The 528,345-nt window shown below is 38.0% G+C and overlaps 2 protein-coding genes across 2 annotated transcripts; both read left to right on the top strand.

Moving 5' to 3' along the window:
• The first annotated feature begins 72,238 nt into the window (after positions 1 to 72,238).
• On the top strand, positions 72,239 to 117,022 carry LOC150075974 (collagen alpha-1(XV) chain-like). Its single transcript, XM_090387223.1, has 4 exons — positions 72,239 to 72,343; positions 80,862 to 80,980; positions 116,499 to 116,723; positions 116,856 to 117,022. Exons 1-4 carry the CDS (start codon positions 72,333 to 72,335, stop codon positions 117,020 to 117,022), a joined length of 522 nt encoding a protein of 173 aa, XP_090243349.1. The 5' UTR covers positions 72,239 to 72,332.
• A 173-nt stretch (positions 117,023 to 117,195) lies between these two features.
• On the top strand, positions 117,196 to 486,889 carry LOC150075973 (uncharacterized). The gene is made up of 30 exons (XM_090387222.1): positions 117,196 to 117,486; positions 153,606 to 153,677; positions 218,967 to 219,017; positions 240,023 to 240,113; positions 248,816 to 248,872; positions 268,806 to 268,858; positions 273,700 to 273,819; positions 276,172 to 276,291; positions 282,475 to 282,609; positions 289,832 to 289,894; positions 299,274 to 299,426; positions 299,661 to 299,861; positions 309,279 to 309,386; positions 316,357 to 316,512; positions 324,261 to 324,332; positions 325,554 to 325,682; positions 341,555 to 341,680; positions 385,120 to 385,221; positions 391,728 to 391,752; positions 395,668 to 395,783; positions 406,611 to 406,718; positions 416,164 to 416,290; positions 422,785 to 422,829; positions 428,198 to 428,310; positions 431,904 to 432,032; positions 442,754 to 442,792; positions 451,378 to 451,446; positions 469,909 to 470,103; positions 470,230 to 470,345; positions 485,742 to 486,889. The coding sequence occupies exons 1-30, from the start codon at positions 117,196 to 117,198 to the stop codon at positions 486,061 to 486,063; spliced, it is 3,504 nt and encodes a 1,167-aa protein (XP_090243348.1). The 3' UTR covers positions 486,064 to 486,889.
• The last annotated feature ends 41,456 nt before the right edge of the window (positions 486,890 to 528,345 follow it).

The following is a 528,345-nucleotide window of genomic DNA, read 5'->3' as shown; positions in this document are numbered from 1 at the left end:
AAACTATTGAATCTACATTATACTAAAAACTATCAAATGTATTAATTATATAAGATGCATAGTAGGTTGGTGCAACAAAAGAATATAGATAACTAGTTACAGGTATGTACTGCTACCAATCACTTAGTAAAAATGTATCCTTAAGGTCTGTATTAAAATATATAATCAGGAATTTTATATTAAAATTATATAATCAGGGAAAACAAAGGAAATATTCTAAGGGAGAAAGTAACAAACTTTTGCAATCATCAAATTTAACATTAATTTTTATATTTTAAACAGAACAGTTAGGGGATTTAAAAAATCTTTATCGAGGAATTATATTTCACTATAGAATAACTCATTTTGAACTTATGAACTTTTCCTTATTTTAATTTTTTTTAAAGTTAGTAAGTTAGTTATTCCTCACATAAAATTTTCATCATATTATATTATATTTGAAAATAATAGATTATAAGCTTGTTCTGTATTGTAATGCTAAGCAAGCATGTTGAAATGTCGTTACATCAAATTGTTGATCATATCATTATTCAAGAATTTATTTCAACATTAATTTTGTATGTGATTGGTTAATTTATGAATTTACAGCTGAAATTTCTTGTGATGGACTAGGTGGCATTTTTCCATTCATAATTTATGTTTTGTGAATTGTGCTTATAAATTACTTTTTGTTACACTGGCAAGAGTAATACTTGAAACATTTAGTGGAAATGTGATATATATATATATAATTGTTATTTATTTTTATTAATTAGCTATACTTGGTGGTTGGCACCTGCTGTGCCAGAGGTTTGAGAAATATATGGAGGATCCTATGTTCGTAGAAAGTTGATTTGTTTATTTGCAATATTATTTAAATTTTGATATAATCCTAATTTCAGTAGTTTAATGGAACACAACTATAGTAAAATTTAATTGCTAATTTATGAGTCTTAAACAATTAACTAATTAAACTTTTGTGAACTAGTTAATCCATAGAAATTTTATTTTATTTTTTTTTCAGCCACGTCTGTTAAATATCACCACTAATATCTTACATCTTAAAAATTATGGGATATATCTTACAATTTTTAAAACAGAAGAACTACAAAAAAAAAAAAGAAAAAAGGAAAAAAAAATTCTCATATATCTCACAGGAATTAGCAAGCATATCCATAAATGAAAAGCTATAATAAATATAAATGCAACAAGTCATAATACTATAAGAGCTTATCTATTAAATATTGGTGTCAATCAGGGGTGGGCAATTGTTTTCCCTTGTGGGCCAGTCACCTATCTGCACACCTGTCCGTAGGCCTGTGTTTGTGTGAAAACTTCCCCAATGTCTTATTTTTTCATTAAGTGTGTTTGCATATTGTTAAATACAGTCTGTAAAAAAATGCAGCATTATATAATTAAATATAGCATAATTATTTAGCTGTATCAATCCCAATTTATTTTTCATTGAACAGAAAAATTAAACCCTTTTGCTTTGCAGTAACAACTGTGGTTGTAGCTATGTAATTATGCAGAAATTCGGATTTTGATATTTTTAAGAAAGATTCGATTGAAAAAGGGTGAATTCAATTAAAAAAATACATTAGTAAACAATTTATTTTTTATGGAATTTATTTTTCATACAGAAAAATACATAATTCAATGTTGAATGAATTGAACTTTGATAAATAAATTAAAGAAAAACAAACATTTAAGATAATATTGAATTTTAAATATGTCAAGAAAATCTGCAGAAAAAATAAGCTTTAAGATCTGTGATATCGAAGATTATCCTTTTCTATTTTATCTACGTCCAAGTCCATTTGAAGAAATTCTTAGAAGTGCTTGAAGATTGGAGTCTGTCATATGTGATCGATATCTATTTTTGTTAAAATTCATCAGTGTGTGGGCAGTTATGGCAGCATTCATGTTAAAAAATATTTTTTTCACAAATATTAATCGAGCCAAAAATAATCATCATTTTCTGGGCCAATGTTCTTACATTTTTGAATTTCTTCTGACAAAGTGAAGAATAAAATTTAATTAAAGGCAAGCTCCGGAAATTTTCTTTTATTCTGTCATCGGACTGTAAATCAATCAATTCCAACTGAGCATCTGGCAGGCACTCCTGAATTGGAAAAGAAAGACTTGAAGATATTAGCACAGTGTTTTTTCAATTTTTTTGAAATTTTCAAATCTCCTTAAATTCTCCATGCAAATTCATTACAGTTTCACTATATTTATCCAGACTGTCTTGAAATATCTTCCCCTCACGAGTTCTCAAAGTTGGGAAGTGAAACAGTTTGTTTTTCAAATTTGATGAAGATTTGAAACAACTCACAGATGGTTTCAGAAACCTTTGCTAAGGGACAGCATTATGACTCACAAATTTCTATGAAGTATATCTTGATATGAAAGAAAAAGGCAAGCAAGAAGTTCTCAGTATAGTACTTTCTAAAGGGTGAGTAGAATTCTAGGAATAAAGACACTGTTTTTATTTTATAATTCCTAGTGCTTTTCAAACCTCTTACATTTCCAATTTTCAAATCTCTTTAACTAGACTGGACTATGGGATTTTTTTTTCGTATGCTCCTTTAGAGTCCTGCAGGCTGGATAGAATGCCTCAGCTGGCCGTATCCAGCCACCTTTTGCCCACCCCTGGTGTAGATACACCATAGATAGCTTTTAAACGAAAACTACATTCGTAGTGTAAAGACATCGTTTTAGTTTTATCTCATATTGAGATCATCCTTCACAACGAGTTACCATGTACTGCACCACCTTGAATAAGTAACGTTTCTCTAATAGAGAAGACTATTGTTACTTATTCTCAGTGGGCACCACCACCCAGAGTACTACGAATAACTAAACTACTACTACTACACTTAAATGAAAACTACATTCTTAGTTTTTGTTTAAGAGCTATCTATGATGTATCTACACCAATATTTAATAGATAATTTTAAGCTCTTATAGTATTATGCCTTGTTGCATTTATATTTATTATAGTATTATCACATACACCTTTTGGCATCTCTCATATTGTGGAATTAACTTTGCAACTGGAATGTCATGATAGCAATACCAGGGTACCTGCTCACCCACCGATGAAAGGCCAATTAACCTTGAAATGTTGCCATCTTGGTGGTGGTGCCCACCAAGAATAAGTAACAATAGTCTTCTCTATTAGAGAAGCGTTACTTATTCAAGAGAGTGCAGTACATGGTAATGTGTTGTGAAGGATGATCACAATATGAGATACAACTAAAACGATGCCTTTACACTACAAATGTAGTTTTCGTTTGAGCTGTCTATGGTCTATCTACGCCAATATTTAATAGATAAATGAAAAGCATATTATTGGTTATATTCAGCACATGTCAGATATTACCTTGTATATCTGCTTCTTATTTAAATCCATTTTTTATTTCTAAGAATACTTTGAATTTGAGTGTAGTTTGAATTTCTTGTTTAGGGTCCCCAAAGTTCTGAATCTACTACTTGTCATATAGGTCTATAGTAATACACCTGGAAGTTTCTTGCTTTAGTGCACTGCACTAAAAAGTAAATCCTGGTGTGTCAACCACTCAGTGTATGAAGATTATAGCAGAATATCCTAATGTTTGACAACCATACAGATTGAAGGCACCCTTTAGAAAGAAAGGAAAACATCTCCTACACTGCGGTGTTTTTTTTTTTTTTTTTTTAGCAACAAAGCTTTTTAGATCTTTAAATTGCATTTTCATAATGAGCTTACATCAAATTCTCTTTTGTTCGATATTGTAGCTGTGTCCATCATATTATATTCATGTGCCTTTGCTACTTATTTACATTCTTGCTATTTGGGAAAACAGAAAGATATACCAAATATATTTCTTAACTAGTTTATACCCGATTATGGTGTAAGCTTCAAGTAGAAGAAAGATAGCATTCCACCTTGTCACTAAGGTTGTAATACAGTTGGCTATATTAAATATACAACAGGTTGTGTTATTTGTTTGTTAGATGTTATGAAGAGCTTAATTGTAGGCCATTTAAATTTAGAAGATTATTATAATGCACAGTAAACAAGTTGGTTTAGATATAGTTGTTTTTTTTTTTTAAACCATGAGTTATGTTTATTAAATCAATTTGTCCAAATTTTAATGGTATCCAACAATGATTTTGCAGAATAGTTGTTGTTTTGTTTTTTTTTTAAGTTAGGCGATTCTTTTATAGAATTTTTTTTTTCTCTCTCTTTTTGCTTAAACTATGTCCTCTCAGTGTTATGGTTGAGTGGATTTTAGTACATTTTGAAAACTGAATATTTATCATCTGAATAAATTTCATGTTTATATTTATGTAAGTGATATTATTTGATGTTTCTATTATACTTTTTTTTTTCTTTTTTTTCCCAAGTTTAGGTTTATGCTGTGGTAGTAGGACCAATTTTATTTATTATAGTTTGTAGTTTATGTTAAAAATAATCTGAAATAGTTTAATTTTATATATTAATTTACAATAATAATATTTAGCTTTTTTTTTTCTGTAGTACAATAAAATTAATATTACCACTACTGTTTTCTAATACATTATTTACCATAAAATTGCCTTAAGATGTACAGCTTTGTAATTGACATACATTTAGCAGATAGATAACATGAATTAATATAATGTGATTTTTATCAAGGAAATCATGACCTTAATTAAGAACATTTTAGGGCTACTACCATTGTGTTGAATCAAATTATAAAACATGTTTAGTTTTTGCCATTGTAACTAAAAAAATTAAGTATTTGAAAATTTTTTAAAATATGAACACATTTTAAAACAGTTAACATGCATTTCAGATGTTTAATTTTTACATAAGATAATTGAAAAATGTATAGTCATATATACTAGGCTGGACAATCCTGAGCATTGTCTTCCATTATGAAATTATCATCCAAACAGATTCTAGTAGTATAGCTTATGATAATCAGGGTTGTAATACAGTGCCGATAAACAGGGGTATAGAAATGAAAAAAATTAAAGTTGTAGGGGGTACATTATTGAACTGTTTACCCTGGCCATTAAATTAGCTAGACACAGCCATGTGATAATTGTTGAGGCATTTTGAGACATTTCTGTCTCAAATCTGGCATTTATTAAAATGTTTGATGTTGGAGAATGAATTTTCTTTTTTGAGTTGATTCCTTTTTGCGACAGTTTGATTCTTTATTCTACACCCATGTTGAATCCAATTTATGTAACTTGCCTTCAGCTGTGGTAACATTTAAGAATCACATAAGGGGGGTTTTTGTATAACAAATGCAAGTGGTCTCATTCTGTTAACATTAGCTGTTCTCTGTTCTTTTAGTTGGAAGAAAAGGAATTTTTGTGTTACTTAAAAAGCTGTAAAATGTTAAAATGGTTATATTGGTTAGTCATGTTCTTTCATCATATGCAGATTTATTATTACTTTTTTTTTTTCTTTTTTTTTTTTTTTTTTTTTTTTGTTGTTGTTGTAATGTATGGCACTACCAGTAATGTAATCCATTAGTTTGTCATCAAACAATTTGTTTATTTCTCTATTTAAAATGTTGGACGCTTTTAGATTATTTCCGTATCTTGCAAATTCACCCATGACTGAATTTATTTCAGCTTTCTTAATTTAAATTATTATTATTATTATTTTTTTTTTGTTAGATTTAATATCTAGTCAGCATGTTATGTAAATAGACAGTGAACCAACTATATACAGTATCAAACTTTCAAGGATTTTTTCTTTTTTTTTTTTTTTTGTGTAGTTTTGCATGAACAAGATTAATATAATGCTCCATGAATGGCATGTGATGCATTCTAAAATTATTTCATTGATAATTAAACTGCATTCACTGTTCCATTTTTTTTTTTTTTTTTTTTCAAGAATACCAGATTAATGGTTTCCAGAGAATTGCTCAATATTGAATGGCACTGTCTTCATAGCAGAAAACAATAATTGTCAGCCATAACATTATTTTCAATCAGCTGAAATCACTTCCATAATATTAGCAATAACGAATCTCCATGTAAATAACCACATTTGTTATTATTTATTTATTTTTTTTTTTTTGCCAATATTAGATATTATTCATTGTAAAAAGATTTGAATGGGTATCTGCCCATTTTTAATACACATTTCTCATTTGAAGTAAAAGGAACTTAGCGTTTTCTGTTTGCTTTTTGTGAGTAATTTCTTTTTTGTTCTTGTTGCTTTGTATGATGATTTTCCTCTGAAAACCTTTCACATTTCTCCTTTATAGACAGAATAGTTTTGATTTTAAATATTTTAAAAATAGTTTTTAATTAATAAAGTGAAGTAATTTACATATTTAATAAAACTGGTAGGAAAAAATAAAAAACAGACAAATGGAAATACTTCAGGTGGCCCTTACTGTACAGTATGTTATTTAAATATCATTTCCTATTTTGGTTTTAATATTATTGCTTCTGTAAAAATAGTATGGATTTTTTGCCATGTGCTACACCTCCCCTTGTTTCTCAATTCGCATGTGACTTTTGAGCTGTGATAACTTTGCAGACTTTCAGACCTTTCTTTTGGCATGACGAATTAGGTGTATTCTATCTGCATGAAGAAATGTTAAAAAAGAAAGCACAGTGTGTTTTGTGTTAATGTATAATTTTATGAAGTAAAGCAGGACTTTTTTAATATATCTTGCATTCATAATTTTAGTAAAACAAAATTAATCTGAATTGTTTTGTTCTTTACTACACATTACTACCAACTGATTAACAACTCTGGTAAAAATATTTTATAGCCCGAGAGCATTTTGTAAAGTAGAAGATTTCTGAGTGAAAAAATAATTCAGTTATATATGTATAGGAAATATGTATATAGGATTAATTTATTTGAGTTATTCTGGAACATGTTGAATGTTTGTAGATGATTGTAGGCATATACTTTTTTCTTTTCTTTTTTTTTACTCAGAAATAAAGTACTGGATAAAGAAAATCAGTAAAATTTAGAGTTCATGTTTGTTTTTTTTTAAGTACCAAAAAATTTAAATGAAAATTTTATACAGTGCATACTGCTTATTGTGAATGCAGATAATGTTATCATTTACATAATGTTGTCAGTCCTAAAGTTTCATGTAGTCAAAATCAGATTTACACTAATACATAGAAAAAAAATGACTTATTGTAATTGGTGCTCGGTTTTTGTTATCACTTTTTTTGCCTTATCACAGTTTATGCATGTGCAATAGAAGTGATTATGTAACATCCAGATTTGCTCTAGAACTCGACACATTGGTGGCATTACTCTGTGAAAGAACGTACTGTATCTGTACTCCTACCAGTCTGATTATTTTGCAGTAGAGCATTAACCCTTTTTTTAATTCTTGATATTTAATATTTTCTTTGTTTTTAATGGTTTATATGGATTTCCAGAAATATTGACAGTTTAATATTTATTGATGACTTTCTCAAAGAAATGCTGGCAGTCAAATTAAAATATTTTATATTGCTTGATTATAATGTTTTCTTTCTGTCCACTTCCATCTTTTTATATGGATTTTTGCTCTGCATCAATAAACAGCACTGAACGGCTACATTCTTGTTTCACTGGTTATTGTTATTGATTAACTCTGTCCTAAAGTGATCGCAATAAGCAGTGTCTACTGTAATTTTAACCAAATAAAAAAACATAAAATGATTGCATACATAATTTCTAAAAGCATATGTTCTATATACAAGGGTGGGCTGCAAGTAATGCTTATTGCATGACTTTTGAAGGAATAGAAATAAATCAAATAGAAAAAACATACCAATGAAGTTGTCTTTAATTTGATGTTTTTTTTTTTTGTTTTTTTTTTTTTTGTTTTTTTTACTCCTCACCTAATTCATCTATTGTCCAGCACTTTTGCATTTTCATATGCTGTTCAAGTAAAATTCTTTTGTCTCAGAAGCCAACCATCTTTTCACAGTTTCTTTAACTTTGTCATCAGTCATATGTTACCTTCAAGTTTTGGGAACTTCTGGATTCCCTTCTGATATGACAGAAGCAGTGCATATGCATTGCTTCTATCATATCAGAAGCAATGTATGTTGGGAATGGCACCACTTCAAATGTTTTTCAGTGGTTACCATGAAATTGGACTTATGCATAGCTATGCATAAGTCCAATTTCGTGACAGTTGTTCCTATGCCCTCATGGATAGTACTACACAATATTAGCAAAGGGACATCCAAATACCTTTGATCATATTGCATACCTAAATATATCAGTATTGTCAAGTGATACAGTTATAAGTTACCTGGGAAGAGAGAAGAAAGGAGAATATATTGGTGCCAAGAAATGGGATACTTTGAATTTGGTAGTAGCAGCATGGATGCATTATCCATTGTGTTTCAGCCATGAAACACAATGGATAATGTTTTGAAGCATGTGTTCCAGTAAGAATTTGATCACTATGAAGAAAAAAACTTCAAAACTTGAGTCTTGTGATACTGGGGGATGAGCCTGCTTTGAAGAAGCATGGTGAAAAATGTTAGTTTTTTTCTTGGTGCAGAGATTGAGAGCTGTGAATGTTTTAAGTGGTTGCAGTCAAGTGCTTTTGGTGTTTAATGGTTTCTAGGAGAGGAATAAAATTCAAAATTTATAGAGTAGCTTAAGAATGATAGGGGCAATATTTCAGATCACCATTCTGTAGATGATAGTATGGTGAAGGAATCGAAGGTGTTCTTGATGTCCTGTTCATGTGAGTAAATCAGGACTAGTTGCATGTGCAAGGTATGTATATTCTACAGACATTGTGAAACATCTTAGGTTCAACTTGAGTCAGAAGCTCCATCTGTCTCATGTGTTATGCACATACCATCTACTTGGCACATTCATTTTCCCCCTCACTAGTCAGAAACCCCAGTGATAGGGGACATATTACCTTGATGTATTACTTTTTATGATCTTTTACTACCTACAATGCAACTAAAAATCTAATATCAGGTAAATTAAGTACTTGATGTGGCATCCTGTAAAATTAGTTTCTAGAGAATACAACAGTTATGCTGTTTTTTTTTTTTTTTTTATTTTCATAAATCATAATCATGGAATGACTACCTAAAATTGAAGTGCCGGTCTACAAAACTTGGTTGTCTAAGAAGTATGATAGCTTCTGACATATAAAGGATGAATATAGCCAGATAAACCAAAAGTTGAAGTTAAAACACCACATATTCAAATCCACCACAAAATATGTTAATCTTGTAATGGTCATCCTGGAATTAAAATAGTACTCTTAATATGAGTTTGTGTTTACATGGCTGGTCATGTAAAGCTTTGTAATAAATTAATCCTCTACGAGAGCTGATTTCCATGCATGGAAGGTCCTGGGTGGAGGACATGTCTTAATTTATCTTCTGACATTGGATTCACTTTTGAATATCTGATCAGTCCATCTGAATTTCTTAACTCTGGATTCATCAACCAGATTATCTTTGTGGAGAAGCATTCACTGCTGTACACTGGAGAAATAAAGGTGTCCAAAATAAAATGATCCTCTCCCCCAGACCAGCACGATGATAGTTATGTCTTTCCCAGATGTCAAAGAAATCAATTAGTCCGTATTCATATAAAGAAATGAAGTAGTCCAGAATCAATTAGTAAAGGCACATAATGCAAGAAAGCAAGCTTGTATAGCATCAGCCAGAAAAAAACCCTTCTCAGTTTACCCATTCACTCGTTCCAAATGTTTGTCTAGTTCTGCCTTGAATCTGTTTAAGCTATCAACTTCTACAACAGATGGAAGTTTGTTTCAACAATCAACCACTCGCTGGCTAAAGGCAAACTTCTGCACATCTATCCTACAACTGTCTTTCCTCAGTTTTAATTTATGCCCTCTCAGGTGATTATTCTGAGCAAGAGGAAGAATCCCATCAGCATTGAGCATGCTTAAACCATTCAAAGCTTTATGCACCTCAATCAGATCACCTCGCAGGTGCCTAGTATCCAGGCACTGTAATTTGCAAAACTTAAGCCTTTCTTAGAGCATCCCTTTGTTCCATTCACTAATCTTGTTGCCCTTCTCTGTACTTGTTCCAGCAGCTCTACATCCTTAAAATGAGGCCTCCAGACCTAGAGATACAGAACTCTAGTGTGGCCTGACCATTCCCTTATACAAGGAAATAATTACCTCCTTATCCCTTCTAGAAAAATTCTTGTATATCATTGACAAGACACCATGAACTACTCTTGCAGACCATCTGCACTGCTCAGAAAACTTCACATCTGACTGCACAATTACCCCAGGTCCTTTTCATTCTCTACCACTGTCAGTGTAGTACAGTTGATACGTTACACTGGGGTTACTGCTTCCCATATGCAGTACTTTACATTTGTCAATGTTAAACTTCAGTTGCCATCTCTCAGCCCGCCTGCTCAACTTTTCTAGTTCCTGTTGCAGCAGCGTACTGTCAGTATCATTAACAACCCTGCCGAACTTTGTATCATCTGCAAACTTGGACATTAAGCCTGATATACCATTGTCAATATCATTAATAAATACAGAAAACAACAATGGGCCCAACACTGAACCCTGGGGGACTCCACTAATAACATTAGTCCATGAAGAGCAGTGTCCATTGACACCAGCCCCAGGTGCAGCATTTTAAGGGCGCATCCGACCAGTTATATATTTTAAAATTGCTTCATTTTTGATTTAATTACAGTAAGACCTGTATTTAACGAACTTATTTGTGGCGTTTTTTTTTTTTATTATTCCTTTTGGTAAATACATTTAAACGTTTCTGTAGAATGAAGAAAATTTCCATATAAAGGACGGATTACGAGAGACTTAACTGTGTATGCCTTGTTTCCACCTCTGACCTTTAGGCAATTTAAGCAATTAGAAAGATAATTAAGGGTTAAAGGGATTACCGTTCCACAATGTAAGTGGAACGTAAGACGTATGCAGCCACATACCGAGAAGTCATGCTAGTCAACTGCTTGCTATAGCCAGTCAAAAGACAGGCATATTCCCGATACGGATAATAGCATCTGGTCAACTTGTGTTCTTTGTTTAAAATAAAAATAAAAATTTTATTAAAAGCACTGCATTATCTTTGTACATGCTATGCTACTTATGATTTCAGATATTTTTTGTGAGTGAAAAAAAAATAATTCTGGATTTATAATCGCTCACTGAAAAAAATATCAGGGAGGAAATGTGTTTTACAAATTTCGAAAAAACATTCAGGGACATATGTATTGAAAGATGTCAGAGTTTATAGAGAAGCTGAATGTGGATCTGACCATTTTCTTGTTAAAACAACACTGAGGTGGAACTGGATTAAGAAAATATGTGTGGACAACCAACAATGCAGGGAAGGAGAAATGCTACAAGGGGATCAATTTAAAATTGACCTACTCCAGGACGACAGCATTAGAAACAACTTCACCCAAAGACTGGATGTTGCAATTAACATAGAGATAAAAGGTAATACTGAAGAAATCTACGAATATTTAAAAAATACTGTTAAAAAATAGCACATGAAATCCTAGGCAAAAAGAAGAGCCAAGGACCAAAAAAGACCTGGATTACAGAGAAAGTAAGAGTTGCTGTAGAGGAAAAGAAACGTGCATATCAGAAATGGCTGGGTGATAGAATGATGCATATAGGAACATTTATGTTGAAAAAAAAGAAAATAGCCAATCGGTTGGTAGTAGAAGCGAAAAGTGAAGAATGAGAAAGGAAATGTGCAACTATTAATAGCAAATTGGGTTTCAAGCAATCAGCGGAATCGTGGAAGGTCCTTAAAGACTTGAGAAAACAGAATAAATACAATGCTGGTTTGCGATTAATACCTTTGAAAGACTGGACAGAGTACTATGAAGGACTTAAAAGAAGACCGGGAAGAGTTCAAGACGATGGAGGATTTTGGTGTAGAAGACTCGGGCTTAAAAGTTTCTGTTAGGGAAATGGAACTCCTGCTAAAGGAGGGAAGGAATAGCAAATCACTTGGACCTGGAGGAAGAGGAGTGGCTGTTCTGATACAAAAACTGTTAAATAGTATATGAGAGGAGAAGAAATACCGAAAGAAATGATAACAGCATATATTACATCAATTTATAAGAAGGGCGATCGGAAAAGCTGTTCAAATTACAGAGGAATATGCATCCTGAACCCACTGTTAAAGATCCTTGGAAAATGGATCAGGAACCATTTAGAAGCCCGAATCAAGGTATCAGAAGAACAAAGTGGTTTTTCAGCTGGGAGGTCATGTATAGATCATATCTCAACAGTACGACAGATCCTTGAAAAATGCCAATCAAAAGGGAAAAAAATCTTTATGATTTTCATTAACCTTGAAAAGGCATATGACAGTGTTCCAAGAAAACTTATGGGAAGCACTGAAAGAGGCAAATATTGATGGACAACTGATTAACATTATTAAGGCAATTTACAGGAATAATAGATGCAGAATTAAAGTGGGATCAGCTTTGTCACCTGAATTCCACACTTCAAAAGGCTTATTACAAGATTGTTGCATGTCGCCAACACTTTTTAAAATTTATATTGACATCTGCCTAAGATCCTGGTCAAAAAAATGTAATAAAATGGGACTGCCGATTAATAAGAACACCTATATTCACAATTTACTTTTTGCAGGTGATCAGGTGGTGATAGCACAAGACTTAGAAGATGCAAAGTATGCATGTCGCCAATTGTTTAAGGAATATAAACAATGGGGTCTAAAAATAAATTTTAGCCAGACTGAAATGTTGTGTTCAGAGCCAGGACACGTTCTAAATATTGCAGGTTTTAAAATCAAACAAGTCGATAAATTCAAATATCTGGGATCAATCTTACAAAGTGATGGATCATCCCAAGCAGAGATCAATAAGAGAATTACAGACGGCAGAAAGGCTATTGGCATGTTAAACTCTGTTCTGTGGAGCAAAAATATCCTAAATAAAACAAAGAAACTTATATTTCAAACGATTGTACAAAGTCTTCTATTGCATGGAGCGGAAACCTGGACATTGAATAGGTGAGCAGAAAACAAATTGCTCTCCACAGAAATGGATTTTTGGAGACGCTCAGCAGGAACTTCTAGAAGAGACAGAAAACGGAATGAAGACATAAGGGAAAAAATGGAAGTGAGAAAGACTATTATTGGCACCATCAAAGAAAAGCGTCTAACATGGTATGGACATGTAAAACGGATGCAAGAAAACAGATATCCAAAGGCTATCCTGGAATGGATACCTCCTGGAAGAAGAAGAGGAAGACCTAGGAGGACATGGATGGATGGAGTACGGGAGTGCATGACAGCCCGAGGCTTAACCAACCAAGACACCTTGAACCGCACTTTATGGCGGAAAAAAATTCCTGACAAGAAATAACTTGTAGGCTGAGGAAACCCATTGTAAATGGAAACACTCCTCTTGAAGAAGAAGAAAATAACAGAGAAATCCAGTTACAAACTTCCATAAAGTATAGCCCATTTTGTGACGTCACACCTCTTAGATTTTTGGTTTGTCTCCAGTGCTAACCACTGAAGGACAAACAAAATTTTTCAAATATCTGTTGATATTTGAAAAATCAGGATATAAAATCCGTAATCCCTTTACAACTTCTCCAATTCGTTCATGAGTATTGTCTAATAGAATCTTATCTAAATATAGAAATAGCGCTATGAATTTTTCTTACCTTGCTTGTAAAAGTAGGACTTTTCACAAGAAGGACCTTCTTGTGAAAGGCCCTTCAAAGCGAGAAAAATTCCATTGAAATAATACACCTTCATTGCATATTTTTAGTTTGTTATTCTTTGTAGTTTCTATAGAATTAAATTCTCTGTAGATATAAACGAATATTTGTAAGTTTCTTTATTTTGTTATATTCATTGTATTATTTAAATCATTTTATTAAAAAATATATGCAAATCGTAGATCGTTACAATAGTAATTTTTATAAATTCATAGATTGCAGAGGCGTAGCAAGGAGGTGCAAAGAGGGGATTTCCCCCCCCCCCCCTGCGCCCACCGACCGTCAGGGGCGAAAGCTGAAGGAATCACAATCAGGGGCGACATGAAGTATTGCCCCCGGGTGTCGATGACTCTAGCTACGCTACTGAAAAATTGCCTACCTCCATATAATGGGGGCGTACTTATAACACTTCTGCCCCAGGCGTAGGATTGCCTAGTTCCGGCTCTGCAAATGAAGATCTAAAGAGGAGACTGTAAAATGTATGGTTAAATACTAAAGAGTATGCACAAGTTGTTTTTTTTTAGTTAGTTGTTGGCGCATCGGCTTCTGTGGCCATAATGCACCTCCCAAGGTTTTTGCAGTACTCTGATCCAAGCCCGAGGCGGGATTCGAACCCGCGACCTTTCAGTTGCCAGGCAGGCACTTAGCCCGGTCGGCACACGAGTTGTGGAATACAGTGTCTATTTATGCTCCTGATATTAATTTAGTTTTAGATAGTTATTTAGTTTTGTTAAGATAGTTATACTTAACAGAATGATTCGCCCATCAGTGAATTCCTCCGCCTGATGTGGTGTCATCTTTGTAATATAATAAACAGCTATTTCTGATTTTTAAATATTCCTGCTCACGTTTGAATTCCTTCATTACGATATATGCACAGCACTTTAACCTTCCTGAATCAAGCAAATTCCCCATTACCCTAAAGGGTTAAGGTGAAAATGCATCAATCTTAACTGAGTCACAAAGTTACTACCAAGTTCCCTAGGAAAATCCTCCCTTCTATTTGGCCGCCGTAGCCTAGTGGTCAGGCGCGCGGGTACATAAGTATACGTGCCTTGAGTGACCGGGGTTCAAGCCCGTGACTGCTGAATACGGTGCTGTTTCTTGTATTCTGTCTATCTTGTGAACTCCTCTGACTGTTTGGTCGTCCCGGAGTATAAACAGAAAATTTATTTAAGTACACCTGTCTCAACCATTTCTGCTTTCTTGTGTGTTCCTCAGTCAACGCTATGGAAACATGAATACAAAAGCTACAAGCTTAACAGAGCCAGAACTCGGAATTAAAGACCAACTCTTAAAAGTGAGCATTGTTTATTACCATTCCCATCCAAGTGATTTAAAGATCCAAAATCAGGTATGTCACAGAAACAGAATAACTTGCCGAAATCCATCTGACTACCTTGCCGCGACTGGAAGGAACAAACCATTCAATATTATGTATGCACAATAACCTTTTGTGCCCACTTGGTTAAGACAGATATCGCACATCTTTCCAAACAACATTTGAGAAGGTTCACATGTGACAAAGGAATTGGAGATGACTCGGAAATATCTGAATCCCTCTCTTCCAGACTGAAACTAACCATATCGACCACACGTTCACTGATCCAAGTCAATGTTCTCAGTCAAATATTGGTTTGCCTGAACCTTCATTCATGATCATCGCATATGATGAAACAGTGGTCAATGGAACATCACCTGATGGCACTTATTTGGGGCGTTCAACCCAGTGCATTGAGTGCGGTAAAATTTGACGCTGAAGGACGTCAACCACAAGTCCACGGTGTAATTTGGTGCCTGTCAGCAGGCTGGCTTACCCCCTTTATCACGTGGGGGGGAGCCCAAGTGAAAAAATACTTGTAGGAAGTTGGGGCTACCTTCCTCTTAGGTTTTCAGCGACGCTGGATTCGATGGTGTGGTTGAAATTGCAGGACGATGCATTGGAGAAAAGTTTGTATCATACTATGCGCCCTCACGCTAGCTCAGTTGCTAAACTACCAATTTTTTTTCCCTTACTGTGTGGAAAAGGCCTGCCTTCGATGTACCTCGCCAACCAAAGTTAAAAAAGCTTCCTACAAGGATGAGAACTTTTATTGGTCATAAAACAGCCAGTCTTCGGGAGTGTCGCATTAATTTTCGCTACAAGACCCGGGTTTTTCGTCCAGCTAAATGAAAAATCGCGAATCTCAAAAGAAGCTCAATTTACAGACAAAATGAGCGTCGCATTAATTTTCGCTACAAAATCTGGGATGTTCATCCAGCTAAATGAAAAATCGCGAATCTTAGAAGAATCTCAATTTACAGACAAAGAGCATGAAGGGGAAGAGCCCAATTATATAATGGTCTACTTACGAGTTTCTAGTCCACTCTTCTCTCAATAAAGGTACATCGAACGTGAATTGAGCAATAATATTTTATATTTAAAACATACTAGCTATTTCTTTTTACACTGTCGTTTACATACAGATTAATTAATTCCGTTTATTAGCTATTGATCAGGAGTCCATACAATACAGCGAGGCAACAAAAAACACGCCAGTGGTTACAGGTTTGTCTAGAGCAGTTGTGTCCAACCTAAAGCCCGCGGGCTGGTTCCGGCCCGCGAATAATTTTTATACGGCCCGAGCGGAACGTGAACTAAATCAGCATTTTAGAGAGTCGCGTCACTGCTGTGCAAGCGTCGAGCTCAACTATATCAAACGTGTACATGTAGTCCAGTGCAGTCATATGTACGTATCAATCTTTTCATATTTTACTATTTTGAAATAACCTATTCATTGTATTGAATTAAAAAATCATCCTTAAAAATGTTCCGAAAGGAAAGTCGATTTGGAGTGTTTTTGATCCAAGGTGGACTGAACACTATTTCTTCATTGAATACAACAAAAAAGCAGTGTGTTTATTGTGTAAAGATGCTGTCACTTTTTAAAGAATATAATTTAAAATGACACTATGATTCAAAGCATAATTCTTATGATCAATATAAAAGAATGTTGCGAAAAGAAGCGTGTTCAATGTTACAAAACAGTGAAAACGTATCAGTCAAGAAATTTATCTGTAAGTGTCAATTATCAAGTTGCAAATTTGATCGCTTTTGAAAGTACACCGTTCAGTGATGGTGAATTTGTTTAACGTTGTTTGTTAAAAGCAGTGGAAGAAATTTGTCCAAAGAAATGAATAATGATACAAAGACATTATTTTGTCTCGACAAACAATTATGCGAAGGATGGAAGATATTGGAAAATATAAGACAAATGAAATATTTTAGCACGACACTGGATGATAGTATTGATGTAAATGACACAGCCCAACTCTTCATCTTCATACGGGGAATTAATAATTTTGTACCAATTGAAGATTTACCTGATCTACAGAGTGTGCACGAAACAACTACTACAGGTGAAAATCGTTTTGAAAATTTTTGCCAATCTATTGAAAAGTTAGGATTAAATATTAAAAACGTGGTAGGAGTCACAACTAACAGTGCAAAAAAAAATACGATTGGTAAAAACATTGGACGTATGGGCAGAATAACAAATAAAATGATGGTTATCGGAGCTGAACCTCAGTTTCGAATTCACTGCATTGTGTATCAAGCTCTGTGTGGGAATGTATTGAATCTCTAACACGTTATGAATGTGGTTATAGTGATTAAGGCCATGTGATAAGCTAAGTTAAGCTATACATACGATCTGGCCATGTGATATTAAATTTTATAATATCACATGGCCTTAATCACTATGTTTCAACGGTTAGAAATTGAAGCTGAATACGAAGATGTAGTTTTACATAGTGCAATGAGATGGCTTAGTCGTGGCAAAGTGTTATATCAGTTTCTTTAAACTGAGTCATGAAATTGGATTTTTATGACAGAAAAAGAGAAAACAACTATCAACTATGGCTGTTTTTGATCTTGCAATTCTCAGACATTTCTAGTCATTTAAATGCTCTTAATTTATAACTACAAGGACGAGGAAAATTGTCACTGATTTGTATGGTGAAATCAAATCATTTTAGATTAAATTGTTATTATTTAAATCCAAAATTGTGTGAGATAATTTAGTTCACTTTGAAGGCTGTATCAAGCCAAAAGAGAAAGACATGATTCCAAAGAATCGTTGCCTCTCGTTATTACAATTAGTTTTTGACGAGTTTGAAAGTCAATTTACTGATATAAGAACCCATGAAAGAGACATAAGCTTGTTTAATAATTCATTTACTTCTATGGCTGAAAACTATAATCCCAGCTTGCAGCTTGAACTTATTGATCTTAAAGCCAAAACATGGTTCAAAAATAAGTATATGGACTTCGAAAATAAACTACTGTACAGTACTTGAATTCTAAAGGGCTCTTCAATCTGAAGATTTTTTGCTAATAAAAGAAAATTCCATTAAAACAGCTACTTTGTACGGATTAACAAAATTTTTCAAGCATGAAATCAAATAACTATTTAAAAAGAAACAGAATAACAGATGAGCATCTTCATTCCGTATTGAGAATTGGCGTCACAAATTTGCAGCCAAATTTTGAACAACTATCAAAAAACATTTAGCCCCAATCATTTCATTAAATGTTATTGTGTATTGTGCTTAATAAAATTTTCGAATATTTTCAATTTTAGGTGTATCATTATATTTATTTATTCACCTTAATATCGAAAATAAGAGATCCTTTTAGGTTGTAAATTTTAGAAAGGGAGCATTTAAAAGTTAAGTATATTTTTAAAAAGCAAAAGATTTTTATAATTTTAATAAAATCTAAAAAAAATAAATCACTGACATAGATTTGTTGCACATAAAAGTGTTGAGAATTTGCATTTTTTATATATAGTCTGAATTTAAAAAACGGTAACGTGAAAACAGAAACTTCATTTCACATGTAACATGTGAAATGATATGGAAAATGTAGCGCACTAATTTTTCTCGAATCACTCAGTTGGAATGGCCCTTGTACTGGAAAAAGTTGAACTCCACTGCTCTAGAAGCATCCTAGACAAGATGACGGGCCAGAGTGGTCGGGCCAAGATACTAGCTTGCTTCAGGACAACTGTAGGAACAGTTATAGGGACTTACAGTAAAAATGATAGATATAAATTAATAACACAACAGTCACAATTAAGTACATATAATTGATGTGAAAGGCTAACACATAATTTCGAGTTGTTAATCATTACTGATGCACACGATGTAGTTGATGAGAACAATGGCAGAATTACATGGTAGGTGATCCCACAAAACTTTAGAACTGTAAAGTCCGGGTTAGAGGAGAGGCAGGATGCAACATGCTGCTACTTTTAGTTTGGTTAAGATTCGTTGTTTACCTGGAGGAGTGCCTTCGGAGATCATCTGTCTGTTTTGCGAGTATATTTGAATTTTAAGATAAATTTCGTAGCCATGGACAGACATAAAAAAGGTAGCCATGACAAACTAGCGCCACGTAGCGTAGATAAAGTAACGGAAAGAAATAACATAATAACAGAAAATAATGGTGTTGCTCTCTCAAGTTATCCAAAGTTTATATTAAAGTAATACAACTGGAAAAAAAAGTTTTGCTTCACTGTTGGGTGTTTGTTAGTTCGCTAGCGATAACGTTTGCGAACTACCAAAGCTAGAAATCACGCTTCTCTGGTAGAGGAGACTACTGTTATTCTCAGCTGGGCACCACCACCCAAACAGCCCCGTTTGAAATATGGTATGGGATAAAGATCTCTGTTATCCTCATATTATCCCTATTAGACTTAATAAAGCAAAAAAGATGTAGGAAGGTGATAGTAGGAGAGGAAAAAATGCCGTCGAATGAAGAAAGGGACTCCTTCAACTCACACCTCTCATAAATTTCTCGCATAGGCAACGCTTCCCCAGTAGAGAAGATTGTTGTTGCCTATTCTCGGAAACTCTATCAGACCCCCTTCCCAAGCGGCACCGGTTCGGAGCTTGTTGGCTCACCCATCGGTGGGTGGGCAGGTACACTGGTAATGCAAACATGCCATCGCGATTGTGAAGTTAATTCCACAATATGAGAGATGCCAAATGGTGAAGATAATGATAATATTTGGAAAGACTAAATATACGAGGCATAATGTGTTATGGGTTGAAATTAATTATATAATATCGGTGTAAATTCACCATAATTTACCCATAAATTTCATGAGTAACAATTAAGGCATCGCTTGATTTTATCTCATATTTTGGCTACCCTCACAACGAGACACCAGGTATTGCACTACTTTGAATAAATAACGCTTCTTCTTTCGTGGAGAAACTACTGTTATTTATTCTCAACTGATCAAACTGCAAAGCAGCAAAATCAAACAATGCCTTTATTTATGTAGTTCAATTTATGGGTAAATCATGGTGTATTTACACCGATATTATATAAAAACAGTTTTTATCTATGCATATGGAAAAAGAGAGGGAGTGACTGGTTTCAGTGCTTATTATAGGACATTTGGATAAAATATTCGTTGGAATGCGCACTGAAATAATTGAAAGTGGAAGGAAGAAATATTCATTGCAGATGAAAAACTTTAAATTTATCAAAGAAAAGTTAAAGTGGCAAAAGTCTTCATATATATATATATATATATATATATTAAGTTGATGTTATGTTATATTAAGTTATGAGGTATATAAAATTATATAATGGTCTTAATTACTGTATTAATACGGTCTTTACTGACTAGTGCATTGCTGTGGCAATATATACAATACGACCATGATGTAATAGATATTATTTGCTAGCATGTATGTATATGGCAACGGCCTCCGTAGCCGAATGGTCAGGAGCGGGAGTGCAGTAGCACACGCTCCTTGAGTAGACCGGAGTTTAAGCCCCTGACTGCTAAATACGGTGGATCAGCCAACCCGCACTGGACAAGCGTGGCAGATTATGGTCCATTTCCCTCAGCATGAATTGTTCAGGAAACTTCCATCCTGCAGTGGGCTGATAATGAATTTAAAATCGTTCACCTGTGCCCATTCCAACGAACATTTTATCAAAATTTCCTGTGATTGGCATTAATAAACCACCCACTCCCTCTCTTTCCCCCATAATTATTTATCTCTTGATAAGTTTTCACATGCAAATTATTGGACACCCGCTGAATTGCACGAGAAGTTGATCGGCAATTTAGTGGTCAATTTTATGGTACCAGTTTAAGAAAATTTTTAATTCCTTTTTTAATTTGTTAAGTCATTTTATTTTTTTACATTTTTATGATTTTATTTGCTCATATTTTGAATGTTTTTTTTGCTGCGGTTCGCGCTCAGTTGTGGTCAGCCTCCTCGTGGCGTAGACGGGTATCAGGATGCACCTTCTTGGTCCTTGTTTCTTCCTGATCGAAAAGTAGCCAGAAACAACAAATGCCGCAACGTACAGCCTCACGGATGAGCAGAAGGAACGAAGAGTGTCACCATGCAAAGATTTCATCCAAACTTGTCAAGACAATATCCTAATTTCCTCGACTGTATTGTCACTAGATATGAGTATTGGTTGTTCCAGTACGGCCGAGAGAAGAAGCAGAGTATTAAATAGACTTGACAATCACCAAGGCCCATGTTTTTCGATAAACAGAATATGATTCGCGACGAGTTTGTACCTAAAAGGGAAAGTGATAATGCTGCGTTCACAACTGCTTCAAAGACTATTGAAACGCATTTCACGGTGATGTTGCGATTTGGAAAGAAAGGAAGCTGGATCTTGTTGCACGACAATGCGCCCGCTCATTCAGCACTTTATTTCCCACGACTTTGGTATTGTACAGATCAAACATTCACCCTACTCTTCTGATCTTGCACCAGCGGACTGCTTTTTTCCATCCGATATAGCAGCAGCGGACTTCGGAATGAGGATATAAAGAAAAACATAACTGCCGAACCAGTAATCCGTTGTCATCATTTGTCAAACCCGTTGTCATACCCGAGTTCGTGTTTATGGATAACGCCACACCCCATCGCACGGCAGCTGTTGATATGCTTTTGGAAAGTGAGGATATTGTTCGTATGGATTGGCCTGCCCGTTCCACCGATCAAAATTCCGTTGAACACATATGGGACGCTGTGGGGAGACACGTAGCGGCACGTCCAAACCCAACAGAAAATGTTCACCAGCTGAAGATGGCGCTGACAGAGGAATGGACGATGTTACCGCAAGAACTTATAAACAACATTGTTCTAAGTATGGACAGACGGTGCAAAGCCTGCATCGACATTAGGGTTGGCCATATCTCCTACTGAGGACTGCCTCTTCCCTTTGTTCCATCTTTGGCAGTGATGCCTCTGTATCATGGCAGCCAGTGCTATGTTGCCATTTTTGAATAAAGTCCCTCTGTACCGTTTAGTTTCTGTAGTTGTCGATGTTGTTTCCTTCATCATTTCTGTACCTCACGAGGTTCCTTTGGTATGCTTTTCCCACGTACAGGCCACTCCTATGAGAAGCTACAGGTGAAAACCTTTCTGGTCCTTACGTTTTGCACACCAGTGTAATAGTAGTAGAGGCATGTGGTGCAAGAAAGTAAGCTTATGTAGCTTCAGCCAAAAAAAAAAAGAAATAAATAAATAAAACCATTTTACATATTCATTCCCTCTAAACATTTGTCCAGTACCTCCTTGAATTTATTAAACTACGAACTTCCACAACGATTGATGGAAGTTTTTACCATCAATCAACCACCCGCTGGCTAAAGGCAAATTTCTGCACATCTATTCTACAACTGTCTTTCCTCAATTTGAAATTATGCCCCTTCAAATTCGCAATCTGAGAAAGAGGAAGAAACCCATCAGAATTGTGCCTGCTCAACCCACTAAAGGCCTTATACACTTCAATCAGATCAGTCGCAGATGTCCAGTCTCCAGATGCTGCAATTTCCAGAATTTAATCATTTCTTGGTAAGACCATCCTCTTCGTTCCCCTCACCACTCACGTAGCCCTTCTCTGTACTCGCTGAAGCAACTCTACATCCTTCCTTAAATGAGGCCTCCAGATCTCTATGCAGTACTCAAGCCATGACCATTGCCTGATACAAAGGGATAATCACCTCCTTTTCCTGCTAGCAAATTTTCTGCTAGTCTTAATCAACCTATGAAAGACTCCTCTGGATAATGCAGTTATGTTGATCTAATAATCATGTACAGAGCTTTCTGATATGAATTAAAAAAAAAGAACTCAAAGAGCATTTTAAATGAGATTTCTTATCCAGTAAACAACATAAAACAAGAAAAACTGCCTATTTTATCTAAGCTAACTGAGTGTTCGCAAAAGAGTGGGAGCCAGTATTGAAGGGGGAGGTTACTAGGAGATATTTCCCACAGGTTCACTTTACAGCTAGCAGTACTGTTACTGGCTGGTTTAATCCTTGTATGTCGACAACTTATCTCTTAACTGCGAACGGTTGTCTTAGGGCTAAACTCTTTGATAGGGGGTTGGAACCAGACTCCTACTGTAGTTGTAGACAGAACTAGACTTGGGAACACCTGTTATTGAACTGTGATGTTTACAATCAAGAGAGGCAATGTACTCGACAAAGAATTCCCACACTAAAGGAGGAAAACGTATCGATATTGGTAGAGAATCCCTAGGATTTTGCTTTCCAGAACTTCTCTGTGGCTGTATTTCAAAAGCGACTACAGGCGAGGGCCTTGCTCTTGGGGCAAGGGTGTGATAAGATTAGAATTGAACAGTTCCTTGTTCTCAAATTCAGATTAACGAGATTCTTTGTAAATAGATTTTAGTAAAATAGTTGCATTGATTTTTTTATCTACTCAAGCTGCTTGCTTATATTGGGCATGCAATAATTCATTCAAGGACCTCTTCAACATGGAAACTCAAATTATGACCACACACACCTACGAAAAAGAACGTGAAAAATTGTTAATATCTTTAATTTCATGGATTTTTGTTTACTAGAAAAAGATAAAAAAGATGGAAATCTTTCCTGCAGAAACATCTGCTAGTTTGAATGTGTTTTCTAAGGCTAAATCTAACAGTGGAGAGACATGCACAAAATAGCTACCCACATAGTGGGATGCAAAATGGAGGTCATTGAATGGATTGGAATGGATTTTGAAAAAGAAAAAACAAGTAAATTTGCTATATAATAGATTTGAGTTTGGATGTATCGTAGAGAGTATCTTTCAAAATGGTTTCCCCCTAGCGCGAAAATCAAAATGGATGCATTACTTGTAGTGCCATCTACCTTTTCTTTTGAGTGGTAATAATATATGATAAATTACTGCTGTGAAATGAAGGAAAGGAAATCTGTGTGAATGATATTTCAAAATGGATCCTACCTTGCAGAATACAAAATTGAAGCCTTAACTTCAGTGCCACCTACACGATAAATTGAGAGGTTTTTGCTTAAACATAATAAAGGGTTACTAACAGTGCTGTAATCGTGAAATTAGCAGAGAGTAGTATACTCTCTGCAGATTTTCAATTCTGAAAATTCCCAAATCTGTTTCAACCTTTCATCCCAGGAGATACATAGAACCAGATGTATAAAAATGAGGAAAATGGATGGCTTTGTGGTATTTTTTCCATGTTTTTTTGCAGGAATTGAATATTTAAACCAGAAACTGATTCATTCAGCAAAAGACATCGCACAATATTGGAATTTTGATTTCACTTTTGAGTTTGCTGTTAAACTTATGTGACTTTGGTGATATTTTATCTAGTTAATTATCAATAAAATAATCTGCTACAAGGGAAATATTGCGCGTGTTATGGGTTCACACATAGCCTAAATCTTCGAGAGTTTCAATTATTTGTAGTTATTGATGATATTGCAGCTGAAATGTTTAAGTGGTTCACTTACTCTACTGAAATTTAAATCTTCTTAAGTCTAGACATAAATTAGTTGCTGTTCCCCTGTGAAGAATAAGAATAAACCTTTTTGCGACTGCGGATGACTCTTAAAATTCTTTTATCGGATAACGGCAAATGCAGTTTCAGAAGTGGCAATGTTCTCGTTGTGAGCTGGACTGAAATAATTTTTGGTGGCCGTGAAGAAGGAATAATTGAATGACAGTGGCAGAAATTTGGTAGTCTTGGCTGAAAGATGTAAACACGGTCTACTGATTCCTTTTTTTGGGGGACAGTCTCATGGTAGCTATTGCTCCCTCGCATCCTTTGAAATGGCGTATTCCCGATACACTCTTGATACTGTCGAATGGGGATAGTTCAATTTCTGTACAATCTCCGCGATGGAGTGACCCAAGCGTCGGGCATCCTCTATCATCCCTTTTTTCAAGGTCGGTTAACTGACGACGTTTATCCATACTGACATCGAATTACAGACTATGTGAATACAGTGACGCAGCGTACCTATTTACCTGCCAAGCGGTGGTTTTGCCACTAGGGAGAAGGGTGAAGGGTGGGTTTGCCACTAGGGAGAAGGGCACTAAGGAAAGCATTATAAGTATTGTGCTGTAGCAGACATTAACACTGGCATTATAAATTTATGGAACAAAATTATGTACACAATAATTTTTACTTCCACCTTATGCTGTGACCTACACCATTCGGAAATTCCTACAAGCTCTTCCTCTCATTCACATAGTCCAGAATTAGGCTCTTCAAACACTGTTGATACTCCTTTGTGGCACGTTTGACTCGGCTTTTTTTTTTGGAGGCTCACCACAATAATCCTTAATCACGGCTGGTGATACAAGAGCCTGATCTGATCCTTTCTGATGGTTGGGTGGTCGTGCCCCACAAGCTCATGGAAAGCAAAATTCAAACTCTCACATAGATCGTCGGTGCGATCCCCCTCATCAATGGTTGCCTGATGGATATGCCATAACTATAGTGGAAACAGGGGAGGAATCGGTCTCATGCATACTGGAAGTATTCCATCAGGAAGAGATGGTGGCTGGATACGACGACTATTGCCGAACACATAAGTTCTACTGAAACAGTCCATTAGGTCTTCCAGTCCTTCAATATCAGGTATATTCTCCATCAGATAAACCATCCCATTGGCCACTTCCTCTATAGGTAGAAAAGCCAGTCGATCCAACATTCTACAAAAAATGTTTCACTCGATCATCACTCCTGTATGTAACAGTCAGTCCTAAACTTTTCACCTTTCTCCATGTACCTTAGGTTAGATGGTAGAAACAACGAAGAGATGACACATGTTGTCCCAGTACTGTAGAAATAGTCATGGGTTTCTTCCTCTTTCTCAGATTACGAATTTGAAGGGGCATAATATCAAATTGAGAACAGATAGTTATAAAATAGATGTGCAGAAATTTGCCTTTAGCCAGCGAGTGGTTGATTGATGGTACAAATTTCCATCAATCGTTGTGGAAGTTCGTAGTTTAATAAATTCAAAGAGGCACTGGACAAACGTTTAGAGGGAATGAATATGTGAAATGGTTTTATTTATTTATTTCTTTTTTTTGGCTGAAGCTACATAAGCTTACTTTCTTGCACCACATGCCTCTACTACTATTACACTGGTGTGCAAAACTTAAGGACCAAAAAGGTTTTCACCTGTAGCTTCTCATAGGAGTGGCCTATACATGGGAAAAGCATACCAAATGAACCTCGTGAGGTACAAAAATGATGAAGGAAACAACACCGACAAGTACGGAAACTAAACGGTTCAGAGGGACTTTGTTCCAAAATGTCAACATAGCACTGGCTGCCATGATACAGAGGCATCACTAGCAAAGATGGAACAAAGTGAAGAGGTGGTCCTCAGTAGGAGATATGGCCACCCCTAATGTCGATGCAAGCTTTGCACCGTCTGTCCATACTTAGAACAATATTATTGATAAGTTCTTGCGGTAACATCGTCCATTAGCGCTATCGCCTCTATCAGCGCCATCTACAGCTGTTGAAAATTTTCTGGTGAGTGTGGACGTGCCGGTAGGCGTCTCCTCAGAGCGTCCCATATGTGTTCGATGGGATTTAGATCGATGGAACGGGCAGGCCAATCCATACGAACAATGTCCTCACTTTCCAAAAGCATATCAACAGCTGCAGTGCAATGGGGTGAGGCGTTATCATCCATAAACACGAACTCGGGGCCAATGACACCTCGGTACAGACGCACATGTGGAAAGATTACCTCAGTACAGTTGCGTGCACCGGTTACAGTACCGCCTTCCAGTATCTGGAGTTGTGTACGTCCGTCCAAGGTAACGCCTACCCAAAACGAAAACACCTCGACCGCCGTATCGATCCCTTTCAGTGATGTTTTCGGGGTGATACCATGTGATACCAACATCTCGCCAGGTTAGCTGACATTCAGAATCGTTGCTAAGACTGAATCTACTCTCATCAGTAAAGAGTACCTTACCCCATTTCGCTGCTGTCCAGTCCTTGTGTTCGATTCACCACTGTAAACGGTGTCTCCGATGGGCAGGTGTTAAAGGGACACAGCATACTGGCCGTCTGGCAAACAGTCCACCTTTGTGGAGTCGCCTAGCCACGGTAAACAGCGACATCATTCGTCCTGTGCAGCTGGTTTGCAATGGATCCCGCTGTCTGGTGTCGGTCCCTCTAGGTCTGTAGGAGTACATAGCGGTCATCTTTGGGCGTTATTTTTCGAGGACGACCACCACTGGCCCTTCGAACAGCTCTACCTTTCGTTCTGAAGGCCGACCATGCACGTGAGACGTTGCTATGGGTACCGAACTCTGCAGCCACACTCCTCGCACTTTGACCTTCCTTGAACTTCCCATTATTCGACCCCGGGTAAAGTCATCCACATGTTGTCTACTGGCCATTTCGTTGTCTGTAACATCATGCTCACCATTCGGTAATTTGCACATAACTGCTGCTTTTATCTATTTATGTGAGCCCTCTCATCACGATTCAAATTTTTGCATGTGCACCAGATTTCTACTGAACGGTCACAGTTATGCCAATCGCCACAGGCTGTTTCGCTTGATGTTGGTACTTGAGTTTTGCACACCAGTGTACTGATACTATTATTTTGGAGAAAGGTAAACAATAGAGTGGCTTAGAATGAGAATGCATTGCGTTGAATAATAATAATAAGTTATTTGAATTATTGGTTTAACGATGGAATGTATATTTGACATAATACGTACGTTACAGCTCTAAGCGATATAAGGTGAGTGTATGGTGCATCTTTGCTACTTGGCTGCAAGCGATATCCAACGTAGTATAAAAGATGATGGTCAATTGGTCGATTAATGTCAATCTGCTGGTTTTCCATACTACTTGTACCCGTCAATCAAAAAGAGAAGTTTTATGAGATGCACCTCCTTCCTTATCTTATATTAAAATTTAAATGCACGAGGCATAATACGATATGAGCTGAAAATATATTTAAAATATAGGTGTAAATGTACCGTAGATATTTATTATAGAAAAAACTTTCAGGTGTTTTATCATAGCAATGTGATGAGGAGAGGAGTGGAGCAGATCTCCGCAGGATAATCACCACGGAACACTCAAGTTGCTTGTAATTTGTTTAGTTTCGTGCTGGAGGTGAGGAGAGGGTATTTATCGGAGTTGGAGCGGTGAGGTGAGGTGAGGAATTTTCTGCAGTGGAATATCGTGGTGTGGTTGTGAATGGGTGTTTTTGCGGACATTTTGAATTTGCAGATACAGATTAGAAATGTGTGGTTTAACAAAAGGAGGATGTTTATCTCTAGGATATTTGTTTAAGGGAATTTGCATTTGGATGTGTATTTGTTAATAAGAATTTATTCGCAAATGCTCATCAAAATATATGTTTACAACAACCATCTTCGATTTTTGAAAGAAAAATCGAAAAGTGGTGGGATTTCTCAGCATGCTCGAGTAGTCTACATTATAATTTGATTTGAAAAACATTTAGGATGATTAGCGCATTAAGGCTTTTTTACTAATTTTTAAAATACCTATAGTTTCTTTTTAGATGCGCGATATGGTTATGTAAAACTTTGAATTAATTCATTAATCATTAATTGTGATTATTGAAAGAAACTAATTATTTTAATATTAATAGTTTTAATAATAATCGTGTTTTTCAGTCAATTGTAATAGGTGGAGGAAGGGAATATAATTCGTCTATTAAGCTCTTTCATTAAAATTAAACCTGAATATTAATTCAGGTTTAATTTTAATGAAACCTAGTTCTATATTACGTGATTTATTCATATTATGATTGATAAAGAAATTGCGGATGGGTCCAGAGGCTGGCTTTGAAGAATGTGGATACCTATTTCTGTGGAACATTTCATATTATAAACATAACTGAATTAGAACTTTTATGGGATTTTTTCACATTATGGCAAGGTTAGTTGATCATCTGAGAGGATTGCACGGTTTCCCATTCCAGAGATTCCGGTTTTTCTCTGTCTTGGTGATTCATTTCAACTTCTGGATCTCTCTCTCTCTCTCTCTCTCTCTCTCTCTCTCTCTCTCTCTCTCAGAATATGTTGAAGGTTTGTTAGGCTGGTGCAGAAAAAGCCTGAAGCGTCCTTGAACCACATGGCATGAAAAGAATGCCCATGTATTGTTGTAAAAAGCATTGATTCTTGAGATGGCCTTACTTGCATAACTTCTGATGTTTGTACTAAGCTTTCCGAGGACTTCCGCTTTTAATAATATTTGTGTTTATTCTGGAAATCGCGAGAGGAGCACTGAATAGGCGCGGCTGAAAAGCACTTTGGAGGTGATAAACATTGAAATTGTACCTAAAATAATAAAATGATTTTAAAAATACATCTTGTTTCTTTTTAGCTGCACGTAATGGTTGATGTTTGTGCTGGACTCTTGATTGTGTTAGACGTTGATTACTTAGCTCCTGGATTTTCATTGTAATATTGTGTTTTCAGGCCACTCTCCTAGTTCTAAATATGTCCGGAAGACAGTAAACTTTGGGTGAGCTGACATACTTTTGGTCTTGCTGACAATTGAGAAGTTGACATATAATTGATTCAATTTGGCGTTCGTTTCGAATTCTGAATCTGTTGTATGGCATAATGGGTGCCATAGAGAACTTTTATTTCTTAACTGTCAGCTTGTGAATATTTTATTCTTATGTTTGTTCTTCCCAAAACTTGGGTTGGTCAACAGATTTGGCATTTATTTTGTACTGCAGGTGGCTGATTGTGGTGGTGGTGGGTTACTTTCTATGACATTTTTTCCACCAATAGTCAACCAATTTTCTTCTGCTTCTTCTTTGGTCCTTAGCTGGCAGCTGGGGGAGGCGGTTGGCCACGCAACCAGTATGCTGCTGTAGGTGCCGCAGGGTTTCGGACTTGCTCTGTGATGTTCTTCCATACCTTACGATCCATGGCTTCAGTCCTGGCCTGGTTAAGGTCGAGACGTCGGCTCTTCAAGTCATCTTCCACTTGCTTGGCCCACGTTTTCCTAGGCGCGGTCCGTTGGATGCTCCATTGGGTGGGTCGTTGTCTCCAAAGGAGTGTGGATGGTATTCTGTTCGTGCCCATTCTACATACGTGGCCAAACCATCTGAGCCTTCGCTTCTGGATTTGGTCGGCAATGGTTGGTTGCTGTTGGCATCTGGCGCGGATGGTATCATTAGTGATGCGGTCGCGAAGAGAGATGCCCAAGATCTGCCGCAGGCATCGCATTTGGAATACCTCAAGTTTGTTCAAATCTAACTTGAGACAAATCCATGTTTCCGATCCGTAAAGAAGAATGGGCAGGATCAAAGTCCGGAAGAGTCGGATTTTAGTCTTTGTGGAAATGTTGGTCCTCTTCCACAGACACCATTTGAGCGAGGCGAACGCAGTGGCCGCCTGTCCAATTCTGCTGTGGATTTCCATGGTGGATGCAACTTTCTTCTCCTGGACCAGCGACCCAAGATATTTAAAGTCCTGCACTTGCTCGATCTGGACGCCTTCGAGATAGATGGTGGCTTGCGACCCATCTGTTGTCAGGGCCTTTGTCTTACCAGCATTGATCTTCAAACCGTATGGCCGGGCAATGCGGGCAATGTCGTAGAGGATGTCCGTGGCTTCAGCGTCGTTACCGGCAAGGATAGCACTATCATCAGCAAACATCAGGTCAGTCACATAGTGATCCTTGTCATATTGTATGCCCTGTCTGTTTCTGAATGCTTGCCTCATAATGGCGTCAACCACGATGTTGAAAAGCAACGGGGAGACTACATCCCCTTGGCGGACTCCAGTTTGGATGGTAAATTCCTCTGATAAATCGTTCTAGATGCGCACCTGGCTGGTTAAACCGTTGTATGCAGTTTGGAGGAGTGTGATGACTTTTCGAGGTACATGTTCAACCTCTAGTAGTTTCCATAAGGCAGGCCGGTGGACACAGTCGAAAGCAGACTTAAAGTCAATGAAAACAATGACAGTTCGCTGTCCACACCGGATCCTCTCCTCCATCAGCTGACGAATGGCAAAGATTTGATCACAGCATCCTCGCCCGGGTCTAAATCCTGCCTGTTCTTCTCGACTGGTTTGCTCGCGATGTTTTTGCAGTCTTGACTGGATGATCTTCATAAAGACCTTTCCGATGATGGAAAGGAGGCTGATGCCACGGTAGTTCTTGCAGTCCCGGTTATCACCTTTCTTGTGGATCGGTACGATAATGGCTTTCCTCCATGTTAACGGAATTTGTTCAGTGCACTAGATGGTTTTGAGGAGTGAGTGTAGTCGGCGAAGCAGTACATCTCCCCCGGCTTTGATCGCTTCTGTGGTGACTTGGTCCACTCCTGGTGCCCTGCCATGCTTCAGGGATTGTATGGCTGCTTTCACTTCTTCTACTGTAGGCTCAACATCGACCATGGAGACCTCAGGGGGGTCGATCGAGAGTGCTGTTGCTGGCGGTCCCTGAGGTGGGTCGTGATTATACAAAGCTTTGAAGAATTCACTCCACCGTTGCAGGCGTTCGGATGGTGATCGCACGAAGGTCCCATCAGCATTCTTGATGTTGTCACTAGTCAATTTGGTCTTTCCACTCAGACATCTGAGGGTGCGGTAGAGAGTGCGGTACTCGTTTTTGGATGCCGCCACTTCAAGATCGTCTGCCACTTGGTTCCAGTATGCTTCTCTTTCTGCTGTCATTCTTTGTCGGACTTCTCGGTTTAGCTGCCGGTACCGTTCAAAGTCGACCAACTTTGCCTGTTTCCGTTTGTCCACGAGGTCGAGGCACTCGTCTGATATCCATGGTTGCGTTCGACGTCGGGCAGGTGGACATAGGGGCTTGGCACATTCCAGGATGGCATCAGAGATCTGCTTTTCTTCTTCATTTATATCCTCGGGCACGGCCAGCATCTCGAAGCGGTTGGATAGGGCGATCTGATATGCCTGTTTGTTGGCAGCATTCATTAGCTGCCTCCAGTCCAGCTTGGCTGACCGAGAAACTGGAACCACGTGGTGGTCCACCACAAATGGACATGCCACTCTGGGCAATACTCACGCTTAAGTGTCATCAATATGTGTCTTCAATATGTGCCCTAAACTACCATAAACTCACCAGACCAGCATGGGCTCGAAAATGCCAGGGCCTTTGCCAAAATGGATATTAAACCATGTAAATACAGACTTTCACTCACCATGAGGCACCGCACTAGGTCAGGATTGAGCCCTGCGAGAGTGGATCCATCACAATTGAACAGTCCAAATCATGTGTCAACACTAGTATCTTCCTCACTAGGTCAGGATTGGGCCCTGCAAGTGTGGGATCTACTACATTTGGACGGTCCATAAACACGTAATGACTAAGTGACATACTTAGATATCCCTCACACTAGGTCAGGATTGGGCCCTGCAAGTGTGGGATGGCTTACCACGTAATACTAAGCTTATAACCATGTTAAAGGAAGGGAGAAAGGAGGAAAAAAAAAAAAAAAAAAAAAAAAAAAAGAGAATCTGGCTGCCTCCTCGTGGCGCGGTACGGGAGCGGGGGGTCGGGACTAGTTCTCCGCGGCCCCCTGCTGCTAAATGCCAGATGCCAGCCACAAACAACATACACAACACATTACACACACTAATGACAATTATAAATAGTAACCGCGATAGATAACTTAAATTCCGTAAAGGCTCGCGTACTTATCACTCACTAAATACTTACTATAATTATAAATCACACTCAAATCTTAAATCTTACATTCAACCTAAACTTAAACTAAAATTAAATTAAACCTAACTCTACCTCAAACCCGACTTAACTTCAGCTTAACTTAAAACTAAATTAAATTAGGAAACATCAACCATAAATTAAACTTATAACTTTAATTAAACAGTAACTCAAATCTAAGCTTAAACTTAAACCTAAACTACAACCTAAACTTAAACTCATCTATAACTTAAATTTAAACCTAAACCGAACCTACACTAATGTCAAAACCAGCTTCATAATTACTTAACTCAAACCCAAACTTGCCCACTAAATTAACTAACACTCAACTTAAACACACAACAGAACTTAAACTTTACTCAAACTTAACTTAACCCTAACCTAAAACTAAACACTAAACATTAACTTAAATTAACTAAAACACATTCAAACGATTTGATCTAAACTTCAACTTTAAACTTAACTTTAAACTTAAATTTTAATTAGATGAACTAAAAAAACGATTCTGCTGGCACACAATTAAGCTTAACGAACGGCGGACATAGGGGACACCCTGGAAACCGCCAGTAAACTACAAAAAAATACTTTGATACTTTGACCGAGATGATCTTTTTGCATGCCGTAATTTGAGCTGCACCTTAGCCCGGATGAGGTAGTGATCAGATCCGCAATCAGGTCCCCTCATGGCACGAACGTCCATGAGTGATGAGCGAAATCTGGCATTGATCAAAATGTAGTCCAGGATTGCTGAGTCCTTGCCAGATGGATTTCGCCATGTAAGTTGATGTTTTTGAGGGTGCTGGAAATGGCTGTTTCCAATGATCAGGTTGTTAGATGCGGCAAAGGACAACAAAGGTAAGCCGTTGTCATTGATCTTCCCATGGCCAAACTTGCCCATTGTTGTTTCCCAACCAGATCTGTCCACGCCAATATGGGCATTAAAGTCCCCTGTGAGGATGATCACTTCTGTCTGCGGAATTGAATCCAGCGTATTGAATCCAACCAATTTTATTTTATGTTAATCGTCGGCTCTAACTACACAGAATGTATTCTTGTCATTCTTATGCTGCCATCTTGTCTTCTCTCTTCTTGCTGACAACTTGGTGTCGTCACGTGTGTTTTCTGTTCTGGAGGTCGCCATTTGCTAACATCATAGCTTGTATAGTCATTGGCAAAACATCGTGACACTAATGTTGTTCCTATGGACCTTGGAGGTTGCCCAATTGTTTGATACTGCTGTGCTCTGATTGGATGTCTCTCAGTGAGAGACATCCAATCATTGGTTCAGCATGCTGAATTCTGATGGGATCCTTCCACTTGTTCAGATTACGAACCTAAGGGGGCATAAATTCAAATTAAGAAAAGACAGATGTAGAATAGATGTGCGGAAATTTGCCTTTAGCCAGGGGGTGGTTAATTGCTGGAACAAACTTCCATCTGTCGTTGTGGAAGTTGATAGGTTAAATAAATTTAAGGAGGAACTGGACAGGCATTTGGAGGGAATGGTGTGATTTTTTTTTTTTTGGCTGATGCTGCATAAGCTCATACATTTGCTTTCTTGCATCACATGCCACTACTACTACTACTACTACTAGTGATTATGTATTTTAACCTTGTTCACAAGATGGATGCCAGTATGTATACCATAGTGTGTGTATAGTGGTGTTAAAAATATCAGGGTACAGTAATATAAATTGAAGTTTCTCTCTAGGTGATCCTAACTTTTGAAACTTGGTGCAGATGTTTGCGGTAGACCCTAAGAGTCCCCATTACCAAGTTTTATGGAAATTGAATATTATTAGATCAAAAGCTATTAAGATTTTTTGCATTCTGTACAAAAATGCCATTCAAGTTATTTTTGGGCTGACATTGGATACATGCTTAACCTTTAATATTAATTACAATATTCGAAGTATTCCGTCATATCTCATGTTTGAGTTTAACAGTTTCGTCAAACTGGAATTTTCTTCAAATTAGACAAGTTACAGATGAATATAATTATATGTGAATATCAAATTCGTTTACTAAATGTTCTTATCCATTGTTTTATTATACAATTTGTGTATACCTGTTACAAAATGGAGGGGGGGGGGGTGGAGATAATGGATTAAAAAAAAAAAGCTGAAATTCGCACAAAACATAATGCAATGTATGAACTTTTTAAAAATCCATTCCCCATTAATACAAATACCTTTTTGTATAACGCCTCCACTCTCACTAGTAACGCAGTAAGGTGCAGAAGATTCTGGATGATTAGTTCTTTTGGGGTTTTTGGTGCATTAGCAACTTAGATGTTTCTCCTTCTTATTCTGATTACGTTGGAAAATGGCATAATCGCAATCGCTATGCATGTATCTGTAGTTTATTCTGTAATCGTGTGAAAAATATATTAAGAAATACACAGGATGATCACTTAATTCATGGAATGGCAGCGTCACCGTACAATCATTTAATTTTCGGCGAACTGCCGATAGATGGCAGGAGAGTGTATGCTCAAGCACAGGTTAACACGGTTTCAATTTCTAATATGTCTGGTAATTGCAAAGTAACTTAAGTGCTGTAAGTGTCTACTGTTTTGCGAGCTGCATAATGGAAGCATTGGAGACTGTGCAGTTATACGCTGTTATGTTCGGTATGGTACGAGTGCTATAGAGACTGAGAGAACTGTCAGAAGTTTACAGAGACAGGTATTTGAAGAAATCTGTAATTTTCGTGGCCAGAATCTGTGACTGACGACTCTCTTCCGGACAACCGATGACTTTCTCCACTTCACAGCAAATTGCAAAGACGCAGAAGATTCTGGATGATTAGTTCTTGTGGGGTTTTAGGTGCATTAGCAACTTAGACTATGTTGCGCCGTTTAATATACCTGTAAATTGCGTGTGTTCTGTGGTCGATTTGCTGTTTGCTGGATAAAAAACTCGAGTTTCCGGGAGATAAAAAAAAAACATGCTGCCCTTCCCGAGTCGACTTAATCAACCCTGTTGTGAAAAGGTCCCTAAAAATTTCGTACGTTATTGGCAGGATTCGAACTGAAGTCTTTTCCATCTGGGTTTTAGGAGGAAAGTTAGTATACCAACTGTGCCACCCACGAAGGCATTCTGGACGAAGACAGAAAAATAAAATACATCAGCTGAACATCAGAATATCAATTTCATACTGCAATAAGCATGCGATTGCTACAGAGCGCCTTAAAATGTGACGAATCTGTCCTGAAAGTGTCTAAGGAAATCGGTTTGAGACATATACTGAAGAATTTCTTGGTCGCATAATGACTGGTGATAAGACGGATTAGTCATAATCCAGAGAGCACTCACATGAAACGTTCACTTACAGCACGTAACTTAAGGCCACTTTGCGACATATCAGAACTTGCAAGTGTGCCAGTGTATTCTTGGACATACACTCTTCTGCCATCTGCCGGCAGTTCGCCGAAACTTCAGCAGTTAAAAGAACGCCGCGGGCCTATGAGGCGTCTTGGTGTGAAATCATATCGGCGCTTCTGTGCACAAAAAGAATAATAAATAACTGTAGACTATCATTTTAATACATTTAATGATCAATGAACAAATAATAAAATAGATTTTGGGATTTAAAAAATGACCACTTTCTATCGCCTTACAACAATAAAAAAATCTTTAAGAAATCTTTAATCTGAATGTTTATCTTTCTGTTCCTAACATTCTGTACATTATATCGTATAAACTTTGTTTTGAACTGAAAATAAATATTATATAATATAATGAGTTGGGAACATGACGCATTTCTTCATCAGTAAACTTGACATTCCTTCATTGATATTGTAAATAAATATCTAAAACAACAATGGGCCAAGCAATGAACTCCGAGAGACTTCACTAAAAACATTAGTTCAAGAAGAGCCTTTGATAACCACCTATCTTCTTCCACTCAACCATCCCTCTATCCATAACTTGCTCCTAATTCCACAACGCTTCAAATTTTTAAAACTTTCTTTCGGATGGAACAATGTTGAAGGCTTTACTGAAATTATTATTATTATTATTAGCCATATGGTACAAGGAAGCCTGAGGTTTATAATAAATAAATTTTCTGTTTATACTCCGGGACGACCAACCGGTCAGAGGAGTTCACAAGATAGAATACAAGAAACAGCACCGTATTTAGTATTACTTTTAGAATCTCACATAAATTAAATATCCTTTTGGATATTTAATTTATGTGGGAGTGTGCGTACTTTTCTCCCAAGGCCGAAATAACCCGGCCACAGCGAGAAAAAATTAGACATTATAATGTATAGCTCTGATTTGGAAGATCATTCCCTCCTTGTGATGGTCTACTCCAGCATAAAAGTTTGGAATCACAGCGTATGACAATAGTTTTCGTTAGTTTTTCTTCTTTTTTTTTTTTTGAAATTAACTAAACTATGACAATGTAAAGTTTAATATTCAAAACAACACACTATAAAGTATTTTAAAATTTTTCATTAAGAATTTAAAAATTTACAGCAAAAAATATTGAAATGACTAATATTAACAACTATACTGATTTTACATCAAAAGTATATACTCCGTGAGATTTTGCCAGTTATCGATTAATTTTATAATAGTGTATCAATTAATTTTATAATAGTGTATCAATTAATTTTATAATAGTGTATCAATTAATTTTATAATAGTGTATCAATTAATTTTATAATAGTTATAATAATTTTTTTAAATTTTATAAATTTTGTGAACATCGACAGACTTGACACAAGAGTGCCATAGTGAGACCTTGTTGAATGTGTTGCTTTTTCAGTTAGATTTTGGATTATTATATTTATATCTTGTGTAGTGCCCATATGTTGACCATGCTTGTTGGATAAAAATTTATAAAGTATGGGTGAGTTCATAGATATAGTTTGCTTTTTATTTTTTTAGGTGTTTGTCTTGTACTTGGCGATTTTTAAAACGTTAAAATCGTGGTTAGGCTTAACATCTCTGTTTGACTTGTATATACTTTTACGTGGTCAACATGGCTGCCACTTAGAAACGATATGTTTTATTTTTGCACATGAAATAACTTGCTTGAATTATCTTGCTTCCTAGGAATAATTTTTGGGGAAAATAATATCGCACACAGATAGAACACTCTGTGGGCTACAAAATTTATATATTGTTTTGTTTTGGGTGAATTTTATGGAAATACGAGTGTGAAATTGCTTGTGTTCTGAAATTAATAGAATTATTTTTCTGGCCGCTGTTGTTTCATCTAAATTTGTTCGAAGGACGCCATTGAACCTTTAGGGACACCTGGTGGATTTTTCTTTAAAAGATTAGTTACATGTATTAATAAGAAAATAATTTCTTTCTTTATTTTTTTTAAATAATTATATGAAGACGAGTTTTATTTATTTATGGGAGTTCCTGGCTGCATTGCAGTTATGTCTGTGAAGGGATTTTTTTCATCTTTTAAGGATATATTGTGCTGAAGTAAATAAACTGTTTTATTTCAGGTTAGAATTGTGTGCGGTGGTAAGTAACTGTTGAGTGATTATTCTTTGGGAACATACTTGGAGATGGTTTCCTGTAGACATTCACATAAACTTTAGATATTATGGATACATATTTCTTGTTCATATAACGCATACTTTATATTGAGTTTAGAATGGAAAGCAAGCAGCAGGCAGAGGATTTTCCTCCTCTTCATTCTTCTGAGGCCGATCCTTCATCAGTGCCACATCAAGGTACAGGCTAGCAGGGTCCTTGCCCTTGGCGCCATTCTTTAAGGGGCGCCAAAAACAGAAGAGCAGTGAGGTAATTAATATTATATTTGTAAGATGCTCATACATTTAGTATGTGTATGTATGTCTTCACGTCTAGGGTGGCACCCAGACTCGTCTATCACCATCTCTGTATCCTGTATTTACGGAGAACCTCTGCGAAGTGGGCCTGAAAAAGTGTATATGTTAGTATAGTGTGTGGTAAGTTGTGCTGTTAGTGTCAGGCCGCTTCGTCACCAGGCAGCAACTACCACCAGGGCAGCTGCTACCCGTCCCTGGGCACGTGGAGCCGGACCTGGGTATACTGTACTGTTAGTGGATAATGCACTAAAATTCGCACCCACCGGAGGTAGTGCTATGCCAATGGATGCCAGCAATTTCCCTCCTAGGTTGCCCAACCAGGGTGAGAGCAAAAAAAAAAAAAAAAATTAAACTGCACGAACCATTCAGTAGCATGGTAAAAATATTTAAATATAATATAAACATTTTCTTTAATAATAACTTCTTTTTATATGGGTTCGTCCGATATTTGCACCGGTTTCGGAAGCTTGACTACCGAACGTTTTGACGTGGGTTGCACTTACATATTCTAAAAAATGAAAATCCTCGCATCGGCGGGATGGGGCACCATCAGGAAATGTGGCCTAGGGGCTCCATATACCTTTGAGCCGGCCCTGTTACAGATGATGGCATTTGGAGCAAAATATCTCTCGTCCTCAAGATAAAATCAATAATGTTCGTCTTCCTTTTGTCACGGAAACTAAAATTCTTGGAGTAACAATAGATCGAAAGCTAAATTTTATAACACATGTTACTAACTTAACAGTTAAAATCAATAACTTTGCTAGAGCGTTAACAATAATTTCAAGAGCTGGTTGGGTGCTCTCGAGAAGGACTTTAAAAATTGTATTATAATGCAGTATTTGTCCAATGGCCAAGTCGTCGATTGCGTTTAGAAATCAGTGTTATGGTCTTATTTTGTACTATCCGTTGTTACGCGCATTCGTCCTGATCGTGGTTTACCCTTTAAACTGCCACCAATCTCCTTGAGTAATCGAATGGTAGTTTGTACTCTTTTAAATGAAACGCCTAGTTTTTTACTAATACTCCTCATGGAATAATTTTCTTTATAGAGTTATAATAGCACTTCTTTTTTCAACATTCAATTCCTTATTTCTTGCCATGTTTATTACGAAACACAAAACTTATTCCAAGCATTTCTGAATGACGGGTGTTCGACTTTATAAGCTACAGCTCTTCAATTATTGCAAAACTTTCTAGAATCATCTACAACGTGCTACTACATCCAGGAATCTTCTACAATGTCCTGACACATTCAGAAATCTTTTATACCTTTTTGGAATATTCTCCAATATTCTAGAAATTTCTTAAATATTATTTCTATTTTTTTTTGATTTTTATACATAATAGAAAATATTTTTAAAAAATTGGTAAATAAGTTGGTCCTATTTTAATAAAAAATTTGAAAATTAAGAAAAACGAAACGTGATTACAAACTTTTGGGCGGGAGTGTAATTTATAATTATCTTACTAATTAAAAATTAGATGACAAACCACACTGGACTGATGCAAGTTGTCTCAGTAACCTATTAAGCCAGGTGCGACATTGCACTCCATCTGCTATTGTAAAAATCATCGCATCGATTAGATATTTGTATATAACCTGTGGTTTACAATACCTGGTTAAAATGAAACTCATATATTGGAGCTTAGCTAGAATTAATTTTAAGTCACTGCCTTTATTCTGATACACGATCTTTTCCAAGAGCGTGCTGCAACTTATTCACGTGCAGTATTAAGGAGAGGAGAGGACCCCCAAGGAAATTCTGACAAGTAATTTTTTTCCCTTATTCTTCTTAGAAGAATATAAACATCTATCATTCTTGTGTCCAGCACCATGCAGAGTCGACAACTCACTTGTCAAACAGGCGGTATTTCTTTTCTCAGATTAAGTTGCCTCTCATTTTCTTCGCCGACAAGGACATAACCATCGTAAAAGGTAAATCGATTGATTCGAATGTAGGGAAGTCGTTCAAAAAGGTGGGAATGAAACGAAATTATCTTCCACCCTCCCTTCTACCGAACGGCCAGCGATCTTAAGAATTTTTTATGGTTCCTTTCGTGATTCAGCCGAACGAACCGCCATCCATCGTTCTGGGAAAGTAGCAGATTATCTTTCTACTGAATTCAATGACTTGTGGTCAGAGGGCGGAGGTGGTATGAGGATCACATGGTTGGAATCAGACACAGTGATTAGACCCCTTAAAGTCTTACAATAGACACCGGTAGTTCAGCCGCTTGGCTGAACGTGTAAAAAAAAAAAGAAAGAACTACGGAGAGGAAAGTCGAATGATGCTCGGTCATTGACAGCGTAGACCTCTGACCCTTTTGCAGTTTCATGAATGGTAGGGTGACACGCTCTACCCCAAGTAATCGACATGAAAGAGGGTGAATTTTGGGAGAAGATGAATAACTATCTGTATGATTGCGTTTAAACATTTAATACAGCGGTTGGTGAAGGAAGTAGGGGGAGTGTTCCATTGGTAAGGTGCGTCTGAAATTTTTTATTTTATTTTTTTCAACAAACTTTTCCTCTGTGCTACTTTAAAACTTCTAGATTTTTCTTAATGTTATTTATTACATTCTGGAAGTGACTCCGACAGAAAATGTTTTCTCTGTTTTATAAACGTAATGCTTTATAAGATTTAATCAAATTGACAGAAAAATTAAAGCAGACTTGAATTTCGCACACCCTTTGCAGAGAGAACTAAAATTGTACATACAAATCAAGTAACTGATGAAAATGAGCGCATGCGTACATCATTTTAACGTGTATATATGGGTAGTTTTAAACGGGTCGATCTGTCTGTAAGTGGGTTATTAATTTCGATTGAGCACGGATTACAAGCACGTCCAAGTTACATTCCTTGGTCAGTGGTACAGAGAGACAGCATGAGTGATTCCTTGAGGCGGAGAGCAGTTGAACGAATGGAAGTGAGCTGATTACAGAATGAGGTAGCAATAGTGTGATACCCGATAGTGGAACTACCTTCTCTGTGGGATATCACTAAGTCGACCAGGTGTTACATCAGCAATCGACTTCTGAATCCTAACTGCTAGACGACATAAGGAAATTCACTAGGACCCTTTGACACAATGACAGCCAGTTGTGAATGTTGCCTGCCTTTCAGAGAGTAACCCATTATTAAATCTGGTCTTTACTGTTTCTGATTCTCGTGATTCGTGAGCTATTTGCAAATTTTAGAAGTTATTTTTTATTTATTTTATTAAAACAGAGCATGCACATCAGATCAGGCAATTACAGTGCATGTGTAATTGAGCGATATGTAGCTGGAACATTATGGTATTAAGGATATTCTGTGAGAGAAAAAAAAATCCTTCGAGTTCATCGGCAATTTGAACGTATGACTTCTCGTACCACAACCGAAAATCATTATCAAAGAGCCATGCCTTCATATTATGTTCATGTACGGTACTGTTGCATTAGAATGTGATATAGTTCCACACTACATTTCATTCAGTTCTATAGATGTACGAGGGGTGATAATTTAATTCGCGGACTGATGCAAGATCTTATCTTAATTGTCATCATCTGGATCTTCTGTGGATTTCTCCTTCTCGAAATACTCTCCCTTGAATTTTACACGCTTTCGCCACCGTCGTACTCACTCATTAAATGCTTCTTGCAAATCATTTTTCGAAAGACTGCGAAGTGCTTCCGTTGTGGCTCTGCGAGCATCGTGGTGTCGGACGCGAAACGCTTGCCTTTCAGAGCTTCAGAGCAATTACACGGGGTTAAGTCCGGTGAATAGGGGTATGTGGCAAAACCTCTGCACTTATGGCAGTGATCACTGCCTGCACAATTTTAGCCGTACGGGGCCTGGAATTGTCTTGATGAAGAAACCGCTTCATACAGGAATGTTCGGTCACACCGGATTATGGCGTAGGCCTTTGCTCCGGTTTGGACCGCTTTCTGCTGTGTCCTGGCTGGACATGATTTGAGGTCGAGCCTATTTCAGTTGGGACTTGCGACCTCGGACCTTTGCTCTTGCGGAGAGCCGGAAACCGGTCTCCACATTGCGTTAGACTGCTCTCAGAGGTTTGAGGGAGGGATGCTCGCTCTCTCAAGATCCACTTTCGTGGAGTTGTGTCAAGAAATAACTTTGACAGATTTGTAAAATTTGTCAAAGATGTTTTCGGACGTCGAATGAATCGCTATATAGGGCGCCCTACCTCTTCGTGGTGGGGACGGTAACTCGTGGTGCTGGTGGAGACGCTGTCCCCAACGGGAGGCTAAATGGCCGTTCTGTCTCAGCTTTTGTCAAATTGAGACCAAAGAGCAGGTGCTGTGACAGTCTTTCCCAATTCACTGTTTCTGCTTTCCTACCAACAGAGTTCAGCAATTTCTCTGCAGAACTTTTTGCCATCTACTTAGCTCTTAATTACCTAGATTCTCAAACCAGCGCACAGCACATTGGCTATACCGATTCTTTAAGCTCTCAGATCAGTGCAGAATGAAACACATAATTACCATCCCCTGATGAAACAGATCAGAACCAAACTGATCCAGCTGCAAGACAAATAACATACAGTGGTATTCTGTATTCCAGCTCATTGTGGAATAGTGGGACATGAAAACGCAAAACAATCAATGAATTCAAATGTAATTGATATGAAGATTCCTGTGCAAGACTATTAAACCATTATACGAAAAACCTTCCACTCCCAATGGAAAAATATATGGCAAAAAAAAATAAACAATAAACTTATAGAAATTAAGACTCAGCCATCTTTGTAGATCTCCAGCACCAGAAAACTAAGAAAAGGAGTGGCTCTTCCAAGAGCACGCATTGGACACTTATATAACTTTTCTCTATCTTCTCAGAAGCGAAGGCCCTACGCGGTGTACTCACTGCCATAATGTTCTCACAGTGAAACATTTTTCTTCACTGTTCCTATTATCAGCAGGAAGAGCTAAAAACATTCCTATCCCACAGAAGTTTACAGGAGCCTATAACAATGAAGCACATCTTGGGAAATGAAGGAAATCTAGATGAATTCTTTTCCTAAACAAGATAAAAAGATAAGGACGTTGGCTCACCTCTGAAAACTTACAAACCTGAAGCTATTATATTAATAACCTGAGAGACACAATATGGCCGCTGTAGCCCTTGTACGAAAACCTTCAACATTAACAACAACATCTTTGAAGATGTTAGGCCTGAAAGATTAGCAATCTTTTGTTAACTTTGAACTAATTATAATCATCCAACAATAGCTACATAGTAGTCTTACAAATCAATCTCATACGTCACCTTTGGAAGATTTGTAAATTATCCATTGATATTTATTGTAACTACGGAAATAAACAATACAGAGAGAGAGAGAGACGCACGCGCCCACAAAAAAAAAAAAATAATAATAATAAAAATAAAAACAGGAATTAAAGAATGCTCGAGTTGATTGATGATCGAATAGCTAAACCTGACTTTTCTTATGAATTAGCCTGTCTCATTTGTCACACCCAATTCGCTCGCACTCCGTCTATCTAAATGCTAGCCCAAGTAACCCCAAGGGCAACAACGTTAGGCAGCGGTCACATAAATTCTGCGAGTCACTAAACCTCTGATTTATTCTGGCTCACACAGTACCAACCCTGGTTGGATGTAGCCATGCTAATGATAGATGAAGCCCGGGGTCCACCCACCATACCAATATTCAAAAACAGCCATTTTCAAGGTTACTTTCCTGCTTTAATATACCCTGTCTAATCGTCACCGGGACCTTTGTCTTTTTTAGATAGAGATCACTTCTTTCTTTCTTTCTTTCTTTGCACGAGAGTAACAAATGTGGAGACGCGATCAAAGTCTTATTGCTTGCAAATGTTGTGTAACGTAGTGAAAATTTTCACAGGAAACGTAACAAAATTCTGGCTGTAATCTGTCATCGTGTTTCAATATTTTGTGTTGGTTGTAAAGAAGACACTCAATTGAGGTCAGATTAAAAAATAAAATAACATGGCGCCGTCGATAGCCGGTGATACTTGCGTAGATAATAAATCAGCGTTGCAGATGCGGGAAAATAAATCAAGGCTGGATGCTAGCCAGCTAAATTTAATGCCGCAGAGAAAGGGTAGGCATAGTCTACAGTACGAACTATAGACCAGCCAGGGGGTGCAGTCCTACTTTAAAGGAAGTGTCAGAGCGATAGCAGTGCTGGTAGCTGTCGGGGTTGAATCGGGATCGAGGAAATGACGTATGCTGAATACTAAGACAAGGCACCACTTTCACATCACCTAACAAGTTAACTCTAATAACTGCACTAATTAAACCAATTTACATAATTCTGAAGTCGATGTTTTAATCGGGAAACATGTTCTTATATAATGCACTTTGATATGCATTTGTGTGTACTCTTCAGTCAGTTTGCTGGATGAAAAAAAAAACAGTGTTTTTGGGAGAAAAAAGCGAGACTGATTAACTCAGCCACGTTATGAAACGAGCCCATAAAAATTCTTGTGTAATTGACAGGGTTCGAACTCCGTTCTTTTCCATCCAGTGTGGAAGGATGGTGATTACAACCACTGTTCTACCTATGAGGGCATTTAATGCCATCTAAAAATAAATACAGTTATATCGAATCAAAAAATAAGTTGTGATTCAGACCGGAACTTTAAAAACCTTTTGCTGTTGCCACCTGTTTCTCCTTTAGTAAACTGAAAATTTTGTCAAGGTGTAATGTTTCATGCATAATATTTATTTACAGAACGAAGTAGGTCTCGAGATACCCCTTAATTGTTTTAACGTTACCCAACTTTACATACATTTTTTAATTAATTAATCTTCCACTAAGGGGTTGTTCAATTAAATCACATTCGATAACCGAGAGTTTTTAGCAGGGTCGAGGAAGTATTTATTGCCTAAATAATGAGGCTAAATAAGAAATAGAGAGATTAAGAATTACATAATTTGTTTAGGGCAATAGCCTCAGGTTACGAAGAAGTTAACTAACGTATAGGTTTGTGCTATAGCATCATTTTATACGTAGCCAACTACTAAGTAATTACAAAATTGGCATCATTTAAGTATATCTCATTGTGAATGCCTTCGCAACCAGTTGCCATAATATTGCACTACCTCGAATAAGTAACGCTTCACCAATGGACAAGACTACTGTATTACTTATTCTCAGTGGATACCACCCAGACGGCACCGTTTCAGAGCTTATTGGCTCTTCATCGGTGAGTGGGTGTGCAGGTACCCTGGTATCATCTTTAACCTCACAAGGTCCATTGACGCAACTTCACCAACCCGACGACTTGAGAATCGATACGTCCTTGATAAGGCTGACTGGAACCGCTTTGTTGACGCTCTTCAAACACAGCTTCAAGTCCCCTCACCTCCCAGCATCTCTGGCCAACGCAGACAGATCAACATCAAAGAACCATCACAGATATTATCACCAGAGCTTCTAACCAAGCCATTAAGAGGAAAAGCCCTTGCTCAGGAGCGGTCCGATGGTGGTTTCCAGAGCTTGCCCAGTTGCGTAGAGAAGTGCACTCTGCAAGGAAAATATTTCAGAGGGCCAGGGCTTCCTGGCCAGCTGCAGAAGTTGAAGCCCTCAGAAACGTCTACAGACGTAAAGGAACCGATATACAGCCCTTATCCGGTCTAGGAAAAGAATCTGGTCACTACAGCAGGAAACACTTACTCTTGGGGTGTTGTATATCAGATCACTACAAATAAATTCCGCAGAGAAGAAGTCATTAACTCTACCATAACCCTACAAGGAACTATGACAACCACCTGGAACTAATCTATAACCAATATATTGGACGCTCTCTTTCCTGATGTGAACCAACCACTGACCTCATCCCAAATTGCAATAATCCAACAGAACAAGGAGTATAGTACTGCACAAGTAGAGCAGCCCTTGACCGCTGAAGAACTGTAACAGGTCCTTGCCACAGTGAAGGAGAGAAAATGTATAGGTCCGGATCTCCTGGAAACTGAAATTGTCAAAAAAAAAAAAAAAACTGTACAAACACAGAAGCCACAACTACTAATGAAAAATACTACCTGGCAATCTCGGTCGACTTTGCGGGGGCCTTTGATATGCTCTTGTGGCCGAGCATCCTCCGACACCTTTACCAAGCTCAAATACCGGGAAATTTGTACAACTGCATTAAGGAGTACCTTACCAACAGGGAAATCTGCATAACCACTACCTACAGTAGCGTCACTCGTCCTGTTCACAGAGGATGTCCACAGGGCTCTGTCTTGGCCACTTCCTGTGGAATGGCGTCCTGGATGAACTCCTTACGATGAACTTAGGCGACGTCACTGCTTATGCTTTCGCAGACGATCTTATCCTCACGCTAATTGCAAATTCCAGAGCATCCTTCGAGGCCAAGGAAAACTTAAGGATAGTCTGCCCTAAGGATAGTCTGCCCTAAGGAGTCTGCCCTAAGGATAGTCTGCGCGGGTAGCACAGTGGTATCGGCACCGTCTTCCCCACACCGGGTGGAAAAGGCCCGGGTTCGAATCCCGTCGATGACGCGAGGAACTCTAATGGTTTTTTTTCACTCCGTGGCTGAATTAGTCGGTCTCAGGCGTATATAGCAAGGTTTCCCCCCAGAAACTGGAGCTTTTCGTCCAGAAAAACAGACAAATCTACCATAAAACACACGCAATTAACAGACATAAGACACAGCGCGGCAGATTTAATTATTCGGATGGCCTAAAATAATAGTTGTTTAAAATAATATACCCTAAGGATATTCCAGGATTGGGCCACTCTCCACAAGTTGCAGCTCTCCCCTGCAAAAACCAAATCGATTCTACTCAAGGGACTCCTACAAACCACCAGACCACCACAGATCAAGCTAACAGGACGAACAATCCCTCTGGTCACGGAACTCAAATACTTAGGAATTATTAGTATTAGTATTTAGTATTAGTAACGGCCGTATGGTGCAAGAAAGCCTATGGCTTATGCTGCACCAGCCAAAAAAAAAAAAAAAAAAAAAATCCGAACAAAACAATGATAAAAACAAAAATTAAATAAATAAATAATAATAATTAATAAATAAATAAAAATAATAAAATGAAATTAAAAATTAAATAAAAAGGAAATTAATCCTATCATCCTATGCGCTTCCCTTACCCGAAAGTACTATCCAGATGACCTTTGAATTTCCCCAAACTGTCGGCCTCTACCACCCATGAAGGCAACTTATTCCAGTAATTTATAACTCGCTGGCTAAAATAAAACTTCCTGCAGTCCAATCTAAACATTTCCCCGCGTAACTTGAATTTATGTCCCCTAGTTCTAGCATCATTTATAATCTTGAAAATTTTGTCCTCATTCATTTTACTGATGCCTCTCAGAGCCTTAAACACCTCAATCAAATCTCCTCTAAGGTGTCTAGTTTCCAAACTCTGCAACCCACATATTCGAAGTCTTTCTTCATAAGGACGCCCTTTTGCCGATCTCACCAGGCGAGTTACCCTTCTTTGCACCCTTTCAAGAAGCTCGATGTCTTTCTTTAGGTGCGGTCTCCATACTTGAACACAGTATTCCAAGTGTGGTCTAACATAGGCCTTATATAATGGGATTATCACGTCCCTATCTCTACTTGCAAAAGTTCGATAGATCATCGATAGGACACCATGGGCCTTCCTTGCAACCTGTTTACAATGCTCAGAGAATTTCATGTCTGACCGTATCGTAACACCCAAGTCCCTTTCCTCCAGTACTGGGTTTAGTTGAACTCCACCAAGTGAATAAGTTATTTTGGGATTACTGTTTCCCAGGTGTAATACCTTACACTTTGTTGGATTAAAGCACAGCTGCCATTTTTCTGACCATTCTTGAAGTCTATCTAGGTCTCTCTGAAGAAGCTCAGCTTGACAGTGATCATTAACTACTATACCAATTTTAACATCATCTGCAAATTTAGACATCACGCCCTCTATCCCTTCATCAATGTCGTTTATGAAAATTAAAAACAACATTGGTCCTAATACTGATCCTTGGGGAACCCCACTTCTTACATCAACCCAATCTGAGGAATAGCCATTTATCACAACCCTCTGCCTCCTGCCCTGAAGCCATCCTTCTATCCATCTAAGGATTTTCCCAGTGATTCCAACCTGTTCCAGCTTATAAAGCAACCGCTCATGTGGGACTGAGTCAAAAGCTTTGCTGAAATCTAAATAAACAATGTCGAAATTATTCCCTAAATCCAGCTCGTGAGTGACCCTTTCGAAATAGCGAACCAGATTTGTTAAACATGATTTTCCCTTTACAAAACCATGCTGAGTATCCTTGAGAATTTCAATTCGATCCAAATGATCCTGAATTCCACCCTTGATCAATGCCTCCATGATTTTCCCTACTACTGAAGTCAGACTGACAGGTCGATAATTTCCCACTTCACTTTTAGAGCCACCCTTATGTATGGGAGATACATTTGCACTTTTCCAATCCAAGGGAATCTCCCCAGAGTCTAGTGATGCTCGCATAACCAGCCTCAGTGGTTCAATGCACTCGCTTGCCGCCTCTCTCAAGATTATAGGGTATATTCCATCAACTCCAGGAGCCTTACTAGTCTGTAGGCTTGAAAGTTTTTTCATTAAATAATCTTGCGAAATTTCAATATCATTAATTACATATTTTTCAACTTCGCTCCCACAATTTATGTTAGACAGTAAACTGTCCTTTTATCTACACCTAGCATATCTACATACAAAAATCCGCAACTACACGGTCATGATCGTATGTGTGAGTAGGAGCGACTGGGGTCTAAAAAGACACCCTCTCTCTTCTCAAGCCTGTGTTCCTGCCCATAATCACTTACGGTGCCGGAGCATGGCTTACAAGAATCACCACTGTTAGGAACATACGGAAATTTGAAACCATCCAGCGCGGCATGTTACTCAAAAAAACCCCCAAACTATTGTTTTTAGGCCACTCGAATTCATCTGCCACTCGAATTAAATTCATCTGCTGTGCTGTGTGTCTTATGTCTGTTAATTGCGTGTGTTCTATGGTCGATTTGTCTGTTTTGCTGGACGAAAAAACTCCAGTTTATGGGGGGGGGGAGGGAACCTTGCTATCTACGCCTGAGACCGACTAACGCATCGACGTAGTGAAAAAGCCTATTAAAGTTCCTCGCTCATCGATGGGATTCGAACCCGGGCCTTTTCCACCCGGTGTTGGGAGGACGGTGACGATATCACTGTGCTACCGCGCAGACTGCACGTTACTCATGATGACAAGGGCATGCCGCACAGTCAGCACTGCTCTTCAGGTTTTGGCTGGGATTCTGCCTTTGGACCTGGACGTGATTCGACGTGAAATAGACTATCCCCTGTCAAGAGGAATTCCGGCCACCATCCTTAACCACATGATCAATCTCACAAACTAGATTCGTAAGGAAAAGTGAACCCTCTTCTCTATACTGACTCAAACTTGCAGCAGAGATGGACAGACACAAGCAAATGACCAATCACGAAGAAATTTATTCCCCAGGTTCGCTACAGTTTTCCCCAAAGCTCTTAAGTCTTGGTTCTCTCCTGGTCTCCATGCTACATATCTTATTACTTGGCATAGATCTATCAAACAGAAGCTGACCTTTATGGGTATTGAGGAGGACCCCTACTGCTCCTGTGGCTAGGAAGACGACTGGGATCATATGGTTTATGTGTCCTCACTACGAAGACTTAAGATGCAGTTTAATTTTCAAAATACATGATCTCCCACGAGACAGAGAATATCTATACATCATTGAGCAGGAATATTACCTAGCTTTTACCAAGTTTGCCCAGGACCTGTCTGCCGTAAGAAGATCACGCCTTGCACAGGCAACTACCTCAATTGATAACTAGCCTTCTGACTATTCATCTTAACCTTCATCTCTAAAGGAAAATCTCTTCCCTCTCTAAGTTGACAAAAACAGGACTGGATCGGTACTCCCTAACTGAAAACAACTTTCGTGGACATGGCACTCACGGTCTTGACACAACCCAACAAGACATGGCTCCCTGCTAAACCCTCCTGTAGGGTAGGATTTGCTTAGCCTTCTGTAGGGTAGGATTTACAAACCCAGCATTTTTTTATTTTATTTATTATTATTTCACTTGGTCTCCGTCCGGGAAGCTCAGGCGACCAGCCAGAGAATTATGGGCAGCCTGGCTACTTCCTAGTGGTGTGTGCGGGCACGTAGGGTTCCACCAGGGGCTCTGCGGCCAAATGCCAGGACACAACCGAACTCAACACAATACTGCACACAACACCTTCCTGGAATTTACAGTTCTGTATTTCTTCACAGTGTACATACGACTGCGGAGATGGGAGAAATCCCAGATGCCGTCTGACACGAACATACCTTATGTACATACGACTCAGATGTGGGAAACCACAGGTGGCGCCTGACCCTAACACTATGCTGACAACCCAGTTGCGAAGTATACATTCACAATATGAGAGATGCCTGATGGTGAACAGTAATTGAAAATTACATAATTTGTTTATGGCAATTGCCTCGGGTTACGAAGAAGCTAAATAACGTATAGATTTGTGCTGTAGCATCATGTTTATACGTAGCCAACTACTAAGTAATTACAAAATTAGCATAATTTAAGTATACCTTATATTGTGAATGCCTTCACAACGAGTTGCCATGATATTGCACTACCTCAAATAAGTAACGCTTCACCAATGGAGAAGGCTACTGTTATTCGAGGTAGTGCAATATCATGGCAACTCGTTGGGAAGGCATTCAGAATATGAGATATTCTTTAATGATGCCAATTTTCTAAATTAGTAGTTGGCTACGTATAAACATGATGCTACAGCACAAACCTATATGTTAGAGATTAAGAATGCAATTTGATTAACTGCACATAAAGAAAACATAAATGTGTTGACCATCCAATGTTATATTAGAAGAACTCTTTATTGCATACAAGAGGCACACGCCGTACACAATATCCTTCACGGCTACAAGCCAGGGGTTTACAGTAAAGGTTAATAGAATGTAATAAACAAGGATGAGATAGGGGGAAAAAACAATATATTACTAATTATACAAGTGTACGATTAAAGATTTGAGAAAAACATGACAAATTTACATATGAAAATATATACACAACAGGATGTTATCAAGTTAAATTCTTCTCCAGGGAGCTGTCCTTTTACAGTGTTGGAGTCATCTGAGCAGGAGCAGAAAGTTGGAACAATGTAGTGAGGGATCCATGGCAGTGATGTACAGGTCTTCGGGAGCAGGTTCTAATGTCCTGTGACGTGATCTTGAGAAGAAAGTCGATGGAGTAAGTTTTGCCTATATTTTTTATCCATTGCGAACTTGTAGAGGCCGCCATCCAAGGAGTGTATGAACTGTAGCATTTGCACGGGTAAGAACCGATCGGATAACTTTAACCGGTTTAGGGTGGCTTGAAGGACTGGATTGGCCCGAAAGCTAGGTACTGGGATTCTCCATCCGCAATTAGCTCAGAAATCTGGTTCCGAAATAATGCTCTGCCATTAATACACTCCTGATTACGCCCTGATTATCGTGAAGACTAAAGGACCTGGGGGTGGTTGTGCAGGCAGATATGAAGTTTTCTGAGCAGTGCAGACGGGCTGCAAGAGTAGCTCATGGTGTATTGTCGATGATATATAGGAATTTTTCTAGCAGGCATAAAGAGGTGATTATTCCCTTGTATAAGGCAATGGTCGGGCCACACCTAGAGTACTGTATACAGGTCTGGAGGCCTCATTTCAAGAAGGATGTAGGGATGCTGGAACGAGTACAGAGAAGGGCAACAAGATTGGTGAATGGAATAAAGGGGTGCTCTTACGAAGAAAGGCTTAAGTTTTGCAAATTACAGTGTCTGGAAACTAGGCACCAGCGAGGTGATCTGATTGAGGTGTATAAAGCCTTGAATGGTTTGAGCATGCTCAATGCTGATGGGATTCTTCCTCTTGCTCAGAAAAATCACCTGAGAGGGCATAAATTCAAATTGAGGAGAGACAGATGTAGGATAGACGTGAGGAAATTTGCCTTTAGCCAGCGGGTGGTTGGTTGGTGGAACAGACTTCCATCCCTTGTCGTGGAAGTTGATAGCCTAAATAAGTTTAAGGCTCAGCTGGACAGGTATTTCGAACGAACAGAGGGGTGAAGTGGAAGTGGTTATTTTTTATTTATTTATTTATTTTATTATTTTTTTTTTTTTTTTGGCTGATGCTGCATAAGCTTGCTTTCTTGCATCAAATGCCTCTACTAATGCTAATGTTAAAGTTGATATAATAAAGAAAATAGAAATCAACTTCAGTCTTCGCGATAGCGTAGTGGTATCGTTACCGTCCTCCCCACACCGAGTGGAAAAGACCCGGTTTCGAATCCCATCGATGACGCGAGGAACTTTTATGGCCTTTTCCCACTCCTTGGCTGAGTTAGTCGGTCTCAGGCATAGGTAGCAAGGTTTTTTCCCCCCAGAAACTAGGATGGGTTTTTCGTCCAGCAAAACAGACAATTCAACCAGAGAACACACGCAATTTACAGAGACAATACACATGGGTATATGAATTAACCTTCCTGGCGACCCTAATGTTTGGATTATATCAAGTTTGTCATTAAGCTTTAATGTTGTTCTTCTTTTCTTCTCTGTATGAGGTTTTTCAATTTAAGGAGCCATAGTGAGGGTTTTTAATTTAAAATAAATGTAAAACAGCGGTATAATCCGTATACCAGTACAGAATTCACTTTGAGAATGGCGAACATAAACAAATACAGTAATCACGTGACTTGCCGTTTTCCTTTTTTTTTTTTTTTTTTTGGCACTGCAAGACATCTGTGCTGTATGTATTCATCCGATCTCAATGTGCCATTATTTCGAATGTTCCGTTATTTGGGGTGCCGTTATTAGAAAAACTGCTGCGGACTCGAATGGTCTGTCTGTGTCCATCTGAAATGCCTTCGCGGTAGCGCAGTGGTTATGACCACCCTCCTCTCACACCACTCAAATTTATGTATACATATATTTACATTTTTTTTTTCCGTCTAACAAATAGACAAATTGAACAGAGAACACTTTCAATTGACTGACATAATATTCTGTGGATGTATAAATTTTTTGTTCAGGCTATCCGAAATTTCACTTCAGTACCCTTATAAAAAAATTTTCCACGTTTTCACTGGCTGATAATTTTTGTGTAATCAAAATAACGTGCAACTACATAATTTGACTCACCTGTTCTGTCTTTCAGAGCTTGCCGATTAACGTAAACAATAGTGAGCTGTCATCCACTGAATCAATCAGAAAAGCTAACGCAGAAACAGTCTAACTTAGTCACTAGCGTTACAAACCTTCTTCTGTCATCAACTTTAGAAGTATTGTCAGATTTTAAACTTTCCCCTGCTCCCCAAGAAGTCTATCGCCCTGTACGAACGCCCTCCCGTCGCTTCGACCTTGACTAGATGTATCATGTTTGCAGAAGGCTTCTCTGTTTCTGTACTCTGCTTTTAAGCGGACGGTGGGTTTTATAACCAACTTTTACTTTCTGCCGAAACGTGTTACTTAAATTAGCATTCTCTTTGGAAATCTGTTCTCCATCTGTTGTAAATGTCTGTTAGACGGACTTGGTGAAGCCACAATGGACTTTATCGTGTATAAGAAAGATACAGTACAGTGGAAAATTAAGGTGCCAGAGCATATTTTATCTTGACCCAGTTTGGATCAATGCAGCTCTGAAGTATATCTAATTTATCTAGTACGATTTGATTTTCATCAAAAAGAAAGAGAATATTCTTTAAATCCTTTAACTCTTCTTCGGCATTGTCCGTATTCATAGAATCAATTTTCAATAGAAATCAGTCCCTTAATTAATTCTATATGATGTATGAAGTGGAATTCATTGAGGAACTGTAACCCCCGAAATACACCCACACTCAAAGCCGGGGACGTGGGATCGCGACCGAGCACCTGTGCTTATGTGATTGTAATAAAACTTTATGATTATGTCTAGGTGGTATTTAAGAAAAAATGTTATCTAAAGGCGGTACATGAACCTGAAGAGGTCGGAAACTGCTTCTCTCCAGGGTTTAGGCAGGTCACGATATTCATGTTGTTATAGTCTAGTGAACTATCGCAAGTCCTTGTTCCGATTTCTTTGTGATAAATATAAAAGCGTGTTCCAAACCGGTTTCGCCCGAGGATATGCATATTCATTCTTTCATCAATCGCCTGTTTCTACCATTTCAATCCTAAGCATCACATCTTTTAAAGAAAATGTTTGGTACGGCCAGTTTAGTTACCATAGCAATTTAAAATGATTTCGGTGTTGTCAATCACGTACTGATCTTTCGATGAGTATCTCTAAAAGAATTAGGTATTCACTCTCGCCATTTTTATACCGTAACAATACTAAATATTTGTTTTCAATTTTCTTCTTTTCTTTCTTTATCATGCACACGAGGTAAAAGAATAAGAAAAAAAAGAACAGCGTCGTGTAAAACTGTTACTCCCCAACCCCAAGTCACAAAACAAAGTTGTTCGATGAAATGCTCTTCGGAGAAATCGGAAGTCTTTTGCTGTAGTGACAGAAAGTGCCCCCGTAAGTTGTTTGCGAGTATTCGACCAATTTTCAGTTGTCCAGCCTGATTTCCCAGGCGTCTAAAGCATGTCGGTGTCTCTGTTAGTCTCCCTTAGAGTGCTGTCCGTCACGTTATGGCTATTTACACTGGTGATGCCCTCTGTCGGCATTCTTTTAACCCTACGGAGAAGCGTCTCTCTGCCCCTCCTCCCAAATAGCTTAACAGAAAGTAAACTTATTTCATGCACGTCCACGAGATCTGGAGAATTTAAAATTTCCAGTTTTATTCCACTGTATTCTATTATATTACTGTTTCTTATTTCCGTTGTACAAATCCTTAGCGAAGGGGATAAATCAGAGGTCTAGTTTCCCCAGGTCTTGCTGCAATCGTTACATCAATATAATTCTCACGAGGTCACCATCAGTGTATTTTATACCGATGGTGGACTTACGCAGGGAAATTTTAGCAGAATATAATTGTGGATTCTTAATAATTGTTAACCTGTAGTAACATAACCTTCCAGATTGGGGTGGAAAAATAATAATCTTTGATAAATCCACTGGGTCTATTTATAATGATGGGGGAAGGCTACTAATAACCACTTTCTAGAGAACCGTGTGACCTGTCTGCCTATATTTCTTTTTTTTTTTCGTTACTATTTTTTAATAGTAGCCTTAAGTTTTTTATATATTGACGCTCCCTCTGGCCGTGCCCTTGTGTGAGGTACTCACGAAAGGCGAGGGGAAATCTTACCATACACGTGACTTCAATGTAGAGGGCCACGGAATATCGACCTACCCATCCGATTGCTGTATGTTGGTTTTGTTCATCTCGAGCCACGTGACTCATATTCGTGATTTAGTGACATAGCATAACTGAATATGATAGATGACTGAAGGCTTTCTATTGTTTTCTCTCTTGCGGATTCTCCGTCTATTGGCTGTTGAATATTCGCTGTTTTACTTATACCAGTACTCAATATCTCCATTTTTAAATTTTTATTTAAAAATGAAGATATTGCAATTGGCGTAAACAGATAATTAAACGTACAGTATGCAAGTGTAAGTTGTCATATGGCATGACCACAAGTTTGTTCCTAGGTATCAGATAAATACTATACCCTTTCCTTCGACTTCTTAGTTGATTGAGAGGACAGGAAGTTGTTATTATTCGAGTACGTTAGCAGGCGCCACAACTGAGAAAACAAAAGAAATTACTGGTTGTCGAAAGTAACCATCTCAGAGACATTTCCAACGTCTATCCTGCCCACCTAATGAATCCAGTTGAGAATGCCTGTGCAATTCGGCTTTGTAGTTCTCTACTGACCACAATGCAGCAACTAACAAATATTGTGATAAAAAAAAAAAAGTCAAATCTGGAGACCTATTGGAATCCCTCACACTTCCCTCAGAGACAGTAGAATTTATGCCACGACGTGACTAAAGGTGGCCCTACTAGATATTAAATAAAGATTTCAATTTTTTTGGCCATTGAATGTAGAAATATCAGCATAACGCTCGATGCAGACAAGAATTCATATTTGACCTTCTCAAGAAAGGGTCAGACTCCACCATACGGTGCCACTCCTTTCAGATAGGGTGGCTATTTCCGTGAAGTGAGTGTTGATATCAGCAGGCACTGATGCATTCGGGTAGGAGGATTATCAGGGGTATTCCACCCCGAGCAACATTTCTCCTTGTCCCGACGCAATTAACATGTTCATAGAAAAATCTGTTTATAAAAATTTTTCCCCGGAGGTTTATAAATCTACGACCTTATCTTTTCTTTGAGTCAAGAAGACCAAGATCTGTCAGGATAAGAAAACCATTTACGGTTGTATTTTCTCGAGAAGGGAGAGATGATTGATTCTATTCCACGAGCGATAAAAGCATCTCTGGAGTATTTAGAACGAATGGGTTTACATCATCTGTCTTCTGAAGGAAACTCCAAACAATGCTGAAATATGTAGGGTTGATGGATAATAGAGCGAAGGAAAAGTTAGTAATATTATACGAGAAATTAGCTGTTTATAGGCACGGTCTGAACTCAATGGTAGACATGTCTCTACCGTCCTCCTCTTTTATTACTTATCAATTTCACTTGTGTGTATAGGGTTATTCAGATAGAACATGGACTTTTGAAATAAAAATTTCAAGGACTCAGGACTGTCGTGTCACTAAGCTAGACACATGCTCTGTGTAGAACTCCGGCCTTAGAATATCCTCATCAGGGGATCTGAATATTGTAACGACAGGTCAGAGCTCTGGGCTGTAGGTTGCAGCACTTCACACATATACTGCTATAGCTGAGTCAGGATAACAAGGTCTGTGTGAAATTTCTCTTTGTCTTTACGGCCCACCGTAGCTGTTCTATTGTTTTGAAGCAGCGATGGGCATCGATTGTGGAACCGTGGCACAACAAAGCTGTAAACTGATGATGATCGGCCTGCATCAGCTTAGCGACCTGGCTAAGAGCTATTCAGTAATGGGGGTCGTGTGCTGGACCCGGATATGGCAGGACCTGCTCCTGTACGAACGTTTTACATCATTGAAAGATTATGACGCATCTCAAACAATCCATCGCATCAATTTCAACAATGTGAAGACAATATTCAGTGGTCGGCCGGTTGTTTAAAATATGTATCAAGATAACTCAGGTTATGATGCGTCTTTATATAATATCTGGAAATTGCTTGTAGTCCACGATCGGTTTTGAATATTTTTCTGCATGAAAAACCCGAGTTTCTGACAAAAACGAATCTTTCATTTCGGACATTTCTCGTTATTCAAATTGTCAAGAACAATATTCTGCGATCCAGCAGTATAGCAGGATAATTCACTTGGAAATATTTTCTTAACTAAGTTGTCTGTACAAGAACTCAGAAACTACAGCCTTTAAGCTGCACTGAGTAGTTAATAAGAATCCCTGCCTGTCTCTTAACAAACCGATTTCATCCAAATACTAGGTTATGCACCACACAAAACACAAATTTGGTTGTCAATTCCACACCTATTGTTCGAAGGTCATAAACCCCAACCTTCTGGTTTCGCCATCCATAATTTCGAACCATTGAGCAACGCCCATCAAATGAAGTACCCTTTGTAGTTCGAATAGCCAGGTATTCTTCTAATGTGTTATTTGTAACACGTATTTGTACTGCCATCTAGCTGATCATTAAGAGTAACCCACCCACCCAACCCCCAACACATCGAGGTGTGTGTGTTGAATATTTAAGATTTGGGTTGGGTTGGTTTGTTTTAAGGCAAGCGAATACGACCATAAGATGTCAGGCATTTAAAACAGCCGCTCTTAAAATTGGTTTTCAGAAACATCTAACTAAAAGTTGTTCTAGGGCTTTACTTATCTTGAAATATGTGTTGCAATTGGAAGGATAGTGAAAAGAATTTTATCCAACTTAGAAGAATTATGTTTTAAGTTTCTTAAATGTTATACGGGTGTTAATAAAAAAAAAAGGAAATATCCAGTTTGAAACCGTGAAAATTAATAAATTTTCTGTTTATACTCCGAGACGACCAAACGAGTTCACAAGATAGACAGAATACAAGAAACAGCACCCTATTTAGCAGTCACGGGCTTGAATCGCGGTCACTCAAGGCACGTGTACTTATGCACCCGCGCGCCTGACCACTAGTCTACGGCGGCCTTCTGATTAAGATATTGTACTTACATGGATGGGAGATTATTATTTCACTGTTCTTGCCAAATGCTGGATGCTCCTTTCAAATTTATGAAATCACCTAAATGGAATATAAGCTATAAGGACGTCTGGATGCATATACTGCTTGACAAAATAAACAGAACATAATGTTTTTCATGAATATTTTATTGCGAACAGTGTCTTCGGCGACGCTGTTCACAGGAAAATAGGAGTCTCAATTTAGCTTTCAGCGAGGATTGCAGTACCATCCCTCGAACATCAGAGAAAGGGACACTTACGGAGGACCCAACAAGGCCACCGGAGATACCTAGTTCCTACAGACCCATAGCCCTGCTACCAACCCTTACGAAAATATACGAAAGGCTGCTACACACCAGACTCACAAGGCATTATAATTAAGTAAATTCTAACATGACAAAGCAATACGGATTTACTCCTGGCAAATCCACTATCGAAGCAATACAGAACCTCCTCTCTAGAGCCACCCATTGTCAAAGGAAATATTTCCTGGTCATCGCAGTGGATTTCGGCGGGGCGTTCGACACCCTCTGTGATCGAGCGTCTTGGCGAGACTCAGCGCTCCAACCTTCCATTGAATCTTTACAATTGCATGAAGGATTACCTGGCTGATGAGCAGTGCAAGTTACCACACGGCTAAATGGCCAGATGGACAACGGTACACGACACTACACTTAACAATATCCATACACTTTTAAATCTCTGGCCTTTACAGTGTACTGTAACACACGACAATGTATACTAGGCGGAGATGGGGGAAATCCCTGGTGCCGTCAGACCCTAAACACACTTTACACTTACCATATAAATGCCTCAGTCACCCAGTCCGCAGGGGCTGCCCCCAGGGTTCTGTCCTGGGGCCACTCCTGTGGAACTTTGTCTTAGATGACTTCCTCGCGATGGATCTGGGTGGTGTGGAGGCCTAGGCCTATGCAGATGACTTGGTCTTGACCATCGAGGCTGACAGCAGATCCTCCCTAGAAATGCAAGCAAATGATGATGCTCTACAAAAGCTGCTACATTGGACGAAACTACATTTCCTAAACTAGCACCAGACAAGACAAAATCGGTGCTGCTCAAAGGTACGCTAGACTTAAGGAGACCACCACAAATTAAGATTGAGAACAAAACAGTTAAGCTGTGCGAACAGATCGAATACTGTACCTATGAATAATCCTGGACAGAAAATTAAATTTCAAGCCACACTTAGAATATATTAAACAAAAGATAAGAAGATACGCGGCCCTCGTCGCTAGAATCACCCGCAGGGACTGGGGACTCAGCCGTACTACCCTGTCTCTTTACTACAAAGCTCTCTTCATCCCTGCCAACACGTATGACTCCCCTGTCTGGTACGTGAGGGCGGGTCTGGAAGTGAATAAAAGGATCCTTGAACCATTCAGAGGACCATCCTCCTTACCATGACGAGAGCAACTAGAACGACTAGCACGGCTGCTCTCCAGGTCCTGGCAGGGGTTCTTCCCCTGGACCTCGAGGCTATCCGCTGCGGTCTGCTCTACCATCTTGCTAGAAACACATCGGCTACAATGTATGCCCTCACCACTGACATCACTAATGACTGCAACTGTGAGAAGAGAAGAATCACCGACCACCTCGTCCAGATTTGTCAGAGGAGATGGAGTGACACAGAAAAAGGCACATTGACTAGAAGATTCCTCCACACTGTCACCAAGCATTACCCTAAAGCGCCAGCGTGGTTTCATCCCGGTCGGAATATCAGCTTCCTCCTTACAGGACACGGCCCGTTTAAAGCTAAGCTTCACCAACCTGTCATCATAGATAACGCGGACTGTCCTTGTGGCAACCTGGAGTCCTGGTGACACTTAATGTTTGACTGCGATCTGTATGACGACCTACGATTATGCCTAATGACGGCAATCCAATATATACCAGACAACCAAGAACCCAGACTGTTAGACACTCAAGAGGACTACAAGGCTTTTAGTCAATATGCCCAGGATCTATTTTCCAGAAGAAAAACAATGATAGTAATACACCAAAGGCAACCCGACTAGAAGGACTGCAGGAAATCTAACAAGAACGTGTCACACAAATAAAACTTACCATAATATATGAAGCTATTCCGCAGCACCCACTCTGTGATACCCATTTTGAACACCAATCCAAAATTCCCATTCCTGAAAGTAAACAGAAGAAAACTCCAATTCACTGCACGACAAAGTCCCGATAATAAAAATTACAGAACCCCAGACCCCGGCTTGCCAGGACAAGACCTAGTCTGTACTTGAGACAGTGGTGACACTATCAATGGGTTACAGTGGAGAAACAATAGGTGATGACACCGCTGTTACGGATAATAATACTAGTCGCAAACCTGCGATACCACAGAAAGATGACTTTAGGGTGATTTGGATGGCCTATTGGCGACCCAAAACCGTACTCGCTTGTGCGGACCTGTTTTTTTCCTATTTCCTGGGGAAGGGGAGGAAAGTTTTTTTTTTTTTTTTTTGCTCTTCTCCCCTCCTCGCCTCCCTATATTTTCACTCTAGTGGGGCATGCCTCACTGAAAACGGGGGGGGTCACCTTCCTATCAGACCCCTATTCTTCCTATTTCACCTCAGTCTTCACCCACCCCGCCCAAAACTTTCTCTTGTACAACGACTGCCCCACATGTCCAAATTTAAATCACATCAAATTCGCTCGACCTTTTAGGCTCTCTAGAAATAGTTCTTTCAGCCTAAAACCCCACGCAGCGCTTTCTAAATGCAATTTTACCCAAATCAACCGCGATCGCTCCAACCTTTATTTTAGGTCCTAGCCACCGAAATCCCAGGAAAGTAAGAGGCAGGACCTGCCAGATTATAATTAGTCTCGTGGTACACCCGGCCGGCGTACCCGTCGCTAGCTATGGTAACGCCGGGTCCCACTAGGGGCCCGGCGGCCAACGGGCGGAAGAACAATGGGCACAACAAACTACATACCACATGACCCATACATTATTTTTTAAACCTCTGGCATAGACAGAGTACTGTCACTCAATACATAGAACATACGCGGAGATGGGAGAAATCCCCAAAGCCGTCTGACCCTCAACATACCTATACTCTATACTTACGGTGGAGGCGGTATTCTTGTGTGGGGCAGAATAATGATCAAAAATAGGAGTCCCAATTTAGCTTTCAGCGAGGATTGTGGCACCATCCCTCGAACATCAGAGAAAGGGACACTTACGGTGGAGGCGATATTCTTGTGTGGGGCAGAATAATGATCAACGGTCGCACCCCTCCATGTTTTTTATAGGGGTACCGTAACTGCGCAGAGATACGGAGAATAGCTTCTCGAATCCTATGTGCGACTTTTTAGGGGGTACGACTGATCCAGATTTTCTTTTCATGCACGACAACGCCACTGCATATAAAATTTCTGTTTATACTCCGGGACACTAAACGGTCAGAGGAGTTCACAAGATAGACAGAATACAAGAAACAGCACCGTATTCAGCAGTCACGGGCTTGAACCCCTGTCATTCAAGTCACGTGTACTTATGCACCAGCGCGCCTGACGACTAGGCTACGGCGGCCTCTATATAGAGGTCAAGTTGTGGGGGAATACCTTGAAACTGAAAACATCCAATGACTGCCCTGGACAGCACTTCATCAGACTTAAATCCGATCGAACGTGTGTGATCGAATGGCGTCTAATGCGACGCCCTTGGGCGTCGCATTAGACGCCGACAGTTACTTGGTGAGCTTAGGTCTGCGCTGGTGGAAGAATGGGATTTATTGGCACAGAATCTAATAGATAGCCTTATATCGAGCATGGTTAACCGTTGTCAGCCCTGTTTAGCCGTTGGAAGGGATCATACTCCATATTGATGTGATGTGACCATATTTTCGAGCATCTCGTATCGACTTCTGTATTCTGTAATGTGACCTTTTTTGGTAATCCTTATACCGATCCGAAGTTTCTCGCTGTCTCCTCATTTCTGTTATTCTATGGTACACCGCAATACCAAATTTTCTCCCCGCTTCATCGCAAGCTGCACGAGTTACACCACGTTTTCTACGTGTTCTCTTAATTTTGTCGAGCAGTGTAGTAGAGTTTCAGGCAATGTTCATCAAAGTAGCGCCCCGTCTGTGCGATTTATTGAAGATAAGTATTCAGTTTCGATACTTCTTGATCGTATGTTCTGTTTGTAAATCCTGTGTACCTTAGGTCTGCTTTTAATGCAAGAACAAGAGCTTATGGGAAAGATGGGAAAAATCCCTGCACCTCCGCTTGATTCTGGCTGACTACTGCCGTGAATGAAAAACATCTTTATAGAGCATTCTTCCGATCTGTTTCATTTCTTATTTCTGTTCTTTGTGTTGCGATATTTCTTTCTTCTCTCTCTCTCTTAACTGACGATAATGTTCCATGCAAGAAATATATTTAAATTTCCCAATTTAAGTTTGAAGTTTATTTTCTTTTAAACCCGCATCTTGTTACTTAAGCATCCATCTTGACATTTTTGCATCTTTCTGTCTATCTGTGCGTATAATACTGATATTACTCTTGACCTTCGCCCGAATTGCTTCTTCCGGGAAACTTGGCGAATGGTTTTTGAGCCAACCAACGCACACGAGCGTGTTCGATGTGGCGAAAAGAGAGGTCCTTGACTGTTACCTTTACAGTCGTTTAAGGGGAGTTTTATGTCTATATTTCTGAATCCCGAAAGCTGAGGTCAGTCATCAACGAAAGGCGGTTCTCAGGGTGTGGATGATAGTACTCATCGTTTTGTTTACCTCAGTATTCTCGTTCGACTAAAGTCGAAACAAAGAGAATCTTTCGTTGAACTTCCTGTGTCAAAGTTGGGATGTTCACTCGCTTGATTTGTTATTCTGAATTGCCAGCTGTCATTTGAAATAGAGCAATGAAGACAAAAAAAATAAATAAATAAATAAATAAAAATAAAAATAAAATAAAATAAAAGTTCTGTTTATGTTAGAAGTTTACAACTAATCATTTTGAAAAGAATATCATTAATCATATTTAGCGATCGCGTAGGTTCCAACCATGGCCAAATTAAGCGCGTGTACTACTGCACTCCCGTAATGAGCGGGAGAAGGGAAGAAAGAAATGAAAACGAGAGAGAGGTATGAAAAGAAAGCGAGAAATATGAAATCGAAAAAGTTAGATAGACAGAAAGGAAAGAAGAAGAAAAATAGAAGGGAGAGAAATAAGGGGAAAAGCGACAGAAAAAGACGAGAGAAAAGGCGCCTCCGTAGCCAGGTGGGAAGGAGCAGCAGCGTAGCACACGCTTCTTGATTAGACCGGGGTTCGAGCTCGTGACCACCAAATACGGAGGATGCGGAAAGTTCAAGGAATGACCACCGCATATCCCGGAGCAATATGGCCTTAGTTGCTAATGCTCCTAAAAATCAAATAACAAACAACAACAAAACGAGAGAAAAAAAAGGAAAAACGAGAGAGAGAGAGAGAGAGAGAGAGAGAGAGAGAGAGATGGGAGAAAGATGAAAGCAAAAATATCATTAAGGGAAAAGAAAAGTACCGGAAAAATGGAAAAAGGGACAGAAAAAGGGGAAAAAAAAAAGTAAATAAAAAATGATAGACACAAAAGGAAAGAGAGAGAGATGGATGGAGAAAAAATGGAAGAGAATTAAAATAGGAAACTTCATACGGAAAAGAAAGGGACCGAGAAAATGGGAACAGAGAAAGAGAGAAAAGAAAGGTAGACACAAAACGGAAACGAAAGCGAGGAATAGAAAAAAAAAGTTGAGAGAGGGGATGAAAAATAGATAAATAGAGCTAATTAAATAGATATAGAAAGAAAGAGAGTGAAAAAGTGACAAAGAGGAGAATAGATGAAGAGAACCAAAAAAGTCTTTTCAAAGAAGGAATCCCCCTACTGTAATAGGAAAAGAGAAAATAGGATTCCTCTTTGTTTAAGAGTGCAACGTGTAGGAGGCGAATAAATATTTTGAATTTTCAGATAAAATTACAAATTTAGACCCGTTGTCATGTCAATAATAGCCACGCTTGCGACGAATTGATAATTGATCTTCTACGCTTGCGCTACATCATCATCTTACCTTTTCGCCTTGATAAGATTTTTACTTGCCCGATAGCATTCCTCGAAATGTATGTCGCACGTGAGAGAGGACCACATTGTGACAGTTCAAACAAAATATTTCGCTCCATCTCGACCTCTTGACCGATATCGACAAAGGACCCCTCAAGGCAATTTACTCAACTATTTCTGTATCGTGCAAACTCCCCTAAGATAATCCACCGCTCGCCTCTTCGTGGGAGGTCGCAATCATAAAAAGCAGCCAGTAGCTTTCTCCTCCACATTCACGTTTATTCTTTTCCTCCCCCATCCTTCTACACCCCGACAAAATGTCGTAACCACAGATGTGTTGGCAGAGATAATTTTTAACCTCGAGTCGCGAGGGCAAAGGAGATCATCTTATGTGTTGTGACAGCTTTTGCAAACTGTGAAAGAGTGAATCTTCCTCCGTCCCCACCCTGCACTAATGAACACATTTCATCGGGATGTCACAAGCATTTATAGCTTAGATGAAGTGAATCATCTGAGCATCAGAAATGTTACAGAAAGTGCATTGTTGCTTGTTAAATAGATACATCTACACTACAGAAATGTTCAGTCCTTCAATTTTTGTAAAGTAATATAGAAAAATCTACAAAACTCAGATTGCTGTAGTTTCTGTAGAAATTATACACTCTGCAGCAATAATATTGGACGTAATCATTTAATAATAACGATTATTAATTGTGATAACGATTATGTTATTAGTAATAATAACAAATAAAGATTTAATTATAAGGTTCAATGGTGTGGAGTGCTCCTATTCGTAAACTACTTTGTCAGAAACTTATTAATTACTGTTCCCTTATGAATTTCTTGACTCTGTTCTATCCAGGTTTCAATTCTGTATCATCAATCGAAAATATTCTGTTCTAACTAGCACCATCGCTCTCCTGTCCTCTTACTCTCCAGAACAAATTTTTATTAAGTACCATTAAATTCCATCTTACATTCAGTAATCACTGAATTGTGACCACCTAATACCGTGTTGGACCACCCTTCGCAAGAATAACAGCCGCTATTCGCCTAGGCATTGACTCCACTAGATGTCCGAAGACATCCGTAGGGATCTGACGCCATCCTGCTTGCAAGGCTGTCCACAGTGTCCGAATAGATAACGGTTGTGTATCTATACGCCTCACTTCCTGTTACAAAACATCCCACAGGTGTTTAATTGGATTGAAGTCAGGTGAATTTGGAGACCAATCAAGATGGGTGATATCCTGTGTTCCTCGAACCACTCGTGCACAGTGCGGCCGATGATGCTGCGCATTATCTATCGTCTTGGAAGATCCTGTTTCTGCCCGGGAAAAAATGCAACATGGCAGGGTGCAAATGATTTCCTAAGAGCTGCCGGTAGACCTCACCAGTGAAACGTTGGTCTATACACACCAGGGGTTCTAGTTGTTGCCAGCAAAACATGCTCCATATTAAGCAGCCACCTCCACTTGCCTAGATAATGGGCACCATGCACAATGGATCTATGGATCCGTGTTGCTTGCTCCATACACGAAGGCGCCTCCGTAGCCAGGTGGGAAGGAGCAGCAGTGCGTAGCACACGCTTCTTAATTAGACCGGGGTTCGAGCCCGTGCCCACCAAATACGGAGGATGCAGAAAGGTCAGGGAATGACCACCGCATATCCCCGGAGGAATATGGCCTTAGTTGCTAATGCTCCTAAAAACCAAATAATAACAACAACAACCATACACGAAGGCGTCCGTCGGCGTGTTGTATGAGATATTATTGAGTCATCCGACCAGCACATTCATTTCCAGTCCTCCAGTGCCCAACCAGCGTGTTGTTGACACCAGAGCATTCGTCTTCGACGATTATCAGCAGTGAGGAGAGGTGTCTCTTGGTTCGTCTGTCGTGGAACTCCATACGTCTGAGTGTGTCTGCGCGGGTAGCACAGTGGTATCGTCACCGTCCTCCCCACACCGGGTGTAAAAGGCCTGGGTTCGAATCCCGTGGATGACGCGAGGAACTTTAATGGGCTTTTTTCACTCCGTGGCTGAGTTAGTCGGTCTCAGGTGTAGATAGCAAGGTTTTTCTCCCCAGTAACTGGGGTTTTTTCGTCCAACAAAACAGGCAAATGGACCATAGAACATACGCAATTTACAGACACAAATACGGGTTAATGTATTTAATTACGGGCAACCCTAAAATAATAATAATAATACGTCTGAGTGTGCGGCGCTTCATCATTTGGGATATTGTTCTTGCGTTCCCCACCCATAGTGTATTATGATGTCAACTCATCATCATCATTAGCAATTTTCAATCCACTGCAGGATGAAGGCCTCTCCAGCAACTTTCTAGTTCCTTCTGTTTTGTGCAATGGCCATCCATTTACTACCCATAAACTCATGAATTTCATCTGTCCATTTCCGTCGTTGTCGCTGTGATGTCAGCTATTGCACAATAACCTGCCATTGAGCCGAGAAAAGCGTTGCCACCCTTCGCTCACCATGAACATCTACCTTGCGTAATCCTTTCCAGTTCTGTCAGCGGGAGTTGGCTTGATCCGTTCGATACCATTCTTTGTACATCTTAACCACAGTGAGCCGTGAGCAACCGACAAGACGTGCTGTTTCCGATATGGAAACACCCGACGCACGAGCTCCCACAATCATGCCCTTTTGAAACTCTGTGATATCTATACTACGTCCTATAACTGCTCTATGCTGCTCAGCTTTTTTATACTGCGATCTGTGCGGCATAATACATTACGAATGGGGTTGGTCACAATTCATTGATCACTGAGTGTATACTATTCGGTCCAAATTATTATAGACGACAAACCCGATGAATAACTGTAGTGTTTTCTCTGGGTATATGTGATTTTATGATTTCTTTCATCATATTTAAATATGATCTAATTGTAAGAAAGCCTGCAAAAAGGAAGTAAATATTCACATAAATCACAAAATATATATTTAGTTATCCCACGATTGAAGCGCTATCTGGTGTAATTATTAGCCATCTCGCTTGATTAACTTGCAATAAAATCTCGCATAACTGACACGTGACCCGAATTTAATTCTCTTGGTGGGAACTGCACATAATCATGATGTTTATGATAACCTCCAGATGGCGCCATGTAATCTCCACCTTGTTTCACAGCATCTTTTAAAGATAGTAGTGTCTGATTTGCTCTCTAATGTGTAACGTAATTACTTTATTCGCTCGTCTTGAGGAGATAAATTCAACCAGTTCGGTAGACAGCTGTCTGGATGCCCTCGGCGTGAACCGGAACTGATTCCGATATTTATCATCAAAATTCCTGATGGGAGGAGATGTTCTTTGTTTTGGCAACTCTTTCTCCTTCCCCACAATTATCCCACGAACAGCTATTTGGGATATCTGCAAGATCTGATTTGCATGCATGATTTCCGTGACTGTGTTCATCCTTCAGTTACATTTACTTCAGCTTTTCTAATACCCATAGATAAAATATTCTTTCCAATGATTCTAAGAAGTTGTGCGTAATGAATCACGATGATTGTTCCGATATATGACCTGTATCAAACAGGCAGCGAGAAAAATGTTTAATGTTTATTTGTTTCAATCACGTCGCCTATATTTTTATATACTTAGATAAACTGCCTGTTATCCCTCATTTGCTGACACGAACAATAAAACGATATTATCTCATTTCACGTAAGCTGTTTTATGACCCTGTTTTTATACTACTGTTGAAAGCCCTTTTATCATAAGATTTGATATAGAATGCGAAGTACACTCTCCTATAAATAATGATACATTTTTATTGTTCGGTTTATTTTTTATTTTATTAATAACAAGATACACAGCAGGTAACCATTAACAGTGTATCTTAGATCAGAACAATAAACATAATAACAATAATATGAAATCCAACAGGAAGATAAAACATTGATATAGATTCAAACATTAAAATCATATGTACAAAAGAGGATTGCATTAAGTTAAGTTATCGGTAAAACAAGTAATAATTAATCGGTTAGAGAATAGAAAAATAATAAAACACATAATACTAATAAACTATAATAGTTAGATGAGAGCTAGTCATTTAGCATTTGAAGTGAAGAGGCAAACTTGTGGATGGAGTTCATCATTGATTGGGAATTGTCAAAGAAGTCAATGAGAGAGTCATTTGCTGATTTGCTGATTCTGTTCAGTGGACTGAACTTCATAAAGTCATTGGTGGCAGAGTCAAGGCGAAACGGTGTAAGATTCCCGACTTGTCTACAAGGAGCATTGAAGTTTATTTTACTCAGGATATCAGATGCTTCATAAGTTCTAGTGATTACTTTGGCTAGAAGGGTGATGTCAGCAGTAACTCTTCTCGTGCGCAGAGGCCTCAGATGAAAGTAATCACACAGCGATTCATAATACACTGAGTGATAGAATAGAGGATTGCGGTACGTAAGGTAACGGACAATTTTTTTTTTTGGACTGCTTAAATTTTGTTAGTTAAAGTCTTTGTGTAAGGATTCCAGATGGGTGAACTGAATTCAAGGATTGGCAGAACAATAGTTTTATAAAGGATAACCGCATATCTGTAGTTTTTGAACTTGTATGTGTTCCGTTTGATGAATCCCAGTGTTTTGAATGCTTTGCTGGTGATTTTAAGGACATGAGCATCAAATTTAGCACTGCTGGAGAAGAGAATCCCCAAGTCGTTAACTTGGTCACACCTTTCGATGATCACAGAGTTAATACTATTTATTAGTTGTGGAGATCTGCCGGATGAGAAAGTTTCTATAGAGTGAATCGCTAGTTTGCATTTAACACCTCTTAAGAGTTAAATATAAAGGAACAATGAAATTCATTTGGAAAAGAATTTTTTTTTTTTTTTTTTTTGTTGTTGTTGTCTTCAGTACTATGACAATGCGTCAGCTCGTCACGCTTTTTTGCAAGATAATGTTTAACAAAAACAGAGAAGATCGCATCATAGTTGGTTTAGAATCTCCAGCGTGGAAATTTAAACCATTTGGAGTCAACGTGTGTCTGTATACTATAAGATAAATAAATAAAAAAAATGCTGCTTGTCTATACTCCGGCACAACCACCAGGTCAGAGGAGTTTACAATAAATAATCAATACAAACATTAATCGTACTTGGCAGTCACGAGCTTCAACCCCGGTCCTCTCAAAGAGCGCGTGCTACTGCGCTCGCGCTCCTGAGCGCTCGGCTACTTCAGGCCTGTTATTGGTAAGTTAGCAAACAAACCATACGACACAACTTGTGTCCTATGGTCTATTTGGTAACTTGTCTATAACAAGTAACTCCTTAACGTGCGTTCGTGGGTAGCACAGTTGGTAGTATCGCCCTCCTCAACCCATCGGGTGAAAAATACCTCAGTCCCGTCGATAACGTGAGGAATTTTTATTGGCCTTTTTCACAACGTGGCTGAGTTAGTCGGTCTCAGATGATTGTAGCACAGTTTTTTATCCCGGAAACTCTGGTTTTCCGATCAGAAAACAGAAAATCGACCACAGAACACCCAATTTATAGACGGTATATACGGAGCAATATGGCTTTAGTGGCGGATGCTCCTAAAACACTGCAACTACTCCTTAAGGTGTGTTTTGCGGGATGAAAAATTAGTTCTTAATAAATTTTAGTACATTGTGTCCCGGAATTTATATAATCTTTACTATCAGGGCTGTATTTATCCATCGGGGTCTCCTCAGGCACTTGTAATAAGGGGACCTATTTTTTGTAATTAATATCTGCAACATCGTTTGTAAAGAGCTCTCTGTTGTGTTAACAAGTATGAATTTTTCTTAAACGTTGCCTGGAACTACGTACAGTTAACTGAAACACTTCACTGCTGCACTTTTGCTAGACTACTCACTGATCTTCAAAAACATTAAAATGAAATAATATATTTTCCAGCTAAGTGGTCCCCACAAAACTCTGTCAATTAAAATAGCTACTGTTGGGGCTCCCTACAATCGGGCCCCCGGAAACTGGCCAAGTAGCCCATGCAGAAAGACGGCTTTGCTTAGTATACCATCTTAAAACTATTTATCGCATGTTTTGCGATAAATAGTTTTCCGAACATAAAAACAAAATTTACGAGGTGCTTAGTTTTATTTTGACTCTTCGAAAGCGATATTTTACCCTATCCATAACAATGCCTTGAATTTTAAACTTTTTGCCTTGTTTGTTACTTTCAGAATTTCTTGGTTGCCGTGTACGAGGGCTGCTTAAAAACTCGTGGTAACCGAGCTAATAAAAAAAAAAAAAAAAAGTTTACAAATATCTGACGCTTACGTTCTTTCTCGAAATAATCTTTTGGACCTCCATATTTATCCTGTATGTTATTTATATACCTCCTGTATGCTGTTTATCTTTAATGCAGTGCCACCAGTCAGGATGCCGTTTCGATTGTTATGTCATCACCTAAAGAGTTGTCAGTCCATTCCGCAGTATCTGACAACTAACGACAATTTCGACTACAAAGTGAATGATAACTGAACATCAGTAATTTAAAAATGTCCTGTGCAAGGCTTGCAACCCACAGAAGAGAAGTGGATGGTGTTGCAATGAAATGCACCTGCGCGTAGGTCCATTTTGGTTAAACAGTACCTCACCCAATAAGGATGCTGACGAACTATTAATTTTTGATGAAAAAAAAAATCAATCCAGGAACTTTATTAATGGGGTTTACGAACTTTGTTCAGGTATTCAAACGCTGTGGGAGTTGTGAAGGCGCGAAACCAGTAGTCTCTCAATAGATAGATACAATCATTGATTGATAGGATGATTTTTATACAGATAAAGCAACTCTATACGTAACGCATAGCTGTCATTAGCAGACTGTCAAAGAGTGGCTTTGGTCCTTTTGGACGTGTCTCTATCCGGAGCTGTCAGTTTGCTTGACAGTGGCTGTATGACAAGATAAGGAGGTCTTTCTAAAGCTGTTCTACCACCACTTCCTTGCAACGTGAGAAAATATTGTGGGATGAGGGGGAACTTGACCTTAATGGTGGCGATGGGGTCAGGAAGGTCACACCTAGACAGAGAGAGAGAGAAAAAAAAAAGACCGAAAACAAGTGTCGGACAGATTCCTAGGAGGGTGTAGTTGGACCACGGAGTACCTTGTGGCGTCCTGTAGCAGCCATTGGAGGGTCGTCTGAGCGTCTCTGGAAAACAGCCAGCGCTTGCGCCGTCCGTGACGACCTGATGCCAGGGTGTCTGCTACAACTGTCACACTGGCGGGAAATGCAGTGCCGTACAAGTGCGCGCGCCGTATTCTGCGGATAAATGAATTCTGGACACAGCGTCCACTGCGTAGAGTAGAGACAGTGTCGAAGGTCTTCGTTTACTTCTTATCGCACGCTCTGGATGGACGGACCGAGCGTGACCCGTCCGCTCGCCGCGTGAACCTCCTCTTCTCTGACCTCCGTCGGAAACGTGCGCACAGGGCCGGATGATGTGCAGGTAAGTTTTGCCGATGAGTTTTAAAAGTTTGCCGTGCGGTGGAGTTGTTTTAAAACCACGTGCGTTTTAAGTGTTATGCCTTCACGAGCTGTCAGATTCTGTTGGGTGTAACGCTCCCGAATCGTCTACGTCAGGGGTGGCCAACGAGTCGATCGCGGATTTAATTTCGGTCGATCACGACGAATTTTAAATATACAGTCATCCCTCGATTTGTGCACCTTGTGCAATGAAATTTTTGAGATGGTAGATCGCGGCGCATTTTGAAGGAAAAAAGTAGATCGCATCACATATTAAGTTGGCCACTCCTGGTCTACGTATTCGAGTCAGTGGATGGATTTTTCCTCTGTCGTTTTTGTCCGCATCGGAACTGATGCTGTCTGAAAAGTATGCAACCGGCGTTTACACTGTTCGATTAGACTGTTCTGTTGTTTATTTAATGTTGGAACTCTTAAAAGCAGTTATGAATGCTAAGGAAAATTCACAAACAGTCCTAGGCAATCGAAAAGCCATTAGAACGTACTAAAACTAAATTTGTGAGCAAGCCATTATTTCATGGTTATAAACACAAAAATGGCAACTGTGATATTAGGATTGTTGTTAAGAAGAAAAAACAGTAAATCATATGAATTACTTTTAAGTAGAGTTGGCGTTAGAAATTAAGTTATAAAAACTCCAATGTGCATTCAATAGTCTTACTCCAACACAAAACTCTTCTTAAAAATTTGTCCACGTTTCTACATCCTTTGTGGAGTTTTGTCATCAGGTAAATTTGTGTGGAGAAAAAACTTATCAACTTTTTAACCATATAAGATGCTATAATTTTTGTATCACACTTATGGGAATTATAGAAACATATTAAAGACTATGTAAACTATCCCCAAGATTAAAGAATAGGTACGTCACATTGGAAGTAGTTGATCGTGTTGTCTGTGTGCATTGAAAAGTAGGATCTAAGAAAGTCAGCAGTGAGTGTGTGGATTACACGGACATGAAATAAAAGTTAGAGCAATCTCACGTCTGTTGTCAAATACAGCTGCATCATATCTCCTACTACAACATACGATCGCTGCCCAATTTTGATAACCGTTGTAGTTGTTGTAGTAGGGCTTTAGGAGCATCATCGACTAAGGCCATATTGCTCTGTATTTACTGTTTGTAAATTGCATTGGTTCTGTGGTCGATTTTCTGTTTACTGGACGAAAAACTCGAGTTCTGGGAGAAAAACCATGCTACCCTCGCCCGGAACCAACTAACTCAGTCACGTTGTGAAAAAGGCCCATAAAAATTCTTCACGTCATCGACGGGACTCGAACTCATGTCTTTTCAACCCGGAGGACGGCGATTCTACCAGCTGTGTGCTACCCACGAAGGCTTTCATAACCGTATTTCTAATTGTTCGATAGATATTTTTTGGGAAATGTGGCGTATTTTCTTAAAAAGTTAGTTTGCCTCGTCTTGTTGCTTATACAGTTCAATGACCTCTTGCTAATGATGACATGTACGTCTACTCTGAATAATTTTATTTCTCTCCAATGGATATACAACTCCAGTTTAAATGGGCGTGAATTTATCTCGCCCATTTGAAATAGAAACAATTAAATACATTCTCTAAGGATTTCATAATCATTGATCAAGTGGCTCGTAGGAGAATTCTGTTTGCTCCTGCCTTTGATGAATTAACTTCTGCGCATTTGTTCCCTTATGATCACATCTCTGTGTGATTTCCCGAAATGCATTTCAGTCTTCAATGGATAGCAGATTTGAATAGAAATCGTATCGAATCCAAACAAATATTTAGGCCTGACGTAGCCAAGTGGTCAGGAGCGAGAGTGCATAACACGCGTTCTTTGAGCCAACCGGGGTTCAAGCCCGTGATACTAAATACGATAAATGTTTATATTGACGATTTATTGTAAACTCTACTGACTTGGTTGTCGTGCCGGAGTATAAACAGAAAATTTATTTGCCATTTTCGCTTTAACTTTGACATGTTCAACAGGATTCGATATTCAAGGTCTCTTTTCGAAAATATCACTATTAATTCATAGAATATTTGAATTTACGGTCGTAGGTAGTGCGGAGATAAAAGAGCACCGGATTGTCCGTGTGTATTTTCACGGTTTAATATTTTGTTAAATGTATACAGGCATACTGTACTAATTAGTCCTTACTAACCACATGATTTAGATCTAAATGGTGTGCCAGATGTTTTATTATTCAGACCTAGGATCATGTTTGATTTTTTGAGGGGAGACTACCCTTTCCTCCTTTGTTTGAAGGTCCCAGCGCTTCGCATCCCATCCTCTGCTGTTACCCTTTTTTTTTTGTTTGTTTTTCTTTTTAAATCTAAACTACACGTTTTCAGAATTCTAACACGTGTTGCAGAATTCTAACACTAGGTGGCCCACAAAACGACATCGTTCATTTTATACATTCTGGACAGACAAAAAGTATATAAAATATCATTTTTTTAAAGTATTTTCTCAATCTTAAAATCATGTTCTAGATACTGGTACGCTTTGCCATGAACCAGTATTGGTCTGTATTAAATTTTAGGTCTAAATTACGATTATTTTTCGCCAATTACTTTTTTTTTTTTTTCATTCTTAATAAGGAGTACGTAAAATCTATTAATAACTCTCGCTCATACAAAAAGTACTCTCCACCTGAAATCGAACAGACCTAAGGTGAGGTGGGAGAGCTTACAAGCACGTGCAGCTATTAAGCATTCATCGTGACCGCTCAGAAATGGGTACGTCATGAGGTGTAATATAAGTTTGATTTATTACTTATGACCCAACAGCGCAGTGGAGAAAAAAAAATAATAAAATAGACTTCCGCAGGTATATATATAAAAAAGAAAAACTTGAAACCAGTTTTTACTTTGAAAGCAAATGTCGACAGAGGAAATCGTCAGAGATGACCCCCTCGTCCAATAAACACTTTGTGGCCGGATGTGTACTCGTCTTACCCCCTAGTCCCTCCCCAAGTAGCTCTGGAAATATAAAGGAAACGGTCAGCATCTACAAAGACACCGACTGACACCGAAGTTCATGTCCCTTAATCTTTCGCCCTTCCCCCCTAAGGTCACCGTAATGTGAACGTTTGTTATTAGCTGTCGGCTCGCCACTGTTCCGACTGTCCGACGCGCACGACAACGTAAAAGACGAACGACCCCCTTAAAAGACGCGCACAAAGCACTGACAAGAAACGATGGGGAATGTTATACTGGCGGAGGGGAGTTCAACAGTAGTTTTAGATGATTTCTACGGAATTCTGACGCTCCCTACAAGCTGATAAGGATTTGTTAAAACGTGTTCGTTAAGAGGCTGTCATGGGTTTCCTTAGAGGTCATCACACTGGCTTGCATAAGCAGTAATTCGAAATTTAAAGGAAATGCCAGCTGAGAATTTATGTAATGCTTTGTGTTATAATTTTTGCGGAAGAGTTTTATTTATCAATCAGAATATTTTTTTAAATATTCTGATTAAGATTTTAATGTTTTCTTTTAATTAGAACCTTGGAGTCCGTCTGCATAAGTTTGATACACTTTTAGTGTCTTATACGTTTAAAAGTGTAATATAGTGTGCGTGTAAATGAATAATAGATGAAAGTGGTTTCATTGGAACACGCATGCGGTGTTTGTAGCGAATACTAATGCTGACCTCGATTAGTGACAGGAAGGAGAATGGATGGTCAATCACTGAAATTTCACGGACATTAACCAACGAAAACCTACTTTCCCAACCTCTATGAGGAACTTGCTACTTTGTATGACTGACCTGAGGTTTTCTCTCCTCATTTCCTTTAATTTTCTTCCCTCTTTCAACTTTATTTCCTTCTTTGTGATTCTTCTGCGTACAGTGTTGGTGAAGTGCGTGTGGTGACATCCTAGATACGAGATTCCTTGGGGATGAACTTGACGTGACTAGACTTGCTATTGCTTACGATACAATGGTCCCCTTTTCAGAGAAGCTTGGGGGATAGAAGTCATTGCTAACTACTTCAAGGTTTACATTCAGTCTGTTTATGAACACTTTGTACGTCCCACTCGTCGTCTTACTTGGGATGCCAATTAGGAACTGGATTTCTTAACTAGGGAGAATGCCATGGATACTACCCCAATAATAAATATCACTAATGAGAAGTGTGTCTTATCATTGCATTTCAGTTGCCGGTTTTGGATTCGAATTCGGTCTTTTTCTGTTTTGGAATTGTATGGTGTTTTCTTCCGCAAAATAGGCAAACCAACCAGAGAAGTGTCATGACACTTCGTGGCCTTGGTTACATTTGGAATTATGTCAAATAATCAAACCTCGACGTATAACGATCAGGTCATCTGCAAACAGCAGTATTCGAAGTACTGTATTTACTATTCTGTGATATATAGTCCTAGCAAAATGAGGAGGACAAAGCCAGCTATGCAAGTGATATGGTGGTAAGTGGGTAGACAGACATAGACTCCAGATTGGATAGGAGACCACTAGAAATGGTATGCTTCTAGTGGATGAAGTGTTGGTTTTCAAGAGAATATAGAATGGTTTTTAAATGGAAAAGCTATTTTGACATTCTTTCATGGGTTAATGTTAAAATAGACCTACATGCTTTAAAGTCCACAACTATCAGATGTTAACAGGAGAACCTTCAACATGACAGTGAACTATGCAGATTTGTTTGTAGAACTTCTAATCTTAGCTGTTATAGACAACCTTCTAATCTTAGCTGTTGATCTCCTACTCCATGCTTTATCGATTTGATCGTTAATTTAAAAAAAAAATGGTTGTTAATTACTTTTTTTTTCTCTCTTTAGTATAGCGTCTATAAATTTCTGAAATTTTTCTTTTGTTTACGAAATTTATTCTGCGTTATCGGTGCCCGGCCCAGCACCGATAACGTAGAAATCCTGATAACACAAAAACATACACGAAACACTATGAAACAGGTTACATAATTAATAATAAATTATAATAGGCAAACCGACCATTAATACACGGTAGGCACAGACGTCTCGTACCGTTAGGTTCCTTCACACTCATTGTAAACGACTCAATTCTTTACTGCAAATTGTTTATCTCCATCATTCCATGATTCACTACTAGAGGCTCTGTCTGTCGATTTCTAGGTGAAGACACATAGAGACATAGATACGCCTTAGCATTTTATGCTTGTACAAGTAAATTCAGTTTATTTGGTTAAATGTCATTATTCGAATCGTGAGTTGTCATCATCATCATCAGCCATTTTCAATCCACTCCAGGATGAAGGCCTCTCCAGCAACTTTCCAGTTCCTTCTGTTTTGAGCACTAGCCATCCATTTCCTACCCACAAACTCATGAATTTCATTTATCCACCTCCACCCTATGTCTTTCAGGTTTTCTTCTAGCTCCTCTTGGGTACCGTTCTGTTATTTTCTTAGTCCATCTCTCATCATGTCTTCGAGCTATGTGTCCTGCCCAAGACCATTTTAGTTCTTTAGTTTTGATAAGAATGTCCTTTACTTGAGTTTGCTGCCTAACCCATGTGTTTCTCTTCTTATCTAACAGTCTGATTCCCAATATAATTCATTCCATTCTTCGCTGTATAGTTCTCAACTTCTGTTCCATTCTTTTGGTGAGTGCCCAAGTTTCACTTCCATAAGTCATGGTGGGGAGTATACATTGATTCATTATTTTACTTTTCAGACAAAGTGTGATATTGCTCTTCAGTATGTGACTATATTTCCTGAATGCTATCCATCCAAGATTTATTCTTCTCTTGACTTCCAGCCATTTATCATTATTACAGCTAATAACCTGTCCCAGATAAATATGACTCCACCTTTTCTAGAGTTGTATTTTATAATAATTTTCTATTTTGTTCACTTATAATCTTCAGAATGATATTAGAATTCTTTAAGACCATAATTGCCAAAAGAACGTAAAGAAATTATTCGCCTGCTCAAACACTGTTGTTTTTGTTGTAATTTTGATGCGAATTCTCGCCAAACACCCTAAATTTATCCTCATTAAAACTACACAAACCACCCATGATCGCCAAACGACCATAATTGTCAAAGAATGTAATGAAATTATTCGTCTGCACAAATACCAGTTGTTTTTATTGTAACTTTGATACGCATTCTGGCCAAATGCCTTGAAGTTATTCACTATAAAAGTGCACAAGCTGTCCAAAAAAAAAAAAAAAAAAAATAATAAATAAATAAAAATATAACCCAGTAACCAGGAAATCACAAAGCCAGAATTTCAAAGAAGTTGCTCATTGATTTTTTTTTTTATTTCTCTTTTTCTGAATGCAGCATGAGCGAGAAGCGACAGACTGACTGAGCTTGGCCAACAAAAGTGAGCTGCAATCACATTTTACAAGAACTTTTTCTTGCTCCAAATTGGTCACGTCTGGCAATTCCTTGCGATAACATTAGTGGTTTGGACTGCGTGCTCAAGGGCAGTTGCTGATTACCCAGAGAGGAGTGCCTTCTCTAATAGGGTACATGCTCACTGCCATCTGCATAACAGATGAAACAGTCTCGTAGGTGTATATATTTGCACGCGCGTGTTCTTGTTCACAGATTCGTGAAATGAAACAAAATTGCACGCAACTAAGAAATGTGTGTGTGTGGTGGAGGAGTTCGTCACGTATCGTAAGCGTCCAGCATGTTTTCATGGCGGAGGGCAGTCCGTCGGTCAACAGAGATCAAAGGTCAACAAGAATAAAGATTTAATTTCACGGCGGAAATTTAAATCTTTACGGTTTCCTATTCTTGTGTTCACCCAATATACGTGTTCTCTTACAGACGACACTCGCTGAAGGGCCTCTTTCTTTCTGAATTAGCACTCGAACAGAAGTTGTTGACTTTTTCTGTTGTACCTTAACTCGTCGTGTTTACATAGCCTCACGTGGGCGATAGGGTCCTCGGAAATGGGGTTTTGAAGGGGGGGGGGTGAATCGTGAACAGCCTACAACGACTCAAGAAACAAAAGGACGCCACAGTCTCAAGTGTGTTTAAATTGACAGACTTTTCTTGCGCGGTCAGAGGTGGGGAGAGAGATCCAAATAAAGTGTAGACCTCCCCCTCCGGTCTGCTGTTTATTAAAGAGGTCAACACGTATTGCAGCGACTTCACAAACAACTTCTCTTATCGGATGTGGACTACGAAAGCTAGAGTGTAAAGTTTGATTAGCGCTTGTGAAGTGGTAAAATGGTAGGCCGCAGACTCCTTTTACTTCCAAAATCCCCCACACCACTCCTTTTTCCCACACGTTGTGTGTGTGTGTATGCGCGTTGTAGAGGATGGTGTTTCGAGTGTTAGTACTGTGTGGTTTTGTTCATCAGTACATTTAGCTAGAAGCAAACAGCGAATAAGATTACATTATAAATTTCGCTTTTATTATGACTAGTCCGAACACAAAAATTCCTTCTTTCTTTTTTCTGAGATAGAAATAGGGAGAGAAATAGGAAAACAAAGACAGAAAAAGAGTGATAGAAAGAGCGAGTGCGATAGGAAAAATATATATGGAGAGCGAGTGACAGAAAAAGGTAAACAGCGATAGAAAGAAAGAGAAAAATAAAATGAGAGAGCGATAGGAAGCGGTAAAATGGGTGATGGAAGGTAATAGAATGATAGAAAGAAAGAAATACAATGAGATCATAGAAGAAGAAATTAGTAGCAGAGCATAGCAGAAGAAATTAGTAGCAGAGCATAGCAGAAGAAATGTAGAGAGAGAGAGAGAGAGAGAGAGAGAGAATAAGGGATAGAGAGAGGAAGAAGAGAAACAGGTTTCAGAGAATCTCACTCTGAAATAATAAGTTAATAATAATAAATTATAGTGAAAAGTCATAACGGCTAAAAGTGAATGAAAAATTAATATATTGAGCTGGTTATGTGTATATATATATAATATATATATATATATATATATAAAGAGACAGAAGGAAAAAAGGAAAGGTAGAAGGAGAAAATAAAATAGAGAGAGAGATAAAGGAAAATGAGAGATTAATAGGAAGCGGTAGAATGAGTGATGAAAGGAGACAGAAAGAAAGAAATAGATAGAACGAGAGAGTAATAGAAAGACAGTTTAAGAAAGAGGCAGGGAGAGAAAGATAGAGAGTGTGCGAAAAAGGTGAGAAGAGAAAAAAGAATGAGGAAGGGATGAGAAAGGGAGAAAAACGAAAAGAGAGAGAAAGGGAGAGAGATAGAAGGAGAGAGGAAATAGTAGAAAAAGATAGATGAGAGTGGTAGCGAGAGAATGCAAAGAGAAAGAGCGACAGAATAAGAGAGTGATAGAAAGAGATTGAGTGAAAGATGGAGAGAGGAGAGAAACAGAGGGGAAAGATAGAAAGAGAAAGAACAGAGAAGAGAGAGAGAGAGAGAGAGAGAGAGAGAGAGAGAGAGAGAGAGAGAGAGAGAGAGAGAGAGAGAGAAGCGTAAACAAGCAAAGTACATATTGCTTTCACATACAAATTTGTAAAATTCAACTGTTTGCATGGCGTATTTATTAGTGTGCTTTATTATATGTTTCAGGTGGGTTCTGTTGTGTGCCCCCTTAGTGGTGCTAATGGTTTGCAGTGTAGCGAAGGAAACATCTAAGAAAGGTCGTGGCAGGGGCGGACGTCAAAAGGTGACCGATTTTATCCATCCATGTAAGTAATGCCAGATATTCACTACACTATTAACGTTTACTGAGTTTTCTTCATCGATGACTGAATATTTATCTAAGACAGACCAATGAATAGTTAGTGGTTTATGTTCTTATAGAAGTCGTTGCCATTCTAGAAAAATTTGTTCGTCTGCTCACCAGTTAAATTAATTTGTCTTATGTAAGGCTCTTACATAAGAGAAACCTGCTCTTATCATAGCGTCTTAATAATATTTTAATTTTGCGAAATTTTTGCTTACCTTGATGCCGGATATTATACCAGTCACAATTACTTGGTAGCGATTCTGAAGACCCAATCGAGTAAACCACCGTCTCACAAAGATGAGAACTTATAAGAAATTTATTACGCATTAAAGATTTTTGGTCGTATTTCGACAAAAGTGAATATTACAGCAGAAACCGATGTTATTTTTTTTTCCTTCTTTCATTTTTGAGTCTGTTTTCAGACAAACTACAAATCTAGAAGAAGACATTAGAAATGATAAATTGGCAGAGAAAAAAGTAGTAAAAATTTGGCATTAAGTACGTTATACTTATGTTCCGAATTTCAGCCACGATAAAAGCTGTCTAGCTTTCCAGACATTTGTATCCGAATGAGGACATCGTTCAAACTATTTACTTGGCCTAAGATATTTTGGAGACAAGCCAAGTTGGTCCTTTAAAGTAAGCGGATCCTGTCCACAAAAGAATAAGTCGAAGAGTTAAGACAATGTCAGAAAAAAAAATCAAAAAAGGAGAGAAGACTTAGAAGGTTGAATATACTTGAACAAGAAAAAAATTCTTAATTATCTGATCACCACGATTTCCTAAGGTGTCCCTGTACTTCCATTGAGGGTAATTCTATCAGTATCAAATCAATTAAACCATTTAACTTCTGGCACGGGGCCAGCAGCTTTTTCTACCACCGGAAAGACGTTACTGGACAGGAATTGCTCGCATCATATTCAACTTCCGGTAACATAAACTAGCTCTATCTGATATCGCTGCCTACTGTGAGTCAGAGGACATTGAAGAGAGAAGAATTAATTCTTTTCTCCCGTTCTATCTTTGCATCTCACTTGCGTTGACAGATATATACTGTACATCAGTACCTCAACTTATTCTGAAATGTAAAGCTAAAATTGCTAGCATCGATGAACATCTTCAACACCACACTTCTGGAGTAAATATCCCATCTTTTAACGTATTCCACCGGAGAAAAAAATTCACCTGCTTTCTCCATTGCAGATATCTTCGTTGCTTCTCCGACGAAGCTGTCGCCTGCGTTCTAGACGCCTGATGACTCATCTCGTTTGCTGTCCGTTGACCGCAGTTTACGTTTTCTCTTCTCCGGATCAGCAGACTTCGCGTCGTGTTGAGTGACAGATTCCCAGAGGAACAACGACTCTTCGTACGTTTTCTTCGTTTCGCTTGATGAACAGCTAGAAGTTGACTTGCTGACAATGACCTTTCTCTACCGACGTTTTCGATTTCCGATAGTATTGATTTTACCAGAGGTTAAGGAAGGTAAAAAGGCTAATAAAAAGACATCAAGAGATGGAACTCTTTAGCTTATCGATCTGTTTCGAAGACTGTGTAATATTCCTCTGTTAAATTCTGGGATATTAAGGGCAATTTGGTGATGCGATTCTTCAACTGACCTATAAAATATCTCTAAATTTAAGTGACAGTGGAAACAAAATCATCAGGCTTTACCACAGATCTCGAATGTCCGTCCTACTGGGACAAGTGCCAAAATTCCGACATGAGACGCCCGGCTATTCCGGAAGTTGTGCAGACATCAGATGATAAACTAACCTTAATGAACACAGCTGAGTTAGCTACAAGATGATTGTCTTCCCAAGAGGAAAACAATTAGTACTCTTTTAAAAAATAAGACATTTGTTCCTAACAAGCTCATCGAGGTGTTTGATCAAAGTCAAATAGAATTCACTTAGGGGCAACTATCGAGCCCACAAGACCAACTTAATGCAAGTGGGTCAGTTGGAAACTTGTCTTCTGCTCTGTAGACATTTTTTATTTTTCCTTCAATGAGGACATATCTGAGATTTTTTCATTAGTACGAATTCTTGGTGCCTCATAGCCTTAGTTGCTTTGGCATAAACTTTATATAAAAAAGAGAATCTTAATTAAGGTGATTGATGAGTCTCTGTTGGGACAGAATGGGGTCGTAGTAACAGAGATTTGTACTCCAATAAGGAATAAAAAAGTACTATACCGATGAGATAATAATCAAAGTACAGGAAGGTACAAGAGGGTACGGGGACTAATCTACTTTGAAATGAATCAGGTTACAGATTTCAGTCTGTGTTTCCTTCTACATCGAGCATTGAGAAATTTGAGGTCAGAGGCAGAATATTCACCAAGACCCTTGTGGTCTTTAGGAAGGAAGCGTGACATTATCCATTGAATAGGACAAGAATCAATTTGCGATTGGGATGAAGAGAATAGAAACTACATGAAAGAATTTTACTAGGATTCATTGAATGGGGTTAAGGATAATCCAGTTCACAATGGAAGTCAAAGTTTGTTGTAGACAGGTGTCGTCTACAAGAAAGGAGATCGGCTTGTAGATATTGATATCAACTAATGACAATGAACGTCAAGGTCAAACAGAAAAAAAAAGTAGAGATCTTGTATGAACTAGGAAAGTCTGAGGACGAAGTGGCGATCTTTTGGGACTCTTGAGACGGGAAGCCCATCAACAATAACACTGGCGAACCTACCAATAAAGAAATTCGAGTGTTTAGCAGGAGAGGGAGGACGCTATAAAGTTGTGGATTATGAGAAACAACTGAGATTGAACCTGGCGTAATGAAATGGATTGACTTACATCAGTGGGATCAGCCCACGTTCGAGTAAAGTTCCGCAATAACAAGTTAGTTGTGGAAATTTTAGACCTGAAGAAAGGGCGCGTGCTCGAAAGAGTCTCGGATATCAAAATGTTTGGGATGTAGCTGGATGAAATGTTTAGCCTAGCTAAACTTTTCATCCAGCTACATCCTGTTCATATCGGCTGCTATTGCGAGTATATTGTTGGTTATACCACTTTTTATCTATAAACGCATGATCCTAATAAAGTGGTCAGCCATTATACACGAGTTCGCTCCATTCTCACCTCCAACTGGTTTCCGTCGGATGTAAAACAGTGGACTGATTCCTCCAGTAGTAAAGTGAAAAATCTCAAGGGATAAGAAACGTGTTTAATTGTGAGCAATGTTTGTGCTCACGATTCTTTGCAATGCAAATATTTGAAAACGTTCGCTTAGCGCTCAATCACGCCCTGCGGAGAGATTATAGCCTTTGACATTTGCGTGTTGCTTATGTATTTTCCTCGTCGGATTAATTCTCACAGTTTACCGAGTTCCGATAAACGTCAATTGGTTTATAGACGACCGTACCGGACCGAAGAAAAAAGAAGTTTATGCGAGTGGATTTACTGTTTCGCCGTTGTTAAACTTGTTCGGAGCTAAGTGGGCAAACCTCGCAGTGCGGGTCTCCTTTGTACCTCCTACTTACACTTGATGCCGTGACAGCTCCGTGTTTCCTTTTCCGACTGCTACGGAAAATATTCGGGAGTGATTTCGGGAATAGTCCCGCCGGGATGCCGTAAATTTGGCGTCTCAGAGCGAGGTTTTTGCGACGCTCGTCTCTGGAGTGGCGTAAGTTAGCCATATCTGCGCGGGAGATAATGGCGTGTCACGTTTACAGTTCATGTGGGAGCGAGAAAGTCGGGGGATGTGCGGCGATGCAGCCGACAACTCTCTCCACACTTTATGGGGGCTTCCACGATACGAACATCAGATTACCGGGAGAAGGGCATCAGAACGGCAGGTCACGTCGGAAACGGTGCACTCTCCGTAAGGACGTCGACGTCCCGTCTCTGTTCGTGTTGAGAGAGAAAGAGACAAAGCAACTTCCAGCGACGCAATCAGATGCCGGTGAATGGGGATCCCTTTCATCTGCCTCTTCCGACACAATTCCCACTTCTGTTTTCATTGTAGTTGAACGAGTTTCAGCAAAGCGGATATTTTCGGATTGGCTTCCGACGAACAAAACACACAATATTCTTTTTCACTGTCTTCGCTTTAATTCTTTTTGTCATACTTCCTTCATTCGTTTTTTTTTCTTTCTCTTATTTTCTTTTCTATTCTTTCTGTTTTCGTTTCTCTGCTCGTTCTTTCAAATTCTTGCCTTTTCTTTTACTTCTGTTTCTGTCATTCCTTTTCTTGCACATCCTCCGTGTATACTTCTCCACTCCACTCCACTCTTTTCCTTCATCTGTCTTCGTGACAATTTTCTCTTCTGCTCTCTCTTTCCCTCTCTCTGTGTCTGCTCCTCTCATTCCATCTTAATCGTCTTACTCTTTTTATCTTTTCTGACTTCCACTCCTCTCTCTATCATCTTTTTTTTTTTTTGCATATGTCGTTTGGTTTATTCTTCATTGTGTACGTTTTCTCATTCCGTTTCTGTCTGATTTCTCCTCTCTTTTATCTTCTTTTCTCTCTCTATCTCTTTTTCCAGTCTTTCTAGTCAATTCTCTCCTCTTTTTCTTTCTTTTGTGTTTCTACTTCATTCTCTTTCTCCTTATGTCTGTTAAATTTCATTCCCTCTTTGTTCAGTTTTAGCCCCTCTTTCTCCTCTCTCGATCTTTGTTTCCGTTTTTTCCCTCTCTCTATCTCGCACTTTGTTTCAGTCTTTCTCCCTCTCTTTTTTATTTTCGTGTTCTTTCTTCATTTTCATTTTCTCGCAGTCCTTATTTCTCTCTCTCTCTCTCACACACACACACACACACACACACACACACACACACACACACACACACACACACACACACACACACACACACACACATTCTTCTTCATTTTTCCTCTATCTCTGCTTGTTCTTTTTCTCTTTTCCTTTACTTTCTTTTTCTTTCTCGAGGTCCATTTCTTGCCCTTTCCATCCTTAAATTCCCCATTTTCTTTCTGCTCTTCCCATTTCTCTCGTTCTCCTTCTCTCTTTCCCTTTGTCTTCCGATATCTTTTTTTCCATATTTCTCGTTAACTCCCTTTTTCCTTCTTTTTTTCTGTTCCTATTTCATTCTCCTCTGCCTTATATCTCTTCTTTCTCATTTCCTTTTTGTTCTATTTTAATTCCTCTTTCTCTTTTCATCTCTCTGTTCCTTTCATGTATTTTGCCTCCTTTCTCTCTTGCCTGTTTCTCTTTATCGCTTTTTTCCTGCATCCATCAGAAAAGTGAAAAATGTGTTTTTTCTTTTCTTTTTCTTCTCTTTCTTTCTTTCTTCCTTCTCCTCTCGTTTCCTTTTTTCTCTTCTCCTTTTCTCTTCTCTCCTCTCTTCCTCTCCTCCTTCCTCTTCGTTCTCTCTTTCCTCTTTTTTCTCTTCTCTTTCTTTTCCTCTTTTGCCCATCTCCTTTATCTCCTTCCTGCTCTTTCTTGCTCTCTCCTCTTGCATCATTATTTTTTCCATTTATTCTCTCTCTCTCTCTCTCTGTCTCTCTTATTCTCTCATCTTCTACTCTTCTTTCGTTCCTTTCCCATCTCCGCTTCTGCTTCCACCTTATCCATCTATTAAAGATAATTAGTTACCGTTTTCTTTCCGCCTTGAGACTGTCCATTAATTCTCGTGTTGGCAGGTACGCACCACGAACGTGATATACTTTTAAAGAACAAAAGAGAGCCCGATACACGTCTCTTAATAATGTATGTTCTTATCTTAATTGTAATGCTCGTTTTGGGTATAATTATTTTGTCACTAGTGCCATATACGGTTTACGTCAGCATTCATTTCTCATCCTTTTCTACCTCTTTTCATATCTTATTTTATTATCTATAAGTAAGGATAAAATTTTAACGACAAGCAAGACTTATGTAGAAAGTATTCCAGAATAGATATAAGTAACTAGTGGGTGACGTAAAGGAGTGTCGACATTCATTAAATATTAAAGAAGAAATTGTCGTTTCGAAATGACTAAGTTTCTCAAGGGAGGAATGAACAAAGTACATCAGTGAACATGCAAAAATCGGAATACCTGTCAAAGTTAATTTAACATTATTATTTTGAATTAAACTCAAAGTCAGCTAATTGTATACAGCTTCTTAATTCTGTAACTAAACTAATCTGGAATCAAGAATTCACATTTAAAATTTGCCTACTAGCAAAGCAACATTTACAGTCGTTTTTATGATATTCATCGATATCTCTGTTCAAATAATGCGAACACACCTTACAATACACAGTTCAGTTCACTTTCAGTTGTATCGAATGACGCATTTTGAACCCGGATATACAGCGAAACATTCGCTTTACCTCATTCCACTCTGTGTTAACAGCGTGAGCTAGAGATGAGCTTGTATTTGATGGCTGCTTTCTGTTTGGACAAAAATCCATCACGGATGCATCTCCACCTAGCCTTGACACATGAACGCATTTGAAATCCTTGGCTACTATTTTATTAGAATGCTCTCAGAGATATTCTATATACGGCCGACCTATCCACATCCAGTTTTTGTCTTTTTCGGAGAGCTGTAGCAAAACAAAGTTGCTCAATATATCATTTACGGAACATTCTCTCTCTCTCTCTCTCTCTCTCTCTCTCTCTCTCTCTCTCTCTCTCTCTCTCTCTCTCTCTCTCTCTCTCTCTCTCTCCTCTACTCTAAATCTTCCTCAACGCTCTTCGATTAGAAAGTTTGTTCAAAAGTTTTAAAGGATGTAGTGTAATTTCTCTTAGATAGACATATGCCTTCCAGGGAAGATACATTTACAGGAGCACACGTGGGAAGGATTGCGTACTTCTATTTGGGAGCAATTGAAAAATTTAATTATAATATCAGTCACCAGCACATGGCCCGATGAGGGTTTCGGATCTGCCCGATGTGCTTCCGATACTGAATATTTTAACACTTTTCTATGGTTTAAGATTTTTTATTTTTACGCGTTACCTGACAAAAATTCCTATACTTATTCAAGGTGGTCAACAGTAGTCATCCGTGATGGATGACTATTGTTGGCGACAGGAAACCTTGTCCATCTATTCACACGTTAGGCGCACAAAAGGAAATGTCCAACATTTTATACCTCTTTCCAAATAACAGTAATTCTTGTATCGTCAGTTAGCAAATTCTGTTCTTATATTTTTGATTCCAAATCGAATTAAGAAATATCCAAGATACAGAAATGTTTCCAAATTGTGTTCCCGGGAACTATGGATTTTCTCAAAGGATCCAGTGAGATCTGAAAATGTTCCGTTAATTTTTTGTAAATCTATCTATTACTATTTTAAAATATTGTTAATTATAACGGTTTTTTGTAAAATCAGGGTTCCGCAAAAGATTTAGATTTGCGAAAAGGATTCTGTGGTCAGAAAAAAAAATTGAAAATCCTGTTCCAGAGGACTAAAAGGTTAATAGATCACTCGATTAAAATAGGGGCTTATAAAAAAAAAAGCCAGTTCTTAAAATATCTTTTAGCTTTGCAATAATAGTAGAATGTTTAGAAAATTCTCAGCCAATTTGATTTCTTTAAGACCAAGGCCAAATAACTTTCTTTGTTTGCCACTACGAAAGTGTTGACCCTTATAAAACCGGACGTCTCAGCTAATAAAGGCTGGATTTTCAGAATAAGTAGCATCACTTCTCCAAATATGTTAAGCACTTGGGTAAACACTTGGAAGTTTCTCAAAGAAGTGTTAAAATAAACATCTTTAGGATGGCACAGGTAGTTAGCAAAGGGAGATGAAAAATTTAGTTTTAGTCTACTACGATGATCTTCACCGCAACTCTTTGCTACCTCGCCTGGAACCGACTAACTCAGCCACGTTGTGGAAAAGGCCCATAAAAATTCCTCATGTCATCGACATTACTTGAACTCAGGTCTTTTCCACCCGGTGTGAGTGGGGGTGGTGGAGAGGATTGCGATTTTACCAACTGTGCTACCCGCGAAGGCTGACAATTCAAGGATTCGAACACGTGAATGATTCACGTTTGTAGAACTGCGTATTCACGGAAAGGTTTACATGTTTGAGCGATTAAAAACCCTAAAATTTCTTCTGGACCAGTGTTTAAGAAATTCCTATCATCGACAACATCTGAACGCATTGTTTTCCGAAGCAGTAACAAGCAGCTAGATCTCAAGAGCCGTTAAGATACGACGTGCGTGACTTCGAACACAAATAGCTAACGCCTGATGCAAAAGAATCAGCCCAAATTAAGAATTGGATTACATGCTTCAAAGTATTGTTTCAGAGGAAAAAGATTGCATAGAAAGAGAAAAAAAGCAACTGATACTATCGTATTTACATCAGTCATTGTAGTGTCATATTACTCTGAGGAAGGAAATAGCAATTTATTCTTATTGTTAAAACGTGAGCGAGAATTTTATAAAAATATTATAATCTCTTGGGTACAGTGCATCTCAATGTTCATTTTAACTGTTGTGCGTCTGCATTGAAATCATTAAGAAATTGTATCAGAGAACTTTATGCACACATAATTTGCATATTATCTCAAGCAAAATTGTTTTCTAAAAGTTCTGTTCTGCGGTGTTATTGAAAGTGCAGAATACTTCGGTAGTTGATTGGTTTCCAGTTAGTAGCTGTTATAATAGATAGCGATCCCTTTAATAACTTCAACCTTGCTGCTATTTACCTTCCCTAATAACAAAACCCGACACCGGAGCCGTTTGGAAGCCCGGAGCTATTGATGATGAGATGGCGCCACCATGACAATTACTTTGTCTCGCGAACACTCGCGTCTTATCTACTATCAACAACAGGCTGTAGACCCGCCACGTAACTCAGAGGATGTGGGAAGAGCAAAAGCAATGCAATCCTAATTGAGGAATCAGTGGTCACTTCACTCAGTCCATTTATCCGCATTCAGCAAAAGTTTTGTTTATTCTGTCTAGACGATTGACAAGCTTTTCTTAGAAAATTTCTGCAAATCTAAAGAGGTCGTTAACTTCGTGGTACATGCTACAGTTGTCTGTTCTTTTTCCTGTTTTCATTTTATTCGAGTCGAACTTTATCGGCATTGCATTTTCCTCCTACTTTTATGCAAGATAAAAAGCTGTCTATACAGGTTTTTGTTTTTAATAATAAAAATTACAAAACGCAATTTATGCAAGTTCAATGGTTTTTCATGTTTGGTTATGCAAGTTTCAATGGTTCTATGGTTTTTTTTTTCTTATGTAGACGTCTCCTATTTCAAAGACCGGCAGCAATCTGACACCATGTTTACGTTCCATTTTCTCTGATATCTTCCTTGAGTCTCCTTTATACCTTCATAGAATTTCTTTCCCTGATCATCACTAGTAGAACCAAAATTTCCAGAAAAAGTCCATGTGGGAGTGAAAATAAATAATAATAATAAATATGCGAGCTCATCTTACGAGCAAATTTATTGAGCAACTTTTCAAACATAGTTTTATAGCTGGCGGGTTTTGCTCCCTATGAAGTGGCGAACAGAGTTTTTGAAGCCAATCTACGTTTCTTTTTGAATTCTGTTTCTTCGAAATACTTGTCTAAAGTTAACTTTCTTATTGGTGGCAAAACGAAACCCCTTCTCTAAGTTGTAATAACTGATTTTAAAGATAAGATACTCAAAGACTTCGATGCAGTAACAAATCTCTGCATGCCACTGTCTTCCTTGTCTGCTGTTTCCCATCTTATTAAGGGTGGAAAGCAGACAGTATAGAAGCCACTCACTTGGTTCCTATACTGAGCTCCTAAATCAAGTCATAAATCCGAAAATATTGTGGAATATACAGTGACTAATATAGTTATGGAAGGACCGGCATACAGGTGACCCTTCTGAGAAAAGTATGGCCTGATGTCTTGAAGAGATTAGGTTTATATCTTGAAATCTTGATCCCAAGGTCTCTGCAGTAAATTTTGGCAGACCCAAATTCTCCCACCAAATCATATAGCTGGATTTATGTTGCGGTTCATGTACAATTTCATGATAGGAATAATCACTGTATATTACATTCAGAATATGATGAAATTATACAGGAAGGTAAAGGTAGATCAAGTTTCTGGGTGATGGATTTTATACACACACTGGCCAAAAAGATATGACCCTTTGTATTAAGACAGTCACAAACAGAAGAAATGCGAATAAATACAAATGGATTCAAAGAAAACTGTGACGAGGGACGATGACGTGTTGCCTCGTTGAGTATAAAAACTGCAGAGGCTGTTCGACTGCAGTAATCTGAAGCCGGAATGGGGAAAACGCGTGATCAATCAGACTTTTAAAAGGTCTTACCATCGGTGCACGTATAACAGGAGCCACGATTCAAGAAACGAAAGCTATAACTGGTTTCTCAAACAAATCCATCTTAGAGGTTTTTAATGAAAGAAAAGCAAGCGGTTCTTCCACATCTCAAAGGAGGACTGTACAGGAAAATAGGACATTCAGTGTACATAAAATAATATCTGAATAAACTAAGCTCAGAACTGCCCTACTTCAACCAGTATGACGTGCACGGAATTGAAGAAACTAGGTATTGGCAGTCTCTTGCCTATTCGGAAGCCATTTGTTTCAGAGAAAAACCGGAAAAATCCACTTCGAGTGATACCGAGAACATCGTGATTGAACAGTGGAACAACTGAAGAAAGTCATGTGTTAAGGCGAATCGCAATACAATTTGTTTTGCACTGACGTTAGGCAGAGAGTGTGGTGAGATTTTTACATTGGCCAAAAAGATATGACTCTTTGTATTAAGACAGTCACAAACAGAAGAAATGCGAATAAATACAAATATATTCAAAGAAAAATGTGACGAGGGGCGATGACGTAACCTCACGAAGCGATGAACCCTGCTTGCTTGTTAAGACAGCATCTGGAGGTGGTGTCATGGTATGGGATTATGTTTTGTTGGCACGGATTGGCTCAGTTGATACCGGTGGAAGGTCGAATGTCATCCAGGGAGGGAACGCCTGAACTTTGTATCAGATATACTGCACCTTGCATGTCACACTTTTATTTATCCTCAAGGCGATGGCTACTTCAGGCATCGTGCGAAATGGTTCGGAGAACATGACACGGATTTTTACCATCTTTCCTGGACACCACATTCACCTGGTTCCAGTCCTATCGCGAATGTGTGTGATACGCTGGAGAGAGATATTCGTCAACGAAGTGCTCCACCTTCAAACTTTGTTGCAGCTGCGTGATATTTTGCTGGAAGAACGGTTACAATTAGACCAAAACGTACGAAGACACCTTATAGAATCCATGCAGCGCCGCACACTTGCTATTATTCGAAACAAAGGCTGCCCGATTCGATACTGAATAAAAGTTCCTATTTTTTTTTTTTTTTTTTTTTTGGCCAGTGTGTGTAGCAGATGGTACATTCGGATACGAAATGCCCTTCATTGTTATCACCCTGTACTGCAGATAATCAAAAATATCGAGTATCAAAAAGACAAAGCCTTTTTCTTAATTGCTTATTTCGGGATGAAATGTAGCAAAATGCGTAAAGATTATTACGCAACTTCGTGTTGACATACTGCACTGTAAAACTTGCAAAAACAGACTTGAGTGCAGTTTTACTTGGATTTTTCTGTACGAAATAAAGCATTACGGAGAGTGACATTTATTTCATAATGTTACCATTTTAATCTCAATGACACAGAGTATTTATTATTTACAATTAATATATTTTAATATATAATTAATAAATTTTATTAAAATGCGTGAACATAATAAAAGTAATATTACAATATTATATTAACCAGCGAAGTTATCTTTGCAGAATACGAATTATTAATTGTCTGTACAATTGAAAATCTTCTTTCATTGCATTATGAAATTGTGGTGTGTTTGAAGACTATATTGGGGCGGTGCAAGTAATGGCCCCCTGTACACGTGGTGTGAAGCATGCTTGAACGAGTTAAGTTACAGACTAATTGGTGATAAAAAAATGTGATAGTCAAGAACTTGTTTGAAACCCCACCACATCTGTGAAATGAGAGTAATGGACACAGGATAGACATCTTGACTCTATTAAATTCGTAATTGTTCATTAATTAAGATATTTTATCCACGCTTTATTTATTTCGGGCTGTTGGGTTAAAAAAAAAATGAAAATCAAAACACGTCTTCGCCCTGCTGGGTGAGGCTAAAAGAGAAACACTCTCTATTTACACTTTTGACCTCACCGAACACTTTCCGAAAAAGGTTAATTGAGGTCACGTATTTTCCACGATATACATGCCATATTTTAGCCGTCCTCCCTCCACCTTTTTACTTATGAAAAAAAAAAAAAAATCCATTCTGCTAAAGCTTGTCAGCAGATGAATGTCTTAGGAGATAACAAAGCACAGCACTGCTCCAAACTGTCATGAATCACGAGTCGTGGTTGCCATAGTTACGAAAATTTATTGGAAGTCATAAATTGGCAAACTCGTGCTTCCGATAATTAAATACTTCGTGTTTTATGTGTGGGGGCGTGACAATTCTGGTGTACAATAGAAACTCGAATATATGAGAAATAAAATATTAATTAATTGCGGAAGGTGTATTTGTTTATTTTATTTATGACATCATTAAGAATGAGTGGGAGTTTGGAGGGTGCAGGGTGTTTCCAGATTAAAAGCACCCCCGCTATAGTTGTGACCTCTGTAGACCGTGTTATCGCATAAATATTTGGATCGTAAGCAGATGTCTCTACTTTCAAATTCCAAACTTGCAGGGGCTTCCTCTAAGTTCAAGGCACACGCACATGGTGGCTGCATTTTATGTGTACATAGATGTGTGCGTGTGCATGCTCAAAGAAGGGAGGGTGAGGGGTAATTTAAAATGATTGACCGACGTGACCCATTTCTGAGGATAACTTATATAAAGCACTGTATTATTCTAATCTATAACAAAGTATAAGAAATAGTTGTATACGTTCCGAGCAGAATGATAGTCCTAATTCATAGCAAAATTACCATAAACTACCAAACATTTATAGTAAACATCGCAGTAAGGATTTTGAAACATATGCACTACACAAACAAATGGTAGAACACAATTTATAGATAATTAGTAGTCGAGATTTAAATTTAGGCTTCATTCCGGCATACCCTCAGTACTCAGGCATACCCTACATGTATTGTTTTAAGGTATGACTGAGATCTGACCCCTGACTACAAGCTAATCAACAACCCTCAGTGTAATTGGCGTGAGCTTATATCCTAGTTTCCAAACATTTGTGTTCCACCAATCATCTTAGCCTAGGTTCTCAAACCGTAGGTCGCGACCTACCGGGTGGTCGCTACCAACTTAGGTGTTGCAGTTTGTTTATTTATTTTTTTTATTTCGTCTGATTTAACGTGATTTTGAAATGCGACCTTTTATTATACTTGTACTTATAAAATGTTTAAATTTATCTGTTAAAATACGTTGTTATGAAAGAAATGGCGATCAAGTGTTGAAATTTGCCTTTATTAAAGCGAATTTTATTAGTTTCATTCAATAGTTTTTCTTAACTACACTGCTGGACAAAATAAAATGTCGAGCAGTGTAGTTAAGAATAAAATGTTTTTCGTGAATATTTTATTATTGTGAATATTTAATATAATAGGCATCCTGGCATGCACATTCCGAGTATCCAATAGAAATCGATCTACCGCACCTTACAGAGCCGCACATTACACAAATTATTCATGCCTATAGAAACAGTTTGGACCACATCACTTCATTTTCGTTTTTTGGCTTACTCAGTGGAATTTCCACATCTCCAGTATTCAGGATCGTCGTTTAGATGTTTCTTTGTGATGGCAGACGCAGGCGGAGGTTACACGTTGGCTTAATGTATCACGCAGTGTCGTCTTAGCACAATGAAAGCAGTTTCAGGAGACAGGAACCATTATAAGAATAGCTAGCCAAGGTCGCTGAGGGTTACGTCAACCAGAACTGATCGCAATCTGGCTGAACAGCAAGACAGAATCCTACAATTTCCTGTCATCGGCTGTTTTTTCAGGTTGCTGCAGCTACAGGTGAAAACATTTCCAACGAGATTGTGTTAAAAAGGCTCGCTTCACTGCTCAAAGAAGCCTGTGGTTTGTATCCCATTAACTCCAAATCATCGCAGAGCTCGTACTGGTGCCATCAACATGTGGGCTGGAGCTCTGACAAATGGAGTACAGTTCTGTTCTCTGATGAGTCCCGTTTTAGCCTAAAAACAGATTCTAGACATTATTTCATCTGGAGGCAACGAGGAATGCGTTACCATCCCTCCAACATCAGAGAAAGTGACACTTACGGTGGAGGCGATGTTCTCGTGTGGGGCGGAATAATGATCAACGGACGCATCCATCATCCGTGTTTTTGATAGTGGTACCGTAACTGCGCAGAGGTTCCGAGAACAGATCCTCGAACCCTATGTGCGACTTTTTCGGGATACTGTTGACCGAGATATTCTTTTCATGCACGACAACGTCATTGCACATATAGCTCAAGTGGTGTATCTATGTATTTGCGTAGGGCGTCACCTGGAACGTTAGTTCAACTCTGCCTCGTTTCACTGTGAAGATACAGGACTCTGTAGAAATGGCCAGATATAAGTGTTGTTTGTGTGATTGTGTGTGTGGTATGTTGTTTGTGTTGAACTGGCCGTTTGATTACCCGGAATCAGCAAGCCGAAAACATGCCCACCACTTCAATGGGAAGATAGACCAGAGGCTACCAACCAGCAGCAGCAGGAGAGAGGGACGCTAAGAGCCGAACAAAGTTCGAGCCAGACTCTTGCTAAAAATTGTTACGAGAGAGAGAGAGAGAGAGAGAGAGAGAGAGAGAGAGAGAGAGAGAGAGAGAGAGAGAGAGAGAGAGAGAGAGATTATCTTAACACTACCGGTGTACAAAAATTAAACACTGTGCACAAATTAACCTCAAAACCACTAGGTAACAAACAATACTTTGAGGTTTTCAAAGTTAACAAAGCAAGTAATCTCATTAAGTTTTAAAAATTAATATAAATATCAAATGTTAAAGATTATATACAAAATCAAAGAAAATAAATCAAGAATAACAATCCTCAACTTAAAAAAAAAAAAAAAAACTTAAGCCAGTACCAGTTAACCGATAACCAACATAACTTTACAAAAGCATTTTAGCCTAGAAGCAGATACATGTACAAACCTTAAAAACAAATTAGGTTAAATGTTACATCCAGTAAGTTCAGCAATCATCAGTTGTTGTTGTTTGGTTTTTAGGAGCAATAGCAACTAAGGCTATATTGCTCCGGGGATATGCGGTGGTCATTCCCTGACCTTTCCGCATCTGGTAGTGACGGGCTCGAACCCCGGTCTAATCAAGAAGCGTGTGCTATGCACTGCTGTTCCTTCCCACCTGGCTATGGAGGCGCCACAATCATCAGTAACAAAGTTACAATCAGCCAATCACCAATAACAAACTAACAGTCAGTTAACAGCCAGCCGATGAGCACAGGAATTTTCATCGTAAAATTGAGTTGTAGGTTGAACACTTGTAGAGCTGCAAAAAAAAAAAAAAAAAAAAAGAGAGAGAACGAAGAACCTTACGAAACATAGAAAAATCCTAAAATTCTAGATCTTGTCGCGTTTTAATTTAATCAAAAGTTTACTGGAGGAAAGGACGTACAACGACTGCCGTTGCCAACACGAACACCAGACTTAAATCCAGTTGAACATGTGTGAGACGCTTTTGGACGTTGCATTGCTCGCCGACAGCCAACTCCTCGGTGGTGGAAGAATGGGATTTGTTGCCACAGAATCTAACTGATTCCCTTATATGGAGCATGGTTCACCGCTGTATGGCCTGTTTAGCCGTTGGATGGGATCATACGCCGTTGTGATGCCATGTGACTAATGTGTCCTTTTTGGTAAATCTTATGCAATCCATATTGATGTCCCTTATATCTGTCTGAAGTTTCTCGCTGTCTCCTCATTTCATCGTTATTCTGTGGTACAAATTTTGTCACAAGATGCACGAGTTACACCACGTTTCTTGCGTGTTCTGTTAATTTTGTCGAGCATTGTACTAAACTTGCTTCGATGAACTGATTGCATTTTCTGAAATTTAAAGAGAGGAATTTCAATTATCTTCAGTTGTTCCAGCTCGTTTAAGTTAGAAAACCGAAATCATCTCGTTCAAAGTGGTCGCCGTAAATTTTAGTCATTTTAAACAGATGTTTAGTATACGCGGTGCCGCTTTAACAAGTTCTAGGGTAATTATTTTTTAATAAATTGCATATGTATTTTTAGTGGAAAATAGGCTACTGAATAATAAAAAAAAATAAAAGATAAATTGTAGTCATTATCAACCCACTGCAGGATGGAAGCGTCCTCAACAATTCATGTTGAGGGAAATGGACCATAATCTGTCACGCTGGTCCAGTGCGGGTTGACAGATCGGCCGTATTCAGCAGTCTGGGGGTTGAAGCCGGGTCTACTCAAGGAGCATGTGCTACTGCACTCCCGCTCCTGACCACTCGGCTACGAATAATTAAGATATAATTATTTGAATGTAATATAATACTAAGATTCTGGAGGTTAAATTTCGGACGCTGCATTGCACATCCGAATTTTAACTTCCAGAATTAGTATTATATTAAATATATTTTTATATTATTTAATTTTGTGATGTCTAAGAACACCTTACTTTATTAAATAAGTTGTTTTAAGATTGATAGTTTTTATTGTGTTGTGTTTTAGATTAAATTCCGAGGTTCTAAGGGCATGAGGCGTTGCATATTGTCTCTAAATATTACCTTTATTATGTGGTTATTTGGCTGTTTCTCTGAGTGAAAAACCCTAGTTCCGGAAGAGAAAAAATTCCATACGACCCATAAACGAAGAAAAGAAACATTACATATTTACATTTTATTCATATCTACTAGTAGGTATGGTATTCTTTTCCTCCTTCCCCCACCCAAAAAACATCTACCACCTTGCTTTTTAAACAATCCTCTTAGTAAAAAAAATAAGTAAAAAATAAAGTATGATGGTTGTGTTATTTAGGGTGTTGCTATCGGAAAACATGGGATTTTCAATGCGAGTTCAATTAATACTGTACTCAAATGTTTGTTAACTTATAGTAATTTTACTCTGAAGAATGTCTGCAACGTTGAGTTCGAAACGTATACACAGAATTCCTACGTTACACACATCTTGTCTCTGTATTCTTTTTCTCAAAGTGAATAAGGATGTTCTTAGCTCTGTAGCTATTCTTTCTCTCTCTCTCTCTCTCTTTCGTCTCTTTCAACTCCAAGTAAGTTGTCCTACTTTTTGACATTTTGTCTTTTCTGAAAGTGAACTTAGTATTTGTCTGAAACGTACCGAATTATTTGTTTGTTTAAGAAACTCTTTACGCTCTCTTCCGTCCTGAACTGAACCAAACTTTAAGTAAAAGCGATTGGTGGAGCGAACTAAAAGATGTAAATGGACATTTGTATTCTGCCTGCAAAAAGATTAAGATTTGACCAAGACATATCCCATGACTCTGAATTTCTTAGAGTCATTTGGGTCGATTTTATTTTTCTTGGTAAACTTTTTTCTGCTTCTTAACACGACAACTTTTGTGAAGATTTGATAACACAAATTTCTGGAACGACTTCATTGGCTGAGCAAACTTAAAGCCTGATGAAAATACATGACTACTTGGCCATGCAAGCGCGAAAAGAAAAGAGAAAGAGAGAAAAAGAATGGCCGACTTTGAGATCTCCTTACGACAGAAGAGGGTGGTTTAGTTATCGAAGTGGAACTGCAATCTCGCACCAGGGATTGTCGTGGGTGTTGGAAAGTATCAAACCTCTTAAATTTTTTAAGTAAACCCAAAGAATTTCGTGTTCTGGAATACGATCAGGCGTGATCAAGTGAAAGAGAGAGTGAGAGAGAGAGAGAGAGAGATCGAAACATGAATAAATTTACACAAGAAAATAGTTGGGAGGTGCAAAAGAAAGTACGAGATACAGGGAGAAAATAAAGATAAGACACGTGGAAAAATAGATAGAAAGACGTAGAGGATGCCGGTTATGAAATGGGACAGATAAGTGGTCAGTCCGTTAATATATGATCAACTTGGTACATTACATAGAGCTAATTTTTACTCATAAGAACACTATCGTTTTTAAGATATAACAGACTTCAGCGTCAAAATCTCAAGGACATTTGTATCTTTTTTCAGTTTCTTAGATGGCCTTACTTAAGACGATGGAAACTTCTTTGTGTCTTCTTCTCCATTGTTCGTCTGAACGAGGTTTTTTTTTTTTTTTTCTTATTTTTTATCTTCGTTTGAAATTCTGCGTTACTATGGCTACAATATGTACACCACCATCTTCAAGACTAAGTCTGTATTGTCTGTATCATTTGGATTTTGATAGATACTTCACCGTACCAGCAGACAAAAAAACCAACTTTTCTTCCGTCCTTTAACCTATCACTAGCGTTGGTTATTGTTTAATTCCGTTTGGCTTTCTGTTCTTTCGTTCTTGGATTAAGAGATAAAGGTGGAACGAAGCTATGAAAATCGGCAGGATGCTGTAACCTTGATATTTAAATTAAATTAATCTTTATTGTACATAAATGTACCATACAATATACCCATCACGGCGTGCTGCCAGGGTTTCACATGGATATTTTCTGATAAGCTAGTAATATTGAGCAACACAATATATAATGCTAATAACAAAATAGCAACAATAAATCAATAATATAAAAATCCACGAACCAATACCATGTGAGCCAATTCTCCACATATCTAGATAAGAGGATACGTGGTTGACAGAGAATGGCACCGAAAGAGTCTTCCACAGTACACTGCTGGGCGGTGCGCAGATCACGGGCTTGTACTTGTCACAGGCGAACTGGTTCAGATCCATATCCAGTGACTGTGTCCTTGTTACTGTGCGGGTAGCACAGTGGTATCGTCACCGTCCTCCCCACGCCGGGTGGAAAAGCCCCTTGTTCGAATCCCGTCGATGACGCGAGGAACTTTAATGGGTTTATTTTCACTCCGTGGCTGAGTTAGTCGTTCTCAGGCGTAGACAGCAAGGTTTCCCCCAGAAACTGGGGTTTTTTCGTCCAGAAAAACAGAAAAATCGACCAGAGAACACACGCAATTTACAGACACACTACATATATGGGTATATAGAAGCAATTCTGGGTGACTCTAATAAAATAATTTGAATTTGTATCCTCTGTTAACATTTGTGTGGGCAGAAATCTCTCAGACATGTGCAGTCTCTCATGGGTCGAGCACAACTGAGGCATTGCTCTCGACGCAGGAGGGGGAATTCTCCATCTGATCACATCCCAGAAATTGGAGGCGGAAATCTTTCCCGTGAGCATTTTCACAGTGAAAGTTAGGTGTATATATTGATTTTAATGAGAGATGATATGCAAGCAAAGAATCAGTTTGGGTGGTAATCAGATACGCTACCCTCCAGAAAGTAGCTGGACATTCCTGTCTTAATAGTCCATACGATTTGGGACCATGTTTCTGGCTTGTCGCTTCGTGTCATTTTGTGCAATTTTTTCCAGCATGTACCATCGACCGTAAGTGATGGTATTGTGAAATGGAAGTGTGAGGTATGAGCAGCGCGCAGGAAGGCCGCAGAAGTACACCACGTGACATGAGAGAACTTGGAAAGGTAGTACGACAATCTCATGAGACATCGCGTCAAAATATCAACCAGGAGTTTAAAGCGTCAACAGGGCTTCACCTGTACATTACACGCAGAGCTCCACTGCCTAGGTTTTCATGGGAGAGCGGCGGAGCATTAGCCGAACATCACCAGACGCAATCAGCGATCACGCCTTACTGCATCTCCTTTAATTTAAAGTGAAATTTCACAGAAGTGGAGTTCATTGAGCTCGAATGTAGAGAAGTATTTGGGTGCCGTATTGCAGAACATAGTGTTAGACGGATTTCGGAGGCCCTGAAGACATGGAAAGTCATATGGAAGTGGATGACTGAAGAAAATGTGTATTATCATAAAAACTGTTCTTAGAACAGTCAGCCGTGTTGCCGAACAAAATTTCCATTAAACTGCAAAGCCACGATCACAGAATCCTTGGGCATTAAGTTGGTTAGCAACCACAGTAAGTTCAGTTCTGACCACAGCCCATTAACTATTGAGGTATTTTTAAAAATGGTTAAGCGTTTCCAGGAAGATGCCCCCCCCCCCCAAAAAAAAAAGAACTACGCAGAAGATTTGCTCTGTGAAATATATCAGGCCCGAAATCATACTTAAAAATCTTACGGGATATAATAGGAATGATCTGCGGTCAAAATCAATAGACGAAGCCACCACTCTGATGGTACACAAATTATTCCGAACTGTTATAGACAGTGCTTGAAAGGAAATGAGGTTTTCGGATAGGCCAAATGCTTGGTTCAGTCTTAAATAAAAAATTAGTTTCCTTAGAAAACTAAAATATTTCCAAAAATGGCAAAAAAAAAAAAAAAAAAACTGGCCTCCCAGTAGATCACACGTTGCAAGAAGGAACGAGCCAACTTCGTTAAATTAAATAAACAGGTACATAATAGAGCTATCCTTTCAAAGTTAAGGAATGCGATAAGAATTGTTGACCACAGAGCTAATAAATGAGAGAGCAGGTCTTTAATCACTGGGTTGCCATCACATTCAGCACATCTCTCATGCAAAATCAACTTTATTCGAAAGAAAATCGAAATTGAATCCTAGTGAGATGCCATTAAAAAAGGAAAGCATCCTGAGATGGCAATCCCGAATCCATCTGCTACGGTGAGTTTACACTTACCAGGGAGGACCTTAAAAATTCCATAAATAAGCTACCAAACAAGGCCACTCTAGGGCTGGATAAATTTTCAGTGTTTGTCACATTAAATAACAAAGAGCAGCTAGACAATAATCATTCTTGACGTCTCTGCTGCATATGATAATATCTCCATACCTGCGCTCGTCATTATCTTGGAGAATTATTATAATATTGGAGGAAACCTACACAAATATTGTGCCACATGCTGAATAGGAGAAAATTACCGCTAGATATCAGAACTTACAGGCCTCTTTCACAATCTCAAAGGGTGTTCCTTAAGGTGGTGAGCATTCCACCACCCTCTTCGCCGCTGTCCTGGAACCTTTCTTAGTTAATAACAACAACTTTACGATATATGCAGACAACTTAAAATTTTTTATCAATTCCGGCATGCATCGAACGGCAGAACAAATATGCCAACAAACCAATAGGATATTGCGGAGTATACCTTGATTGTATTGGACCGAAGCAAATCAGCCCAGCTCACGATTTCTAATAAGAAAATCAAAACTAGCGAGTGCTTGAGTTTCGAAGGTTATGTCATTTGGACCTTGAGCTAATGTGGGATGAGGGTCTAACGTTTGTACTCCACTTCATCCACATGAAAACCAAAACGTATTCTGCTCTGTGGACAGGAGCTAGTAAGAATCAGAAACCCAGCACTTAAAACTAAATAAATCATGAAATTCATCGTCCCCCCCCCCCTTATACCCTTCGCAGATTTGTTCCTCTGCTCTTAGTTTTCATCTTAAAGCCGTTTTCGGCTTAATATTGGTTTCTCAGATGGCACAATAGGGTAGTCGAGAATCCATCATTTCATGAGCCACGATGTACTTGAACCTCAATGTTAAGCCTCCGGGTTATCACAAGACGGCTGAAAGTTATCGCAAGGAATTTGCTCAACTTCTCACCATGAAACTAAATGCACCAAAGATCAATAGCATAATTCTACGGCCACGGCCCAATGCGAAGCTCGCTACTGGTCTGAGCCTACCCCTCCGCTTCTCACTCCACATACTTGACAGTCTTTGGCAGTGCTTCCCAACAAACACTCAAGTTATTTAATAAACTAAAGATTGACACCGAAAGGCTTTGCGAAGGTACTGATACCAAATGACAAGTTTTGTGAACTCATTTCACTTGTGAAGAATTAATAATCACTGTTCAGTATCTCTATGCCGGCAAGTATAGGAGGCTTTGTGTGTCTACAGGATACTTGGAGGTATCCCCAAGCCAAGACTAGAAATAAAAGAGAGCGAGTTTCCCTCAAGTCAAACCGTGTCCGTACCGACAGACTCTATTTGAACACTGCTCGACAAAATTAACAGAACACGTAGAAAACTTGGTGTAACTCATGCAGCTTATGATGAAGCGAGACAAAATTTGGTATGGTGGTGTATCATATATTAGCAATGAAATGAGGAGACATCGAAAAACTATTATTATTATTAACATCATTTTATTTCCACATCAGTGGGCACCCACGGAACAGCCTGGTTCGGCTAGAGGGGTGCACATTATAAATATTCAAGGCGATTACAGGTTACATCGAGTTAAAAAAAAAATAGGAAAACACATTGTATTTACAAGTAAGCTGACATAAAATAAACTGAAGTTTCAAAACTGTGAAGGTGGTACAGTCAATAGTTCTACTTTGTACAGGTTACATTGAGTTTAAAAAATAGGAAAACACATTGTATTTACAAGTAAGCTGACATAACATAACACGAAGTTTCAAAACTTCGAAACTGTGAAGGTGGTACAGTCAATAGTTCTACTTTGTACAGTTCTTTCAGGGTGTCCTGTCTGTAGCGCTTCGAGCTGCAGAAAGCTGAGGCATCAATTCCGAGGGAGCTATACGGTCCGACCGTATTTTCCGGAAACACTGATCCTAGGTATTGCAGGTTTTGTAGAGAAGATCGTGGACAAGATATTGCACTGCACCGGGTTCGTTTTCTGCCTGGCCATATTGAGGTAGTCTTTTAAGGTTAGTCTGTCATCCCACTTCAACCCCAATTCGGTGTGAGAGTTAACCTTTTCAATGACGGTCCCGTTGATTTTTAGTGTAATTTCATTCTTTGTCTTCCTTTTTGTGAAGGTCATTTGGGCTGCTTTCTGAGGATTCAACTTTAGCCCGAGACATCGTAGATAATCCTGAACTTCAACCAGGACGTCCTGTGTTTCAAAGGTGACTGCATCTACTTTTGCTGGATCATCTAATGTGACGAGCATCTTGAGATCGTCAGCATATGAGAGGAAGTTTGGGTGCTTCGCAAGGACGGGCTCTAAAGCAGTGGCAAAGATCCACGAGGAAAGAACTCCTCCTTGTGCGGTGCCGACAGAGGTCGTGATGGTGCTCTCCACTGTATGGTTATATTTGAAAATAATTTTCCTGTTGTTAAGAAGTTGGTTTAGAACAGCAAGTAGATTTCCTTCGATTCTGAAGTAATATTTCAAAGTTTTCACCAGCTTTCTTGTGCAAAGTGTGTCAAAAGCTGCTTGTATATCCAGGAAAACAATTTCGAGTTGTTTCTTATCATTTAGGGCTTTTTGGATTGCCCAGCTGGTCATTAGGAGATTAGACAGTGTGGACCTTCTAGGAATAATAGTATGGAGATGCTGTGGTCGTCCGTTGAAACTGTGTTCGACGAAGATGGGCTGGATCGTTTTTTTCAAAAACTTTTTGCAGCCCGAAGGATATGGACATTGCTCTGTAGCCTATTCGGACATTCGGTTTGTTAGTTTTCGGTACTGGTAGGGAGTGAAAGGTATTCCACATTGTCGGTGTGAAACCAGACTTGAGAATGCGGTTGAATATGTCATGCAAAAGGTCGATCACGTAGACACTGCAAATTTTGAAAATAAAGAGCGGAAATCCGTCAGGACCAACTGTTTGTTGGGTAGGCTGTTAATTGCTTTCATTATCATATCTCGGGAGATCGTAACATGGGAAAGTGAGATCCTGGCTGTATCTGTTATGGCCGCTACAGGGAGGGGAGGATGTTGTTCCAGATCAGGGTGGAAGGTTGATTGTACCCACTGTTTGGAGGATTCTTCTTCCATTACCGTCTGACGTCCACCTGTAGCAGCGATGCGTTTAGAATGCCTGAGTCTTTGAATATACTGAAGTTGGGCCCTCCTCCTTATGCGCAGGAAATTCGCTCTTTGTTTGCTGTAATTGATGTGGTCTTGCGGGGATCCAGAAATTTTCCAAGTTCTGTAGGTTTTTTGTTTTAGATTGAAAGCATGTTTTACCTCAGGGCAGAACCACCGCTTGGTTTTTGAGGAGATTTTAGATGCCTTCGACGCACCAATGAGAGCAATGTGTTTCAATTTATTAGAAAGAGCATTTATTGCTTCGTCCACAGGTTTGGAGTAGAAGTTGTTCCAATTGAATGCTTTAAGTTCAGTAAGGATAACATTCGGCTTGATTAAGTCAGGGACATTTATAGGGGTTATATAAGAATTACCAAAAAAAATCATATTACAGAAGTCGATACAAGATGCTGGAAAATATGGTAACATGACATCAGTACAGCTTATGATCCTCTCCAACAGCTAAACAGGTCTGACAGCTGTAACCATGCTCGATATAAGTTTGTCTCTAAGATTCTGTGGCAGCAAATCCCATTCTTCCACCAGCACAGACCTTAGCTCACCAAGTGACCGAAGAGTTGGCTGTCAGCGTGCAATGCGATTCCCAAGGGCATCTCACACATGTTCAATCTGATTTAACTGTGCCGATCGTGCTGGCCACGGCATTCGTTGGAAATCTTCGGTTTCAAGATATTCCTCTACCACTTGAGCTTTATGTGCAGTGAAAAGAAAATCTTGTTCAATCGCACCCCTAAAAAGTCGCACATGGGTTCGAGGATCTGTTATTGGTACATCTGCGCTGTTACAAACCCCCCCCCCCCCTATCAAAAACATGAAGATGGATGCGGCCGTTGATCATTATTCCGCCCCATACGAGAACACCGTCTTCACTGTAAGTGTCCCTTTTCTCTGATGTTGGAGAGATGGTATCGCATTTCTCGTTGTTTCCAGATGAAAGGACGTCTAGAATCTGTTTTTAGGCTAAAACGGAACTTATCAGGGAATAGAACTGTACCCCATTTACCAGGGCTCCAAGTCACACATGTTCATGGAAGTTTCAACGAGGTCGGTGGTGGTTTGGGTTTAATTGGATATAAGCCACTGGCTTCCTTGCGTAGAGTCCTCTTGAATTGAGCCTTCTAAACACAGTCCGGTTGGAAATGTTTTCACCTGTGGGTGCAGCACCCTCAAGAGACAGTTGATGACAGTACATTATTATTATTATTAGCCATATGGTGCAAGGAAGCTTGAGGCTTATGCTGCACCAGCCAAAAAAAAAAAAAAAAGAGAGAAGTAGAAGGGAATCACCAAGAAAGCAAGAAAAAGAAGAATGATGATATCCAGCTCAGGACCCTGGATTTTCCAAGCCCATACTCACCAGATGTGAGTCCCCTGGGAATGTATCATAGGGTGTTAGAGGGAGGTAGCGGTCTGTTCTTGTTGACGTAGCTCTCGGGCGACCTTTTGGCCAGCTCTTCTTGTAATGGTTCCTGTCTCCTGAAACTGCTTCCATAACGCCGAGACGACACTGCGTGACACATTAAGCCGACGTGCTACTTCCGCCTGCGACTTTCGGCTTTAAGTCGTCCAAGGGCCCGCCATCTCAAAGAATTATCTAAACTACGATGACTTGCCATCCTGAGTACTGGAGGTGTGGCTATCTCACTGAACAAGCCAAAAATAATAATAATAATATAATATGATTTTTATTTGGAAGGTGCAAAGATACACGCAGGTACCCAGACTTTACAATACCTTTCACGGCACTAAGCCAAGAGTTAACAAGCGGCAGAGATATCATTTCGCTGGAAATATAATAAATAAATAACATACAGCAGATTGAATTTAGTTAAAAATAAAATACAATAATAACAATAATACATCAAATTAAAATAAAATAAATTAAAATGACACAGGACAGTTTTCTTGAAGTCAAGTTTCCCCGAAATTCTTGCCGAGCCTGCGATCTCATATCAGTTGATGGTTGTGGAATACACGTGCAGATCTAGGATGAACCGTCTGTACTTTTTGTCATCAACGATTTTGCACAGGTCGGCGTCCAAGGACTGAGCTTCTGATAAGGGAGGAACCGATATTTAAAATGTAACCTCGACGGAAGACTGAGAAGCTTTGGAGTGGAGTGGAGGGGAGCGGAGCGCTGGTTGGGGGATCCGCCAGCACACGGTGTCCCATATATTAGGCGCTGAGATTCTTCCAGCGATCATTTTGATGGTGAAGATTAGTCTTCTTTCGTTCATTAAGGCTGCGAGCCTGGTTAAATTCGGTGCTTTGGCCATCAGTGCGGTGTTGTGTGAAGTTGTGGTGGGAGATGACGCTTCCAGATAGCTCCCTTCAGGAACCAGTATTCCGCGTCATTCAATGATTTGATTGTTGTGTCTGCGGCCAAGCCCCACAATTCTACCCCGTACAGTACACCTCCGAAGATAATCGTCCTGTTATACGCTCTTATCAGATTTGTGTTATGCATATGTAGCAGGTGCTGCTTGGCAACTCACCGTTTCCTGTTGAATTTAGCAGAGTTCTTCAATGCGATGATGGAATCTTAATTTTCGATCAAAGATCACACCCAGGTCTTTCTGCTTTCGACGCAGGGGGATCAAGACTCCATCTATCGCCGGCTGAATTATGGTTAGTGTGAATTTCAGTGAGAAGACTATGATGGCGGATTTTGCAGGATTAACTTGCAGGTCAAATCTCATGAGGTACTGCTGTATTTCCGATAAAATTTTGTTGATGGTTATTGTAGTGTCTCTTGCTTCATCGGTCGATTTTATTTATGTTAAGAGCTTCAAGTCATCTTTATATGATGACATATCTGGTGTATTGTGTACTAGTGGGTTAATTATAGCTGTGAAAAGAATTCCAGACAGAACTCCCCCTTGTGGCATGCCTGCTTGTATTTGCCTAGTATACGTCTACTGCTTTCCTATGTACATTTTGATGGTTCAATTCAGAAGAAGGGATTTTTTTTTGTGTGTGTGTGTTTTTGTATGGGCGGCGCCTAGAACAAAAGTTCATCTCCGCATCGTTGCTCTGTTCAGTTTTTACAGACTCTGTCGAGGTAAGGCTAGTGTGTGTCATGTAAATAAAAAAGAAAAAAAAATTCATCCCGCATAAGAATATCCCATGCTGGATGAAGATAGATGAAAGGGAAGGGGAGAGAGAGAAATTAGTTTTTCGTCCCGCATGGGAGAAAGTGACAGGAAAGAAAATCTGTGAGCAGAAACTACAGAACACACATAAGTGTGTGTTCTGTAGTGTGATGCTGTGTTTTGGCCTTTTGGCTACTTGGAAGCAGTGATTACCTGGACGACCGCCCCCAGGTACTCGTCCCGAGCAGCGAGAGAGCAAGGTCTCCCCAACTATTTGCACTCCCTCCTCCCTGGGGAACGAGTTTCCCAGAGAAGAAAGAAAACCTTGTATAAGATGAAGAGAGGGGAGGAGAAAGACTTCCCCGGCCCAGGGAAGTCCCAGGATAGATTGTTAGAACAACACAAAAAATAATAATAAATAAATTAAAAAATTAAATAATAAAATTAATAATAATAAAAAACCATATAGGGTGACAGAGGGAGGAGCTGGCCTGATCTGGGTAGCCCCACCCCAGGGCAGACCGCTAGAAAATAAATAAATAAAAATAAAAAAGGAGAAAGCTAGATCCCGCAACCTGGTCAAGGAAAGAAAGAGAGCGTCGGCCAGGATGCCAGCAGAGAGAATGATAGAGAGAGAGAGAGAGAAAAGTTTTTCATCCCACACGGATTCAGATTCCAACTGAATTTTTGAATATCACCATAGATCTTCAAACAGATGTTAAGCCTGAAAGAGCTAGGCGTTGGAACGAACTTTTAAATACATGGCAAAAACGTTGGGACACCACATCTCTGGGTATTGTCACTAAAGAATTTTTTCCGGAAATTACCTTCAAGTCAAGCAAGAAAATTAAAACGTTGTTCTCTATGGATCTGCGCACTTCTCATTTATTAACAAGACATGGATCTCTAAATGAGAAATTATACAAATTTAGGTTATCCCAAACTGATCTCTGTGTTTGCGGTAGGATTAAAAATTGGAAACACATCTTCATTGAGTGTCAACTGTACAACGACATAAGAGATGGTTTATCTAAGTCAGTTGAAAACTTCTCTCCCGGTCAAGAGTCTCTCTTAGTTCGAAACGTTAACGCTTTTCATGCTCTCCAGCTGTTTGCCCATGATGTCTTTTCTAGAAGACTATCTCTAACTTCTAATTTAAATAGTGCAACTTCTGCTCCCGTGGACACTTCAACAACTACAGCTTCAACTGTACCTACAACAACTACGGCTTCATCGACCACTTCTGCATCTACTTCATCATCAGAAATCAGTGCAACACCTTAAACAGTGTAAACTCGGGCTGCAACAACAACTACACTTGGATTGAGTTCTTCTGTGCCACTCTCCCTATCTTCTGTCTTCTGAGGAGGGACAATCTCCTTCCATAAAATACACTGTCAAGATAAGGCAGTCAGCTTGGCTCCATGGCTACAGAAAAAATTTGTGTAATTGTATAGACTCAGTGATCTATTTAGTGCATAGTGCACAAACTATCCTATGGCTCCTACTCACACGATGTTCCCCTTTCTTGTATATATTTACACGTACGACTGTCGAGACATTGCAGTTTTGGAGTCGGAAAAGATAAGTTAATGAAAATTGGCATATGATCAGATTGAAAGGCAGTTTCTGCTATTGAATCAAGTTCACAGTCGCTTGATGATAGCACAAGATCAAGATAATTGTCACCCCATGTCAGGATCTGATTAATTAGATGGATTCCTAACGGATGAAGGTTATTTAGCATTCTGGACTGAAGCACAAGTTGAGGGGATAAGTTGAAATCTACACAGATTACGTGCCTTGCCGACGGACGAAGCCTATGAATGAGCTAATTAGTTATCTCATCGATGGTTTCAGCATTGGGTCCCGGTGGTGTATAGATAAATGCAATATCAATGCGGGCTGATTTAAATTGGCATGACGCAATTAGGCCTTCGAACTTAGTGGAATGGCTTTTGTAATTCTTAGTTACAATCATGTGTGGTGTTTTATAAAAGAGTCCCACTTCACTACCTCTCCTGTCCTGTCGGGAGCAAAGAATCATACTATAACCAGCCGAAACTGCAAATGGAAAATCCTCTTCATTATGGTCAAGCCAAGTTTCTGTTATGCAAAGCACATCGTAATTGTGTGAGAGTAAAAGCTCTTCTATAGTTTCGAGCTTATTACGGATACTACTGGAATTCTGATAGAAGATGGCCAGGCTATTATATCTGGGGATCTTCTTTAGTACTTTCTGCCTCTGTGGTCTGTTTCTATCTATTAAAACGGGATTGAAGTGTTGTGGTCACAACGTGTTTTTATAAGCGTGAATAATTTGCATAATGTAAGGCGGTAAATCGATTTCTATCGAATACTCTGAATTCGCATGCCAAGATTCCTATTATATCAAATATTCACCTTCAACGACACTTTCCCAATAAAATAATCATGAAAAACATTTTGTTCTGTTAATTTTTTTCGAGCAATGTATAATGTTAACTGTCTTGTATTTAAGTCATCAGATTGATCCCTCTAGCACTCCACCCAAGACTTGTTTCCATTTAAATTAATCATCTCGCATTAATAAATATGATCTTTGTTGTAAGGTTCCTAGGTACACGCAGGTCATCATCATCATCAGCCATTTTCAATCCACTGCAGGATGAAGGCCTCTCCAGCAACTTTTCAGTTCCTTCTGTTTTGAGCACTGGCCATCCATTTACTACCCACAAACTCATGAATTTCATCTATCCATCTCCGTCTTTGTCTTCCAGGATTTCTTCTAGCTGCTCTTGGGTACCATTCTGTTATTTTCTTAGTCCATCTGTCATCATGTCTTCGAGCTATGTGTCCTGCCCAAGACCATTTAATTCTTTAGTTTTGATAAGAATGTCCTTTACTTGAGTTTGCTGTCTAATCCATGTGTTTCTCTTCTTATCTAACAGTCTGATTCCCAATATAATTCGTTCCATTCTTCGCTGTGTAGTTCTCAGCTTCTTTTCCATTCTTTTGGTGAGTGCCCAAGTTTCACTTTCATAAGTCATTGTGGGGAGTATACATTGGTTCATTATTTTACTTTTAAGACAAACTGGGATATTGCTCTTTAGTATATGACTATATTTCCTGAATGCTATCCATCCAAAATTTATTCTTCTCTTGACTTCCAGCCATTTATCATTATTACAGCTAATAACTTGTCCCAGATAAGTATATGACTCCACCTTTTCAAGTACTGCTCCTTCAATCATTATTTCCCTTTCTGTTGCATACTTGTTCATCATTACTTTTGTTTTAGCCACATTCATCTTTAGTCCAAAATCCTTACTAACTGTGCATAACTGATTAAGATTTTCCTCTAATTCTTTGAGATCGTGGCTTATGACCACAATGTCATCTGCAAATCGTAAATGGTTTAGGTACTCTCCGTTCACATTGACTCCTTTCTGCGACCAGTCTAATCTTCTGAAAGCTTCAAGGGCAGCAGTAAACAGCTTCGGAGATATTGTGTCTCCTTGTCGAACTCCTTTCTCGATTTTAAATTTCCTACTGTCTTTGTCTAGTCTAATAAAGGAGGTAGCACTCTCATATATTTTCTTCAAAATCATAATATGTGGGGTATCTATGCCTTGTCTTTCTAGTGCCCGAAACATTGCCTTATGCTGTATGGAGTCAAATGCCTTTTCGTAATCCACAAATGCCAGGCATAATGGTGTTTTATATTCATTTGCTTTCTCCATTAGCTGTGATATTACCTGAAGGTGAGCCATAGTTTAGAATCCTGTCCTAAAGCCAGCTTGCTGTTTCGGTTGATTCTCATCAAGTATTCTTTCTAATCTGTTAGTAATGACACTTGTGAACAACTTGTAGATGTGGGACAACAAACTAATTGGTCTATAATTTCCAATTTCTGATTTATCTCCTTTCTTATGCAGCAAAACTATGATTGCATTATTCCACTGCTTAGGCGTCACACCATTTCGAATGCACTTTGTGAAGAGCCTTGCACTTCACAAAGTGCTTCATCTAACTTCATCTTCCCCCGGGGCTTTCTGATTCTCATTTTCTTCAATGCATGTTCTACCTCATCAGGAAGAATATCGGGTATGTCGTATGTGTTGCTACTTTGCAATCCATCTTCCTCACTGCTGGCATCATTCCCTCGCTCCTTGTATAATTCTCTATAGTAGTCTTCTGCTATTTGAATTATGCCCTCTCTGCTGTTTATAAGTACACCATTGCTATTCTTCAGTTTCAGTATTTTTTGTCTTTCTGTATTACTGCTCATGGCTGCTGATTTAAATCCTTTGTTTTCCGTTAATGCTTGTTCTACTTTTCTTGTGTTAAATCTTCTTATGTCCTCTGGGTCTCTTTCTAATGGCTTTGCATAACTCAGTATACTCAATTTTCTCCCTGTCAGTGTTTTTCTTGCTCTTCATTTGTCGAAAGATACTAAGAATATAAGCTGTTGTGGTAGATAAGATTTTGTAAGGTTCATGTAAATATTTCAGCAGGTAGGGCCAACGTGTACTGCAATGTAACCTCTTTTTCATGTAGTAACTCCCCTCGCACCCAAGTATATGGTTATCACTCCTAGCTGTTACAGTGTCCCGACTCTGAATTAGAACCTCGAAAGTCTGATGGTACGGGAATGTTTTTCATGATATTGTTGAAACTGATTTTTGTATATGGTGCAATGAATATATCATCTTACTGTTATGTATACTGTACCCCAGCGCTGATGGAATTTTACTGACTGGTGTTGATCACCTGAGATTTATTGTATGTTCCCTTGCAGTGGTGGCTATCTCCCACCAAATGTAGTTTTCCAATTCATTCGGCATCTTCTCTTATAGACCTCTACAAAGTTTTTAATCAAAATTGCTTTCATATACTCACCGTAAAGTGTCGCAACTTTTCATTCTAACTAGGTTAAACGCCTTTTTACCCCCTTTAACAACTTCTTTGAGGAAACTGGGAAAACATCATGCACCCTTTTTAGCCTTTCGTGAGGTAGCAATGATGGCGTGCTTTACAATTTCGGTGAGGTCATAAGGTCCTTTATCTCATTAATCTTGGGCCCCTTTCCTCCAGCGACATCTGACACTTGCTCGTGATCTTAAACAGACTCCGCTTATCTTGTAGATAGATAAGAACCACCTGCCCTAGTCTTTGGTTTCAATCAGGCAAAGAAAAAAAAAAGCAACAGAAGTCTAGATCACCGCTATGATAGGTTTATCTCCTCTTGTACCGTGATCGGTCACACGGAGCACCTGTAACCCCGAGTTCAGTACTAATGATACCTACAGTGACTGGCACACAAGACGTCTACAATCGGATAAAACAGAAATTTCAATTATCTGAATTAACTGTTTTCTTAGATAGCGCTACTCTTGTCTGATAAAATTTCGTAATATTCGACAGTAAATCTTTTCCACTTTACTTTCATCTTGTTTTTTTTTCTATGAATTATGGAATATAATTCTATAATTCCATGAACAGCCCATAATTCTATGAATAGAATTATGGACTCATCTGATGATGAACCAATCATGCGATCATTGTCGTTTCGTTAGGTAAAAGAAATATGAATCCCTCAACTCCTCTCCGACAAGCAGCTCCCTCGAAAGAGCGAAGGAAATTTGCCTTGTCTTTTTAAATGTATGGGGTACACAAAGTACAAATGGCACGTTTCCAGTGATTTTGAAATTGCAGTTCTTTTTTTCATGCTATGCTGTCGAGCTACATAAAATACTGTTCTTTATGTTAGAGAAGTAAACCGGATTGACCTCCCTCTCTGATCCTTCCTGGTCTAAAGGGTATCGTGGAAACATCTGGTTAAAACTAAAAATATATACGGTACTTACCACCTTTAAGCCTGAAGATGGGAGCTTCTTTGGTGTTGTTGTATGGTTTTTATGAGCATCACAACTAAGGCCATATTGCTCCGTATATTGTGTCTGTAAATTGTGTGTTCTGTGTGTGATTTTCTGTTTGTTGGATGAGAAGCCCGAGTTTCCCGGAGGAAAAAACCATACCATCCTCGCCTGAGAATGACTAACTCAGCCACGTTGTGAAAAAGCCCTTAAAAATCTCTCACGTCATTGACGGGACTCGAACTGAGGTCTTTTCCACCCGGTGTATGGAGGACAGCGATTCTGTCAACTGTGCTATCCACGAGGGCAGATGGGAGCTGAAAAATTTCATAAAAATAATAAATAGAAATGGAATATTTCGAATAAAATTCAAACGTTTTTTGTTGCAGGTGTTACTTACTTTTCTGTGTGCCCTCGTGGTAGCACAGTTGATAGGATTGTCGTCCCCACAATGGCTGGAAAAGACCTGAGGTCGAATCCTGTTGATGACAGGAAGGATTTTTATGGGCCTCTTTCACAACGTGGTTGAGTTAGTGGTCTCAGGCGAGAGTAGCATGTTTTTTATTTCGGGAAACTCGGATTTTTCATCCAGCAAACAGAAAATCGACCTCAGAACGCGCAATTTTCAGACAGTACACACAGAGCAACATGACTTTAGTCGCCGATGCTCCCAAAATCCAACTTTTCTGTGATTTATTAAAAGATTCCGATTATAAAAAATTAGTTGTGGAGATGTTGAAAGCTTATATGGGTAATGGAATATAAACATCAGATCTCCTATCTACGAGGACCTATGAGGACAATTATGAACAGTTATATAGAACTGAAATATTTTTAGACTTTAATAGATGGTTTTAGAGAATTTTCTTCATAATAAACTTTGTATTAATACGTAACGTGGATATTTCTTTTCTCTGGAGACTTTTATAAACTTCTGAAAGTGCATAAAAATAAAAACAAAACAAAACGTGCTCGCACGATTTGTTCAAAGGACGTATCTAACGATGCGTATGGAGTTCTCGGGTTGTCAATGGGTCCGTTACCGCCTCTAGTTAGCGGTATAAATAACAGACATTACTGCGACCAAAAACACCTGGCTCGAACATTAAACAACTTCAGATATTGCCGCGAGTGTCGAGAAACTTGGCCACGAAATTCTAAACACTTGTTGCTAAGTTATTATTGAAGCGAACTATGTAAGAAATGAGTCACGTTCTAATGAGCAGGTATGGGAGAGGAGAGATTGAAGAAAAAATAATGGGAATTATTTTGGCTGCAGTGTCGTGCTGTGTTTTTTTAATCAAATGCCACTCCAAGTCACGTTTCGGCTTGGGGTTGGAGTAGGTGGGGGGGAAATAAAACTTAAACGGAAATTGAATTGGAAAGTTGGAAGGCTAGATAAATATTTTCTAAATCTTGCTTTACTTCAGATTTTGTATGTTTAAAGTTTACGTGTCAAGGTGAAAGGAGCAATTTATGGGGGGAAAGGAAAGGGGCATCCTCTTGTCAGAGATGTTATTTTTGAATTTTTAAATCAGTATCAGATCTCTGTTCGAATTTACAAGACATTTTTAGTCGTGCAATAGTGGTGCCATCTACCGGTTAATTTAACTACTATTAAATAACTTTTGAGTTTATCCATACTTTTTTCTCATACTTGACCGGTCGTCATCGTATAACAGGCTTGATTTACGGGCCTGGTAAGACTATCGAAATCATTAATGCTTCTCCACATATCAACGTCATTTTATATATTCAAGTTGTATAATCAAATACTTGTTTGCATGATAAAATGTGGGTAGGTAGGATAGTCGACGTTCCATTTATCACCTGGTTGCTATTTTCCCAGGAGTGGTTTCTTTTGGTGGTTTTTATTTTCTTGACACTAAGACGGTGCAGTGATGGTAAGATAAAATACTGATCTTCAAGACCGAGCCAAGTGAAAAGGTCACTTATAAAAGATCGTGATTTCCCTGGGGTGAACCTTTTTTTTCAATCAACCGAGTTGTATCCATTAATGGACAATAAAAGAATTGCTGGAACAAATGACCCGCACTACATGAAGTCATTAACAGTTAATTATCCTAAACCGGATTGTAACCACAAGTTTGAGAGGCCAGATCGACGACATCTGATTATAATCATTATGATGATTTTATTTTTTTTAGTATTGTCTTGATAAGAAAGGATTTATCGTTTGGAAAGCGATTTGTTTTGGAGAGAGAGGGAGAGAGAAATATATAAAGTTTATCAATAGGTTTGTTTTGTACATACGTGAAGGCTTTTAACACATTTCTTATCTGTTGCGTAAGGTTAGTTTTCTTGCGAGCGGTTAGCCAAGAAGTCTTCTGAGAAACAAAGGTATCCCCGCATGTGCAGCATTAAGTATGCGATCACGCATTGCACCATTCGGTGGTCACACAATCAGAGAAAAGCCAATAAAATGAAATAATAAAGGAAGAAATTGATTATATATTTCAGAGGCTTATTTGTGTCTTCGTGCAGATTCGCACATGCGACATGGGGAATTCTCTGCCTGCACGTCGAGAATTGAGTCACGGCTTTCTTGACTTAATAGTGAAATCTCTCTTTATTTATCAATATAACTGTTATATGTCTTATTATGTGTGGTAAAGCAACCTTGTGTTTATTTGCTCTTCCAGATCCATCTGACGAACTCAACCTTCTTCAGGCCATTAAAATTCCGTTCATTTCTCCTGGTTTGGATTTCGTTAGCGGTTATGACGGTTTCCCAGCGTTTGAGTTTGGTGAGGAGTCCGATATCAAAGCTCCTTATAGACTACACATACCACCCACTTTGTTCAGGGATTTTTCCATACTAATAACAGTAAAACCTGCCAGAAGGGAAGGAGGATATTTGTTTGCAAGTAGGTGCATCTTCACCACTGGTATTTGGATAATTTGAATTAAAACATTGCTTTGAATGATTTTAATTTCAACGGAATGTAATAATTCTTTTCTTGCTTATATAAAATGTTTCTCTTTTCTTGTTCTTAAAGTTGTGAATCCGTCAGAGACTATTGTACAGCTTGGAGTTACAATCTCAAGATATGGAGACAGCTTCCAGAACATAAGTATCTTCTATACAGATGTGAATATGCATCTATCGTCTCAAGTGCTGGTCAGCTTTGTTGTGCCAAATTTTGTAGGATACTGGACCAGGTGAGCAATGATGATTTCAGTATTAGAGAAAACACAAAAATAATTTTTGATTAGGCAATAGCAATTAAAAATTACTTAATTATTTTTAAATAACAATAAAAGGTAAGTTTTCACGTTCCTGTATCATACTGGATGTTGGTTTGCAAACCGTTTTGAGGTGTTTCTTTTATCTTATTAATGGAAGAAATAAGACCATTAAATCTAATTGAAGAAATCTTGTTAGCCATACGGAACAGCATCCATTATGGTGGAACGTATAAAATTGCTGCCATAGATTATAAAGTCATTCAATCATTTCTTCTTTTCAGACTTGCCTTCCAAGTGTTTGGTGATAATATTACTTTGTATTATAACTGTGAGGAGTTTGCTACCGTTCGAGCCAATAGGATACCAAAAGAACTTCTATTCGATAGTGCTTCTACTCTCTATATTGGACAAGGTGGTGCTCTTTTGAAACGCCATTTTGTAGTAAGTATCGCTTTCTCCCGAAGCAGTTAATTTCAACATTATGAAGTACACACACTGGAAAAAAAAAGTACGAACCTTTATTCAGTACGAATTGGGCCGCCTTTGTTTCGAATAATGGCAAGTGTGCGGTGCGGCGCGGATTCTTAAGGTGTTTTAGTGCGTTTTCATCTGATTGTAACCATTCATCCAGAATAATATCGCGTAGCTGCGACAAAGTTGAAGAAAGAGGACCGTTGCCAAATAGCTCTTTCCAGCTTATCTCACGTATTCTCAATAGGATTGAGATCGGATAAATGTGGGACCAGGGAATATCTTGGAAATCCGAGACACTCTCTGACCAACATCACTGCAAAACAGTGTATCGTGATTCGTCTGACCGCATGACTTTCTTCCATTGTTACACTGTCCAGTCACCACGTTCTCGGCACCACTGCAAGCGGATTTTTCTGTTTTTCTCTGAGACAAGTGACTCCCGAATAGACAGGCAATACCAAATTTCTTCAATTCCCTACGCATGATGCTGGTTGAAATAAAGGTGTTCCTGGCTTGGGTGGAATTCAGATGTCATTTGCTTCACGCGGGATGCCCTATTTTTCCGTACAGTCCTCAGAACACAACTGCTTCGCTCTTGAAGATTGTTTTTCTGCCTCATTTACGCCTTTCAGCTTGCCTTTCAGTCATTAAAAACCTTTGAGACGGATGCTTTTGAGAAAGCAGCTATGTTATGTCTTCCGTTTCTTGAATCGGGCTCCCACTCTACGTTCACCCACAATAAGACCTTTTCTCAAAGTCTGATAGATCACACGTTTTCTGCGTTCTGGCTTCAAATTACTGCGGTGTAACAGCCTGTGCAGGCTTCATACTCAATGAGTCTTCATACCCCCACGTTACAGTTTTCTTTGCATTTCTTCTGTCTGTGATTGTCTTAATACAAAGGTTCGTATATTTTTGGCCAGTGTGTGCATCATTACCCTAATTAGTACAAACTCTGATAATAATACGATAGTATATTAAGGCTTGTTGAAAATGAAATACGCCCATCAGTTAAAACATTATGACCACCCCTGCCTCCACGAGTGGACGCATCTCCTACAGCAACTAGGAGTGAAGTCATCGCGCCGTTAAGTATATTTAGTGTTGGCACGGTAGTACCTGTCAGTTCGTAGTATGAAACCCGTGCAATGGAGAAAGGGAAGGACCTGACAGAGTTTGAAGGGAATGATTTGCTGCTCTAGGAAGACGGGAGCCAGCATCTCAACAACTGCAGGCACTGTCTGCTTTTCGAGGGCCGCCGTAGTGGAAGTGTGGCGGAAATGGTCAGAACAGGGACACATAACCACCCAACGTGCCGGGAGACTACCACTGGTTGAGAGTTGAGGTAAACGGCGGTTGGCACATGCTCTCAGGGACAACAAAAGGCTTACGATTCCTCAATTAACGGTAGACTGCAACCAGGACGCACAAAGAAACTTTTCCGAGCACACACCATCCAGCGGACTCTCTTACAGATAGGCCTATGGAGTAGGTGACCTGTTCATGTGCCATTGTTGACTGACAGTCATCGAGACCTCCGTCTACAGTGGACACTTTTTTTCTATTTGACATATGATTAGAGTCACCCGGGAACCAACTCATCTCCCCATGTACGTTATGTTCATAAATTTTTTGTATTCTCTGGTTGATTTGTCTGTTTTGCTGGAGGAAAACCCGAGTTTCCGAGGAGAAACCCTTAGTAAGTCCACGCCTGAGACTCAGTACGGAATGGAAAAACAGCCCATAAAAGTTTTCACGTCATTAATGGGATTCGAACATAAGCCTCTTCCACCCGGTGTTGGGAGGACGATGATTATAATCATTGTGCTACTCGGGTGAACATTTCCTGGACATTGGAGGACTAGAAAAAGAGTTGCTGGTCTGGTGAATCAAGGTTCCAGCTCTATCATGCCGATGGACAGGTGAATATTCGACAGCGAGCAGGTGAACAGCTGCACAGTTGGACTACAGCAGTCTGGCGGCAGTGGTATCATGATTTGTGGGAGATTTCATGGACATCACTGGATCTTCTCATTCCCATTGAACATGCTGTCACTACCAGATCCTTTTGACGTTTGTAGAAGTTTTGTCCTACGTGGTGATCGTAATCCAGAAGGCACTGAACTCTTTCAACAAGACAACGCTCCATGTCACAAGCCCAGCATTATGCTGGTATGGTTCATGGACCTGCTTCTTGTGCTGCTCTGGCTGCCAAATTTCCCTGACATCAAACCCATCGAACGTTTGTGGGATGTAGTGTAACGCAGCATTAGCTAGTCCACTTGAGTGCCTCTCTCCGTTGCCGAATTCGAGGACAAGCTTCCGTCCAGCTGGACTAGGATACTTGACGACACCTTCCGCTTCTCTTGCAGTCGATGCCACCTCGGTACAAACAGTTATCACGGCGAAAGGTGGCACAGCAGTCTATTAGATAGGTGGTTATAATGTTTTGGCTCATGAGTGTATGCATCAAAAACATCACCAGATATGTTTTTACTAATTCAGACGTGTATTCAGTTCATTTCATTGCTTTAATTGTTCATGCTTGGCGTATGCAGTCAGAATGATTCTAATGTGTTACTTTTAACTATAAAATTAAACTTAATTAAATTTAATTACATAAATTTAAATAAGTAAAATTTAAAAATTTTAAATAGCATGATGAATCGCTAATTACTCAAACTAACTTTCCTAACTCTTTGCCATACACCATCTATAGTTAATTATGGCGAAATACGATACATTGGTAGACGATGTAATAAACCGGGAGGGCGTATAGATTACCTACTGTTCTCTCGTTTGCTGTACAGGGCAAAACTTACTTTTGTATTGCACTTCCTATATAAATTTGCGTTGTATACAAAATAATCGTAGTATTCATCGACCCAGTAATATTATACTGTTTTTATATCACAATATTATTGACCCTAAAATTAAATATATATTTTAAATCACTGTAAATTAATGTTTGGCTCCACCTTTTATCTCCCATGTTGTGCATTAAGGATTCATCATATATTTGTATCTTGTAGGTATTCGAAATGAGTACCTCAAGAATAATAAAACGTGTTTTCTTCTACCTAATACATTGCAAATACCACCGCTAGATGGCAGCAGTAAGGATAGAACAGTAATACATGTATTTAACTTTTCATGTTTATGGTTCAGTATTAGGTGAGATTTGTTTGCAGAAATAGAAAAAAAATTACAGATAGGTGTCTTTATGTCATTTATCAACTTTCACAGGAAAAAACAAAATCTACGAACACGATTTCTCTAATTACAACTGGCCAAAGAAGTTTGTTCAACTCGGAGTAAGTCAAATGTTGTATCTAAAGTAGTCACTTTGGTTGGAGAGAAACGTCTGTAAATAATTTTTGGCGAACTGCCATAGAATGACGTCTCTTCCCCATCATTCAAAGGTTAGTTTCCTTACATCCCCTGCCCACGAATATACACTATCCTACCAATAGTAACAGAACACTTGTGATTATGAAAAATGTATTTATTAAAAGAAATTAATGGCGTGTGTTGATCCACCTTGGCCTTAATAATTGCTACTTAAACGCATCGTAGAAGACCGTCTACCGATTTCTGGTGGTGCTGAGCCTCCTACTTTAAAGCATTTGTGAGCTTCACAAACAAATAGGAGCCGTCTTTGCCTTATGATTATTCGTTACAGTTCACCTTGAAATGGTTATTTGGGTTGAAATCGGCTGGTGTACTGGCCATTGAAATGTTCCGATGTTATTTTCTTTAAATTTAATTTTCTTTAAACTACCAAGTTCAGACGTGAAGCGTTGTGTAGAAAGGAGTAAGTGTCATTTCTATAAACTTTCCTAGATGTTCGACACGCGGAGTTGTTCCGAAGATCAGTAGAGGACGCAGCGTTTAGTTGCGTTCGCTGCGACCAATGGACAGTATTTCCATTCTCGTGGAGTGTGTCTTTTGAATCCAATCGAAACACATCTGCAATCCGAAGGCAATTATTTACATGGAAAAGCAACCCCGACACCTGTCGACTGTTTTTTTCCACGACACAAAGAACAAAACCACACAGTATTCTCCATCCGATGGCCCCTCGCTTGTGTTGTCCCTCTTATTTCTTCCCACTGTGCTGTCGAGGATGCTGATCGTAATGATCAATATCCGCCACCCATGACATTGGCACGCAGTTTATTGACACATATATAGCAGCAGCAGCAGCCTGGTGGGGTGTGCGGGCACCAACTGTGGCGTGGAGACATGCGTAATGACTACACTAGAACGCGAATGACTTCGTGCGGCCGTTGAGTCATTTTTTAGGAGGGCACGAATGCCACAAAGAGGAGGCGGGGGCTAATTAATTCACCGTGGAATGTGGCGGAACGTCGTTTAAAACTCTCCATCATTTGTCACGCTAGAAGACAACGGAGAACAAGCGAACGGGGCAGTCGGGACATAAGTGTGGAAAATTACGATGAAAGACGGTATATATATAGCTTCCCCCTAACAACACATAATGTTTCTCGGAAGAGAGATGTATCCGGGCAGTTGTTTTGCAGGGGCATTGTTCACTGATGCTGCACCTAAGTCACAGATCACAGGACAATACTGATTTCAATATGAAAATGTTCATAATGAAAGACCTTGATAGGTGTCATAAGATGGCTTGGTTATTTTCGTATCTGAACTCTTTCCTTCAACTCCAATGGAATTCATTGCCCAAATTTGGCTTTTAATTATACGAGTATTTTATTCTAAAATTATGTTTTTAAACAAACAGTACACTTATAAGTAAATAGTATACAGAGCCGGACCAAGGTATTTCCGCGCCCCGGGCAGAAATGTTTTTCGGCAACCTCTTACTAAGGATGTATATATTTCTTGCCTAATTGGTCTTCTGTTTTTGGCGCCCGTTAAAGAATGGGGCCCCGGGCAAGGGTCCTACTAGCTCGTGCCTTAATCCGGCACTGCTTCATGCATGCCATAGTGCGCAGGTTATTTGAGATACAAATACACGAGCCTCGTCTCCCCAATGGATGATCCATGGCCATCCCGTGTTTACCTCCATTTGTGTCAAGTTGAGAGCAGTTGCTAGTGGACTTCCGTCATCATCCATTGCAGTTTTTCCTCGACAGAGCCAATTGGCCATTGGAAGCACAGTAGCAAACGCGTTTGAGTTTGATTAATGATAACATTCTTGTCCATTGACTAGTTGTAAAATCGTCCGAAAAGTTTGTGTAAGTAGCCATAGACTTGCATTTCGACGATCGCTCTGCACATATTAACTATTACCAATGACTTGTCGATTTACTCATCAGTAAGATTCGTAGTAGTTACTCGCGGTTTTGTAGAGAGAGAGAGAGAGCAGAAGAAAAGAAAAGAGAATGAAAGTCGAAGAAATGAAAAGTAAGTTGGAGAGAGAAAAGAGAGATGGCAAGAAAGTTAAATAAAGAGAGAAAGAGAGAGAACAATAAAAATAATGAAAAAAAATTATCTAAAAGAAAGAAAGAATATGAGTGGAAAAGAGAGGATGCGAAAGAGAAAAAAAAGGGAAACTAAAGGAGAGAAAATGAAAGAGAGTAAGAATGAGAGTGAGAAAAAATTGGAGCGAGAAAGTGAGCGTATGTGAAAGGAAAAAAGGAAGGAGGAGGGGAAAAAAATAAAAGAGAGAAAGAAAGAAAGACGAACGAGAGAAATAAAGAAATATAGAAAAAGGTGGAAAAGAGAAAGAAAGGGAGATAGATAGACTGGTGTGCAAAATTTAAGGACCAGTCAGGTTTTCACCTGTATCTTCTCATAGGAGTAGCCTGGATATGGGAAAAGCATACCAACGGAACCTTGTGAGGTACAGAAATGATGAAGGAAACAACAACGGAAACAAAACGGTACAGAGGGACTTTACTCAAAAATGGCAACGTAGCACTGGCTGCCATGATACAGATGCATCACTGCCAAAGATGGAACAAAGGGAAGAGGTGGTCCTCAGTAGGAGATATGGCTATCCCTAATGTCGAGCAGGCTTTGCACCGCCTGTCCATACTTAGAACAATGTTGTTGATAAGTTCTTTCGGTAACATCGTCCATTCCTCTGTCAGCGCCATCTTCAGCTGGTGAACATTTTCTGGTGTGTGTTGACGTGCCGCTAGGCTTCTCCCCAGAGCGTCCAATATGTTCGATGGGATTTGGAACGGCCAGGCCAATCCATACGAACAATGACCTCACTTCCCAAAAGCATATCAACAGCTGCAGTGCGATGGGGTGTGGCGTTATCATCCATAAACACAAACTTGGGGCCAATGGCACCTCGGAACAGACACACATGTGGAAGGGTTACCTCAGTACAGTAGCGTGCGCCAGTTACAGTACCGCCTTCCAGTATCTGGAGTTGTCCATCCAAGATAAAACCTCCCCAGACGAGAACACCTCGACCGCCATATCGATCCCTTTCAGTGATGTTTGCCGGGTGATACCGTGTGCCAACCTTTCGCCAGATCAGCTGACGTCCAGAATGGCTGCTGAGACTGAATCTGCTCTCTTCAGTAAAGAGTACCTTAAGTAAAGATTTTGTGGTTGTTACCTTTAGAAATAGTGTTGGTCCTTAAGTTTTGCACACTAGTGTACGTATAGAGAAAGATGTAGAAAGCAGAGATATAGAAAGAAAAAGATAGAGGGAGAGAGAGGGGGAGATAAGGATAAGAAAAGAGGAGCGAAAAGATAAATAAAGGGAGAGAGGTAGAGAGATGGATATAACGAAAGAGAAAGATGGACAAAACTGGAGAAAAGAAAAGAGAGAGAGAGATATAGGAAGAGACAGATAAAGAGAGAGAGGGGGAGAAATAAATAAAGAAAGAAAAAGATAGAAGAAAGGGAGAGGGAACTAGACAGAGAGATAAAAAGAGAAGATAGAGATAAAAATGGAAGACAGATAAAAGGAGAAAATCGTTAAAGAGAGAGAGAGAGAGAGAAAAGACAGAGGGATAAATATAGCAGATATATATATATATATATATATATATATATATATATATATATATATATATATATATATATATTATACTGTAAATATTAAAAATAAAATTGATGTTTGAAACATCGGAGGCTGAATCAATACAAAATCCACCTCATGCTGCTTATAATAAATTAAGATAAAAATAAATGAAACAAATTCCAGTGGCATGGCAAATTGGCAAAACAGTAGAGCGGAAATATAAAAAAACCATACATAATAAAACAAAAATTTTTAATTAGTATTTGTTGAGTTTTAGTTTTGTTGGTCCAGTACTGTGGTTAGTTTTCGTTTCTGTTTTTAGTGACATTTCACATAATTTGTAGCTAGTGCTATCGTCAGGATCTCCGCTAAATTCGAATCATTTGGCATATTCTAAAATATTTCTGTTATTTGGTATCGTATGTTTTGGCTTTTTTAAAATTATATTAGGAGCGTTCCTTCTGTAGTACCCCTTCCCTCCCCCCTCCCTTTTGTTTTTGTTTTATTATGTATGGTTTATTTTTATTTTCGCTCTACTGGTCTGCTGTGCCACTGGCATATGGTTCATTTGTTTTTGTCTTTATATATATAAAGAGAGAGAGATCGTAAAACTTGCCTTCTGTATTTGCTAAATCAGCACCCCCTTCCTTACTGATATTCAGCGCGGTTATTTAGATATACTACAAGGAGAAGAAAGTTTGCTCTCCTTCCGGAAGAGTAGGAACGGAAAAAAGAACGATAACGCAATCAGAACAGCCCTTTCAACGTATTTTACAAAATAATCGATTTGAATATCAACATCTTGTTTACCAATACTGGCATCGGCATCACCACGCTGATCAACCCAGCACCAGCATCTAACGGAAACCCCAAATACAAATTCGGAGAATGCGTAATTTTCAATGTTTTCGGCACAGTGAACTTAACCCACTTCCCCACAGGAGACGGAGCTTATTAGACGTAGCACTCAGTGACCGACTGTATGGTGTCTTTGTGGGTGGCTAGTGGGCGTTACTAAACGCGTCTGAATAGCTTGTAATTATCTCCTCGTCGTTTTCCCGCTAATGGGCTTCGCTAATTAACAATTGTAGCCCCGGAGGGGGGCCTTCACGGCGGACTAACAATAACACTTTAAAAATGGGGACACTTAGCCCTGTCCCCTCATTAATATAATTCGTTAACGTCAACGAGGTCTGGCGAGACATTATAACCCCATTAAAATTCCTATTAGTGCAGCGTTGCACTTATTAACAGTGGGCCAGCAAACAAAATTTACAGTGGAATAAACTGTTAGAATCCCTCCACGATTTTCCAGCCAGTTAGATCCATCCATCGTATACCAGGTGGCTCCACACGCGGTATCCAGTGGCAGCTCAACTCTCTTCGAAATGAACACATTCAAATAATCGTTGTTCTTCCCCTTAGCTTTCAGTTTTTTCCACCAGGCGTCACTATTTTTATAATAGAAACGTGGCTCGTGTATCGGAAAAGAAACTAACTACTTCGTCATATTCTAACTGTTCTAACTGACAAAGGTCAACGGTGTCTAACCTATTTAAAATACTGAATTCATCTTCGTGACACCTCGGAATTTCGATGGAGATTTTGAGTGCGTGGTGTGATTAGAAACTGTTCCGAAGTCCTATGAAATATCGACGAGACGTGGCCAGGATGCAAAGGAAGCCTTTGATATGCAGTAACGGTGGGAAATGAATAATGATCTCACCGAGGGCATTTAGGGACCGAGGTAGATAATTAAAGTGGGCTTTAGCGGCAGTACGATGAGGCGGATGAACTCGAAGACAAACTAGGGGTTGTAATGATACACCACTACCCTCGTGCTTCCTCCATTTTTATCAAAGTTCGATAACAATTGATTGGACTTTGAAAGTCACAGTGATGACATAATTTTGTTTTGAAACCTCGCAAAAAGGAGAGAAATAGTTTTAAGTTTCTGTCTCGTAAGCGAATTTTAATTTTACGTGAGCAACATGATTATTTCTTTAAAGAGGTAACTGGAAATTAAATTCCTGGCTCACAGCTTCCGCTTTGTTTCACTACCTAAAGAGAATGAAACAAATTAATATAGTTACTGCCTAATAAGTAAATTTAGGCTGTATGGTATAATCTACTTGAATTAGGCTGCCGTAGCCGAGTGGTCATGCGAGGGTGCATAAGTACACCTGCTTTGAGTGATAGGGATTCAAGCTCGTGACTGCTAAATACGGTGCTGTTTCTTGTATTCTCTCTAGCTTGTGAACTCCTCTCACTGTGGTCGTCCCGGAGTATAAACAGAAAGGTATTTACTTAGATTGCCTAATTACTGCCTAATAAGTAAAATTAGACTACACGGAATAATCTACCTGAATTAGGCAATAATTCGATTGCAAGCATGTGAATCAACATTCTGTTAATAAGGCTGTTGAAAAAGATAAGCATTCTACTGAATTAGGCAGTATATTCTGTCTAGACACTCTCTCAAATTAGGCAGTATTTAGATTCTTCATCAAATTTGACAGTATCTGAATTATCTTTAAAATTAATCGGTACCTAGACTTTCTGTCTCTCTCTCTCTCAAATTAGGCAGTCCACAGACTTTCTCTCCGTGTCTCACAAATTAGGCAGTACCTAAATTCCCCTCCAAGATACTATGGAGGCAGTACCTCCATAGTATCTTGGAGGGGAAAAAAAAAAAACTGGTAGAGTTAACTACTGATGATTTCCTTAATTTAGCTGAATTTAGTTTCCTAAATTCAGGAAAAAGTTATATTATTAAAATGAACATACTATGAAATAAAGTAAGAATACTTGGTGAAAACTTTTAATCGGGTGACGTGTGATGAATGTTGTCAGCCGATGGTGAATATTACGGTTACGAATCAGTTGATAGAAAAATCGGATTCTTTGTGCCGCTAGACGCGCTTGACAGCTGGTGGAAAATTGCAGAGTAAATCCTGCTCGTTCCTGCCCTTAAAATTAAACAACACACTTAATCCTTAACGGTTTGTGAAGGGTTGTCTGAGAACCGCCAGCGGCAGACAGGTCAGTTGAAACGAAATAGTGGGATTGACATAGCAATCACATCCTTGAAAAAACTCTTGTCATCGGCCATTTCTACTTTAAAGAGTTTAAAAGGCCCCTTGTGTCCTTCCCCTTCCTTTTCTTGTACAATTAACAATGACGATATATCGTGGAAAATCCCCCACAGGCCGCTTTCACCGATACAGAAATTATTGGGTTAGCAGCGACATGTTTTACTAGTGATAAAAACTTGAATGATAGCTGTTCAGTAACAAGAGATGAACATCCCTGGATAAATGTCTCTTAATTACACCCCGTCACAAGGAAGATAGGATTAAATGCTCTCTTAAAGGACTCCATCTATAAATTCAAAATCGAAAATTCCCCTCTACGTCATATTCCCAAGTAGTAAATAAAATAAGAGAACGGTGACTAATGTTTATCGTAACCACAGCACGTCAAAAAAATTTAGCAGAAACATTTCTAAAGATACGGTTGTAAGCTTATCTCACCCTACTTGGCGTCACCTCAGTTTTTTTTACAGGCCGTATTTACTCGCTCAAATTATCAGTGATCTTTGCAATAAACTTGAAGAAATAAATATACATAATATGGAAGTCTAGCGTAGTACCGAGTGGCCACTTATTATGTGCTTGAGTTTCTATGCTCGACTGTGTCTCGGGTATGGGCCAATAGCCAAATAACATTCAACCAACGATCCTCTTATCGGAAACAGCTCATTAATGCTAGAAGCCAACGGAGACTGTCTACAAATTTCAAATTAAAATTATTTTATTAGAGTCACCCAGAATTTCTTCTATATACCCATTTATGTAATATGTCTGTAAATTGCGTGTGTTCTCTGGTCGATTTGCCTGTTTTACTGGACGAAAAAAACGGGGGAGGGGGACCTTGCTATCTACGCCTGAGACCGACTAACTCAGCCACGGAATGAAAAAAGCCCATTAAAGTTCCTCGCGTTATCGACGGGATTCGAACCCGGGCCTTTTCCACCGGTGTAAGGAGGACAGTGACGATACCACCGCGCAGACAGAGAGAAAGACTACAGTCAAATAACCCAGTACAACAGTGGTAACCAAAGAGGCATTTTAGAACTCACAACTCGTCGTACACCTTAACATTGCATAGTGACATAGTGTTTGGGTCGGGGGCGCCTCCGGTGGTTTCACAGCTGCGCCGTATACTCTGTGCGGTAAAACAGTACTTTGTGAAAGCCAGAAGTGTGAGTAGTATGTTGTTTTATGAAGTGTTGTGTTGTCATCTGGCTTTTCGCCGCGGGACCCTGATGTTGTCCATCACTAACCTCTGGCAGGTAGCCAGGCAGTCTCAAAATCTCTGGTTGGTCTTTGTCAAGGAGCTTCCTGACAGCGAAGGTATCCGCAGGTAAGATAGAGATGTCTCCATCAGGCGAAAGAGGGGCAAGGAGAAGGGAAATAAAAGTTACAGTGCAAGGGAGCACTGTGTAGGTCGTCATTTGGCAGGTAGAGTCAAGTCCAGGTTATTTTCTTTGAGTCAAGTCCAAATGATGTTTAGATTTTTAGATCCAGTGATCGTCCGATTGTTAAACGTTTGTCCTGTACAGGGTTTTTTTCCCGCTTCTCGAACAGGTCCTGGGCGAAGTGGGTGAAGGAAATAGTCTTCTTTGTTTTCCAGTACAGTACTTGGTATTTAAGGTTTTTTGGAAGATAGTGTATCTTTGTGAGAAGAGTGCATGTTATATCCTCGTAGATTTCACAATCGTACATAAGATGGTCCCTGTTTTCAAGGGAGCCGCAACGGCACAGGGGGGTCGTCAATGATATCCAGCGCTTCCAATTTTCCTTTGATTGATCCGTGGCCAGTAAGTAGGAATGAGACATACAGGCCAGGAAAGACCCACAAAGGCTACTCTGGGTAGATTCTGTAAATTTCAGGGATGAATTTTTTAGTGATATTTCCTTTAGTAGAATTAGTCCATCTTGACTTCCAAGTCTGCATTAAGTGTTGTGTCAGCCGCTTTTTCTCTGCCTTGGTATATTGTTGGCAGGATCATTTGTGAATCCAAGGCACGTGGTGGATCTCCCCTTGGAAAGACTGTGCAGCAGCCCACGTCTGACAACCTCCAAGTCTATCGGCAGTGCACCAGCCAGCACCTGCAGAGCATGGGTGATGATGGTGCAACAGGTCCTTGTAATGATAAGAAGGATGGCACATTGCATTGTTTCTAGTTTCCGCCTGTTTACAGCTGTAATAGCTTTGTGAAACCAGACCCCGGATCCATGGATGGGGTTTCGCAACCGACGAGCGAACCATGGAGGATTGGAACAATGATGTCTGGTCTGATGAATTCCGGTTGCTGCTATTTCTCGCTGACGGAAGGATGAGAATACGGCGAAAACAAAATGAGTCCATTGACCCATCTTGTACTGTAAAGCGCCAAAAATACAGATGGTGGTGGTGTGATGTGATGGTGCGGAGTACGTTTTCGTGTTGTACATCGTGTCCCTTGGTATCAGCAGAGCAATATTTGTATTTCACAGGTTATCTGGAAATTTTTTCCGACTAGACGCATCCCTCCATGGCTGCAGTGTATCTATCTGCAAATGGGTTCTTCCTAGAGGTTAATGTGCCATGCTCCAAGACCGTGATTATACAGAACTGGTTCCAGGAACGTGGTAGGGAATTTATCTTGCTGCGGTTACTTCTCCAATCATTAGATTTCAATCCGGCTGAGCACCTGTGGTATGAGATGGAACGGGCTCTTTGGAGTAGAATTAGCAACGTCCAGTTTGTGACAAATGAGGAAAACAATTGAGTCAACATTGACCAGCATCCTTGGGTACACTTTCGACACCTCATTGAGTCGATGCCATGACTAATCCAGGCTGCTATGAAAGGTAAAGTCGACCTATCTCATTTAGGTAGGCGTATCTAATAAATTGGCCACCCAGTATAGAATGAGACATATTAAGTGCAATTTGATTTAGAGAGTTATGACAAATGAATAGGTAAGTAAACGTTTTAGCTTTACTTGACAAATATAAACGCTTGACTGTCATATCTGATATTTACGTAAACGTTTAACTTGTCATGTCTAATCAACATACGAACACAACTTTGGCATCGTGTCTAAGTGGCAGATAAACATGTAACCATCATATCTAATAAGAAGCATACCTACAAACATGGCATTAGACAACTTAACCAAACATGTAAACGTTTAATGATCATAATAACATGTAAATATATAAACATTTAGCCACTTTTCCTGTACGTGCTAGTTACCTGATTTGTACTCTCCCAACTACTTTTAATTACTCTAGTGGCTGGTTTTTATTGGTTTCGTCTGGCATAGTAGATGATATATGACTCAATATAACTCAGTAACTTTCTCGAAAGTATCAAAAATTATTCTTTGGAGAAATTCGGAATCTGCACTTGCGAAGTCAGCCTTTACAATTTGAAATTCTTTTTCTATATAGTGGGTGAAACTATCTTGGTGCTCTTGTGGGTAGCACAATTGGCAGGTCTTTTCCACCCGGCATTGGGTGGAAAAGACTTGAGTTCGAGTCCTGTGAATGACGTGAGGGATTTTTAGGGCCTTTTTTACAACTTGACTGAGTTAGTCGTTCTCAGGCGAGGGTAGCATGGTTTTTTCTCCCGAAAATCGGGCTTTTTCGTCCAGAAAACAGAAAATCGACCATAGAACAAACGCAATTCAGAGACATTATATACGGAGCAATATGGCCTTAGTTTCGCTGATGCCCCTAAAATCCTACAACAATAACAATCATCCTGGTTATAAAGGTAGTCTTGGCAGGGTGCGTATGTTTTCTTGTCAGGGAGGCAATCTTATTCAACGGTCTATTTATAATATAATTTTTTTTTGGAGCTGTTTACCATATCAATGATAGGCAGTTCTCGTACCAGCCCAGGTTGGGATGCTTACAATATCAAGCCACGCCAGATAAATCCTGATGGAAAAGAAATGAAGAAAGATCCCTCTAAGTGTTCCTTTGATCTAATTTATGTATTAGAAGATTTGCAGACGATCACACGAATTTCTGGGTTGAACAAAAAAAGTTGGAGGTCCGTTTGACTCTACACAGACACGGCGTTTCTTTTTGAGTAGCAAGTAGTGGGGTCAAGAATTAGGCGGCCGTTGACGGCTTTGTCCTTTCACACCCTGTCCTTGTGCTTTATTACGAAGGAGGTCGCCAAGTGTAACAAGTAGTGGAGCGATAGAAGCGCCTGATTAGGATGAAGGACTTTTGATCCGAGAAACTTCTCTTAGACGGCTACTTAACAAGTCCCTAAAACACGCGAATAACGAATTAAAGTATTTCTTTCTTTTGTCTCCGGCATAGATCCTTATAAATCCTAGCCAAGGACAGGCTCGCTCGGCCCACTTGCTAAAAGGCTAGTTGCCCTTCGCATTCACATCGGAGGAATGTCGTTTTGTTAGTCATCCTGTGTGATGTTTTATCCCAGTTGACAATAACATACCGTCATGTCCCTCGGGGTGAAGTCGGGTGTGCCAATATGTAAGTTGCCTTGGTAACACGTTTTCTTTTTCCTTTTTTTGATTTTCATTTGCACATATAAATATTCATCAGATCAGGAAATCATGGAGCAGGAGATGAGGTAGTAAAAAACGTCTTCAGATGCTTTTCATTTCCCTCAACTTCAAGGTTTAGATTTTTAAGGGATCGAGAGATGTTTTAATTATCTCATCTGTGTCTGATAATCGATTTTCCCCACCTTCCCATTACTGTTGATGATCCTCTACGGTATTAGATGTCGAAAGGTTGTGCTCCTGACAGATTTGTTTATTAAGAACTTGACAAACAAAATAGAAATGTAATGGAACATTGATTGGTTGAATATATGTTGAGTACCTGAATTCGGATAAAGATGAGAGATCGTTATTTATCTCCGTATTAATGCCTCTTTTCGGTATTTTAATAACATTAAATTTATGATTGATGAAAAACACTATTTACATTTCGTAGACTCAAGGGTTGTTGTTGGTAGGTTTTAGGAGCATCAGCGACGTTGTATACTGTCTGTAAATTGCGTGTGTTCTGTGGTCGATTTTCTGTTTGCTGGACGAAAAACCCGAGTTTCGGGGTGATAAAACCATTCTACCCTCCACTGAGACCGACTAACTCAGCCACATTGTGAAAATGGTCCATAAAAATTTCTTCCTTCATCGGCAGGACTCGAACCCGGGTCTTTTCCACCCGGTTGAGGAGGACGGCGATTCTACCAACTGTGCTACAAACGAGAGCAGTATACAAGGAGCTATTATTTTTCGTGCATCATGCACGAAAAATAAATCGGAATTTTGTTTCGTATCGGAATAAGACAAAGAAAATCAGAATGAAACGAGAGAGAGAGAGAGAGAGAGAGAGAGAGAGAGAGAGAGAGAGAGAGAGAGAGAGAGAGAGAGAGAGAATAGTCTATAGATCGACTATAAAAGGAAAAGGCCATGTGTTATGATTCAAACTTCAAATATCATGATAGCAATTGCACGTTCAAATCCCATTGCTGATGTTATAGGGGCTTGGAGAACAGTCTCATCTGGGAAACAGGGGATTTTCCATGGCGTCGCAGACGACGTAAATAAGCATTTAACAGTACGAATAAGGCTATGACGAAGCTGAGTAAAGAGGGTGCAATTAAGGTCACTATATCAGGGACAATCGGACTGAGAGAGACAAGTGGTTCTTATCTGCCCTTCCGGACCGCCACCATACCAGTTAGAAATGAAGCCATGAGAGCTGCAGTAATTTGCCAGACGAAATTAATCGTTTCAGGAAAAAAAAAAAGTAAGAAAGAAACTTGTTTAAAATTTGAAAATAAATCGATATCTCTTCTTTATTTTATCCCTAAAATTTGAAAGCGACGCATAACCAATGTATAACAGCAGGTGGCGCTGCAAAATCTTTTGCTTCCACTCGAAATGAATGCATAACCAATTTCTTCCAACAGCAGGTGGCGCTCTACCAATTTTTATTATTTTACAACTTTTAAGCAGCTCATGCACAGCACGCCTGTTTGTGCTTGGAGTAACAATAAGCCATTTTAACTGCATGCGCATGATTGATGGTATTTTTACGGGAAGAAAATTAATCATCGGCCTTATAAGAGCTCGAAATAACCGATCTGAACCTACAGCAAAGGATCTCCACCGCGATAACTATCGACTAAATAGTTATTGAAAACAATTGTGAGGTAGATATTTGGGTAATTATCGGCGAGATAATTCTGAACGAGAATAATATTTAATAACTTACGGCAAAGTGGCGTTCAGTTCAATACGTCAAATGTGAAGTTGTGGGTTGAAAGGGAGGTCATTCGTCTACGGACATTCGAAATTAAATTGTCTGTCGACGCCGCCAATTTCAAACAGAAAACAAGTGTTCTCGAGCGAGAGATGTAATTAGCTTTAATAACTGTTATAAAGCGTAAAAAAGAACTTCACATTTCAACATATTTGGTAAATATTTATAAATGAGTCACTCCGAGTGACCATAGCTGGTCAGCACGCTAAATATTTAAAAAGAAAAGTGCATTATTTCTTCGATAAGATCTCTCTTCGGTGACCGAATAACTATAATTAATGAAATTATCCTTTTAATCTCATAAGAATTTCAAAAATGCAAATCCAATAAAAAACTAACTTGTATGGCCAACCACCAAACTTAAGAAAAATCTGTCTGGTTGCTCTCATTGGATTTGGTAGCTTTAAAACGTGTTATCGTTACAGTAGCGGGTTACGCAATGACAGCAGTGTTGAGGACACATGAAACTTTCGGGAGGTCAAAGTTCACTCTTAGAAAGTGCTGATTTAACCTGTCCGGATATTCATCGCGTTTCCTCAGCGACAATAGCGACTTGAAATGGAGACCATACTGAGTTAGAGTCATCTTCTCACGTAGGCGCCCTTGATTTACGACCGTGACCTCGTACACTTCCGCTTCATAACATCTCTCTCTCTAGAAAACAAATGCCCTCTCGCTTTTTACAATCTTCATAAGGTATTCCAACCGAGAGACACATGGGAAGAAATGCGTAACCTTGACAACAGGTTAGGCATAGCTAGTTATTTATTTGAATTTTTAGTAACAGAGATAGGTTGGGTTATTTAAAATTTGAGACATCGGTATATGGTGCGTGTAAGTTGCGTAATCGACGATTAGTTATGCGGGATGAAAATCCCGAATTTCGGGGAGAAAAAATTCGTTGTTCAAACTACGAAATACAGACATGGCCGTGATAAAGAAAAGGTTTATCCTCTAGAGACTCTTGGAGGTTGACCACATTACCTTCTCACGGAGAAGAACAAAGGTCGTTTGTCTTTGGAATAGATAACGAACGCCCTTTATTTGTATCTTTCATTTCGTTCGGAACGGCACAAGGGTTAGCTCTCCTCAGCTGGGTCTCTCGAAGCTCTGAGGGGAGTCAACTGTTATTATGTGGGATCAGCGAGATAATCAGTTGCCACCAGCCGCGTTGGAGGTCGCTACGAGGGTAATTAAGATGACCATAGAAGGGTATGGTCTCTTCCTTGTCTGCACCCGTTTTTCACCCGTGATACGAATGCTAATGAGGATGAAGAGAAAGAGATGGAGAAAGTTGGGCTCGTCTGACCTGCACAATGCAACCTGAGATTCATGGTTTTTAAGCTAAGCTGTTGGCATGGGAAGACTGAAAGGAAAAAAAAAAAAAAAAACACTTTATCCCACCCCAGTAAGACCTCCCTCCTATCTCGACCAGTCAGCAACAGTATTTTTTTTAATCATGAAAAGGGATGCCAAAAGCGGATGAACTTGTTTTTTCTTCCTTACAATTAAACTGTCTTGTTCTTACCTGAAGTGGGCTGTCAAATAGAGTTCCTGTTTCTACATTACCGTTCGTTTCCCCACGTTGGGTTTGCCCTGCTATGCTCACCCCAGCGTTGGAATAAGTAACAGGCGTTGTCTACATTCTCGCGAAACTTACCAACCTTTTCTTATAAATACACCGGAGTTTGCAGAACAGAGACTTTGCAATATGCGGTAACACAAACTAGAAAACTCCCCTTTCTACGTACTTATTCTGACGTCAGAGACGCTGAACTAGCCCATGTGCGCCTTCGTTTGGAGTGAAACGAAGAGACTAGCAATTTACCTGAGTTGATGTACCAAGAAATAACCCTATCTTCTTTTTGCAGCATAAACATCAAAGGAATAAGTAAGAAGAAAGGCCTGTTCAGAGGAATGTGTCAACCTATGGTTCCGTGGACACATATTAATAATGTCTATAACCAGAGAACTTTTCGATGGCTGTTCTTTTGCGACAAATTCTGCTAATAGGTTTTAATTTTTTTATATATCCAGAACTACGAACAGAACCTAAAATTAGATTTAAAATCCATTTTTATCGGATGTTTAGCTTTGATTGCTTCTTGTGTGTTTCTAAGCACACCGTGACAAACAAAAATTGTGATGTAATTAGATATAAAATATGTTACCAGAAATATTGGGACGCCAACGAATACACCAATTTAGTACAAAGTTTGTTGATTTTGGAAATATTGTAGAGGGAAGTGCAGTAGCTTACAGCTATAAATGAAGCTTCAGAAATTATAGATATTTTTGTTTACTATCGACATTTTATTTATCTTTGCAGTTTACATGACGCATTGGAAACGAAATCAAGAAATCTGAATGTTGATAGGTATTGGGATACCATACATAGCAAAACTTAGATGACAGATTTCGAAATTTCTCAATATTCATTGAGGTTCGCAATCGTTTCTGAGATCTGATATTTATTGTGAAATAAATATTAAAATACGATGTTTTTTATAGCCTCAACGCTTTTAAATCTGTTCCTGCTTTGAATGTGCAGTGTCTTGTTCTTACCATTCGGAAGAGTTTCCGAATAGGGGTATTGATCAAAGCGTTATACGGATGTTCACAGATGTGAACAATAAATTTCTTACTTAATTTCCTTCCACATAACTTCAGCACGTATTCTGAACCGCCACAACCCTGAAATTTCACTGAAAAGTTTGGTGAAACTCAAGTGATTGCTTCTAACATTTCCAAGGCTTTTGATCGCGTTTGGCATAAAGCTCTCTAAACAAGCTCCCACCTCATGGATTGTTCTACCTTTTTTTACAATTGGGTAGTCATTTCATTTTAAAAAGCAGTAACTTTTTTTTAACTACAGTAATTTACTTTTCTCATTTGTCGAATATATTATTATTATTATTAGCCTTAAGGTGCAAGGAAGCCTGAGGCTTATGCTGCACCAGCCAAAACAAAAAAAAAAAAAAAAAAAATCCCGTGTTACCCTGAGAGAGAGAGAGTCAGAAGTAGAAGGGAATCACCAAGAAAGCAAGAAAGAGAAGAATGATGATATCCAGCTCAGGACCCTGGGTTTGCCAAACCCATACTCACCAAATGTGAGCCCCTGGGGTCAATATATAGAGGGTTAATTCGAAATTCTCTGTCCTGTTTCAAAAATATATTATGACGGAACCAATAAAGATGCTGTAGCGAAGGTACGTACAAGTTGCGGCTAAAAAGAAACGAGAAATATTTTTTAAACCATTTATTATTTTAATTACCGCAATTTCAATGTTTATCCCCTCCAAAGTACACTGAAGGGACAGAATTCCTGGGATACCTGGTTCCTGTGCAACATGATGCTGTCACCCCTCTCGCTACTGGACGAACCCGCCGCTTGGCAGGTATATAGGTACACTGCATCACTTCAGTCACGTAGATGGTAATTCGATGTCATTATGGATAAACGTTGTGCGTTAACAGACTTTGAAAGAGGGGTGAGATAGTGGGTGCCCGACGCATGGGTGTCACTCTATCGCGGAGGTGGTACAGAAATTGTACTATCCCCGTTCGACAGTATCAAGAGTGTATCGGGGATACGCCATTTTCGGAATAACATCCCATCGTGGACAGCGCTGTGGGCGCAGAACGCGGCCGTCGATGTCTGTCTCGCATTGTTTCAGCCAAACGGAGAGCGACAGTGGCACAAATCACCGCCGAATTCAACGAGGGAGTTGCTAAAAACGTCTCCACGAAGACCATTAGGCGATCATTAGCCGCAATAGGTTACGGGAGCCGCCGAGCCACCAGAGTCTCATTGCTAACACCACGACACAGGAATCTACGCCTCAACTGAGCAAAAGAACATCGGCACTGGACTTTGGATAGTTGGAGACGGGTCTCCTGGTCCGATGAGTCCGTTTCCAATTATTTCGAGCGGACGGGATGGTGCGTATCTGGCGGAAACCACACGAAGCTATGTACCCGTCATGTCAACAAGGAACTGTTCAGGCAGGTGGACGGTTGGTAATGGTCTGGGACGTGTTCAACTGGCACACGTTGGGACCTCTGGTACATCTAGACGCATCTCTGAACGGTCAAGTTACGCGTCCATTCTTGTAGACCATCTGCATCCATTCATGGTCATCTTGCACCCACAGGGCAATGGACTCTTCCAGCAGGACAATGCGCCTCCCCACAGAGCTGTAGTGACTAGAACATGGTTCGAAGAGCATTCTGCAGATTTTTACCACCATAGAACGGCCTCCCCGTTCACCGGACATGAACCCTGTGGAGCATCTGCAGATTTTTACCACCATAGAACGGCCTCCCCGTTCACCGGACATGAACCCTGTGGAGCATCTTTGTGTTGCTGTGGAAGGGTCCGTTCGAGCTTTGGATCCTCCACCCAGGAATGCGACGGAATTATGGACAGCGGTGCAGCAAGCATGAATAGAAATACCTGTGGAACGTTTTCTTGAACTAGTGGACTCAATGCCTCGCTTGTGACTTCCCTTATCCGGGCGAGAGTTGGACCTACCCGTTACTAGGTAGGTATCCATGATTTCTGTCCCCTCAGTGTACTCTCTAGCAGCGCCTATGCAGCGCTCCATTCGCGATTTCCACAATTTAAAACAGCAGCGGAAGTCCTCGGAAGATACCGCCTTTAATTGCTGCATTGTGTTCTTCTGAATGTCTGCTGAGTCCACAGATTGTTTTTCTTTCAGGTGGATTTTAATTTTTGGGAACAGAAAAAAAGTCGCACGGCGCCAGATCTGTTGAATAAGGCGAGTGCTCTATCTTCCCGTCCCTCCTGAACGGTTTGTGCCATTCGTGCTTACGTGGCTGACTCATGGTTTCATCACCATATACTTTCCGTATCATCTCCAATGTTTCTGCACCAATTTTACCGAGTTTCACTAATAACAATTCTTTTCTCTAAATTACGATCACTCATTTTTCCCCCAAAGGGTTAAAACACTGATTCACTTAAAAGATTCACTGATTCACAATCAAAACTTAACCGATTGCAACGAACCAAACGCCCAGCTGTACAGGAGAAAATAAAGCTACAACACGATATGAATGTTGTTGACATGCGCAGTAGGAAGGCGTTGGTAAGCAACAAATCTCGCTTCATTTTAGCCGCACCTTGCGTGCGAGTAACCGTGGTTCAAGACTAAGTGACTATTAAATACAGTTCTGTTCTTGTATTCTCTCTCGTGACCTCCTGGAGTATAAATAGAAAATTTATTATTTAAATCATGTCATATTCATAAAGACAATCTCAAAAAGTTTTAATCTATGATAAATTTTATGTGCTCTATCAAGATCCACATGGACGGTTGGTATTCTCTCTCATTCTCTCTCTTGTATTCTCTCTCACCTCACACGTCAGTTTCTGGCAGTGATGAAATAGACCTAATTTTTCACATAACTCCTAAGAAAGTAATCAGAGGGTAAGACCAGATGGATAAGGCCCATGGGCGATGTCGGATTTATGTGGTCAGGGTTCAGTCACGCATAATTTTAGAGATCCTAAGAAACAAGATCGCTTGGGCTTGTGCCAATAGTAATTTAACTGTGGCCCAGGCGATCTTGGACCCCGGTAGCAACTGTACCATTGCAACTCAGTAAATTCAGCCTTGGCTATGGTGGCACGACGAGGCACGATGCCTTTGATTCTGGCCTCTAATTGAAATTATACTGTTTTGTTTTATTTTATCTCTGTGATGATTTTGTTCTTTCTTAATTTTAATTCTCCTTTTCTGTGGCAATTTTTTCTTCCCTTATTTAACTCGTTTAAGAATACATTGGTTATTGTCGTGGCTGCACATTTAGAAATCGACTTCGTTTTAAATGCAAAGTTCTGAAAAAGATATAAACTTCTATGCTCTGCACTAATTTGTGAAGGCCTATAGAAATCTCATATGGACACATCGGGGTTCAATGCCTCCGAAAGAAGACAAAAATAGTTACATTGGCTGGAAAGCTGATTGCAGCAATCTTTTGGGATTCCAAATGAATAATAATTATGGACCATGTTCCAGTAGGTCAAACTATAACAAGAGTATATATACTATGCTAACCTATTACATTAATTACAAGCTGCTTTCAAGTCTAAAAGAAAAGGAATGCTGACAAAAGTTGTCTTGTTTCACCAAGACATTGCTCTCACCTCACACGTCAATTGCAATAGCTAAAATGCTTCTATATGGGTACGAACTGCTGTTGCACACGGTTATGCACCAAATCTTGTCCCGTCAGATTTCTTTTTGTTTCCCAAACTTAAATTTCACTTGGCTGGACAATTCAAAATAAATGAAGAGGTTATAACATCCGTGAAAGCAATTTTTCAGCCACTGACGAATCAGCCACCATAACCGAGTGGGCAGGCTCGAGGATGCATAAGTATACGCGCCTTGAGTGCCCGAGCTTCAAGCCCATGACTGCTAAATTCGGTTCTGTTTCTTGTACAGTACTCTCTCTCTCTCTCTCTCTCTCTCTCTCTCTCTCTACTTATGAACTGCTGTGATCGTCCCGGATTATATAAACAGAAAATTTATTTATTTTATTTTTATTATACAAGAGTGGGGTAATTACATTGCAGCATCGTAGGGCCAAGTATGTGCAGTTCCGAGGAGTTGAAAAATAATACGCAACCTGATTTGAGTCCACTGCTTCATAGCAAAGGCTGCAAACTTTTCAACACTTCCTTGTAAGGGTGATGTTTCAAGTCCAAGTTTTTCACTGCTATCGTAGTTTGAAAGGACTCACGTATCCTGGAATTTCCATGCTTCAAATGAAACTTTACTCGGCATACCACGCCTTTGTTCCCATATTACACTTAAGTTCACTGTCGCGATCATCACTCTACTTGAAAAACATTCCGAAAGATTTTTTACAAGTATTTAATCTTAAAATTATTTTTTATTTCCAGAAATTTTTGAATCCTATAATTAATTCAGTTTATCCTCTATTTTCGTATACAGTGATTTTTTTTTTCGTATTTCCAAAACAAGCCCTTTTATTCTAGCAGTACTCTCGTTTATAATATAATTACTGTAATAGGGTTTTAGAAGCATCTGCGACTAAAGCCATATTGTTCTGTATATAGTGTCTGTAAATTGCGTGTGTTCTGTGGTGGATTTTCTGTTTACTGGACGAAAAATCCAAGTTTCCTGGAGAAAAACCATGCGATACGCACTTGAGACTGATTAACTCAGGCATGTTGTGAAAAGGCCCATAAAAATTCCTCACGTCAACGCATTTTCCACCCGGTGTGGGGAGGACGGTGTTCTATCAACTGTGTTACCCATGAGGGCCTCGTCTATAATGGATGGATGGGTTACAACATTTTAAGCCCTCGTGGTTAGCACAGTTGGTAGGATTGCCATCCTCACCAGACCGAGTGGAAAAGATCCAAATGAGAATCCCGGAGATGACGGGAGGAATTTTTATGGGCCTTTTTGAGAACATGGTTGAGTTAGTACCCAATCATAAAAGTTTCTTTTGACAAAAAAAATAATAAAAATAAAAGCTTAACTTTGCTGCTGCTTCATTCGTCTGTAGATTTCTAAAGATTTTGATCCTTCGAAACTGAATTAAAAAGACGATTGGCAAGATGCTTGCTATCCAATTTTGTTGCAATCTCATAAGGGTAACAGCGCCTTTATAAATAAGTTAATCACTGTACGTATGGATAATTTTAAAATTGAATACAAAATATTGTCAGCGGATGCTTAATCACTGTAAAGAAAATTTTGACCTATCCCGGGTATGAAAGGTAAAAGGTTCTTTTAGTGGTTGGCGAACTATATGTTAATTTCAAGGAGAAATTCCAAGCCATCTTGAGGTTAACAGGGCACCATTTTCAGTTTACAATATATTTATCGATCAGAATAATTCCTAGCAATATTTATAAACTAAAATGCTATATTGTGGTATTACACTGGTCACTTTTGAAGATCATTTTTAATGAATAAATCTTACAGTGATATGAAGATTTTGTTCTTCCTTAACACGTGCTGTAAGATGTTGCTTGGAGCCCACTGTAGGTTGACCCGGTAACAATAAGCCTAAGTGCTTACAAGGGCATCGAGTGGGTAGATTGGCAAGTAACAGCCTACAATTGTAATGTGTGGTCACGCCCATAAGAGCCACCCTCGCCACCTACCCTAGCAAGTTCAGTGGTGCGATTAGACGAGAGGGTACAACATTGTTGCGAGAGGCCAGAACAGGGATCTAATGCCATTACAGGTGTAGGTATGTCTGGATTCACTGAAATGACAGACAGAATTCTGTCGCTATTAATGTTTCTGCTAACCTCTAAAGGAACATACCCCTTTTAATCCTCTCAGAAATAGGGAGAGGGAATCCAGACAGAACCAATTTCCTGTGTATAGAGAAATGTCATTCCAAACATGACCTTTCTTAGTCATCATATTATATAAGCTATGTACAGTAAATAAAAGGGATTCACGCCCATTTTAGAGACAGGACAAGGAAAGGACAAATTTCTTACAATATGCCATCGATCGCTAAGATGAGGAAAAGATGTAAGATATAGTTTAAACTTTTCTTTCCTTATTTCATTTTCACTTAATGTTTTACTTGAGCACATAATTAAGTACTGATATACATTCATGTATACAGGGTGTTTCAAAAGTGATGGTCAATAATTTAAAGGTGAACTGTACAGACTACAATATGCAAAAAAAAGCCTAGTAAACATGGATCCTTAGGTGAATCGTTTTCGAGATATTGCACATTTCTAGTTGGGATCCACCACTGACTTGTTTGTTTAGGTTAGATTATGCTCGTTCTCTCCATTTCCCCTCTCTCAATGCTCTGAGACGTAGCAGGCATCCTAGTACTCGTCAACGGATAGTCAACATGGAAAGAGGTTACAGCAACGAAGAGTATGCGGACATGCACTTCATGTATGGTAAAGCCACGGCAGTGCACTCGAGGCTGCATGTTTGTACCAAGAAGCATTTCCCCGCCGAAGGCAGCCCAACAGGTGCACATTCATCAGGGCACATCATCTTCTTAGAGAACATGGGCGCTTCACACATGGAATACGAGCAGGTTGGCCCAGAAGCATAACACCTGATGCTGAGGAAAGGGTGTTAGAAAGAATAGAACAAAATCGGAATTTCGACAAGGAGGGTTGTTCTGCAAGAGCATGTAGTGAGTCATATTTTGTAATTTTTCTATGTACATATATTGTTTTGTAATTTTTCTGTGAATGCATGATTTCTGTATGTAAGTAATTCTTCCTCTATGTTTATATATCTTATGTATTTGCTGATATTTAATCCTATGTTACACTCTAATAAGTGTATTTGGATGTATGTATGCGCCACCCTCCTAGAAAATTTCTGTACAGGGGTGTTTGTTGAATAAACTGATGATAATAATAATAATAATAATAATAATAATAATAATAATAATAATAATAACAGTGTGTGGCGAATTTTAAATCGCCAGTTACTGTACTCCTACCATATCCAGCGTGTACAAGGTCTCAGCAATACAGACTACCCTCCCAGAGTGAACTCTTGCCAATGGATGCAACAGTGTGTCCTGAACCCCCAATTTTCAAACAGCATTTTGTTCATTGACGAAGCTGGGTGTGCTCGTGATGGTATTTTTAATTTTCATAACTCTCATGTTTGGTACGAAGAAAATTCTAATGCAATTCACGAGTCACAACATCAGCAACGTTTCTCGTTGAATGTCTGGGCAGGACTACTAGGAGACCGTCTAATTGGACCACACTTTCTGCTAAACAGGCTAACAGGAGAGCTGTACGTTCAGTTCCTGCGGAATGTTCTTCCATACCTCCTTGATGATGTTCTACTTCAGCAACGCCAGAACATGTGGTTTATGCATGATGGTGCACCGGCACATTTTGCTCGAGTTGTGACTTGGTATCTAACTAGAAGGTATGGTCAACGGTGGATAGGTAGAGGCGGGTGTCCGCCCAGATCACCAGACTTAAATCCTATGGATTTTTATATCTGGGGTCATGTAAAAAGCTTGGTGTACACTTCTGACATTAACACAGTTTAGGAATTGCAGCGTCGGGTTGAAGGAGCCTTTCAGGAAATGAGAAATGACCCAGGAATGCCTGAGAGGATTTGCAACTCAATGCAGAGAAGACAAAGCTGCGTACGGATGCAAGGACAGCATTTTGAACACCTTTTGTAACATCCTATAACATGTAATCTGTAAAATCCTGTGGTGTTGAAACCAATAAAATAAAAATGTATTATGTTATGTTTAATAAAACCGCCCTTACCAAAGGATTCACAGCTTTTTGCTAAACTAGTGCTCCCATAGTCAGTGACGGATCCTAACAGAAAATGTGCATTATCTCGAAAATGGTTCATTTGCTGCCCGATGTTCACTGGGACTTTTTTGCTTATTTTAGTTTGTACTTTTGACCTTTAAATTATTGACCATCATTTTTGAAACACCCTGTATATAATGTATAGTCACTGAGTCCAGCAAACATCAAGTCCATGTTCTTACAGGCAGTATACTGATCCTGATAATCTCGTTTTGCTTTAGCGTTTAGCACACACTACCACCAAATTGTGTTGTGGTTGTTTCCTTGGGTATTCTTGCTTCAACCCCCATTTTAAATTCTAATTTACTTTCTGTGAATTCACAAAAGCTACAAGCAAAGCAGCGCAGATGGAAAAAGAAGTCATCAACCTAGATGGCGTGATTGGTCGCACTTAACAACCATCTTTGCTTCTCCTTGAAGTCAGCTGTTCCGCTCGTGACGCGTTAAAAATCCTTTGTCCACATCAAACCCATGATTAAACGTTTCTTACAATATTCTATCATTTTATTTACAAGCAACATGAAGAAACCTACAATTATGAGAGGCCAGTATTCTCAGATCAGGCACTCCTACATATTTACATTTATAAAGACCTAGATTATAGGCTTGGGCTCTCTCCAAATGTCCAGCAGTTGCCATAAAAGAATCTTCCCGATGTTTGCTAACACATAGGTGTCACTTACATAAACATGAGTAGTGTAGGATATCATGAAATTGGAAGTTTGTCTCACTAAATCTTCGAAAATGCATAAAATACAAAATGTTGTATTTAAATAAAAGCAAGACTTTTATTTAAAACAGGGAGATAGTAATCTAATGGGAGCCCAATTGTACGAATAGCACTTCAGATTTACATTATGAAAGAGCCTAATACAAAAACCACTATTAAAATTAAGCATCAATCTTATTTTCCTCTCTTCACTTTCCCTTCATTAACACACTGCCAAAATCTCCACTAGCAATCCTTTGTTTCCCAAGTCACGCTTAAGAGATAGTAAAACTTGGGTTTCTGGTTACTCTTTATTCCGAAGCACTTTTTTTACGGTCGTCAGTCAAAAACCGAAGACACAAACCCTCTTGCCGGCTACAAGTGACTGGGTGTGTCCCAGAAAGGCGTTTTAATAGACACCGGATGGTTATTTGACACGCACGCCATGCATCAACTGACCACACGAAGTTCCATCAAGGCTTACTCTTTATGTCCACATTATTTCAGATGTTTAAAGCGGATTCATTAACGTGTTTTCCCAGGCCCTAAAATACGCCAAGGTCCTCGTATGATATCATGGCGGAACTGATCGCTTAGTTTTGCCAAGTAATTAGATCGGTTCTGTGTATGGATTTAAAATAAACGTGATTGGAGTATGCAAATCAACAATCACCTTCAGCGTTGCAATATTTTCTTAAGGAAAGATAGTCCCTGTGTTAGGGTTGGACCCCCTCCACTTTCTAAATTAAACTGTTGGTTTTCTTAACCTCTGTTTATGGGTGAACGTGAAGTACACATCTGCGTACCATGCGTGTCTCAGACAGATAGCGTTAACTGCAGATATGCCCATCACATGGTTGTGAGTTATGGGATAAGTAATCTTCATCTTGGGAAAAACTTATTTTTATCTTGCATCGAGGGAATCAGATTCCAAGAAACAGGTATGAAAGAACTCAGCCGAAAAATACTATCCTCTGCCCTTATATGATTTAGCCCCATCTTCATTTAACAAGTAGAAAGGCAATTTGGAGTTTACGCCCCCACTGTTTCGAAAGTATAAAAAGAATTTGGATAAAGTATACATTCTCAGTATTGACAACATACCATTAACATAAACTGCATCCATGTTTTCTTATCTTGTCCGGAACTCTGGAATATTTGAAACCATTCCGTGGAGCGATTCATCTTTGAAAGGGCAGAGTTGTGCTACTGGGGGTCGCCGAGGAAACGCTTTAAACTGTGTACCATTGCACAACTAAGAAAGACTACAGACTTAGTTAAGGTATAGTTTTTTCCTGGTCTGCGATTGGTTGAGTACATGAAGTTAAATGTACAGCTCTTTAATATCATGAAAAAAAAAAATCATTTACGACTTAGTTGCAAAATAATTTTCAATAGACAATTTTTGTTAAATAAAGCAAGAATCTGAGGTGCTAATCGATAGTTTAGCCTCCAGAATACCAACACATCCGCTCTCGTGGGTAGCACAGTTTGCAGAATCACCATCCTCCCTACACCAGGTGGAAAAAACCCGAGTTCGAGTCCCATCGATAACGTGAGGAATTTTTATGGGCCTTTTTCACAGCGTGGCTGAGGTAATCGGTCTCAGGCGTGGTAGCATGGTTTTTTCTCCCGGAAACTTCGGTTTTTCGTCCAGCAAATAGAAAATCGACCTCAGAACACACGCAATTTACAGACAGTGTACATGGAGCAATATGGCCTTATTGAGTTTTAGTGTTGGAAACAAAGAAAAAGAAATCGCAGGGAACTATATCTGATATATATGAATGGATGTGGGACCAGGATAAATCTTTCAGCTTTCAATAGACGCTCTGTGACCACTTTGTAAGTGTTGATTGATATTATAACCTTGTAGAACGCATTGTTCTGTCAAATTGGTCATCCTAGACAAACAGAAATCATGAAGGGCATTCAACGTGATCGTCTCTTGGAGTATACGATCGTGTTGAATAGTTCTAAAAATAGAGCTATTTCACCGTACCTCGCTGTTCCCTAAAGTGTTCGTTCCACTAAACAACAGCAGTGAAAGGACAGTTGGAGCCACGAAAATACAAAATAATGTTAGAAAAAAAAATAAAATTGAGGCCGTTCTGTGTATTACATACATTAGTCTAGTATTGTTAAATTTAATCATTTTCTTATCAAAAATGATATTAATAATCTAATAAATCACAGATAAATCGCTCATGCAGGTTAATCTGGTATTATTGGATATATAAAGCAAGTTATGCCTATTTGATGACAAATATAACACCACTCTGCATGGTTTTCGATGTTTGTAAAATAAAAGCTATTTTTAACTCAGTTTTTCACGCTGATTTCGGAAAAGTTATTCGTTTTTTTTCTTTTTTTTTCTATCACTTAGCGTTTTTTCACAAATCATTTAATTTGATGTCATGAGTTGTATTATTGAATATATTAAATTTGAAATAAATGCTAGGAATTTGTAAACTCTTAAATCTTCGCATGTTGGCGACACTGCATTCAGTCATTTGTTTCTTGACCTTTAGAGATCCATGCAGCAGTGTTTATCAGTGTGAGCTCAGTTTATTTTTGAGGTTATCATGTCAAACTTGTGCTGAGAAGTGGGTAAAATGTCTGAACTGAAGTGTTTGGACAATCCGAATTTATTTTGTTATATTTTTTGGAAGTTATGTAGTCCTCAAGCAAAGACAAAGTACGCTGCTCGACAAAATGAACAGAACACGTAGAAGAAACCGCGGTGTAACTCGTGCAGCTTGCGATGAAGCGGGACAAAATTTGGTATGGTGGTGTACCATAGAATAACGATGAAATGAGGAGACAGCCAGAAACTTCGGACACACATCGAGAGGTTTTACCATGACATTAAAGACATGTAGATGAGGTACCAGGGGAAGTGGAATGTCAACATGATGGCTGACTCTTGCTGGATGCTGAGGAGGGACTATAAAGTATAAGAATCTGCAAGAGAATCACAGAAATGAAAATTTGACTCATTGTAGATTAAAATGAGAGGTCGGTGTTTAGTGGCTTTTTACTTACCACTGTCCTTTTTAATAGTTTCCAACATGTATTTAAATATAAAAGTCTTGTAAAAGTAGCACTTCATTATAAAATCAGTGCACAGATTCTGTCCAAATTAATAAAAAATTGTGAAAAATCAAATTTTCTTTCGTGATTTAAAAAAAAAAAAAAAAACCTGCCGTGATGGAAACAAACGCAAGTCATTTTTGAAATGAGTATTAAAAAATTATTCAGAAAAATCCTTTTCTGAGAATACATCAGTGAATTTCTTTCAAAATGCAGAGTAGTGAAACAATCGATTCTTTTCAGCATTCTCCAATTGAAACGAGTTGTAAGACTCATTCTGAGCCATGATGTAAACTAGTGTGTTCAGCACCCTTACAACGAACGATGTTAAATCTGGACTTCCTCCGGGTTCGAGAAGGAAGACCTGATAAACCTCCAAGAGGAGGAGGAGGAGGAGTTCAAATTGGTCTCTTTTTCATACTGTAAAATGCAAATTGCAGCAGCAGAAAAATATTAGTTTCGGAATAGGAATAAAATCTCCACTAATGCCACTCGAAATTCAGCGAAAGTAATGGCATATGACTATTGCCGGTCAATAATTATTACTTTAACATTACATATATATTATTTCCGTTTCTAATTTATTTTATAATGCTAAGTATTTTATATTTTAGTTTTCTCATTCCCCACTAGATGGCGCCGAGAAACATCACTTTTAAAAAACTTTATGAAGAATATATTTTTACAAGAAATGGAAGGGCGAATTTTTCACCAGTGCTTTTAATAATTAAATTATATTCACTGTTATTTATTAATAACCTATCATTATCATTTTTGCGTCCAAAACAGTAACATTTATTTTTCAAATGAAATATTGTAATTAATTAAATGTTTTTTAGCGATAAATTAAAAAGTTTTTATTGTTGGATATAAACTGCATGTACATACACGCATGTAATAATTAAAATTTATCAGAGGATAAATTATGAGAGCCATTGCCTCGAACTTTACTACCTTTCTTAGTGTCACGAATCTTAACCCGCCCACACTGTTAAAAACGTGCAGTTGTAGGGCTGTCGCTCCAGACAGGCAACGATACCCCTACACCAGTCCATAGTTCTTATGACATTTGAACTTACTTTCTCCGCTGTTTTTTGCGAGAGAGGGTTATAAGTCGAGGAAAGTCGCCCGATGCCAGCAGACAGTTGGGTGGTGTAGGTGGAACATTCCTATATTTTGACGTTGACACACAGTTTACCGGTTGGTAATGTGTCGCTGACCTCAAGAGTGAATGAGATGGGGAGAGTTATTTGTTGGGGGGAAAGAATTCTGTTTCCTCAGGAGCCAGTGAATGCGCTAGAAATGAGAATAAAAAGACTCCCACTTTTCTAAGAAAAGTGAATTCCTAGACGCCCTGCATTTACGGGATGAAGATGGCTTATCTTCATTACTCATCGGAGAAATACCAAGGAGGTTTGCAACCCAGAAATGTCAGAAGGCCGTGAGAACATCAAAATTGATGCAGAAACTAATTTTAACACCATTTCGACTTTAGCGGAGCTTTTTGTACAGTTCCGGTTGTTGTATAGATTAAAGAAATTTAACATTATTCTCTTCTTGGAGTAATATTATGAGGGTTCATGAGTTTCCTTTGCTTGCTTAAGTTTGTTGATGACACAAAGGTGGGCAGGTTGATTAATGAGCGTAATTAGGGTATGTTGCTTCCACATGATCATGATAAACTATTCAGATGAGGTTTAACACTGGAAAATGCGAGGTCTTGAATCTCGGTAGCAGTAATCCTTTAATAACATACCACTTGGGTGGCATCAAACTGGAGATACACTAATTGATTTGTGTTCCATCAATGATATACAAGAACTTTGCCAACAGGAACAAGAGGTGGGTTATCTCATTGTACAAAACAATGATAAGGTCGCATCTTGAATACTACATGCAAATTGGAAACTCTCATTTTAGGAAAGATCTAAAGGGATTTCTTATAAGAGAGATTTCGGTTCTATAAGTTTGGAAATCAGTTATCTGCATTAAACGCTGGGGGAATTTTTACGTTTTCTCGGGTGACATACGCAAGTTGTTCTATTAGGATTTTAGGAGCATCAGCGACTAAGGCCATATTATTCCGTGTCTATTGTCTGTAAATTGTGTGTGTTCTGGGGTCGATTTTCTGTTTGCTGGACGATAAATCCGAGTTTCCGCGAGAAAAAAACCATGCTACCTCGCCTGAAACCGACTAACTCAGCCACGTTGTGAAAAAGGCCCATAAAAATTCTTCCCGTCATCGACGGCACTCGAACTTGGCTGTTTTCCACCGAGTGTGGGGGGAGGATGGCGAACCTACCAGCTACCCACGAGGCCACATAACGCAAGAGGACATAAATTTAAACCGAGGAAGGATAGTTGTAGATATACGAAAATTTAACTGTAGCCAAAGTATAAACTTCCTTCTAGCCTGCTGATAGTGGAAAGTTTATAGAAATTTAAATAGGCATTGAACAAATACTTAGAAGAAATAGATAATACTAGAAAGTCTTTGTAGTTTGAGTACATAACGATAATGCGGGAGACAGGCATACAGAAATTTGAAGATGTGCATCATGAAATGCAAAATTTGTTTTTCAGACATCAACGGTGTATCGAGATTCTCATCAAAATGAGTTCGTTATTCCGGCAGATAAGTGTGGGTGACCTTCTCGGGATCCCACCCTGACCTTACACTAAGATTGTTATAACTGACAGCTGTCTCGAGATATTCTTATCTATACGACGCCACACCCAGGAAAACCTACAACTTTGCCACGAAGATCTCATGCGCTTCGTAAAATTCTGTCCTTATCAGAGTGCGTCAGTTTTTCCCTCTGCACACTCGAGAAGCAATTAGATTTGGGGGATGAGGGGGAAGAGGTGTGTACAGGGAGTTTGTGGGTTTCTCCTTGCCGTTGCTGGATTGCCCAGTTGAAGAATGATACGAGCTACTTATGTCACTCTGATTAAGACAGCGCTTTTCGGGTATACTGGTTTTGGGTGTTGCACTATGCGTATTGCATTCGTTCTATTATGAAACGATAGTCGAGTGATGAACTGGAACATCGAGCAGAATAGCGACAAAAAAAAAAAAAAAAAAAAAGCAAAGTCCTATTTCCTTAAAATCGAAATTTTATGAAATTGGTTACAAAGATGATTAAAAAAATAATAATAAAATACTATTTTCATATATTTTCTCTCAAGAAAAAAACAAAAAACGATTCCTCTTAAGAAATTTGACATATAAGTACCGTATTTCAGAAACTTCCTTATCTACCCACCCTGCTTCTATTTTTATCATCAAATTCCCATTTCGAGGTTAATCGAGAAAACGCCCGTTATACCGACGTATTACAACCTACCCACTTCACCCACTACTACCATGGCGCCTCCGAGCCAGGTGGGCAGGAGCAGCAGTGCGTAGCACACGCTTCTTGATTAGACCGGGGTTCGAGCCCGTGACCACCAAATACGGAGGATGCGGAAAGGTCAGGAATGACCACCGCATATCCCCGGAGCAATATGGCCTTAGTTGCTAATGCTCCTAAATAACAAAACAAACAAACCATTACTACCAAATCTGGCGAATGTCGCTTTCTCCCGCCACTGAGAGGTGGTTAGACCGGTTTTGGTACTTTAATTGGCTGCAGTGACATTATGTTCGGTGGCATCGCTCTTATAAACTCGATAAATTTCTATAAGAGCACAAATAAACTTTTTAAGATGTCTATATAGTCTCGACAGACGAATATTAAAAATTCAGAATTGCATACGGGCTCTACAAGGTTGCACACCCTACATTAGTCACTCTTCTCCACAAAAAAAAAAATAATAAATAAATAAAATAAACAAATAAAAATTAAAATAAATAAAAAATAATAATATAAAAATATTTCATTTCATTTAACTGGTTTCCGGCAACATAACCCATCAATTCTGTTCATTATTTACGAATCCAAACATTCGTATCACTCATCGCTCGTTCCTTCTCTTTATTTACACTACCTTACACCGTATTTCTCACGTTTCTCACCCTCCTCCTATACCAAATTTCAAACACTACACGCGAATAACCCGACATAAGCCCCAACTATCGACAGAGACGCCTAAGCCTAAAGCACATTACACAAACAAACACATCTCACTTGCCGTGGGACGCTGCTTACTTTAGCTCATAGTAACTCCTTACATGTCGAGTGTGAGGGTCTGGTCCATTCTCAAGTGCCTCTTCCCGTCATCCTTTAAAACCAGACTAACGCAAGAGCCGAGTTAAGAGTCCATTTACTTAGTTCGCCGCCGTATGTTGACTACACAACTATCGCCTATTGGCCGACTTTGCTCGCACTTTTGAATGTGCTAAGCTGCTCTGGTGGACTCCCCAGTGTTTAAAACGAGCAGCTGTTCTGCACTGGCTTCGATTGTATGCATTAAGGTTCCGCTCTCCCCCCCACCACTCCCATCTCTATCGGCGGTTGAACCTGGCAAATTTCTACCGGACATCTTATCAATCGTGCGGAGTTTTGTGCCTCCCCATGTGTTTTCGGCGGAGTATATTCAGGCCCACGTCATTACAAGACCCCTAACAGCGACTTGTCAGGGGGGGGGAGAAAAGTGGGATGAAAGGAAAGGTTTTCTTTCGGTAAGTCGCGTTGCCTGGCAACCTTCTCCTTAGATGTTTGAAAAAGGTGCTGTATCATTGGAGCTGTTCCATCGTAAGACTGGTTATTCACAACTACCCTCTCGACCTCTACATCCGGAAGTTAAGCGCACGAGATTCTGTTGTTTACTGAACTCTTGAAAGTATGAAGGCCCCCGTGGTTTCGATTTCAGGACAGCTAGCATACCTCCTCCGATCTGACTCCCCTAGGGTAAGCTCTCTTATATCTTGAACCGGGATGATCTCCCGAAAAGTGACCTGTTTGTATTGTCTACCGGACCATCTGCCGTTGATTAAATATATCCCATCGCGTGATTGTACTCCTGTATGACAGCGCCTCCTCGCGGCCTTTCTACGCTACGCAGAAAAAAAGGGGGTAGTAGTTTGTCTTGCTACTGTCTAAACATCGGATCCTGGTATTGGTTAGCTAATGGGGGTGTAGCTCACGTGCCAGCGCAGATATACCAACTCTTTAGCTCTGTACGCTAGTGACGGGCCAACCGCTTGCCAGCACCGTTTCCGTCAGTTTTGGCGGTGATAGTAAGCCGTCGGCTGACTGTTTTTCACGCCTGGTTTGTGCCCTCGTGAAGTTTTTCCATCGCTCACCAATGTCCGGTCAGCTGAAGGTTTCTTTCGCGTGCTAAATGAAAGACGCTAGGTGACAACATCTCACGTGACTTGGGGAAGGGTGCTCGACTGGTCGTAAAACAGAAGTGGAGAGTTCTGAAAAAGTCGCACTCCGTTTCCTTGTGCAAAATACTGGACCACAGCTCGGATACTCATTCACCATCTTCGTGTATACTTTATAATATTCACAACATGTGGGAAAATCGTACGCTTTGCCAAGATCAGTGACACTTAAGATGCAGGGGTTACACACACCAGGCACCATGTGCAATGGATTTCCTATTCGTTTCTTGTACTCACTTTTATTTCTCTCCGTTTTTAAGGGTGCTCTTCAAGATCTGAAGATTTTAAGGAATCCAGGTTTCGCCGAAGTCTACTGTGAGGACAATTATCAGGTAAGATTTCTTTTGTGGTATTTTCTTGTTTATTAGGGTGTATATGATAATCGAGTGAATTTGTTTTAATTAGCCAATTTAGACAAGATAGTGATGCTTGATTCTTTTAATATTTTTTCTGTCTGTATTTCTGCACAGAAGATCTTGACCCACAGTTGTGATGCTAAACTTTGGATATGCCAAAGAAAGCTATAAATTAAAAAAGTAGTCTTCTAACACGCGATTTTTTTACAATATATATTTGAATTTGGTGTTTTTTTTTTTTTTTGTGAGCAGGACCCAACAACATGCAGAAACAGTATTTTCAAAATTTTTCTTTCATTTTCTAATCCGTTGGAGAGGATCTTAAAGGTCAAGATTAAAAATAATAAGACAATAAATTAGTATGATCAGCTAATGGTGTGTTTTTACTACTCCAGTGAATACGTGTTCCAAACATAGGTGGCATGGTTAGTATCTTTAACTCTTTTGTCTCCTGATGAGTAAGGAAGGCGCCAGTACATCCAGTAGCCAATAAATCAACATCCAAAGTGTTTTAAACTATGCCAGCAAGTGAGAATCTTTCTCTCTCTGGCTCTTCGCCATTAAGATTGCTCTAATCTGACCTTAGCTTTTATCTAACTTGCAGAGTTATTATGCAATTAGTTTGATTCCAAGGGTTCATTTACTACTGGATCAGATGACGAAGTTGGAGAAAATGAGTCTGGAGAAAATTTACACGATTGCTGTCATAATTCTTGTTGCATCACAACGAAGATTGCTGTGTTCCATTTATAAAACAATGATATCCAAGTATCACCCAGTGACGAGAAAATTCACTTGAAAATTTCGGTTCATTTCCTGTTCTTCATTATCTATCGATAGATGTTTGAAATATTCACGTGGGGTACCGTCCATGTCACATACTGAAGCCCAGATCTGGCCCCCTAGCATTGTCGCTGTGCGACACATTGTGTGGTGTCACCCGAAAATTGAACATATCTATCGACCGACTTCTCCATCCGTGGGAACAGTGAATCACAAGCGAAATCAGCCCCCTCGCACATCCTGTGGTGCCCTTATTATCATCCTAGCAACCGTACTAACCCCGTATGTTGAAGTAGGGACAGTTTTGCAGATAGCAATACTTCAGTGGGAGAATACGAAAGAAAGCAACAGTTTCCATTAACACACTTATCCAACTACGTCGATACAACAAGAACAAAAAATAAATAATAAATAAATAAAAAAAATAATAAAACCTGTAGTATCATACATTTTTTACTACTCACCACTTGGATCAGAGTCCTACAAGCTAAGTTTACAAACATATTTAATATTAACACAACCGAAAATTTATGTACAGTCGTAGACAAATAAATTGAAACACCCAATAAAACTTCTAAAATAACAGAAAAAAAAAAAACATTAAAATAATCATAAGTAAGTCACTACTGCCAAGCGATTGACTGAACTTTATAAGTATTTAATTTTTTTTAAGTAAAAAATAAAAACTTCTAAATAAAAAACATTCTAATTTTCGTTAGCGTTTGTGACTTTTTTATTTTTGTCCACTACTATACATATATTATAAAGGCAGTACTATGTAGTTTAATAATACTGACTGCTAAATATGCCCATAATCGCTCTACACAGAGGAGTATTTTCCAGAGAAATACCAAAAAAAAAAAAAAAAAAAATTTTCCCCAGTTCGAGTTTTTGTCCCAGTTCTGCACCGCTTCAGTCTCCACCAACCTGAAGTACCAAAGAGAAAGACCACCCTGAAGGTAGTCACAGGGTACGTTGTCGAGCATAGCAGAGAAATGAGGTTGCAGTATAATCATCTGCAGCAGCGACACGCCTCCTTACCTTCGGACTATCGACCGGCTAAGAGAAACCTTCGGAACAAAACAAAACCAAAAAAACTTTCTTTCTCTCTCTGTATCGGAATCATAACGATGATCCCGCATCTGGATCTTTGCTCTTCCTACTAAGTTTCAATTCCAAAAACATCATCTGCCAGTCCCTTAACAGCTTGCTCCGGTTTGTAGCTATATAAATAGCAATTTTTTCCAGGGAACATGAAACAATCCAATGTGATTAATTGTTATCCAAAAATTTGTGGAGCATTGGGTGTCAAGCAAATTTTAATGATAAAAGGCTTTGACACTTTTAAATTTGGGATCAGTAGGCAGGTCGAGCTGAATTTTGTGTATGATGGTACAGAAACATACTTGCGTCAAATTAAACCTACTAGAAATCCCTCAGTTGATGTCAGATTTATTGGCAGTTTATCAATTGCACGTCTTTTGCGGGATGAAAAACCAACCAGAGTTTCCAATTCTGGAAAAAAAATACCTCACCCGAAACCGATTAAGTTAATTGCTGTGAAAATAGCCATTAAATTTTTTCCCTTTGAGACGGGATTCGAACCGTGTTTTTTTTTTTTTTTTTTTCCAGCACGATTTGGGAGGAAGAAGATTATCACTCATTGGAATGGGTTATTTTTAGCTAGCAGTGGGCAAACTGGATGCAACGAAATATACTCTTTCCTTTATAATATTTATAAGTGGAGAGGTGTAATTGGGAACTCTCGGGCACAAAATATTTAATCCTGGTACCGGTTTTGGTAACCTCAATGTCAAACACACCAATGTTAGAGGTGAATTATGTGACAATAATGATAGCACACCCCTATCGCACAATTAACCGAAATGATATGTGAGAAACCACACAGCTATCGACATAGGGTGTGGGTGGGCCTCTTTTTTTACCTCCTGCAAATTGTCACGTTGATGTATGCTCCAACGTAGGCAGAAACTCAATGTGGCGGTGACCTTATCACAGGCTTACGGAAGTTAGAAGAAACCGTTCAAGAAGTGTCTACATGTTAGAGACCTCCTGGGTGTTCCACTTGTCTGTGGATCTCGCAAATGAAACTCTCCAGGAGTTCTTGGGCTGTACATCTATCTGTTTTGGAGTTGTTTATGTGTACGTCAAGGTCGGGTGGTTTCGTTGCCAGTGTGATTCTTGAGTTTGGTGATTATGTCATACACCACAATGGACACATGTGGGACATTGCAGGGACACGCGGAGGTTGCCAACCGGAAGGGTAGGTGAGGATAAGATGAATGGATAGAATGCTCACTTGTAAGAAAGAGTAGGCAGAACGTGACAACATCGAAATAGAAATTACGAAGACGAATGAACAAAAAAAAAGATTGTAGAAGGTATTCAGCAAACGGACATGGTAAATCACGCAACCGACCTTCGCTGTAAAGTTTTTAGGAACAGATTAAACAAACGAAAATTGGCTTCATCTCAGCAGGAATTTGCGTTCACATTTTTCCAGTGAAAGAAACATGATATCCCAGCGACTTGTGATAAAAACTCGAAAGTGAATACCATCCTGTTCTAATGGTTAGTAGTACAAAGAAACTTTGACTCCACAAGGAAGTGCTTCGGTCAATAAATACGCTTTATGATATTCATAACTGTGTGTTCACTGTTCTCATTATAGAACACTAAATTAGGCTTACTGAACGTTACTGTCCTCCTAGTGACCATGGTAATGAAAAAATCTTTGAAACAAATACCACCGCAGATTTTGAGTTATCCTAACTTATGTGATGTCTCTTATATACTGTTTTTAAAGTCTGTTCAATGTTGTTGTTGTTGTAGGGTTTTGGAGCATCAGCGACTAAGGCCATATTGCCCCGTGTATATTGTCTGTAAATTGTGTGTGTGTTCTCAGGTCGATTTTCCGTTTGCTGGACGAAAAGCTCGAGTATCCGGGATAAAAAAAAAAACTATACTACCCTCGCAGGAGACCGACTAACTCAGCCGCGTTGTGAAAAAGGCCCATAAAAATTCCTTCCGTCATCGACGGGACTCGAACTCAGATCTTTTCCACCGGGTGTGGGGAGGAGGGCGATTCTACCAACTGTGCTACCCACGAGGGCTGTTTGTCAAATGCTTTTAGGTTTGTCTTTTCTTAGGAAGACAGAACTAGTGTAATATGACAAACGACTTCGTAATTGGTTAAGTTTGGACAAGTTATCCGTGAGAATTAGTCCACTAACTGTAATGAAAAAGTAATATTATCAGGCGCTACTGACCCTTAACCCATCCGCCCTACTTAGTACTGTACATTATACAGATTCACCAAAAAGACAGTTTTCTACATTAGACAGATTCGCTTGTATTGGAGTAATGCCAACACGATTATCCTTTCATTAAGTATAAAATTTAACTTTTGATTCCATATTATCGCAAGGAATTATGGGTGAATGTGCTGAATAGGGTTAACAAACACCATTTTGATAGAACTGACAAAATACTTAGGCTGTAGCTGAGGGCAATATCCTCACATGTGTGCGTACCTTAAAGTAAACAAACCGTTGATGATCTCTGACCCTCAGAGGGGATTCAGTAAGGGACTTCGTTCCCTGAATACCATCATTAGTGCTCCTGACGGCTTTAATAACATGGAATATTCTCTCTGCGCCCACTGAGGAGGAATCTATTGGTAGGGCTTGGGACGACGGTGGGGTGGTGACTGCTGTAGGGGACTATCAGGAAGTCATTTTAATAATGTTAAGTAAAATAGTAAAAGTTAAAAACCAATAAAGGTAAAATTTTTTGTTCATCTACGAAGTCAAGGCTGCCGATGATAAGCTTAATACCTTTTAACGAAGATTTTATCTTTTCAGACAAAGATTTGTTAATTATTTAACGTTGAACATATATAGGAGTTCAGATTATCAGAAACACCATCTTTAGATTTGCTCGAGTATAAAGCACAGATTCTTTCCATAAAATACAAATCATGTAAATAATTCACAGTGAACTGCGGGTGTATTGCTCGCTAAATCAGATAAATCTATTCGAAACCCGACCTCCTCTTTGCTGGCTCTCCTTCAAAATTCCATGACGGGACAAAATCTCGTGCCAGAGCTAAGACAGACGCCAGTATTTGAGAGTGTAACCCAGTGACCCTGATAAGCAGTTATTTTCTAATCAGGAGAGCTGTACGAGTTTTTCTTCTTTTTTAGTGTCAAAAAAAATCAGACGGTATTAATTTTTAGAAGGCCGAAATGAAGGCATCTCAAACCGTTCGTGTTATGCCTTGACTTTGAACACACCGACATTTTTCCAATGAACGAGATTTTCGTCTAGACTGACTTCGCTCTTAATGTAGGACGGACGGGCCATTAAAGTCGTCTTGACAACATCACTTGGTGCATTTAAAAGGGAAGACACATCCACAGGAAGTTGAGTGTTCTTACGTTCCTGTATATGTTGGGAGAGTGGAGAAGGGGGGGGGCAAAACTTCGCCACAACTGGCATGTGAAACGTAATCTGTTTACCAAATCGCTTCTACTCTTTAGTTGTAGGTACCTTCTGGACACTTTAATATCCTTTAGCACGTGTGCAGAATTTCCTGCCATATTACAGTAGCTTTTTGTTCTTAGCGGTCTCCAGTTCGTTCTTCGTGATGACCCGGATGTTGAACTCACTCAACGTGCAAGCCAGACACATCTCATAGACAATAAAAACTTCTCTGTGAACAAACAAAACGAAAGACAGTTTCCTATAATTTATACAGTTATCACGCATTGGCTTACATTGCAAGGTCTAGGTTCGAGTCCCGTCTGAATAAGGAATTTGTGTGGCCTTTTTCACAAGTGGCTGAGTTAATCGGTCTCAAGCAAGAGTTTCAGGTGTTTTCTCCCTAAAACTCGGTTTTTCATCCAGTAATCCGGCCGAATTAGTTACTTTGGCTCTTAACAGCACACCTAACCTAGGAGTATTGAAAGCAGATTACGTGCTTCTCTCTCTCTCTCTCTCTCTCTCTCTCTCTCTCTTTCTCATACAGAAACTCATGGGATGAAAAACCTCGGATGAAAACTGGGTTTTCATTGCACGTACCAGAAATTGTAACCTTTATCACTCTAGCATCTGCGTGATCTGTCCTCCAACAAGTATCGGGATACCTCGCTTCTGAGAAATAATGGTTAATTATAGAGATCGCATGGCCAATAGATAATAGCACCAGTTAAAAGTAGGATGTAAAGGGCATGCACACTCAGTGGCAATAGGTAGGTATGCACATTCAAATCTAAGTGATCTGAATCCATTTTAACACCTTTGGGATCTCTGTAACAACTGAAAGCCAGAAAAAAAATGTTCTAGTTTAAGTAGGGAACTAGTTCCAGTCTTATAGGAGAATTGAAACAGACGGTCCTTTAGTGTCCTATACGTATTGGAGGATAGTGTGTATTCTTACACACAGTAAGACCACAATATGACACACACGACATCCCTTAACCCGAATTCCTTTATGATCATGCTTAAAGAGTAATTAGAAATAGTATACGAAGACAGAAAGATCGCACAGAAAAAAATTCTTTTCTGTCCTTCGCAGAAAGACGGGTCTTTGAATTCACAGAACAACCTTCTGTTCTAGAAAGCGTAGGAAACGAGGTCGAGAGGAGGTGAGCTTTTTTTAGTTTTTTTTTGTGTTCTTTTCCCCCGCGATGTCTTAATGCTGTGATGCATCTGCTAGAAGCGGTGACTTGGAGAATGGAATACCTAAACAGCTCCATCAGTGATTTGTCAGGGACAGCATCCCCTCACCACCCAAAGTATCTATCAATTCCAGAGGCTACTGGTGGTCATCTGTCACATCACCTGGCAGCAGAAAAGGGAGAGGTTGGCGGATTAGAAACTTTAGCCTCAAGCATGCCTGGAAAACAACGGTTGCCATTGTGTGGAGGGGGAAGAAAACTTAACGAATTGAGATCGTTCCTCTACTGACAGGACCCTCGTTTAGAACGAAAGCAACTGTTGCCCGGAAATAGCCTAAAAAGCAAACACGGGGGAAGTCTTTTAATGTTGATAATTTGACATATGCGTGCCAAGATATGTGATTTATTGGAAGGAAACGTAATGTATGACGTTTGGCATCGGATTTGAAACAGAAATTGTTTGGTTGTCATAGCAACTCATGGCTAGTTTCGTACTGGCTTACAGAAAATTCATTAGAAAAATGTGTTATCTAGGTTTCTGTCAAAGGACTGTGCGAAACTACTTGAAATTTATCGCAATCTTGTTCTGATCGAACCAGAGTATTGTCGAATGGTGTAAAATATTCGAGGGTAGCGAATGCGTGGAGAACGAAGCGCACAAATCAAGTGCTGTGGAAATTGTTTATAAAGGTTTCGAGGGTTGGGCTAGAGTCTCACCCTAGATTGGAGGAACTTTTGACAACCTTTTCACTCGGTTTTGAGTTAACCATTCTCCAACGGAGGTGTGAGGTTTTTTGTCGTGAGTTATTCTGGGGTTCCTCGCCTTTAAATAGGCAAACAGGCTTTGAATGCACACCAGTGTAAACCAGGACAGAAACACACAATCGCTAAAAGCAATGGACAGCTACCACATAAAGCCTGTGTAAAATGTCCAAGGTTACAGACCTTTCTTCGAGCAGAATACTTTTCATTATCAGTGTTTGAATTTTTGTTGAATGAATGATTTCAAAGGGAAGAGGATGACTTTTTCAATCGCATCGTAATCCCGATGAGACAGCTCTAAAAAGAAGCAATCAGGTCTTCTGTCTGAAGAGTTTCTCTTCATCAAGACAGCATCCACGTTGCAGTGTGTGTGTTAACTGGCTGATTTGCATGTGGTGCGGACTGAAAATGCGGAACAACTCACGGGGAAACTCTACTCCCTTCGCCTAAGATAGGCAAACTACTGCCTCAATTGAAGAAGACTTCAGAATCTCTCCAGTCGAATCTCGACCTCTTCAAACGAGTGACAAGTGTTAAAACCACTGTACTGTCACAGAGGACAATCTAACTATTAATACACTGATTGAACTTGAGAGGGTCATTCTTCTCTCTCGCTGTCGAAAGCGCCACCATCTAGAAGGTAAGAAATTCAAGTTGAATAACGAGGCAGAAAATACACTCTTAGTCAATATCAATCGAAAGATTTCTTGGGAACCAAGATATGATACATACCTGAACCCTAGAACATGAATTCTGAATTGACCAATTTTCATATTTTCTTGTTAACTGTTCGATAAATAATAAAATCGCGATTAAATTTGAATACCCTTCCATAAGCCCCCATTCAAAATTTTATAATGAATCCCTTCATTCCACACCCTGTCTCTGGATACTTTACGACATATTGAAATTGAAATGTAGATAGAATCTCAATACTCAGTTGACATGCTTTATACTCTGAAAGTAGGAAGAACTGAGCGTAAAATATTCAAACAACCCATAATTGTTACTGCAGATGACGCCAAGGTAGCGGCTCTGAGTAGATCAAGGTCATTAGGTATGGGGAAAGAAATGTGAATATCATATGAATCACTATGTAGTTGTCAGCTATTGTCTGATAGACGAGATAGTTCCTGTATAATTCGAGATGGTGGAGTTAAAGCACCATCATCATACTGTTTTCCTCAGAAAGTATCGCAAAATATTTTTGAAGAAAATATTTCCTTGGTATAAATAAAGATGTTTATCAGCATTCGCTCAATGCCACAGTTCTTAAGCATGCGTTTACTTTACGATAAAATCTGTAAGTTGGGAATATAAATTGAGGAAATTGATCTAGAAATAAATCTTAGGAAGGGCTGAATTGAGTTGGGTGGTTCTTGGGTAAGCGAACAGGCAGCTAAGGCCATAAGGAGTCAGAATGTGGTGCCTGCGAATAGCCTGTTTTCCGGGATGAAAAATCTACTTGGTTTCCCCAGGATTGGGCGAACCATGCGAATCTCCTGATTGGAATTCGAAACTGATACAGATTAGACAGCGACCTATCGAACTCATGCAATTTTGTGGAATAGAATTTTTAGTCATATCGTCTTTACGTTAAAGTTAACATTTTTCTGACAGCTGTCAGAAGCATTTTGGATTGAAAATACTTTGTTTTAAATTTATCGCTTTACAACGGAAATAATCATAGGTTGATCTTGCAATGATGGATGTTTCCTTTGTGAGCATACCAGGATGGAAAAAGGATTAAACAAGACAACAGCCTGACAGACTACAGGTGAAGATCAGATGAAGGAAAAAAATTCTATTATGTTAATTCGAACTTTGTTTTAAATCTCGTTATAGTGTGACAGCTGACTGCATCAAGTATGTTGTATCCATGGAAACAAGATGTCCTTCAACTGTTTTGGCCATCACGAAGGCCTTGTACGCACGCGTGAGTGGCGTGGGGTTAATGCAGCGGGAATATTAATTTACAGAAGGGGTTGGTAGAAGAGAATCTGTATAAGAATGGCACTCCAACATTCATGAGTCACAGAGGTCGGTCAGTAACCAGACTCTGACCCAGACGTATAGATCATCGGAGACTTACAATACAGGACATCTCACAGAGGGTGCACAAGCCCTTAGCAACGTGAGAAAATTCAGTTTGCAGGCGATACTGACTTAACTAGAAAAGTGTGTGAAAGTCCCGTGGGTGAAATGCATCGTGGTAATTTAGGATCTCGGATTCTAATATATGAACCTCTTCTGTGGCTGACTGCCTATTGATTTATACGCTACTATGAAGAAATGTGCATACCTACGGTATCACCTGTCACACAACACCTCTTTCGAAGTTATAAAAAAATGGTCGGCCGACTTACAGAATATTCCAAGGTGTGAAATGAGAGATTGCAAAGTTCCAAACGCAGCAGATCTGATGTCACGGCGTGAGTTGATACAGCAAACTTTCTTATGGTGACAAACTGAGGATATAGAACATTGGTGAGCGTGCGGGGACGGATGGGGAAAGGGTGGTAAAAAATTTAATGAATGACTAGAATGTTGATAACAATACCAAGGCGTGCATGCCTTATGATTATGCCCATAGAACCATATGCGCAGACAGGTCTGGTGTGGTGTTAACTAATGGGAATTTGCTGCAGTTCTCGAAACGGTGGCATGAAAAAGTTTTTGGTTTCTACAGCAAAGGAGTCCAGTGGTTCTTCAGTTATTATCGGAGTCTGCTGATATCTTGCTCCGGATAAGAAATAAGACCCTTCTCATACTTTCAGTCCACTCTTCTAACTCAAAATACGCCATAAATGGGTGTTATTGTGAAGATGACTGTAGTTCTTTTTTCTACGTTTCCTTTCGGGTATTCTATTTAAGTATTTTATATTATGCACTTTTTTTTTCCATATATAAAATAAATACATCCAGTCAAGTACACTGATGTGCAAAACTTAAGGACCAAAACTATTTCTAAAGGTTACAACCACAAAATCAAACGAAACAGCCTGTGGCGATTTGCATAACTGTGGCCGTTCAGTAGAAAGCTGGTGCACATGCAAAAATTTGAATCGTGATGAAAGGGCTCACATAAACAGATAAAAGCAGCAGTTCAGCAGTTATGTGCAAATTACCGAATGGTGGGCACGATTGTTACAGACGTTCGATTGGTTTCATACAGTGCTACAGACAACGAAATAGCCAGTAGACAACATCTGAATGATTTTGCTCGGGGTAGAATAAATGGGAAGCTCGAGGAAGGTCGAAATTGCGAGGAGTGTGGCTGCAGATTTCGGTATCGCCCATAGCATCGTCTCACGTGCGTGGTCGTCCTTCAGAACGACAGGTACAGCTGTTCGAAGGATCAGTGGTGGTCGTCACACAAAAAACAACGCCCAATGATGACCGTTATAGCATGGCAGCGTGATCCATTGCAAACCAGCGCACAGGACGCAGGATATCGTGGTTTACTGTGACCAGGCGACTCCACAAAGGTGGACTGTTTGCCCGACGGCCAGAACGCTGTGTCTCTTTAACACCTGCCCATCGGAGATACCGTTTACAGTGGTGCATGGAACACAAGGACTGGGCAGCAGCGTAATGGTGCAAGGTACTCTTTACTGATGAGAGTAGATTCAATCTCAGCAGCGATTCTGGACGGCAGCTGATCTGGCGAGTTGGCACACGGTATCACCCCGCAAACGTCACTGAAAGGGATCGATATGGCGGTCGAGGTGTTCTCGTCTGGTAAGCGTTATCTTGGATGGACGTACACAACTGCAGATACTGGAAGGCGGTACTGTAACCGGTGCACGTTACTGTACTGAGGTAATCCTTCCCCACGTGCGTCTGTTCCGAGGTGCCATTTGCCCCGAGTTCGTGTTTATGGATGATAACGCCACACACCATCGCACTGCAGCTATATTGTTCATATGCATTGGCCTGCGCGTTCCATCGATCTAAATGCCATCGAACACATATGGGACGCTCCGGGGAGATGCCTAGCGGCACGACCACACCCACCAGAAAATGTTCACCAGCAGAAGATGGCGCTGACAGAGGAATGGACGATGTTATCGCAAGAGTTTATCAACAACATTGTTCTAAGTATGGACAGGTGGTGCAAAGCCTTCATCGACATTAGGGGTAGCCATATCTCCTACTGAGGACCACCTCTTCCTTTTGTTCCACCTTTGGTAGTGATGCATCTGTATCATGGCGACCAGTGCTATGTTGCCATTTTTGAATAAAGTCCTTTTGTACTGTTTTGTTTCTGTTGTGTCGGTGTTGTTTCCTTCATCATTTCTGTACCTCACAAGGTTCCGTTGGTATGCTTTTCCCATATCCAGGCCACTCCCATGAGAAGCTAAGGTGAAAACCTGACTGGTCCTTAAGTTTTGTACACCAGTGTATATGAGCTGTGATCATATACACTGGTGTGCAAAACAAAATGTCACATACCAGTCATAGCATACTTTTGTTTTTAGAGTAGTCCATTCTTAAGACTTGACAACGGAAGTCTAGCGATTCTGTCAATGCTGGAAGCATTTCATGGAGCCCCGCTGTTTTAATTTCACCATTTAGAACGTTTTGAGTGATTTCTGATGTCCATAAAACTCCGCCCTTTCAGTGCAAATTTTTGTTTCGAGAACAAGAAGAAATCCGAGGAGCTATATCTGAGGAATGCGGAGAGAGTGATGGACCTCAGTCATGTTAATTTTGGCCAGATAATTGTGATATCCTCCAGGATTGTATGGGGATAAAATCAACTGTGAAGAGACTTAAATCACGTTTTTTTTAATTGATGGGATCGTGTACCAGGAAATTATTCTACCGAACGAAACTGTCAGTCAACATTTCTACAAAAAAATTTATTTATAGAGATACAAATATGTCATTACGGGAAAGTGCTATTATGGGTTTAAAGGAGGTTAAGGACTGGTAGTGGTTATAAATTTTCACTTATGCCACCATTGTCACTAGAAAAGTTCCATCAAGGCTCAGTGGTGAATCTCACACCGTGTCTCGTCTAGAATATTGCAAACAGGTTTGGAAACATTTTAAGAAGGATGTGAGTTCTTTGGAACGGATACAGCGACTAGCAACAAAATTAGTTATGGGCACAAAGGAATATTCATAAGAGAGACTTAAGTTCTATAAGTTACAATGTCTGTAAACCATGCTTGTACGTGGTGATCTGATTGAGATTGGTTGGTTGCTGTAGAAGTTTATCGGCACAAGGGCAACTTAAGGCCAAAATATGCCTATTCCAATGTTGGCTTAGATACTGGAAAATCGCTTTATTTGAGATTATAAATATATTCATATAGTCTGGGTTGTTTGAGATAGATGAAGAGCTCATCTATATTAGCATTGTTTCCCGGTGGGTTAGTGATAAGAATTCTTGCATTGGTTAGAGAGCGGAAGGTAGTATTTTTGATGTGAGAATAAAGTGAACAGTATAACTTTCAATATGTCGAACTTTCATTTTTTCATTCATTTATTTATACACACAAATCTATATACATTCTCAAGATTTATATACAATTTGATATACATTCTCACATATATATATATATATATATCCAGTCTCTTTATATCCATTCGCGACATGTATGTATAAATACATACATGCCGAATTGTAAGTTGTGATGAACAGTGCGCGCATATAGGAGGGTCCTCCCTCACGAGCAGGAACATGTGGGTCAGGTGTGTCTTCTTGCCAGTATTAACTCTTCGCTGGTACCACAGGAACTAGTTATTGTCGGTGAATCTATTGTCAGGGAGATGGGGAATATAATATGCAAAAAGGATAGGTGGAACAGGACCAGTGTATGGCTACCAGGGGCAAAAGTTGATGACGTTGTAGAGCAGATATCGTCTTTTAAGGGCGCAAAAGGTGATATTGTTGTACACTTTGGCACTAATGAGCTTAAGAGTAAGAGATCTGCAGATTTACTTAACAAGTACAGGTCAATGCTGAAAAAACAAAAGTCCCGAGTTTGGGTTAAATTTGAAAGTGTCTGCAATTCTGCACAGACACGATAGGATGGAGTATATGACGAGAACCTTGTCAATCAATTCGGCCCTGGAGAAATTGTACAAGGCTCACGGGGTAGAATTTTTTTCAGCATGGTCTGTGCTTGCTAACAGGGGAGACTGCTTCTACAGGGATGGGATACACTTAAATAGAAAGGGTGCAAGAATATTTGCTGATGCTATCGACAGTATTAGGTGGGTCGGAAAACTGCTAGCTTGGAGGGATACACAGACTAAAAGGTTAACGGTAGCCGCAGGCAGAAGTTAAAGTGATTCTTGGACTTCTTCTATTGTAATGAGCAGCAGCCTAGAGAGCAAGTTGCAGGGGATTTCAAGAGCTACTGGGAGTCATTGCGGTACAAGTAAACACATGGGTTGTGTTAGGGTAGCTAAGAATAGGAACAGGTGCATGTATACTTGCGTGTACACCAATACTAGGAGTTTGGTAAATAAATTTGATGAATTTAAGGTATTGCTAAAAACATCAAAGGCAGATATTGTTGGGACATCAGAGACATGGTGTCACACAGATATAAGCAGTGCAGAACTGGAATTTGGGGAATACAATGTGTACAGAAAGGACAGACATGTATGTCTGTCCTTTCTGTACACAGGGTAGGAAGGGAGAAGAGATTATGCTGTTAGTTAAGAAACATAAAATCTAAGGAAGTACATCCAGTTGACACGGATGGACAGTGCAATGTTGAGTCTGTTTGGTGTGACATAAACACTGGGAAAGAGAAAATAAGAGTAGGAGTATGTTATAGGCCTAATGACGCTGATGAGTAGAATGAACAGTCGTGCACAGAAATAGAATGGGCCAGTAAATCAGAATGTCTTGTAATGGGGGATTTTAACTTTCCAGATATTGACTGGAACTTGTGGGTTGGTCACTCGCACGCTAGCAATACTTTTGTGCATTTATTGGAGGATTGTTTTCTACAGCAACATGCTCGAGGGGGTAATATCCTTGATGTTCGAGGGAGTAATATCGTTGATCTGATTATCAGCAGTGATGACGCATGCATTAGGAATTTGCATATAAAGGAACCACTAGGTGACAGTGATCACAGTGTACTGATGTGGGATTTACTTAAAGATGTAACTACGATCAAGGGAAGGGTTTTTGTTTACGTAAAGGTGACTACAGTGGTCTCAGAGTGTTTTTAAATTCTATCCAGTGGGATCAACGGATGATGTTATCAATGGCGAATTCTAAATGGGAAGGCTTTAATCTTGGAGGCTACTAGGCTTTTCATACCAACTAAGAAATACTGTTCAAGGTTCGGGCCTAAATGGATGTCGGATGAATTAACGAGGCGCGTGGCAGAGAAGAAAAATGCATGGGATACATATAAATTATCAGGCTACACAGAAACCTACGACAGATATAAGCTAGTTTGTAATCAGGTCACAAGAGAGGTTAGGCACGCGAAGGCGGATTACGAGAAATCTTTGGCAAAGGACGCAAAGAAAAACAGCAAAGAGTTCTTTACTTATGTAAACTCTAGAAGGAAGGGCATGAATCAGATTGGTCCATTTAACATAGTTGATTTGACTATTGATGATCCTGCTCAAGTATCTGATAAACTGAATGAATATTTTGCATCTACATTCACACATGAGGAGTTATTCAAGCAGGAGAATGCCAGAAATTTATCAAACTCTAACAGAGAACTAAGTGATTTTGTGATAACTGAGAGCAAAGTGGAGGAGAAATTGTTGAACTTAAACATAAAAAAGGCACCTGGAGCAGATGGAATCTATCCAGTTATATTGAAGGAGGCAGCAAGGGAAGTAAGCAAACTCTCAGCCTTAATTATGAGAGCATCCTTAAAGACAGGGCAGGTCCCCATGGACTGGAGATGTGCAAATGTATCTCCAATTCACAAAGGGGATTCAAAATGTGACACAAATAATTAGTTAACCTGTTAGTTTAACTTCTGTTCGAGGCAAAATAATGGAGTCATTGGTTAAAGAGCCGGCCGGGCTAGCTGGGTGGGCAAAGTGCCTGCTTGGCAACCCAAAGGTCGCGGGTTCAATTCCCGCCTCGGGCTTGGATCAATATACTGCAAAAACCTTGGGAGGTGCATTATGGCCACAGAAGCCTATGCGCCAACAACTACCAAAAAAAAAAAAAAAAATGGTTAAAGAGGTGATAGAGGATCACCTAGACAAGACAGCAGCAGTCTTGTCTGACTGCTGCTGAAGGGGAAGTCTTGTCTGACCAATTTGATTGGATACTACGATGTGGTCACAAAGTAACCGGATGCTAAAAATAATTTTGATATCATATACTTGGATTTCAGGAAAGCTTTTGATACTGTTGCACATGGAAGACTATACAAATTTGAGCAGTATGGCGTTAAGGACAAGTTACTGCAATAGATAAAGGGATGGTTGAGTTGTTGTTCTTTGGTTTTTAGGAGCATTAGCAACTAAGGCCGTATTGCTCCGGGGATACGCGGTGGTCATTCCCTGACCTTTCCGCATCCTCCGTATTCGGTGGTCACTGGCTCGTACACCGGTCTAATCAAGTAGCGTGTGCTACGCACTGCCGGATGGTTGAGTGGGAGACGGCAGAGAGTGGTAATAAATGGACATTGCTCTACGTGGACTAATGTTATTAGCGGAGTCCCCCACGGTTCGGTGCTAGGCCCATTATTGTTGTGTGTATTTATCCGTGATATCGATGAAGGTATAGCAGGCTTAATTTCCAAGTTTGCAGATGATACAAATGATACTGATGTTTTTATATGTCTCTATCTTTTGCTTGTGTCATTGTATATATTTATATCTGCTTTATTTGCTCACTTTAGATGTACGATTTCTATGTTTGCTCTCTAACTTATAATGTATAAATGTATATAGGCACCCTCCTAGCTGAAGGCTGTTCAGGGGTGAAGCATATGTAATAAAATTAATAAATAATAATAATAATAATAATAATAATAATAATAATACAGTTGCCAGGATTGATAACAACAGTAAAGACAGTAGGATGCTACTGCAACAGGATCTGTGACACCTATTTAAGTATACGTCATATTTTAACCGAGTGTCCACGTTTTAGACACGAACGTGATTTTTATTTTACCGCTTTTAGTCATCTGGCTGAGCCTTATACACTCAGTCAGATTTTATCCGACAATGACAATGTGGCTGCTGTTTTTAGCTATTTAAAATCAGTAAACCTTTTTACTCGTATTTAAAATTGAATTGTCATTTGTTTGTTTATACATTTTTTACTTTTATGCCTTTTATATCTCGACATGGTGGCCTAACTAATTAGGTCACTGAATGTTTTAACTTTTAATATATGACCTGGTTTTGGCGCATTATAGCCTTAGTTGCTGATGCGCCAATAAAACCCAAACCAAACCAAAGCAACAGGATCTAGAAAAGTTAAGCAGATTTGCTGAGAAGTGGCATCTGAAGTTTAACATTGAGAAATGCAAAGTACTGCATATGGGTAGCAGTAACCCAAGAGAAACGTACCAACTCTGTGGTACTACACGCAGGGAGGTGGAGAATGAAAAAGACCTGGAGGTAATTGTGCAGTCAGATATGAAGTTCTCTGACAGTGCAGACGGGCTGCCAGAGCAGGCCATGGAGTTTTGTCAATGATATATAGGAATTTTGCTAGCAGAGACAAGGAGGTGATTATCCCTTTGTATAAGGCAATGGCCAGGCCACACATTGAGTACTGTATAAGGTGTGGAGGCCTGATTTTAGGAAGGATGTAGAGTTTCTAGAACGAGTATAGAGAAGGGCAACAAGATTGGTGAGAGGAACAAAGGGGTGCGCTTATGAAGAAAGGCTTAAGTTCTGCAGGTTGCAGCATCTGGAGACTAGGCACCTGCGGGGTGATCTGATTGAGGTATATAAGGCCTTGAATGGTTTGAGCAGGCTCAATGCTGACGGGATACTTCCGCTTCCTCAGACTAAGAACCTGAGGGGGCATAGATTCAAATTGGGGAAAGACAGTTGTAGAATAGATTTGGGGAAGTTTGCCTTTAGCCAACGGGTAGTTGATTGCTGGAACAGACTTCCATCTGTTGTTGTGGAATTTGATAGCTTAAATAAATTTAAGGCTGAACTAGACAAACATTTGGCGTGACCGGATGGGTAAAATCGGAAGGGGTTTTGTTTTTTTTCTCTTCTGGCTGATGCTGTATAAGCTTGCTTTCTTGCATCATATACCTCATCTAATGCTAATGATAAATGCTAGTGTCTGTTTTGGTTGAAGCTGGAGTTCCATAGTTGTGGTTCACGTTTAATTTAGAATAATTTATTGTTCGTCTGTGGCTTCCAAAAGTTTGACCACTGGTCTGTACAGATATTTCGGATATGTTTTAGGAAATCTATATAGGGTACTTGGTAAGATAGAGGTGCGTTGCTGTTTGGATATTTAGCTGCTCGCTATGCTCTTTCGTTACTTGTGATGCCAGCATGCCCTGGAATCCAACAGAATTTTAGAGAGTGATTCTTATTCCGCAAATGATTTATACGAGACCAGATTTCTTTTGCTATGGTACGTGAGGTTGAGAATTTATTACTTATTGCGGACAGCGCATTCATGGAATCTGTATATATTAAACTCTTGGTGTTGAGACAGATATTGATATTGTCTATAGCTAGCTGGATTGCATACAGTTCTGCAGTATAACTGCTGCATTCAGCCGGAAGAAAAAGAGATACTGTGAATTAGGGAAAGAGTGCTGCAGCACCTGCGGCGGCGTCTGCTTTTGAGCCATCAGTATATATTATGCAGCTCTATGCATTGCTAGAAGGATGCCCTTCGTGCAGTTGTTTGATGTTATAGTTTTCCAGGGAATTTTTCTCCCATCGTTGGAAATAGGTATCGCAATAAGGTGGTATTGTGGACCAGGGTGGTTCAGGTACAGTATTTTGGTTTCTTTAAGCATGTTTTCAAAATGTACATTCCAGTAGTGCATCAATTCTTGTAGTCCGATACCAGCTGGTCTATTTTCAGTGGATTTATTGTTATAGAATATTATCCATTCAGCCGCTACTCTTCAGGGTTGAAGAGTAGCGGTTAATTGGGATGATCTTGAAGGCTTTTAAGTCTGGCTGCATAGGCGAGGAGTAACATTTTGCTTCTGAGGTGGAGTGGAGGTTCGTTAGCCTCTATGTAGAGACTTTGAACCGCGGATGTTCGAAAGGCCCCCAAGAACAGTGCGAAGAGCACTGTGCTGTATGATATTCAGCCTTGTAAGAACAGTTTTCCTAGCTGAGTCCTAGACAATTGTACCATAGTCCAGACGTGACCTGATGAGAGAACGATACAAATGTAGGAGAGTATATCTATCTGCATCCCATGCCATAGCTGAGATGGCTCTGAGTATATTGAGATTTTTCAAGCAGAGGGTTCTGAGGTAGGTTATATGCATTGCAAAATTGAGTTTCGTATCCAGTGTTAAACCTAAAAACGTATATTGCTGACAAGCTGATTGAGAAAATATTCAGTTAACTGAATACTAAGGCAAATTTACTCTTTCCTATGCGACATACACAAAGAGAGTATAGTATGAATCAGAGCTGTACTACTCAATATGTTCTACGTTGATAATAATATTAGTAAAATAATAAGAGGAGTTTACCTCAATATAGTATTTTCCGTTTTAATTTCTGGAGGGTATCATACGGAAGTGTTCTACGTACTATATTGAGGTAAACTCCTCTTATTATTTTACTAATACAAAGAGAGTATATAAATTTATAAATTTAAATTGACAGAGGATGATTGAGGAATAGATGTGCGAATTTTGTCAGAGAGTGCTCCAGCCCCATCTTGTAAAGATGTGGAAAATTTGGCAATATTTTTTAAAGGGAATTGACAAATATTTAGATGAAAGAGACAAATGAAGTGAGTCAGATGGATGAATTACATCACGTAGTACCCCCTTTCGGGTAAATAAGTTATCATGATTATGATAAGCTTATTATAATATTATTTATTACAAATATATGTCACAAGATTCCAATTCATTTGAGTACCTATGGGAAGTAATCGAGTCAACATAGACTAACATTCCTCCAGCAGACTTTCGACACCAGGTTGAGTCTACGTCATGATGAATCCAGGCTGTTCTGAGTGATAAAACCGTGGAAAGGGGACTTACTCGCTTTTAGGTGGGTGCAGGGGCGTACTCAGGGGAGGGAAGAGGGACATATGCCCCCCCCCCCTTAACCAAAAATTCGAAATTACAGAAAAAGAACTCTGGAGGCGTTCTAAAAAAACACTCAAAAACCTGGTCGCTATGCCCCCTTACGATTATATCTGGATACGCCACTGGGTGAATGTACCTAATAAAGTGGATACTCAGTATATTTATACTGTGTACGTTGTTACCAAATGTCAGAAAGAACCTTGTACAGAAGCCAAATGGTAAACAGACTCCAAAAATTTTGGCTCCATTTCCTCAAAGCGAAAGGAAAGGTTGTTCAACTACACTTTCAAAAGGAGGTCATACATCAAGCGTGCTCCAAAAATTTTCGAATGAGGATATCCAGAGCAATGTTTTTAAGCTCACCTTATACTCTGACTCTGAATATCAATCTTCTTGTATTTAAACATCCCAGTCATAACGGAGTCAACGTAATTTGGCAAGCAACCAGATAATAGCTAATGAATAATCTTCCCATGAGTACATAAAGTAAAAATAGATGGCTTATTAAATGGCTAGAATAGCCATGGAAGGAAAAAAAAATGTAATGATCTCACATTTTAAATAAATCAGAAAGAGTCCAGATCGTTTATAAATAGATTCTTTAAGAGATTGCAGGCTTCGACTTCAGATGTCAGTGACACCTTCGACGTCAGTTAGAAATATCTATGTAAAAAATCAGTTAAAAAACATTGGGAAATTCATTTTACACTATTTGGGGAACTTCCTGGTAATGTGTACACTGATGATTATATATATAAAAAAAATAAATAAAAAAAAAAATTCTGGTTGTTCCCCAACTACGGAAATGACTTGATTTAACTTGAGCATTAATATAAGTAAAAAAAAAAAAAAAAAAAAAGGCAAGTTTTTCATTACAAGTACAAATTAACTCGAAGGACACCTAGTAATGTTTTTAAGGTGCAATTGGTTTTTATTGGACAAACAAAGTGCGTATTGTGTAACGGGAACAAGCTCTCTTGTACTCCTTTTCGCCGACACTCTAAAAGCCTTCTAGGCAAGAACCGAAGTCTTTTACCCCTCCGTGTTACAGTTCTTTTTTAATGCGCGGTAGATCATTTACCGACTTTTTTTTTTTTATGTAGATAAATGGTTTGCGTAGGTATACATTACACCTCTTGCTGCGGGCGTTTGGTCGTTTTGTATTTATATTTTTGATTCTGCGAAGTAACATTATCTCTCTTTTTTTTTCCTTTCTGTTCCTTTCTTTCCCTTTTTCTTTGAGTGCCACCCCCTATATGGATCAGTGTCAGGTTTACTAGTACATGCAAAGAAGCATCACTTTGAAAAAATAGCTCCTGTGTTCATTGTTTTAAATGAAGCTTCAACCAGTGCAATGCAACTGATGAATATTCTTTTTGTCTTTACAAAAATGATATTTTTAATGATATGCTGCTGCTGCTGTTGGGTTTATGAGCATTAGCAACTAAGGCCATATTGCTTCATATACGCTGTCTGTAGTCAATTTGTTTGCTGGATGAAAAACCTGAGTTTCCGGGGGGGGGACCATGCTACCCTCGCTTGAGACCGACTAACTCAGCCACGTTGTGAAAAAGGCCCATAAAAATTCCTCGTGCCATCGATGGGACTCGAACTCGAGTCCTTTCCACGCGGTGTGGGAAGGATGGCCATCCTACCAGCTGAGTTACGCACGAGGGCGAGATATTTAGTCTTTTTAAATATATTATTTTCCAACCCAAAGTAAAATATACACATTTTCTGCGTTCTGTTTGATCATGTACTATATTATTGATCACATTTCCAAAAACTCTATATACTTAAGTTTGATTGTAAATCTTAAAAGAATTTATCGTGCCAGTTTTTGCCTTATAAACAATGCTGGTCTGCATTTTCTCACATGTGATCAAAAAATATATATACTCAGGAAAATGTACTTCATTCATTTTCCTCAGTACTTTTGCTCCAGGTAATTAATATATACGACAACCACAAATTTGTCCTCCCCCCATTTACACAATTTTCCTCTGAAAGAGGTTGACCTCAGTTCGAATCCAACTATTAACTGCATTGTGCCAAGCGAAAAGCATCTTTCTAGGGACACCTTATAACAGTATAACCAATCAAGCAGAAGAGATTGGTTGCTCTGTTTTGTTTCATGTTGGCCAGTTCGAAGAGGGCACTAAACTGTCCCCATGATTGGATAAGTCCGTTGTGGGGATGCTCTAATCAAGAGAGTGGTCATGTTTTCGAACGGATGCCCTGGAGGGAAGTTTCAGAAATTGGTGGCACCTCGTTACTAACCCCCCAACTCCCACAGTCTTCCATGTGCCTGTGAACATCATTAATTATCTTACTAACTGGGTTATTTCGTCTACAATTCTGCAAAGTGGCGAATGCTTCCCACAGGGCAGTTCTACCCCTTCCCCCCATTTCCCCTCCGTCGTTACCACTTGGCATGAAAGCCAAAAGAAAATAAGCGTGGAAAACTACGTCAGGGTCTTGTTACAGGATGGAAAAAACAGCGAACAGAATCCACTCGGTTGGCTGACGAAATATGAGATTTAGTAGATAATTAAGAAAAGACATTAAAAATGGCGTCGATGAACACCAGTTACAGATTGTAGTGTGTTTTCTAGTAATGTATACTGAACAGATCTTTTTCTCAGGTGTTTGTCCCAGTTAACGGTCTAACACTATCAGAGGAGTTGATTACAAATGATGATGTGGATATATTTTTCGAATAACAATGAGGAAAATCATGGGAATATATACAGAGTGTTTCATAATATGCTGGTGTACTTTCAGGGTCGATTCAGGACCTGAAAACAATGGAAAATTTTCATAAAAAGATCTGTCCGATTCTGAAGTTACGGAGATGTGGTTGTTTAAAATTTAAAAACTGGTTATGGAAGTTTCAGTAGTTAAAAATAAATTGGAACAAGCAGACACATATCTAGTAAAATGCTTATTCGTGCTAGGTACATGCTTCCTTAAATTTATTTATTTTTTTAGTATTTTTATTTTTAGCAACTTTGCTTAGGAATTAAACTTAGGGATTCGGCCTATTAAAATTTTAATACACTGCATTTTAAAATTTGTATGAAAGTTAATAACTGAATTTAACGTTTCTCTCCAATTAATTATTCTTATTTTATGCATAAGAGAACATTTTTTTAATTTAAATATTTGTACAGAAATCATTTTTGGATTATGTTGATAAGTAAAATCCCATCAGTGCACACAAAACGTTTTCGTTACCCAAAATTCCACTATACCTTTGGTAGCTTTTAATCTTCTGGTATTTGGTCTATGCAAGATTGTCTGTGTTGTTTTTGCTCCAAAGCTATGAGGTGTTACTCTATTGCTTCTGAAAACTGTTGATCAAATTCGATGGAAAAGTTTGATTAAACTCAAGAGGCTGATGTTACCTATCTATGGAAAAGCTTGGTGAAAATAAAACAGTTGCTTTTGACATTTAAAAGGCTTTTGATCATGTTTGGCATAAAGATCTTAACAAGTTCCCATCTTATGAACTTCCACTGATTTTGTAATTTTGGTATCCAGTTTTCTCTCTGACCGCTCTGTACGGGTGATGGGATAGTTCTCTGTCTTCTAACTTCTCCACAAATGCTCGTGGAGAAGTTAGAAGACAGAGTCCACTAATTCTCCACCAATGCTTGTATATCAATGACCTTCTTCCACTGATTGTAAATCTTATCCATAGTTATGCTGATGACAGCACATTGCATTTCACCTTCCAGTTAATGAAGGTCATTGTATATCAATGACCTTCTTCCACTGATTGTAAATCTTATCCATAGTTATGCTGATGACAGCACATTGCATTTCACCTTCCAGTTTGAGAAACTTTGCTGTGCACAAACAGCTTCAACTTCTCGAATGTCCATCACCAATTCCGTAAATGCTGATCTCCAGGTTATTCTCCAATGGGGCAAAGATAACTTAGCTAATTTCAATCCTTGTAAAAGTCATTCCTGTTTTATATCTCGTAAAAAGGATTCTACTGCTCCTATGCTTGTCTTCGATGACACATATCGCTATTAGGGATTACCTTGACTTCTAATCTCTCTTGGCAAAACACTGAGCACATCACAAATATTGTTTCCTCTGCCTCTAAACAAAATGGGGGGGAGGGGTTTCTCTTTCGCTTCCAGCGATACTTTTCTTCTAAACATCTACTCACTCTGTACAAATATGAAATTAGCCGTACCATGGAATATTGTGAGCTGTTATGTTATTTTGTTATTTGGTTTTTAGGAGCATTAGCAACTAAGGCCATATTGCTCCGGGGATGTGCGGTGGTCATTCCCTGACCTTTCCGCATCCTCTGTATTTGGTGGTGACGGGCTGATATTGTGAGCGCAGTCAAGTTAATTAATTACATGTCTCTTACAAAGAGTATTCACTCTCTGTATTATAGACGTTCAGTTTCTTCTGCATTTTTTTTTTCTATAGATACTTCCTCTCGAACTGTTCTTTTGACTTACCATCTGTAATTCTGCCACCCTCTTCCAAACCAACCGAACACATGCCGCAACAAGTCAACATTCATTCACTATCCAACTCCAGACTCACAGAACCAACTTTTTTACTTCCTCATTCATTCTTTCCACTTCTGTTTTCTGGAACAACCTTCCATCACATGCATTATGCATTTCCGGCAAATTATAATCTACAGAATTTCAAGTCTAATGTCAACAAGTATCTTCTGGCTTCTCAACCTACAGCTCATATACGATAATAAGTACTGTTGGTACCTGTCTTGTTTGAGGGTTTAATTTAAAAAAAAAAAAAAAAAAGGGATTTATTTCATTATCGTTTTTTCTGTTTGCTGGATGAAAAACCCGAATTTCCGCAGAGTTAAACGGTGCACCATCACTTCACGTTTGATAACATGGCGTACAATTTGGAAGCATTCCAGCACAAAGGCCCAATTTTCCAAGATTAGCTTTTAATTGCGATGTTCTGTGCAGTGGTTAGCCTTGATGGCACAATGCTGCTCCAAACTGTAGTCTTTCCACTGCTGCTATGATTCAAGCGGTACCTTTTGCTTGACTTGTATAATCTATGAACATTAGAACGGCAAGGGCAGTTAATAGCTACTCTCCCTGCTATTACGAGCATAAATAAACGTCTCCGGGAGCGAAGTCATCTAATTACACACTACTTATTGTTACAAGAGTAAACAGGCGAGTTGATCAAATATACTGGACTCGGCCATAATGATCGCCTTTCCTTTTTTTTTTTTTTTTCTGATTCTTCTGTTGACCATGATACTACAGGAACTGGAACCGAAGCGACTTGCAAATGCAAAGCACGCGGGTTACTTGAAGATTAGCGCTGACGGTATTTCGTCGGAACCTTTTTTCGCTTCCCTTCCTGACCCTGATCGATGAACGAGATAACATCTGATCTCTCCTGCAGATACCCCTAAGTATCTCGATGCCCACATGAAATTCACGTGTATACTGCTTAGAGCACGCGCAAGTAGTCATTTGGGGGTGTATATAGTGTGTTGGAGAAAGGGAGAAAGAACTTTAATATCAAAGAGGTTGTTAAACTTAAATATCCTTTTAACTCGCCCAGGCAATTAATGTCTTAGATTCTCTTTTAATGGGTCACTATTCAACATCCCATCTCGTTTCCTCCAGTATTTCACTCTGCATAAGGAAGCGCTATTATTTTAACAAGGGGTCCGGCTGTAATTATTTAGCTTTAGGCAAGTGTTCCATCAGAATATCAGACAAAGGTGTTTGTAATCAAAGAAATTTGGTGAAGTTCTGGTTTAGTTCCATTCAAAGTACTCGCCTTTGGGACTAGACCGATCTCAGCAGGTCTGCGTTGTTTTGAAGTATGTCTGAAATGCTTTTTTCGTAGTACTGTCAAGTATTTCCTGCGGTTTTTGCTCACAGTGTGCAAGGGGTAGGTAGTTAAATCTCCTATGAGCTTAAAATTGGTAGTTCAACTTAAGAGTAAGTTTTAAGATGAGTTTAAAACATTTTGGTGTTTTTAAATAAACGTTTAACACGATAACCTAGTTATTTATGTATTATTTTTTTTTATGTTGGCATATCTCCATATCGGTTCGAAATCGGATCCATGCTAGTGTCAACTTTTTTCTAAAAATTACTAAAGGAATCAACCCCCTGACGTTTGGCAAATTTCTTCTTGGTCACCCTGCACAATTTCACTCCGAATATTATACGTTATTAATATTTTAAAAATACTTTTATTTATTCGTAATAAACATTTCAAGCTAAAATGTTTTCGAAAAGTGAACACATCTTAACGTTCTCTCTCTCTCTCTCTCTTCCTAAGAGAGGCAAATAAGAAAGCTGCATTCGTATCCTGAGGCTTCGGCAGTGAACATCAAACACACAAGAGGCCTTGCTGTGTCTTAATTGGTTTTGAAGAACTTTCAGCAGCTACGGGGTAAAGGAGGGGGTCGAGAAAGTAATAGGTATAAATAATTACAGGTGAGCTGGTCTTTATCACGTGCCTTCAGTCGACACTTTGTTTGGTATTTGCCCCATGCTCGGTACATATTTTTATTTTATTTTTTTCCTTTAAGAATCGTTCGTAGCTTGGGGATGGGGGAAACACACGAGTCAATAGAACTTTTTATGGGGCCATTAATGACTACATTCGGGATTAAAAACATTAAAAACGCTATATATTTACATAGAAAATACTCCAACACTTATTATACTTGTCAACTGTACACGACACCAATAAACGACAAAATTTATGGGTTGGTCTTTTTGGTGTTTAACAAGAAATAGCTCAGTTTTATCAGCTTATTGCGTGTAGAATTAACAGCATAAAGACAAACCGAGGAACAAACTGGTCAGACCAGTAGATTTTTTTCAGAAAAAAGTTGCCATTTTATGTACTGTAATACACAAAAAGACTAGTGGTCTGACAACATTTATAACTATACATTTACGAGGTAACATTTGTCTCTAAAAATGTCTTCCAGTGGGTTCTGTACCTAGCACGATTTTATGCCTTGTCACCATGGCATTACTCATTGCATTAATTGCGTGAGCCCTCGTGGGTAGCACAGTTGGTAGAATCGCCGTCCTCCCCACACCGGGTGGAAAAGACCTGGGTTCGAGTCCCCTCAGTGACGAGAGGAATGTTTATTGGCCCTTTTCACGACCTGACTGAGTTAGTCGGTCTCAGGCGAGGGCAGCATGGTTTTTTCTCCCGGAAACTGGTTTTTCGTCCCGCAAAAAGAGACTCAACCTCAGAACACACGCAATATACATGGAGCAACATGGCCTTAGTCGCTAGTGCTCATAAAACACAATAATAATAACAACAGTAATTGCTTTCACCACTTTTGGTTACCAAAGATTCTTTTATAGAGAGTCGTCATAACCACACGGAAAATTCTTGATTTTATTCAGAAAGAGCAATCAAGTCATCTCCTTATAAGTTCACTCCATTTCCTATCATACAGAGCTTCAGTTTCTGCTGAAGCATACATATTCCCCATTTCGTAATTTGAGTGATAAACCAACTAAAGACACATTGCACATGGGGAAAAACTTTAATTGGCCCTAATTAAGAAATATGTTTATCATTTGCCACTACTAATACTAAATAAGCAAATACAAACAAGTATCCATTTGAAATGTTTCAACTGTCTCCGCGATGGCATTGCTAACAAAGTTGGTTGTCATGTTTTAATCTACAAAATAAAGCCAATTTAAATGACTTAATGTTAAAAAAAAAAAGGAGTAAATTCAACGTATTTTAATGTATACGTAATGTAATGGTAACGTAATAGACCCTTATTTACTAAACAGCAATAAAAAGTCCAAGAAAACAAAAACATACCAATCTTTTTAAACAATATTTTGAAGATTGCTATCACACATTCCACACATTTGTATTTCCAGGTAATCATTGTTTATTGCAGTTTTATCACTTCTAAAGAACGTTGCATTGTTTTATCTCGGGATTAAAAACCAAACTTCCTTTAAAATCAGAGAATTCCATTTTAATTGTACAATTCGCCATTATTATAAGTTTTATGATTATATTTACATAAACAATCAATAATACAAGGGACAAGAAAGAAAGAAAGAGTGTTTTCGGGTTGTACATGGCAGCCTACCCTCCATTCGGCCCTCATGACTTTCACGTAGAGCCATAAATCTTTATTAAGATCTACATTTTCGATTTCCTTAGTTTTTAAGCATTTATAGCACACTCTCAATTATGAATGGCCGCAATTTATCTGTCACGCTTGTAAAGAGCGTTTTGAATTGATAATGCAGTTAAGTTAGAGCTCGCAGATATTGGTGGGTGAGATTAGATGGATTCTAGAGTCTGTTCACACCTCGTCAAATTAAAATATCTGAGAACAAGTCTTCCAGAGATAATATCCTCGATCGCCTGAGATCTTAATAATATAGTACGCGCACTCAACCAGAATATGTATGTAATCAGTTAGTGAATCTTGCTACTCTCCAGTCCCCTCCCATATCTTTCCCCTACTGATAGAAGCCTTCACGCCTCCCAAAGTGTGAGTCACAACCACGATAGCAGTTGTTCAAATAACTTCATACCAGAGAGAGAGAGAGAGAGAGATCCTTTATTTCTTATCCGAGAAAATCAGCTCCTGTTATTGAATGTGGGATTTCTACTGCCCTCTCCCCGCCCCTTCTTTAGGGACTTTATATTAGCTGTAGTCTTTCCATCTTCGAAATATTTCTGCTAACAACCGAAGACGGAGGTCACAGTGATTGCTTAGGTGACAAGATGATCATCGTACTTAAAAGATGCCCAGACGAACATAAAAAAAAAAAACCTTTACTCTATAACAAATAAGGGACCAATAGGGCCACGCGCGTGTGCTAAAAGAGAGAAGAAGAAGAAGAAGAAAAAAAAGCTAGTTTTAAAGTAAGCAGAAACACTTGAGTTCCTCTGCACATCCTTCTGCTCCCTATCTGTTCCTTCCGGATATATTTGTAGTCTGAAGTTTTCTTTTTTCCCCCCTTTTTTGTTGAAGTTGAGTTCAGGCCCTTCAACCTTCGCACAGTCTTTGCTGTCACCCGTGCGCAACGTACAGAAGTACATGACGGAAAAGGGAAGTGGCCCACAAATATTTTGGCTGCTTTCCTGTCTCCGCAGAAATGTCGACCTTCCCCCTCCCTTATAACGTCACTACTTTAAAAATAAAACTCGGCGAGTAAACTGGCATTTACTCCATTGTCGGGCCATTTCTAAAGCTGACCAGACCGTAACGGTATGACCACGAAGATTACAAGTCTCAAACAAACAGATGGTTATAAACCATTTAACCTCATGATCCTGGACGTAAGATCAAAGCGACTGTTGCCATATCTTTCAATCCATTTCGATTCTCAAAAACAACAAATACTTTTAGAAATTTCATTAATATGTTATGACATTGATGGATGCTCTGAACACTAAAAAAAAAAAATTCCTCTTCATTTGTCATCGTGTCTATTAAATCAAAGATGCTATCTTTCTTCTAAGATAATTCATGAATTCAGCCAACCCTGACCTCAGTCAAACTTATCTCAATGACACACGCCCTCTATTATTGTTACTTGAAATAACTGGATACTTCTATGTATTGGGGCGTATTATAGTTGAAATTTCATATTTTATACCTCACCTGAGCGTGGCTTCCGTAAAATCCACTTTGTATTGTGGGGTAGAACGCTTGGAACGAAAATACGGCCTCCGTCCGATCTTGGGTGGAGATGAAGGAGTTCTTGCAGCTGAGGCTTTCATCCCACAAAAACATGAAATCCGGGTCATATATTGTACATGCTATTTATAGAGACGATATATTGACTTCTCGTGGCCTTTATTGCCTTATCCTGAACAGCCCAACCTAAATCCAACCCCCTTTTCCTTTTCCTTCACCCGCCATCAAACAAAAAAGACTTGCCAAGAGTTTCGTATTGTATGTTAACGTATGTCTGAAAACTAACTTGGAAAATGAGCAGAAAGGGTGCGGGACACGGACTGAAAAAAATCTGCAACGCCCCTCTGAAGACTACTGTACCTGTTTTCGCATGAATGGATTATTAGCATAATGATTCTGCGTAGTGAAATGGGGAAAGCCTTAAGTAGCTGCAGACATCACTACCCTGTTAGCACAAGGGCGCAAAGTACGTTAAGGCATACTGAAGTGGTAACTGGCGGTGGGATGTAAAGAGGGGGTGTGAGAGAGAGAATCGGACGGGAAATTGCTCATTCATTGCCACACCGAAGTCTTTGTAGGCGTCAAGTCCAAACATTCGAACCGTGAAGTGCAATAAGTTGATGAATGAAACATTGACCTCGGTAAATTGTAATGAGGCGATAATGACGGGGGCCCCGCAATAATGAGTATCCAGTAGGTGTAATGGTTTTCGGTGCATTTGTTCGTATATGTGCTTTGATTTTCATTTTTATTTTTGAGTTTTCGGTTTGTTAGAGATAACGTGGCTTGAATTGCAGGTGGCGCTACAGCTGTTGCATTTGTATGATCCGTAAAAATTGCTTATTTCGCTTTTGTAAATGCAGTTTGTTAACTTGTCTACGCAAGAACAAAGATAACAAAGTTGGACGTTAAAAGAAGTAAAGAAATACCACCTATGACGGCAATTATCCTTGAATTCTAAAGCCAGACTACATTTCGCACGTTTTTTTTTTTGCTAAGTCTGTCGTCGTACATTTAGCTGGGGATTGTCACATTCATGAGCAGAGCACGTGCACAGTCTGGAAGTAAGTCCGATGTAATTTACGGTGACATTTTCTACAAATGATCGTCAAGTTGTAACTGTTTTATAACTTTAATTTTTTTTTTTTTTTTTTACCTCTGGCTCGCCGCTGACACTTAAAGTGTCAGACAGTGCCCACCCGCTAACTGATAAGTATCTTTTGTATCGCCTTTTCTTTCTTTTTTTTTTTTTACTAGACTCAACTAAGTCCATAGGGTTTCTGAAGTGGCTGGTTTTAAAATTCTCTATTTATCTTTACGGTTGGAGTCACGAGGTAGTTCATAAAATTAACATAATTTATCAAAAGTTTCTCTGCTCTTTGAAATTGAGCCTGTGAGTTCTTATTGGTTGAAGATAACTGAATAAATTAATATATTATAATAAATTATTCGTAAATAATCTAGTTTTTTTTTTTTATACACGAGGGACATTTAATTTCCGGACAGGTGTAAGATCTTATCTTAAATATCATAATCTGAATCTTCTGTAGATTCAGATTATGATATTTAACGCGAAGCGCTTGACTTTCAAAGCTTTCTTTAGACTTGGGGCTAAGTCCGATGAATAAGGGGGATGTGGCAGAACCTCGGCACCTGTGGCAGTGATCATTGCCCGCACAGTATTAGCCTCTTGGGCGTGGCATTGGCTTGATGGAGAAACCACTTCACACCGGAAAGTTCGATCATACCGGAATATGGCTGTCCTAAAAAGACACTCATTACTATACGCTTCGTTCATCTCTTTAACTGCTTCTGATGCATTTACGTCCCGTTTGACACAATAACGAATCACATATCGCTGTTCAATCTGTATGTCCGACGTGATATTTGCTTTAAAACGGCCGTCAGTGACACGCGGATAAAAAACTCTCTTCACTCAACACTTGCTCGACAAGTACTGGCATGCGCATACAGAGTCTGCTCAGTAGCGATCAGGGAGAGCGCCTCTAGCGGCAGTTATGGAAAGTTCGCGCGGTAAACAAAAACTTGCACCAATCCCCGAATTAAATGATCACCCCTCTTATATTCATAACAAAGAAGAGTAATTTTTAAATTAGCTCGTAATATCTTGTCGATGTATGGTTTTATGCGCATCAATGACGTAGACCATATATATACTCACTGGCCAAATAAGTAAAAAAATCGTTATTCAGTATCTAGTAGGGCCGCTTTTTGCCCGAATTACTGGCCGTACATGTCGTGACATGGATTGCAGTAGGTGTCTTTTTCCACTGTTCCACATTCCAGTCTAGGCATTGGCAACACCACTCAATTTGAATCTCTCTATTTTTAACAGAAAGAACTGGCTTTCTTATATGCACATGATTACCAAATACCATATTCTTCAACCTACGCCGCATATTTCCTTTGGAAATGGGCCTTTCTTTTCCTAAATTTAATTATTAGTCATTTCCTGCACTTTCCTTCTATTCTGGTGCACAATTCGCTTTAAATTTCTGCGGTCTCGCTCTTGGACTACTGACTTTCTGCTGCATTTGTTCCTTTTAGAGCTGCATTCTCCTTTCATCTTCCACTCATTGTATACTTTTGAGATGGTGGCTTTCGACATATTAGTAATGATTTCCTTTGTTTTTCCCATTTGAGTTTCCTGCTAAATGTACTCAAACAATAACAATATTATTGTTATTGTTTGACCCACCGTAGCCAGGTGGGAAGGAGCAGCAGTGCGTAGCACACACTTCTTGATTAGACCGGGTTTCGAGCCTGTGACCACCAAATACGGAGGATGCGGAAAGGTCAGGGAATGACCACCGCATATCCCCGGAGCAATATGGCCTTAGTTGCTAATGCTCCTAAAAACCAAATAACACATAACAAATAACAAACAGACTGGATTGACCATAGTCAATCAGACCTCAGGAAATCGTGCAGTATTCATCTGATAGTAATATTCAAGTTCCTTGAGTATTACTTACATTACAATATTAATAAGACAACATTCAACATCTCCCATGAGCGAGCTCACCGTATTGTGGTGAATGTTTTAAGGAATGAAAAATGTTTCTTCGAAGTGGGTCCTTAAAGTACCGAATAGATCAGAAGCGACAAAGTATGAGGTGTTGTCATGACGTTATGCAGAATTTTGAAGCTAATGAAGCAGTTTTTGGGGCGGTATACGACTATGGACGAAACTTGGGTGCACCGCTTCGATCCTGAAACAAAAGAACAATGGAAACAGTGGAACTTCTCTCTCTTCTTCCACCACCCTCCTAAAAAGTCTCGAGTGCAGAAGTCGGTTGGAAAGTCATGCCATCTGTCTTCTGGGATGCAGGGGAAGTGATCATGGTTGATTTCTTGGAGCGAAGTATTATTATAACCTACTGAGACGTTCCCGAGAGGAAGCGAGGAATTGAAGCTCAAGAGGCAGGAAATTGGTCAAAGGAATGATCTGGAATCAAGAAAATGCACCGGCGCACAGCGTTTGTGAACCAAGCAACACTACATTCGAGCTATTACAGCATCCGCTCTACTCACCGGATTTGACTCCATCGGACTATTTTCTATTACCAAATCTGAAAAAGGACTTGAAAGGACGGAAATTCTGCCTTGACAATCCTCTTATGGATGCAGTCAACAACTGGTTTGAGTGAAAATCTTCTGAATTTTATTTGAGCAGGTTACGAAAGTTAGTGGATTATCGCGCCAGAAAGTGTGTTGACTTAAGAGAAGACTATGTTGAACAATAAATGGTTTTTCGCAACTTTCCGGCATTCCTTCTATCATTGGCTAGAAACGTTTCAACCTCCCCTCGTATATTTACATTTCTAACTGCATTTATAGCACTCATCGGAAACAACAATCATGTTTTTTAACGCAGGAATGTTTAAATATGCAACGTAATAAGTGACGTAGTTGTCGTCGTTTCTTTATGTGACTATTAGGAATTCGTTTATCTAACAGAAAAAGTGGATTTTTTCTGGATGTAAGTGCTGATCTAGCGTCAGCTTGTCGCATGCCCTCATTTTCACTTAATGAGTGTGGTTTGCTGAGTGAGGGAACGGTTAATGCTGATGTGACACAGGGAGGCCCGCACTAATGTTGAAAGTAATATATAAACAAACAGCCAGTTTTCTTCGCGAAGTGTTGAGGGCACAAATAGTCCGTTTTCTACACTTCAAGAAATCATCTTCCCCGTTCAGAATTATCTGAACCAGCAGCACCTCAATAGTGTCACTGATTATTATTATTCGATCGCGAAACAGAGGGAGATTGATGAAGCGAGTGGAACGTGTACACTGACAAACAGTTAATCGTCTTGACTGATTCCTGCCCCCCATCCCCTTCACTGCCACCTTCAAAAAATCCCTCCAGACCTTGTTCGGAGGTCATCCCAGAGCATTTCATCAAATTGTGATGGGAGGCGCTTCGTGTACACGTGCACAAGCTACGGGAAAAAAAAAAAAAAAAAAAAAAAAGAGGTTGGGGGTGATAACGAGGGGAGGAAAGCGAGGACTGATTAGCGATTCCGTATTCTGCGACGCGAGCCAATCCTGTTTACACGTATTTATCTAAGGGGCGGAGAGCTGGACTGCAGAAAACGAACTTACCGTCTGAAAGACCAAACTCTAAGCCTAACCAACCGTGTAGCTTCAGTTTGATGCAGGACACGTTTCAGTAGTAGACACTGCAGGTTCATTCGGAAAATCTGCGCTCTGTACTGCAGCCGCAACTTGTACTAATGAGGGAAACGGGCGGGCGGTGGGGGTGGGGTTAGGATGGAGTGAAAGAAAAATGATGTTGACGAATAAACTCCTTTTGTATTCCTCTTTGTCAGAGGATAATTGTTGCGATCTGGAAAATCACACAAGCACTCTTTCCAGTTTAATTCTAACGATTGTCTTGTGCATGTGCGTCTCTCTCTCGTTATATTTCCCTTTCTTATGCGTAAGCGCTTATTAGCTTCAATATGTCCGTTCGTCTCACTCCCTTGACAAATTACAATTCTCACGGAACGGATTTTCATGAAATTTTGTATTCTGTTCTTTCAAAAACATTCGTCCAGCCATTTCAAATTTCATTACAGACAAATGGAAATATTACATTTAAAAAATTGATATCATAAATTATTTATTTGGAACGTTTATCAAGTTATGTTCAACAGATTTTCATTAAATTTCACAATTTAAAATTGTTAATTTAAGAAAGAAAATTTCGCACTCCTCTGAATTGTAATACTCTCTTTTATTCTAATCCAAGTCCCTTAGTTTCACTGACATTCAAGTGGAACTTGAATGTCAGTGACATTCAAGCTGTGAATCAAGCGGACCGAATTTCGGAAAATTCCGATTATTGTGCGACAACCAAATCCATAAGAACATCATAAGTATTGCATCTTCGCGATGGTGAGACTATTAGTAACCCTGAGCAAGGTCATCTAGTATACTGGATGTGGCCTCCAAGGTATGAACCAATCTAAGTAGGGGTCGAGATGTGGCGTCCACACCGCACGGAGGAATGCCTCCCCTCTGTCAGGCAATACTAGGGTGGTAGATGACTGTCATCATCCGGTGCAATGCTACCACTTTGCTTATTGAAGGCTTGAAGTGGTGATTTGTTAGTTGTAGGGTTTTAAGTGCATCAGCAACTTAGGCCACATTGCGCCGTATATAATGTCTGTAAATTGCAAATGTTCTGTAGCCGATTTGCTTGATGAAAAACCGAGTTTCCGGGAGAAAACCATGCTACCTTCGCCTGAGATCGGCTAACTCAGCCTCGTTGTGTTTTCACCACATTGAAGTGGTGGGGGAAAAAAAACCCACAAAAAGCTTCTTCGTCATCGATGGGATTCGAATGCACGGCTTTTCCGCTCGGTGTTGGGAGGACGGTGATTTTTATCAAGTATGCTACCGTTGACAGTCCAACTTGTATCAACAAACCTGGTAATCACCTCCTACCGTACCAAATAGACTCCTCTCAATGCTCACAGTGTTCTTTCAATACAAGGACAGTGAAAGAATTCTGAACACCCTTGATCCAAGAAAGTTCTCGGTCCTGAGAGAATTTCTCCACTTGTTCTCAAAATTTGTATTCTTAACTGGTTTCTCTTTTGTACCGCCTTTTTTACGCTTTCTTATTCCACGGGTGTTTTTCCGTCTGCGTGGAAATTTGTCTATATCTAGCCAGTTCCTAAAAAGAGTGACAAATCCCTCCCATCCAATTATCGCTACCTATACTCTTTCCAAAGTAATGGAGAAATCCATAAACTACCAAAGCTGAACCTGTCAAAACTTTCAATCTGATCAGCGACCGCCAATATGAATTCCGCCAGTGTCAATCCTCTGGTGATATGCTAGGTTATTTTTCTCCTCTTTGGACAAATCTTATGGAAAAGTTTGATGAAACTCAAAACAGTTACGTTTGTTATTTCTAAGAGTTTTTATCGTTGTCATCTTCTAAACAAGCTCCCATCTTATGGATTGCCGACTGTTTTTTCAATTAGGTATCCAGTTTTCTCTCTGACTCCTCACTACGGCTCAGATTTCCAGACAAGATCACAGATATCTCCTCTATTCGCTTCTATTGAGAGCTGTCCTGTCTTCCAATCTGTCTTGGCATAAGAACATAATAAGTATTGCTTCCTCTGCATCAAAAGAACTGGGTTTTATTTTTCACTCATGATATATGGCTCTCTGTCCTTTAACTTCTTAACTGTGTAGTGTCCCTCAAACTTCAGTTATTTCTCCCACTCTTTTTCTCTTGAGTATTAAATGACTTTTTTCCTCTGAATAGCAATCCTGTCCATACTTTTGCATTCCCCTTCCACTTTGAGAAGTCTTGTACTGAACAAAGTGCTTCATCTTCTAGAATGTTCACCTTAATTGCTGATCTCCAGGTAATTCCCCAACGGGGTGAAGAAATTTAGTTAATTTAAATCCTTTTAAAACTCGGCCCTGTCTTATTTCTTGCAAAAAAGAATCTACTTATTTTCGATGATACATTTCTAGACAAGATCACATATCTCCTCTGTTCACCTTTATTCAAGATTTCCCTGACTTCCAGTCTATCTTGGCAACAGCAAGTCACAAATATTACTTTCTCTGCATCTAAAAAACGGGTTTTCTTTTTAGCGCTTTGTTTCTTTTCTTCTTAAACAGCTATTCTCTATGTACAAATCTCAAATCCGTCCTACCATGGAATATTGTTCGCGCATCTAGAGTGGTATCCCCAAAACCTCTCTCAAGCTTATTAACTCTATTCAGAAGAGGGCACTCAGATTCATTAATCTTAGCAAGAGAAGATTAATGAATCTTCTCTTACGAAGTCTCTCCGCTTTCTGTCTTACAGACGTTTCATCTATAGAGAAGGCAGGCAGCAGAAGTTTCTGCTGCCTGCCTTCTCTATAGATGGACACTTCCATGGACACTGCTATTTTCAGTTTGCATCTGTAATCCCACCGCTGTCTTCCAAACCAGTCCAAACACGTTCTTGAATATATCATTATGCTCTTCTTCTTCCTCATTTATTCCTTTTATTTTTGTTTTCCAGAACAATCTTCCTTCACACGTATTTCTCGAAAATTACAGACTACAGAATTTAAAGTCTAATACCGACAAGTGTTTTCTGACTTCCCAACCTTAAAGCCATGCAGGGTACTAAGGTAATAAAGTAATACATTTTTTGTGAAAACCAGAAAACATCTTTTGTTTTGTGGTTTTGATACTATACACATAAAATGTATATGGTATCTTTGATTTAATCTTGAGGTCACTGAACAAAGCAACAAGATGCACTCCCTTGTGGGTAGCACAGTTGGTAGAATCGCCGTCCTCCTCACACTGGGCGGAAAAGACCTACGTTCGAGTCCCGTCGATGATATGAGGAAATTTTATGGGCCTTTTACAACGTGGCTGAGTTAGTCAATCTCGGGCTTGGTAGCTTCTTTTTTTTTCCCCAACCGAAAACTCGGGTTTTTCGTCCATCAAACAAAAATCGACCACAGAACACACACAATATACAGACAGCATATACGGAGCAAAATGGCCTTAGTCGTTGATGCTCCTAAAGCCCTAATACAACAGCCCTCTTGGGTAGGACGAGAGTTGTTCAGTTGGTATAACCACAGTTCCTTCCCACACTGGGTGGTAAAGACCTGAGCTGCAATCCCGTCAATGGTGCGAGGAATTCTTATGGGTTCTTTTTCACAACGTGGCTGAGTCAGTCAGGCGAAGGTACCCTTTTTTTTCTTTTTCCGGTAACTCCTAAGTTGCTGATGCGCCTAAAACCCTGCAACAACCAACCAACCAAGTTGCCTTCGCCACAGCAACATTATCTATGGCAGTTTGGTTTATTATGAATTCTTATAAAATCCTAGTCAAACTGACCACTCACGAATGAGATACACAAATGTACCGTTCACAAGCAAAATCCAGCATTTCCACTTTAAATGCAATTCCCATCGACCAACAATAGCTCTCTCGAACAAGCTTTATAAGAAAGTTAAAAATGAAACCTTCCTTTTTTTTTTTTTTTTTTGGGAGAAGACTATCAGCCTTCTGCACAAACGATGTGATCCTCCCGATTAACTAATCATATTTCCACCATAATATCATTATAACCGACTACACCGATGGCCATAGTGTTAACATAAGAACAATCATGGCATCCTTACATCTGTGTGATTTTTGGCAAAATTTATGTACAAGATATTAAGATCTTTAGATGTCTTAAACAGGTCTCTGCTAAAATTTCGTATTTGGTAATGTCTGATCCTAAAATCTGTCTGGTATTTAGTAAAGAAATCCGGCTGTCGTAAGCGTTTACTGTTTACCCAGGGTAAAAGAAACAAATGGTTACATAGAATTTCTCAAAAATCATTAAGTGAAAAATAAATGTGTTTAAAAGTATAGTTTGGTTATATCTGTGACCCGTGGGGTGATGTAGAGAGGGAACTACTTGTTTAAATAAATTCATGTCGTCGAATCGACCCAAAGGATGTTTTAATGTGTATCGGGTTACTGAACTTCTTTAACAGTTTTTTCCATTAAAAGATGATAAATATCACTTCTGAAATCTCCGGTCTTGCATACTAAAAGTATCTCTGAAAAGAGCTGAGGAGTGCCTGCCGTATTCATCATCTCTTTACAGATTAAAAGATCTCGTATCCTGCGAATCCTTCCATGAGTCATCCGCCATATATGCAGGTCACGTTGTAGTCTACCCTGGGGGAAGAGAAGAGGGGAAAATTAAGCAAGAATCCTATCCTCCTCTAAGCGTCTTCTAGCTTCTAGACTGTTCTTATATTGCTACTGACTTTTTTTTGTGTGTATAAACTTTGTTAATATTAAGTATTCGAATAAAGATAGAAGCTCACCTCGCTGCCAGCATTCCAGACATTGGAATGCCGTAATTTGAGGTCAATGAAAGGTCATTGTCCAGTATGTCTTCTGGAGTCAGATGTAGGGTTAAACTGCCAGAAGAAATCTGCAATTACTTTTTGGTAACATCAATAAAAATAGACTATATGGTCTGACCGTGTAAAATTATACGGATTGCTTTCAATAGTTTTTATTCCGATTGAAAAGCTTTTAATGTCTTTATGTCTACTTCGAAAGAAACATATACTTTTCTTCTTTTGCTTTCCCCTTTCGCCCTCCTACACAGGTGGTACGACGTATCAAAGACTCACTCACAACACCAGGGAGAACGGAACCAGACGGATAGCTTACAACAGCTTAATGGTAGGTTGAAGCTGTACATTTAAGTCTACGGTGAACAGCCTTCCATCAACACACTCTAATTTACGTGCATGTGCCAAGCTTAACCCTTTGGTTCCCTGTTAAGATAAAGATAGTGATCTCGCTTGTGTTTAGCTTTACATGATAATACAATCCGCCCCAAGGATGAATGAAAAATACCAGACAGGATACGGTGCTAAAAAACTGTCTCTATTGTATCTGGGCAGGTCATCGACACGTTTAACATAGATTTCTGTAATAAGCAACTCGTATTTCCTTAAAAATTTTCACTGCCACTGTATCTTCTCATTAATTTCTTCAGACTGTTTCTTTGTCTACGTGCCGCTTCTGTAAAGATGCTAATGATAAATATAAATCTTACTGCACTGCCTTGCAGATTATTACTTACCCCAGGTTGTTGTAGGGTTTTAGGCACATCAGCAAGTTAGGTCATATTGTTTCGTATATATTATGTGTAAATTCTTGTGTTCTGTGGTCGGTTTGCTGGACGAAAAACCCGTGGACAGATGTTATTAGTGGAGTCCCCCAGGGTTCGGTGTTGGACCCGTTGATTCTATATTTATCAGTGATACTTTTCGGAAATCTCCAAAATGCGGCTGTTTTATCTTACGAGGCTCAGTATTTCTTTTGGAAAGTCTATTGTATAAGGTACTGTTGCCAATAGAACTGTTTCTCGTTCCAGTCGCCTGCAATCTTGCTTCAGTGAAGGTCTGCGCAGTCTAGCGTACTGTGTCGCACCCACCCGCTCATGTAAGTAATCCTAGAAGCCATATTTTTCTAGATATTAAAAAAAAAAATTCTTTTGCGAATAATCCCTTGTTAGTAATGAGCGTTTGATATCATGGTGACATTGACCAATAATGAATCTGAGCTTCCTGAGTGCTTGCCATAAAGACGAAAGGAAATTCGCTAACAGCAGGCTATGGCTACTTGAATGACGTATATTAGACAATTTTTATAATATATTCTTATAAAATATAAAAATTATACTGATATTTTTATAATCGCATTCTGATGAACTAAATGATGGGTAAGATATGATATAGCCTTGAAATTAGTATTTTTCAATTACAGTTAAATTTTATTATTGCAGTTTTGAAGCTTAAAAATAAATTCAATTAAAATTCCTTGTGCATATCATTACATATGAGGAGGACGCATAAAAGTCTTTCCTCCCAGGGCGCCTAAAGGCTTCGGATCGGCACTGGTCTGGAGACTAGGCACCTGCGTGTTGATCTGATTGCGATGTATAAGGCTTTGAACGGTTTTAGCAAGCTCAGTGCTGATTCGATTCTTCCTCTTGCTCAGGTTACCCACTTGAGGGGACATGGATTCAAGTTGAGGAAAGACAGTTGTAGAATAGAGAGATGTGCGGAAATTTGTCTATAGCTAGCGGGTGGTTGATTGCTGTAACAAACTTTTATCTGTCGTTGTGGAAATTGATAGGTTAAATAAATTCAAGGAAGAACTGGACAAACTTTTGGAGCGAATGGCTGTGTGAAATGGGAAGTTTTTTTTTTTTTTTTTTGGCTGATGCTGTATAAGCTTGCTTTCTTGCATCATATGTCTTTACTAATGCTAACCCGAATTTCTGGGATAGAAAATCATGCTACCTGAGCCGACTCACTGAGTGAGTAAGACAAAAATTCCTCGTGTCATTGACGAGGTTCGAACTCGAGTGTTTTCCATCCAGTGTGGGGAGGACGGTGTTTATACTAATTTTATTGCCTTCGAGGGCTTACTTACCAGATGACTGTCGAGTTTTTTCAAGAGATGTGTCGGGTTTTTGGTAGTCTATTCCATATTTTTACCGGAAGTAAAGTATGCAGCCATTGCCCGAAACTAACTATTTTATGAAAGATAAACGAGTACCTGGAAGAAAATATCAGTGCATTATGATCCAACACTGAATTTTTGGACTCAGTTCGGAAACCACTCATTTTTATTTCAAAAAGATAAAGAAGGACTGAGTTAAAGAAAAACAGGTTCTTTACTTTACGACTTCTTAAAATAAAATCTACTTGTGGATCCAGGCCCACCAAGGTAGTTGACTGTGTAGAGCATGCCTTAGAAGATAACATTCTGTGATGACGTCACAAACCGAAATCCTTCTCAAATCTCTCACTAGCGCATGGTTAGAAGAATGATGAAGGCATCCATCTGTCTCTTGTGACAGGCATCTGGGTGGTTTATCAACATATGTCTTAGAGTAACTTTGCGAACAGTGCCTTTTTTGACGCACCGAGATTATATGAGATCTTTTCCATTGGAAGATGCAACCCAGCTACACCGTTTTGGACTGTCAAAGCTGAATATATCTTATTTACTAGCACAGAAACAGTCACATGATCCCTGGATGCACACAGCATCAAAGAAACCCGGCTAAAAGAAAATTAAAAGAAATTCTTTCCGATTCTTTCACTTTCCAAGGAATGTGACCTCAAAAATTACCAGAATATGCTCTCCATACCAGTAATGGGGGTTAGCTATTTGGTGACCTACCGTAGATGCTAATGTAGCAAGAAATGTTTAGATACGAATCTCATAGCGCGAAGCATTAATTTCTTTCCTTCTTTTTTTTTTTTTTTTTTTGACTGGTCTGACTGCGGTATGGGTTATCTTCTTAGAGGGTGGTCTTCCATAGTTGTAGCTTTGTCAGCTTTCGTCGGCACCCTCTCTCTGTGTATGGGGGGAGGGTAACATTAAAATCCAACTACACGTTCTAAAAAGCGCTGGGGAAAAAAAACATTCCATGAGAGATTTTACGTCCTGTGACCCCACAAGAATTTAAGGCTATCGTAAGTAACATACTGTACATCTTCACACTAAAAAAAGGAAGGAAAAAAGAGAGAAAGAGAAAGATAAAGTTTGTTACCACTTGCCAAGTAGTGCAACATTGCTGAAACCAATTATGTGCAGCCACACTAATCATAACTTAATCGGAAAGTGACGTAAATTCGCTGTTTTCTGAAATTTCTCGCTCCACTACCCTAATAATAGACCAATCTGTAGACGAGAGTGTGATATGTTTCTTTCCAGCGGGAAAAAATGAAAAAATAAAAAGAAAAGTGGACATTAAGAAAAGATTTAGCGAGCAGGTACGCTATTGCCACCTTACACCCGGTGATTAATGAAGTGGTGCATAATTATAGTGGCGAGTAAGTTACTCCCAGAAAGCCCCAACTCATGACTTCTTTTGCACATTAACGAATGCTAAATAAAATGTTATTAGCATTTTTATTACGTTCGGCTTTTTTTGTATCGTGTTAAGTCCCTCATTAAAATATTTCCCCAGAGGAACCGGTGGCACCTCCGCTGGTTAACAGTCGAAAAACGGGTACCAATAACAATAATAAACGGGTATGATTTCGGACTGTAGGCATAGTTTGCATTTTCGATAACCGCGGTAACCTTAAGCTCTGCCAATTTGTTTTGCCACACTGTCAATTTGAAGTGCTAACAACCAAACACGATCCGTTTCGTGCCCTTTTCAACTCCCCTTGCTTCCAGCCGAGAAATTGTTTAAGGACGGAGTCACCTGCTGTTTACACACATTTCAGTTGATCTTTCTTTCTTTCTCCCTCTTTTCCCCACTTTTTTCCTTTCTCACTTTCTTTTTATCTCAGTTTCGTTTCGTTCCTCTCTTTTCTTCACTTTCCTCTTAGTTCCTTTTTTCTTCTTTACTTTTTCCCTCTTTTTCCGTCTCATTTTCCATTTCTCTTCTCGAAGTTTCTCTGTTTCTTCCCTTTTATTTCTTTCCCACTATTTCTTTCATTCTCTCGTTTTCTTCCTTTCTTTCTTTCTCTCTTTTCGCCTTTTCTATCACTTTATTTTCTCTCTCTCTCTTCCTTTTTTTTTCTATATCCTTTGTCTCGTGTCTGTTTCCCTTTTCTCCTTTTTCCATCACTTTCATTTTCCTTTCTCCTTTCGCTTTCCTTTTTCCACCACTTTCATTCTCTCTGTTTCTCTTCCTTTTACTGACACTTTCACACTCCCTCTCTCTCTCCGTTTCATTTTTCTATCTCTTAATTCTTTCTCTTTCTTTCCAACTCTTTGTTTTTTTTCTCCTTTATGCGTTCCTTTAATTCCCTTTCTTATTTACAATAAATCAACTTTTTAATAACTTACAGAATTTCAACAGGCAGTTGCATCCTATCATTTGAAAGCTTTTAAAACTGCATTTGAAACCTTTTTCTAAACCAGGAAAGCCTTTTACAATGGCTAGTCCAATAAAACACATTTTGCCGAGCCAGAACAAGAATTAAGATCAGAAATGGGCACTAACAGGGGCGACCCCAGGCACAAGTTGAAGGCTCTTCCCTTATGATCAAAATAATGTGGATTACTTTACTGTTTCGTGATGAATAACGCTCAATGATTCTTCGAAACGCTGCTTTAGTTCCCCCTTAAATCCCAGGCCCATCCCTGGGTGTTTTTATTCGTTTCAATGACTCTGATCGTTGTTGATCTGGCTGTCAATCATTACCCAGCTCTTTCCAACTTTTCTCCAATTACCAATATGCATTTTTTTTTCTCAAAAAAATGCATTCTTTCAAATCTAGCCCTGGACAATTGAAGCCTGGATTTCTTAATTAATCCCTGAAATTTTATATGCATTTTCTTCCGTTCATATCAGTTTTCTTCTCTTCGGGCTTTCATCCAGTAGTCAACGTTCGCCTTTATACAGTACTTGATTTGCGCGAACCACTATTTGATATAATAGAAAGTGCTACATCTGGAAGGAAAATATGTTTTAATGGACAGGTGTCCTGGCACATTTGGGCGGGTTAATAAGAAGCGTATGAGGTGTGTACCTCAATTTCCAGAATTATTTCGAAATGAAAAATCAAACGAAACGAATATTTGAGTTAGCAGAGTTCTTCAAATTTTTAGTGGAAATGCATATAATTGGATATCTCGCGGTTTTTTTTTTTGCCAAACCAAAAACCTAAGAGAACAGACCAACGTGTATGTGTCCTTTTATGTTCGGTCATCCAACCGAAATCCTTAGTACTTTCGTTCACGAAAACCATGCGTAATCCTTCCAGGAAGTATTAAATTTTTTCGTCTTTTATTCTGCAATGTTTAGGGATGAACTTATTCCGTAGAAATGTTACATCTGGTTCAAGAAAGCTATTTCACTGAAAGCCGGAAATGATACCGATTGCATTGCATATACTTCACATAAAATATTAGGCGTAACATGAACACCCAGTGCATGCAGAAGACGTATAAACTACATTTGATATGTTTATGCTTCAGATATTTTGACATCACCATCAGAGCCCGCTTCCTTTACACTCCCCCCAGCCACCTACAGTGGCAGAACCCTTCCTCAGCCCTGGTCAGAGATAGTTAAGTGTCCTTCAAGGACTTGCTGACATTTACGAAGTAAACAGCTACCCCAACCTGTCATCAACACTCATAAAATACTTCTAGTTGAACAGCTTCTTAGAAAATTTGCCGTTCTTTAAGGTGCAAGTCACTTGACCCTGTTTATTTCATCATTAGCTTTACTAGTAGTCAAACACTTAAGAAAATACTACTGTTGCACAGTACATGGATTTCTTAGATATCAGAAAGTCGGACCTGTGATTTAATCTGTTGGATATTTCGCCATAACATTTTTTTTTTAAAAAATTTGTTATGATTTTGATATTTTCTGATTTTGATAATCTAAAATCTATCTATATCCAAAAGTGTCTAGATAGATTTAGACGCTTTTTCCCACTTGGAATGACCTTAACCTTTGCCCTTTCTTGGTATAAACATATCGAAACTTTGCCCTACTGAAACAACACTGTGGGTTTAGAAAGTATCCGGGTAAAAGGTTGCATGCTTTTCACTCCCTAAAGCTCTGGTTTTTCCTGCAGCGAAAAATAAAAAATGACCATTGAATTGCACGCAATTTGCAGACATGAACAACTCCCCAAATACGATCTGTCATGAAGTACACGTTCTGGTGGAAAGAAAGACGGTGACTTTCTTTGAGCAAACAGTGGTATCGTGACTGTCCTTCCTACACCGGGAGTAAAAAGGTCTGGGTTCGAATTTCGTTGATGACTCGAGGAACTTTAATGGGCTTTTTTCACTCCGTGGCTGAGTTAGTCGGTCTCAGGCGTAGATAGCAAGGTCCCCCCCCCCAGAAACGGGTTTTTTCGTCCAGCAAACAGGCAAATCGACCAGGAAACACGCAATTTACAGACAAAATAAATATATGGGTAGATGTAATCATTTACGAGTGACGCTAATATAATAATTTGGTGGAAGCACATTTGAAGTAACCACCTTCATATCTACACCAGGTGGAAAAGATCCGAGTTCGAATTCCGTTAATAACCCGAGGAACTGTCGTGGGCTTTTTTATTTATTTATTTAATTTTTTTAATTTTTTTTTTTTTTTTTTTCACTTTGTGGCTGTTATTTGGTCTCAAGCGAGTCTAGCAAGGTTTATCTCTGGGAATTCGTGTTTTTCATCCAGAAAAAAACTGGCAAACCGACCAGAGAACTTATGTAATTTATAGGCATAGTACACACAGGTAGATGAAGTAATTCTTGGATGATCCTAATATGAGAGTTTATGCCGCCGTATCTACCCAAATGCTTCGACTCAAAACAGAGCGAAACCTTTAATCTATAATTTCATTCTTAACTACTTTCTGCAGACATCTTCAAAGGTTTTCAAGGCCACTGTATAACTAAATTTGCATTTGCTGATATGGACTGTTTACAAAATGTGGCCAACTTAATAAGTGCTGGGAGAGGGTAGAATGAGTTCTTTTTCCAAAATCCGGGGTTTTTCATCATTTTTTTCATGGTAAATTATTGTTCCTAAAAAATTGTCATATTGGGGCCACACGAAGGCAGTCTCATCTACCTATGTATACAGTCCATAAACTGCGCACGTTGTCTGGTTACGTTGCTTATTTTTCAGGACAAAAAAAGCCCGAGTTTCTGGTGTAGAAACCTTGTTATCCTCGCCTGAGACAGACTGACTCAGCCACGGAGTGAAAAAATCCTATAAAAATTCTTCGCATCATTGACCGGATTCGAACCCGGCTCTTTTCCACTCAGTATGGAGAGGACCGCGATTATTACCATTGTAGTTCCCGCGAAGGCAGAAATAATCATAGTTTAATCATTAGTCACAGTTTACAAATATTCTAAGTAACTCATTCAGGATCCCCTACAGTTTTAGACAGCGGGGCCCCCTTCCGTCTACGTCTGCTATCTTGTAATACTGCTTCAAGAAATAATACAGAGGTATACGCATAATGGATAGACAAAATTTAGTGCTAGCCTATGAAACACGGATATGGTAAAACCAAATCATACAAATAAGGAATTCAAAGCATGGTTAGACCGCGTTGATTGCTCGGTTGTTAAAATTATATATTCTATAGTCCTAATTCCGACATTTCCAACTACTATTAGGGGTATTCAATAAATAATTTGACCAAAATCCATCATGCTTAATACTTCTTATTCTGAGAGGAATTCGTACATCGAACTTATCAAAACCATTAGAATATGTGCAGTAAATTTGTGACCATCGTAGAAGGCCACCTGCTGTTTTCCTTTTTAACAAGCACATGCCTTTCGTACGATGCCAAATCAAGTCCAGAACCTACACTTCTTAAGATGTGATTGGAGGTTTCTTATCTCTTCCCACACCTTTGCAGACCTCAAACGCCTTTATAACCTTTCCTATAAAAAAAAAGAAGAAAAAGTGTATTCTATTTTATCCGCATTTTCATCAGCGATAGGACGAAGTACTGGTGAGGTTTCGACCTCTCCACGTGAAAGGGCAGGTCACCCCTAGGAGCTAGCTGTTTTAACACGCACTGATGATATACGAAGCGTTTGAACCACTTGGCGCAGCCCGCTCTACTGACCTTATCTGATGAAAAGTGGCGACTGGTACATCCGCACAAATTATGGTCAAAGAGAAGAGCGAACGAGGTACCCAACCCCCCAAGAACATGCAGGTTATAATTTCTGCTGATGCGTTGAACCGAAAATCTTGTTCAGCGACTCTTATTAAGGATACACTAGACGTCCTCTTCATAGTATTAGCTCGTGGTTTTAGAAATCAGACCCAAGGGGTTTTAATTACTTTTTTTTTTAAATTACCTTTCGTGAGTTTGATATTCCAAAGTGTAAAGGAATGTCTTACGCGCGTTAATCTTGAAGTGTCCTAGCCTCCTAGCCTTGTACTTTCAGATGTCCTTTATATTTTGCAACCTCTATTTATGGAATGAACTTTGCCATCTGAAGTTCTTTAGTAACCACAATAAAAAGATCGAATGGATCTGAATACCCATGAATGCTGTTTTCTTTAATGATTTCACTGTTTATTTCAAGGATATTTCTGTAATTGGGTGAATATTCTCTCTCTCTCTCTCTCTCTCTCTCTCTCTCTCTCTCTCTCTCTCTCTCTCTCTCTCTCTCTCTCTTCCTTTGTTTCTATACTGAGTACCCTGCTGGCGAGTAGATTTTAGCTTTAGCCCTCAGAACAGCCTGGATTTGTCGTAGTATCGACTGAACAAGGTGTAGAAAGTACATTCGTATGCTGGGCCATGATTACCCAATTTCTTCCTACAGTTGTTACAAATTGGATGGTTGTGAACCTCTGTTCCGAAAAGCTCCTTCCTTCTCATCTCACAGGTGCTCAGATGGATTGAGATCTGTTCACTGTAGAGGCCACTACAGTGAAAGGCTGAATTCACTGTTATGTTCTTGGAAACATTTCTGTACAATTTTGCCCTTGTAACATGGCACGTTATCCTGTTGGAAGAATCCATTCGTAGAGGGATACAGTGCAGCCATGAAGGTATGCGCGAAGTCTGAAAAGATTTCCAGGTAACCTGTGGCATCTAAATATTTGTTTATTTAGTTATTCAGTCTGAGATCATAGACTCCTCACTTTAGACATCAAGATGCTAGTTAACGTTGCTTCACTGGTATCAAGGGTGGGAGAGCCAATGCTCACTACGAAAACACTCCCCACACCATTACATAACCGCCACCAGCCTGCAGGATCGATACTTGGTAACTTGGGTCCATGGACTCATGCTATTTTCTCCCTATTCTGGTCTTCCCATCAGCGTGAAACAGCAGGAACCTGGATTCCACAGACCAGGCAACGTTTTTTCCAATCTTCCACTGTCTGTTAGTATTTCTGAGCTGTAACTGTACCTCCTTGTTTTTTACTGACAGGAGTGAAGCCCGGCTCAGTCGTCGGCTACGATACACCATCCGTGATAAGATACAACGACTTGTGCATCCCGAACAGAGGATGGCGTTGGCCGGATGTTATTAGATTAATCTCGACACATCTGAGACAGTCGTACGTGAAAATTCCAGTGCCTTTTAGATTCTGAGATATTCATAGCGGCGTGTTTGTGCCGACTACTATGCCACATTCAAAATCACTTCTTAAGTCTTTCATCCTGCCCACTCTCGCCTTTGTGGGTAGCACAGTTGGTAGAATCGCCGTCCTCCTTACATCCGGTGGAAAAGACCCGAGTTCGAATCCCATCGATGACATGAGGCATTTTAAGGGTCTTTTGTACAACATGGCTGAGTTAGTCGGTCTCAGGCGAGTGCGGCATAGTTTTTCTCTGGGAAACTCATATTTTTCACCCAGAAAACAGAAAATCGACCACAGAGCACACGCAATTTATAAGCAGTACAGTATACATTGAACAATATGGCCTTAGTCGCTGATGCTCCTAAAACCTTACTACAACATTGTCCACTCTCGTGCTGATCCGTGCACGTGTAGCATCCTTAGGTGTCCTCCCACCTGTTTTATGTTCCATGGCACAAACACGTGAACTATTACTGAAGAAGCCACCATTTCATGGAAAAGGGTGTGTACCTAATAAAATGATTACTAAGGGTTTGTCTCTTTCTTTCCTATTCTTTCTTTGTTTCGCTTTCAGACACATTCTCTTCCTTCCCCCTGTTCCTTTTTCTTGTCTTTCTCCAGTAATATAATTTCATCGATGACTCCAGAAGTTCTTCCTAGCGAACTTTACCTCTGTTACCTACTGAAATTGAGTCACATATTTCACTAACAAGGAAGATTGACCTGCGAAATTGTACGAAAGGGTTTCACATCTTATTCAGTCGACTTCATTGCTAATATTAACACGTTGTCGAATCATCTGTGGAGTATCTCTTTTGATGGATTTCTCTTTATAAGGGTCTTAACCTGGAATTTTACCGGCAATAATGTTGAAATTCCAGTTCTTGCTAAAGCAGTAATTATCTTCACATAAATCATAATTAACAGCATTTAGCAGTCTGTGTCAAACGTCACCCCTCCCATCTAATGCCATTACCTATTTATTTCTGTCTTCCAGGGGGTATTCCGAAACATACAAGCTCCTCATGTTAATTGGTGATGAATGGCTTGAACTGTGGAAAGAAAATTTATGAAGCAACATTAATTTAAAACTGATTTAAAATTACTTCTCGGACATGAAATTAGAAGCTATAAATAACACAGGAGGTGTGTCAAAATTAATTTGGCTCCTAAATTTATAAACTTAATGAGTTTTACCTCAAAAATCCATTTGACCCGCTACATGCTTTTAAAATTATCTTAATTGTCGAGTTCGTTGCGAAAGAACAAGCAGAAACTACCTTTTTGGGACAAAATGCGTCTCCTTAAAGTTCAGACTGTATCTTTAATCACTTTCCTGGACCGCTTAGGTGTTAACGCAAAAACAGCGATCCTTTATGTGTACTGTGTGTCATCAAATGCCGACAGAATTGGAAATATGTACCTTCCTATTTATCCCCGGTTCATTTATGGCGAGTATTTAGCAATGATTAGAAGCGAGTTTATTTTACGGAGAGGGGGGTGAAGAGGTTATTTAATTATGGTCAAAGAATGAGATGTTATCCATCATTCGTGTCAGGATCGCGAGCACGACCTTTATCTTTTTAATATTCATCAAAGCTGTTACTTTCTTTTACGTAATTGTTACTGGTCATACAGATTTTTAAGGTCGTCGAACTCTGAAAGGTCATGTTTCGATAATTATTAACGCATAGATAGTTTTGTTTAAAGTAGAGGCAATTGCACAATGTGCAGAAAAATTTCGCTATAAAATGCGAAGCTAAGGTTTAGACTGTGAAGTCCGGTTTGTCTGTTTGTTTGTTTGTTGGATGAAAAACCCCAATTGTGGGAATAAAAATAACAGTAAAAGAATAACCAAGTCTCCTACTGTTACTTCTACACCAAAAACTGTTAAAAGTCCACAAAAGTTGCTTCCATTGAGAGAGAATTCGACTTCAATCTGTTTATGCATCGTTTAGACTGGAAGTAAAGATTACTATATGAGAAAAAAAGGAGTATAAAACAGAATGCGGTCCTAAGATAGCTTCATGCTTTTACGCTCATTTCTTTAGTGCGTAATCCTTCATGGAACCTAATCTACTCCAACCATTTTATCAAAGTTACTTCAGGCTTCTTAACTTCTGTCCCTTAATAGCATCAATCATTAAATGGAGTCATTTAGGGTCAGACAGTCCGGTCCTCCAAGGATCAGGTAACGATAGCTAACTATCGTGCTACGATGAGGAAAATGGTATTTTTAAATAACCGGAGGTCGCCAGCTATCTCCGAATATAATAGAGACGTGGAGATAGTTAATCAAGGAGTCCCCAACCCGTGTCATGGAAAAATCTCATCATCGCAACGCTACCTTCGGTTATCCAATTGATTAGCTTCCTTTATACCACGTGTCCTTTATTGCAGCTTCTGTGATAAGGGCATATAAGTAGCTAATAGACTATGTTTATCCTTTTACGTAAAGGCGACAACGATCTTCAAAAAGGACGGAAGGACGGGTGTGTGTCACGCATTTCTTTCAACTCTCTGCTGTTTATCGGCAGTCTAAGCTTATTTTTCATCTTAATGTCGAGACTTACAGCCTTCATTGGGGTGAAGAAACCGTGAAATGATGGACGAGTTTAAGAAATCTGATGACAAGAAAACTGAGTGGCAGATGAATTTAAACATATTTGTGTCTCCAATGACATTCTTAGGGTTTTAACAAACTCTTGGCGTACTTTTCAGCTTGTTAGTACTTTATCTCCAGATAAGGGAAGTCCAATGGGTTTTCAAGCAACACAAATGTATCTCTCTCTCTCTCTCTCTCTCTCTCTCACATTCTCTCGCCTTTTCTGTCCCCCTTTCCGTCCTCCCTTTGGCAAACTGTTTGAAAAGGTGTCAAGATGCCTTGAACTACCGGAGAATGATGTACAAAAAATAGTTGACTCGCGTGTTTCTGGGTTCAACACTAACAGAAAGTCGAGCAATGAACTAGGCAAGTGGGCGTTTAGCTACCCACGTCTGCCATTCCAGCGAGGTCTACATGCTTTTCCGCTGATTGCACGTGCTATGCGAACTCATTATTCAAAGTCGCCATTATCGCTCACCCATAAGTATATGTAACATCTGTATTTGCCTCTCTTTCCTTTCTTCTTTCACTTGCCAAGTTTGCTCTCGTTGACCAGGGTCGATCCATAGCTTATTTTATGATCTCTTCTGATTTTTAATGTGAAGTTTTGGTTCCCGTGACTGAAAAAATAATCAACGTGACTCAAACTCACGATGTTGGGTCTTTGTGGTTATGGCTTTGCATATTTTATTAGTAGGTATCGAAGGTAGTTTGCCCTCACGGCTAGCTCAGTTGCTACGCTAGCAATTCCCCCCCCCCTTATCGTGTGGAAAAAGCCTGCCTTCGATGTCCCTCGCTAACCAAAGTTAAAAAGGCTTCCTACAAGGATGAAAAGAACTTTTATTGGTCATAAAACAGCCAGTCTTCGAAATATTGCATCTTCTTATAAATCGCATTAATTTCGCTACAAAACCTGGGTTTTTCATCCAGCTAAATGAAAAATCGTGACTCTTAAAAGAAGTTCAATTTACAGACAAAATAGCATGAAGGGGATGAGCCCAATTATATAATGATCTTCTTACAGAGTTTCTCTAGTCCTCTCTTCTCTTAATAAAGGTACATCGAACGTGAATTGATCGAGAATATTGTTCAAAATATCGTTTTATATTTAAAAACATCATACCAGCGGGTTATCTTTTTACACTTTTGTTTACGTACAGATAATAACATAGAAAGTAATGGTGTCACTGTCTCAATTTATTCAACTTTTATATTAAAGTACTACAACGTGGGGGGGGATAAAAGTTTTTCCTCTGTGTTGGATGTTTGGTAATTCGCTAGTGATCAAAAGCACTAAAACTTTTATGGGAATTCACCAGTTTTGTTTTTTCAAGGATGCCATAAAACTTTTATATTATGTTCGCCAGTGAGCATATATTATATTTTATATTTTGATCACTAGTTAGCTGTTGAATTCTTAATAGTCAGGGAAACGTGTATTTATTCATTTTGTGTTAATATAAAAGTCGTATAACTTAAAATACTTTTATTTTTCTTTAAAAGACAAAACCAAATAGAGTTTGGTACTGAAAACTTAAATTCCCTTGATACAATTATTGCTTCTTCATATAAATCCCATTAGTGGTTGGCAAATACCTCACCTGTAATCTATTTCTATAGACAGTCGCTCCAACATTACGTGTGTGGAACTAGAAACAATCTCTTTAATTGTGTTTTTTTTTTTTAAGTCCATGTAGTTTATTAAAACTAGTAGTTTTAAACATGTTTTGAATTGTTTCCATTATAGTGTTTTCGACAAGAAATAAAGAATGGATCATACAGTTATTCTTTTACTCAGTCCCTCGTGTGTAGCACACTTGTTAGAATCGCTGTCCACCCCCACACCCTGTGGAAAGGACCTGAGTTGGAATCACGTCGAAGTTTTATGGGCCCTTTGTCACAAAGTAGCAGAGTTAGTCGGTTTTAGGCGAGGGTAGTATGGGTTTTCTCCCAGAAACTCATTTTTTCGACCAGCAAACAAAAAATCTACCACAATACACACAATTTACAGACCTAATACGAGGGATGATAATTTAATTCGTTGACTGGTACAAGATCTTATCTTTAATTGCCATCATCTGATTTTTCTGTGGATTTATCCTCGAAATACTCTCCCTTTAACTTTACGCACTTTCGCCACCGTCGTACCCACGCATTAAATGCTTCTTACAAGCCATTTTTCGAAAGACTGCGAAGTGCTTCCGTTTTGGCGCTCTGCGAGCAATAAGGGGGATGTGGCAGAACCTCGGCACCTGTGGCAGTGATCACTGCTTGCACGATATTAGCCGTGTGGGGGGCCTGCCATTATCTTGATGGAGAAACAATTTAACACCGGTATGACCTCGCACAGATTGTTCATTTACCTACCAGAATACCGGACAATCCTAACCATACAGACACACGCTTGATCTTTTTCTCACAAACAACCCTTCTAAGTACACAGTCGAAATGAGTGGTCCTTTAGGCAACTCAGACTTAGTGATTGTCTCTTCTCCAGTGGAACCTTTATTTTCACGGATATTCCCAACCTCGTGTCGTTTGGCATTACAAGAATGCAAAATGGGATGACCTGCGAGATTTCTTTTCTTCTTTCAAAACTTCTGTCAACGTTTACTCAGATCGTGTCAGTGAAATTATTCTTGTAGGAATGGAATCCTTTATTCCACACTCAACTTTAAAATTTCGTCCTTTATCTAAATCTTGGTTTTCCAATAAATGTGCTAAAGCTGTTCAAGAGAAGAATGTTGCATATCGTAATTGGCTTGTTTCCAATTCTTCAGTTTCATTTTCTGCCTACATCAAAGCTCGCAACAATTGTAAAGCAGTTATTAATCAGTCCAAACTAGAGTTTGAACAGACTAAGAGTAGAAAACTTGCTTCTTGCCCTAATGGTAGCCGAGCATTCTGGTCTCTTTCCAAAGCTATTGGCCGCAACCTTTGCCCTTCTCTGCTTCTACCTCTGTCAAAAGCAGATGGTTCTGTTGTCACTTCAGTCAAGGATAAAGCTGACCTGCTATCATCCCATTTTTCTTCCAGCTCATGTATTAATGATCTTGGTAAAACACTTCCCACCATTCCCAACACGCTCCATTCAATGCCTCCTGTGGTCTTCCGTCAAAAGGATATCAGAAGGATTTTGACGAATCTTGATGCTAAGAAAAGTTCAGGTCCTGATTGTATTTCTCCACTTGTTCTCAAAACCTGTGCTCCTGAGCTTATCTGTAAAGGTGGCAAAGAACTCCTGTTCTTTGCCACCTTTTTTCACTTTCTTGTTCCAAAGGTGTTTTTCCTTCTGCTTGGAAATTTGCTCATATCGAACCAGTTCCTAAAAAGGGTGACAAATCCCTCCCATCTAATTATCATCCCATTGCAATTACTTCTACTCTTTCTAAAGTAATGGAGAGTCAATTAATCGCCAACTCTTAAGCCACCTAAAAACCTTCCGTCTGATCAACCATCGCCAGTATGGATTTCGTCAGTGTCGCTCCACCGGTGTTATTCTTGCTTATGTTACCCATTTATGGACAAATTCAATGGAAAAGTTCGGCGAAAGACACGCAGTTGCTCTTGACATCTCAAATGCTTTCGTTCTTCTGTTTGGTATAAAGGTCTACTAAACAAGTTTCCATCTTATGGTTTGCCAACTGTTTTTGGTAATTGGTTATCCAGTTTTCTCTCTAATCGCTCACTGAGGGTGATGGTAGATGGCTCTCTGTCTTCTAACTTCTCGACTAATGCTGGTGTCTCCCAAGGTTCAATTCTTTCCCCCACTCTTTTCCTCTTGTATATTAATGACCTTCTTCCATTAACAGCAAATCCTATCCATAGTTTTACCGATGATAGCACATTGCATTCCACTTTCCATTTTCAGAAACCTTGCCCAGCTTGTTTGTTTGTTTGTTATTTGGAGCATTAGCAATTAAGGCCATATTGCTCCGGGAATATGCGGTGGTCATTCCCTGACCTTTCCGTATTTGGTGGTGACAGACTCGAACCCCGGTCTAATCAAGAAGCGTGTGCTAGGCACTGCTGCTCCTTCCCATCTGGCTACGGAGGCGCCCCTTGCCCAGCTCAATCAGCTTCAACTTCTCGAATATCCGCTACCAATTCTTTAAATGCCAATCTCCAGGTAATTCTTCAGTGGGGAAAAAGACAACTTACTTGATTTCAATCCTTTTAAAACTCAGTCTTGTCTTATATCTCGCAAAAAGGATGCTAAGAAAAAATAAGACGTTTTAAATGTCTTATCTTTAGTGACACTACGATTTCTAGGCAAGATGATATATCTCTTTTGGGAATTACCCTGACTTCTAATCTCTCTTGGCACAAACACACTACAAATATCGCTTCCTCTGCATCCAAAAAACTTGGTTTTCTTTTTCGCTCTCGGCGTTGTTTTTATCCAAACAGCTGTTCACTCTGTACAAATCGCAAATCCGCCCTACCATGGAATATTGTTCCCACATCTTGGGCGGTGCCTCCAAAACTTCTCTCTCTCTCAGGCTTCTAGATTCCATTCAGAAGAGGTCAGTTAGGTTAATTAAATGTTCATCTCTAACAGAGTCTCTCCACTTGCCGTCTCATAGACGTACTGTTTCTGCTGCATGCCTCTTCTACAGATACTTCCATGGGCACTGTTGTTCTGAATTGGCTTCTATTATTCTCGCTCTCTCTTTCAAAACAGTCCGAACACGTGCCGTTAACAGCCAATATCCATTTACTTCAAACTCACAGAACTAACTTTTCATCTTCCTCGTTTATTCATTCAACTGCCGTTTTCTGGAACAACCTTCCTTCATACGTATTTTGCTGAAAATTACAGTCTACAGAAGTTCAAGTCTAATGTCAACAAATATTTTCTTTCGTCTTCTCAACCTCCAACCCAAACACGATACTAAGTACTATAGGTTCTAATACCTCTCGTGTTTGGGATTCTCAAAAAAAAAAAAAAAATGACAGCCATACCACATATGCTTCATTCATCTCTTAAACTGTTTCATATGCATTTAAGCGCCGTCTGACAAAATAACGAATCACATATTGTTGTTCAATCTGTATGTCCGACATGATACTAGCTTCAAAACGATCGTCAGTGGCACGCGGTTAACAAAAAAATAAACTCTTCAAGCAACGCTAGCTCGTTAAGTACTGGCATGCGCACACAGAGTCTGCTCAGTAGCGATCAGGGAGAGCGCCTCTAGCGGCAGTTTTGGAAAGTTCGCGCGGTAAACATAAAATCTTGCGCTAGTGCGCGAATTAAATGATCGCTCCTGATATATGCGGAATAACAATTTTTCTTCTTTTTTTTTCATTCAGAAACACACAAACTGTTCGAAGAGCACACGTTTTAAATGTCATGCTAATACGTCCTGATCTCAGCTAGTACACTGGTGTGCAAAACTTAAGAGTTGCTGACTGCCCCTTGCAACTATATAAGTTGTTTAGAAGTTATTTCACAAACAAATATGTGGTGGTAAAATCACAATCGTATTATGTTAAACAGCAGGTATTGCGAAGGTGTCCGCAAGGATATGTTGGGACCCTTTATTTAGAATATGGTATTGCATAATTGGTTAGTTCAGTCTTTTCAAAATACAAAAATCATTGCTTTTGCAGATGACTTAACAATAATAATTGCTGGTAGATCAAGAATGGACTTGGAGAATAAGGCTAATATGGTATTGAATAATTTGTACTCCTGGGCAAAAAATTACAAGCTTACTATAAGTCCTAAGACTAATATGATGCTTTTTAAAAATAGTCTGGATTTCAACCGACCTCTGCAAATTAAGCTTAACGGACGACAAATATCACTTGTGAAGGAAACTAAATATTTGGACTTGTTAATTGATTATAAATTAACGTTTTCTCCACATTTACAATATCTTAGTAATAAAGTAAGGAAATTCTCTAGTGCATTATTAGGGTGTCTAAAGCAGATTGGGGTTTGTCACGGAAGACTCTTTTTTTTTTTTTTTGTATTACACAGCAGTTTTCCTCCCCTTGACAATGTATGCTGCTGGAGTCTGGTTTTACCGTGCTACGATTGTCAGGATACAGACTTAGTTAAATTCAGTTCAACGGTTGATGCTCCTTTAGTATTTTGAGAGTATGTCGAACAGTTTCAACAGCCGCTGTGCAAGTCTTGGCCGGAGCGATTCCGTTGGACTTGTTTCTTGTATACCGTGGATTGTGTTATTGTATAAAGAGACAGGTACCCACTACGATTTTAGTTATTGAGCTTAATAACTTTACTAGTATTAATAGTGACAGAAAGCGGTGTCTTAATGAAATCTTAAATAAATGGCAAACACGATGGGACACTGGAACTACAGAAAGAGTTACACGACATTTTATCCCTAACGTTACGTTTTTGATTAATAGGCATCTTCTTACGAGTTGGTTTACTCCTGTCTTGGAAGCTCTGTTCTTGTTGACGGGCCATGGATCTCTGAATGGGAAGTTGTTTGCACTTGGACTGATTGATACTGGTATCACATTTTGTATGATTGTTCTATCTATGAGACCTATAGTACCGCACTTTGTGGAGTTATTGGATCTTTTATACCTGGGCAGGAAGTTTTACGTCTCTCTGGACAGTGTAAATTTGATGCTTTTCAAGAGTTCTCGAAGGCAGTATTTCAACTTAGAAGATCTCTGTATAGATAGTTGATATGTTTTGTCTTAGATCAACCTGTATGAACCAATATGCCTGATTGGTTCTGGATGCTTTGAGCGAATGTGAAGGATTTTTTTTTTATTTTTTTATTACTCTGGACTGAGCCTCTATATATATATATATATATATATATATATAACTGTTTTGCTGAGTTTGTATATAATGTACAACGAAACAAGGCGGATTTGAACGAACGTTCTGGGAGCCGCCATACCTATATATATACATACATATGTCACGCTAATACGTCCTGATCTCAGTTAGTGCACTGGTGTGCAAAACTTAAGAACCAACACTATTTCTAAAGGTTACAACCACAAAATCATTACTTAAGGTACTCTTTACTGATGAGAGTAGATTCAGTCTCAGCAGCGATTCTGGAAGTCAGCTAATCTGGCGAGAGGTTGGCACACGGTATCACCCCTCAAACATCACTGAAAGAGATTGATATGGCGGTCGAGGTGTTCTCGTCTGGGGAGGCGTTATCTTGGATGGACGTACGCAACTCCAGATACTGGAAGGCGGTACTGTAACCTGTGTACGCTACTGTACTGAGGTAATCCCTCCCCATGTGCATCTGTTCCGAAGGTGCCATTGGCCTCGAGTTCGTGTTTATGGTTGATAACGCCACACCCCATCGCACTGCAACTGTTGATATGCTTTTGGAAAGTGAGAACATTGTTCGTATGGATTGGCCTGGCTGTTCCAAATCGCATCGAACACATATGAGACGCTCTGGGGAGAGGCCTAGCGGCACGTCCACACCCACCAGGAAATGTTCACCAGCTGAAGATGGCGCTGACAGAGGAATAGACGATGGTACCGAAGAACTAATCTACAATATTGTTCTAAGTATGGACAGGCGATGCAAAGCCTGCATCGAAATTAGGTGTGGCCATATCTCCTACTGAGGACCGCCTCTTCCCTTTGTTCCATATTTGGCAGTGATGTAGCATTGCAGATCTGTATCATTGCAGCCAGTGCTATGTTGCCATTTTTGAATAAAGTCCCTCTGTACCATTTTGTTTCCGTTGTTGTGTCGGTGTTGTTTCCTTCATCACTTTTGTACCTCACGAAGTTCCTTTGGTATGCTTTTCCCATATCCAGGCCACTCCTATGAGAAACTACAGGTGAAAACGTGACCGGTCCTTAAATTTTGCACACCAGTATATTAGGTCTATAGGAAGGTACGATGCAAGGAAAGAAACTTTTATTGCATTTGACAAGAAAAATTTACAATCACACCTTTCATATCGCAGAAAATTGACCATCCAATCTCGTCTTCAAATTTCTGCCCCAATTACATTAAGTAATGTATTCTACACCGAAACTACACGCAACCTGAAGGTAAGCCCTCGTGGGTAGCATAGTTGGTAGGATCACAGTCCTCAACACCACACCTAGTGGAAAACACCCGAGTCCCGTCGATGAGGGGAGGAATTTTATGCTATCCTCATGCGAGGATAGCATATTTTTTTCTTCCAGGAAACTCGGGTGTTTCTTCCAGATAACAGAAAGTCGACCACAGAACACACGCAATTTATAGACAGTATACAAGGAGCAACATGGCCTTTGACTCTGATGCTTCTAAAACCCTACTACAACAACAAAAACTGAAGGTAAACCTCACGAGATTCTGCCTTTTGTTGCTCAAGATTCTGTAGTGTGCTCTCTGTTTCATATCTTGCTATGCAGGGCTTTGCAATTCGCCTTTTTAATCCTTTCCTTATAAGGACAATGATCAGTGTCCCTTACCAATTAGTAAGCTGACTCCTCCTCACTATTTTCTTCTAAAGGTCGTTGAAAATTGAGTTTTCTTGGTAATTAATAGAAATCAACCACTACCTATTCCCTTAAAGCCATTAATATTTCTAATACCTCCCTAAGTAAACAGTGGATATGTTGACATTCTCCTCCAACTAAACAACTGAAAGAACACAATGGTTACTATGGACAAATACCCTTAATATCAGAATACAGTAGAGCAAAGTCATGCTCCCAATGCGAGCCTTGCGTTCTCTTTCCACTTCACGATCTCACGTGATCGGTACTCTTTTATAGCTTACGTAGCATACAACGTCTCGTCGGCAACCTTTCACCTCCAGATGTTTAGCTTTCTCTATGATTGTATGTAGCTCCATCAGAGCCGGGTTTCCAGAACTAACTACTCCAAACAGTCAAGTCCAATGTCACATTTAGCCTAATTCCGATATAATTATATCTTTCATTTGACTTCTCACCTCTAATCGTGACTGTTGTATTAGAAAACTGCACTATCTAAAAGCTACGCGAGGCCCAGTAGTCGACAATAATTGAAGGTTATTAACCGGATTCGACCGGGATAGAGATTACGTACGAGTATCATTTTTCAAGGACATTTTTCTTAAGAATATCTACCTGGCCTACGTGAAGATAATGTTAGTTTTGGCTTCCGTGAAATTACTTTTAGTCACAACACGGAAAATACTGCCTATTGGATGATTAAATGAGACAGCTGTTTTTGCATTCGAATCTAAGCTTGGATTTATTAAATGTCCTTGTTGTCTCCTAGTTGGTTTCCTGTATACCTTCGCGGCTTCCTGCTTTCAAATGCATTTAAGATAATGAAGATTTCTCTGAAAGTAACACTGAGAAAATCTAGCTGATAAATCTACTAATAAATTTAACAGCTGCTGGCCGAATAGATGAGACATTTTTTCCCCCTATTATATTAAGACAGTCATGAATTTTCCGAACTCCTCAAACATTCTAGAATAAAGTCGTTGAGGGCAAAGTTTTTATGTTTTTGATAAGGTATTCAAGCCAAATGCAACTCAAGATAAGGTGTACAATGAAGCAGCTAAAGCTATTGTCAAAGATGTTCTTATGGGTTACAATGGTATTATTTTTGCATATGGACAAACATCAACTGAAAAAAAAAAACACATACTAGAGTAAGAGTAAGAGTAGAGTAAGATCTGCAGTCTTTGTTAAAAAAAATAGTTCGTGCACGGCCATGACACTTCTTAACTGCGAGACACTCTCAGTGATCGTAGTCATTCTTTACGATGCGGAGATATGGGCGTCTTCCGCCCCCAAAACTCTTAACAATATTTACAACTAAATACCATATTTGTTTTGAAGTGTCAAGTTGCTAACCAAGGCGACTGCACTTTGTTGACTTCATTTGATGCTCACTTGACAAGACATACTTTGTTTTCTGCTCCTTGTGCTGTTTCTGTTGCTATGATGTCCAGTACAGTGTTGCACGAAGAAGTATTTAAAAAATATCGACATGACACACATCTAGTTCAATACACTTGTTCCCTCTCACCATGTTTATTCTATACAATCTAAATACAGTGGATCTGGGTGCAGCATATTCCAGTAGACTCTTTGCAAAAGTTACGTATACGCTACTTGGAATTATTATACTACTGTATCAGATTATTGCATTCTTATTGTTTTTGGGAAGATTTTGGATCTTTCTGCTTCCATTTTCAAAGATTTTTTGTCTGGAGTTTACGGCGATGACGGAAGGCTTATTGGAAGAGATGCTATATGATTTTCTCAGTCCATGCTTAAATTTTCCTGATATATTTCGATTGTGGTAGGCGTCAATATTCGAGACATCCAACGCGGACCGAGCCACTTTTTTTCCAATATTTCTTGGTTAATTTGTAACTAGTTAAATTTTTCGTTTTAATTTGGATGTTCTACATTTTCTTGTCAGCGTAAACAGTTGCATTCTCCTTCGTACCTTAAACATTCGGTGCCAATAAGGGTTTATTTGAACTATTTTCTTTTCTATTTTGCTCCCTTGTGAAACCGAAAAAACAAACGGCGAACTCGCATCGTAAAACAAACTACATCCCAGTTAATTAAATTGATACAGGAAAAGATCAATCAAGGGGCGTCAACCAGCAACAATAGGCATAAAGGTAGTTTTTGGAAGTGGGGGACGAGAAAGACGAAACAAACTGGAGACCTTTTCCTGGTTGTCATCATTGAAGTTGATTTTATCAAGACAAACCTGTTATCTACCAAGGTGGTTGCATCTTCAATATCCGAAGGGTCACATCCCACAAAATCGTCAACGCATGCTACCTGCTGTGGGATGTGCCAGCCTCTTCATAGGTACAGAATGCTTCGTATCTCTAAGGTAACACCCAAGGTCATAGGTCTCCGGTTACTTTGATAATTCGAGATGAACCAACTTCCTCATAGATTCTTGTGTTTGTGTGTGTGTTCCGCCCTCCTCTTGTTGTCATTTGGTGCCTCATACACTTCTGCCGGACCACCCTGACGGTACACAAAGTACGCCCCAGTGTTGGAAGGGATGGATTTATAGTTAGTTTGCGAGTGAACCGAGGGGTTTGAAATATAGCGCACGGAGACGGGAGTCAGAGATTGATGAACGTACGACAAGACAGAGATAAAGAGCCTAGGGATGGGTGCACGCAGATAGCCGATCAGTGTGAAGCTAGAAATGAAGGGGACTGCAGTTGTCCAATCGTTCGGAATTCCATCTGGTAATTCCAGTCGAATAACTTAGATTGCGTCTCAGATAGGCGATACTATTAATTACAATGGAAGTACGTACAGCTAATTGCCACAATCTGTTTTCATTATATTCGACTTATTGACGGGCTGTTTTGGAGGACGTGGCTTTAATAACTTTAGCCTTCGCTGATAAAATAACAAACAAAACTGTCAACACTCGTATCAAATTTGGTTTACTGCTTGCTGTTACTAGTGCTGAAGACTTAAGCTGAGATTTTATTACTTGAAAGAGATTCGATTGGTTATACAAATGCGAAATTTATGTTTGTTTTACATCAGTCGTGATTCCATTGGACTTTTACGCCTAATTCTAAATATAGATAATGTTGCAATCGATAAAGAACATTTTATAAGGGTTTAAAGTCCCCATGTCTGTTTATTATCTTTTTTTATGCACAAATATATTAGTTTTCGATCCAGTACTTTGGTGTACTATTTGAGAAATGTGAAAGGAAACAGTACGCTCAAATGCAAAGTGTTTTATATATACGAAAGGTTAGGCCTATAGTACTATACAATAAAGTTATTTGAAGATTATGTTGAAATCTATAGGTACGAAGCTTTTAAAACGTTATTTGGTTACCCTTAAAGGTATGTTTTGTTTGTAGAGAGAGAGACTAAGACATAAAATTAGTATTAAAATGTCCTGTGAGGGGATTGTGACCATGGAATTGTCTGCCTTGGCTCTTTCTAAACTAAAGAACTACAAAACTTATGATTATTGTTCTTATCGCTAGCTTTTGTCTTCCACAGACAGAGTGTGCTTACAAGAACTCAAAATGTGTTACCTTGGCCAGAAATTCCATCAGATATGGAATTTCTGGGTTGAATTTGAATTTAATGTTGACCATTTTTCCATTGATCCTAAACTTACTTGGCCAAAAAATTAGAAACCTTTCTTCAGTATCCAGGAGGGTCACATTTTGTCTAAATTACAGCCCATAAAGGTCGTGCCATCGATTCCACTAGGTCTCTGAAGGAGTCTAGCTCGAGATTTGACTATCCTTCCATCGGGATATTTATCAGCTGCTATACTGTGGGTCAATACAGAATTATGAATATGAACTGCTCTTTACAGCATATCCTAGACATTCACAATGGAATTAAGATCTAAAGAATTAGGCGGGTAGGTAGAAATCTTGGGCATTTTTCTCTAACCATTCGATACAATTTTTCAAGATGGATAGTCATGTCGTCTTGAAAGAACATCGCAATCCGAGTGAAAATGGAGCATTGCAGGGTGAACTTGGTGCAACGCCATATAAAGATATTTATTGTAAGTAAAACTACCTTCTAATCGTATGAGCAGACCTAGTATGTATCGAAGAGAACATACTCCATACCATGATGCCACCTCCAGCCGCTTCAATAGTGTACACGAGACGGGCTGGATGCATGCCTTTATGAGGTTCACGCCATACTTTTACCTTATTATTGGTGCAAAAAAGTGTAAAACGAGACTCGTCAGACTCATTATTTTTTTCAATTGTTCCACACTCCAGTCTTGGAGTTGGCGACACCACTACAGTCGAATCTTGTGGCTGCACTACAGTCGAAAGATTCGACTTTTGAATTTATGTTCCCTCATATGTGTAGTCTGAGCAATAGGAAGAATCCCATCAGCATAGAGCTTGCTCAATCCATTCAAAGCCTTAAACACCTCAGTCAGATCCCCACGCAGGTACCTAGTCTCCAGACGCGTCAATTGGCAGAACAAGCCTTTCTTTGCAAGAGCATCCCCTTTCTTCCGATCACCAGCCTCGTTGCCCTTCTCCGTACTCATTCCAGCAGCTCTACATCCTTCCTAAAATCAGGCCTCCAGTCGTGTATGCAATACTCAAAATATGGCCTCACCACTGATTTATAGAATGGGCTAATGACCTCCTTATCCCTGCTAGCAAAATTCTTGTATATCATTGACAAAACCCTATGAGCTGTCCTGATAGACTGTTTGCACTTCTCAGAGAACTTTATATACCCTTGTTCCCTCTTCTCCGCACAGTTACCCCCGGGTCTTTTTCATTTCCACTGTCCTGAGTGCAGTACCACACAGTTGATACGTTATTCCTCTTGGGGGTTACCCTTACCCATATGCAGTACCTTGCATTTGTTAATGTTAAACTTCAAACTGACATTTCTCAGCCGATCTTCTAATTTTTCTAGATCTGGTTGCAATAGCATACTGTCATTACTGTCTTTAACCACCTTTTCAACCTTTGGATCATCTGAAAACTTAGACATTAAGCCTGATATACCCTCGTCAGTATCACTAATAAATACAGAAAACAATGGGCTCAGCACCGAACCGTGTGGGACTTCACTAATAATATTAGTCCACGAAGAGTAGTGGCCATTGATAACAACTCTCCGTCTTCTCCCACTCTACCATCCCTTTATTCATAGCAGTAACTTGCCCTTAATGCCACATTGTTCCATTTTATACAGCAGCCTTTATATGCAACAGTATCAAAAGCTTTCTTGAAATCCAAATATATGATGGCAAAATTATTATTTGCATCCAGTCCCTTTGTCACTACTTCATGGTATCCAATAAAATTTGTCAGACAAGATCTTCCCTTAACTAATCCATGCTGTGACTGAAGTATAATTGCACTCCCATCAACATTATTTCCACAATTCACTTTAAATTTCTTTGGTTTCATTCTTCCCGACTTGCTTCCGCATTTCTTCCTTTCAGAGCTGCATTCTCCCATCGTCTTCCACTCATTGTATACTTTCGAGATGGCTGCTTTTGACACACCTTTGATTTCCTTTGTTTTCTCAGCTATGACTCCTGCTGAACGTGCTCCAGCAATAACACCTTTCAGATCGAAAAAAACACCTGTTTTCCCCAAGCCCGGATAGACCAAGAAGCCCCAGGAAGGTTTATAGTATTTATCTGATACAGAAGAACTTGTGATCATACCATCTGACAATTTACATTTGCATACCGTACGTTTAATTATGTGTTGATACCAATGACAAAAGGTTTCTAATTTTTTTGAACAGTAAGCGTATATGATTCTTTAAAAAGTGTAACCAACTTTGTTGGTAGTGTGTATGTAAAAGAGATATCCATAATATATATATATATATATACATATTTTTTACTTTTCGGTTTGCAGGCACCTGGAAGTGGAGATGGAAGAGGTGATATGAGACTAGACGAAAACGAGGTAAACACATCTCATTTAATAAGGCTATTATGACAGTTTAATATTAGCTATCAGCTGATAACTTTAGCGAATGGGCTATAATTTATTATTAAAAATCTTTCTCGTATCTGTTTTTTTTTTTTTTTTTTTTTTCATGTTTCTTAGATTCTTGTTGATGCTAAAGAAAATAGTCGTGTTTTGGGAAACAAAGTTGTAAACACCTAAAGAAGTTAATATGGGTAATCCCGTTAGCCAAGAAGCATTGTAGACATTCACAAATGTATAATCTTTCTTCCAAATCTAAAAAATTAGGAATGATATGCCTTTTGGACGTTTACTAACTATTTATTTTGGTTTTTACATATACCGGTGCTCAAAAGTTGTGGGGGGGGGATCAAACACAAAAACGTGAATATATTATTTAAATATATTAAAAACATATTATTTAAATATAATGAATATATCATTTCGTAAATGACTAACCTATTGTTCATCATTTACGAAACAAAACAATTCTATATGATGTAAACAAAATCGCACACAACCTGTCACAGCATAAAAATTGATTTGTATCATACCATTTTGGCCACTTACGAACTTATTTTTATAAGTCCAATTTCAGATGGAAATATGGCCAGTGTTCGTGGTGCCTGAATAACATTTTAAAAGCAGAGTATGCTTGGCAATTATGGGTAGTCGTGACACTAAGTCGGAAAGTTGGGTTTAGTAAATGTTGTCTCCTCGTGTTATGGACTCAGTTACACTCCATTGTCCTTCGACGATTGTTCCATTGGTCTTCCTTGACGACTTCCTGGACAATTATGTAGGTAAAGCATAATTGACGACTTCCTGGACAACTACGTAGGTAAAGCATAATTGTCCATGACATCTAGATAGACTTCACCATTCGTGGTTTGGTTTTGTCCAAAAAAACCAATGGCCCGAGCACAAACCAGAAAAAAACAGCCTCAGACTTTCACGCTGCGTCCACCAAACTTCATTGTCGAGACGACATAGTCCGGCAGATAGCTTTCTCTAGACATTTCCCACGTCCAGGCACGACTGTCAGTCTAGTAGACTATGTACTGTTGACACTTCAAAGCACAGCTTTACATTGGTCAATAGTCCAAGAAAGGCAAGGCCCAGCACCAATTTAGACTGAGTCTGTCTTTAATCGTGGTAATTCGTGGCTTGTGGATAGCTGCAGGACTGAAGTAACCCATATCATGCAGCATCTGGAGTACTGTACTTGTGCTGACAGGTGTTCCAGTCGTCTCATTGAAGGCCTGTATGTGCTGCGACAACATCGATTTCCGTTCTGTGGCACTTATATTTGCAGGCTCTCCTACCGACCGACTGTTGTCTCCTCGAAGACTTACGAGAATATTTATAGTTGTCTGACACTTGGTACTTTGGTAGGACTTGATGGGGTTTCCGGGTTATACATGGTTGGGCGTTAGCTTTTTTTAAATGTTTGTTTTTTTTTTTTTTTTCGTTTGCTGTAGGTGCATCGCAAACGAAATGATAGAGCGCTGGGAAAAATAGCTTGTAAGTAATTTTAAGGCCGGGGTTTCTAGACCAATCTTCAAATTACTTACAAGCTATTTTTCCCGGCGCTCTATCATAGTTAAGAGTGGTACTAAACAGGTTTCTAGACATGTTACAAGGGGTTGCCCACAGGAATCAATTCTTGGCTCCCTGTGTTGGAATGTGGTGTTTGAATCATGGCTCGTCAAGAAATTTGAAGGAACAAAGACGCTTGCCTATCTTACCATCTTACGATCTTACCATCCTTGTCCGCGGCAATTCAAGGAAGAATGTGGAAAGCATAGCTAACTCCGTCTTACAAGAACTTTCAACTTGGTCTGCAATTCACAAACTGCATGTTTCAACAACTAAAACATCGCAGATGCTTTTAAAGGAAAATTAGATAAGAGAACGTCCGCCACTTGTAAACTTTAGAGGACAGACAATTAAATATACCACCATAACAAATATTTAGGTATTCAACTTGATGATGCCTTAAATTTTCTGCCACATGCATGTATGTAAAAGAGAAGTGTAAGTCTTTCTTATCCCGATTGAGACATGTAACCAGGCAGGAATGGGGCCTGAGAGGTCATTCACTCAGATTATATTATAATTGTGTTTTTTTACCTATCATTGCTTATGCAGCTGGAGCGTGGGAACATAGGGCCAACAAGTCTGCAATTATGAAACAGCTTCTGCAGACCCAGCGTGCTGCCCTCCTGATGATATCACGGGCGTGTAAAATCACTTCTACTATGGCTTTGCAGGTGTTATTGAGGAAATTACCTCTACACTATAAAGTACAATACAGGTATATGATGTATCACCTGAAGAAATCAATACATGTTACTTTGGATGATGTGCAACTTGACCTAGACGCTTTAACATCTGAGAAGAGAAGATTTCGTTCTATTTATGTAGATCTGGCAAAGAGACTGGTCATCCTCGGAGCTTGGCGCCGTGACCAGAGAGTTTTTACCATCGATAAAGGAGTTTAGGAAGAGAGAATCTTTGTGGTTTGCGCCTGGATTGCATGGTACATTTCTACTCACGGGTTACGGGAGTATTAACAGAAAATTATTTACATTAGGATTGTCTCTTATCTTACTTTGTCTCTGTGGACAGGAAGAGAGTATTGACCACATTATTTTCGATTGTCAATGTTACCAAGACTACAGGCCTGAACTCCAGCTTGTTTCAAATAATTTAACAATGGGAAATAAACCTGCGCTTGTTCCATCTGAAGCAGCATTAATAGCACTGAACACGTTTGCCTCACCTGCTTTTAAAAGAAGAGAGGAGCTTACACTTGCTAATTTGGGATAATTTTATCAGGAGTTGATGATGATTGGATACTCATTGTAACCAAATATTACCCTGCTGGACATTGATCGTGTTCTTGTATATAGTGTAAATTCTTGGTGGTCTTCTACAGACACGGAACCCATTTATAGCGTGATTCGGGGAAAAAAAAAAAAAAAAAAAAAAATGTTTCTCCGAGGAAGTACCTGGAGCAATGTCGACAAGAGACTAGACAATTATATCTCAAGAAATCTTGCTGATCGTAGCTTCTAGGATGGGATTTTCCATGGCATGAGAAGTCATCCACTTCTCCACCTCTATTTCCTTTAGTCTTGCTATATATCTTCTATCATTTAACTATTGGAGGGTTCCTCTGTTTGATCCTTCCCTCTTCTATTCTTTCCTACCTCTCCAGCTCCCAAACTTCTCCTTCTATAGCCTTTTCATTTTATCCTTATTTGGACTCTCCCGGGTCTTTTGTCTTGGGTTAGTCCAGCAGGTGATAGTAGATCCTGTCCGCCTCCACATGGCAGGGATGAGGGTGAAACGTGGTGACTAGGTGTTGCTACTTCCCCTCTGCTAAGAGCCAAGTACCGGCTGACGTCATAACAACACACCATATCACTACACTTACACGTCCAACACACTACATACAAATGGCCGGTTTGGGCTTAAGCTTCTACACAAGATGTACAACGGCGTCTAATGGGGAAACCCTTGGACCCGCCACAACAATACATGAATATCCCCCCCTTCGCTGTAGGTTCACAGCAAACTTGGTAGTTTTATTATGTGGTCACATAATGACTATCTAATTGAACGTAATGAGAATGCCAGATCTTTTTCCCTTTAGCAACATCATGTGGTAAAATCGAAATGTAAAGTGTTTTAATTCTCTTTTAAGGTTTTCGAAAATTGTATATTATGCATTCATTGTGATTTTTTTTATGGCGTTGGAAAAACGCTTGTTTGATGTTCAGAATTCTGTTTGGGTGGACTTTTGCGGGGGGAAAAAATAAAAAACCAATTTGTGATAGTTGATCCAAACAGAAGAAGAAATATTGTTATAAATTTTGTTAATCGGGATGATCGATGCCCCGCTACTACGAGAGAGCCAATAAATTTCACAATTTTAAACAATCGCTTCAGAGCACGAAATTTTGAATTTAAAAATCACACGATCTTTTGGATTTATGGTCGTATTTGTAACTTTTATATAATTAAGTTTTGGAACTCACTCCATCAATCAAATAAATCAATTACTCGATAGATAAATATTATTTGATTTAGTTTTACCATCAATTCACACCGTTAAAAAAGCCAAGGAAGATGACTTTGAAAATGTGAAATACAATATCAATCAGTCACAACAGCGAAGAACATCCCACCATTTTCCTGGCGAAGATACTGCACGTGGTTTCAGTTCCCGTCTGCATCCGGCTTGCTGGAGGTTATAACTTATAGCCGATTTCATCAGCTGTGTAATTCTCCTAGCAAAATGCCGAAGCATACCCGGACGCTCAGTGCTCCGAAAGCAAGTCAGAGTTGATCTCCAAGTGGACTAAACAAAGAATCAAACTCGTTTAGAGAGCTATTGCCACAAAGACTGCCCGATAAGATAAGAGGTGACTGGTATTTCAACAACAACTTCGTCCCATCTCGTAACTCATCCAACCACCATGGGTTAGGGTCAGTGCACGTATGCAGTCTCGTCGGATTCCGTCAATGCATTGGCTTCGCTTTATTCTCTTCTCTTCTCTCTCTGTTTTTTTATTTCTCGCTTAAGATGAGAATTTAATTGTGAACAGGATAGTAAACTTGTGACAACATAAAACGTAAAGTATTGTAAGAATAGGGGCCAAATCCTGGTACTTTATCTCTGTCACCATAATGACAATTTTATGGTCTGCCTTGTCGCCTTGTGGTATTAATCCCTTATAAAGTGCACCCAGACGCAGTTAGAAGATGAGAAAGCTGCTGACGCATAGTAAGATGGTAGATTGACAGACGTGGCTGTATTAACAAGGACTTCAATGTCCCTATGCCACCGAAGCAACATGACCTTAATTCCGACGTAAAAGAACAAAAGCGTGGTACCAGATTTGCTGATTGACTCGTTTGAGTGGAACGCACTGCGCATGCCTGACATCCGACTATGTAAAATTCGGTCAAAGCTACTCTGATGGATCTAATGAAGTAAATATTACAATTAACACTGACCCCAGTGAACTTGCTCTCAATTTCGCTAAATAAGTGAAAGTAATTGACTGATGCCTTTTTAGCGCTAAACGCCGCTAGACGGCGCTTTGAAGTCTTTTTTAGTAGTAAGCTGATTGTTGTCTTCGGGTGCGTTAGCATCCGAAGACAACAATCAGCAGGAAAAGGAAACAGGCGCATTATATGCATAATGACAACAATCAGCAGGAAAAGGAACAGGCGCATTATATGCATAATGACAACAATCAGCAGGTGAAGAAGACAACAGAAGAATATGCAAGAAGACAACAATCAGCAGGTGAAGAAAACAGGCGCATTATATGCATAATGCGCCTGTTTTCATCACCATGTCCGTCCACATGTTACAATTCGACTTCCATTGAATAGATTTTAATGAAATTTTATCATTTGTCCAAATTTAATTAAAATCGGCCAGTAGAAATCTGGCAGTTATTATTTTTTATTTTTTTCATACATATCATATAAGCTATTCATATACTGTATATCAGCAGTTCTCAACCTTTTTTACTACTTTACCACCAAAACGAAAATTTGAAAAATTTCGGTACCACTCATTAAAATTTGTATTAAGAGTAAAAGTCAAGAATATTCGCATAAAAAGGCTATGTTATAAATTATACACATTTTTATTTATTTTTTAATACAAAAATTGAACAAACTAAATAACAAATATTAAAAAAAAACAATACAAAATAAACTATAAAATACTTGATTAAGATGGTGATTTAATTAATCAATAACAATTAAATGCAATAAATCGGGAGAACTTGAACAAATATTTAACAAAAATAATTGATTTAATGTAACAGCTTGTTTGACAGTAAAGTTTCTTTATATCTGGTTCTGTTTTACTTAATTTCAAACGTAAATTTGGCTCCAAAGTGAATCTTGTTCTACATATGTTTTTTTAAATACAGCATAAAAGAAAAATCTGTTTTACATAAATATGTCGAACAAAAATGGCATTAAAAATTTTATTGTACTTTCTGAAATTTCTTTAAAATCTTTCTTGATTAAAGTGTTGTTTTTGAAATCATCCACTAAATTTCTGAAAGTTTCTCTTTTTCTTCAGAAGAAAGATATTCTGGTGCATAATTTGAAGAAAATTGATTCTTGATCCAGTTTTCTTTTTCATAATCTTCTGGGAAATACAATTTGAAATTATATTAACCGAAAACAAACGACGTTTTATATTTGAGACTAATTCATGTTTCAATGTTAAATTATTTTCTCCAAGAAAATTTTCTAACGTTGGTAGGAAACTTCTTAAGACCTTTTTATCCAAGTCTTTGATGATTAACTAAAGTTTTTTTATTGCTGCATTTATTTTGTCACCGACAGTGAAAAGAGTCACATTTGGTCCTTGTAAAGTTAAATTCAGATCATTAAGCCTTCCAAAAAAATATCAGCTAAATATGCTAATCTAGCCAACCATAATTCATCAAAGGGATAGTTTTTTAATTCACATATTGAATCGCAAAGGAAAACTCGCATTTCTGATCGAAGTTCAAAAAGAGGATTTAAAACTTGACCTCTGCACAACCATCTAATTTCGCTATGCAGTAGTAGTTTTTCGTGGTCACTTCCCATCTCTTGGCATAAAATTTTGAACATTTGCAAATTTAGTGCACTGGATTTAATAAAATTAACAATCGTAACCAACTGATCTAAAAGAGTTTTCAATTCTTCGGGTTGCAAAAGAAGTTCTTCAGAAGCGACTTTCTTTATTGTAGCTGTAACACCGTTATGCTTTCCTGTTAAAGCCCGACTCCATCAGTACACAAGCCAGTGCAATTTTTCCAAAGAATATTGTGTTCCTTCAGAAAATTGTCCATTTTTTTAAATATTTCATTTGCAGTTGTTTTACTAAATCCTTTGCTTAATCCTTACGCAGACCTTTACTAATCGATCACAGTCATGTCCAGGGTGAGGAACATACATATACGGTAGTATTGGAAGGGAACATCCGGTCTACAGATTTTATAATGTTTTGGGTGGTTGCATTGTAGTTTAGCTATGTCGATGGGGTCTGCTGGAAGTTGGGTGGTGAAAGACTATCTCAGCTATGCTAGGGATTTCTATCTTTTTGATGATGAGTCTTGAGAGGGTAGATATGTTCATTTTGATTAGTATCAGCTTCCAGGGTACCCAATCCATGTTTGTTTGAAGGGTACGTCTACAGGTGGTAAACATATTTTTCCTAGGTAGCGGTCTCGCCACCTCAGGATTCAGTATTACACAGTCAGGAACCTCCTGAGATTGTCACCTGGCGCGGAAGTCCACAGGGGAGGCATATAGGGCGATGGAGGGAACACATCTCACCTCTCACCACATAGCGTGTTACGAGATTAGAACTTCGTATTCCTATCAGTTTCTGTTTAACACGCCACAGAGCGCCAAGGGTTTTCTTTCTAGCCTCTGCGAGGTGAGGGGCAAAGGTGAGTTTATCATCCCATATCATACCTAGGTCTTTGTATTGTTGCACTCTCTGAACAGGATGCCCATCGAGGACAACACTGATATCAATCTTTAGCCTTTTCATAGTGAATGACGTTTGAGCGATCTTGTTCAGGTTCAGGGCAAGTCCAATGTCGTTTATGTACGAGGCAAAGTCTTCAAGTTGTCTGGAAGCATCTTTTGCAATTAATTATGGATTGCGATTATCACCGGAAGAAATGAACATTTCAATGACAATTTCCTGTCATATGCAGATGATCTTTTAGATCATCTGCATATGACAGGAAATTGTCATGTAGCGTTAGAAAAGGGTGAATGGCAGCAGTAAAACGAAAATCAGATACTACTCCACCCTGAGGGAGCTCTCTGTTCAGGGTGTACGTTAGGACTGTTTTTTCTTGCGAAACTTGTGTTTGTCTGTCTGTTGGTTAGTAGAGTTGCGGTTGTATTAAGAAAGGGGTGGCTCCTGATCAGATGGTAGTCATGCAGCATTTTTAGTAGAGCTTTGAAAGAGAGTCTGTCAAATGCAGAAAAATATCCATGAAAATTACATCTAATTGATCTCCACTGTTTAGAGTGCGTTGTACTCGACAAAAGGTCTCAAAAAGGTTGGTTGTGGTTGATCTTCCCTTAAGTGTTGAATGGAGGTATGCTGGGCGATGCCTAAAGCAGTGGGTGCCAAAGTACTTTAAGAGTGCTTTTTCAAAAATTTTTAGGGTGTGGCAACTAATTGAGATGGGACTGTAATCCTTTGTAGTGTTGGGATGTACCTTTTTAGGTACAGGTTTTGTATAATACAGCTTCCACATCAGCGAGACATTGGCGGTTTACAAGATGTCACTATTTGCTTGAAGGAGAAGATGGCGCACTATGGCCATAGTTGCCGATGCACCTAATAAATCCCTAAATCAACAACAACAACAAGGAGAAGATCGATTATGTAAGAGCTATAAGGAAGCCATCCTTACCCTGTTTAAGGGTAATGGAGGACAGTCGTATTCTATTTGTTCCTGTGACATAGCTAGCATTTACATGTGCGCTATTTTTTCCCAGATCTCTGAAGGTGTTGAGAGCCCATTCCGATAGAGTATGTTTACTTATTATTGTTTCCTTATTTGTTCCAACTCGTCTGTTTGAAGCGAGCCTGTTGTACAGGATTTGCCTGTGAGCTTGAATCTTAGCTCTCACAAAAGCCGCTCTTGCCTGATGGTATATCGTCCTGTTTTGACGAATGATATTTTCTAAAGGCCTTGTAGGTGTTCTGCTTTTTTGTGAAGAGGGTTTTAAGTTCAGTTGAGAACTAGAGCTTTGTCCAGTGGCAGATGCGGACTTCTCTGGCTGCTCCTATTTCAGCAATTTTTTAAAGGTGCAAATGCAAGGGAGTTAATATTCTTGGTCGACGGAAAGTGTGTGATTGCGTGTCAGTCAACTGATTTCAAATATTGAAGGATATCGGCTTCTTTGATGAACTTGGTGGAAAAAATAATCTTGCGTGTAGACTTGGTAGGGTGACTTTCCACGGAAGACGAGTATATGTTGGTTGGAAGCTCCATAACAATAGGTAAATGGTCCGAAGAGAATTTTGTTTGGGAAGGATCGCTCCTAACTCCGATTATGTTGTGAAATAACAGGTCTAGCCGCTGGGATCCTCTTGTTGGTGATGTTTCAAGTTCTTTCAGACCGATCACTGATAACAGGTTTGTGAGCTCTTCCTTCTCATTACTGAACTTCGGGAGGGGCAAATTGAAGTCGCCCAGTATGACGATAGGTGAGGTGACTTTAACGTGGGTCATGATCCAACTGTACAGCTCGACTCTATCTTCTGGGCTGTGATCTGGGGGTATGTATTACCACAAGCTGCAACTGGTATTCTGGATGTTGACTCATTTTATCTGATATTGAGATACTGAAGGCCTCAAAATGTTTTGAGTCGTTCCTCCCCGTATGGGTAATATAGATTCTTTTGTGGACGCATAACATCACCCCACCTCCTTGTGGGTTCGGGCATTTGTTATGATATTGTATTTGTGTGCTCCAATAAGGTATGCTATCTGTTTCTCTGCATGGAGCCATGTTTCAGATAGGCACAGAACCACGTGTTCTTCAGTAATAAGCAGCAATAACCTGTAAGGTATGCAGCTTATTCGCTATACTTCGAACATTCTGGTAGAATATAAGAGCAGGATCAAGTTTCATCAAGATCGGCACTGTTGGAAGTTCTGAATTTAATTGCCACCTGAAGCTTCTGTTCGGTTGGTAGGGTGTGTGGTTTTGGAATAGTTTTGCTTTCGATATATTTGCTTCACAGTGGTGGAGGGATCCAGTTTAGTAATAAATAATTTCTCGACGAAGATACTGCCTCAAGGCTTGAGAATCTGTCTACACCAAGAATGAAGCTAGTTGTCCTTTGTGAAGGATGATCTGACTCTTTATAAGCATTTAGGCTGCCTGGCGGGTTACTTGAGGTATGGAAAATGAGGTTCAGTGGTATCCTGACTTGCGACTTAGCCACGTGATTTTGTTTCCGGCGGAAACTTGGAAACTTCCTTATTGCATGCTGGGGTCGAAGGGAAAATTGGTTCTGACAATAATAGGCTTCATTGTCTGGCAGAGGTTCCATTATGGGGTCAGGTGCACAAAAGTCAGAAGGCGCAGTCTGTCTTTATGACTGAAGGATGCGGTCCCCTGCAGTGGTAGAATGGGTCATGGAAGAGTTGTCCGATTTTTGTCACTGCATGGTAGAGTCAGAGCGCCTTTCAGTAGTGTCCTGAATGTGGTCACCGGTCCCACCGCTCTTGCTCTACTGCGCCATTACACAGATGACTCATAGATATAGAGTTTAATTTATTAAGTTTAAGTCTAGGGCTAGTTGCGATTCTGGAAAGCCACGAGCTTCAGATCTGCTTATGTGGTTTGCATTTCTCTTGTGATTTTTAAAAAAATTTTTTTTTTTTTATTCTTCTTGTTTGCATGTTCATGATATTGTAGCTGAATCCTTATTTTTCATAATAAGACCTATCTCATGATAAACTCTATTCGCTCAGATATTGGCGGAAGAAAACCCGCCATTTTGATGTGTTTTTTAGTGGAGTGTTTTTTGGTGTTTTAGTATTCTCTTGACACTTCTCAGAAGAGACTTTTTTTTTTGTCTGAAAATCACTTCTTCTCCAGACATACTAAGGGATTGTTTCATATCTCATGACTTTAGTTGCCTTAACAGCTGTTACCTTAGTTTTCAAACAGCCCTGGTAGCTCTTTCATAACTGCATGCAATCATTTCAGAAATTTCCGCTCTGGGAGGGTAAGCCCCTTTTAATAATCAGTAGGAAACGTTTAAATTTATTTGCACACGAACGTTCACAATGTTCTTCCATAGGAATGTTTAATTTTTTAAATTTGCTATTATAACTTTTTTTCCTATTTTTACTGACACACGACCATTAGGATTCGAAAAGGTTACGGATGTAATGATTTACTGCTAGACAAAGCGCTCAGTGTTAGCAACAGACCGTATTTTGCGGCGTCGTGCAGAGTCGAACACGCGACATGGGTAACGCTCTACCTACACGCGAATCACTCGACCACAGCTGATCTTAAGTATCCCACCCTCCTTCAATACTGGCCAGCTAACTTTAATCATATTCCGATTTTTGTCACTGCATCTGGTCACCCGTCGCACCGCTCTTGCTCTGCTGCGCATTACACAGATGACTCATAGATAAGAGTTTAATTATTAAGTTTAATAGATATCCTCGGTGAGAAACATATCCTAAATATTTTGCAAATATTTTTTAAGTAAAGTAATTTTTCATTTTATTTATGAGGGTAAATATTTATTGACCAATTAACATCTTACATATGAAGGACTTTTCTGCTTATTTTAAGATAGTCTTTTTTTTTTTTTGGTGAGATTTTTCCTGTTGGAAAATGATTGATGAAAAACAGTTTTTTACTATCAGGTTTCTGTGCGGAATCCAGATATGACAATCTTGATTTCCAGGAAGTAGCTGTCTGAACTTAAGGGATTTTATCATTATGTCAATTAACGAACACACTCACCAGCCCAGACAGTCGCCGCCATTTTTGTTGTTGTTAGAGTTACAGCAGCTTTGAGAAATTGCATACTCGAACACAAGGTTGAATATCAATTGCTGTATTAAAAGGGGCCGTCCGAAGTTTTTTCAATGAGAAGTTCGCCACAGGCATTGCACAGTTGATGTATCTTCTTCAGAAGAAATTCGCGTCACAGTCTTATAATAATGTTGTTACACGGAAATTCATTGCAAACACAAAATGGTTCTTTTGCGCCCCATATCGGAGATTTTTTTTTTTTTTTTTGTTTTGACCGAGTGCATCAAAAATTCGAATGATTATAGAAGTTGAAAAACCTGTAATTCTTCAACAAAACTGAAGAGACAGGTTGTTGATGTGCAAAACACATCGCTTAAAGACCGGTCAGACGCGGATCCAATGTCCTGCCCTGTCTCGCAATCTGTGAAGTGACAGCGGGAATGTCTTTTGTCTGGTCGCTATTCATTAATTGACATCAAGGTGAATGTCCCCCGATTCATCTAACGCCCAAAGCTATCTTTGAAATATTTCTGTTTTTCAAGTTACTCTGAGCAATTTTCGTAAGAGATAATCTTTGGTGTGTTTGTGATTGCAGTTATTATATAACATATAAATATTCATTTATTTATAATACGAGAAGATAAATAAGTACTGTACTTGTCTACTTATATTTGCTGAAAAGTCACGTCGATGACGCGAGAAATTTTTATTTATTTTTATTTTTTTCAGAATGTGGCTGAGTTAGTCAGTCTCAAGCAAGGGTTTGCATTGTTTTCTTTTCTTTTCTTTTTTTTTTTATCCCGAAAATAAGCTTTTTCATCCAGCAAACAACAAACCAACCGAAGAATAAGAGGGGATTAAAATAAGATTTGTATTCACCCAGAATTAGTTGTGATAGAAGGTTTGTGGGGGTGGGGATTTTTATTTATTATTTATTTAATTTATATTTGTATATCCTTTTACTTATTATCTTTATCTATCCCCTTTTGATTAGTTCCCCTTTAAAATAACTCCCCACTTGCGCATCTGACTATTAACTTCACAGAAAATTTTAGGTTCAAGGGGAAAAGCTCTTAGATGTATTTAATTCCCTTCGGATGGGCTGGTACTCGGAACAACAAAAAACACACAATGGTTATATATAAAATTCAGTTTATTGTACATATTTACATAAATACATCAAAACCAAAATGATTGAACTCAAACACATGACAACATGATTTAGTCTCATCTTATATACATATATCTTAATCATGCATCATTTAAAATCATTAATAACAAATATCAATCCCCTTCTATTCCCTTCCAAAATATCATATAATAATAATTTCCCCTTTGTTAATATCTATCCTTCCTGACTCTTCTCCAACCTATCTTAACAACTTGGTATTTTTAGTACTTATCTCACAGTATCTTTTAAAAGTCCTGCTAATCAAATTTCGGGGTTCCTACAGTTCTTTGTGTGTATGAGAATGCTTATGTAACTAGCCACTTACTTGGTTATCTTGAGGGGCTTTGCGGCACGTCCTTCATCCTTCTCGCGGTGAGCAGCAGGCCTATTCTATCTGGAACGCATCTCACAAACCCTTGGAAAGTTCGACAGGAGTTATCTGATTTGCTTCCTGGGACTCGGGTTCCTTTGCTCCTTGAAAGTGATTCATTCCATCCTTTAGCATGTTTGTCTTCCCTTCTGTCCGGCTCCGGATTCTATCGGCTTCAGCACCATTATCTCCTGGGCATCAGACATCTTGTTTATTAACATGGGAGTTGATTCCTTCTCAATTATTGTGCAAGATCCTACAATGAACTAACTTCACCGTATTCTGCTTTCTCAACTATTTTGTTGTCTTCTGCTCTTTACTGACAATACGCCGGGCTTCTTTTATTGTCCAACGATTTTAATTTTCTCTTCAGCACCTTTCCCCATTCCTTTCACTCCCTCATTCAAAAAAACTATGCTGCTGGCTTACTGACGGATAGACTAACTGACTCACTCACTCACTGCTACATCTTAACTTATTCTTTCCACTTACTCGACTGCCTCTCTCACTAATTATTCTATCTTAAAACTTATCTACCCTTTCTCGACTAACTACTCCATCTTAAACTGGTCAGCACTTGCTCAACTCTGACAGACTAACTCATTTCACTAACACTAACTAAAATCTCCACTTTCTCTCTTACTAACTCATCCTATCCAACTCCGACAAAAATCTCAACTTTGTCTTACCCTAAACCATTTTCACTAACACCAAAAATTCTCAACTTTGTGTGCTCCTAACTCATATTTCCTAACACGACAAAAACCTCAACTTCGTGTGTCTTTCCAACCCTTTCACTCCCTTTTTTGTTCATCTCCTCCCACATCTGGCTCCTGAGTCCGCCACGCATATTACCAGTGACTTCTTCCAATCCTATACTTATCTTCGGATTTTTTCTCCTTTCATTTGTTAGAAGATCCTTATTCAGCCTGCCCAGTAGCACGTGTTCAATACAGCCACTTTTACTATTTTGCCGGATCTGCTGCCATACGGTGTGTCCTTTGATGTTTGACGATTATCCAAAAAACAACTCTCCCCTCTTATATAACGCCTTTGTCCCGGTAGCGTTCTAAAACCACGAAACTCCCAATTAGTGACCACAGCATCTATCTTTGAAAACTTATGTGCTGGTCAAGAACCCACTTCCTGTTTGTGACCCCACATAAACCTTAATTTGTCTGTTTGCGCCAGACCCCATGCTGCTTTGCCGTAGTTTTCTCTTTGTATATCCCCCAGTATAACGGAAGTTGAAGGCTAATGGCGCTTGCCTTTATTTCTTACTACCCCATTAAATTTATATTTCATACTGAATAATTCTTATTATTGAAATCAGACGATATTACTATCTTATTCAACTAGCAACAAGAATTCCTTAATTAATAAAACCAACTTCTCAGCATTACTTTTATTCTGAAAGATTTTGTATCTTACAGGTTGAAACATATACCATGTATTACACGTTTTCAACATATTCATCAGACAAAATGACATATTTGCCACCTCTCAATACACTTCCGCAAGCCAGTTCTGTAGACATACTCTGACTGTCCTTCAAACCATGACTCGGCAGCAGAAATCATTTCACCATCAGCAACAAAATGTTTTCCACGAAGAAACAAATTCAGGTTAAAAAGGGCGCATTATAGCCTTAGTTGCTAATGCGCCAATAAAATCTAAACCAAACCAAACCAAATCAGGTTAAAAAAGAGGAAGAGATGCGAAGGTGCAAGGTCAGGGAATATGCAAGATGCGGCAGTATTTCAGTTTTTCCTGCCACATCGACAACATTTAATGTGCACATTGTGGCCTTTCCTTCTTCTGGTAAGGAATTAGAAGTCTGGAAATCCGTCTAGCAGACACTTTACTCATATGCAACTGTTGATGGATTATGTTCTCCTCAGACCCTTCACTAATTTGTGCTCTATAGCTAGTTCTTTGACGCTAATATTCGCTAATTTTGACGGTAATCTTCCAAGATTAATGCCTCAATTTTTGCAACACTCTTTTCTGTTACAGCAGTTGCTGGGCGTCCTGGGATTTCTACATCATTCACTGAGGTTCTACATTTTTTCAATTGTTTATACCAATGTGCAACAGTACAGGTTTCTCCATAAACATCCACCATTTCTTCGTGGATTGTTTTATGTGTATTTTGTCTTGCAGGAAGAGGAACCGAGGCACCGATCTGTATTCCGTTTTATCCGTTGTGACTTTCACTTCAAAAAAAAAAAGCATCGTAAAATTGAAACCATAATTTGTGTGGCTGCTATAGAACACACACAGTTTTAGCGTATTCAGCCTTGAACTTTGTCAGATCCTATATCTTCACTAACTTAGCAGGCGCTTATTCTAATGTTCAGCTGCTCCTGGGTGAACTTCATGTGATATAATCTTCTGTTGCTTACCAAAATTTTATCCCTTGCGGGTAGCACAGTTGGTAGATCCGCCGTTCTCCTCACACCGGATAGAAAAGACCTGGGTTCAAGTCTCGTCGATGACGAGAGGAATTTTTATGGGATTTTTTACAACGTGGCTGAGTTAGTCGGTCTCAGGCGAAGGTAGCATGGTTTTTTCTCCCGAAAATTCTGATTTAGCATTAGTAGAGGCATTTAATGCAAGAAAGCAAGCTTATGCAACATCATCCAAAAAAAAAAAAAAAACCCACTTCCACTTCACCCCTCTGTTCGTTCAAAATACCTGTCCAGCTGAGCCTTAAACTTATTTATTCTATCAACCTCCACGACAAGGGATGGAAGTCTGTTCCACCAACCAACCACCCGCTGGCTAAAGGCAAATTTCCGCACGTCTATCCTACATCTGTCTTTCCTCAATTTGAATTTATGCCTTCTCAGGTGATTTTTCTGAGCTAGAGGAAGAATCCCATCAGCATTGAGCATGCTTAAACCATTCAAGGCTTTATACACCTCTATCAGATCACCTCGCTGGTGCCTAGTCTCCAGACACTGTAATTTGCAAAACTTAAGCCTTTCTTCGTAAGAGCACCCCTTTGTTACAATCACTAATCTTGTTGCCCTTCTCTGTACATTTTTCATGCAACAAAACAAAAAATCGACCACAGAGCACATGCAGTTTTTCTATACAGTATATACGGAGCAATATGATCTTAGTCGCCAATGCTCCTAAAAAACCAATAACAACAACAACCAAAAATTTATTTGTTTCCCCTTGCTCTGGTTTCAAGTACCAGCCTAGTTGCCATACTCTGGATCCTCTCTAGAAGTTCTGTCTTTTTTTCAGTGAGACCTCCAGTGTTTAATACAATGTTCCAAATGTGGTCTTACCATCGTTTAAAAAAAAAGAAAAAGGAATAATAACGTCTTTCTCCCTGCTAACGAAGGTCTTATAGATTATTAACAGTTCACAATGAATTTTCTTGGCCGTCTACGTACACTACGAGGAAAACTTCATATATGCTATTATCATAATGCCTAAATCTTTCTCATCCTTATTGGATAATCAAAATAATATGCCGCTAACGATAATCCTGTGGTCGGAAACAGATATCGTTCATGCGACAGACCAACAGAGACTGACAAGATTTGTGTAGGGGAAGAGAAGGGCTACAGTCAGTCAAATAACAATCAGTATAAAAGTAGTAACCAAAGAGGCATTTCAGAATATACAATTTGTCGTACCTTGTCACGGATGGGATGTCGCAGTCTACGACGAACCAAGTTCCACTCCTATCAGCAAAAAACAAAAAAAGGTAACGCTACAGCTCAGGAAGTTCATCACTGTACAAAGGAGGAGTGGAAACACGTTGCCTGGTCTGATGAATCCCGCTTCTGATGTTTCACGCTGGTGGAAGGAACTAGAATATGTGAAAAAAAAAGTGTGTCCATGGACTCATCCTGCCAAATATTAACAATGCACGCTTGGTCGCAGTATAATGGTGTGGTTCCCTTGATACCAGTGGAACAACATTTGGATGCCACAGGTTATCAGAAAATTGTTTTCGACTAGGCCCATCCGTTTGTGCTACAGTGTATCCATCTGCGAATGAGTTCTTTCAGCAGGATAATACTCCAGTTCACAAGGCCAGAATTGAAAAAAAAAAAACTGGTTCCAGGAACACGAGAATAAATTTGTGACTGGGGATTGCCCAGTCTCAGATCTCAATCCATTTGAGTGCCTGAAAGATGAAGTGGAATGAGCTCTTCAGAGTAAAGATCCGCAAATAATTTGCAACAACTGTGGGAAGCGGTTGAGTCAACATGGCCCAACATCTCTGTGGCACGCCTTCGACATCTTGTTGAATGCATGCCACGACGAATCCAGGCTGTTCTGAGGGCTAAAGGAGGCGCAACCTACTCGCTATTCGGGTCGTGTACTTAATAAAGTAGCTACGATTGTATATATGTGTAATCTGTGGCTAAGGAATTTTGTGTTGTATATTAGTTACTGAATGTTTATTAGGTATGTTATTTACTCTAATACATATTTCCGTTGAAGTTCCCCTTGCCACTTTCCATCTATGGCGAGTCACTCTTTGCTCTATAATACTCTATAATACAATTTCTGTATATGAGTTGGTGTCTAATAGAGTGATATTTATTTATTATTTGTAATCATTATGCAACCATTTTGTAAACGTTATGTACTGAAGTTTAAGTTTGACAAATGCAGAGTACTGCATATGGACAGTAGTAACCCCAGAGAAATGTTCCATCGGAGTAGTGTTACACTCAAGCAGTGGGGAATGAAAGAAACCCGGGGGTAATTGTGCTGTCAGATATGAAGTTTTCTGAGCAGTGCAGATATGCTGCCAGAATAGGTCATGGGATCTTGTCAATGATATACAGGAATTTTGCTAGTATGGATAAGGAAGTGATTATCCCGTTGTATAAGGCAATGGTCAGACCACACCATTTGCCTTTAGACAGCGAGTAGTTGATTAATGGAACAAACTTCCATGTGTCGTTGTGGAAGTTGATAGCTTAAATAAATTCAAGGAAGAAGTGGATAAACTTTTGTAACGAATGGATGGGTGAAATGGGAAGGTTTTTTTTTTTTTTTTTTTTTTTGGCTGATGCTGTATAAGCTTACTTTCTTGCATGATATGCCTCTACTAATGCTAATGCTAATATTGGTGTACCGAATTCATTCACCAATTAGGCATTTATATTAAATGCAGCCTCCGTAGCCGAGTGGTCAGGAGCGGGAGTGCAGTAGCACGCTCTTTGAGTAGACCAGGGTTCAAGCCCCTGACTGCTGAATATGGTCGATCTCCCAACGCGCACTGGACCAGTGTGGCAGATTATGGTCCATTTCCTTCAGCATGAATTGTTGAGGAGGCTTCCATCCTGCCGTGGGTTGATAATGGCTGCACTTTACGTATTTATTAAATGCAGAAATAGTTGAAAATGGGACACTTTAAAAGTAAATTTATTCTTAATTCTGACTACACTTTAAATAGTAATATAAAAAATTATCTGTAGAAACAGTGGTCTTGTTATCTAACAAAAAATTATTTTGCCAACTGTCGGTTGAAAATCGAACGATAAAGAGAAAGCTAATAAAAATCAACACTGTTGTTTATTAAACCTAAATTCGAAATGAAAAACGGAGCTTTAAAGAATTTTTAACGACTATACGTTACAATAAATAATATTAATAATGCAACCGGAGACTTTTATCATAGTTGAGGAAAAAAATTTTTTTTTTTTTTTTTTTTAGAAAATTCGAAAATTTTTCTGTTGGTTAATGTTATATGCTAACGCACGTAGATTTCTTGGTAAGACTTTTCCTGCAGAAACTCGTGCCATGATCCCTTTAGAATTTTATTATTATCAAGATGATGACAGTATGCATTTACAACGTACATCATAACAGTTACTAAGTTAATATTACTGTAGAATATGTAATAAAACTCTGGTTGCTTTCCTGTTAAAACCTGTTGCAACTACCCGGGTTTCAGAAAAAAAAAAACAAGAAGAGCAAAAAAAATATGAATTATACATTTGTACATTGATATTTCTTTGTTGGTTTATTTAATTGAATCATCATTGACCCAAATTAACTCATTTCTGCGGGTTCTGTGGGTGTCCTCAAATCACTGGTGTCATCATTCGTAATAGGCTAAGAGCCTGGCACCAAGGTGTCCAATTCAGACACTTACTGGACATGTGCCAAGACGAGCCTAAAACATGAGCTGCCTTAACCCTGTTTACGGAACTATTTCGAGGAGTGTTTCAAATTTTAGTTGTTTATTTGAGTGTAGTACTAAATACAGTCGAAGGCTGACTATCCGTGTCAGAGACTACTGTGTATAACTTTTTTCTCCCCCTTAACTAATTATGCCGATCATTTAAAAATCATTATGGCTGACGACAGCGAATGTTTCCATGACAGCTGCCTCTGCATTAGCTATGTTAATTAAAGCTAATATTCGTGAGGTATATAACCTTGCTATTTTAACACGCTAACATAGCGGAAGCGTTTTTTTAAAAATAATACATTATAACATATATCTACCAATAATTGTATGTACAGCTATCGTTAAAAAAATATGTAATTTATTCGTGCCGCTGCCTTTGAACAACTAAAAACACATTTATATCCAGCCGTCTGTTGTGTTAATTTTGTTTATTTGCATAATTAAACTTATTACAAATTATTCTTTTCTACATTTAATTTGTGCTACTGCTCCAAATATGCTTTCTTGAATTTAATTATCATTTGTGCTACTGCTCCAAATTTCTTCAGGCGACGTCAGTAAAAATAAATATGACTTTTTTGTTGCTGTTTGGTCAATTATCTTATTAGCGTCGCTAAAACAACAAACTACTTTTCCTGTCCTTTCTTGTGTTATGTATCAAACTATTTCCAGTCATTAATCTTAGCTGCTAAAACCGGACATCTTTTACACGTGTTACTAGAATCGCAAGCACGTCTTACGAACTACTTGTCTCAAAGAGTAACGAACTTCAACGAAACTATACCTGAGGTGTAGCCAGCGCCCTCTCTCGGCCCAACATAAAAGTATATAATGAAATAAAAGCACGAAGTTAGAAAGGGAACTTAAAATTTTGTGTCGTAATACTCAACTAATAATTGAATAGAAGAGCTGGTTTTGATAGTGGTAAAATCTATATTTTGTAAAAAAATATTTTTGTACTATAAAAATAAATGCATTTTCGAAACTTTGTTAGAAAAAAAATATTAAATATTTTTGTAGCGAAGGTGGTTAATTTCCCTATTAATGTAAGATTTATTATTTATATTTTTTAATTACAAATAATTTATAAATATTATTTGTATATATATTTATTTAAAAACTATTAAAACTTATTACGCTCGTAAATTCTTTTTAAATTAAAGATTATTTTGTGCAATAATGAAAAACATTGTTTTTACTATATTCAATTAAAAGATAAAAGAATGCACAGTGAAGTTTTTTTTATTAAATTATTTAATTATTATTAAATTACAGTTGCTCAGAGCGAAACGGATACAAAAACGGATTATTAAACTTCTCACAATCTATTTTTGTATCCGAAACGGATACAAAAATAGATTATCATTAATAATAATAATGAATCCAGAGCGCACAGGCCTCTTTAATCATAAATTATTTAATAAAAAGTGGCTTTCGTTTGTAATAGAATTTTTAATGAAGAGCTGTTGAGCTCAAATACAGTTCTTCGTCATTCAGTCCATTTCTTTTTTTAATTATGAAAAAAGGTTTTTTTTTTTTTTATTTAGTAAAAATGACTTTGGTATGAATTCGTTATTTAAAAAATCAAAAGTGCAAATATTGTAAAAACGCCACCTATAGTTAAGAATCATATTTTACTTCAGTAAATATGAAAAAAATAATTTTTGGTTGGTTATAAAAAAATATCGAGTTTGTTTTGCTTTCTCTAGGGTTCAGAATATGACGATTTAGATCTATTTCCACTTACACCCGGAGAAGGGAGCGGCCCAGATGGTAGCGGTCACCGACCAGATCATCAAGGTACGAATCGTTTGAAATTTTATATTTTTCGAAACCATACCTTTTTCTTTTTTTGTCAATTTTGCTAAGCGTTTGTTAAGCGGTTAATTCCAATTCTGTAGATACGATTTCAAATCATGTCACAAGAATTACTAAATCAAGTGTTCACAAGTAAAAAAAAAGTAAAGCGCAGCCATTATCAACCCACTGGAGGATGGAAGCCTCCTCAACAATTCATGCTGAGGGAAATGGACCAAAATCTGCCACGCTGGTCCAGTGCGGGTTGGCAGATCGACCGTATTCAGCAGTTAGGGGCTTGAACCCCGGTCTATTCAAAGAGCGTGTGCTACTACACTCCCGCTCCTGCCCACTCGGCTACACAAATACATAGTCACAAAAAAAAAAAAAAAAAAAAAAAAGGTGACGAGTTGGGTGGTACATTCTTATCACTTGTGCTGTTTCATCCATAACTCTTCGCCAAGTTTGCAACTTTGGAGGAACTCCATACACATTTATCTATCAGGGAACTTCCCAGTTGTGTACAGTCATAGCCTGAGTAAATATAAACACTTAAATAGTGAGTCATCCAGCTCAAATGGTTGTCGGTGATATGAATACCTAAAAATATCCTTTTGTGAGTGATTGTCCACGGATATCAGGTATCAGCTACCAAAGAACAAAAACCATCGTATATAGACGTGGAGCAAAAATCTTAAGAGTTTGTTAAAGAAAACTTTTAACAGAACCGTGAAGAAAATATTGGCCGTAACAGTTTTACAATTTATGTGTTTGTTATTATACGTTGAGCAAATTTTTCCTTTTAAAATATTAACAATCTTCAATTTCACTATATCTTGTATTTCGGTTTGTTGCGTTCATGTTGTAACGGCTTCACTTCTGTGAATAAATGATTTTTTCTTTTAGTTTCTTTTCTGAAACTAAACGAATTTCTTTTTTTCCCCCTTCTTTTTTTAAAAATTAAAACGAAAATAAGAAGAGAATATACGGCATAGCCTTGAGATATAAACAGAACCAATGTATTCAGGGGAAAGACTATTATTTTAAAACTGTAGGCCTTGAATACGTACGCAATGTTTTAAACAGGCGGTGGTCTATTTTATAGAGGGAATAAAGCAAAAGACTACTTCTCGATGCAACAACACATATGGGTGGTGTTTACGATGCTATAAACTGGTTACGATATGTTGGCTTCCGACTACGTACTCGGTTCTCATGCACACCACACAAAAGAAACGTGTAAATAAATTCAGCGATAACTCTTTGATGATTTTTATCTCCTTTCTTGCTATATGGCTTTTATTTTCTCTCCGTCTGGTATTTTTCCTTACTTTTGTTCCCTTTTCTGCTTCTTTACTCTAAGAAGTAACTGATCCTTCTGAATTTCCATCCTTGTATTATTTCGAGAATATATCCGTTTGGAGTTTCAGTAGTTTGAAGAAACAGGCAGCTTTCTAGAGAGATGAAAAATTCTTATATAGCACAGAGAGAAAAATCTACTATTTTAACTTTAATACTCTTTGTTTCTTTACCAAATACAGTTCATTAGGGTGTTAAAAGAAGTGAGAAGAGAAAAGTAATGGCAACAGCTGTTCCAAAAAAAAAAAAAAAAAGGGAAATTCGTATACACTGACCTCTCAGAACTTCTCCACATTCTAGAACACTATTATAAAATTACGCATTGATTTCATAGCATTGTTCTCTTCTATATCCTAAAAGCTATCGTGCAAACCCGACACCTGATTGGCACACACGAGGAATTTCAATCAAAGTTCTCTGTCACAAGAGGATCAGTGTCAGGGTTGTGTACTCTCTGCCACCCTCTTTGCAGCAGCACTGGAAACCTTCCTCTGTTCTCGCTCAGACTTCCTTTCCAATGTTGATATTTTGAAGTTTTTCGTTGTTTCTGGGGGTCCAAACGCCAATGACACAATTACCTATGGCCAGTGGTTGAAACGTACGCCCTTTTCAGTAAGCTGAAAAATAAACAAGAGAATTCCGTGCAAACCACCTTTACTAAAAAGAATTCCGAAATAGCATCTATAAGTTAGAGGACGTGTGACAGTTCTTGGACTGGAGCAATAAAAAGAATACAAAGTGAAAGAGATTAAAAATTGGTTTATTTTTTTTCGAAGTAATCACCACCTGACTGAATGCACTTATTACACAATTCTAAAAGTTTCTTAAAAGAGTCAACAAAGGCGTCCAAAAAAATGGTTCACTTGGGCGGTTACGTTTTTCTTTATCCTCAACATCCTGAAATCTATTTCCTTTAAGGGTAGTTTTCACCTTGAGAAAAAGGAAGTCCGCTGGTGCCTGATCGGAAGAGTAGGGTGAATCGTTGATCTGTACAATGCCATGTTTCCTTAAAAATGTCTTCACAAGAAGTGCAGAATCGGCGGGGGCATTGTCGTGCAGCAAGAAAGAGTCATCTTTTACCTAAGTTGTCATGCAGAATTTTACAAATCGTTTCCTTATCCACATCCAACTCATTAGCCATCTTGTGGCAAGGACGATCTCTTGCTGAAATTGCCTGAACTTCTTCCATAATTTTCTCATTTCGAGAGGTTGAGGGACGCCCACTTCTTTGACCATTGCTAACAAACTCACGTTCGTCTTTGAACCGCTTACGTCATTCAAATACACGTGCCATCATCATAAACAGTTTTTAACATTTCATACACTGGTGGGCAAAACTTAAGGACCAACACTATTTCTAAAGGTTATAACCACAAAATCAAACAAAACAGCCTGTGGCGATTTACATAACTGTGGCCGTTAAGTAGAAAGCTGGTGCACATGCAAAAAATTTGAATCGTGATGACAGGGCTCACATAAACAGATAAAAGCAGCAGTTCAGCAGTTATGTGCAAATTACCGAATGGTGAGCACGATTGTTACAGACGTTCGATTGATTTCATACAGTTCTATAGACAACGAAATGGCCAGTAGACAACATCTGGATGACTTTACCCGGGGTCAAATAATTGGAAAGCTCGAGGAAGGTCGAAGTGCGAGGAGTGTGTCTGTAGAGATCGGTATCGCCTATAGCATCGTCTGACGTGCGTGGTCGACCTTCAGAAAGCAGGTACTGTTCGAAGGACCAGTGGTGGTCGTCCACGAATAACTACGCCCAATGATTACCGCTATTTACTCCTACAGGCCAAGAAGGACCGACACCAGACAGCGGGATCCATTACAAACTAGCTGCACACAGGAGCACAGGACGCAGGACATCGCGGTTTACTGTGGCCAGGCGACTCCACCAAGGTGAACTGTTTGCCCGACGGCCAGTACGCTGTGTTCCTTTAACACTTGCCCATCGGAGACACCGTTTACAGTGGTGCATCGAACACAAGGACTGGACAGCAGCGTAATAGAGTAAGGTACTCTTTAATGATGAGAGTAGATTCAGTCTCAGCAGCGATTCTGGACGTCAGCTGATCTGGAGAAAGGTTGGCACACGGTATCACCCCGCAAACATCACCGAAAGGGATCGATATGGCGGTCGAGGTGTTCTCGTCTGGGGGAGGCGTTATCTTGGATTTACGTACACAACTACAGATACTGGAAGGCGGTACTGTAACCGATGCACTCTACTGTACTGAGGCGATCCTTCTCCATGTGCATCTGTTCCGAGGTGCCATTAGCCCCGAGTTCGCGTTTATGGATGATAACGCCACACCCCATCGCACTGCAGCTGTTATGTTTTTGGAAAGTGAGGACATTGTTCGTATAGATTAGCCTGCTCGTTTCCCTCGATCTAAATCCCTCGAACATATATGGGACACTCTGGGGTGACGCCTAGCGGCACGTCCACACCTACCAGAAAATGTTCACCAGCTGCAGACAGCGCTGACAGATGAATGGACGATGTTACCGCAAGAACAATATTAACAACATTGTTCTAAGTATGGACAGGCAGTACAAAGCCTGCATCGACATTAGGGGTGGCTATGTCTCCTACTGAGGACCACCTCTTCCCTTTGTTCCATCTTTGGCAGTGATGCATATGTATCATTGCAGCCAGTGCCGTACCATTGCAACCATTTTTGAATAAAGTCCCTCTATACCGGTTTGTTTCCGTTATTATGTTGGTGTTGTTTACTTCATCATTTCTGTACCTCACGAGATTCCTTTGGTCTGCTTTTCCCATATCCATTCCACTCCTATGAGAAGCTACAGGTGAAAACCTGACCGGTCCTTAAGTTTTGCACACCAGTGCACGTTTCTTTTGCAAATTTTCCCAGTTTAACGCAAACTTTGATATTCGTTCGTTGCTTCAATGAAAAAACCTGACACGGAACGTTAACGCTACTATTCAAACTGGTTGTTACTTGCAACCTGTTAAGACAAGTATGTTTGCGAATGAGTTTTGAGCCTAGTGAACAATCTCTGTACCACCATCTGTTGGGGAAGTTTGAACTACAACATACCACTTCCCTTTCTTTTCAGACTTATTCAACGTGATCCCAACAACATCTGTCTGGGAACTTTATTATCACATCTCGTATATTCCAGATCTTTATCGACAATAAAGAGGTCCAGTAGGTTACCGCAGGGTTTGCCCTCGGATTAGAATGTACCGAACTGATTGTTGGCAATGCACAAAGGTCTCTTCTACAAGTAATCATGTGTACATCTGTCATTTGGTCTTTGCATCGCCAACATTCTCTCCTGGTTCCTGGGCCTGGAGTATTGAACCTTGAGGTGGTTAAATAGGATATCCAGCAAATCTCCACCACCTCGAAATCGACTCCGCACTTTAAGCTAGGTTAGCGTTACCCAACCTTTTTCGACCCAACGCCCCTTATAAAATCTTTTTCTGCCCAACGCCCCCCTCAGATTATGTATATACCAATGCTCCCTTTTATTCCTTTAAAATATGAGTAATGCATAAAAGTTTTTATCACGCCTTTTTATTGCACTTAAATTACAGATTGTATTCTTAGTATGATTTATTAATATACATACATAGTTATAGAAAAGTAAATAAAATGAGATTTATTATAAAATACTAGTGTGATCCTTGAGCTTGATGAGTTTTGGCTAACTTCACAATATCTGGAGTATACTTGGATAGTAATATCTTAAGTCACCGCGACTAACAATATCAAAACCGTTTCCATTCTTCACTAGTATGCGATTCACTGCACTAAATTCTCGTTCAACGAGATAAGAAGATGGAAAGGCAATATAAAGAAGAATTACGTTTATCCAAAGAGCAGGAAATTTCGCATGATGTTTTAGTCACATGACTTGATGTCCTCTGCTGTTGAAGATTTTCTTTGATTCTTCATCATTTTGAAGCTCAACAATTTCTTCTTTCAAACTAAGTTCTTGGTCTTCTGCTGTGCAAATGAATAGATTTGTTATCCAGACAGGTATTTCCAAATCAATCAAATCTTTAAAGCCATTCTCAAAGTCACTTTTCAGTGATTGCAGATGTAAGCAATATTCTTCCAACTCACAGTCTAAATAGGATGTTTTTATGCTGCTCATGGTAGGAAACTGCAAAAAAACACTTCTGCCGATGTTATGTTTAAACGACTCCAACTTCATGATGAAAGTAGATATCGCAGTATTAAATAAAATTAAATGCTTCAACTGCCACATCAGACCGCCAAATGTCAATGCCTCCCTACTGAACCCAGACTCCCCCCCCTAAAGTTTGTAGTCACATCAACGGCCCCCTGAAAGGCTGTAACACCCCAATGGAGCGCTACCGCCCACGTTGGGGATCACTGAGTTAGGCGAACCTCTTTGGAGATTGATTTATAATGTCCAAAAACAACTTTCTTCTTGCTCATCTCCTCACACGCCAGACAAGCACTTGATGTGTCCTAAGTATTTAATGTGCTTTTTTCACTCCGTGGCTGAGTTAATCGGTCTCACGCATAGATAGCAAGGTTTTTTTCCCCTGCAACTCGGGTTTTTCGTCCACCAAAACAGGCAAATCGACCAGAGAACAAACGCAATTTACAGACATAATGCACGGCAAATGAATTTAATTATTCGGTGGCCTAAAAATAATAGTTTGGTTTTTGGTTTTGTGTAGAGCATCAACGTAAAGGATATGCCCCCGTGGCCCTCAATCACAGCCAAGAAACCAGCTTAGCAATCTGTCGTACGTCTCGTTTGTTTCCTGTGAATACAATCGACCTCTGTTCCATTTCTGAACTATTAAAAGTTCTATGAAGATAAGACCTGCATGAAGATAACCATTGCTGATCTCTATAAGCACCTTGTCTTCTAACTGCTGACTACCATCAGAACTTCGGCAAACTCTGTATGTGGACACATCTCTAAAAGACAGTGAGTGATGCGAGCTGCAGCTATGAAATAGGTATAAAAGCATGTATGAGATACCAGAAATAGTGATAGCAGCAACTATAAGTGGCTTTGAGGAAGTTCTAAAGAGTTATGATTGTCGGTTTGCCATGCTAGCAATTTGTAGGTTCGGAAGAGGTCAATTCGTTGGAAGACTGATAACACAGCAGTTCAATCTCGATACGGTAAGCGAAGAAAACTGATAGATAAAAATCAGCAAACCCTGGAAAGGCAAGTACATCATCCTCAAAGACCTACCTAGATTAACATCTTCTAATATCAGATGTCAAGACCTGTCCATAAGTATGCGCACTCTCCGTAAAGAGTTGCTCGCTTGGTTTTCATGGGTGAGCCAAACGAAACACAAATGTCATTTGCAGTGCGTGCTTTGCTTATTGTGTGTGGACTCTAGAACAATGGAAATAGTGTTCTGTATAGAATCTAATCGTGCTACACGTTTTCAGATCTCATGGTAAAGTTTGGCTTGGAGAATTTCGAGAGCATGCTACTTGTTGCAGTGCAATGTTCCAACAGTGAAGTTCGGGTAGTTTTCGTGGTGTGGTACTGTTTCTCGGACTGGGACCGCTGATCGTTGTTACAAATTGTAGGTGGTAGATGACTTTCATCAATCGGTGAAATACCACCACTTTGCTTATTGGAGGCTTGAAGTGGTGAAACCCATGTTTAGTCTCTAGAGCAAAGTTTCCGGCATCCCCCCCCCCATACTTCTCCTCCAACCCATGCACGGTACTAAGTACTATAGGTTTTGATACCTTTCGTGTTTGGGGTTTTCATTAAAAAAAAAAAAAAAAAAAAACTCCCAATGCCACGTCATATATTTCCAATTTGGACAACACCGTTAACGAACCTACAGCCTGAAATTTCTAGGGAACCCAGTCTTTCATGCTCCACTAAGATAATGTCTTGTATAATAAAACTAAGCTTGTACGCATCTGGTTTGAATTAAAAAAAAAAAAAAAAAGAGGTTCCACAATTAGTCTGTACCAGAATCCCATTGAGCACCTTTCGATGGAGATGAAACGTCGCATCAGGACAAAGCCAGTGGATTGTTTCTATAGCACTGAAAGAGGATTGCTGTCAAATCCTAGCTGGCTGCTATTATAGGCTGCTAGCGTTCCACGAAAAATCAATGTTATCATTCAGGCCAAAGGTGGATTATTAAATTCTTTACTAAAAATCCATTTATTTACACATTAATACGTTTGTATTCCGACAGCACTAATGTCTGCAAACAGTAGAAAAAAATTATATGCAACTTAGGTCAACTTAATTATAGATAAAAAAAAAAAAAAAAAAAAAAAACAGAATTTACCAACCGGTACACTGGATCCAGTAGAGAAAACAACGTATTATATTAACTTTTTTTTATGGAAAGATATAAATTATGTGTTCAAATAAAAATTCACATATAGATTATTGAAGATTCATGGTTTGTTTTGTCTTCACACCGTGCAATTGGCATTTTTTTTTGGAGATATAACGAGGAGTTCACCTACGTGAAAAGTAGCATCAAAAGAATATTTTTTCTTCCCACGGAAACTTTACAAGATCTGTCTTAAAGTAGGACTTAGACGTGTGGTTGAAGATAGATCCTGTTTTTTCATGATTACTTCCCACATCTACTGGGAACTGTAATAAACACTTCATGAAATTCCTTAATTGTTTTCATTGAATATGCAGGTAGACTCTAATACAAATTGAGTTTGCTTTTTAGTTTATATAGTGAGAAGTGAAATTGAAGATTGTTTTAATCATGTTTTTAAATGAGACTTTCCTTCGGGGGTGGTATCCATCAAGAAATAAACTGTTCTAACGATTTATACACCACGATAAATTCAATAAATGAGCATCACGTTACAAGCCCTTTAACAGATTGCTTCACATCTTGTTTTCATCTACTTCTTAAAAAAGAATACATTATAGGCGTGTGGACAGTTGGTCCAATCATCATTGGTGACAGCAGAATTCTTGAATTGTGTTTTATAACTGCTAGACCTAAAACTATATTTATTCCTTAGCAGTAATAGCAGTGGTAAGTATTTCGTAGATGTCCACACCTCCCTATTAGCATTGTGGCCTCCAACTGTGAACGTAATAGCATCTTCTCCATCTCCAAACCTCGATACCTGCTGATAAGTTTCCTATTTTCCCCCCTTCATGCAATACACGCGTCAGCTTGCTTTACGATAACATTAAGGTCACGTCTCCGAAACTGTATTATCTCATCATCCCGTCTAATCTGAAAGTGCTAGGACCGAACTAGCGCTGGAAGGGAGGGAGGGAGGCTTGAAGAGGAACGCGCCATTCTTCTACCACAACAATGGTTGATTGATTACATTGTTATTTAATTTCAGGTCCACCGCCCCTGATCACTCCACCACCTCCAGGGCCAGGGTCATTAGGATCACCAGGTAAGATTTTGTCTTCCTTCAGCTAGTGTTTACCTTCAAGGCTCGCGCGCGCGTGTGTATATATACGGCACACAGATCGTAACTCTGTTGGAACTTCTACAATTGGTTCTTAAGTTGTGTTTTATTCCTAATATCAGGCCCTTTTAGATGCTTTACTTGTCAATATTCATTTTACATGAATGAAATTCTGGATAAAAGAAGCATCGTTTTGGATGGATTTTCATCCCGAAAACCAACCATAGAATACACTCTACTGATACGTCGTGGCCTTAGCTGCTTACGGGTTTATTCTAAATAAAACCCCAACAACTTTTATTCCAAAAGTGGATAGGACGGTACTGCAAATGCATCGGATTTGCAGTACCGTCATTAAAATAATAATGAGGGTTGAACAACTCTGTGTTTACATGTGCTTAACTTTTTGTTTACTTAAAAAGCCTTATGAAGTGAGTGTTATTACTAGACTTCGGATTATATGCAAACGCATGTTGTGGCCATCGTAGTCGTTAGTGCATTTAAATGCATATAAAAGAAATATTACAAGCAATACTTCATATCCCTAAACTTGATCATTTTTTCAAATGTTGATCTCGGAACTACATAAAAAGTCACTGTATTGCTGAAGGTTTTGAAGATCATGTGGACAGTTAATCCTTGAGAAAGAGTTACCTTAACGCTATTTATGACGACATTATTCACGAAATTAGTCGAGGTATTAGAGAAAACTACATTTGGATGTCCGTTGATGAAACAACATACATTTCTGACCGCTATCTTGCGTATTTTATGTGTGGTAAATTAGACGTTGAACCACAGGGTCAGTATTCACTTGTAGTAAGGACCTCCAAAAGGTGAATTACAATTGGGTTGGCAGAGCGAATTCAGAAGAATCTTGGTAAAATTAAACTTATTTCCATTATAAAAAAAAAAGATTTTGTCAAAGGCGCCTTCGAGAACAGCAACTTACCTACTCTACCTTTCCCACCTGATCCTGTTCTCACAAGATGGGGAACACGATTAAAAGCCGTACCGTTTTATGCCAAAAATTTTGGTTCTATAAAAGAATCTGGCGATTCCTTGGCTAGTAGACATTCGCCAGCTATTGGTAGTGCTACGGCAATGCTTTCTGATTTCTTTGGCTAGAAAACATTTATTGTTTATCCAGACCCATTTCAGCTGGTTATGGAGTTGTATAACAGAACTTGAAACGTGGAGACTTTTTTTTTGAGCAGCGCAATTGGAGAGATGGAAAAAGTTGAATTGCAAATTCAAACCGTGCCTGGAGGCATAGGAGAAGAAATAAGAAGAAAATATAATAATATTGTAGAAAAGAACTCACTTTAAGGAAAATAGATGGATTTATAAGTGGGAAAGGAAATGAACTTCCATTTCCAGACTTCAAAAACTCACATTTTTAAATACAGTCCAGTCGAAGTAGATCTTAATTTCCAGTGGACCACTTTGAGAAATATGTTATCATGTATTGTGAGTTTGAAAGGGAAAACATTTTAAAAAGACGTTAAAACTTTTCACGAACGGCTTTCTTACTTTTGAATACAAAGAAATTGTGGTTCCATTAATTGTAATAAATGTAAAAACTGTAGTGCATATACAGTATTAGCATTTTGGTTCATGTTTGACATGTTTTTAGTGCATATAATCCGATGTCTAGTTATTACCTTAAAATATAAACTGGAAAACCGCAGTGATTACTTACCTCTTTGGTAAATATCATCTGTCGACTCGGATCTAATGTTTTTTTTTTCACCGATTACAGGGGGCCATGAGATGCTGACGATTATGGTAATCGCTTAATATTTCTGCTTTTAATATATTACTTTATATCAAGATATTAGGGGGATAATTTTGCTGAAAGAGATCCAAAAAAATGAGGTAATTTGTTGAAGATTTAATACTGAAAAATTGGAATATTTAGTAGCGACGTTTTCTGGTTTAAGTGATTTTATAGGAAATTTGTTTTTTACTGCGTGCTTTACTCTTATATCTAAACTGTATTGCTCTAGTTTGCTTATGCTGTGTAAGATGCTTTTTGATTAAAGGCGTTGGTCTAGAATTTATTAATGAATAATGTTTAGAACGAAATAATTTTTGGCCAGAAAATATATGTTGCATGATATGTACTGCATATAATAAGGCTGTTTGTGTTATTTCCGATTTTCTCGAAGTTTCCAAGTGCCTGTTTTCTATCTATTCCATCCCTATACAACAGTACTTGGAAAGGCGTTCTCTTTCATCTTGCAGATTTAGGATTCGAAATCTATTTTCCCTAGGTACTTTTACCAGATTATTTATTTAATCAGATAAAGAAAAGTTACATCCAGCGCTAGACAGCATTGAGATGCTAGGAGGGTAAACACAACTATAAAAATTAATGCAATATCAATATTAGGTGAAATAAAATATACAGAGATCAAGTCATTAATAGCAGAGATCATTAATAACAGAAGTTAAGACAGATTATGACAGACAATACTCTAAATGCATTCGGCGTCTGTCCAAGAAGAGTGTGGGGATGCTGTAGGCTGTCCGGATCAGGGGAAGGAGCGCATATCATCCTCTAATACAGAAGCAGCGTAAAGCGATGGTGAAATGAAAGATCTAAAATTGCAAGATTGTGTAGGTATCATCAAAAACTTTTGATCTGTAGGCTTTGTCCACGCAAATCGTATCAGGGTCGATATTTAAGTCGTTGAGAAGCCCAATCGTGTTTGCTGGGAACATATGGTTGAGCGAGCTGATTTGGTTGAGGGCAGGTCTGATCATAGATGCTTGCCGGTTAGTTATTCTGATGTTCTTCGTGGGCAGGATGATAAGGCTATCGATGTTAGGAGCATCCAGTCTACCCGAAATGAGCTTGGAGAGGGTAATTATGTTACGAGTGGTGATGATTTGCTTCCAAGGGGTCATTCCGTGCAGCGAATGCATTATACCCCTAGAGATAGTGAGGGGATGTCCTGGAGTCGTATTGAGGGATCGAATGAGCCAATACTCGATCCCCAAGAGCTGCCGCAGGAGGTTGGAGGGACAAGAGGACCAGATTTCAGATGTGTAGAGTGCCACCGGTACCACACAAATTTAGGCAAACCTAGTTATCAGCTTGCTATTGCCGTAACCCACAAGTTCCTATCGAGCCGACCAAAGGGCTGCGAAGAAATTTTATTGCTTCCTTGAAGTGGTCCAGAAAAGACAGGTTGTAATCCCAGACTAAACCTAGTTCCCTTGTGAGAGTTGACTAGTTTAACTTGATGTCCATTTTTATAAACGTGCATTGAATTTATTCTTCTCCTCTTTGTAAACGTCATCTGGGCAGATTTCTCGGCATTTAGCTCAAGACCAATGTATTGGAGAAAGGTGCTTATCTGAGAGATTTGTTGCAACTTTTTGAACAGAGAGCGCTTGCTCCGGCCGATCCGAATGAATGAAGAGCTTCAGATCATCGGCGTACGATATCATGTTTTGGAAATTTGCTAGCAGAGGTTCCAAAGCCGCTGCAAACAGTCTGAAATCCCCAAGACTGAAATCCTTCAGTCTAAAAAAAAAAAAAAAGTCTCGAAGTCTGCTTTTTTTTTTTTTCCAGTACTTGGGTTTGGGCGGCCCAAGACTGGAAAGCTGGCACCCAATAGCATTGCACTTCCTCTGTTGGGTGTAGAATTTGTGCTTTGGCACTACAGCTAATAATAGTAGAAACACGTCTGGCTCCACGTACCGGGGACGGGCATCGGATTGCAGCTGTAGATGTCAGCTGCTTTCTGATGGCAAAGTGACCTGACATTAACAACGCACTACACACACAAACATTTCTTTAACACATTTTTAATCTTTTCTATACAAAATTGTAACTTTTTATTTTTGACACTTCGTTTAAAATTGTAACCATCTCAAAATTTCTCTTGTTTTGGATATTCTATTTCTTAGCTATTTATCAGGCCCACTTTACAGATTTTCTGTTTTATAAATGAATTAGGTGGAGATGGGCATATGCCTGGGAACCACCCCGACACAGTATACACACACAGTCTCGAAGTCTGCGCGGTAGCACAGTGGTATCGTCACTGTCCTCCCCACACCGGGTGTAAAAAGCCCGGGTTCGAATCCTGTCGATGACGCGAGGGAACTTTAGTGGGCTTTTTTCACTCCGTGGCTGAGTTAGTCGGTCTCAGGTGTAGATAGCAAGGATTTTTCTCCAGAAAACTGGGGTTTTTCGTCCAGCAAACAGACAAATCGATCGACAGATTAACAGACATAAGACAACACGGCAGATGAATTTAATTATTCGGGTGGCCTAAATATAATAGTTAGTAGTAGTAGTAGTCTCGGGGAACGAAAAATGAACTGTGTTCCTTGGTGGACCCAAATCTCACTATTCTCAGAAGAAACTTACAAAATGCTCGTCGTAATTTTCAGAGAGCAAAGTGAGGTAACAGGCCTTGGTCTGAGATTGACAGACTTGGTGAGTTGTATAAATCTAACAGAAGGAGTTACTTCAATACCATCATCCAAGAGAAAAAACTCGCCTGAGTAAGGTTTGTTTAGCACAACATAAATGAAGAACTCCCTACAACCTTGTTACAAACAAGATTCATCCCGGTGATGTTTTCTCATCTATTATTGTGAATGGTAATGAAATAATGGACTGGAGCTTGTCAATTAATGCCATTTTGGACGTGTGTGTGTGTGTGTGTGTGTGTGTACTGGTTCAGGGTGGTTCCCAGGCAAATGCCCATCTCCACCTAAATCATTTAAAACAGAAAATCTGTAAAGTGGACCTGATAAATAAAAAGATAGCTAAGAAATAAGAAGACAAAACATATTTTTGAAAAGAGAAGTAAAGTAAAAAAAAAAAAAAAAAAAATTTTTAAGTTAAGTTAAGTTCATAATCTAAGCTAAGTTAAGTGTATAAACAAGAAATTTTGAATAGGAAAGAATAAAAGTAAATATAAGAGAGATGTTTGTGAGTGTAGTATGTTGTTTATGTCAGGCCACTTTGCCATCAGAAAGCAGCTGAACTCTTCAACTGCAATCTGATGCTCGTCCCTGGCACGTGGAGCCGGACCTGGTTCTGTCTTTAAAAGCTGAAGCGCCAAAGCGCAATTAAACACTCAACAGAGAGAGTGCTAGACTGTTGAGTGCCAGCTGTCCAGCCTTGGGCCGCCCAAACCCAAGAACTGAACAACAGCCGAACAAAAAAAAAAAAAAAAAAAACCACTTAAGTGGTCCATGCCCAGGAGCCCCAGACCCGACCAAAAGCTTCCAGGTCTGAAGCTCCCAAGCCCTGATGCAATCAATAAAGATTCTGGTTGTAGACGGCCAATTCAATGTCCGTGAGGTTTCGTATGGTAGATCTTTTAGGGAACACAGCATTTGCATACTCTTGTAAGGCCTGAAAGTTGTTAACTCCTTGCACCAATCTATGTACATCATCTTCATTAAAATTAGCTATCTGTTTTCCCAAAAGACACCGTTCAGCATTATAATAAGGACAAGAGAACAAAATATGCTGCCAAGTCTCTGCCGCTCCACAAGAACACCGTGGATCCAGCTCCAACCCTCGAGAATACAGTTTATCTCTGATCGACCCATGACCTGTTAGCAAAAAACTGGTATACATAGACGGACAGAACCACGACGACACCGGTTTAGTAATGGTAAAATCTGCCACAGGAATGATCTTCCTGGTTATCTCTCCCACCTCTGAAGAACTCCACCGTGCTCTCCATATTCCGACCAACCCAGTCCAAATTCGAAGTTTCTCCTCCTTAACTGTAGCTGTAAGATTCAATGACATCCCTAGATATTGTGCAGGAATACCTTTCCGCATCGCATACATCATTCCTCTATAGACCACATATAAATCCAGAGGTAACAATCCAGCAATCACCTGAAGTGCCATCGTAGACACAGTCCGTGGTGCATACAAATAAGTCAGTATCATAGAACGTTGCAACGACATTAACTTACGTTGAATTCTGGCCTTGAACACATCCGCAATCCATACACCGGCAGCATAAGCAATAATTGGTAAAAAGATCGTTTTGTAATATAAACTCATAGTTTTTTTACTAAGACCCCATTCTCTTCTTGAAATTCGTACAACTGAGTAAATAAACTTCTTTATTTTGTCATTCAAATGTGCAACATGTAAATGGAACCTCATCCTATCATCCAGTATCACCCCCAAGTACTTAATGTTGGACACAAAAGGAATTTGCCTTCCGTTTAACACTACTCTAGGTGGACGGTTATAATTAAAATGATTTTTAAATACCATGAATTTAGTTTTCATGGATGAAATTTTCAACTTGTTCAAGGCAGCCCAATCAGCAAGGTCCACCAAAACTTCCTGTATTCTATGCTCCAACACAATTCTAGATCCACCCGGGACCACCACAATCAAATCATCCGCGTACGCCACACGGAAACAACTTATAGCTAGAGACTTCTGCAACCACTGATCCAGTACGGCATTCCAAAAAATTGGACCCAGCACTGATCCCTGTGGACATCCTCGGCCTACATAATAGCTATACATTAGGTGCTTCGCACATACCTTTACCAATCTATCTCTAAAATATGAACGTATTACTCCATATAAATACCGGTCACAGCCAGACCTCCTCAAAACACTCAGAACACTCTCCCACCACACGGAGTCAAAAGCACCTTCAAAATCTACAAACACAACCAAAACATATTTCTCGGAAGAGGACTTCACATGATTAATTAATGTCAATATTGCCTCCTCGGTCGAATGACCCTTCTTGAAGCCAAACTGAAAATTCGATATAGCATTACCAACAGTCAGGACGTCAACTATTCTAGGAAGCAATAACCTCTCGAACAGCTTACCGAGGTTTGATAAAAGCGAAATTGGCCTATAAGCTCGAGGATCGTCAAGAGGCTTATTGGGCTTGTGTAGAATCTTGAGAAGAGCCACTTTCCACGATCTCGGGAACACTCGCTCCAACAAACATTTATTATACATTTTGAGCAATACATCTGGGCAGACCTCAAAAAACTTCAACACAATTTTATTTTCTAACAGATCCAACCCTGGACATTTTTTAGTGTTCAACCTCGCGGTGGCTATCCCCAGCTCAAACAACGAAAACAAACTTATCTCCGATGAACCATCATACACCAGATTACTCAGACGTATTCTGGCCTGATCAACTGTATCCGACTCCAACACATCCTCAGGAAAAAGTTCCCCAACTATCCGTTGAACAGTACTAAACCAATCATCAGTTTCCACCCCTTCGGTCACCACAGTATTGTAAATTTCACCTCGTACCAACTTATCCCGTGATATTCTGTAAATCAGACCCCAAGGGTCCGAATTTCCCACCTCCTTGACCAATTTCTGCCAGCATTCCTGCTTGGCTCGAGCAATTTCTTTGTGATACTGTCGTCTTAAAGATCGATAATTACCAGCGAGCAACTCCACATCCCGCCCAGACAGGTGTCTGTCTCGCTGTAACTCTCTTCTAGCCCTCATCACCCTAGACCTCAAAACAGTCAGTTCGAGTGACCACCATGGTACCGGGACTACTTTAGATTGTTTTCTTTTAGCACAATGCAACGTGGCTTGAAACAAATGGTACTCAACGTGAGCTACCAACTCTTCCGCATTAAAATTATTCAGGGATAATACAAATTCATCATTGTACACTGATTTCAAATAACTACCAAATTTATCCCATTTAACTCTTTCCATAGAAAATCTTCTCAAAGTACCAGTTCCAAAATCCCTCCGCATATTATCAGGAGCAACACAGAAGGAAATAGCTCTATGATCACTATTCAACAAATCAGAATGCACATCCCAATTCAGTGTTCTCTCCGCGTACCCGAAAGAAACAACAGTCACGTCAATATTTGACTGGCCGTGACAAGTAGAAAAAGTAAAAGGCTTATCTGGTAAATTCTGTACACTTAAATTGTGTGTTAAAATCAAGTCTTCCAACAGAGATCCACGAGAATCAACAACACCACTATGCCAAAAATGAGATTTAGCGTTCAAATCCGCAGCCAGTATCAGTCCACTCCCAACAAACCTCGAACAAATCCTATCCAGATGATGCAAACAAACCAGAAAATCTGCCAAAGGAGAACAATATGCAGAAACCAAACAAAAGGAAAGATCCCTCAGCGCCACCATCGTGCATACTATATCTGCAGAACATTCATTAGTAATGGCCGTCAATACAATATCCCGATTCAAAACCACCATAGCTGACTTTGGAGGAACATCTGTAGCAGCAAGAACTCGGCATGACGACGGGTATCCCATAACCTTGTATGCATGTCCTCCCACTTGGGCCGTGTAGTATGGCTCCTGAATACAAACCAAATCAAACTCACCCTCAAAAGCTGCAACACGAATTTCATCAGCTACAGCACGAGACCGTTGTCCGTTTATCTGCAAAACTTTTAAACCTGTGAAGTGATTTAAGTTCTCTGTGGTAGATTGAAAATAATTGTCGTTACTCATTATATGTTCTCCTGTCTGTCATCTCAACAACTCTGATATATTCTGGACACTTATTGTCTCGGACTGAGTGATCGTGGTCGCGACCTCTCCTCTTACAGTTGATACATTTAGGGGAACTTCTCTTTGCTGGGACACTCAGGATAAATATGACCACTATTTGCACAGTGGCCACATGACACCGTTTTATGTGAACAGTTCAGCGAAGAATGGCCATAGCCAAGGCAACGAAAACACTTGCTGACCATAGTAAATTTTCTAAAACGGTGTGATCCAAATCCCAAAAAGATTCTGTTGTTCTTAAACAAGCATTTATAGAGACGAGGGCTAAATCCTATAATCCAGTTTGTAACATTTGGTCCCGAACCTGAATTAAACCTAAAGAAAACCTCTTGATTAACCTCCTCCTGAGTAACATTAAAATCCTGAAGGTTTTTACAATACAAATCCTAAAGTATATCCTGTTTTGTGAGATCCTTGGGAACACCATAAATTAACACAGTTGGATTGGAAAACTTAGGTTTCTCAACCGACAAACCCGCTTGTTTAAATGTTAAATTCTCGGTTATCTTGCTTACGTCATCTTGGCAAGTTGTCTCCATCAGAACTGCTTTGTTTCGCAATAGACGAATATTTTTAATTTTCATGTTTTTGTACTCTTTTTTAAACGCCTCAGTCACTGTCAATTTGACGCTCAGACTAGAGTCAATCTCAGAGCCTTCTGATGGACGAAAAATAACGATGTTATTAGGGTCAGACTGGGATTCAGGAGCCCCGCGAACAGAACCGCGAGCACTCTCACGATTCCCGACTGACTTCGATAAAACTGGTTCATCCTCTCCAACCAAACCACTTCCAACAACCTTTGCAAATGTTTTATATCTAGGATTCAAACTTACTGACTCGGTCTGCGTCTTCAACAAATTACTAAAAAGTTCCTCGTGAGTCTCAAGCTCAGCTGAGCGTACCTTTAAGCGCTCATTGTCCACTAGTGAGTCGTATTCACTGCTTCCACATCTGCCCAGAAGCCCAAGATGCGACTAGCAGCAACAGCAGTAACCCCGCAGGATTCGGAAAACAAAAAATCTGTGAGGGCTTTTTTAATCCTTGAAACCGCAGAACATATTCCAGAGACCTCCTGGGCCCGTCCAGAAACGGGATCATCGTCAAGTGGGGAACTCAATATCGATTCCCATCTCTGAGTCACTTCTCCCCGATTCTTATCTGATACAGATGAACTGGAAGGATCAAACACTTCTACTCCCTCAGGCTCCACTAACGTGGATGATTCCACAATTAACTTAGCGGGGCAAACTACATTATCTTTGTCTATATTACTGATTATGTCCCTGTCTCCATGAGGCACAACCCTAGGGGTCAAAGGAACCTTAACGACCTTTTAATGTTTTAAAAACCTCAGTAGATCTTTACGCCGATGACTCCGAGTCAGTAGAGGTACCTCCCTCAGAATCGTGTTTACCTTGTTCTATGTCAATAGGAACAGATTTTTTCCGTTTATTTTTACTTTTATCACCCTTAGAACTTCCCTTGATTGATGTAACAACTTTTTTACCCTTTTGTTTCTTACGGGGTTCTGGTTTTTCCCCAGACTCGCCAGAGAACACCCCCTCTGCATCCATAATGTATGTTTTGTTTAAAGAAAACAGTACCAAAATTCTCCTTAATCTCTAATAAGTCCTCTTCTTCCTGTAATAAAATTTCTTTATTTATTTATTAAAGGGATCCTCTTCTTCTTGACTGTCCTGTTATTCCTTACACTTACCTCTTACCTACAAAAAATCTGGTTCAAAATATATATATTTTCCAATGTTTACCAATGGGTAAAAATCAGCATAAAAGTTTTGATTTTGCCTAAACCCAATTTCTGTATCTCAGCTCCTAATCACCAGATGGAGCTGGAAAAAATCTTGAAAAATAAGTAATTCCTTTAAGAACTCACCCACCAAAGATGAGAACCTCAATCCCAATAGTTAAGGAGATATTGAATTTTAAAGTTTTGCTAATTTTAGCCCAAAACAAGCCCACCATAAATCCTATGTTAACCTATGGGAAAAAGTCCATCCATAGGAAAACATCGAATATTCAAATTTTTATGTCAAAATTCCACTTGATATTATATAACCACCACAGGTAGGTGTCACTATCCCTGTTATGGTGTATCCCTGGACACTTAAAAAAGAATTAAAGCCAGGTAGCCATCTTGTCCCATATAAAGTCTATGGACCAATGCAATTTCTATGGGAAAATTCACTATAGGATTTCCACAATGCTTTTCCTATGGAGCAATGTTTCTCTATGTGAAATGAGAACACAAATTGTTGAAAATTTAAAACAGTTATTTCTGTGTAAATACTCAACCCCAACTCCCAAAACTTAACCTCTAGACTCACCACCTCATATATTTTCACTGACACATATTTTTTCAGCACAGGGGTTGCTAAAGACGCACAAACACATCCAAAAAGTAGGAGCACATTTTAACTTGACTTTCACACTAAGAAGCTAACGCGTAGATTCTCTGCCATGGATGTGTGTGTGTGTGTGTGTGTGTGTGTGTGTGTGTGTGTGTGTGTGTGTGTGTGTGTGTGTGTGTGTGTGTGTGTGTGTGTGTGTGTGTGTGTGTGTGTGTGTGTGTGCGTGCGCGCGCGCGTGCGTGCGTGTGTGCGTGCGTGCGTGCGTGTGTGTACTGTGTACTGTGTCAGGGTGGTTCCCAGGCAAAAGCCCATCTCCACCTAAATAGTTTTACAACAGAAAATCTGTAAATTGGACCTGAAAAATAAAAAGATAGCTAAGAAATAAGAAGAGTAAAACCTAATTTTGAAAAGAAAAGGGAGGGAGAAAATTACATTAAGTTCATATACTAAATCTAGTGCATAATAAATAGATTTTCGTATAGGAAAGAATGAAAGTATATATACGAGAGATATGTTTGTGAGTGTAGTATGTTGTTTATGTCAGGTCACTTTGCCATCAGAAGGCAGCTGGACTTTTCAACTACAATCTGATGCCCGTCCCCGGCACGAGGAGCCGGACCTGCTACCATATTAAAAGCTGGAGCGCCAAAGCGCAATTCAACACTCAACAGAGAAAGTGCAATACTGTTGAGTGCCAGCTGTCCAGACTTGGGCCGCCCAAACCCAAGAACTGAACAAAAAAAAAAAAAAAACGGTTGCTCCATGAGGACACTGCCTCCTGTGAAAACACCATCCAAACTACAGTGAGATTAGATAATTTATCATAGCAAGGGCCTGCGCCGAGGCTCCATTTTTGGATATTGAGCTGGAATCTGCTATCTCAACCTTAAGTGATGGAAAGTGTCCTGAACAGGACCTCCTTGAGGTTTCTGTTCTTAAAAGATTCTGGAAAAATTGCCTGTTCATAATATTAAATCTTATGAATGCTTGTCTGTCTTCGGGGTTTTTCCCATTGCCTTGGAAACAGGCCAGACTTAAAACTTCTGCTTAAGTCCTTTGACAAACCCTCCAATGGTCTGGCCTATTACAGGCCCATTGCGTTGCTGCCCATCCTTGGCAAAGGCCTAGAAAATAAATTTTTTCTTGTTTTCTAAATGACTATTTAGATAGAAATCTATGTTCCCCACTTTAATTCGGTTTTACCTGTGAAACATCTTCGGTTGATGCTATTTGTCAGGTTCTGAATACTGTTCAAAATTCCACTTCTAAATATGTCCTGGGTCTCTTTGTTGACTTCAAAGGGGCATTCGACGCTGTTTGGTGGCCGAGTGTCCTGGCGAGATCCAGAGAAGCTGGAGTCTCTACTCCCATTTACCGCCTCCTTTCGAATTATTTTGATTCTCGCAGTATCACAGTCACTTCAGGATTTTGTTCTGTCACAAGATCTGTAACTAGGGGCTGCCCTCAGGGCTCTGTTCTTGGCTCTGTGTGCTGGAACATGGTCTTTGATGGATAGCTCTCGGTTGATCGAGACGACATCCTTCAGCTCGCTTATGCAGACGACCTGGTTATTCTGATTTTTGGTAATTCCCGCCGGGAGCTTGAGCACAGAGCAAATGATGTTCTCAAGGACTTGAATAGCTGGTGTCAAACACACTTCAAATCTCGACTAATAAAAAAAAAAAAAAAATGTTGCTAAAGGGCTTCCTTGACGTGAATAGACCATCTGTTATTAAGCTAAATGGAGAAATGATTAGGAGTGCTAGACAGCATAAATACTTCGGAATTTATTTGGATGACCATCAGGACATCAGGACTGATGGTCATCCAAATAAATCAGGACATTTATCAGGACATATTTAGAAGTGGAATTTTGGATGACAAAATTCCACTTCTAAATATGTCCTGGGTCTCTTTGTTGACTTCAAAGGGGCATTCGACGCTGTTTGGTGGCCGAGTGTCCTGGCGAGATCCAGAGAAGCCGGAGTCTCTACTCCCATTTACCGCCTCCTTTCGAATTATTTTGATTCTCGCAGCATCACAGTCACTTCAGGATTTTGTTCTGTCACAAGATCTGTAACTAGGGGCTGCCCTCAGGGCTCTGTTCTTGGCTCTGTGTGCTGGAACATGGTCTTTGATGGATAGCTCTCGGTTGATCGAGACGACATCCTTCAGCTCGCTTACGCAGACGACCTGGTTATTCTGATTTTTGGTAATTCCCGCCGGGAGCTTGAGCACAGAGCAAATGATGTTCTCAAGGACTTGAATAGCTGGTGTCAAACACACTTCAAATCTCGACTAATAAAAAAAAAAAAAAAATGTTGCTAAAGGGCTTCCTTGACGTGAATAGACCATCTGTTATTAAGCTAAATGGAGAAATGATTAGGAGTGCTAGACAGCATAAATACTTCGGAATTTATTTGGATGACCATCTTAATTTTAATTATCATGCAAAATATGTACTCCTAAAATAAAAGCTATAACCTATAAAATTATTAAAATTACCAAGAGTACTTTTGGTGTAAAGAAATTATACTACTCTTGTATATTTATACCAATTGTGTGTTATGCGGCTGGGGTCTGGTGATAATAGAATTGGTAATTCTCTTGTTCAAAAAATCTTACTCAAGCACAAAGACTTTTTCTTTTCGCTGTAAGTAGAGTTTGTCTAACTGTCTTTACAGCTGCTCTCCAGGTCCTCAGTCATCGATTGCTAATCCAATATGAAGTAATGTTACAGTCTTTTATATTGTAGAAATAAAAATGTCCCTGCGGTTGTAAATGGTTTTACTTATAATACTGACTTACAAGAAAATGTAGACATTAAAAGAATGAGAAATGAATGTTGTAAAGCGTGGCAAAATACTTGGTCTACTTCTGTCTTGGGTAGGGAGATCTTTAGGTTTTTTCCCGAGGTTGCTGATTATGATAAGAAAATGGACTGGTTCAATCCTGGCTTATATGTTACGTTTGCATATACTGGTCATGGCAGTCTTAACTCTAAATTGTTTTCATTAGGATTCAGTAACACTCCTCCTTGCAGTTGTGGTGCTCAAGAAACTGTTGAGCATCTCGTCTTTCATTGTCCTCTGTATGACGATTTAAGACTAGACTTTAAACTTCTCATAAATGTATTCGATTGCTCTGAACTGCCAAGATTAGTTAACTGTCCTGAGTATTATACTGCCTTCTCCACCTATGCGGAGAAAATGATTAAACGGAGGAAAAGAATTCTTACTCCTGAGGTTCAGTAAAATACTAACTTAATGTTTATTGATAGTAAAAGACCGCTGTCTGTCGGTTGGTTGGAAAGACTTTACTGGGTTTTTTGAATTTTAGATGTAAGGGTTTACGGCCCTTTCTATTGTTTTGGAAACCAGAAATTGTAACTACTCTTTTGAAGTATAAATCTTTTTAACGCTCAGCTGGTTGTTGGGGATTGATCACTCTCGCTTGTTTGTAGACTGTTTCCGTTTTGGATTCTCTAACCTGCTGTATTGATCAGTCTGCTGGACTCCGAAGCCCAGTGTTTATTTTGTATCATTATCATTGTAAATAGCCTTTATGTATCATTATCATTGTAAATAGCCTTTATGTATCATTATCACTGTATATAGTTGCTTTAAATTGTACACATTGTATACTGTTACCTTTTAGCGACGGATATGGGAAACCCTGGAGCCCCCAAAAATTTAATAAAATACTTGAATACTTTTGAGTCTCGGGGAAGATCGCTTCTCGGCCTTTTGGCTAAGATCAAATTGTAATAGTCTCGGGGAGGAGCGCTCCGCTCGTGAGCCATGCATTGGAGGCCATTTGATCTATGTAGTCTTCATTGCGGTCACTATGGGATGCCTTGTTTGCCCATCTTTCTAGCTTCATTTGTTCTGTTTGGGTGGAGACTCCACTTATTATTATTTTAAATTTAATAGTTAAATATCGTAATCCAACGACTACATTGTGAACGAATTTTAAACCTGAGATTTTTTTTTTTTTTTTTTTTTGTTGTTCTTGAAATATGGCACTTTTCATTTGTTTTGATGAGCTGGATCCAAACTGGAGCCGCATGTTGCTTAGCACCTACAGATTTAGAGATGAATGCAGGTTACGCTTATTGGAATTTTTAATGAAATTTTAACAAGTATTACAATAAATGGCATAAAAAATATAGTAATATATATATATATATATATATATTTTTTTTTTTTTTTTATTTTTTTTTTTTTCGTTTGCGTTTTCTTTTGTAATGGTCATGAGCCTCTAATCAATATTTAGCAATAGTTTTCGAGCGTAGTGGATTTAGATGGATCTACATTTCCATTGTGGTATGTGGTATAGCACAGCATTCAGACAGTTTCTAAGCGTGAATGAAATTATTCCATTTTTTGGTTTATATTCTCTTCCAACTGCATCAAGCAGTCCATCAATATCATTACAGAAGCAAAGCGAATCTTACATAGCAAAATATGAAGAAAGCTTTTTTGTTGTTTAGGAAGTACAGATATAGTTATCTCTTTTTTGCAGTAAATCCATTCCTTCCGTATAGATCCAGGAAGCGCTATCGCTGTCTTAGATCATGCCCACATTCGCGCAATTTACTTTGGATAACAATGCGAGGTTTATTTTGGTCTGGGTATTCGTATTCAGATTCGAAGTTCGCATGGACTGTTTCTATTGAATCATCTGTATTTCACTCTTCTAATAAATAGGTTCTGGAGGAACAGTAGTTCATCACTCGGAAAACCGGGTAGATTGTCAGGATGGGTATCCAAGGTTTTTTTTTTTAATGGCTGTCTCCTTCACTTTGTATTATTTATTCTTATTTTATGATTTTATTTTAGTATTATTTTACTAATTATTCTACAATTAATGCAGCATGTATGAGAAGTCCGTGTATTTTCTTGATCCTCATCTCTCTGCCCAGTAGCACAGTGGATTTAATCACCGTCTTCCCCACACTTGGTGAAAAGGTTCATGGCGTCTGTGTCAGGTGTAGATAGGAAGGTTTTACCCTGGAAACTCCTCTTTTTCGTCCAAAAAACATGCAAATCGATGAGAGAACACACGCGATTTATTGGACATAATACAGATGGGCATATAAGTTAGTTCTTGGGTGGCCTTAATATGACAGTTTTTTTTTTCCCTTGTCCTGATTACTTAATTTGCACCCAAAATAAATTTCACATTCTCCATTTAATAAGGGCATTATAGATTGCGTGTGAGATTTAATTGTGTAATCACCGTAGGTAGTAACCCTATATATAACGAATTACGAGTAACCGCTTGAACTTAAAATACCTGCAAACGGAGCTTAAAACTTTGCGATTACGTTCTATATGCTCAATACGTTCTACGTTGATATCAATATTTGTAAAATAATAAGAGAAGTTTACCTCTATATAATACGTAGAACACTTCCGTATGATACTCTCCAGCAATTAAAACGTAAAAATCGAAAATCTTACATTACAGTAAAAAATAATTAAAAATCAATTGAACACAATTAAAAATCAATCTAACTCAATTAAAAATTAAAGAAATTTAACGAAAAAATTGCAAAACGATTTTCCTTCCTGAAGCCGAATTTTCGTTCCTGTGATCACGACATACGGTCGAAAAGCGTTGTCAGCTTCAGGAAGGAAAATCGTTTTGCAATTTTTTTGTTAAATTTCTTTAATTTTTAATTACGTTAGATTGATTTTTAATTGCGTTCATTTGATTTTTAATTGTTTTTTACTGTAATGTAAGATTTTCGATTTTTTCGTTTTAATTGCTGGAGAGGATCACACGGAAGTGTTCTACGTATTATATTGAGGTAAACTTCTCTTATTATTTTACAAGTAGTTATCTTACATATGTAGGCTGACCATAATTCCTTGAAGCCAAAACGGGACAGGGGACGATGAATGAGCTGATGTTTTGAACCGAATTCCAAGTTTTCTCCGCATCCTTATGTTTCTGGCTACGTAGATGTTGGTTAATCTTCTACCTCCATGAGTAGGCTGACCATAATTCCTTGAGGCCAAAACGGGATGGGAAGAGGAAATATTGTTCGGAAAGAGCAGAAAAAATATTCAACAAAGTGTTTTTAGGTCGACGTGGAGTGGGACTGCACATCAAGTTCACCAAGAATATTTTTCGGATGAATGTATTTTGCGTAACAAATTTTGGTCTTTTAAGATCTTGTCTTAAAACTTGTCACATTCCATATTACAATTTTGCTTTATAATTAACATGTCTTTCAAGGTGTCAACACTTAATCTGAATTTCTCCTTCGACCACAGGATATTCATTATGGAAAATATTCTCTCCACGGAAGCTGTACTTCCAGGTAGGCAAAGAACAAATTCCACAACATTGCTAAAATCCTGGAAAGCTAGACATTTTTCATGCATTTCAGAAAATATTTGAATCCATCTATCAGATATAGAAATGTTTTCTTTATTCCATGTGTCCAACTGCCTGACAACTATTGCTTTTATAAGTGCCCACTGATCAAATATATGAGTTTTACCTGCTCTTGTTCATGTATGAGCTTCTCGTTGAAACTGTCCTGTATTTCTTTCCATTCAGGTACCTTTCTCAGTAATACCAATTTAGATTTTTCAGTATTTCCCAAGCTACTGCATTTCCACGTTTACATATTCTAAGCTGGTTTCATAAAAGTTCTTAACTACTTCAAAAAACTTGACCTCACTAATTTTGCTTCCTTCTATTAACATTTTTAGTTTATTTTTAACATCTTTTGTTATTAAAAGTTCGTTTTTTCTGTCTTCTAATATGCTTGTAAGATTTTCAATATTCATAGCTACTTCTCTTACGAATGACAGCCATAATTTCAAATAGGGATCTTCAAATAATTTTTTGAACACAGCAGGGCATTTCTCTTGAGAAAGAAAATATGATCATATGAACCTTCAAACATGCTTAAAATTCTGTCAATTGATGGGCCTATGGACAAAAATCTTGTATTTCCATCAGTAGCATAGCTACCCTTTTTCGGGCCCGGGTTCGGGCCCATACTTAATTAATGAAAATTGCAAAAAGAGAAGACAGCCAAAGACGCCGGGTCCCTAAAGGACCTGGGCTCGGAGGCAATTGCCTTGCCTGCCTACATGGTAGCTACGCCACTGATTTCCATGTTCCAATAATTTTGCATAATTGTCTCCTGCAAATTCACAAAAGTTTTTAAATTCTTCGATTCTGATTGTGTATGTAAAAAAAAGTATTTGTATGTTTTAGCTGCAAAACAATCAGTATCGATTGGTAGACAGTCGACAGTACATTGGAGACAATTGTGAATAATATGTGCACCACAACCAATACTAATAATTTCTCGCTCCAACTTATTTTCAAATTTTCCCCATCCAATCAAGCTTTACTGTATCCAATCAAGCTTTACAAGTGATTTCAGGTAGAGAACCTGTAGATGTGGTTATAGCTCAGAAGGTGTTAGAGTATGCCACTAAAGTGAATACTAGATGAGAGATTATGGGAGTTAGACCTTGTATTGAGGATATAAGGATATATGGAAAGGGTGATATAAGAGTCAAAAGGAAGAGATTTCGACAGGAATTAAAGGAATAGTGGCAAATGAGATGTAACAGTTCTGTGTTGGGGCATTGTCACGCACAGGTTTATTCCAAAGGTTGATACCAAAGAGAAGTTTAGGAGGTGGCTTGATTTGAGGATGTGTGCCACAATGCTGGTGACGGGGCATGTCCTGAAGAGAAGATTAGTGGAGTTAGGTCTTAAAGTGGATAATTTATGCCTGTGTGGGCATATTGAGGACTCTGAACACATCATGAATGATTGTACTATCTATGAAGATTTGAGAGTGTAAATGAATTGTAGGGTTGGTACTGATTCCTATAGTGGCAAGAGTTTTTTTTTATAAATAGAGAGAAGTATGGTGCCTTCCTGGACTTCACAAGTGCCATTCATTTGCGGAAAAAGGGAGGGAACTAATGTATATATGTATAAAGTTTGAATTATGGTGTTCAATTAGAATTTTAAGATGTTGAGACTATGTAAATATAGTATTGTGAGTTTATTTTATTTTGATGAAATAGGATTTAAGATATACATAAAAATTATAAAATGTTTTAAAAATGTATATAAAAATATTTGTGAGTTTACAGTTTGAAGTTTATATCTTTTAATGATTTTGGAGTTGAATTGTAAAGTTGCTTGAATGCACAGATTTCAAAGCTATTAAGGTGATATTAACGCTTGAGTTAAAAGTTCTGGAATTCTTTTATCTCTCTTAGATAGTAGAGATCTGCCTCCTTGGGTGCAGGGGGGGGAGTGGAAACATGGCTTCCTAAGCAGGACTGGTTCATGTGGGAAGTTGTGGCTAAGGATCAAAGAGAGTTCAAAATTCAAAAATTTGTGTTAAGTGTGAATGAGCTTCTGCTCAGGTAGCACAGGTTTTGGAATTTTATTGATGATGATGATGTTTTTGTGTGCTGTTTTTGGATTATATTCAGTACAAGGATATGAGAAAATTTAGGCTGCTATCATACTTTCATAAGTTTCTCAATAGGCAGGATGATTCTTTGAAGATTTTGACAGTGGAGAATTCCTAGGTATTGTCTTAGATCATATCCCAAGCTCTGATGTGATTTTACCAACTCTCCAAGGCTGATGGTATTTTGTCAATATTGCCATACAAATCACTGTTGCTTTTATTTTGGGTTGTAGGTCAGTGACATTGGGTTGTTGGTCATAGATAAAGATTATCATTGAAGTGTTTCCTTGAGAATTGTGGTGGAGGATTGTCTTTTCTGCTACCACTGCCTTTTTCTGGTCAGTTGATAGTACTGATGTACTACTAGCTGACCAGATTTTTTTTATATATGAACTCCTTTGAACTTTTGTAATGGGGTGTTGCATTTTTAATGATATGGTCTTTTAGTTTAATGTTGCTTTTATGATGTATTTGTTTTAAATAATGTAACAGTACTAAATTCATATAAATGTGTTACAGGAATAACTGGACAACCCGGACCTAAAGGTGAAAGAGGGGAACCTGGAATGAAGGTAGAAAAATTGTTTTATTGATCTTTTTGGCTCAACTTGTTTTTACTGTTTTCATTGCCAGCAAAAAACAAGAAATCACAATAATAAACTGTTTAAAATTTCCAGTTTTCTGCTGCTATCAGAAATTTTAGTTTTGACAGACAGAATCGTTTCTCAGTACACATTCAATGAACAAAATCTAGGCACACACACTATAATAATAAAAAAAATTGAAGGTGGGGTCAAAATGATTAAAAAATTAAAGGCCAGAAAAATAAATATTTATTTAGCATGAAATATGAATGCAAAGGCTTTCTTTATGTGATGATTATAATCTATATTGTAAGAATAAAAATATTTCTGAAAAGCACCTTATCTTCTCTTCTGTTTTTATAGCTGGCAGAGTTTAAATTGTCAGGTAGTATTGGTACTGAATTCAGAACAAACTTTACACTTTCTCAAGTCCCCTTGGTGTCGTACTCCTTTTAAACAAATAACATTCTCAAAAGGGTAATTTGCCATTTATATAAAAACTCAGTGCTATCATAACAGCCCTTTTCAGGTTTTGGTAGTCCTCCATGAAGAGGAACTGTCAAGTAGTAGTAGTAATGGCATATGATGCAAGAAAGCAAGCTTATATAGCATCAACCAAAAAAAAAAAAAAAAAACCACACCTGTGCAGTTCACCCATCTGTACACTCCAAGAATTCATCTAGTTCCCCTTGAATTTATTCAACCCATCCACTTCCACAAGAACAGATGGAAGCATGTTCCAATGATCAACCACCCAATGGCTGAAGGCAAACTCCCATATGTCCACTCTGCCATCATCCTTACTCATCTTGAATTTATGCCCCCTCATGTGTGTAGTCTCAGCAAGTATAAGAATACCATTAACATTCAGCTTACTCAGTCAAGGCTTTAAACACCTCAGTCAGATCTCTCCACAGGTGCCTGATTTCAAGGTGCTGCAATTTGCAGCACTGAAGCCTTTCTAGGTAAGAGTGCCCATTTGTTCCTTTCACTAATTTGGTGGCCCTTATCTACACCTGTTCCAGTAGATCTACATCCTTCTTAAAGTGAGACCTCCAGACCTGTATACAGTACTCAGGACGCAGCCTAACCATGACCTTATCCCTTCTAGCAAAGTTTCTGTATATCATTGACGAAACCCCATGAGCTGTCCTGGCAGCATTCCTGCACTGCTCAGAGAATTTCATGTCTGATTGCACAGTCATCCCCAGGTCTTTTTCATTTTCCAGTACCCTGAATGTAGTACCTTGCATTTGTCAATGTTAAACTTCAATTGCCATTTCTCAGCCCACTGACCCAAATTTGTGCTCCTCTGGCAGTGCTGTTGTGAAGCTTCACATATTCAAGAGTTCCAGTGAGGAGAAGGTAGCTAAATGGTGCAGTTATCACAACAGCCATCACATTGAACAGAACAGCAAATATTTAACGGTGTAGTCAGTTTAAAAAATAAACACAGGCAATTTAAACTGAGTCATACATAGCAAAGACAATTTAGTGCCTTGCACTAAGAATTCATATCCGTGAAGCAAAATGTTAGTTTTATATCATAACTTGATCAGCAATATAAAATAAGTACTTGTATATAAATTTGTCTTACAGAGTGAACCTGGGCCCTAAAGTGTTTTCATGGTTGGCATTTTTTGTGAATAACTACTATTTTGAATTAACAGTTAGTTAGCTAGGCTGACAGTCTGAGCATAAAAAAATATTTTGCTTTAGGCAGTATAGTATTATAGGTAGTAGTAGTGGCAAATGATGCAAGAATGAAAGTTTATATAGCATCAGCCAAAAATGGAAAAAAAAAAAAAAAAAAACTACACATTTCTCCCATCCATACCCTCCAAGAATTTATCCAAACCATCCACTTCTACAACAACAACAGATGAAAGCCTGTTCCAACAATTGACCATCTACTGGCTAAAGGCAAACTTCCACACATCTACTCTGCAACCATCCTTCCTCCTGAAGAGGATTTGATAGTCCTCTTACTTGAAAAGGTTGAGGATTTCTCAGAGCTCTCTCATCTGTGACATGAAGAGCTGGTTGCTGCAGCCCATCTGTATATCCTTGTCTTTTCTATGGTATTCCTGTTCAGAACTCTGAATGGAACAACAAAAAAAAAAAAAAAAAAACACCAATAAATTTACATTCACAATGAAACTGTAAACTTCATTGATATTGGTTTACAGAGAATACAATGTAACTGTTTTATTGCAGCCAACAGTTATCAATGTGCTGTGTATTTTTTATGGTAGTATACAAGTTCAGTCTTTCAGTGTGCATATCCTGTCCATGTATATTACACCATGGCTGTGTGGAGAGTACACAGTGATGTCCCATATACCCTCTGTTTTTCGAGAACATAGCATATACTCTTGCCTTTTGATTAATTACTGCAGCCATGGTGTTTTGCATGTAATATACCCTCTGTTGTTGTTGTTGTTGTTATTTGGTTTTTAGGAGCATTGGCAACTAAGGCAATATTGCTCCGGGGATATGCAGTGGTCACTTCCTGACCTTTCTGAACTCCATATTTTGTGGTCACGGCTTGAACCCCGGTCTGATCAAGAAGCATGTGCTACGCACTGCTGCTCCTGCCCACCTAGCTATGGAGGTGCCTGTAATATACCCTCTGTACCTCCACTTAAACTCAGAATGAAATTGTTTCTGCTTAACTGTACTTCTAAAATTAGGAGCCTTCCCTCACATCTTTTTAGCAAAATCTCTTTAACCAACATGCTTAATGCCAAATTTTTTACATCTGATGACAGCTGTCTACTTGGGTTGCATTAAAAAAGAACTTCTGAGATTTTTTTTTTTTTTTTAGAGTAATATTTATTCTTTTCTATAGACAGTCAAAAGAGTAACAATTTAAAATATGCACAGAAGAATCCCATATTACTAAAAAATATAAATGATAACTGATAAATGAAATATAAATAATAATTAATAAATAAAAATAAGAGATGCACTCTCCATGTGGAATTCTGATTTATTTTGTACTGTGTGACACTACATCTATTCAAAATGTCTTGAATCTCTTCTGATGATTAGCCAGCAAATTGTATTTTGACTTTGTTACCACATAATCCACATAACAAGGAACCTTAGTGCCTACAGCAAAGTCAAAAAAAAAAAAAAAAAAAAAAAAAAATGTGATGTAGTTACTAAAATTTGGTGGTGGTGCTGTGTACCAAACTTTAGTATTAAAATGTTATAATACCAAAGCCCAGCAGAACATTGCCCAAAGCATGACGCCAGCTTGTTTTAGTCCCACGGTGCATCCAGGCACCATCACTTTTCTAGGTAGATGAGCCATGATAATATTTGGTTTTGGTGGCCCCTTACATCAGTGCCCAGGTCACTTTACCTACCTTTACCTATTGTATCTACATTGCCTTGCCATTAATATTTGGACATCTTCCTTGCCATTAATATTTGGACATCTTCCTTTGATAGTTGGTCATGTCCTACCAAAGCACCACATGTTAGACACAAGTATAAATATGCTTGTAGGCTTTGAAGGAGACCGTAGTATGATTGTGAATGCAAGATGCTACAATCGACAGGGTTAACAGACTTCTAGTGTGGAACGATAATAGGATACCACATAAGCAGTTTGTCTGTACATGGCATTTCAATGGGACTGAAGATCCCTAGAATGATGTGATCTGCAAATGGAAGTGGACTGATGCTGAAACTATCACAAAATGAGCCAAGAAGCCTCCAAAGGTGTTGGAACTTGACAGAAGAGCCCTGCAAAGAATTGTCCACTCAGAATACAGGATGATGTTGCAGCTCGTGCATGCTCTCAGTGAGATGATTGGGACATGTCAGCTTCAGTATAGTGTGCAGGACACGGAATTATATGGACTACTACAGTCATGCCATCATCCACAAGCCACTAATCACCCTGACTAATGCCAGATACTGTCTAGCTTGATGTAAGGCCTGCATTTCTTGGACCATAGACTAATGGAAAGCTGTGCTTTGGAGTGAGGAGTTACGATACATAGTCTGCCAGGTCTGATGGCCATGCTTGGGTGTTTGCAGATTGCCTGACGAAAGCTATCTATTGGACTGTATCATCCCAGCAGTGATTTGTGGAGGCCACATGATAGTCTGGAGCCATTTTTTGGCCTGGGACCATTGGTTGTTTTAGACAACCATGAATGCTGAGATTTATTTAGATGTTCTGAACAATAATGCCTTACTTATGTTGTGGCAGCATATCAAAGAAGGTGCATACCTGTAGCAGGACAGTGCTCCATGTCATATTGCTCGTGTTATGATGGACTAGTTTTAAGGACATGAGTGTCAAAAAGTTGGATTGGCCAGCCCAGAGTCCTGACCTCATCCCTATAGAGAACCTCTGTAATGAATTAAATTATCAGGTGTGTGCGGAAAGACTGCCCAAAAACAGAGCTGAATTGGTCATTGCTTTGAAGGCTGAATGGTGGAAAATATCAGAGGACATTTACAAAAAAACTAGTGGAGGGTGTTCCATGGAAAGTAGAGGCAATCATAAAGGCTAAAGGCTTCAGAACACATTAGTTTTCATGTAAATAAAGGGTATTTGTAGACATGCAGGTGTCCATTGTACAGCAGTGTATAAAGACCATAGATACCCTTTTATTTCAATATTAATTAGTCTTTTTAATTCATTAATTTAGAATGTTTTAGTAATACAGTATTTCTGCAATAAAAGATTCGTCATCCTTATTCTATTTCAAATCTGCTTTACACCAATAATAATATGGCATATTACTAGCTTAAAGTGTTATCCTGATGGATGATAAAAATTTAATAGTATTTTATTCTTATTATAGGGTGAACCTGGCATAGTATCTAAGGAAGATTTTGTACAATATTACTCGTCATTGAAAAGTGAAAAAGGAGAATCAGGAATACCTGGAAGGCCAGGGCCTCCAGGTCCCAAAGGAGAAAAGGTAATTGCACTTTGTAAAAATCTGTAGTTTACACTTAACTTGCAAATCATTTTTAGCATCATTTATTTCTTCCAAAATTTTTCAAAATGAATAAAATAGTTAAAAGTAAGTTGTTCTGTGTAAATAATTTCAAAATTTATCATGTGCTGTATGTATAGAATTGTTTATTGCTACAAATTATTAAATTATTATTAAATTCCTAATTATTATCATATATCACAAATATTGCTTCCCTTGCAGCAAAAAAAAAAAAAAAAAAAAGACTGGACCTTTTCTTTTGTTGTTAGTGTCCTTTTCTTCTAAACACTCCCCCCCCCCACACACTTTCTGCTGCATACCTTTTATATAGATATTTCTATGGGTACTGTTCTTCTGAATTATCATCATCTGGAATTCCACCTGTCCTTCCAAAGATAAATGAAACTGCAGATGAATTAAAACAAGGAGCATGGTAGAGAAAGGAAAGGAGTGAGTTAACAGCATAATTTAACCATATTTAGTGAAATAATTTATTTAATTTTGTTGATTATTAACTATTATTATTTCGTATATTTATAGTAGACTATATATATGATATATTGTGTCAGTATTCAAACAATTTTCAAACTACAGAATTTCTCATGGGTTAACAGTATGTGATAATTTTGACACATTCCTCTCTGTTTCCCCCCTACCATTCTGCATAAAAAATAATTGACCTGGAGTCTTTAAATTGCCATATTATACTCAAAGAGAAGATGGATATACACTGATGAGCCAAAACATTATGACCACCTACCTAATATGATGTTAGTCCTCCACGTACAGCCAAAACAGCTCATACCCAGCGAGGTATGGATGCTTCAAGATTTCTAAATGTGTCTTGTGGTATCTGGTACCAACACATAACCAGCAGATCCTTTAACTCCTGTAAGTCTGTGGTTGAGATGCCGCAGATCGGAGTTGCTGTTCCAACACAAACCACAGATACTCGATGGAATTGATGTCTGGGGAATTTGGAGGCCAGGGCCTGGAAGTCTTCCTCATGTTCCTCGAGCTATTCTTGAACAATCTGGGTGGTGTGGCATGCTGCATTATCCTGCTGAAAGACAGCACTGCCAGAGGAGAAGACCATTGCCATGAAAGGGTGTACCTGGTTAGCAATGATGTTTAGGTAGGTGGTAGACATCAGAGTGCCCGGCACATGAATGACTGGACCTAGGGTATCCCAGAAGAACATTGCCCAAAGCATGACACAGCCGCCACAGGCTTGTTTTCATCCCACGGTGCATTCAGGCGGCATCACTTTCCCAGGTAAACGACGCACATGTACCCAGCTGTCCAGATGGTGCAGGAAACGTGATTCCTTGGACCAGACGACCTTCTTCCAATCACTCAAGATCCAGTTTCGATGCTCGTGTGCCCATTGTAGGCACTGTCACCAGTGAATCATGGTTAGCATGGGCACTCGGAGTGGCCTGCTGCTGTGCAGCCCCATTTTCAGCAGGGTACTGTGTGTTGTGACACATTACTCCCGTTACCAGCATTCCAATTATCGGCGAGTTGCGCCACAGTCGCCCTTCTATGCAGGGCGCCTCCGTAGCCAGATGGGCAGGAGCAGCAGTGCGTAGCACACGCTTCTTGATTAGACTGGGGTTCAAGCCCGTGCCCACCAAATGCGGAGGATGCAGAAAGGTCAGGGAATGACCACCGCATATCCCCGGAGCAATATGGCCTTAGTTGCTAATGCTCCTAAAATCCAAATAACAAACAACAACAACAACAGTCGCCCTTCTGTTGCTATGTACCATCCGGGAGAGCCTTTGCTCACCTCAAGCATCGATGAGCTGTGGTCATCCAACACCTCGCCGGCGGTTTGTGGGTTCCCCCTCCTTGGACCACTTTTGGTAGGTACTAACCATGGCTGACCGTGAGTACCCCACCAGCTGTGCAGTTTCGGATATGCTCTGACCCAGTCATCTAGCCATTACAATTTAGCCTTTGTCAAACACTTAAGTCCGCTGCCTTTCTCATTTGAAGAACAAGAGTAACACTGATCAACGGAGCTCAGTATCAGGTGTTTTTTATACCGTGTCCCGACCTGTGCACGCGCTGTAGTTCATCCGCAGTTGCTTCGATTTGCATAACGACTTGCTGCTCATAATTTTTTGGCTCATCAGTATATAACTTAGTTGGAAAACTCATTCTTGCTGAAATTATACAAAGATTCAAAGGTCACTTTGTAGTAGTAGTAGTTATAGCTTCCCAAAGATTTTGAGATTATTTTGCACTAAATTAAAGCTTGATGTTTTATTTATATTTGTGTAAAATTTGTTAGTTTTTATTGTACTTATTTATTTATTTATTTTAAAGGGAGAATGTATTGTAACATCTGGACCACCAGGACCATCTAGGTCTATGTTTGGAGGATCAGGAGCAGGTTCTGGAGGATGGAATCCTTTTGATTTTGGTTCAGGAGAACATGATGGAATGGTAAAAATGATTTTATGGTGTTATTACTGTAATAATTTAATTTCTCACATTCTGTGAAATGATAAAAAATCCAGAATTTTTTGTCAATAATTGGACACATTTGTACAATCGTGATACACACTGTGTAAAAAGTTCTTGAATGCAAACATGCCATGTAAATCATAATAACAATATCAGTGATAATTGGAGTAGTTATTTGAAGTTACAAACAAATTGGAGTAGTTATTTGAAGTTACAAACAAATTGGAGTAGTTATTTGAAGTTACAAACAAATTGGAGTAGTTATTTGAAGTTACAAACAAATTGGAGTAGTTATTTGAAGTTACAAACAAATTGGAGTAGTTATTTGAAGTTACAAACAAATTGGAGTAGTTATTATGTCACAAACAACCTCATAAGAAATTATAGTTTATTAAAACAATAACCAAGTAAAGAAGTACCATTTCAACTCAGGTATTTAAATTGTTTTGAGAAAATAATGCTTCACTTCATTATGATTTTCTCTTATTATTGTCTGAAGACCATTATTCTTCCTGTGATAGTGACAGAGGTTATTCATTAGGGCATTATTCATAAGGATAACATTATCTTCAACTTTTTAAAAAATAATGGAGTTGCCTACTGGGTGATGTTATTAGATTGTGATATTAGTTACTTTAGGTTGACTATGGCTAAAGTTGCATTGTTCTGAAGTTGGTAGTAACCGAGAGGGGACATTTCTCTCTCTCTCTTGCTCTATAATTGGATGGATTAAAGTCTAAAGGGTTGGTAATTTGCATAACAAATTCATTAGAGGAATTTTGCTTTTGCTTAATTTTTTTAATGTTGTGTAAATTTAATTTTGATAATTTTTGAGGTTTCTTTTTGTGTTATTTTATAAACTTAATTCTTACCTTTTGTAAAGCTAATTCTGGTTAAGTTAGATTCTTTTAGGTTGCATGTAAATTTAAATTCTTAAGTCTAGCAATTCATAAATTTTTGGTATCTGCTTAATTATTATAATGTTTTTTTTTTTTTTTTTTTTTTAATTTTAATTACTGTAATATTTTGTAAAGTTAATTCTTACCTTATTGGTCATTGTTACAAGATCCATATTAAATACTAATCATATTAAACAGTTATCTGAGGATATCTTGATTTAGAAAACAGATACCGAAAACATATCTGCCCTTATCAATGTGCACTTTGCTTGACCTTGGCCAGGCAAAGTGCACATTGATAAGGGCAGCATAATAATGCCTAATATATTGTAAATAATGTTCAAAGCACGATGTCTTTATGAATATGTTGTAAATAAAGTATCTTTATGAATATAAATATTAATATAACATAATGTAAATCTGAATATCTTTATTATTTCATTGTAAATACTGTGAAAGCATAATATCCTGTAAATAATCTGACACTGATTCTATTTTATTGTTGGCTCTGGGGGATGAGTCCGAACTTCGATGTGGGCCCCGTCTCCCCAAGGCTATTATTGTCCACCATCCAATGTAAAACCCCTGGCATTGCTGCTGTGAAGGGTCTATTGTATATACCACGTTTGTATACAATAAAGATTATATATATAGACAGAAATGGCCATTGGTGATTCCATTACAAGACACAAGCTCATCACTTGCAAGACCTGTGATATGTGTTCAGAGATTGAACTAGTTGATAATCGCAGCTGGTGGTTCTTTCCTTTGTTCCCAATGCGAGGAATATACTGGTCTCAAATTAAAACATGATGCATTACTAGAAGAATTTGAGTCACTGAAGAAATGGGTGCTAGCCTTAGAGAAAAATGAAACTGGAATCTTTTTGTGGACTCTAGTAATCTATCAGGTGATGAATTCATGATTTTGGCTCCAGAACAGAGTAGTTAAGCGCATGGTGCTCTGGTTCAAACATATTTAGTTTTATTGGGAGAGTCCATTGTCAAGGAAATAGATAACATTTTTTTGTGATAAGGATAGTTGGACTAGAACCAGGGTATGTCTACTGGGAGCAATAAATAATGTCACCAACAGGTTGTCAGTTTTTAAAAGGGATGAATAGAGCAATATTATTACTGTATTTTTGTTCATGTTGAAAGCATTATGGATCATCTTCAGACTTGAGGAACTCTGGAAGCTTTTGGGGGAACTTTTTATCAGCATGGCCTGCACTTATAGGTAGAAGAATTTTTTTATTTTTTATTTTTTTTTTAGAGACAGAATACATATGAACAAAGGTGGTGTAAAGGTTTTGCCAGGATCATTGAGGATACCTTAAGGGGTCAGGCAAACTGCTAGTTAGGGAGGAATAGGGGATAATATATATATGCATTTATCTGATGATATGGGTCAAAGAAATGCTTGCACACATTTCAAACATTCTTCTCTGTTGCTGTAACAGCTGATATTGGCAAGATGTTCTGAGAATAGCAACATTTCAAATGAATGGGAAGCTATTACTTGGAAATAATCTTAAATAACTTTTGAGGGGTGTGTCAAGGTATATAAGAACACTTAGTCTCAATTGTGAATAAAGTAAGCTTGGGAATGTTGTCATTAAAATGGGTGATTTTAACTTCTGGTTAGGACAACTAATGCTGACATAATAGTGCTAACAGATATGTCATATCACCCAGAAATAGAGAATGATGAGTTTCACAGTGGCACGTATAACATCTTTAGAAAAGATAGGGAGGACAGAAAGCTGACTGACCATGACAAAAGCTTTTGCAGATTCAGATGTTATGAATGCTAGTATAGAATCTGTGTGATGTAAATTAGTTGGAAGCAAAGGTATAATGAGAGTGGGAATAATCTACTGACCAGAAGATTATGAAAAGGATGACAAGAGTTTCTACATGCAGATGGAATGGGTAAGCAAGTGTGAATGTCTTATTATGGGTGATTTCAATTTACCTCTAATTGATTGGAGTACAGTACGTCCCCAACATACGTAAGAGATATGTCCCAGGTCTTCTTATGTAATAAATGATGATTAGGTGTTTAGCCAGTAAAATAATATCTTTAATATAAATAGATACTTGAATATCTTTAATTACAAATAGATACTGTAGCTTTCGAGACAAATCGTGTCTCTTCTTCAACATAAAATAGAAACTTTAGAGATAAAATTATTCTAACAGACACAGTTGTGCGTGCAGTGAGGCGTGCGAGGGCACGAGGTAGGTCATTCAATCATTAAACTAGTGTTTATTGTTGCTCCATGGACGTGCGTAGTTTTTCTCCAGTTCTTGTCTAAACCTAAAACGGTTGTCTCTAAGATGGGTTGTAGTCTCATGCCTTTGCAGTGGTTCATGGCTCTCGAATTACACAATATATTGAGTGACTCTAACCAGAGGCGTTGGCAAAAGTGTCAGTAGTGGTCAATTATTTTATAGTCCCGCTTGGGATTGAGGTCGTGGTGGGTGGACCAGAAGTGTTCCACGATTGTGGACTAGTCGGTCTCAGCAAGGCAAATCACTCTGTTGTGTTCTGCAAAGCGGTCTTGAAGTCTCTCCTATGTAGCAGCTGTCACAGTCTTTGCAGGCTATGCAGTATATTGCACTGCTGCATAAGAGAGGGGTGACCGGGCAACTGCACACATTTTATGCAGTATTCTCTGGGGATTTTTGAGATCCGGCCCAACATGCCTGGATAGTAGGGAATGTAGGCAGTAGGTACATTGCCCTGAGTTGATGGTGGTCTCGGGTGGACCGTGAGCTCCTGTGCTTGCAAGAAGCACTTGTCTAATATGTGTGTTGGGTAGCCACAATTGATCAAGTCTGTCCTCTAGAAATCTCGTTGTGCCTAGCTTCATCTGTGCTGGAATGGCTCCAAGTCCTGGAGAATAGAGTGCGGGCAGTTGTTGAGATGACTAGGAGTATGGCCAGATCTGTAGTTTGTGAACTGTCCGCACCACATAGGGTTACGGTATACTGAGGTTTCTAGATGTGGGCCCACGTGTTTTACTAAGACGTTTAGGAATGGGTGAGATCCATATACTTCTAACTCTAGAGTGAACTAGATGAACATAGACAGGGAATTGAGATATTCTAGCAATGTTGTTTCAGAGCCACGTGGGATGACGGTGAAGATGTCATCAACGTATCTGCACCATGTTGTAATAGGTACTGGTGGGTTCAGGAATATCTGTTCTTCCAATTCTTCCATGGCAACGTTTAGCCACTACGGAACTAACAGGGGTGCCCATGGCAATTAGCCCCTGTTAGTTCCGTAGTGGCCAACATTGCCATGGAAGAAGCACCATGTTGTAATAGGTACTGAACCCACCAGTACCTATTACAACATGGTGCAGATATGTTGATGACATCTTCACTGTCATCCCACGTGGCTCTGAAACAACATTGCTAGAATATCTCAATTCCCTGTCTGTGTTCATCCAGTTCACTCTAGAGTTAGAAGTGATAATTTTCTGATTGAAATCAATTGCTTTCCTTTTCTTGGTAGATTTACTAGTACCACTGTCACTTATTCTCTTAGTCAGCACCATGATAACGTGAAATTTTTCTGTAAAGAACTTCACAGGGGGGAAAACACTATTATCATCTCATATTTTACTAAAGCACATTTCTAGAGGTCATTACCATAAAACAGTAAAGACAATTTGCAGTTTCTGGTTTATTGGACTTTTCTGTTAGTGCAATTCATTATAATTAATTAAATGGGTAGTAAACTCTGTCTTACTGCATTTGTGATAATACTGATAGCTGTAATTCTGTTGGTTTTTATGTTATTAAGGTGAAATGTGTGGTCTCCCCTTCACTGAAATGTTTGGTCATATAAAAAAAAACAAATAAAATTTCAGAATCTTCTCTTCATTTCTATTTTTTAAGCTTGTTACTCCAAATCTCACTTGTGCAATTTGTGCGTGCTGTGTTCATCGTTATTGATTGCTTATTTTATTTTATTTTATTTTATTTTTTTACTGTTTTAAATTTTACAATCCTAAAAAATTGAGTGAAAAAAATTTATGTAAGTCTGAAGTTACATAACTCGACTTACTATATACAATATTTTTCTCCGTGATAGTGATGTCAAAATTTGCAGTTGATGTGAAGATTAGTAGAGTAGTTAACAATCAGCTCCAAGCAGTGCTGCTGGCGCCTCCGTAGCCGGGTGGGAAGGAGCAGCAGTGCGTAGCACATGCTTCTTGATTAGACCGGGGTTCAAGCCCGTCACCACCAAATACGGAGGATGCGGAAAGGTCAGGGAATGACCACCGCATATTCCCGGAGCAATATGGCCTTAATTGCTAATGCTCCTAAAAACCAAAATAACAACAACAACCAAGCAGTGCTGCTTCAGGATGACTTAGATAGACTTGAAGGATGATCAGAACAGCAAAATATGAGGTCTTACACTTGGGGAATAGCAACCCAAAAATAACTTATACACTTTGTGGGTTTGAATTAAAAATGGTAGAGGAAGAAAGGAATTCTGGAGTTATGATATGATTGGACATGATAGTTCCCCAAGCAGTGCAGACAGGTGACAAGGAAGGCCCTTGGTGTTCTATCAATGATTTATCGAACATTTACTTCTAGAAATAAGGAGGTCATAATCCCACTGCGTAAATAAATTGTAAGCTCACACTTAAAATATTGTGTTCACATATGGAGACCATCGAGCTTTTTGAAAGGGTCTAAAGATGGGAAATGTCCCTTGTGGCATCAGTAAAAAGACAATTATATATGAGGAAAGACTGCAAATATGTGGGCTACAGAACTTCATTACTAAACACATTAGAGGAAGACCTAATTTAAATGCTTACGGCTCTGAAAAGAGAAAAAAAATGAATGAGGTTGAAATTTTCAAAGGTCAACTGGATAGATACCTACATTGGGAGGAAGTCAAATGTTTATTTTATTTTATTTTATTTACTTTATTTTTCTTAATATTTTTATTTTTCATTATTTATTTATTTTATTTTATTTTTTTGGATAGTGCAGTAAAAGCCTCTGCTTCCTTGCATCATATGGCTAATACTAAATACTAAAGTAGTTGTTTCAAAAGAGCCTAACCTCAAGTTCTGTTACTGTCACAGGTGGAATAATATAGTCTTTAGGCAGTGATGACAGAAAAACAGTGCAGTATAGTACTATTTTCTTAAATTAGTAAACCATGATTAGATTTGTTTTAGGATGTACATCCCTTGCATGTTATATTTAATTTCTTCCTTTAGCCAACACTTTTTGGGCCACCAGGTCCTCAAGGCCCTCCTGGACCCCCTGGAACTTGCACATGTAATGTAACAGCTATCCATGGACTTAACGGACATAATGGAAAGGATGGAAAACCAGGAACAGCTGGGTTACCAGTATGTATTAGTCAAGATTAATTTTTATGAATTTCTAATAGATTTAGTTCAAATACATAAATTATTGAATAAGGTAGGTTTTTTGTTTGCTGCTATAATAAATATTACTTTATAAGTGGTATTTTTATAAATATCATCAATGTCACAGTTATACATCCTTGTGAACAAAATCTTAACATTAAAAAAAAAAAACCTCATAAAAATTAATAACGCCTTCAAAAATTTTTAATTATAAATCAGATAGCTAGTATAATGCATTATAATTCCACTTGGATTGATTTTTATGGATATTATACAGGAAACCATCTCCTTGACTTTTTTAGACAATTTTTTTTCACAATGAAATTCTGATCTCAGCCCTAATAACTTTATTTTGCTATGCAGCTCAAAGAGAAGTTTATTTTATTCCTTTTCAAGTTATTCTATTAGCATTAAAATGCAGATTGTAAATGATTCAAATGAAGACAATTGGTATTCTACAGTATATCATACTCTGTTTTATATTACAAGTAATTCTAACACTATTTCTCAACATAACTAGCTCCTTTCCACTGTTTCAGTACACCACTGGCAATGACTCTGTGATACCTCCATGGAAGAATTTTTGATTAGTTGTTGAACTACATTTGCATTGCACATCATATCATGCTCATCATGAAAATTAGTCTTGTCACATGCTTTCAAGGGTCCAAACAAGTAATCACTTACTAAAGGTCTGGTAAATATGAGGAGGGGATGATTTCCATGTGAGATCCTTGATTATTGACACCAATATATTATGCATTCTTGTGTTGCAAACAGATGTTCCATTGGTGTGTCCAGATTTTTTTCAGACGTCTGGGATTTTTCACTTTTCCAGTGAGTACTTTGCCAAAAAGTTGGCTGGGACTACCTATTATAATAAATAAATTTAAAAAGAAAATGCCCAGTCAGTGCTAATGACCAGCAACCAGCCTAGGTTACAGCTTTTGATACCAACGTGAAAAGAGAACAAGCTAGGATGGATCAAGCATTTTGTGCTATTTGTGACTACTACAGTGTCATGATGCAGCTCCTTTCTGTGTCACGATAAAGCTTCTTGGATGGCTGCACCATTATGGATGGTTTCAGGAAGCTGCACTTTCAATTACATTTTAGACTAGGCAGTTCCAGCAAAGAAAGAAAGCAAGAAAAAAAGTGAAAGGAAAATGATTGGCTCTGTAACTATCTTTCTGTTTGTACTTTGTCATTCCCATTTTCTAAAGTCACCGGACTTTGGAATCTTCAACTTTCAAATTTCTCTCTCTCATAGCTGATATTGCACCCTCCTTCCATGATTTTCTAGGGTGTCCTCATCTTCTCTTCCCTTGTGGTATCCACTCATATAAAATATTAGGCCATCTCTCTCTTCATTCATGGCTAGAAGATGTCTAAACCATCTCAGCTTCCTGTTTCAATTTCACTCTATAATATCTTCATCTGCATGCAAAGCCTTCTAATTTCCTCATTCATAACCCTCTCAAGCTTAGAAACGCTAACACTTGGACAAAGCTAGTCCATCTCTAGGGCCCAAAGCTTCTTTTTGTCATCCTCTTTCAGTGTCCGCATCTCACATCTGTAAGCAAAGTACCGATTCCACTAATGACTGTCCGATATGTTTTTTATTCTAAGGGAGATATTGTTGTCCCACTAGATAGTGTCAAGGGCACAAAGAATCTTCTTACTTTGATGAATTTGTGTGCTAACACCCTCTTCCCCCGTTCCTTCCTTAGTTATAAAACAGCCAAGATACAGTGGATTCCGGTTATTTAGGCCACCGGTTAATTGAGACAGCCATTTATTTGGGGCAAATCTTAAAAAAACAGAAACCAATCGAGAAAATAGCCAGGGTTTACTTTGCTTAATTGGGACAAAATGCCGTTTAATCGGGGCAGGAGACCTCAGCACTGGAGATTACCCTACGATTGTCTCCAACCGTACCATATAGTTCGGTCGGATTTCTGGAGGTCACAACCATAAAACAATAAAAACAATTATCAGTCACCTGTTTATTGGGTTTTTATGTTAGTGCAATCTATCATAAACGGATAGTAAACTCGATCTTATTGAATTTGCGATAATACTGACAGCTGGAATTCTGTGGGTTATTATGGTGAAATGTGTTTACACTTCCATGGAATCTTCAATCATATAAAAAAAATAATTTTCAGAATCTTCTCTTCATTCCTATTTTTAAAGCTTTGTAACTCGTTACTCCGTTCCCACTTGCGTGTGTTGTATTACTTGCAATTTGTGTGTGCCGTGTTTTTTGTTATTGATTACTTATCTTTTTACTGTTTTAAATTTTAACCCCCCATCCACAAATGTCAGTGAACAGAAATGTCAACTAGTTTAGTTAGTATGTATATATTACAGTACGTATTGATTATTCCGATTATCAGGTATATTCTTCAAAATTTCATGTATCATGTAATTTTTTAATTGGTAAGGTAATAAAGGGTAAATTTGTGCTTAATATATCTTTACTTTTATAGCCTGTGGATAATATTCCTCCTATTTTCGCTAATTAGAATTAAAATTCAATTCACAAACGTTATCACAATGACCAGTGTTTACTGCATATCGTATAGTGAACGGTACTTTACTATGGTGAGTTTGTTGTAACGAGATTTGATTGTACAGTGAACTAATTGTAAAGGGGTGGTACATTGTATTTTTAACTATTTATGTGACACTTCGGATAATTGGGGCAGCCACTTAATCGGGCCAAAATGCACTAGTCCCAATGTGTCCCAAATAACCGGAATCAACTGTACTTGAAGAAGTCATCAGGTTTTTGGATGTATAGATTGTGTAACTTTCAGTTTGTCTAGATGCTCTGTTGTGCTTAGGAATTCTGTTTTTGTGAAATTGATATTGAGGCCCAATTGGTTATATGTAAGATGCAGTTTTCTCGACATGTATTCCAAATCATAAGCTTCTTGTGCTGTGATGATCTGATCATTGGCAAAATTGAGATTCCATATATATCTGTCATTAATTGGTACTCCTATTCCACAACAGCTTTTTTTCCATTCTTGCAAGGCGCATTCCAAAAACAATAAAGATGATAAGCTACATCCTTGCCTCAGCCCCTTTGTTGGACAGATTGGATTAGATAGAGCCTTTCCAACTTTAATAAATGCTGGGTTGTTATTGTATAATTGTCTCCGACCATACCCTGATCAGTTCAACAATTTGTGGATCAATTGACATCTGTTGTAGGGCTTTCCATAATTCCTTTCTTATAACAGAGTCATAAGCCATTTCTAGATTCATGAAGGCAAAGTAGGTATCTCTATTCCTTGCTCTTCTTTTCTGCACTAGTTGCTACAGAATAAACAAATTGTTCACACTTGAGCAACCGGACCTAAATCCACTTTGTTCTTTGCTAATCTTATCTTTTACCTCCTCTCATAATTTTAACTGAAGCACCTTAGAGTACAATCTGGACACAGTGCAATTCACACTTAGGCCTCTGTAGTTCCCAGAATCTTGCCTATTTCCTTTTTTATAAATGGATGATGTATATAGCTAATTTTCCATTCCTTTTGTGTTTTTCTTAGCTGTACACATCTGTTGAAATGCTGTGCAATCAGATCGATTAAACTTGGTGGTCCATATTTAATAAGTTCAATTGTTATGTTCCCTGGAGATTTTTTGTTCTTCATTAACTTTATGCAGTCTAATACTTGGTCTTTTGTAATTTCTATCTTCCCTTTATCCACTGGTGGAGGGGTAATTATATTTTGATATTGAGGTCATCTTTTGTTAAGGAGGTTATTATAACGACTTTCCCATGTTAGCATATCAATAAAGTTTTTATTTGAACGAGATTCATTTGTTTTCAGTGTTCTCAAGCTTCGAATGATTGTGTTTCTCCTAACGATATGTCAATTTGAATCTTTTCTCCCATGCCGCATTCTTGGATTCAGCAATTTTCTGTTTAACTGCTCTATTACATCTTTTGTATCCTTCTCTATTTTCCTGATTTCTCTTCATTAACCATTTGTTATAGGCTCTTTTCTTTCACCAACCCAGCTACTTCCTCGTTCTACCAGTACTGTTGTTTATATATATATTATCCATTTGGCCTAGTGCTTTGTTAGCTGCCTTGTGTATGGCTGTTTTAATGCTGCCATACAAGGTAATTCACCTCTTATATTTCTTTAATGTGAGACAGATGGTTCTGAAGTCTTCTCTGGTAAAGATCTCTAATACTGTTGTGAGATAGTAATTCCAGTTTATATGTAATATTTTCCTGCATTACCCTGTTGTCTTGAATAGTAGTATTAGGTCTCATTTGATGGTTCTTCTGGTACTTGAAAAATATATCCGCAATCACCAGGTAATGATCCGAACCACAGTTAGCACCTCTCGTTATCCTGTTATCTTTAGTTGACTGACCATTCGGACTTCTCACAGAAAATTATATAGTCTATGATCAATTTCTGCTGAAGGGATGGTCGCTCCCGTGTATATCTATGGATATTTTTGTGTTGAAAAAGGTGTTACGAATTTTCAGGTAGTACTGTGTGCAGAGATCGATAATTCTCTCACCATTGTCATTCACAATCTCCTCACCAAAGCACTTCCCAATACATCATCATTCCTTTTTGAGCCTACTCTTCCATTTAGATCTCCTGTCAAAACTATTTGTTAATTCTACTTAACCAAATCCACCTATTCATAAAGCATATGGTAGAATTTGTCCTTTTCAGCATCAGGCACATTATCTACAGCCGACCGGGCTAGCCGGGTGGGTCAAGTGCCTGCCTGGCAACCCAAAGGTTGCGGGTTCGAATCCCGCCTCGGGCTTGGATCAAAGTACTGCAAAAAACTTGGGAGGTGCACTATGGCCACAGAAGCCGATGCGCCAACAACTACCAAAAAAAAAAAAAAAAAAAATCACACCATTCTCTCCAAATGCCTATCCAGTTCCTCCTTAAATTTATTCAACTTATCAACTTCCACAACGACAGATGGAAGTTTGTTCCAGCAATTAACCACCCGCTGGCTAAAGGCAAATTTCCGCACATCTATTCTACATCTGTCTTTTCTTAATTTGAATTTATGCCCCCTTTTACAATAGTCTTCCATGCGCAACAGTGTCAAAAGCTTTCCTGAAATCCAAATATATGATATCAAAATTATTTTTTGCATCCAGTTCCTTTGTAACCACATCATAATATCCTATCAAATTTGTCAGACAAGACTTTCCCTTAACAAACCCATGCTGTGTCTGAATTATTGCTGCAGTCTTGTCTAGATGATCCTGCAATGCATCTTTAACCAGCAACTCCATTATTTTACCTGGAATGTATGCTGATAATAATTTTGATGCATCTTTCATTAATTTTATCATAGCTCTTAACAAATCCTTGTAGTCTCTTACCCACTAAAACACCAACACCTGCTTTGGCTCTTTCTGATTTTTCAACCCCACTCCTGTAATGAGCATAATCTTCAATCTGTTCATTACCTTTTCCTTTTTTCTTGGTTTCTGTCATTACAAGCAGTGTTGAATCCAGAGAGTAACCGGGGGTGAGTTTTATCCCCACCCTGGCAAAAAATAATGTTTATTTTAATATTCATTCATAGCCCTCAACTTTGAAATTTTTGCCACATTTTTTGTTTAATTTTGATTGAAATTTTCTTCTTACTGCACTCTTTAGGACCCATATTATCAGTTCACACAATTTTGCAATTATAAAACACCAATTCAATAAATATATGTCAAATAAACACAACACAAAAAAATCACATCAACTAGAGCATCGTTTCCCAAAATGTGATACTCATACCACCAGTGGTACATGTTGAAAATAAATCACTAATATTCAAAAGACATGAAATTTTCAAAATAGTTAAATGGGAAATATTTCTGGCTGCACAAATTGTAACTAAAAGCCACTATTCAAGTGTCGGCATTTTTGTTTTATGGTTTTCAGTTTCCCTTTATTTTCACATGAATCATCTCTTGATAGTGTTTCACACAAACGAACTACTTGTGACTAAGTAGCTCGTATGGTTTTCAGCTTCCCTTTATTTGATATTTTTACAGCATGAGTCTACTTGTGGCTAATTCTTCATTTGTATACCACAAACAAGACAATTTGGTCGCAGCCTATAAACAGTACATTTTATATACACGTATACTACCTGTCCCACACCCCAAAGGCGACCGGGCTAGCCGGGTGGGTAAAGTGCCTGCCTGGTAACCCAAAGGTTGCGGGTTCGAATCCTACCTCGGGCTTGGATCAAAGTACTGCAAAAGCCTTGGGACGTGCATTATGGCCACAGAAGCCAATGCGCCAACAACTACAAAAAAAAAAAAAAAAAAAAAAAAAACACCCCAAAGTTTATATTCCTCCATCCCTGGTGTAGACACTCTGGATTCAACACTGATGACAAGTATATTGAATTGTTAGGTTCTGCAACCATCTCTTGTGTCTTAATTGAGCTTCCGCGAACATTCCAAGTACCAATACGAATCTTCCTTTTTCTGCACATAGGTCGTTTTTCTTTAAGTCCATCCGACTTCTTGGTAACATTGGTATTTTTAGCAGTAAAGTGTTTTTCCAAGTTGAAAAACATCAAGTGCTGACCCGATGCTTCAACCCTCAACCTGGGAACCAGGGATTTGAATCAAGGTTACTTTCCCCTAGCCTTTGCTGATTCAACAGCTCTTCTTGCAAGGCAGCAAGTTGGCATCACTTATGAGGTGGCATTTTCTGGCCTTGAGGCCAGAAAATGCCACCTCATAAGTGATGCCAACAGAGTTTCAAAACAGAGATGTCATTAAGTTATTGTGGCATGTAAAAATGAATGAACCTGCCACAGTTCATCCCACCACACTCTGTTATGTCTGCCGGCTTGGTCTGGGAATACTTATTGGTTATTTGCAGCTAACCCACCTAGTGTGAGTCATTTGCTATCTACCACCTGCGACCCGTTTTGTAGCTGAGGCTCACCTCAGATGAAAAATTAACTGAAAGTATTAATTTTGTGGGAGAAAGTTAGAAAGTGAGAGCGTCCTGATTAAATAGGTAAATTGCATGCATATCTGTAAATGAGATAATCTTCATATAAAAATATCAAATAACCATTTACTTTAAAACACTAATGTTATATTAAATGTGTTTTTGTTATTACTGTCACAGAGAAATTGTTTAGAATGTAAAAATCTGTTTTATTTTACTAGGGTATTCCGGGTGCTCCAGGAGAAAGAGGAGATTATGGCCCTCCAGGTTTAAAAGGAGAAAAAGTAATAATATTTTTTACATTATTAGAAAGTGCTAATGGATTCTTAGTAAAAATATTTTTATTTAAAACAGAATTATAACAATAATTCAAGTGACAAGTCACATTGCAGAAAAAGCATAATGCATGACACAAAATGGGACATAGTTCTTTAGCACAATGATGCACTTTTTTTTTTTTAACTGGTGATCTTGAATTTTTTTATGTCATTTAAACTCCTCAAAACTTGCATTCGTGCCATATTATTTTGCTCTGTTGGGCAGATTAAAAAGAAGAAATTAAAAATCTTATTTTTCTGCAAATGTATTAAAAGTAAAAATTTCTTTAGATTAACTTATTTTGATATATTATTTACTTTGTCAATGAAGCATGTCTAATTAACCAAAAATAAATAAATTAATAAAAATAACAAAGTACTAAATTAGCATTAGCATTAGTAAAGGCATATGATGAAAGAAAGCAAACTTATACAGCATCAGCCAAAAAAAAAAAAATCCTTCCAATTTCACCCATCCATTCGTTCCAAAACTTTATCCACTTCTTCCTTGAACTTATTTAGGCTATCATCTTCCATAATGACAGACAGCAGTTTGTTCCAGCAATCAACTACCCGCCGGCTAAAGGCAAATTTCCACACATCTCTTCGACAACTGTCTTTCCTCAATTTCAGTTTATGCCCACTCAGGTTTGAAATCTGAGCAAGAGGAAGAATCCCATCAACATCGAGCCTGCTCAAACCATTCAAGCCCTTATACACCTGATTCAGATCACCTCAAAGGTGCCTAGTCTCCAGACGCTGCAATTTACAAAAGTTAACCCTTCCTTCGTAAGAGCACCCCATTTGTTCCCCTCTCCAGTCTTGTTGCCCTTTCTATACTCATTCTAGCAAATACATCCATCCTAAAATGAGGCCTCCAGACCTTTACACAGCACTGAAAGTGTGTCCAGGCCATTGTCTTATACAAGGGGATAATCAGCTCCTTCTCCCTCTACCAAAATTCCTGCATATCATTGGCAACACCACATGATCTTCTCTGGCAGCCTGTGTGCACTGCCCAGAAAACTTCATATCTGACTATACAATTAACTGCAGGTCTCTTTTATTCTCCACTACCCTGTGTAACACCACACAGTTGGTACATTTCTCTGGAGTTACTGCTAGCCATATGCAGTACTTTGCATTTGTTAATGTTAAACTTCAGTTGCCACTTTTCAGTCCTTCTGTCCAACTTTACCAGATCCTGTTGCAGTAGCATACTGGCATTATTGTTATTAACAACCATGCCAAACTTTGTATCATCTGCAAAATTCAACATTAAGCCTGATATACCTTCATCAATGTCATTGATAAATACAAAAAACAACAATGGACCCAACACCGAACCCTTGGAGACTCCACTAATAACATTAATCCATGTAGAGCAGTGTCCATTTATTACCACTCTCTGTCGTCTTCCACTCAACCATCCCTTTATATGGATAGCAACTTGCCCTTAATGCCATACCACTCCAATTTGTACAACAGTCTTCCATGTGCTATTTTGTTATTTGGTTTTTTTTTAGGAGCATTAGCAACTAAGGCCATATTGCTCCGGGATATGCGGTGGTCATTCCTTAACCTTTCCGCATCCTCCGTATTTGGTGGTGACGGGTTCGAACCCCGGTCTAATCAAGAAGCATGTGCTACGCACTGCTGCTCCTTCCCACCTGGCTACAGAGGCGCCTGTTCCATGTGCAACAGTATCAAAAGCTTTCCTGAAATTCAAGTATATGATATCAAAATTATTTTTTGCATCCAATTCCTTTGTGACCACATCATAGTATCCAAATTGGTCAGACCGCACTTCCCCTTACAATCCCATGCTGTGTCTGAATTATTACTGCAGTTTTGTCTAGATGATCCTGCAATGCTTCTTTAACCAGTGACTCCATTATTTTCCTTGGAGCAGAAATTAAACTAACAGATCTGTAATTAGTAGTCACCCTTTGTGAATTGGAGATATATTTGCACATCTCCAGTCCGTGAGGACCTCCCTTGAGTCCAACAATGCTCTCATAATTATGGTTAAGGGTTTGCTTACTTCTGTTGCCACATCCTTTAATATAACTGGATAGATCCCACTACCCCAGGTGCCTTTCTTATATTTAATTTCAACAATTTCTCCTCCACTTTACTCTCAGTTATTACAAAATCATTTAGCTCCCTGTTAGAGTTTAATAAGCTTCTGTTCTCCACTTCCCTACAGAATTCCTCATGTGTGAATGTAGATGCAAAATACTCATTAAGTTTGATATCTATCTGAGCAGGATCATCTACAGTCAAACCATTGAAAACAAGCAGACCAATCCCCTTCCTTTTAGAGTTTATTTAATCAAAGAAATCTTTGCCGTTTTTCTTTGCATCCTTTGCCAAAGATTTCTCGTAATCTTTCTTCGCTTGCCTCACCTCCTTTGTGACTTGGTTACAGACTAGCTTATATCTACCATAGGCTTCTGTATCGTCTGGTAATTTATATGCATCCCATGCATTTTTCTTCTCTGCCACGAGTCTCATTAGTTCATCTGATATCCACTTGGGCTTTGAACCGTAGTTCTTAGTTGGTATGAAAAGCCTTGTAGCTTTCAAGATTAATTCCTTGCATGCTTCCCATTTAGAATTTGTTGTTGATAACATCACTTGTCAGTATTAGCATTAATTAGTTAAGTCATATGATGCAAGAATGCAAGCTTATTTATACAGCATCAGCAAAAAAAAAAAAAAAAAAACCTTCCTATTTTATTCATCCAATCGCTCCAAATGTTTGTCTAGTTCTGCTTTGAATTTATTTAAGCTGTCAACTTCTACAACGACAGATAGAAGTTTGTTCCAGCAATCAACCACCGCCTGGCTGAAGGCAAACTTCCATACATCTATTCTACAACTGTCTTTCCTCAATTTGAATTTATGTCCTCTCAGGCAATTAATCTTGGCAAGAGGCAGAATTACATGAGCATTGAGCTTGCTGAAACCATTCAACGACTTATACACCTCAATCAGACCACCTTGCAGGTGGCTAGTCACCAGACACTGTATTTGCAAATCTTAAAGCCTTTCTTCGTATGAGCAACCCTTTGTTCCATTCACTAATCTTGTTGCCCTTCTCTGTACTTGTTCCAGCAGCTCTACATCCTTTCTAAAATGAGATCTTCAAACCTGTATTCCATACTCAAGGTGTGGTCTGACCATTGCCTTATACAACTGGATAATCACCTCCTTATCACTGCTAGAAATATTTGTGTATATCTTTGACAAGACACCATGAGCTACCCCTGCATGACAGTCTGCACTGCTCAGAAAACTTCATATCTGACTGCACAATACTCCCAGGTCCTTTTCATTCTCTACCACCTTGAGTGAAGTACCACACTGTTGATATGTTACTCTGGGATTATTGCTACCCATATGCAGTACTTTGCATTTGTCAATGCTAAACTTCAGTTGCCGCCTCTCAGCCCATCTGCTCAAATTTTCTAGATCCTCTTGCAGTAGCGTACTGTCATTAGTGTCATTAATAATTGTGCCAACCTTCATATCATCTGCAAACTTAGACATTAAAACTGATATACCTTCATCAATATCATTAATAGCATTAGCATTAGCATTAGCATTAGTAGAGGCATTTGATGCAAGAAAGCAAGCTTATGCAGCATCAGCCAAAAAAAAAAAAAAAAAAAAAAAAAAAAAAAGTAACATAAATAAATAAAAATAACCACTTCCACTTCACCCCTCTGTTCGTTCGAAATACCTGTCCAGCTGAGCCTTAAACTTATTTAGGCTATCAACTTCCACGACAAGGGATGGAAGTCTGTTCCACCCACCAATAAATACAATAAATACAGAAAACAACAATGCACCCAACGCTGAACCCCGGGAGACTCCACTAATAATATTAGTCCATAAAGAGCAGTGTCCAATGATTAGTACTCTCTGTCTTCTCCCACTCAACCATCCCTTTATCCCTAACAGCATTTTGCCCTTAACGCCATACTTCTCCAGTATGTACAGTAGTCTTCCATGTGCAACAGTATCAATAGCTTTTCTAAGATCGAAGTATATGATATAAAAATTATTTTTTGCATCCAGTTCCTTTGTGACCACATCAAAGTATTCAATCAAACTGGTCGAAGAACACTTCCCCTTAACAAACCCATGTTGTGTCTGAACTGTAACCGGAGTGCTGTCTAGATGATCCTGAAATGCTTCTTTAACCAGTGCCTCCATTAATTTCCCTGGAACAGAAGTTAAAACTAACAGGTCTGTAACTTCCCATGTCACCCTTTGATCCTCCTTTGTGAATTGGGGTCTTCACGGAAGGTCTCATAATTATGGCTAAAGGTTTGCTTGCTTCCTTTGCCACCTCCTTTAATATAACTGGATAGACCTCATCCATGCCAGGTGCCTTTTTTATGTTTATCTTCAATTTCTGCTCCATTTTGCTCTCAGTTATTAAAAAATCATTTAACTCACTACCATAGTTTAATACACTTCTGGTATTCCCCTCCCTGAATAACTCCTCATGTAAATTTAGATGCAAAATACTCATTCAGTTTTTTGGCTACCTGAGCAGGATCAGTTGGTCCCACTGTATTGAATTTAAAAAATCTCTGAGACCAGTATAGTCACATTTACCAAAGCAAAAACCTTTCCCCTTACCCCTAATTGGGATATTCAGGGGTAAAGGGTAGCAAATCCACCCTACCATGGAATATTGTTCCCACATCTGGGGAGGTGACCCCAAAACCTCTCTCTCGGGCTTCTAGATTCCATTCAGAAGAGGGCAGTTAGGTTAATTAATGACTCATCTCTAACAGAGTCTCTCCACACGCTGTCTCATAGATGCACTGTTTCTGTTGCATGGCCTTTCTACAGATACTTCCATGGGCACTGTTCTTCTGAATTGGCTTCTATAATTCCCGCTCTTTCTTTCAAAACAGTCCGAACATGTGCCGCCACTAGCCAACATCCATTTACTGTCCAACTTTAAACTCACAGAACCAACTTTTCACCTTCCTCGTTTATTCAACTGCTGTGTTCTGGAACAGCCTTCCCTTATACATATTTCCTGAAAATTATAGTCCACAGAAGTTCAAGTCTAATGTCAACAAATATCTTCTCTCGTCTTCTCAACCTGCAACCAAAGCACGGTACTAAGTACTATAGCTTCTAATACTTCTCATGTTTGGGGTTTTCATAAAAAATAAAATAAATCGCCTGAGAGGGCATAAATTCAAATTGAGGAAGTTTGCCTTTAGCCAGCAGGTGCTTGATTGCTAGAACAAACTTCCATCTGTTGTAGAAGTTGATAGCATAAATAGATTCAAGGCAGAACTAGCCTTGACAAACGTTTGGAGGGAGTGGATGGGTGAAATGAGAAGGGTGTTTCCCCCCCCCCCCCCTTCTTCTTGGCTGATGCTATATAAGCTAGCTTTCTTGCATCGTGTGCCCTTTCTAATGCTAATGCTAAAATGTGAAGAAGAGAAGGACAAATCAGATCCGACCATTATGTAATGGATGTGGGATAGTATTAGATATCCCTGCTGAAGTTGTAGATGATCTCACTCAGCAGTTACTTTGCTTTGATATTTACAGAAGAGAAATCCTCTGTGTTAGTGAAATATTATGGAAGTGAAATTGAAAAAAAAAAAAAAAAAATGTAATTAATGATGTTGAAATTTCTCATGTTTATATAATGATAAAACTTTTGAGCCTACAGGCCGGTAAGGCTCCTGGGGTTGATGGTATATACCCTATAATCTTAAGGGAGGTGGCAAGTGAGTGCATTGAACCATTGAGGCTAATTATGAGAGCATCACTGGACTCTGGGTGTGATTCTGTTGGATTGGAAAAGTGCCAATGTCTCCAATGTCTTTGTACATAAGGGTAGCTCTATGAGTGAAGTGGAAAATTACCAGCCATTTAATCTAATTTCAGTAGTAGGGAAAATCATGGAGACAATGATCATGGGTGGAATTCAGGATCATTTAGAGAGGAATGGAATTCTGAAGGATACTCAGCATGGTTCTGTAAAGGGAAAATCATGTTTAACTAATCTGATTAGCTATTTTGACAGGGTCCCTCAAGAGCTGGACTTAGGGAATAATTTCTACATTTTTTTTTTTTTTGGATTTCAGCAAACCATTTGACTCAGTTCCATATGAGCGGTTACTTTATAAGTTGGAACAGGTTGGAATCACCAGGAAATTCCTTAGATGGATAGCTGGATGGCTTCAGGGCAGGAGGCAGAGGGTTGTGATAAATGGTTGTTTCTCAGATTGGGTTGATGTAAGAAGTGGGGGTTCCCCAAGGATCAGTATTAGGACCACTGTTTATGATTTTCATAAATGACATCGATGAAGGGATAGAGAGCATGATGTTTAAATTTGCAGATGATGTAAAGATTGGTAGAGTAGTTAATGATCGCCACCAAGCAGAGTTTCTTCAGAGTGACCTAGATAGACTATAGGGATGGTCAGAAAAATGGCAGCTATGCTTTAATCTAGCAAAGTGTAAGGTATTGCACCTGGGGAGCAGTAACCCCAAAATAACTTGTACACTTTGCAGAATTGAACTGAAGCTGGTAGTGGAGGAAAGGGACTTGGGCATTATGATACGGTCAGACATGAAGTTCTACAAGCATTGTAGACTGGTTTCAAGGAAGGCCCATGGTGTCCTATCGATGATTTATCGAACAATTGCTAGTAGAGAACAGGACATCATAATCCCATTGTATAAGGCATTGTATATTGTTAGATCACTCTTGGAATACTGTGTTTAAGTATGGAGACTACACCTAAAGAAAGACATTGCTTGGCGCCTTCGTAGCCAGGTGGGCAGGAGCAGCAGTGCATAGCATACACTTCTTGATTAGACCGGGGTTCGAGCCCACGACCACCAAATATGGAGGATGCGGAAAGGTCAGGGAATGACCACTGCATATCCCCGGAGCAGTATGGCCTTAGTTGCTAATGCTCCTAAAAACCAAATAGCAAACAAACAAACAAACAAGACATTGCTTCTTGAAAGGGTCCAAAGATGGGTAAGTCGCCTGGTGAGATCAGCAAAAAGGCATCCATATGAGGAAAGACTTTGAATATTTGGGTTGCAGATCTTGGAAACTAGGCACCTTAGAGGAGACTTAATTGAGGTGTTTAAGGCTCTGAGAGGCATAAGCAAAATGAATGAGAATGAAGTTTTCACAGTTATAAATGATTCTAGAACAAGGGGCCATAATTACAGGGGCAGATGTTTAGGCTAGATTGCAGAAAGTTTTATTTTAGCCAACAAGTTATAAATTACTGGAATAAGTTACCTACATGGGTTGTAGAGGCCGACAGTTTGGGGAAATTCAAAGATCAGCTGGATAATTGCCTATGGGAGGAGGGAAATGCGTAAGTTGTCTATTACCTTTTCTCTTATTAATTATTTTTAAAATTTCATTTTCTTCTTATTATTATTTTATTCTTATTATTTTATTTTATTTATTTATTTTTATTTTTTTATTATTTTTTTTATTTGTTTTATTTTATTTTATTAGTATTTTATTGTTTTGTTATTTTATTTTATTATTATTTTTTGGGGGGGGCTGGTGCAACATAAGATTCCTTGCACCATGTGGCCATTACTAATACTAATATTCCTCGTGCATTATGAAACCCATAGCAAAAAGCCTTTTCCTAAGTGACCTATGTAAATGCTGGTAAATAATTACATAGTGATATTTATTTGACCTTGAGAATGCCACAAGAATGCCACTACCCCATTCTCAAGCTTGACCTTGAGAATGGGGTAGCCAATGGGAGAAGAGGAATGCAGGTCACGTCGTACGCGGGCGGGGCAATCATGTCACTACAAATGCACAGGTAAATAATTACGTGTCATTTCCTGATTAAATATCAATCAGTGCGCTGACTTTTACGTAGAAAAGATTTGACTTACTCCATCATACCTCTACATTTTACATAGCAAAGCATGTGTCGGGGTTGACAAGCAAAGTGAGCAGGGGCAAAGCCTCTTAGTTATTATTAATATTATTAAACACTATTATTACATGGATCAATGTGATTCATTTGACTGATAAACATGGTAATGTTCTTTATTCTTTCTATTTGTGAACTCCATCCCTATATGCTCATCCCCTAGTATAAGAAGATGATTATTTATTTTATTTATTTTTTATATTATTAATAATGGATATTTTCAAAAGTCAGTACAAAATTATATTTCATTATGTTCCTGTTTTAAATTTGGAGAGGGAGGGATATGCTTATATAGATATAGATACTTATAGCTCTCTGCATGGCTGTGAGTCACAAAATATGAAGAGATGGGCTGTGCATTGGATGGCTCTGGATTAGGATTTATTTTATTTTTTATCATATTAGATTAATATGATTCCGAAGAAGAAAAAATTGCTGTTTTTATCTAGAGCTTAAAATTTTATTTTGTGATCTTATTTAGATTTATCATATTATATTATATCAGGACAATTTATATGATTGCATTCAAAAATAATAAATAATTGACTTGACTTGACATCAGTATAGTTCACTTGAATAGGAGTGGTGCAGGCAGCTTTGCAGATGCTATTAAATCAGCTTTGAGTATTCAGGCAAAACTAATAGCTGAAAAGATTTGTCAAAAAATTAACACATTTTATAAATAGCAATAATATTGTATCTTTTACTACTTTAGATTGCTTTAAAAATATAACTCTTTATTTTTTAAAAGAAGGGTTATCTTGGAGTCTATGTGCAGTGCTATTGATGAAATTAAAATTATATCTCTAATTATTATAATGTACTTATTTAGACAGTTTTCCATTTGAAAGTGGTACTGGCAGTTGAGATACTTTACAGAGCAGCTCAATGACCAGTGGAGGTGTGGGAAGGTCAGCTGTCATAGCTGTTATTTGAAAGTGATGGGGAAACTACTTGCTCTTGTCATTATCAGAGAGTAATAATTATATTAAAAGCACTGAAAAGCAGTACAGTGAAAGGAATGGCAGGAACATGTAAAATTACTTGCAGGTAACAGTAACAAACTTTTTCTAAAATTAAACCTGATATTAATATTAAAAATATATTTCTAATATGTGAATCCAGGCACATCTAAAAATTATGCAGAGAGCTTGTGCCCTGATTTCCACAAGGGGATGGTCCATTTGGCTATATTAGGTTTCAGGCCATAGAGTGGGATCCCTGATCTGAATGAATATCATTGAATTTGCAACGATTAATAGGTGTATAATCAAATTAAATTTTCCTAGTACCCCCACTTCTTTACTAACATTTTCCTTGCTGAAAGGTATCTCATTTATTGAATGAAATATATTTTTTGTTAATAGGGAGATGTTGGATTTCCAGGTCCTTCAGGATCTTTTGGACCAAAAGGTGATCCTGGAGCTGATGGAATAGGGGGACCACCAGGTCCGCGGGGTTTACCTGGACCTCCTGGTCCCCCCGGTCCTTCAGCTAATCACAGAGGAAGCTTTTTTGATGTAAGTATATTGCAAGAAAAAAGTAACAGAATTTTTTACAGATTTACATTTGAACTTTCAACTTCAAATGTGACTATAAATTAACTTTTATCATAAAATCTATTAAAAAGTCTTCAGTTACTTTAAAAAGAACTTCATGTAAGCTTATTAAAATTAGGAATGAAGCATAAAATAGGAAATTGAACCTTGATATAGCATGAATGTATTAGTGATAGTTTCTTTGTATGATTTCAGCCAGATGGTGGCTATGGTTCTGGACTTTATGGTACATCAGGGGATGGTCCATTTGGCCCTTACTTAGGGCGGCGTGGGCCTCCTGGATCTCCTGGTCCTATTGGTGTAGCTGGTCCACCAGGTCCACGAGGGGAAAGAGGTTACCAAGGTGATAAAGGAGAAATAGGAGAATCAGGACCTAAAGGAGATATGGGAGATATGGTTAGTGTTCCCTTTTTTATCTGCATAAGTTGCAGATTTTTCAAAAGATATTAATTCTTATTTATTATTAATAATATATATTTAGTTTATTAATAATGAAAAATAAATTCAAACTGTAAATTCTTCATCAATAAATGATGCTATTTATATATATATACAGTTAAATGCAATTATATATAATTTTTAAGTGAGAATAAATAATATGCAAAAGTAAAATGATTGTATTTCATTTGCTTGTCACTTCTTCCATAAATCCCAGGGGGCTCACATCTGGTGAGTATGGGCTTGGCACGCCCAGGGTCCTGAGCTGGATATCATCATTCTTCTCTTTCTTGGTGATTCCTTTCTTCTTCTGACTCTCTCTCTCTCTCTGTCTTTCAGGGTAACTTCAGGAATTTTTTTTTGGCTGGTGCAGCATCAGCCTCAGGCATTAGCATTAGCATTAGTAGAGGCATTTGATGCAAGAAAGCAAGCTTATGCAGCATCAGCCAAAAAAAAAAAAAAAAAAAAACCCACTTCCACTTTACCCCTCTGTTCGTTCAAAATACCTGTCCAGCTGAGCCTTAAACTTATTTAGGCTATCAACCTCCACCACAAGGGATGGAAGTCTGTTCCACCAACCAACCACCCGCTGGCTAAAGGCAAATTTCCGCACGTCTATCCTACATCTGTCTTTCCTCAATTTGAATTTATGCCCTCTCAGGTGATTTTTCTGAGCTAGAGGAAGAATCCCATCAGCATTGAGCATGCTTAAACCATTCAAGGCTTTATACACCTCTATCAGATCACCTCGCTGGTGCCTAGTCTCCAGACACTGTAATTTGCAAAACTTAAGCCTTTCTTCGTAAGAGCACCCCTTTGTTCCATTCACTAATCTTGTTGCCCTTCTCTGTACTCGTTCCAGCAGCTCTACATCCTTCTTGAAATGAGGCCTCCAGACCTGTATACAGTACTCTAGGTGTGGCCTGACCATCGCCTTATACAATGGAATAATCACCTCCTTATCCCTGCTGGAAAAATTCCTGTATATCATTGACAATACTCCATGAGCTACTCTTGCAGCCCATCTGCACTGCTCAGAGAACTTCATATCTGCCTGCACAACCACCCCCAAGTCCCTTTCATTCTCTACCACTGTCAGTGTAGTACCACAGAGTTGATACGTTGCTCTGGGGTTGCTGTTTCCCATGTGTAGTACTTTACATTTGTCAATGTTAAACTTCATTTGCCACCTCTCAGCCCATCTGCTCAACCTTTCCAGATCCTGTTGCAGCAGCATAGTGTCAGTAGTGTCCTTGACAACCCTGCCAACCTTTGTATCGTCTGCAAACTTGGACATTAAGCCCGATATACCATCATCAATATCATTTATAAATACAGAAAACAATAATGGACCCAACACTGAGCCCTGAGGGACTCCACTAATAACATCAGTCCACGATGAGCAGTGTCCATTGATTACCACTCTCTGTCTTCTCCCCCTCAACCACCCCTTTATCCATAGCAGCAATTTGCCTCCAATGTCACACTGCTCCAATTTGTGTAGCAGTCTTCCATGTGCAACAGTATCAAAAGCCTTTCTAAGATCCAAGTATATAATATCAAAGTTATTCCCTGCATCCAGTTCTTTTGTGACTGCATCATAGTATCCAATCAAGTTGTTCAGGCAAGACCTCCCCTTAAAAAAACCATGCTGTGTCTGAGCTATAACTGAAGTCTTGTCTAAATGATCCTGCAGTGCTTCTTTAACCAGTGCCTCCATTAATTTTCCTGGAACCGAAGTTAAACTAACAGGTCTATAATTACTTGTGTCAGCCTTTGATCCTCCTTTGTGAATTGGGGTCACATTTGCACATTTCCAGTCTATGGCTACCTCCCCTGAGTCCAAGGAAGCTCTCATAATTATGGCTAAGGGTTTGCTTACTTCCTTTGCTGCCTCCTTTAATATAACTGGATAGATCCCATCCACCCCGGGTGCCTTTCTTGTGTTTATCTTCAACAGTTTCTCCTCCACTTTACTCCCAGTTATTTCAAGATTCTGTAGCTTACTGCTAGAGTTGAATACACCTCTGGCATTCCCCTCGCTGAATAACTCCTCATGTGTGAATGTCGATGCAAAATATTCATTTAGTTTGTTAGCTACCTGAGCAGGATCATCAACACTTGACCCATCAATATCAAGTGGACCAATCTGATTCATCCCCTTCCTTCTAGAGTTTACATAAGTAAAGAACTCTTTGCTGTTTTTCTTTGCATCCCTTGCCAAGGATTTCTCGTAATCTGCCTTCGCCTGCCTAACCTCCTTTGTAACTTGGTTGCATATCAACTTGTATCTATCATAGGCTTCTGTGTCATGTGTTAATTTGTATGTATCCCATGCATTTTTCTTCTCTGCCATATGCCTCATTAGTTCATCTGACATCCATTTTGGCCTAAACCTTGAACAATATTTCTTAGTTGGTATGTAAAGCCTAGTAGCTTCCAAGATAAGTTCTTTGAATGCTTCCCATTTTGAATTTGCTGTTGGTAACATCATCAGTTGGTCCCACTGTATAGAATTTAAATACTGTCTCAGTCCATCGTAGTCGCCTTTACGGAAGCAATAACCCTTTCCTTTACCCCTAATGGTAGTTACCTCTTTGAGTAAATCCCACTTCAGCACACTGTGATCACTGCCACCTAGTGGTTCATTTATCTGCAGATTCTTAATGCATGAAGAATCACTGCTGATAATCAAATCAAGAGTATTACTCCCTCTAGTTGCCTCCCGAACATGCTGATGTAGAAAACAATCATCCAATAAATCCACAAAAGTCCTGCTAGTGTGTGAGTAACCAGCCCCCAAATTCCAGTCAATATCTGGGAAATTAAAATCTCCCATTATAAGACACTCTGATTTACTGGCCCACTCTATTTCCCTGTACAGTTCCTTATTATACTCATCAGAGTCATTAGGCCTATAGCACACTCCTACTCTCAATTTTGATCTCCCAATGTTTATGTCGCACCAAACTGACTCCACACTGCACTGTCCAGCGATGTCGACTTGCTTCACTTCCTTGGTTTTTATGTGTTTCTTAACTAATAGCATAACCCCTCCTCCCTTCCTATCCTGTCTATCCTTTCTGTAGACGTTGTACTCCCCAAATTGCAGTTCTGCATCCCTTATATCTGTGTGACACCAAGTCTCTGATATCCCAATAATATCTGTCTGCCTTCGATGTTTTGAGCAATACCTCAAATTCATCAAATTTATTTACTAAACTCCTAGCATTGGTGTACACGCAAGTATACCTGCACCTGTTTCTATTCTTAGCTACCCTAACACAACCCATGTGTTTACTTGTACCGCAATGGCTCCCAGCAGTCTCTGAAATACCATGCATCTTGTTTTTCAGGCTTCTGCTCATTCTAATAGAAGCAGTGCAAGAATCTCTTTCACCTCTGCCAGTGGCTACTGTCAATCTATTGGTCTTTGTCTCCCCCCAAGCTAGCAGTTTTCCGACCCACCTAACACTGCCTCGATAGCATCAGCAAATATTCTTGCAGGTTTCTTTGTATCGTATGGCTAATAATAATAATAATGTATTCAAGTTTCCATGAAAAATGATCTGCTAATAGTCCTGCTCTCAACTCTATCAAAAACGGTTAATATGTGGTGGGAAAAGCAGCTGCACAGAAGCATCCCCAGAGTAAATGGGAACTTCTAGAGATGCTGGTACTTGTTTAGCACAATGGAGAGGATACCTGTTACATTTAGGTTTGATTTTCAGCATGGTGTGCAGCTGTTTAGTTGTTATAGTGGCAAGTAATGCTATTTATTTTTTGTTTTAAAAGAGAATAATTCTCAGATTTTAGTATTTGTTAATTGCAATATTTCTATTTTCTTTAAACATCATGTTTTATAAGTGTGAATAAAAGGAAAACAGTTTCATATTACAAGTAACTGATATGCCATTTCCAAACTTACCCCAAAATTTTATTGGTTGGTCATTGAACTGCTTTTGCACCACACATTTTACTTTGTAAGTAGTATAAAAATGGATTCTGTTGCTTGCACACACACACACACACACACACACACACACACACACACACACACACACACACACACACACACACACACACACACACACACACACACACACACACACACACACACACACACACACACACACACAATCAAATCTACACATAAAAAACTAACTTGAAGAATTTATTTACTTATAAATAAAATAAGTCATATAAGATACAAAAAAAAAGCAGATTTGAACACAAAACACAGAATATTAATAAAATTACTAAAACATTACTTTCTCTATTCCCTTCCTACCTCTTCATTTTCTTTCTTCCCTCTTCTCAGCCCCTTTCCTCCATTTTCCCCTTTCTGCTTTTCCATTAAATGCTGGTTTATGCATAGTTGTTCATGTGGCGTTTCTGCACTGTTTATAAAGTGCCATGGACAGCTACTAAGGAAAGTTGATTAAAAAAAAAGGTTTAACTTGATTGCTTCTCTGCTTTAGTAATTTTATTTTATTTGTTTCTGTATTTTGTTTTGTTATCAATATATATACCTAATTTTTAGTATATTAAATATACTTATTTTATTTTTAAATAAATTGATTTTAATTTTGTTTTTGCTGTTTAGTCAGTTGCTGCAGCAAGGTTTTATTAGCGATTCACACTGCCGAAGGCCTTTTTTCTAAGATATTATTGAATACCAACTTCTTATGACCAAGTTAAGCACAGAATAAATGCAACTGTACAGTGAGATCCTCCTGAAGTATCTGCTAGTAGCGTTTCTTGGGTTGTGCTTTGCAATTTTTTTTTCTTTTCTGCACATTCAGGAATGGGTGTGCTTGACTGAGACAGGGAGCTTCATCCATAACTTGGCCCTCATTCTGTGTTTGCTGGTTTAACTGCTAAAAATCATATATAACACCTTTCACCTCCATCTCCACCTTGGAACATGATTTGATGTATACTGCTCTTTTAAAACTGTGACATAATGAATATTCATGCCTTGCCAATCCTATATGATAGAAGATTTTATTATCTAAATAATATCGATGTAGATACACCATAGACAACTCTTAAGAAACTACGAAGTAGTTTTTGTAGTAGGCATCATTTGTTCTGTTTCTCATATTGTGCTCTTCCTTCATGACAAGTTGCCAAGAGCACAGTATGAGAAACAGAGCAAATGATGCCTACTACAAAATCTACTTCGTAGTTTCTTAAGAGTTGTCTATGGTGTATATACACCGATATTATATAGATAATAAACTCTAAACATATTATGCCTTGTGCATTTAGTTAATTTTAAATGATAAAAGGTAAACAATTTCTGGTTTTAACATGAGTTAATAGCACGGTTTTATTTGATTCACTCTAATAATTAGGCTTTTTGTTACTATAGATGGAGATTATCAATTCGGTAAATATATTTTAAATTAAAACATCTTAAAATTTCATCAGTTTAGAAATTAGCATTAGCATTAGTAGAGGCATATGAAGCAAGAAAGCAAGCTTATACAGCATCAGCCAGAAAAAGAAAAAAAAAAACCCTTCCCATTTCACCCATCCATTTGCTCCAAATGTTTGTCTAGTTCTGCCTTGAATTTATTTAAGCTGTCAACTTCTACAATGACAGATGGAAGTTTGTTCCAGAAATCGACCGCACGCTGACTAAAGGAAAACTTTCGAACATATATTCTACAACTGTCTTTCCTCAATTTGAATTTATGTCCCTCCAGACGATTAATCTGGGCAAGAAGCAGAATCCCATCAGCATTGAGCTTGCTCAAACCATTCAAGGGCTTATTCACCTCAATCAGATCACTTGGCAGGTGACTAGTCACCAGACACTGTAATTTACAAAACTTAAGCCTTTCTTCGTAAGAGCAACTGTTTGTTCCAATATTGTTGCTCAACATCCTTCTTAAAATGAGGCCTCCAAACCTGTGTACAGTACTCAAGGAGTGGCCTGACCATCCCCTTATACAAGGGGATAATTACCTCCTTATCCCTGCTACCAAAATTCCTGCATATCATTGGCAACACCACATGATCTTCTCTGGCAGCCTGTGTGCACTGCTCAGAAAACTTTATATCTGACTACACAATTAACCTGCAGGTCTCTTTTATTCTCCACTACTCTGAGTGTAACACCACACAGTTGGTACATTTCTCTGGAGTTACTGCTGCCCATATGCAGTACTTTGCATTTGTTAAATGTTAAACTTCAGTTGCCATTTTTCAGCCCTTCTGTCCAACTTTTCCAGATCCTGTTGCAGTAGCATACTGGCATTATTGTCATTAACAACCCTGCCAAACTTTACATCATCTGCAAACTTCAACATTAAGCCTGATATACCTTCATCAATATCATTACTAAATACACAAAACAACAATGGGCGCAACATTGAACCCTGGGAGACTCCACTAATAACATTAATCCACGTAGAGCAGTGTCCATTTATTACTGCTGTCTCCCACTCAACCATCCCTTTATCCATTGCAGCAACTTGCCCTTAATACCATACCGCTCCAATTTGTACAGCAGTCTTCCATGCGCAACAGAGTCAAAAGCTTTCCTGAAGTCCAAGTATATGATATCAAAATTATTTTTTGCATCCAGTTCCTTTGTAACCACATCATAATATCCTATCAAATTTGTCAGACAAGACTTTCCCTTAACAAACCCATGCTGTGTCTGAATTATTGCTGCAGTCTTGTCTAGATGATCCTGCAATGCATCTTTAACCAGTGACTCCATTATTTTACCCAGAACAGAAGTTAAACTAACTGGACTGTAATTACTTGTGTTACCCTTCAATCCCCCCCCTTTGTGAATTGGGGATATATTTGCATATCTCCAGTCTGTTGGGTCCTCCCCTGAGTCCAAGGATGCTCTCATAATTATGGCTAAGGGTTTGCTTACTTCCTTTGCCACCTCCTTTAATATAACTGGATAGATATCATCCAACCCAGGTGCCTTTCTTATGTTTAACTTCAACAATTTCTCCTCAAATTGTTCTCAGTTATTACAAAATCATTAAGCACCCTGCTACGATTTGATAACCTTCTGGCATTTTCAATCCTTAATAACTTCTCATGTGTGAATGTAGATTCAAAATACTAATTCAGTTTGTTTGCTATCTGAGCAGGATCATCAACAGTTGAACCATCGATATCAAGTGGACCAATCAGATTCATTCCCTTCCTTTTAGAGTTTACATAAGTAAAGAAATCCTTTCTTTTTTTTCTTAGCATCCTTTGCAAAAGATTTCGTGTAATCTGCCTTCGCTTGCCTAACCTCCTTTGTGACTTTATTACAGACTAGCTTATATCTGCCAGATGCTTCTATGGCAGATATAAGCCATAGAATGGCTTATATCATTCATCGGATGATTGTAGATAAAAATCATCCAATAAATCCACAAAAGCCTGCTAGTGTGCGTATGACTAACCCACAAGTTCCAGTCAATATCTGGGAAATTTAAATCCCCCATTATAAGACAATCCGATTTACTGACCCACTCTGTTTCTCTGTACAGCTGTTCATTATACTCATTACCGTCATTAGGCCTATAGAACACTTCTACTCTCAATTTTGCTTTCCCAGTGCTTATGTCACACCATACTGACTCAGCACTGTCCACCCATGTCAGCTGGATGCACTTCCTTAGATTTTGTGTTTCTTAACTAATAGCATAACTCCTCCTCCCTAAAGGCGCCTCCGTAGCCAGGTGGGAAGGAGCAGCAGTGCGTAGCACATGCTTCTTGATTAGACCGGGGTTCGAGCCCGTCACCACCAAATACGGAGGATGCGGAAAGGTCAAGAAATGATCACCGCATATCCTGGAGCAATATGGCCTTAGTTGCTAATGCTCCTAAAAACCAAAATAACAAACAATAACATCCTCCTCCCTTCCTATCCTGTCTGTTCCTCCTGCACATACTGTACTCCCCAAAATTCCAATTCTGCATTCCTTATATCTGTGTTACACCACATCTCTGATATCCCAACAATATCTGCTTTTGATGTTTTGACCAGCGCTTCAAATTCATCAAATTTATTTTCTACCTTGTTAGCACTGGTGTACATGCAAGTATATATGTACCTGTTCTTATTCTTAGCTACCCTATGCCCATGTATTTATTTGTTCCTTAATGACTACCATCAGTCTCTGAAATCCCTGGCACCTTGTTTTCCAGGCTGCTGTTGATTCCAATAGAAGCAGTGCAAGAATCACTTTCACCTATGCCTGTAGCTACTTTTAATCTATTAGTCCATGTATCACCCCCAAGCTAGCAGCTTTCTCACCCACCTAACATTGCCTCAATAGCATCAGCAAATATTCTTGCACCCTTTGATAAATGCAGGAAAACTTTATGGGGGTATCCCCTTGGCTTATTCGTCAAAATCTGAAAGTAGTGTGTGTGTCATTTCTGTTCCTGAACAAGTGAAGTGTATAACTTTTATCATTTAAACGTTTTTGAGTTTAAATTAATTTATAGAAAAATTATACAGTCAGATAACCCCAGGCTTTCTACTCAGTGTACACCTGACAGAGTCAATGACCAGTGATAATATAAAATATATTAATACAGTACTAAAATATATTTTTGTAAAAAAAATTTTGAAACCTAATCACCTGACTCACCTTTTCTTAGGTTTTTTACTTCACTGTTCACATATTTGCAGCTTGCAGACATCTTCAACAACATTATCCCAAAATTGATAAATTATAATATATTTTTTACAATATATCATATTGTGTTATAGTTTTCACACCTAGTATTATATTGTATTAGAATTATCACTGGTGTAAAGAAATTTAAATAAACATTTTTTCAAAGTATTATCAGGTGTTATTTTTTTGTCTATTATTGTACAGTGAACTGTTGGTTGCAAGCTGTTCTGCAAATTTTAAGAAAGTTTATATCGATCTTGGTGTTGATTTAAATTTAGTCCTACGTTCAGGACAGGAGAAAAGGTAATATAAACAGTGGGAATCCTGACACTAAGTCTCAGAAATTGTAATATGATTGTTATTTATATACTATTTTTAAATATTTCTTTATATTCAAACCAAAACAACTGTATGCAGCTATGTATTCATTTGATCTCCATATGTGATGTGTCATCTCGTGTGATTTACTTTTCTGAATTGAATATCATGAGTCAAATTATGATAAATAAAGGTATGACTGCAATTGGATAATTGTAATAACTTTAATGAGATACTCATACAAACGTTTTAAGCATATAAATTAATGAAACTTTGTAGCTAAACTTGAATTGATAGTGAAAATAAAACACAGAAGGCACTCAAAAATTTTGCTGCACTGGACTCTAGAAAGTTTAACCCACTTTGCCTATTTGACATAATCTTTTTTGATAAATTGCAGGGCCCTCAAGGACTTCAGGGATTTAAGGGTGAGCAAGGAATTCCAGGAATGGATGGTATGCCAGGCATCCCAGGTGAAAATGGAGAGAAGGGTGAGCTAGGAGAACAAGTAAGTGAATTTTGCATCTGCTGCTAATAATTGTTATATAGTGTAAATAAATTTGGTACCAGTTTTTCTCTTTTTATCAAGTTAACCACTGTTCGTTACATCTGTGCTTTTTTTTTAGTGTTATCTCTTACTCACTCCTTTGGACATCTGTATGGGTAGGACTTTAAAGATATCCATGAGAGTATTATTAAACGTTCAGAAGAGAGTATCCAGTCTTAAACTCAGCTTCTTACCTGCAAAACCTTCTTATCTACAAAAATCTTATTTGTTCTTTGTGTTCTTTTCAATGTCTCTCTCCAAGAAATTTTTTTTTGATCACTTAAAACAAAAAAATATTACTTCTGTCATAAAATAACATGATTTAAAACTGTTTACAAATTAAGTTGAAATATTAGACATCTTTTTCCATAAAAAAAATTATATGACCATGTTACTCTCTATTCAGAGCATCATGCTTTTTTATTCAAAGATCTGCTGCTACTATCTTTGCATTTCTTCTCATTCACATGGCAGCTGCTTTGAATCAGTCTTCCCAGCTACATGTGTTCTGTTGTTTTCCATAGAGAAACGCATGTGAAATCTATACAGATGGATCAAAAACCAAGACTCAAGTAGGTGCTGCTGCAATCTTCCCATCATTTAGCACTTCTGTCTCATTGCCAATAGAATGCAGTATCTTCACTGCTGAGCTCTATGCTATAAACTTAGCTCTAGATCACATTATTGAACATCTAATTCCGTCTGCTTTAATATTCACTGACTCACTCAGTGCTGTCTCTGCCATAAATACTAATACCAAATCCTCTCACCCTGTAGTAAAACAGATTCATTCTAAGTTACTTGCCTGTATGGAATTGAACCAAACTGTGACATTCTGCTGGATCCCAGGACATTCTGGAATAGCCGGCAATGAAAGAGCAGATCATGCAGCCAAACAACCAGAAACCACTATTTCGCAGACTTTTCAAGTTCCATATACGGATTACAAACACATTATCCGTAAAGCATGTTATAACAGCTGGTCATTAATCTGGAAAGGTTATCCAGGAAATAAACTTTACCAAATAAAACCGGAACCAAAGCTGTGGCAATCCAGCTTCAGAAAAAACAGACGAGATGAAATAATTTTAGGAAGGCTAAGGATTGGCACACTCATCTCACTCACCTGTATCTATTAACTAATGACAGTGCTCCCCAATGTACATCATGTCAAGTACAACTGACCATTCGACATTTGTTAGTGGACTGTCCCCACTTTCAAACCATCGTTTAGACATCTTTAAGCCAATTTCTAATATGCAGTCATCAATAAATTTATTACAGATTCTGGAAGATGATTTTAATCAAAAAGAACTCTTTACTTTCCTAAATCATATAGGAATATATCATAAAATATAGTTATCAAAATTAAGCTAATATTCCATATTCACCATTAGAAAGACACAATATGGCCCTAGCAGCCTATGTGTCGTTAAACAGAACAACAACAACATTTTCCATAGATGGACTGTTGCATTGGTTCCCTTGCTACCTTCATAACTAACCTCATTATATCAATATCTTCTGCAGACTTTTGTTTCTCTTTGTCCCCCAAAGGCATTTTTTTTTATAGAATGCTACCCACTTTAACTTTTAGATGACTTAGAACTAGTCATAATCATGCAAACTCTAGATTCAAACTCTATGGATGATTGTAGTCATCCATAGAGTTTGAATTTGGATGATTGCAGTTATCCATAGAACCTGTTTGTTAGTGACAGGCCTAAGTTTAATTTCTTGAATACTTGTTCAGTTTTGCAGAACAGTACAAATAGAAAGTGATTCATTTTATGTATCTTCTGGGTACTCACTGCTTTCAGTATTTGTGACCTCCTGAGATAATAACACAGTAATAGTTATCTTGAGAAGTTGCATTTGAAAGTTCATCATTCCAGGCTTAAATTCAAAGATCACTGAGAGTGCTTATACATCTCTAGGACTTTTTTTTCAGAATAACTTCTAATCACTTTTAGGTACTACATTCCAATCAAACCATCATTATTCCACTTAAAAACCCTTATAAGATCTCAGTTGAAATTTGGCTTCCAAATTTGGACAACACACCATTCCACTCTTAGTAATGAGGTTGAAATGCATTGGTTGTTTGTTATATTTATTAAATGGGAATGAATATCAATTTTTGTCTTGAGAGGAGATATTTCCTTGTCATTTTGTTTCTTTTCAAATCTATGATAATGAAATAGAATGACAAGCCTTGTTATAAGGAACTGCTTCTCACACTTCACTCTACCTACTTACTTTACACTTCGTTATAAACTTATTTGCTGCAGAACAAATATCAATGAAAACTCCACCACTGTCAGGCCAGGTCAGTGCAAAAGTGGATGAAATGTATCAAAGTACCTAGACCTCAACACAGAAGGAATTCCCATCAGAAAAAAAAAAAAAACAGTTGCTAATAGTAGTAGTAGTAGTAGTAGTAGTAGTGGCACATGATGCAAGAAAGCAAGTGTAGGAGCTTATGCAGCATCAGCCAAAAAAAAAAAAAAAAAAATCACACCATTCCCTCCAAATGCCTGTCCAGTTCCTCCTTAAATTTATTTAACCTATCAACTTCCACAACGACAGATGGAAGTTTGTTCCAGCAATTAACCACCCGCTGGCTAAAGGCAAATTTCCGCACATCTATTCTACATCTGTCCTTTCTTAATTTGAACTTATATCCCCGTAGGTTGGTAATCTGAACAAGTGGAAGGATCCCATCAGAATTCAGCGTGCTCAACCCATTCAAGGCCTTATAGACCTCAATCAGATCACCGCGCAGGTGCCTAGTCTCCAGCCACTGCAATTTACAGAACTTAAGCCTCTCTTGGTAAGAGAATCCCTTCATTCCCCTCACCAATCGTGTTGCTCTTCTCTGTACACGCTCAAGCAAATCTACATCCTTCCTAAAATGAGGCCTCCAGACCTGTACGCAGTACTCAAGGCGTGGCCTGACCATTGCCTTATACAGAGGGACAATCACCTCCTTTTCCCTGCTAGCAAAATTCCTATATATCATTGACAAAACCCCATGACCCGCCCTAGCAGCCTGTCTGCACTGCTCAGAAAACTTCATATCTGACTGCACAATTACTCCCAGGTCTTTTTCATTTTCTACCACCTTAAGTGTAGTACCACACAGTTGGTACGTTTCTCTGGGGTTACTTCTACCCATATGCAGTACTTTGCATTTGTCAAGGTTGAACTTCAGTTGCCACTTCTTAGCCCATTTGCCCAAATTATCTAGATCCTGTTGCAATAGCACACTGCCATTACTGTCATTAACAACCCTGCCAACCTTTGTGTCATCTACAAACTTCGACATTAAGCCTGATATACCTTCATCAATATCATTGATAAATACACAAAACAACAGTGGACCCAACACCGAACCCTGTGGGACTCCACTAATAACATTAGTCCACGAAGAGCAGCACCCATTGATTACCACCCTCTGTCTTCTCCCACTTAACCATCCTTTTATCCATTGTAGCAACTTACCCTTAATACCATTCTGCTCCAATTTGTACAGTAGTCTTCCATGCGCAACAGTGTCAAAAGCTTTAAACAATTTAATTAAAAACAAAATTATAGATGCCCACTCCCACAGGTACCATCAAACAGTCCTGTATCACATGTATTCCATCATGTGTGTTATAGCTTGTTAATATCATTTACCTGTTGTTATCTGTTAATGTATCATGTTATGTCACTCATAAATGGTTCTGTTGTTTAATTTATGTAGCTTATAAAACAATGATTCAGAATTATAATGATTCAGGGCCAGTGGTCTCTAAGCCAATGTACAGGGTGGCCATAATTAAAGTATCCCTATTCAGAGCTCTCTGTAGCTCTAAGTAATAAGTGAAATGCCACCAAAATTGGTAAGTAAACTATTCAAGGCATGGGGAGAAGGATCCCGTGAAAAAAAAATTAGTTCCAAGATCTACCGATAGGTGATAATATGGCACTGTACAAGAAGAAAGACATGACAAAGTACCAACAAATAAATAACTAAGACAAACTTTAATGAAATTACACAAAAATTTTTTTGCAAAGAGCACAAATTTTTATTTGTGCTCTTTGCAAAAAAACAGAAAGAAACTGAATTGCACTAAATTTTTAAATCCAAACTAAAAAATAAGACACCTGAGAGAACAGAAAATTTGCATAAATCTGAGTTAATTTAATTTTTCCAGCAGCAGAGAGCTATAAAGGCACAATGCAAACATTGCAAGCATATTCTGTAAGTTTACTGTTGACAATGCATCTCACTCTGCCTGATCTCGCTTTAATTGTGAAGTTCTTTTACTTTATTGGATGAAATGCAGCAGCCGCTCTGTGTGAATTTAGATGCTGTAAGAACTTACATCAAGGTCCTTTATCAGCTGCAGCAGTTAGAAGGATGATTAACAAATTTGAGGAAACTGGGTCCTTTGTTGTTAAGCCTGGAAGAGGAAGGAAGCCCGTTTCACCTCAAGTAGCAGAGGAAGTTGCAATGGCTACCATCGACCAATCCCAATCCATGGATACACCTGCTGGAACTAGTAGCAGCACACAGGGAGTAGCGAGGCAATTGGATGTCCCATATTCCGCTGTGTGGAAAATTCTTCGGAAACTAATCCACTATTATCCATACAAGATCAGTCACCAGAAGCTGCTGCAAAGAGATGATCCTGAAAAACAAATGGCATTTGCTCTAACGTTTTTGGCAAGAATGAAAGTGGACAATGCTTGAAAGTGGACAATGCCTGGCTATGGAACATTCTTTGGGGAGATGAGGCCCATTTTTATCTCGATGGGACTGTCAGCACCCAAAACTGCCGAATATGGGCTTCAGAAGCACCACATGCTATTCAGAAAATCCCATTGCACTCTCCAAAAATCACCGTCTGGTGTGGTGTGACTTCAAATTTCATTCTAGGGCCATACTTTTTCGAGGAATTGCACCCAGTAGGAGCAGCCACCTGTATCACATGCTGAGCAGTTTCATTATTCCTCAACTGCAGCAAAGAGGATGCTTGGATGAGACAATTTTTATGCAAGATGGGGCTCCTCTTCATATCACACGACCAGTATAGCAGCTTCTCCGGCATCACTTTACTGCAGAAGAGTCATTAGTTGTTGGGTTCCCATTGCATGGCCACCACATTCGCCTGACCTTTACACTGTTATTTTTGGCTGTGGGGTCACCTCAAGGCCAATATCTATCGAGGAAGTGTCCCTAACTTGGCTGTCTTAAAGGACAATGTAATGCAACTTGTGCAGAACATTACTCCAAAGATGTTGCATTCTGAAGTCAAGCACGCTGCACATCGAATGCAATTTCTGGTCCAGAACGGTGGTAATAATATCGAAAACTAACTCCACCATCATTTCAAGAAGGATGTAGAGCTGCTGGAACGAGTACAGAGAAGGGCAACAAGATTAGTGAATGGAACAAAGGGGTGCTCTTACGAAGAAAGGCCTAAGTTTTGCAAATTACAGTGTCTGGAGACTAGGCACCAGCGATGTGATCTGATAGAGGTGTATAAAGCCTTGAATGGTTTAAGCATGCTCAATGCTGATGGGATTCTTCCTCTAGCTCAGAAAAATCACCTGAGAAGGCATAAATTCAAATTGAGGAAAGACAGATGTAGGATAGACGTGCGGAAATTTGCCTTTAGCCAGAGGGTGGTTGGTTGGTGGAACAGACTTCCATCCCTTGTGGTGGAGGTTGATAGCCTAAATAAGTTTAAGGCTCAGCTGGACAGGTATTTTGAACGAACAGAGGGGTGAAGTGGAAGTGGGTTTTTTTTTTTTTTTTTTTGGCTGATGCTGCATAAGCTTGCTTTCTTGCATCAAATGCCTCTACTAATGCTAATCAGCGACATCATTGACTATCGGGAGTAAACAGTGAGTGAGTTTGGAGCTGTGAAACCATTTCCTCTGGCAGTTTAGTTCAGTTTCTTTCTGTTTTTTTGCAAAGAGCACAAATAAAAATTTGTAATTTCATTAAGGTTTGTCTTAGTTATTTATTTGTTGGTACTTTGTCATGTCTTTTCTCTTGTACAGCGCCATATTATTCCCTATCAGCAGATTTTGAAACTGATTTTTTTTTTCACGGGATTCTTCTCCCCATGCCTTGAATAGTTTACTCACTAATTTTGGTGACATTCTGCTTATTACTTGAGAGCAGTGTTTTCAAAGTTTTCTGATTGCGGCCCACTTGGACAAAGCACATAATTCAGTGTCCCACTAGCCCTTCCATAACTCACATTTAAAGATAGGTCATATTTTACCACCAGAGGCGAGCCTACACCATAGCCTAGTGGTCAGGCGCGTGGGTGCATAAGTACACGTGCCTTGAGTGACTACTGAATACGGTGCTGTTTCTTGTATTCTGTCTATCTTGTGAACTCCTCTGACCGTCTGGTCGTCCCGGAGTATAAACAGAAAATTTATTTATTATTATTTACAAATGCCGCATCGAAGTATGAAATTGTGGGCTTCGCATTTATTGTCAGCCCTGAACTGATTCCAGCTAAAAATTAAGTCGATGAAAATTGGAAGTTGGGATATACTGATAAATATTTATTTAGTAATAAAATTCGTGGCCCACCAGTGGGCCTTGGACTGCACTTTGAGAAAGGCTGACTTAGAGCTACAGAGAGCTCTGAATAGGGATACTTTAATTATGGGCACCCTGCATATGGCTGCATATGGGATTTAAATTAAATTAAATTTTATCATTTGGATTAGGAATATTTGAAAGGAATGAAATAAGAATTATAATTTGCTTGAAAAATAATGTTAAATTATAGATTATATTTTTATTATTCTGGAAAGTAAACTATTTTCAAAACACAGCAAATGAAATAAGGTTATAAAGATATTGTGAAATTTTGTAAATTTAATTCTTATTTTTTTAATTTACAATTTTTTTTAGGGAGAACCAGGACCTCCGGGTATTGGCATTCCAGGTCCTCCAGGTCCACCAGGTCCCCCTGGTTTTTCAGTCAAGCCATATGGTTCCAATAGTGACTTATTTCCAGATTTGGAATATGGTAGTGGACTGGCTGGTGTAGGATTTCCTGGACCAAAAGTAATTTTAAACTTTACTTATATGGGAATAATTCTAAAATAGTGTGGGTATTTCATGTTTTATTAAAATGAGAAAGTAATGCATTGCCTTAGCTTATGGCTGATACCAGATGTAAAATAGGGAGTTTCTCTTCATAAGTATAATGAATAAAAATTATACCTTATATATCAGATTTATTTTTATGACTTTTGCATTCCAATAAGAAACCAGACTTTGTGGTTAGAGAGGGAGGGAGGGAGGAAGATGATCTGCTAATTACCAGTTCTAAAGTTGATTTGCCAAGGCTAGCAGTACTTTGAAGTCTTTCCCCTAGTAATAAATAATTTTGAGATCCTTCGAGTGTATTTTGAATTCAGCTCTTATTGAATTTTTAGCAAATTTTAGACCTGAATATTTTGAGATCTCCTAACAAATGATTGTTTAATACATACTGTATTTAAATTACATAATTTAGGTAATAAGAATGAGAACTAAGAGTTGACTTCTTACTTATTAAGTAAACTTTCTTATAACTTGTATTTGCATACAACTGAAGATGAGACTTTTAGTGTAGGTAACCTTTCCTACACAAACCCCTTAGTATTGGGGGTTATATTATTTGGTTTATGCCATCCTGCTACATTTTAATGAACTTGAAGCAGCCTTAGAGGCTTACTCAGAATTTTATAACCCTTCTTGTTTCACATTGTTATGTAAAAAAAAAAACAAAAAAAAAATTGTATATGTATCACAGGTATAATAAAAAATAGCTTCTGGTTCAAATAAATTTGGCATATTTGGTGAATTGCTTAATAAGAAGCTCTTGCTATTTTTAATATTAGATTAGTAAGACACTAACTAGCAGCCATCAGGCTATAATTGATATCAGAATTATCATCTTGCCAAATGAATTTAACTTTATACAAAGCTAACTTCAGTTAACCATACATTCATGTGCCATATAAGTTACAATACATCATCAGGCAAGCCCTTTGTCTTAAAAATACAACCTTCTTCAATTAATATGTATTTTATTAACATAATTTTTTCTTTTTATATTCTGATTTTAATATCACAAGAACTTTTTGACTAACATGAGCACTTAGCATGACATTGGAAATGGTGTATAGTTAGGTGCGTCAATACTTTTATTCCAAGTGGATTTTTTCCTTCTATAACAATGTCTAGATCTTATTTGCAGCATTCTTGCTTAATTCTTTACTTCATGTGTGCTTAATTCATGTGTGCATGTACATGTTTTGATATGTGGATTCTGTGGAGTGCCTATCTATATATAGATTTATTTAATGAGTAGTAGTCATTAATATATTGACATTAATAAACTGTATTTAGGGACTAATGCATTTGCAGTGGCAATGGTTGCATTATGTTCATAATGTGTTGTATATAGTATTTTATAATATTATGGGGAAGATTATAGTAAGATAATCATGTTAAGATATATACCTCGATAGATCTATAGAAAATGTATAGGATAATATAATGTACAAAAGTTAGTATATAAAAGGATAATATACAAAACTTATCGTTGCTTACCCACAATCTAGGTGACTTCATCTGGGGGTCAGCCACCCAAATTTAAAGTAAAACAGCAATAAGGGGTTCTGTGTCTGTGATATTCAATATGTGCAAAGTCACCTAGATTGTGGGTAAGCAATGATAAGTTTTGTGTATTATCCTTTTGTATACTAACTTTTGTACATTATTAGCATTAGCATTAGTAGAGGCATATGATGCAAGAAAGCAAGCTTATGCAGCATCAGCCAAAAAAAAAAAAAAAAAAAAAAACCCTTCCACTTCATTCCTTCGTTTGTTCGAAATACGTGTCCAGCTGCGCCTTAAGTTTATTTAGGCTATCAACTTCCACAACAAGGGATGGAAGTCTGTTCCACCAACCAACTACCCGCTGGTTAAAGGCAAAAAAAAAATTTTTTGTAGATCTGTCGAGGTATATATCTTAATATGATTATCTTAACATGATTATAATTTTCCCCATAATATTATAAAAATTCTATATATATATATATATATATTGTGTTTTTAAATTATTATTATAAATGTCTAAATGATTATTTTCAGTTTATCACTTGCTACGTTAATGCTATTGTCGTGTGGCAATTGGACATTATACGTGCTTGATATATTATAGTTTGATTGTTTAAACTACTTCAATTTTCTGGTATTTATTTTCTATATGGGTATTAAGGTGTATACGGAACAGGAGAATCAGTAAGAATGTGTAGTCTACCCTATTCCTGAGGGTCTGTAATGGTATTAAAGATATAACTAATACTTAATGAAGTTAAAGTTATAATTATAATTATTTTAACAATCTTTAAATAGCATTAATTAATCGTCAAATCAATATCAACTAAACATTCCTTTACCTGGTCATCTATCCGCTACTTCATTGGGGCTTTGAGCGGATCAATAGCCAGATTAAAGGAATGTCTCATAATTACCCGTTTCTGTTAACTCCTTATCAGTTTTGCCATTGTATTGAGATTATTTTTGCTCTTATAAATTATTTAATTAATTGAATATGGATAGATATAATTTAATTTGTCGTATCAGTTAATTTTAATTTTTAGAAAAACTTTAATCTTAGCATCATAATCAGCAAACTGGTGGAGGAGAAAACAAAGCCCAACGGGTAATTATCGGAATAAGGAAGAAGAGTTATACTTATGGTATCTGTCCGGTGGTAGTCTGTCGGAAAAAGAGGGGTTAGTCCTGTTCTCTGTTTGTTATATAACAGGGTTGGTTTTGAGTGCACAGCCGCGCCTGTTGTTAATTGATATTGTTGCAGGGCGATGCAATTTGTAAGTCATGAGATGAGAGGGCTGATTTCTATGTAGGCTTGGGGGTGGGGGCTGAGTCCGGGGGGGGGGGAGAATACTTCCGATTTATTAGAAAACTACATGGTGAAAATAATATTTACATGAATTGGTTATTTGTTATTTACATTTAAAGAAATAATGGAAAAAGGAACCAAATTTCGACCCAATAGCCCAACCAATTTATTTAACGCACGTAAATCCATATACAAGGATTTGCTACAGTTCGCATTCAAAACCGCATACAAATTTAACACACCTATAGAGGCACTCCAAATATGGATAAACAATACCACAGAAAAAATTATGAATAGAATCCAAGGAGTATTAACAATACAGAATTACGTCAAACAATACAATTTGAAAAGTATTAGCCAAAAGACGAAGAACTACAAAAGAAATTCGTTATAACGAACACAGACAAGGCCAACAACAATTTTAGTATAATATGCAAAAGGTTTTACATAGACACTATTAAAGAAGAAATGAACCACAGTGAAACATACAAACAAGTAGAATCCACACCTAACAGCATCAGTAAAAAGATTATAGCATTACACAGAAAACTCAAACTGAAATTAGACAATACAAAATACCCATTCATTTACTGGATCCCCAAGTTCCACAAAATACCCACAGGCAAAAGGTTCATAACATCAGGTAAAACCAGTTATACAAAACTTTCCAGCAACCTATTGGAAGACAAGCTTAAAGTTATAATCAGTGAATTAACTAGCACCAAAATCATCACCAGCCACAAAACATATCTAGATTACATCCAAAACTATAGCAATAAGATCAGAAGCATATACACCTACGACTTCAAAGACCTTTTCACTAGCATATCACATGACAATCTAATTAAAGTCCTCTTAATATACTTTCAAAACCATCAAAATAATTTAAAATGCAACAAACAATACTGGTACGATCTAATCAATCTCAGTGTCAAAAATAACTACGTAATGATGGGAAACAGCATCTACTTACAGACCAGAGGGATAGCAATGGGATCTTGCTGCTCCAGCGCAATTGCCAACCTATACTTACACCACTTTGAAAATAACATCACATCCTGCAATCTCACCTGGTTGGGTGACAACCCCGCCCACAGACACACAACGGTCTACCACTGAATATGTCGGCTAGTTCACGAACACCCCCTCACCCAGTATCCAACAAACCGACATATCAACAGGTTACAAATCTTTCCTTGTGTACACTATCACAGGACCAGATTTCACTTTTATCCAAAGGACTAGATTATAATTTACCACCTCGAAAACTATCTAAAAAAACAATGCGTAATTGATATTGAATTTGGACTTTGTAATGTTCCACAAAAAGATGTATTTATTCAACAAGTTAACCAAGTAGAATAACATAAAAGAAACACGACTTCCTAAATTGAATACATATGACAGTTCAGCTTTACGAGAACTGCGGGGAAATAAGTACATTATTATACAGAGGGCAGATAAAGGAGATACAATTGTAATACTAGATAAACATGATTATATTAATAAGTTAGATTCAGTTGTGTCAGATACCTCCACTTATCATGAAGTAGGCCCGGCACTGTTTACCAATTTTGTCAGTCAATACAATAAAACGTTAACCACGTATCGAAAAAATGACTACATTACTATGGTTCAGTTAAAGGAATTGAAGTCCAGAACATACAATATTCCTGCACTTTTCGGTCAGGTAAAATTACACAAGACTGGATTTCCTATTCGACCTATTGTTTCCTACAGAAACTCAGCATTTTCATCCTTAGCCACACATGTATATAACATTATAAAACCCTTTAGACAGGTAATACAATTTGGGATTAAGAACTACGATACATTATTTAATAATCTTAAAGACTATAGACTCGGCGACAATGACAGTTTATTCTCACTAGATGTTACCTCGTTATATATGAATGTAAACGTTGAATACACATTAGATATTATTTGGGATATGTTAAATAAAAACTCAACACCGATTAATTATACGAAGCTACCTATTAAGGAAATTTTTCACTTAATTAAACTGTTAGTTGAGGCCAACTACATCACCTTTTGAGACAATGTGTACAAACAAATTTTTGGATTGCCAATGGGTTTAAGCCTGAGTGGCTTAATGTCAGAGATCTATCTCTCAACGATTGAGCATATACATTTGACACCTTTTCGACCCCATATCACATACTATCGGAGGTATTTAGACGATGTTCTAGTTATTACCGATAGTAGTACTATCCAAGACATTTTACATTCTTTTAATAATATTCATTCTAGACTCAAATTTACACTGGAAAGGGAAGATACGAATACAAAGTCATTAAACTTTCTAAATTTCACACTTACCCGGGACTATACAATAAAATACAATTTAACATCTATCGAAAACCTACAAACACCAGTATGCTTCTACATTATAATAGCTATCACCCGTTCACCTACAAAATATCGATTATCTTTAATCAATTTCTAAATGCCTATAAATATTCAATGACGGAATCTGCTTTGGACTCAGAAATACAAATATTAAGTAGCAGATTCTTAAACAGGGGTTATTCCATTACCACAATAAACCGGATTAGGGTACAGGCTAGGGATAGGATACAAAATACTACACCAATCAACAATAGTAATATCAAAAAATACTTTATTTCTGTCCCATATGTTGAACAGTGGCACAAACAGCTTAACAGATTCTTTAAAGATACCGAATTTAAAATTGTAGCTAGGCCAATACGGAAATTGCACACTATACTGAACTGGTATATAACATTTCTTGCAGTGATTGCGACTGGTCTTACCAAGGTTCGACGTGATTTTCTCTTAATATTCGTGTAAATCAACATGAAACCTCAGTTCGTGCTTCTTGTCCAGCAGCATCACAATTAGCCTTTCATGCCATTAACGAAAAACATACTTTTTTATTTAATGAGGCCAAAATACTTAACGTTCAACGTAATTATACGCGACTATTAATTGCAGAAACCGTTGAAATTAAATTACACGAGAATTCTGTTAATGTTCGGCGGCCATATTTGATCTCCGATGCGTGACCTTTACGCGCATGCGCGAAGACAAATAATCACTATTTAAGTGTCAGGTTAACCTGATTCGGTAATTTTCATTCCTGTGATCACGACATATGGTCGAAAAGCGTTGTAAGCTTCAAGAAGGAAAATCGTTTTGAATATTTTCGTTAGATTCTTTTAATTACGTTAATTTGATTTTAATTAATTTTTAATTGTTTCAAATTGATTTGAATTGTGTTAAATTGATTATTTAATTATTTATATTTTACTCTAATGTACCGGTAAGTTGTTGATTTTTTCGTTTTAATTTCTGGAGGGTATCATACGGAAGTGTTCTACGTACTATATTGAGGTAAACTCCTCTTATTATTTTACTAATATAAATACAGTAAACCCCCGCTATTCGCGGTATCTATTTTCGCGGTTTCGCGTATTTGCGAGCGCTGATTTAATATAAAATGAAACCTAAAAAAAATGTGTATTTTAAAGCGCCGTGAATATTTTTCGCCATACAAAACATGGGCGTGGCTAAAATTATCTTTCCCAGTCAAAACAGCGCTCAGTGGGTGGGGGAGAGGGGTGACAAAATCGCGAGCGTGGATGTTTCTCGCTAATCCTTGTTCAGTATGTGTTATGCGCTTGTCATGGAAGGTTTCGTCGTTTGCTTTTAATTTATATGCTTATAAATTGAATAAATTTATCAATTTATAAATTGACATGCTTACAAAAGTGATAAATCTACCGTTTTGCAGTGTTGTAAAACAGACTTTTTCGAGTGTGTTAACGGAAGAATGTGACTTTATTGTGGACAAGTTCTTTCTAACCCGTACAAAAATATGGCTACGAATAACAAGAAAAATGTGAAAATATGAAAGAAGGTGATGACATTAGCGAATAAAATTGACTTATTAGACAAAATTTCTAATGGTGACAGTGTCTTCTCAGTGGCAAAACATTATAAAATCAATGAGTCAATGGTACGATCAATCAAAAAATCGGAAGTAAAAATCCGCCGTAGTGTCCGTGAAAATGCACTAATTGCTTCAAAAATTTGCTCTGTAACTCGTTATGTTAAATTAGAAAAAATGGAAAAAGCTTTAAATCTGTGGATAGAAGACCAAACTCAAAATAAAATCCCGTTAAGTTCACTCATCAGTCGTGAAAAGACAAAACTCCTTTATCAACACTTTAGCGAAACTGGTGATAGCACTGGCGGAATAAGTTTTTTAGCTAGCAAAGGCGCTGGTTTGAAAGATTTGTTTGAAATTTCTAATAAATATTACATTTAATATTAAATTGTTTCTTATTTTCATTTCGATGCCATATGCTTGCATTTCACTATGTACTGTCTATGTATGTCGTATTATGAAGGTACATATAATACATACATAGACAAAATTTTAGACTAGTTTTTCTTATATATTCCATACTTTGGAACGGAACCCCTTTATTACTATGGGAGCCATAACTCAGTATTCGCGACATTTCTCAGGAACGTAATCCCCACGAATAGCGGGGGTTTACTGTATAATATAAATATAGGTATAAAATAAAAATATTTTTGTAATCCTTAGCAAATCTAATATTAACTAATTTTTGGGTCAGGACCCATAGGTCAGGAATCACTGAATAAGATAAATATTTGGAGAAGTAGATGAAATATAAACCTAGCAAGACATTTTATCTTGCTTTTATATTTTTAAAAGCATATATTGAATAAATATTTCTTCCTCACATTTTCTGCTATTTTATTACTAACACTAATAGCATTGAAAAATTATCTGTGTAGGTAATAAATACTATCAATTATTCACTGAACTATTTATTTAATAAATGTTTATTATTATTTTTTTTTTGGCTCTGCATTTTAGGGAGATAAAGGAGATCCTGGATATGCTGGTGTTCCTGGATTGGATGGAATTCCTGGTGTTGATGGGCAAAAGGTAGCTTATTATTATTATGTATAAGTATTGTTAGCTTTAATAGTACTATAAATTTATGTATTTGCAAATTTATTTCTAAATATAAAAATGTATATGTAATAAATTGTATAATATATACTACCCTGAATATGGTAGGTAAAAAACATAAAATGACTTTTGAAGCAGGTAACTGGATTACAATTTAGAATGGAGAGCTGAATAGGTCAGAAATAGAACATGCCTTTGACAAAAATAACTTTAAATATGAAGTAACTGAAATAACAAAGAATTCAAAGTGTTCTTTATAAATAAATATAAAGGCATTGTACTGAATAGAAACAACTGCAGATACATTGAAATGAACAGGATTCACTATTAGGCATTGATATTCCAAAATTGGTGAATCAAATGGCTTAGGGTAGGCTGGATGTTATCATAAAATTTAGAAAAATATAATGTAAATAATAAGAATAGTTAGACAATACTATTTTCTTTGTTATCCTGACCTCCTAACTGAGGTTAATTTTAAAAATGTCTTTTAATATGGTCTTAGTTTGGATCCTTTAAGCACAAGACTTGCTCCCCATTGCACCACCGGCACCTCCATAGCCAGGTGGTCAGGAGCAGCAGTGTGTAGCACACGCTTCTTGATTAGACCGAAGTTCGGGCCCGTGACCACCAAATACGGAAAATGCAGAAAGGTCAGGGAATGACCACCACATATCCCCGGAGCAATATGGCCTTAGTTGCTAATGCTCCTAAAAAAAAAAACCCAACAACAACCTCCCATTGCACATTGTGTCTTCAATGACACACACACACACACACACACACTACTGTAAATTTGGTTTAGAATGGACTTTCCATTTTAGCAAAGTACACTAAAAATACTCCTATGAACTTCAGTACAAAGTTTAGTCAGGTGACTTCCATATTTCTACTCAGCATACACATAGCAGAATCACTGGACAACCCATAACTTATATAGTATACTCAAAAATATTATCTTGTAAGTGAAGAACCTAGTGCTACTTTTCTCCATAGAATTTTAAGCTTGCCAGTTGCAGACTTTCCAAATGATGAAGTCAATTGTACTCTCTTTAGTTGAACAAGAAGAAAAGCTTTTAGATTTTCATGTGAATATAAGAAACTCTCTTAATTTGTAATTGAATAGTATGATTTATTATTGACTCATTTTTATTCAAACAAACAAACAAAGGATCTTAAATAATTTTTTATTAGGGAGAACCTGGTGAAGATGGAGCACCTGGTGAAATGGGCTCTCCCGGACCAGAAGGGCCTCCTGGATCACTAGGGCCACCTGGACCTCCTGGTCCAGCTACAGTGTTAACACCAGATGGGGAAGCTTTGGTAAATATTTGCTATATTTCTGTATTTGCTATATTCCAAGTGTATAATGCCATAGTAGAAATTATGTATTATAAAAGTGAATAATTTTCAAAGGCTTACTGAAATATTTGCAGACAGGGTTATATTAATTTAATATCATTTTTAATCAAATGCTTATAAATTATGCTTTACATAGAGCATAGTTTATAGGCAGTCAGAGTCATTATGCTAAAGTGTGTAGCCTAGATTGATTTTGAAAGATGATTGCATCATGCTGCATTTTTCTAGGGATGGCAGGTTCTTGTTCTCAGACAGTGAATTTCTACACCTTGGTCCTGTAAATATGCTGTCTCACATGTATCAAATTTCATTATATGAGCTGAAGCATTTCCCAATGAGTAGTAATTTTTAAAGGAAATTTTAAGAACATTTGGTCTGGTGTTTTCATTAATTTACTTTATTACTCTTATTTTTAATCTTATTATTAGGACCATTTTGAGAAATGGTTACTCTTTAAAAGTCTTGAAATTGGATCAGTTTAATTTTGTTTACTCTGAACAATTTATGGTACAATTTGCAAATATATTCTATTAAACAAATGGTTTAGTTTAATATGCTTAGGATAAAGAATAATAAAATCCCACAACTTGCTTCATGTTATCAGTGAAATGTGAATCATTTTATTGTACTAAATTTTATTTTAATAAATACGAATTCCGTAGAATATAATTATTTTAAAACAATTATTGTTTGTTCAAATAAGTTCTACTGCACTTTTCTAACATACAAAAGTAGTAATTTTTTAGTTTCATGGAAGTTCAACTTTAAAGTCAGTGAAAAAAAAACAACAAAAAAAAAAACTGAACAATGCCATGCTTACTACAGAAGTAAATTACTTGTACAGACAATACTGTTTTGAAAGAATATTTTATTTGTACAAAATACAGCAGCATGTAAAATTTTAATTCAGAAATTCACACATTCAGAAATAAAGTACAATTGATATAACTTATAAATTTTTAGATATAAATTTTTACCATTTTATTGACCTGAATTGGCATATTAATTTATTTTTCAGAAGTAGCTTTATATTTCTAGTTACGATAACTTAGTTTATTTTGAACTTAGATAGAGATTTTGTAGGTTATTACTTAGTATCAGTAAGGGTATTTATGTGTTGGACAGGATTTTTGTAGCTCCGGCGAACGCTAGGTTTTTAATTATATTTAGCCTTTTTATTGAATTAATTGTTATATTAAATTATTTTCTATAAGTAGCTTATAGTCCTAGTCAAGCTACTTGGTTTATTTTGAATTTAGATAGCGATTTTTAAAGATAATACAGCCAGGCCTCGCATAACACTAGTTTGATTAACGGTGTTTCAGTTACCGCTATTTGAAAAAATTATACCACTTTTCACTTTACACGATGCAAATTTCCAGTTAACGCATTTTATGCGATAGTTGAAAAAGATTTGAATCGCGCGTCGGTCGGATGGGCAATAAACAAACGTTTGCCTGCTGCCCGCCTCAGTGTGTTCCATCTGCTAATAAAATCAATGCAGACTTGCATTTAAAAATTCTAATTTTTAAATGAGCCAGATGAAAATGTTACCGTGAAGGAGATAACGGTAAAAGAACTAGACGAAATCTTTCATATCGCAGAGAACAAAAGGTGTGAGGTTCTCTGCGATATTTATTTCACCAGGACCCAGAGACGATTGTCGGCTATCGGAAATTGATTGATGAAAAGAGAAAGTCAACTGTTCAAATATTTCTGCAACAGTCATTTCTTCATTGTGTATTTTATGTCAGAGGTTCCCAAACTTTCTCGGTTCACGGCGCCCTTAGTGTCTCAGTAATTTTTTCACAGTGCACCTAGACCAAAAGAAATACCTAACAGTTCTGTTCAGTAGTTAGGTCCAAACAACTTAATAAGAAATGTTGATACTGTGAACTACCTCAAGCTAGTAGTTCGCACTGTGTCCAACAGATGTCGAGTATTGCTGTGCTTCCATCGAAAATTTAAAATATTCTGCAGTGCACAGTTTGGGAACCACTGTTTTATGCAATAAACATTTAATTCCATAATTATTTTCATTATATTTTACATTGTATACAGTTAAAAAGTTATTCAAAAGGTATTTTTAAAATTCTTTATAGACATTCCAGAAGTTCAAGGACCAATTATAATTTTTCCTATTAATTATTATATTCGATTAACTGATTTCCGTTTTGCACGATGCATTCCCAGGACAAATTAATCACGTTAATCGAGGCCAGCCTGTACTTAGTGTCTGTAGATTTTACCGTTCGTAACTTGCCGCCATGGTTATACAATACAACATATATCCTGAACTAGATAGCATAAGGTTTAACGTAAAACTACATAGCTAAACATGTAGGACTGTATTAGAAATCTATTAGCTTAGTACAGTACAGTACAGTATTATCAATTAATTAGTAAAATTTATTTTTATTAAATTTCATTGTTAATTAAATTGTACTTAAACGGAATCATGACCTAGACTAGAGCAGCAAAGCAACGCTCACAGATTATCCAGAGTGCTGTGGTTGTGGCTCAGGGGAGAACTGAAGGGGGCAATTCTCCAATGCATCACACAGTCTAAAAAAAATGCACGAAATGTGAAATGTTTGCCTATCTGTCTAGAACAGGACATGATCTAGCCAAGGAGGATGTCTTTGTGTGTGTGCTAGGTGCAGAGACTATGAGGAAATTAGACGCCAACTCGGCATTCTGATCAGTGTCTATGAGAGTTTGAGGTGTAGGGTAGATGCCCTCGGGGAAATTAATAAGAGGGACCTATCAAGCTCTCAAATGCCCAACTCAATGCCAGAGCTAATTCCTGTGCATCAGGTAACACAGCAGCAATCTCCAAGGTAGATGTGCTGGTCCCACAGGAACTAATTATTGTTGGTGAATCTATTGTCAGGGAGATGGAGAATATATTATGCAAAAAGGATAGTGGAACAGGACCAGGGTATGTCTGTCAGGGGCAAAAGGTGATGACATTGTAGAGCAGATATCATTTTTTAAGGGCACAAAAGATTATATTGTTTTACACGTTGGCACTAACAACCTTAAGAGTAAGAGATCTACAGATTTAATTAACAAGTACAGGTCAATGTTGAAAAAAACTCATGAGTTAGGGTTGAATTTGAAAGTGTCTGCAATTCTGCCCAGACACGATAGCAAGGAGTATATGGTGAGAGCCTTTTCAGTCAATTCGGCCCTGGAGAAATTGTGCAAGATTCATGGGGTAGAATTTTTGTCAGCATGCTCTGTGCTTGCTAACAGGAGAGACTGCTTCTATAGGGACGGGATACACTTAAATAGAAAGGGTGCAAGAATATTTGCTGATGCTATCGAGGCAGTGGTAGGTGGGTCGAAAAACTGCTAGCTTGGGGGAATTCACAGACTGAAAGATTAACAGTAGCCACAGGCAGAGACGAAAGTGATTCTTGCACTGCTTCTATTGTAACAAGCAGCAGCCTAGAGAGCAAGTTGCTGGGGACTTCAAGAGCTGCTGGGAGTCGTCATGGAACAAATAAATACATGGACTGTGTTAGAGTAACTAAGAGTAAGAACACGTGCATGTATACTTGCATGTACACCAATGCTGGAAGCATAGTAAATAAATTTGATCAATTTGAAGCGCTGATCAAGGCATCAAAGGCAGATATTGTTGGGATATCAGAGACATGGTGTCACACAGATATAAGCAGCTCAGAATTGGAATTTGGGGAGTACAATGTGTACAGAAAGGATAGACAGGATAGGAAGGGAGGAGTTGTTATGCTGTTAGTTAAGAAACACATAACATCTAAGGAACTGCATCCAGTTTACATGGGTGGACAGTGCAATGTTGAGTCAGTTTGGTGTGACATAAATACTGGAAAAAGGAAAATGAGAGGAGTGTGTTATAGGCCTAATCACTCTGATGAGTACAATGAACAATTGTGCAGAGAACTAAGAGTGGGTCAGTAAATCTTGTAATGGGGGATTTTGACTTTCCAGATGACTGGAACTTGTGAGTTCGTCACTCACACGCTAGCAGGACATTTGTGGAGTTACTAGAGTACAGTAAACCCCCGCTATTCGCGGGGGTTACGTTCCTGAGAAATTCCGCGAATACCGAAAACGCAAATACTCAATTATGGCTCCCATAGTAATAAAGGGGTTCCGTTCCAAAGTATGAAATATATAAGAAAAACTAGCCTTAAAATTTTGTCTATGTATGTATTTATCTATATATGTATGTACCTTCATAATATGACTATGTACATAGACAGTACATAGTGAAATGCAAGCATAAGGCATTGAAATGAAAATAAGAAACAATTTAATATTAAATGTAATATTTATTAGAAATTTCAAACAAATCTTTCAATCCAGCGCCTTTGCTATAGCTAAAAAACTTATCCCGCCAGTTCCGCTAAAGTGTTGATAAAGGTGTTTTGCCTTTTCACGAATGATGAGTGAACTTAAGGGAATTTTATTTTGAGTTCGGGAATATTTCCTCTCAGGAAATATTTTAAGTTGGTACACAGCTCTGTTCATCGGTTTGCGAGACGGAAAATTTCTGGTTTACTCATTGAAGCAGTAGTCGCCGCACAAAGAGCATGCATCGATATACGAACTGTGAGCTGGCAGACATGCACCTAGTGTATGGATTAGCAGAGGTCCCACACGGTGTACTCCCCCATGCGGCACAACATCGCTTCGCAATAAATGTGTGGGCAGGTATGGTCGGTGACTGCTTAGTCGGCCCATATCTGTTACTATCCCGCATGAATTCTGCTAAATATCAGATCTTTTTTGAACAAGTTCTACCATGGTTACTTGACGATGTTCCAGCAAATATGAGACGCAACATTTGGTTTCAACATGACAGGGCACCTGCCCATTATGGAAGGTGCGTTCGTGACCGTTTGAACAGGTGTTTTGGGCGTCGATGGATTGGCCGTGGTGGACCCGTTGTCTGGCCCCCGTGCTCACCTGATTTATCGAGCTTTGATTTCTTTCTGCGGGGCCCTCAAATCTATCATGTATGAATCGCCTGTGAAGACGGAAATGGATCTCGGGGTGAGACTCGTCTGCGCTGCTGCTACTCTCAAAGAAACTGCAGGTGTGTTCGACTGTGTCTGCCAATTCATGCTGCGTTGGTGTCACGCATGCATCGCATCTCATGGTGGAACCTTCGAGCATTTGTTCTAACATCATGAAATGCATCCATCTCGTACTCCATTGTTAATATTATGTCAAATAAATGTTTGCCACTAATTACTGTCTTGTGTCATTTCTGCTACTACTTTTCCATGACGTTTCTGGTTATGGGTTCTTATGCGATTCATATTCCTTTAGATGTTACTTACCTCCCCTAAGTGTTTGTACCAATATTTTTGAGACACCCTGTATATGCATTTTTAACTGCAGCACAGACATTATCAAATGCAATAGTTGTTTCTTTATCAACGTTATCGCAGGCCAACACATTCTCTATTCCTCATTATAGTTTCAGCAGTATAAATGACAGACTAGCAATGTGAACACTTGAATTGACTAACTGCATTTTGGGCATCTTTTTAGATGGCAGTGTGTGCTTCTTCACTTTCACTGTCACTGGTAACAAAAACATCATCATTTTTCTTTGTGCTTAGCAGCTTTTCTGGTGTTGTGTAGTTGTGGTAAAAACTACATCATATACCTTCACAAACTCATCAAATCCGCCAACAAAATCCATATGCTCCTTCAAATTCCTCCATTCCTCAATGTTGCTATCACATTTGTCTGCTGGACCATGTTTTTGATTATATTACTTCCAAAGCCACTCTTTCTGAAGCAGTTGATTATTACACTTGATGGAATACTGTCCCAAGCAATAACAGGATTACTGATAGCATCCAAGTCCAGTTTAGCTGCAAATTGTTCCCTCCCTCCCACCCTCCCACTTTTGTTGAGGATCAAGTACCTTTAGCATTAGCATTAGCAAGAGCACATGATGCAAGAAAGCAAGCTTATATAGCATCAGCCAAAAAAAAAAAAAAAAAAAACACACACCCCCTTCTCATTTCACCCACCCATCCACTCACTCACTCCAAATGTTTGTTTAGTTCTGCCTTGAATGCCTATCGGGCTAGCCGGGTGGGTGAAGTGCCTGCCTAGTAACCCAAAAGTCGCGGGTTCGAATCCCCCTTCGGGCTTGGATCAAAGTACTGTAAAAAAAAGCCTTCGGAGGTGCATTATGGCCACAGAAGCCGATGCGCCAACAACTACCATAAAAAATAAAAAAAAAGTTCTGCCTTGAATCTCTTTAAGCTATCAACTTCTACAATGACAGATGGAAGTTTGTTCCAGCAATCGACCACCCTCTGGCTAAAGGCAAACTTCTGCAAATGTATCCTACAACTGTCTTTCCACAATTTGAATTTATGCCCTCTCAGGTGATTATTCTGAGCAAGAGGAAAAATTCCATCAGCATTGAGCATGCTCAAACCATTCAAGGCTTTATACGCCTCACTCAGATCACCTTGCAGGTGCCTAGTCTCCAGACTTTGTAATTTGCAAAACTTAAGCCTTTCTTCGTAAGAGCAACCCTTTGTTCCATTCACTAATCTTATTGTCCTTCTCTGTACTTGTTCCAACTGCTTTCCATCCTTCTTAAAATGAAGCCTCCAGACTTGTATACAGTACTCAAGGTGTGGCCTGACCATTGCCTTATACAAGGAGATAATCACCTCCTTATCCCTTCTAGAAAAATTCCTGTATATCATTGACAAGACACCATGAACTACTCTCGCAGACTGTCTGCACTGCTCAGAAAACTTCATATCTGCCTGCACAATTACCCCCAGGTCCTTTTCACTCTCTACCACCCTGAGTGTAGTACCACATAGTTGATACGTTACTCTGGGGTTACTGCTTCCCATATGCAGTACTTTACATTTGTCAATGTTAAACTTCAGTTGTCACCTCTCAGCCCATCTGCTCGACTTTTCTAGATCCTGTTGCAGCAGTGTACTGTCATTAGTGTCATTAACAACCCTGCCGACCTTCGTATCGTCTGCAAACTTGGACATTTAACCATTAAACCTTATCAGGCAGGCTCTATATGCTCTCTTGTGGTTACAAATAATGCCTTGATCCAGTGGCTGCATAAAACTGGTGGTAATGGGAGGTTAAAAACAACAGCTGTATATTTGTTAACTTAAGTGTCTCGGCACTTAAGTTAACCAATCTAGAATCATTAAAATGTTCCTTTTTTCTGAAGCCATTCTTCAGTCCACTTTTGATAACCAAGACTGAAAAATTTTGACCAAGCACTTCTAATACCTTCATAATCACAGGGAAGTTGGTTTTCTTCTTTAAATCATCTTGGCTTGGAAAACTTACCAATCACAAGGGATCATAGTTTTGTATTGCCATTCGAATTTCAGCATAAGAGCTTAATTTTCCACTATGACAAGACTCTCCTCAAACAGCAAATGTTTTGTTTGGTAGCAAATTATAAAATAAAGCTGGCTTGTCAAGATTAAAAATAATCCTTTGCCTCATATTTTTAAAGACTGGACCGTACATAACACAGCCAGTCTGTATCCTTATTTTTTGTCGACTAATCCAGACTCGCCGCAAACATTTCACAAAACCAAGTTATTATTGTCTTTAAATCTTTGGAGCCAGCCACTGCTGCTTTTGAAGTCATGTTTCTTGCAAAATCGGACCTGATATTGGCAAATTAGATGCATGCATTTGTTGGTACCACTCGAAACGTTTTGTTTCACACTCCTTGTGTTTTGAACCAGGAATTCACTTTCTGTTTTTTATCCCTGCTCAAAGTCACACACTTCAAGTTTTTTTTTGGTTTTTCTCTATTGTAGATAAAGTAGGTAAAGGCATGTTGTATTCCTTTACAATGTCCGTTTTGCTAAGTTCAATCCTATCAGCCACTTGTATAATTTTCTGTTTAATTTCCAGGCTTAATTCTGTCAGTTTACATTTTGTAACCATAACACTACCAGATCAGATTTAATATGTACAAACTTTAAATTAATTTAATGACACAAGTTCCAAAAAAGACATCAGCTCACATAAAATGGCACAAAAAATAGATTACTGTATGCTGTAGCAAAAGGCTCTTTGAACTGGCGTAACAATTACAACCGACCTTGATCCCATGGAGAGCAAGGGAGTATATGTAAACAACTTAGAAAAACTGTTTTTATTCTTTTTTTTAAATTTAACATCTCATCTTTAACAATGATGTTTTTCAGAGTGCACTTATGTTGTATAATCAGACAGCTGTGCCAAGATTTGTGTTAAACATACAAAATAACAATATTTATTTCTCATGGGGTGAAAACGAACTTTGTAATACATATTAACTGAATTTTGTAATATCCTTGCACAGGGGAATGGTATGTGCTTCATATAAACGAGTACAAGCAACCCCTGTATAACACGGTACTTCTACAATACAGTTTAGCTCTTAACACGTTTGATAAATTGCGGCAATCCTCGCACAACATGGTACTTATATAACATGGTTTCACTCTAACACGGTTAGATACTTTTCGTAAATCTCGCATAACAGTATTTTTGAGCTTTTGTGCGGGGAAAACCATGCTATGTTGGATGTAATTTTTCAACATTTCCACTTTTTTTGAATCCCTGCTATTGACTCGCTAGTCAAAAAAAAAAATAATAAATATTGAGAAATCCCTGTATTTTATTTTGTTGGGAAATTCCCGTGTTATGTTCAATGCTATCGAACTTGTGCTTGTTGAACTTGTGGAAAAATCTAGATATCAAAGTTTTATTAATATTGGATAGCACACCAGGCCATCCAAAGGATTTAAGTCATCCAAACGTTAAAGTTACGTTCTTACCACCACAGTTGTACTAGGTTAATACAACTTCTTTCATTCAGCCATTAGATCAATGCATTATATCCACCTTTGAAACTCATTACATCAGAAAATCGTTACAATGGATTTTGGAAAAAAATTGATTCCAAATATATTGAAGTAATGGAGGCATGGAAACATTTCTCAATTGTATATGTATCAGAATCATAGCTTTATTGCTGAAAGAAGTAAAACCGTCAACGTTAAATGCTTGTTGAAAAATGTATGGCCACAGTCAGTTCATTCAGGAAATATGGTCGAACCGGCAGAAAACGGAATCGGTGTGATAGTAGAACTTACTATGTCGGTAGAAGGGGAAGGTTTTGATGATATGACTACTGAAGCCTTCGTGGGTAGCACAGTTGATAGAATGGTCCTCCACTCCACACCAAGTGGAAAAGACCTGAGTTCAAATCCCGTCAATGATAGGAGGAATTTTTATGGGTATTTTTCACAATGTTTCTGAGTTTGTCGGGTGAGGGTAGCATGGCTTTTTCTCCCAGAAACTCGGCTTTTTCGTCTAGCAAAACAGAAAATCGACCTCGGGACATGCAATTTATAGACAATATATGCAGAGTAACATGGCCATAGTCGCTGATGCTCCTAAAAAAATAAAAAAAGATGTGATTACTGAAGGCATTCAAGAATTATGATAGCACAGATGAAAATTCTAAACTTCCAAATTTTACTCTAAAAAGCATACAGAAAGGCATCAAGTTAGCAGAGAAATTAGAATCTTATTTTTTTAATGCAGATTCTTGAATGAAAGGAGCCCAAAGTTCAAAAGGGAGCTTCAAAAATGCTTAGTTCCGTATGATGTAATTCACAAAGATTTATCAAGCAAAAGCAAACAAACCCAGATTACTAATTTTTTAGAGAGCAGATGATACACAAAATCTAGAATGGTGTATTTTTGTTAGTTTTGTTAACATTTTGTTAATGAAATAGTGAATTTTTGGAATGTAACCCCCCCTTTTTATACTTTTTCTGAGTCCTGTATAACACGGTTTTGCACAACACACGACATTTTATAGAAACCTAACTACCATGTTATATGAGGATTACCTGTACTTTGTATAGACTGAGTTTGTATTAACGAGATTTTACTGTATAATCGTAAGTGATGAACCAGTACTAACTGGTAGTGAGTACAAAGCATTAAAACAACTGAAATCGGGTAGGAATATCATGTTATGGTAATCAAAGTAGATAAAGGTAATAATTCCGATATTAAATAAAGCAGATTATATTACATTATATATAACCTCATTACGCACAGAAAAATATACCAAAAAATTTAAAAAACAAAATATACTGCTGATAGTGAGAAATTATGATGGTTATAAATTATCAGTGATACAGAAACCTACAGTAGCATAAACTAGTCTGCAATCACATCACAAGTTGAATTAGGCAAAGTAAATCACATTATGAGAAGACTCCTGCAAAGAAAAGTAGCAAAGCCTTCTTTACTTATGTAAACACTAGACAGAAAGGAGTGAATCACATTAGTCTGCTAGACATGAATGGTTTAACTGTAGACGATCCTGCTCAGGTTACTGAAAAACTGAATAGATTGCATATACATTTACACATCAGATTTAGAGATAGGGATTCTGTAAGCATATTACAGAAAACTAAATGATTTTCTGATAAGTGAAAAAGAAATTGTTGAAATTGAATGCAAATAAAGCACCTGGGGCAGATGGGATCTATCCAGTTATATTCAGAGAGGCAGCAAACCTTTAGCCATAATTATGAGAGCATCTTTGGATTCAAGGAAGGGCCCTATGGACTGAAGATGTGCAAATGTATCCCCAATTCACAAAGGGTATCAAAGGATTAAGTGAGTAATTTCTGACTTCTGTTCCAGGGAAAATAATGGAGTCACTGGATAAAGAAATAATGCAGGACCATCTAGACAGGAATGTATTTATACTGCAGTTACAGCATGGATTTGTTGAGAGGCGATCTTCTCTGACTGATCTGATTGGATACTGTGATGCAGCAAAAAAGGGACTGGATGCAAAAAATAATTTTGATATCATAAAGTTAGGTTTCAGACATGCTTTTGATACTGTTTCACATAAAAAGTGCTGTACAAATTGGGGCAGTGTGGCATTAGGAGTAAGAAAGAGACTTCTATGGATAAAGGGATGGTTGAGTGGAAGAAGATAGTTATCAGTGGGCATTGATCCCCTTGGACTAAGGTTGTTAGTGGTGACCCCTAGGGTTCACTGTTGAGCCCATTATTTTCAGTATTTATTAAAGATTTTGATGAAGGCATATCAGGCTTAATATCCTAGTTTGCAGATGATATAGTGGTTGGCAGGGTGATTAATGACAGTAATCAGGATATGCTAGCAAGGTAAAAAAAATTAGAGAGATGTGTTGAAAAGTGGCAATTGAAGTTTAACACTGACAAGTGCAAGATGCTGCATATATAATAGCAATAATCCCAGAATAATATACAAACTGTGTGGTAAAGCACTTGAGGGTAGTGGAGAATGAAAATCACACTGGGATAATTGTGCAGTTAGATATGAAGTTGTCTGAACCGTGCAGACAGGCTTGCTGGACAACCCACATTGTTAAAACCCATTAATCAAGATAATGGTTAGGCCACATCTTGAATACTGCATACAGGTCTGGAATCCTCATTTTAGGGAGAATGTGGATCTGTTGAAATGGGTACAGAGGAGAGCAACAAAATTAGTGAGAACAAATGGGTACGTACCAAAAAAAGGCTCCAGTTCTGAAAATCGCAGTATCTGGAGACGGTACTTGCAAGGAGATGTGATTGAGGTGTTTAAGCCTTTGAATGGGTCGAGTAAGCTAAATGCTTATGGCATCCTTCCTCTTGCTTAGATGATGCACACACATGAGGGGACATAAATTTAAATTGATAAAGAGTGGTTGCAGGATAGCTGTGCAGAAATTTTCTTTCAGCCAACAAGTTTCATGCCAGAGGTGTATTCAACTCTGGCAGTAAGCTAGATAATCTTGTAATAACTGAGAGTAAAGTGGAGGAGAAATTGTTGAAGATAAACACAACAAAAGCACCTGGGGTGGATGGGATCTATCCAGTTATATAAAAGGAGGCAGCAAAGAAAGTAAGCAAACCCTTAGCCATAATTATGAGAGCTTCCTTGGACTCAGTGGAGGTACCCATAGACTGGAGATGTGCAAATGTGACCCCAATTCACAAAGGAGGATCAAAGGCTGACACAAGTAATTATACACCTGTGAGTTTAACTTCTGTTCCAGGAAAGTTAATGGAGCCACTGGCTAAAGAAGCACTGCAGGATTATCTAGACAAGACTTCAGTTATAGCTCGGACACAGCATGGTTTTGTTAAGGGGAAGTCTTGCCTGACCAGTTTGATTGGATACTATGATGCAATCACAAAAGAACTGAATGCAGGGAATAACTTTGATATTATATACTTGGATCTTAGAAAGGCTTTTGATACTGTTGCACATGGAAGACTGCTGCACAAATTGGAGCAGTGTGGCATTGGAGGCAAATTGCTGCTATGGATAAAGGGGTGGTTGAGGGGGAGAAGACAGAGAGTGGTAATCAATGGACACTGCTCATCGTGGATTAATGTTATTAGTGGAGTCCCTCAGGGTTCAGTGTTGGGTCCATTATTGTTTTCTGTATTTATAAATAATATTGATGATGGTATATCAAGCTTAATGTCGAAGTTTGCAGACGATACAAAGGTTGGCAGGGTTGTTAAGGACACTAACTGACGCTATGCTGCTGCTGCAATGGGATCTGGAAAGGTTGAGCAGATGGGCTGAGAGGTGGCAAATGAAGTTTAACATTGACAAATGTAAAGTAGTACACATGGGAAACAGCAACCCCAGAGCAACGTATCAACTCTGTGGTACTACAGTGACAGTGGTGGAGAATTAAAAGGACCTGGGGGTAATTGTGCAGGCAGATATGAAGTTCTCTGAACAGTGCAGACAGGCTTCAAGAGTAGCTCATGGTGTCTTGTCAGTGATATACAGGAATTGTTCTAGCAGGGATAAGGAGGTGATTATTCCCTTGTATAAGGCAATGGTCAGGCCACACCTTGAGTACTATATACATGTTTGGAGGCCTCATTTCAAGAACGATGTAGAGCTGCTGGAACGAGTACAGAGAAGAGCAACAAGATTAGTGAATGGAACAAAGGGTTGCTCTTATGAAGAAAGGCTTAAATTTTGCAAATTACAGTGTCTGGGGACTAGACACCAGCGAGGTGATCTGATAGAGGTGTATAAAGCCTTGACTGGTTTGAGTATGCTCAGTGCTGATGGGATTCTTCCTCTTGCTCAGAATAATCACCTGAGAGGGCATAAATTCAAATTGAGGAAAGACAGATGTAGGATAGATGTGCAGAAATTTGCCTTTAGCCAGCGGGTAGTTGTTGGTGGAACAGATTTCCATCCCTTGTTGTGGAAGTTGATAGCCTAAATAAATTTAAAGTTCAGCTGGACAGGTATTTCGAATGAATGGAGGGGTGAAGTGGAAGTTTTTTTTTTTTTTTTTGCTGATGGTGCATAAGCTTGCTTTCTTGCATCATATGCCTCTACTAATGCTAATGCTAAAGTAGTGGATTGGTAGAACAGACTTTCATCTGGTGTTTTGAATGTGTGTAGTTTGAATAAATGAAGGAGGAACAAAGAAAATTATTAGTTGGGTTGAATAGGTAATGTGGGAAGTGTGGGTTTTTTTTTTTTTTTTTTTAGTTTTTCGCTGATACTATATAAGTTTGCTTTCTTGCATCATTTACCACTGTGAATGCCAAAACTCAAGTATGTATTCTTTCTGGAAATATCAAAATTTATAGATAATAACCCTGTAAATATTTGGCAGAAAATGTAGCTTCAGGAAAATTTTGGCACAGTGGGTAGTTAAAATTGTAATAATAATTCATCAGGTTAATAGTCTAAATATGTTTAAAAATAACCACATTATGATTAGCATAATCAAGCAAGAATATTTTAATAATAACTTAACTATGGATAGGAAGACATTGAAAACGTTTAATATAATTCCAGTGATGGAAGCAATGAAATTACAGTTACATGAACATGCATTCCAATGCTCTAACACAAGGAGCATTCAACTTTTGTTTTGGCCAGGAGCCAAAACAGATACAATGCTGAAGGTCATGCCATAAGAACGATTCCTTACCACTAGTTATGCATTTTTCAAAATATGATTTAATAATTAAATATGAAAATCCAGAAATTATTGCATGATACTAATAATATTCTTATTATACGGTTATAATAGTATTGTTAAATGTTAAATGTTATTATACTGATGTACTATTATTTTCAAAAGTAAATGTGAAACTATAATTTGTGACATTAGGTTTAAACTTGAGAGTGGAGGTAGGCTACATTGCTGCAGAAAGCACAATGTGAAGAAATTATCAGTAGGTTAGATATTCCTGCCTTAACACTTTAAATAATTTCAAAATAATTTGGAAGATTCATCAAAAGGAAAGTTTAGGAAGCTATGCATATGGGAGGGATGTTAAAATAATTATGAATTTATTTGAATTACAGTTTCAAGAATGTAGGTGAAAATATCTTTTTTGTAATTTATTTTTTAATTTTTGTTTTTTTAAAATATATATATTATTTAATTTTTGTTGTTTTAAAATATATTATTTAATTTTAAATTTTATTATATTTTATTTATTTATTATTATTTTATTTATTTTTTTTTGAGGAGGTGGAAATTCCACTTCCAAGTACATTTGGACAGTGATGTTAATAAAATTAAATATAACTTGTTTTTAGATGTCAGGGTTTAGGATGTTAAAACCAGCCAAAAAATTAAGATTGTTTTAACATAGGCACCTCCATAACCAGGTGGGCAGGAGCAGCAGTGCATAGCACATGCTTCTTGATTAGACGGGGTTCGAGCCTGTGAGCCACCAAATACGGAGGATGCGGAAAGGTCAGGGAATGACCACCGTATATCCCCGGAGCAATACAATATGGCCTTAGTTGCTAATGCTCCTTAAAAAAAACCAAATAACAATGTTTTAACATATCCTCATTTGAAGAGAAGCTGTTTCTCTGATTATTAGAAAATAATGTTATTTACAAAAGAAGTAGGAGGTTTTAAATCAGAATAAGCCTCCCTTATGATGCTTTGTCTGCTTGTAATCTTAGTCATTTAATGGTCAGTTGCTCTTTTATGTCATGAGTCATCTTTTACAATGGTTTGATATCCAGTTCATTGTGGTGAGTTGCACATGAGAACAAGAAACCTGCAGAGGTTTCATAATGTTATAGATCATTGTCATGGTTTAGTTAATACTGATAATTATCATGGAGTTCTATAATGTCTTAATTAGCAATTTAACTCTGATCTCCTCACTAATTTCCCTTTTATTTTTTCATGGTCCTATAGTTATACAGTCACTTTCAGCCCTCACTGTATTAGTATTATAAGACTCCCAGTAAGCCCTGTACTACCCCAGCTATTTCCAAAGTTGCTATAACTCTACAGGATAATATAGAGTAGTGCAAGAAAACTTGGAAATTTAATGCCACATTTCATAGATGATGATTATTACTAGGGACAGTGACATATTTATAAATAAATTAGGTAAAAAATTAATCCATATTTTGGAATATGGATAAATGTGAAAGTTGTGAGGGAGCAAAAAATGAAGTGGTGGATAAATAATAGAAACCTAGTGAATAGCCAGAAAAAAAAAAAAAAAAAAAAAGGTAAAAAATATAAAAGTGTACAAGAAATCTTATACTTAGATGTGATTATTACTTTAACACAAAAAATTCACTTATTTATGGTATGTGAGACTGGTTATCTACAATTAATCTCAGAATTCTTAAAGAAATTTATGCAAATGTGTATCCATAATTTGTAATGTTGTACTTATAAAAGCATATTATTAATTGTTTTCTAATTTAGTAACTCACTTTCTGATAGAGTGCTAAAGGAGAAAAGGGAGATAGGGGTAAAAGAGGTAAAAGAGGAAGGCCTGGACCCCCAGGTCCTCCTGGCTCTCCTGGAAAACCTGGACCAATTGGAGAAATTGGATTTCCTGGATTTCCAGTAAGTGTTTATTACAATCACTTTGAACTTATTTGCTTTATTTAAATCAGTCTGTTCATTTTTTTGTTAATTATTATTGCTCTGTCATAACCCTTGTTAGAAACAGCATATAATTTACAGTTTTCGATAGTTCTTATGCCTTTACCCAAACCAGTGTGGTTCATATATTCTTTGAGAATGGAAAACATTATTTATGTTATGGTATAACAAGTATGATGATTTTCAGCAATCTAAATTCACAGCCTCATGATTGGTTTCATAAAATTAGACAATCTGGCCATATATTTCATATTTTTATTTGCTAATTTTTAATAATTATTCTACAGCTTACAAGGTCCATGTTAGAGGTAAAGCTTTTAAATAGTTTGTTTGGCATATTATGCTAAGGGGGAAAAAAAAATGCTGATGGTATAGTAGTAGTAGTAGTGGTGGCATGTGATGCAAGAAAACAAGTGTACGAGCTCATGCAGCATCAGCCAAAAAAAAAAAAAAAATTACAAAACAATCCCCTCTAAATGTTTGTCCAGTTCCTCCTTAAATTTATTTAACCTTTAATTAAATTTATTTAAATTTATTTACCACCACGACAGATGGAAGTTTGTTCCAGCAATTAACGACCCGCTGGCTAAAGGCAAATTTCCACACATCTATTCTCCATGTCTTTCCACAATTTTAATTTATGCCCCCTTAGGTTCGTAATCTGAACAAGTGGAAGAATCCCATCAGAATTCAGCATGCTCAACCCATTCAAGGTCTTATACACCGCAATCAGATCACCTTGCAGGTGCCTAGTCTCCAGCCGCTGCAGTTTGCAGAACTTAAGCCTCTCTTGGTAAGAGGATCCCTTCATTCCCCTCACCAATCTTGCTGCCCTTCTCTGTACATGCTCAAGCAAATCTACATCCTTCCTAAAATGAGGCTTTCAGACCTGTGTGCAGTACTCAAGGCGTGGTCTGACCATTGCCTTATACAGAGGGACAGTCACCTCCTTTTCCCTGCTAGCAAAATTCCTATATATCATTGACAACACCTCATGACCTGCCTTGGCAGCCTGTCTGCATTGCTCAGAAAACTTCATATCTGACTGCACAATTACTTCCAGGTCTTTTTCATTTTTTACCACCTTAAGTGTAGTACCACATAGTTGGTATGTTTCTGTGTGGTTATTTCTACCCATATGCAGTACTTTGCATTTGTCAATGTTAAACTTCAGTTGCTACTTCTCAGCCCATCTGCCCAAATTTTCTAGATCCTGTTGCAGTAACATACTGCCATTACTGTCATTAACAACCCTGCCAACCTTTGTATCATCTGCAAACTTCGACACTAAGCCTGATATACCTTCATCAATATCATTGATAAATTACTGTATACAAAACAACAGTGGACCCAACACCGAACCCTGTGGGACTCCACTAATAACATTAACATTAGTCCACGAAGAGCAGCACCCATTGATTACCACCCTCTGTCTTCTCCCACTCAACCATCTTTTTATCCATTGTAGCAACTTGCCCTTCTGCCATTCTGCTCTAATTTGTACAGTAGTCTACCATGCGCAACAGTGCCAAAAGCTTTCCTGAAATCCAAGTATATGATATCAAAATTATTTTTTGCATCCAGTTCCTTTGTACAGAATTTAAAAACTGTCTGAGGTCACTGTAGTCACCTTTACCCCTGATGGTAATTATATCTTTAAGTAAATCCCACATCAGTACACTGTGATCACTGCCACCTAGTGGTTCTTTTATCTGCAAATTCCTAACATGAATGATCAGTGCTGATAACCAGATCAAGAGTATTACCCTCTCTGGTTGCCTTTCGAACATGCTGCTGCAGAAAACAATCATCCAATAAATCCACAAAAGTCTTTACTAGTGTGTGAATGACCAACCCACAAGTTCCAGTCAATATCTGGGAAGTTAAAATTACCCATTATAAGACATTCTGATTTACTAACCCACTATGTTTCTCTGTACAATTGTTCATTGTACTCATGCGAGTCATTAGGCCTATAACATACTCCTACTCTTATTTTTACTTTTGCAGTGCTTATGTCACACGAAACTGACTCAACAGTGCACTGTTCATCTATATCAACTGGATGCACTTCTTTTGATTTTACGTTTTTCTTAATTAACAGCATAACACCTCCTCCTTTCCTACCCTGTCTATCCTTTCTGTACACATTGTACTATCCAAATTCCAGTTCTGCATTGCTTACATATGTGTGACACCACGTCTCTGCTATCCTAACAATTCCACGTCTCTGCTATCCCAACAATTCCACCTTTGATGTCTGGACCAACACTTCAAATTCATCAATTTTATTTACTATACTTCTAGCATTGGCATAACTCCAGGGGCTCACATCAGGTGAGTATTTGCTTGCCACACCCAGGGTCCTGAGGTGGATATCATCATTCTTCTTTTTCTTGTTGATTTCCCCCCTCCCTCTCTCTCAGGGTAACTTAGGAATTTTTTTTGGCTGGTGCAGCATAAGCCTCAGGCTTCCTTGCACCATATAGCTAATAATAATAATAAAAAATAATAACAACATGCAAGTATACATGTACCTATTCTTATTCTTAGTTACCCTAACACATCCCATATATCCACCTGTTTCACGATAACTGCCATCAGTCCCTGAAACCCCCAACATCCCTCACTCCAGGCTGCTGCTTATTCTAATAGAAGTAGTGTTAGAATCACCTTCACCTCTACCTGTGGCTACTTTTAACCGTTTAGTCTGTGAATCCCTCGAAGCTAGCAATTTTCAGACCCACCTAACACTGCCTCGATAGCTTCAGCAAATATTCTTGTAGAAGCAGTCTCTCCTGTTAACAAGCACAGACCAGGCTGAAAAAAAATTCTACCCCTTGAGCCTTGCACATTTCCTCCAGGGCCGAAGTGATTGACAAGGCTCTCATAATGTACTCCCTACTATCGTGTCTGGGTAGAATTGCAGACACTTTCAAATTTAACCCTAAGTCACGTCTTTTTTTTTTGCAACATCGACCTGTACTTGTCAAGTAAATCTGCAAATCTCCTACTCTTAATGTCATTGGCCCCTCGACGTGGGCACCTGTACGTGGTGAGGGGACCTCCCAGTGACGCTGCTGGACTTCCAGATTAGCATCACTGGGATCCAATGCCCACAGCCCAGGTTCCAGGCTTACATCAATGGAATCCGGCGTGTTTGCCGTGTGCTGCGACCCGTGGAAATTCGGAAAGGGGGAATCCTGGTGGTTGAGGGGCCCAGCTTCAATACACCACTTTGGCCCCTACTTCGACAAGACGGGTGGTCCTGGAAGGCCCAGCTAGGATCAATCGGCTGGTAGGCTCACCTGCGAGGGTCAACCGTGTCAATGCCATGCCCCTACCCTCATGGTCCAAGGGACAGGATTCAGGCTGGCGGCGGTGCGGGTATAGTGTCTGGGTAGCCCTGCCTTCCCACTCCCGAGCGCATTTATTGCATGCCGGGTAGTGGGCGTCCCTTTGGGCTCCGTGGTGGGTGGGGAGCCCGGGCACTGAACCACTTCAAAACTTCATGAATCCTGATAAATATATTTCTTCAGGGGCCCCAACCCGGTCCCTATCTGAAAACAGAGACGGAGAGGCAGATAGCATTATTGCTACAAAGAGGCAGCGAACCGAACTACCATCAGGGCCTGTCCCAAGGTTCTTAATTATGCACTCCACGAATGAAACACCGATTGGTAAAATGTCACCCTTTTTTATACAAAAAGGGTTGGATGGGTTAGCAGGTTCACCCAAGTCAGTTAAGAGGCTCCGTTCTGGGGACCTCTTGATTGAAACAAAAAATGACAGGCAGTCTGAACATCTACTCCAAGTAACATCAATCTGAGGAATCCCTATAACAGTGACACCACACAGAACACTCAATTCATCGAGAGGTGTCATTTCGGAGTGGGACCTTCTCGACGTAACCGAGGAGGAAATCTGCTCTGAATTTAAACCACAGGGAGTTACTGCCGTCAAGAGAATTACTGCGCGCAGGGATGGAAAAATTGTTAAAACCAGGAGCGTTATCCTGACTTTTAACTCTCCTAAACCTCCTGACGAGATTAAAGCTGGATACATCAACTGTTCAGTGCGTCCATACGTTCCGAACCCTTTACGGTGTTTTAAATGCCAGAAGTATGGACATTCTCAAATGGCCTGCCGTGGAGTCCTTGCATGCACTCGATGCGGTGCAAAGGACCACGAAACAACAGCATGTTCAGCCGCAAAACCCACCTGTATTAACTGTGAAGGCGAACACCCAGCCTACTCACGAGCATGCCAGAGGTGGAAAGAAGAAAAAGAAATTCAACGGCTGAAGGCAGAGCTAAATATATCATACCAGGAGGCAAGGAAATCGGTCAAACCCCTGAATATCAACAAACCTACCTCCCTACGCCCAGAAGGTAGCAGGGCGATGTTCCGTCGGAACTCAGATGGACATGACCATTCCTCCAAAGGAGTCTTTCACTCCCATCGCGCCTTATCTCTTAAGTTCTCAAAAACCTGCACAGAAAAACCAATCAGCTGCCACTCCTATATCAGTACCTCCTAATGCTCCACAAGTAACAAAGGTAATTATGAAAGCAAAGAATAAGAAAGGGGAAGTCTCCCCTACTACCCATGAAAATATGGATGTTGAGCAGAAGGAGGTACCCGAAGATTCAGTCTTGGAACTCTTTACGGAGGAAGAAATGGACACGGGACAGCATCCATTCTTTCCCAAAAAAGATAAACACAGGACTGATAAAAGTAAGCCCTCAGCACCTCGGAAGCCACCTGATGGACCCACCAAGCCAAAATAATGGCTAAATTTCTACAATGGAATTGTCGTGGATTCCGGCGAAATATTGATGACATCAAGGCCCTCCTGCAAAAGCACGAGCCAGTTTGCTTTTGCTTGCAGGAGACATATCTAAAGGCAAATGATGATCCTACCATGCACAACATCACAATTTTTCGAAAGGATAGAATTGCGGATGGCTCTGTACATGGGGGAGTGGCTATCCTTGTGGGTAACCAGACCCCAGTGCAGCCCTTGCTAATTACAACTAGCATAGAAGCCGTAGCAATTCGCCTTACGGTGGGATTTTTATTAACCATCTGCTCTATCTATTTGCCACCTGGGACTGACATCTCCCAGGAAGACCTTGATGATCTTCTAACGCAGTTGCCTCCCCCTTTCTTACTTCTCGGGGATTTTAATGGACATAACACCCTGTGGGGTAGTGCTAACATCAATGGAAGGGGACGAGTCATAGAGCATATGCTAAATGACAATGACCTTTCCCTTCTAAATACTGGAACAAATACCTTCTTCCACATGCCTACCCGTACTTTTTCTGCCATTGATCTCTCTATCTGCTCCCCTTCTCTACTCCCTTCACTCACTTGGGAAGTGGAGGAGAATCCATACGGAAGCGATCACTTCCCTGTGATAACCTCGTTACAAAGTGGGAGACCATGTCTTCTCTTCAGGTTACCACGGTGGAAGATTGATCAGGCTGACTGGACTGCCTTCCAACATCAGGCAAATTTTGATCTTAGCACAGTCAGTCAAAAGCCTATCAATGATGCAGTTACGTACATCACAGAAATTATTGTCCAAGCAGCTGCGAATGCTGTTCCAAAAACATCTGCCCGGTTTCCACCATTTCCCAAACCTTGGTGGAATTCACAATGCACAGCAGCAAAAAAGGCTCAAAACAAAGCGTGGGGGATATTCCGCCGATATCCTACCACGACCAACCTTATAGCCTTTAAATGTGCATGAGCCAAAGCATGATATATCCGCCGTCAGAGTCAAAAGGAATCGTGGATCCGTTTTACATCATCTATTAACCAGTCTACCAACTGTAAGGTAGTCTGGGATAAAATCCCGAAAATGAAGGGAAAATATACATCCCACCCTTCTTCAATCCTAGATTATAATGGATGCGCTATTGCAGATCCAACTGCAATAGCCAATTCTCTTGGGGAAACATTCTCCAACATCTCTGCAACATCTTCGTATTCCCCAGAGTTCCTGGTCCTGAAATATAAAATTGAAAAACAGGCACTTAACTTTAAATCTAAGAGCATTTATCCCTACAATGGGGATTTCACTATTCAGGAACTGAAAAGAGCCCTCGCTCTTTCCAAAGCAAGTGCTTTTGGCCCAGATGGCATCCATTATGAAATGATTAAGCATCTTTCACCAAAATCTATGGATTATCTGCTCTTTCTATATAACAGAATCTTTATTGAAGGGCAGTTTCGGGATTCCTGGCGCAAGGCAATCGTTCTTGCCTTTGCTAAGCCAGGAAAGGATCCAAAAGTCACTACCAATTATCGTCCTATTGCTCTGACTAGCTGTCTGTGCAAAATCCTGGAGAGAATGGTTAATTCTCGTTTAATATGGTACTTAGAATCAAACACCCTTCTCTCTAACATCCAGTGCGGCTTCCGAAGGAACCGGTCCACTTTGGACCATCTTATTAGACTGGAAACATCCATCCGGAATGCTTTCCTAAAACGCGAACACTTGGTGTCGGTGTTCTTTGACATGGAGAAAGCGTATGACACAACTTGGAGATTTGGCATCTTAAAAGATCTGCATAACCTTGGCTTTAGGGGGCAACTCCCCATTTTTATTAAAAACTTTTTAGCCAATCGATCTTTCCAAGTTTGTGTGGGATCCTCACTCTCTCGTTCCTTCAGTCAAGAGGAGGGAGTACCACAAGGATCAGTATTAAGTGTCACGCTTTTTGCCATCAAAGTAAATTCCATCACAGAACAGCTTCCTCCAGCTGTAAACAGTGCCCTCTATGTTGATGACTTTAGCATATTTTGTCAGTCATGCAACATGAGGGTTATTGAAAGACAACTGCAAAAAGCTATTGATCGCCTCAACTCCTGGACTCTTGCTAATGGCTTCAGGTTCTCGCCAGAGAAGACCGTTTGCGTACACTTTTGTCATAAGCGTAATCTTCATCCTGAACCTGAATTAAAGCTCGGACAAAATGCAATTCCAGTAGCAGCGGACACAAAATTCTTGGGACTCATATTCGATAAAAAGCTGACCTTTCTGGATCACATCCGTCAACTCCGCACAAAGTGCACAAGAGGGCTGAATATTCTGCGCTCTCTTTCCTCAACATCTTGGGGTGCGGATCGATGCACCCTACTACGCATCTATCGTGCACTTGTATGATCCAGACTAGATTACGGGTCCCTGGTATACAATTCGAGCAGAGACAGTGTACTTCGATGGCTGGATCCTGTCCATCATCAGGCTCTCCGTATCGCTATTGGAGCATTTCGAACATCACCTGTCCAGAGCTTATACGTCGAAGCAAATGAACCACCATTATCACTTCGACGTAAGCAGTTGTCTCTAAAGTACGCCTTAAAACTGAAATCCCTGCCAGACCATCCTACGTGGCCATTCGTTTTTGAGCCACGATGGGAAAATTTGTACAACACCCATAAGACTGCCAATCGTCCTTTTGGTATTCGTCTCCAAGAGCTACTCAAAGAACTTGATATTAAGGTAGACAAGGTTGCCCAAACACCAAAGCAACCCCTTCCACCCTGGCATGCTCATGTTCCAACATGTGACTTGTCCCTTAGAAAGTGGGCAAAGTCGGACACTCCATCGTCTGTCTACCTGCAGCTTTATTTAGCACACCGAGCTGAACATTCTGACTTCACGCCAGTTTACACAGATGGTTCGAAGTCAGAATCATATGTGGGATCTGCTGCTGTCTTTACAGACACCACCACATCGGAGCAGATTGTCTCTGAATGTGGCATATTTACTGCAGAGCTGCACGCTATTGAGTTAGCCTTGGATCACATTAGTGAATGCCAATACAAACGGTTCATTTTATATTCCGACTCTCTCAGCATGTTACAGGCTTTAATATCTGCGAGATATAATCCTCATCCAGTTGTGTCTAATATTCAGCAGAAGATTCACTTCCTCCGTGGACGTGAATATGATATCTGCTTCTGCTGGATTCCCAGCCACATTGGGATTAGGGGAAATGATTTGGCTGACGCCGCAGCCAAATCAACAATTCCCAATAATAATCGCTGCCTGTCAGTCCCCTATACAGACTCAGGGAAATAATACACCAAAACATACACTCCCAATGGCAGGACTCGTGGAATAGACAGACTGGGAATAAACTATATTGTATAAAGCCTGTAATTGAACCGTCGCAGTCTAGTCTGCGCAGGAATCGTAAGGAGGAAGTTGTTCTTGCCCGGACCCACATAGGACACAGTCATTTAACTCATTCATTTTTGCTGAGGGCTGATGACCCTCCTATGTGTGAGTCCTGTGGCACAATTTTAACGATCAGACACCTTTTAATTGACTGTCCAGATTTTAGCAGCACCCGTTTTACCGCTTTTAATCATCTGACTGTGCCTTATACACTCAGTCAGATTTTATCCGACAATGACAACGTGTCTGCTATTTTTAGCTTTTTGAAAGCAATAAAAGTTTTTAATCGTATTTAAATTTTATATGTTATTGTTATTTATTTATGTTTTTTGTTTTTAGATCTGGACATGGTGGCCTAATTAATTAGGTCACTGAGATGTTAAATTTTTAGGAATTACCTGGTCTTGGTGCATTATAGCCTTAGTTGCTAATGCGCCAATAAAATCCAAACCAAACAAACAAACTTAATGTCATTGGTGCCAACGTGTACAACAGTATCAACTTTTTGCCCTAAACAGATGATATTGCTTTACAACATATCAACTTTTGCCCCTGGCAGACATACCTGGTCCTATTCCATCTATCCTTTTTACACAATATAATTCCTCGTCTCTGACAATAGAGTCACCAACAATAACTAACTCCTGTGGGACCAGCGCACTCTGCCTTGGAGATTGCTGATGTGTTGCCTGATGCCCAGGAGTGAGCTCCGGCGTTGAGTTGGGCAGCTGAGAGCTTGATGGGCCCTCATATTAATTTCTTTGAGGGCATTTACCCTACACCTCAAGCTCTCATAGATTCTCATCAGAACGCTGTGTTGACGCCTAATTTCTAGACACTCTGCATCTGGCGCGCACACACACACACACACACACACACACGCACACACACACACACACACACACACACACACACACACACACACACACACACACACACACACACACACACACACACACAAAGACATCTTCCTTGGCTAGATCATGTTCCGTTCCAGAGAGTTCGGCAAAAATTTACAAGTTGCACATTTTTTTAGGCTGTGATGATTTAGAGAATCGCCCCCTTGAGTTCTTCCCCGAGTCACAGCACTCCTTCCATTTTGTGCCCATTGCTTTGCTGCTCTAGTCTGGGGTATGATATTTTAAATTAATAAGATCAATAAATTTAATTAATTAATTGTCAATACTACACTATCTAATAGAATCCTAAATGCCGTGATGCGTTACGCTATATAATTTTACGTTAGAGCTATCTAGTGACCATAATTAAAAATTTTAATTCCCTACCACTTTATACAAAAACAATGGCTGCAAGATTCGAACGAAACAATGGTTTTACATATATTAAATAGTAATCTACAAAAACTTATCTAAATTACAAATAAAAATAACCAGTGTAACTAGAACTGTAAGGCTACTTATAAAGTACAATATAAAATAACAATTAGGTAAATAAAATGGCAAACACTTATCGCTTTTTCGGATTCTGTAATTCACAGCTGTAATTTTTAAAGAGAGTCAGCGCCCTCTAAACATTAACTATTGATAGGGAAGAAAACTAGTTTCTGGTAATCCCCCCCCCCCCCCACACACACAACAAATAGATCTATTTCTTCATTTCATATATATTGTGATTATTTGTGGAAGGATCTGCTATAATCTCCTGTGTGCATACTTCATCTTTTTAAAATCAAAATAAATTTCTAAAATTCAAAGTTTCTGATTTTATTAATTGATTATATTGATTATTGAATTAATAAAGGATTAATTCTTACACACAGACACATACTTGATATTAGCATTAGAGGCATATGATGCAGGAAAGCAAGCTTATATAGCATCAGTCAAGAAAAAAGAAGCCCTTCCCATTTCACCCATCCATTCATCCAAATGCTTGTCTAGTTAGCATTAGCCCTGCATGCAGTACTCAAGGTATGGCCTGACCATTGCCTTATACAAGGGGATAATCACCTCCTTATCCCTGTTACCAAATTCCTGTATGCAATGTGACTCAACCCCTTCATTCTACTGTTAATATAAGTAAAGAAGTCTTTGTTACTTTTCTTGGCATTCTTTTCCAGATGTCTCGTAATCTGCCTTGGCATGCCTAACCTCCTTTGTGACTTGATTGCCGAAAGTGGTTTTGTTCAATGTTAAGTCTAATGTTAACAAGTATCTTCCCTTCGGCCCATGCATGGTGCTAAGTACTATAGGTTCCATACCTCTTGTACTTGGGGGTTTCATAAAAAAAAGTGGACAAAACCATGTCTTGATTCTAGAACAAGGTTTTTACTTTTCCCCCCATTATTATACTTCCATCATAATAATAACATTTAATGTTCCTTACATTTCTAGATTACAGCTTTAAAAGAGACTGTGAACTGGTGAACTGTGAACAGACCAAATCAAATACCTGTATACAAATATTGATTATTTAATTCATGGACTGGTGCAAGATTTTATGTTTACCATGTGAACTTTCCATAACTGCTGCTAGAGGCACTCTCTCTGATCACTACTGAGCAGACTCTGCATGCATATGCCAATACTTGTTAAGCTAGTGTTGCATGAAGGCAGTTTTTTTTTTAGCCACGTGTCATTGTTTGTTTGTTATTTGGTTTTTAGGAGCATTAGCAACTAGGGCCATATTGCTCTGGGAATATGCAGTGGTCATTTCCTGACCTTTCCGCATCCTCCGTATTTGGTGATGACGGGCCCGAACTCTGGTTTAATCAAGAAGTGTGTGCTGTGCACTGCTGCTCCTTCCCACCTGGCTACGGAGGCGCCCACGTGTCACTGACGATCGTTTTGAAGCAAGTATCATGTTGGACATACAAAATGAACAGCGATATGTGATTCATTATTTTGTCAGACAGGGTTTCAGAAACAGTTGGAAAAAATGTATTAGAAACAGTTAAAGAGATGAATGAAATGTATGGTAATTAGTGTCTTGATAGAACAGCCATATTTAAATGGTACAAGTGATTCATTGAAGGCTGTGAGTCTATTGCAGATGGCCCAAGGCATATTTGGTCATATGGCCTGAAAATGTTGCGAATCTGTGCCCACTGGATTCCACACAATTTGACTCCAGAACAAAAACAGCAAAGAGTAGACTTGTGCAAAGAAATAGTTGATCGTTTTGAAACACAGGGTTAAAACTTCTTAAATCGAATAGTGACCTGTGATGAAACTTGGATTTTTCACTATGATCCAGAGACAAAACAACAGTTTAGTGAGCAGAAGCATTCTGATTCACCAAGACTTAAGAAATTTTGAGCTTCTTGTTCGGCTGACAAACAAATAGTTCTTGTGTTTTCTGACAAAAAAGGCATTCTTGTTACACATTTTGTGCCTCATGGAATAACTATGAATAAGAAGCATACGCTGAGGTTTTCAGAGTCAAACTTTGGTGCGTCATTCATCAGAAATGTTAAGAACTTTCTGATGTGAAGTGGTTTCTCCATCAATGCCAGGCCTCATATGGCTATTATTGTGCAGCCAGTGAGAACTGCCATAGGTTCCGAGGTTTTGCCACATCCCCCTTATTCAGTGGACTCAGCCCCATGCGATTTCTTCCTGTTTCCATATGTGAAGAAATCTCTGAAAGGCAAATGTTTCACATTTGACACAACGATGCCCACAGAGCCAAAAAGGAAGCACTTCACAGTATTTTTGAAAAATGGCTTGCAAGAAGCATTTAATGTGTGGGCATGACAATGCCGAGAGTGTGTAAAGTTCAAGGGAGAGTATTTCGAGAAGGAGAATATGTGACATATCTTTGATAAAGCTTATATTTTTCTGTGTTTCTTGATGATAAGGTTAGTTATGACAAGCTACCTGATTGTTTTTATCAAAGATATGTCAAATTCACAGAGGTTGAAGACTATATTCGGTCTAATATAAACTGCACTCCCCCTCCATCAAAAGCGCCTCCATAGCCAGGTGGGAAGGAGCAACAGTGCGTAGCACACGCTTCTTGATTAGACCGGGGTTCGAGCCCATGACCACCAAATACGGAGGATGCGGAAAGGTCAGGAAATGACCACCGCATATTCCCAGAGCAATGTGGTCTTAGTTGCTAATGCTCCTAAAAACCAAATAACCAACCAACCAACCAACCCTCCACCAAAATTATATGGTCCTGAACAGGGCTTTTTTTGTGACGGTACGGCGTACCGGCACCTTTTTTACAGCGTGCTAGCACAGGTGACACACCTGGCACGCAGTCGGTGTCAGCCGCCTCCATCTATTAAGGAGATCATGTGACAATGGGCGGAGTCAGCACCCGTCAATCACGGCCATATCGCTAGCAGTCTGGAAGGGGTACCCGTTTCTGAATCTCGACCAAAACTTCATTATGAAATTATTTTTACTTATTTTTTTACTTGGTACTTACCGTATTTTTACATTTTACTTATTATTTTTTATTTATTAAATAAGACTCACCTTTGACTTATTTTTAATGTACTTGTATAATAAATTTATGCTTAATAAAATGTGTGTTAATAAAATTAATGGTCGAGATTCAGTATTGGATATAGCGTACCAACTGCTAGCGATAGGGCCGTGATTGACGGGTGCTGACTCCGCCCAGTGTCACGTGATCCTTAACAGACGGAAGCAGCTGGCATGGCTGACACCCACTGTGTGCCAGCCGTGTCACCCGTGCCGGCATGGAATTTTTCTTGATAGCAAAGAATGAGTACCGGCACCTATTTTTTTACAAAAAAAGCACTGGTCCTGAAATAAAATAAAACAAATTTAAACACTTACCTAATTTTTAATTTTCAAAGTTTTTTTCAAAATCTTTTGACTATTTCTCATTTATTTTATGTCTAGAAATTTATACTACCTTTAACTGAATAATTTTACACCTAATTAGGCATGCTATAATTTTTTTTTCTTGTACAAAAGAAAACATGCCTGAACTTCTAGATCTAGATGCCTGCTGTGTTTAGACCCCCCCCCCCCCCCCCCGAATCCTTGCATGTGGAACCTGCTACTAACAATTTATCTTTCATAAGCAATCAGTGGCACACATTTGATCCATAGCCAAACTTCCTAGCAGCCTCTCTGTTACTACTCATTTCTGCATACTTGACAACTGTTTTGAAAGGGGCATCATAAGCACATCTTAGTCCTTTAGTTTTTACATCTCTTGTTTCAGTGTGATTACCTGTATCTGTTCACAGTTTTTACCACAGAACTTGTATTTCTTTCATTTACAGAATTGTTAAAACACATCTTGCTTTTACTTCAAGGCAAGGAATTACAAATACTACATGCTGACTACTACTGAGTTTGGGAAAGTTAAAATGTGAAAATCTTTTGACACGGTATTGCCAAAATTTTATGACAACAATCAGAACAACTCAGAGTATGCAAGTTTCACATTGCTCCATGCAGTTGTTTACATTAATTACAACATGTTAATTTAAATTCTTTAATTGATGAGTCTAATAATGTCAAAAAATTAGATGTGATACATTTCCATTAGGACACTGCTAGATGATAGCATTGATTCAAATCAAGCTTGCATTGATGTAACATTTAAAATAAGCATCATCTCTTGGTCATAACAATGAACTGTGTACCTGTATCAGATCTAGGCAATCTCCAATGAATTTTTTTCTTTAGGAACTGCTTATATTAACCACACTCCAACTTAACAGCATCAATTTTGGGAAAAGGTGTATGGCTTTTATTTGAACAAATATGGTAATTTTTTTCAAAATATCCAAAGTTAATTCAAATGCTTAACAAGTTATGCACACATAACTTGTTAAGCATTTGGCAATATAGGGGGGAGGATTGAAATGTTTTTAGTCCCATATAGATCGGAAAGGCTTTCATGAAAGACAATATTGCCAGTCTGTGCTGTGACTCTTCTTGTGTATTCACAGAAAATTTCAGGTTTGTAACTGTTCTTCTCCTGTACAGAGGGCATTGAATTGCATAGTGTGAATACAGAGGGCATTGAAGTGTAGATGATGACTATTATTATTATTAGCTATATGGTGCAAGGAAGCCTGAGGCTTATGCTGCACCAGCCAAAAAAAAATTTCCTAGTTACCCTGAGAGAGAGAAGTAGAAGGAATCACCAAGAAAGAGAAGAATGATGATATCCAGCTCAGGACCCTGGGTTTGCCTAGCCCATACCAGATGTGAGCCCCTGGGAAAAAATATTGAGAGGATCAAGTACGCTGCAGTTATCAAGTACCTTCATTCAATAAAGGGAACGTTGCTGAAAGAAATTCATGAAGATATGCAGCAAACATTAGGGGAATTTTGCCCTTTATATACCACAAACAAAAACTGGGTTCCAGAATTTAAGCATGGATGAGACAATGTAGAAGATGCACCCCACAGTGGGAGGCCTGTTACTGTGTCAACACTTGGAAATGTGGATGCTATTTATGATCTGATCATGCAAGACTGCAAAATAACATTGAAACACATTGAACCAACTTTCAGCATTTCTCATGAGGGAGCTCACAATATTGTGGTGAATGTTTTAAGAATGAAGAAGGTTTCTTCAAGGTGAGTCTCTAAAGCACTAAATGCAGATCAGAAGTGATAAAGAGTGAGGTATTGTCATGAGATTGTACAGCATTTCAAAGCTTAATGAAGCTCAGTTTTGGGGATGATATGTGACTATGGATGAAACATGGGTGCAACACTTTGACCCTAAAACAAAAGGACAGTCAAAACAGTGGAAGAATCCATCTTCTTCCCCTCCTAAAATATTTTGAGTTAGCTGGGAAGGTCATGGCATCTGTCATTTGGAATGCAGAAGAAGTGGTTGATTTCATGGAACAAGCTGCTACTATCAATGCTGAATATGTATTATTCTAACCTACTGAGACATTTCCATGACTGATTGAAGTTCAAGAGGCAGGGGAAATATGCGAAAAGAGTCATCATGCTTCAAGACAATGCACCGGCATGCATAGTGTTTGTGACTCAGTCAGTACTGCATGACTGTTGGTTCAAGCTGTTATGGCATCCACTCTACTCACCAGGTTTGGCTCCATCAGGCTATTTTCAATTTCCAAATTTCAAATAGGGCAGAAATTTGACAGTAACAATGTGTGATGCATGCAATAACAACTGGTTTGAGTCAGAATCTTCTGAATTTCATTTGGGTGGGTTACAAAAACTAGTGGATCATGCTGCTCATCGTGGACTAATGTTATTAGTGGAGTCCCTCAGGGTTCAGTATTGGGTCCTTTATTGTTTTCTGTATTTATAAATGATATTGATGATGGTATATCAAGCTTAATGTCCAAGTTTGCAGACGATACGAAGGTTGGCAGAGTTGTCAAGGACACTACTGACACTATGCTGCTGCAACAGGATCTGGAAAGGTTGAGCAGATGGGCTGAGAGGTGGCAAATGAAGTTTAACATTGACAAATGTAAAGTAGTACACATGGGAAACAGCAACCCCAGAGCAACGTATCAACTCTGTGGTACTACGCTGACAGTGGTAGAGAATGAAAGGGACCTGGGGATGGTTGTGCAGGCAGATATGAAGTTCTCTGAGCAGTGCAGACGGGCTGCAAGAGTAGCTCATGGTGTATTGTCAATGATATATAGGAATTTTTCTAGCAGGGATAAGGAGGTGATTATTCCCTTGTATAAGGCAATGGTGAGGCCACACCTAGAGTACTGTATACAGGCCTGGAGACCTCATTTCAAGAAGGATGTAGAGCTGCTGGAACGAGTACAGAGAAGGGCAACAAGATTAGTGAATGGAACAAAGGGGTGCTCTTACGAAGAAAGGCTTAAGTTTTGCGAATTACAGTGTCTGGAGACTAGGCAGCAGCGAGGTGATCTGATAGAGGTGTACAAAGCCTTGAATGGTTTGAGCATGCTCAATGCTGATGGGATTCTTCCTCTTGCTCAGAATAATCACCTGAGAGGGCATAAATTCAAATTGAGGAAAGACAGATGTAGGATAGATGTGCGGAAATTTGCCTTTAGCCAGCGGGTGGTTGGTAGGTGGAACAGACTTCCATCCCTTGTCGTGGAAGTTGATAGCCTAAATAAGTTTAAGGCTTGGCTGGACAGGTATTTCGAACGAACAGAGGGGTGAGGTGGAAGTGGTTATTTTTTATTTATTTATTTTACTTTAATTTTTTTGGCTGATGCTGCATAAGCTTGCTTTCTTGCATCAAATGCCTCTACTAATGCTAATGCTAAAAGACAATGCACCGGCATGCATAGTGTTTGTGACTCAGTCAGTACTGCATGACTGTGGGTTCAAGCTATTATGGCATCCACTCTACTCACCAGATTTGGTTCCATCAGGCTATTTTCAATTTCCAAATTTCAAAAAGGGCAGAAATTTGACAGTAACAATGTGTGATGCATGCAATAACAACTGGTTTGAGTCAGAATCTTCTGAATTTCATTTGGGTGGGTTACAAAAACTAGTGGATCATGCTAAAAAGTGTGTTGACTTAAGGGATGGGATACTTTAGAAAAATAAATGTTTTCATAACTTTCCAGCATTCCTATGAGAGGCTAGAAACTTTTCAAACTTCCTTCATATATAATTAATATAACATGAATATTATTGCTTATATATTAATATCCCCACCCTTCCATTTTTTCTGAATGCTAGAACAAGAGAGAGAAAGAGAGTGTGTGTGTAAATCATGAATCAAGTCTCAACTTTACAAGTCTGTGGATCATCAAAGCAGAGCAAATAAAGCAAGTTGCTTCAGTTCTCACAGTGCATAAACAAACTTGTCTTCTGTAGTGGGAGTCTAGACAATTTTGTATTGTCAAGGAAAAGAAGTCTCAGAAGTTTTCACCGTCAGAAGACACAGAGCTCTGTGTCAGCTCTATGCAGCAATTAATAAAGAATCAGGGTACTGTTTTCTTCCATACACCATTTGGCTGCTCATTTAGATTCAATAATATATTCACCACTCAATTTAAGGTTGCTAATTGAGGATACTTATTGACTGTTGATGGAGATAGCCCCTAAACCAGTTGCAACTTTGAATTTTTAATGAATGAAGGATTTGCCATTTCCATGTTATTTGATTAAAAATAATATTAGTAATTTTAGGTAAACTGAGTGTCACTGGAAGGACAGTACTATCTTCAGATAGTCAAGACATAAAAACATAACTCAGAGTAGTGTTATTCTCAAACTATATTAGTTCAGCAGTCTTACAGTTGTCTGTGAGGCCTCCCAGGACCTTAATCAAAAACCCAGAATTGTGAACAGATCTCATCTCATCCACATGACTTGCTGTGTTATTCTTTAGTATCTATTGTAATCAGCAGAAATTTATGCTGCATACAATAAGAGAAGTGGATCTAATCATTGTTGTGAGAAATTGAATGAACAACAATTATAACCCACTCTGATTCCACAAATATTTAAGCCACAAAAGAATGTTTGATGGCCCACGTTGATTAAACATCTTTTAATTCCCATTTGTCTCAAAGTGCATCCCAAAAGGGGTAATGTAACCCTTGTATAAATAACATGGTAGTTAGGTTCCTATGAAATCTCGTGTAGTGCAAAACCGTGTTATATGGGACTCCAGTACAAAAAGGGGATTACATTCCAAAATACATCATTTTTTTATAAACTATTGGAAACTTAATTTTTATTAAAAATAGTAATATCTGAACAAATTTCTTACAAACTGTGATATATATATGTCAGATAATGTACGTTCATTTAATTTTCTTCCTCTTCAGTGCTGCTAAGCACAATCAAACGAGAACATTTTCTCTGTTGCAGAATATGTTCACCTTTCGAACTTTCTTCTGCAGCATCCAGGTTTCGTGTATCTTCTGCTCTCTTTAAAAATTCAGTAATCTGTTTGTTTGCTTTTGCTTTGTAAATTTCATGGTATGGAGCTAAACATTTTTGAAGCTCTCTTTTAAACTTTTGCTCCTTTCAGTCAAAGGAACTTCATTCAAAAAAATAAGATTCTAATTGCTCAGCTAAGTTTATGCCTTCCCGGCATAAACTTAATTTAAAATTTGGAACTTCAGAATTTTCATCTGTGCTATCATCCTCTGAATTGATTTGGTTTACATCCAATGCCATCGTCCACCAAATCCGCTTTGCCAGCCTCTTTTTTTACCCATAATTCTTGAATGTCTTTGGTAATCATATCATCAAAACCTTCCTCTCCTACTGACTTAGTAAGTTCTACTATTGAACCGATTCCATTTTCTGCTAGTTCGACTGTATTTCTTAAATGAACTGACTCTGTCCATACTTTTCCAACACTAATTTAATGTTGACTGTTTTACTTCCTTGAGCTATAAAGGTATGATTCCAATACAGTCCACAATTGAAAAATGTTTCCATGCCTCCATCACTTCAATAGAATCAGAATCAATTTTTCCCAAAATCTGTTGTAACGATTTTCTGATGTAATGAGTTTTAAAGGTAAATATAATGTCTTGATCTAATGGCTGAATTAAAGAAGTTGTATTAGGTAGTAGGAACATTACTTCAACATTTTGGATGACAAATCTTTTGGATGGCCTGGCACATTATCCAATAGTAATAAAACTTTGAAATCTAGATTTTTCTGCTTTAAATAGTTTTCCACATTTGGCACAAAACAATTTAGAAACTATTCTTTAAATAAACCTGCAGTTACTAATTTATGCTTAAGGAACTTAAGGGCATAATTTAGGGCTGGAATTGAATTCACAACAAAACTTATTCCAGTACGGTTCTTAAGAGCAAAGTTTAGTAATACATACCCAGAAAAATTTGTAAACGATCAAATAAAATCCAAAATAACCTTACAAAACCTTAAAAGTCAATAATAACTGCACGCTTCTAAGTCATAATTTTTTATGGTCTCAAACAAGCACAAGTTCAATATCACAGAACCTAATATGGGGATTTCCCAATATTTTTTTTTTGCATAATGACTAGTGAGTCAACAGTGGGGATTCACAAAAAAGAATGGAAATGTTCAAAAATTACATCCAACATAGCAGGATTTTCTCCACACAAAAGCTGAAAAATGCAGCGTTAATCAAGGTTTCCCATAATTCTCTAACCATGTTAGAGCGAAACCATGTTGTGCTAGGATTGCTGCAATTTATCAGTTGTGTTAAGAGTGAAACCATGTTGTAGAAGTACAGTGTTGTATCGGGTTGCCTGTATTTAATTAAGAATCACCCTATATATACAGGGTAATTCAGAACTCTCCTGTAAAATTTTTGGAATCTAATAAAGTTCTTACAAATATGGGTCTAAAAATTTTTTTTTTTTTTTTTTTAATGTAAACCCCAAACACGAGAATTGTTAGAACCTATAGTACTTAGTACCGTGCTTGGGTTGAAGGTTGAGAAGACGAAAGAAGATATTTGTTGACATTGGACTTGAACTTCTGTAGACTGTGATTTTCAGGAAATACGTATGAAGGAAGATTGTTCCAGAAAACGGCAGTTGAATGAATAAACGAGGAAGATGAAAACTTGGTTCTGTGAGTTTGAAGTTGGACAGTAAATGGATGTTGGCTGGTGGCGGCACATGTTCGGACTGTTTTGAAAGAGAGAGCAGGAATTATAGAAGCTAATTCAGAAGAACAGTGCCCATGGAAGTATCTGTAGAAGAGGCATGCAGCAGAAACAGTACGTCTATGAAACAGCAAGTGCAGAGACTCTGTTAGAGACGAGTCATTAATTAACCTAACTGCCCTCTTCTGAATGGAATCAAGAAGCCTGAGAGAGGTTTTGGGGGCACCACCCCAGATGTGGGAACAATATTCTATGGCAGGGCAGATTTGCGATTTATACAGAGTGAGCAGCTGTTTGGAAGTAAAGTAACGCCGAGAGTGAAAGAGAAAACCAAGTTTTTTAGATGCAGAAGAAGCAATATTTGTAATGTGCTTGTGCCAAGAGAGAGAGATTAGAAGTCAGGGTAATCCCCAAAAGAGATATATCATTTTGCCTAGAAATCGGAGTGTCACTAAAGATAAGCATAGGAGCAGAAGAATCCTTTTTGCGAGATATAAGACAAGACTGAGTTTTAGAAGGGTTGAAATCAACTAAGTTGTCTTTGCCCCACTGGAGAATTACCTGAAGATCAGCATTTAAGGAATTGGTAGCAGATTTTCGAGAAGTTGAAGCTGATTGAGCAGGATAAGGTTTCTCAAAATGGAAAGTGGAATGCAATGTGCTATCATCGGCAAAACTATGGATAGGATTTCCAGTCGATGGAAGAAGGTCATTAATATACAAGAGGAAAAAAGTGGGGGAAAGAACTGAACCTTTGGGGGACACCGGCATTAGTGGAGAAGTTAGAAGACAGAGAGCCTTCTACCATCACCCTCAGTGAGCGATCAGACAGAAAACTGGATAACCAATTACTAAAAACAGTTGGCAAACCATAAGATGGAAGCTTGTTTAGAAGACCTTTATGCCAAACACGATCGAAAGCCTTAGAGATGTCAAGAGCAACTACTTGTGTTTCACCGAACCTTTCCGTTGAATTAGTCCATAAATGGGTAACATAAGCCAGAATATCACCAGTGGATCGACACTGACGGAATCCATACTGGCGATAGTTGATCAGATGGAAGGTTTCTAGGTAGTTTAAAATTTGGCAGTTAATTGATTTCTTCATTAATTTAGAGAGTAGAAGTAATTGCAATCGGACGATAATTGGATGGGAGGGATTTGTCACCCTTTTTAGGAACTGGCTGGATATGAGAAAATTTCCAAACAGAAGGAAAAACACCTTTGAAATAAGAAAGTGAAAAAAGGCCGCAAAGAATAGGAGTAAGTTCAGGAGCACAGGTTTTGAGAACAAGTGGAGAAATACCATCGGGACCTGGAGCTTTCTTAGCATCAAGATTCATCAAAATCCTTCTGACATCCTTTTGACGAAGACCACAGGAGGCATTGAATGGACTGTGTTGGGAATAGTGGGAGGTGTTTTACTAAGATCGTTAATGCATGAGTTGAAAGAAAAATGGGATGCTAGCAGGTCAGCTTTATCCTTGGCTGAAGTGACAGCAGAACTATCTGGTTTGGACAGAGGTTGTTGCAGAGAAGGGTAAAAGTTATGGCCAATAGCTTTGGCAAGAGACCAGAATGCTCTGCTACCATTAAGGCAAGAAGCAAGTTTTCTACTCTTAGCCTGTTCAAACTCTAGTTTGGACTGGTTAATAACTGCTTTACAATTGTTGCGAGCTTTGGTGTAGGCAGAAAATGAAACTGAAGAATTAGAAACAAGCCACTTACGATATGCAACAATCTTCTCTTGAACAGCCTTAGCACATTTATTGGAAAACCAAGGTTTAGATAAAGGACGAGATTTTAAAGTGGAGTGTGGAATAAAGGATTCCATTCCTGCAAGAATAATTTCACTGACACAATCTGAGCAAACGTTGACATCAGAACTTTTGAAACAGTAATCCGACCAAGGAAAAGAAGTCTCGCAGGTCATCCCATTTTGCATCCTTGTAATGCCAAACAACACGAGGTTGGGATTAGCCATGAGATCAAGGTTCCATTGGAGAAGAGACAATCACCAAGTTGTGATCTGAAGTGCCTAAAGGACCTCTCACTTCGACCGTGTACTTAGAAGGGTTGTTTGTGAGAAAAAGATCAAGCATATTGGCTGTATGATTAGGATTGTCTGGTATTCTTGTAGGTAAATGAACAATCTGTGCAAGATCATTAGTAATTGCAAAAGCCTCGGCATCTCGACCATCTGGGTCAGTGTGACTAGAAAACAGAACCCAGCTGGAGTTCTGAACATTAAAATCACCAAGGAAAATTACCTCACTGTTAGGAAAGTTGGACTGGAGAAAGTCAAGTTGCAAAGAGAGGAAGTCAAAGAGCTCCAAGTGATTAGTGGAGTTGGGAGAATGGTAGAGACAACAGATGAATTTGACAGAATGACGTAAAGAGATTTTAAGAAAGAGGAGATCAAAGAGAGGAGATTCCAAATTGCCAAGTCTCTGACAGGAAATATCAGAACGGACATATGCACAAGTACCACCACCTTTGAGGCGAAAAGAATCATACAGCAAATAATTTGGACATCTGAGATGAGCAGTAGTTGAATCAACCGATAACTGAGATTCTGTCAGAAAAAGTACATGGGGTTTGGCAGACTGCAAGTGGAAATGGACATCGTTGAGATTAGAATTGAGACCACGTATATTTGTGAAATGAATTAGGAAGTGCTTGGAAGGTTTAGATCTTTTCGCAGATAAGCTTGCTCTATTAGTTTGACAATTCATGGTATATTCAATAGTAAGAAAAAGTGGGTGGGACATGTTATATGAAGTAATGAAATTTTTGGATATGGCGTACACATGGTAAGAATATACCCAGATCCTTGACATAACGTGGCCTCGACAATGCTCCCCGCATACACACTATTCGGACTCCCTCCAGTCACTATCTGGCAGAGTAGAGGTAGCAAGATTATACAATAGCTGATCCGGAAGCCTCCTAGAGAGTTACCAATAGGTTCGGTCCGGTGTACTAACTAGCGGCCGGCCTGCGAACACTGTTTTAGAGCTGTACCCTCGAAATGTAAGGAATATTGGATCTCATCACGATGTTCATCCTAACCTCAAAAGGCATCAAACATACTGCATGATGGAAGCGATGGGGAAGGGTTGACCAGAACTTAGCTCTAGAGACTAAACATGGGTTCCACCACTTCAAGCCTCCAATAAGCAAAGTGGTGGTATTGCATCGTTTGATGAGAGTCATCTACCACCTAGTACTGTCTGGTAACATAGAGGGGCGGTGTTCCTCCATGTGGTGTGGGCACCACACCTCGACCCCTGCTTACATTGGTTCACACCTGGATGGTCACCCACCATGTACTTGTGCATGGAGGTTATACCCAGGATTAATAACAGTCCCACCATCATGAAGGTGCAAGTAGAGGATTTGGCTGTCACAGGCTGTCCGGACTTCGCCGAAATTGGGTCCACTTGACTTGAATGTTACCCGAATATCAGTTCCGTCAGCGTTTTAGACTCACAGGTAGCAAGTACAGCTTGTCTGGCATATCTGGGAATGTCTGTGACAACCTCAAGGACCCAAATACCTTTATTCTGAGTCAGTGGCCTTTTGTCACATACAAAGCACTTTTTATTTATTTATTATTTTTTAACTCAAACCTTTACAAGTGCTTGAATGTTTCAGTTCAAATGCATGCAACTTATCAAAAATGATTCCCACAAATGGCGCTACTGCTAGGGGACACTGTCTACCTCATTAGTGGCGTGTGAATACATGAGTTGCTCAACCCCAGTGTTTTTTCACTTCCCTTTTCCTTTTTTTTTAAGTGTACTGGCAAGAAAAAACCTAATGGATTTATTTTGGAATGGTAGGGAAGCCATGACCAGTCTACTGCTGAGGGAAATTTTAAGTTGGCCATGCCTCTGGCTACTTTCCATAATGTGATGTGTACTCCATCATGAAAGGACCACATCTTTATAGTCACGTAATAAGTAGTAAGTAGTATGTGTTCCAATAGGAACACACACTACTTATTAGGAATTAGAAAATGTGAATTGGAATATCATTGGCTTGGCTGAAACAAGAAAAAGAAATGAATCACTTATAAGTTTATCAAGTGGAAATGTGCTGTACACCAGTGGAAACAGTGAAAAGAGCGAAGGTGAGTTGGCTTTCTGGTCCATAAAGATATAAAAAACAACATTTTGGAATTCAAAAGTATATCATCAAGGGTGTCAAGACTACTACTCAGGATTTCTAAGAGGTACAAACTAAAGCTTATAATGATATATGCACCAACATCGTGCCATGATGATGAAGAAGTTGAAGAAATGTACACCAAAAATGAGAGACTTGTAGATGAACAGAAATTCGCTACACCATTATTATGGGGAAACTTTAATACTAAGGTTGGAAAGAGACAAAACAGCACAGAAAGGGAAACTGTAGGAAATTTTGGAATTGGTGAAAGAAATGAAAGAGATGAAAGATGCGGAATTTGCAGAATCTTGAGGGATGTCAGTAATGAACACTTTTTTCAAGAAAACGGTGAACAGAAAGTGGACATGGAAGAGCTCAAATGGATTAACAAGTAATGAAATCGACTTCATCCTCATTAACAGAAGATATATTGTAAACGATGTTAATATCCTGAACAAGGTAAATGTTGGAAGTGATCACAGAATGGTAAGATGCACACTTGATATAGATGTAAGAAAAGAAAGGAAAAAATTGACTCGAATAAATAATGCAAAGATTTTTGAGATAACCGAAGAGGAGAAAAAGCAGTATGTACTGGAACTTAAGAACAAGTTTGAGCTTCTGAAGACTTTCAGGACCATGATTATCGATGAGGAATACAACAATTTTCTGAAAGTGATAAAGCCTGAGAAACCTATAGGTAAAAAGAAATCCAAAGAAGAAAAAATTAGTCAAGAAACACTGGACATGATGAACTGAAGACGACAAATGAAGAACAAGATAAACACTGACAAAGACAAAATTGAGCATACTGAGTTATATAAAGTCCTTAGAAAAAGATTCAGAGGGGACATAAGAAGATCTAACACAACAAAAGTAGAACAAGCATTAAGAGAAAACAAAGGACTTAAATCAGCAGTCATGAGTAGTAATACAGAAAGATAAAGGATATGAAGAAAATGAAGAATCAGAAAGTCCCAGGTGAAGATGATGTTATATAGAGTTGTTAAAATTGGGAGGAAGAGACCTGATATAGAAACTGTCGTGACTCTTCACAAAATACACTAGAAAATGCATGGTACCTAAGGAGTGGAATAATGCAATCTTAATTTTGCTGCATAAGAAAGGAGATAAATCAGACATTGGAAATTATAGACCAATTAGCTTGTTATCCCACATCTACAAGTTGTTCACAAGGGTCATTACTAACAAATTAGCGCCTCCGTAGCCAGGTGGGAAGGAGCAGCAGTGCGTAGCACACGCTTCTTGATTAGACCGGGGTTCGAGCCCGTCACCACCAAATACGGAGGATGCGGAAAGGTCAAGGGAATGACCACCGCATATTCCTGGAGCAATATGGCCTTAGTTGCTAATGCTCCTAAAAACCAAATAACAACAACAATAACTAACAAATTAGAAAGAATACTTGACAAGAATCAACCGAAAGAGCAAGCTGGCTTTAGGAAAGGATTCTCAACTATCTTCACGTAATATCACAGATAATGGAGAAAGCAAATGAATATAAAACACCAGTATGCCTGGCATTTGTGGATTATGAAAAGGCATTTGACTCCATACTGCATAAGGCAATGTTTCGGGCACTGGAAAGACAAGCCATAGACACCCCATACATTATGATTTTGAAGAAAATATATGAAATGGCTACCTCTTGTATTAGCCTAGACAAAGACAGTAGCAAATTTAAAATTGAGAAAGGAGTTCGACAAGGAGACATAATATCTCCGAAGTTGTTTACTGCTGTGCTGCCCTTGAAGAAGCTTTCAGAAGATTGGACTTGTCACAGATTTTTAGATGACATTGTGATCATTAGCCACGATCCCAAAAAGATTATAGGAAAATCTTAATGAGGTATGCAGAGATAGTAAGGATTTTGGACTAAAGATGAATATAGCTAAATAAAAAGTAATGATGAACAAGTATGCCACAGAAAGGGATATAATCATTGAAGGAACAGGAATTGAAAAGATGGGTTGATATATTTATCTGGGACAGGTTATTAGCTGTAATAATGATAAATGGCTGGTAGTCAAGAGAAGAATAAATTTCTGATGGATATTCTGATTGCATTCAGGCAATATAGTCACATACTGAGGAGCAATATCCCAATTTGTCTGAAACGTAAAATAATGAACCAATGTATACTCCCCACCATTAAAAAAATGGAAGAGAAGCTGAAAACTGCACAGTGAAGAATGGAACGAATTATATTAAGAATCAGAGTGTTGAATAAGAAGAGAAACACATGGATTAGTCAGCAAACACAACTAAAGGACATTCTTATCAAACCTAAAGTACTGAAATGGACAGGACACAGCTCAAAGACATGACAGATGGACTAAGAAAATAAAGAACGGTACTGAAGAGGAGCTAACAGAAAACCTGGAAGACAACAGTGGACAGATAAAATTGATGAGTTTGTGGGTAGTAAATGGATGGCCGTTGCACAAAACAGAAGGAACTGGAATGTTTCTGGAGCGGCCTTCATCCTGAAGTGAATTGAAAATGGCTGATGATGATGTTCCAATAGGAGCAAAATTGTGTTCTCAAAGAACTCATCATACGGCAGCAGTAAGTCTAACCTATGTGACATGTAGGCAGTGGTGTGCGAGAGCTGGTTAAATTTTAAAGAATTTTGCGAGCTGGTTGTTAAACCGACAATGGCTATAAACTGTAGAGCAACATGCACTTCAATCCACAATGGCTAGCGGCATTTTGATGATAAACTTGTATATGGTGACATGGAAAATCCAGCCGGGGAGTGCTTATTTCAGCACCCTTTGTGCTTCCTTTCCCCCACCCCTTTCTCTATGTGGCAGCCTGTGTAGGGATTATCTCAGCTAGCAATTTTAAAGGATTATTATTTCCAACAAACAGCCTGCTTCAGTTCCTTTAGGACATGTCCTCGAAAACGAGGACGTCTGGTAACCCTATTTAAGTAAATTTGCATTTTTCACTGTCTGTTGTTAAGACATTTGCTATATAAAACTTTGCAACCATTTTTAGAATTTTAAATTACTCAATCGAACTTCTGTTTAGCGAACTCCTTTATAGCTAATTTTTCTGTTTAGCGAATTTTTTTGAATTCCCCTTGGTAATTTCATTTAAAATAGTTTCTGTTAATTGAAGAAAATTTTCATATAACAAACAGATTAGGAGAGATTTAAGGGTATGCACTGTTTGCACTTCTGGTCTTCAGACAATTAGTGCTGCTGCTAAGCACAAATTAAGAGAACTAAAGGTGTTACCATTCTACAACTTAGTGGTACTCGTAATACTTATCTGGCCACCCAGAGGCGTAGCTAGGTTTTCAGCGCCCTTGGCAAATTCGCGGCTACGCACCTCATTTCGATAATTGGAAAAATCGTAATAAATAATAACTACAGTCGGACCTCTGTTTAAAAAACTTCTTTATAGAGAATGTTTCTATTTAGAGATAAATGTTTTCTTTTTACTGAATTTTTTTAGAATTCGCTAAATAGAATTTTATTCTTTGGTGAATTTTTTTTTATTTCTTCATTTTATGGAAACGAAAATTTTCCATATAACGACTGCATTAGAAGACTTAACTGGATACACATCGTTTGCACCCAACAGCACAAGCAAGCAATAGTGCTGCTGTTATGCCTGAATTAAAGATAAAGAGATTACCATCTGCAACACGTGGGACCCGTAAAACCTATCCAACTACCTGCCCCATATACCGAGAAGTCGAGCTGGTCAACTACTTTCTGTGTATCCATAGCCAATTGGCAGACCAAGGTGTATTAGGCTCTGGTCAACCTTCTGTTGTAAACACCCTGTTAGAGATTTAGAAGAGATTGGTTTTCCTTTATTCTGAAAACTGGTCATCTGTTGTTTTGTGAAAGTGAAACGGTACCGTTTCAAAGCTATTGGCCTATCATCGAGCACAACATGAGATACAGAGGAAATGATGCCTCCCATACTACTATTGTAGTTTTTTCTTAAGAGTTATCTATGGTGTATCCACACTGATATTATATAGATATAAAACTCTTACTCTTAACATTATTCCTTGTTGCATTTAGTTATTTTAAATTATTTCACTTCGTACTTTTGTTGCTAACAAATTAATAAATTCATTGTGAATTTCTGGAGATAAATAATTAGTGTGGTGTTTAATATGTGATTCCAGAGCATTTTTCATACCAACGTCAAATTGACTGGCAAATTTTATCAAGTTTAAAAATATGCCACAATTTTTTTCTTTGGTATTCATATTACTAGGATGTCCACAAAATGGCAAATTATTGTTAGCACAGAACAATATACATTTCAATATATGATGCCATTTCGAAATTTCTCTTCTTAGTACTGTGCTGCTTGTGCAGTGTCGTCAGTTAGTCCACCTTTTTGAAGACCCTTTTCTAATAATTTCCATTTTGTGAAATTGTTTGTGTTGTAATGAATTCTCATGAAAAAGAGCGTTTGGATTTTTTCAATCCTTAAATCCATCTGAGCTGCAAAACGGAACATTATTTGTGCCAGATACAAATAAGAGGCATGGAAAACAATATTGCATCTTTGTTTTTGCAATAAAATAACCCTTTCCTTTTTTTTTTTTTTTTTTCAATACTTTCATTTTTGTATTTCCATGAATTATTGAAACATCGGCCATTAGTGACAGGATACATATTTAAGACTATACGTTCAGAACCGTATTGCACCATAAGAGATCTGTTTCTGTGGGTATTAAAGTTCCATGTGGTTGAATTATTAAAATTCAGACTTACATGTTCCATGTTAATATTATTGCTGCCATCATTTTCTTCTGCCAACTGTTGTTGGTTATTGTCCACACTTTTTAATTATTTTAAAATAACTTCCAACTGTTTGAGCTTTTTCTTGGACTTCCATTTCAGTGGCATCATCATTTGTTTCATCTTCATTCGAATCATGTTTGTTTTCTTTGTGACTTTCAGGTTTCGAGTGGCTTATTGTAATCCAGTTTTGTAAACTAGCGGAATGTTTTTTTCTAATTTCCTCTTTATGCAGTCTTTCTATGCGGTACTGATATCCACTTTTTTTCTTTGGTAGCATGTCTAAAATTAATTTGGCCTTTATTGTTTTATTTAAATTATAAATCATAATATTCACGATTACCTGTTTATATAGCAGTCACAAAAACACTATAACTTATTCAGTTTGTACACAATGCATGAATTGCGAACTACTATGCATTCGAGCATGCGCTGGTGAAGCGATCTCCTGATTGGTCTCTTCAAAGTTACATTCTGGACAGCAAATAGATCTATGATGCTATGCAGTATGTACTCAGATGTAAGTATGCATGCAGGCTTGAATCACCGTGTGAAAATTAATTTTCACCCTCCCTGTGCTGTCATTTTGATTCGACATCTAGGGGCGCCATTTTTGTCAGCTAGCCTCGGGATTCGACATCTAGGGGCGCCATTTTCGTCAGCTAGCCTCGGGTGTCGAAATAGCTTGACATACTGATGTAGTCTATCAGTGGAGCTCTTCTCCTGTCGGTGCCCTTTACACCTGCCCCAATGCCAAGGCCACCTATCCCTCATACTGAGAAGTCGCACTGGTGAACAGTGAGCAGATCAAGGGGTATTCCCAAATTTTCCAACAGGGAATTAGCAGAAATGATTTTCTTTTACCCTGACAAATAATCATCTGTTGTTCCGTGGAAGTGCGTCATCCACACTTTCTCCATATTTTTTTACCTATCTCTGTTTACACGATCGCAGTATCTGAATATCCAAATGACTCTGACATTTTGGACAGTTTAAAATAAATAAATAAATAATAATTCAAATTTAAAAACTAGTTCAAAGAACTAGCGACAGTATCGATGATGAGAGAAGGAAAATGAGGATAACGAAGGTATTAAAACTTCTAAACATGAAATGTTGGCAGCTTTTGAAAATTCGTCTGTGAGGCCTGCAGTGTGAAGAAAATGTTCCTGAAAATACAAAGTATGTTATAACAAATGTGGATTTTTTTTAATGATTGATGTACACTAAAATCCAGTGTACAACAAAAGATAACCAAATATTTTTCAAAATAATTCTTAATATTGTGCACATCGTGTACGTATGAAAAAAAAAAATCATATCTTAATATGTTATGTATTAATAAATTGTTTTGAAATGTTAGAAAATTTATTTCTTCCCACTTATTTCTGATTTATTTACCATCTTTTACTGTATTTCTGAATGTTGAATTATTTTTCATTGTGAAAAAAGTGTCATATTTCTTTATAATGAAATTTTGCAGGCAAACAATGGATTTCATTATATAGAGGTCAGACTGCAGATTTATTTTGTTAGGGTTTATCCAACTTTCACAGGTGTTCTGTTCATCTAAGAAGTAGCACTCATTTCGGTAAACTCGTGTACTTTTTTTTTTTTTTACTCATCCCCTTTGGAAATACCATTCCTAAGGGCTCATACTGGTTGCTTACTAGTTTTTCTGCAACTTTGGCTTACAATGTAAAAGTTTATTCAACATTAATAGCTTTGTATTTGTGCATTTTCAACTTAGATGCAACAGTTTTATTTAACTGCCCATGCAATAGAGTGGTAACAAGATTGTGAGTGAATTAGTATTTAAAAAAAAAACCAAAAACTGTCTTCAATTGTAAAGAAACTAGTAAAAGAATTATTAGTTTCATTTCATTTTCCACAGTATTAAGAAATCAAAAACAAGTAAGAATGTGAGTGAAGACTTAACTACAGAGACTGTGTCAAAGGCTGTTTTGTTCCTGATGGTATCCATGTCCAACAGCAAGGGATGACTGACATAAATGCCTGACCAAGGTTGCTGGACTGTTGATCAAAAAAATAAAAAAAAGACTCGTGTGAAGTATAATTGGCTAAATTATCAAAATAAGAGACCTGGCAGTGCATTATGCAAACAGATTGAAACTACTATTGGAGTGGGAAATAAGATGGGCATGAAGATTTCAAAGGATTAGGCAAACAATGAAGTTACCAATTTTCGCAAAAGCAGACAGCAACAGCTATTGTCTTTAAGAGAAAAAAATTTTCGTGCTGCCTGGCTGCGAAAACATACTGAAGATGCTAATATGCAGGATGTCTCTCGTCTTTATCATAACTTCTGGAGCTGATTCCTGAGGTCGTTATGAGTGATAAATTTTATTATAAATATGGGTTTGGTTCTCAGTGGTTACAGAGTTATGAGTATTTGAATTGTAGCATGTATGCAAATATGTGCAGCAGGCAAGGACATTTATGCAAGCCGACATTCAAGTAGCACTTGTGCTAGCAAACACTATAGTGAAATTTTTCTATTTTGTAATAGAAGTAATTGTGAAAATGCAATTTACATTTTTTAGTGAGAAATATTTCAATATTGTGTATAGGTTTTGCAATGGCAGCACTAATGCCATTGAGGAATACCAGCAGTGATTACTACAGTGAAAAATCCAGATCAACAAGTGTTTATTAAGGTTTGCCACATTTAGTGAGAAAATAGCTCATTCATGTGTTGTTGATAGCCGAATTTTCAACATGAGAGGATGTGGAGGAAAACATTATTGAAATGATACAGTGCAGCTCCTCAGTTAACATTTGAAGAATTTCTGCCCACATCAACGTTCTGTGTGCAATCTGGAAAGAATCTTGAACCTGCAGATGTGGGTAACTAGAGTGGTAATCAAGGGACACCGCTTCGTGGACTAATGTTATTAGTGGTGTCCCCCAGGGGTCAGTATTGGGCCCATTGCTATTTTCTGTATTTATCAATGATATTAATGAAGGTATATCAGACCTAATGTCCAAGTTTTCAGATGATACGAAGGTTGGTAGGGTTGTTAATGTCAGTAAGGATGGTACACTACTGCAACAGGATCTATAAAGTTGAGCAGATAGGCTGAGAGGTAGCAACTGAAGTTTAACATTGACAAATACAAAGTACTGCATATGTGTTGCAGTAACCCCAGAGTAACATACCAACTGTGCAGTACTACACTCAGAGTAGTGAAGAATTAAAAATACCTGGGGATAATTGTGCAGTCAGATATGAACTTTTCTGAGAAGTGCAGACAACCTGCAAGAGTAGCTCATGGGGTCTTGTCAATGATATGTAGGAATTTTGCTAGCAGGGATAAGGAGGTGATTATCCCCTTGTATAAGGCAGTGGTCAGACCGCACCTTGAGTACTATATACAGGTCTGGAAGCCTGGTTTTTAGTAAAGAAGTTGAACTACTAGAATGACTACAGAGAAGGCAATGAGATTATTGAGTGGAACGAAGGGTTGCTGTTGCCAATATAATCTTAAGTTCTGCAAATTGCCAAGTCTGGAGACTAGGCACCCGCAAAGTGATCTGATTGAGGTATATAAGGCAGCGAATGATTTGAGCAAGCTCATTGCTGATGAGATTCTTCCTCTTGCTCAGATTCCGTACCTGAGGGGGCCATAAATTCAAATTTAGGAAAGACAGTTGTAAAATAGATGAGCAGAAATTTGCCTATAGCCAGCAGATGGTTGATTGCTGGAACAACCTTCCATCTGTTGTTGTGGAAGCTGACAGCTTAAATAAATTCAAGACTGAACCAGACAAACTTTTGGAGTGAATGGATGGGTGAAACTAGGTGGTCTTTTTTTTTTTGACTGATGCTATTTAAGCTTGCTTTTTTGCATCATATGCCTCTACTAATGCTAATTAGTTGGAATTCTGCTAGCTGAATTTCAACTAGTTAGATTTTCATCCCAGTTTGCCTTGCTATATTTTGTTCACCGACAAGGCACATCTTACTCCATGTTGTCAGCAACACCAAAAACGTCCGTACATGGGCTCATGATACTGTTTTTCACACAATACAGTGGAAAATAAATTCCAAAGTCATTCTTTTCTAAACGTGTAGTGTGATGTGGCACTCTCAGCAACCAGTTATTTGGAGTGTACATCTTCTGGCAACACTTGGCCAGTGGATCAACCATGGCTGTATGCTGAGTTTAGATGGAAAATATAGTGTATGAGTGTGAAATAAGTTCCGGTCAACCTTTCCCCATCTCTTCCATCATGCAGTATGACTGATGACTTTTTAGTTTATGATGGACATCATGGCGAGATCCAATCTTCCTTACATTTTGAGGGTACAGCTCTAAAACAGTGTTCGCAGGCCGGCCGCTTGTTAGTACACTAGACCAAACTTATTGGTAACTCTTTAGGAGGCTTCTGGATCAGCTAGTGTATAATCATGCTACCTCTACTCTGCCATATAGTGGCTGGAGGGAGTCCAAGTAGTGTGTATGGGGGGGGGCATTGTTAAGGCCATGTTATGTCAAGGATCTGGGTATATTCTTACCATGTGTAAGCCATATCCAAAAATTTCATTACTTCCCCATTTCTTACTATTGAATACACCATGAATTGTCAAACTAATAGAGTAAACTTATCTGCGAAAAGATCTAAACCTCCCAAACACTTCCTAGTTCATTTCACAAATATACGTGGTCCCATTCTAATCTCAACAATGTCCATTTCCACTTGCAGTCTACTAAACCCCATGTACTTTTTCTGAAAGAATCTTAGTTATCGGTTGATTCAACTACTGCTCATCTCAGTTGCCCAAATTATTCGCTGTATGATTTCTTTCGCCTCAAAGGTGGTACTTCTGCATATCTCTGTATTGATATTCCTTGTCAGAGACTTGGTAATTTGGAATCTCCTCTTTTTGATCTTCTCTTTCTTAAAATCTCTTTACCTCATTCTGTCAAATTCATCTGTTGTCTCTACTGTTCTCCCAACTCCACTAATCACTTGGAAATCTTTGACTTCCTCTCTTTGCAACTTTACTTTCTCCAGTCCAACTTTCCTAATAGTGAGGTAATTTTCCTTGGTGATTTTAATGATCACCACTCCAGCTGGCTTCCATTTTCTAGTCACACCGACCCAGCTGGTTGAGATGCTGAGGCTTTTGCAATTACCAATGTTCTTGCACAGATTGTTCATTTACCTACAAGAATACTGGACAATCCTAACCATACAGCCAATACGCTTCATCTTTTTCTCACAAACAACCCTTCTAAGTACACAGTTGAAGTGAGTGGTTCTTTAGGCACCTCAGATCACAACTTGGTGATTGTCTCTTCTCCAATGGAACCTTTATCTTATAGCTATCCTCAGCCTCGTGTTGTTTGGCATTACAAGAATGCAAAATGGGATGACCTGCGAGACTTCTTTTCTTCTTTTCCTTGGTCGGATTACTGTTTCAAAACTTCTGATGTTAATGTTTGCTCAGATTGTGTCAGTGAAATTATTCTTGCAGGAATGGAATCCTTTATTCCACACGCCACTTTAAAATCTTGTCCTTTATCTAAACCTTGGTTTTCCAATAAATGTGCTAAGGCTGTTCACGAGAAGAATGTTGCATATCATAATTGGCTTGTTTCCAATTCTTCAGTTTTGATTTTCTGCCTACACCAAAATTCGCAACAATTGTAAAGCAGTTATTAACCAGTCCAAACTAGAGTTTGAACAGGCTAAGAGTAGAAAACTTGCTTCTTGCCGTAATGGTAGCCGAGCATTCTGGTCTCTTGCCAAAGCTGTTGGCCGAAACTTTTGCCCATGTCTGCTCCCACCTCTTTCAAATCCAGATGGTTCTGTTGTCACTTCAGCCAAGAATAAAGCTGACCTGCTAGCATCCCATTTTTCTTCCAACTCGTGTATTAATGATCTTGGTAAAACACCTCCCACCATTCTCAACACACTCCATTCAATGCTTCCTGTGGTCTTCCGTCAAAAGGATGTCAGAAGGATTTTCACAAATCTTGATGCTACGAAAGCGCCAGGTCCTGATGTTATTTCTCCACTTGTTCTCAAAACCTGTGCTCATGAACTTACCTGAAAAGGCGGCAAAGAACTCCTGTTCTTCGCCAACTTTTTTCACTTTCTCATTCCAAAGGTGTTTTTCCTTCTGCTTGGAAATTTGCTTGTATCCAACCAGTTCCTAAAAAGGGTGGGATATGAAAGTGTCCCAATTATCGTCCCATTGCAATTATTTCCACTCTTTCTAAAGTAATGGAGAAATCAATTAATCAGCAACTCTTAAAAACTACCTAAAAACCTTCCGTCTGATCAACAATCGCCAGTATGGATTCTGTCAGTGTCACTCCACCGGTGATGTTCTGGCTTATGTTACCCATTTATGGACAAATTCAATGGAAACATTCTGTGAAACACAAGCAGTTACTCTTGACATCTCAAAGGCTTTCGATCGTGTTTGGCATAAAGGTCTTCAAAACAAGCTTCCATCTTATGGTTTGCCAACTGTTTTTTGTAATTGGTTATCCAGTTTTCTCTCTGATTGTGCACTGAGGGTGATGATAGATGGCTCTCTGTCTTCTAACTTCTCCACTAATGCTGGTGTCCCCCCAAGGTTCAGTTCTTTCCCCCACTTTTTTCCTCTTGTATATTAATGACCTTCTTCCACTGACTGGAAATCCTGTCCATAGTTTTGCCGATGATAGCACATTGCATTCCACTTTCCATTTTGAGAAACCTTGCCCTGCTCAATCAGCTTCAAGTTCTTGAATATTCGCTACCAATTCCTTAAATGCCGATCTCCAGGTAATTGGCCACTGGGGCAAAGACAACTTACTTCATTTCAAACCTTCTAAAACTCAGTTGTCTTATATTTCGCAAAAAGGATCTTCTGTTCCTATGCTTATCTTTGGTGACACTCTGATTTCTAGGCAAGGTGATATATCTCTTTTGGGGATTACCCTGACTTCTAATCTCTCTTGGCACAAGCACACTATAAATATTGCTTCCTCTGCATTAAAAAAACTTGGTTTTCTCTTGGCGTTACTTTTCATCCAAACAGCTGTTCACTCTGTACAAATTGCAAATCCACCCTACCATGGAATACTGTTCCCACATCTGGGGCGGTGTCCCCAAAACCTCTCTCAGGCTTCTAGATTCCATTCAGAAGAGGGCAGTTAGGTTAATTAATGACTCATCTCTAACAGTCTTTCCACTTGCTGTCTCATAGACGTACTGTTTCTGCTGCATGCATTTTCTACAGATACTTCCATGGGGACTGTTCTTCTGACTTGGCTTCTATAATTCCCGCTCTCTCTTTCAAAACAGTCTTAACACATGCCGCCACCAGCCAACATCCATTTACTGTCCAACTTGAAACACACAGAACCAACTTTTCATCTTCCTTGTTTATTCATTCAACTGCCATTTTCTGGAACAACCTTCCTTCATACATATTTCCTGAAAATTAAAGTCTACAGAAGTTCAAATCTAATGTCGACAAATATCTTCTTTCGTCTTCTCAACCTCCAACCCAAGCACGGTACTAAGTACTATAGGTTCTAATACCTGTCGTGTTTGGGGTTGTCATAAAAAAAAAAAAAAAAAAGAACATGAAGTGGGTGGAAGAAGTATGACTTCGGTGAATTTTTGATGTCACAAGATGTATTAATAATGCTAAAGTTCTTAATTTGGTTATATGCTGAATAGGCAAATGAAAATCTCAGCATCCAAGCTGGCAGTCAAGATTTTGAATAATTGCTGTAGATTGAACTGTAGCATATAAACCTTTTCCAGTTTATTCAGTGTATTATAATCTTTCTGTACTGCAGTTTAGAACTCTTACTGCTCAATTATCCCCAGGTGTTTTTCATTTTCCACTACCCTGAGTGGAAATGAAATGCATTTTCATTTTAATGAATTACAGCATCTGGAGATTAGGCAACTGCATAATAATCTGATTGTGATATTTAAAGATTTGATTGGGTTGAGCAAGTTCATTGCTGATGGCATTCTTCTTCTTGCTCAGACTTCACACGTGATGGTTGCAGAATAGATATATGCCTTCATCCTGTGAGTAGTTGTTTGTTGAAGAAGCTTCCATCTGTTGTGTTAGTGGGTAGTTTGAATAAATCCAAGGAAGAACTAGACAAACTTTTGCAAAGGATGGGCAGGTGATGTGGAAAGGTTTTTTTGGCTGATGCTGTATAAGCTTGTTTTCATGCATCATTTGCCACTGTTAATTTATCTGCATGCTTCTGAAGTTTAGCAGAATTCTAAATTGTCCTATATTATAATTATATATTTTTGTGCTCTGTCAATAGATTCTACATGGTAATAGTTTTTTAAATGAAAGTGCATTAAACTTTAATAAATGGTTCATATGACTCAGGACCGATTAGCTCTGCATAGCCAACCGGGCTAGCCAGGTAGGTCAAGTGCCTGCTTGGCAACCCAAAGGTTGCAGGTTTGAATCCCACCTCAGGCTTGGATCACAGTAAAATGCAAAAACTTTGGGAGGTGCATTATGGCCACAGAAGCTGATGTGCTAAAAAAAAAAAAAAAAAAAAAGCACTGCATACACCCCTGTTTGTTGGCTTATGATCATAGTGATTCTTATTTTAAATTTATATATATTTTTAGTTTTTATAGTCTCATTTTGTAGTAAACTTATGATTACCTAAAAATTGTGCAATGAACTTTTTTTGAGCTGCTGGATGGTTCAATGATAACACAGGTAAAGACTAACATTTGTTGGTTTATGAAAAATACTACATGTTAATGCAAATTATTTCTTTCCAAAGAACACTTAAAATATTTAAAAAGTTTGCATTCTGTCAAAAAAAAAATGATAATTATTATATTTTAGTATTGTAGAATAAATTTTCTTAAAAATATACTCTGCCTTTTATCTATATTTCATTGCTGATTGCAAATTAGAATGTTGTTACATATCTCCGTTTTGTACCAAAGCTGATATAAATGTTTGCAAGAGGTGTAGTAGTAGTAGTAGTATTAATATGCATTTTTAACTGATCAGATGTATATGTCACTATTTGAATTGCATTTTTGAAGTGTATATACCCCAAAAAGGCTGAATAAATACAATATGAAAATCTTGATAAAGTGTATGAAGATCTCATAAATGAAAGGTGCTTCTACTCTATCCTTCGGTTTGTGGGATGTAATATTTAGCCAAAAAAAAAAAAAAAGTACGGGATTGAGAAATGTATACTCTAGTGCCACTAAAGTACCAAAAAAGTATAAAAATCCTGTATTTTATAATAACACTTATTACTTATTATGACCTCATGTAGATATTATTCAAGGATTAGACCAAATTGGGTATTTGATAAACTGATGAGTTTAGTGAAAGAGAAGAAAAATGCATATGATGATTATAAGTTGTTGGGGGACACAGAGCCCCACAGTAAGTTCAGATTAGTCTGTAGTCTAGTTACTCAGGGGGGGGGGGTTAGGAATGTTATGGCAGATTATGAGAAGTCTTAGGCTAAGGGTGTAAAGAAAAGTAGCAAGGAATTCTTTTCTAATATTAGAAGAAAAAGAATGAACTGCATTGGTCCATTCCATATGAATGGCATAACTGTTGATGATCATGTACAGCTTCCTGACAAACTGAATAAATAATTAGCATCTACATTCACATATGAAATTTTTAGAGATAGCTTAAGCAGATGTTTTTCTAATACTGATTGACAGTTTAAATGATTTTATAATAACTTAAAGGAAGGCAGAAGAGAAATTGCTGCAGCTAAAAGTGAACAAAGCATCTGAGGCTCATGGGATATATCCATTATACAGTAAACCCTCGCTAATCCAGATTAATTTGGGGAAAGGTCATCTGGATTAAGCAATAGTCCGGATTAGTGAAGTAAAAGATGAAAAAACTTAGAAAAAATTTAATGATATAGGTAGTTGTGATGAAAATAAATAAAAAAAATATCACTGTAGAGCCTTTATTTTAAAACTAAAAAGAGAATACATTTATCCATCAATAGAAGACTCAGAAGTTGTACTTGTTTTTGAATGTAATAATGCATGTTTGAAGAAACTGTCACATTTTGTCTGAACAGATCTCTGTTGCTGTTCTTTAATTAGGATTTCCCTCACAGTTTTTAGGTGTTCATAATATCCCCTGCAATTTGTTGAAAGGCCCACATCATTGATTATTGCATCAATGCCATCTCTTGCGGAGCTAAGAAGTTTCTTCTTAATTGTAGATTCTTGTGGTTCATCTAGTTCATTATCTGATTCTTCTTCCATATCTGAAATCCAGGATCTCCTTCTTCCAGTGCAGGCCAATCTGGGATATTTCCTTTTGTTACTTCAGTCTCTCCAGCTGCCCTCAGCACAGTCTGAAAGTCCTCTGGCTCTAATCACTTAAAGTCAATATCACCATCTGTATTTTGCAAGAGTTTTTTTAACCAGCCATTCACTAAAGTTTCCTTTATAGTGTCCCTCCCTGCATTGACCCAGTTGAAGATAGCAGACTTGATATTGTATGATTTGATATTTTCTGTAGGTGGTCTTCCTCTTGTGTCATTATCATCTTCATCCATTCTGTCTTCCAACACTACACTTCATGAAGGAACTTGTGCTTATAGAGCTTCTTGCAGGCCATAATGATGCCTTGGTCCATGGGCTGTATTAAAGCAGTTGTGTTTGACGGCAAAGCCAAGAACTCCTTACAGGACATATTTTCAATATCTGGATGTGCAGGGCATTGTCGAGGATTATAAGTGCTTTTATCGGTAATCTGGATTTTTCAACACTTCTTTCTAGTACCTCTTTACTTCGGGTATGACATGATTATGGAACCAATTCTTCATAATTTCTTGTACGAATCAAGCATTTGCGGGTTGTAGTAGACAACAGGCAATATGCGCATACAGTTTGACTGCGCACAGTCTTTTAATGCCAAGGGAATTAAAAGACTATACGCATATTGCCTATTGGGTTCTTAGCCTTGCCAACCACAACTTTACTGGTGAGTTCCATCTGCATTGGCCCAAAGAAGTGCTGAAAACTTCTTGCTGTTTTGCACACTCAATCAACGCACAGTCAGAGTGACTCATATGCCTTCCTAAATCCTGTGTATCTTTCAAAGTACTCAACTGTGAACAGAATTTTTCATATTTCGATCCAGATTATCTGACATCTGTATTAACTGTAACCGGATTAGCAAGGGTTTATTGTATTTGAATAAACTGCAAAAGAGGTAGTCAAACTTTTAGCCATAATAATGAGAGCATTCCTAGATTCAGGGAAGGTTCCTACAGATTGGAGATGCACAAATGTATCGTCTATTCAAAGAGGGGCTCAAAGGATGAAACGGATAAATACAGACCTTTAAGTTTAACCTCTGTGCCAGTGAAAATAATACAATCAGTAGTTTAAGAAGCCATACAAGATCATATTGATGATAGGAGTGGAGCCATAAGGCAGTCATAGTTTGGATTTGTTAAAAGTAGATCATGACTGACCAGTCTGATTAACTGCTGTGAGGTTGCCACAAAGGAAATGGATGTGAATAATAATTTTGACATCATACACTTACATTTCAGAAAAGCTTTATACTACATAGGTGGATTCAGGGTAGGGGCACCAGGGCACATGACCCCCTGTCGTTTCTTGGAAAATATACACAAATTGTTTAAATTCCTTTAGCTACAAAAAAAATTTTTTTCATTGTTAACATAGGATTATAACTATTTTTACCTAGTGGTAATTGTATAGTCTGACATGAAGTTCCCTGAGCAGTGCAAATAGGCTGCCAGACCAGTTCATGGGGTTTCTGTATAAGACAGTAGTTAGGCCATATCTGGTTACCGATTTGGAAACCTTATTTTAGGAAGTATATAGATCCATTGGAAAGGATACAGAGAAGAGAAACAAATTAGTTCTATGCAAAAGGATATTCTTACCAAGAAAAACTGATAAATATAAATTGCTAGAATTACAATTTACAGAACTGGAGTTGTGTAAATTGCAATTCTAGAAATTAGACATCTGCCTGGTGACCTAATTGAAGTTTATAGGCTTTAAAAAAGTTAAGTGAACTTAACACTTTTAAAGCCTTAAAGAGTTAAGAATATCCTGGAGATTCAGTTCTGCATTTATGTGGGTTGAGGCTATTTAAGAATTTTTGATTGTTTGTGCAGTACAGAGTGTCAGACAAGGAAAAGTGATTGACTGCAATCCTAATCCACAGTTTTGCAATTGATAGGGTTTGCAGTCATTTGGCTGGGTCATTTGCAGAAATTGCAGCTAGCCAGGTCAAGGCAGAATCAGCCTTTGTGAATATAAATAACCACCCATCACATTCACTGAGCATTTAGCAAGGAAATTGGGTGAATAGCTACAAATAATAAAAGACAGACCAGTAACGTGAGAACTTGCTAAAAGACTGTTATGCCAAACTCAATCAAGTTTACTGCTTGAGTTTCTTTGAATTTTTGATTACAATTTGTGCACAGATTAGTGATATAAGTCAGTAGATCCTCTGTAGGTCAGTACTATTGGAATCCATTTTAGTGCTCATTAATCAAATTGGAAGTTTTAGTAATTGATGATAAAGGGTAGCAAAAATTCAGCCAATCGCATTTATTTTCTCTCTCTCTTTTTTTTTTTTTTTTTAAGGAATAGGCTGAATATGAGGAAGTTTGTGTACAGGAAATATTCTGTAAAACTCTTTTTGCAGATTTTCTTCATTTAGCTATTTAATTTGATAGATGGGTGGAAGGAAGGATAAGGCACTCAGAATTAGTGGAAAAGGGGGAAGATTTTTCACAGCTGCATTACATTTCTTTAGAGAAAGAATCAGTACAGGGAAAGCAGAAGGAAAGAAGACAAAAATCATCCTTGAGTTATATGAATTATGAGTTTCTTAGGAGATAGCTAACATCTGTCATATACTTTAAAGTGTATTCGATGAGAAAGATTAAAGTTGTTAAATCATTAGCATTAGTAGATGTTAGTAGATTAAAGTTGTTAAATCATTAGCATACGATGCAAGAAAGCAAGCTTATGCAGCATCAGTCAAAAAATAAAATAATAAAATAAAATAAAGTTCCCATTTCACCCCTCCGTTCATTCCAAATACCTGTCCAGCTCAGCCTTAAATTTATTTAGGCTATCAACTTCCATAACAAAAGATGGAAGTCTGTTCCTTAAATCAACAACCCGCTGGCTAAAGGCAAATTTCCGCACATCTATTCTATAGCTGTCTTTCCCCAATTTGAATTTATGCCCCCTCAGGTTTTTAATCTGAGCAAGAGGAAGAATTCCATCAGCATTCAGCTTGCTCAACCCATTCAAGGCCTTATACACTTCAAGCAGATCACCTTGCAGGTGCCTACTCTACAGGTGCTGCAATTTGCAGAACTTAAGCCTTTCTTCATAAGAGCAACTCTTTGTTCCATTCACTAATCTTGTTGCCCTTCTCTGCACTCGTTCCAGCAGCTCTACATCCTTCCTAAAATGAGGCCTCCAGACCTGTACACAGTACTCTAGGTGTGGCCTGACCATTGCCTTGTATAACAGGATAATCACCTCCCTGTCCCTGCTAGCAAAATTCCTATGTATCATTGACAAGACTCCATGACCTGACCTGGAGTTAGAAGTATCTGTATTTTTGTAGGTAAGAAAGAATTTTTCTGAGATTATTAGTGATGACAGATGTCACAGTATCTCCCTCCCTCAACTGAAACAGTACAAATGAAAAATGAGTCATTTTGAATTATAAACATTAACATCACCAAAGGGAAATTGTTTTACAGTTATAGAAATTTAAATGGAGAGGGTGCAAGAGTTTAAGGAAACAAAATTGAAGTTTAGAGTGATTATGGCATATTTAAAAGTAGCAAATGAATTTGATGAGTGGGATGAGAAGATTTTGAGCCAAGAGTGGTAAAAACGAAAGTTATAAGTTAGGCTGCCCTAATTAGGAATATCAGAAGAAATGCACATAATTATCTTTAAAAAATAATAATAAAATAATAAATAAAATTGTATAATGAGGAAAGAGAAAACTGATAGTTCAGGTGGAGTTAGAAGATTATAAATGAAAACTGACTTAGATTAAGATGGAATTGAGGTACATGATATGTGAAATTTTTAGATATGCCATACACATCAAGAAAACAGCAAGTCCCTCAACATAGATTTGCAGGGTCCCCTTTTCTGCTTCCACATACCACCACCCAAATTCCTTCTAGTTTCAGTCTGTTAGAATAAAGGTATTGAGATTAATTGCAACCTAACCCAGAAGCCTCTTCCAGCATGAAATTAGACTTTGTGTGTTATTTGAGAGTTGAGACTGCACCCTCAGAATGAAGAGGAAGTTGGCTTTTGCTGTAACATCGATCATAATGAAATAAGTAACATGGTGCCTGTAGCAGCAACAGATTTAGCACTTTCAAAATTCTAAGCAGAAATATATTTTTTTTTTATCTTTTATTTTATACTTTTATTTTCAAGAAAGTAAACTAGTGCCCATTCTGAATGTTTTTTACAAATTATATCTTTATACTTATTTCCACAGATATAATAAAAGTGCTTTTTATTGAACTAACTTTGAAATATTTACAGGCAATGTATTTTAATGACAAGCATATTAATCATTTTTTGTATCTACCAGTTTTATTAAATCTGATATAAATTTAACAAATTTATTATGTATTGTTTCATCCAGGGACGACCTGGGACTCCTGGAACTGCAGCTCAGAAAGGAGAGCCAGGAATTGGAATTAAAGGACAAAAAGGAGAACCAGGAATTGGAAGCTATCTTGCACCTGTAAGTAGAAGAGCGATGGATTTATATTGTCACTTTTACATATTGCACTAAGTGTACATTCACAAATATGTTGGTGTAAACCTCCCTCAAAGAAAATGCATGTACTGCACATTACATTATTATTATTATATAATCATTTTTGCTAAAATAAAAATTTACATTTTTTGTAGAGGCAAGTTTTAAACATATTTGGATTAAATTATTTTATGATGTGGAAATCATCACTGTTTACTATAAAATTAAGAAGTGAACTTCCTAAAAAAGAAATCTGTATTTTTTTTTCTTTTTAAATATTGTAATATCCTTGTATTCTGATATTCCAGAATATATTTTATAATTTTTTTCAATACCAGTAGTGAATGACAGCACTAGTTTCCAGAGAAAACATACAAATAATACAGAATTATGTTACAATTCAATACTTGCAGGGAGAATCAAGCTTAAAACTTCCTGATTAGTACTATTTATAGTATCAGTATTAAAAATAGGCAGTCTGATCATCAAATCAACTATTCACCAATTTGGTTAAGTTTTTAGTATTAGTATTATGCAAGGAAGCCACAGACATTTTCTGCACTGGCAAGGGTGGGGGGAAAAGCATTGAGAACTTGTTTTGTGGATAGTTGCTTTGACTGCTTGTGGCTCTCACCTTGATCGCACTTTGTCCATTACTGATCTTGTACTTCATCATTCAACAAGCCCTAAACTTGCTTAGTAATTGCTGGTTGCATGTGCTGCTGGAAACTTTGCCATCAATTAGTGATATTCTTGGGGTGATTTAATTGACTGGTAAGCTAAGCTGTAACACAATCTTATTTGTTATCACAATATCTAATGTTATATTTGAAACTAAATGTTATCTGCTTTCAAAATTCTTTTTCATTTTATATCTAAAATTAAAATATATATATGGTTATATGATCATTCCTGTCAAAATGCAACACAGGTTCACTGCTGACAAGTCTAAGCCAGTACTGTCCAACCTACAGCCTGCGAATAATTATTATATGGCCTGCACAAAAATTGAACTAAAACCGCATTAGTCGGGGCAAAGTATTATATCATTTCTTTAAGCTGCATCAGGAAATTGATATTTTTATGACAGAAAAAGGGAAACCAATAAAACAACTATCAAATATGGAGTGGCTGTTTGACCTTGCAATTCTTACAGACATTTTAGTAATTTAAATGCTCTTAATTTAGAAAGGCTTTTGATACTGTTGAAAAACTTTTAGAAAGGCTTTTGATACTGTTACATATGGATGACTTCTGCACAAATTGGAGCAGTGTGGCATTGGTGGCAAATTGCTGCTATGGATAAAGGGATGGTTGAGTGGCAGAAGACAGAGAGTGGTGATCAATGGACACTGCCCAACATGGACTAATGTTATTAGTGGAGTTCCTCAGGGTTCAGTGTTGGGTCCATTGTTGTTTTCTGTATTTATAAATGATATTGATGATGGTATATCAAGCTTAATGTCGAAGTTTGCAGACGATACAAAGGTTGGCAGGGTTATTAAGGACACTACTGATGCTATGCTGCTGCAACAGGATCTGGAAAGGTTGAGCAGATGGGCTGAGAGGTGGCAAATGAAGTTTAACATTGACAAATGTAAAGTACTACATATGGGAAACAGTAACCCCAGAGCAATGTATCAACTCTGTGGTACTACACTGACAGTGGTAGAGAATGAAAAGGACCTGAGGGTAATTGTGCAGGCAGATATGAAGTTCTCTGAGCAGTGCAGACGAGCTGCAAGAGTAGCTCATGGTGTCTTGTCAATGATATACAGGAATTTTTCTAGCAGGGATAGGGAGGTGATTATTCCCCTGTATAAGGCAATGGTCAGGCCACACCTTGAGTACTGTATACAGGTCTGGAGGCCTCATTTCAAGAAGGATGTAGAGCTGCTGGAGCGAGTACAGAGAAGGGCAACAAGATTAGTGAATGGAACAAAGGGTTGCTCTTACGAAGAAAGGCTTAAGTTTTGCAAATTACAGAGTCTGGCGACTAGGCACCGGCGAGGTGATCTGATTGAGGTGTATAAAGCCTTGAATGGTTTGAGCATGCTCAATGCTGATGGGATTCTTCTTCTTGCTCAGAATAATCACCTGAGAGGGCATAAATTCAAATTGAGGAAAGACAGATGTAGAATAGATGTGCGGAAATTTGCCTTTAGCCAGCGGGTAGTTGGTTGATGGAACAGACTTCCATCACTTGCTGTTGAAGTTGATAGCCTAAACAAATTTAAGGCTCAGCTGGACAGGTATTTTGAATGAACAGAGGGGTGAAATGGGAGTCTTGTGTTTTTTTTTTTTTTTTTTTGGCTGATGCTGAATAAGCTTGCTTTCTTGCATCATATGCCTCTACTGATGCTAATGCTAATTTAAAACTATGAGGGAAAGGAAAATTGGTCTCTGATTTGTATGGTGACATCAAATCATTTCCAAATAAGTTGTGTTTATTTAAATCCCAAATCAAGAAAAACAATTTTGTTCATTTTGAATGTTGTACAGAGCTAAAAGAGAAACACATATTTCTAAAGAATTGTTGCCTCTCATTATTACAGTTACTTTTTTATGAGTTTGAAAGTAGATTTGCTGATAGAAGAGCCCATGACAAGACATAAGCTTGTTTGAGATTATTTTTATAATTTTAAAAAATAACTCACTGACAGATTTGTTGCACATAAAAGTGTTGGGAATTCTCATTTTTTATATATAGACTGAAAATAAAAAAACGGTAACACGAAAATAGAAACTTCCTTTTGAGAATTCATTTACTTCTGTGGTTGAAAACTGCAATCTCAGCTTGCAACTTGAAATTATTGATCTTCAAGCCAAAACATGTTTCAAAAATAAGTATATGGACTGTGAATATAAACTACTTGAATTCTACAAGGCTATCTCATCTGAAGATTTTTTGCTAATAAAACAAAAGCAGTGAAAATCACTGCTTTATTCAGATAAATGTATGTTTGTGAGCAAATGTTTTGAAGCATGAAATCAAATAAATATTTAAAAATAAACACATGAGCATTTTCATTCCATATTGAGAATTGGCAAGATTGTTCATTTAGATGATTGTTCAAATTTTGAACAATCATCTAAAAATATCCAGCCTCAATCATCTCATGAAATGTTAAGTTTTGTTCAGTAAATGTTATTGTGTATTGTACTTAATAAAATTTTCGAATATTTTCAATTTTAGGTGTATCATTATATTTATTTATTCACCTTAATATTGAAAAGCAGTGATCCTTTTAAGGTTGTAAATTTTCTAAAGTGAGCGTTTAAAAGCAAAAGTAAGTCATATTTTTATAATTTTAAAAAATAACTCACTGACAGATTTGTTGCACATAAAAGTGTTGGGAATTCTCATTTTTTATATATAGACTGAAAATAAAAAAACGGTAACACGAAAATAGAAACTTCCTTTTACATGTATAAAGATATTGAAAATGTAACACACTAATTTTTCTCGAATCACTCATTGCAGCCTGTGAAACAAATCTAACTTTGAATATGGCCCCTGTATGGGAAAAGGTTGGTCCCCACTGATCTAAGCAGATCCAATGATGAAAAGGATTTTAGATGTGTTTACATATTTAAATTTTATAATGATATGCAAGGTATGGCCATGACCTTCCAAGTTTGTCCGTTGGAAGGTCTGACATAGCCGAGTGGTCAGGAGCACGAGTGCAGTAGCACACTTTCTTTTTGAGTGGACCAGGGTTCAAGCCCATGACTACTAAATACGATTACCATTTGTATTGATTGATTGTAAACTCCACTGACCTGGTGGTTGTGCTGGAGTATAAACAAGAACATTGGCCAGATTCAGAACATTTTTTATATATAGCCTGAAAATAAAAAATGATAACATGAAAATAGAAATTTCCTTTTACATGTATAAAGATATGGAAAATGTGACACACTAATTTTTCTTGAATTGCTCATTGTGGCCCACGAAACAAATCTAACTTTGAATATGACCCCTGTACAGGAAAAGGTTCGACACCACTGACGATCCACGTGATTAAAACGATTTTAGATTATTATTATTATTATTATTATTAGTAATAGTAGTAGTAGTAGTAGTAGTAGCCAAATGGTGCAAGGAAGCCTGAGGCTTATGCTGCACCAGCCAAAAAAAAAATTCTGAGTTACCCTATGAGTGAGAGAGAGAGAGAGAGAGAGAGAGAGAGAGAGAGAGAGAGAGTGAGAAAAAATCAGAAGTAGAAGGGAATCACCAAGAAAGAGAAGAATGATATCCAGCTCAGGACTCTGGGTGTGCCAAGCCCATACTCACCAGATGTGAGCCCCTGGGGTTAAATGTCTTTACATATTTAAATTTTATACTGATATGTAACGTATGGCCATGACCTTCCAAGCTTGTCCATTGACCAGATTCGGAACAGGATGTCTTGACTTTTGTTCTCTCAAGTGAGCATTTATCCTACTTTCATTGCCCAAAGATTTTTTTGAACATGTTAAAGTTAATTTATATTAAAAACTCTATAATTAGGTTATCTCTAGGTGTTTAATCATTGTACATCTGGAAGAATGAATGAATAGTTGATAAGCATAAAATATATTATATTACTTGTATAATGCTAAATTTATTTTATACAAAATTATCTAGAAAGGTGTAAACATAATCCCTTTTTACCATTGAATAGTCATAAGCCCTTAACCTCTCCATTTTCAAATTTATCTTTAGCAGATATCTTTAGCAACAGTAGCTTCTGTGAATGATGAGGTCCTATTGTTTTTTAAATTGTGGTTACTTTACTGACTGTGTATTCAAACAAAAAGTTATTAATCAAAATCTGACTCATTCCACACTGAAGGCCAGTTTTTGAGAAAAGTAATGTAGACATTGTTTCCTAATTAATAGTAATACAGTCGATTCCAGTTATTTGGGACACATCGGGACTAATGCATTTTGGCCCAATTAAGTGGCTGCCTCAACTATCCGACGTGTCACATAAAAAAAGTTAAAAATACAATGGACCCCCCACTTTACGACTGGTTCAGAGTATAATCAAATCACGTTACAATGGAGTCACCATAGTAAAGTACCGTTCACTATACGATGTGTAGTAAGCACCGGTCATTGTGATCACCTTTGTGAATCGAATTTTAATTCTATTAAACAGCGATTCTAATTAGCAAAAGTAGGAGGAATATTATCCACAGACTATAAAAGTAAAAATATATTAAGCACAGATTTACCCTTTATTATCTTACGAATTAAAAAAAATGATACGTGAAAATCAGAAGAATATACGTGATAATCGGAATAATTAATACGTACTGTAATATGTACATACTAACTAGTTGACATTTCTGTTCACTGACATTTGTGGGTGGGGGTTAAAATTTAAAACAGTAAAAAGATAAGCAATCACACAAATTGCAAGTAAGTAGGCACACACAAATTCTGAGTAACGATATGCACAAGTGAGAACGGAGTAACAAATTACGAAGATTTAAAAATAGGAATGAAGAGAAGACTCTGAAAATTAATTTTTTTATATGATTGAAGATTCCATGGAAGTGTAAACACATTTCACCATAATAACCCACAGAATTCCAGCTGTCAGATTATCGCAAATTCAATAAGATCAAGTTTACTATCCATTTATGATAGATTGCACTAACAGAAAAGCCCAATAAATAGGTGACTGCTAATCGTTTTTATTGTTTTATGGTTGTGACCTCCAGAAATCCGACCGAATCACATGGTACGGTCGGAGACAATCGTAGGGTAATCTCCAGTGCTGCGGTCTCCTGCCCCAATTAAACGGCATGTTGTCCCATTTGGAGTAAACCCTGGCTATTTTCTTGGTTGGTTTCTGTTTTTTAAGATTTGCCCCAAATAAAATGGCTGCCCCATTTAACTGGTGACCCAAATAACCGGAATCAACTGTATAAAGAATACTTTTCATCTTTATTTGTCAAATAATAAGTTATGACACTTCATTTGACATGCACTGATCTAGACCAGCGGAATCATTACATCAGAGTTATTTGAATTTAAAATATTTAATAGTTTAAATATATGAATTAATATTTTAAAAATATTTTTAAAAATATATGAAAATGGGAGTTAAATTACAATAAAATACCAGACACCGTGTTTTAGAAAAATAAACTGACACTAATAACTGCCAATTTTGTAATTTTTCTAAAACATGGTTCATAGTATTTTTAACAAAATTGTAATTAATTAAGTATTGTAAGTTACTTCCCACATTATGCCTTTCACTGAACATTTAAGTTTAAATATTTTTTTCATCCAATATTTAAATAGAAATTTCAGAAAATCCAAATTTGTTCTAACTGACACAAACTATAAATAACTGTTTATTCACTCTTTTAAAATAGGTGACATTCATCTCTGTCTTGTTTATATAGAATTATATTTATAAAATTTAAAAAAAAAATAAATAAATAAAAGCTGCAGTTATAATGCTTTCCTTTTTTTAACAAAATTGCAGGATGGACTGAACACTGTCCATATAGGTAAGTTAGCTTTCTTATTTATCTTTTTATATAATTCTTTTATATCAGTAGTGGTACATAATTTGTGCAAGATTATATTTAAATATTCTGTGTGAGACCGTATGACAGGAAGTCCCCGGTATCAGAGTATTCATTATCTGAGTCACTGCAGTTATGAGTTTGCAAATAATTCATAAAAAAAATATGCAAACATAAAAAAATATAATAGTACAATGTAGGCCCCGTTTTACTATGATCCATTTTATGACTTTTCACATTAACAACTGTTTCAAAATATTACCTAAAAATATTGAAAATAACAAAAAAATCATAACTCAGTAACATATCGCAGCAACGCCTGTGAGTCCAAACATGCACTATGCATATAGGTAGCAGTAATCCAAGAGAAACGTACCAACTGTGTGGTACTACACTCAGGAAAGTGGAGAAGGAAAAAAGACCTGGGAGTAATTGTGCAGTCAGATATGAAGTTCGCTGAGCAGTACAGATGGGCTGCCACAGCAGGTCATGGAGTCTTGTCGATGATATATAGGAATTTTACTAGCAGACACAAGGAGGTGATTATCTCTTTGTATAAGGCAATGGTCAGGCCACACCTTGAGTACTGTGTACAGGGCTGGAGGCCTCATTTTAGGAAGGCTGTAGAGTTGCTAGAATGAGTACAGAAAAGGGCAACAAGATTGGCGTGAGTTACAAGGGGGGGGGTGCTCTTACCAAGAGAGGCTTAAGTTCTGCAAGTTGCATCATCTGGAGACTAGGCACCTGCGAGGTTATCTGATTGAGGTGTATAAGGTCTTGAATGGTTTGAACAGGTTCAATGTTGATGAGAATCTTCTGCTTGCTCAGATTAAGAATCTAAGGGGGATAGATTCAAATTGAGGAAAGACAGTTTTAGAATAGATGTGTGGAAGTTTGCCTTTAGCCAGCTGATAGTTGATTGATGGAACAGATTTCGAATTGTCGTTGTGGACGTTGATAGCTTAAATTAATTTAAGGCTGAACTAGACAAACAATTGGAGTGACCAATGGGTGAAATAGGATTACTGGGGATATATAGGATTACTGGAGATATTGTGAATCTGCACATTGGTGATTTAGATTTAGATTTATTTTTAAGAAGCCAACACAATATTTTATATTTATTATTCTAGTTAAATCAAATAAACTAATAACATAAAACAAACCTTTCACCTAATATAATGAAATGATATGTCCAAAACTTGCATCCTTAGTCCCCACTCAAAGCCATGGTGGAATGACCTCCTGACCAAGGCTTTTAGGGAAAACAGGCAGCCCATGCCTCTTACAAGAAGTGGCCTTCACAAAAGTCATACGCCAAATTTTTCAAAGCATGGATGGATTTCCAGAAGAGTAAACAATTTGCTATTGACAATTTCATGAACGGCTGGCTGTCCAGGGGAAAATGTGTGTGGTCCACTAGTCATACTTGCACCCCTCTATCTTTAGATGTCTAGGAATAGTGTGAGCATGTGCTGCGTTTTAAGCGAGATCACCATGTGTCCGAAGCATATCCTTGGAACGAAGCATTTAACATTTCTTCACCTTCAAATAATACAGAAATTTCCGAAGACCAACTAATAAAAATAATAAATTCACTACCTGACAAGTCCACCATAGGAATTGATGCAATACCTCTTTTTAGTCTAAAAATTGCTTCTTATTTCATCAGCAAAGAGCTCACTCAACTCTACAACAAAGTACTCAAATTTGCACAGGTGCCTTCAAGCTGGTTATCATAGAGTCGTGGCAGTTCCGAAAAAGCCTTGTGCAAAAAGACCGGCTGACTTCAGGCCAATATCAGTTGCCTCTCACTTCTTGAAATGCCTCAAGAAGTGCATCTATAATGATGTAGCACTCGCAATCTTTGTGCATAGGCCAGAACATACCCATTATGCCATGCCTAATAGATCTACTGTAACCTGCCTACAGTCATTATTACAGAAAATACTTCGCACCTGGAATGACAACGAAGATCTTCACACCATTTTTCTGGACATGAAATCTGCTTTTGACTCAGTCCAAATAACAGCCCTTCTTGCCTTACTTGAGAGATTCTACGGGATATCCGGAAATATGCTCGAGATCCTCAATAATTTGCTATTTAGGAGAATGCTTCACTTCAAAGGCGATAGCATTACAGTCACTAAAAGCGTCGAAGTAGGGATCCCACAAGGTGGTTCTCTCTCAGCCTTGTTATTTGCAGCAATATTCATTCCACTAATGGATCAAATTCCAGCTTTCCTATCGTATGCTGATGATATTGTTTGCTACTTGCCATGCAAACGCCATGTTGGTGATTCACAAGAAAGACAAACCACCTCTGAATCTGTAAATAGCTACCTAAATACATTCTGTAAGTATGCTAAATTTTTTGGCCTGTCAGTCAATCCAGAGAAGTCAAACTATCTCATCTTTACGCCAAGTCGGATGACTTCTACTGATACTGCATCTTCTCTACTTCCAGAATTGGCAGGAAATGTTCTGACTCCCACAGACAGTGCCAAATTCCTAGGAGTAATCCTTGATGCCAACCTCACCAATAAAAAACAAATCCAAGCTCAGTATTCCAAAACCCTGAGAGCATTCTGGGGAATGAAAATTGATCTGTGCAAAATGCACAATAAGCAAATAATCAAGAAATACTTGCAACTTACTTCTGTAGTGTACTCTCCTATGCCGTGGAAGTTTGGTCGGCAGCACCACCCACCAGCCTCAGGAAACTATGGGGCCTCGAATTTTGGGTGCTGAAGTGGGCCAATTGTGGTCGCACCAGATCTACACAACATCTAAATCTACTCTCTGCTGAAACCTCCAATATACGCCCATAGTCCACAGAGCCCATGTGCTAAAAATAAAATCATTCCTTCATCTGTGCTCAGCTAAGCAGGATCACATCAACATCTGGAACACGGTTGGTTGGCGTTTTCCAGGCAGACATCTCTGTAGTATCCCCTCCTTGTGCTCAAGGCTCCAGCAGTTACAGAATTTCAAGAGACACTTCCCTAATGTGACTCTGGTTGTTATTTGGTTTTTAGGAGCATTAGCAACTAAGGTCATATTGCTCCGGGGACATGCGGTGGTCCTTCCCTGACCTTTCCGCATCCTCCGTATTTGGTGGTGACGGGCTCGAACCCCGGTCTAATCAAGAAGCGTGTGCTACGCACTGCTGCTCCTTCCCACCTGGCTACGGAGGCGCCAATGTGGCTCTGGACACTCTCAACTCGCTCAACATCGACATTGGCCTGTGGACTATAGACAAGGCATGTCGCGATGGCATCTTGTCGTATCCTGCTGTTTGTAAAGGACATTTATGTAAGTGCCGATCTTAGTTAGTTAACCAATGTCATTTCATGTTCTGCTCAACTTGTAGTCCTTTTTCGCTGTAATTACTACTTCATTTTTACATATTGATTATCATCTTTGCTTTGATCTATTAATTATTATTTAATTATTATTATTATTATTATTATTTATTTATTATAAAACAAAATCACTTGTATAAACAACAAATTGTAAGATTCCTCTGGCTTTCTGTGTAAGGAAGTACTATTGTATAAAATTTATGTTAATAAAGAATCTTATTATTATTATTATATCTTGTTTAATTTTGAATTATATAAGTTCAGCTACAGCCTGTGTTATTTGATTTTATCTACCTAGTATTGTTCAAAGTACAGTATCATATTGATTGTACAATATGATACTGCATATTAAATGATGGTTTTTTTTCTCTTTTACTTTTTTTTTCATTTATAGAAGAAATAAGTGAAAATGATTATGTTTATATTAGAGGGAGGGAAAAATTAAAAGTATCCTTCATCCACTACAAAAGAGAATGAGAATGGTTTTTCAAAATTGAAATGCTATAAATGTCTTTTTTTATGTTTCAATTAGGACCCAAAGGAGAAAAGGGAGAACTTGGACAACCAGGTCCCCAAGGAGTTCCAGGGCTTCCTGGTATTGCCGGAGAGAGAGGACCTGTTGGCTATCCTGGATCACCTGGAGAAAAGGTAAACTTCACATACTAAGCATGTTATAAATTGTAAAAAAGTATAATTAAGTATGTAAATTGAGCATATTTTGTTGACTTATTTAGTGTGGCTGTTATACCCAAAAGACAAATTTTGTGAGTGCTTGATATAAATTATCAAAAGTAGTAATATGTAATGTATAGTAAACAACCTTTAAAACTGAAATTTCATCCTAAATGGAAATTAATCACCTCACAAGGCATACTTTTGTTACTCTGACCAAATAACAAATATGAATTAAACTCTGGTATAGTACACAGTTGTTTCCCTATGAGACATTTTCTGAGACAATAAGCAGCTTGAAAAAATTTGCAATCTCATCTAAGCCATTTTTATATAAATTATTTACCGTAAACTCTTTTGAATTTTTTAGATTACCATTAGCATTAGTTGAGGTATATGATGCAAGCTTATACAGCATCAGCCAAAAAAAAAAAAAAATTTATTTAAGCTATCAACTTCTACAACAACAGATGCAAGTCTGGTCCAGCAATCAACTACCCATTGGCTAAAGGAAAACTTCCTCACATCTATTCTACAACTGTCTTTCCTCAATTTGAATCTGTGCCCCTTCAGGTTCTTAATCTGAGCAAGTGGAAGTATCCCTTCAGCATTGTGCCTGCTCAAACCATTCAAGGCCTTATACACCTCAATCAGATCACCTCGCAGGTACCTAGTCTCCAGATGCTGCAACTTGCAGAACTTAATTCCTTCATAAGCATACCCCATTGTTCCTCTCACCAATCTTGTTGCCCTTCCTCTGTACTCATTCTAGCAACTCTACATCCTTTCTAAAATGAGGCCTCCAGACCTGTACACAGTACTCAAGGTGTGGCCTGACCATTGCCTTATACAAAGGGATAATAACCTCCTTGTCTCTGCTAGCAAAATTCCTATATATCATTGACAAAACTCCATGACCTGCTCTAGCAGCCAGTCTACACTGCTCAGAGAACTTCATATCTGACTACACAATTACCCCTAGGTCTTTTTCATTCTCCACCTCCCTGAGTGTAGTCCCACACGGTGGTATTACACTCAGTGAGGTGGAGAATTTATATGATAATTTTAATAGATTAAATATGCTCTAAGTGCCTTTTTTATGTTTAACTTCAACAATTTCTCCTCCACTTTCCTCTCATGTATTGCAAAATCACTTAGCTCCATTTTAGAGTTTCATAAACTTTTGGCAATCCCCTCGTTTCTCTTGGGTTATTGCTACCCACATGCAGTACTTTGCATTTGCAATGTTAAACTTCAATTGCCACTTCTCAGCCCATCTGCCTAACTTCTAGATCCTGTAGCATATTGTCTTTACTTTCATTAACAACCCTGCCAACCTTTCTATCATCTGAAAACTTGGACATTAAGCCTGATATACCTTCATCGATATCATTGATAAATACGTTCCTGAGAAATGTCGCGAATACTGAGTTATGGCTCCCATACTTTCGAATGGTTCCATTCGAAAGTATGAAATATATAAGAAAAACTAGTCTAAAATTTTGTCTATGTATGTATTATATGTACCTTCGTAATATGACTATGTACATAGACAGTACATAGTGAAATGCAAGCATATGGAATCGAAATGAAAATAAGAAACAATTTAATATTAAATGTAATATTTATTAGAAATTTCAAACAAATCTTTCAAACCAGCGTTTTTGCTAGCTAAAAAACTTAACCCATCAGTGCTATCACCAGTTTCGCTAAAGTGTTGATAAAGGAGTTTTGCCTTTTCACGAATGATGAGTGAACTTAACGAAATTTTATTTTGAGTTCGGTCTTCTATCCAAAGATTTAAAGCTTTTCCATTTTTCTAATTTAACATCATGAGGTACAGAGCAAATTTTTTAAGCAATTAGTGCGTTTTCACGGACACTATGGTGGATTTTTTCTTCCGATTTCTTGATTGATCGTATCATTGATTTTATAATGTTTTGCCACTGAGAAGACACTTTCACCATTTAAAATTTTGTCTAATAACTCAATTTTATTCGCTAATGTCATCACCTTCTTTGATAATTTCACATTCACATTTCTCTTGTTATTCGTAGCCATATTTTTGTACTGGTTAGAAAGAGCTTGTCCACAATAAAGTCACTTTCTTCCGTTAACACACTCGAAAAAGTCTGTTTTACACTGCAAAATGGTAGATTTATCAATTTTGTAAGCATATCAATTTATAAATTTATTCAATTTTAAAAGCATATAAATTAAAAACAAACAACGAAACTTTCCATGGCAAGCGCATAACGCATACCAAACAAGGATTAGCGAGAAACATCCATGCTCGCGATTTTGTCACCCCCCCCCACCCCACCGAGCGCTATTTTGACCGGGAAAGATAATTTTAGCCACGCCCATGTTTTTTTATGGCGGAAAATGTTCACGGCGCTTTAAAATTCACATTTTTTTAGGTTTCATTTTATGTTAAATCAGCGACTGCAAATACAAATACTGGGAATAGCGGGGGTTTACTGTACACAAAACAACAATGGACCCAGCACCGAACCCCGGGGGACTCCACTAATAACATTAGTCCATGTAGAGCAGTGACCATTGATTACCATTCTCTGCCATCTCCCACTCAACCATCTCTTTATATTGCAGCAACATGGCCTTAATGCCATACCGCTCCAATTTGTACGCAGTCTTCCATGTACAGCAGTATCAAAAGCTTTCCTGAAATCCAAGTATATGATATCAAAATTATTTTTTGCATCCAGGTCCTCTGTGACCACACCTTATTATCCAATCAAATTGGTCAGAGATGACATCCCCTTAACAGACCCATGATGTGTCTGAACTATTTCTGCAGTCTTGTCTAGGTGATCCTGTATCATCTCTTTAACCAGTGACTCCATTATTTTCCCCAGAACAGAAGTTAAACTAACTTGTCTATAATTATTTGCTTCACCATTGCACCCCTTTGTGAATTGGGAATACATTTGCACATCTCCAGTCCATGGGAACCTCCCCTGACTGTAAGGATGCTCCCATAATTATGGCTAGGGGTTTTCTTACTTCCCTTGCTGCCTCCTTCAATATAACTGGATAAATTCCATCTGCCCCAAGTGCCTTTTTAGTGTTTAATGTCAACAATTTCTCCTCCAATTTGCTCTCAGTTATTACAGAATCACTTAGCTCCCTGTTAGAGTTTGATAAGCTTCTGGCATTCTCCTCCTTGAATAACTCCTCTTGTGTGAATGTAGATGCAGAATACTTACATCAGTTTATCATCTACCTGAGCAGGGTCATCAACATTCGAACCACCAACATCAAGTGGACCAATCTGATTTATCCCCTTCATTCTAGAGTTTGCATAAGTAAAGAAGTCTTTGTTGTTTTTCTTTGCATCCTTTGCCAGGGATTTCTCATAATCAGCCTTCGCCTGCCTAACCTCTTTTGTGACTTGATTACAGATTAGCTTATATCTGCTGTAGGCTTTTATATCACCTGATAATTTATATGCATCCAATTCATTTTTCTTCTCTGCCATGAGCCTTATTAATTCATCTGACATCCACTGAGGCCTGAACCTTGTACAATATTTCTTAGTTGGTATGAAAAGCCTAGTAGCCGCCAAGATTAAGTCCCTGAAGATTTCCCATTTAGAATTCATCATTGGTAACATCATCAGTTGATCCCACTGTATAGAATTTAAAAACTGTCTGAGACCACTGTAGTCACCTTTCCGAAAACAAAAACTCTTCCCTTTACCTTTTATGGTAGTTACATCTTTAAGTAAGAGCCGACCGGGCTAGCCGAGTGGGTAAAGTACCTGCCCAGCAACCCAAAGGTCGCGGGTTCGATTCCCGCCTCGGGCTTGGATCAAAGTACTGCAAAAACCTTGGGAGGTGCAATATGGCCACAGAAACCGATGCGCCAACTACCACCAAATAAAAAAAAAAAAAAAAAAAAAAACATCTTTAAGTAAATCCCACATCAGTTTGTTTGTTATTTGGTTTTTAGGAGCATTAGCAACTAAGGCCATATTGCTCCGGGAATATGCGGTGGTCATTCCCTGACCTTTCCGCATCCTCCGTGTTTGGCGGTGACGGGCTCAAACCCCAGTCTAATCAAGAAGCGTATGCTATGCACTGCTGCTCCTTCCCACCTGGCTATGCAGGTGCCCCCACATCAGTACATTGTGATCACTGTCACCTACTGATTCTTTTATCTGCAAATTCTTAATGCATGAATAATCACTGCTGATAATCAGATCAAGAGTATTTCTCCCTCTGGTTGCCCCTTGAACATGTTGCTGTAGAAAACAATCCTCCAATGTATCCACAAAAATCTTTCTGGCATGCGAGTGACCAATCCACAAGTTCCAGTCAATATCTGGAAAGTTAAAATCTCCCATTATAAGACATTCAGATTTACTGGCCCACTCTGTTTCTCTGTACAACTTGTGGGGTTAATCATTAGATTGATTAGGTCTATAACACACTCCTACTCTCGTTTTACCTTTCCCAGTGTTTATGTCCCACCAAACAGACTCAGCATTGCACTGTCCACCCATGTCAACTGGATGCACTTCCTTAGATTTTGTGTGTTTCTTAACTAACAGCTTAACCCCTCTTCCTCCCTTCCTGTCCTCTCTATCCTTTCTGTACACATTGTACTCCCAAAATTACAATTCAGCAGTACTTATATCTGTGTGACACCATGACTGATATCACAGACATAAGCAGTGCAGAATTGTAATTTTGGGAGTACAATGTGTACAGAAAGGATAGAGAGGACAGGAAGAGAGGAGGGGTTATGCTGTTAGTAAAGAAACACAATAAATCTAAGGAAGTGCATCCAATTGATGTTGGTGGACAGTGCAACGTTGAGTCTGTTTGGTGTGACATAAACACTGGGAAAGAAAAATGAGAGTAGGTGTGTGTTATAGGCCTAATGAATCTGATGAGTATAATGAGCAATTGTGCAGAGAACTAGAGTGGGCCAGTGAATCAGAGTTTCTTATAATGGAGGATTTTAATTTCCCAGAGTTTGAGTGGAATTTGTGGTTTGGTGATTCACACACTAGCAAGGCTTTTTTGGATTTATTGGATGATTGTTTTCTATAGCAGCATATTTGGGAGGCAACTAGAGGGAGTAATACTCTTGATCCAATTTTCAGTAGTGATTCTTCATGCATTAAGAATCTACAGATAAAGAAACTACTAGGTGACAGTGATCACAGTGTGCTGAAGTGGCATATTTACTCAAAGAGGTTACCTTTAAATCGAGCGGTAAAGGGAAGGGTTTTTGCTTTCTTAAAGGTGACTACAGTGGTCTGAAACAGTATTTGAATTCTATACGGTGGGACCCACTGATGATGTTACCAACAGCAAATTCAAAATGGGAAGCATTCAAAGAATTAATCTTGGAAGCTACTAGGCTTTTCATACTAAATAAGAAATATTGTTCAAGATTTAGGCTGAAATGGATGTCAGATGAATTAATTAGATATGTGGCAGAGAAGAAAAATACATGGGATACATATAAATTAACAGGTAACACAGAAGCCTGTAAATAGATATAAGCTGGTCTGTAACCAAGTCACAAAGGAGGTTAGGCAGGCAAAGGATACAAAGAAAAACAGCAACGAGTTCTTTTCTTATGTAAACTCTGGGAGGAATGGAATGAATCAGATCGGTCCAGTTGATATCGATGGTTCAACTGTTGCTCAGGTTGCTAACAAACTAAATGAATATTTTGCATCTACATTCACACATTAGGAGTTATTCAGGGAGGGGAATGCCAGAGATGTATTAAACTCTGGCAGTAAACTAGATAATCTTGTAATAACTGTGAGTAAAGTGGACGAGAAATTGTTGAAGACAAACATAAGAAACACACCTGGGGTCTATCCAGTTATATTAAAAGAGGCAGCAAAAGAAGTAAGCAAACCCTTAGCCATAATTATGAGAACTTCCTTGGATATCAGGGGAGGGACATGTGGACTGGAGCTGTGCAAATGTGACCCCAATCCACAAAGGAGGAACAAAGGGAACACAAGTAATTTAAGTCCTGTTAGTTTAACTTCTGTTCCAGGGAAATTGAGGCACTGTTTACAAAACATTGCAGGATCATCTAGACAAGACTTCAGTTATACCATGGACACAGCATGGGTTTGTTCAGGGGAATACTAGTATGACCAATTTGACTGGATACTATGATGTAGTCACAAAGGAACTGGATGCACAGAATAATTTGATATCATATATTTATATCTTAGGAAGGCTTTTGATACTGTTGCACATGGAAGACTGCTGCACAGATTGGAGCAGTGTGGCATTGGAGGTAAATTGCTGCTATGGATAAAGGGATGGTTGAGTGGCAGAAGACAGAGAGTGGTAATCAATGGACACTGCTCTTTGTGGACTAATGTTATTATTGCAGTCTCCCAGGATTCGGTGTTGGGTCCATTGTTATTTTCTGTATTCATTAATGATATTGATAACGGTATATCAGGCTTGCAGACGATAAGAGGGTCAGCAGGGTTGTTAACATCCAAGTTTGCAGACGATACGAAGGTTGTCAGGGTTATTAATGACACTAATGACAGTACACTGCTGCAACAGGATCTAGAAAAGTTGAGCAGATGGGCTGAGAGGTGGCAACTGAAGTTTAACATTGACAAATGTAAATTACTGCATATGGGAAGCAGTATCAACTGTGTTACTACACTGACAGTGGTACAGTCTGAAAAAGACCTGGGGGTAATTGTGCATGCAGGCAGATATGAAATTTTCTGGGCAGTGTAGACGGTCTGCAAGATTAGCTCGTGTCTTTTCAATGATATACAGGAATTTTTCTAGCAGGGATAAGAAGGTGATTATCCCCTTGTATAAGGCAATGGTCAGGCCATACCTTGAGTACTGTATGCAGGTCTGGAGGCCTCATTTTAAGATGGATGTAGAGCTGTTCGAATGAGTACAGTGAAGGGCAACAAGATTAGTGAATGGAACAAATAGTTGCTCTTATGAAGAAAGGCTTAAGTTTTGCAAATTACAGTGTGGAGACTAGGCACCTGCTAGGTAACCTGATTGAGGTGTATAAAGTTTTGAATGGTTTGAGCATGCTCAATGCTGATGGGATTCTTTGTCTTGCTCAGAATACCTGAGAGGGCATAAATTGAAATTGAGGAAGACAGTTGTAGGGTAGATGTGTGGTTGATTGCTAGAAAAAACTTCCATCTGTTGTAGAAGTTGATAGCTTAAACAGATTCAAGGCAGAACTAGACAAACATCTGGAGTGAGTGGATGGGTGAAATGAGAAGTGTTGTGGGGGGGGGGGGCTGATGCTATATAAGCTTGCTTTCTTACATCACGTGCCCTTGCTAATGATCATCATGAAAAATTCCAACAATATCTGCCTTTGATGCCTTGATCAGCACTTCAAATTGATCAAATTTATTTACTATACTTCTAGCATTGGTGTACATGCTCTTAGTTACTCTAACACATCCCATGTATTTACTTGTTCCGTGATTACTCACAGCAGCTCTTGGAATCTCCAGCAACGTGCTCTCTAGGCTGCTGCTCATTACAATAGAAGCAGTTCAAGAATCTCGCCTATGATTCTAGACAGATCTGCAAACATTTCACATTTTGCACATTTTTTTAGACTATGATGTGTTGGACAATCACTTCCTTCAGTTCTACTGCGAGCTACAGTACTGCCGCTACTTTCTTCTCATTGCTTTGCTGCTCTAGTCTGGGTCATGATTCTGTTTAATTATAATTTAATTAACAATGAAATTTAATAAGATTAATAAATTTTAATCATTAATTGATAATACTATACTAATCTAACAGATTTCTAATACAGTTCTACATATTTTGCTATTTAGTTTTATGTTAAATCTTACACTATGAAGTTCGGGATTTACATTATTCTATTCTATATTGTATAACAATGGTGGCAAGTTATGAACGGTAAGATCTATGGACACTATGTATTAACTTTCAAAATCGCTATCTAAATTCAAATAAACCATCAAACTTGACTAGGACTATAAAACTACTTATTGAAAATAATTTATTATAATAACAACTAAGTCAATAAAATGACTAACTGTATATAAAACATAGCATTCGCCGGAGCTGCAAAAATCTTGGACAACACAGTAATAACCTCGTACCCGGATCCTAAGTTTGAAACAATTGATCATAAAGATCGTTGATCAATTGGAAGAAAATTAATCCTAAAATGAGCCATATAAAAACTCCAACGGACAATAAAATTAGAACTTGTCATGTCTACATATATATAGAATCTCGCCTCTGCCTGCAGCTACTATTAACTTTTAGTCTGTGAATCCCCCCCCCCCATCCCGCTGGAAGTCAGCATTTGCGAACTATTTCTGTGGAGAAACCAAGTAGCAAAAGTCCTCCGGAGTGGATAATCTGCAGGCTCCAATAATTGGACGCGTTGCAGATGGTATGAACTCATTTGGTTTGTTGACAGTATCCTCCATACAGTGGATTGGGAAATACCCAATTGTTGGGCTGTCGCTCAAGTACTTGTACTCGGATTGCTTTCTGCAAGATGTAGGACATTCTCCTCATTGTCTGGCATCCTCGTCGTTCGCTCTCAATTCATGGTACCTCTTGTGAAACAACCAGTCTCACGTAACCTTCTGTGGACACATGCGAAAATCGTATGATGAGGAGCATGCCTGTGCGGGAAACGTTCCTGGTACATGCGCAGAGCGGCGTGCCCATTAAAGTCCGCAGCTCCATATGCGAGGTGCATGTTGGCCAGTTCAACGTTTGAATACTCATCCATCCTACTGCCTCGGGAACCGGTTCGCAAATGCTGACTTCCAGCGGGATCGCTGTTCATGCGATCTCCCGTTCAACGTCCTCTACCACATGGCGAAGGCATGTCGGACCCTGCAATGCTATGTGATTCCGATTTGTCTTTGTGCCCCCTACACCTCCTGTAAGTTTGTCGCACTGGTAGTGAATCACCCTGTATAAACAAAAATACATGCACATAACATAATTTTTTTGAAACTTTCAACATTATATGGTTTCGTAACTTAAATGCTACTGATTAATAGTGTGTGTGTGTGTGTTATTCATTTATTTTATATACATATTACATAAGCAGGAATATGTGCACATGTGTAACTTTTGAAATTTCATGTGGTATACAGTTTCATGAACTTAAATGGAAGTGACTGTGTGTGTGTGTGTGTGTGTGTGTGTGTGTGTGTGTGTGTGTGTGTGTGTGTGTGTGTGTGTGTGTGTGTGTGTTACATATATCTAGCATATAAACAAAAATGTGTGCATATGTATGCTTGAAATTCCATGCACTTAAAATGTTTTACAAACTGAAAAATTGAACGGACTGATGCTTTTATGTTTATAAGTTTGTTTTTCAGCAGAATTAATAAAATTCTGTTTAATTGAACACGACATGAAAAACAACATTTTTTAATTTTAAATTTTTATTAAAAAATAAAGATTTCAGAAATACTAATTAATGCAATCCATTAATAAAAGGTCAAACCTTGGTTCACACGAAGAGAATTTAAAAAAAAAAAAAAAAAAAAAAACTATTTTTAATAAATAGAAAATTAAGTTGAACTCCTGATAGCTGTAGCGCAACCCCTTTTCTTAAGATCAGTGCACGACCATTGCACATAAATACTTACCTCACTGATTCCACTTAGTTTAGTGCAGTCCAAAAGAAAGAGGATAAAATTCAAGTAAAGCCACCTATAATATGCAGTGCCTTAACACATTTGCTGCCTTTATGCATATGTTCATAAAACAGGACTAGCAGTAATGAGCCACAAGGGATATTAGCAGAGGAGGCAAATTTCTGCACATCTAATCTACAACAGTCTTTCCTCAGTTTGAATCTTTGTCTACTCAAGTTCTTAATCTGAGAAAGAGAAAGAATCCCATCAGCATTGAGCTTGCTCAACCCTGTTCAAGGCCTTATACACCTCATTCAGATCACCTTGCATGTGCCTAGTCTCCAGGCTCTGCAGTTTGCAGAACTTAAGCCTATCTTGGTAAGAGCATCCCTTTGTTCCCATAATCAGTCTTGTTGCCCTTCTTTTTAATCATTCTAGCAACTCTACATCCTTCCTAAAATGAGGCCTCCGGATTTGTACACAGTACTCAAGGTGTGGCCTGACCATTGCCTCGTACAATGGGATAATCACCTCCCTGTCCTTGCTAGCAATATTCCTATATATCATCGACAAGACTCCATGACCTGCTGTGGCAGCCCATCTGCACTGCTCAGCGAACTTCATATCTGACTGCACAATTATCCCCAGGTCTTCTTCACTCGCCAGTTCCCTGAGTGTAGTATCACACAGTTGGTACATTTTTCTTGGGTTACTGCTACCCATATATTGTACTTGACGTGAATAATGCTAAAATCATGATTAAACTTCCAAATGAATAAAAATTGTGAGTTATGGAAGCTTTAGCCATTAATGTATACAAGTTTGGAAATTCTGAGATTCTAAATGCATACCTCCCCGTTATCATTTTTTAGCCAATTTTTTTTGTCATTTCTTAATTTTTGATTTGATCTGATAACCCTTTACGAATCATGCACAGCTTATCAGGTAATGTCTTACTTTATTTTTAATTTTCAGTTTCTTTTACTCCCTTTCTTCTGAACTGCTTTAAACTAAGCAGAAAAATGGAGATAAGTTATTTAAAAAAAATAAATAAAACTCTTAAATCTCTTTTAGATATTTCACCAATTTGTAACGAGGAGCTATGTTATAATTCACTCAATGTTTATTATTTTATTTTTATATTTTCTTAGGGTGAAAGCGGGCCACCTGGACCTCCAGGTTCTATTCCTCAATTTCATTATCGTGATGATGGTAGTTTTCTTCCAGTACCAGGTCCTCCTGGACCACCAGGACCTAGGGTAATAATTGTCAATTATTAATTAAATTTAATTAATTAACTTAATCAACAGGGAAATGAAGGTTGCTAATTGTGCTTGATTGACTTTATGTAGGAAAAGTAAGAGGGTGCTTAATAAAATAAAAATGGGGCATAATTTCAAAGATTTTATAACTAGCAAGATATTAGTTTTTAGTTGTATGACATGATTCTTTGCAGTAACACTGTTTCACAACTAAAAAAAAATTATTCTGATTATACAAAACAGTACTTTATCCAAAGAAATAATTTTCTTTGGATAAAATACTGTTACAGAAAAAATGAAATGCCTAAAATATTTTTTAGGCATTTCATTATTTCTGCATTATCAGTTTCATTGTATGATAAAACTAGTTTTTGTCTTAGAATATTTTAGAATCTTTTATGGAGTGATCCCAGCACATTACTAGTACATTCACACAGGAGTGTTTTTAGGTTTCAAAAATGCATGAATTTATTTCGAGTGATTACAATGCCGTGACCAGGATTCAAACCTGGGTTATTGTGGCCACAGTGCAATGTCCTAACCACTAGACAATCACAGCTATGAAGAAAGGACACCCAAAATGCATGAATAAAGAAAGGGAACATAATACAAATTACAAGTGCTTTAAAAGAAAGAAAGAGAGAAATTCGAAGCTCAACAAAATCTCTCAGTAAAGAATTTTACAACAAACATTTAAAAATATCCAGTATTTCTTTAAAGAGCAGAAGTGAGAAGAAACATTATTGTGAACATTTCAAAATTTTCCAAAAGATGCTGGATATATAAAAGATAGAAAATAATTTAAAAAATTTTAAAAATTATGGAATTATTCAATAAAAGGTTGAAAATAAAAAATTTATCTGTAATGTGTGAATGATACATACTCTGTAGTTAATGAAAAGAATGCTGACATTGTTAATGTAAATATTGATGCAAGCATATGGTGAATAAATTTTGTAACTGACAATTGTAAAGCTCTAGTAAATACAAGCTAAATCCATTTTTGCACCCTGTGGAGGGAAGAAGTAGCAAGGTTAATACTAGCTAAGAGATTGCTGATTTATGAATTGAAAATAATTTAGTAATGTAAATCTCAGCTGCTTCCTCTTCTTGGCTACTGTTCTCATTGTAGCCCAACTTGTTAAAAACAAATGGTTTAGTCAGACTCCACTAAATATTCACTGAGAATCAACGTTAGAAAATTCTTTTCAGAGCACTCGCCCAGGCACTTTTCTCTTAGGGATGCAAAAAAAAAAAAGTTTTAAGGAGCCAAATATGAACTGTTTGCCTCAGGCACTTAATTTGGTAGGTACAGCTGTAACTATGAGGATTACTATCTACCCATGATTTTCACAATGGTCTTCCATACAACAATCTTGAGGAAAGACAACTGTAGAATAGATGTGCTGAAATTTGCCTTTAGCCAATGTGTGGTTGAATGTAGAAGTTGACAGCTTAAATAAATTCAAGGCAGAACTAGACAAATATTTGGAGCGAATGGATGAGTGAAATTGGAAGTTTTTTTTTTTTTTTTTTTTTTTGGCTGATGCTGTATAAGCTTGCTTTCTTGCATCATATGCCTCTATTAATGCTAATACTTCCGGGGACTGATTTGGGAGGTTATGTCGACTACAATTTTAATACAGTATTGGTCCTATTTTATGCTGTTACAGAGCCATGGCAAATAAATCCATAACCAATTGCAGCAAATCCATACTTATATGTAGTTTTACAGATAGTAAGGTTGGCAGTTACTTCTTTGTTTTTTTCATTGTTTCTGATCTGTGGAAAGTGTGAAACATGATGACACTGTGTTGTAATAAAGTCAAATAAAGTTTTTTTTTGGAAAGAATTAATCAATAGTTTGCACCTGCTGAATATATTCATGTCCACTTTATTTATGGATTTTGTAATAATGGTAACAGTGTGTGCATACGAGGTTGAGCAATATTAAAAACAAAACCATAGTTGAGGAATGTTAAAGATGTTTTTGAATAACTGAATTATGGACAGTCAGTAATTAATGATGTAAGCCAGAAATTAAAAGAAATTGGAGACAATTTTTCCACATAACCAGTAACATACTATGATAACCCATTGTTGAAGAAGAGCACATACCAGGCCAATGTCAATGTAACCAAACTACCAGTATTCAAAGGGTATTTATTTAAATTACAGAATGTGCATACCAGTATGGCAAATAATACTTCGAAAATGTTTGTGTCCTTGTTGTTTGAAACATGTGCAAGCTCTTCACTATATAATTGTGATATTTGTGTTCAGTTTGATCAATGGATAGTCATACATCTTAACTGCATACTGTTTAGTAAGGAAGCACAATTTTCAGGAAGGAATTAACAGTAGCTAAAATTCTTATTTGTGGTCAGGCACAAATCTATACAGTACTGTTATAAGAAACTTTTAATATAGATTCTCAGTGAATGTTTAGTGCAGTCTGATTAGACCACTTATTTTAAACAATGTTTAGCTCTAAAACTATTTCTTGACTAAATGTCTAAGAGTATGAAAAGGTTCATTATGCATGGGTAATACACTTCCATCATTTCTACTACCGAGGTAGTATGCATGCATTGTTTAATTATATCTTATATTGTTAATACTTCCACAATGAGTTGCTGAGCTATTGCACTGGTTTAGCATTAGCATTAGTTGAGGTATATGAAGCAAGAAAGCAAGCTCATATAGCATCAGCCAAAAAAAACAAAAAAAAAAAAAAAACCTTCTCATTTCACGCATCCGGTCACTCCAAATCTTTGTCCAGTTCACTCTTAAATTTATTTAAGCTATCAACTTCCACAACAAAAGGTGGAAGTCTGTTCTAGCAATCAACTACCCTCTGGCTAAAGGCAAACGTCTGCACATCTATTCTACAACTGTCTTTCGGCGCCTCCATAGCCAGGTGGATAGGAGCGACAGTGCATAGCACACACTTCTTGATTAGACCGGGGTTTGAGCCTGTGACCACCAAATATGGAGGATGCGGAAAGGTCAGGGAATGACCACCACATATCCCCAGAGCAATATGGCCTTAGTTGCTAATGCTCCTAAAAACCAAACAACAACAACTGTCTTTCCTCAATTTGAATCTATTCCCCTTCTGGTTCTTAATCTGAGCAAGCAAAAGTATATCCCTTCAGCATTGAGCCTGCTCAAACCATTCAAGGACTTATACATCTCAGTCAGATCAACTTGCAGAACTTAAGCCTTTCTTCATAAGTGCACCCCTTTGTTCCTATCACCAATCCTGTTGCCCTTCTCTGTACTCATTCTAGCATCTCTACATTCTACCTAAGAGGCCTCCAGACCTGTACGCAGTACTCAAGGCTTGGCCTGACCATTGCCTTATATAGAGGGACAGTCACCTCCTTTTCCCTGCTAGCAAAATATCATTGACTGTCTGAATATGATTGACAACACCCCATGACCTGCCCTGGCAGCCTGTCTGCATTGCTCAGAAAACTTCATATCTGACTGCGCAATTACTCCCAGGTCGTTTTCATTTTCTACCACCTTAAGTTTAGTACCACAGAGTTGGTATGTTTCTCTGGGGTTACTTGAAAGTTACTCTCTCTGAAAGTACCCATATGGAGTACTTTTTATTTGTCAATGTTAAACTTCAGTTGCCACTTCTCAGCCCATCTGCCCAAATTTTCTAGATCCTGTTGCAGTAACACACTGCCATTACTGTCATTAACAACCCTGCCAACCTTTGTATCATCTGTAAACTTCGACACTAAGCCTGATATACCTTCATCAATATCGTTGATAAATATACAAAACAACAGTAGACCCAACACCGAACCCTGTGGGACTCCACTAATAACATTAGTCCACGAAGAGCAGCACCCATTGATTACCACCCTCTGTCTTCTCCCACTTAACCATCCTTTTATCCATTGTAGCAACTTACCCTTAATACCATTCTGCTCCAATTTGTGCAACAGTGTCAAAAGCTTTCCTGAAATCCAAGTATGATATCAAAATTATTTTTTGCATCCAGTTCCTTTGTAACCACATCATAATATCCAATCAAATTTATCAAATTTGTTAGAGAAGACTTTCCCTTAACAAACCCATTCTGCGTCTGAATTATTGCTGCAGTCTTGCCTAGATGATCCTGCAATGCATCTTTAACCAGTGACCTTGAAGAAGATTAGCAAATCCTGCCACTCAAGGAAAGAGTATGGTAGGACAGGATACCATTGCAAGAATAAAACTCAAACTGAGCAGGAATTTCTTTGTCGATAAACATCCTTTTTGCTTCTTAACTTGCCATGTGATGGTAAAGGTTCCTGGAATTTCTGAGAACCCCACTTTTTCTCTCTCTCTTGCAAATACTGGGTCATTTAAGTGAGGATGATTCCTGCCGTGCAAGGTTTCCAAAATAATGTTAATAATTTTCTCTGAATTATTTTCAACGGCAGTGTTGGGCAGTAAGACTCACGTATATCTAAATCCGTGGTGTAAAGAGCAGTGTGATAGTATGAACCAGAACTGTAATACTCTATGTTGATATCAATATTTGTAAAATAATAAGAGAAGTTTACCTCAGTATAATACGTAGAACACTTCTGTTGTTGTTGTTGTTTTGGTTTTTAGGAGCATTAGCAACTAAGGCCATATTGCTCCGGGATATGCGGTGGTCATTCCGTGACCTTTCCGCATCTTCCGTTATTTGGTGGTGACGGGCTTGAACCCCAGTCTAATCAAGAAGCGTGTGCTACGCACTGCTGCTCCTTCCCACCTGGCTTCGGAGGCGCCACACTTCCGTATGATATTCTCCAGCAATTAAAACGAAAAAATCGCAAATCTTACATTATAGTAAAAAATAAAAAATAATTAAAATTCAATTGAACATAATTAAAAAACAATTGAACACAACTGAAAATCAAATGAACTCAATTAAAAATTAAATTAATTAAAAAAAATTTAAGGAAAAATTGCAAAAACGATTTTCCTTCCCGAAGCTGCCAACGCTTTTTGAACATATGTTGTGATCACAGGAACGAAAATTACCGAATAGGGGTGAGCATGAAACTTAAATAGCGATTACTTGTCTTCGCACATGCTTGTAAAAGCCCATGAATCAGAGATCAGAAATGGCCGGGGAACATTAACAGAATTCTCATGAAGCACGAACTGAGGCCGCATGTTGATTTACGCGAAAATTCAGAGGAAAATGCATAGAACTTTGGTACGAAAAGTTGCAACCCCCCCCCCCAGAAATGTATACCAGGTCATTTATTTGTGTTGCGAATGAGGAAAGGACTGAGAAATTGTTCAGTATAGTGTGTAGTTTCTGTATTGGCCTGGCCACAATTTTAAATTCGGTATCTTTAAAGAAGCTGTTTACACTGTTCACAACATATGGGAGAGAAATAAAGTATTTTTTAATATTACGATTGTTGGTTTATGTAGTATTTTTTCCCCTATCCCTAGCTTGTACCCTAATTCGGTTTATTGCAGCAAGGGTATAACCCCTGTTTAAGAATTTGCTGTTTAATATTTGTATTCCTGAGCCCAAAGCAGATTCTGTTTTTGAATATTTATAGGCATTTAGATTAAAAATAATCAATCTCTTGTAGGAGAATGGGTAATAGCTGTTATAATACAGAAGCATACCGGTGTTCGTAGGTTTTTGATAGATGTTAAATTGGATTTTATTCGAGTCACGAGTAAGCATGAAATTTAGAAAATGCAATGACTTTGTATCCGTACCCTCCCTTTCCAATGTAAATTTGAGTCTAGAGTAAATATTATTAAACAAATGTAAAATGTCTTGGATAGTACTACTATCAGTAATAACTGGAACATTGTCTAAATACCTCCCATAGTATGTGATACAGGGTAGAAAAGACCCAATCTTTGAGAAATAATCTCCGATATTAAGCTCCTCAAGCCCAATCTCATCAACAAACCAAAAATTTGTTTGTATGCTTTGTCTAAAAAGGTGATATGGTTGGCCCCAACTAAGAGTTCAATTAATCGGTATAGAGTTATTATTTAACATATATTCCAAATAATATCTAATGTGTATTCAAAGTTTACATTTGTATATAACGAGGTAACATCTAGTGAGAATAAATTATCATTATCGCCAAGTTTACAGTCCTTAAGGTTATCAAATAGTGTATCATAGTTTAAGAACTACGATACACTATTTCACTATTCTGTATCCCAAAGGTTAGTGAATGGAACAAAGGGGTGCTCTTATGAAGAAAGGCTTAAGTTTTGCAAATTACAGTGTCTGGAGACTAGGCACCAGCGAGGTGATCTGATAGAGGTGTAGTAGTGGTAGTAGTGGTGGCATGTGATGCAAGAAAGCAAATGTATGAGCTTATGCAGCATCAGCCCAAAAAAAAAAAATCGCACCATTCCCTCTAAATGCCTGTCCAGTTCCCCCTTAAATTTATTCAACCTATCAACTTCCACAACGACAGATGGAAGTTTGTTCCAGCAATTTTTTTGATTTAAATTGACCCTGGCAAAATTGGTAATTAAATTATAATTTAATCCAAAGGATTAAATTATAATTTACCACCTCGAAAACTATCTAAAAAACAGTGCATAACTGTTATTGAATTTGGACTTTGTAATGTTCCACAAAAAGATTTATTTATTCAACAAGTTAACCAAGTGGTGAATAATATAAAAGAAACAAGACTTCCTAAATTGAATAAACATGACAGTTCAGCTTTACGTGAACTTTTGGAAAATAAAGACATTATTATACAGAGGGCAGATAAAGGAGATACAGTTGTAATACTCAATAAACATGATTATATTAATAAGTTAGATTCAGTTGTTTCAGATTCCTCCACTTATCTTGAAATAGACCCGGCACTATTTACCAATTTGGTCAATCAATACAATAAAACATTAACTCCGTATCGAAAAAATGACAACGTTACTATGGCTCAGTTAAAGGAATTGAAGGCCTGAATATGCAATATTCCTGCACTTTTCGGTCAGATAAAATTACACAAGACTGGATTTTCTATTCGGCATATTGTTTCCTACAGAAACTCGGCATTTTCAACCTTGGTCACACACACATGTATATAGCATTATAAAACCCTTTAGACAGGCGATATAATTTGGGTTTAAGAACTGCGATACACTATTTAATAACCTTAAGGACTGTAGACTTGGCGATAATGATAATTTATTCTCACTAGATGTTAGCTCGTTATATATGAATGTAAAAGTTGAATACACATTAGATATTATTTGGGATATGTTAAATAATAACTCTATACTGATTAATTATATGAAGCTTCCTATTAAAGAAATTTTTCACTTAATTAAACTCTTAGTTGGAGCCAACTATATCACCTTTCGAGACAAAGTATACAGACAAATATTTGGTTTGCCGATGGGATTGAGCTTGAGCGTATACATTTGATACCTTTTCTACCCCATATCATATACTGTTGGTGATATTTCGACGATGTTCTAGTTATTACTAATAGTAGTACTATCCAAGACATTTTGCATTCGTTTAATAATATTTACTCTAGACTCAAATTTACATTGGAAAGGGAGGGTATGGATACAAAGTCATTAAATTTTCTAAATTTCACGCTTACTCGGGACTCGAATAAAATCCAATTTAACATCTATCGAAAACCTACGAACACCGGTATGCTTCTGTATTATAACAGCTATTACCCATTCTCCTACAAGAGATCGATTATCTTTAATCTAAATGCCTATAAATATTCAACAACGGAATCTGCTTTGGGCTCAGGAATAGAAATATTAAACAGGGGTTATACCCTTGCTACAATAAACTGAATTAGGGTACAAGCTAGGGATAGGGAAAAAAATACTACATAAACCAACAATCGTAATATTAAAAAATACTTTATTTCTGTCCCATATGTTGAACAGTGGCACAAACAGCTTAACAAATTCTTTAAAGATACTGAATTTAAAATTGTGGCCAGGTCAAAACAGAAACTGCACACTATACTGAAAAATCACTGTCCTTTCCTTATTCGCAACACAAATAAATGACCTGGTATACAACATTTCTTGGGGGGATTGCAACTTGTAGTACCAAGGTTCTATGCATTTTCATCTGAATTTTCATGTAAATCAACACGCGGCCTCAGTTTGTGCTTCTTGTTCAGCAGCATCAGAATTAGCCTTTCATGCCATTAATGAAAAACATACTTTTTTATTTAACGAGGCCAAAATACTTAAGTGTCCAACGTAATTATACCAGACTCTTAATTTCAGAAACTGTCAAAATTAAATTACATGAGAATTCTGTTAATGTTTGCAGGCCTTTTCTAATCTCCGGTTCATGGGATTTTATGCGCATGCGCGAAGACAAATAATCCCTATTTAAGTTTCATGCTCACCCCTTATTGGTAATTTTCGTTCCTGTGATCACAACATACGGTCAAAAAGCATTATCAGCTCAGGAAGGAAAATTCGTTTTTGCAATTTTTTCGTTTCTTTTAATTTTTAATTGTCTTAGATTGATTTTTAATTGTGTTCAATTGAGTTTTAATTATTTTTTATTTTTTACTATAATGTAAGATTTGTGATTTTGTTTGTTTTAATTGCTGGAGAGTATCATACGGAAGTGTTCTATGTATTATATAGAGGTAAACTTCTCTTATTATTTTACAGAAGAATGGCATGATAACCAGGTAGCGGTGTACTTAGTACTGTGCATCGGTTGAAGGTTTGGAAGACAGAAGATATTTGTTGAGATTAGATTTGAATAGATTAGATTCAAATTTCTGTAGAGTGTAATTTTCAGAAAATACATGTGAAGGTTATTGTTATTTGGTTTTTTAGGAGCATTAGCAACTAAGGCCATATTGCTCCGGGGATATGTGGTGGTCATTCCCTGACCTTTCCGCATCTACCATATTTGGTGGTGACGGGCTCGAACCCCGGTCTAATCAAGAAGTGTGTGCTACACACTGCTGCTCCTTCCCACCTGGTTACGGAGGCGCCTCCATGTGAAGGTAGTTGTTCCAAAAAGTAGAAGTTGAAGGGATAAATGAGGAAGAAGAAAAGTTAGTTCTGTGAGTCTGAAGTTGGACAGTAAATGGATGTGACTAGTTGTGGGCTTGTTTTGGATTACGGATGATGCTGCTGTTGCTGCAAAACATAGACAATTATTGATCTGAACAAGTCCATTAATTTGTATTCTGTTTGAATGACATGATGTAAGTACTCATACTGATTAAAAGAAATACAAGACAAATTGTACAAAATGCGACAAAGTTTATTAAATGCACTAATATTTTAAAGACATTTATAAACCTTTAAAAATAAGCAAATATTTAATGTTATTGTGTTTTTATACTGTCCCTTGCAAAAAGAACTTTTTTTTATTGATCATTCATTTTTAATATTATGTTTCATTATTTGAAAATATTTCTATACTAAATTTTAGGGCCCGCCAGGAGAAGTTGTAGAGGGCTTACCAGGACATCCTGGTCCACCTGGAGTTGGTTTACCTGGTCCCCCCGGACCCCCTGGACCTCCTGGACCTTCTTGGTTGGAAAGCAATTCTCTTGGAGGTAATAGAGGTATGAGTTTATCTTTACAAAAAAATGTGTTGTGTCATGTCATGTCAGTTGGTCCTGTAACATAAATAAATGTCACAGTAAGTATATAATTTCTGTCTACAGTGAAAAACCTTGTTAAATATTCTTTCATCATTTTGAAATGGTGAAAGAATATTTAACTCTGTTTAGCTCTATCTGGTAATATGTACTAAATACAAATCCACATAAGATTGTTGATTTGCCAGTTATGTGGCAACAAAAATCCTATTTAAAATTCCATATTTGTTTAGTTTTATATTTTAAAACTATATAAAATATGACTATGATATAAGATACATGATGTCTTCAAAGTCAGGTGAAACCATAATCTTCTCCATAGGTCATTAGAATGTAATTCTTGGAAGTCATTATGTGACTTGAAACAAATTCAAGAATAGTAATACATTGTGTTGTTTGCCTTCATCTTTGTATATCTTCATGTTTCTGTTTATGTCATATCATTCAGTCAATAATATGTCAACAATCAATATGTTTTTTAAAACTTTCTCAGGATGTAGGAAAGTGGACTTGAAACTTAAGCTAGTACTCAGTTTCCAGTTACATCCCCTCATCTTATTACTGAAAGTAAAGCTAATCTTTACTAATGTAATTGATAGTGTTGTTACCATTGAATTAATCATCCTGTTCCCCAGGAATAATTGGGTTTTCAATTATTATTAGTTGGTAAAAAAACATTTTTTCCAGCAGTTTAAAAACTTTGTTAGAAATATGAATAATTAGCCAAAGCTAAGCTGTTAAAGTGCAAAATGTTAAAAGTAAAAAATAAAATGAAGTTATAGATCAAAATCCGTTGAAACAGACAAATTAGTACAGATTTCATCTATAATTATTGCTATTTATTTAAAAAAGTGTTACTGTTTTGACAGCTGTTTGCAATACTTCCATCTCAACAGAATGTGTAGACATTGGTGCCAGTTAGAAAAAAAAAAAAGCTCGTATAGTAAAGCAGCTTTATGAGAAATATGCAGTTCTCAAAATTCTGATTACCTGAAGGTTGGGAGGGTGGTAAACAACTAGAACTAGGAGAGGGATCAGTTACTTTAGTTCCAGATATCAAGTAAGGAGTCCAGGCCACTGACTTAAGTTATAGAAAAGAGGAACTGGAAAGGGAAAATCAGGTCTGATGATTGTCTTGGATCATTGCTGGCTCTTGGCACCCCTGGTGATTAGTATTAGTATTAGTAACGGCCGCATGGTGCAAGAAAGCCTATGGCTTATGCTGCACCAGCCAAAAAAAAAAATAAATAAATAACTAAATAATAATCCTATGCGCTTCCCTTACCCGAAAGTACTATCCAGATGACCTTTGAATTTCCCCAAACTGTCGGCCTCTACCACCCATGAAGGCAACTTATTCCAGTAATTTATTAACTCTCTGGCTAAAACAAAACTTCCTGCAGTCCAATCTAAACATTTCCCCCCCCGTAATGATGTTAAGTAAATGCAGGGTACCTAATCAATTTCTAGTCCAGGGTTGTGGAACCTTTTTCCTTGGAAGTGCCAATCTATGGAGTTCCCATCAGGTAGAAAGTTAAATGGTTTATATATATACATATATATACATAAGTAGATTAGAGTATGAGTGGAGAAATGCTGACCACATCAGATGTAGTAACAGTGGAAAATATTAAATAGGTACTTGTAAAATAAAATAAAAATAATACAAACAGTACTTAATGCTATAGGTCTGATGATTTTAATTTCTACATCAAGCCAAAACCAAAGGAAATACAGCAAGAAGTAAGGCCTCTGTTTCTGATATGAAATATGCATAGCAAGAGGTAAAAAAAAGTGAGCTGCTGTATATTTCATAACCGACCCAACAGCTGTCAGCTCACTTTTTTTACCTCTTGCTACGTATATTTCATATCAGAAACAGAAGCCTTACTTCTTGCTGTATTTCCTTTGGTTTTTGCTACTGATCCTTGATAAAGAAGTTAAAATCATTGGATGTATAGCATTAAGTACTATTTGTATTATTTTTATTTTACAGTACCTATTTAATTTTTTCCATTGTTACTACATCTGACATGGTCAGAATTTCTCCACTCATACTCTAATCTACTTATCTGCATTCCATTATCATCGTTGGGTATTTCTGCTATTACTAGCAGTGCCCCTTGTCCATAAACCATCCTAATATTTTAATATATCATTCTTTTTAAGCTGTTACTATTCACTACAACCACTTGTTATTAATACATTATATATATATATTCGATAGTATTAACCAGAGCTGTGATGATCAATACATTCTATGTTGATTTCAATATTTGTAAAAGAATAAGAGAAGTTTACCTCAATATGATACGTAGAACACTTCCATATGATACTCTCCAGAGATTAAAACGCATATAACATTACAGTAAAAATTAAATTGAAAACATTTAAAAAAAAAGACAATTGAACACAATTGAAAATCAATTGAACGCAGCTAAAATTTTAGTAAAAAATTAATTAAACGAGTTTAAAGAAAATAACAAGTATGTTTGATGAAAAATCATTTTGCAATATTTTCGTTAAACTCTTTTAATTAATATTTTACTTAATTTTTAATTGCGTTCAGTTAATTTTTAATTGTGTTCAATTGCTTTTTTTTATTATTATTATTATTATTATTTTCAATATATTTTTTTACTGTAATGATATATTTGTTTTAATTTCTGGAGAGTATCATACGGAAGTGTTCTACATATCATATTGAGGTAAACGTCTCTTATTCTTTTACAATTATATTGTAATGCATTTAAAAAATTAACAAAAAAAATTAATTTATTTATAATTAATATTTTAAAAAATGATAAAGTAAAAACAACTTAATTTTCTTTTAAATATTGCAATTATTCACATTTACCAAAATTTTTCAAAAAAAGGAAGAGGCAAAAAGTTCAGTGAGTTTTTTGTGACTCTTTTTTCTAAAATAAGAACTTGATGTTTGGTTCCAGCATTGTCTTTATCTTCAATTTATCTTTCAGATGAATATTTGTCATCTGTGATTGCAGACACATCTTAATTATAGTCATATGTAAAAATGTTGATTCACAACAATAGGTTGTGCTGAAGCAAGAGTAAGTAAGTGCAGTCATGGATATTCAAAAGCATTCTTCCATATTCTGTTGCGGTTCTTCTTGCTGTCAGATAGAGACTTCAGAATGTTGTATTCTGATCCTCACTGTGTGCTCAAAAAAACCTTTTTGTTAAGAGAAAAACTGTTTGATGTGGACCATGTTTGGACCATATTGCTTCAATGATAAAATAGTGCTTGAACTACAAACGTGCAATGTCACAGCTATGCAGTATAACACCTTGTTGTGCATTAGAGTCAATCCCAGTGTTTTCAGGAATGAAATGAAATGTTGGAAAATTAAAGTCTTTATTCAAAATTGACTTTCACACCACATCGATTAGCACAGGGGAGCCCGTCCCCCCCCCGCAAGAATATTTCTTTGGTAGGTGATGTCCTGAAATAATACTACAGGACTGCAGGGATATTTCAGTGCAGTCATCATCATCATCAGCCATTTTCAGTCCACTGCAGGATGAAGGCCTCTCCAGCAAATTTCCAGTTCCTTCTGTTTTGTGCAGTGGCATTGTGCTGGAGGGTCTGATCTTTTCCTCTTCTCACTGACCAGGCGTCTTGAAGAGAATCACTCTACACTTTCGTTGCCACCTAAGTGACGTAACAGGGCTTACTATCGAGAAGGTGTGCATGAGTGGATTTTAGGGAGGCAGGCCGACCAGACTTTCCTAAATCTTCTGTAATAGAAAGATATTGGATCCATCAGTCTTCAAATAGGCCTCGGGGGTTGGGAATATTCATATTCATAATAACTGCACAATCCTACACCAACCGTTATTAAAAAGAAATAAATAGTTAAAAATAAATAAATAAAAATTGTGTTAAAATAATAATGATGTAAATAAATGAAATAAATAGAATGATATATTCCACTGGATAAAGCTGATAAAAAGGTAAAGGGTTTTCCAATAATAACGCTCGATGTTTGGCAACAGCGCATGACGAAGTCGACAGTCACACAGGTGGTATCTTTGGTAGCCGTATTCAGTTAGTCTCTGCATTTTATTATGGAGCGTTACACGACTGAGAAACGAGTCGAAATTGTAAAAAATTATTATCAAAACCAATGTTCTATTCGTCAAACGTTTCGTGCACTCCGTGCAGTTTATGGTGTCGACGAACGTCCTTCAGAATCCACAATTCGCCGTTTAATAAACAAATTCGAAGCAACTGGGTCTGTGGCAAATCTGAAAGTGCCTGTACGTCAGCGAAACGCAAGATCCGTTGAAAATATTGCTGCAGTCCGGGAAAGTGTGTGTGAGAATCCGCAACAGTCCATTCCGCGTCGGGCTCAAGAACTTGGCCTGTCTTTGACGACAACTTGGCGAATCCTGCATAAGGACTTAGGGCTTCACCCTTATAAAGTGCAATTAACCCAACAACTAAAGCTCAACGATCATGCGCAGCGGCGTGCATTCGCTGATTGGGCGCTAGAGCAGTTGGAGGTCGATCCTGATTTTGGGCGAAAAATAATGTTTAGTGACGAGGCTCATTTCTGGTTAAGTGGCTTTGTTAACAAGCAAAATTGCCAAATTTGGAGCAACAAAAACCCACGGGAGATTCATGAGGTCCCACTACATTCCGAAAAAGTTACGGTATGGTGTACACTTTGGTCCGGCGGAATAATCGGTCCGTATTTTTTCGAAAACGAAGAAGAAGTGGCACTTACGGTAAACGGTGAGCGATACAGGGCTATGATAAGAGATTTTTTTTTGGCCTGCAGTGGATGGAATCGATCTAACAAACATTTGGTTTCAGCAAGACGGTGCTACGTGCCATACGGCACGTGATACAGTAATACTATTGCATGAGAAATTTGAAGGTTCCGTTATATCGCGAAATGGTGACGTTAATTGGCCGCCCAGATCCTGCGACCTAACGCCACTGGATTTTTTTCTCTGGGGCTTTCTAAAATCCAAAGTCTATGCTAACAAACCACGGACGGTTGCCACCTTAAAGGCCAACATTAGGCGCGTTATTGCTGAAATTGAGCCACTTTTATGCGATAACGTCATCACCAATTGGGTATCCAGGATTAACCAAACCAGACAAAGCCGCGGCGGACATTTATCTGATATAATTTTTAAAACATAATGTTAACACATATACTTCATAATAAAAATAAAAATAGATCACTATCACTCTCACTCTCACAATTTGTTTTATTGCGTTACAAAAATCGAGCGTTACTATTGGAAAGCCCTGTACAATAAAATATGAAATTTTAAACTGGAATGAATAAATTACAATAAAACAATATAGATAAAACACAGGATAATAAAAGCGCTAAAACACCGCAGCTTTCAGAGGCATCCGCCTCCTTTTTCAACAGTGAGGTTTATCGTACAGCACATCCTTAAATATCAGCAGGCTTACGGTTCTCAGCACGTGTTTCTACAGGAGTATGGGCAGTATTGGACCATCAGTGTTTTAGACTGAGTGTCTGATAGCACACAGAATGCTTGTTCCCCTCGAAGCCCCTCAAGCACAGTAGATGAAATCAAATCAAAATTTACACACTTTACCTGCTCTTGCTGAAGGTTGAGCTCTGCGTGCTCAGCACAATGGCTTTGGTTTATGTTCAGCTTAGAGGCAAATACTGCTATTCACAGTTCTGCCTAAGTTTCTAATATCTTTTTAAATTGTATATCATCTCCAGGACAGATATTTCAAAGCATGCTGGGTTGTCATCAGCTAAAGGGTGGTCTCTTTTAGCAAACATGTGCCAAATTATGAATAATTTATTTTATTTAAGTGAACAACCAAATGGGTTATGGAAGTAACACTTCCATTTACATATTCTATGCAGTACAATCATATAGTACTATACTGTATAGGGCAATGTGGCTGAATTCTAGGAAGCTAATGGTAAATGTAACAGTTGTTATGTTTTAAAATGGAAGTTTTGTTTTCACGTACCAGTTGGCTGTTCATTTAGACAAAATATCACTTAGTTGATGAGTAATAATAATAATCTTCAACTACTAATCTTCAAAATAGATGTCCTGATAATATCTTAATTTTTTTTAATTGTATGCTGATTCACCTATTTTGGTGATGCTACACAGTTTATAAAGATATTATCAACTTAAGCTGAACCATGGATAATGGAACATAAGCTCAAGCCTTAGCACCAAATGTTCGGTGCTCATTCTTTAGCAAAAACAAAAAATAATTCTGCAGCCACATAAACACATAAGTGGCATTTTGATTTTGACATGACATGGAATTTTAAATTAAGATTTTTTTTTTGTTTTACTCTGGGCTGTTTGATCTGAAAATTTTTTAATTTGTGAGCTTTGTTTCGGTTCCCACTAATAATATAATTTTTGTTGTATAAATATCTGGTTTTATATTTTTTTACAAGCTTTCCGTGGCTTAAAAGGAATACGAGCATTAATGAGGGCAAAAGGTAAGCATCCAGCTTTTAAAGACAAATTATACACAGATATTTTACTATGTGCTGGCATTCTCTCTCACTCACAATGTGTTCATTTTATTTTGTAATTCTAGATTAGCAAAGTTCTGTGAACTGAATAATTTTAATTGTTAACAATTTGAAATGAGACCATAAAGTATTACAGATTATAAAGTGTTAAAGTGTTTCTTAAGGCAAGAATAATTTATTAAATGTCTGGTGAAGATTTAATAGTATCAAACTGATATTTAGTGCAGTGTTTCTCATTCTGATTTAGGTTATCTTTTGACCAAGCCAAAATCTTGACATTTTGTATTCCCCGCCCCCTTTCTCCTTACTAGTAATAGCAAGCTTGATTTCATTCCTCCTTTGACACTAGCTGGTTGAAAATGACATATATGAAACAAGAAATTAGTCAAATAGTAAGGACAGTGCAAAGCAGTAAAACAATAGTAACAGTTAAGGATTCAAATATTGGTTCAATGATATCAGGGAAGTCCACATAAGGAGTGGCTGAACAATCACTTTGTTTTTATTAGTTATCATAACTAATTGAATGCTTCCATGCAATAATTAGTTTTTCTTAGCAATGATAGGAGAAACTTTTTCTAGAACTTTTCACATAGCCAGAACAGTATTATTAGTAAAGAATTAGGGTTTTGTTTCAACACAGGCATTGAAATAATTAAATAAGAAATGCCTTTCCATACTATATTTTGTGTCTTGCTGTTTTGGAGATGTTCTGTTCTCTTCAGTGAGAGTGACAAGCTCAGGACTTATGTTCACTTTAGAAATGACCTTGTTATCCCCAAGTTAACCTAAAATTGCTAACAGAAATCTGTATTGTTATTTTTTCTCCTTATGGAATTTTTTCCACTAATTGATGGATACTGGTATCAGATGCATGGCTTGGTTGGTTGTATCCAGTTACTATTATTATTATTACTGTTGGCACAAAGGTGATATTCAGGGGAGGTCAACATGTACAACATGTTGACCTCTCCTGACTATCCTATAGATGTTCAGGATCATGATTTTCTGGAATTCCATGAAAGTGTTCTCTGGAAGGCATATTGCTGCTAGGTTCTTATGGAGACTCTTTGGCACCATACCAGTGGTTGACACTGTGACTGGGATGGTCGTTACTTGTTCCATATGCCACATTTCTTTGACTTCCTGTGTTAGGTCTGTGTACTTCTTGATCTTTTCCCCATAAGTTTTTTGGAGGTTGCCGGTGTTGAGTACTGCTTTGTCGATCAGGTAGGTAGCCATTTCCTTCTTGTCAATGAGAGTTATGTCTGGTTTGTTCTGCAGGATCATCTTGTCTGTTATTATGGCACCGTCCCAGTATAGTTTGTGAGTAGGGGGTTCTAGCACAGCAGGGGATTTGTACTTCTAAGACAGTACTTTCTTTGCTCCTCGATGGGGCACCTGTATGTGGTGAGGGGACCTCCCAGTGATGTTGCTGGTCTTCTAGATTAGCATCACTGGAATCCAACATCCACAGCCTAGGTTCCAGGCTATCATCATAGGAATCTAGCATGTTTTCCATGGAAACTGGGAAAGGGAGATCCTGGTGATTGAGGCACCCAACTTCGACACATCACTTTGACCCCTGCTTTGACAAGATGGGTGATCCTGGAAGGCTTAGCGAAGAACAATCGGGTAGTGGTTTGTCTGCATGGATCAAATATGTCAATACCATGCCCCTACCCTTGTGGTCCGAGAGACGGGATTCGGGCTGGCACTGTGTGGGTATAGTGTCTGGGTAGCCCTGGTGTCCCACTCCTGAGCGCAGTTGCTTGCTGGGTAGTAGACATCCCACTTGTGCTCCGTGGTGGGTAAGAAGCCTGGACACTGAACAAAAACAAAAAACCCTATAAATCCTAATAAATTTATTTCTTCTGTGGGGCCCCAACCCGGTCCCTATCTGAAAACCAAACCTTAGAACCAGACAGTGTCAATGTACCAAAGAGAACTCGAACTGAAACATCATCAGGCCCCACTCCAAGATTCCTGATAATACATTCATAAACTGAGAAACCCATTTGGAAAATATCACCCTTTATACAGAATAGTTTAAAGGGGTTAGCAGGTTCCCCAAAATCAGTTAAGAGGTTTTGTTTTGAAGACCTCTTAATTGAAAAAAACCCAAAATGGCAGATACTCAGAGCAGCTATGGTGACCAACATCAATCAGAGGAATGCCAATTACTGTGACACCTCGCAGAACATTATACTCATCGAGAGATGTGGATCTCAGAGTGGAAATTACTTAGAGGTTACTGAGGAGGAAATCTGCTCTGAACTAAAGCCACAGGGAGTGCTAGTAGTTAAAATAATTCCATGCATAAGGATATTAAGTTAGTACCAACTAGAAATCTCATTCTTACATTTAACTCTCCAACATCTCCTAATTCTATAAATGCCGGGTACATGAACTGCTATGTAAGGCCATACATCCCAAATCCACTGTGATGTTTTAAGTGCCAAAAATATGGGTATTTGCAGATGGCCTGCCATGGAACACCTGACTATGCTTGCTACAGTACAAAAGACCATGAAAGTACTGCATGTACAGCCATTAAGTCCACTTGTGCCAACTGAGAACATGCCAGCAGTGGAAAGAGGAAAAAGAGATACAAAGGCTCAAGGCAGAGCTGAACATATCCTATCAGGAGGCAAGAAAGCAGTCAAGCCAGTAAATATCAAAAAAGTCTACATATGCAGAGAAAGTTGCAGGGGAAACATCCATTGTGATGCAAACTGACATGGCTGTCCTACCAAAAGAGTCATTCACTCCTATTGCATGCTAGTTATTGAGCACTCAAAAACACACCCAAAAAATACAGTGAGCTGCCACTCCATTAGTACCTCCTAGTGCTCCACCACTACCAAAACAAGTGGGAAAGAAAAGCCAAAAAAAAAAAAAAAAAACTGCAAGAGCCACTGCCAACTAAGGATAAAATGGATGTAGAAATAAAGGCGGTTCAGGAAGAAGAAGAAGAAGAAATTGATACAGGCCAAGCCCATTCTTTCCAGAGAGGTATCTAGGACTGAGAAAACAAAGCCTTCGGCCCTTTTAAATCCACCAGATGGACCCAACAAAGTAATATGTCAGACAAGACCTCCTTAAAAATGGCCACTTTCATACTGTCTTTACTGTCGTTAACAACCCTGCCAACCTTTGTATCATCTGCAAACTTGGACATTAATCCTGATATACCTTCATCAATATCTCAATTTCGTTGATGAATACACAAAACAACAATGGGCCCAGCACCGAACCCTTGGGAACTCCACTAATACCATTAGTTTATGAAGAGTAGTGTCCATTGATTACCACTCTCTGTCGTCTCCCACTCAACCATCCCTTTATCCATTGTAGCAACTTACCATACCTCTCCAATTTGTACAGCAGTCTTCCATGTGCAACAATATCAAAAGTTATCCTGAAATCCAAGTATATGATATCAAAATTATTTGCGACATTCAGTTTCTTTGTGACCACATCATCAAATTTGTCAGACAAGACCTCCCTTTAACAAACACATGCTGTGTCTCAACTATTACTGCAGTCTTGTCTAGATTATCCTGCAATGCTTCTTTAACCAGTGACTCCTTTATTTTCTCCAGAACATAAGTTAAACTAACAGGTCTATAGTTACTTGTGTCACCTTTTGAACCTTGTCAAAAGTTACGTGTGTCACCTTGTGTCAACTTTGTGAATTGGGGATACATTTGCACACGTCCAGACCATGGGGACCTCCCCTGGTCTGGACAGCTCTCATAATTATGGCTAAGGGTTTGCTTACTTCCTTTGCTGCCTCCTTTAATATAACAGGATAGATTACATCCACCCCAGGTGCCTTCCTTATGTTTAACTTCAACAATTTCTCCTCCACTTTGCTCTCAGTTATCACAAAATCACTTAGCTTCCTTTTAGAGTTTGATAAACTTCTGTCATTCCACTCCATGTGAGAATGTAGATGCAAAATACTCATTCAGTTTATCAGTTACCTGTGCATTATCATCATTCTTCTCTTTCTTGGTGATTCCCTTCTATTTCAACTCTCTCTCTCACTGTCTCAGGGTAACTCGGGAATTTTTTTGGCTGGTGCAGTATAAGCCTCAAGCTTCCTTGCACCATATAGCTAATAATAATAATAATAATAATAATAATAATAATAATAATAATTAGCATTAGCATTAGTAGAGGCATATGATGCAAGAAAGCAAGCTTATTCAGCATCAGCCAAAAAAAAAAAAAAACCACTACTCCCATTTCACCCCTCCGTTCGTTCGAAATACCTGTCCAGCTGAGCCTTAAATTTATTTAGGCTATCAACTTCAACAACAAGCGATGGGAGTCTATTCCACAAACCAACTGCCCGCTGGCTAAAGGCAAATTTCCGCACATCTATCCGACATCCGTCCTTCCTCAACTTAATTGAATCCACTTAATTGAATTGAGTCCACTTAATTGAATCATCTGCGTTAAGTGGACCAACCTGATTCATCCCTTTCCTTATCGAGTTTATATTAGCATTAGTAAAGACACATGATACAAGAAAACAAGCTTATATAGCATATAAATTCCTTAGGGATACAAGGTTATCCACTTGTTGGGCAAGATTTTGTAGTTCCAGCAAATGCTACGTTTTTAATTATATTTTGCCATTTTATTGACTTAATTGTTATATTAAATTATTTTCTATAAGTAGCTTATAGTCCTAGTCAAGCTCCTTGGTTTATTTTGAATTTAGATAGCGATTTTCAAAGTTAATACTTAGTGCCCATAGTTTTTACCGTTTGTCACTTGCCACCATTGTTATACAACACGGAGTAGCGTAATATATATCTCGAAATAGATAGTATAAGGTTTAACTTAAAAATAGATAAGAAAACACATAGCACTGTATTAGAAATATTTTATACCTGTGCACCACAAAATATGTGATCGGTTTGTGCTGCTCTTACTTCACAGAATAATTTAATGCTTGGTGGTTTTTTGAAAACTTACACTGTTTTGATTGAAAGTTATTGGCTTGTGAAACACCAAAGTGGTAGATTCGTAGCTTATTTTGTGTATTTTTTTTTTTTTACAAGTGCGGCATTAGTTTAACATTTGTACAATCCTTTTGTTCGAATTTTTATTTTTATAGTTACAAATGTGATTACTCTTGTGAACATATAAAGGTGCCTTTCCCACCTATTAGGAATGCAATATTAAATTCACAGGACTTGTGCTCTTCTTTTATTAGCAGAGTGACAAAGAGAAGTTTACTTAGTTGCATTGCCAATGAAGGATGAATGCAAGTCCTGTTGTGACCATATTATTAATACTGATTATATATTTTTAGGTCTGCAATTAACTCCGGGACCTCCAGGATTGCCTGGTCCACCTGGTCCCCCCGGAATTCCTGGATCTGCAACAACTTCCGAGGAAATAAGAAGGCCAACTGTTGTACCTGGTGTAAGTGACTTGTCAGACTTTTGCTTTCTTAAGAATTAAATTTTAAGCATATAATGCTATTCAATGAAATGCATTAGAAATCCAGCATGCGGAGTTTCCTTTTTTTTTTTTTTCCTTCTTAAAAACTCCAAATATGAAAGTATTTTACAAAATTTAATACCATGCATGGGTTGGAGGTTGAAAAGAGACACAAGATATTTGTTGATAATCTTCCAAGTATTAATGTAAGGAAGATTGTTCTAGAGAACAGAGGTAGAGGGGATAAATGAGGAAGAAAAAATGGTAGTTCTGTGAGTTCAGAATTGGACACCAACAGCAGATGTTGACTGATTGTGCATTAGTAGAGGCATACAATACAAGAAAGCAAGCTTATGCAGCATCAGCCAAAAAAAAAAAAAAAACACCCACTCCCATTTCACCCCTCCGTTCATTCCAAATACCTGTCCAGCTCAGCCTTAAATTTATTTAGGCTATCAACTTCCACAACAAAAGATGGAAGTCTGTTCCACCAATCAACTGCCCACTGGCTATAGGCAACTTCCGCACATCTAGGCATGTGTTTAGAAGAGAGCAGTGGAACTACAGATTTGAATTCAGAAGCACCATGCCCATGGAAGTATTTATAGAAAAGGCAAACAGCAGAAACTGAATATCTAAGAAACAGAGATAGTGGAGAGAGTTTATAAGAGATGGTCATTAACGAAACTTTATAACTAACTTACATTCTTTTAATAAAAGGTCCATGAAATTTATAAAATTCAGTAACAATAAGGTGCAGCTGTGCTTTACTTTAAATGGCGCCTCCGTAGCCAGGTGGGCAGGAGCAGCAGTGCGTAGCATACGCTTCCGGGGTTCGAGCGTGTTAAAGGTCATTCCCTGACCTTTCCAAATGCGGAAAGGTCAGGGAATGACCACCGCATATCCTGTTATTTGTTATTTGGTTTTTAGGAGCATTAGCAACTAAGGCCATATTGCTCCGGAGATATGCGGTGGTCATTCCCTGACTTTTCCGCATCCTCCGTATTTGGTGGTCACGTGCTCGAACCCCGGTCTAATCAAGAATCGTGTGCTACGCACTGCTGCTCCTGCCCACCTGGCTACGGAGGCGCCTCCGCATATCCCCAGAGCAATATGGCCTTAGTTGCTAATGCTCCTAAAAACCGAAACTTTACTTTAAAATGTTAAATTTTTTTAATTAAATGTTTAATATTTTTTAGTGCTTCCTTCAGTCCTCACTGGATCTTGTCATTTTTTAAATACTTTTTATTTTCTTTAAAAGTTATCTTCAATGCCATATTGTTTTACAATTTGAAGCGGCAGATTTCTAGGTATTTTGTCATATGCTGTTTCAAGACCCATAAATTCTAAATAAGTTCTTATTATGTTTCCATGACTTTTTTATAATATTTCTTAGTGCAAAGCAGATTTCTAGATACTTTGTCATATGCCATTTCAAGACCCATAAATTCTGAATGAGTTCTTATTATGTTTCCATGACTTTTTTTATTTTTCTTAGTGCAAATATTTGATCCTAGCATCTCGTGTTTGGCTTAAAACGTGACTGTTCTTCTCGAAGGTTACATACAATATACGTGCATAGGTTTTATCTAGTACAAGGATTGAAATTCCTTTGTATTCAGCTTTAGTTTTTCCTTTTAACATCCTTTTATTTAACCTCTTGCCTCTTTTTTGGTTGTGAAGAACTTTTAAAACACTATTCAATTTTTTCTGTTTTACAATAAGAAGTATTTATTTGTAAATTGATTTAATCAGTACCTTGCTCCATTCATCTGGAACTTGTCCTTCAGAAATTATGATCTGAATAATTTTATATAGCCACCATGGTAGTATTTTGCTTCTGGCTTTTAGCATTTCAAGTCTAATTTAATCTACATCTGTTACCTTCCATTGATATTTTCGATGTCTTTTGCTACCTCAGTACTAGCATTAGTTGAGGCATATGATGCAAGAAAGCAAGCTTATGCAGCATCAGCTAAAAAAAAAAAAAAAAACTCTCCCATTACACCCATCTATTTGCTCCAAATGCTTATCCAGCTCAGCCTTAAATTTATTTAAGCTATCAAATTCGATAACAGATGGAAGTCCAGAAATCAACTACCCGCTGGCTAAAGGCAAACCTTCGCACATCTGTTCTAGCATTAGCATTAGTAGAGGCATTTGATGCAAGAAAGCCAGCTTATGCAGCATCAGCCAAAAAAAAAAAAAAAAAAACCCACTTCCACTTCACCCCTCTGTTCGTTCAAAATACCTGTCCAGCTGAGCCTTAAACTTATTTAGGCTATCAACCTCCACCACAAGGGATGGAAGTCTGTTCCACCAACCAACCACCCGCTGGCTAAAGGCAAATTTCTGCACGTCTATCCTACATCTGTCTTTCCTCAATTTGAATTTATGCCCTCTCAGGTGATTTTTCTGAGCTAGAGGAAGAATCCCATCAGCATTGAGCATGCTTAAACCATTCAAGGCTTTATACACCTCTATCAGATCACCTCGCTGGTGCCTGGTCTCCAGACACTGTAATTTGCAAAACTTAAGCCTTTCTTCGTAAGAGCACCCCTTTGTTCCATTCACTAATCTTGTTGCCCTTCTCTGTACTCGTTCCAGCAGCTCTACATCCTTCTTGAAATGAGGCCTCCAGACCTGTATACAGTACTCTAGGTGTGGCCTGACCATCGCCTTATACAATGGAATAATCACCTCCTTATCCCTGCTGGAAAAATTCCTGTATATCATTGATAATACTCCATGAGCTACTCTTGCAGCCCGTCTGCACTGCTCAGAGAACTTCATATCTGCCTGCACAACCACCCCCAAGTCCCTTTCATTCTCTACCACTGTCAGTGTAGTACCATAGAGTTGATACGTTGCTCTGGGGTTGCTGTTTCCCATGTGTAGTACTTTACATTTATCAATGTTAAACTTCATTTGCCACCTCTCAGCCCATCTGCTCAACCTTTCCAGATCCTGTTAAGGATCTGGAAAGGTCCTTTCCAGATCCTTAAAAATTCTACAATCGTGTTTCCTCAGTTTTAATTTATGCCCCCTCAAGTTTTTAATCTGAACAAGCAAAAATATTCCATCAGCATTGAGCCTGCTCAAGCCATTCAAGGCCTTATACACCTCAATCAGATCACTTTGCAGGCACCTAGTCTCCAAACGCTACAATTTGCAGAACTTAAAGCCTTTCTTCATAAAAGGATCCCTTTGTTCCTCTCCCAATCTGGTTGCCTTTCTTTCTACTTGTTTTAGCAACTCGACATCCTTTCTATAATGAGGTCTCCAGACTTGTACACAGTATTCATGGTGTGGCCTGACCATTGCCTTGTACAACAGGATAATCACTTCCTTGTCCCTGCTAGCAAAATTCCTATATATCATTGACAAGACTCCATGAGCTACTCTTGCAGACGTCTGCAAGAATAGCACAATTTTAAAAAATTGTGACAACAGAAATTTATATCTTATGAGAGTAATTTATAAGCTTTCAAAAGCTGCCTTCAGTAATATATCTCTAGCTTTTATATAATTTCTAATTATAATTGAATTTTTTGTTTGTTTATATATATTTTTAGGCTGTAACCTTCAAAAATATGGATACACTCCTTCGCATGTCTGACATAAGTCCCTTAGGAACCCTGGCTTTTGTCATGGATGAGGAAGCTTTGCTAGTAAGAGTTAGTGGTGGTTGGCAGTATGTAGCAGTAAGTATTTATTATTTTATTATTTTTTTTTTTAGTTTTCAACATTCTCTACTGAATATAAAATGATCTAGAAAAATTCTAAAGAAGCAAAAGATTATATGGAGTCAGTCACATTAAGAGAAATTTCTAGGGAATTCAGTGATGAATTCTTGAATATGATAAGTTGCTTTTAATTGTATACCGAAATAAAGCTGTTAACAGTAAGGGTACTTTCACAAATAAATATAATTTACCATAAAATCTTTATTATAATTAAGGTATGTTAGATAGAAAATTATAAGACATTAATAAAAAACTAAAATGTTTTGAGGAATTTACAGTTCTTTGAAGGTAAGGAATTTAAAAAATAAGTATATACTCAGTATGAATAATCATATTACTAGGTATATGTTTTCTTATTCTTATTTATTGTTTTATTATTTTTATTAGTTTTTTAAAAACCCCATACCCATTTTTTAAAATTCAAACAGCCATTAACCTACTGATATTCATATATATATATATATATATATATACAGGGTGATTCAGTACCAGTGCGACAAACTTGCAGGAGGTGTAGGGGGCACAAAGGCGAATCGGAATCACATAGCATTGCAGGGTTCGAAATGCCTTCATCATGGGGCAGAGGACGTTGAATGGGAGGTCGTGTGAACAGCGATCCCGCTGGAAATCAGCATTTGCGAACCGGTTCCCGAGGCAGTAGGATGGACGAGTATTCAAATGTTGAACTGGCCGACATGCACCTCACGTATGGAGCTGCGGACTGTAATGGATGCGCCACTCTGTGCTTGTACCAGGAACGTTTCCCGCACAGGCGTGCTCCTCATCATACGATTTTCGCACGTGTGCACAGAAGGTTACGTAAGACTGGTTGTTTCACGAGAGGTACCATGAATCGAGAGTGAACGACGAGGATGCCAGACAATGAGGAGAATGTCCTACGTCTTGCAGAAGGCAATTCAAGTATGAGTACTCAAGCGATAGGCCAACAATTGAGTATTTCCCAATCCACTGTATGGAGTATACTTCACGTGACCTCCCGTTCAACGTCCTCTACCCCACGACGAAGGCATTTCAGACCTTGCAATGCTATGTGATTCCGATTCGTCTTTGTGCCCCCTATACCTCCTGCAAGTTTGTCGCACTGGTAGTGAATCACCCTGTATATATATATTTTTTCATTGTCTTTTGATTCTGAATCACTCTTGAAAGTATGGCCCACATGTTGAAACATCCTATAAATATCTTCCCCCTCTTGATTTTTCATTCTATGTTTTGTTTTATTTAAATTACTAATGTGGTTTGTACCATTGGATTTTGATGGCTTCTGAACTCACTCTAGATTTTATAATAATTTGGCAGCTTTGCACCTGTTATATATTTCTGAATTTTTATTTTTTTACAGTTTCAGGTGCCCATTTTTGTGTTATTTAGCATTAGCATTGGTAAAGGCACATGATGCAAGAAAGCAAGCTTATGTAGTATCAGAAAAAAAATTAAAATAAAAAAATAAATAAACTCTTCTCATTTCACCCATCCACTTGCTCCAAATGTTGGTCTAGTTCTGCCTTGGATCTATTTATGCTATCAACTTGTACAATGAGTACTTCTCTGTACTCATTCCAACAGCTGTACATCCTTCTTAAAATGAGGCCTCCAGATCTGTATACAGTACTCAAGGTGTGGCGTGACCATTGCCTTATACAAGGGGATAATCATCTCCTTATCCCTGCTAAAAAAATTCCTGTATATCATTGACAAGCCACTATGAGCTACTCTTGCAAACAGTCTGCATTGCTCAGAAAACTTCATATCTGCCTGCACAATTACCCCCAGGTTATTTTCATTCTCTACCACCATCAATATAGTACCACACAGTTGATACGTTACTCTGGGGTTACTGCTTCCCATATGCAGTACTTTGCACTTGTCAATGTTAAACTTCAGTTGCCACCTCTCAGCCCACCTGCTCAACTTTTCTAGATCCTGTTGCAGCAGCGTACTGTCATTAACAACCCTGCTGACCTTCGTATCGTCTGCAACCTTGGATATTAAGCCTGATATACCATCATCAATATCATTAATGAATACAGAAAACAACAATGAACCCAATGCTGAACCCTGGGGAACTCCACTAATAACATTAGTCCATGAAGAGCAGTGTCCATTGATTACCACTCTCTGTCTTCTCCCACTCAATTATCCCTTTATCCATAGCAGCAATTTGCCTCCAATGCCACACTGCTCCAATTTATGCAGCAGTCTTCCATGTTGTTGTTGTTGTTGTTGTTATTTGGTTTTTAGGAGCATTAGCAACTAAGGCCATATTACTCCGGTGATATGCGGTGGTCATTCCCTGACCTTTCCGCATCCTCCGTATTCGGTGGTCACGGGCTCGAACCCCGGTCTAATCAAGAAGTATGTGCTACATACTGCTGCTCCTGCCCACCTGGCTACGGAGGCACCAATCTTCCATGTGCAACAGTATCAAAAGCCTTTCTAAGATCCAAATATATGATATCAAAATTATTCTTTGCATCCAGTTCCTCTGTTGACTACATCATAGTATCCAATAAAATTGGTCAGACAAGACTTCCCCTTAACAATCTCATGCTGTGTCCAAGCTATAACTGAAGTCTTGTCTAGATGTTTCTGCAGTGCTTATTTAAGCAGTGCCTCCATTAATTTACCTGGAAATGAAGTTAAACTAATAGGTCTGTAATTACCTGTGTCGCCCTTTGATCCTCCTTTGTGGATTGGGGTCACTTTTGCACATATCCAGTCCATGGGTACCTCCCCCCGAGTCCAAGGAAGCTCTCATAATTATGGCTGAGGGTTTTCTTACTTCCTTTGCTGCCTCCTTTAATATAACTGGATAGATTCCATCCACTCCAGGTGTCTTTATGTTTAACTTCAACAAAATCTCATCCACTTTCTCTTAGTTATTATAAAATCATTAAACACCCTGTTCACTTTGATAAACTTCTGGCATTCTCCTCCCTTAATAACTCCTTATGTCTGAATGTACATGCAGAATACCCATTCAGATTGTCAGCTATCCGAGTAGGATCATCAACTGTTGAATCATCGATAGCAAGTAAACCAATCTGATTCCATCCCTTTTAGAGTTCATATAACTAAAAAAGTCCTTGTTGTTTTGCTTAGCATCCTTTGCCAAAATTTCTTGCAATCTGCCTTTGATTGCCTAACCTCCTTTGTGACTTGATTACAGAATAGCTTATATCTACCATAGGCCTCTGTGTTGCATGATAATTTATATGCATTCCATGCATTTTTTTTCTCTGTCACGAGCCTCATTAGTTCATCTGACATCCATTTAAGCTTAAACCTTAAACGGTATTTCTTAATCGGTATGAAAAGCCTAGTAGCTTCTACGATTAATTCTTTGAATGCATACCATTTAGAATTTGCCGTTGGTAACATCACCAGTTGGTCCCACTGTATAGAATTTAAAAACTGTTTCGGGTAGTATTTGCAGCGAGGAAAATTACTTGAACATTTGGGTTTAGGTCATCTAATGATTTAAGGTGGTCAGGTGCATTATCCAAAAGAAGTAAAATTTTGAATTGAATTTTCTTTTCTCTATAGTATTCCTTAACTGCAGGCACGATTTAATTTGGAAACCACACTTCAAAACGGGATGCAGTAACCCATGCTTTTGAATTTGATTTCCAATAAACAGAAGACTGGATTTTGCATAATTCTTTAAAGCTCTTGGGTTTTCTGAATGAAGAATTAGCATAAGCTTCAATTTAAAATCATCTGCAGCATTGGAACTCAACAAAGTAAGACTATCTTTTGCTACTGTAAATCCTAGTATTGACATCTCTTCCTTTGCTATAAAAGTTCTTGAAAGCATTTTTTTCTCCAGTAGATTCCAGTTTCAACAACATTAAAAATCTGCATTTCAGAATATTCTCTCTCATCAATGATCTTGGCTAGCTCATCAGGAAAATTAGCTGCAGCTTCTCTATCTGTTATGCAGATATTTAAGCATAGGAGCAACCTGCATATAACATTATGCAGGTTGCTTCTATGCTTAAGTCTATTAAACCAGCCTCTACTGGCAACTGTCCTTAGAACACTGCCAACCTTTGTATCATCTGCAAACTTGTATATTAAGCCTGATATACCTTGATCAGTATCATTTATAAATATACAAAACAACAATGGGCCCAGCACCGAACAGTGGGGGACTCCACTAATAATAATATTAGTCCACGTACATAAAGCAGTGTCCATTTATACCACTCTGCCATTTCCCACTCAATCATCCCTTTATCCATTGCAATAACTTGCTTGCCCTTAAGGCCATACTGCTCTAATTTGTACAGCAGTCTTCCGTGTGCAATAGTATCAAAAGCTTTCCTGAAATCCAAGTATATATCAAAATTATTTTTTTTGCATCCAGTTCCTTTGTGAACACATAGTATACAATCAAATTGATCAGACAAGACTTCCCCTTAACAAACCCATGCTGTGTCTGAACTATTACTACAGTCTTGTCTAGGTGATCCTGCATCACTTCTTTAACCAATGACTCCATTATTTTCCCCAGAATAGAAGTTAAACTAACAGGTCTATAATTATTTGTGTCACGCTTTTGAACCCCCTTTGTGAATTGGAGATACATTTGCAGATCTTCAGTCTATGGGGACCTCCCCTGAATCTAAGGATGCTCTCATAATTATGGCTAAGGGTTTGCTTACTTCCCTTGCTGCCTCCTTCAATATAACTGGATAAATTCCTTTGCCCTAGGTGCCTTTTTTTATGTTTAATTTCAACTATTTCTCCTCTACTTTGCTCTCTGTTATTACACAATCATTTAGCTCCCTGTTAGAGTTTAGTAAACGTCTCTCCTACCCTTCCTTACAGAATTCCTCATATGTGAATGTAGATGCAAAATACTCATTCAGTTAGCATTAGTAAAGGCACATGATGCAAGAAAGCAAGCTTATATAAAAAAAAAAAAACCTTCTCATTTCACCCATCCACTGGCTCCAAATGTTTGTCTAGTTCTGTCTTGAATCTATTTAAACTGTCAACTTCTGCAACAGATGGAAGTTTGTTCCAACAATCAATCTTTGTTAGTTTGTCAGCTATCTGAGCAGGATCATCAACGGTCGAACCACCAACATCCATACAGATGTCATTAGTGCAGATCAGGTGTCTCAGGAACAGAGCATAGAGTATAATTAAAAAATGTCATAAGTACGGATCATCATAAATCACCTGTATGAATTTTTTTATTCCATATTTTATTCCTGTACAGTCTCCTTTTGTTTTTCATAATTCATTGTATTCCATTATATTTCTAGCTTATACAGAGTGTCTATAAATTATTCACTTGATTATGAAGCTGGATTAAAATTTGATTGTAATAGGTATTGTAAGTACAAGTTTGCTGTACTTAATAAAACAACTCATGAAATTTCTTATCACACAACCACACTGCTACAGTAAACCTCCACATGTGCACCTTTTGTAGCATGTATAATGTCAAGACAGTAGCCGATTTTATTCCAAGTGTTTTGTAACATCACTTGAGAAATGGCAATCACTGCCTGTTCAATCTGATCTTTTAACTGTGCAACGTTTATAATAACATACACGTAAGTTATAATCCAGTTTAATACAAATTAGTATATATTTGTATTAAACTGGATTATAACTTACGTGTATGTTATTATAAACTATGGACCCCAGTACTCCAGGCCCATTCGTTACTGTGCAACGTTGTTAATTTTTTTGCATACACTACATATCCTTTATGTAGCCCCATACAAAGAAATCCATAGGTATGGTATCCGAAGAACGTGCAGGCCGTGAAATGGGGCTATCCTGTCTGATCCATTTGAGTTTGGATATTTTTTGTCGAGGAAATCATTCATGTACAGGCTCCAGTGTGGTGATGCCCCCAACTTGCTGATATATATCTTCCATCTGAGGTGCAGTATACAATTCGAGCATATCTAGATAATTTGTGGAGTTCAGTGTGTTTTCTTGAAAGAAAAATGACCCAATCACCTGGCTGTAGCACAGTGCGCACCACAGGGCTATCACACTCATGTTTATAAACTGAATGGGCATTTTCAGATCCCCATATGCAACAATTTTGTCTTTTAACTTTATCAGACAGGTGGGAATGTCACTTCATCAGAAATTGCTCGTCTTTGTTTATATGGTTGAGAATGTGAACAGTGAATTCCTTTGATTGTGGTTTGTTGAGAGGCCTAATTTCCTGGACAATTTGCATGTTGTAAGCATAAAGTTTCAATCTCTTGTAAACCATCTTGTGAAATTTTGATTTTGCTCCTAGTATTTGTAGCTGCAAGCTTTCCTGACAGGTGGATTTTGTAGGATTTCAGGTAAACATTTCCCGAACTTCTAAAACTTTACTGCAGATCCACTAGGCCTACCTGCTCGTTTCTGATGCAGCACACTGCCAGTTTCTTGAAACTGTTTCAATCATCTCCTCTTTGATTGTTCCATAAGTGGACCTTTACGGAATTCCCATTGAAAACTTTTCTTTACAGTCACTAGAGATTTGGTATCCCACATCCACAACATTTACTTGTTTTCTCTTGCATTGTTGTCATTTTAATGCTGATCTGTCAAATTGCTGCTGGGATCGAAGCTGCCAACTTCGTGGGAAAAAACTCATTCAGTTGCTTCCATAACTGTAGCATACAGTGTTCAGAAAATATGTTATCGCCTCTGCTAAGTGTATTAGAGACTAGATAAAGATGCAGTCTAATTTTTAATGAAAGAAGATAGATTCCACTGTATAAAGCAAAAACATTTATTTATTTTTTGGTTGATGCTGTATAAGCTTGCTTTCTTGCATCATTTGCCACTACTAATGCTAATTTGTGTGAATATTAGTATTAACATTAGTAGAGGCATATGATGCAAGAAAGCAAGCTTATGTAGCATCAGCCAAAAGAAAAAAAGAAGGATTTCACACATCCATTCCCTCTAAATGTTTGTCTAGTTCCTCTCTGAATTTATTTAAGCTATCAACTTCCACAACAGATGTAAGTTTGTTCCAGCAATCAACCACCCGCTGGCTAAAGGAAAATTTCCACACATCTATTCGACAACTGTCTTTCCTCAATTTGAGTATATGTCCCCTCAGGTTTCTAATCTGAGCAAGAAATCCCATCAGCATTGAGCCTGCTCAATCCATTCAAAGCCTCATACACCTCAATTAGATCATCTCGCAGGTGCCTAGTCTCCAGCGGTGCTTCTGTAGCCAGGTGGGCAGGAGCAACAGTGCGTAACACACGCTTCTTGATTAGACCCAGGTTCGAGCCCGTGACCACCAAATACGGAAGATGCGGAAAGATCAGGGAATGACCACCGCATATCCCTGGAGAAATATGGCCTTAGTTGCTAATGCTCCCAAATAACAACATAACAACCTAGTCTCCAGATGTTGCAATTTGCAGAACTTAACCTTTCTTCTTAAGAGCACCCCTTTGTTCCCTTCACCAGTCTTCTTGCCCTTCTCTGTACTTGTTCTAGCAACTCTACATGCTTCCTAAAATGAGGCTTCCAGGACATGTACACAGTATTCAAGTTGTGGCCTGACCATTGCCTTATAAAAGGGGATAATCAACTCCTTATCCTTGTTCACAAAATTCCTGTATATCATTGAAAAGCACCCCATGACCCCATGAGTTACTCTGGCAGCCTGTCTGCACTACTCAGAAAGCTTTATATCTGACTGCAGAATTACCCCCAGGTCCTTTTCATTCTCTACCACCCCGAGAGCTGACCGGGCTAGCCAGGTGGGTAAAGTGTCTGCCTGGCAACCCAAAGGTCGCGGGTTCGAATCCCGCCTTGGGCTTGGATTAAAGTACTGCAAAAACCTTGGGAGGTGCATTATGGCCACAGAAGCCGATGCGCCAACAACTACCAAAAAAAAAAAAAAAAAACCAACCCTGAGCATAGTACCACACAGCTGACACCACTCTGAGGTTACTGCTACCCATATGCAGTTCTTTGAATTTGTCAATGTTAAACTTCAATTGCCACTTCTTAGCCCATCTGCCCAAATTTTCTAGAACTTGTTGCAGCAGCATACTGGCATTACTGTTGTTAACAATCTTCCCAACCTTTGTTTCATCTGCAAACTTTGACATTACGCTTGATATACCTTCATCAATATCATTGATAAATATACAAAACAACAGTGGGCCTAACACCGAACCCTGGGGGATACCATTAATAACATTAGTCTAAGAAGAGCAGTATCCATTTATTACCACTCTCTGTCTTCTCCAACTCAGCCATTCTTTTATCCATTGTAGCAACTCGCCCTTAGTGCCATACTGCTCCAATTTGTATAGTAGTCTTCCATGTGCAACAATATCAAAAGCTTTCCTGAAATCCAAGTACAATAAACCCCCCTGCTATTCGTGGGGGTTACGTTCCTGAAAAATGCTGCAAATACCGAAAATGCGAATACTGAGTTATAGCTCCCATAGTAATAAAAGGGTTCCGTTCCAAAGTATGAAATATATAAGAAAAACTAGTCTAAAATTTTGTCTATGTATGTATTATATGTACCTTCATAATATGACTATGTACATAGACAGTACATAGTGAAATACAAGCATAAGGCATCGAAATGAAAATAATAAACAATTTAATATTAAATGTAATATTTATTAGAAATTTCAAACAAATCTTTCAAACCAGCGCCTTTGCTAGCTAAAAAAAACTTATCCCACCAGTGCTATCACCAGTTTCGCTAAAGGGTGTTTTGCCTTTTCACGAATGATGAGTGAAATTAACGGAATTTTTTTTTCAGTTCGGTCTTCTATCCACAGATTTAAAGTTTTTCCATTTTTTTTCTAATTTAACATCACGAGTTACAGAGCAAATTTTTGAAGCAATTAGCGTGTTTTCACGGACACTATGGCAGATTATTTCTTCCAATTTCTTGATTGATCGTACCGTTGACTCATTGATTTTATAATGTTTTGCCACTGACGAGAGACTTTCACCATTAGAAATTTTGTCTAATAAAAACTCAATTTTACCCGCAAATGTCATCACCTTTGATCTTTTCACAATTCCCTTGTTATTCGTAGCCAAATTTTTGTAGCAGTGAGCAAAGAACTTGTCCACAATAAAGTCACTTTCTTTTAACTGTTAACACACTCAAAAAAGTCTGTTTGTGCTAACACACTGAAAAATGGTAGATTTTTCACTTTTGTAAACATATCAATTTATAAATTGATTCAATTTATAAGCATATCAATTAAAAGCAAACAACAAAACTAACTGTCCATGACAAGCACATAACACATACTGAACAAGGATTAGCGGGGAACATCCACGCTCGCGATTTTGTCACCCCTCACCCACTGAGTGCTGTTTTGACGAGGAAAGATGGTTTTAGCCATGCCCATGTTTTTTTTGTAGCAGAAAATGTTCATGGCACTTTAAAATTCACATTTTTTTAGGTTTCATTTCATATTAAATCAGCAACCGCGAATAGCGAGGGTTTACTGTATATCCAAATATTTGAAATCTTGAAATCCAAATATTTTTATGAATTCAAGATTACTACTTCTGCTGTCCCTCTTTAGGAATCTACTACACAATGTGTATCTTTTTTTTTTTCTTTACTCATTGAAATGTGTCATCTTTTGTTATCACATCCTTAATGGTATATCTTAATATTTGTTAATTATTATATTTATTCATGAAATATATAACTATTTTCATATGAATTTCATTCAATGTATTAAAAGTAGAAAAATTTAATGACCATCCTGTATGTAATTCAGCCCCATCCGATTTATTTAGATGTAGGGGAAGAATAAAGATTCATATATTGGCAGCGGTGCACACAAAAATTTTGATGTTTGAGGGGGGGGGGGGTTACTTTTACAAGTGTTAACACATAACAGTACAATTATATAATATAAATCAAAATATTCTTGTGGGCACCTTTATGCATATTGGCCATATAGTTTTGTAATTGGTATTTCATTCTTCGGTTTCTCATAATATCCTATTCTTGAGTTTTTCTGTACAGAAAAGACTAAAGAGCATCTTAATAAGTTCTTAGTTTTGTTTCAGCCAAAGAAACTTTAAGCATTTATCACAGATTCCTGCAGCAGTGAGAAATAGGTCACACGTAAAAATAACAAAACAATAAAATATTTAAAATATGATTGATATATGGAAGTTATGTAACAAAATTCTCTTTTAGATATAGCTGTGGATAAATTACACACAATTCTTTTTAAGTAGCATTAAAGTAGATGAAAAATACATTTTTATAGAAAATGTACTTTTTTTTTAATTTACTAAAATTCCAACATGTTTTGGAATTTTACTAACTAATAATTAAATTTCTAACAGTAGTATAATATTTGCAGCTTACTAATAACAGGGATTTGTACAGCTAATCTCGAACTTCAGATTGTAACTTCTGACTCCAAATTCCAGTTGATGAAATCTCATGCATTGTGAAGTGGTGTAACTTTTGTAACTTTTCACCTAATCTAGTTATTTGTCCTTGTGTAGTTTATTTCAGTGCTAAGTGGTAATCATTTGTATAATAAATTATGGAAGTAACTCGATAAATGTTATCTTGGTGATATAATTTTATAATAAAATGATATGTTGTAATAATAGAATAATGTTTTTTTACATAAGTTTATCTGATTATTTTTCAGCTCGGGTCACTTGTAACACAGCCAACAATCATTACAACAGTAGGTATTCAATTTTAAGTGTTTTTTTTTTTTTTTTTTTAACTTTAACTTTGCAATCTGAATATAATAAATATATTATATTTTGCATTTTTCATACTTTCTTTTAAATTATAGTGGTTTATCCTAATTGAAGATTTTTAAAAATTGACTCATTAATTAATCATCAAACTGAGTAAAATGATGAACAATTTTCCTTAGTTTAAATGTGCTGCCACAGGCTCATTTGAACTAGTATGTGTAGGATGTTAGATTTTGGATAGTATGTTGAGCCCATTGTTTAAGGCAGTTATTTATTGTTAATTGTATAGCAAGCCCACTATTAATTAAATATCGACAAACCACTAACCAAAAATTAGAAATGTTATATTAAGATAAAAGAACTGTATTAAAGCCCTTCTTCCTCTATCTATTTGGTTCTGTTTTACATATTCTATTTTACTGTATTATAAGACCTTCTTCCTTTGTCTATTTGCTTCTATTTTACATATTTCCAATTTCACAGTAATTACTTTTAATTTTGTATCATTATTTTATGTGAACATATCATTATTTTATGTGAAATAAATACAGATTATTCGAAAAAATAAATTATCTAAAAGCTTATTAATTCATATTTATTTTGCTACAATGCCAATGATCTTTAAAGAATCAAAAAATGAGCAGTGCACCTGGTGAAATCAGCAGGATACTCATATCAAGGAGTACTTCAAATATTTTGGTTACAGAGTTTTGTGACTGGTCACTTTAAAAGAGATGTGATTAAAAAAGCTCTGAGAGTTGGAATAAAATGAATGAAGGTGAAATTTTCATAGAATTAAATGACACTAGAATGAGGAAGTGTAAATTCAAACTAAGAGGAAAGAATTATAAACTATATCGTACAGTGTCTCTTTAGCTAGTGAGTTATTTATCATTGGAGTAAGTTGCCTTTGTGGATGGTCGAGGCCAGTGGCATGGAGAAATTCAAAAACCTGCTGCATACCTTTTGGGAAACTATTATATTAGAGTCACCTAGAAAGTCACTTCAACTACTCATGTGTATTGCGTCTAAATTGTGCATTCCCAAGTCGATTTGCCTGCTTTGCTGGATGAAAATCCCCCATTTTTCTGGGAAAAAACCTTGCTATCTATGACTGACACCAACTAATTCAGCCACAAAGTGAAAAAGAAAAGTTCATAAAAAGTTCCTCGCATCATTAATGAGATTCTACCCATGCCTTTTCCACCCGCTGTGGGAAGGACGGTGACAATACCCCTGTGCTACCCGTGCAGACCGTACCTTTGGGAAGAGGGAAATACACAAGTAAAAAAAATAAAAAGAAAAAAAAATTTTTTTTTCTTTTGGTTGGTTCAACACTTGTACTGTCTGGCCAGTACTAATACTAGTTGGACAAGTGGGTCACATGAAAATATTAATTTGTTTATTTCAAGAATGATAGGGGGAATAAATTTTTGCTCATTACTTAGATTACAAAAATAATCAAGGAGTCTGTATGCTTAAGAAACATTTACAGAAAACAGTAAATCATTCTGTTATTATTACAGAATACAAAATTAACCAAATTAAACTTTGCCTACTCGGATACTAATGGGGAAGCAACCAGTTTTGGATTTGAATAGTCGTTGATGTCTGTTGCCAGTAGTGTAGAAGAAATATCCAAAATATATATTTTTTTAAATTACATAATTTTTTTTTAACACAGAGTTCATTTATTGCTATAAATGTCTCAATAATTATCATATAAATTCATGGTGATATCACTTTAATTGAACAGTTTTAATTGAACGCTGCTTTAGCTTCCTATAAATAGGTTTCAGACTATTATAACAGAATTAGTAAGCATTATTAGTACAGTTTTGGAATAACTATATCAGGTGGAATTAAAAGGATTAAGTTGTCACCAAAAGATACTATGCTTTTCAAACCAACTAAGAAATACTGTTCAAGATTTAAGCTTAAATGGATGTCAGATGAGCTAATGAGACTTGTGGCAGAGAAGAAATGCATGGCATGCATATAAATTATCAGGCAACACAGAAGCCTGTGGTAGATATACACTAGTCTGTAATCAAGTTACAAAGGAGGTTAGGTAAGCAAAGGCAGATTACGAGAAATCTTAGCAAGGATACAAAGAAAAACAGCAAAGGTTTCTTTTCTTATGTAAACTCTAGAAGGAAGGGGATGAATCAAATTAGTCCACTTGATATCAATGGTTCAATTGTTGTTGATCCTGCTCAAGCAGCTAACAAACTGAGTGAGTTTTTTTTGTATCTACATTCACACATGAGGAATTCTCTAGGGAAGTGAAAGCCAGAAGTTTATCAAACCCTAACAGGGAGCTAAATGATTGTGTAAAAACTGAAAGGAAAGTGGAAGAGAAATTATTGAAGTTAAACATAAGAAAGGCACCTGGGGTGGATGAGATCTATCTAATTATATTAAGGTAGGTAGCAAATGAAATAAGCAAACCCTTCTTAGCCCAGCAGTTCTCAACCTTTTTTAATACTTGTACCACCAAAATTGAAAAATTTTGGTACCACTCATTAAAATATGTATTTATATTAAGAGGAAAAAGTCAAGAATATTTGCATAATAAGGCTATGTTATTATTTATACTTATTTTTGTTTCAGTTTTAATGCAAAAATTTAACAAACTAAATAACATATATTAAACAAAACAATACAAAATACACTATAAAATACTTGATTAGCATAGAGATTTAATTGTAATCAATAACAATTAAATGCAATAAGTCAGGAGAACTTGGACAAATACTTAACAAAAATAATTGACTTAATGTGATTTGAGCTTGATTGATAGTAATTAGTTTCTTTATATCTGGTTCTATTTTCATAATTTCATAAATTTAAAAAATTCAACCATCCATTATTCATGTACCACCAAATCTTTTTCCACATACCACCGGCTGAAAAACGCTGCTTTAGCCAGAGCACCCTTGGATTCAGGAGAGGTCCCTATGGACTGGATATGTGTGAATGTATCCCCATTTTACAAAGGGGGATCAAAGGATGACAGGAGTAATCACGGACCTGTTAGGTTAGTTTAATTTCTGTTCCAGAGAAAATAATGGAATTACTAGTTAAAGAAGTAATACAGGTTCATCTAGACCAGCGTTTCCCAAACTGTGTTCTGTGGAACACTGGTGTTCCACGAGATGTGAACAAGTGTTCTGTGAAAAATCATAATTTTAAAAAATATAACTAAATTTTGCATATTTTTAGCATTCACCACTTTTGTATCATTATAATTTTTAACATTGTTTTTTTTGTCAGTTATCAATATACTGGCATAGACATATATAATCAAATATACCGTGAAACACTTTATTTTGGTAGGCTTTGCTTAGAGAAGCATACGTAGAGGTAATGACATCTACAGAAAAGTAGCAATGTAGTGATCTAATATGCCATTCATATGCAATTTATCCTAGGGTACATGGGTTGAAGGAGAAGGGGAAGCGAACCGATATAATAACTAAACTAATTTCTTTATATAAATTTTTTTTGAAAATTATCAGTATTTAGAAATATTATTATTAAAATAAATGACCATGGATTTGTGGTTGAAAAAAGGAACTTTAAAATGAGAAGCAAGTACTTCTAGTATTGCAACTGTGGTCAATGAAAACAAACTATATTGTCACACTTCAAAGTGAGGATGAACAATCGCAGCCTTTTGTTCCCCAAAAATCCGAAGTGTAAAAATAGGAACCAACTAATAAAAGACAAAAAAGAAAGTGTGATGACGGTTATTTGAATTTCAGCTTTACTTGTGTTGGAAATAAAGATACTCCTGATGCATGGTGTGTCATATATAATGAAATATTAGCAAACAGTTCTTTGACTCCTGCTAAACTTGTGTTCCATAAATATATTGTGAGAGGAAAAGTGTTCCGTGACTAAAAAAGTTTGGGAAATGCTGATCTAGACAAAACTGCAGTTATAGTTCAGACACAGCATGGGTTTGTTAGGGGGAAATCTTGTCTGACCAATTTAATTGGATACTGTGATGTGATTACAAAGGAATTGGATGCAAAAAATAATTTTGATATCATATACTTGGATTTTAGGAAAACTTTTGATACTGTTGCACTTGGAAGACTACTGTACAAATTGGAGCAGTGTGGCATTAAAGGCAAGTTTCTGCTGTGTATAAAGGGATGGTTGAGTGGGAGAAGACAGAGTGGTAATCAATGGACACTGCTCTTCATAAACTAATGTTATTAGTAGAGTCTCCAGGCTTTTTTGTTGGGCCCATTGTCATTTTGTATATTTATCAATGATATTGATGAAGTTATATCAGGCTTAATGTCCAATTTGCAGATGATACAAAGGTTGGCAGGGTTGTTAATGACAGTAATGACTCAGGATCTAGAAAAGTTAGGCAGTTGAGTTGAGAAGTGGCAACTGAAGTTTAATATTGACAAAAGAAAAGTACTGTTTTACAAATAGTTTCAATAGTTTTAGATGCATTTGTTTGCTTATGTTTAAATTTAGCTAGTGATTTTGTAAGTTACGACTTACTATTTGTACTGCTATTGTATTGGTGTTTTGGCATGAATATCATAGCACATAACAAGTAGTGCAGAGGAATAGTAGGATTTTTATTGTGATAAATAAGTAGCTCGAAGGTTCTAATCACTTGTTGGGCATGTATCTATTTTGTGTTTTTCTAAGGAATTTTTACTTTTTAGCAAGGATATAACTAATTTAACATTTCAATCATTATGGTAAATGGGGAATTTAACTACTGTATACCGAAGTTTATTTATTAATACTTATTATTCCTGGGAGCATCGGATGAAAATTTGTAGTTGGCCAATCCTGGTGTCAATGGAAAGGATGTCCTATCCTATACAATTCTTTGAACAGTATTAAGCTAGGCAATATTAAGTGAGCCTTTTCTATAATGATGTTTTTAAAAACTCTAAAAGAATGCCATTTGCAACAAACTTCATAATAATATTGTTAACATTTTACAGAATAACAGAATCAGAAGTTGTGGAGCCACGTGCAGAACCCACACAAAGAGCTGACATCCCTTTTTATATTCCACATTTTGTCCACGCAAGTGTGGTCATGTACATTGCATCTTGTATGCCCACCTAGAATTGGTTCTGCTGTATAATCTTTAACAATTTTAACAATCACAAGAATGGTAGGAATTAAAGTAATTATAAATATCCACTCCATAATATTTTGGGAATATTTTATTAAAAGTGTCAATATGATTATTGTTATAACATGCCCAAATAATGATTAATAACCAGACTTCTCTGCCATGGTATGCAAATGTTAACAATGCAATGAAATGTTACCACATTGGCATTTTCAATACAGCTACAGTACAAGTGCATATATATATATATATATATATTTCCTTTTAGAATTTTATTTGTAATATTACATTATCATAGGCACATAATGCAAGAAAGCAAGCTTATACAGCATCAGGCAAAAAAAACCTTCCCTATTTCACACATCCATTCACTCCAAATGTTTGTCTAGTTCTGTCTTGAATTAATTTAAGCTGTCAACTTCTACAACAGATGGAAGTTTGTTCGAACAATCAACCGCCCGCTGGCTAATAGCTAATTTCTGCACATCTATTCTACAACTGTCTTTCCTCAATTTGAATTTATGTGGGTCCATTAATCTGGGCAAGAGGAAGAATTCCATCAGCATTGATCTTGCTCACGCCATTCAAGGCCTTATACATCTCAATCAGATCACCTCGCAGGTGCCTAGTCTCCAGATGCTGCAATTCACAAAAATTAAGCCTTTCTTTGTAAGAGCAACCCTTTGTTCCATTCACTAATCTTGTTGCGCTTCTCTGTACTTGTTCCATCAGCTCTACATCCTTCTTAAAATCAGGCCTTTAGACCTGTATACAGTACTCATGTTTGGCCATACTACTGCCGTATACAAAGAGATAATCATTTCCTTATCCCTGCTAAAAAAATTCCTGTATATCATTGACACAACATCATAAGCTACTCTTGCAGACCATCTGTACTGCTGAGAACACTTCATATCTGACTGCACAATTGCCCCCAGGTCCTTTTCATTCTCTACCACCCTGAGTGTAGTACCACACAGCTGATACGCCACTCTTGGGTTACTGCTACTCATATGCAGTACTTTACATTTTTCAATGTTAAACTTCAGTTGCCACATCTCAGACTATCTGCTCAACTTTTCTACATCCTGTTGCAGTAGCATACTGTCATTAGAGTAATTAACAACCCTGCCAACCTTCGTGTTGTTTGCAAACTTAGACATTAAGCTTGATATACCTTCATCAATATCATTAATAAACATAGCAAACAACAATGGACCCAACACTGAACCCTGGGGAACTCCACTAATCATCCCTTTATCCATAGCAGCAATTTTCCCCCAATGCCACACTGCTCCAATTTGTACAGCAGTCTTCCATATGCAACAGTATCAAAAGCTTTCCTAAGATTCAATTATATGATATCAAAATTATTCTTTGCATCTAGTTCCTTTGTGACCACATCATAGTATCCAATCAACTTGGTCAGACAAGACTTCCCCATGACAAACCCATGCTGTGTCTGAATTATTATTGCAGTCTTGTCTAGATGATCTTGCAGTGCCTCCATTAATTTCTCCTGAACAAAAGTGAAACTAACCAACAGGTCTGTAATTACCTGTGTCACCTTTTGATCCTCTTTCGTGAATTGTGGTCACGATTGCACACCTCCAGTCCATGGATCCTCTGAATCCAAGGAAGCTCTCCTAATTATGGCTAAGGGTTTGCTTACTTCTTTTGCTGCCTCCTTTAATATAACTGGATAGATCCCATCCACTCTAGGTGCCTTTCTTATGTTTATCTTCAAGAATTTCTGCTCTACTTTGTTCTCAGTTATTACAAAATCATTTAGCTCACTTCCAGAGTTTAATACACATCTTGCATTCTCCTTCCTGAGTAACTCCTCATGTATGTAGATGCAAAATAATCATTCAGTTTGTTAGCTACCTTAGCAGGATGATCAATAGTCTTACTATCTATGATAAGTGGACCAATCTGATTCGTCCCTTTCCTTCTAGATTTTACATAAGTAATGAACTCTTTGCTGTTGTTTTTCTTTGCATCTTTTGCTAACGATTTCTCGTAATCTGCCTTTGCCTGCCTAACCTCCTTTATGAATTGATTACAGCTTATATCTACCATAGGCTTTTATGTGTCACCTGTTAATTTATATGTATCGCATGAATTTTTCTTCTCTGCCACATATCACATTAGTTCATGTGACATCCATTTAGGCCTAAACCTTGAACTATATTTCTTAGTTGGTATGAAAAGCTTAGTAGCTTCCAAGATTAATTTGAATGTTTCACATTTAGAATTTTCTGTTGGTAACATATGTCAGTTGGTCCCACGGTAGAGAATTTAAAAACTGTCTCATACCACCATAGTCACCTTTACGAAAGCAAAAACCTTTCCCTTTACCCCCGATAGTAGTTACATCTTTAAGTAAATCCCACAGCAGTATACTGTGATCACTGTCACCCACTGGTTCCTTTATCTGCAAATTCTTAATGCATAAATAATCACTACTGATAATCAGATCAAGAGTATTACTTCCTCTAGTTGCCTCCCGAACATGCTGATGTAGAAAACAATCATCCAATAAATCCACAAAAGCCTTGCTCAAGTGTGAGTGGCCAACCCACAAGTTCCAGTCAATATCTGGGAAATTAAAATCTATTTATTATAAATAGATTTCTATTCTCTGTACAATTGTTCATTATACTCATCAGGGTCATTAGGCTTATAACACACTCCTACTCTTAATTTTGCTTTCCCAGTGCTTATGTCACACCAAACTGAATCAACACATTCACCCATGTCAACTGGCTGCACTTCCTTAGATTTTATGTGCATATTAACTAAAAGCATAACCCCTCCTCCTCCCTTCCTATTCTGTCTATCCTTTCTGTACACATTGTGCTTCCCAAATTCCAATTATGCATTCATTATCTCTGTGTGATACCACATCTCTGATATCCCAACAGTATCTGCCTTTGATGTTTTTACCAACACCAAATTCATCAAATTTATTTACCAAACTCCTGGCAGTTGTGTAGCACCTGTTCTTATTCTTAGCTACCCTAAGAATAAGAACAGGTGCTTATTCTTAGCTACCCTAACACAGCCCATGTATTTACTTGTTTCCTGGCTCTCAGCAGTCTCTGAAAATCCCCCGCACCTTGTTTTCCAGACTGCTGTTCATTCCAATAGAAACAGTGCAAGAATCACTTTCACCTCTGCCAGCAGTTACTGTTAATCTATTAGTCCGTGCATCCCCCAAGCTAGCAGTTTTCCAACCCATTTAACACTGCCTTGACAGCATCAGAAAATATTCTTGTATCCTTTCTATTTAAGTGTATTCCATCCCTGTAGAAGCTGTCTCTCCTGTTAATTAAACATTGTGAACTAAAGGTAGATATGAAAAATTTTGCTTTAGCTAGTAACTTTCAAGACTGTCTAATTCTAAAAATTCAGCTCATAAATATTTTTATCTGATTGCAGACAACTAGTACTACAAAAGCACCATTTGGTCCACCTGTTGAAAGTCTACGTCTGGATAAGGCACCAAGAGTGAGTATTTAATGAGACTTAAATTTTGTAATATTAAAATATTTGTATATTGTGAATTGAATGGCTCTGTACTTTACAAGAGCGACACAAATAAGTTATTTTGATTTATCATGAAACTCATCTATTTCAAGGCCAATTTGCAGGACCTGTATAGGCGCCTCCATAGCCAGGTGGGAAGGAGCAGTAGTGCGTAGCGCACGCTTCTTGATTAGACCGGGGTTCGAGCCCGTCACCACCAAAACGGAGGATGCGGAAAGGTCAGGGAATGACCACCGCATATCTAGGAGCAATATGGCCTTAGTTGCTAATGCTCCTAAAAACCAAATAACAAACAGGACCTGTATGTCACATACTATATTCTGATATAGTATTAGTGGCAACTGATGCAAGAAAGGAAGCTTATATCAAAAAAAAAAAAAAAACTACATACTTCTCTCATTCATACCCTCCAAAAATTTATCTAGTTAAGAAGTGTGAGCATTAGTTGTGACAACTCAAAAATTAAATTGAAATATTCAAGTATTATAATCTAATTGGCAAAATCAGTAAAAATTGAATGAATTGTTGTTGAAAATTTACCATGGGATTTCTTAATACTTAGTTTCAAGGCTGCATATAAACAGCCTTATTATGTGTATATGGTGCCTCTTGACACAGAAACTGCTGGCCTAAATTGAGAAAAGAAAGATTAAACATCCACATATACCCTTGCTTTCATATGCTACTGATAAGGTGTCAGAAAAATATATTTCACAAATGAATAGTGGTAAAACTACAACCAAGCCTCGCATAATGAGAGTTCGATTAACGCGTTTTTCAGTTACTGCTATTTGAAAAAAATTATACCACTTTTCACTTTACACGATGCAAATTTCCATCGATCAGGCTAGCCATGTGTGTAAAGTGCCTGCCTAGCAACCAAAAGGTCTTGGGCTGGGATCAGAGTAAAAAAATGCAAAAACTTTGGGAGGTGCATTATGGCCACAGAAGCCAATGTGTCAACAACTAACAAAAAAAAAAAATAATAAATAAATAAATAAAATTTAAAAAATACAAATTTCCAGTTAATGCGATCTTTTTTTTTTTTATGCAATAGTTGAAAAAGATTTGAATCGTGCATTGGACGAACAGTAAACAAACGTTGCCTGCTGTCCGCCTCAGTGTGTTCCATCAACCCTCGGAAGATGTGTTATTCGTTTGTCTCCCGCTAATAAAGTCAATGTAGACTTGCATTTAAAAATTCAAATTTTTAAATGAGCCAGATGAAAATGTTACCGCGAAGGAGATAACAGTAAAAGAACTAGATGAACTGTTTCATATCGTAGAGAACCTCAAACAAAAGGTTTGAGGTTCTCTGCAATATTTATTTTGCGAGGGCCCAGAGAAGATTGTTGTCAGCTATCGAAAATTGATTGATGAAAAGAGAAAGTCAACACTGTTCAAATGACTCTGTTCAAATATTTCCATAACAAATTTTTTCTTCGTTGTGTATTTTATGTGAGAGGTTCCCAAACTTTCTCGATTCATGGCACCCTTAGTGTCTCAGTAATTTCTTCACGGTGTACCCAGACCAAAAGAAATACCTAACAGTTCCGTTTATTAAGTAGTTAGGTCCAAACAACTTAATAAGAAATGTTGAAACTGTGAACTAGCTCAAGGTAATAGTTTGCACAGTGTCCGACAGATGTCAAGTATCACTGTGTTTCCCTCGAAAATTTAAAATATTCTGCGGCACACAGTTTGGGAACCGCTGTTTTATGCAATAAACATTTAATTCCATAATTATTTTCATTATCTTTTACATTGTATACAGTTAAAAAGTTATTTAAAAAGTATTTTTAAAATTCTTTGTGGACATTCCAGATGGTCAAGGACCAATTATAATTTTTCCTGTTGATTATTATATTTGATTAATGCATTTCCATTTTGCGTGATGCGCTCACGGGACGAATTAATCGCGTTAATCGAGGCCAGCCTGTACTTAAATTATCAGGCTTCAGTTTTTGCCAAAGTTTCTCCTCTCCAACTCTAATAAGACACAACATAGGTATCTTTCATGACTTGCAGAATATTCAAACAATATTTGAGTTCATTTTTTTTTTTTCACAACGTAGGAAAGACTTTCTTTTTGCTCTTTCAATGACTAAACAAGTGACATGTAATATCTGTCCTTTTCTACCTCTTCCAACCTACCTGCCAGCTAATTAAACATTGTTACCACAAGGAAGACCACAAAAGCATATGTAAAACCTCTCTGAGTTACTCTTTATTCCAGTTGAAACAGGAAACCTGATAACAAAACAATTTTAACACTTTAAAGTATGATGTTCTATTTCAGGAACCACTACTTTTTAAAAAGGTATGGCTGTTACAAATAAAATAAGCTGTATTATTATTATTATTAGCCATATGGTGCAAGGAAGCCTGCTACGGTGTCTCAGTGGGCAGGAGCAGCAGTGCGTAGCACACGCTTCTTGATTAGACTGGGGTTCGAGCCCGTGACCACCAAATACGGAAAGGTCATGACGACCGCATATCCCCAAAGTGATATGACCTTAGTTGCTAATGCTTCTAAAAACCAAATAACAACAACAACAACAACAGCTTATGCTATACCAGCCAAAAAAAAATTCCTGAGTTACCCTGAGTGAGTGAGTGGAAATGTACAAGTTTTGAAGCAGTGTTTTATTATTATTATTATTATTATTATTATTACCATTATTATTATTACCCATATGGTACAAGGAAGCCTCAGGCTTATGCTGCACCATCCAAAAAAAATATTTTTTTTAATTACCCAGAGAGAGAGAGAGAGAGAGAGAGAGAGATGGGTGGGGGGATCACCAAGAAAGAGAAGAATGGTGATATCCAGCTCAGGACCCTTGGTGTGTCAAGCCCATACTCACCAGATGTGAGCTCCTGGGGCAAGTATTTCACAGTTTCCTCAAAGTAATCTCTAGCCTTCTGCAAAATTTCATATTTTTGTTGAAGAGTGGTGATGAAACAATTTACTCTTCACAGTGTGTCTTTGTATCTCCATCTTGTAGAAAAAAATCGATCACAAGTTCTTGTATCCAGAATATGGAGGGAAAAAGGAGTCTGCAAGGATTTTCTACTGCCACTAGTCACATTTGTTCCCAGCAATATCATCATACTACCAGATACACTTTCTTCTTCAGAAGCAAGTGGTAGCATGTAGCAGTTTTAGTGTTGTCCTGTGGGACAGCATGACATAGAAAGAGAGTAGATTTATGTACAGCCAAAATATTGTTTACATATTCTTTTATTTTAAGAATGGTGAATGAATTTTTGCTTTGGCAAGTAAGACTTGGCAATATTTTTCAAGCACAGAGTGACCCAAAATTAAGGAAACACAAAGTTTTATTTATTGCATACACAAGATAGAGAACATTTTTTGAAATTGAAAAATGTAGTTTAAAACACTGGTCTAGATAGTAGAATATCAACAAATAGTAAACAAAATGGTAATGACCCTGAAGCAGTGTTATATTCTCATTTAAATTTACTTTTCACTTGATGGATAGTATTGATGTGTCAGGTATGTGATTCACATATTGCTAAAACCTACTAGTGTAACTGCTGTTAACAGGAGATGAATTTGAAGGCGTTAGATTACCTGTTTTACACTGATAAAGCTTAGAAATTGACAAATAAAATCCTCTATTTTGGACTTTTGTGATCTTGTTTTCATGCTTTTAATTGGACATGTAATATTATGTAACAGGGTTTAAAAGTCAAACATAATTTTAGTACTCTGGTTGATCATTTAATTTGTAGAATGGACCTGCCTTAACTTTAATCATCGTTGCTGAAGTCTAATCTTCAAAGTACAGTAGACTCTCGATTTTCCAGGATAGATGGTAAAAAACAAATCCCGGATAATCGATTTCCCGTTTAATCCAAAAATACAGAAGTCCTCGACGTACTTAAGCTAAGTCATAACTTCTTACTTCATTGAGTTTTACGTAACTCGGGAATGACTAATAACAAATTGCTACTATATTATTATTGACAAATCTGAATTCAGCGATTGACAAGTTACTTGTCAATATTTCACCATTTTCATACATACTTATTAGTTTAATTTTATAATCCAAATTGATCGCTTTCCTTTTCTTGGTAGATTTACTAGTACCGCTGTCACTTATTCTCTTAGTCAGCACCATGATAATTGTAAAAATGATTTTTTCTGTAAAGAACTTCACAGTGTTAAGGCGAAATCTCACTATTATCACCCCGCACAAGCTCACATTTTACTAAAGCACATTTCTAGAGGTCACTACCATAAAACAATAAAAACAAATTGCACTTTCTGTGTTATTTGGGTTTTATCTTCGTGCATCTAATTATAAATGGATAGTACACTTATTGCATTTATAAATAAATTGTAAGAATCTTCTCTTCTTTCCTATTTTTTTTGCTTGTTACTCCGTACCTCACTTGTGCAATTTGTGCATGCCATGATCATTGTTATTGATTGGTTATTATTATTATTTTTTTTTTAATTTTACAATCCTAAAAAAAAAAATAGAGTGAAAAAAAAATTTATGTAGTTGCATAAGTCGGGGACTTACTGTATAGAAAAATGTTCAGCAACCTACGTAAGAAATATGGCAATAGATAAAAAAATGAAAAAATTTACCACGTACTACTCACATGTCCAATACGATGCTTTTTTGCGATGTCAATTTTAAATCTAATAGCTTCCCTTTATTTTTTACGTGTTGCGTATGGTTTGGTCACCAACATTATAATGGTTCATTAAAGATTTAACGGATTAAACTTTTGAATAGTTTCAAGTTTTTGTTTAACTGAAAGTGCAACTCTTTTGCATTTACCCATCGTTTTCGCGATTTATAAACAAAAAATAATAATAATAATATTTACCATAAAAAAAATTTCACCATCCCTGACATAACGAGACAAAATTTGTATTTTTGCAGTGCAAAAAGACACAACAATCAACATGATGCACTAAAACAAAACAAAACATTTGCTCTCTTTTTTTCTTTTTGAGCGGCGGATGTGAAGACAGCGGGGTTGCAAGATAATGGGTAAACTAATCTCCCAATGACGACTTATAATGCCGCTTCTTGTCGCTTATTTCCGACTTGCGAAACATCTGTTTATAACTACTGTATTCTAGTCATTACTTGAATTTTATGATTTTTGGTTGATTTTTTTTTTTTTTTTTAATTTGGAGTCTTGAAGTGTCTCGGTTAATTCAATCCCAGTAAATCGAGAGTCTGCTGTATATACATTTCCACTTTCAATGAACACTTGTAGAAGCACTCCCAGAAGCCATTTCTTGATAAGTTTTTATTGTGGTCACAGATTCTTGACCTTCTGTAATGTACCTGTGTTATCTGGCAATTACAGTTTCTTTCAAACACTAGTCTCTGTAAACCTCTGACGTTTTTTTTTTAACACTTCTAACACTCATACTGTGTTGAGCATGTTAACATATAACCAAGTTTTGCCTGCTTGCTCTTGAAATCGCCATTAATGAGTTCTCAAAATGGCTCATACTTATAGCATACAACTGTGTCAGTGTATTCTTAGACATACATTCTCCTGCCAACTACTCCAGTTAACCAAAACTTCAGAGGTTGTACTGTGTGGGCTCCATGTGCCAAGTGATTTTGTATTTGTCAGTAAATTTGCACCCTTGGTGAAATAAAATCGTTTTCTTGTTTTCAGCATTATATTAACACTCAATTAATTCAGTAAAGAAAGGACTTTATTAGATCAGAAGGAAAAGTAACCTTCTTTCTTTCTTCTCTTAGCTTTTACTTTTTATTACTAACTACTCATTTCTGCTTGGTCACAAAGGTGGCACTGCTCCTGCCCCTACATGGTGAGGCCGGTAACCTGGAGGGGGGAGCTCTCTCTTCCAGGGAGAAATGGAGCAAACAGTTCCTAAGGCCCAGAAATCCACTGGGTGCATAGATGAAACACTTACAGGAGAAAAACAATTGGAGCATGATTTTGTTAGCTAAACTTCAAAAGACTGACGTAGACAGAATCCCCACTTCAACCTTTCTTGTTATCCACTCAACCCAAGACCAACTGATTAACAAACTCTCACCATTTCTAGTGCAGAAATGCCTACAAAGCATAATCTATATAATATATATTGACTTAATCGTAACAAATAATTAATACATAACTATAGTGGTACACGTGATACGGAAGTTGTATAAAGGGAACTCGTAGAAAACACTAGATACCAAAAAAAAAAAAAAAATATATATATATATATATATATAACATAACTGTTTTGGGATATAACTTAAGGATTTAATTTTTGTTTTGAAATTTTATTGAATTAAATCGGAATCATGACTCTGACCAGAGCAGCAAAGCAAAAGGCTCAAGCTAATGGGAGTGCTGTGGTTCAGGGGAGAACTGAGGGGGGCAGTTGCCCTCTGAATCACAGTCTTTTAAAATGCACTGTTTGCTTGATGTTTGCGGAGCAGTCGGGTACGGGACATGATACTGCCAAGGGGGATGTCTTTGTGTGTGCACGATGTAAGGAGTGTAAGGAAATCAGGCGACAACTCAGCGTTGTTATGGGCCTTTATGAGAGCTTGAAGGACAGGGTGGATGCCCTCGAAGGAAATAAATTGAGGGGCCCATCAAGCTCTCAGCTGCCCACATCAACGCCAGAGCTTGCACTTGGTCATCAGGCAACACAGAGGCAGCCCCCTAGGCAGAATGCGCTGGTCCCAAAGGAACTAGTAGTTGTTGGTGACTCTATTGTCAGGGAAACGGGGAACATGCTTTGTAAAAAGGATAGGTGGAATAGGACCAGGGTATGTCTGCCAGGGGCAAAGGTTGATGACGTTGTAGAGCGGATATCATCTTTTAAGGGCACAAAAGGTGATATAGTTGTACACGTTGGCACTAATGATATTAAGAGTAGGAGACCGGCGGAATTACTTAGCAAGTACAGGTCACTGTTGAAAAAAAGCCGTGAATTAGGGTTGAATTTGAAAGTGTCTGCAATTCTGCCCAGACACGATAGGAGGGAGTATATGATGAGAGCCTTGTCGATCAATTCGGCCCTGGAGGGATTGTGCAAGGCTCAAGGGGTAGAATTTTTTTCAGCCTGGACTGTACTTGTTAACAGGAGAGATTGCTTCTACAGGGATGGGATACACTTAAATAGAAAGGGTGCAAGAATTTTTGCTGATGCTGTCGAGGCAGTGTTAGGTGGGTCGGAAAACTGCTAGTTGGGGGGAATACAAGGACTAATAGATTAACAGTAGCCACTGGCAGAGGTGGAAGTGATTCTTGCACTGCTTCTATTGAAATGAGCAGAAGCCTGAAAAACAAGATGCAGGATATTTCAGAGACTGCTGGGAGTCATTGCGGTACAAGTAAACACATGGGTTGTGTTAGGGTAGCTAAGAATAGAAACAGGTGCATGTATACCTGCGTGTACACCAATGCTAGGAGTTTGGTAAATAAATTTGATGAATTTGAGGTATTGCTCAAAACATCAAAGGCAGATATTGTTGGGATATCAGAGACGTGGGTCACACAGATATAAGTAATGCGGAACTGGAATTTGGGGAATACAATGTGTATAGAAAGGATAGACAGGACAGGAGGGGAGGAGGGGTTATGCTATTAATTAAGAAACACAAAGTCCAAGGAAGTGAAGCCAGTTGACATCGATGGACAGGGCAGTGTCGAGTCAGTTTGGTGTGACATAAGCATAGTGAAATCAAAATTGAGAGTAGGAGTGTGCTATAGGCCTAATGACTCTGATGAGTATAATAAGATATTGTACAAGGAAATAGAGTGGGCCAGTAAATCAGAGAGTCTTATAATGGGGGATTTTAATTTCCCAGATATTGACTGGAATTTGTGGGTTGGTCACTCGCACACTAGCAAGGCTTTTGTGGATTTATTGGATGATTGTTTTCTACATCAGCATGTTCGTGAGGCAACAAGAGGGAGCAATACTCTTGATCTGATTATCAGTAGTGATTCTTCATGCATTAAGAATCTGCAGGTAAATGAACCACTAGGTGGCAGTGATCACAGTGTGTTGAAGTGGGATTTACTCAAGGAGGTAACTACCATCAGAGGTAAAGGGAAGGGTTTTTGTTTTCGTAAAGGCGACTATGATGGTCTGAGACAGTATTTAAATTCTATACAGTGGGACCAACTGATTATGTTACCAACAGCAAACTTAAAATGGGAGGCATTCAAGGAACTAATCTTGGAGGCTACCAGGCTTTACATACCAACTAAGAAATATTGTTCAAGGTTTAGGCCTAAATGGTTGTCAGATGAACTAATGAGACATGTGGCAGAGAAGAAAAATGCATGGGATACATACAAATTAATGGGTGACATGGAAGCCTATGATAGATATAAGTTGGTCTGTAACCAAGTCACAAAGGAGATTAGGCAGGCAAAGGCAGACTACGAAAAATCCTTGGCAAAGGATGCAAAGAAAAACAGAAAAGAGTTCTTTACATATTTAAACTCAAGAAGGAAAGGGATGAATCAGATTGGTCCACTGGATATTGATGGTTCAACAGTTGAGGATCCTGCTCAGGTGGCTAACAATTTAAACGAGTATTTTGCATCTACATTCATGCATGAGGAGTTATTCAGGAAGGAGAATGATGTAGGTAAAGTAAACATTGGCAGTGAGCTGGATGATTTTGTAATAACTGAGAGGAAAGTGGAGGAGAGATTGTTGAGGATAAACATAAAAAAGGCACCTGGGGTGGATGGGATCTATCCAGTTATATTAAAGGAGGCAGCAAAGGAAGTAAGCAAGCCCCTAGCCATAATTATGAGAGCTTCTTTGGACTCAGGGGAGGTACCCATAGACTGGAGATGTGCAAATGTAACCCCAATTCACAAAGGAGGATCAAAGGCTGACACAAGTAATTATAGACCTGTTAGTTTAACTTCTGTTCCAGGTAAATTAATGGAGGCACTGGTTAAAGAAGCACTGCAGGATCATCTAGACAAGAATTCAGTTATAGCTCAGACGCAGCATGGTTTTGTTAAGGGCAGGTCTTGCCTGACCAATTTGATTGGATACTATGATGTTAGTCACAAAAGAACTGGATGCAGGGAATAACTTTGATATTATATATTTGGATCTTAGAAAGGCTTTTGATACTGTTGCACATGGAAGACTGCTGCACAAATTGGAGCAGTGTGGCATTGGAGGCAAATTGCTGCTATGGATAAGGGGATGGTTGAGTGGCAGAAGACAGAGAGTGGTAATCAATGGACACTGCTCAACGTGGACTAATGTTATTAGTGGAGTTCCTCAGGGTTCAGTGTTGGGTCCGTTGTTGTTTTCGGTGTTTATGAATGATATTGATGATGGGATATCAAGTTTAATGTCCAAGTTTGCAGATGATACAAAGGTTGGCAGGGTTGTTAAGGACACTACTGACGCTATGCTGCTGCAACAGGATCTGGAAAGGTTGAACAGATGGGCTGAGAGGTGGGAAATGAAGTTTAACATTGACAAATGTAAAGTACTACATATGGGAAACAGTAACCCCAGAGCAACGTATCAACTCTGCGGTACTACACTGACAGTGGTGGAGAATGAAAAGGACCTGGGGATAATTGTGCAGGCAGATATGAAGTTCTCTGAGCAGTGCAGACGAGCTGCAAGAGTAGCTCATGGTGTCTTGTCAATGATAAAGAGGAATTTTTCTAGCAGGGATAAGGAGGTGATTATTCCCTTGTATAAGGCAATGGTTAGGCCACATCTTGAGTACTGTATACAGGTCTGGAGGCCTCATTTCAGGAAGGATGTGGAGCTGCTGGAACGGGTACAGAGAAGGGCAACAAGATTAGTGAATGGAACAAAGGATTGCTCTTACGAAGAAAGGCTTAAGTTTTGCAAATTACAGAGTCTGGAGACTAGGCACCGGAGAGGTGATCTGATAGAGGTGTATAAGGCTTTGAATGGTTTGAGCATGCTCAATGCCAATGGGATTCTTCATCTTTCTCAGAATAATCACCTCAGAGGGCATAAATTCAAATTGAGGAAGGATGGATGTCGGATAGATGTGCGGAAATTTGCCTTTGGCCAGCGGGTGGTTGGTTGGTGGAACCGACTTCCATCACTTGTTGTTGAAGTTGATAGCCTAAACAAATTTAAAGCTCAACTGGACAGGTATTTCGAACGAACGGAGGGGTGAAATGGGAGTGGTGTGTGTTTTTTTTTTTTTTTTTTTTTTTTGCTGATGCTGAATAAGCTTGCTTTCTTGCATCATATGCCTCTACTAATGCTAATGCTAATAATAGCACCCCCATTCGTCATTTAAGATAGGGAGATGTACTGGTTGAAGTTGCCACTGCTCGGCAGTCTGAACAACTACTAAAACTAAAAACTTTTGGTGGAACTTCTGTCATTGTTTCACCACACGTTTCCCTGAACATGTCAAGAGGTGTCATCACTGAATGGGACCTCATGAACGTGTCAGATGAAGGGATAAAACAAGAACTACAAGATCAAGGAGTATTAGTAGTATTAGTATTAGCAATGGTCATATGGTGCAAGGAAGCCTGAGGCTTATGCTGCACCAGCCAAAAAAAAAAAAAAAAAAATTCTGAGTTACCCTGAGAGAGAGAGATGGGGGGGGGGGGAGAAGGAAATCACCAAGAAAGAGAAGAATGATGATATCCAGCTCAGGACCCTGGGTGTGCCAAGCCCATACTCACCAGATGTGAGCCCCTGGGGTTATTACTTGCCTGTAGGCTCAAGTTTTTTCATTAAATAATCATGTGAAATTATTTCAATAACATTAATTACATATTTTTCAACTTCACTCCCAGAATTTCTCCTTAAATAGAGGATTTTTCTTCGGTAAATATTGATGCAAAATAATTGTTGAGTTCATCTGCAACGTTATCTAATACTATCCCATGTCCATTACATAACGGTCCAATCTGGTTTGTCCTCCTCTTCTTTGCATTTATATATGTGAAAAATTCTTATCCCCTGTCTTTGTCAGCAATTTCTCATAATCTGCTTTTGCCAGCCTTTTCTGTGGCACTATTACTGATAAATTTGTAGCTGTTATAGGCTTCAGTACTTTTTATTGCTCTGTAACTTTTCTATGCCGTCTTTTTCTGCTCAAGTAATTTGGCAACTTCATTATTCATCCAACTTGGAATCCTCCTCATGGAGTATTTTTTTAATAAGCATTCAAGGCTTCTCTGATTAATGTTTTAAAGGTATACCATAATTCAATTGTATTCACTCTCTGTGAGATATCTACCCAGTTAATAGAGGCCATGTAGCACCTGAAGCCATTGTAATTTCCTTTCCTGAATTTATAACCCATTCCTTTGCCATTAACTACTGCTACCTCTCTCTTCATCATCCACTGTATAACTCTGTGATCACTTCCTGCTACTTGTTCCCGTACTGCCAGCCCTATTATGTCATCTGTTTCATGGGTGATGTTCAGGTCTAGAATATTCTTTTCCCTAGTACTTCCCCCTGACATGTTGATACAAATAATCATCTAGTTGATTTAAAAGTTTTGTCCATGTCGAGTTTCCTTCCCATTTTCTTCAATCAATTAGAGACAAGTTAAAATCCAATCATAATAAGACATTCGTGCTTACTTGCCCATTCTATTTGCATGTAGAGGCTCTCATTATAATCTTCATAATCACCTAGGCTGTAGATTACTTCCACTCTCATTATACCTTTGCTTCCAGCAATCTCACACCATACAGATTCTATACTAGCATGCAAAGCACTTGAATCCAGGAAAGCTTTTGTCGTGCTCAGGCTGCTTTTTGATAAGAACCATTACCCCACCACGCCCCTTCTATCTCTGGGTGGCACCACGGTTTCATGAGCCCTATTATGTCAGCATTACTTGTCCTAACCAGCACTTCGAATTCACTCATTTTATTGATGACACTTCTGACATTACTGTATAAACAATTAAGACCTAATGTTCTTGTATAGTTAACTAGCCTGACACACCCCTTAAAGTTATTTAAGCTTTCTTCCTTCCCTGGCATTAGCTACCTGCTCCTTTGAAACATTTCTGTCCTCAGAACGTCTTGCTAATATGATCTGTTGTGGGAACAAACAAGAACTCTTGAGGTATGTTCTTTGACCAAAATTATTAGATAAATGCATATCTATATTACCCTTGTCTCCCCAAACTACAGTTTCCCTGAAATAATAAAAGTCAATAATAATTTCACATCAATAATACTGGTAAAAACCCTTGCACCACCTTTGTTTAAATGTATCCCATCTTTGCAAAACAGATTCCTTCTACCTGCAAGTGCAAACTGAGCTGATAATTTCCTTCCAAAAGCCTTGCAGAGTCCTTCAAGTCTTGAGTTAATCCACAAGGCTTTCAGCATATAATCCCTCCTATCGTGTCTGGCAGAACTACAGACACAGACATTGTGACCTAATTCATGGCATTTCTTCAGCATGGTCCTATATTTGTATATGCTTAATATCATTAGTTCGCACATGAATAATAATATTTTCTTACCTCTCTTAAAATCTGACAGTCTGTTGGTGACATCATTAATAGTTACTCCCGGCAGACATACCCTAGTTGTAGTCCACCTACCCTTATTATAAAAAAATATTCCTCATTTCCCTGACAATGGAGTCTCCTCATAGAACAAAGTCCTTCTGAACCAGAGCACTTGCACTTGGTTATTCTGCTCTGGGCACGAATCAAGAATGCATCACTTGGTAGGTTACTAGTCTTGAGTCACTGACGAACTCCTAGTTACATTATTCTCTAGGGCAAGCACCCATTTCTTCAGTAACTCAAATTGTTCTAGCAGTGCACCAAATTTTAACTTTAGATCGCTACACTCTGTACAAATCGTGAAAAAGAAAAGAACTGCTCACCTGGCAGTTCTTTTCTTTTTCACGGTGATCGACCTAGTTGGTAAATATGATTACCAACTAGGTCGATCTTGGATTACATGCTGCAGGTTCTGCAATCATGACTCACCCAGAAATTGCCATCGCCTATTTCCATATGAATCATGATACCCTCAGATGAAGTGTTCAAGGTGGAATCTTGTAACAACCATTGTTAAATCAGCTAAATAACACAGAAAGCAACTTTTAAAAAATTATATATTTTAAAAGTTGCTTTAAAAAGAATCTATTATCAAAATAAACTTTACAATATATTAAATAAACTATTTAAAAGCAATCCAATCTCTCTAATCCCATTCATATCCACTAATCCCCTCTAATCTAAAAGCTGTAATCACTGTGAAGAGCACCACAAAGCACTTTTGCTCCATACACTCATCAATATCAGTAGAATTTGACAAAGAAGGATAACATCCTAGTTCCTACTTGGAACAATACTTTTGATAACCCAAAACTGCCAACAGTGATCAAAGCAGGTTATCTTAACTACCATGTTAAAGTGTTCATTCCAAACCCCTTATGCTGCTACTAGTGCCAGAAGTTTGGGTACTCACAGGCAGTCTGCAGAGGAGCAGCTGCCTGTGCTGCATATGGATCCACTGCTCACATTAATACAGATTGCACAGCTACAACACCCAGCTGACCTAACTGCAGAGAAGCACATCCACTGTTTTCCAAGGAGTGTTCTCTTTGGAAGCGTGAAAACAATATACAGCGATGCAAAATTGAACACAATGTCACCTTCCAAGAGGCAAAAATCCATACCAGTCCCAAATACTAATAAACCAACCTATGCTCAAGTAACCAAAAAGAAAATATCAACTGCAACCCAAACGGCGATAACCATACCACTCAGATAGTGACTGGGCAAGGTCAGTATCGGCCACAGTATCAATAAACTAAACAACAAGCCGTAACCAGGTGGGAAGGAGCAGCAGTGCGTAGCACACGCTTCTTGATTAGACCAGGATTCAAGCCCGTGACCACCAAATACGGAGGATGCGGAAAGGTCAGGGAATGACCACTGCATATCCCCCGGAGCAATATGGCCTTAGTTGCTAATGCTCCTAAAAACCAAACAACAAACAAGCAATAAATATGCCGATTACTGTACAACCAGATGCCACCCCACAACAAAACACTATAGTACCTACTTCTCCTGATGCAAACTAAACAGATTGCATGGACTTAGCAGATAGTTCACAAAGTACTAGAATTATTCACTGATGAGGAGATAGACATTGGAAAACTATACTTTTCCAAAGAAGGGGAAAGGAAAACTTGAGCAAAATAAACTTTCAGCCCCTTGAAAACAAATCAATGGTTCTACTAAATACAAATAATGCTTACATTTCTGCAGTGAAACTGTGGAGGATATCGTAGTAACATAAATAACATCCAGGACTTCTCATTACCCTATTGCTTTTTGCCTACAGAAAACCAATTTTAACCCCACATATAACAGTTTCTCTCCAGAATCACATAATAATTCATCAGAAAGATCGTGTTGCACAGAACCAAAACAGTCTGGAACATCAAGGTGTAACGTTGATAATCAACACTCAAATACCCTCCAAACCAATCCCACTAAAAACAAACCTTGAGGCAGTTGCAGTAGGAATAAATACTACCTTGGACTTGACTATTGTCTTGCTGTACTTGCTCCATAATCAAAATATAAATTATGCTGACCTCAAAGAATTAGTGGTACAACTTCCTGAACCCCACTTCATCCTAGGGGACCTCAACAGCCACCATCTGTTATAGGGAAATCAAAACATAGACAGATTATTGAAAAATTACTTGACCAGCACAATTTGATTACTCTTAATAATGGGGTTCATACTTATTACACATTTACCTATAGCATCTACTTCAGCAATTGATGTCTCTCTATACTCAGCAGCCATATATCCTCTATTTGGATGGACTATTCATAGCAATCTGCTGGGTAGTGACCATTACCTAGCGATATGTCACAACGATACATCATTCCCCACTTTTCTAACCGAACCGCCAAATGGAACTTATTCAAAGCAAAATAATATATACAAGCAGCTAGCAATACTGGAAGAAAAGCAGGTCCAACAAACATCCATAAACTTGGCCACAGAATATATATCTAACCAAATACTACATGCAGCGGATCAAGCAATTCCAAAAAAATATCAGCACACTCAAAAATTGTGGTGGAATAATGAATGCGGTGCAGCTAAAAAAAGAGAAGAAGAGAGCATAGAACTGTCTTTAGGATGTTCCCAACAGCTGCAAATCTCATCCACTTTAAACAGGCAAAAGCAAAAAGTATTAGGCAGACTAGCAAAAGGGAAGCATAGAGGTGTTTTGCCTCCATGCTTCTCTTTTTCCACACAAACATCGAGGCTAGTGGGAGTCAGAAGTGTTCAAAGTCTCTAAGTGGATTTTCTTATTTATTGATTTGAAATTATTGTTTTTCTAAAACTTGATTTAAATTTAGTTGTATAGCATTATTTTGTGATTTTCTGATTAATCTGGTGTATTTATTCTTTACTCGGCCTTGTAATTGCATAAAAGTATCGGTAAGAGTATCAAATCCACGTGTTACAAGTTGCAGCTCCACTGAATGAGACATTTTTTAGCCATATTTAGCCGCTTTATTGACCAATTGTTACATCAAATTATTTTTTATAAGTAGCTTATAGACCTAATCAGGATCCTTAGTTTACTCTGAATTGAGACAGCGAGATTTGGAAGTTAATTAATACTTAAGTGTCCGTAGATTTACCGTTCGTAACTTGCCACCATTGTTATACGATACAACGTTATATCCCGAACTAGATAGCGTAAGCTTAGTATAGTACAGTATATAATATAATATTGTCAATTAATCAGTAAAATCTATTAATTTGTGATTAAAAGTACAATTTAATTGACAACTTCGTTGCAATTAAATTGTACATTTTAACTAAATACATATAACAACTAAGATTACAAACGTAACATAATTAATTAATACATAACTTGATACGGAAGTTATATAAATGGAACTTGTAGATAATACTCGATACTGAAAAATATATACAGGGTGTCTCAAAAATATTGGTACAAACATTTAGTGGAGGTAGGTAACGTCTAAAGGAATGTGAATCGCATAGGAACCCATAACCAGAAACGTCACGGGAAAGTAGTAGCAGAGGCACAAGAAGCAGAAATGACACAAGACAGTAATTAGTGACAAATATTTATTTGACATAATATTAACAATGGAGTACGAGATGGATGCATTTCATGATGTTACAACAGATGCTTGAAGGTTCCACCATGAGACGCGATGCATGCATGACACTAACGCAGAATGGATTGGCGGACATGGTCGAACACACCTGGAGTTTCTTTGACAGAAGCAGCAGCGCAGACGAGTCTTGTCACGAGATCCATTTCCATTATGACTACAGAAGCCGATAACAACTAACAAAAAAAAAAGTATTTCCTAGGCTCACTATAGCCAAGAAACTCCCCATTGAATGTAGTAGCTACACTGCAGAACTCTGTGTTATCTACATAGCATTAAATTTCACCTTCTCAACAAATATATTGCTCAGTGTTATCTATAAAGACTCCATTAGTGCTATCCAAGGTATACAACGGAATAAAAATCATGACAACCTCTTACTCATACAGATTTAAAATACCCTGACCAAGTTAAATAAGAAAAAACAAGTTCTCTTTTGTTGTATCCCTGCACACCTAACTGCCAAAACTGCATCAGATCCTACAGATCAATCCTTTAGTATACCAGTCTCAGATTACAAGTTAATTATAAAGAAGCTGTCTTGACCAATGGCACTACATCTGACAAAATCAAGTTGGTAACAAGCTACTTCATATAAAGAAAGATCTCAAACCTTGGAAGTCCAGTATATGTGAGAACAAGCATGAAGAAGTAGTATTAGCCTGACTATGAATAGGGCATACAAACCTAATGTTTTTATTTGCTTGCAGGCATTGATTGCACAAACTACAACATTCAATGTGTATTTATTGACTGCCCCAAATAAAACAATGATCTTTACTATGTTGTAAATGTTTACTTCGTTTTCCACGACGAACATGTCTTTCAGTATTACTGATTTCCTAGTAGATATACTTCAAACGGATAAAACTGTACAATGTGGTGTAAACTTGAACAACATCTATATAGATAAGTGTATTTAACATTACCATAGTTAGGTGCATTATGGCCTTGCTGCGCTTGCACCGTAAAGCCTATAAACAAAATAGGCTTTAAACCTATAAACAAAACAATGTTTAGCATTGTTCACAAGTGTTCACATGGGTCTTAATGTGACTATTATGGTACACACTGATTTTAAAGTTTATTTAAAATTTATAGTGCCTTCAAACTGAAAGTTTCCATAATTTTCATTATGAAAGAGATCTTTTATAAAAAAGATCTCTTATAAAAAGAGATCTCTTGCTTGATACCTTTCATTTGGCAGACCAAATCACAATTTCAATTAAAATTATGCTAAAGAAATATAAAATATATTTTACAGTTTATAATCCTTAATGAATCGTACAGTTTGAAATATGCAACAAGAAACTAATATTTTTTTTCTTTCCTGTCATGATCATGCTTTCCTAAAAGATGTGGAGAAAGGTTAGTCTTAATCTGTATTGACTTGCATGTTAGCAGCAAATAAATATCCAAATGTATTCATGTCAGCTGCCATAGCAGTCTTTGCTAGGCATAGAGTTGACAAGTCATTAACTCGTGCAATTTTAAATAAACCATTCTCATTGGTAACACTAGATAGATTGATTATACATAATAATATCACAACACTGTATCTATCAAATAACTTTCCATTACCTAACCTAACATATCAGTTAAGTTAGATTGCATTCCAATTACAGTAATATTAAACCTACAGTCATTTTGAGAAAACAGATATTATTGCCATTTATAAAAACTGCATTAATATTCTTGTCAATTATTCTGGGTGAGAAATTTTCATGTAATTAATGTAGTAAACATTAATTACATGCACGTTACCAATGAAAATGTAGTTCTTGCTATTTGATTGATAGCATGCATGACCATTGAATGGCCCACAGACTCCATGCTTGTTAGAGACTGCTGCAGGCCAACATGAATACTTTTCAAATATGTTATCTTCATATATATATTTGAAATATACTGTTACGTAATTTTTTAAAGTTAAAAAAGCAGACATCTATAACTTATATTAGTCATTTGAGAGTATTTGCCTAAGTGCAACAGAACTTTTAGTTTAAATTTATTTTTTATTCATTATTGTATATTTTAGTTCTGTTGCATTTTTTACATTTTATGTTATTTGTGTATATAGCAAACAGTTAGGCAATTTTGATGCTATTAGAAGGTTCATTTTTCACCTGTTTTTAACATACGTAAATTATGGTTATTTAAAATGTGTTTTTATATCTTCATAATTCAAATATCTGGTCTTGAATTTTTTACTGAAATTAATTTATGATTTTAGCTCCGAATGGCTGCACTAAATCAGCCAAAAACTGGAGACATGCATGGTGTCCGTGGAGCTGACTATGAATGCTACAGACAATCACGAAGAGCTAATTTAAGAGGCACATTCCGTGCATTTTTAGCCTCAAGGGTTCAAAACTTGGACAGTATTGTGAGATATAAAGATGCTGGACTGCCAGTTGTAAACATTAAGGTTCGTAATTTTAAAAATGATAATATATACATTTTAGTAGATATTAATAATTTACCTGTCAGTTTATTTAATACAACTCGAATGGGGCATAAAAAGTAATGTGCACTCTTTATAATTCTTTTACAGGGTGAAGTTCTCTTCAACTCCTGGAAAGATGTTTTCAATGGTGCTGGCGGACTCTTTCCATACCCACCTCGCATTTATTCCTTTGATGGTCGCAATGTGTTAAGTGATAACACTTGGTGAGAATATCCAAATTAATATTTTATTTCTCTCTCTTTCACACACAATAAAAATATTCTTTTGAAGAAAGAATATTTTTAATCCCCTCTATAACTGCTATTACAATCACAATTGTTATAAAAAAATTGTTTCATATTAACCATTTTTTGTAGTACAAAAAAGCAGCTATCATGACCACCAATTATATAGCATGCATTAGACTAGTGGTGCGCAAACTCTGGGGTGCGACCCCCAGAGGGGTCGCGGGATAAATTAAAGGGGTCGTGGCAATTTTTGAATAATATTAAGTTTTTGTGCACATAAAAGATAAAAAACCTGTTGTTAAAATTACTTTTTCGATACTGTAGGTGTAGAGACCTTATTACTCGAACAAGGTCTGAGATATGACTGAACCCTACTGCCACTCTACTTTTTTAGGATGGTTACATGTGTACCGCCACCTGCGGCACATGTGTAACCACCTCTGGTAAATCTTACTTAACCATCTTACTTATTGTCCATTTGGGAAGATGCATTAGTTTTCTCACTGGCAAATTAATATGTACACAGAGAATGCAGCTGACTAGTCCACTTCTCAGTACTACTCAACTGCTTAACAATATTCCTTTTAGCTCTTAATTCATGCTTCCTACAGCACAAATTCTCAAATTGCCTAAAGGCCAGTGGTTTGAATATGCGGTGGCAGTAGCAAGTGTGTTGCATGCACGCTTTATTCTGCTTCGTAATTCTGTGCTTTCATGTCAACTTAGATGTGTTTTTCATTCTTCTGCTACTTTTTATATTATCGTTGTTTTTTAGAAGAAAAACTATATTTTACCACGGACAATTGGGTAATCAGAACAAAATGGCCGAGGAGTCATGACAATAATGTTGCTATAGCAGCTGAAAAGAAGCTGAAAAGCATTAGAAGCATTAGAAGCTGAAAAGGTAAGAAATGTATTATGTGAAAATTTGGACACTAGAGTTATTTCAAGTGTAGTGCAACCACCAATTTCTGGTAGAGAGCCAGCATATTCCAAATCAAAAGTAATGAAAAAGAATAGAAAATATCAAGAGGAATTTATGAAGTACAGCTTCACCTACAGTGTTGTTGATGATGAGTAACATCCCATGTGTGTAATATGTTACAAAAAACTGGCTAATGAAAGCATGAAACCTATTAAATTAAAAAGACACTTACGTACAAAACATCCAGATATAATGAAAAATATTGAATCCTTTTCAAAAGACACACCGACACCATACAAGGTCTGAAATCCATTGAAGGATTCTTTCCATTATGTGTTTTTACGGGTTGTTTTTGCTTCTGACTGCCTTTTAGTTGCAGTTTGTTTGTATTGATCTATTTTTGTTTTATCTTTCTCAGGAAAGATGGGGTGGGCCATGTCCATCTCATTGGTTGCATGTAGTTCTAAAATGCCATTATCTGAATCCAGGGCCGTGCCAAGCCATTTCAGTACCTGAGGCAAGAATGAAAAATCGCGCCCTACTGTTAATGATGGCAATGTTGGCAATTATTTTAATCTTTCTTTTGGCACCCCTTTCAGCTTTTAATCTGAGGCAAGAACTTCATTTGCCTCATCCTCTGCACGGTGCTGTCTGAATCATGATGTTCATTGATGTCTATTCCAGTGGAGAGTGGCAATTGCTGTTTCATGGTTTCTGTCACTTTACTTTTGATTTTATTGTTGAGGAAATATTGGTTGGCATGGTAATTGGGGTATTACTAGCTTGTTCACATGTTTGTTCTGTAGAACGCTGTTTTGAAATTGAGAGCAACGAACATGCTCAATTCGTAATAGATATATTCGGAGGAACTGATACTTCAGTTTCGTTCCCTGCTGTGGCATACGTGCACTTTGTCTCTGTTTTGATTATCTGTCTTCTTGCCTCTGGGTATGTCACTTTGTTTTCTACTTTATATTTTTGAATTTTTTTTACTTCCATAGTTCCCATGTTTTTGAGAAAGCCGAATAGTTACCCTTACAGTTCAGGCAATGCGGAGTGGTAACGGTGCATTCAGATTGGTTATGTACCTTTCAACCACAGTTGGGACATATTGCCTCACCTCGACTTGCAGTTTGTTAGTGTCTGTATTTTTGACATTTGTAGCACCTGATGGGATTCAGAATGTATGGTCAAACACGGCAATGTAGATAGCCTGCTTTTACAGATGTTGGTAAGTTAGGAGTGCTAAAAGTAAGAATTATACTCCTGGTTGGAACCAGAGTACCACCTTTTCGGGTCCTGATTCTTCTTACTTGGATGACCTTTTGATCATGTAATTCTTGGACGGTTTCCTCCTCTGATACAAGTAATAAGTCCCATTCTGTTATTACTCTCTTGAGCAGTTTAAGGTGGCATAGGGAGTAACTTTTATTGGGTGTCCTCCAAAGGTTGCGAGCATTAATAGTTTCACAGAATGTTGAGGTTGGATAGTCTCTACCAGAAGATCACCCAACTGGAGTCACCTTACTGATTTAGGTGAACCAGTAGCAGACTCAATGCATTTCTGCACTAGGAAGGGTGATAGTTTGCTTAGATACTGATCTGATAGTGAATGTAAGATGAGGAAAGCTGGTATCTCCTCTTTGAGGGGTTATTTTCAACCTCTTCGGTTAAGAATAGTCATTATTGGTGTAATTTGTCACTAGTTTTGAGCTTGATGGCTCTAAAGGTGGAAACATTTCATTATCCATCTTTGCTCTTTTCAGCCCTGGGAGAGTGGATTTCTTCTCCCAGGTTACCGGTCCCACCATGGTGAGGCAGGAGCAGTGCTGCTAGAGTGACCAAGCAGTGTAAAAGTTAGTATATTAGTTAAATGGAAAAAAAGGAAGGTGGTTTTCCTTTCTGAAAATTAGTTACAGTTTGTAAGAAAACTTTTACAAATGAAAACTGTAGCTTCGAGAAAAACGCTCTAGAAATCGCTGAGAATTGTTTGATCACTATAACGCTTGGCACCCAAGGCCAGAATTACCTTAATGCCATTATTTGCAAAATTCATCAAGAAGTTTGTGGCTGCTATTATTGCACATTTTATATGTGGAAATTTTAACACAGAACCATCATGTACTTCTGTATTTACTTGCTGTAAGGCTCTCAAAAAGGTGAATTACTCTACAATAGCAAGATTTTGTAATGATTCTTTACAATTATTATGACTAGAATCAGCCCTTAGCAAAAGATTCTGCATTACAAGTTTTCTGCCCAAATATGATACAGGTTACTTGCTTAGCCCCATGGCTTGCATAGGATGGCAGAGGCAATTTGGTGATAATTTTGGTGAAATTAACAAACTTATTTCTAGTATAAAAATGGTTTTTTTCAAAAGCACCTTTGAGAATAGTAACTTATGGAAATATACTACCTACTTTTCCTCTCCCATCTGATCCTGTCCTCACAAGATAGGAAACATGGTTACAAGTGGCACTGTTTTATTAAAAATTTTGATTCTATAAAAGAATCTGTTGATTCCTTGGATAGTACACATTCAGCGGCTATTGGTAGTGCTAAGGCAATGCTTTATGATTCTTTGGCTAGAAAACATTTATTGTTCATTTAGACCCATTTCAGCTGATTACCTAGTTTGATAACTGAACTTGAAAGGTGGAGACTTTCTTTGAGTAGTGCAATTGGAGAGATGGAAAAAGTTGAAATTGCAAATTTCAACTGTGCCTGGAGGCATAGGAGAAGAAATAAGAAGAAAATACAATAATGTTTTAGAAAATAACTCAGGATTTTGCAATTTAAGAAAAATAGATGAATTTATAAATGGGAAAGGAAATGAATTTCCATTTCAAGTAGAGGCTTCTAAAGCTGACATTTTTAAATACAGCCCAGTCATTTCTGTAGAAGTAAAAAAGTCTTTCTCTGCATATAAAATGATCTTGGACGATAAACACCACAAATTTACAATGGACCACTTTGAGAAATATATTATTGTGTATAGTAACAAAAATCATTACACGTTTGAGTTTGAAAGGGAAAACTTTTTTTAAAAAAATGTTAAAACTTTTCATAAATGGTTTTTACTTTAACATGTTTAATACAAAGAAATTGTGGTTCAATTAATTGTAATAAATGAGTAATAAGAGAATAATACGAGAGATAGTGCATATAATCCAATGTCTACTTATGACTAACAAAAATGTTGATATTTTAGGAGGTTTTTTTTTAGCAAAAGTTCTTCCGTTGGGACAGTAGAAACTATTGTGAGTTTTTTACACCAAGTTAACTCAGTTTCAGAAGCAGGCTGCACAATTTTTAAAACCTAGAAACTTTTGCTTTTCATTCCATAAAGGAGTCAAACCAACTATAGATTACATGTAGTTTACAGGCATGATATATTAATTTATCATTGTCATAGTTCCTTCAGTATTATTGATTTTGTGGAAAGCGAAGTAAATGATATTGCTGCTGTCTCACATGGTGGAAAAGCAACAAAATAATCCAAAAAATGGTAGTCATCTCAAGCTTCACATTAAACTGTATAGAGTGGGTCTCCAATTGTCTGAGCTTCTGTTAACTGAAGCCTCTGTTAATTGAGGCATCTAGCTAAAGCCAGAAATACTAATAAGGAATGTTATAATTTTTAAAAGAATACATAAGACACTCTAGCCAATAGCACCATGTTCAGAATTGGTTATTTGATAGAGTGAGGAGGCAATGGGTCACATTTCTCTCTCTCTCTCTCTCTCTCTCTCTCTCTCTCAAAAAAAATGCTCAAATTGTTAAATTTGAGAAATTTAACAATTTAACAATTGAAAACTAGTATTTGTGTTCCATTTTTTTATTATTTGTTAATTTTAGCTAGACTTTAGCCTGTTCTATACTCTCTCTCTCTCTATCTCTTGTGGGAGATAGAGAGAGAGGTAGCCTCCTTATGTATATTGGCATCGCTCCCGTCAACATGAAAGGTGTTTGTCTAGTGGGAAAATAAGGACAATGGCTTTGTATACCCTGGTTCCGTAATAAGAATTAATTTTCCCTTTAAGAAATGCAGTTTGAGCCAAGCATTTGTGAATTCACCAAGGACCCATTATTGAAAAGTCCTTAGTGCCGCATAAACTTTTCTTTGTTCTCTCTCTTAATGTATCTCTGATGTTTATGAGAATGACCATAACATTTTAGTGTCAAACAAACATAACATTTATTGGACACTAAAAGGATATATTTTCAGTACACTTTTACACCATATTTCATTGTAAACACATACGCCGATGAGCCAAAACATTATGACCAGCGAGTCGTTATGCAGATCGAAGCAATTGCAGGTGAACTACGGTACGGGTCAAGACACAGTATAAAAAACACCTGATACTGAGCTCCACTAATCAGTGTTACTCTTGTTCTTCAGATGGGAAAGGCAGCGGACTTAAGCGAGTTTGACAAAGGTCAAATTGCTGTGGCCAGACGACTGGGTCAGAGCATATCTGAAATGGCACGGCTGGTGGGGTGCTCACGTTCAGCTGTGGTTAGTACCTACCGAAAGTGGTCCAAGGAGGGGGAAACCCACAAACCACCAGAGAGGTGTTGGATAACCATAGCTCATCGATGCTCGAGGTGAGCGAAAGCTCTCCCAGATGGTACGTGGCAACAGAAGGGCGACTGTGGCACAACTCACCAGTAATTGGAATGCTGATGACGGGAGTAATTTGTCACAACAGACAGTACATTGAACCCTGCTGAAAATGGGGCTGTGTAGCCACATGCTAACCATGGTTCACTGGCAACAGCACCTACATTGGGTACGCGAGCATCCTAACTGGACCTTGAGTAATTGGAAGAAGGTCATCTGGTCCAATGAATCATGTTTCCTGTTGCACCATCTGGATGGCCAGGTACATGTGCGTCATTTACCTGGGGAAGTGGTGGCACCTAGATGCACCGTGGGACGAAAACAAGCCAGTTGCGGCAGTGTCGTGCTTTGGGCGATGTTCTGCTGGGATGCCCTGAACACAGGGCATCCCAGCAGAATCATCCATGTGCCGGGAATTCTGACGTCTACCACCTACCTACACATCATTGCTGACCAGGCAAACCCTTTCGTGGCAATAGTCTTCCCCTCTGGCGGTGCCATCTTTCAGCAGGAATGCGGGATGCCACACCGCCCAGATTGTTCGAGAATGGTTTGCAGAACATAAGGAAGATTTCCAGGTATTGCCCTGGCCTCCAAATTCTCCAGGCATCAAGCATCTGTGGTTTTTGTTGGAACAGCAACTCCGATCTGCGGCTTCTCAACCACGGATCTTACAGGAGTTAAAAGGATCTGCTGGTTATGTGTTGGTACCAGATACCACAAGACACATTTAGAAATCTTGTAGCATCCATGCCTCGCCGGTATGAGCTGTTTTGGCTGCATGTGGAGAACCATCATATTAGGTAGGTCATAATGTTTTGGCTCATCGGTGTATATCATATGCTGTTCTTATATCTAAGCATTTACTTGTAACATTTGTGACTGTGGTTTCTATACAGACATTGTTACTATACTTCTATTGTGCTTCTTAAGAATCATCTATTCTTGGTGTTAGCTACTAAAGAACATCGCTTGAATATGAGAGCTCCTAAAAGTACTAGAACTAAACAAAATACTAGAAGGACACATAACTATATGAGTGTATTCCTTCTCATTTCATATATATATCTATTGACATTAGCATTTAACATCGGTTCACATTTTAATATTCATAAAAACCTCCATCTAATTCTTTAATATAATCATTGATATGTATACATATTTTCATAATTGGTATGTATAATACAATCTAACTTAACTACAATCTTCTGGTGTTTAGATAATAGGATTACTTACATTTCGTGATTAGTTTACAGGTATTCACATTAATAGAATGGATCCCTTATGCCTAACTCCTCTGTCTTAATTGTCATCATCTGCTCACACACTTATGCAAAATAAAATTAGACTTACCAGCCAGATTTAGATCTGGCTGGTAAGTCTAATTTTATTTTGCATAAGTTGCCTTATCGTTGCCTTCCTAAAACATTGCTAGAACAATTTGAGTCACTGAAAAACGAGTGCTTGCCCTTGAGAATAATGTAACTGGGAGCTCATCAGGGACTCAAGACTCTAGAAATCTATCAACTGATGCATTCGATTCAGGCCCCAGAACAGAATAACCAAGTGCAAACTACTCTGGTTCAAAAGGACTTAGTTCTATTAGAAGACTCCATTGTATGGGAAATGGGAAATATTTTTTGTAATAAGGACAGGTGGATTATAACCAGGGTATGTCTGCCGGGAGCAACTATTAAAGATGTCACCGACAGACTGTCAGATTTTAAGGGGAAGAAAGAGAATATTATTATTCATGTGAGGACTAATGACATTAAGCATATACGATCTGATGATTTGTTAGACCATGCTGGAGAAAGGTCACAATATCTATGTGTGTCTGCAATTCTGCCTAGGCATGATAGGGGGGATTATATGCTGAAAACTTTGTGGATTAACTCAAGACTTGAAGGACTCTGCAAAGCTTTTGGGGGGAAATTTCTATCAGCTTGGCCCGCACTTGTAGGCAGAAGGAATCTGTTTTATAGAGATGGGATACATTTAAACAAAAGTGGTGCAAAAGTTTTGCCAGTATTATTGAGGATACCTTAACGGTTCAGAGAAACTGCTAGTTTGGGATGATAAGAGTAATATAGATACACATTTATCTGATAGTATTGGTCAAATTAACTCTTGCACATACCTCAAGGGTATTTGTTTGTTACCGGTTCAGGGAAACTGCTAGTTTGGGGTGATAAGAGTAATATAGATATGCATTTATCTGATAATATTGGTCAAATTAACTCTTGCACATACCTCAAGAGTATTTGTTTGTTACCGCAACAGAACATAGTAGTAAGATGTTCTGAGGGCAAAAGCGTTTCAAATGAGCAGGTAGCAAATGCCAGTGAAGCGACCTTAAATAACTTTAAGGGGTGTGTCAGGGTAGTTAACTATACAAGAACACTAAGTCTTAATTGTTTATACAGTAATATCAAAGTATCATCAATAAAATGAGTGAATTCAAAATGCTGGTTAGGAAAAGTAACGCTGACATAATAAGGCATACAGAAATGTGGTGCCACCCGAAGATAAGGGATAATGGGTTTCAGTGTGGTATATATAATGTATTTAGGAAGGACAGGAAGATAGGAGTGGTGGGGTCATGCTTCTTATAAAAAGTAGTATCCTGAGCGTGACGAAAGCTTTACCGGATTCAGACGTTTTGCATGCTAGTATAGAATTTGTATGGTGTGGAATAGTTGGAGGCAAAGGTATAATGAGAGTAGGGGTAATCTACAGGCCAGGTGATTGTGAAGATTATGATGAGAGCCTCTACATGCAATTGGAATGGGCAAGTAAGCGTGAATGTCTTATTATGGATGATTTCAATTTGCCTCTAATTGACTGGAGCAAATGGGAAGGAAATTCCACATGGGGGACAAAATTTGTAAATCAGGGGTGGCCAACAAGTCAATCACGATCTACCAGTCGATCATGACGAATTTTAAATATATATAAAAAACGGATTAGTCAAAATCTAAATATTATTATTATGCACCCCACTGCATATGCTTATTACAAATCCCTTGAACCACGTGACTACTCTTGTCGCCGCACAGCGGCTAGGTTGGTCTAGTGAAAATTCATGTAGTTACACTGTTGTTATTTGGTTTTTAGGAGCATTAGCAACTAGGGCCATATTGCTCAAGGGATATGCGGTGGTCATTCCCTGACCTTTCCGCATCCTCCGTATTTGATGGTTACGGGCTCGAACCCCAGTCTAATCAAGAAGCGTGTGCACGCATTGCTGCTCCTGCCCACCTGGCTATGGAGGTGTAGCAGTTACACTGTGCAGAGCATAGTAGCCACTGAAATCCCAGGAAACTAGGTGGCAGGACCTGCCAGAGCGATTTGTTGTGATACTGGATACACCCGGCTAGCCTCCACGTGGTGAGGTGTGGGCAACGTCGGGCCCCACTAGGGGCCTGACGGCCAATAAGTCAGACAAAAAATGGGCGCAACATATCACACTGCATAGACATGGCCCACACACACACTCAAGTCTCTGGCTTGACAGTGTACTGTCCTCGATACAACGAAACACACGCGGAGATGGGAGAAATTCCAGGTTCCGTCTGACACGAATGTATCTTATGTGTTGATTTCTTATTTAGCTTACTTAATATTAATAACTGGGCAGTACTTATATGTTAATTTAATACTCTTTGATTTAAAATGAATACTACGAAAAAGAGGAAAATGTATCATTTTCATCAAGAGTGGGAACTAGAATACTTTTTTGTAATGATGAAAGAAAAATGTTGTTGTTTGATTTGCAATGCTTCCGTGGCTATACCCAAAAGAGGAAATTTAGAAAGGCATCTCAACGCAACTCCATGGTAAATACCAATCGTTCCGCCTAATAATGTCCTTAGAAAAAATAAATTAAAAGAACTTAAATCCAGATTATTCACACAACAAAATTTCTTCATGACACCTAATTTACAATCTAAAGCAGTAACTTATCATCAAGAGGAATGTTTCCATTTACAATGAGTTTCCTCAGCTTACAAGTTATTTCTTATTAGGAATTTTTTCCCGCCATAAAGTGCGGTTCAAGGTGTCTTGGTCGGTTAAGCCTCGGGCTGTCATGCACTCCCGTACTCCATCCATCCATGTCCTCCTAGGTCTTCCTCTTCTCCTTCTTCCAGGAGGTATCCATTCCAGGATAGCCTTTGGATATCTGTTTTCTAGCATCCGTTTTACATGTCCATACCATGTTAGACGCTTTTCTTTGATGGTGTCAATAATAGTCTTTTTCACTTCCATTTTTTCCCTTATGTCTTCATTCTCATTCCGTTTTCTGTCTCTTCTAGAAGTTCCTGCTGAGCGTCTCCAAAAATCCATTTCTGTGGAGAGTAATTGTTTTCCGCTCGCCTATTCAATGTCCAGGTTTCCGCTCCATACAATAGAAGACTTTGTACAATCGTTTGAAATATAAGTTTCTTTGTTTTATTTAGGATATTTTTGCTCCACAGAACAGAGTTTAACATGCCGATAGCCTTTCTGCCGTCTGTAATTCTCTTATTGATCTCTGCTTGGGATGATCCATCACTTTGTAAGATTGATCCCAAATATTTGAATTTATCAACTTGTTTGATTTTAAAACCTGCAATATTTAGAACGTGTTCTGGCCCTGAAGACAACATTTCAGTCTTGCTAAAATTGATTTTTAGACTCCATTGTTTATATTCCTCAAACAATTGATGACATGCATACTTTGCATCTTCTAAGTCTTGTGTTATCACCACCTGATCATTTGCAAAAGTAAATTGTGAATATAGGTGTTCTTATTAATCGGCAATCCCATTTTATTACATTTTTTTGACCAGGATCTTAGGCAGATGTCGATATAAATTTTGAAAAGTGTTGGTGACATGCAACAACCTTGTAATAAGCCTTTTGAAGTGTGGAATTCAGGTGACAAAGCTGATCCCACTTTAATTCTGCATCTATTATTCCTGTATAAAGCAGTAACTATAGCATCATTTAAAGTGAGTCATCTTCCTGCAATGCAAAAAATGCAAACCATTTTCTTCATCAAAGACGCATTTTTGGAAATAACAGATTCTCTTTTTGAAAATTTTAAAAACAAAAATGAAATTAAAAGTGCTCTTGAAGATCTGCAATTATCTCGAAATACTGTGATGTATTTCAAAAAAATGAGTAAAAATGTGAGCGAACAAATTACATGCTCATATTGCTGATTGTGTCCTTTTCTTGACAACTGGATGAATCTACAGACATCAGTGATACAGCTCAATTGCTCATTTTTATTCTTATGGTTTTCGATGATTCTGCTACTAGAGAACTGTGGGTATGGTTTCGTTAAAATAAAGAACTAGAGGTCTTGATATATTTAACGCATTCAAAAATTTTAATGAAAAAAATTAAATTACCACTATTTAAGCTCATATTAATAACAACAACAGATGGAGCTACAACAGATAACAACAACAGATGGAGCTACAGCAATTATGGGGCATTATGATGAATTACCAGATTTTTTGAGTTACTACTGTATGATCCACCAACAAATGTTAGCCAGCAAAAGATTAAATACTAAAAGTATTACGGACATAGCTTTCAAAATCGTGAATTCCATTAGAGGACAATCTCTTCAAAGGAGACTTTTCAAAATGCAACTCGATGAAAATGAACCAGATCTGATATTACACACAGATGTGAGGTGGCTGAGTCGGAGTAAGTTTCTAACAGAGATTTCGAAATTTGCTGAACGAAATTAAAAAATTGTTGATCAAAGGGGAGATGATTGTCAGCAGCTACAAGATATGGAGTGGTTGTGTGATCTGGCTTTTTTGGCAGATTTTACCAGTAAATTAAGTGATCTGAATTTGGAATTACAAGGAAAAAATAAAAATGTGGGTGACATGATTCATAATATTTCTACATGTAAATATCAATTTTTGGCAATGGCTAAGAATCTCAAAGGAAAAAAAAAATTCGATCATTTTGCAAATATGCAAGATCATTTGCAAAAATATCCTGTTTTTGGATTTAATAGTGACAAATGTTTCTGAAATTGAGAAAGTTGTGGATGATTTTGAAAACAGATTCCGTGATTTTAAAACAATTGAAGACATTGTTTAATATATTTCTTATCCATTTAATGTCAGGTTAATGTCCATTTAATGTAAATTGTAGAAAAAATTTGCTGAGATTTTTCACATGGAGAAAATATTACTTGAAAATGAAATTATTACATTTCGAAACGATATCTTTCTAAAAGCCAGATCATCAGAAAAAGACTTTTAGAAATATGTTTGCCGAGAAAAGTACCCAAATGCAAAAATATACAGTGAACTTTTAAATTCCTGTTTTGGTTCCACATATCTATGTGAATCGGCCTTTTCGTATTTGAAACTAAGAAGAATTCTACTCTTACAGACTTGCATACAGAAGATTCTTTAAGGTTGGCCTCATCACAGTATATCCCCAATTATGAAAGCTTGGCAGATGACACGAAGACACAAATATCACATAAATTAAAAATTTAAATACATATGAATTTAAAATAAGAATTCTGAATTGTATTTAATTTTAAAATTTATAAAGAACATTTTTCAATATGTGTTGATTAACTTTTTTAACCATGTGCAATGAAATTTTTGAGATGGTAGGTTGGGGCACATTTTGAAGAAAAAAAGTAGATTGCATCACAAATTAAGTTGGCCACCCCTGAACTAGATGATTGCTATTTGTATCAACGTGTCGGGGAAAGTACTAGGGAAAAGAATACTCCAGACCTCATCATCACCCATGAACCAGATGACATAATAGGGCTGACAGTACAGAAACCAATAGCAGGAAGGATCACAGAGTTCTACAGTGGATGACGAAGAGAGAAGTAGCAGTAGTTAATGGCAAAAGAAGAGTTATAATTTCAGGAAAGGAAATTTCAATGCCTTAAGATGCTACATGGTCTCTATTAACTGGGTAGATGTTTGTTTGTTTGTTATTTGGTTTTTAGGAGCATTAGCAACTAAGGCCATATTGCTCCGGGATATGCGGTGGTCATTCCGACCTTTCCGCATCCTCCATATTTGGTGGTGACGGGCTCGAACCCTGGTCTAATCAAGAAGCGTGTGCTACACACTGCTGCTCCTTCCCACCTGGCTACAGAGGCACCAACTGGGTAGATATCTCACAGAGAGTTAATGCAATTGAATTATGGTATACCTTTAAAACATTAATCAGAGAAGCCGTGAATGCTTATTAAAAAAAAAAAATACTCCACGAGGAGGATTCAAAGTTGAATGAATAATAAAGTTGCCAAATTACTTGAGCAGAAAAAGGTGGCATGGAAAAGTTACAGATAAATAAAATTAAAAAGTACTGAAGCCTATAACAGCTACAAGTTGATCTGTAATAATGCTACTGAAAAGGTTAGGCTGGCAAAGAGGGGGGATAAGGAATTCGCATATATAACTGCAAAAAAAAGAAGGAAAAACTGGACTGGACCTTTATGTAATGGACAGATAGTATTAGATACCCCAGCTGACATTGCAGATGAACTCAACAGTTACTTTGCATCGATATTTACAGAAGAAAAACCCTTCATGTCGATGAGAAATTCTGGGAGTGAAGTTAAAAAAATGTAATTAAGGATGTTTAAATTTCCCATATGTTTATTTAATGAAAAAACTTTTGGGCCTACAGGCCAATAAGGCTCCTGGGGTTGATACCCTATAATATTAAGGGAGACGGCAAGTGATTGCATCAATCCATTGAGGCTAATTTTGAGAGCATCACTGGATTCTGTTGGATTGGAAAAGTGCCAGTATATCTCCAATACATAAGGACAGTTCTAAGAGTGAAGTGGGAAATTACCAACCTGTCAGTCTAACTTCGGTATTAGGGAAATTCATGAAGATTATGATCAAGGGTGGAATTCTGAAGGATACTCAGTATGGTTTTGTAAAGGGAAAATAATGTTTAACTAATCTGCTTAGCTATTTTGACAGGGTCACTCAAGAGCTGGACTTAGGGAATAATTGCAACGTTTATTTGGATTTTAGCAAAGCATCTGACTCAGTCCCACATGAGCAGTTATGTTATAAGCTGGAACAAGTTGGAATCGCAGGGAAAATCCTTAGATAGATAGCAGAGTGGCTTCAGGGCAGGAGGCAGAGGGTTGTGATAAATGGAATTCCTCAGATTGGGGAATCTGAGAAATTCCATGGATCAGTGTTAGGACCATTGTTGTTTTTAATTTTCATAAATGACATCGATGAAGGACTAGAGGGCATGATGTCTAAATTTGATGTAAAGATTGGTAGAGTAGTTAATGATTGCCACCAAGCAGAGCTTCAGAATGACCTAGATAGACTTCAGAGATTGTCAGAAAAATGGCAGCTATGCTTTAATCCAGCAAAGTGTAAGGTATTGCACCTGGGGAACAGTAACCCCAAAATAACTTATACACTTGGCGGAGTTGAACTAAAGCCAGTAGGGGAAGAAAGGGACTTGGGTGTTATGAAACGGTCAGACATGAAGTTCTCCAAGCATTGCAAACTGGTTGCAAAGAGGGCCCTTGGTGTCCTATCGATTTATCGAACAATCGCTAGTAGAGATAAGGGCGTCATAATCCCATTATATGAGGCTATCGTTAGACCACACTTGGAATACTGTTCAAGTATGGAGATTGCACCTAAAGAAAGACACTGTTCTTCTTGAAAGGGTCCAAAGACGGGTAACTCGCCTGGTGAGATCGGCAAAAGGGTATCCATATTGGCGTGTCAGCAAAAAGGTGATCTGATTGAGGTGTACAAGGCCTTGAATGGTTTGAGCAGGCTCAATGCTGATGGGATACTTCCACTTGCTGAGATTAAGACCTGAGAGGGCATAGATTCAAATTGAGGAAAGACAGTTGTAGAATAGATGTGTGGAAGTTTGCCTTTAGCCAGTGGGTAGTTGACTGCTGGAACAGAGTTCCATCTGTTGTTGTGGAAGTTGATAGCTTAAATAAATTTAAGGTTGAACTAGACAAACATTTGGAGTGACCGGATCAGCAAAAAGGGAAGGGTTTTTTTTTTTTTTGCTGATGCTGTATAAGCTTGCTTTCTCACATCATATGCCTCTGCTAGTGCTAATATACAGTTTCCTTCCTGTTCACTTACTGCACAAATGAGTTAAAATCAGACAGTAATGTTTTTCCTTGCAGCAATGTGCATCTCAATCCTTTTCATGGAACAACAACTGATGAGTACTCAAGATCCTCCCAATGCAATCAAGCACAGTTCAGACATTAGGGAAAGTAAAACATACAATACTTTTTTTGATGGGTTTGTTTTATTTGTCAAAAATTCAATTTCTGTATGCATATAAAACTTGAGTTTTTTTTTTTGTTTTTTTTTTTTTGTTTGCTGTTTCCCTCTCACCCCTCATGAACAAAAGCAAAAACATTTCTTAAATGTCTTTGGCTATGTATAAATAAATTGTAACAAAAACAAATCCTAATTACTTGGAAGAGGGTGGCCTATGTGATTGTTCATTATTATGTTAATAAATTGATAGACACTACACTATTATATCATGTGGTAGATTAAGTAATTTATGGCTACATTTCAGGAACTCATCATTTCCCACTGTCAGGCCTATGGGGGAAATAGAACATCGTTTGGTACTACAAGAATAAATCATTCAAACTGAAAGTGGAATCTGTTATAATGTGACTTTACTATCACTGTATATACAAAAACTGTTAAAAATTATCGAAAACTCTAGCATTTTATATAATTTATGTTGTTTAAGTAATCAATGGCTCATGCTCTCTTTTTTTTATCTTTTATTTTAGGCCCCAGAAACTTGTGTGGCATGGATCTGACAAGCTAGGTGTCCGAGATATGGATGCATATTGTGATGCCTGGCATTCTGGCAGCTTAAATAAAGTGGGATTAGCCAGCTCTCTAATGCGCAGCAAGCTTTTGGATCAAGAGAAATATTCCTGCAATAATTCCTTCATTGTGTTATGCATCGAAGCTACAAGTCAGGATGACTTTAGGCGAAGACGTAGAAGGGATCTTTCTGACAAACAGGAATTAACCAGGAAGGAATATGAGCAGCTATTGAGAAGTCTGGATAATGGGAGTGACATTGAAAACAACACTAACTTATGAAATGGATGTTGCAATGTTAGTTGTGAGACACCAAAGTGAGGTACCCGGCAGAATTAAGTCAATCACCAGCAAACTTATGCCATGAAAGAGTTCTATAGTTGCAATGTGGAAAGCATGTATGGTGAAGACAGATTTAAAGGCAAAAGAAGTGGTCTTTTGTCAACAACTTACACTCTCCAAGAGAGGTTTACACTGCCTGAATCTTCCATTTTTTTTATACAGCTTAGATTGTGATCAGTTCTGTAAACTGCATTTATGAAAGCTTAGGATTTGCTTTGTCATAATCTAGTCAGGGACAGAAGACCACTTCTGAACATATCTGTCTGTAGATCATAACCATGGTTCAGTTTCTCTCTCTCTCTCTCTCTCTCTCTTCCTTCTTGCAGTTTGTGTGTGGTACAGTTTCCCAGCCTGATGACTAATTACCACAAATTGATGACAAATTATCAGTCTCAGTGAAATCTTCAGCAGCCACATGAAATTTTGTCAGTACAGAACTCTTGGCATGCAAAACTGATGATATGGCAGGTTCCAAGTGAGTCGGCATTTGGGGTGATACTGGTGGAAATATTCACAGATCTATTTGAACAAAAATATACAATTTGTTATTAAACTTACTGCATTCATTCCTCTTTACTATCCCCTTTTTTGAAAATCATGGACATACAATATGGGAGGTAAAACATAAATAGAAGCATGAAGAACCTGTTTCCTTTATTTTTTTGGAACTATTTTATTCTTATACGAGATTAATAATAATTATATAAATTATTTAATAAGCTATCTCTATTTTTCTCCTGATTTTCTTTTTTCTTTCTTTCTTTTTTTTTTTTTCCTACTGCCACGTCTCTAGTCTGAATGATGTTTTTTTTCAAAAACATTTCATCATAGAGACAAATAAAAAAAAATTATCAATCACATACAACGAGCTTTCTTTGAAAGCAATAAAAATTTCTTTCATATCTCCATAGTTCCTGAATTAAGCAGCCATTCTAGGGCATTTATAGCAAGTGAGAGCTGCTGTTAACTAGCATTGTGTGTGTGTGTGTGTGTGTGTGTGTGTGTGTGTGTGTGTGTGTGTGTGTGTGTGTGTGTGTGTGTGTGTGTGTGTGTGTGTGTGTGTGTGTGTGTGTGTGTGTGTGTGTGTGTGTGTGTGGATGGATGGATGGATGGATGGATGGATGGATGGATGGATGGATGGACAGTTGTGGGGCTAGGATCCTTGTCTTCCTATGCTGTTCTCTATTGAGATATTAAAATAGTTTACGTTTAATTGAGTGGAACATGTTTGTTTTAAGTCCTGCTAATTCCTTTTGCACGTTTTATCGAACAAATGTTTCTTCTCACATCATATCAACACAACAGTTATTAATCATTTATCTAAATGATTTCATTTATCAGAGTTTGTATGTACATAAATTAAGAAAAGCCACGCTGAATTCTTTGAATACAAATTAATCATAATCTATTGCACAAAAATTTATATTATATAAATATAACAAGTTTAATTTAGAAATATAAAAAATAAACCAGAAATTATTATTTGATACCTTCCAAAATATGAGTTTTAAATATGAAATGGAAATTTAATTTACAACAGAAAATATTTATTACTCAGATTAAAAATGCAACTTAATTATAGTCTGCAGAGAGCTTATTTTTACATTTAGTAGTGAGCTAATAGTCAAAAGTTAATGTTTGGCTAAATAGTTGCTCTAAATCAGTGGTTTTCAACCTTTTTTTAATAATGGCACTCCTAAGTCATTTATTTTATTTTGCAGCACCCCTTCAATTTTCTGCCTGTTAGATCTGATTTTGTGTGTGTATGCATATATATATATATATATAATATTAAAAATATATATATATGTTATATGATAGTTATTACAATAATATAATTATAAAAATTACATTTCACAATACAAATTATATATATACAGTATATAATCATTTTATTCTTTATATAGAGGTACTAAGTAAACATCAATTATGGATCACCACAAAATTAAAAAGATACTGTACACCTTTTTATAATGAAATAAACATATAAATTAAAAAATAATAATAAGTTTAAGTAACTTAAACCCAAATTACGTGGCACCCCAGTTGAAAACCACTGCCCTAAACAATCCAAACAATTAAAATTCATAGAATGATGGCAATTACTTATAGCATATATAGTGAATATTGCTTATCAGGGGCTCACATCTGGTGAGTATGGGCTTGGCACACCCAGGGTCCTGAGCTGGATATCATCATTCTTCTCTTTCTTGGTGATTCCCTTCTACTTCTCTCTCTCAGGGTAACTTGGGAAATTTTTTTTTTTTTTTTGGCTGGTGTAGCATAAGCCTTAGGCTTTCTTACACCATGTAGCTAATAATAATAGTTGTGATCATGGATAATTTTATCACTTGCGTAATGTTATTGCTTTTGTGAAGTCCCGATCAGTCATATACTAATACATAGAAAAATGTTGTTTATTATAATCAGCACTTCAGTTTCCATTATTACTTTTGTGCCTTATTGTAATTTATTCATGTTCAGTAGAAGTGATTACATAGCATCCCATTTTTTTCCTGAACTCTGAAACGTAGTGTGTCTGGTTGCTACTATTGCTTCATACAGTTTGTATGGTTGTTGGTATCACTGTTCTATGAAAGAAAGTACAGTATCTATACTCATACCAATCTGGCTGTTTTGCTGTAGAGCATTAACCCTTTCTAATTCTTGATATATTTTCTTTATTTGTTTTTAATGGTTTGTATGGATTTCCAGAAATATTACACAGTTCCAATTTTATTGATTACTTTTTCCAAAGATATAGTGGACAATCAAATTAAAAGATTTTATACTGCCTGATTTTCATGTTTTCTTTCTGTCCACTTCCACCTTTTTATGTACACATTTCTGCTACGTCAATAAACAATGCTGAACATCTGCATTCTTGTTTTTCATCAGTTATTCTTATCACTTTAGCTAAGTCTCAAAGTGATCACCATAAGCAGTGTTCACTGTATATGTTTTTTTTATAAAATATATCAAGTGACAAACAGTTTGATGGAAAGGCTGGTAATCTGCAGCCTCCCCGAAAAGACAAACACATATTACTAAAATGAGGTCTCTGTATTTATTAGAGATAACTGATAAAAATAAATAAAAAAAACTGATAAAATAAATAAATAGAAGTATTAAAATTGTATATCAAGAGATGCGAGAGGTATACTACCTTGAAATGTTGATCTAAGACAAGAAAAGAGTCTTCTTGTGTGTATGCCATGTGAGAAACAGCAACGGTATCTGAGACTTGCTGTAAATAATAAAGGCAAGTCTGGGCAAATTCTAACAAGTGGCTAATCATCAGTTTATTATTTTCAACTGTATTTTCTTTTTTTAATTTTTTTGATGGGTAAGAGAGAGGCAATATCAAAATAAATTTTTTTCCACACATTAAAAATAACTTATTTATTGAAGATATGACATTTTCCATTGTATTTAGTTTACTCAGCCTTGTCCAGCCATTTTTTTCATCTAATTTCCAATAGTTTGGCATTACTTTATGAATAGTTACCCTCTTTATTTTTACTGTCAAAGCCCTCCGTTCAGTGATTGCATTGTTTGGGATTTGGGGAGGGAGGACCATGGGGTCCTCAAGCAACTATACCACCTTACTCCACTAAATTTGGCCTTTGTTTTCCATGCCCTTCCCTAATAGCTTGTTTGCACTGCTCAGATAATCAGATGGAATCATAAATTCTCCTAAATAAGGAGATGATGTCATGGAGCTGGCCCAGTCAGGCTTTCATAAATCTGATGCGAGTATCTCACATTTCTGGTGGCATATTATAAATAACAGCTCTCCGAAAGTATTAGCTACATCTAATTATATAGTGATTCCATTGGCCATGAAGCAATTTTTAATTGAAGTTATACATAAGCAAAAACACAGCATAATGAGTTCAAGTACTAAGTGTAAACCAACAAAAGCTTAATAAATGTAACCAATATATTATGGCTCCATCTTTTGAATCGGATGTATTGTATAGTACTGAAATTGATATAAAAATTATATCTGGAGTTTTCTATTTTGTCTAGTGCCATGGATACATATACCTGATCAAGAGTGGATATTCATTAGTCAGAGAAATATATTTATTAATGAACAGTATTTTCAGTATAATTCTTAAAAACCACGTTATCATGCTTGGAATTGGCATTTTGTTAAACGTTTCTGATGATACTGTCCAGGAAAGATTATTTGTTAATTCCAGTTTTAAGAAAGTAGTACTAACTGTGAACTGCTGTATCTAAATTATAACACTTCTTCCTTGAAATAACGAATGTGTGCTAATACATGGAAACAAACGTTTTAGATCAGCTTTTCAAATGCCCTTGTTCTGTGCTGATATTGCATTCAGGTAGCATACGAACAAATCAGAATCTGTGATTGACAGTAATTAAATTGGTATGATAAAACAGTATTCGTTTCAAATATACTCAGGCTCTGGGGGTGGGGGATCATTCCTATTTGATCTGTTGCATATGTCCTGTTGAACTTAATTTAGCAGGAAATAACCTGAAATGAGGGTTTCAAATAATTTATTTGGGGAGTGGTAGTCTGGGAAGTAGCCTAGATCACTGGAATTCTATCCAGTGCAGTGCCATAGTCCTCCATAAGGTGAGGTGATGCTTTTGAACTGGCAGTCACCTTTCTGAGAAAAGTATTTGGAGGAAATTCTAGGATGTAAGCATCAGAAATTAATCGTTCTGAAATACAAGAAAAATGGTTTGAGCATTTAAATTTCTCCTATTTCCCTGGCTGTTCTACTAAAATAACATTCTGTTATTGAAGATAAAACTCAAAACTACTTTTTTTTAAAAAACTACCTATAACTTTGAACAAGAAATTTATTGCATATAGTCAATTAAAGTTCCATTTCATTCATTTTATTTCTCCAATGTTTTTGTGTGAAAAATTACATTACAGATGATTATATAAAATAGAAAGTAATATAAACAGCAATGGTGAATACGGTTGTTGTGGGATTTTAGGCTCATCGGCAACTTAATCTGCGTGTGCTCTGTGGTCAATTTGCTGACAAAAAACCTGAGTATCCAGGAGGAAAAACCATGCTGTCGGCTTATTAACTCCACGTCATGAAAAAGAGCCATAAAAATTCTTTGCATCATTGATGGGATTCGAACTCAAGTCTTTCCACCCTATGCGGGAGGATGATGATTATACCAACTGCGCTATCCACAAGAGCGATGAAATATATATAATGTATGCTTATTTTTGGTAAATACATCGCAATTTTTTTAATTGGTGCATGTCCAACATCTTAAAAATGTATATAATCAGGCATCATGTCAGCCAAAGAAGCGTGACAGCACTGGTTCAGATCATTGGGACTCTTAGGTGCCGTAGGATTTTGAAGCCTCTACTGCTTCAAAATTTGGTGTATTTAAAATTTTAGTAAATGAGAATATATATATATTTCATGCATGTATAATGCCTAATTGCCACTTGTACAATAGCATTAACGTTGCACACCTGACTTTAACTTATTACGGTAAACTTTACTAAATATCATTTTTATAGTCTTCAGTAAGAACCCAATATATATATATGTGTGTATATAATTCTAAGGAGGTAAAGCCCTACAAGTGTTGTAGCACCAGGAGTGTGAGTGAATAATAGATATAATTTTACTTCACATTGATGCTTTATTTATCCAGTCATAGACAATCAAAAAAATAAGTCACCTTTGACATTTTGACTTTTTATTAAAGACTTTTCCAAGATCGCATTGAATGACGTGGCTGAAATGTTATACTATATTAATTTATTTATTAAAAATACATTTTTTTTTTAGTAATGGGTTAATAAAATTCTGGAAAAAAAATTTGGTGGTTCTAGGTGCTTGTTTGCCTGCAGAATTCTCGGTTCGTAAACCGGAATTCTTCAACTGAGACTGGAAAAATTCTTAAAGGTTAGGACTACTGTTGACCAATGTGAGGTGGAAGGAGTATGGTTTTCTTTGAGTTATTCTAGGATTTTTAGTCCACACAACATGCAAATTGGCCCCTGAACACATGGTGAAATATAGCCTCAGATGCTAATGCAATGTAATTCATAACAACATGTAAATGTGCCACTGCTGTAAATCCAAGGATTATCAAAAATTAAAGATTGATACCTCCTTTTAGTCCCTTCTAGCCTTCAACTTCACATATTTTAACTACCAGAATTATTGCACTCAAGGAGATGCCTCTGTCGCCACACCCATGTTCTGTCTGCTTTATGCTATTAGGTTAGAACATAAAACATGAGAGAAAAGAGAAAAAGGAAAAACGTTTGAAATATTTGCTTCTCTGAATTTAGTTCATTATTCTGAATATATATTAATATTTATTTTATTGTAACTAAAGTTAGTGTAATTTAAATAATAGTTTTATCTTCAGAATACCATTATTCAAGAACCATATTGGTAGATGTGAACTTTTGTAAGTAGTGTTACCTACATCTGTCAAAGCATTTATTGCTGGGTATAGAGGGAACATGACATTGGTAGGGCTTAGGCACAACAAGTTCCACTCTTATAATTAAATAATAAAAATGTTACAGTATTTAATGTTAGGTGGCAATCTGTGGGCAGCTATGCACTGTGCCAAGATTCAATGTGAAAATGTTTCAGATTTGTTCTTCGAAGTTTTGGAAAGTATACACTGTTTCTACCTGATGAGGATTTGTAAGAATTTGTACTAAATCGTGGTACTGTATGTGTTAATACAATCAGTAAAGTGTACTGCTAGAAGGGTTAAATTCCCCTTCTGGCAACCCTGTAATATGTGTTGTGAACTGTTAACTTGTGTTGTGTGTAACCTGCTTGTCTGCTGTGATGTAAATGTGAATTATAAAAGGACCTTAATTCACCAATCAGCAAGATTTAAATTTAAATAAGTTCATCTGTCTGTTCCTGGCTAGACATGATTGAAATGTTGCATTCACTTTATTTTAATAAAAATGGATTAGTGAGATGATGTACTGCAGTGTGTTCTGTCTCTTTGGATACCACTTTTTGTTTTGTTCTGTTTTTTTTATAAGTAATGGTGCTAAGAGTTGATGGTTTAAGGTGCTGTAATGTAGATTCCCACCTTCTGTATATAACCCTGGATGCTGAGCTTATCTGCAAACAATAAACTGTTATGCGTGGATTGAACCTCTGTTTTGTTGAAAATTTTTATTAACTTACTGTCAGAAAGTGTATGATTTAATGGACAATGACAATGGACAACAAGCCGGTTTTTTTCATAGGTGTAATATGAAATCTCCAGATTCCCATCATGAAACGTTATGACTTTTATCCAAACAAATAAATATATACATCTCAGCAGCTGTAATCCTTCATTTCCCATTCTCACCTAAAATGCATTAGTCTGTTGTACAATTATCTCATATTCCTATAATTCCATATACATGTATAGGTATGTGACTAGCACTATTTACCACAGTGTTTGTCACATTACACAAAATCCATTTATTTATTACCCTGTTTTGGATTATTCCAGGTCTTATAGAGGTGCACTATATATGTACTTTTCAGTGAGTTAAAATGTTTTAACCATTTATGCTGTAATATGCAACTCCAACCTCTCGTAATGTTGATGTTTCGTGATCCTATTAACATTGAACCCCACAGTGTTTAATTTGGTTATTCACACTCATTTTATTCTGTTTCTCATTCTGTCCAACGAGAAACATGGAAATTATTTTGTCCACAAAAAAGAATTATGAACTGATATTTTCCTTAATATTTACTTTATTCTCAACAAAATTTAATCTTTTTTTTGTTTATTAATATTTATTCATTTATTTTATTTTGTATTTTAATACAAACTAACTATTAACTATCAAAATAAAATAAAAAATATTTTTTAAAAAAATTTCAAACCTGCATGAACAAATCCCATACCAGCTACTTTCCCTAGTGCCAGCAAAAGAAACAAAAAAAAAAAAAAAAGTCAAGCTAGTTTGTTACCAATAGTGTACAAAGACTAGAACAAGTGCACAGTACCAGGAAAAAAAAGATATTTTATTGTTATTTTTTTAAATTAATAAATTTAAAAAAAAAAAAAAAAAGTTAGTGCATGTGGGGGACAGTAAAAAAAAAAAAAAGCTTGCACCCCCAGCACAATAAAATAAAAGGAAAAAGTGTACAGTTAATTAGCTACCATCAGTTATGACAGGAATTCGCTTTATTTTTTGTAAAAGCAAACCCCCTGCAATGACTTGTAGGGCATTAGTTTACACTGTTTTACACACCTGCAAAATAGTTAATGTAATTATCTGCATGGACAATAACTTCTGCCGAAATTTAACAACCCCCTACCCGGGCATACCAAACAGAGGCCTGTAAGTCACTATAGGGATAAATATCACCTTATAATAAAGAGTAAAAATTCTTTTATTCAAACTCCAATCTTTCTTAGTAACCCTCACAATGGAGGCCGCATATTTTATTATTCAAATGTGGTGTTACCAGTAATTTGTCGTCTAAAATTACTTCTACACATTTAACACAGGAGACTAGTGGTATTTGTTTATTATTAATTACTAAACGAGGAAGCCTATTATAGTCTCATCTCCCTTTCAGTAACATAAGTTTATTTATTGAATCCCAGTCCACAAGTTCATCAGTAATAAGTTCCAACTTGCCCTCAGTGACACGAGTGGACTTGCCTGGCACACACAATACTAAATCGTTTGCGTAAGCTATCTTATGGCAATCAGAAGTCTCCCTTTGCAACCACTGATCGAGGACCAGGTTCCAAAAAACCAGTCCCTAAACTGGCCCTTGTGAACATTCTCAATTAATATCCCTTTTAAAACGTGTTGCAATCTTACAATAATTTTCCTTCCCGTAAAATAACTCTTCATAGTTAAATATAATATAGGGCATGATAATGTTCTTAAAGAAGAGAGGACACCAAACTGTATCAAATTTCCCCTCAAAAAAAAATCAATAAAAAGGGCTAATACGTATCGTTAGAATGAATTTAAACTATAAGTAATCAAATCTTGAATGGCATCCTCAGTTGAACAATTTCTTTTAAACCTGTACTGATATGGGAAAACCAATTTCATTTTCTGAAACATATCTTCCAACCTTAACCACATTAATCTTTCAAATATTTTGCCTAAGTTAGCCAGTAGAGATATTGGCTTATGTCAGGATTATGACAATGAATTCTCTCCTCCATTAGTCTGTATCCACGAGGGCCAGTCATTAGTTTACAAGACTTTTGTAACAACTTAAGCAGGGCAGCCTTCCAGAAACCTGGAAAAGTTCCCCTAATAAACATTTATTAAACATATTGACCTCAGAAAAAATATCTACTAGTTTAATAATACAATTGTTTTCAAGCATTTTTGAGCAAACATTTTGGAGCTCTCTGATATTGAATAAATCAATAGAGTCTGTGGTGTTATAGTTTGGGGACTGTTTTCGTGGAATGGTTTGGGTCCTCTGATCTTAATCACTGGTTCGGTGGGAATGCCTTTCTATTGACACCAATCAAGTATACCCTTCATGATTACAGTGCATCCTGACACTTCGGCATCTATCAACAAGACAATGTGGCTTCGGCATCTATCAACAAGATAATGTGGCATACACCAAACCGTGATAGGTTTCAGGATTATGACAATGAATTCTCTCCTCCCAACTCGCAAGATTCAAACTAATTGCATATGTTTGGGACTTACTGGAGGACAATCGATGCTACGACCATCCACGAGACAATGTGCAGATATTGCTGAACACAGCACATCACGCAACGTAAAGAACGATTAAAGGCACACAAAGTACTTTTCTGTTGAAATCTACTAAAAATAAATTGCAGAAACTGCTTGACAAAATTAACAGAACAAAATGTTTTTCATTAATATTTTATTGTGAACAGTGTCTTCGACAACACTTCACAATAGAATAGGGGTTCCCACTTTAGCCTAAAAACATTTTAGACATTTCATCTGAATGAGGAATGTGGCACCAATACCCCCAACAAAATCATAGAAAAAAGGGACACGTACAGTGGAGGCAGTGTCCTCGTGTGGGGCAGAATAATGATCAATGGCTGCACCTCCATGTTTTTGATAGGGTTACTGTCACTGCGCAGAGGTACCAAGAACAAATCCTCGAACCCTATGTGACTTTTTAGGGATGTGGTTGGCCCAGATTTTCCTTTCATGCACGACGCCACTGCACAGAGCTGAAGTGGTGGAGAAAAATCTCGAAACAAAATATCCGATGAATGCCGTGGTCAGCACAATCATCAGATTTAAATCCAATTTAATGTGTATGGGATGCTCTTGGGCATCGCATTGCAACCGACAACCAACTCCTCAGTCACTTAGTGAGCTCAGGTCTGCACTTGTGGGAGAATTTGTTACCACAGAATCTTATAGACATCCTTATATTGAGCATGGTTTACCGCTGCCAAGTCTGTTTAACCATTGGAGGGAATTGCATACCGTAATGATGTCGTGTGACCATATTTTCAAGCATCTTGTATCAACTTCTGTACTCTGACCTTTTTTTGGTAATTCTTATACAACCCCTATAAATGTCCCTTATGCCGGTCCGAAGTTTACTGCTGTGTCCTCATTGTTATTCTGTAGCACCACCAAATATTGTCTGCTTCATTGCAAGCTGCACTAATTACACCTTATTTTATACGTGTACTGTTAGTTTTGTCGAGCATTGTAAAGTCTGAAATGTAGCGTGAGAAAATATCTGCTCCCTTCACTCTAACTTTTATGATATCCAATTATGAGGCCTCATAGATTGGAGTGGAAGTGATTATTACATGGGGAAGTTAACTAGTTACAAAGAACTTAAAACCTCAAATGATCTTTTAATTTAGTTTGAGACATACTAAACGGCTGTTAAAAAAATTAAATAAAATTTCGAAACTTAGTATAGCAAAAGTAAACTGATACAGTCTGGAAATGGGTCCAGAAAACAAGGTTTTCTGGACCCATTTCCAGACTATCAGTTCGGACTGCATGATATTATGGTGGTGGTAGTAGTAGTAGTAGTGGCATGTGATGCAAGAAAGCAAGTGTATGAGCTTATGCAGCATCAGCCAAAAAAAAGAAAAAAAAAAAAAAAAAAATCACACCATTCCCTCCAAATGCCTGTCCAGTTCCTCCTCAAATTTATTCAACCTATCAACTTCCACAACAACAGATGGAAGTTTGTTCCAGCAATTAACCACCTGCTGGCTAAAGGCAAATTTCCGCACAATTTCCTTTCTTAATTTGAATTTATGGCCCCTTATGTTCGTAATCTGAATAAGTGGAAGGATCCCATCAGAATTCAGCGTGCTCAACCCATTCAAGGCCTTATACACCTCAATCAGATCACCACGCAGGTGCCTAGTCTCCAGCCACTGCAATTTGCAGAACTTAAGCCTCTCTTGGTAAGAGGATCCCCTCACCAATCTTGTTGCTCTTCTCTGTACACGCTCAAGTAAATCTACATCCTTCCTAAAATGAGGCCTCCAGGACCTGTACGCAGTAATCAAGGCGTGGCCTGACCATTGCCTTATACAAAGGGACAATCACCTCCTTTTCCCTTAAAACCTCAAATGATCCTTTCATGGTGTACATGGAAGCATCAGCCAGCAGGGACTAGGAATTCCAAGAGTGGAAATCTATCGGGTAATGTATGAATCAAATGAGCCGTACCCATTAAATTAGATGGAGGGCGTTATAGCCAGAGCCGATCCCAAAATTTGCGGTTGTGCAGGCAGATACGAAGTTCTCTGAGCAGTGCAGACGGGCTGCAAGAGTAGCTCATGGTGTATTGTCAATGATATATAGGAATTTTTCTAGCAGGGATAAGGAGGTGATTATTCCCTTGTATAAGGCAATGGTCAGGCCACACCTAGAGTACGTATACAGGTCTGGAGGCCTCATTTCAAGAAGGATGTAGAGCTGCTGGAACGAGTACAGAGAAGGGCAACAAGATTAGTGAATGGAACAAAGGGGTGCTCTTACGAAGAAAGGCTTAAGTTTTTCAAATTACAGTGTCTGGAGACTAGGCACCAGCGAGGTGATCTGATAGAGGTGTATAAAGCCTTGAATGGTTTGAGCATGCTCAATGCTGATGGGATTTTCCTCTTGCTCAGAATAATCACCTGAGAGGGCATAAATTCAAATTGAGGAAAGACAGATGTAGGATAAACGTGCGGAAATTTACCTTAGCCAGCGGGTGGTTAGTTGGTGGAAGTTGATAGCCTAAATAAGTTTAAGGCTCAGCTGGACAGGTATTTCGAACAGAAGGGTGAAGTGTAAGTGGTTTTTTTTTTTTTTTGGCTGATGCTGCATAAGCTTGCTTTCTTGCATCAAATGCCTCTACTAATGCTAATGCTAAAAACGTACGTGGGGTATTTTTTGTAATAGTGATTTTTTTTAAATTTTTTTAAAATTGTACAGTAACGTGACATAATTAAATGTTATATTATACTGAACAAAAATTTTAAAATGCGAATAATCTTAATACATTAATCAACAATATTGTTTTGACCATTTCAGAACGGGCCCCTATTCGACAGAACCAGTTGAACATGCTTTTGGCGGCGCCACCGTAGCCAGGAGCAGCAGTGCGTAGCACACGCTTTTTGATTAGACCAGGGTTCGAGCCTGTGACCACTAAATACGGAGGATGCGGAAAGGTCAGGGAATGACCACCGCATATCCCCGGAGCAATATGGCCTTAGTTGCTAATACTCCTAAACAACAACATGCTTTTGGCCGGCACTGCTTGTAACATTAATTACTGTGTTTAAAATCCTTATAGCAAGAAAAACCAGTACTTTTGCTTTCAATAATACTGCCCAGATAAATGAACCTAGTTGGTTGTGGTCCAAGGCACGTGATCGATAGAAGTCCAACATTAGATTCTTCTAGTTCTTTATGTACTAGGTCAGGCCCGGGCAAACTACGGCCTGCCGCACAGTTTTGTGCGGCCCTCGAGCTTTAATTGTATTTTCTAAAAAAGTTTACTAATTTTATGCCTTTTGCGACGCCTTTTTGGAAAATAAATTTGTATATATAATACATTATAGAATTTGTCGACTTGTAAATTGTTTTATCATCTCTGTATTGTTCAAATTGAGATAGAATTTGAAATTGTGCGCGAACCGGAGCGAGCCTACGGGCGCTTTTATAACGGTATAATTTGCAATTATAAACTAACCGCGCGAAACTACGGTAACAGACAACCAGTGATGACGACAACGGCTTCGGCGCCTCCGTAGCCAGGTGGGCAGGAGCAGCAGTGTGTAGCATACGCTTCTTGATTAGACCGGGATTCGAGCCCGTGACCACCAAATACGGAGGATGCGGAAAGGTCAGGGAATGACCACCGCATATCCCGGAGCAATATGGCCTTAGTTGCTAATGCTCCTAAAAGCCAAATAACAAACAAAACAAACGACAACGGCTTTGCTGCGGTGGCGGAGTAATAGGATAGGACTGCTGACCGGCAGCAGTTCCAATCTGTTTTCTCTGACGGTCTTCCCGCAGTTAGTTTTTTTGCGTTAACTTCGGTTATCATCTTGGTGCCAGTAGCGATAAAAATAATATTTACGCCCGTTTAAAAATGAATAAAAAACGAAAAATTCAACATGAGCATCGTGTCTTCAATGCAGAGTGGAACACAAAATATTTTTTTGCTAACATACCGGTAAATAACAAGACTATTTGTCTCATCTGCCGGGAGAGTGTCTCAGTGTTGAAAGAGTACAATATTAAAAGACATTTCACTACTAAATATTCCGAATATGGTGCCAATTCAACTCCGGAAGCGAGAAAGAAAACTGCTGATGGATTGATCAAAATTTATCTAGACGACAAAATGTGTTTACGCGGCTAACTAAGGAACAAGAAGCTACTGTAGTAAAGGCAAGTTTTGTTATTTCTCGTATAATTGAAAAAAGCAACGAGCCTTTTTTCTGGTGGAGACCATATTAAAGAATGTATGACTGAAGCTTGTGGAATTATATGTCCTGACATTAAACACAAATATGAGAATATAAGTTTATCTGGGCGAACCGTAGTAAGAAGAATTGAATGTATCGATACAAATTTGAATGAGCAATTATTATCAGTATTAGAATCCATAACATGGTACTCGATAGCTCTCGACGAAAGTAACGACCAAAAGAATACTGCGCAGTTATTAATTTTCATACGTGGATGTACCTCTAATTTTGAAATTATTGAAGAGCTCCTTTCAATGGAATCTCTTAAAGAACAAACAACGGGCTGATATACAGTATTTGAAAAAGTTGAAAAATGCTTAATAAGAGGCCGCCGTAGCCTAGTGGTCAGGCGCGCGGGTGCATAAGTACACGTGCTTTGAGTGACCGGGGTTCAAACACGTGACTACTGAATACGGTACTGTTTCTTGTAATCTGTCTATCTGGTGAACTCCTCTGACCGTTTTGTCGTCCCGGAGTATAAACAGAAAATTTATTTATATAATTTACAATGGAACAAAATGGTAAGCGTAACAACTGACGAAGCACCAAGTTTGACAGGTAAAAATGTTGGACCGTTAAAGAAAATTCCGGATAAAATTTGTGAAAATTATCCTGATTATAATTTAATTACAATTCATTGTATTATACATCGACAAGTATTATGTAAAAATGTGTTAAAAGTTGAACGTGTCACATCTTGTATCATTTAAGGGGCCTGAAACACAGACAATTCGTTAATTTTCTTCAAGATATTGAATCCGAGTACACAGATATTCCTTATCATAACCAAATTCGAAGGTTTAGCTTAGGGAAAGTTCTTCGGCGAGTATGGGATCTTAAAGATGACATCGTTCTATTTTTAAAACTGAAAAATATTATGGACTTTCCAGAATTAACTGATAAAAACTGGATTTGTGATTTTGCGTTTACCTTGGACATCGTGACACATTTAAATACTTTCAACACCGTGTTACAAGGGAAAAATTTATACGCCCATGATATGGTAAAAAGTTTCAATGGGTTTCAATTAAAACTCCAGTTGTTCCTTCGACATTTATTGATTAACAAGGTAGACCACTTTCCAACCATGAAGTTGCTGAAGATTCCAGAAAATAAGTTTGAAAAATATTGTGAAATTATCGACGCTTTGAATGACGACTTATCACGAAGATTGGGTGACTTCCAAAAAATTGAGACAAGTTTGGCAATAGTGTGCAACCCATTTTCAATAGAAATTGATAGTGCACCGAGTGAACTACAGCTTCAGATTATAGATCTGCAGTGTGATACCGATTTAAGGGAATTGCGCCGACGTGAGGAAATCTGTAAATTTTACAATAATCTTAATTCGACAAACTTAAAGATTTTGCCCGAAAAATGTTGGTTATTTTTGGATCAACCTACATATGTGAACAAACATTTTCCATCATGAATCTAAATAAAAATTCTTTACGATCAAGCATCACCGATGAACATTTACAAGCAGTTTTAAGAATCTCAACTACAAAATTAACACCTGAAATTAAAAAAATGTTAAAAGATGTAAAACAGTTCCATTCATCTCATTAAATCCTTGGTTGTTAGAGAATAATTTTTTTAGGTTATATTTCTTCTTCATGATAACAAATAATATATATATCTAAAAATAGTACTTTACGTGCGGCCCGCCTTCTTTTTGAATTCCTATTGTGGCCCTTCATCCCAAAAGTTTGCCCAGGCCTGTACTAGGTGAATCAGATGTTTCCTTATTTGCTTTAACATATAATAACAGAAAAGGAAAGCCGTGAAATTTAGGAAACTGAGTAGACTAATAACAGCTAATCACGTTGGCAGCATCACTGTTGTTGTTGTTCAGTTTAACGACACATAGGCTCCTAGGGCCATATTATGTCTTTCTAATGGTGAATATAAAATATTAACTTCATTGTAATACCTGTTATATTTTATTGTATATTCCAATATGATTTAGGAAAGTAAATAGTTGTTTTTTATTAGAATCATCTCCAAGAATCTGCAATAAATTTATTTATGACTGTGCATTAGCAATTGATTTAAAGGTGTTAAAGTGGATATTTTGAAAGTGGGGACAGTTCATTAACAAATGGCAAATGGTCAGTTGTACTTGACATGATGTACATTGGGTAGCGCTGTCATTAGTTAATAGATACAGGTGAGTATGCCCAATCCTTAGCCTTCCTAACATTGTTTCTTCTCGTCTGCTTTCCCGTAAACTGGAGAGGCGCAGCTTTGGTTGTGGTTTTATTTGGTATAGTTTGTTTCCAGGAAAACCTTCCAGATTAGTGACCAGCTATTGTAGCATGCTTTACGGATAATACGTTTATAATCGGTATATGGAGTTTGAAAAGTCTGCAAGAGAGAAGTATCTGGTTGTTTGGCTGCAAGATCTGCTCTTTCATTTCCTGTTATTCCATTTATTTCATTTCCTGTTATTCGGAGTAGTTGGGAAGAAAGAGGGGAAATTACAGAAGCCAGTTCAGAAAAACAGTGCCAATGAAAGTATCTGTAGAAAAGGCATGCAACAGAGACAGTACGTCTATGAGATAGCGAGTGGAGAGACTCTGTTAGAAATGAGTCATTAATTAACCGAATTGCCCTCTTCTGAATGGAATCTAGAAGCCTGAGAGAAGTTGTGGGGGCCACCACCCCAGATATCGGAACAATATTCCATGGTAGGGCGGATTTGTGATTTGTACAGAGTGGGCAGCTATTTGGAAGAAAAATAATGCCGACAGCGAAAGATAGAGAGAACCCAGTTTTTTAGATGCAAAGGAAGCAATATTTGTAATGTGCTTCTGCCAAGACAGATTAGAAGTCAGGATAATTCCTAATAGAGATTAGAGAAAATTCCTGTATATTATCGACAAGACCCCATGAGCTGTTCTGGCAGCCTGTCTGCACTGTTCAGAAAAACTTTCATATCTGACTACATATGAATAAGAATAAACCTCCCAACTTTTCCCAGTACATTCCACATAATGTCTCATGTGATATTCCGTCATAAGGATGTCAGATGAATTTTAAACAATGTTAATTCCACGAAAGTTCCAGAACCTGGTGGTATTTCTCCATTTGTTCTCAAAACCTGTGATTTTAAGCTTACTTTTGTTCTGTGTCACTTATTAAACCTTTCTGATTCCAATGATGTTTTTACTTCTGCATGAAAAGTTGCTCCTATCCAATAAGTTCCTAAAAAGGGTGACAAATCCCTACCATCCAATTATCGTCTCATTGAACTCCTACTCTTTAATAGACAAATCCATTAACTCCCAACTTCTAAACAATCTTGAAATCTTCCATCTGATCAATGATCGCCAGTATGGATTCCGTCAGTATCGATCTACTGGTGATATTCTAGCTTATGTTACCCATCTATGGACAAGATCATACGGACTCTCTTTTTTTTTTTTTTTTTATATATCTACCATTTAAAATTCGCCCTTTTCAATTTCCTGATACTCCGAATTGGATTTGAAGTAATCCAAATTGATTAAAAGGGTTTAAACCATTTATTTGCTTACATGGAATACACGTTTATTCATATTCATATATAATCAGATTTGATGTTTGCTGAGCGGTGCAGAAAAGCTGCCAAAGCAGCTCATGGGGTCTTGTCAATATTTGGGGGCCCAGATGCAAAAGGGGTTAAGGGGCCTCATTTGTTTATGTCAAGACTTTGATGGCTTCCTCAATTTGGGCCTCCTAGATCGGGGGCCCTGGTGCGACGCATCCATTTCATGACCCTGGTCATTGTGATGGAAGATTGGAATGCAGTCCTCCATGAAGGAAGGAGATGAGGTTGGAGACTTTGGACAAGGAATGAGAGGGGAAATATGATAGAATTTTGCAAAATAAGAGAGGTTTGCATCAAACACATGGTTTAGACAGGAGAAAAGAAGAAGATACACAATTGGAGAAGACCAGGGGGATGCTGACATGTGCCAAATGGACTACAGTTTAGTCTACAAAAGGTACAGGAATGCTGTGAAGAGTTCGCTTAGCTATCCGGGTGCAGTTGCTGATTCGGACCACAATTTGGTAGCGATGAAATTGAAGATTAAGCCCAAGAGAATAAGGGGTTCAAGAAAAAGAAAGAAATGGAATTTAAATGTGCTGAAGACTGCACTATCTGGAGATTTCAGAGAGGCAGTTGACAGGGGATAGTAGATGGAGAGGAAATAGAAGAAATGGAGAAGAGATGGGAAAGGTTTAAAAAGATTATTGTAGGAGTAGCAGAAAGTAAATTAGGTATAGTAGATTAGAAAATAATAAGGAAACCATGGATCATAGAAGAAATTATAGAAAACATAGAGAAGAGAAGAAAATGGAAGCACCAAAGTTTAGACGCGGCAAGGATTAAATATAGGAGTCTGAATAATGAACTCAGACGGAAAAACAGATGAAGCAAGAGAAAAATGGTGGGAAAAACAGTGCAGAGAACTAGAGGACATGGCAAGAAGAGGAAGAAGTGACCTAATGTATAAAAAAGTCAAGAAATTAACGAATAGGAAGAATAAAACTAGTGGAAAGATAAAAGACAAGAACGGAAAAATTCTATATGACAAAGAACACGTAAGGAGAAGATGGAAGGAATGTATAGAAGAGCTATGTGATAAAATAAACCTAAGGTATGGTTCGTGACAGCAGAAGATGAAGAAGAGACCTTAACCTCTTCATCAGAAAATGAAGAGGAGAAATTATAAAAGAATTTCGAGAAAAAGCAAAGAAAGAATTGCTCGGAATTTGCGGGAAAATCTATGAATTTCTGGCCCAAAGATCCATAATCATCCCATTAAAAAAAAAGAAGACTGCAACAAATTGTACCGACTATAGGACAATCGGTTTAATTTCCGACTCTTCAAAAATATTACTTAATGCAAAAGCGAGGGAATGTGAATTCAGTGAAGATCAGTTTAGGTTCAGAGAAGGCTGTGGGACCAGAGAGTCAATAGAAATATTTAAAACACTCGTAGAAAGAAGCATGGAAATAGAAAAAGATCTGGCAATCTGTTTTGTTGATCTCTAAAAGGCTTTTGACAGAGTGAATTGGGTTAAGCTGATGGAAGGCCTAGGAAGATAGGCCTAGATAAAAGAGATCTTAAACTAATTTGGGAACTTTAAATGGGACAGACAGCTGTGGTTCGGATTGATGAAGAGGAATCAGAAGTGGACATTGGTAGAGGTGTAAGGCAATGATGTTCCATGTCCCCTTTACTTTTTAATTTATATGCAGATGCATTGATGAAAGAGTACAAAGAAGAGCAGAAAGGAGGTGTAAAATTCGGAGGGGAGAAGATAAAGATAATAAGATTTGCAGACAACCAGGTATTGATTGCTAATAATGAGGAAGAATTACAGAGCTCATTGGATATCTTGAACAGCAAAGTAAAGGAGTACAATATGAAAATGAACAGCAAGAAAACCAAGATAATATTAATTTCAAAGTGGCCAGGAAGAAGGATAGTAACGAGCGGTGGTATAAACAAATGTAATGGGGGCCGTTGTGACGTCATACAAGCTGTCTGATGACCCGGGGACTTGAACCGAGTGGTCGTGATGCTATTCGAGCGTGCAGTGAGTGGGGGAAAATGTAGTTGTTATTTTTGTCCCTAGATGGTGTTGCATATATTTCTTTACATTTTCCATTTTCTTGGGTTCGAACCCAAGTCTGCTGTGTTGGTGTTTTATCTATTGTGCTATAGGGCTGGTTGATTGAGTGTGTGTGTGTGTAAATGTGGTTATTATAGATAGTCTGTGATAATTATTATAGATATTAAGTCTGTGACGTCAAAAGTTTTTGAATTGTGTTCTGCTATGGATTGTGGGATGTGGGCCCTGCTTTGCACTGCCCAACGCATCACTAAGATGGCTTACGACGCTAATAATTTTATTTCTTATTCTACTATAAAAAAACGTGTTTTTCCCTCCTGTGTTAATATTATTGGAGATATACTAAGTTATTATTAGTAGAGATCCACTTTGCTGATAAAATCTGTAAAGATTTTTTTTATTTAATTATTATTATTTTTTTTTTTTGTATTCCATATTATTCAGGGACGTTAAAATATTTTCCTTTTCAATAAGCTTATAGCTAGTCAAGTTTGTGGCGCCATCCATCGGATCTTTTTGTAAGCTGGAAATATTTATTTTTTTTCCTCGTCTTATTGCTATAGACATAAAGATTTTCCTCTAGTGTGTGTGTGTGTGTGTGTGTGTGTGTGTGCGCTAAAAAAAATTTCCGTGTATGTGCTAAAAACACCAGCTAAAAAAATTTCCGAGTTACCCTAAGAGAGGGGGAGAAAAGTAGAAGGGAATCATGAAGAAAGAGAAGAATGATGATATCCAGCTCAGGACCCTGGGTGTGCCAAGCCCATACTCACCAGATGTCAGGCCCTGGGGTAATTTCTCAAAGTTGTTTAAGATTTTTTTAAAACTGTTATTGATTAGTTGTAAATTTAAAAAAGCTATTTTCTCTAGTAGCTAGGAAATGACAGACATTGCTTGTCACAATATACAGGGTGTTAAAATTAAAGTATCCCTATGTAGAGGGCTCTGGATCGAGTTCTAAGGCTCATACTGAAGAGAAATTTGGACAACAGGTACAATAAAGAATGTGCTCGCCATTTATTGGGAAAGAAAAAAAATAAATAGTTACAAAATTTGTCACTATATGGCGCTGTGGCAATACAGATCACTTGAACAGCGCTACAATTGTTCAATGTGTCCTCCATTTTGGTCAAGAACAGTTTCCATTCGAAGAACAGCATTTTCTACAGCAGAACGCAACATCTCAACTGGAATAGCCAGCACATGACTTCTAATGCTGTCCTTCAGATCTGCCAGAGTTTGACAACCTTCCCGATACACCTGGTTCTTTAACGACCCCTTCAAAAATCAAAAAAGTTTGCGGACCCCTAATATATATATGCATATGTTTCTCTCTGTGTGTACACATGTATGAACACTGAGTTTTCTGAAAAGAAAATTCAAAGTTTTGTGCTAAAAACAACTCATCTTTATTGTATTCTTATTTTTATGTATAATAATAACTTTATCATCAATTTGCTATACATAGAATGAATAATTTGACCAGTTCCAGAAGGTCCGGTTGGTGGACCCCTGTAACTAGTATACGGACCACCAGGGGTTCGCAGACCCCCAGTTTGGGAAACACTGCACTAAGTAATTCAAGTTAGTGGCAAGCATCCATCATTTCAGTCCATAGTAAATTACCGAAGTAGGTGGCACCGTTTTTGTGATACCTCATATTGTGAATCCTGATATTGAACTACCTTCGACAGTGAATTCTCGAATAGGCAGCAATTCGCCAGTGGATTCTTGGCGGATACCACCATCCTTCGGTGGTGACATCCACAGAGAATAAGTAACATTAGTCTACTCCATTAGTGAAGCGTTACTTATTGTTGAGGTAGTGCAATATCAGAGCAGCTCATTGTAAAGTCATTCACAATATGAGATGTAAAATAAGATGCCATTTCACCTACTTTGGTGGTTTACTACGAACTAAAACGATTCTTGGCATTAACTTCAGAGATATTGTCTCCTTGTCGAACTCCTTTCTCAATTTTAAATTTCTCATTGTCTTTGTCTAATCTAATAAAGGAAGCAGCGTTCTCATATATTTTCTACAAAATCATGTGTGGAGTGTCTGTCTTGTGTTTCCAGTGCCCAAAACATTGCCTTATGCTGTATGGAGTCAAATGCCTTTTCATAATCCGCAAATGCCAGCCTGGATGTCAGATGAACTATTGAGACTAGAGGAAGAGAAGAAAAATGCGTGTGGTGCATATAAATTATTAGGTGACACAGAAGACTATGGCGGATATAAGCTGGTCTGTAATCAAGTCACAAAGGAGGTTAGGCAAGCAAAGGCTGATTACGAGAAATCCTTGGAAAAGGATCAAAGAAAAACAACAAAGACTTCTTTACCTGTGTAAACTCTAGAAGGAAGGGTATGAATAAGATTGGTCCACTTGATGTTGGTGGTTCGACTGTTGATGATCCTGCTCAGACAGCTAAAAGACTGAATGAGTATTTTGCATCTACATTCACACATGAGGAGTTATTCAAGGAGGGGAATGCCAGAAGTTTATTAAACTCTAACAGGGAGTTAAATGATTTTGTAATAACAGAGAGGAACGTGGAGGAGAAATTGTTGAAGTTAAACATAAGAAAGGCACCTGGGGTAGATGGGATCTATCCAGTTATATTAAAGGAGGTGGCAAAGGAAGTAAGCAAACCCTTAGCCATAATTATGAGAGCATCCTTAGATTCAGGGGAGGTTCCCATGGACTGGAGATGTGCAAATGTATCCCCAATTCACAAAGGGGGGGGGGGTTCAAAGGGTGACACAAATAATTATAGACCTGTTTGTTTAACTTCTGTTTTGGGAAAAATAATGGAGTCACTGGTTAAAGAAATGATGTAGGATAACCTAGACAAGACTGCAGTAATAGTTCAGACAGCACGGGTTTGTTAAGGGGAAGTCTTGTCTGACCAATTTGATTGGATACTACGATGTGGACACAAAGGAACTGGATGCAAAAAATAATTTTGATATCATATACTTAGATTTCAGGAAAGCTTTTGATACTGTTGCACATGGACGACTGCTCTACAAATTGGAGAGGTATGGCATTAGGGGCAAGATGCTGCAATGGATAAAGGGATGGTTGAGTGAGAGACAGCAGAGAGTAATAAATGGAAACTGCTCTACGTGGACTAATGTTATTAGTGGAGTCCCCCAGGGTTCGGTGCTGTACCCACTGTTTTGTGTATTTGTCAATGATATCGATGAAGGTATATGAGGCTTAATGTCCAAGTTTCCAGATGATACAAAGGTTAGCAGGGCTGTTAATGACAGGAAAGACAGTATGCTGCTGCAACAGAATCTGGAAAAGTTAAACTTTTCCTGGGTGTAGTACCAACTCTGTGGTACTACACCCAGGGAGGTGGAGAATGAAAAAGACCTGGGGATAATTTTGCAGTCAGATATGAAGTTCTCTGAGCAGTGCAGAAGGGCTGTCAGAGCAGGTCATAGAGTTTTGTCAATGATATATAGGAATTTTGATAGCAGAGACAAGAAGATGATTATCCCTTTGTATAAGGCAATGGCCAGGCCACACATTGAGTACTGCGTACAGGTCTGGAAGCGCCATTTAGGAAGGATGTAGAATTGCTAGAACGAGTACAGTGAAGGGCAACAAGATTGGTGAGAGGAACAAACTTCCTCTTACGAAGAAAGGCTTAAATACTGCAAATTGTAGCGTTTGGAGACTAGGCGCCTACGAGGTGATCTGATTGAGGTGTATAAGGTTTGAATGGTTTGAGCAGGCTCAATGCTGATGGGATACTTCTGCTTGCTCAGATTAACAACCTAAGGGGGCATACATTCAAATTGAGGAAAGACAGTTGTAGAACAGATGTGCGGAAGTTTGCTTTTAGCCAGCGGGTAAGTGATTGCAGGAACAGACTTCCATCTGTTGTTGTGGAAGTTGATAGCTTAAATAAATTTAAGGCTGAACTAAAATATTTGGAGTAACCAGATGAGTTAAATGGGAAGGTTTTTTTTTTTTTTCTTTTTCTTGGCTGATGCTGTATAAGCTTGCTTCCTTGCATCATATGCCTCAACTAATGCTAATAATGGTGTTTTATATTCATTTGCTTTCTCCATTAGCTGCGATATTACGTGAAGGTGATCCGTAGTTGAGAATCCTGCCCTGAACCCAGCTTGCTCTTTCGGTTGATTCTCATCAAGTATTCTTTCTAATCTGTTAGTAAATACCCTTGTGAACAACTTGTAGATGTAGGATAACAAGCTAATTGGTCTATAATTTCTGATTTATCTCCTTTCTTATGCAGCAAAATTATGATTGCATTACTCCACTCCTTAGGCGTCCACTCCTTATGATTGCATTATTCTACTCCTTCCTAATACATTAGGAAGGGCGTGACGCCCTTCCTAATGTATTTTTTGTGAAGCATCTTCCCAGTTTCTGTGTCATGTCTCTTCCTCCCAATTTTAACAACTCTACAGTAACTTCATCTTCACCCGGGGCTTTCTGATTCTTCATTTTCTTCAATGCATGTTCTAACTCATCAGGAAGAATATCGAGTATGTCGTATGTGTTGCAAATTTGTGATCCATCTTCCCCACTGCTGGCATCATTCCCTCGCTCCTTATACATTTGTATAATTCTTTAAAGTAGTCTCTTCTGCTATTTCAACTATGCCTTCTCTGCTATTCATAAGTACACCCTCACTATTCTTCAGTTTCAGTATCATTCGTTTTTCTGTATTACTGCTCATGGCTGCTGATTTAAGTCCTTTGTTTTCCCTTAATGCTTGTTCTACTTTTGACTTTTGTTGTGTTAGATCTTATGTCCTCTCTGAGTCTCTTTCTAAAGGCTTTGCATAACTCAGTATACTCAATTTTGTCCTTGTCAGTGTTTATCTTGCTCTTCATTTGTCGTCTTCAGTTCATCATGACAAGTGTTTCCTGACTATTTTTTTCTTCTTTGGATTTCTTTTTACCTATAGGTTTCTTGGGCTTTATCACTTTCAGAAAGATGTAGTATTCCTCGTCGATATTTTGGTCCTGAAACGTCTGCAGGAGCTCAAACTTGTTCTTTAGTTTGTTTTTTATGTAAACCCCAAACACGAGAGGTATTAGAACCTATAGTACTTAGTACCGTGCTTGGGTTGGAGGTTGACAAGACGAAAGAAGATATTTATTGACATTGGACTTGAACTTCTGTAGACTGTGATTTTCAGGAAATACGTATGAAGGAAGGTTGTTCCAGAAAACGGCAGTTGAATGAATAAACGAGGAAGATGAAAAGTTAGTTCTGTGAGTTTGAAGTTGGACAGTAAATGGATGTTGGCTGGTGGCGGCACGTGTTCGGACTGTTTTGAAAGAGAGAGCGGGAATTATAGAAGCCAATTCAGAAGAACAGTGCCCATGGAAGTATCTGTAGAAGAGGCATGCAGCAGAAACAGTACGTCTATGAGACAGCGAGTGGAGAGACTCTGTTAGAGTTGAATCATTAATTAACCTAACTGCCCTCTTCTGAATGGAATAAAGAAGCCCGAGAGAGGTTTTGGGGACACCACCCCAGTTGTGGGAACAATATTCCATTGTAGGGCGGATTTGCGATTTATAGAGTGAGCAGCTGTTTGGAAGAAAAGTAACGCCGAGAGCGAAAGAGAAAACCAAGTTTTTTTAGATGCAGAGGAAGCAATATTTGTAATGTGCTTGTGCCAAGAGAGATTAGAAGTCAGGGTAATCCCCAAAAGAGATATATCATTTTGCCTAGAAATCTGAGTGTCACTAAAGATAAGCATAGGAGCAGAAGAATCCTTTTTGCGAGATATAAGACAAGACTGAGTTTTAGAAGGGTTGAAATCAACTAAGTTGTCTTTGCCCCACTGGAGAATTACCTGAAGATCGGCATTTAAGGAATTGGTAGCAGATTTTCGAGAAGTTGAAGCTGATTGAGCAGAACAAGGTTTCTCAAAATGGAAAGTGGAATGCAATGTGCTACCATTGGCAAAACTATGGATAGGATTTCCAGTCAATGGAAGAAGGTCATTAATATACAAGAGGAAAAGAGTGGGGGAAAGAACTGAACCTTGGGGGACACGGGAATTAGTGGAGAAGTTAGAAGACAGAGAGCCATCTACCATCACCCTCAGTGAGCGATCAGAGAGAAAACTGAAAAACCAATTACTAAAAACAGTTGGCAAACCATAAGGTGGAAGCTTGTTTAGAAGACCTTTATGCCAAACACGATCGAAAGCCTTTGAGATGTCAAGAGCAACTACTTGTGTTTCACCGAACCTTTCCATTGAATTAGTCCATAAATGGATAACATAAGCCAGAATATCACGAGTGGATCGACACTGACAGAATCCATACTGGCGATCATTGATCAGACGGAAGGTTTCTAGGTAGTTTAAAAGTTGGCGGTTAATTGATTTCTCAATTACTTTAGAAAGAGTAGAAGTAATTGCAACGGGATAATAATTGGATGAGAGGTATTTGTCACCCTTTTTAGGAACTAGCTGGATATGAGCAAATTTCCAAGCAGAAGGAAAAATACCTTTGGAATAAGAAAGTGAAAAAAGGCGGCAAAGAATAAGAGTAAGTTCAGGAGCACAGGTTTTGAGAACAAGTGGAGAAATACCATCGGGACCTGGAGCTTTCTTAGCATCAAGATTCGTCAAAATCCTTCTGACATCCTTTTGACGGAAGACCACAGGAGGCATTGAATGGAGCGTGTTGGGAATGGTGGGAGGTATTTTACCAAGATCATTAATACGTGAGTTGGAAGAAAAATGGGATTCTAGCAGGTCAGCTTTATCCTTGGCTGAAGTGACAACAGAACCATCTGGTTTGGACAGATGTGGGAGCAGAGATGGGCAAAAGTTGCGGCCAATAGCTTTGGCAAGAGACCAGAAATCTCGGCTACCATTAGGGTAAGAAGCAAGTTTTCTACTCTTAGCCTGTCAAACTCTAGTTTGGACTGATTAATAACTGCTTTACAATTGTTGCGAGCTTTGGTGTAGGCAGAAAATGAAACTGAAGAATTAGAAACAAGCCAATTACGATATGCAACATTCTTCTCTTGAACAGCCTTAGCACATTTATTGGAAAACCAAGGTTTAGATAAAGGACGAGAGTTTAAAGTGGAGTGTGGGACAAAGGATTCCATTCCTGCAAGAATAATTTCGTTGACACGATCTGAGCAAACGTTGACATCAGAAGTTTTGAAACAGTAATCCGACCAAGGAAAAGAAGAAAAGAAATCTCGCAGGTCATCCCATTTTGCATTCTTGTAATGCCAAACAACACGAGGTTGGGAATAGCCATGAGAAAAAGGCTCCATTAGAGAAGAGACAATCACCAAGTTGTGATGTGAAGTGCCTAAAGGACCTCTCACTTCGACCGTGTACTTAGAAGGGTTGTTTGTTAGAAAAAGATCAAGCGTGTTGGCTGTATGGTTAGGATTGTCCGGTGTTCTTGTAGGTAAATGAAAAATCTGTGCAAGGTCATTAGTAATTGCAAAAGCCTCAGCATCTCGACCAGCTGGGTCGGTGTGACTAGAAAACGGAAGCCAGCCTGGAGTTGTGAACATTAAAATCACCAAGGAAAATTACCTCACTGTTAGGAAAGTTGGACTGGAGAAAGTCAAGTTGCAAGGAGAGGAAGTCAAAGAGCTCCAAGTGATTAGTTGAGTTGGGAGAACGGTAGAGACAACAGATGAATTTAACACAATGAGGTAGAGAGATTTTAAGAAAGAGAAGATCAAAGAGAGGAGATTCCAAACTGCCAAGTCTCTGACAGGGAATATCAGAACGGACATATGCACAAGTACCACCTTTGAGGCGAAAGGAATCATACAGCGAATAATTTGGGCATCTGAGATGAGCAGTATTTGAATCAACCGATAACTGAGATTCTGTCAGAAAAAGGTGCATGGGGTTTGTCGGACTGCAAATGGAAATGGACATCGTTGAGATTAGAATTGAGACCACGTATATTTGTGAAATGAATTAGAAAGTGTTTGGGAGGTTTATATCTTTTCGCAGATAAGCGTGCTTTGTTAGTTTGACAATTAATGGTGTATTCAACAGTAAGAAGAAGTGAGTGGGAAATGCTGTATGAAGTAATGAAATTTTTGGATATGGCGTACACATGGTAAGAATATACCCAGATCCTTGACATAACGTGGCCTCGACAATGCTCCCCGCATACACACTACTCGGACTCCCTCCAGTCACTATCTGGCAGAGTAAATGTAGCAAGATTATACACTAGCTGATCCGGAAGCCTCCTAGAGAGTTACCAATAGGTTCGATCCGGTGTACTAACTAGCGGCCGGCCTGCGAACACCGTTTTAGAGCTGTACCCTCGAAATGTAAGAAATACTGAATCTCGAGTTCCAGTACATACTGCTTTTTCTCCTCTTCTGTTATTATTTCCCCGAGTCAGTTTTTTTCTTTTATTTTCTTACATCTATATGAAGTGTGCATCTTACCATTCCAACATTTATCTTGTTCAGGACGGTAACATCATTTATTCACAATATATCTTCTGTTAGTGAGGACGAAGTGGATGATTTCATTAGTTGTTAATCCACTTGGGCTCTTCGATGTCCACTTTCTATTCACCCTTTTCTTGAAAAAAAGTGTTCATTACTGACATTCCTCGAGATTCTGCAAATTCCACAAGTCTTTCACCTCTTTCACGAATTCCAAAATTTCCTCTTTCTGCAGTGTTTGTTTTGTCTCTTTCCAACCTTTGCATTGAAGTCCCCCATAATGATGGTGTAGTGAGTTTTCTGCTCATCTAAAAGTCTCTCAATATAACAAAATAACTTGTATATAAATGCATAATGTATTCATGTGCAATGCCCTTCCATACTACGAAGATAAATTGCTTCGATAATCTTAGTTGATGTATCAACGGCACCGCTTCTAGTTATTAGTGGTCACGTGATTGCGAGCCGAATACTTCGTTTCATGAATAAACATGACACGTAGTTGACTCTTTCTTCAACGACGCTTTATGGTGCTACGTTCGCACTTTTGGGACTCAATCAGAACGTGATTACCCCCATCAAGAGACATATTTGACACATTGGGAAGTCTGTGGGTAATAAATGTCGACATTTGCTTCTCGCGCAGACGATTATGAGTTATGATTTAACCACAATGTCTTTCTATCGCACATGCTTGCAATGCATTATGGGTGGAGCAATCAGGAAGTAGACAGTGCAGGTATGATTTTAATTTTTTTTTTTTTTAATGCTTTCAGAATTGATCACTTCTTTCTTTTGAAATAATAAGAAAACATAAAAGAAAAGGAATAAAGGTATAATCATATAACTACGTGTTTTGTATTTCCTAAATATGTCAAAGCAACTATAGATGGGGTAAAATACGATGTTAAGCAGTCTGAATTATTTTATTGGGATTTACATCATTTTTATTTTTAAATAAAAGTTTTTTTTATCTATTCTAAAATCCATCTAAAGGTTTTTAAAAAAATTAAAATAATATACCGGAAGTGGTTAAATACCTCTTCTCAGTACAAGGAATGTCTGTGAGATGGTAGAAATTATTGTAAAACCGTTTTCGAAGATGAACTTGGTGAGTGCTCGCTTACGTGGAGTGTCGGGTTTTTTCCCGTGTCCAAGTCAGAAATTGGAGATCAAAGGGTACGTTAAGGAGACGTTGCCATTAGAAACCTGTGTGAAGGACTGCTGATGAATGACTTGTTTTCGTAGGAAAGGGAACAAGAAAAAATATCTTGCAGATCGAGAAGAGTCTAGGCAAACCTTGGTCATTGTGCTTCCTTTCACCACACCTATCATGATCGGCTTTCACTATATTTCGCTTTCAATTTTCTTTTTAAATCAAAAAAAGATTTTAGAAAACTTTAATTCGTGAACAGTTGCTGCCAAAATCTGTTTTGAATTTGTAATTTAACAATCTAATATTCTCGGTAGAAAACCCGATTGGATATTTGCAAGTGTTGCGGAATTTATGCCCTCGCTGGTGGCACAGTGGCTATATAATCACCGACTTCTCACACCGGGTGGAAGAGGCCTAAGTTCGAATTCACTCACTCAATGACACGAGCAATTTATGTTTTTCGCAACGTGGCTGAGTTAGTCGGTCTCGGGAGATGGGCTGAATGGCGCCTCATAACCTTAGCTGCCATGGCGCTTAACCTGTGGAATTTCTTGTGCATTAAAAATATTTCCCTACGAAAACAATAATTACGACTGTTGAAATTATGCAATTCCAAGAAACCAATCAGCATAGCAGAAGCACAAGTACATCATTCCAAAACTAATAATTTCGTTTTGAACTTTACTATTGTCCTTTAATTTAGCGCATTGTCCAACATCGTATCTCTTGGTGCCATGTAGGGTTTCCAAATTCCCGAAAATTTTATTTTATTGATTAAATATTTGCCATATTTTTGATAACATTTTTTGTCCTTATTCAAGTCATAAAACACTATAATGATGAACTGCACATAGTGTGCATAACTGCACATTGTGGTGTATAAGTAAAAAACTAAAATTTTATTGCAATTGTCATCATTGAAACACCAGAATGCCTGCCCACCCACCGATGATAGGCCAACATCTTCGAAACGATGCCGTCTGCGGGGGGCGGGGGGGTGGCCTGATAGCCACAGAGTTTCCGAGGATAGGTAATAACAGTCTTCTCTACTGGGGAAGCGCTGCCTATTCGAGGAATTTATGAGTTTTTGAGTAGTATGAAGAGTAACTGACCCTTTCTTCCTTCGACGGCATTCCTTCTTCTTCCTCTCCTACTACCTTCCAACATCTTTTTTGCTTTCCTAAGTCTAATAGGGACAGTATGAGGATAACAGAGATCTTTATCCCATACCATTTTGCAAACAGTGCCGTATGGATGTTGGCATCCACTGAGAATAAGTATAGTCTTCTCCTGCGTTACTTGTTCGAGGTAGTGCAATACCATGGCAACTCGTTTTGAAGATATTCGCAATATTAGATTAATAACCATTTCTAATGAAATGGTTATTTGCAACTACAGTAAATTTAAACAAAAATTATGCATTTTAAAATAAATTACGTAGCAGGCTAAACATTACAAAAACAAAAATAAACAAAAAATATCAATTTCTCGGGAAATGTTTTTGCTTTTCCTGGGAATCGGGAAAAGTTAGGATTTTTTCCCAGGAATTCTCGGGAAGAAACCCTAGTGGATGGACTACGTTGAATACTTTCTCTCAGCGAACAGTACTCGGTATGCTATTGTCTCAACAAAAATGGCAGTGACCTTTTGAATTTACACACGCTGGCATTTCTGTTCCCTCGCCCACCCCTCGTGATTCTCTGTTAAAAACAGGCCATCAAATCCATCACTCATTCCAGTCACATTAGAAGAGAGCTTTTAATGAGCACAAAACTTTAGAGAAAAATGCCGACACCGGATCTACCAATCCAGCCCGTCCCATCGAGAGAATTTACCTACTGACACACCGACCAAGAGAACGCACGGTAGGGGAGTTGACTCTTGCCGTCATGGTTCACATCACAATAGCACCTTCACCGCCCAGCGTTGTTTTCAGTTCTGAGTGATAACGTTCGTCCTTTCAAATAAAGGGTTAGAGGTGACAGCATGTACAATGTCGGTGCCCTGAATGCGGCCCGTTTGGAATTTCTCGTAAATATTCATCACATGTTTGCCACATCACTTATGTTTGCCAATGATGTGAAACTTTACTCACAGATCAGCAGTCGAGCAGATTGCAGATAACCTACAAGCTGCTCCCAACTCTTTCGCCAATTGGGTTGCTTTAAACGGTCTGGAGGTTAATCCTAGAAAATGCAGCTCAATTTCTTTTGCAGGTTCGAGATAAATAAGATGAATAATAAATCTTAATAAACAAATGCTAGTCCGAAAATGAAAATTCAGAAATTGTTTTATATTAATGTTTATTTTGGCTTAACTTGGTAATACATAACAGGCCAAGTCTTTACAGAGCTACAGAGATAATCATGAAATGGCGGCCCCCAATGTGGGATTCAAAATGGATGCATTGTAGGCAGCGCCATCTGTCTGTTTTTGTAAGTGGCAGTAACGCTAGATAATTAGTAAATGTGAAATTATGGTAAGGATCAACAAGTGAGAGATTACATAAAATAGATACTTTATTGAGGCTTGCAAAATGGTGTCCTTAATATTAGCGCCACCTACAAGATAAACAGAGTAAGATAAAACTTAAATATAATAAATGGGGTACAAAATAACCCAAAAATGTAAAATTTTGGTATTTTTTGCACTACGGCTTTTAAATATGGAAATTAGGCACTAAGGCTTATCTCAATAACTGAAATCCTATTGAAGCTACAAACCTGGAAATCAATAGACTAACAGACCAATCAATTACTTGTTTTTGTATAATTTTTGCAGCGTCCCCTGACAATTAGAACAGGAGATACAGAAATTCATTTTTATTATTTCCCAAAGTTGCCTTCAACATTTCATCCTGGAAGGTACATAGAACCATAGAAACATAAAAGTGAAGGAAATAGATGGAAATACAGTGTTTTTTTTGCCTAGATTAGCAATAAATAACTAGTTTATCCTGGAAATAAACTAAACAAAGAGGAAAATCAGAATAAATTTGGAATCTAACATAAGTTTTAGAATACCTTCTAAATATGAAAGTTTTTCTTTCTACGTCAAAACTTGTTTAAGTCAAGGAAGTGATGAAAATAGATGGAAATATAGTGTTTTTATCTAAGGTCGCAGGATATAACTATTTTTATTAATAAAGGAATAACACAAAGAGGAAATGTATATATATTTCCTCTTTGTGTTATTGAAATAAATACTTAAATTAAAATGAAATAAATACTTAAATTAAAAAATAATAATAAGCTTAAGTAACTTACGTGGCAAACCAAGGTGCCGTGGCACCCCGGTTGAAAACCACTACAGTAGCGCATCTATAGCGTTTTGGTTTGTGAGGTTAACCCGGAGAAAATTACAAGAATCCTCTTGACATCAATTTTGAATTTCGGTAGATTGAAATTTATTTCAATAATTAAAATAAACTTAAATTTATTTAAATAAAATAAATTAAACTATTTACTTAAGTAATTTAAAACTTTTTACCAGCATTTAATTGCCAATCAGTAATAATAATAATAATTAGTATTAGTAATAGCCATAATAGTGCAAGGAAACCACAAACCTTTGCTGTAGTAGGCAAAAATTACTTTTCTATTCCAATATTTTAAACACAACGAACTCTTCAAATCATTCAAAATCATGCTGTTGAATAAATCTAAAGATAAGTCCTTTTCATGGACTGGTGTTTTAAAGGGCTATCGAAACACCAATTTTTAATACCCTGAACGTGCCACGAGTGTTAGGGCATCTAACGGACTAGTCATGGATTATATTAACAAAATATTGCCGGTGGAAAACACGCTTGGACAACGCTCAATTAAGATACTGCTGTTCATTTGATGGACGCACGCCAAGGATATTTAATACCATATGATTCGCAATTCCGTACTCGGTTTAAGGGGGTAAAAATCTCTCAAGTTTATATGTACTTCCTCCTTTTAAGCGTGACTTGAGCATTGTTTACCTGCATACAATTTGATAGTATCACGTCATAGACTACTTTCCCTCATCACTTACCACAGTCAACAAAGGGTGGTGGTGATTGTGGTGTTTAAATGAACATGAGACGCTATTTAGATTGCTGCACGAGATGCGGGCTTTTTAAGACGATTATAATGCAAGCGCTTTAAATTATAATGTATTTCTGAGAGACAGAGAGAGAGAGAGAGAGAGAGAGAGAGAGAGAGAGAGAGAGAGGTAATAAGTTAAGGGAAAAGGGGAGGACGAGAGTATTCCGGAAGTATACGTTAGTGATTTACGATATACCCCGAAGACTCTATTCTTCCGATTCCGTTAACTTAGTAGATGTCTGTTTTTGTGAAAACCAAGACCACTGGTGGAGAAGAGAAGAACGATTCTGATTTTCAGCCACATTCGGGTGTTTTGCGACCAGCAATTTGATGACCTGTATTAACCCTGAGACATCTGTGGAGAAATTACATTCTGAAGGTTGTTAAAGAAATCGTTGTGGTTCGTGGGACCAGTCTCTTTTGATGGTGTGGTCTATCATCCTCTGTTCACAACTCAATGATGACGTCATTCCAGTTCTTCAAGGATCGAAAAAATTTTGATGGATATTTTTTAATTTTTTCAAACACATCTCTTTCTTTTCACAGAAAACATTGGGTTAATATGTCTAATGAATTCGCTGAAAGATTTCTGAAATACTGTGTCCACTGCTGTAACCTTATTTCGTTTAAGATTTAAGAGCTGACATCAAAGAAATTGATGAACACCTCTTCTCCAAATTATAGGACTACAGAAACCAATAGTGTTATGAAATTCGGATTTTAATGTGGGACGGCTCGACCAATCGTTCGAAATATAAAATTTCATGAAAATCCATCTACTGGGATCGGGTTTTTACATGCAGGTGAACAGTTGGACAAAGAAATAATAATACCCAGAGATCTACAAGTCTCTACCCCAAAAGACTTGTAGTAAGTAAAGGACACAGAAAGTATGAGTTGGAAAGGAGAAACAAAAGAGACTGATGAAACTTCAGAGACTGACAGAGAAGAAATTCATAGAAATAAATATAATAACAGAAAATAAATCTAAAAAAAAAAACTTGGCACTTTCAGCACCGAGTTTTTTCAGTAGAGAAAAAAAAATCAGGACAGTGACAATTTTTAAATAAAAATTTGAAAGGAAAACACTGAAATAGATAAAAATAAAAAGTGATGAAAAAAATTGACGTGGAAAGATAGGAAGTAGGAAATAAGGAAAACGGAAGCTAATAGAAAGAGACAGGAAGTTGACAGTTAAACTACGAAAATAGATATTTCTGCGAATGGACTGAATGATGGATTGCAATTCTGGGAAGATGATTTGCTCCTCTGCAATTTTTTGTCATGGTGCATGAAGTTAAGAACTCCGAAGGATGTTTGTTTCTGGAATCCTTTGTCAGTGTTCAATAGATTACATCCTTGCGTTGATAAAGCGAGAAGACGTGGTGTAATAAATCTCGTAGTTTGATGATTCTTAGATAACTCCCTCGCTGTGTATGTACTTGGTTATGGGAGCGGCGGGAGGTTCCTTCTCATCCACTTTATCATCACGTGCAACGCCGTGAATGCTGTGGGGCAGATAGATTATTAGTTGTTGGCAACGCTAGGTTGAAGGTCATTTACACCAAAGAAGAACTTCAGGAATGGCGAACCAACAAAATATCGGAACCCAGTTTGCTCAGAAAATAACATCACTGATAAGATATGGAAAAGCACGTAATGAAATCAGGAGAAGCTATTTTCTACGTTATATACAGTAAAATACAAACAAAATAAATTAATATTGTTTCAGGCTCAAACCAGGGCATGATTGTTAGTGAAGATGAAGATGCTGTTTTCCGATTTTCAATACTAGCACTTAGATCCAAATGCTTTCTAAAGATCGGTTTGTCTGTAAATGTAGTGTTCTGAGGATCGGTTGTCTTCTTTCTGAGATGAAAGAGTGGAACCGGCAGCGTGAAAAAGCTTAAAAGACGTTTGGCTAAAAATTACGAGTTCAAAAAATTATATTTCCCAAATTTTAGCATTCATTTAAACGTATGCTGAGGTATGTTATGTGGGCATTCCGAAAATTAATCTTTGATCTCTCTGATATATAAAAATGTTTTTCAGTTGGAATATGTAACTGTGCACCTGTTAATTTTATTCTTTTTTTTTTTTTTTTTTTTTTCGTTTTTTCAAAATGTTAATGAAAGTTGGCAGTCGGAATAAAAACAAAAAAAATTTTAAATATTTGCGCAGGTTTCAAATGGTACGTGTTAATCATTTTAACACGGATGAGCTGTACCTGTCTGGAATAGAAGCGATTATTTATTAATATAAAAACATGGTCAGGCTAAATAAACAAATAGAAAATTTTTAAAAAAATATAAAAGAACAGGTTCTACAGATAAAGTATGCGAAGTTTCCCTATAAAGACGCTTGGTGGCGCTCTTTCATCACAAATGTAATATTTCGTTAAATAAAACTGGTTTCCATGGAAACCTGTTCAGTGGAGTAGGAAGAAATTGATGCTCCTCTTGAAAACATTGTCCGATAGATAAGTTAAGCACGAGTTATTGACATGCGCAGTTTTCTTTGCGAGATGCTTTCTTCTTTCAACAGGAATAAATGAAATCAGTTCGTGCACCTTGTTTAAATATTTTCTTAAGGAACTCCTTCACAGTTCGTTCCCCTTTCCTACAAAACCAACAACAACAGCCCAGAGGAAAATTTTCGGTTGGGGATTCATGTGTTTTTTTTTTTTTTTTGGTTGGAGAGGGTTGATGTGACCTGTCGGATTTATTGCTTGCCCAAGTGGAGATTTAGGTGGACCTGATGGCAAGTAATTGTACTCCTTCGTAATTTGACGATTGTTGGGATGTCAGCTTTAATCCCAATTTAAGGCTGTGAGAGGTTAGATCGGTTCATTTCCAATGTAGTGGGGGGGGAGAATCATGGATCTTCATAAATAAATGCGGGCAGACATCTCTGTCTGCCCTCCTTATGTCCTCATATAGAACGGAAGAAAACAAGATATGCACGAACAAAGTAAATGGCACACGCATATACAGTACTAAAGCCAAAAGTATAAGGACCATCTTCCCAAGATAATGAACGATGCAAACGAGATGTATAAAGCAGGAATAGGTGTAAAAGGTGCGCAGGTAACAGCACAGATATCACGAACAAGCAGAATAAGTCACGGTATGGACTTTTCTGCTGATTTGAGGAATATAAAGTCCACCAACTCGCCTGGCCGACAAGTCCATGCTCGGTATAATTATAACTGTACCAAGTATGAGAAAACATTTTTTTTTTTTTTTTTTTTTTTTTTGGAATTTAAAAGTGGGGTGATTGTTGGTGTCGCCCGAATTAGTATTTCTGGAGGACTGTTCCGATACTTTGTTATAAAGGTGTACACAAACTGGCAAACTGAGGGAAAGGCAACCAACCATCAAAAACGATGTGACGAAAAGAGAAAGTGGGGACATGCAAATACGCAAATATCTGGTCATTGCATAGTTATTATTATAAAAGAAAACAGGCGAAGAACTGACAAACAGTCCTGATGTGGCAATGTGTGGAACATAATCACTGACGATGAAAATTTCTTTTCTTTTTTTTTTATCGTTGAGATCCTCCTTGTCAATTTCCAATGACAGAAGAACTCCACGATCTCGAACCACTTAGTGCGCCCCCTGTCAAGCGACTCATTGGCGAATTCGACAGATTTCTTTTCAGCATCTCGTGTTTCGTTCGTTATGGGTGGTCGACAAGGCTATTTAACATTGTGCCGTTGTCATTTTAGTTTTATCCTCGCCGAAATGGTGAGGTTATTTGACAAGATAAAAGCATCGCATTAGGACAGCGTTGTTCTGGATGGGTTCGACACCCTTTTAAGTGCGCCATATTCGCAGCGAAAAAAGACAGAGCGAGAATATCTTGCCAGTAGGTTATGCTGACACTAGATTGCCTGTAGAACTCAAAATTCTTATTATGACAGAGAGAGAGAGAGAGAGAAGCGAAAAATTTTGTTTCTTTTAGAGATTTCAGAATTATCTGTTTAAAAGTCATGTGGCAAGGGGATCTACGCTTTTTGAAAGAGCCTTTCTGCCCTCTTCGATCTTCCCAAGATAATCGAGGGAGGAACAAATATTGCAAAAAGAGAGATACAGTATATAGAAAGAGAGCAAAAACAAAGAAGAGAAAAAACAAATAAAGATCGAAGGTACCATGAAAGGAAGAAAAAAATAAAAACAGTGGAAGAAAAGAAAGAGAGACAGAGAACGGTGTAAAAAAGAAAGAGTGAGAGAGAGGAATGAGAAAAGCAAGAAAGAAGGCACAAAGAAAGAAAAAAAATGAGAGAGAGAGAGAGAGAAAAGAAAGAGGGGAAGATGAGATGGTAAAGAGAGAGGGGGGACGAGAACAGAAAGACAGTGAGAGAAAAGAAAAAAAGAAAAGTGGAAGGTAGAAAGGAAGAAGAAAGTAGAGCGAGAAGATAGAGAAAGAGACAGAAAAAAAAAAAAGAGAGAGAGAGAGAGAGATAGAAAGGAAAAAGAAATAGGAGATAATCAGAAAATAAAGATTGAAGGCAAAAAGAAAGTGCAAAGAGAGAAGGGGGAAAAGAGAGAGAGAGAGAGAGAGAGAGAGAGAGAGAGAGAGAAGCGAAAAATTACGTTTCTTTTAGAAATTCCACAATTTTCTGTTTAAAAGTCATATGGCAAGTGGATCTCCGCTTTTTGAAGGAGCCTTTCTACCCTCTTTGATCTTCCCAAGATAATCGAGAGAGGAACAAAGATTACAAAAAGAGAGAGAGATACAAGTATATAGAAAGAGAGCGAAAACAAAGGAGAGAAAAAAACAAATAAAGATCGAAGGAAGAATGAAAGGAAGAAAAAATACAAAGTGAGTGGGAGAAGAGAGAGACACAGAGCCAGAAAAAAAGAAAGGACAGGCAGACAAAAAGAAAAAGAATAGAAAAGAGAGGACAGGGAGAAAACGAAAGAGAGAGCGATAGAAAGAGAGTCAGATCGACGAAGAGAGGCAGAGAATAGTGGAAAAAGGAAAGAGTGAGAGAGAAGAAAGAGGGAAGGCATAAAGAGAGAAAGAAAAAATAACAAAAAGAGAAAGAGGGGGAACAGACAGAGATGGTAAAAAGAAAGAAAGGGAGAGGACGAGAAAAGAAAGGTGGAAGGTAGAAAGAAAGGGAAAAAATGGAGCGAGAAGATAGACAGAAAAAAGAAAGAGAGATAGAAAGGAAGAAATAAGAGATAGAGAGAAAAGAAAGATGGAAGGCAGAAAGAAAGAAGTGCAGAGAGGGAGGGAGAGATAAAATAAAGAGAGACAGAGATAGAAAAAAAGAAAGGAGATATAGAAAAGAGAGAGAAAGAGGCAGAAATAAGTAAAAATAAAAAATAAAAATAAGAGAGTAATGAAAGCGGTTTGACGCCACAAAGACGACTTGAAAACGAAAGCATCAACAAGAACTTAATTGAGGGGAAAATAAAGAAAGCCCTGTGTAAGGAGGTGGGTGCTAAAAATATGCTTCCAGGAACTTTTCGATTTCGTGTCGACCCATTGAGCAACATGTCGCCTCACGCATCGAAAGATCGCTTGTGCGGTGTTCAATTTCCTGTTGCGTTTTACACCACTGTTCCACTGTGCCCGCTCATCAAGTTAGTCACCGAGGGGAGTTATCAAACGCTGTAATTTTGCACGAGAGACAGTGCAGCCTTCATCTCTTTTTGTTCTTCTGCCATCGCTCTTTGGCCTGTCAAATACTCCCGGAGACTCGCCATCATTTATCTACGCGGCAACCCCCCCCGCCCGCCCCCTCTTGAGCACGCTAACTGTCTCTCGGTGAGTCCCCGCATTATACGAACAAGGAATCGGCAGCCGTCACGACAAATGCTTCCGAAAGGTAATGTATTATTTGGGTGTCTTCCTCCCATCCCCTCTTTTATGTTCCTCCTCCCCTACTCTCGTCACCTGTGAACAGTTTATTGTGAGTTGTGGTCAACGACATCGCCCAGACAGGTGCGACTGTGGGAAATAGGGGGTCATTATACGGGTCGCGGGGCTACCAATGCGCACTCATCATTTAACCGCACAAAGATGCGAGAGAGGACATCGTTGGCACCATCTGTCGGCTGCTTTACGAATCACAAATCTGCTAGAAAAAAATAGGTGAAAAAAAAAAAACACAAAACCAAAGCCCATCCTGATGACTTTATGTGTTTTTGAATGCTCATTAACGAATACACCGTGATATTTTTATTTTGGGATCTAATTGGAAACTCGTTAGCGTCCGAATGTTGGCGTCCGTTAGCCATCCATGAAGGAATAATGAAGTCGTTTAATGACGAATATGTACTGCATTGTTTCGAACGAGTGAGGAGAACACGGAATTGTTTACACGACAGTTTAATACGAAAGTTTTTTCTCCTCTACATTATTATTTGAGGGAAATGTTTGGAAGAGTCAAATTAACTTGGTAATTCTGCGCATGACAGATATGAAAGTGAGCAGACGTTGTGCGCACGGAACTCGTCTGCTTAGGCACGCGATTATTAGGAAGTAACTGGTTGGTCGCTTAGCAACAGCAGCAGCCAGCAGATGAAATGTGATATGGATGCCTTGGATGATGCCCTTTTGTCTATTTTCCCTTTCTTTTAACTTTCTTTCTACGTTTAACTTTCTTTTTCAAAGAGCTAATCACGGAAATAACACGATGTTACGAGATGGCAATCACGTGACATTCCTGGTGACGTAGCGTTTTATCGGTTGGGCATTCCTTCAGCAGAACTCGGCGAAATTGTGTCTGTTAACGCAGAGAAGCAGAATACGCGTCATGTCCCTTAACGGACCCACCCCTTTTGAACGTATCCCACACGAAACTGCCTCACGACTGAGCTGTTTCACCAGCAGCCTTCAGTATTTCATTTCAAACACACCAATCGAAAGATCGCTTTTGGGCTGGAGGGTTTTCGCAACCGCGTGGGATTTTCTTCAACTCCATTATCGATGGGTGCGCACAGCGTGAGAGTGGATGGTTGGGGAATCTCGTGTGAGATACGCGATAAATCGGCCAGCTTTCTCCAACAATTCGTGAGTTAACAACCAGGTGGCTTTTCGCTTCACTGAGCACAGATGGTAAAGATGGCGCTACTCGCATGGAATGGGGTGGGGGAGTTAAGTTACTCTGAAGTACATTTCTTGTGCACAGGAACCAACTTCCATATTTCTTTAAATCCTTGATACTGCGTAGTCAGGAATTTTTTTTGTTTTTTTAATGAATATGAGCACTTCTCATAAACATCATTAAAAAAATCTACTTTATTTCGATGATAATGCAATATTTGATTGTTGTCACAATAAAACGTTATATTAGAAAAGGGGGAAAAAATCGTTTTATATACGGGGAGGCCTCTCTTAACGTAGTTTCAAAGTTACGTTGTCCAAAAATTTCATTCAGACCAGTATTAATGCTATTGCTATTTCGAAGTTACGTCGTTTATGTGTATGAAAATATGTATCTGTTCCTTCCTCACCCCACAAACGGAAGATAAGCATACAATAAAATGCTTTAAATAATTGAAAGCTCGCTAAACTATCATTGTGTATGGAAAATCTATAAATTCATTAATGATTTACAGAAATAGTTTGGTTATATTTAAGAAAATAAGGGATATATCGTTATAAGGCTGCCGCGTTATATCGAGATATAAGGTTTTGGTTTCAACTTTGGTAACTTTATCAATAATAGACGTAAACTCTGGTAAAGTCTTGGAAACTATAAGTAGGAGTTGCAAACGCAGAAATACAGTACAGTATTATATTGGCATGATTGACCCGCCATCTACCGACAACATCACAAATCCATGTGATTAATTATAAAAAAAAAATATATATATATATATTAATTTGCTTTGATAAGGGAAAACTAAAAATTTGATAATAATAATAATAATAATAATAGAATAAAAAATAACACTAAAAACAGCGGCTAGTGAGAGGAAGTAAAAACAGACATCTTTAAAGAGAGTGCATTTTTCCTAATAGTCAACAAAATTCCCTCCCCCCTCAAAAATTTTCAGTTATCTCCTGTTGTCCTCCCTAGAATGAAATTTTTGTATACGATATGTGAATAATACAAAAAAAAAAGTTTCCTAGGTGTTGTCATTAAAGATGTGAAAACTTCATTGTTTATAGACAATATGATATAATAGTTTTACTAAGTTACAAAAAAAAAGAAAAAGAAGAAAAAAATGTTTTTATATTATATTAAATATTAAATAAAATTATTTAACAATTGAATGAAAAAAAAATCGTACTTCAGCATAGAGGTTTCATCCTTGCAACAACCCGGTTCTCCTTCAACCGAGAAGAGCGTCATACACTGATTAGCATCACGAGCACGCTATCAATTACACCACAAATACTTAAAGACAAAGCTTCAATAAATGTTATATAATGTTTAGTCATCATTTTTAATATAACATTCTTAACATTTTTTATTAATGAAATTTAGTTTTTCTTTTCACACTTTTAAAATGTATTGTTTTGATAAAAAAAAAAAAAATAAAAATAAAAAATATATATATATATATATACAAAATATACATTAATAACATTAATATATTAATAAAAACAATTTTTAATGTACGCCATGCGTTACATTTCAGACGCATTCGATTTTTTTTTTTTTTTTTTCTGTGATTAACAGGAGTGAAAAGTAAATATAGTTTTCCTGTTATCGGTAAATTAGTAAGATTGCAACTTTAAAGAGCAATTTATAAATATATAGTTATACGTTCACTCAACTTAGCTATCCAGCTAGATTACAACTATACAATATTTATTACTCTTCTCCCATATACTTTTTTTTTTCTTTGTATTTCTCTTTATATATATGTACCTCTTCACAAACGATGTCACATTCATGACAATATTTATTTATATATATATATACACGTTTCTCATACACGGGCACAAA

Source organism: Mastigoproctus giganteus, chromosome 13 (assembly GCF_048544385.1).
Source record: "Mastigoproctus giganteus isolate SK-2022 chromosome 13, ASM4854438v1, whole genome shotgun sequence".
Lineage (NCBI taxonomy): Eukaryota > Metazoa > Arthropoda > Arachnida > Uropygi > Thelyphonidae > Mastigoproctus > Mastigoproctus giganteus.
Note: the sequence above shows the minus strand (reverse complement) of the source record. Positions and strands in the feature narration are given on the sequence as shown.

Excerpts from the sequence above, each read along its gene's own strand:
- LOC150075974 (XM_090387223.1), top strand. Across the intron at positions 80,981-116,498 it reads GACCGATTTTATCCATCCAT|ATCCATCTGACGAACTCAAC; the intron begins GTAAGTAATGCC and ends TTGCTCTTCCAG. Across the intron at positions 116,724-116,855 it reads AGGAGGATATTTGTTTGCAA|TTGTGAATCCGTCAGAGACT; the intron begins GTAGGTGCATCT and ends TTGTTCTTAAAG.
- LOC150075973 (XM_090387222.1), top strand. The coding sequence starts at position 117,196 with ATGGAAGAAATAAGACCATTAAATCTAATTGAAGAAATCTTGTTAGCC. Across the intron at positions 219,018-240,022 it reads TGAGACTAGACGAAAACGAG|GGTTCAGAATATGACGATTT; the intron begins GTAAACACATCT and ends TGCTTTCTCTAG. Across the intron at positions 451,447-469,908 it reads GTCTGGATAAGGCACCAAGA|CTCCGAATGGCTGCACTAAA; the intron begins GTGAGTATTTAA and ends TTATGATTTTAG.